This window comes from Panulirus ornatus, chromosome 18 (genome assembly GCF_036320965.1).
Source record: "Panulirus ornatus isolate Po-2019 chromosome 18, ASM3632096v1, whole genome shotgun sequence".
Lineage (NCBI taxonomy): Eukaryota > Metazoa > Arthropoda > Malacostraca > Decapoda > Palinuridae > Panulirus > Panulirus ornatus.
The window spans coordinates 39,097,297-39,619,796 of NC_092241.1; the positions used below are offsets into that span (position 1 = coordinate 39,097,297).

At 41.0% G+C, this 522,500-nt stretch overlaps 2 protein-coding genes and 1 long non-coding RNA gene across 8 annotated transcripts in view; 2 read left to right on the plus strand and 1 right to left on the minus strand.

The window, feature by feature from the left end:
- Window positions 1-24,231: 24,231 nt before the first annotated feature.
- LOC139755032 (mitochondrial carrier homolog 2-like) lies at window positions 24,232-115,555 on the minus strand. The gene is made up of 7 exons (XM_071672990.1): window positions 115,283-115,555; window positions 106,779-106,863; window positions 103,781-103,902; window positions 76,457-76,635; window positions 75,970-76,156; window positions 57,567-57,634; window positions 24,232-25,341 (listed from the first exon to the last, which is right to left on the minus strand). The coding sequence occupies exons 1-7, from the start codon at window positions 115,388-115,390 to the stop codon at window positions 25,146-25,148; spliced, it is 945 nt and encodes a 314-aa protein (XP_071529091.1). The 5' UTR covers window positions 115,391-115,555; the 3' UTR covers window positions 24,232-25,145.
- A 4,459-nt stretch (window positions 115,556-120,014) lies between these two features.
- Window positions 120,015-266,464, plus strand: Rab3GAP1 (RAB3 GTPase activating protein subunit 1). Of its 2 annotated transcripts, XM_071672991.1 has the most exons (14): window positions 120,015-120,164; window positions 123,279-123,462; window positions 126,691-126,771; window positions 128,291-128,513; window positions 128,679-128,815; window positions 137,277-137,481; window positions 155,345-155,577; window positions 191,730-192,016; window positions 198,846-199,131; window positions 201,443-201,756; window positions 216,032-216,178; window positions 251,328-251,629; window positions 255,978-256,206; window positions 261,571-266,463. In XM_071672991.1, the coding sequence occupies exons 1-14, from the start codon at window positions 120,144-120,146 to the stop codon at window positions 261,823-261,825; spliced, it is 2,904 nt and encodes a 967-aa protein (XP_071529092.1). In that variant the 5' UTR covers window positions 120,015-120,143; the 3' UTR covers window positions 261,826-266,463. The 2 variants fall into 2 exon arrangements, with proteins under 2 accessions (XP_071529092.1, XP_071529093.1); XM_071672992.1 differs by lacking the exon at window positions 216,032-216,178 and having other exon boundaries at window positions 261,571-266,464.
- Window positions 266,465-319,301: 52,837 nt separating this feature from the next.
- Window positions 319,302-522,500, plus strand: part of LOC139754905 (uncharacterized) — a 280,753-nt gene continuing 77,554 nt past the window's right edge. For 4 of the 5 annotated variants that reach the window (XR_011713970.1, XR_011713972.1, XR_011713971.1 and 1 more), the window contains exons 1-3: window positions 319,302-319,417; window positions 351,367-351,458; window positions 478,469-478,570. This is a non-coding gene — a long non-coding RNA (uncharacterized lncRNA). Of the gene's footprint in view, window positions 319,418-351,366; window positions 351,459-478,468; window positions 478,571-505,656; window positions 505,762-522,500 lie in introns of those variants that run through there. The other variant, XR_011713974.1, reaches the window with a different exon arrangement.

Below are 522,500 nucleotides of genomic sequence, written 5' to 3' on the forward strand. Positions count from 1 at the left end.
GAACTCTATTCCGTGCACATCTTTCGTTCGTCTGCTTGTTCAGACCCAGATTGCTTAAAATCTTTTTGACTCCATTCTTCTATCTCCAGTTTGGTCTCCCAGTTCTTCTTCCCTCCACTTTTGACCCTTATATCCTTTGTTAACCTTTCTTCATTCACTCCAAACCATTTTAACACACCCTCTTGTGCTCTCTCAACCACACTCTTTTTATCTCCACACATCTCTCTTTCCCTTTCATTACCTACTCGATGAAACTCACACAACATATTGGCTCATACATTTCATTTGAAACTTATCCACCATCCTCCGCACACCCCTGTCTATAGCCCATGCCTCGCATCCATATAATATTGATGAAACTATTATCTCTAAACATATCCATTCTTAATCACTCCCAGAACCTTCGCCACCTCCCCCACCCTATGACTCACTTCCACTTCCATGGTTCCATTTCGTTGCCGAGTCCACTCCTAGATATCTGAAACACTTCACTTACTCCGATTTTTCTCCACTCAAACTTATATCCCAGCGAAATTGTCCATCTACCCTGCTGAACCTAATACCCTTGCTTTTATTCACATTTACTCTCAACTTTCTCCTTTCACACACTCTTCTAAACTCAGTCACCAACTTCTGCAGTTTCTCACTTGAATCAGCTATCAGTGCTGTATCATCAGCGAACAACATACTCACTTCCCAGGTCCTCTAATACCCAACAGACTGGATACCTCCCTCTCTCCAAGACTATTGCATTTACCTCCCTCATCACCCCATCCATAAACAAATTAAATAACCATGGTGACATCACACACCCCTGCCATGGACTGACTATTGAGAACAATTCATTTACTCTCTTCGCTTCCTACACATACATGTCTAATCCTCACTGCTTCTAGCAGCTTACCTCCCACACCATACAGTCGTAAGACCTTACAAAAAGCATCTCTATTAACCCCATCATATGCCTTCTCAAGATCCATAAATTACACTTACAAAGCTATTTGTTTTTCTAAGTATTTCTCACACATTCTTCAGAGTAACACTTGATCCACACATCCTCTATCATGTCTGAAACCACACTGCTCCTCCCCAGTGTGATGTTCTGTATATGCTTTCACCCTCTCAATCAATGCCCTCCCATACAGCTTACTAGGAACAAGTTGTACCTCTTTAATCCGGCAACTTTGGGACTTGGCCACTGCCGCACTACAGAAAATGTTGGAATTAAAAATTCTACCCCTAAGTCATACACAGCTAACAATCCAATCTCATAGTACTCCCATAGTGTATACAGAAGTTCCTTTATCTCATTTTTGTTTCAGTTACTCTACCCTTTCAAGCATGAATTATTTTTTATGCTTACTCTTTTTAGCACCTCTTGGTCTCTTGGATGACATCCTGAAGGGCTAAAAATACAGCTGAATATAAGAAATTAAAAGGACTGTTACATTAGCTCAGTTGCAGTGTAAAAAGAGTTTGGTGCCTTAGCATTGCTAGCAGTGCTACCTTGGTAGTAGATCCACAAACTAGTAACTAATGGCGGCAGACTCAAAATGTGATAGACCATGGAAGTTGCCGGACCACAGATCGCCAGATTTGAGAGGTGCAACCTGTAAACTTAACAAACTTATAACTCTGTAGTTTGAACACTCGCCTTTATTCCCTTTGCCTTTACACAGTGGCACTATACATGCATTCTGCCAATTTTCAGGCACACCATCACGATCCATACATACATTGAATATCCTTACCAACCAATCAACAACACAGTAACCCCTTTCTTATTATATTCAACTCCAATACCATTTACTTCTGCCACCTTGCTGTGTTTCATCTTGTGTAAGGCATTCACCAAATCGCTCTCTGACTCTCACTTCGTATACCACCCTGACCAAAACACCCTGCATCTGACACTCTTATCACCGAACATATTCAACAGTCCTTCAAAATACTCACTCCATCTTCTCACTTCATCACTACCTGTCATCACTTTCCCTTTTGCCAACTTCACCAATGCTCTCATATCTTTTACACATTATTTACATCCTTCCAAAAAATTTTTTATTCTCCCTGAAGTTTAATGATATTCTCTCAACCCAACTCTCATTTGCCCTCATTTTCAACTCCTGTATGTTCTTCTTGACCTCCTGCTGCTTTCTCTTATATATCTTCCAATCATTTGCAAACCTTCCAAAAAGCTTCTCTTTTCTCTTTCACCATTGACTTAACTCATCCCACCACTCACTACTTTTCCTAATCTGCCCACCTCCCACCTTTCGCATGACACATGCATCTATTGCACATGCCATCACTGTTACCCTAAATACCTCCCATTCCTCATCCACTCCCCCTACTTACTTGCTCTCATCTTTTGCCAATTTACACTCAATTTCTTCACAGAAGTTTCCTTTCAGAGCCCACTTACCAACTTCTCCCCATAATTGTTTCTTCTTTTTTGAAAACCTCTACTAGTCTTCACCCTTGCCTCCACAAGAGAGTAGTGTTCAAACATCCCACCAGCCACCCCTCTCAGCACAAATACATTTAGAAGTCTCTTTTACATGCCTATCAATTAATATGTAATCTAATAAAGCCCGTTGACCATCTCTCCTACTCACATATGTAAGCTTATTTACATATCTCTCCTTTTAAACCAGGTATTTCCAATCACCAGTCATTTTCCAGCACACATCTCCACAAGCTCTTCACCACTTCCATTCATAAGACTGAATACTCCATACAAACCACTTATACCCTCAACTGCCACATAACTTACCGTCTAATTTAAATCACCCATCACTAATCCCTTGTCTCGTGCACCAAAACCACTGACACAGTCACTTAGTTGCTCCCAAAACACTTGCCTGTCATGATCTTTCTTCTCATGACCAGGTGCCTAAGCATTACTAATAACCCATCTCTCACCATCCACTTTCAGTTTTACCCACATCACTCTTGAATTTACTTCCTTACACTTGATCACACATTCCCACAACTCCTGCTTCAGGAGTTGTGCTACTCCTTCCTTCTCACCAACCCCTGACATTTTCAAACCATTCTTCCCTTTCATCCTTGAGTTTTGTTTCACTCAGAACTAGAACATCCAGGTTTCTTTCTTCAAACATACTACCTTTCTCTCCTCTCTTCTCATCATAGTTATATCCACACACATTCAGACACCCCAATCTGAGCCTTCAAGGGGAATGAGCACTCCCCTTATGACTTCTGCTTTTGTTTCCTCTCTAGGAAATTGAAATACAAGAAGGGGAGGGTTTCCAGCTCCCTTTAATCCCCTTTTACAATACAGGGAATACAGAGGTAGAATTTTTTCTCCCCTACCTCATGGATTATTATTATCATTATTATTATGATCATTATTATTATTATTATTATTATTTTTTTTTATTTTCTTTTTTTTTTATACTTTGTCGCTGTCTCCCGCGTTTGCGAGGTAGCGCAAGGAAACAGACGAGAGAAATGGCCCAACCCCCCCCATACACACGTATATACATACGTCCACACACGCAAATATACATACCTACACAGCTTTCCATGGTTTACCCCAGACGCTTCACATGCCTTGATTCAATCCACTGACAGCACGTCAACCCCGGTATACCACATCGCTCCAATTCACTCTATTCCTTGCCCTCCTTTCACCCTCCTGCATGTTCAGGCCCCGATCACACAAAATCTTTTTCACTCCATCTTTCCACCTCCAATTTGGTCTCCCTCTTCTCCTTGCCCCCTCCACCTCCGACACATATATCCTCTTGGTCAATCTTTCCTCACTCATCCTCTCCATGTGCCCAGACCACTTCAAAACACCCTCTTCTGCTCTCTCAACCACAGCTCTTTTTATTTCCACACATCTCTCTTACCCTTACGTTACTCACTCGATCAAACCACCTCACACCACACATTGTCCTCAAACATCTCATTTCCAGCACATCCATCCTCCTGCGCACAACTCTATCCATAGCCCACGCCTCGCAGCCATACAACATTGTTGGAACCACTATTCCTTCAAACATACCCATTTTTGCTTTCCGAGATAATGTTCTCGACTTCCACACATTCTTCAAGGCCCCCAGAATTTTCGCCCCCTCCCCCACCCTATGATCCACTTCCGCTTCCATGGTTCCATCCGCTGCCAGATCCACTCCCAGATATCTAAAACACTTCACTTCCTCCAGTTTTTCTCCGTTCAAACTCACCTCCCAATTGACTTGACCCTCAACCCTACTGTACCTAATAACCTTGCTCTTATTCACATTTACTCTTAACTTTCTTCTTCCACACACTTTACCAAACTCAGTCACCAGCTTCTGCAGTTTCTCACATGAATCAGCCACCAGCGCTGTATCATCAGCGAACAACAACTGACTCAAGCTCTCTCATCCCCAACAGACTTCATACTTGCCCCTCTTTCCAAAACTCTTGCATTTACCTCCCTAACAACCCCATCCATAAACAAATTAAACAACCATGGAGACATCACACACCCCTGCCGCAAACCTACATTCACTGAGAACCAATCACTTTCCTCTCTTCCTACACATACACATGCCTTACATCCTCGATAAAAACTTTTCACTGCTTCTAACAACTTTCCTCCCACCCCATATATTCTTAATACCTTCCACAGAGCATCTCTATCAACTCTATCATATGCCTTCTCCAGATCCATAAATGCTACATACAAATCCATTTGCTTTTCTAAGTATTTCTCACATACATTCTTCAAAGCAAACACCTGATCCACACATCCTCTACCACTTCTGAAACCACACTGCTCTTCCCCAGTCTGATGCTCTGTACATGCCTTCACCCTCTCAATCAATACCCTCCCATATAATTTACCAGGAATACTCAACAAACTTATACCTCTGTAATTTGAGCACTCACTCTTATCCCCTTTGCCTTTGTACAATGGCACTATGCACGCATTCCGCCAATCCTCAGGCACCTCACCATGAGTCATACATACATTAAATAACCTTGCCAACCAGTCAACAATACAGTCACCCCCTTTTTTAATAAATTCCACTGCAATACCATCCAAACCTGCTGCCTTGCCGGCTTTCATCTTCCGCAAAGCTTTCACTACCTCTTCTCTGTTTACCAAATCATTTTCCCTAACCCTCTCACTTTGCACACCACCTCGACCAAAACACCCTATATCTGCCACTCTATCATCAAACACATTCAACAAACCTTCAAAATACTCACTCCATCTCCTTCTCACATCACCACTACTTGTTATCACCTCCCCATTTGCACCCTTCACTGAAGTTCCCATTTGCTCCCTTGTCTTACGCACTTTATTTACCTCCTTCCAGAACATCTTTTTATTCTCCCTAAAATTTAATGATACTCTCTCACCCCAACTCTCATTTGCCCTTTTTTTCGCCTCTTGCACCTTTCTCTTGACCTCCTGTCTCTTTCTTTTATACATCTCCCACTCAATTGCATTTTTTCCCTGCAAAAATCGTCCAAATGCCTCTCTCTTCTCTTTCACTAATACTCTTACTTCTTCATCCCACCACTCACTACCCTTTCTAATCAACCCACCTCCCACTCTTCTCATGCCACAAGCATCTTTTGCGCAATCCATCACTGATTCCCTAAATACATCCCATTCCTCCCCCACTCCCCTTGCTTCTATTGTTCTCACCTTTTTCCATTCTGTACTCAGTCTCTCCTGGTACTTCCTCACACAGGTCTCCTTCTCAAGCTCACTTACTCTCACTTATTATTATTATTATTATTATTATTATTATTATTATTATCATTATCGTTATTATTCATTTTATTATTCATTATACTCTGTTGCTGTCTCCCGTCTTAGCAAGGTAGCGCAAGGAAACAGATGAAAGAATGGCCCAACCCACCCACATACACATGTACATACATAAAAGCCCACACACGCACAAATACATACCTATACATTTCAACGTATACATACATATACATACACAGACATATACATATGTACACATGTACATATTCATACATGCTGCCTTCATCCATTCCCGCCACACCTGAAATGACAGGAAAAGACAAAGGCCACATTCGTTCGCACTCAGTCAGTAGCTGTCACGTGTAAAGCACCGAAATCACAGCTCCCTTTCCACATCCAGGCCCCACAAAATTTTCCATGCTTTACCCCAAATGCTTCACATGCTCTGGTTCAATCCATTGACAGCACATCCACCCCGGTATACCACATCGTTCCAATTCACTCTATTCCTTACAGGCCTTTTCACCGTCCTATATGTTCAGGCCCCAATCCCGCAAAGTCTTTTTCACTCCATCCTTCCACCTCCAATTTGGTCTCCCACTTCTCTTCATTCCCTCCACCTCTGACACATACATCTTCTTTGTCAATCTTTCCTTACTAATTCTCTCCATGTGACCAAACCATTTCAATACACCCTCTTCTGCTCTCTCAACTACACTCTTTTTATTACCACACATCTCTCTTATCCTTTCATTACTTACTCGATCAAACCCCCTCACACCACATATTGTCCTCAAATATCTCGTTTCCAACACATCCACCCTCCTCTGCATAACCCTATCAATAATAGTCCATGCCTCACAACCATATAACATTGTTGGAATGAATATTCCTTCAAACATACCCATTTTTGCTTTCCGAGATAACGTTCTTGCCTTCTACACATTCTTCAGCGCTCCCAAAACCTTCGCCCCCTCCCACACCCTGTGACTAACTTCTGCTTCTATAGTTCCACCTGCTGCCAAATCCACTCCCAGATAGCTAAAACACTTCACTTCCTCCAATTATTCTCCATTCAAACTTACCTCCCAGTTGACTTGTCCCTCAACCCTACTGAACCTAATAACCTTGCTCTTATTCACATTTACTCTCAGCTTTTTTCTTTCACACATCCCACCAAACTTAGTCACCAACTTCTGCAGTTTCTCACCTGAATCACCCACCAGCGCTGTATCATCAGTGAACATCAACTGACTCACTTCCCAAGCCCTCTCATCCACAACAGACTGCATACTTGCCCCTCTCTCCAAAACTCTTGCATTCACCTCCCTAACCATCCCATTCATAAACAAATTAAACAACCGTGGAGACATCACGCACCCCTGCTGCAAACCAATCACTTTCCTCTCTTCCTACTTGTACAAATGCCTTACATCCTTAATAAAAACGTTTCACTACTTCTAGCAACTTACCTCCCACACCATATACTCTTAATACCTTCCACAGAGCATCTCTATCAACTCTATCATATGCTTTCTCCAGATCCATAAATGCTACATACAAATCCATCTGTTTTTCTAAGTATTTCTCACATACATTCCTCAAAGCAAACACCTCATCCAACCATCCTCTACCACTTTTGAAACCACACTGCTCTTCCCCACTCTAATGCTTCGCACATGCCTTTACCCTCTCAGTCAATACCCTCCCATATAATTTCCCAGGAATACTCAACAAACTTATACCTCTGTAATTTGAACACTCACCTTTATCCCCATTGCCTTTGTACAATGGCACTATGCATGCATTCTGCCAATCCTAAGGCACTTCACCATGAACCATACATACATTGAATATCCTCACCAACCAGTCAACAACACAGTCACCCCCTTTTCTAATGAACTCCACAGCAGTACCATTAAAATCTGCTGCCTTGCTGGCTTTCATCTTCTGCAAAGCTTTCACTACCTCTTTGTTTACCAAATCATTCTCCCTGACCCTTTCACTTTGCACACTACCTCGACCAAAACACCATATATCTGCCACTCTGTCATGAAACACAGTCAATAAACCTCCAAAATACTCACTCCTCCCTCTCATTTCACCACTACTTGTTATTACCTCCCCATTTGCCCCCTTCACCGATGTTCCCATTTGTTCTCTTGTCTTATGCACTTTGTTTACATCCTTCCAAAACATGTTTTTATTCTCCCTAAAATTTAATGATACTCTCTCACCCCAACTCTTATTTGCTCTCTTTTTCACCTCTTGCACCTTTCTCTTGACCTCTTGTCTCATTCTCTTATACATCTCCCAGTCATTTGCGCTATTTCCCTGCAAAAATTGTCCAAATGCCTCTCTCTTCTCTTTCACTAACAATCTTACTCTTTCATCCTTCCACTCAGTACCCTTTCTAATCTGCCCACCTCCCACTTTCCTCATGCCACAGGCATCTTTTGCACAAGCCATCACTGCTTCCCTAAATACATCCCATTCCTCCCCCATTATTATTATTATTATTATTATTATTATTATTATTATTATTATCATTATTATTATTATTAATAGTATGTACTGATGTCTTTCTGATATGACAATGACATCTTGAACTTTAGTTTGCCTTTTGGTCTTTATTTTAGATCCTAATATATAATTGTTTAATATTGGTCATGTACCTCCAAATTCATGAATTTCTTTACATGAACAACCACAAACTAATGCCACAGAAAGCAGTGTTAACTATTTGGTGAACTTAATTTTTGAAGGTTTGGGACCAAGAAAAAAAACATTTTCATACAGATGAGAAATGTCAGATGTCCACTTTGACTGATGCTCTGGACTTAAATTTGAGAAAATCACTTAAAAGACAGTATAGGTTTAAAGTTTCCATAATAATAACCCCAAATCAGATTTTCATAAATTCTATTGGTAATCATAATCTACAAGTTACTGAAAAACCTTCACAGTCAAAGGGATTTCTGTGTTATTCCAGAGCATACTACATTTCTATCACTAGGCCCAGTCATTTGGTTACATCTTTACATACTGTATATAAATTTGAAATTAAACCAAATCCAGCTACTACAAAATTCAGTAACACAACTGAAGAACTATACTCAAGCACATTTCCAGTTATATCAATAACACAGCATTATTTACATACAATTCTGGATACCTTTTGGTAGATATTTATGAGATTTTAATGCTAATTAAAATCCTATCAATAAATATGCAATATACAAATAAAAAAAATCTGCAAATTACAAATATCCCATTTCAGCTAAAATTAAAGTCTCTATATGCCTAAATCCAAAAACCTTGAGATATCTGGGCCAACTACTGATTATGTACAGTACACTCTCAGTTTCATCATCAAATATATAAGTTGTCCATAAAGAGCAAATTTCTTATAACTTCAAGAAACATCAACCATACATGGCCTGCTACTCCTTACCAACTAAACATGTGCTTACTGAGGTAACTAGAATGCACAAACTGACAGGAATAGTTGGTAAACAATTAGATGCCATGATCTATGAACTGTTACCAAAAATTTATATACATCTCTAGCATTTTCTTACACAAAATAACCTTCAAAATTGGGATTAAAAATAATAAATATATATATATATATATATATATATATATATATATACAAAGTCCTGAGGCCTGAAATCATCCAGATTTTAAAGGTTTCCAAACTTTAGATATCCAAATTTCAGAGGTTATTCTACTAATGTAATTATACATTACAAGTTTCAGAGTAAATGCAAACTGTTTCGTGAATACAGTCATTACCAATTATGTGTTGCATTTTCTCCTTATCTATTTTCTACATATGCATGGTGTAGTTAGTGCTAAGCATATAGAGTATAATCAATTCTGGAGGCTGTAAACTTGATAAAAGTTCTTAGTCCCATCCTGGCATTCTGTACCCATTCCATTCCTTTAATAAAACCACATGAAAACTTGGTTCAGGTTTAAATAATCTGCATATAACCCTGGTTTGCCTATGGAAGAAATAATTAATCTTCTCAGAGAAGACCAAACAATGAAATATATTCAATGTTGTGACTTTATTTGTCAGGAAAAACACCTCTTTATTTCTGATTACATACAATGAATAATACTTACGCCATAATCTACAGAATTGTTAACAAAATCATGTTATATTTTCTTTTTACATTAAACTTGTCATCTGCAAATTTATCCGATATCCTTTTTGGAGAAAGAAACTTTCACAGCTTGAAACTTATTAGTCAGCAGAGTGGCAGTGGCAAAGACCATCAACATTCTCTTATACAACATTACTCCCTCCTAACACTGATGTGGGGAAAAAATCACTATCATTATTGTTATTATTACTTTTATCATCTTTATCATAATCATTACTTTACAACCCTAAGGCTCCCTTTATGGGGCTCCTACAGCTTCAATGCTGTACTCCATGCAGAGGAAGGGGAAATGATGGACTCCTTTTGATTGAGAAGGACCTTAACAAGACTATACAGTGCTCCTCTCTATCCACTGAAAAAGATACATAATCACCTAAAGTGACTTCTCACTCACAGCATAAGCACAAAAATGCAGGATTCTAGTAATACCCAATTGTAAGTATGTACATTATTTTTTCATTCTTAATCGGTGTTTCCACCATTAGCATGGTAGTGCCAAAAGCAAACAAAGAAAGGCTTCATCTGCTTGCATCCATTCTCGAACTGTTATGTGTAATGCATCGAAACCACAGCTCCACAGACCTTTCTATGATTTACCCCAGATGCTTTAAAAGCCTTGGTTTAGTACATTGACAGCATATTGACCCAAGTATACCACATTGTTCCAATTCACTCTATCCTGTGCACAACTTTCATCCTCCTGCATGTTCAGGCACCAGTTGCTCAAAATCTTTTTCACTCCATCCTTCCAACTCCAATTTGGTCTCCCAATTCTCCTTCCCTCAACTTCTGACACATATATCCCCTTTGTCAACCTTTCCACATTCAGTCTCTACATATGTCCAATTTGTTTCAATACACCCTCTTCAGCTTTCTCAACCACACTCGTTTCATCTAATCACACTTCTTTTTTACTCTTTTATTACATATTTGATCAAACCACCTCACACCACATATTATTCTCAAACATTTCATTTCTAGCACATCCATCCTCCTCCACAAAGCCTTGTCTGTAGCCCATGCCTTGCATCCATATAATATTGTTAGGAGTGCTATTCCTTCAAACATACCCAATTTCAGTCTCTACATATGTCTAATTCATTTCAATACACCCTCTTCAGCTTTCTCGACCACACTCTTTTTATTTAATCACACTTCTTTTTTACTTTTTTATTACTTATTTGATCAAACCACCTCACATCACATATTATCCTCAAACATTTCATTTCTAACACATCCATCCTTTTCCACAAAGCCTTGTCTGTAGCCCATGCCTTGCATCCATAAAATATTGTTAGGACTGCTATTCCTTCAAACATTCTTCAGCATTCCCGGATCCCTTGCCCACTCGTTTCCACTTCCATGGTTCCATTTGTTGCCATATCCACTCCCAAGTATCTAAAACTTCAATTACTCCAACTTTTTCTCCATTCAAACTCACACTCCAACTAAACTGTCCCTCAACCTTGCCAAACTTAATAACCTTGCTTTTCTTCACATTTACTCTCAACTTCTTTCACACACTCTTTTAAACTCAGTCACCAACTTCTGCAGTTTCTCACTTGAAACTGCCGCCAGTGCTGTATAATCAGCAAACAATAACTGACTCAGTTCCCTGGAGCTCTCATCCTCCACAGATTCGTATATATACTCGCCCCTCTATCCACAACTCTACAACTCTCTAACCAGCTTTGTTATATGAATTCGTTTTTTGTTTTTTTAACCTCTTAGTTAAGATAAATCAAGAAATGAAAATGAATAAATATGAAATTTATTCATTTTCATTTCTTGATTTATATTTTTTGTTCGTATGTATGGATGGTTGTAAGTTGCATGGCTTGTAAGTAGGGGACAGTGCGAGGTATTGCTAGGAAAAAAACAAAGGCCACATTCGTTCACACTCAGTCTCTAGCTGTCATGTAATAATGCACCGAAACCACAGCTCCCTTTCCACATCCAGGCCCCACAAAATTTTCCACGGTTTACCCAAGACACTTCACATGCCCTGGTTCATTCCACTGACAGCATATTGACCCCGGTATACCACTTCGTTCCAATTCACTCTATTCCTTGCACGCCTTTCACCCTCTTGCATGTTCAGGCCCCAATTGCTCTAAATCTTTTTAACTCCATCTTTCCACATCCAATTTGGTCTCCCACTTCTCCTCGTTCCCTCCACCTCTGACACATATATCCTCTCTGTCAATCTTTCCTCACTCATTCTCTTCATGAGACCAAACCATTTTAAAACACCCTCTTCTGCTCTCTCAACCACACTCTTTATTATCACACATCTCTCTTACCCTTACATTACTTACACGATCAAACCACCTCACACCACATACTGTCCTCAAACATCTCATTTCCAACACATCCACCCTCCTGCGCACAACTCCATCTATAGCCCACGCCTCGCAACCATATAACATTGTTGGAACCACTATTCCTTCAAACATACCAAATTTTGCTTTCCATGATAACATTTATGTATATATATGTGTATATATATGTGTATGTATATATATGTATATACATTGAGATGTATAGGTACGTTGAAATATATAGGTATGTATATGTGCGTGTATGGGCAGGAAGTGAAGTGTTTTAGATATCTGGGAGTGGACTTGGCAGCGGATGGAACCATGGAAGCGGAAATGAATCATAGGATGGGGGAGGGGGCGAAAGTTTTGGGAGCATTGAAAAACGTGTGGAAGTCGAAAACGTTATCTTGGAAAGCATATATTTGCGTGTGTGGACGTGTGTGTGTGTATACATTGTGTATGGGGGTGGGTTGGGCCATTTCTTTTGTCTGTTTCCTTGCGCTACCTTGCAAATGCGGGAGACAGCGACAAAGCAAAATAATAAAAAAAAAAAAATATTTCAACGTATACATACATATACATACACAGCCATATACATTTGTTTACCAAATGGCATCCTAGCTTTGTCTCTTTGATGTATATCAACTAACTGTTATATTCTCTCTTGTGTCTCCCCTGATGATGTGATTATTACACAAAAGTGCACTTGGGAACTTATCGTGTTTCACTTTCCCCATGGACTCACAGGAATATCTTGATCATGCGCAAAATTGTGATCCTTTCCAATATATATATATATATATATATATATATATATATATATATATATATATATATATATATATATATATATATATATATATATATATATTATTATTATTTTTATTTATTTTGCTTTGTCGCTATCTCCCGCATTAGCGAGGTAGCGCAAGAAAACAGACGAAAGAATGGCCCAACCCACCCACATACACATGTATATACGTAAACGTCCACACACGCAAACATACATACCTATACAACTCAACGTATAATTATATATACACACACAGACATATACATATATACACATGTACATAATTCATACTGTCTGCCTTTATTCATTCCCATCGTCACCTCGCCACACATGAAATAACAACCCCCTCCCCCCCCTTATGTGCGTGAGGTAGCGCTAGGAAAAGACAACAAAGGCTCCATTTGTTCACACTAAGTCTCTAGCTGTCATGTAATAATGCACCGACACCACAGCTCCCTTTCCACATCCAGGCCCCAGAGAAAGATATATATATATATATATATATATATATATATATATATATATATATATATATATATATATATATATATATATACATATATAGATAGGGGATAGGGGAGAAAGAATACTTCCCACGTATTCCCTGCGTGTCGTAGAAGGCGACTAAAAGGGGAGGGAGCGGGGGGCTGGAAATCCTCCCCTCTCGTTTTTTTTTTTTGATTTTCCAAAAGAAGGAACAGAGAACGAGGCCAGGTGAGGATATTCCCTCAGAGGCCCAGTCCTCTGTTCTTAACGCTACCTTGCTAACGCGGGAAATGGCGAATAGTATGAAAGAAAAAAGATATATATATATGGAGTGAGAAATACTTAGAAAAGCAAAGGGATTTGTATGTAGCATTTATGGATCTGGAGAAGGCATATGATAGAGTTGATAGAGATGCTCTGTGGAAGGTATTAAGAATATATGGTGTGGGAGGCAAGTTGTTAGAAGCAGTGAAAAGTTTTTATCGAGGATGTAAGGCATGTGTACGTGTAGGAAGAGAGGAAAGTGATTGGTTCTCAGTGAATGTAGGTTTGCGGCAGGGGTGTGTGATGTCTCCATGGTTGTTTAATTTGTTTATGGATGGGGTTGTTAGGGAGGTAAATGCAAGAGTCCTGGAAAGAGGGGCAAGTATGAAGTCTGTTGGGGATGAGAGAGCTTGGGAAGTGAGTCAGTTGTTGTTCGCTGATGATACAGCGCTGGTGGCTGATTCATGTGAGAAACTGCAGAAGCTGGTGACTGAGTTTGGTAAAGTGTGTGGAAGAAGAAAGTTAAGAGTAAATGTGAATAAGAGCAAGGTTATTAGGTACAGTAGGGTTGAGGGTCAAGTCAATTGGGAGGTGAGTTTGAATGGAGAAAAACTGGAGGAAGTGAAGTGTTTTAGATATCTGGGAGTGGATCTGTCAGCGGATGGAACCATGGAAGCAGAAGTGGATCATAGGGTGGGGGAGGGGGCGAAAATTTTGGGAGCCTTGAAAAATGTGTGGAAGTCGAGAACATTATCTCGGAAAGCAAAAATGGGTATGTTTGAAGGAATAGTGGTTCCAACAATGTTGTATGGTTGCGAGGCGTGGGCTATGGATAGAGTTGTGCGCAGGAGGATGGACGTGCTGGAAATGAGATGTTTGAGGAAAATGTGTGGTGTGAGGTGGTTTGATCGAGTAAGTAACGTAAGGGTAAGAGAGATGTGTGGAAATAAAAAGAGCGTGGTTGAGAGAGCAGAAGAGGGTGTTTTGAAATGGTTTGGGCACATGGAGAGAATGAGTGAAGAAAGATTGACCAAGAGGATATATGTGTCGGAGGTGGAGGGAACGAGGAGAAGAGGGAGACCAAATTGGAGGTGGAAAGATGGAGTGAAAAAGATTTTGTGTGATCGGGGCCTGAACATGCAGGAGGGTGAAAGGAGGGCAAGGAATAGAGTGAATTGGAGCGATGTGGTATACAGGGGTTGACGTGCTGTCAGTGGATTGAATCAAGGCATGTGAAGCGTCTGGGGTAAACCATGGAAAGCTGTGTAGGTATGTATGTTTGCGTGTGTGGACGTGTGTATGTACATGTGTATGGGGGGGGGGTTGGGCCATTTCTTTTGTCTGTTTCCTTGCGCTACCTCGCAAACGCGGGAGACAGCGACAAAGTATAAAAAAAAAAAAAATATATATATATATATATATATTTTTTTTTTTTTTTTTTTATGCCTTCTCCAGATCCATAAATGCTACATACAAATCCATTTGCTTTTCTAAGTATTTCTCACATACATTCTTCAAAGCAAACACCTGATCCACACATCCTCTACCACTTCTGAAACCACACTGCTCTTCCCCAATCTGATGCTCTGTACATGCCTTCACCCTCTCAATCAATACCCTCCCATATAATTTACCAGGAATACTCAACAAACTTATACCTCTGTAATTTGAGCACTCACTCTTATCCCCTTTGCCTTTGTACAATGGCACTATGCAAGCATTCCGCCAATCCTCAGGCACCTCACCATGAGTCATACATACATTAAATAACCTTACCAACCAGTCAACAATACAGTCACCCCCTTTTTTAATAAATTCCACTGCAATATATATATATATATATATATATATATATAGGTACAGTAGGGTTGAGGGTCAAGTCAATTGGGAGGTAAGTTTGAATGGAGAAAAACTGGAGGAAGTAAAGTGTTTTAGATATGTGGGAGTGGATCTGGCAGCGGATGGAACCATGGAAGCGGAAGTGGATCATAGGGTGGGGGAGGGGGCGAAAATCCTGGGAGCCTTGAAGAATGTGTGGAAGTCGAGAACATTATCTTGGAAAGCAAAAATGGGTATGTTTGAAGGAATTGTGGTTCCAACAATGTTGTATGGTTGCGAGGCGTGGGCTATGGATAGAGTTGTGTGCAGGAGGATGGATGTGCTGGAAATGAGATGTTTGAAGACATTGTGTGGTGTGAGGTGGTTTGATCGAGTAAGTAACGTAAGGGTAAGAGAGATGTGTGGAAATAAAAAGAGCGTGGTTGAGAGAGCAGAAGAGGGTGTTTTGAAATGGTTTGGGCACATGGAGAGAATGAGTGAGGAAAGATTGACCAAGAGGATATATGTGTCGGAGGTGGAGGGAACGAGGAGAAGTGGGAGACCAAATTGGAGGTGGAAAGATGGAGTGAAAAAGATTTTGTGTGATCGGGGCCTGAACATGCAGGAGGGTGAAAGGAGGGCAAGGAATAGAGTGAATTGGATCGATGTGGTATACCAGGGTTGACGTGCTGTCAGTGGATTGAATCAGGGCATGTGAAGCGTCTGGGGTAAACCATGGAAAGCTGTGTAGGTATGTATATTTGCGTGTGTGGATGTATGTATATACATGTGTATGGGGGTGGGTTGGGCCATTTCTTTCGTCTGTTTCCTTGCGCTACCTCGCAAACGCAGGAGACAGCGGCAAAAAAAAAAAAAATATATATATATATATATATATATATATATATATATATATATATATATATATATATATATATATATATATATGGAAAGCTGTGTAGGTATGTATATTTGCGTGTGTGGACGTGTGTATGTACATGTGTATGGGGGGGGGGGCCATTTCTTTCGTCTGTTTCCTTGCGCTACCTCGCAAACGCGGGAGACAGCGACAAAGTATAAAAAAAAAAAAAAAAAAAAAAATATATATATATATATAATTTCAAACAAAGGGTGTTTCTAGGCTCTCCCTACACATAGTTACAGCATAATAAAAAGTCTACATCAGTAAGGGTGTATCACTATCAGTGGACAAAAAGGAGTACAATTTAGAGGAGTTTCTCACACCAAGGAAAACTATCATATCCCTCCTGCTGATTTAACATAGCTTTAAAACTGCAAGGTCAGTTACAGCAAAAGAATATATGAATTATTATTTACTTTTCCAGTAACATGACTACGATCTGCATAAACTATATGATCTAGGTGGATCCAACTATGGTGACATATTTTTTCTTAATAAAAGATGAGCACCACTTCATCAATAACGCTGTCAGTATGTGAGTAAAATCTACAGCACAATAGGATATTCAGTACTATTCACTAATCAAGGATCAGTTTTGTCTAGTTCTAATATCATGTGAACAGTTTGCACCAGTGAGAATAAGAGCAAAATGTGAACCAATGGGACATTTGTATAAAAAACATATGAGGTTAAAGAAAAGGTGTTACAAAAGAATATGCTTCCACCATCAAAACATAAAGATTTCATATTTACCAATTCTTTTGTATGTCTTTGGCTTTAGAGTGAAAGTTTGCTAGAGGTCTGTCATTATAGTAGTACATTATGTTTCTGAAGGCATTCGTTTCATATATTCAAATAAATAGTGCATAAAAATCTGCTGACGCACATATATGTATAAAAGTATTCAGAGGACTGCATGATGACAGCTTTCAAACTTCCTGATATGAGTCAAAACACTTTTCCCTACTTTTTTTTATTTTTTACAGCGCATAGGGTTTGCTTAATTGACTCAGACTTGAAAATATTGACAATCTTAAAAAAATCTTTAGGAATTAATACCAACACCTACACAGTGAAGCTATGAAGTCAAGGGAGCTGCAAACATATCAGATGAGGGAATATTGAGACTACCACCTAGCATGATTGTGGGGCCAGTATAAGCACGCCACAACATGGAAGACCCTCTTTTCAACCCACGACTTTGTTGCAGATGACGATAGCAGTCAAACCAACTACTGTAGACAGGCATATTTGGAGGTGAGCCAGCAACCAATCTGCCAATGAGATATCAAATTCACATCTTAGTTTTAAATATGAAACACTAGAAAATAATGCACATGATAGTAATGTTTTATCTTATCCTGATCTTGACATCAAACTTATACTGTACAATATCTAAACAAACATATCATTTACCCTAACAAACACTTGTGAGTATGTTTGCGTACACAACTGTCAATCAGAACTTTATACATATACTTCTTAAATATCTTAAGTTTCGATCCAAAAAGATAAGAGAAACATCTGAATCAGCACATTAAAATATACATGAACAAGCATGAAAGGTAAATGCAGCCTTAACAAGCATACAAACTCAACCAAACACACATATATACAAAGGCACATTCAAGAGTCAAATCAGTCAAGAGAACCTCAGATTAGCTCTCATCATTTAAAGAAGAAACGGACTATAATAGCTTCAACCAGCCTATGGTACAAGTAAGAGAAGAGCAGATACCAGAGGGGCCCCTAAATGTAATAATTCTTTGAGGTATCATTTCGTGGTGGCAAACTGAGGTGTAAAGAAAGATTGGATGTAAAACGGAGGAGGGATTGAACCAACACACGGAAAAAAGATACCAAGCATAATCTGCTGATGTTTTTGGTGGTTGCTCTTATAAAAATCAATAAAGAGATAAAGTAATAAGCTAAGATTATATGAATTTAAAGGTGCATGGAAACAAATAAGGAAAACTTGTGTAACAAATAAAAATATATTACTGACAAGCAATGGTGCCAACTGTCAAGAATGTTTGCTTGACTTCATTTGAATTTTTTCAGATCAAAGTCTTTATTCTTTATAGTGTATGAACTTGGCTGTGAACACCTAGAGTTTAAATTAGTGTAATAGGTTGGAATGAAACTTTGCATAATTTCATCACTTTTATATTGGACCTGACAACTGAAAGCATAAGCCCACAGCCATGCTAAGATACAATTTTCAATCAGTAACAGAGTCAGGCAAAGTAAATTAGCATTACCATACAGTCAGTGGTTTGCTAAAATGAGGCTGGATGAGGGAGGAAGGATTTGAATACTGTTTTACATGGGAATGAGAAAAGATCAAAGATGAATTAATGGATATGAATCAGCTGAGACCACAAGAGTGAAGGCATCATTGTCTTTAATAGAAAGGTCTCAGAAGGTATAAAAACTTGTAATGAAGTTTAGAAATGAAGAAGCAAATCAAAGACCCTAAAAAATGTCAACAAAGTAAATGAAGAGAATTTAGGAACAAGAAACATAATCAAAGAGCATAACAAGATCAAAGCAAGTGAAGGAATGTCAAAAGACCCAAAACAAAGAAGGCCCATCTAAAGGAAGTATAAGGAGACTCTTCATCATTCCTGGTGCTACCCCGCCCCACAAGAAACAGATCACCAGCTTCCTGCTTCCATGAAGTAGCACCACAAATACAAAACAAAAAAAGGCCTCATTCGTTCACAATCAGTCTCTAGCGTCATGTAATAATGCACCGAAACCACGCTCCCTTTCCACACCCAAAGGCCCACAAATTTCCACGGTTACCCAAGACACTTCACATGCCCTGGTTCATTCCACTGACAGGCCATATTGCCCCCGGGGTATACCACTTCTTTCCCAATTCACTCTATTCCTTGCACGCCTTTCACCCTCTTGCATGTTCAGGCCCCAATTGCTCTAAATCTTTTTAACTCCATCTTTCCACATCCAATTTGGTCTCCCACTTCTCCTCGTTCCCTCCACCTCTGACACATATATCCTCTCTGTCAATCTTTCCTCACTCATTCTCTTCATGAGACCAAACCTTTTTTAAAACACCCTCTTTGCTCTCTCAACCACACTCTTTATTATCACACATCTCTCTTACCCTTACATTACTTACACGATCAAACCACCTCACACACATACTGTCCTCAAACTATCTATTTCCAACACATCCACCCTCCTGCGCACAATCCATCTATACCCCACGCCTCGCAACCATATAACATTGTTGGAACCACTATTCCTTCAAACATACCAAATTTTGCTTCCTGATAACATTTATGTATATTATGTGTATAATATATGTGTATGTATATATATGTATATACATTGAGATGTATAGGTACGTTGAAATATATAGGTATGTATATGTGCGTGTATGGGCAGGAAGTGAAGTGTTTTTAGATACTCGGGGAGTGGACTTGGCAGCGGATGGAACCATGGAAGCGGAAATGAATCATAGGATGGGGGAGGGGCGAAAGTTTTGGGAGCATTAAAAAAAGGGTGTGGAAGTCGAAAACGTTATCTTGGAAAGCATATATTTGCGTGTGTGGACGTGTGTGTGTGTATACATTGTGTATGGGGGTGGGTTGGGCCTTTTTTCTTTTGTCTGTTTCCTTGCGCTACCTTGCAAATGCGGGAGACAGCGACAAAGCAAAATAATAAAAAAAAAAAAATATTTCAACGTATACATACATATACTACACAGCCATATACATTTGTTTACCAAAGGGCATCTAGCTTTGTCTCTTTGATGTATATCAACTAACTGTTATATTCTCTCTTGTCTCCCCTAAATGATGTGATTATACACAAAAGTGCACTTGGGAACTTATCGTGTTTCACTTTCCCATGGACTCACAGGAATATCTTGATCATGCGCAAAATTGTGATCCTTTCCAATAAAATATTTATATTATATATCTATATTTTATATATATATATATATATATATATATATATAATATATATATATTATATATATATATTATTATTATTTTTATTTATTTTGCTTTGTCGCTATCTCCCGCATTAGCGAGGTAGCGCCAAGGAAAACAGACGAAAGAATGGCCCCACCCCCCACATACACATGTATATACGTAAACGTCCACCACGCAAACATACATACCTATACAACTCAACTTTATAATTATATATACACACACAGACATATACATATATACACATGTACATAATTCATACTGTTGCCCTTTTTTCATTCCCATTTGTCACCTCGCCACACATGAAATAACAACACCCCTCCCCCCCCTTATGTGCGTGAGGTAGCGCTAGGAAAGACAACAAAGGCTCCATTTGTTCACACTAAGTCTCTAGCTGTCATGTAATAATGCACCGACACCACAGCTCCCTTTCCACATCCAGGCCCCCGAGAACGATATATATATATATATATATATATATATATATATATATATATATCTAATATATATATATTATTTTATATATACATATATAAAATGGGGGATAGGGGAGAAAGAATACTTCCCACGTTATTCCCTGCGTGGGCGTAGAAGGCGGACTAAAAGGGGAGGGAGCGGGGGGCTGGAAATCCTCCCTCTCGTTTTTTTTTTTTGATTTTCCAAAAGAAGGAACAGAGGGAACGAGGCCAGGTGAGGATATTCCCTCAGAGGCCCAGTCCTCTGTTCTTAACGCTACCTTGCTAACGGGCGGAAATGGCGAATAGTATGAAAGAAAAAAGATATATATATATGGAGTGAGAAATACTTAGAAAGCAAGGGATTTGTATGTAGCATTTATGGATCTGGAGACGGCATATGATAGAGTTGATAGAGATGCTCTGTGGAAGGTATTAAGAATATATGGTGTGGGAGGCAAGTTGTTAGAAGCAGTGAAAAGTTTTTATCGAGGATGTAAGGCATGTGTACGTGTAGGAAGAGAGGAAAGTGATTGGTTCTCAGTGAATGTAGGTTTGCGGCAGGGGTGTGTGATGTCTCCATGGTTGTTTAATTTGTTTATGGATGGGGTTGTTAGGGAGGTAAATGCAAGAGTCCTGGAAAGAGGGGCAAGTTTGAAGTCTGTTGGGGATGAGAGAGCTTGGGAAGTGAGTCAGTTGTTGTTCGCTGATGATACAGCGCTGGTGGCTGATTCATGTGAGAAACTGCAGAAGCTGGTGACTGAGTTTGGTAAAGTGTGTGGAAGAAGAAAGTTAAGAGTAAATGTGAATAAGAGCAAGGTTATTAGGTACAGTAGGGTTGAGGGTCAAGTCAATTGGGAGGTGAGTTTGAATGGAGAAAAACTGGAGGAAGTGAAGTGTTTTAGATATCTGGGAGTGGATCTGTCAGCGGATGGAACCATGGAAGCGGAAGTGGATCATAGGGTGGGGGAGGGGGCGAAAATTTTGGGAGCCTTGAAAAATGTGTGGAAGTCGAGAACATTATCTCGGAAAGCAAAAATGGGTATGTTTGAAGGAATAGTGGTTCCAACAATGTTGTATGGTTGCGAGGCGTGGGCTATGGATAGAGTTGTGCGCAGGAGGATGGATGTGCTGGAAATGAGATGTTTGAGGACAATGTGTGGTGTGAGGTGGTTTGATCGAGTAAGTAACGTAAGGGTAAGAGAGATGTGTGGAAATAAAAAGAGCGTGGTTGAGAGAGCAGAAGAGGGTGTTTTGAAATGGTTTGGGCACATGGAGAGAATGAGTGAGGAAAGATTGACCAAGAGGATATATGTGTCGGAGGTGGAGGGAACGAGGAGAAGAGGGAGACCAAATTGGAGGTGGAAAGATGGAGTGAAAAAGATTTTGTGTGATCGGGGCCTGAACATGCAGGAGGGTGAAAGGAGGGCAAGGAATAGAGTGAATTGGAGCGATGTGGTATAACAGGGGTTGACGTGCTGTCAGTGGATTGAATCAAGGCATGTTGAAGCGTCTGGGGTAAACCATGGAAAGCTGTGTAGGTATGTATGTTTGCGTGTGTGGACGTGTGTATGTACATGTGTATGGGGGGGGGGTTGGGCCATTTCTTTTGTCTGTTTCCTTGCGCTACCTCGCAAACGCGGGAGACAGCGACAAAGTATAAAAAAAAAAAAAATATATATATATATATATATATTTTTTTTTTTTTTTTTTATGCCTTCTCCAGATCCATAAATGCTACATACAAATCCATTTGCTTTTCTAAGTATTTCTCACATACATTCTTCAAAGCAAACACCTGATTCCACACATCCTCTACCACTTCTGAAACCACATTGCTCTTCCCCAATCTGATGCTCTGTACATGCCTTCACCCTCTCAATCAATACCCTCCCATATAATTTACCAGGAATACTCAACAAAACTTATACCTCTGTAATTTGAGCACTCACTCTTATCCCCTTTGCCTTTGTACAATGGCACTATGCAAGCATTCCGCCAATCCTCAGGCACCTCACCATGAGTCATACATACATTAAATAACCTTACCAACCAGTCAACAATACAGTCACCCCCTTTTTTAATAAATTCCACTGCAATATATATATATATATATATATATATATATAGGTACAGTAGGGTTGAGGGTCAAGTCAATTGGGAGGTAAGTTTTGAATGGAGAAAAACTGGAGGAAGTAAAGTGTTTTAGATATGTGGGAGTGGATCTGGCAGCGGATGGAACCATGGAAGCGGAAGTGGATCATAGGGTGGGGGAGGGGGGCGAAAATCCTGGAGCCTTGAAGAATGTGTGGAAGTCGAGAACATTATCTTGGAAAGCAAAAAATGGGTATGTTTGAAGGAATTGTGGTTCCAACAATGTTGTATGGTTGCGAGGCGTGGGCTATGGATAGAGTTGTGTGCAGGAGGATGGATGTGCTGGAAATGAGATGTTTGAAGACATTGTGTGGTGTGAGGTGGTTTGATCGAGTAAGTAACGTAAGGGTAAGAGAGATGTGTGGAAATAAAAAGAGCGTGGTTGAGAGAGCAGAAGAGGGTGTTTCAAAATGGTTTGGGCACATGGAGAGAATGAGTGAGGAAAGATTGACCAAGAGGATATATGTGTCGGAGGTGGAGGGAACGAGGAGAAGTGGGAGACCAAATTGGAGGTGGAAAGATGGAGTGAAAAAGATTTTGTGTGATCGGGGCCTGAACATGCAGGAGGGTGAAAGGAGGGCAAGGAATAGAGTGAATTGGATCGATGTGGTATACCGGGGTTGACGTGCTGTCAGTGGATTGAATCAGGGCATGTGAAGCGTCTGGGGTAAACCATGGAAAGCTGTGTAGGTATGTATATTTGCGTGTGTGGACGTATGTATATACATGTGTATGGGGGTGGGTTGGGCCATTTCTTTCGTCTGTTTCCTTGCGCTACCTCGCAAACGCAGGAGACAGCGGCAAAAAAAAAAAAAAATATATATATATATATATATTTTTTTTTTTTTTTCATACTATTCGCTATTTCCCGCGATAGCGAGGTAGCGTTAAGAACAGAGGACTAGGCCTTTGAGGGAATATCCTCACCTGGACCTCTCCTCTGTTCCTTCTTTTTGAAAAAAAAAAAAAAAAAACGAGAGGGGAGGATTTCCAGCCCCCCGCTCCCTTCCCTTTTAGTCGCCTTCTACGACACGCAGGGAATACGTGGGAAGTATTCTTTCTCCCCTATCCCCAGGGAATATATATATATATATATATATATATATATATATATATATATATATATATATATATATATATATATATATATATATATATATATAATTTCAAACAAAGGGTGTTTCTAGGCTCTCCCTACACATAGTTACAGCATAATAAAAAGTCTACATCAGTAAGGGTGTATCACTATCAGTGGACAAAAAGGAGTACAATTTAGAGGAGATTCTCACACCAAGGAAAACTATCATATCCCTCCTGCTGATTTAACATAGCTTTAAAACTGCAAGGTCAGTTACAGCAAAAGAATATATGAATTATTATTTACTTTTCCAGTAACATGACTACGATCTGCATAAACTATATGATCTAGGTGGATCCAACTATGGTGACATATTTTTTCTTAATAAAAGATGAGCACCACTTCATCAATAACACTGTCAGTATGTGAGTAAAATTTACAGCACAATAGGATATTCAGTACTATTCACTAATCAAGGATCAGTTTTGTCTAGTTCTAATATCATGTGAACAGTTTGCACCAGTGAGAATAAGAGCAAAATGTGAACCAATGGGACATTTGTATAAAAAACATATGAGGTTAAAGAAAAGGTGTTACAAAAGAATATGCTTCCACCATCAAAACATAAAGATTTCATATTTACCAATTCTTTTGTATGTCTTTGGCTTTAGAGTGAAAGTTTGCTAGAGGTCTGTCATTATAGTAGTACATTATGTTTCTGAAGGCATTCGTTTCATATATTCAAATAAATAGTGCATAAAAATCTGCTGACGTACATATATGTATAAAAGTATTCAGAGGACTGCATGATGACAGCTTTCAAACTTCCTGATATGAGTCAAAACACTTTTCCCTACTTTTTTTTATTTTTTACAGCGCATAGGGTTTGCTTAATTGACTCAGACTTGAAAATATTGACAATCTTAAAAAAATCTTTAGGAATTAATACCAACACCTACACAGTGAAGCTATGAAGTCAAGGGAGCTGCAAACATATCAGATGAGGGAATATTGAGACTACCACCTAGCATGATTGTGGGGCCAGTATAAGCACGCCACAACATGGAAGACCCTCTTTTCAACCCACGACTTTGTTGCAGATGACGATAGCAGTCAAACCAACTACTGTAGACAGGCATATTTGGAGGTGAGCCAGCAACCAATCTGCCAATGAGATATCAAATTCACATCTTAGTTTTAAATATGAAACACTAGAAAATAATGCACATGATAGTAATGTTTTATCTTATCCTGATCTTGACATCAAACTTATACTGTACAATATCTAAACAAACATATCATTTACCCTAACAAACACTTGTGAGTATGTTTGCGTACACAACTGTCAATCAGAACTTTATACATATACTTCTTAAATATCTTAAGTTTCGATCCAAAAAGATAAGAGAAACATCTGAATCAGCACATTAAAATATACATGAACAAGCATGAAAGGTAAATGCAGCCTTAACAAGCATACAAACTCAACCAAACACACATATATACAAAGGCACATTCGAGAGTCAAATCAGTCAAGAGAACCTCAGATTAGCTCTCATCATTTAAAGAAGAAACAGACTATAATAGCTTCAACCAGCCTATGGTACAAGTAAGAGAAGAGCAGATACCAGAGGGGCCCCTAAATGTAATAATTCTTTGAGGTATCATTTCGTGGTGGCAAACTGAGGTGTAAAGAAAGATTGGATGTAAAACGGAGGAGGGATTGAACCAACACACGGAAAAAAGATACCAAGCATAATCTGTTGATGTTTTTGGTGGTTGCTCTTATAAAAATCATTAAAGAGATAAAGTAATAAGCTAAGATTATATGAATTTAAAGGTGCATGGAAACAAATAAGGAAAACTTGTGTAACAAATAAAAATATATTACTGACAAGCAATGGTGCCAACTGTCAAGAATGTTTGCTTGACTTCATTTGAATTTTTTCAGATCAAAGTCTTTATTCTTTATAGTGTATGAACTTGGCTGTGAACACCTAGAGTTTAAATTAGTGTAGTGAATGAAACTTTGCATAATTTCATCACTTTTATATTGGACCTGACAACTGAAAGCATAAGCCCACAGCCATGCTAAGATACAATTTTCAATCAGTAACAGAGTCAGGCAAAGTAAATTAGCATTACCATACAGTCAGTGGTTTGCTAAAATGAGGCTGGATGAGGGAGGAAGGATTTGAATACTGTTTTACATGGGAATGAGAAAAGACCAAAGATGAATTAAAGGATGAATCAGCTGAGACCACAAGAGTGAAGGCATCATTGTCAATAATAGAAAGTCTCAGAAGGTATAAAAACTTGGTAATGAAGTTTAGAAACTGAAGAAGCAAATCAAAGACCCTAAAAAATGTCAACAAAGTAAATGAAGAAATTTAAGAACCAAGAAACATAATCAAAGAGCATAACAAGATCAAAGCAAGTGAAGGAATTTACAAAAGACCCAAAACAAAGAAGGCACATCTAAAGGAAGGTATAAGGAGACTCTTCATCCATTCCTGGTGCTACCCCGCCCCAAAAGAAACAGCATCACCAGCTCCTGCTTCCATGAAGTAGCACCACAAAAACAAACAAAAAAGGCCACATTCGTTCACAATCAGTCTCTAGCTGTCATGTGTAATGCACCGAAACCACAGCTCCCTGTCCACATCCAAGCCCCACGGACCTTTCACATGCCCTGGTTCAGTCCACTGAGAGCACATCAACCCTGGTTTTCCACATTGTTCAAATTCATTCTATTCCTTGCACACCTCTCACCCTCCTGTATGTTCAGGCCCTGTCACTCAAAACCATTGTCACTCCTTCCTTCCTCCTCCAATATGGTCTTCTGCTTCTCCTTGTTCCCTCCACCTCTGACATATATATCCTCTTTGTCATTATTTCCTCACTCAATCTCTCCATATGTCCAAACCATTTCAACATACGCTCTTCTACTTTCTTTGCCACACTTTTTATTTCCACACATCTCTCTTACCCTTTCATTACATACTCAATCAAACCACCTCACACCACATATTGACCTCAAGCATTTCATTTCCAACACATCCACCCTCCTCCATACAATCCTATCTATAGCCCATGCCTCACAACCATATAATATTGTTGGAACTACTATTCCTTCAAACATACCCATTTTTGCTCTCCGAGATTACATTCTCTCCTTCCACACATTCTTCATTGCTCCCAGAACCTTTGCCCCCTCCCCTACCCTGGGACTCACTTTCACTTCCATGGTTCCATTTGCTGCTAAGTCCACTAAAACTTAACTAAAACATTTCACTCCCTCCAATTTTTCTCCATTCAAACTTACATCCCTGTTGACTTGTCCTTCAACCCTACTGAAGCTAATAACCTTACTCTAATTCACATTTACTCTCAACTTGCTCCTTTCACACACTTTTCCAAACTTAGTCACCAACTTCTGCAGTTTCTCACTCAAATCAGCCATCAGCACTGTATCATCAGCGAACAACACCTGACTCACCTCCCAGGCCCTCTCATCCCCGATGGACTGCAAACTCACTCCTCTCTTCAAAACTCTTGCATTTACCTCCCTAACTACCCCGACCATATACAAATTTATCAAACATGGAGACATCACACACCACTGCTGCAGACCGACCTTCACTGAGAACCAATCACTCTCCTTTCTTCCTACTCGTACACATGCCTTACATCCTTGGTAAAAACTTTTCAATGCTTATAGCAGCTTATCTCCAACACCATATACTCTTAAGATATTCCACAAAACATCTCACTCAACCCTATCATAAGCCTTCTCCAGATCCATACATGCTACATACAAATCCATGTTTTTCTAAGTATTTCTCACACACATTCTTCAAAGCAAACACCAGATTCACACATCCTCTACCACTTCTGAAACCACACTGTACATGTCCTCACCCTTTCAATCATTACTCACCCATACAAGTTACCAAGAATATTCAACCTCAGTGTGAGGAAGTGCCAGGAGAGATTGAGTGCAGAATGGAAAAAGGTGAGAGCAAATTACGTAAGGGAAGCAGGGTAGAAATGGGAAGTATTTAGGGAAGAGGCGATGGCTGGCGCAAAAGATGCCTGTGGCATAAGAAAGTTGGGAGGTGGGGAGATTAGAAAGGGTAGTGAGTGAGGGATGAAGAAGTAAGATTGTTAGTGACAGAGAAGAGAGAGGCATTTGGATGATTTTTGCAAGGAAATAGTGCAAATGACAGGGAGATGTATAAAAGAAAGAGACAGGAGGTCAAGATAAAGGTGCAAATGAGAGTTGGGGTGAAAGAGTATGATTAAATTTTAGGAAGAATAAAAAGATGTTTTGGAAGCATATAAATAAATTGCGTAAGTTAAGAGAACAAATGGGAACATCGGTGAAGGAAGCTAATGGGGAGATAATACCACGTAGTGGTGAAGTGAGAAGGAGATGGAGTGAGTATTTTGAAGGTTTGTGGAATGTGTATGATGATAGGGTGGCAGATATAGGGTGTTTTGGTTGAGGTGATGTGTGAAGTAAGAGGGTTAGGGAGAATGATTTGGTAAACAGAGAAGAGGTAGTGAGAGCTTTGCAGATGATGAAAGCTGGCCAGGCAGCAGGTGTGGATGGTACTGCAGTGGAATTTATTAAAAAAGGGGGATGACTGTGTTGTTGACTGGTTGGTAAGAATATTCAATGTATGCATGGTTCATGGTGAAGTGCCTGAGGATTGGCAGAATGCATGCATAGTGCCACTGTACAAAGGCAAAGGGGATAAAGGTGAGTGTTCAAATTAAAGAGGTATAAGTTTGATGAGTATTCCTGGGAAATTATATGGGAGGGTATTGATTGAGAGGGTGAAGGCATGTACAGAGCATCAGATTGGAGAAGAGCAGTGTGGTTTCAGAAGTGGTAGAGGATGTGTGGATCAGGTGTATGCTTTGAAGAATGTGTGTAAGAAATACTTAGAAAAACAAATCAAGGATGTAAGGCACATGTATAAGAAGGAAGACAGGAAAGTCATTGGTTCCCAGTGGATGTTGGTTTGTGGCAGGGAGCATGATGTCTCCATGGTTATTTTATTTGTTTCTGGATGGGGTTGTTAGGGAGGTGAATGCAAGAGTTTTGGAGAGGAGCAAGTATGCAGTCTGTTGTGGATGAGATGGCTTGGGAAGTGAGTCAGTTGTTGTTTGCTGATGATACAGCAGTGGTGGCTGATTTGGTTGAGAAACTGCAGACACTGGTGATTGAGTTTGGTAAAGTGTATGAAAGAAGAAAGCTAAGACTAAATGTGAATAAGAGCAAGGATAGTAGGTTCAGTAGGGTTAAGGGACAGGTCAATTGGGAGGTAAGTTTGAATGGAGAAGAACTGGGGTATTTTAACTATCTGGGAGTGGATTTAGCAGTGGCTGGAACCATGGAAAAGGAAGTGAGTCACAAGGTGGGGGAGAGGCAAAGGTTCTGGGAGTGTTGAAGAATGTGTGGAAGGTGAATGTTATCTCAGAGAGCAAAAATGGGTATGTTTGAAGGAATAGTGGTTCCAACAATGTTATATGGTTGTGAGGCATGGGCTATAGAAAGGGTTGTGCGGAGGAGAGTGGATGTGTTGGAAATGAGAGGTTTGAGTACAATATGTGGTGTGAGGTGGTTTGATCGAGTAAGTAATAAAAGGGTAAGAGAGATGCATGGAAATAAAAAGAGTGTGGTTGAGAGAGCAGATGTGCATTGAAATGGTTTGTTCACATGGAGAAAATGAGTGAGGAAAGAGTGACAAAGAGGATATATGTGTCAGAGGTGGAGGTAATGAGAAATGGGAGACCAAATTGGAGGTGGGAAGACGGAGTGAAAAAGATTTTCAGAGATCGGAGCCTGAACATACAGAAGGGAGAAAGGGATGCAAGGAATAGAATGCATTGGATTGCTGTGGTATACCAGGGTCGACATGCTGTCAATGGATTAAACCAGGGCATGTAAAGCATCTGGGATAAACCATGGAAAGTTTTGTGGGGCCTGGATGTGGAAAGGGAGTTGTGGTTTTGGTGCACTACACAACAGCTAGAGACTGAGTGTAAATGAATGTGGCCTTTATTGTCTTTTCCTAGTGCTACCTTGCACGCACACGGGGGGAGGGGAGTTCTATTTCATGTGTGGTGGGGTGGTGGCGGGAATGGACGAAGGTAGCATGTATGAATATGTACGTGTGTATATGTGTGTATGTATGTGTATGTATACGTTGAAATATATAGGTATGTATATGTGCGTGTGTGGGCGTTTATGTATATACATGTGTATGTGGGTGGGTTGGGCCATTCTTTCGTCTGTTTCCTTGTGCTACCTCACTAACATGGGAGACAGCAACAAAGTGTAATAATAAAAAAAACATTCATACTTGCTGCCTTCATCCATTCCTGTCGCCACCCTGCCACACATGAAGATTTGTAGAGGTTTTCAGAAAAGAAGACAGAATGTTGGGGTGAAGAGAATGGTGAGAGTAAGAGAGCTTGGAAAGAAGACTTGTTTGAGGAAGTACCATGAGAGATTGAGTGCAGAATGGGAAAAGGTGAGAGCAAATGACGTAAGGGGAGTGGGGGAGGAATGGGATGTATTTAGGGAGGCAGTGATGGCTTGTGCAAAAGATGCTTGTGACATGAGAAAGGTGGGCAGATTAGAATGGGTAAAGAGTGTGGGATGAAAAAGTAAGATTGTTAGTGAAAGAAAAGAGAGAGGCGTTTGGATGATTTTTGCAGGGAAGTAGTGCAAATGACTGGGAGATATATAAAAGAAAGAGGCAGGAGGTCAAGTGAAAGGTGCAAGATGTGAAAAAGAGGGCAAATGAGAGTTGAGGTGAAAAAGTATCATTAAATTTTAGGGAGAATAAAAAGAGGTTCTGGAAGGAGGTAAACAAAGTGCGTAAGACAAGAGAACAAATGGGAACATCGGTGAAAGGGGCAAATGGGGAGGTAATAACAAGTAGTGGTGAAGTGAGAAGGAGATGAAGTGAGTATTTTGAAGGTTTGTTGAATGTGTTTGATGATAGAGTGGCAGATATAAGGGGTTTTGGTCGAGGTGGTGTGAGAAGTGAGAGGGTCAAGAAGAATGGTTTGGTAAACAGAGAAGAGGCAGTGAAACCTTTGCGGAAGATGAAAGCTAACAAGGTGGCGGGTTTGGATGGTACAGCAGTGGAATTTATCAAAAAAGGGAGTGACTGAGTCATTCACTGGTTGGTTCATGGTGAAATACCTGAGGATTGGTAGAATGCATGCATAGGGCCATTGTAAAAAGGCAAAGGGGATAAAGGTGAGTGTTCAAATTACAGAGGTATAAGTTTGTTGAGTGTTCCTGGGAAATTATATGAGAGGATATTGATTGAGAGCGGGGAGCGGGGGGCCAGAAATCCTCCCCTCCTTGTATTTTTTTAACTTTCTAAAATGGGAAACAGAAGAAGGAGTCACGCGGGGAGTGCTCATCCTCCTCAAAGGCTCAGATTGGGGTGCCTGAATGTGTGTGGATGTAACCAAGATGTGAAAAAAGGAGAGATAGGTAGTATGTTTGAGGAAAGGAACCTGGATGTTTTGGCTCTGAGTGAAACAAAGCTCAAGGGTAAAGGGGAAGAGTGGTTTGGGAATGTCTTGGGAGTAAAGTCAGGGGTTAGTGAGAGGACAAGAGCAAGGGAAGGAGTAGCAGTACTCCTGAAACAGGAGTTGTGGAAGTATGTGATAGAATGTAAGAAAGTAAATTCTCGATTAATATGGGTAAAACTGAAAGTTGATGGAGAGAGATGGGTGATTATTGGTGCATATGCACCTGGGCATGAGAAGAAAGATCAGGAGAGGCAAGTGTTTTGGGAGCAGCTGAATGAGTGTGTTAGTGGTTTTGATGCACGAGACCGGGTTATAGTGTTGGGTGATTTGAATGCAAAGGTGAGTAATGTGGCAGTTGAGGGAATAATTGGTATACATGGGGTGTTCAGTGTTGTAAATGGAAATGGTGAAGAGCTTGTAGATTTATGTGCTGAAAAAAGGACTGATGATTGGGAATACCTGGTTTAAAAAGCGAGATATACATAAGTATACTTATGTAAGTAGGAGAGATGGCCAGAGAGCGTTATTGGATTACGTGTTAATTGACAGGCGCGCGAAAGAGAGACTTTTGGATGTTAATGTACTGAGAGGTGCAACTGGAGGGATGTCTGATCATTATCTTGTGGAGGCTAAGGTGAAGATTTGTATGGGTTTTCAGAAAAGAAGAGTGAATGTTGGGGTGAAGAGGGTGGTGAGAGTAAGTGAGCTTGGGAAGGAGACTTGTGTGAGGAAGTACCAGGAGAGACTGAGTACAGAATGGAAAAAGGTGAGAACAATGGAAGTAAGGAGAGTGGGGGAGGAATGGGATGTATTTAGGGAATCAGTGATGGATTGCGCAAAAGATGCTTGTGGCATGAGAAGAGTGGGAGGTGGGTTGATTAGAAAGGGTAGTGAGTGGTGGGATGAAGAAGTAAGAGTATTAGTGAAAGAGAAGAGAGAGGCATTTGGACGATTTTTGCAGGGAAAAAATTAAATTGAGTGGGAGACGTATAAAAGAAAGAGACAGGAGGTCAAGAGAAAGGTGCAAGAGGTGAAAAAAAGGGCAAATGAGAGTTGGGGTGAGAGAGTATCATTAAATTTTAGGGAGAATAAAAAGATGTTCTGGAAGGAGGTAAATAAAGTGCGTAAGACAAGGGAGCAAATGGGAACTTCAGTGAAGGGCGCAAATGGGGAGGTGATGACAAGTAGTGGTGATGTGAGAAGGAGATGGAGTGAGTATTTTGAAGGTTTGTTGAATGTGTTTGATGATAGAGTGGCAGATATAGGGTGTTTTGGTCGAGGTGGTGTGCAAAGTGCGAGGGTTAGGGAAAATGATTTGGTAAACAGAGAAGAGGTAGTAAAAGCTTTGCGGAAGATGAAAGCCGGCAAGGCAGCAGGTTTGGATGGTATTGCAGTGGAATGTATTAAAAAAGGGGGTGACTGTATTGTTGACTGGTTGGTAAGGTTATTTAATGTATGTATGACTCATGGTGAGGTGCCTGAGGATTGGCGGAATGCGTGCATAGTGCCATTGTACAAAGGCAAAGGGGATAAGAGTGAGTGCTCAAATTACAGAGGTATAAGTTTGTTGAGTATTCCTGGCAAATTATATGGGAGGGTATTGATTGAGAGGGTGAAGGCATGTACAGAGCATCAGATTGGGGAAGAGCAGTGTGGTTTCAGAAGTGGTAGAGGATGTGTGGATCAGGTGTTTGCTTTGAAGAATGTATGTGAGAAATACTTAGAAAAGCAAATGGATATGTATGTAGCATTTATGGATCTGGAGAAGGCATATGATAGAGTTGATAGAGATGCTCTGTGGAAGGTATTAAGAATATATGGTGTGGGAGGCAAGTTGTTAGAAGCAGTGAAAAGTTTTTATCGAGGATGTAAGGCATATGTACGTGTAGGAAGAGAGGAAAGTGATTGGTTCTCAGTGAATGTAGGTTTGCGGCAGGGGTGTGTGATGTCTCCATGGTTGTTTAATTTGTTTATGGATGGGGTTGTTAGGGAGGTGAATGCAAGAGTTTGGAAAGAGGGGCAAGTATGAAGTCTGTTGGGGATGAGAGAGCTTGGGAAGTGAGTCAGTTGTTCGCTGATGATACAGCGCTGGTGGCTGATTCATGTGAGAAACTGCAGAAGCTGGTGACTGAGTTTGGTAAAGTGTGTGAAAGAAGAAAGTTAAGAGTAAATGTGAATAAGAGCAAGGTTATTAGGTACAGTAGGGTTGAGGGTCAATTCAATTGGGAGGTGAGTTTGAATGGAGAAAAACTGGAGGAAGTGAAGTGTTTTAGATATCTGGGAGTGGATCTGGCAGCGGATGGAACCATGGAAGCGGAAGTGGATCATAGGGTGGGGGAGGGGGGCGAAAATTCTGGGAGCCTTGAAGAATGTGTGGAAGTCGAGAACATTATCTCGGAAAGCAAAAATGGGTATGTTTGAAGGAATAGTGGTTCCAACAATGTTGTATGGTTGCGAGGCATGGACTATGGATAGAGTTGTGCGCAGGAGGATGGATGTGCTGGAAATGAGATGTTTGAGGACAATGTGTGGTGTGAGGTGGTTTGATCGAGTAAGTAACGTAAGGGTAAGAGAGATGTGTGGAAATAAAAAGAGCGTGGTTGAGAGAGCAGAAGAGGGTGTTTTGAAATGGTTTGGGCACATGGAGAGAATGAGTGAGGAAAGATTGACCAAGAGGATATATGTGTCGGAGGTGGAGGGAACGAGGAGAAGTGGGAGACCAAATGGGAGGTGGAAAGATGGAGTGAAAAAGATTTTGTGTGATCGGGGCCTGAACATGCAGGAGGGTGAAAGGAGGGGAAGGAATAGAGTGAATTGGAGCAATGTGGTATACCGGGGTTGACGTGCTGTCAGTGGATTGAATCAAGGCATGTGAAGCGTCTGGGGTAAACCATGGAAAGCTGTGTAGGTATGTATATTTGCGTGTGTGGACGTATGTATATACATGTGTATAGGGGGGGGTTGGGCCATTTTTTTTCGTCTTGTTTCCTTGTGCTACTCGCAAACGCGGTAGACAGCGACAAAGTATAAAAAAAAAAAAAAAAAAATAAAAAAAATTTTTTATATATATTGTTTTTTAAAAAAAAAGGGGGGGGGAAAAAGGGGGGGGGAAAAAAAAAAAAGGAAAAAAAAATTTTTTTAAAAAAAGGGGGAAATTTTAAACTTTTTAAAATTTTTTTAAAAACCCCGGGGGGAAATAAATGGAAAAAAAAAAAGGGGGGGGGAAAGGGAAAAAAAAAAAAAATTTTTTTTTTTTTGGGGCCCAAAAACCCCCCCTTTTTTAAAAAATTTTGGGGAAAGGGGGGGGGGTTTTGGGGGGGGGGGGGGGGGGGTTTTTTTGTTCACTGGAGGATGTCTGATCATTATCTTGTGGAGGCGAAGGTGAAGATTTGTAGAGGTTTTCAGAAAAGAAGAGAGAATGTTGGGGTGAAGAGAGTGGTGAGAGTTAGTGAGCTTGGGAAGGAGACTTGTGTGAGGAAGTACCAGGAGAGACTGAGTTCAGAATGGAAAAAGGTGAGAACAAAGGAGGTAAGGGGAGTGGGGGAGGAATGGGATGTATTTAGGTAAGCAGTGATGGCTTGCGCAAAAGATGCTTGTGGCATGAGAAGCGTGGGAGGTGGGCTGGTTAGAAAGGGTAGTGAGTCGTGGGATGAAGAAGTAAGATTATTAGTGAAAGAGAAGAGACAGGCATTTGGACGATTTTTGCAGGGAAAAAATGCAAATGAGTGGCAGATATATAAAAGAAAGAGGTCAAGAGAGAGGTGCAAGAGGTGAAAAAGAGGGCAAATGAGAGTTGGGGTGAGAGAGTATCATTAAATTTTAGGGAGAATAAAAAGATGTTTTGGAAGGAGGTAAATAGAGTGCATTAGACAAGGGAACAAATGGGAACTTCAGTGAAGGGGGCTAATGGGGAGGTGATAACAAGTGGTGGTGATGTGAGAAGGAGATGGTTCGAGTATTTTGAAGGTTTGTTGAATGTGTTTGATGATAGAGTGGCAGATATAGGGTGTTTTGGTCGAGGTGGTGTGCAAAGTGAGAGGGTTAGGGAAAATGATTTGGTAAACAGAGAAGAGGTAGTAAAAGCTTTGTGGAAGATGAAAGCCGGCAAGGCAGCAGGTTTGGATGGTATTGCAAAGGAATTTATTAAAAAAGGGGGTGACTGTATTGTTGACTGGTTGGTAAGGTTATTTAATGTATGTATGACTCATGGTGAGGTGCCTGAGGATTGGCGGAATGCGTGCATAGTGCCATTGTACAAAGGCAAAGGGGATAAGAGTGAGTGCTCAAATTACAAAGGTATAAGTTTGTTGAGTATTCCTGGTAAATTATATGGGAGGGTATTGATTGAGAGGGTGAAGGCATGTACAGAGCATCAGATTGGGGAAGAGCAGTGTGGTTTCAGAAGTGGTAGAGGATGTGTGGATCAGGTGTTTGCTTTGAAGAATGTATGTGAGAAATACTTAGAAAAGCAAATGGATTTGTATGTAGCATTTATGGGTCTGGAGAAGGCATATGATAGAGTTGATAGAGATGCTCTGTGGAAGGTATTAAGAATATATGGTGTGGGAGGCAAGTTGTTAAAAGCAGTGAAAAGTTTTTATCGAGGATGCAAGGCATGTGTACGTGTAGGAAGAGTGGAAAGTGACTGGTTCTCAGTGAATGTAGGTTTGCGGCAGGGGTGTGTGATGTCTCCATTGTTGTTTAATTTGTTTATGGGTGGGGTTGTTAGGGAGGTGAATGCAAGAGTTTTGGAAAGAGGTGCAAGTATGAAGTCTGTTGTGGATGAGAGAGCTTGGGAAGTGAGTCAGTTGTTGTTCGCTGATGATACAGCACTGGTGGCTGATTCATGTGAGAAACTGCAGAAGCTGGTGACTGAGTTTGGTAAAGTGTGTGAAAGAGGAAAGTTAAGAGTAAATGTGAATAAGAGCAAGGTTATTAGGTACAGCAGGGTTGAGGGTCAAGTCAATTGGGAGGTAAGTTTGAATGGAGAAAAACTGGAGGAAGTAAAGTGTTTTAGATATCCGGGAGTGGATCTGGCAGCGGATGGAACCATGGAAGTGGAAGTCGATCATAGGGTGGGGGAGGGGGCGAAAATCCTGGGAGCCTTGAAGAATGTGTGGAAGTCGAGAACATTATCTCGGAAAACAAAAATGGGTATGTTTGAAGGAATAGTGGTTCCAACAATGTTGTATGGTTGCGAGGCGTGAGCTATGGATAGAGTTGTGCACAGGAGGGTGGATGTGCTGGAAATGAGATGTTTGAGGACAATGTGTGGTGTGAGGTGGTTTGATCGAGTAAGTAACGTAAGGGTAAGAGAGATGTGTGGAAATAAAAAGAGCGTGGTTGAGAGAGCAGAAGAGGGTGTTTTGAAATGGTTTGGGCACATGGAGAGAATGAGTGAGGAAAGATTGACCAAGAGGATATATGTGTCGTAGGTGGAGGGAACGAGGAGAAGTGGGAGACCAAATTGGAGGTGGAAAGATGGAGTGAAAAAGATTTTGTGTGATCGGGGCCTGAACATGCAGGAGGGTGAAAGGAGGGCAAGGAATAGAGTGAATTGGATCGATGTGATATACTGGGGTTGACGTGCTGTCAGTGGATTGAATCAGGGCATGTGAAGCGTCTGGGGTAAACCATGGAAAGCTGTGTAGGTATGTATATTTGCGTGTTTGGACGTGTATGTATATATATGTGTATGGGGGTGGGTTGGGCCATTTCTTTCGTCTGTTTCCTTGCACTACCTCGCAAACGCGGGAGACAGCGACAAAAAAAAAAAAAAAAGAGAGAGAGACTTTTGGATGTTAATGTGCTGAGAGGTACAACTGGAGGGATGTGTGATCATTATCTTGTGGAGGTTAAGGTGAAGATTTGTATGGGTTTTCAGAAAAGAAGAGTGAATGTTGGGGTGAAGAGGGTGGTGTGAGTAAGTGAGCTTGGGAAGGAGACTTGTGTGAGGAAGTACTAGGAGAGACTGAGTACAGAATGGAAAAAGGTGAGAACAATGGAAGTAAGGGGAGTGGGGGAGGAATGGGATGTATTTAGGGAATCAGTGATGGACTGCGCAAAAGATGCTTGTGGCATGAGAAGAGTGGGAGGTGGGTTGATTAGAAAGGGTAGTGAGTGGTGGGATGAATAGTTTTTTTTTTTTTTTTTTTTTTTTTTTTTTTTTTTTTTGCTGTCATTGATTGAGAGGGTGAAGGCATGTACAGAGCATCAGATTGGGGAAGAGCAGTGTGGTTTCAGAAGTGGTAGAGGATGTGTGGATCAGGTGTTTGCTTTGAAGAATGTATGTGAGAAATACTTAGAAGCAAATGGATTTGTATGTAGCATTTATGGATCTGGAGAAGGCATATGATAGAGTTGATAGAGATGCTCTGTGGAAGGTATTAAGAATATATGGTGTGGGAGGCAAGTTGTTAGAAGCAGTGAAAAGTTTTTATCGAGGATGTAAGGCATGTGTACGTGTAGGAAGAGAGGAAAGTGACTGGTTCTCAGTGAATGTAGGTTTGCGGCAGGGGTGTGTGATGTCTCCATGGTTGTTTAATTTGTTTATGGATGGGGTTGTTAGGGAGGTGAATGCAAGAGTTTTGGAAAGAGGGGCAAGATATATATATATATATATATATATATATATATATATATATATATATATATATATATATATATATATATATATATATAATAAAAAAGCGACAAAGTATAAAAAAAAAGAAAAAAAAAAAAATATATATATATATATATATTTTTGCCGCTGTCTCCCGCGTTTGCGAGGTAGCGCAAGGAAACAGACGAAAGAAATGGCCCAACCCACCCCCATACACATGTATATACATACGTCCACACACGCAAATATACATACCTACACAGCTTTCCATGGTTTACCCCAGACGCTTCACATGCCTTGATTCAATCCACTGACAGCACGTCAACCCCGGTATACCACATCGCTCCAATTCACTCTATTCCTTCCCCTCCTTTCACCCTCCTGCATGTTCAGGCCCCGATCACACAAAATCTTTTTCACTCCATCTTTCCACCTCCAATTTGGTCTCCCTCTTCTCCTCGTTCCCTCCACCTCCGACACATATATCCTCTTGGTCACTCTTTCCTCACTCATTCTCTCCATGTGCCCAAACCATTTCAAAACACCCTCTTCTGCTCTCTTAACCATGCTCTTTTTATTTCCACACATCTCTCTTACCCTTACGTTACTTACTCGATTAAACCACCTCACACCACACATTGTCCTCAAACATCTCATTTCAAAGGGTATAAAGCACATGCACAAGTAGGAAGGGAGGAGAGTGAATGTTCTAAGTAAAGGTTGGTCTGTGGCTGGGGTATGATTTCACTACAGCTGTTTATGCTTGGGGTGTTGGAGGAAATAAATACAAGAGTCTTGATGGTGGGGTGAATATGCAGTCTGTAAGGGTCAAAGGGAACAGGTAAGTGAGTGGGTTGTTTGCTGATGGCATTGCACTAGTTGTAGATCTGAGTGAGAAATTGCAAAAGTGGATGACTTTGTAAGAGTATGTGCATAGAAAAGTTGAGAGTAAATGTGAATAAATGGAAAGTTATAAGTTTATCAGGGTGTAAGTTTGAACAAAAAATTATTTTTGGAGGAAGTGAAGTGTTTTAGATACATAGGAGTAAGGTAGGAAATGGAACCATAGAAGCAAAAGTGAGTCAGGGTGGGTGAAGGTTCTAGAAGCATTGAAGACTGTGCAAAAGAGAGGTAGTTATCTAGGAGGGCAAAAATGGGTGTTTGAAGGTATAGCAGTCCTGACAATTTTGTAAGGAAATAAGGCATGGGCTACAGATGAGAATATGTGGAGGAGGGTGGATGTGTCGGAAATGAAATGTTTCAAGACAACAAGAAGTATGAAGTGGTTTGATCAAGTAAGAAATAAAATGGGAAGAGAGAATTGTGGTATTAAAAAGCTTGGTTGACAAAGCTGAAGATGGTGTGCTAAAATTGTTGGGAAGATTGGAAAGAATGAATGAGTAGAAATTGACAATAAGTATACATGCGTCAAGTGAATGGAACAAGTAGAAGGGGAAGACCAAATTAGAGATGGAATGATGGAGTGAAATAAAAGATTTTCTTATCAAGGTCTGAAAATGTAGGACAGTGAAAGGCTTGCACAGGAGAGAATGAATTGGAATGATGAGGTATACAGGGGCTGAGGTGCTGTCACTGGACTGAACCAGGGCATGTGAAGTGGCTGGGAAAAACTGTAGAGAGGTCTGTGGGGCCTGGTTGTGGATAGGAGGCTGTGGTTTCAGTGCATTACACATGATACTTAGAGAATGGATGTGAGTGACTATGAACTTTTTTTGTCTGTTTCTAGCACTACCTAGCTAATGCAGAAAATGGTGATGTATGAATTTTTTTTTTTTTTTTTTTTTGCCGCTGTCTCCCGTGTTTGCGAGGCAGCGCAAGGAAACAGACGAAAGAAATGGCCCAACCCACCCCCATACACATGTATATACATACGTCCACACACGCAAATATACATACCTACACAGCTTTCCATGGTTTACCCCAGACGCTTCACATGCCTTGATTCAATCCACTGACAGCACGTCAACCCCGGTATACCACATCGCTCCAATTCACTCTATTCCTTCCCCTCCTTTCACCCTCCTGCATGTTCAGGCCCCGATCACACAAAATCTTTTTCACTCCATCTTTCCACCTCCAATTTGGTCTCCCTCTTCTCCTCGTTCCCTCCACCTCCGACACATATATCCTCTTAGTCAATCTTTCCTCACTCATTCTCTCCATGTGCCCAAATCATTTCAAAACACCCTCTTCTGCTCTTTCAACCACGCTCTTTTTATTTCCACACATCTCTCTTACCCTTACGTTACTTACTCGATCAAACCACCTCACACCACACATTGTCCTCAAACATCTCATTTCCAGCACATCCATCCTCCTGCGCACAACTCTATCCATAGCCCACGCCTCGCAACCATACAACATTGTTGGAACCACTATTCCTTCAAACATACCCACTTTTGCTTTCCGAGATAATGTTCTCGACTTCCACACATTCTTCAAGGCTCCCAGAATTTTCGCCCCCTCCCCCACCCTATGATCCACTTCCGCTTCCATGGTTCCATCCGCTGCCAGATCCACTCCCAGATATCTAAAACACTTCACTTCCTCCAGTTTTTCTCCATTCAAACTCACCTCCCAATTGACTTGACCCTCAACCCTACTTTACCTAATAACCTTGCTCTTATTCACATTTACTCTTAACTTTCTTCTTTCACACACTTTACCAAACTCAGTCACCAGCTTCTGCAGTTTCTCACATGAATCAGCCACCAGCGCTGTATCATCAGCGAACAACTGACTCACTTCCCAAGCTCTCTCATCCCCAACAGACTTCATACTTGCCCCTCTTTCCAAAACTCTTGCATTCACCTCCCTAACAACCCCATCCATAAACAAATTAAACAACCATGGAGACATCACACACCCCTGCCGCAAACCTACATTCACTGAGAACCAATCACTTTCCTCTCTTCCTACACGTACACATGCCTTACATCCTCGATAAAAACTTTTCACTGCTTCTAACAACTTGCCTCCCACACCATATATTCTTAATACCTTCCACAGAGCATCTCTATCAACTCTATCATATGCCTTCTCCAGATCCATAAATGCTACATACAAATCCATTTGCTTTTCTAAGTATTTCTCACATACATTCTTCAAAGCAAACACCTGATCCACACATCCTCTACCACTTCTGAAACCACACTGCTCTTCCCCAATCTGATGCTCTGTACATGCCTTCACCCTCTCAATCAATACCCTCCCATATAATTTACCAGGAATACTCAACAAACTTATACCTCTGTAATTTGAGCACTCATATACAAACCTTGGAAAACTGCTATGGCCTTGAAATCTTCTTATGCCATCACCATATAATTAGTGCATATACCCAGTGACCCCTGTAAATTATCTTCCCTCTAACTTAACTGCGCATGCTTGGAGATTTATTCTTCCTCTACTGTTATATTCAGAAATATTTTTCAAGGTCTCCTGACATATATATGAGAAGGTTGGCCGTATTTCATCTGAACCACACTTGCTTACATGGTGCAGTAAGGGGAGGGCCAAGGCAGGAGAAGTGCATGGTGTTTTTCCACCTCAGTTATCTTTAGGTAACTGAGTCTTGTTAATACTTCTGTATGATAGTTGGAACTGGGGTGATAACTGGCATCTATACATGCTTCTAGTCAAAAAAAGAAACATGGGATCGTTTAAGTGTAAGCAGAAAATATGATCTACAGCTGTTCCAGGGTCTGTACATACTAGTTACCTTGCAACTGTTTTGAGAACTGCTTTAAAGGTTAAACAAAGAGAAGGATGGGTGGATTGTGTGTTAATGGACCGCCAGAAAGCATCTGACACTGTACCACATAGAAGGCTGGTAAAAGAGCTGGATCTTTAGGCAGGAATATGGGGGACACTTCTCCAATGGATTTAAAATTACCTTAAGGGAAGGAATAAAGTATGCATGTCAGAGAATCTTCTCGAAATGGGATGGAGTCAGCAGTAGCATGTTGCAGGGGGCTGTTTCCTGGGACCATTGCTTTTCTTGATCTACGTAAACAACTTGCTAGAAGAGCCTTCATACCTGCATATGTTTCCCAATGATGTGAAGGTCACAAGGGATGTACAGATTGTTGACGATTGCATAAACTTACAAGGGGACCTACACAAACTCTAGAGTTGGACTAATGCATAGTTCATGAAATTCAACCTGAGTAAATGCAAAGCAATGAGGATGGGTCAAAGTTAAAAAACCTTGATATGAATATATTAATAAGATAGAAGCTACAAGAAGCTGTGCCACTATACCCTGACTTGCGACTGGGTTACATTTCTGAGCAAAATCTTTTCATATCTAACTCTTAAGCATGGAATATACATGAGATAGCCTAAAAACAATTTACCACATGCTCTCATCATTCACTGAAGACAAACTTTAACACTTTCTTTCATACTGGGAACATCATATATGTTAGGTTAAACCAAATGAAAACCATTCAGTCATACTGCATGGATGTGCATGCTATGTCAAATAAGAAAAATCTGCTAAAATCTGATACTTATTGATGCAAGATTCAGAGTTAGATGCTTCTCTTGAGTATTTTCTTACCATACTCATAAACATATAATCATTTAAGTTATTATCAAAAACAAAATGGGGTGTAAAGATCAAACAACTAACAAGTAAAGAAACCCCAGTGACCTGGAGAAGCTAGCCCCCATGGTTAAACACTCGAACTTATACTTGGTATATACTGTAACTATAAATCAGAGGGGTGGTGCTGGGAATGGATGAAGGTGAGCAGGTATGAAAATATATATATATATATATGTTTTTATACCATTCGCCATTTCCCGCATTAGTGAGGTAGCGTTAAGAACAAAGGACTGAGCCTTAGAAGGAATATCCTCATTTGGTCCCTTCTCTGTTCCTTCTTTTGGAAAATAAAAAACTAGAGGGGAAGATTTCCAGCCCCCTACTCCTCCCCTTTTAGTCAACTTCTACGACAAGCAAGGAATACATGGTAAGTATTCTTTCTCCCCTATCCCCAGATATATATATTTACTTATTTTGCTTATTTATTTTGCTTTGTCGCTGTCTCCCACGTTAGCAAGGTAGCACAAGGAAACAGACGAAAGAATGGCCAAACCCACCCACATACACGTCCACACATGCAAATATACATACCTGTACATCTCAACGTATACATATATATACACGCACAGACATATACATATATACACATGTACATAATTCATAGTCTACCTTTATTCATTCCCATCACCTTCCCTACACACATGAAATAACAACCCTCTCCCCCCTCATGCGCGTGAGGTAGCGAAAGCAAAAGACAACAAAGGCCACATTCGTTCACACTCACTCTCAAGCTGTCATGTAATAATGCACCGAAACCACAGCTCCCTTTCCACATCCAGGCCCCACAGAACTTTCCATGGTTTACCCCAGATGCTTCACATGCCCTGGTTCAATCCATTGACAGCACGTCAACCCTGGTATACCACATCGTTCCAATTCACTCTATTCCTTGCAAGCCTTTCACCCTCCTGCATGTTCAGGCCCCAATCACTCAAAATCTTTTTCACTCCATCTTTCCACCTCCAATTTGGTCTCCCACTTCTCCTCGTTCCCTCCACCTCTGACACATATATCCTCTTGGTCAATCTTTTCTCACTCATTCTCTCCATGTGACCAAACCATTTCAAAACACCCTCTTCTGTTCTCTCAGCCACACTCTTTTTATTACCACACATCTCTCTTACCCTATTATTACTTACTCATTCAAACCACCTCACACCACATATTATCCACAAACATCTCATTTCCAACACATCCACCCTCCTCTGCACAACTCTATCTATAGCCCACGCCTCGCAACCATATAACATTGTTGGAACCAATATTCCTTCAAACATACCCATTTTTGCTTTCCGAGATAATGTTCTCGACTTCCACACATTCTTCAACGCTCCTAGAACTTTCGCCCCCTCCCCCACCCTATGATTCACCTCCGCTTCCATGGTTCCATCCGCTGCCAAATCCACTCCCAGATATCTAAAACACTTCATTTTTCTCCATTCAAACTTACTTCCCAATTGACTTGTCCCCCAACACTAATGTACCTAATAACCTTGCTCTTATTCACATTTACTCTTAACTTTCTTCTTTCACACACTCTACCAAACTCAGTCACCAGCTTCTGCAGTTTCTCACATGAATCAGCCACCAGGGCTGTATCATCAGCGAACAACAACTGACTCATTTCCCAAGCTCTCTCATCTAACAGACTGCATACTTGCTCCTCTTTTCAAAACTCTTGCATTCACCTCCCTAACAACCCCATCCATAAACAAATTAAACAACCATGGAGACATCACGCACCCCTGCTGCAAACCGACATTCACTGAGAACCAATGACTTTCCTCTCTTCCTACACGTACACATGCCTTACATCCTCGATAAAAACTTTTCACTGCTTCTAACAACTTGCCTCCCACACCATGTATTCTTAATACCTTCCACAGAGCATCTCTATCAACTCTGTCATATGCCTTCTCCAGGTCCATAAATGCTATATACATATCCATTTGCTTTTCTAAGTATTTCTCACGTACATTCTTCAAAGCAAACACCTGATCCACACATCCTCTACCACTTCTGAAACCACACTGCTCTTCCCCAATCTGATGCTCTGTACTTGACTTCACCCTCTCAATCAATACCCTCCCATATAATTTCCCAGGAATACTCAACAAACTTATACCTCTGTAATTTGAGCACTCATTTTTATCCCCTTTGCCTTTGTACAATGGCACTATGCAAGCATTCCACCAATCCTCAGGCACTGCACCATGAGTCATATATACATTAAATAACCTTACCAACCAGTCAACGATACAGTCACCACCTTTTTTAATACATTCCACTGCAATACCATCCAAACCCGCCGCCTTGCCAGCTTTCATCTTCCACAAAGCTTTTACTACCTCTTTTCTGTTTACCAAATCATTTTCCCTAACCCTCTTACTTTGCACACCACCTTGACCAAAACACCCTATATCTGCCACTCTATCATCAAACACATTCAACAAACCTTCAAAATACTCACTCCATCTCTTTCTCACATCACCACTACTTGTTATCACCTCTCCATTAGCCCCCTTCACTGAAGTTCCCATTTGTTCCCTTGTCTTACACATTTTATTTACCTCCTTCCAAAACATATTTTTATTCTCCCTAAAATTTAATGAAGAAAGAACATGAGAGGCAAGTGTTTTGGGAGCAGCTGAGTGTGTTACTAGTTTTGATGCATGAGATCGGGTTATAGTGATGGGTGATTTGAATGCAAAGGTGAGTAATGTGGCAGTTGAGGGAATAATTGGTGTACATAGGGTGTTCAGTATTGTAAATGGAAATGGTGAAGAGCTTGTAGATTTATGTGTTGAAAAAGGATTGGTGATTGGGAATACCTGGTTTAAAAAGAGATATACATAAGTATACGTATGTAAGTAGGAGAGATGGCCAGAGAGAGTTATTGGATTACGTGTTAATTGATAGGTGCGCGAAAGAGACTTTTGGATGTAAATGTGCTGAGAGGTGCAACTGGAGGGATGTCTGATCTTTATTTTGTGGAGGTGAAGGTGAAGATTTGTAGAGGTTTTCAATAAAGAAGAGAGAATGTTGGGGTGAAAAGAGTGGTGAGAGTAAGTGAGCTTGGGAAAGAGACTTGTGTGAGGAAGTACCAGGAGAGACTGAGTACAGAATGGAAAAAGGTGAGAACAAAGGACAGAAGTGGAGTGGGGGAGGAATGGGATGTATTTAGGGAAGCAGTGATGGCTCGCGCAAAAGATGCTTGTGGCATGAGAAGCGTGGGAGGTGGACAGATTAGAAAGGGTAGTGAGTGGTGGGATGAAGAACAGAGAGGCAGTTGGACGATTTTTGCAGGGAAAAAGTGCAAATGAGTGGGAGATGTATAAAAGAAAGAGGCAGGAGGTCAAGAGAAAGGTGCAAGAGGTGAAAAAGAGGGCAAATGAGAGCTGGGGTGAGAGAGTATCATTAAATTTTAGGGAGAATAAAAAGATGTTTTGGAAGGAGGTAAATATAGTGCGTAAGGCGAGGGAACAATGTGTACTTCAGTGAAGGGGGCTAATGGGGAGGTGATAACAAGTAGTGGTGATGTGAGAAGGAGATGGAGTGAGTATTTTGAAGGCTTGTTGAATGTGTTTGATGATAGAGTGGCAGATATAGGGTGTTTTGGTCGAGATGGTGTGCAAAAAGAGAGGGTTAGGGAGAATGATTTGGTAAACAGAGAAGAGGTAGTAAAAGCTTTGCGGAGGATGAGAGCCGGCAAGGCAGTGGGTTTGGATGGTATTGCAGTGGAACTTATTAAAAAAGGGGGTGACTGTATTGCTGACTGGTTGGTAAGGTTATTTAATGTATGTATGATTCATGGTAAGGTGCCTGAGGATTGGTGGAATGTTTGCATAGTGCCAATGTACAAAGGCAAAGGGTATAAAAGTGAGTGCTCAAAGTACAGAGGTATAAGCTTGTTGAGTATTCCTGGGAAATTATGTGGGAGGGTATTGATTGAGAGGGTGAAGGCATGTACAGAGCATTAGATTGGGGAAGAGCAGTGTGGTTTCAGAAGTGGTAGAGGATGTGTGGATCAGGTGTTTGCTTTGAGGAATGTATGTGAGAAATACTTAGAAAAGCAAATGGATTTGTATGTAGCATTTATGGATCTGGAGAGGGCATATGATAGAGTTGATAGAGATGCTCAGTGGAAGGTATTAAGAATATGTGGTGTGGGAGGCAAGTTGTTAGAAGCAGTGAAAAGTTTTTATCGAGGAAGTAAGGCATGTGTATATGTAGGAAGAGAGGAAAGTGATTGGTTCTCGGTGAATGTAGGTTTGCGGCAGGGGTGTGTGATGTCTCCATGGTTGTTTAATTTGTTTATGGATGGGGTTGTTTGGGAGGTCAATGCAAGAGTTTTGGAAAGAGGTGCAAGTATGCAGTCTGTTGTGGATGAGAGAGCTTGGGAAGTGAGTCAGCTGTTGTTCGCTGATGATACAGCGCTGGTGGCTGATTCGTGTGAGAAACCGCAGAAACTAGTGACTGAGTTTGGTAAAGTGTGTGAAAGAAGAATGCTGAGAGTAAATGTGAATAAGAGCAAGGTTATTAGGTACAGTAGGGTTGAGGGACATTGGGAGGTAAATTTGAATGGAGAAAAACTGGAGGAAGTGAAGTGTTTTAGATATCTGGGAGTGGATTTGGCAGCGGATGGAACCATGGAAGCAAAAGTGAATCATAAGGTGGGGGAGGGGGGCGAAAGTTCTGGGAGTGTTGAAGAATGTGTGGAAGTCGAGAACAATATCTCGGAAAGCAAAAGTGGGTATGTTTGAAGGAATAGTGGTTCCAACAATGTTATATGGTTGCGAGGCATGGGCTATAGATAGAGTTGTGCAGAGGAGGGTGGATGTGCTGGAAATGAGATGTTTGAGGACATATGTGGTGTGAGGTGGTTTGATCAAGTAAGTAATAATAGGGTAAGAGAGATGTGTGGTAATAAAAAGAGTGTGTTTGAGAGAGCAGAAGAGGGTATTTTGAAATGGTTTGGTCACATGGAGAGAATGAGTGAGGAAAGATTGACCAAGAGAATATATGTGTCAGAGGTGGAGGAAACTAGAAGTGGAAGACCAAACTGGAGGTGGAAAGATGGAGTGAAAAAGATTTTGAGTGATCGGGGCCTGAACATGCAGGAGGGTGATAGGCGTGCAAGGAACAGAATGAATTGGAACGATGTGGCATACCGGGGTCGACGTGCTGTCAATGGATTGAACCAGGGCATGTAAAGCATCTGGGGTAAACCATGGAAAGTTCTGTGGGGCCTGGATGTGGAAAGGGAGCTGTGGTTTCGGTGTATTATTACATGACAGCTAGAGACTGAGTGTGAACGAATGTGGCCTTTGTTCTTTTCCTAGTGCTACCTCGCGCACATGACAAGGAGAGGAGGTTGTTATTTTATGTGTGGCGGGGTGGCGATGGGAATGAATAAAGGCAGACAGGATGAATTATGTACATGTGTATATATGTATATGTCTGTGTGTGTAAATATTGTTTACTTTGAGATGTATAGGTATGTATATTTGTGTGTGTAGACGTGTATGTTAGTACATGTCTATGTGGGTGGGTTGGGTCATTCTTTCGTCTGTTTTCTTGCGCTACCTCACTAACGCGGGAGACAACGACAAAGCAAAATAATTACAACAAATTTTTTTTTTTATTATTATACTTTGACGCTGTCTCCTGTGTTAGCGAGGTAGTGCAAGGAAACATACAAAAGAATGGCCCAACCCATCTACAGACACATGTATATACATAAAGGCCCACACATGCCCACATACATATCTAAACATTTCAACGTATACATACATATACATTCACAGACATATACATATAAACACACGTACATATTCATACTTGCTGCCTTCATCCATTCCCGTCGCCACCCCACCACACATGAAATGGCACCCCCCTCCCCTACGCACGTGCGTGGTAGCATTAAGAAGAGACAACAAAGGCCACATTTGTTCACACTCAGTCTCCAGCTGTCATGTATAATGCACTGAAACCACAGCTCCCTTTCCACATCCAGGCCCCACAAAACTTTCCATAGTATACCCCAGATGCTTCACATGCCCTGGTTCAATCCATTGACAGCATGTCGACCCCGGTATACCACATTGTTCCAATTCACTCTATTCCTTACATGCCTTTCATCCTCCTGTGAGTTTTGGGCCCGATCACTCAAGATCTTTTTCACTCCATCCTTCCACCTCCAATTTGGTCTCCCACTTCTCCTTGTTCCCTCTACCTCACTCATTCTCTCCTTGTGGCCAAACCATTTCAATACACCCTCTTCGGCTCTGTCAACCACACTCTTTTTATTACCACACATCTCTCTCACCCTTTCATTACTTACTTGATCAAACCACTTCACACCACATATTGTCCTCTAACATCTCATTTCCAAAACATCCACCTGCACAACCCTCTCTACAGCCCATGCCTCACAACCATATAACATTGTTAGAACCACTATTCCTTCAAACATACCCATTTTTGCTCTACGAGATAAAGTTCCTGCCTTCCACACATTCTCAAACACTCCCAGAACCTTCGCCCCTTCCCCCACCCTGTGACTCACTTCCGCTTCCATGGTTTGCTGTTAAATCCACTCCCAGATATCTAAAACACTTCACTTCCTCCAGTTTTTCTCCATTCAAACTTACCTCTCAATTGACTTGTCCCTTCACCCTACTGAACCTAATAACCTTCCTCATATTCACATTTATTGTCAGCTTTCTTCTTTCATACACTTTACCAAACTCAGTCACCAGCTTCAGCAGTTTCTCATCCGAATCATCCACCATCGCTGTAACATCAGCGAACAAAAACTGACTCACTTCCCAAGCCCTCTCGTCAACAACAGACTGTATACTTGCCAATCTCTCCAAAACTCTTGCATTTGCGTCCCTAACGACCCCATCCATAAACAAATTAAACAACCATGAGACATCATGCACCCCTGCTACAAACCGACTTTCACTGGGAATCACTGCAAACCGACGTTCACTGGGAACCAATTACTTTCCTCTCTTCCTACTCGTACACATGCCTTATATCCTTGATAAAAAATTTTCTTTGCTTCTAGCTACTTACCTCCCACACCATCTACCCTTATTACCTTCCACAGAGCATCTCTATCAACTCTTTCATATGCCTTCTCCAGATCCATAAATGCTACATACAAATACATGTTTTTCTAAGTATTTTTCGCATACATTCTTCAAAGCAAACACCCTGATCCACGCATCCTCTACCACTTCTGAAACCACACTGCTCTTCCCCAATCTGGTGCTCTGTACATGCCTTTACCCTCTCAATCAATACCCTCCTATATAATTTCCCATGGATACTCAACAAGCTTATACCTCTGTAATTTGAACATTCACCTTTATCCCCTTTGCCTTTGTACAATGGCACTATGCATGCATTCTGCCAATCCTCAGGCACTTCACCATGATCCATACGTACACTGAATATCCTTATCAACCAATCAACAACACAGTCACCCTCTTTTTCATTAAATTCCACTGCAATACCATCCAAACCCGCCGCCTTGCCGGCTTTCACCTTCCACAAAGCTTTCACTACCTTTTCTCTGTTAATCAAACCATTCTCCCTGACCCTCTCACTTTGCACACCATCTCAACCAAAACACCCTATATCTGCCACTCTATCATGAAACACATTCAGCAAACCATCAAAATACTCACTCCATCTCCTTCTCACATCACCACTACTTGTTATTAACTCCCCATTTGATGTTCCCATTTGTTCTCTTGTCTTATGCACTTTATTTACCTCCTTTCAAAACATCTATTCATTCTCCCTAAAATTTAATGATACTCTCTCACCCCAACTCTCATTTGCCCTCTTTTTCTCCTCTTGCACCTTTCTCTTGACCTCCTGCTACTCTCTTTTATACATCTACCAATCATTTCCATTACTTCCCTGCAAAAAATCATCCAAACGCCTCTCTTCTCTTTCACTAACTATCTTACTTCTTCATCCCACCACTCACTATCCTTTCTAATCTGCCCATCTCCCACCTTTCTCATGCCACATGCATCTTTTGCACAAGCCATCACTATTTCCCTAAACACATCCCAGTCCTCCCCCACTCCCCTTATGTCATTTGCTTTCACCTTTTGCCATTCTGCTCTCAGTCTTTCCTGGTACTTCCTTTAACAAGTCTCCTTTCCAAGCTCAATTACTCTCACAGCTCTCTTCTCCCAAACATTCTCTCTTCTTTTCACCTTTATTCACCCAGAACCATAGCCCCTCTTCCATCCTGTGACTCAAATCAATCTCCATGGTTCCATCCACTGCTATGTCTACACTGAGGTACCTAAAGCACTTTACTTCTCCCAAGCCATCATCATATAAACTTGCATTCAAACCATCCTGTCTCACCACTCTGCTACACCTCATTACTTACTTTCGTACTCAATTACTCTCAACTTTCTTCTGTTACATGCTTTCCCAAATTTTGGTATCATTTATGAAGCTTCTCCTTGGAGTCTGCCATCATAGCCATGTAATCAGCAAACAGCAATTGATTCGACTCTAATGCTCCCTAACTCTGAGCATGCTGTCTGTCTTCAGAGACCTTCATATTTAACTCCATCAACTCATTCATAACAGCAGTGAACTGCAACGGTGACATCAGACAAGCTTGAAGATGGTCTTTCACCTTAACCCTTCCTATTTGCATAAATGCTATATTCTCCATGTAAAAACACCTCTGCATTTAACAAACCTCCATTTATCCCATATGTTTTCATCTTCCTTAAGGTATCTTCATCAAACCTATCATATATGTTTTTGCAGTTCCAATGTCACACATATTTAACTCTTTTTACAAGTTTTCCTCTTGAAGAGCTAAAATGCCTATACACTATAAGTTTTCCACTTATGTTGCTTCATTTAGTCCATGTGTTAAATGGATGAGCTTAGATTTTCATTGTAAGCAATAAGCATATATATATGGCAAAAGTTTTGGAGGGCTGTCTTCTGTAAGCAATGCAACAAGTAGTGCTTATTTATATTCAATCAGCTGATTGATTATGCAGCTAGTGAGTAGCCATTTAACTTTTGTTATTCAACAAATGTTTCAATCATGATATTACAGATTTATTAGTCAATCTTCAATTAACTTCTCTGTGATCATAATGTTTAATTTTCATTATCATGCTGATATAGGCAAGAGTTTATAGAAAAATCTGCTAAACAGTGATTTTATGTTCATAGTTATGATTTCCAAATGTTTTGTTTTTCCACTGTAATTATGAGTGACAAGACACCTGCAACTGTTGCAAAACCTGAGGGTATTTTGGTAGTGTCTGAGAATGGGAGTAAGTTATGTGGTGATGAATAATGATTATGATGACTCAAAGGTAAAATAAGTTAACAGTGAGATAGGAATGCCTAACTTACGTCCATCAACCTTAAGCTCCAGCTCCTGTATACAAAGGGAAAAAAATGCAGAATGTCCAAGTCCAAAACCTCCCAAATGAAGACTGCATTGTGGAAGATTTCATAATTAGCTATAACTATCAGTTTTTAGATTCAGGATATCAGCCATACTTTCATAAAATCTTGATGTAAATAATTCATCGTGCCCATAATACTTAATTTTGTAATTAACATAATTCACACTTAAGCAGAAGTTCACGAATGAAAACTATCGAAAAAAGTTAATGTTCATCTGATTTTTTGTCACTTTTCCTAGAAAATCCCTAACTTCTTACATAAGGTGCTAATATTATATAGTGCATATTGGTATTCACATTTAGTCTTTATAACAATGATTTTGAGTTTATTGACTTGGACGACTGAGTTTATGTATCAGTTATGAGACAAGAATTTTTCACATATCATCTGCATTTTTCGAGCACTGTAATTTATCATTCTTCTCTATCCAGTATGGATTATATAAATATCTATGGCCAAATCTAGAAAATACATTCCCTTTTGATATTGAAAAAGTAAAAATACATGTTGCTGAAAATTAATTACACAGCAAAAGGGTTAAACTACTGTCAGCATTCACAGGTTCATGCAGCTTATTCCATTAATCTATTTGTTATCATTCCAGGACTTTACATCTGTGCAAACAAATTGTCTACTTACTTTCATTTTATGGTCTCTGGTTGTTGTTCTTTTGCCTTTATAAAGAATCACTCAGTATGGACAATGTCCAATGATTTAAGAACTTGAAAGATGTGATCAAGAGTCCTCTTACTCTTTTTTTATGCTCATCTACTGTTTGATAATCTTAAAAGCAGATTTCTCTCTTTTCCTAACTTCCTGTTCATTGCCAGTGGTCCAAACCCTTATACTGATTAAGCATTCTGCAGAATCTTCTATAACAATGTTCTGTATTCTGGGTGAGGAGCTCCATTTCCTAATTCAAATTCAAAAAGATATTACTTAGCTTTGTGGTTTATCCATATGCATATTTGGGTCTGATTCCCTCTCTAATCTCTTGTATTTGTCCACACTAATCCTGCTGTCAAACTCAAGTATTTATCAAAGTGGTGTTTCATGTCTGATGTTTTCAATTTCTGTTATAAAATGTAGATGCAAGTTTTAGTACTGATGGTTTTTCAGCCCCTCTGACTTAAGTGTGCTAAATGACATGATACAGGAGACTCTCCAACACACACTCTTTCCATGAGAATCTAAATTTTCCATCGTCTTTTATAATCACTGCAAACTCTCCTGTTGTCAAAACTTCACTGTCTCTGAGGAGTCCATGTCTTGCTGTTTCCTCTACTCTCCTGAATGTACCTTCTGATTTTGTTAAATTGTTATGCAGGTTACTTGGAATTCTTTGGGATTGTAAATAAATACTTTGTGCCCCCAAATTTCCATTTTCCACAGGGCTTCTGTAGTGCTCAGGAAACCAGCCACATCCACTGGGCAGAACCAAAGGTTATTTAGTGTGGTGATGTTAGTGTGTCTATAAGGGAAGAGCATGGGGCTCCTGAGCAGTTAGTGTTAGGTATCTTCACTGTGGTATTTGTATCGTGGGCAGGAAGAGCACTGAATATGTGGAATGGGTGTTTGTACTGTTGTATGGATGGGTGATGTCCAAAGCATAGATGAGAAAATGTAACTTGTGTTTATCTGGGGAGCGTGGTTTTGGATTGCTGTATATCTGATACAGTAGCATTTCAGGCCAAATTTCAGAGAGCATATGTTTAGAGCTTGTTGGGTCATTTTGATGTTTATAAGTTTTGTCAGTGAGGGGCGAGGAGATCTATGAGTATGGGTTACTGAATGTGAAGCAGGGGTAAGATTTATTTTTAAATGGAGGTGAGATAAGTTACGAAGTGCTTTGGATGAGAGATATCTAATGGTAATGCAAAGAGCTGAAAGCCATTCATGTTAAAGTTGGATTGCATTGGGATGATCTTTTGTTTCATTATGGAGGTAATGAGTCTCTGTACTTGTTTGGCAACCAGTGATTGTACTGAGTCCTGTTTTGTGTGATTTGTAGCTTTGTTAATTTTGCCTGAGAGAGGGTGGATGTCCAATCTGGTACCAGTTAGACTTCTGAATGTATGTAGTTTGTATATTGCTTTTGTGTTGTTTGTATGTGGAGAGTGAATGTTCTGTGTCTGTCATATGTAATGCCTAGAATAGTAGGGGTTTTGTTGAGTGAGTGACTATCCATTCAATGTGATTGTGGGGTGCGGGTTAGATTTATGTCTGCCTGGGACTAAAAGGATTACTGAAGACTTATGTAGAGATGGAGATATTCTTTCTGGGTGCCCTCACACTAGCTAGATCTTGCAATACTTGAATACTCAGCAAGCTGCTGCATATGATTACTGTGTGGCTGTTGGCAACTTAAGGGTGGGCTGTTTTGAAAACTGTTTCTCCCCATACATCTTGAAGCTTTGGAACTTTGTATCTTCTCATGTCTTTCCCAATTACTATGACCTGGCATTATTCAACAGACAGGTTTTTCATATCTCAAAATTCATAAATACTTTCCCTTCTTTTTTCTCCCTTTCATAATCCTCACTATACAGCCTTGATGTGGACTTATGCCAGTAACTTGAGCCTCCAACATAAAAAAGAAAAGGAAAGTACTGTAACATGTTTGTTGTTGCTACTGTGGTGTCAGAGTGTTGTGATGTGACTGTGGGGTCATATACATACAAAAGAACCATCATGTGTGATGGAGGTAATGGAAGATATTGTAAGAAGGGCCTGAAGAGGATTAAAGAAAGAACTGCCCTTAGGGACCTCTACTGGAGAGCATAAGTATTCAAAAAATGAACCTGTTGTAAGTTAGTCTTGCATGGTTCCTGGCTATGAAACTGGCCAACCGTTTTTTGTTACTTTTGCTAAAGGTGGTGTCAAGTATCTGTTGTCAGAGATATGTCAGGAGACATGGGCAAAAGCTTTGTTGATGTCCATTGCCATTCATACTGTGTGGTATGGTGATTGTAGTTGGTTGAAGCCATCTAGGATACAATGTGTGAGGTCTGTTGGTGTAAATGTGGTTGGGTCTAAAACCATGCTGCATAGGCGAGAGTGGGATACTTTGCTTAAATGTACATTATTAAAACTGTTATGCAATTCCTTTTAACGGTTACTCTTCCTATTATGTATCCTATTATGTATTACTCTTCCTATTATGTATTCTTGAAAATTTAGCATGTACATTTCTCTTCTTTTTCTCTCTCTTTGCCATCATGCATCAGTCTCTCCAACTCTAACAAAGTCTGGCATGGCTTCCCCAAATTGGTCTTTACTTTCCCACTTAATTCCATCCACAGTGCCCACAAAAACCTTGTGCACCTCCCTAAGCATCTTTAAAGGCAATGTCACGCTTACATATTAATAATGTGTCATCTCTCCTTTGGCCTTGATTACCATCTGTAGACATCTGGACACAGAATTGGCAAGGTTCCTTAAGTATTCTAGGTCCAAGTTTTAGGTCCATAAGGTCTTGATCTGAATGAAGTGGGGCACTGATAAGGAGTTGCAGGAAGTAACAACATAATTATGCATTCCGAATGCCCAGTGCACCAAAAAATCTCATGGATATCCATATTTTTCTTGCTTCAACTTGAGAATTCAGGCTTTCTTCTTAGAAAGGTTAGAGCCAACCATGCTGAAGCACAGGTGAAAGAAATACAGCACCCAGAAGTGAAATTCCAAAAATCAAGTGGCAGCCTGGAGTATCAATGAAAGAACATCCTTCCCTCAAGATAGCCTGAGATAATCTGAGGTTAGTAGCTGGTGCCCACACAGTTAAAAAAACTAGTCTCAGCAACCAGATGTATGATGATTTCACTCTGAAGACATTGTATGTTTGTACCCACAATGGAAATTAGCCATGTAACTCCTTTGAAAATATCGTACTATCATTTCCTACCATGATGTTGCTGGACTGTCTGCAAGAGGTAGCACTGTGAGTCAGATGTCACCTTTAGCAAGACTGAATCATAATCAGTAAATAGATAGAAGTACAGCCTCATTAAGGACCTTCTCTTTTCAAAGGGATACATCATTTCCCTTCTCCTGCATGGAGTGCAGCCTCGAAGCTGCAGGAACCCCACAAAATGTGTCCTGGGGTTGTATGATAAATTCTTCCATCAACACCTGTATAAATCATTCAAAGTCCTACTCAAACACTAACCTCTTTTGATCTACCTCTTCTGATTAAGAGCCTACAGAATTTTTCATAATATGTTTTTAGCCTGCTTCAGTACAACTTCAGTACTCATCTTTATTTTTAATATAATCTTTGATATTCATCCCATTTTATCTTGATTACACTTAACTATCTATTCTTTCTAAAGCCTCTAAAATTGCACTTGCCATTTCTATAGCCTCTCCTAATTCTCTTACCTAAAAATATCCTATCCCCACCCTTCATCTTTAGTTGGAATCTGATTTTCCTTAAGTCCGAAAATCATAAGTGAATTACATCTATTATCTCTCACTTCACTAAAGCATCTAATTTTGGCACATTCCATTCACTGGGTAAGTCCTGCAGTATTAATTTTCCAACATTTGTATGTTTAAGTAAGTGCATGCATGTGCTCAAGTAAGGTTAACAAATACCTACAGTTTTAGAATTTCATAAATTTCTTAATCCCAACATGTGATTACACATATCACTCAAGGGATAAAGAATATGAAAGATATTTCCTTCTTCTTTTGAAAGAAATTTCCTAATCGTAGCTTCAGGGTTGATAAAGATAGGCTCATCAAAATAACTGATTACCTATTGTCATGATTAAGAATCCTATTGTGATCAATGTAGGAAGCTTGTTGTTCTTATGTTATGATATTCCAGGAACTATTCATCTCGACAAAAGAAAAGAAGTAAAAAATGCAGAATTTTTTCATGCTTGTTCGCTGTTTCTCACAATAGCGAGGAAGTGCAGGAACAGATGAATAGCCTCATTTGCTCACATCCAATCTCTAGCTCTAATGTATAATAATGAAACCAAAACCCCAAATCCACAAACAGGTCCCACAAACCTTTATGTAGTTTGCCCTGATGGCTTCATATGCTGGTTCACCCCATTTTAGCCATTACAATACATATAATTACTGGGTTTAACTTACCCACTGCCTGATACAGCCATGCAGTTTGACACCACTTGGAGTGGATACGTAAGTGCAGAGGCCAAGAACTGAAAGTAAAAATACATAAGATTATGTTTATCTGGCTTTAGGTACACTTCATACAGCAACTGAAATATGATTTTACATTACCATCCATATACATTTCATCTGTCTATCATTTTCTATCAACCTAAGTCCATGTAACAGATGCACTATCAATTTGTAAGCATATTCCTTTCTTACAAGAACAAGGTTGGAAATATGAACAAACTTGCAACACAATAAAGAAAAAGCTATGAAACACACAACAAACAAGCTTTAAACAAAATTATTGACAAAAAATCAGTCCACACAACAAACAAGCTTTAAACAAAATTATTGACAAAAAATCAGTCTATCATAAAATCTCTTATAATAATTAACTCTTCTCACTTTTACAGGGTGGATTTTGTGAATGGAAGAATACAACTTTTGTAGAAATTGATTTTGCTGAACTGCAATCCCCAACCCCTACAGTGCAGCCAAGTATTCAAATCCTATCTGTGTGTACAGGAAGTAAAATAATGAATCAGGAATTTCCAAGTCTTTTCACAATACACTGATGCATGAGTGAAACCTATATCTCGATTCCTTCCTCAATTTCATTCAGAGCACTGCAGTTCAGCAATGACGAAGGTCATTTTATAGGTCTGGTGGAGTTTATGGGCATACCTTCAGACAACTTAAGCACATTTTCACTATCTACCCATCTCTTCAATAATTTATATAAGGGGAGTGGGGGCAGAATAGGATGTATTTATGGAAGCAGTGATGGCTTGCACAAAAGATGCTTGTGGCATGAGAAGCATGGGAGTTGGGCAGATTAGAAAGGGTAGTGAATGGTGGGATGAAGAAGTAAGTTTATTAGTGAAAGAGAAGAGAGAGGCATTTGGATGGGTTTTGCAGGGAAATAATGCAAATGAGTGGGAGATGTATAAAAGAAAGAGGCAGGAGGTCAAGAGAAAGGTGCAAGTAGTGAAAAAGAGGGCAAATGAGAGTTGGGGTAAGAGAGTATCATTAAATTTCAGGGAGGATAAAAAGATGTTTTGGAAGTAGGTAAATAAAGTGCATAAGACATGGGAACAAATGGAAACATCAGGTAATAACAAGTAGTGGTGATGTGAGGAGATGGAGTGAGTATTTTGAAGGTTTGTTGAATGTGTTTGATAATAGAGTGAGAGGGTTAGGGAGAATGATTTGGTAAACAGAGAGGAGGAAGTAAAAGCTTTGCGGGAGATGAAAGCCGGCAAGACAGCGGGTTTGGATGGTATTGCAGTGGAATTTATTAAAAAAGGGGGTGACTGTGTTGTTGACTGGATGGTAAGGTTATTTAATGTATTTATGACTCATGTATGGAAGCGGAAGTGAATCATAGGGTGGGGAAGGGGACGAAAATTCTGGGAGCCTTGAAGAATGTGTGGAAGTCGAGAACATTATCTCGGAAAGCAAAAATGGGTATGTTTGAAGGAATAGTGGTTCCAACAATGTTGTATGGTTGCGAGGCGTGGGCTATGGATGGAGCTGTATGCAGGAGGGTGGATGTGCTGGAAATGAGATGTTTGAGGACAATATGTGGTGTGAGGTGGTTTGATCGAGTAAGTAATAATAGGGTAAGAGAGATGTGTGGTAATAAAGAGAGTGTGGTTGAGAGAGCAGAAGAGGGTGTTTTGAAATGGTTTGGTCACATGGAGAGAATGAGTGAGGAAAGATTGACCAAGAGGATATATGTGTCAGAAGTGGAGGGAATGAGAAGTGGGAGACCAAATTGGAGGTGGAAAAACGAAGTGAAAAAGGTTTCGAGTGATTGGGGCCTGAACATGCAGGAGGGTGAAAGGCGTGCAAGGAATAGAGTGAATTGGAACGATGTGGTATACCGGGGTCGACGCTTTTTCAATGGATTGAACCAGGGCATGTGAAGCGTCTGGGGTAAACCATGGAAAGTTCTGTGGGGCCTGGATGTGGAAAGGGAGCTGTGGTTTCAGTACATTATTACATGACAGCTAGAAACTGAGTGTGAATGAATGGGGCATTTGTTGTCTTTTCCTAGCGCTACCTCGCACACATGAGGGGGGAGGGTGTTGTTATTCCATGTGTGGCGGGATGGCGATGGGAATGAATAAAGGCAGACAGTATGAATTATGTATTTATTTATTTATTTTGCTTTATCGCTGTCTCCCGCGTTAGCGAGGTAGCGCAAGGAAACAGATGAAAGAATGGCCCAACCCGCCCACATAAACATGTATATACATACATGTCCACACACGCACAATATACATACCTATACATCTCAATGTACACATATATATTACACACACAGACATATACATATATACACATGTACATAATTCATACTGTCTGCCTTTATTTGTTCCCATCGCCACCTCGCCACACATGGAATAACAACCCCCTCCCCCCTCATGTGTGCGAGGTAGCGCTAGGAAAAACACCAAAGGCCCCATTCGTTCACACTCAGTCTCTAGCTGTCATGTAATAATGCACCGAAACAACAGCTCCCTTTCCACATCCAGGCCCCACACACTTTGCATGGTTTACCCCAGACGCTTCACATGCCCTGGTTCAATCCATTGACAGCACGTCAACCCCGGTATACCACATCGTTCCAATTCACTCTATTCCTTGCACGCCTTTCACCCTCCTGCATGTTCAGGCCCCGATCACTCAAATCTTTTTCACTCCATCTTTCCACCTCCAATTTGGTCTCCCACTCCTCCTCATTCCCTCCACCTCTGACACATATATCCTCTTGGTCAATCTTTCCCCACTCATTCTTTCCATGTGATCAGACCATTTCAAAACACCCTCTTCTGCTCTCTCAACCACACTCTTTTTATTTCCACACATCTCTCTTACCCTTACATTACTTACTCGATCAAACCACCTCACACCACATATTGTCCTCAAACATCTCATTTCCAGCATATCCACCCTCCTGCGCACAACTCTATCCATAGCCCACGCCTCGCAACCATACAACATTGTTGGAACCACTATTCCCTCAAACATACCCATTTTTGCTTTCCGAGATAATGTTCTCGACTTCCAAACATTCTTCAAGGCTCCCAGAATTTTCGCCCCCTCCCCCACCCTATGATTCACTTCTGCTTCCATAGTTCCATCCGCTGCCAGATCCACTCTCAGATAACTAAAAACACTTTACTTCCTCCAGTCTTTCTCCATTCAAACTTACCTCCCAATTGACTTGACCCTCAACCCTACTGTACCTAATAACCTTGCTCTTATTCACATTTACTCTTAACTTCCTTCTTTCACACACTTTACCAAACTCAGTCACCAGCTTCTGCAGTTTCTCACATGAATCAGCCACCAGCGCTGTATCATCAGCGAACAACAACTGACTCACTTCCCAAGCTCTCTCATCCACAACAGACTGCATACTTGCCCCTCTTTCCAAAACTCTTGCATTCACCTCCCTAACAACCCCATCCATAAACAAATTAAACAACCATGGAGACATCACACACCCCTTCCGCAAACCTACATTCACTGAGAACCAATCACTTTCCTCTCTTCCTACACGTACACGTGCCTTACATCCTCGATAAAAACTTTTCATTGCTTCTAACAACTTGCCTCCCACACCATATATTCTTAGTACCTTCCACAGAGCATCTCTATCAACTCTATCACATGCCTTCTCCAGATCCATAAATGCTACATACAAATCCATTTGCTTTTCTAAGTATTTCTCACATACATTCTTCAAAACAAACACCTGATCCACATATCCTCTACCACTTCTGAAACCACACTGCTATTCCCCAATCTGATGCTCTGTACATGCCTTCACCCTCTCAATCAATACCCTCCCATATAATTTACCAGGAATACTCAACAAACTTATACCTCTGTAATTTGAGCACTTACTCTTATCCCCTTTGTCTTTGTACAATGGCACTATGCACGCATTCCGCCAATCCTCAGGCACCTCACCATGAATCATACATACATTGAATAAACTTACCAACCAGTCAACAATACAGTCACCCCCTTTTTTTAATAAATTCCACTGCAATACCATCCAAACCTGCTGCCTTGCCGGCTTTCATCTTCTGCAAAGCTTTTACTACCTCTTCTCTGTTTACCAAATCATTTTCCCTAACCCTCTCACTTTGCACACCACCTCAACCAAAACACCCTATATCTGCCACTCTTATCATCAAACACATTCAACAAACCTTCAAAATACTCTCTCCATCTCCGTCTCACATCACCACTACTTGTTATCACCTCCCCATTAGCCCCCTTCACTGAAGTTCCCATTTTCTCCCTTGTCTTATGCACTTTATTTACCTCCTTCCAAAACATCTTTTTATTCTCCCTAAAATTTAACAATACTCTCTCACCCCAACTCTCATTTGCCCTCTTTTTCACCTCTTGCACCTTTCTCTTGACCTCCTGCCTCTTTCTTTTATACATCTCCCACTCATTTGCATTTTTTCCCTGCAAAAATCGTCTAAATGCCTCTCTCTTCTCTTTCACTAATAATCTTACTTTTTCATCCCACCACTCACTATCCTTTCTCATCAACCCACCTCCCATGCTTCTCATGCCACAAGCATCTTTTGCGCAAGCCATCACTGCTTCCCTAAGTACATCCCATTCCTCCCCCACTCCCCTTACCTCCTTTGTTCTCACCTTTTTCCATTCTGTACTCAGTCTCTCCTGGTACTTCCTCACACAAGTCTCCTTCCCAAGCTCACTTACTCTCACCACTCTCTTCATCCAAACATTCTCTCCTCTTTTCCGAAAACCCCTACAAATCTTACCTTCGCCTCCACAAGATAATGATCAGATATCCCTCTAGTTGCACCTCTCAGCACATTTACATCCAAAAGTCTCTCTTTCGCACGCCTATCAATTAACACATAATCCAATAACGCTCTCTGGCCATCTCTCCTACTTACATACGTATACTTATGTTTATTTCTCTTTTTAAACCAGGTATTCCCAATCACCAGTCCTTTTTCAGCACATAAATCTACAAGCTCTTCACCATTTCCATTTACAACACTGAACACCCCATGTATACCAATTATTCCCTCAACTGCCACATTACTCACCTTTGCATTCAAATCACCCATCACCTTAACCTGGTCTTGTGCATCAAAACCACTAACACACTCATTCAACTGCTCCCAAAACACTTGCCTCTCATGATCTTTCTTCTCATGCCCAGGTGCATATGCACCAATAATCACCCATCTCTCTCCATCAACTTTCAGTTTTACCCATATGAATCTAGAATTTACTTTCTTACACTCTATCACATACTCCCACAACTCCTGTTTCAGGAGTAGTGCTACTCCTTCCCTTGCTCTTGTCCTCTCACTAACCCCTGACTTTACTCCCAAGACATTCCCAAACCACTCTTCCCCTTTACCCTTGAGCTTCATTTCACTCAGAGCCAAAACATCCAGGTTCCTTTCCTCAAACATACTACCTATCTCTCCTTTTTTCTCATCTTGGTTACATCCACACACATTTAGACACCCCAATCTGAGCCTTTGAGGAGGATGAGCACTCCCCGCGTGACTCGTTCTTCTGTTTCCCCTTTTAGAGTGTTAAAATACAAGGAGGGGAGGGTTTCTGGCCCCCCTGCTCCTGTCCCCTTTAGTCGCCTTCTACAACACGTGAGGAATGCGTGGGAAGTATTCTTTCTCCCCTATCCCCAGGGATAATCTGTTTTTCTAAGTATTTCTCACATACATTCTTCAAAGCAAACACCTGATCCACTCATCCTCTATCATTTCTGAAACCACACTGCTCTTCCCCAATCTGATGCTCTGCACATGCCTTTACCCTCTCAATTAATACCCTCCCATAAAATTTCCCTGGAATACTCAACAAACTTATGCCTCTGTAATTAGAACACTCACCTTTATCCCCTTTGCCTTTGAACAGTGGCACTATGCATGCATTTCGCCAATCCTCAGGCACTTCACCATGATCCATACATAGAGTGAATATGCTTACCAACCAGTCAACAACACAGTCACCTCCTTTTTTATTTAATTCCACTGCAATACCACCTAACCAGCCGCCTTGCTGGCTCTCATCTTCCACAAAGCTTTCACTACCTCTTCTCTGTTCACCAAACCATTCTCCCTGACCCTCTCACTTTGCACTCCATCCCAACCAACACACTCTATATCTGCCACTCTATCATCAAACACATTCAACAAACCAAACTTTTCACTCTATCTCCTCACTTCATCACTGCTTGTTATTTTTCTTCTTATGTTCTCTAATTCTCTCAGTATTATTCCGTCATTAGGTGGGTGGTCACACACAAATTGTCCATAGTTATCCATTTATTTCAATTAAGCTTTTGCCTTCAGAGAGGCCTCATCAGGAATCTACAAAAAGAGAAAAAACTGTGCCACAAAACTTGGATATGATATGTAAAACACAATATATAAAGAACAATTTTGGGAGCCTTGAAAAATGTGTGGAAGTCGAGAACATTATCTCGGAAAGCAAAAATGGGTATGTTTGAAGGAATAGTGGTTCCAACAATGTTGTATGGTTGCGAGGCGTGGGCTATGGATAGAGTTGTGCGCAGGAGGATGGATGTGCTGGAAATGAGATGTTTGAGGACAATGTGTGGTGTGAGGTGGTTTGATCGAGTAAGTAACGTAAGGGTAAGAGAGATGTGTGGAAATAAAAAGAGCGTGGTTGAGAGAGCAGAAGAGGGTGTTTTGAAATGGTTTGGGCACATGGAGAGAATGAGTGAGGAAAGATTGACCAAGAGGATATATGTGTCGGAGGTGGAGGGAACGAGGAGAAGAGGGAGACCAAATTGGAGGTGGGAAGATGGAGTGAAAAGGATTTTGTGTGATCGGGGCCTGAACATGCAGGAGGGTGAAAGGAGGCTTTTTCAATGGATTGAACCAGGGCATGTGAAGCGTCTGGGGTAAACCATGGAAAGTTCTCTGGGGCCTGGATGTGGAAAGGGAGCTGTGGTTTCAGTACATTATTACATGACAGCTAGAAACTGAGTGTGAATGAATGGGGCATTTGTTGTCTTTTCCTAGCGCTACCTCGCACACATAAGGGGGGAGGGTGTTGTTATTCCATGTGTGGCGGGATGGCGATGGGAATGAATAAAGGCAGACAGTATGAATTATGTATTTATTCATTTATTTTGCTTTATCGCTGTCTCCCGCGTTAGCGAGGTAGCGCAAGGAAACAGACGAAAGAATGGCCCAACCCGCCCACATACACATGTATATACATACATGTCCACACACGCACAATATACATACCTATACATCTCAATGTACACATATATATTACACACACAGACATATACATATATACACATGTACATAATTCATACTGTCTGCCTTTATTTGTTCCCATCGCCACCTCGCCACACATGGAATAACAACCCCCTCCCCCCTCATGTGTGCGAGGTAGCGCTAGGAAAAACACCAAAGGCCCCATTCGTTCACACTCAGTCTCTAGCTGTCATGTAATAATGCACCGAAACAACAGCTCCCTTTCCACATCCAGGCCCCACACACTTTGCATGGTTTACCCCAGACGCTTCACATGCCCTGGTTCAATCCATTGACAGCACGTCAACCCCGGTATACCACATCGTTCCAATTCACTCTATTCCTTGCACGCCTTTCACCCTCCTGCATGTTCAGGCCCCGATCACTCAAAATCTTTTTCACTCCATCTTTCCACCTCCAATTTGGTCTCCCACTCCTCCTCATTCCCTCCACCTCTGACACATATATCCTCTTGGTCAATCTTTCCCCACTCATTCTTTCCATGTGATCAGACCATTTCAAAACACCCTCTTCTGCTCTCTCAACCACACTCTTTTTATTTCCACACATCTCTCTTACCCTTACATTACTTACTCGATCAAACCACCTCACACCACATATTGTCCTCAAACATCTCATTTCCAGCATATCCACCCTCCTGCGCACAACTCTATCCATAGCCCACGCCTCGCAACCATACAACATTGTTGGAACCACTATTCCCTCAAACATACCCATTTTTGCTTTCCGAGATAATGTTCTCGACTTCCAAACATTCTTCAAGGCTCCCAGAATTTTCGCCCCCTCCCCCACCCTATGATTCACTTCCTGCTTCCATCGGTTCCATCCGCTGCCAGATCCACTCTCAGATAACTAAAAACACTTTACTTCCTCCAGTCTTTCTCCATTCAAACTTACCTCCCAATTGACTTGACCCTCAACCCTACTGTACCTAATAACCTTGCTCTTATTCACATTTACTCTTAACTTCCTTCTTTCACACACTTTACCAAACTCAGTCACCAGCTTCTGCAGTTTCTCACATGAATCAGCCACCAGCGCTGTATCATAAGCGAACAACAACTGACTCACTTCCCAAGCTCTCTCATCCACAACAGACTGCATACTTGCCCCTCTTTCCAAAACTCTTGCATTCACCTCCCTAACAACCCCATCCATAAACAAATTAAACAACCATGGAGACATCACACACCCCTTCCGCAAACCTACATTCACTGAGAACCAATCACTTTCCTCTCTTCCTACACGTACACGTGCCTTACATCCTCGATAAAAACTTTTCATTGCTTCTAACAACTTGCCTCCCACACCATATATTCTTAGTACCTTCCACAGAGCATCTCTATCAACTCTATCACATGCCTTCTCCAGATCCATAAATGCTACATACAAATCCATTTGCTTTTCTAAGTATTTCTCACATACATTCTTCAAAACAAACACCTGATCCACATATCCTCTACCACTTCTGAAACCACACTGCTATTCCCCAATCTGATGCTCTGTACATGCCTTCACCCTCTCAATCAATACCCTCCCATATAATTTACCAGGAATACTCAACAAACTTATACCTCTGTAATTTGAGCACTCACTCTTATCCCCTTTGTCTTTGTACAATGGCACTATGCAAGCATTCCGCCAATCCTCAGGCACCTCACCATGAATCATACATACATTGAATAAACTTACCAACCAGTCAACAATACAGTCACCCCCTTTTTTTAATAAATTCCACTGCAATACCATCCAAACCTGCTGCCTTGCCGGCTTTCATCTTCTGCAAAGCTTTTACTACCTCTTCTCTGTTTACCAAATCATTTTCCCTAACCCTCTCACTTTGCACACCACCTCAACCAAAACACCCTATATCTGCCACTCTTATCATCAAACACATTCAACAAACCTTCAAAATACTCTCTCCATCTCCGTCTCACATCACCACTACTTGTTATCACCTCCCCATTAGCCCCCTTCACTGAAGTTCCCATTTTCTCCCTTGTTTTATGCACTTTATTAACCTCCTTCCAAAACATCTTTTTATTCTCCCTAAAATTTAATGATACTCTCTCACCCCAACTCTCATTTGCCCTCTTTTTCACCTCTTGCACCTTTCTCTTGACCTCCTGCCTCTTTCTTTTATACATCTCCCACTCATTTGCATTTTTTCCCTGCAAAAATCGTCTAAATGCCTCTCTCTTCTCTTTCCACTAATAATCTTACTTCTTCATCCCACCACTCACTACCCTTTCTCATCAACCCACCTCCCATGCTTCTCATGCCACAAGCATCTTTTGCGCAAGCCATCACTGCTTCCCTAAGTACATCCCATTCCTCCCCCACTCCCCTTACCTCCTTTGTTCTCACCTTTTTCCATTCTGTACTCAGTCTCTCCTGGTACTTCCTCACACAAGTCTCCTTCCCAAGCTCACTTACTCTCACCACTCTCTTCATCCAAACATTCTCTCCTCTTTTCCGAAAACCCCTACAAATCTTACCTTCGCCTCCACAAGATAATGATCAGATATCCCTCTAGTTGCACCTCTCAGCACATTTACATCCAAAAGTCTCTCTTTCGCACGCCTATCAATTAACACATAATCCAATAACGCTCTCTGGCCATCTCTCCTACTTACATACGTATACTTATGTTTACTTCTCTTTTTAAACCAGGTATTCCCAATCACCAGTCCTTTTTCAGCACATAAATCTACAAGCTCTTCACCATTTCCATTTACAACACTGAACACCCCATGTATACCAATTATTCCCTCAACTGCCACATTACTCACCTTTGCATTCAAATCACCTATCACCATAACCTGGTCTTGTGCATCAAAACCACTAACACACTCATTCAGCTGCTCCCAAAACACTTGCCTCTCATGATCTTTCTTCTCATGCCCAGGTGCATATGCACCAATAATCACCCATCTCTCTCCATCAACTTTCAGTTTTACCCATATCAATCTAGAATTTACTTTCTTACACTCTATCACATACTCCCACAACTCCTGTTTCAGGAGTAGTGCTACTCCTTCCCTTGCTCTTGTCCTCTCACTAACCCCTGACTTTACTCCCAAGACATTCCCAAACCACTCTTCCCCTTTACCCTTGAGCTTCATTTCACTCAGAGCCAAAACATCCAGGTTCCTTTCCTCAAACATACTACCTATCTCTCCTTTTTTCTCATCTTGGTTACATCCACACACATTTAGACACCCCAATCTGAGCCTTTGAGGAGGATGAGCACTCCCCGCGTGACTCGTTCTTCTGTTTCCCCTTTTAGAGTGTTAAAATACAAGGAGGGGAGGGTTTCTGGCCCCCCTGCTCCTGTCCCCTTTAGTCGCCTTCTACAACACGTGAGGAATGCGTGGGAAGTATTCTTTCTCCCCTACCCCAGGGATAATCTGTTTTTCTAAGTATTTCTCACATACATTCTTCAAAGCAAACACCTGATCCACTCATCCTCTATCATTTCTGAAACCACACTGCTCTTCCCCAATCTGATGCTCTGCACATGCCTTTACCCTCTCAATTAATACCCTCCCATAAAATTTCCCTGGAATACTCAACAAACTTATGCCTCTGTAATTAGAACACTCACCTTTATCCCCTTTGCCTTTGAACAGTGGCACTATGCATGCATTTCGCCAATCCTCAGGCACTTCACCATGATCCATACATAGAGTGAATATGCTTACCAACCAATCAACAACACAGTCACCTCCTTTTTTATTTAATCCCACTGCAATACCACCTAACCAGCCGCCTTGCTGGCTCTCATCTTCCACAAAGCTTTCACTACCTCTTCTCTGTTCACCAAACCATTCTCCCTGACCCTCTCACTTTGCACTCCATCCCAACCAACACACTCTATATCTGCCACTCTATCATCAAACACATTCAACAAACCAAACTTTTCACTCTATCTCCTCACTTCATCACTACTTGTTATTTTTCTTCTTATGTTCTCTAATTCTCTCAGTATTATTCCGTCATTAGGTGGGTGGTCACACACAAATTGTCCATAGTTATCCATTTATTTCAATTAAGCTTTTGCCTTCAGAGAGGCCTCATCAGGAATCTACAAAAAGAGAAAAAACTGTGCCACAAAACTTGGATATGATATGTAAAACACAATATATAAAGAACAATTTTGGGAGCCTTGAAAAATGTGTGGAAGTCGAGAACATTATCTCGGAAAGCAAAAATGGGTATGTTTGAAGGAATAGTGGTTCCAACAATGTTGTATGGTTGCGAGGCGTGGGCTATGGATAGAGTTGTGCGCAGGAGGATGGATGTGCTGGAAATGAGATGTTTGAGGACAATGTGTGGTGTGAGGTGGTTTGATCGAGTAAGTAACGTAAGGGTAAGAGAGATGTGTGGAAATAAAAAGAGCGTGGTTGAGAGAGCAGAAGAGGGTGTTTTGAAATGGTTTGGGCACATGGAGAGAATGAGTGAGGAAAGATTGACCAAGAGGATATATGTGTCGGAGGTGGAGGGAACGAGGAGAAGAGGGAGACCAAATTGGAGGTGGGAAGATGGAGTGAAAAGGATTTTGTGTGATCGGGGCCTGAACATGCAGGAGGGTGAAAGGAGGGCAAGGAATAGAGTGAATTGGAGCGATGTGGTATACAGGGGTTGACGTGCTGTCGGTGGATTGAATCAAGGCATGTGAAGCGTCCGGGGTAAACCATGGAAAGCTGTGTAGGTATGTATATTTGCGTGTGTGGACGTGTGTATGTACATGTGTATGGGGGGGGGTTGGGCCATTTCTTTCGTCTGTTTCCTTGCGCTACCTCGCAACCGCGGGAGACAGCGACGAGGTATAAAAAAAAAAAAAAAAATAAAGAACACAGAACATAGCACATAAATGTATGAGTTATGATCTAAATACAGCATATGGAAAGAGAAATATAGAAAAACTTAAGTTGAGGAAAAACATAGAACAATATTAAACAAGGTAGGAATATAGAAATTCCATCACTAAATACACTAAGTAGGGCCAAGCAAGACTGTTATTGTATGGATGTGGAGCTGAGGTCAGGTTAGGCTCATTTAGTTCTCTCTGACCTTTGTAACCCAGGACCACGTTCCTGGTGTCCAGAAATGGCGAGCTAGGTAATTTGTGGTGGGTCAGTGACGTGTCCCACTCATCCTAAAATGGCATTAGGTCTACTTCCTATTGGTGGGCCATCAAAGAGCTGTATGGTGGTGGTCATGTTTGTCTGGATGTTGATGGCAGGTGCTTTACCTCTAATGTGGATGGCTTCCAATATCTGTAGTCTCCTCCGATCACTGCAACTAGTAATGATTTTGGTGCTATTCACTATAATCTCCCTCATTGTCTCGTTCCATGGTTTTGTTCATGATGTTGTTTGATTCCACCTTCTTGTAAGTAGAATGAGAGGTGGTGGCTCAGGGCGCAGGTTGTATGTCCAATGTAGTTTATATGGTGGGGCTGACAGTCCCCAATATTGCATCAGTACAATTCAAACTTCCAGAGCAGCCTACCATATTGTTGTTCATTATGAGTGAACATGTTTTTGGATTGTTGTCAGACTGATATCCTTGTTTTCATCAGTTGCTTTGCAGTTTCTGGCCACAATAACTCCCATGACCTTCCGTCCTTTTGATAGGTCGTTGTAAATGTGTTCCTGTAGTAAACTTAAATGCTGTCATGTTGAGGTTCCCTGTTTGCTACGAGATGTTGCTCTAGCATGTATTTCACACTGGTATCAAATTCAGTACATGAATATCCATTGTTAATTAACATTTGCCAAACACATCAGAGTTCTTGATGTAAAAGTTGCCAAGTTGAGCACACCTTGACCACTTTCCTCATCTGTGCACAAATGACACCTCGTGCATTCACTTATTGCATTCATACATTTACCTTGGTTGGTGGGCTTTCTGTAAATGTCAGCGACAAAAGATCCTGTAGTGGCACTTACCATAACATTCAAGAAAAGTATCTTACCATTATCATTCAGGTCTACTGTAAACCTCAAGCCTGAAGTTTCTTGGAGTCGGTTATGGAGGTTTTCCAGTGAGCTTAAGATATTGATGCTGATAAAAATGTCATCTATATATCTGCAGTAAATCTGGGGTGTCATGCTCTCGGGTCACAGTGTTTTACCCAGACACTTCACATGAAAAGCAAATGGATTTGTATGTAGCATTTATGGATCTGGAGAAGGCATATGATAGAGTTGATAGAGATGCTCTGTGGAAGGTATTAAGAATATATGGTGTGGGAGGCAAGTTGTTGGAAGCAGTGAAAAGTTTTTATCGAGGATGTAAGGCATGTGTACGTGTAGGAAGAGAGGAAAGTGATTGGTTCTCAGTGAATGTAGGTTTGCGGCAGGGGTGTGTGATGTCTCCATGGTTGTTTAATTTGTTTATGGATGGGGTTGTTAGGGAGGTAAATGCAAGAGTTTTGGAAAGAGGGGCAAGTATGAAGTGTGTTGGGGATGAGAGAGCTTGGGAAGTGAGTCAGTTGTTGTTCGCTGATGATACAACGCTGGTGGCTGATTCATGTGAGAAACTGCAGAAGCTGGTGACTGAGTTTGGTAAAGTGTGTGGAAGAAGAAAGTTAAGAGTAAATGTGAATAAGAGCAAGGTTATTAGGTACAGTAGGGTTGAGGGTCAAGTCAATTGGGAGGTGAGTTTGAATGGAGAAAAACTGGAGGAAGTGAAGTGTTTTAGATATCTGGGAGTGGATCTGGCAGCGGATGGAACCATGGAAGCGGAAGTGGACCATAGGGTGGGGGAGGGGGCGAAAATTCTGGGAGCCTTGAAGAATGTGTGGAAGTCGAGAACATTATCTCGGAAAGCAAAAATGGGTATGTTTGAAGGAATAGTGGTTCCAACAATGTTGTATGGTTGCGAGGCGTGGGCTATGGATAGAGTTGTGCGCAGGAGGATGGATGTGCTGGAAATGAGATGTCTGAGGACAATGTGTGGTGTGAGGTGGTTTGATCGAGTAAGTAACGTAAGGGTAAGAGAGATGTGTGGAAATAAAAAGAGCGTGGTTGAGAGAGCAGAAGAGGGTGTTTTGAAATGGTTTGGGCACATCACTTACTCGATCTAACTCCTCACACCACATATTGTCCTCAGACATTTATTTCAAACACATACACTCTCTTCCTTCATAGTCTTATCTAAACCCAGGCTTTGCATCCATTTAATAAAGCTGTGGCTACTATGCCTTCAAACATACCTCTTTTTGCCTTCCTAGATAATGTTCTCTCTTTCCATACATTCTTCAGAGCTTCCACAACCTTTGCCATGTCACCCACCTTATGACTCACTTCAGCTTCCGTGGTAAACCTTCATTTTTATCATCAAGCACCCAGAACATACTGGCTAAAACATCAGGTCAAATGATGTACAGACAGTGCATAGGAGCACTTTTTCTCACAAAGGTCACACGACCTGGGGTTTTTACAGCTGGCAACCGCACCATCAAAATCCTTCTTTTGGAAACATAATTTCACCATCAATAACGATGGAAACGATGCTGCAGATGAACGAATTTGGAAAGTTTGTGCAGCTACATAGAAGTGATAGGGAATCTGATGAGTTAGTGAGGGTAACATCTGTTACTATGTACATAGGGAAAAGGAACAAGAATAACTAAGAACTACAGATGACTGAATACTTACAGCATACCTGGCAAGATATATATTTTACTAGATTATGACAGATAATGTTATAAAAGACAAATCATTGTAGTGAAGTTTCAAGGAAGAGAAAGATGCAAAAAGTACAATTTTGGGCTAAATATTTAAGCAAGTAATAGAAAAAGTTCAACAAGATATCAAGGAAATGTTTTCAATATCACTCAATACTGAAAAGGCATATAATACTGTCAAAGGGAAAATTTTTAGGAAGTTCAAACTCACTTTGATGAGTATGAAATATTCTGAGTAATGGGAAAGGCTTGTATAATGAAGGCAGTCCTTTTGTGACAAAAAATGGGGGTACAAGCAAATAGTCTGAAATGATTATGATTGTGCATCAAGGCTGTGTAAAGTCACCAAAGTTTTACACAGGGATGTTCTTAGGCTATCAATTTATATCCCTGATACCTATTCCAGTTGGAACCCCCTTAAAAGGATGGCCATGGCAACAAAGTCTCCATAACTAATGAATTTCAGTGCCACTTTTTAGCCTTTAGTGCCACACCCTTAACAGGCCACTGGCAGAGGGCAAGTCTAGCACTGTGTTTGCTCCTACCTAATGTTCCTAATGACTGCTTCTATCTAATTCTCCTACCTTCTACTTATACCTAATGTTTGTGCCTAATAATCAAGCTTAAATGTTCCTACCTACTGCTCCTACCATTTTGCCAAAAGGCAGGACTAGCGCATAATGCTCACCACAGGAAAATCTAAGAGTTATGAAGAATGAGCTGCATTAGTCAAGTGTTAGTCAAGACGAGGAGAGACTGTAAGTTGTGGACAGAATGCCAGTAGTCCACATGTTAGTGAGGCAGAAAGAAAAGACAGCTACCTGGGTCAGAGGAGTGCAACTTGACAACCACTAAAGTGCTAGGCATCCTTATCTTCAGGAGGAAGAGAATAACTGGTTTTGTTGAAAAACTTTATTTCTAATGCTTTGAGATATCATGTCATCATTAGTGGCTACACAAAATAAAGTGAAAATATAAAAAAACACTAAAAACCATTTCTAAATACAAACAACATTACACTTACACTATGCATACTAGGGATTGAGCAATTTTCAGGGAAGTTACTAATATTCTTGGGTTATCATTAGATCAACTGTCAATAATTCTAAATCTTTCCTAAGCAGAAGGAACATTGCAAAACATGTTAGTACAATTTCACCTTTCCTACATAAATCTAACATATAATTATTTCCAACATCAAAGAGTACAAATATTTTCATATCAAATTTTTGATTTTCAGATGGAACAGTATGTATTGTAAGAAGTAATGCAAACCTCTTACAACATATGACTTCCATCAAAGCACATGTCTTAATGTCAATAATTTTTCCTTCAGTCTTCTACGTAAATTATCAAGGTCATGCTTTCTGTAGCTTATCACTAGGAGTAGGCTGAGCTTCAAAAGAGAATGGAGCACTTGCCATAATTGCAAAAGGCAATCTCACAACATGAGTCTGTCAAACATTTTCGTCTCAAATAATTCATGTGTTGTTCAATATTCATTTCTCTTATGTAACTCTGCATGAGACATCTGCACCATATTAAATACAAAGTAACATTTTTCATCTCTAGTCATAGCAGTGAGCTTCCCAAGCCTAATGTGCAGTGAATATTAAGGAAGTGTTGCCTTCATGTATTTAAAGGAACAACAATCAGTGAAATCATATCAAAACATTAGGTTTCTTTGTTTCCTTAAGAAACCAGCTATCTAAGCTCTCCTTGCACCTGGCTGCATGGTTTCTGGGATTATGCTACCTCTGTCAGCTACATCAACACAAATGTTACTACTTATACATCCTTCAACACTTAATAGGGTAGATTGATTTTTCTCCCTGATGCTCATCCTCTTCTTACCTAATACCTGCATCATCCATCCTGTTGAAGAATTTCCCATGTCTCTTCCAAGTTCATCCATCTCAGTCAACCTTCTTGGAAGGAACAGGTTTAGAACTGAAGAGGGCAGCTAGCACCTCAGTGTCCACTTCAAACACAGTCTGAGGTAGGTAGGTCAGTCTGAAATGCCATGCCAGCATATTCAGGTTCTGTGCCTCCACAGCAAATGGGCTGAAATATCCAGCCACTACAGACTGTGTATGTCTTTCTGCAACACACTTATAGTCATCAGTCTTTAACAGGCTCAAGATCAAGAGCAGTTCTCAAGATTCAAGAGAGCATTATAGATATGCTAGTTCCCTGCAAGCTCTAGGTTTTCTAAATGAAAGGAGAGCTTTGCATCCACTCTCAGTGGGATAACAAGGATTGCCAACACTGAAAATATAAAGAAATTTTCCTTTCAACAGTTAGCTTCTTCATGCTATGAAGTTAGCACATTTGATGGAAAGGTTGAAATAAAGATCAAACTAATGTTACCTGCTGCTAGGCATGCTGCTACCATGGGAAGGAAGCTGTGGAAGTGACAGCAAACTCAATGGCAGAACTAGTAAGTCCAAGCCAACTTATTCAATGTTTGGGAAGTGTTCAGAGGCTAGTCACTGAGACAATGATTTCTCTCATAGTATCATTTCTTGTTTTATACTTTTTATGTTACCCTATGTCCAGATACATCAAAAGGCAAATGAGTCCAAAATTTCCAGTCTAATATATGTGTCAGAGGTGGAGGGAACAAGGAGAAGTGGGAGACCAAGTTGGAGGTGGAAAGATGGGGTGAAAAAGATTTTGAGTGAGCGGGGCCTGAACATGCAGGAGGGTGAAAGGCGTGTAAGGAATAGACTGAATTGGAACGATGTGGTGTGCAGGGGTCAACGTCCTGCCAATGGATTGAACCAGGGCATGTGAAATGTCTGGGGTAAACCATGGAAAGTTCTGTGGGGCCTGGATGTGGAAAGGGAGCTGTGGTTTCGGTGCATTATTACATGACAGCTAGAGACTGAGTGTGAATGAATGTGGCCTCTGTTGTCTTTTCCTAGCACTACCTGGCACACATGAGGGGGGATGGGGTTGTTATTTCATGTGTGGCGAGGTGGCGATGGGAATGAATAAAGGCAGACTATGAATTATATACATGTGTATATATGTCTGTGTGTGTATATATATGTATACGTTGAGATGTATAGGTATGTATATTTGCGTGTGTGGATGTGTATGTATATGCATGTGTATGTGGGTGGGTTGGGCCATTCTTTCGTCTGTTTCCTTGCGCTACCTCACTAACGCAGGAGACAGCGACAAAGCAAGATTAATATCATGATAATATCATAGATTAATATCTATGAACTATGAAATGGCACTACACTGAGAAAATGAAACTCTTAGACCTATATTATATCAAAAGTTTTATCACAAAACTGTAATTAGGACTTACATTCATTGATGCAGACACATAATGCTTTAGATCCTTATCTTCCACCAGATAAGTGTTGATCACATGGGCGAGAGTCTTGCCAAGCCACAATGCAGCTAGTTCACACAGAAGACGTGGAATTAATCCACAGAAAAAGCCTTTTATCCCTTGTTCTCGATAGATAATGCCCACAGCAGTAAACACTCCCCTATAATAAAATAAACTAAGTCAGAATATTCATACCCAGCTTGGTGTCCTAATAAAAAGAATTAAATGCAATGACTACAACAGTGAATGATTTCATAACATATATTCTATATACCTGATTGAAGTAAATTTCTTTGCATCTCCTTGTACTCCTTATCTTGAACACACACTGGTATGGGTCCTGACCTGTTTTTCTTTAACATTTGATTGCATACTTTACTTATGTACTCCCATCACACAACCAAGATTATTAAACTGTTAACCACACTTTCATATTTAGAGTCGCTTTTTATAAACTTACGTATATTTCCCATCCTCGCCAACAAACTCTGCCATGCAACGAACAGCAATGACATGGAAAGGCTGAGAGGCCAAAATGGCTGCTGCTCTACCAGCTGATTCCCGAGTGGTGTTTTGGAGGAATCGTTGAGTTTGCTGTTTAACTGTCAACTCTTCAATGTTGACCTCACCATCAAGTTCCTAGAAGAAATATTGAAAACTATTGTACAGGTACTGACAGTTATGAAGATATGTACTAACCCACTAATAACATATAAAAAGAGTAGTGAAATGTCTCTTTCCTTCTGAATTGCCTGCATCTATAAAGGCCAATAAAGAGAAATTGTATTTCTTGTTTCAAAAATTATATTTTCTAGTCTGAAGAATGAGAAATAAGAGTTTATCCCACAGATACATAAAAGCATAAAAAAGAGTATCAAAACTTGAGTTAGAAACATTGAGGAAAATTCAGTGATTATTTCATAAGCACTGAACTTTAAAAAAAATCAATATTTTCAGTATATAATTTTTTTTTTTTGCTTTGTCGCTGTCTCCTGTGTTTCTGAGGTAGCGAAAGGAAACAGACGAAGAAATGGCCCAACCCACCCCCATACACATGTAAATACATACACATCCACACACGCAAATATACATACCCATACATCTCAATGTACACATATATATACACACACAGACACATACATATATACACATGCACACAATTCACACTGTCTGCCTTTATTCAATCCCATCGCCACCTCGCCACACATGGAATAACAACCCCCCTCCCCCCTCATGTGTGCGAGTTGCGCTAGGAAAAGACAACAAAGGCCCCATTCGTTCATACTCAGTCTCTAGCTGTCATGCAATAATGCCCGAAACCACAGCTCCCTTTCCACATCCAGGCCCCACAGAACTTTCCATGGTTTACCCCAGACGCTTCACATGCCCTGATTCAATCCATTGACAGCACGTCGACCCCGGTATACCACATCGATCCAATTCACTCTATTCCTTGCCCGCCTTTCACCCTCCTGCATGTTCAGGCCCCGGTCACTCAAAATCTTTTTCACTCCATCTTTCCACCTCCAATTCGGTCTCCCACTCCTCCTCATTCCCTCCACCTCCGAACATATATCCTCTTGGTCAATCTTTCCTCACTCATTCTCTCCATGTGCCCAAACCATTTGAAAACACCCTCTTCTGCTCTCTCAACCACGCTCTTTTTATTTCCACACATCTCTCTTACCCTTACATTACTTACTCGATCAAACCACCTCACACCACATACTGTCCTCAAACATCTCATTTCCAGCACATCCACCCTCTTGCGCACAATTCTATCCATAGCCCACACCTCGCAACCATACTACATTGTTGGAACCTCTACTCCTTCAAACATACCCATTTTTGCTTTCCGAGATAATGTTCTCGACTTCCACACATTCTTCAAGGCTCCCAGGATTTTCGCCCCCTCCCCCACCCTATGATTCACTTCCGCTTCCATGGTTCCATCCGCTGCCAGATCCACTCCCAGATATCTAAAACACTCTACTTCCTCCAGTTTTTCTCCATTCAAACTTACCTCCCAAGTGACTTGACCCTCAACCCTACTGTACCGAATAACCTTGCTCTTATTCACATTTACTCTTAACTTTCTTCTCTCACACACTTTACCAAACTCAGTCACCAGCTTCTGCAGTTTCTCACATGAATCAGCCACCAGTGCTGTATCATCAGCGAACAACAACTGACTCACTTTCCAAGCTCTCTCGTCCCCAACAGACTTCATACTTGCCCCTTTCCAAAACTCTTGCATTCACCTCCCTAACAACCCCATCCATAAACAAATTAAACAACCATGGAGACATCACACACCCCTGCCGCAAACCTACATTCACTGAGAACCAATCACTTTCCTTTCTTCCTACACGTACATGTGCCTTACATTCTCGATAAAAACTTTTCACTGCTTCTAACAACTTGCCTCCCACACCATATATTCTTAGTACCTTCCACAGAGCATCTCTATCAACTCTATCATATGCCTTCTCCAGATCCATAAATGCTACATACAAATCCATTTGCTTTTCTAAGTATTTCTCACATACATTCTTCAACGCAAACACCTGATCCACACATCCTCTATCACTTCTGAAACCACACTGCTCTTCCCCAATCTGATGCTCTGTACATGCCTTCACCCTCTCAATCAATACCCTCCCATATAATTTCCCAGGAATACTCAACACTCTTATACCTCTGTAATTTGAGCACTCACTCTTATCCCCTTTGTCTTTGTTCAATGGCACTATGCAAGCATTCCGCCAATCCTCAGGCACTTCTCCATGAATCATACATACATTGAATAACCTTACCAACCAGTCAACAATACAGTCACCCCCTTTTTTAATAAATTCCACTGCAATACCATCCAAACCTGCTGCCTTGCCGGCCTTCATCTTCCGCAAAGCTTTTACTACCTCTTCTCTGTTTACCAAATCATTTTCCCTAACCCTCTCACTTTGCACACCACCTCGACCAAAACACCCTATATCTGCCACTCTATCATCAAACACATTCAACAAACCTTCAAAATACTCACTCCATCTCCTCACATCACCACTACTTGTTATCGCCTCCCCCTTAGCCCCTTCACTGAAGTTCCCATTTGTTCCCTTGTCTTACGCACTTCATTTACCTCCTTCCAGAACATCTTTTTATTCTCTCTAAAATTTAATGATACTCACTCACCCCAACTCTCATTTGTCCTCTTTTTCACCTCTTGTGCCTTTCTCTTGACCTCCTGTCTCTTTCTTTTATACATCTCCCACTCATTTGCAATTTTTTCCTGCAAAAATTGTCCAAATGCCTCTCTCTTCTCTTTCACTAATAATCTTACTTTTTCATCCCACCACTCACTACCCTTTCTAATCAACCCACCTCCCACGCTTCTCATGCCACAAGCATCTTTCTGCGCAAGCCATCACTGTTTCCCTAAATACATCCCATTCCTCCCCCACTCCCCTTACCTCCTTTGTTCTCACCTTTTTCCATATATAAATTAAGACATTAAAATGTTTTTGAGGTCAATAATCATTCCAGGTCAGCACATGAATACAAATCAGTAATAAAAGGTAGCAACTGAAGCTTTGCAGAAAAAACTGTAAAGAACATTACTAAGTGTTTGTTAGGTACTATCGTGAAAGCAAAAACTTTAAGGAAGCTCCAGGTGCATGCCAAAAATTTTTGAATATTAGAATTTAAATCATATTATGGATGCAAAAGTTCTTAGGTTATGCCATGGAAAGTAATATTGCTTGATTTTAGATAGTTGGATCTTGAAAGTTGACACTGTAGGAAGGCATTTAATTTCCATTAATTTTTAGAAAATCTACAGAACCATGAATTTCAATATGTATATCATTAATACCTCACATATAGATCCGTGATTTTGACACTGTGATGCCTTTAAAGACACTACCAGAGTTTCTGGTCTTGTATTTTCCAATTTTCCAATTAGTCAGCACATAATTTTTTGAAAGGATCCAAGTTGTCATTAACTTTAGACGTTCCAGAGGCAAACTTTTTATACATAAGGCAGCAACCTTAGACTTTCTAGAGGCAATCTGTTTATACATAAGGAAGTGTCTGAGAAACATTTTTTTTTACTTGGCTTTGGTCAAATGCTGAATGATAAACCTTTTCCAGTTAATTACTGAAGAGCAAACAGCAGTCTAGCACTCCTTACTTGACTCTTCAAGGACTGAGCTCTGGAAATTTATGAGGGAGTCCCCAGGACCAGGGTTTAAAAAATTCAAGAAATATCTAAGTATTATTTACCAAACCAAAAACCAACCAAGAAAAGTTAAGGAAGAATCTAGTCAATCATCCATAACTGTTGCTGTAAAAACATATAAATTTGGCATGCCACGTGAACTCTTCATCTTAATATGTCTTGAATTTTCCTGGCCCATTCATCATCTTTTCTCTGCCATCATCAATGAATTATTGTTACACAAAGAGCTTTTCCTAATGCTGACAGTTAAAAACCTACTGAATCATTAACACTTTAACCAGTGCCAATGAGACCATCTCTATTCACCACTAATAATTAACATAACAGTAGCCATTCAGACCATCTCCATTTCACCGCTAATAATCAACATGACGGTATGTGAAGCAGCCAGGGGAAACCATGGAAAGGTCTATGTGGCCTGTTTGTGAATAGGGGCTGTGATTTTAGGGCAATTTACATTATAGCTAGAGAATGGATGTGAGCTAATGCAGCCTTTCTTCACTTGTTCTTGGCACTACTTCGCTAACATAGAAAAATGGTGATCAATTGTGAAAAAAAAATAAAAAATAATTTTTTCACATTTGATCACCATTTCCCACAATAGCGAGATGCACCAGGAACACATGAAGACAGGCCACATCTGCTCACATCCATTCTCTTGCTGTCATGTGTAATGCACCAAAACCACTACTCCCTATACACAAACAGGCCCCACAGACCTTTCCATGGTGTAACCCAGACGCTTCAAATGCCCTGGTTCAGTCAGTCCACTGACAGCATGTTGACCCCCATAATGTTACAATTCACTCTATCCCATGCAAGCCTTTCATCAACCCACATGTTCAGGCCCTGATTGCTCAACATCTTTGTCAATCTATCCTTTCATCTCCAATCTGGTCTCCCCATTCTTGCTCTCTCCACTTCTGACACTTTTATCCTCTTTCTCAACCTTTCCTCACTCATTCTCTCCATATATCCAAGCCCCTTCAGCACACCCTCCTCAGCTCTCGCAACACACACTCTTTCTTACCACACATCTCTCTTACCCTTTAATTACTTACTCAATCAAACCACTCACACCACATGTCATCCTCAAACATTCATTTCCAACACATTTACCCCCTCATCTATAGTCCATGCCTCGTATCCATATAACATTGTTGGGACCACTATTCCTTTAAACATACTCATTTTTGTCCTTCCATATAACATACTCTTTTTTCACATATTCTTCAGCGCTCCCAAAACCTTTGCCCCCTCTCCCACCCTGACTCACTTCCACTTCCCTGGTTTCATTTGCTGCCATGTCTACTCCCAGGTACCTAAAATGCTTCAGTTCCTCCAATATTTCTTCAATCAATCTTTTATATATTTTTATTTATATTGCTTTGTCGCTGTCTCCCGCGTTAGCGAGGTAGCGCAAGGAAACAGACGAAAGAATGGCCCAACCCACCCACATACACACGTATATACATACACGTCCACACACGCAAATATACATACCTATACATCTCAATGTACACATATATATACACACACAGACATATACATATATACACATGTACACAATTCATAGCCTGCCTTTATTTGTTCCCATTGCCACCTCGCCCCACATGGAATAACAACCCCCTCCCCCCTCATGTGTGCGAGGTAGCGCTAGGAAAAGACATCAAAGGCCCCATTCGTTCACACTCAGTCTCTAGCTGTCATGTAATAATGCACCGAAACCACAGCTCCCTTTCCACATCCAGGCCCCACACAACTTTCCATGGTTTACCCCAGACGCTTCACATACCCTGGTTCAATCCATTGACAGCACGTCGACCCCGGTATACCACATCGTTCCAATTCACTCTATTCCTTGCACGCCTTTCACCCTCCTGCATGTTCAGGCCCTGATCACTCAAAATCTTTTTCACTCCATCTTTCCACCTCCAATTTGGTCTCCCACTTCTCCTCGTTCCCTCCACCTCTGACACATATATCCTCTTGGTCCATCTTTCCTCACTCATTCTCTCCATGTGACCAAACCATTTCAAAACACCCTCTTCAGCTCTCTCAACCACACTCATTTTATTTCCACACCTCTCTCTTACCCTTACATTACTTACTCGATCAAACCACCTCACACCACATATTGTCCTCAAACATCTCATTTCCAGCACATCCACCCTCCTGCACACAACTCTATCCATAGCCCACGCCTCGCAACCATAGAACATTTTTGGAACCACTATTCCTTCAAACATACCCATTTTTGCTTTCCGAGATAATGTTCTTGACTTCCACACATTCTTCAAGGCTCCCAGGATTTTCGCCCCCTCCCCCACCCTATGATTCACTTCCGCTTCCATGGTTCCATCCGCTGCCAGATCCACTCCCAGATATCTAAAACACTTTACTTCCTCCAGTTTTTCTCCATTCAAACTTACCTCCCAATTGACTTGACCCTCAACCCTACTGTACCTAATAACCTTGCTCTTATTCACATTTACTCTTAACTTTCTTCTTTCACACACTTTACCAAACTCAGTCACCAGCTTCTGCAGCTTTCTTACATGAATCAGCCACCAGCACTGTATCATCAGCAAACAACAACTGACTCACTTCCCAAGCTCTCTCATCCAGAACAGACTGCATACTTGCCCCTCTTTCCAAAACTCTTGCATTCACCTCACTAACAACCCCATCCATAAAGAAATTAAACAACCATGGAGACATCACACACCCCTGCCGCAAACCTACATTCACTAAGAACCAATCACTTTCCTCTCTTCCTACACATACACATGCCTTACATCCTCGATAAAAACTTTTCACTGCTTCTAACAACTTGCCTCCCACACCATATATTCTTAAAACCTTCCACAGAGCATCTGTATCAACTCTATCATATGCCTTCTCCAGATCCATAAATGCTACATACAAATCCATTTGTTTTTCTAAGTATTTCTCACATACACTCTTCAAAGCAAACACCTGATCCACACATCCTCTACCATTTCTGAAACCACACTGCTCTTCCCCAATCTGATGCTCTGTACATGCCTTCACCCTCTCAATCAATACCCTCCCATATAATTTATCAGGAATACTCATCAAACTTATACCTCTGTAATTTGAGCACTCACTCTTATCCCCTTTGCCTTTGTACAATGGCACTATGCAAGCATTCCGCCAATCCTCAGGCACCTCACCATGAATCATACATACATTAAATAACCTTACCAACCAGTCAACAATACAGTCACCCCCTTTTTTAATAAATTCCACTGCAATACCATCCAAACCTGTTGCCTTGTTGGCTTTCATCTTCCGTAAAGCTTTTACTACCTCTTCTCTATTTACCAAATCATTTACCCTAACCCTCTCACTTTGCACACCATCTCGACCAAAACACCCTATATCTGCCACTCTATCATCAAACACATTCAACAAACCTTCAAAATACTCACTCCATCTCCTTCTCACATCATCACTACTTGTTATCACCTCCCCATTAGCCCCCTTCACTGAAGTTCCCATTTGCTCCCTTGTCTTACGCACTTTATTTACCTCCTTCCAAAACATCTTTTTATTCTCCCTAAAATTTAATGATACTCTATCACCCCAACTCTCATTTGCCCTCTTTTTCACCTCTTGCACCTTTCTCTTGACCTCCTGCCTCTTTCTTTTATACCTCTCCCACTCACTTGCATTTTTTCCCTGCAAAAATCGTCCAAATGCCTCTCTCTTCTCTTTCACTAATAATCTTACTTCTTCATCCCACCACTCACTACCTTTTCTAATCAACCCACCTCCCACGCTTCTCATGCCACAAGCATCTTTTGCGCAAGCCATCACTGCTTCCCTAAATACATCCCATTCCTCCCCCACTCCCCTTACCTCCTTTGTTCTCACCTTTTTCCATTCTGTACTCAGTCTCTCCTGGTACTTCCTCACACAAGTCTCCTTCCCAAGCTCACTTACTCTCACCACTCTCTTCATCCAAACATTCTCTCTTCTTTTCTGAAAACCCCCACAAATCTTCACCTTCGCCTCCACAAGATAATGATCAGACATCCCTCCAGACATCCCTACAAAGGCAAAGGGGATAAGAGTGAGTGCTCAAATTACAGAGGTATAAGTTTGTTGAGTATTCCTGGTAAATTATATGGGAGGGTATTGATTGAGAGGGTGAAGGCATGTACAGAGCATCAGATTGGGGAAGAGCAGTGTGGTTTCAGAAGTGGTAGAGGATGTGTGGATCAGGTGTTTGCTTTGAAGAATGTATGTGAGAAATACTTAGAAAAGCAAATGGATTTGTATGTAGCATTTATGGATCTGGAGAAGGCATATGATAGAGTTGATAGAGATGCTCTGTGGAAGGTATTAAGAATATATGGTGTAGGAGGCAAGTTGTTAGAAGCAGTGAAAAGTTTTTATCGAGGATGTAAGGCATGTGTACGTGTAGGAAGAGAGGAAAGTGATTGGTTCTCAGTGAATGTAGGTTTGCGGCAGGGGTGTGTGATGTCTCCATGGTTGTTTAATTTGTTTATGGATGGGGTTGTTAGGGAGGTAAATGCAAGAGTTTTGGAAAGAGGGGCAAGTATGAAGTCTGTTGGGGATGAGAGAGCTTGGGAAGTGAGTCAGTTGTTGTTCGCTGATGATACAGCGCTGGTGGCGGATTCATGTGAGAAACTGCAGAAGCTGGTGACGGAGTTTGGAAAAGTGTGTGGAAGAAGAAAGTTAAGAGTAAATGTGAAAAAGAGCAAGGTTATTAGGTACAGTAGGGTTGAGGGTCAAGTCAATTGGGAGGTGAGTTTGAATGGTGAGAGGCTGGAGGAAGTGAAGTGTTTTAGATATCTGGGAGTGGATCTGTCAGCGGATGGAACCATGGAAGCGGAAGTGGATCATAGGGTGGGGGAGGGGGCGAAAATTTTGGGAGCCTTGAAAAATGTGTGGAAGTCGAGAACATTATCCCGGAAAGCAAAAATGGGTATGTTTGAAGGAATAGTAGTTCCAACAATGTTGTATGGTTGCGAGGCGTGGGCTATGGATAGAGTTGTGCGCAGGAGGATGGATGTGCTGGAAATGAGATGTTTGAGGACAATGTGTGGTGTGGGGTGGTTTGATCGAGTAAGTAACGTAAGGGTAAGAGAGATGTGTGGAAATAAAAAGAGCGTGGTTGAGAGAGCAGAAGAGGGTGTTTTGAAATGGTTTGGGCACATGGAGAGAATGAGTGAGGAAAGATTGACCAAGAGGATATATGTGTCGGAGGTGGAGGGAACGAGGAGAAGAGGGAGACCAAATTGGAGGTGGAAAGATGGAGTGAAAAGGATTTTGTGTGATCGGGGCCTGAACATGCAGGAGGGTGAAAGGAGGGCAAGGAATAGAGTGAATTGGAGCGATGTGGTATACAGGGGTTGACGTGCTGTCAGTGGATTGAATCAGGGCATGTGAAGCGTCTGGGGTAAACCATGGAAAGCTGTGTAGGTATGTATATTTGCGTGTGTGGACGTGTGTATGTACATGCGTATGGGGGGGGTTGGGCCATTTCTTTCGTCTGTTTCCTTGCGCTACCTCGCAAACGCGGGAGACAGCGACAAAGTATAAAAAAAAAAAAAAAAAAAAAAAAAAATCCCTCCAGTTGCACCTCTCAGCACATTAACTTCCAAAAGTCTCTCTTTCGTGTGTCTATCAATTAACACGTAATCCAATAACGCTCTCTGGCCATCTCTCCTACTTACATACGTATACTTATGTATATCTCGCTTTTTAAACCAGGTATTCCCAATCACCAGTCCTTTTTCAGCACATAAATCTACAAGCTCTTCACCATTTCCATTTACAACACTGAACACTCATTGTATTCCAATTATTCCCTCAACTGCCACATTACTCACCTTTGCATTCAAATCACCCATCACTATAACCCGGTCTTGTGCATCAAAACCACTAACACACTCATTCAGCTGCTCCCAAAACACTTGCCTCTCATGATCTTTCTTCTCATGCCCAGGTGCATATGCACCAATAATCACCCATCTCTCTCCATCAACTTTCAGTTTCACCCATATCAATCTAGAATTTACTTTCTTACACTCTATCACATACTCCCACAACTCCTGATTCAGGAGTAGTGCTACTCCTTCCCTTGCTCTTGTCCTCTCACTAACCCCTGACTTTACTCCCAAGACATTCCCAAACCACTCTTCCCCTTTACCCTTGAGCTTCGTTTCAGTCAGAGCCAAAACATCCAGGTTCCTTTCCTCAAACATACTACCTATCTCTCCTTTTTTCTCATCTTGGTTACATCCACACACATTTAGACACCCCAATCTGAGCCTTCGAGGAAGGTGAGCACTTCTCGCGTGACTCTTTCTTCTGTTTCCCCTTTTAGAAAGTTAAAATACAAGGAGGGGAGGGTTTCAGGCCCCCCGCTCCCGTCCCCTTTAGTCGCCTTCTATGACACGTGAGGAATGCGTGGGAAGTATTCTTTCCCCCCTATCCCCAGGGATAGGGGAGATATAATCTATTCCTCAACCCTGCTTTTACTCATATTTTCTACTTTTTTTCTTTATCTTAGACAGCATGGGCAGCTGAGGGCCTAATTTAGGGAAGCAGTGATGGTTTGTGCAAAAGATGTATGTGGAATGAGAAAGGTGGGAGATGGGCAGATCAGAAAGGGTAGTGAGTGGTGGGGTGAAGATGTAAAGTTGTTAATGAATGAGAAAAGAGAGGCCTTTGGACGATACTTGCAAGGAGGGAGTGCAGATGACTGGGAGATGTATAAAAGAAAGTGGTAGGAGGTCAAGAGAAAGGTGCAAGGGTTGAAAAAGATGGCAAATGAGAGTTGGGGGTGAGAGAGTATCATTAAACTTTAAGGGGAAAAAAAAGATGTTTTGGAAGGAGGTAAATAATGTGCATAAGACAAGAGAACACATGGGAACATCGACGAAGGGGGCAAGTGAGGAAGTAATAATGGGTAGTGATGAAGTGAGCTTTTTCAAGGTTTGTTGAACGTGTTTGATGATACAATGGCAGATATAGGGTGTTTTGGTCTGGGTGATGTGTGAAGTAATAGGATCAGGGAGAATGGTTTGGTTAAGAGTGAAGAGGAAGTGAAAGCTTTGCAAAAGATGAATCCAGCAAGGTGGTGGGTATGGATGGAATGCAGTAGAATTTATTAAGAACGGGGGTGACTGTGTTGCTGATTGGTTGGTAAGGATATTCAGTGTGTGCGTGGATCATGGTGAAGTGTCTAAGGATTAGCAGAATGCATGCATAGTGCCACAGAAGCATAAGTTTGTTGAGTATTCCTAGGAAATTATATGGGAGGGTATTGATTGAGAGGGTGAAGGCATGTACAGAGCATCAGATTAGGGAAGAGCAGTGTGGTTTCAGAAGTGATAGAGGATGTGTGGATCGGATGCTTGCTTTGAAAAATGTATGTGAGAGATGGATTTGTATGTAGCACTTATGGATCTGGAGAAGGCATATGATAGGGTTGATAGAGATGCTTTGTGGAAGGTCTTAAGAGTATATGGTGTGGGAGGTAAGATGCTAGAAGCAGTAAAAAGTTTTTACCAAGGATGTAAGGTACCTGTGCAAGTAGGAAGGAAGAAGAGTGATTAGTTCCCAGTGAATATCTGTCTGCAGTAGGGATGTGTGATGTCCCCATGGTAGAGTTTTGGAGAGAGGGGTGAGTATGCAGTCCATTAGGGATGAGAGGGCCTGGGAAGTGAGTTAGTTGTTGTTCGCCAAATGATACAGCTCTGGTGGCTGATTTGAGTGTGAAACTGCAGATGTCGGTGATTGAGTTTGGCAAAGTATGTGAAAGGAGAAAGTTGAGAGTAAATGTGACTAAGAGCAAGGTTATTTGATTCAGTAGGGTTGAGGGACAAGTTAATTGGGACATAAGTTTGAATGGAGAAAAATTGGAGGAAGTGAAGTGTTTTAAATATCTGGGAAAGGACTTAGCAGCAAATGGAACCATGGAAGCGGAAGAGAGTCACAGGGTGGAGGAGGGAGCGAAGGTTATGGGAGCAATGAAGAATGTGTGGAAGGAGAGAACATTATCTTAGAGAGCAAAAATGGGTGTTTGAAGAAATAATAGTTCCAAAAGTGTTACATGGATGAGAGGCATAGGTTATAGATAGGGTTGTGCGAAGGAGGGTGGATATGTTAGAAATGAAATGTGTGAAGACAATATGTGGTGTGAGGAGGCTTGATTAAGTAATGAGAGGGTGAGGAGGCTTGATTAAGTAATGAGAGGGTGAGAGAGATGTGTGGATATAAAAAGGGTGTGGTTGAGAGAGCAGAAGAGGGTGCGTTGAAATGGTATGGACATATGGGGAGAATGAGTGAGGAAAGACTGAGAAAGAGGATATATGTGTCAGAGGTGGAGAGAATGAGGAGAAGCCGGAGACCAGATTGGAGATGGAAGGATGGAGTGAAAAAGATTTTGAGCAATTGGGGATTAAACATACAGGAGGGTGAGAGGTGTGCAAGAAATAAGAGTGAATTGGAACAATGTGGGTGAACATGCTGTCAGTGGACTGAACCAGGGCATGTGGAACGTGTTGGGGTAAACCATGGAAAGGTCTGTGGGGCCTGGATGTGGACATGGAGCTGTGGTTTCAGTGCATTACACATGACAGCTGGAGACTGAGTGTGAACCAATGTGGCCTCTTTTGTCTGTTTTCCTGGCGCTACTTCACTGAAGCAGGGGGTAGCAATGCTGTTTCCTGTGGGATGGGGTAGTGCCAGGAATGGATGAAAGCAAGCAAGTATGAATATGCACATGTGTATATATGTATATGTGTGTATATGTGTATATGTTGATAGGTATGTGTGTGTATGGGCAATTATGTATATATATGTGTACATGAAAGGGTGGGCCATTTTTTCTTCGTGTTTACTGGCGCTACCTTGCTGATGTGGGAAACAGCGGTCAAGTATAATAATATATATATTTCATTTATCATACTGAGTTGCTGTTTCACTGCATCAGCATGGTAGAGCAAGGAAACAGATGAAAAAGAATGGCCCAACAACTCACATACACACACACACACACACACACACACACACACACACACATATATATATTTATCTATTTTTATTTATTTTGCTTTGTCGCTGTCTCCCGCGTTTGCGAGATAGCGCAAGGAAACAGATGAAAGAAATGGCCCAACCCACCCCCTTACACAAGTATATACATACACGTCCACAGACGCAAATATACATACCTATACATCTCAATGTACACATATATATACACACATAGACACATACCTATATACCCATGCACACAATTCACACTGTCTGCCTTCATTCATTCCCATCGCCACCTCACCACACATGGAATACCATCCCCCTCCCCCCTCATGTGTGCGAGGTAGCGCTAGGAAAAGACAACAAAGGCCCCATTCGTTTACACTCAGTTTCTAGCTGTCATGCAATAATGCCCGAAACCACAGCTCCCTTTCCACATCCAGGCCCCACACAACTTTCCATGGTTTACCCCAGATGCTTCACATGCCCTGATTCAATCCACTGACAGCACGTCAACCCCGGTATACCACATCGATCCAATTCACTCTATTCCTTGCCTGCCTTTCACCCTCCTGCATGTTCAGGCCCCGATCACTCAAAATCTTTTTCACTCCATCTTTCCACCTAAAATTTGGTCTCCCACTTCTCCTCGTTCCCTCCACCTCCGACATATATATCCTCTTGGTCAATCTTTCCTCACTCATTCTCTCCATGTGCCCAAACCATTTCAGAACACCCTCTTCTGCTCTCTCAACCACACTCTTTTTATTTCCACACATCTCTCTTACCCTTACATTACTTACTCAATCAAACCACCTCACACCACACATTGTCCTCAAACATCTCATTTCCAGCACATCCACCCTCCTGCGCACAAATCTATCCATAGCCCACGCCTCGCAACCATACACCATTTTTGGAACCACTATTCCTTCAAACATACCCATTTTTGCTTTCCGAGATAATGTTCTCGACTTCCACACATTCTTCAAGGCTCCCAGGATTTTCACCCCCTCCCCCACCCTATGATTCACTTCCGCTTCCATGGTTCCATCTGCCGCCAGAGCCTCTCCCAGATATCTAAAACACATTACTTTCTCCAGCTTTTCTCCATTCAAACTTACCTCCCAGTTGACTTGACCCTCAACCCTACTGTACCTAATAACCTTGCTCTTATTCACATTTACTCTTAACTTTCTTCTTTCACACACTTTACCAAACTCAGTCACCAGCTTCTGCAGTTTCTCACATGAATCAGCCACCAGCGCTGTATCATCAGCGAACAACAACTGACTCACTTCCCAAGCTCTCTCATCCCCAACAGACTGCATACTTGCCCCTCTTTCCAAAGCTCTTGCATTTACCTCCCTAACAACCCCATCCATAAACAAATTAAACAACCATGGAGACATCACACACCCCTGCCGCAAACCTACATTCACTGAGAACCAATCACTTTCCTCTCTTCCTACACGTACACATGCCTTACATCCTCGATAAAAACTTTTCACTGCTTCTAACAACTTGTCTCCCACACCATATATTCTTAGTACCTTCCACAGAGCATCTCTATCAACTCTATCATATGCCTTCTCCAGATCCATAAATGCTACATACAAATCCATTTGCTTTTCTAAGTATTTCCCACATACATTCTTTAAAGCAAACACCTGATCCACACATCCTCTACCACTTCTGAAACCACACTGCTCTTCCCCAATTTGATGCTCTGTACATGCCTTCACCCTCTCAATCAATACCCTCCCATATAGTTTACCAGGAATACTCAACAAACTTATACCTCTGTAATTTGAGCACTCACTCTTATCCCCTTTGCCTTTATACAATGGCACTATGCATGCATTTCGCCAATCTTCAGGCACCTCACCATGAATCATACATACATTAAATAACCTTACCAACCAGTCAAAAATACAGTCACCCCCTTATTTAATAAATTCCACTGCAATACCATCCAAACCTGCTGCCTTGCCGGCTTTCATCTTCCGCAAAGCTTTCACTACCTCATATATATATATATATATATATATATATATATATATATATATATATATATATATATATATATCCCCTGGGGATAGGGGAGAAAGAATACTTCCCACGTATTCCCTGCGTGTCGTAGAAGGCGACTAAAAGGGAAAAGAAGGAACAGAGAAGGGGGCCAGGTGAGGATATTCCCTCAAAGGCCCAGTCCTCTGTTCTTAACGCTACCTCGCTATCGCGGGAAATGGCGAATAGTATGAAAAAAAAAAAAAAAAAAAAAAAAAAATATATATATATATATATATATATATTTACTGATAGTCTCTCACCCCAACTCTCATTTGCCCTTTTTTTCACCTCTTGCACCTTTCTCTTGACCTCCTGTCTCTTTCTTTTATACTTCTCCCACTCAATTGCATTTTTTCCCTGCAAAAATCGTCCAAATGCCTCTCTCTTCTCTTTCACTAATACTCTTACTTCTTCATCCCACCACTCACTACCCTTTCTAAACAGCCCACCTCCCACTCTTCTCATGCCACAAGCATCTTTTGCGCAATCCATCACTGATTCCCTAAATACATCCCATTCCTCCCCCACTCCCCTTACTTCCATTGTTCTCACCTTTTTCAGTAAATTTTAGGGAGAATAAAAAGATGTTCTGGAAGGAGGTAAATAGGGTGCGTAAGACAAGGGAGCAAATGGGAACTTCAGTGAAGGGCGTAAATGGGGAGGTGATAACAAGTAGTGGTGATGTGAGAAGGAGATGGAATGAGTATTTTGAAGGTTTGTTGAATGTGTCTGATGACAGAGTGGCAGATATAGGGTGTTTGGGTCGAGGTGGTGTGCAAAGTGAGAGGGTTAGGGAAAATGATTTGGTAAACAGAGAAGAGGTAGTAAAAGCTTTGCGGAAGATGAAAGCCGGCAAGGCAGCAGGTTTGGATGGTATTGCAGTGGAATTTATTAAAAAAGGGGGTGACTGTATTGTTGACTGGTTGGTAAGGTTATTTAATGTATGTATGACTCATGGTGAGGTGCCTGAGGATTGGCGGAATGCGTGCATAGTGCCATTGTACAAAGGCAAAGGGGATAAGAGTGAGTGCTCAAATTACAGAGGTATAAGTTTGTTGAGTATTCCTGGTAAATTATATGGGAGGGTATTGATTGAGAGGGTGAAGGCATGTACAGAGCATCAGATTGGGGAAGAGCAGTGCGGTTTCAGAAGTGGTAGAGGATGTGTGGATCAGGTGTTTGCTTTGAAGAATGTATGTGAGAAATACTTAGAAAAGCAAATGGATTTGTATGTAGCATTTATGGATCTGGAGAAGGCATATGATAGAGTTGATAGAGATGCTCTGTGGAAGGTATTAAGAATATATGGTGTGGGAGGCAAGTTGTTAGAAGCAGTGAAAAGTTTTTATCGAGGATGTAAGGCATGTGTACGTGTAGGAAGAGAGGAAAGTGATTGGTTCTCAGTGAATGTAGGTTTGCGGCAGGGGTGTGTGATGTCTCCATGGTTGTTTAATTTGTTTATGGATGGGGTTGTTAGGGAGGTGAATGCAAGAGTCCTGGAAAGAGGGGCAAGTATGAAGTCTGTTGGGGATGAGAGAGCCTGGGAAGTGAGTCAGTTGTTGTTCGCTGATGATACAGCGCTGGTGGCTGATTCATGTGAGAAACTGCAGAAGCTGGTGACTGAGTTTGGTAAAGTGTGTGGAAGAAGAAAGTTAAGAGTAAATGTGAATAAGAGCAAGGTTATTAGGTACAGTAGGGTTGAGGGTCAAGTCAATTGGGAGGTAAGTTTGAATGGAGAAAAACTGGAGGAAGTGAAGTGTTTTAGATATCTGGGAGTGGATCTGTCAGCGGATGGAACCATGGAAGCGGAAGTGGATCATAGGGTGGGGGAGGGGGCAAAAATTTTGGGAGCCTTGAAAAATGTGTGGAAGTCGAGAACATTATCTCGGAAAGCAAAAATGGGTATGTTTGAAGGAATAGTGGTTCCAACAATGTTGTATGGTTGCGAGGCGTGGGCTATGGATAGAGTTGTGCGCAGGAGGATGGATGTGCTGGAAATGAGATGTTTGAGGACAATGTGTGGTGTGAGGTGGTTTGATCGAGTAAGTAACGTAAGGGTAAGAGAGATGTGTGGAAATAAAAAGAGCGTGGTTGAGAGAGCAGAAGAGGGTGTTTTGAAATGGTTTGGGCACATGGAGAGAATGAGTGAGGAAAGATTGACCAAGAGGATATATGTGTCGGAGGTGGAGGGAACGAGGAGAAGAGGGAGACCAAATTGGAGGTGGAAAGATGGAGTGAAAAAGATTTTGTGTGATCGGGGCCTGAACATGCAGGAGGGTGTAAGGAGGGCAAGGAATAGAGTGAATTGGAGCGATGTGGTATACAGGGGTTGACGTGCTGTCAGTGGAGTGAATCAAGGCATGTGAGGCGTCTGGGGTGGACCATGGAAAGCTGTGTAGGTATGTATACACGTGTGTGGACATGTGTATGTACATGTGTATGGGGGGGGTAGGTTGGGCCATTTCTTTCGTCTGTTTCCTTGCGCTACCTCGCAGACGCGGGAGACAGCGACAAAGTATAAAAAAAAAAAAAAAAAAAAAAATATATATATATATATATATATATATATATATATATATATATATATATATATATATTATTATTCATTTTATTTTGCTTTGTCGCTGTCTCCCACGTTTGCGAGGTAGCGCAAGGAAACAGACGGAAGAAATAGCCCAACCCACCCCCATACACATGTATATACATACACGTCCACACACACAAATATACATACCTATACATCTCAATGTACACATATATATACACACACAGACACATACATATATACCCATGCACACAATTCACACTGTCTGCCTTTATTCATTCCCATCGCCACCTCGCCACACATGGAATACCATCCTCCTCCCCCCTCATGTGTGCGAGGTAGCGCTAGGAAAAGACAACAAAGGCCCCATTCGTTCACACTCAGTCTATAACTGTCATACAATAATGCCCGAAACCACAGCTCCCTTTCCACATCCAGGCCCCACACAACTTTCCATGTTTTACCCCAGACGCTTCACATGCCCTGATTCAATCCACTGACAGCACGTCAACCCCGGTATACCACATCGATCCAATTCACTCTATTCCTTGCCCGCCTTTCACCCTCCTGCACGTTCAGGCCCCAATCACTCTAAATCTTTTTCACTCCATCTTTCCACCTCCAATTTGGTCTCCCACTTCTCCTCGTTCCCTCCACCTCCGACACATATATCCTCTTGGTCAATCTTTCCTCACTCATTCTCTCCATGTGCCCAAACCATTTCAAAACACCCTCTTCTGCTCTCTCAACCACGCTCTTTTTATTTCCACACATCTCTCTTACCCTTACATTACTTACTCGATCAAACCACCTCACACCACACATTGTCCTCAAACATCTCATTTCCAGCACATCCACCCTCCTGCACACAACTCTATCCATAGCCCATGCCTTGCAACCATACAACATTGTTGGAACCACTATTCCTTCAAACATACCCATTTTTGCTTTCCGAGATAATGTTCTCGTGTTCCACACATTCTTCAAGGCTCCCAGGATTTTCGCCCCCTCCCCCACCCTATGATTCACTTCCGCTTCCATGGTTCCATCTGCTGCCAGATCCACTCCCAGATATCTAAAACACTTTACTTCCTCCAGTTTTTCTCCATTCAAATTTACCTCCCAATTGACTTGACCCTCAACCCTACTGTACCTAATAACCTTGCTCTTATTCACATTTACTCTTAACTTTCTTCTTTCACACACTTTACCAAACTCAGTCACCAGCTTCTGCAGTTTCTCACATGAATCAGCCACCAGCACTGTATCATCAGCGAACAACAACTGACTCACTTCCCAAGCTCCCTCATCCACAACAGACTTCATACTTGCACATAGATTTATGTGCTGAAAAAGGACTGGTGATGGGAATACCTAGTTTAAAAAGAGAAATATACATAAGTATACGTATGTACGTAGGAGAGACGGCCAGAGAGCATTATTGGATTACGTGTTAATTGATAGGCACACGAAAGAAAGACTTTTGGATGTTAATGTGCTGAGAGGTGCAACTGGAGGGATGTCTGATCTTTATCTTGTGGAGGCAAAGGTGAAGATTTGTAGAGGTTTTCAGAAAAGAAGAGAGAATGTTGGGGTGAAGAGGGTGGTGAGATTAAGTGAGCTTGGGAAGGAGACTTGTGTGAGGAAGTACCAGGAGAGACTGAGTACAGAATGGAAAAAGGTTAGAACAAAGGAGGTAAGGGGAGTGAGTGAGGAATGGGATGTATTTAGGGAAGCAGTGATGGCTTGCGCAAAAGATGCTTGCGGCATGAGAAGTGTGGGAGGTGGGCAGATTAGAAAGGGTAGTAAGTTGCGTGATGAAAAAGTAAGATTATTAGTGAAAGAGAAGAGAGAGGCATTTGGATGATTTTTGCAGGGAAATAATGCAAATGAAAGGGAGGTGCATAGAGGAAAGAGGCAGGAGGTCAAGAGAAAGGTGCAAGAGGTGTAAAAGAGGGCAAATGAGAGTTCGGGTGAGAGAGTATCATTAAATTTTAGGGAGAATAAAAAGATGTTCTGGAAGGAGGTAAATAAAGTGCGTAAGACAATGGAACAAATGGGAACTTCAGTGAAGGGGGCTAATGGGGAGGTGATAACAAGTAGTAATGATGTGAGAAGGAGATGGAGTGAGTCTTTTGAAGGTTTGTTGAATGTGTTTGATGATAGAGTGGCAGATATAGGGTGTTTTGGTCAAGGTGGTGTGCAATGTGAGAGGGTTAGGGAAAATGATTTGGTAAACAGAGAAGAGGTAGTAAAAGCTTTGCAGAAGATGAAAGCTGGCAAGGCAGCGGGTTTGGATGGTATTGCAGTGGAATTTATTAAAAAAGGGGGTGACTGTATTGTTGACTGGTTGGTAAGGCTATTTAATGTATGTATGATTCATGGTGAGGTGCCTGAGGATTGGCGGAATGCTTGCATAGTGCCATTGTACAAAGGCAAAGGGGACAAAGGTGAGTGCTCAAAGTACAGATTTATAAGTTTGTTGAGTATTCCTGGTAAATTATATGGGAGGGTATTGACTGAGAGGGTGAAGGCATGTACAGAACATCAGATTGGGGAAGAGCAGTGTGGTTTCAGAAGTGGTAGAGGATGTGTGGATCAGGTGTTTGCTTTGAAGAATGCGTGAGAAATACTTAGAAAAGCAAATGGATTTGTATGTAGCATTTATGGACCTGGAGAAGGCATATGATAGAGTTGATAGAGATGCTCTGTGGAAGGTATTAAGAATATATGGTGTGGGAGGCAAGTTGTTAGAAGCAGTGAAAAGTTTTTATCGAGGATGTAAGGCATGTGTACGTGTAGGAAGAGAGGAAAGTGATTGGTTCTCAGTGAATGTAGGTTTGCGGCAAGTGTGTGTGATGCCTCCATGGTTGTTTAATTTGTTTATGGATGGGGTTGTTAGGGAAGTGAATGCAAGAGTTTTGGAAAGAGGGGCAAGTATGCAGTCTGTTGTGGATGAGAGAGCTTGGGAAGTGAGTCAGTTGTTGTTCGCTGATGATACAGCGCTGGTGGCTGATTCATGTGAGAAACGGCATAAGCTGGTGACTGAGTTTGGTAAAGTGTGTGAAAGAAGAAAGTTGAGAGTAAATGTGAATAAGAGCAAGGTTATTAGGTACAGTAGGGTTGAGAGTGAAGTCAATTGGGAGGTAAGTTTGAATGGAGAAAAACTGGAGGAAGTGAAGTGTTTTAGATATCTGGCTGTGGATTTGGCAGCGGATGGAACCATGGAAGCGGAAGTGAATCATGAAATGAAAACCCCCTCCCCTGCATGTGTGCGAGGTAGCACTAGGAAAAGACAACAAAGGCCACATTTGTTCACACTCAGTTTCTAGCTATCATGTATAATACACCAAAACCACAGATCCCTTTCCACATCCAGGCCCCACAAAACTTTCCATGGTTTACCCCAGACGCTTCACATGCCCCAGTTCAATCCACTGACTGCACGTCGACCCTGGTATACCATATCGTTCCAATTCACTCTATTCCTTGCATGCCTTTCACCCTCCTGCATGTTCAGGCCCCGATCACTCAAAATCTTTTTCACTCCATCTTTCCACCTCCACTTTGGTCTCCCACTTCTCCTCGTTCCCTCCACCTCTGACACATATATCCTCTTTGTCAATCTTTCCTCACTCATTCTCTCCATGTGACCAAACCATTTTAAAACACCCTCTTCTGCTCTCCCAACCACACTCTTTTTATTACCACACATCTCTCTTACCCTTTCATTACTTACTTGATCAAACCACCTCATACCACATATTGTCCTCAAACATCTCAATTCCAGCACATCCACCCTCCTGTGCACAACTCTATCTATAGCCCATGCCTCGCAACCATATAACATTGTTGGAACCACTATTCCTTCAATATTATTTTTTTTCTTATTTTGTTTTGTCGCTGTCTCCCGCGTTAGCGAGGTAGCACAAGGAAACAGACGAAAGAATGGCCCAACCCACCCACACACACATGTCTATACATACACATCCACACACACAAATATACATACCTATACATCTCAATGTATACATATATATACACACGCACAGACATATACATATATACCCATGTACATAATTCATACTGTCAGCCTTTATTCATTCCCATTGTCACCCTGCCACACATGGAATAACAATACCCTCCCCCCCTCATGGGTGTAAGGCAGCGCTAGGAAATACAACAATGGCCCCATTCGTTCACACTCAGTTTCTAGCTGTCATGTAATAATGCACCGAAACCATAGCTCCCTTTCCACATCCAGGCCCCACAAAACTTTCCATGGTTTACCCCAGACGCTTCACATGCCCTGGTTCAATCCATTGACAGCACGTCGACCCCGGTATACCACATCGTTCCAATTCACTCTATTCCTTGCACGCCTTTCACCCTCCTGCATGTTCAGGCCCCGATCACTCAAAATCTTTTTCACTCCATCTTTCCACCTCCAATTTGGTCTCCCACTTCTCCTCGTTCCCTCCACCTCTAACATATATATCCTCTTGGTCAATCTTTCCTCACTCATTCTCTCCATGTGACCAAACCATTTCAAAACACCCTCTTCTGCTCTCTCAACCACACTCATTTTATTACCACACATCTCTCTTATCCTATTATTACTTACTCGATCAAACCACCTCACACCACATATTGTCCTCAAACATCTCATTTCCAGCACATCCACCCTCCTGTGCACAACTCTATGCATAGCCCATGCCTCGCAACCATACAACATTGTTGGAACTACTATTCCTTCAAACATACCCATTTTTGCTTTCCGAGATAATGTTCTCAACTTCCACACATTCTTCAATGCTCCCAGAATTTTTGCCCCCTCCACCACCCTATGATTCACTTCCACTTCCATGGTTCCATCCGCTGCCAAATCCACTCCCAGATATCTAAAACACTTCACTCCCTCCAGTTTTCCTCCATTCAAACTTACCTCCGAATTGACTTGTCCCTCAACCCTACTGAACCTAATAACCTTGCTCTTATTCGCATTTATTTTCAGCTTTCTTCTTTCACACACTTTACCAAGCTCAGTCACCAACCTCTGTAGTTTCTCACCCGAATCAGCCACCAGCACTGTATTATCAGCGAACATTAACTGACTCACTTCCCAAACCCTCTCGTCCACAACAGACTCCCTAACAACCCCATCCATAAACAATTAAACAACCATGGAAACATCAAGCACCCGTGCCACAAACCGACATTCACTGGAAGCCAGTCACTCTCCTCTCTTCCTACTCGTACACATGCCATATATCCTTGATAAAAACTTTTCACTGCTTCTAGCATCTTATCTCCCACACCATATACTCTTAATACCTTCCACAAAGCATCTTTATCAACTCTATCATATGCCTTCTCCAGATCCATAAATGCTACATACAAATTCGTCAATTTTTCCAAATATATAATAAATAAATATACATACTGCTTAGTAAGGATATTCACTTTATGTATGGATGATGGTGAAGTGCCTGAGGATAGGCCGAATGCATGCAGTGCCATTATACAAAGGCAAAGGGGATAAAGGTGAGTATTCAAATTACAGAGGCATAAGTTTGCTGAGTATTCCTGGGAAATTATATGAGAAGGTATTGACTGAGAGGGTAAAGGCATGTACAGAGCATCAGATTGGGGAAGAGCAGTGTGGTTTCAGAAGTGGCAGAGGATGTGTGGATCAGGTGTTTGCTTTGAAGGATGTATGTGAGAAACACTTAGAAAATCAGATGCATACTTCCTCCTCTCTCCAAAACTCTCACATTTACCTCCCTCACCACCCCATCCATAAACAAATTTGACAACCATGGTGACATCATACAACCTTGTCATAGACTAACCTTCACTGGGAACTATTCACTCTCCTTTCTCTTTACTCGTCCACATGCCTTACACACTTAATATATATATTTCTCGCTGCTTCTAGCAGCTTTCCTCCCACATCATATTTTCTTAAGAACTTCTACATGCATCCCTGTCAATCCTATCATATGATTTCTCTAGATCCATGAAAGCCACATTAGTATGTGGCATTTATGGAAGCCATGTTGAAGGGCCCTCATCCCTGCTTTAATTCATATTTTCACCCATATTCTTTCATCTGTTTCCTTGCGCTACCTCGCAAATGCGGGAGACAGCGAAAAAAAAAGAAAAAAAAAAAAAAAATTCTTTAAACCAAACACCTGATTCACATACACTCTACCACATCCGAAACAATACTGCTCCTCCCCAGTCTGATGCTCTGTACATGCCTTCACCCTCTTAATCATTACCCTCCCATGCAACTTACCAGGTATACTCAACAAACTCATACCTCTGCAGTAAGTTGTATGGAAAGGCAATGATTGGGAGAGTGAAGGCATGTACAGGGCATCAGACTGGGTAGGAATAGAGTGATTTCAGAAGTGGTGGAGGATGTGTAGACCAGGTATTTTCACTGAAGAAATTGTGTAGGAAATACTTGGTGAAAAGATGTCTTCGTATGTGGCATTTAAGGATATGGAGAAAGCATGTGATAAGGGTGATCAAGATGCCTTGTGGAAGTAAGCTTCTAATAGCAGTGAAAAGTTTTTATCAAGGTGTATGGCATGTGTACGAGTAAGAAGAGAGGTGAGTGAATGGTTCCAAGTGAAGGCTGGTCTGTGGCAGGAGTGTGATATCACCATGCCTGTTTATTTTGTTTATAGAAAGGGTGGTGAGGGAGGTAAATGTGAGTCTTGGAGAGGGGTGACTATGCAGTCTATAGGGGATGAGAGGGTCTGGGAAGTGAGTCAGTTGTTGTTTACAGATGATACAGCACTGGTGGCAGATTCAAGGGTGAAGCTGCTGAAGTTGGCAGAGCATGTGAAAGGGAGGAAGTTGAGAGTAATGTGAAAGAAGGAAGTTGAGAGTAAATATGAATATAAACAAGGTTATTAGGTTCAGCAAAGATGAGGGACAGGTTATTTGGGATAAGAAATTGAGAAAGTGTTTTAGATACCTGAGAGTGGATATGGCAGGAAGTGGAACCATGGAATTGAGTCATAAAGTACGAAAGAGGGCAAAGATTCTGGGAGCACTAAGAATGTATAGAAAGAAAGATCATTACTGGTAGGGCAATAATGGGTATGTTTGAAGGTATGGTAGTCCAAACGTTATCATATGGATGCAAGGCATGGGCTATGGATAAGATTGAGTGGAGGAGAGTGGGTGTGCAGGAAATGAAATGTTTGAGGACAGATTTGGTCTAATCTAGTATGTAATGAAACAGTAAGAGAGAGGTGTGGTAAGGAAAAGGGTGTGGTTGAGAGAGCTGAAGAGTGTGCTGAAACGGTTTGGAAATATAGAAAGAATGAGTAACGAAAGGTTAAAAAAAAGATTTATGTTTCTAAAGTTGAGAAAACAAGAAGAACAGGGAGACCAAATTGGAGATGGAAGAATGGAGTAAAAATTTTAGATTCTGAGCAATCAGACCTTGAATATGCATCAGGGTGAAAGCTCTGCATGGGATACAGTGAACTGGAATGATGTAGTATACAAAGGTTGATGTGTTGTCAGTGGACTGAACCAGGGTATGTGAAGTGTCTGGGGTAAACCATGGTAAGGCCTGGTTGTGGATAGGGTGCTGTGGGTTTCAGTGCATTACATATGACAGCTAGAGATTGGGTGTGACAAGAATGCTGTTCCTGGCACTACCCTGCTAATGCAGGATATGATGATCAGGTATGAAAATGAAAAATAATAACATGAGTGAGCTTGGAAAAAGAGCCATGTGTCCAGAGATACAAAAAGACTTAATGAAGAGTGGCATTAGGTGAGAGTAAAAGAAACTAAAGGAGGTCCATGGCAAGGAAAGGTGCTCTGGGGAAGTTTTGCTTATATGCATGGATAAAGTGTGTGGCATTTGAAAGGTGGGAAAACAGTGTTTGAGAAAGGATAGTGAGTAGTGGGATGAGGAATTCCAGTTAATTATGAAAGAGAAAAGAGAGTATGGGCATCACTTGAAAGGAAGGAGTGCGAGTTATTGGAAAATGTACAAGAGAAAGTAGCAGGTCAGGTCAAACAGGTGCAGGGCTGAAAAAGAGGGAAAATGAGAAGGGGTTAAAAATATCAAGGGAGAGCATTACAATAAATGGGGGTGTTAGTAAGGGGAACATATTTGGAAGTGTAGCAAGGGAAGGCAGAGCTAGAGAGGAATTGGAATGAGTATTTTAGAGAATTGTTGAATGCGTTACATGACTGGGTGTCAAATGTTGGGTGTCCAGGACATAGAGGTAGGGCTCAGCAAAGTTTTGAGAAAATAGAAGAGTTGGTGAAAGCCTTCTTTATGATGAAATGAGGCAAAGCAGTTGGAGTGAATGGGACAGCAGCAGTTGGATTTCCTAAGAAAGGGAGTAACAGTGATGTTCACTGGTCACTCTGGTTACACTGGTTAATCTTTGGTGTAAGTATGACTCAAGGTGAGGTGCTGAAAGACAAAAGGAATGCATAAGCAGTACCACTGTATGTGGGTAAAGGGGAAAAAAGTGAATGTGTGATGAACAGAGGTATAAGTTTGTTGACATACCCTGTAAATTGTATGAGAAAGTGGTGAATGAAAGAAAGTGGTTACATTCACAAAGCACAGGGCTAAAGTAGAATAGTCTATATTCAGGAGTGGTTAGGGCTGTCTGTATTAGGTATTTGCTTTGAAGAATCTGTATGAGAAACATTTAGAAGATAAGAATTTGTATGAAAACAAGGAAAGAATATGCAGTAAAGTTCTGTTATCTGAAATGCTTGGCAAAATAGGCTAGTTCAAATAACAAAAATTCCTGTTATCAAGTTTTCCTTAATATTAAACAATTAAAAAGTTGCCCATCCCCTGTTTTATGCAGGGCTTATGTTCTACAGAAACCTTGCACAAAGAGAAATTGCATATAGCACTGACATGTTTTCAATAACCTTCACGTTACATAGCTTCTGATGTTACTAAGGTTGCCTTTCTTCTTCATCTCAAGCTCTATATATAATGACAGAATTTTCTCTATCTTCTCAATAAATAGATTTCTTAGCAGACTTCAGCAATTTGAATTTTCTCCACATTCTTATGTTACAGATTATAGATTCACCCAGGGTTTACAAATGCCAAAGCACTAAAACTTCCTCATCAGCATCGGTGTATTGTATGATTTCTAGCTTCATTTATAAGGTAAGAGAGGTTCTCTGCTGTTTTACTTCTGAATCTGGGGTCAGACATGATGTTTGGTGTTCATTATGCCATGTTAAGAAACACAAATACAACAGGATATAGGAAAATCACATGAGAGAGAGGCGTTTGGATGATTTTTGCAGGGAATTAGAGCAAATGAATGACTGGGAGATATATAAAAGAAAGAAGCAGGAGGTTAAGAGAAAGGTGCAAGAGGTAAAAAGGAGGACAAATGAGACTTGGGGTGGACTGACCCACTGACGAACAAGGGGCGCTCCACCTATGACCCATGCTTACCCCATCTGCCAACTTTCACAGAAGTTTTGGTACACTTTCTACTGTGCAAGTGCTCTCTCACCAGCATCAGTATTTTATAAGATTTCTAAGGTCAGAAAGGTTCTCTTCCATTTAACTGCTGACTTTAGGGTACAAGATGCTACTGAACATATGGATCCACAGACAATACAGATGACAAAGATGCTGTCTGTAGAACAGGAGACTACAAACTATAATAGGTGACCACTAAATATGATATAGTAGAGTCTATGGACTAGACATATGAAAGATGATCATAAAGAGGTGGAAGTAACAGTCACCAACACACAAAAGCCTACCTCACTAAAGTGAGAAACAAAAAAAAAGTGAAATAAAAACAACTACATTTTTTCAGTTTAATTTTAGAGTCATTCTCTCAGTAGAAGCACTTTACCTTAAACTTGATGCTTTCTGTGACTCGCTGGAATGCCACACCACTCACGATGTTGGCTGCTAGTTTTGGAGTTAGCCCACGATAGCATCCACTGAACCCATCACGTTTTTTGATGAAAGAAACTGAAACAAGAGTATCATTTCTATTGCACAGAATTCATATAAGAATTCTGAAAAAAGCTTACAAAAGTGTAAGTGGTATAACTCATCATAAGATAATGATTTAACAGAATGTACCTTTATGAAGCATCACAATTTAACAGTTCAAATGTGCAGTACTGAAAAAATTAGCACTAAGGATTCCTGAATTTGGAAGGTAATTTAAACCTTCTTATTCAAAATGGGAAAAAAGAAAACATAGCATTTACTGTTAAGAGGTATATGAAAGTTATATCAGCTTGGATTCATGTGTGATTAAGAACAACTGGTTATTTACCAGTACTGAAATTCTACCATCAGTAAACATATTTCATCTATGAATGTATTGCCGACTACATTTATATAAAAGGTGCAGTATACAGCACTGAGTTGCACTCTGAAATCTCCTTTTGATTTGGAGACCCAGCACCTGAGAAAATTGATACTGGTACACATAGTATGAAGTCCTAAGGTCCCTTTCCAGCTTTTGACCCCTCCTGATCCTTTCTCACAACTATCCCTTCCCTAACTGTCCATCTTCATTTGTTTCATCTGTCTCATTCACTTGTGCAAATCATATAACAAAATGTGTTATGGTATTTATGAAGCATTACTAGAAGCAGCAACCTTGGGAGCTATTGTAACTCAACTTCACTAATAACATTACTCTCATCTCCCTAAAAATCTCTTCTTCCTTGCTTTCTCTTTGACTACCATCAATATTGAACACACAATTGCACTCTCACTCCTGTATGATGAAGTCATGAGGTTTTCACCTGGATTCTATATGAAAATAAAAATGCAATAATAAGACAAGATTATTAAGTATACTATGCAAAGTTCATAAGTGAAAAGTTTAGCACACCGGTTCACAACCTTTCTAAACCCAGTGCCTCATTTCAAGAAACACAAATGGCCAAAGCATCCCCACACCTACAGATGTAAAAATAAATCTTACGTCAAAAATGCCTTTGTTAAAATACCCTTACATAATTCCCCGCAAATGAGCAATCAACCTTTTAAGCACACAACCCCAAATCCCCCTGAATTATATGTGCCACAACTGCACAAGAATGGGTGAATTTCAAAGGATTTTATTTGAACACAAAAGGTAGTGTATTAGCATTATATAGAATTCTGTGTTGTTTTGCAACATTTCTATAAAACATGGAAAACCAGAATGACTTTACTTGAAAAATATTGTGCATCAGGATCATTTTTATGATTAAGCAACATTTAATAAACACATGGGAAATCAAAATCATTTCATTTACATAAATGACTGTTGAGCTGTTTGTCTAATGTTGCATTGGGGTCACTGGATGGAAAACTCATACAAACATGTTGTGGAAACAATGAATGCCTCTACTGCATTTATGTTCTTAAATCAAACACTGAAATTCTGTGCCCCCCCACTCCTCCATTTCCCCTGATGTTTACCACCCTCTTCAATTTCAAAAATTCCCAATAGGGAATTAGTACTGCCCAGGCTGAGAAACTCTGGTTTTGTAGCTACCTTTTACAGTGAGACATATTAAAGTTTGTCATCTTTTTTTGGAGGGGCTCGTAAAACTTCTGAATCTCAACTTAATCACTTTATAAATCAATTACTAGTAAATCATTTAATACAAACCTCTTCAACACTCATTTGGATCTTTATATATGTATTTCCTCAATGTTAATTTTTACAGTGTTTACTGAAAACTCCTTTTTTGCAGTCATCAGTCATAATTCCTCTCATACAATGGCACATGTAATGTTCAGTGACAATACTTCTCTATTATATGAACAAACACACAGGTATATGCCAAATATTCCCCAGAGCATCACTGAATTTTAGCAGCAGCTGGCTGCTTTAAAAACTAAAAAAGTCATACATACTAATGACATATACAACCATACCAATACGGATTTATTAAGCTTGTCATTCACTGGCAACCAAGGTCAGAATACTTATGCCTATACAATCAGTGCTTATAAGACTGCATAAATCAGTATTAACGAAGAATCTTGCTGTAAATTGATTTAATTTTACACAATATACAGTCACAACTAACTAGATGAATTACACATTAACAAGCTGAAACTATGCTTAGCTTTCCTTTGAATTATAAGAACCTCATTCTCATCAAAATCCTCTATGTGCCTCACCAGTGCATATGAATCGTTAACAGTTCTTGAATCCTAAATCAATTTATGTAGAGTACTTATCAACTACTTGAAGCAAAATATTTATAGCATGTGCTTTATGAAAATAAGAATACAAAGTACAAGTTGCATCTCTCTAATCCAGCAATCTGTGGTCCGGCAACTCCCATGGTCCGGCACAGTTTGAATCTGCCGCCATTAGTTATTAGTTTATGACTACCACCAGCGCAGTGCTGTTAGCAATGATGAGGTGCCAAAATCTGTTTACACTGCTCCTGAAGTAATTAACAGTCTTGTTGATTTCTTATATTCAGCCTTTAGGATGCTGTCCAAGAGAAAAAGAGGTGCAGAAGATGGTGCTAATGCTAATAAGCATAAGCATAAATCATTATCTATATATAAAAAGGAGGAGTTACTGAAAAAATTAGGTAAACGAACCTCAGTAAAGACTTTGTGTGACTGTTATGAGATTGGATTGTCAACTGTGTACGACATAGGGGTCAATTTCTGTTTTCTGGCATTTTCTGTGGTCTGGCAATGGCCAGATCCCAAAGTTGCTGGATTAAAGAGGTACAACCTGTACTTAAATTATATACAGGTATATATACATTACAATGCTCAAGTACCCTTCTGAAAAATATTGTTCTCGACTGACACCGACAAACACAATCATAAACCTAGTCTCCTGAATATAGACATAAAATTCTACTCACTGTAACTAAAGACACTGGGATAGTAGAATGCTTCTCGACCAAACACTGTTCTAGACTTGTAAGGTTCAAGTGGCTCATGCCCAAGCTGCAAAAGATAAAACCATTAACAGCATTACTTTTATGTGTATAAATTTTTCTTTACATTACACAACTTTTCTGATACAAAAAAGAAAAACTACAGAAATCTGACTTAAAGGGCATTTGTCAGTGAAATAACTTAAAAAGACTCCATAAAAATGAAATATAAAATCCGTTTCTCTACCAAAAGCTTTAACAAAGACAACTTGTTCAGAGGTTGGTTAAAACAGTTTATCCCTTAAAATGAGGCCCTCAACACAACATTTCAATATGGTAATTTTCTTGGCAATTTTTCCTTAAACCAGTATCATCTAAGTTACTACATGGATGAGTGTGGTAAGCTAAGTTGTTTCAGGTATAAAATAAACCATGTATAAGGGTTAGATTGGGAAAATTTTTCATTGGGAAGGTACCTCCCTAACATAATATGGGTTTCAATGTTTCAACATACAACAGATTCAGCTTACGACAGGTTGTCCAGGAATGATAACCTTCATAAGGTGAGACCCTTGAAGTACAATGCCATTTATTTCCTACATATGTTGTTTTTGTGGTCTGCTGGCCTTCATTGGTTATCACTATGATAAAGAGAGGCATAAAAAATGACAAGATATGAAGAAAATGGAATCATGAGTCAAAAATCATGATAAGTATCTATGATCATTCAAATGTCAAAGTGGCCTGCTGCTTAGGAATGCATGGAGTGAATGCTTATGGGGAAGCTGGGTGGCAGTAACACCAGCTGCCCATTATGTCATTTGCTATATTTATATATTTATTTATTTTATTTTGCTTTGTCGCTGTCTCCCGCGTTAGCGAGGTAGCGCAAGGAAACAGCCGAAAGAAATGGCCCAACCCACCCCCATACACATGTATATACATACACGTCCACACACGCAAATATACATACCCATATATCTCAATGTCCACATATATATACACACACAGACACATACATATATACACATGCACACAATTCACACTGTCTGCCTTTATTCATTCCCATCACCACCTCGCCACACATGGAATAACATCCCCCTACCCCCTCATGTGTGCGAGGTAGTGCTAGGAAAAGACAACAAAGGCCCCATTCGTTCACGCTCAGTCTCTAGCTGTCATGCAATAATGCCCAAAACCACAGCTCCCTTTCCATATCCAGGCCCCACAGAACTTTCCATGGTTTACCCCAGACACTTCACATGCCCTGATTCAATCCATTGACAGCACGTCGACCCCAGTATACCACATCGATCCAATTCACTCTATTGCTTGCCCGCCTTTCACCCTCCTGCATGTTCAGGCCCCGATCACTCAAAATCTTTTTCACTCCATCTTTCCACCTCCAATTTGGTCTCCCACTTCTCCTCATTCCCTCCACCTCCGACACATATATCCTCTTGGTCAATCTTTCCTCACTCATTCTCTCCATGTGCCCAAACCATTTCAAAACACCCTCTTCTGCTCTCTCAACCACGCTCTTTTTATTTCCGCACATCTCTCTTACCCTTACATTACTTACTCGATAAAACCACCTCACACCACATATTGTCCTCAAACATCTCATTTCCAGCACATCCACCCTCCTGCACACAACTCTATAGCCCATGCCACGCAACCATACAACATTGTTGGAACCACTATTCCTTCAAACACACCCATTTTTGCTTTTGGAGATAATGTTCTTGACTTCCACATATTCTTCAAGGCTCCCAGGATTTTCGCCCCCTCCCCCACCCTATGATTCACTTCCGCTTCCATGGTTCCATCCGCTGCCAGATCCACTCCCAGATATCTAAAACACTTTACTTCCTCCAATTTTTCTCCATTCAAACTTACCTCCCAATTGACTTGACCCTCAACCCTAATGTACCTAATAACCTTGCTCTTATTCACATTTACTCTTAACTTTCTTCTTTCACACACTTTACCAAACTCAGTCACTAGCTTCTGCAGTTTCTCACATGAATCAGCCACCAGCACTGTATCATCAGCGAACAACAACTGACTCACTTCCCAAGCTCTCTCATCCCCAACAGACTTCATACTTGCCCCTCTTTCCAAAACTCTTGCATTCACCTCCCTAACAACCCCATCCATAAACAAATTAAACAACTCTGGAGACATCACACACCCCTGCCGCAAACCTACATTCACTGAGAACCAATCACTTTCCTCTCTACCTACACGTACACACGCCTTACATCCTCGATAAAAACTTTTCACTGCTTCTAACAACTTGCCTCCCACACCATATATTCTTAGTACCTTCCACAGAGCATCTCTATCAACTCTAACATATGCCTTTTCCAGGTCCATAAATGCTACATACAAATCCATTTGCTTTTCTAAGTATATCTCACATACATTCTTCAAAGCAAACACCTGATCCACACATCCTCTACCACTTCTGAAACCACACTGCTCTTCCCCAATCTGATGCTCTGTACATGACTTCACCCTCTCAATCAATACCCTCCCATATAATTTACCAGGAATACTCAACAAACTTATACCTCTGTAATTTGAGCACTCACTCTTATCCCCTTTGCCGTTGTACAATGGCACTATGCACACATTCTGCCAATCCTCAGGCACCTCACCATGAATCATACATACATCAGATAACCTTGCCAACCAGTCAACAATACAGTCACCCCCTTTTTTAATAAATTCCACTGCAATACCATCCAAACCTCTTGCCTTGCTGGCTTTCATCTTCTGCAAAGCTTTTACTACCTCTTCTCTGTTATATTTATATATTTATTATACTTTGTCGCTGTCTCCTGCGTTAGCGAGGTAGCGCAAGAAAACAGGGATATCCTATCCCTGGGGATAGGGGAGAAAGAATACTTCCCATGCATTCCTCACGTGTCGTAGAAGGCGACTAAAGGGGACGGGAGCGGGGGGGCTAGAAACCCTCCCCTCCTTGTATTTTAATTTTCTCTGTTATATTTATATATTTATTATACTTTGTCGCTGTCTCCTGCGTTAGCGAGGTAGCGCAAGGAAACAGGGATATCCTATCCCTGGGGATAGGGGAGAAAGAATACTTCCCACGCATTCCTCACGTGTTGTAGAAGGTGACTAAAGGGGACGGGGGGGGGGGGGGGGGGGGGCTAGAAACCCTCCCCTCCTTGTATTTTAATTTTTTACAGGGGGAAACAGAAGTATGTCATTTGTATGTTCACAATTTTGGTATGTCAGCAGTTTAGCCACACTTCAAGACTAGCGTCAGGTAACTACTGTGTGATTTCTTATATAATAATGTATACTCACTTATATATTTTGCTTTCTCGCCATCTCCCGCATTAGCGAGGTAAAGCAAGGAAACAAACGAAAGAATGGCCCAACCCACCCACATACACATGTATATACATACATGTCCACACACACAAATATACATACCTATACATCTCAACGTATACATATGTATATATACACAGGACATATACATATATACACATGTACATACTTCATACTCTCTGCCTTTATTCATTCCCGTCACCACCCCGCCACACATGAAATAACAACCCTCTCCCCCCCCGCATGTGCGCACGGTAGCGCTAGGAAAAGACAACAAAGGCCACATTCGTTAACTCTCAGTCTCTAGCTGTCATGTATAATGCACCGAAACCACAGCTCCCTTTCCACATCCAGGCCCCACAGAACTTTCCATGGTTTACCCCAGACGCTTCACACACCCTCGTTCAATCCATTGACAGCACGTCAACCCCGGTATACCACATCGTTCCAATTCACTCTATTCCTTGCACGCCTTTCATCCTCCTGCATGTTCAGGCCCCGATCACTCAAAATCTTTTTCACTCCATCTTTCCACCTCCAATTTGGTCTCCAACTTCTCCTCGTTCCCTCCACCTCTGACACATATATCCTCTTGGTCAATCTTTCCTCATTCATTCTCTCCATGTGACGAAACCATTTCAAAACACCCTCTTCTACTCTCTCAACCACACTCTTTTTATTACCACACATCTCTCTTATCCTTTTTTTTTTTTTTTTTTTTTTTTTTCATACTATTCGCCATTTCCCGCGATAGCGAGGTAGCGTTAAGAACAGAGGACTGGGCCTTTGAGGGAATATCCTCACCTGGCCCTCTTCTCTGTTCCTTCTTTTGGAAAATTAAAAAAAAAAAAAAACGAGAGGGGAGGATTTCCAGCCCCCCGCTCCCTTCCCTTTTAGTCGCCTTCTACGACACGCAGGGAATACGTGGGAAGTATTCTTTCTCCCCTATCCCCAGGGAAAATCTCTTATCCTATTATTACTTATTCGATCAAACCACTTCACACCACATACTGACCTCAAACATCTCATTTCCAGCACATCCACCCTTCTCTGCACAACTCTATCTATAGCCCACGCCTCGCAACCATATAACACTGTTGGAACCAATATTCCTTCAAACATACCCATTTTTGCATTCCGAGATAATGTTCTCGACTTCCACATATTCTTCAACGATCCCAGAACTTTCGCCCCCTCACCCACCCTATGATTCACTTCCACCTCCATGGTTCCATCCGCTGCCAAATCCACACCCAGATATCTAAAACACTTCACTTCCTCCAGTTTTTCTCCATTCAAACTTACCTTCCAATAGACTTGTCCCTCAACCCTACTGTACCTAATAACCTTGCTCTTATTCACATTTACTCTTAACTTTCTAAGTTTCTCACACGAATCAGCCACCAGCGCTGTATCATCAGCAAACAATAACTGACTCACTTCCCAAGCTCACTCATCCACAACAGACTGCATACTTGCCCCTCTTCCCAAAACTCTTGCATTCACCTCCCTAACAACCCCATCCATAAACAAATTAAACAACCATGGAGACATCACACACCCCTGCCGCAAACCAACATTCACTGAGAACCAATCACTTTCCTCTCTTCCTACTCGTACACATGCCTTACATCTTCGATAAAAACTTTTCACTGCTTCTAACAACTTGCCTCCCATGCCATTTATTCTTAATATCTTCCACAGAGCATCTCTATCAACTCTATCATATGTCTTCTCCAGATCCATAAATGCTACATACAAATCCATTTGCTTTTCTAAGTATTTCTCACATACATTCTACAAAGCAAACACCTGATTCACACATCCTCTACCACTTCTGAAACCAAACTGCTCTTCCCCAATCTGATGCTCTGTATATGCCTTCACCCTCTCAATCAATACCCTTCCATATAATTTCCCAAGAATACTCAAGAAAATTATACCTCTGTAATTTGAGCGCTCACTTTTATCCTCTTTGCCTTTGTACAATGGCACTATGCAAGCATTCCTCCAATCCTCAGGTACCTCACCATGGGTCATACATACATTAAATAACCTTACCAACCAGTCAACAATACAGTCACCCCCTTTTTTAATAAATTCCACTGCAATACCATCCAAATTCTCTGCCTTGCCGGGTTTCATCTTACGCAAAGCTTTTACTACCTCTTCTCTGTTTACCAAATCATTCTCCCTAACCCTCTCACTTTGCACACCACCTCGACCAAAACACCCTATATCTGCCACTCTGTCATCAAACACATTCAACAAACCTTCAAAATACTCACTCCATCTCCTTCTCACATCACCACTATTTGTTATAACCTCACCATTTGCCCCCTTCACTGAAGTTCCCATTTGCTCCCTTGTCTTACGCACTTTATTTACCTCCTTCCAAAACATCTTTTTATTCTCCCTAAAATTTAATGATACTCTCTCACCCCAACTCTCATTTGCCCTCTTTTTCACCTCTTGCACCTTTCTCTTGACCTCCTGCCTCTTTCTTTGATACATCTCCCACTCATTTGCAGTATTTCCCTGCAAAAATCGCCCAAATGCCTTTCTCTTCTCTTTCACTAAGAATCTTACTTCTTCATCCCACCACTCACTACCCTTTCTAATCTGCCCACCTCTCACGCTTCTCATGCCACAAGCATCTTTTGCGCAAGCCATCACTGCTTCCCTAAATACATCCCACTCCTCGTACGTCCTTTGTCCTCACCTTTTTCCATTCTGTATTCAGTCTCCCCTGGTACTTCCTCACGCAAGTCTCCTTCCCAAGCTCACCTACTCTCACCACTCTCTTCATCCCAACTTTCTCTCTTTTTTTCTGAAAACCTCTACAAATCTTCACCTTCGCCTCCACAAGATAATAATCAGACATCCCTCCAGTTGCACCTCTCAGCACATTAACATCCAAAAGTCTCTCTTTCGTGTGCCTATCAATTAACACGTAATCCAATAATGCTCTCTGGCCATCTCTCCTACTTACATACATATACTTATGTATATCTCTACAAGCTCTTCACCATTTCCATTTACAACCCTGAAAACCTCATGTACACCAATTATTCCCTCAACTGCCACACTACTCACCTTTGCATTCAAATCACCCATCACTATAACCCGGTCTCATGCATAAAAACTACTAACACACTCACTCATCTGCTCCCAAAACACTTGCCTCTCATTATCTTTCTTCTCATGCCAAGGTGCATATGCACCAATAATTATCCATCTCTCTCCATCCACTTTCAGTTTTACCCATATCAGTCTAGAGTTTACTTTCTTACACTCTATCACATACTCCCACCACTCCTGTTTCAGAAGTAGTGCTACTCCTTCCCTTGCTCTTGTCCTCTCACTAACCCCTGACTTTACTCCCAAGACATTCCCAAACCACTCTTCCCCTTTACCCTTGAGCTTCGTTTCACTCAGAGCCAAAACATCCAGGTTCCTTTCCTCAAACATACTACATATCTCTCTTTTTTTCTCATCTTGGTTACATCCACACACATTTAAGAGAACCCAATCTGAGCCTTCGAGGAGGATGAGCACTCCCCGCGTGACTCCTTCTTCTGTTTCCCCTTTTAGAAAGTTAAAATACAAGGAGGGGAGGGTTTCCAGCCCCCGGCTCCCGTGCCCTGGGGATAGAGGAGAAAAAATACTTCCTACACATTCCTGACATGTCGTAGAATAATGTATAGTTGATAAAATAAGTTAAGGAGAATATTTCAAAGCATAATAGATTATCTTATAATGTTTGGTAGGGAAGAAGTGGTGAAGGTTATGAACAAGAAGAAAAATGCTGGGTTAATAAATCAAATTGTGTGAAACAGGTAAAAATCAACAGAACCTAAAAAAACTAACTGAACCTCCCTAGCAGTTGAGACTTCTTAATGCTAATATTTTAGTTGAAATAAACGAGTCAGAGCCATAACTGAGCACTAAAGTAAGTGCCGATAAATGTCAACAGAGTCAACAAACCAAATGACCCTTCAAGCCATAACCTAAACTCTCAACAGGCAGCCATTCCAAGCAATCCCTAGCGACACAGCCACTCCATGCAATCCCAACCAGAACAGCAGATCAGCTTAATGTTAATTTATTTCTACATCTAAGCTATCACAGGAGACTGGGTGAGGATTTCAAGGGTTCAGTTAATTTTTTCAAAAGTTTTATCAATTACAGTATCAATAAACCCACATTTTCCCAAACATACATAACCCTCATTAATAATACCATATTCAATGTCATAGAGTGAATAATTCCACTCCAAATCATGGTCGACACCTCGACACACTACACTGGCATTGCAGTGTGAATTCACTCAATTATCTAAACCTAGTTTCCTCGTATGGCTAACTGAAAATTTACCATTTTTTTTTTACCAGTCGTCACAATGCTCAATCATGGTTAAGGTTAGTATATTTTATATACAACAGTGACAATTAAGATAACCCTAAGCCATTAGGAGAAATAAGGTGAGGTTTTCATGAATCCTGCAGACTGCTTCCGAGTGTTTCATGTACTTTACATTAATCCCACATTTCTCCTGATTTCCTAAGCTGACCATGATATCACATTTATAGTACAGTTATAAAAAGAGCGCTCTAAAAACGCATCTTGTCTAAATCACCTACAATTAGCATAAGAAATCTGTTGATACCAATTTTTTTTTTTTAATAAGAGCAGTTGGGCTAATCTGTTACTTTACCTTGTTTTACAACTTCATGATCTGTTTGCAAACCTTAATAACGTCGCCCCACTAGAATACACTATTGCATTTATTTTGTTTACAAAAATACATAGCTTGATATGTTTCGCCAAAAAAATGTCACTAAATAAGATGCGCCCTCCAAACACATACACACAAGATTTTGATCTGGGAGTGATTTGCACTTAACCTAAGAACAAATAATCATCCGATACTACTATTTGTATTGTTGTACATGAATACATTACCTATGACGGAAAGAAAGCGTCTTTGGCTACTGTTGTACACATGACTGCCACCAATAAATCCAATCTGATCAGCTGACTACTCACCGGTATCAACTACAAACCCTACTACAAAGCGAATATGCAAACTTATCTCTGCTGACAACTATGTGTAGCCATACCTGTATAAGAACTTTAGCATACTCGATAGGATGTGTTGTCGAATTAAGGAAAACACGCACAATAACGTGCATCCAAGTGAGCTCGTCCTTCTTTCCCTGAGCCGCCATGGTTCCTGCTACAGTCACGCACTTGGAGTGGCAACTGTTTAAAGCATGAATTTAAATCTTGATATTGATGTCTTCTAATGATGGAAAGATTCCTTTTTCATGATTATAAAAAGGATCAATATAGGTGTAAATTTGGTAACGATTGATATACTGTTCATATTATCGAGGTTAATCTGTCAGGTCTTGACCTCTAAACAAACTGAAGAAGACGTGTTTTTAGGGTTTGTGCATTGGTTAATCTGAGCATCTACAAGGTCTTTGTGTTTTATGATTAATGTATTTATGTATATAGGATTAATCATAACAAAAATGTACGTGTGTGTTATATCAAAATAATGTCTTCAAACTATAAAGAAAGGCTAACAGCACGACAGAGAAAAAAATAAATATTTTGTTTTCGTTCTTGAATATCGTGCTCATGCTTTTATAGATAATGTGCATGCATTGTTCCCATAATCAAGTAATATTTATCTATCTAGCTGAATCAAAGATATATACAAAGACATTCAAATAATAGGAGCTTATTACATAAAATACTTAGACAATCTATAAAGATTTGGAAACAGTTCTAAAATCCATCTTTCATATAACAAAAAGGTAAAGGCACTCGTCTTCCTAAGTCATAGGATTTTAGGTATAAGTGATAATTTGGCAAAGAAAAACAAAAATATACTATATCCTTCCTGGCATCTCATTTCAAAACAGAAGCATCCTCTTGGATCCATAAAATTGTTAGGTAACGGAATGGAATATGTCCGTATACTTGCATCACACAAGGAAAATAGGTAACGTATTTTCATTATAAACCAAAGACCTTTTAAGGAAATGTAATCAAAATTTATATCTTGCTCTCTCATTAAAGCAAAAACTAGTCGAAAACACACCCTATATTTCAAAATTACGGGAAGATCAATGATTTCACTATCAATCCCATAGACTTGGTTGTAAGCCTATTAATAGGATACCAGTACAATATTTTTTTTTTTTTTTACTAAGGCTCTTTGGATAGCAGAATGTTAATGATCTCATACTTCACTGACTAGATCGAATTTATATATAAAGCGACTGCAGAGACGGCGGCAGCTTCTAAAAATTAAGGGGTGGGATTTCACTGGACCAAAAGGCAGTGATCTGAAGGCGACGTGCACCATACTTTAGTCTGAATCTATTAGTCTAAACAAATGGGGGGAGGGGTGAATGTCCCTGCTTTTCGAAGTGGGGAGCTTCAGTCCCCTCGCCCCATGGACTGCCGCCACTGCGACAAGATCTGGGACTAAAACGATAACGAAAGGTAACAGCAGCAACGCAAGTAAGGCCTTCGAGTTAAACTCCAGTAAAGGAAACGGTTCAAATACTTGAGAATCAGCCTATCTTTGATTGCGTCATTGTGACTGCAACCAGTTCAACCTCAAAAAACATTACAGTACTTGAGGACTGTATGGGAAGTGCTGAGTCAACCTCTTGAGACTCGCAACACAGATACCTTAAGAGGATGATCATGATTATAGTTCCAGCTGGTTGCATTTAGGCCTCCAATTGGCTTGCTTCACATTTGCCTTGTTGTAGATTATGTACATGGAACGCTTGTGTTTTTCAGTTGTATTCTAAGAGAGGTATGTGTTTCGTAAAATAGATACTATTTTACAGGCTATCATTGATGTATGTGATTCATACATATCATTTAGAAGGGCATTAAAGAATAGTTGCATAGAAGTGCTATGGCATGACATGGATTACTTAATGCATTTCCTGATGGCATGAATGGAAGAACATTAGCTGTACCACCACTTTATATGTGTAATGGGATGGAAGGGGGTGTAATCACTGCTGACTGAAACAAACACGAACCCGCCCGAATTCGAATTCAGGGTTGGGCAGATGTGGCGGTGATAATGGCATTCATTTAAGTTGCCCGTGCCGTCTCAACTACTTATGAAACAAATGAATGCACACATGCTTGCAACATTTAACCTCTTTTATTATGAATTCTAATTTACATTATCATGATGCACATATATAATTTCGATGGATGTACTTCCCGTTTATAACCTAACTGATTCACGAAGAGTTGAAATATTCCTGAAACACATTTGAAGTAGATACATAAGTGAACTCAACAGAAATTGTGAAAATTTTAAGTGAAGTAGACTCGTTTCATCTTGCAACTTGACGGAGTAGCCTTTGATCATCCCGTAATAAGTTAGGTTCAGGTTATAGGATTTAAGCTTGGATAAGTATGATATGCAGCACGGGGAGCAAAAAGGCAGTAAGTATACACAGTGGATAAAAGCAGGATGACTAATGGAGAAGGGTATCCGTGTTATATCATTGTTATGGATGAAATAAAAGGTTCAGCAAGGTAAGGTCTTATCCGGTTCAGCAGGACGGTACGGCTTGTGGCTATGGTCCTCCAGTCCAAAGGTCGTATTGTCTTGTCCAAAGGTAGACGTGTCTTGTTTGTGGAGTTCAGGAATAATCATAGAAAATGAGGGTTAAGGAGTAACATTAGAAAATGAGGGTAGTGAGAGATACTATGGCGAGCGATAACACGTTAGGTGACAGACTTAGTCATTCTGGGTAGTGGGAGGAAGTGCTGAGGAGAGTCTGGTGGTGGAACGTTCGTTAACAACGTGTGGGCCTGTAGTTGTGCCACCACCAACACCAACTCCTCCCATCTGACACACACACACACACACACACACTGCGAGTCGGTGCTTATTTCTAATTTTAAAAGTCAGATGAATAGCAAGTAACGGATTCCGTTATGTAGTCTATATGGGCTTTACTGTGTGAATTAATATAGGATTCAGAGCTGTTCTTATTAGTTATGGCTTCCACAACTTTCATAATGATTTGGTTTAAAAGTTACCTGGTGACAAATTAAAGTTCTTAGAATTAACAATTAAGATATTCAGTGACGTTACAGGTAATGTGACTGGGTTGTTAAGGTCTGCAGGTTGATCATTTTCTTACCAGCGTGTACCGATCTTCGTCTGAGTGACTGTTCCAATAGTGTCTCTCAGTTACTGTTTTACCTGTCTGGTCAGTGTATACTTCTTTACGCGCCTTACATTTGACGATTTAAACACTTTCTGATAATTTGGCCTACTTTTGATTAAAGTCTTAATGGTGGAATTTTTGTACTGGAAGGAAAAAGTAAAAAGCTCATTTTTAGTACCTGATTCACATTAGCTGAGTTGGGAGAATAGAGCAACACCAAACATATGGATCTATCATCCTTTCCCCATGTGCTCCTGCGTTATCTCTGACACCTACCATCACCACAGTCAAAGCTCCAGTGCCCAGACCATTTCTTATGTCTCCATTTCACCTTATTGATGTATCTTAATCAATAAATCAATGTTATTGTTGAACGTGTTTCTGTGCCCCTCTCTCAGTTATACCACAATCACAACCAGAACACTGGCTAAATATTTTTGTCGTTTCCCAAGTTGGTGGAAAACCTCCAAAAGCAGACGAAGAGAAGTCTCATTCTCACTTCCGTTCTCGACCTCTCATGTATAGTGCATCGGAATCAGCTTCCCCTATCCACAACCAGAACTCACAGACCGTAACGTGGTTTCCCTGACCACTACATTTACCCTGGTTCAGCCAAATGACAGTACGTCACTTCCTCTCTACCCATCGTAACCAAAGCGTCCCAGTTCGCTCTATCCCATATCTTAAAGTTGTTATTTACCTCATTATGCGAAAAGTGCAGAAAAGCTTTTAATTTCTAGCGCTCTAAAGATTGCGCAAAATCGTCAAATGCATCATGTTCATGTTATGCTAAAATGAAGAGAATAAACTATTCAGTCCCGGCGCTTTACAAATTATGTAAAATCATCAAATTCATCCCGTGCACACCTTTCACCTTCCTGAATGTTCAGGAGGGTGTCTACTTACCAGTTACCACCTTACTATCGAGGCTATATCGTACGGTACTCAGGATTTTAGGGCCCTGGTGCCATTTTTTTTTAATCTTTGAAAAATATAACGAAACTATATACAGAATAAAGAATGTATATTTCTGAATCGGGTTTTACAAACTTAACATACTTGCAAATTTCTATCAGGCTCTGGAATAATCTAAAGAAAGTCAGCTCTTTTCACTGGAAGTTCCATTCCCAGACTATCGGGTCAGATCAAAGTCTGATCCTCTCACTTTCATGGTCCACCAAAATGATAAATATAGTTGGTCCCAGGAATGATTTAAGGAAAGTAAGATCGTGTCATTTTCAGAGGTCCTCTCCCAAACTATTCGGGTTCTTGTATGATTTAAGAAAAAACGAATTTTCTTATTTTTATCCCCTCCCCCCTTTCTTAACATTACTACCATCCAATGCCTTTAGCAGCTTATGAGTGGATGTTCGTAAATCAGGCCGTTGTTTTTTGTTTCTGATGCTGCTTCGCTGAGGTAAACAAAGCAATTAAGCATATGACACAGTTCTTTGCTTTATACCAGCAATCCTTCTAACACTTGTCTCTATCACAAGATCAAGGTCTGTCAGTCGTACGAGATACTGTAATAAATATCAACATCTACCCAACACTATCACCTAGTTTTCTATAGTGACACTCGTGTGCTTTCCTGCCACAAGATGTCAGGACGAACGCTGTCGTCACGGCCCAGGAGGGAGAGTTGCACGTCTTAGTCTCCTATGTTTATGTTTGTCAGCTGTTCTGCTCTCGATGAAGTGACGTTTGATATTTCTGAATAAAAGTAGATTTTTAGGGAAATCTTAAACAGGAAATGGAGACTCAAGATGCAGACGTAAGTAATCAGCTTAACTGTTAGAAGAGGTAGATATGTATTACATGTTCATGGAATTGGTCTAATTGTTGTCACACTGTGGAATGTAATTCGTGCAATCGTAACTAAAGTTCCAAGTTGCTTTCTTAGCCCATTCTATTTTTAGTGGCCTTCTGCAAGTTATAGATTGGAATTGGAGTAATGTGCAGAGTATGGTAAAGGGTCGCAGAGATGGCTCAGCTTTGATATTAGAATGGTGATTCAAACAAATATTCTTGTTGGGAGGTATTAGTTGTATAATCGTCGATAATTTTGATAGACTGCTAAAATAAGAAACTAGGTAGAGAAGGGCAGGGAAGAAGTGGTGACGCTACATCTAGGGAGAATTACCAGAAACTAGCTTTGGATACTTTTAAGATTTTCTTACTGAACGCAAATGTAGTGTTTAGTGTGTTCAGTTGGGGTTCCAAAGTATTATGTAATAATTACAGAAAAACGTATGGAAGTCTAGTAGTCCAAGATTTATGAATAAAGCTCTTTTAATTTGAGCTTGGCAAATAATTGTAGGGTAATTGCTCTTATGAAGCTATAGAATATTATTTAAAAAGTATGGGAAATGAAGCTGTAAAGTTTTATTTAAAAAAGAATGGGAAAGACTTTTTGCTTAAAAAAGAATGGGAAAAAATAGATGAAAATTAGAGTTCCTTGAAATATTATAGTTGCCTTCAGAACTTTCCACTTAAGAAAATGATGAAAAACACTGGGTGAGAGAATACAATAAAAGTTGAAGAGAGTGATTTGTAACAATGTGGTAAAGGTCTTGTCATGCTCTCTTTGGATATTTGGATATTAAGTGAGTTAGTTGTGGGCTGCAAGTTTGGTGTATAGTTAATACACTGTCAGCTGTGGAACATGAGCACTACAGTGATTGTGAGGGTTATGTAAATTAGGAAAAATATAGGGTCAGTTTAAATACAGGTAATAAGATTCAGCTTATCAGCAGAAATTTATATGAATGTTGATTATTTTAGTTGATGCATACCAGTCAAACTCATGACTGAGTGTTGCAAAATGCCCTTGAGTATTAACAAATGTGACACTGAGCAAGAATGCATTTTTTGGCAGCAGACCAATCTAGTTTTTGCATATCATTACTTTACATTTAAGGTGCTAGGTGAAGGTAGCTTAAATTTTCTTAGCTTCTGTCAGTTATTTCTGTGTACCTGGATTTTTTTTTTTGTAATATACATAATTTTGACTTGCACTCCAGCCATCTTATTTGGTGTTATTTGATAGATACAGGACTTTAAATCATGCACTGCAAATTTTTTTCTTTAAACTCTACAATAGTATTGCAGCAGCTATCCAGTGCCACTAGCGATGGAGAACTAATCTTGACTTTTACCCATTATAGGTTATTCTTCAGTATTAGGAATTGTAATCGTGTTAATTTTTTTATGTCAGCATTCTCAAATGCTTTCTTCATGTCCCTTTTTGTCATACTATTCACTCTTTTTTTTTCACCTATTTTTCACACAAGTTCTTCAAAGTAAACAACTGGTCTTTGTATTCCTTACCTTCCTTGAAGCCACAGTTACTCCTCCCCTGTCTTGTGTTCCTTAGATGCCACCATTTTGTTAATAGCTGATCTTTAATATGCCTTACCAGGAAGAGTTTAGTAAGTTATAGATGTTAGTAATGTTTGCAAGAAAAGTTTCATCAGTTTGAACTGGATAGCTTTTGAAAGTGCAAAATTTCAGTGCATAATTTGGCAAATTATATTTTTATTTATTTATTTTGCTTTGACGCTGTCTCCCGTGTTTGCAAGGTAACGCAAGGAAACAGATGAAAGAAATGGCCCAACCCACCCCCATACACATGTATATACATACACGTCCACACACGCAAATATACATACCTATACATCTCAATGTACACATATATATACACACACAGACACATACATATATACCCATGCACACAATTCACACTGTCTGCCTTTATTCATTCCCATCGCCACCTTGCCACACATGGAATACCATCCCCCTCCCCCCCTCATGTGTGCGAGGTAGCGCTAGGAAAAGACAACAAGGGCCCCATTCGTTCACACTCAGTCTCTAGCTGTCATGCACTAATGCCCGAAACCACAGCTCCCTCTCCACATCCAGGCCCCACACAACTTTCCATGGTTTACCCGAGACGCTTCACATGCCTTGATTCAATCCACTGACAGCACGTCAACCCCGGTATACCACATCGATCCAATTCACTCTATTCCTTGCCCGCCTTTCACCCTGCTGCATGTTCAGACCCCGATCACTCAAAATCTTTTTCACTCCATCTTTCCACCTCCAATTTGGTCTCCCACTTCTCCTTGTTCCCTCCACCTCCGACACATATATCCTCTTGGTCAATCTTTCCTCACTCATTCTCTCCATGTGCCCAGACCATTTCGAAACACCCTCTTCTGCTCTCTCAACCACGCTTTTTATTTCCACACATCTCTCTTACCCTTACATTACTTACTCAATCAAACCACCTCACACCACACATTGTCCTCAAACATCTCATTTCCAGCACATCCACCCTCCTGCGCACAACTCTATCCATAGCCCACGCCTCGCAACCATACAACATTGTTGGAACCACTATTCCTTCAAACATACCCATTTTTGCTTTCGGAGATAATGTTCTCGACTTCCACACATTCTTCAAGGCTCCCAGGATTTATATTTATGTTTAGATATTAAAAGTGCATTGTTTGAAAGTGTATGCTTTGAAATTGCTACAAAGGTATCAGAAAGCATATGTTATGGTAATAAAGAAAACTAATAAAGTTTGTCTTTTAATTGTGAAAATTTGGGAAGTCAGCTATCACTTGTGCATCTCATTTTAGAAGTCTGTCCAGTGCCAGTGCAAAATTCATACCAGACACCCTCTCTTTTTCTTGTGAAAGTTAGTGTATATAATATACTGTGCTTTTTTATATATTTTGTGGGTAGGGAATGAATCTTTTTTACTTTTGAGAATGAAGGAACTGTAGCATTGTGTTAATAATTCTGTATAAGCTTTTTTTTGTTTCATACCTAAGTTTATGAGTTGGAGGTCACAATTTTATCAGGTGAAAATTTTCAGGATCAGGAGGTGTTTGAAATCGTTGACTTCACAACTGCATCTGAATGGGAATGTTTCATTGCTGCTGTAGAGGAAGCAATACATGAATGGAGATTATCTGGAGAGAGGCAGTTGCTTCCTCTCAGCAAGGGACAGCTAGCTACAGCAAAATGGAGTGAAAGGACAGTTACTGTCAAGTTTGCAGGTGAGTTTTCTTAGGTACTATATTTTGTTTTTTGTTTTATATGCTGTGAATCCTAAGTAAACTAGACTTCATCAAACCAAAAATCCTGTTTTACCATATTGACATTAGAGAATGAATTTTTCATCTAAACAGAGAAGAGGTAGTAAAAGCTTTGCGGAAGATGAAAGCCGGCAAGGCAGTGGGTTTGGATGGTATTGCAGTGGAATTTATTAAAAAAGGGGGTGACTGTATTGTTGGCTGGTTGGTAAGGTTATTTAATGTATGTATGACTCATGGTGAGGTGCCTGATGATTGGCGGAATGCTTGCATAGTGCCATTGTACAAAGGCAAAGGGGATAAAAGTGAGTGCTCAAATTGCAGAGGTATAAGTTTGTTAAGTATTCCTGGGAAATTATATGGAAGGGTATTGATTTAGAGGGTGAAGGCATGTACAGAACATCAGATTGGGAAAGAGCAGTGTGGTTCCAGAAGTGGTAGAGGATGTGTGGATCAGGTGTTTGCTTTGAAGAATGTATGTGAGAAATACTTAGAAAAGCAAATGGATTTGTATGTAGCATTTTTGGATCTGGAAAAGGCATATGATAGAGTTGATAGAGATGCTCTGTGGAAGGTATTAAGAATATATGGTGTGGGAGGCAAGTTGTCAGAAGCAGTGAAAAGTTTTTATCAAGGATTTAAGGCATGTGTACATGTAGGAAGAGAGGAAAGTGATTGGTTCTCAGCGAATGTAGGTTTGCGGCAGGGGTGTGTGATGTCTTCATGGTTGTTTAATTTGTTTATGGATGGGTTTGTTAGGTGAATGCAAGAGTTTTGGAAGAGGGGCAAGTATGCAGTCTGTTGGGGATGAGAGAGCTTGGGAAGTGAGTCAGTTGTTGTTCGCTGATGATACAGTGCTGGTGGCTGATTCATGTGAGAAACTGCAGAAGCTAGTGACTGAGTTTGGTAAAGTGTGTGAAAGAAGAAAGGTGAGAGTAACTGTGAATAAGAGCAAGGTTATTAGGTACAGTAGGGTTGAGGGACAAGTCAATTGAGAGGTAAGTTTGAATGGAGAAAAACTGGAGGAAGTGAAGTGTTTTAGATATCTTGGAGTGGATTTGGCAGTGGATGGAACCATGGAAGCGGAAGTGAATCATAGGGTGGGGGAAGGAGTGAAAGTTCTGGGAGCGTTGAAGAATGTGTGGAAGTCGAGAACATTATCTCGGAAAGCAAAAATGGGTTTGTTTGAAGGATTAGCGGTTACAACAATGTTATATAGTTGTGAGGCATGGGCTTTAGATAGAGTTGTGCGGAGGAGGATGGATGTGCTGGAAATGAGATGTTTGAGGACAATATGTGGTGTGAGGTGGTTTGATCGAGTAAGTAATAATAGGGTAAGAGATATGTGTTTTCATAAAAAGAGTGGTTGAGAGAGCAGAAGAGGGTGTTTTGAAATGATTTGGTCTCATGGAGAGAATGAGTGAGGAAAGATTGACCAAGAGGATATATGTGTCAGAGTTGGAGGGAACGAGGAGAAGTGGGAGACCTAATTGGAGGTGGAAAGATGGAGTGAAAAAGATCTTTAGTGATCGGGGCCTGAACATGCAGGAGGTTGAAAGGCGTGCAAGGAATAGAGTGAATTGGAACGATGTGGTATACCGGGGTCGATGTGCTGTCAATGGATTGAACTAGGGCATGTGAAGCGTCTTTGGTAAATCATGGAAAGTTCTGTGGGCCTGGATGTGGAAAGGGAGCTGTGGTTTTGGTGCATTATACATGACAGCTAGAGACTGAGTGTGAACGAATGTGGCCTTTGTTGTCTTTTCCTAGCACTACCTTGCGCACATGCAGGGGGGGGAGGGGGCTGTTATTTCATGTGTGGTGGGGTTGCAATGGGAATGAATAAAGGCAGACAGTATGTACATGTATATATATGTATATGTCTGTGTGCGTATTATGTACATGTGTATATATGTATATGTCTGTGTGCGTATATGTATGTATACGTTGAGATGTATATGTATGTATATTTGCATGTGTGGACGTGTATGTATATACATGTGTATTTGGGTGGGTTGGGCCATTCTTTCGTCTGTTTCCTTGCACTACCTCGCTAACGTGGGAGACAGCAGCAAAGTAAAATAAATAAATAAATAGAAAAGTGATCAATTCAGCTTGTACTCATCTCTTTTCCCTGTGTGTAATTATCTATTTGTAAACTAAAAGAAGGGAGCATTATGCTCATGGAGTGCCATTTGTTGTACTTTGCTGTCATACAAATTTTGTACTCTTATATGGTGCCAACATTCAGTTTTGTCCTTTAGTTTATTCCTGTTATCCTCTTCTCTGACACTAAAAGTACATCTTTTAATTTGTTCAGACAAATTTCTTTCTTAGTTTCATGCTCTTAGTAGGCAGTAGTTGGTAGGTAGTCACTGACTAAGGAGGTATATTACTAGTACTATTCGTCAGCACTCCAGTGCTAGTCAAACTGCACTCTTGACTCAGGTTGTTGTCTTTTCTTTCTGCCTCTCCCGCACGTGGACTGCTGGCATTCTGTCCACAAACAAACAATCTCTCCTTGTCATGCTTAGCACTTAGCAATACTTAACTCCCACAATTCATTCTTTACAACTGGATTTTCCTGTGGTGAGTGCCATGCTTTAGGCCTGCTTTTTGGCAAAATGTTGGGAGCAATACATAAAAGTAATAGATAGGAACATTAGATAGGAGCATTAAGCAGAAACATTTTGTAGAGGTAGGAAGGAACATTAGATGTGAACATCAGGTAGAAGCAGTAGGTTGGAACTTTTTGAAGACAAATTAGGTAGAAGTAGTTGGTGGGAACATTAGGTAGGAGCCCCTGAAAACACTGCACTAGAGTTGCCCTCTGCCAGTAGCCTGTTAAGGGTGAGGCACTAAAGGCTAGGAAGTGGCACCAGTGTTAGTCAGTTATGGATACTCTTTTGCGATGGCCACCACCTTAAGGGAGTTCCTGTAGGGAATGGGCATCATAGATATAGATTGACAGATTCATGCTATTGCTTCACGTGTGTGATGACCAGCCTTACAAACTGATAACATTATGCTTGTTTGGCATTTCTCTAGGACTGTTAATGACTAAAGATATAAAGAATAGTTGGTGTCTGAAGTGTTTGAAGAAGAAATTTCTATAGCCACCATGTTTTGAGGGAAAAGAATAACACCTACATAAGAAATTTTGATTGAACATTTTTCATATTTTTCTCCTAGATTTTCCTTTCAAGATGACACACCACTGCATCATCAATGAAGGTGTGGAATCTCCTCCTGATGAGTCTGAACCCAGCACAGGTATGAACATATTTTTTCATTAATTCAGCACTGAATTGTTTGATATGTAAGAATGATTTATATCACTTTGCTTATTTTTCAGATATAAAGGTATTCAGAGCATATTTTTAACAAGCTTGGTTACAGTTATGAATCTCAGAAACATATGAAATCTTATCTCAAAGGATATATGTTTCATTCATTTAAGGGAGCATGCCCAAGAACTGCTCAAGGATGTTTATATGGCTGCTTGAACTGATTATATATTTTTTTACTTAGATTCTGGTTTGATGACAGGGAAATGGTGTGAATTCCTTAAATGCTTGTCCTGAACATATATATATATATATATCCTTTACCTTTTTTAGACATAAGTAGGTTTGCAAGTATCGGGTATTTAGTGAATGTGGAGTTAAAGCTCATTTACATCATGCACTAGTTAGTAGATGGAACAATATGATTTGACACCCAAATTGAAAACATTCTGAATGTGGGATGTTATCATGAGTTGTAAATCAGGATGTTTGCCTTGATATGACACATTGATTATATTGTAAAAGAGCCAGTATGAAGTGATAGGGTAAGCATTAGAATAGTAGGTGGATGTGAAGAAAGGGTACATAAAAGATTGAGCCTCTTTCATGGTAGAATTTAAGAAACTGAATTTTATAGTTGAAAAGGTTAGGGATATTGTAGTGCTAACCATAGAAAAATGATTGGCATGAAGAAGAAAAGAACTACTGTTTAGGAGAATAAAGAAAGTTACATTATTTGGTGTTGCACCACATGAATGTATATAAGCCATTGTATGTTAAGGGGAAATATAAATAAACATATGAAAGGTAATTTAAAGGAGAGCTAAGGAACAGTATAAAGATTAAAAAAGGAACTGAAAATGAAGTTGAATTAACAGTTTCTTGGAGATGTAAGTTTGTTTTGTTGTGGAAATGATGATTAAAGAAATGCGGTGTTTGAAGAAGATTATCACATATGAAATGGTGTTATGTTTTATAACATTTGAATGTTTAATATAGAGTTAGGACAAATGAAGGGAAAATATTGTAAATGGGAAAGAATGGAGGTAGATTAAAACAATTTGAATGAATGCAGAAAGGATTCAACACTTTAGAATAGAAGAGTGATACAGAAATTAGAATATGAGAATGTAAGTGATTTATGCTGTATGTAGAAGAGCATGGAAAAAAGCTGATGTGTTGAAGAATTGAATTCTGTAATGATGTTAGTAATATGAAAAGATTAAAGTTATAGAATAAATGTGGTAACTATTATTACTTTGCTACATCTGAGGGATAGTTTATGGTGATATGGTGTAAGAAAAGAGTGAGGAAGTTCTGTATGTTTGATATATGTCTTAATAGATGAATGATTCACAATATGCAAAGATCAGGGTTTATGGTGGAGGCTCTGCATGAGCCTCTTTGCCATGTTCCTAGCAGAAGAACATGTTTAGGATGTAGATACATATATAACACTCCAGGTTTTAAAGTGTTATTGTTAAGCATTAACACCTTTTATTCAGAATATGAAAACGAAGAAGAAACAGAGAGGTTACCACAGGCTTTGGATGATTTGATGAATAGAGAAAATGACTTTCCAGCTAGAGCACACTGTTTAGTGCGCTGGTATGGACTTCGGGAGTTTGTTACCATCTCACCGTCCAACCAAAATCATCCCATTATCTGTCCATCCAAATCAAAACTTTTGCTATCATCAGTCACAATTGCTGCTAATAACACCAACTGGTAAGTAATTTGTTTTACATGTCTTTCATATTAATTGCCCTGTATATTTGAATACTTTTGGTATTTTTCATGCACTGTTTAGATGCAAAGTGTAACATAGTTTTTGAATGTCAAAATTTTTGCATATATTGAAGTAGTGCTATTGTAGACTCTTATAATTTCCAGTCAGGTGCCTTTGTTTGTTCAAGTTCTAAGACCTTGTGAGAAAATGTATCTTGGTGTGGGCCTTGGATCTGGTGTTCGTACAGATTATGATATGGTTCACATGCGGCGCCCACCTCACCAGTGTACTCATCTTGCTGGTAAGGAATTTTTAATTAGGATTGTTTTATCATAAGTGCCTGTAGGGAGTAGTTTTGAGTTTGTTTATTTGTATCTTTTGTGCTTTTTCTCACATTCATGTAGACTTTTCCCCCAAATTTTGATGGCTTATCATTTTTACACTTTTAAATGTTAGTCTGAGCAGCAGTGCTCAGCATTTTTGTTGAGAATTTAGCAGGATTGAATTAGCCATGACTTAGGTGATGCAGTTGTTAGTACTATCTCTTTGCAGTAAGAAATAAGAACCAGTGAGAAATTGTGGCTGTCCTTTGTTAAGAGATTCGAAGTGGTTAACATGCATAGGTTAGGGTAATCAATTAATGGTTTAGAAATAGAATGTAAAGAATATTTAAAGAATAATATTGAGTTGGAGACATATTTGTATTGTACTGCATTGTGAATGCTTTGAAGGAAAGGACGATCAGTTATTTACTTCTTCAGTGGTGTCATTCAAACTGATCCCTGGCATCATCCCCCTTATCTACATATATTAGAACATCTAGAGTAATGCACTTCAAGTAATAATGACCAATAACATGTCCAATATCTTTGACCTTATTATCATTATTATATAACCCCAGAACCCCTTTTACAGGGGCTCCTGCAGCTTCAAAGTTGTGCTGTAATCAGATGTGCTCTTTTGGAGTGATAAGCTCTTCAAATGAGATTATACTATTATTTTACAACCACACTGAAGGTGACTTTTCACTTTTGGCATCACCACAAGGCAGGTGGTAGAACCACAGACAGATTAAATCCAGTAATGCCTCTTTAACCATATAAAAGTTGAAATGAAAACTTTAACAATACAAGGCCACAGACATAAAAGGCACTCATTTTGTAGCACGTTATGCTTACCTTTCCACCACACACACATACACACACACACACTTCATCCAACACTCGATGGGGAAGGGTGCGTCATTTGCACTCCTGGGCTGCCAGAGGTCACATATCAACCTGAACTCTCCTCCCCCAGTTAGATACTTGGATTACACCTGATTAAACTTCCCATCTTCACACAAGACTATCGACAGTGCCAGTGGAAAAATACTAGTGTGCCCTACATACAGTGTGATGCCTCATATAAAGATATCAATAAACAATATAAAACAGTTACTCACCCCCCTTAGTATTTCATATGACATCCATTGGCCTTAATATAATCCTGAAGGCACTTAGGAACAGATGCCGCAAGATACTGAAGGTATGGAGGGTCATGGTTGTCCCAAATATCCTGGATGGTGGCCTGGAGCTTAGGAATCCTAGATGTATCCTGCCCACACAACAGTGACTTTATAATTGACCACAAGTTCTCAATAGTGTTAAGGTCTTTTGGGTTACCTGGCCAGTCTTGAATGTATGTCACACCACAAAATGCAAACCAGTCACTTATTGATTTATTAGTGTGGCGCGTTACACCATCTTGCATAAAATTGCTGCAACCAGTCTTCTCAAAACAGTCAGGTAATTCATCACACAACTGCTCCAGATATGGATTCTGATTCACAGTCATATTTCATGCTAAAAACATGAGACTTCCAACTCCATTATAGCCAAAAGCCCCCTGAACCATTAGCATGTCTGGAAATTTTACAGTTGCTTGAATGTACCTAGGGTCGTACAGGTCACTGCCTGGCCTCCTTGGTACACTTTGCTTCTATGGCTACCAGTAACATCAGATGTAGCCTCACCAGACCACAACTCTTTCTTCCAGTTCTGGTTGTCCTTCTGCAAATATTTCTTGGCAAATGCGAGTTTATTCTTACACGGCAGTCTATCAGAAGCAGTTTCTTGTGAGGCATACACCTCTTGAATTTCAAGTCATCATGAACCCAGCTATAAATAATGCATACAGATACATGTACCCAGCTACAAATAGTGCGTACAGATACATGACCAAGTAGCCTAGGATTGTCTTCCTTCAACTTTTGTGCTGAAATACGTGGATTCTTGTCTACTTGATGTTGGATAATCTTCAGAGTGCACTGGGGAGTGAAATGAGGTTGTCCATATTGTTTCTTCTGGATAGGAGTGTCAATGCCACCACTGTCAACGAGTGCTTCTTCCATCTTTGCACACTTCGTAGTTCCAGGCCTATAGTTTCGACTGTTTCTTTATTGCACTTCCCTGCCTTGTACAAGAGTACAGTAGTAGCAATATCCTCTTTAGACAAGCCCTTAGGGCCGGGCATTGCAGCAGAAACCCACCACAGAGCACACGTGGGTAGGGTAAAAAAGCGGATGTCAGGGGGACAACAGAAAAATACATCAACCCACCACAATAGCTCCAGGTAGACTGACCATCACCTGTTGCTACCCTCCCATCCCCCCACACCACCAATGTCCATGAGCTCCCCCAGTATTTTTCTTCATTTCAGGGTTGTGTTTTGGGAGTATGATACAAACAGGCAAAAAATACTGGTGCGAGCCCTATCACACCAATTGTTTCTGCCAGGACTGTACTAACAATGAATTTTTTGTGAAAGAGATGTGTATATTAGATAACTTTACCAATGAATAAGTAACTCGGTGAGAGTCTCTGAGAAGCCTATGTTGGAGCTAAGGTTGCCCTAGTGTAAGCACCACGACACTGACATATAGTGAAGAAGTGAACCAATGACTGAGCAGAATCTTCTTGGGTTCAGAGGGGTGGTCACCAAGTGTTAACACCATGGCAGTGACTGATAATAGCACCAGCATGGCCCTAACCATTTGCCCTGTTCCAGAAACCCCCTCCAAATGCAGCCAGATACAAACAACTTAATCCACCAGCCTGGACCCAGTCCAGGCTTTGGGAATGAAGACCCCTGAAGACCTCACCAGGTATACTTAATGCAACTATCCCTTGCCATATATGTGCAGGCTTACGTTCTGTGAAAACCTCACACAGATAGAAATCATACACAGCAAACCATAACCATGGAGAAAAATGGGATGTGTGCAGCAGCTTCTTGGTCAGCCCTGGTTGAATAGAGTTATCTAGCCATCCTTTACTTGCTGGAAATGGCTCTGGCTCAGCTATATTTTCATCCTAACTTGAAATCTTATAAACCATCAGAGCTTTAGACCTGAGCTGAAGTTGCTAAGGCTGCTTTTGTTGTTCTTATGCTCTAATGTGAGCATTTCTCCTTCTCCAAAAGTGGAGTTCAAACCTATGTGGTTACCTTACCAGACAATGAAGAAGAGTGGACCACAGCACTTAAATATTTTCCTGCATTTTTCTCTTTGTTGTGGACTGCAGATTCACCGAGGCTGTAAGCATGCCCATGTGCTGATGCTCCATCATCATAAGTGCATGATAAGAGTTCCAGCTTTGTTTCCAAGGTCAGAAAGGTTGTTTTCCATTTAACTGCTGATTAAATGGAAAGCCAGTAGGGTAGGAGATGTCGCTGGATGTTTGGATGCCGCATTAACAAATGCAAACACAGTAGGCTTCAGGAAAGTCAGAATAACAGGCGTACACAAATCACACAAATAGCACATCTGCACACAATGGTGATAACTGCAAGACTGACCTAATGGCAGGAAGTTGCTCCACCTAGGACCCACGCTTACCCTATCCACCAACCCTAACTGAAGTTTTGGCGCACTTTCTGCCACATACACTTGCATCATAGCGAATTTTGATCACATAAAAAGAGGTACTGGTAGAAGTAGGTTCCATGCAGAATAGCAAAATTGCATATAGTGAAAGAGCATAAAACGAGGACAAGGTATACTGTGAATGTCATAAGCAATCCATGAAAAAATGTACTGCTAAGCAAGCAAATAGCTTAGTTTACCTATAGTTATGTGTATGTCAGCTACTTTATCATTGTAACTCAACCAATGTGAAATTATTCATCACTTAATGTTCACCATGAAATACATATGTATGTCAGCACAGTATTATTGCAGTTCAACTATTATGTAACAGGACATCACTTAATGTTCAACTAATCACCACTAAATATATAATGTATAAACCATGAAATTTTGCTCTGTAAAAGTTCCTGCATAATGTAGATACACTTCAGTCATGTGCTTATCCAAAGTGTGGAAGTATCCAGCTCCCCTTTGATCTTAAGCTTATTTTTTAGTGATTAACTACTGTACTTATTGTTATACCCACAGTTTTGTAATTTCTCATCTGTAAATTTTCAACCAAATGCCTTCCTGAATTTCATAAACTGTTCCTTATTTATTTTTTTCATTTATATTATTCCCCCATAATATAATACCTCCACGGACAGACACATGCTCGGTCATCTTGTACCCAAGCCATCTCCAACCAAATCAAATACTGACTACATTTCCCCCATCCCCCAGACATACAGAACTCTAAACCTACAGTCTTGAAAGAGATTAAAGTCTATTTAGCCAAACTTTGTGGTGTTCACTGCTAACTGCTCTACCAGTATCAGCTCAAGCTTCTTCTAGCATATAACACTCTTATATTCACTTTGGCATTCCATCAGCTCAAGCTTCATCTAGCATATAACACTCTTATTCACATTGGCATTCCACCACACACAGTACATCACTACTAACTGCTCTGCCAGTATCAGCTCAAGCTTCATCTAGCATATAACACTCTTATATTCACATTGGCATTCCATCAGCTCAAGCTTCATCTAGCATATAACACTCTTATATTCACATTGGCATTCCACCACACACAGTACATCACACATGATAGCCAGTTGGCAGTGGCCAGTGTTCTAAAAGGAAAGTGGATTGATAACAAATGATAACATTTCAGGACCATTAAGGATAAATACACTGTCTTAGAAAGCTTAAATGTCAAGCAGTATGGATTTGGGAAATTCATGTGGGCATAGAAGACACCAGTTTCCTGTTATTCCCCCCACTTGTCCACAATGCAAGAGACTCTTTTTAGCTCAAGCTGCCCTCACTATCTACCTTAGGCTTTTCTAAACCAGGTCTTTTTGATGTGGTTTCCTTGCAGTATCATGGACATTACCAAATCTAATGAGACTGAAATGACACTGACAGGTATGAGGAGCAAGAGGAGATGGAGTGGATGAAGTTATAGGAGACATAGTTCCAAAAAAAGGAGAGGGTGAAGTCATGTACAGAGCATCAGATTGGGGAAGAGCAGTGTGGTTTCAGAAGTGGTAGAGGATGTGTGAATCAGGTGTTTGCTTTGAAGAATGTATGTGAGAAATACTTAGAAAAGCAAATGGATTTGTATGTAGCATTTATGGATCTGGAGAAGGCATATGATAGAGTTGATAGAGATGCTCTGTGGAAGGTATTCAGAATATATGGTGTGGGAGGCAAGTTGTTAGAAGCAGTGAAAAGTTTTTATCGAGGATGTAAGGCATGTGTACGTGTAGGAAGAGAGGAAAGTGATTGGTTCTCAATGAATGTAGGTTTGCAGCAGGGGTGTGTGATGTCTCCATGGTTGTTTAATTTGTTTATGGATGGGGTTGTTAGGGAGGTGAATGCAAGAGTTTTGGAAAGAGGGGCAAGTATGAAGTCTGTTGTGGATGGGAGAGCTTGGGAAATGAGTCAGTTGTTGTTTGCTGATGATACAGCGCTGGTGGCTGATTCATGTGAGAAACTGCAGAAGCTGGTGACTGAGTTTGGTAAAGTGTGTGAAAGAAGAAAGTTAAGAGTAAATGTGAATAAGAGCAAGGTTATTAGGTACAGTAGGGTTGAGGGTCAAGTCAATTGGGAGGTAAGTTTGAATGGAGAAAAACTGGAGGAAGTAAAGTATTTTAGATATCTGGGAGTGGATCTGGCAGCGGATGGAACCATGGAAGCGGAAGTGGATCATGGGGTGGGGGAGGGGGCGAAAATCCTGGGAGCCTTGAAGAATGTGTGGAAGTCGAGAACATTATCTCGGAAAGCAAAAATGGGTATGTTTGAAGGAATAGTGGTTCCAACAATGTTGTATGGTTGCGAGGCGTGGGCTATGGATAGAGTTGCGCGCAGGAGGGTGGATGTGCTGGAAATGAGATGTTTGAGGACAATGTGTGGTGTGAGGTGGTTTGATCGAATAAGTAACGTAAGGGTAAGAGAGATGTGTGGAAATAAAAAGAGCGTGGTTGAGAGAGCAGAAGAGGGTGTTTTGAAATGGTTTGGGCACATGGAGAGAATGAGTGAGGAAAGATTGACCAAGAGGATATATGTGTCGGAGGTGGAGGGAACAAGGAGAAGTGGGAGACCAAATTGGAGGTGGAAAGATGGAGTGAAAAAGATTTTGTGTGATCGGGGCTTGAACATGCAGGAGGGTGAAAGGAGGGCAAAGAATAGAGTGAATTAGATCGATGTGGTATACTGGGGTTGACGTGCTGTCAGTGGATTGAATCAGGACATGTGAAGCGTCTGGGGTAAATCATGGAAAGCTGTGTAGGTATGTATATTTGCGTGTGTGGATGTGTATGTATATACATGTGTATGGGGGTGGGTTGGGCCATTTTTTTCGTCTGTTTTCCTTGCGCTACCTCGCAAACGCGGGAGACAGCGACAAAGCCAAAAAAAAAAAAAAAAAAAAAAGGTGGGACGGGAGTGTGTGAAGGAAAGGGTGGAGTTTGGGAACATATTGTTGTGTGTACTGCCAAATGATGCTTCATTGTGAATTTGGAGAAGACAAAGGACCTTCCCAAACCTGTTAAGTGCGAGGCACTAAAGGCTAAGAAGTGGCACTCCAGAGTTCACTAGTTATGGGGACTCTATTGCCATGGTCAACCCCATGAAGGAGTTCCAGAAGGAATAGGCATCAGAGATATAGATAGATAGATAAAGGACCTTCCTAGGGAAAAAGAATAAACCATTTGCTTTGCCATATATGCATATGTTTACTTGCAGAGGGAGAGAGTAGATATTTCTGTTATATCTGTCGTAAGCATATATTTTATTGTTTCCTTTTTCATTCAGAACTGGCTGATACTTTCTTTTTGTTAAAAATATTTGGATTCTCACTTGTTGTTCATGCATCAGTACTAGTGTTCAGACCACTATTTAAAGAATTAATTATGATCTAGGTGTCACCTAGATCAAATTGCCAGTTGGTTGTGCTGAAAAAGATGTGTAAAATGGCCTAAGGTTTCCATTGCAGATATAGGGAGGTAGAAAAGATGAAGGTATTAAAGAAAAAATGTAGAAAACTGAAAAGTGAAAACTCACACAATTTGAAGGAGTGAAAAAAATGAGAAATTGCTAACTGTATTTTGAAGTAGTGACATGGAAGGAGAGATAAGGGAGAGAACAGAACAGGGTAGGACAGTCACTGGGTTCCTTAATAGAAAAATGAAGGGGAGAGATATAAGTATAGAATTGAAGGAAGGATTAAGGGACAGCATAATCCTCTTGACCTTAACCTTTGCAACTGAAAGTGGACATGAAATGAATAAAAGAGGAATTCAGGCTGGGGAAATGAGCTGTGTGAGTATAGCATGTGGTGTGACTAGATTGAAATGAGAAAAGAAATGAGGGGGTGTATGAGAGATTTGGTACGACAGGAAATGCAAAGGGAATGAATTGTGGAGTGGGAGAGTTGGTGAAACATGATACTTTAGGCAGAGGAGAGAATGCAAGACAGAATGTACAAGGAGAGTGTATGATGGTTTGATTAAACAGGTTGATACGAAAGGAAGACCACTTGTGACATGGGGAAACAGATTAGAAGAGTACTGGAGGGAGAAAAATGGAAGAATGCATGGAATGGTGTATGTGAGGGTGGCACTTGAAGACATGGATAAGTCCTCTTTTGCCATGGCCACCACTGTGATGGGATTTCATGGAGGGAATAGGAGCCACCACAGATATAGATTGATAAATAGATAGATAGATAGATGAAGTGGTGAAGAGGAACCATATGGTAGATTAAGTGGTGAAGAGGAACCATATGGTAGATTAAGTGGTGAAGAGGAACCATCCCACATATGGGAGAAAAAGCACTTTTTCCTTGGTTCTTTCAAGAGCATTTAAGATTAATCAGTTATGTCTTTCAAAGTCCACTGGTGCCTAGAACTTTTACTTGCCTACACTTGTTACTAGTACTAACTGAAATGTGAGATATAAGGGAAGAAATGTAGATGCATATTAGATATTATTTTTTATGAAACTACAGATAGCATCAAAGTCTTGTAAAGTTTTCCACATAAAGTTCATTGAGGTAGAGCAGTCATATTTTACAGTCCTTCATATTTACTGACTGGGACTTAGTGGCCCTTACACCCATAACCATTCTTGATAGATATGTCTTGAAAATTACATGGTTTGATACATTCTGAGATGAAATGTATGGAAAACCCTGAATGATATACCATGAACTTAGAATTGTTCTTTTCTTGATTAATGTCATGCACCTGACCACACAGTCTGTACATTTATAAGATTTTTTTTTTTTTTTGATGAAATGAACAAGTACATAAAAAAGCAAAGAGTGTAAATCCTGTTTTTGGTGTATTTACTTATATACATCTTTCAGGCCTTCTGGATGTATTTCGAAGCAAACTCCAATGCACTGTGACATCCCCCCCTGTTTTAGTGTCTGTGAGATTCACTTATGTTCTCTCTGAATGGCCACATACATTGTGGACACAACAGCCACCAGATTTTGATGCCACACTCACAGAAGTTGGTTTCTCTGATCTGGGAAAGTTACCTTTTGGAGCTCTTAGTGATCCAGTAAGGTGAGTTGATTTGTATCATCCTCTCTCTCTCTCTCTCTCTCTCTCTCTCTCTCTCTCTCTCTCTCTCTCTCTCTCTCTCTCTCTCTCTCTCTCTCTCTCTCTCTCAAGCTATATAGCCTAAAAGGAAAAGAAAGATATATTATAATCTGTGCATTGCAACAGATTCATGTTATGAAAGAAAATGTGTTACACTAGAAGGCCTTTCAGCAAGGAAGATACAGAATTGTTAGATATTGAAGAATATCATGGAACAAAAGGAAAATGAATCAGACAAAAATACATGACTGCCCAACTAGAAGCCTAGAATGATTGTTCACTGTATGTAGGAGAAATAAGAAACACATGTGGAACAACTACAAAAACATCTAAAAGAAAACTTGACATGGTAGAAATCAGTCCCAGATGAATAAAAAATTGTTAATTATGTAATGCAGATGGTAGCTGAGAAGAATAGTCATATTCATCATGCAAGATGTGTGGTGAGTGCTTTGTGCTATTTTGACTGAATTTCATCATAGGTTTTCATAGGTAGGAAGGTACACTCTCTCTCTCTCTCTCTCTCTCTCTCTCTCTCTCTCTCTCTCTCTCTCTCTCTCTCTCTCTCTCATTCAACACAGAAGTCAAGTAGTAAGCCATGGTTATCTGTCTTTCCCTCAGATGCCCGTTCACCTCTGGAACTCCCTTAAGGGGATAGCCACAGCAAAATCTGTTTTTAGATAGTTACTCTCTTTCTCTAATTTAGTATTATCAGGCCACAATGAAGCCCTCACATTCTCCATTCTCAATGATCCAGAGCAAATTATCTCCCACCCCACCTACATTCCTGACTGGTATGACCATTCTTCTAATATCCTAGATCTGTTTTTCACCTCTAATCCTTTCATGCTGTAGCTACACAGTCTCACTCCCAAGTGGCTCATCTGACCACACTCATATATGTATCTATTTTAATGGCACCTCCCACTCTAAAAGCCTTTCCCAAATGTAAATATTAGCACCTCAACAAAGCTGACTGGAAAAAATTATGAAAATCCTTTTCTGACTTTCCTTGGGTGAATTACTGTAGTGATGTTTGTCTCTGTTAAATGCATAGCAGAGGTCAGTTTGGTGGAATTGGAGGAGTTTATTCCCTTTTTCCCCAAGGAACCTCTCCTTCCAATCCATGGTTCATTGGCTCTGAGGCCATTCAGGCATGGGATTAGGCATATTGGGCTTGAAAAACTCTCCTTCCTCTGACTCCCATTCAGCATTTATCTATATTTATTTATTTATTTATTTTGCTGTGTCGCTGTCTCCCGCGTTAGCGAGGTAGCGCAAGGAAACAGACGAAAGAATGGCCCAACCCACCCACATACTCATGTATATACATACACGTCCACACACGCAAATATGCATACCTGTACATCTCAATGTATGCATATATATACACACACAGACATATACATATATACACATGTACATAATTCATACTGTCTGCCTTTATTTATTCCCATCGCTACCTCACCACACATGTAATAACAACCCCCTCCCCCTCATGTGTGCGAGGTAGTGCTAGGAAAAGACAACAAAGGCCCCATTCGTTCACACTCAGTCTCTAGCTGTCATGTAATAATGCACCAAAACCACAGCTCCCTTTCCACATCCAGGCCCCACAGAACTTTCTATGGTTTATCCCAGATGCTTCACATGCCCTGGTTCAGTCCAGTGACAGCACGTTGACCCCAGTGTACCACATCGTTCCAATTCACTCTATTCCTTGCACGCCTTTCACCCTCCTGCATGTTCAGGCCCCGATCACTCAAAATCTTTTTCACTCCACCTTTCCACCTCCAATTTGGTCTCCCACTTCTCCTTGTTCCCTCCACTTCTGACACATATATCCTCTTGGTCAATCATTCCTCACTCATTCTCTCCATGTGACCAAACCATTTCAAAACACCCTCTTCTGCTCTCTCAACCACACTCTTTTTATTCCCACACATCTCTCTTACCCTTACATTACTTATTCAATCAAACCACCTCACACCACATATTGTCCTCAAACATCTCATTTCCAGCACATCCACCCTCCTCCACACAACTCCATCCATAGCCCACGCCTCACAACCATACAACATTGTTGGAACCACTATTCCTTCAGACATACCCATTTTTGCTTTCTGAGATAATGTTCTTGACTTCCAAACATTCTTCAAGGCTCCCAGAACTTTCGCCCCCTTCCCCACCCTCTGATTCACTTCCACTTCCATGGTTCCATCTGCTGCCAGATCCACTCCCAGATATCTAAAACACTTCACTTCCTCCAGTTTTTCTCCATTCAAACTTACCTCCCAATTGACTTGACCCTCAACCCTACTGTACCTAATAACCTTGCTCTTATTCACATTTACTCTTAACTTTCTTCTTTCACACACTTTACCAAACTCAGTCACCAGCTTCTGCAGTTTCTCACATGAATCAGCCACCAGCGCTGTATCATCAGCGAACAACAACTGACTCACTTCCCAAGCTCACTCATCCAAAACAGACTGCATACTTGCTCCTCTTTCCAAAACTCTTGCATTCACCTTCCTAACAACCCCATCCATAAACAAATTAAACAACCATGGAGACATTACACACCCCTGCCACAAACCTACATTCACTGAGAACCAATCACTTTCCTCTCTTCCTACACGTACACATGCCTTACATCCTCGATAAAAACTTTTCACTGCTTCTAGCAACTTACCTCCCACACCATATATTATTAATACCTTCCACAGAGCATCTCTATCAACTCTATCATATGCCTTCTCCAGATCCATAAATGCTACATACAAATCCATTTGCTTTTCTAAGTATTTCTCACATACATTCTTCAAAGCAAACACCTGATCCACACATCCTCTACCACTTCTGAAACCACACTGCTCTTCCCCAGTCTGATGCTCTGTACATGCCTTCACTCTCTCAATCAATACCCTCCCATACAATTTACCAGGAATACTCAACAAACTTATACCTCTGTAATTTGAGCACTCACTCTTATCCCCTTTGCCTTTGTACAATGGCACTACACAAGCATTCTGCCAATCCTCAGGCACCTCACCATGAATCATACATACATTAAATAACCTTAACAACCAGTCAACAATACAGTCACCCCCTTTTTTAATAAATTCCACTGCAGTACCATCCAAACCCTTTTGCCTTGCCAACTTTCAAATTCCACAAAGCTTTTACCACCTCTTCTCTGTTTACCAAATCATTTTCCCTAACCCTCTCACTTTGCACACCACCTCGACCAAAACACCCTATATCTGCCACTCTATCATCAAACACATTCAACAAACCTTCAAAATACTCACTCCATCTCCTTCTCACATCATCAATACTTGTTATCACCTCCCCATTTGCCCCCTTCACTGATGTTCCCATTTGCTCCCTTATCTTACGCACTTTATTTACCTCCTTCCAAAACATCTTTTTATTCTCTCTAAAATTTAATGATACTCTCTCACCCCAACTCTCATTTGCCCTCTTTTTCACCTCTTGCACCTTTCTCTTGACCTCCTGTCTCTTTCTTTTATACATCTCCCACTCATTTGCATTTTTTCCCTGCAAAAATCATCCAAAAGCCTCTCTCTTCTCTTTCACTAATAATCTTACTTCTCACCACTCACTACCCTTTCTAATCAACCCACCTCCCACTCTTCTCATGCCATAAGCATCGTTTGCGCAAGCCATCACTGCTTCCCTAGATACATCCCATTCCTCCCCCACTCCCCTTACCTCCTTTGTTCTCACCTTTTTCCATTCTGTACTCAGTCTCTCCTGGTACTTCCTCACACAAGTCTCCTTCCCAAGCTCACTTACTGTCACCACTCTCTTCACCCTAACATTCACTCTTCTTTTCTGAAAACCCCTACAAATCTTCACCTTTGCCTCCACAAGATAATGATCAGACATCCCTCCAGTTGCACCTCGCAGCACATTAACATCCAAAAGTCTCTCTTTCGCGCGCCTATCAATTAATACGTAATCCAATAACGCTGTCTGGCCATCTCTCCTACTTACATACGTATACTTATGTATATCTCACTTTTTATTATGTATTATTATTTTGCTTTGTCGCTGTCTCCCGCGTTTGCGAGGTAGCGCAAGGAAACAGACGAAAGAAATGGCCCAACCCACCCCCATACACATGTATATATACACACACGTCCACACACGCAAATATACATACCTATACATCTCAATGTACACGTATATATACACACACAGACACATACATATATACCCATGCACACAATTCACACTGTCTGCCCTTATTCATTCCCATCGCCACCTCGCCACACATGGAGTACCATCCCCCTCCCCCCTCATGTGTGCGGGGTAGCGCTAGGAAAAGACAACAAAGGCCTCATTCGTTCACACTCAGTCTCTAGCTGTCATGCAATAATGCCCGAAACCACAGCTCCCTTTCCACATCCAGGCCCCACACAGCTTTCTCCATGGTTTACCCCAGACGCTTCACATGCCCCGATTCAACCCACCGACAGCACGTCAACCCCGGTACACCACATCGATCCAACTCACCCTACTCCCCGCCCGCCCCCCACCCTCCTGCATGTTCAGGCCCCGATCACTCAAAATCCCCTTCACTCCATCTCACTTTTTAAACTAGGTATTCCCGATCATCAGTCCTTTTTCAGCACATAAATCTCACAAGCTCTTCACCATTTCCATTTACAACACTGAACACCCCTTGTATACCAATTATTCCCTCAACTGCCACATTACTCACCTTTGCGTTCAAATCACCCATCACTATAACCCGGTCTTGTGCATCAAAACCACTAACACACTCTTTCAGCTGCTCCCAAAACACTTGCCTCTCATGATCTTTCTTCTCATGCCCAGGTGCATATGCACCAATAATCACCCATCTCTCTCCGTCAACTTTCAGTTTTACCCATAACAATCTAGAATTTACTTTCTTACACTCTGTCACATACTCCCACAACTGTTTCAGGAGTAGTGCTACTCCTCTTCCTCTTGTCCTCTCACTAACCCCTGACTTTACTCCCAAGACATTCCCAAACCACCCTTCCCCTTTACCCTTGAAGTTTGTTTCACTCAGAGCCAATACATCCAGGTTCCTTTCCTCAAACATACTACCAATCTCTCCTTTTTTCTCATCTTGGTTACATCCACACACATTTAGACACCCCAATCTGAGCCTTCGAGGAGGATGAGCACTCCCCGCGTGACTCCTTCTTCTTCTGTTGCCCCTTTTAAAAAGTTAAAATACAAGGAGGGGAGGGTTTCTGGCCCCCCGGCTCCTGTCCCCTTTAGCCGCCTTCTACGACACGCGAGGAATGCATGGGAAGTATTCTTTCTCCCCTATCCCCAGGGATAAGCATTTCTATCTCTCTATTTATATCACTGACACCCATATCCCTGCCCTTACATGCCTCCCATGTATACACCGTTCCATGCATTCTTCCACTATTTCTCTCCTTCCAGTATTCCTCCACTCTGTTTGCCAATGTCATGGGTGGTCTTCCACTCACACCAACCCCTTTAATTGTAGTATCATATGTTCTCGCAGACTTCCAGTCTTGCATTCCTTCCAAATGGCTTAACCACCTCAAAGTATTATGTTTCACCCATTCTACTACTCCACAATTCACTCCTTTTCCATTCGTTGCCATACCACATCTCTCATACACCCTTTCATTTCTTCCTTCTTTCCATTCATTCGCACCACATGCTCTTCTCAAATAGCTCATTTCCATAGCCGGGGTTCTCAATCTCTGTGATTCATTCATGTTCATATTTCGGCTGAATAGGTCAGGGTTGGGAGGGCTATGCTGTCCCCTAATCCTTTCTTCACTTCCATACTTCTCTACCCTTCAATATTCTGTTAAGGGACCCAATGACTCTTCTACCCTGTACTGCTCTCTCTCTTATCTCTCCTTCCATATCACCACACTTGCCTAAGACTGCTCCCAGATACTTGAATTCCCTCATATTTTTCAGTCTTTTTCCCCTATATCTGCAGCACAATTTAGTACACTTTCTTCTTTCACTTTACATGGTTTTACAAAGCTTATACTTTCACTCTGTTTCCTTTCAAACTTCATTACTTTAATTTTACTCGCATTTACCCTCAATATACCTATGCTTACACACATCATAAAGCACATTCGCACCCTTCTGCTACTTTTCTTTACTGTCAGAGTAAGAGAGATGTGTGGTAATAAAAAGAGCATGGTTGAGAGAGCAGAAGAGGGTGTTTTGAAACGGTTTGGTCAGACTGAGTGTGAACGAATGTGGCCTTTGTTGTCTTTTCCTAGCGCTACCTCATGCACATGTGGGGGGAGGGGGTTGTCATTTCATGCGTGGCAGGGTGGTGACGGGAATGAATAAGGGCAGACAGTATGAATTATGTACATGCGTATATGTGTATATGTCTGTGTGTGTGTATATATAAGTATACATTGAGATGTATAGGTATATATATGTGCGTCTGTGGATGTGTATGTATATACATGCGTATGTGCGTGGGTTGGGCCATTCTTTTTCTCTGTTTCCTTGTGCTACCTCGCTAACACAGGAGACAGCGACAAAGTATAATAAGAAATGAAATAATTATATTTATTATACTTTGTCACTGTCTCCGGCTTTAGCTAAGTAGCGCAAGGAAACAGATGAAAGAATGGCCCAACCCACCCACATACACATGCATATACATACACATTCACACACGCACATATACATACCTATACATCTCAATGTATACATATATATACACAAACAAACATATACATATATATACATATACATAATTCATACTGTCTGCCCTTATTCATTCCCGTCGCCACCCCACCACACATGAAATGACACCCCACCACCCCCCGCATGTGCACGAGGTAGCTCTAGGAAAAGACAACAAAGGCCACATTCGTTCACACTCAGTCTCTAGCTGTCATGTATAATGCACCGAAACCACAGCTCCCTTTCCACAGCCAGGCCCCACAGAAATTTCCATGGTTTACCCCAGACGCTTCACATGCCCTAGTTCAATCCATTGACAGCACGTCAACCCCGGAATACCACATCATTCCAATTCACTCTATTCCTTGCATGCTTTTCACCCTCCTGCGTGTTCAGGCCCCGATCACTCGAAAGCTTATTCACTCCATCTTTCCACCTCCAATTTGGTCTCCCACTTCTCGTTCCCTCCACCTCTGATTCATATATCCTCTTTGTCAATCTTTCCTCACACATTCTCTCCATGTGACCAGACCATTTCAAAACACCCTCTTCTGCTCTTTCAACCACACTCTTTTTATTACCACACATCTCTCTTACCCTATTATTACTTACTTGATCAAACCATCTCATACCACATATTGTCCTCAAACATCTCATTTCCAGCACATCCACCTTCCTCTGCACAACTCTATCTATAGCCCACGCCTCGCAACCATATATCATTGTTGGAACCACTATTCCTTCAAACGTACCCATTTTTGCTTTCCAAGATAACATCTTGACTTCCACACATTCTTCAAGGCTACCAGAACTTTTGCCCCCTTCCCCCACCCTATGATTCACTACCGCTTCCATGGTTCCATCCGCTGCCAAATCCATTCCCAGATATCTAAAACACTTCACTTCCTCCAGTTGTTCTCCATTCAAGCTTACCTCCCACTTGACTTGTCCCTCAACCGTACTGTACCTAATAACCTTGCTCTTATTCACATTTACTCTCAGCTTTCTTCTTTCACACACTTTACCAAACTCAGTCACCAGCTTCTGCAGTTTCTCACCCGAATCAGCCACCAGCGCTGTATCATCAGCAAACAACAACTGACTCACTTCCCAAGTTCTTTAATCCACAACAGACTGCATACTTGCCCCTCTTTCCAAAACTCTTGCATTCACCTCCCTAACAAACCCATCCATAAACAAATTAAACAACCATGGAGACATCACACACCCCTGCCGCAAACCAACATTCACTGAGAACCAATCACTTTCCTCTCTTCCTACACATACACATGCCTTACATCCTCGATAAAAACTTTTCACTGCTTCCAACAATTCACCTCCCACACCATATATTCTTAATACCTTCCACAGAGCATCTCTATCAACTCTTATCATATGCCTTCTCCAGATCCATGAATGCTACATACAAATCCATTTGCTTTTCTAAGTATTTCTCACATACATTCTTCAAAGCAAACACCTGATCCACACATCCTCTACCACTTCTGAAACCACACTGCTCTTCCCCAATCTGATGCTCTGTACATGCCTTCACCCTCTCAATCAATACCCTCCCATATAATTTCCCAGGAATACTCAACAAACTTATACCTCTGTAATTTGAGCACTCACTTTTATCCCCTTTGCCTTTGTACAATGGCACTATGCAAGCATTCCACCAGTCCTCAGGCACCTCACCATGAGTCATACATGCATTGAATAATCTTACCAACCAGTTACCAACCAGTCAACAATACAGTCACCCCTTTTTTGATAAATTCCACTGCAATACCATCCAAACCTTCTGCCTTGCTGGCTTTCATCTTCCGCAAAGCTTTTACTACCTCTTCTCTGTTTACCAAATCATTCTCCCTAACCCTCTCACTTTGCACACCACCTTAACCAAAACACCCTATATCTGCCACTCTATCATCAAACACATTCAACAGACCTTCAAAATACTCACTCCATCTCCTTCTCACATCACCACTACTGGTTATCACCTCCCCATTAGCCCCCTTCACTGATGTTCCCATTTGTTCCATTGTCTTACGCAGTTTATTTACCTCCTTCCAAAACATCTTTTTATTCTCCCTAAAATTTAATGATACTCTCTCACCCCAACTCTCATTTGCCCTCTTTTTCACCTCTTGCACCTTTCTCTTGACCTCCTGCCTCTTTCTTTCATACATCTCCCAGTCATTTGCATTATTTCCCTGCAAAAATCGTCCAAATGCCTCTCTCCTCTGTTTCACTAATAATCTTCCTTCTTCATCCCACCACTCACTACCCTTTCTATTCAACCCACCTCCCACTCTTCTCATGATGCCACAAGCATCTTTTGCGCAAGCCATCACTGATTCCCTAAACACATCCCATTCCTCCCCCACTCCCCTTACCTCCTTTGTTCTCACCTTTTTCCATTCTGTACTCAGTCTCTTCTGGTACTTCCTCACACAAGAATGGTGCAAGAGGTGAAAAAGAGGGCAAATGAGAGTTGGGGTGAGAGAGTATCATTGAATTTTCAGGAGAATAATAAGATGTGATGTGGATGAAGGGGGCAATTAGGGAGGTGATAACAAGTAGTGGTGATGTGAGATGGAGATGGAGTGAGTATTTTGAAGGTTTGTTGAATGTGTTAGATGATAGAGTGGCAGATGTAGGGTGTTTTGGTTGAGGCGGTGCGCGAAGTGAGAGGGTTAGGGAGAATGATTTGGTAAACAGAGAAAAGGTAGTAAAAGCTTTGTGGAAGATGAAAGCCAGCAAGGCAGCAAGTTTGGATGGTTAAAAAAAGGAGGTGACTGTGTTGTTGATTGGTTGGTAAGGATTTTTAATGTATGTACGACTCATGGTGAGGTGCCTGAGGATTGGTGGAATGCATGCATAGTGCCATTGTACAAAGGCAAAGGGGATAAAGGTGAGTGCTCAAATTATAGAGGTATAAGTTTGTTGTGCTGGAAATGAGATGTTTGAGGACAATATGTGGTGTGAGGTGGTTTGATCGAGTAAGTAATGTAAGGGTAAGAGAGATGTGTGGAAATAAAAAGAGTGTGGTTGAGAGAGCAGAAGAGGGTGTTTTGAAATGGTTTGGGCACATGGAGAGAATGAGTTAGGAAAGATTGACCAAGAGGATATATGTGTCAGAGGTGGAGGGAACGAGGAGAAGTGGGAGACCAAATTGGAGGTGGAAAGATGGAGTGAAAATGATTTTGAGTGATCGGGGCCTGAACATGCAGGAGGGTGAAAGGCGTGCAAGGAATAGAGTGAATTGGAACGATGTGGTATACCGGGGTCGACGTACTGTCAATGGATTGAACCAGGGCATGTGAAGCGTCTGGGGTAAACCATGGAAAGTTGTGTGGGGCCTGGATGTGGAAAGGGAGCTGTGGTTTCGGTGCATTATTACATGACAGCTAGAGACTGAGTGTGAACGAATGGGGCCTTTGGTGTCTTTTCCTAGCGCTACCTCGCACACAAGAGGGGGGAGGGGGTTGTTATTCCATATGTGGCGAGATGGCGATGGGAACAAATAAAGGCAGACTATGAATTATGTACATGTGTATATATGTATATGTCTGTGTGTGTATATGTATGTGTACATTGAGATATCTTTCTTTCTTTCATACTATTCGCCATTTCCCGCATTAGCGAGGTTGCGTTAAGAACAAAGGACTGGACCTTTGAGGGAATATCCTCAAATGGCCCCCTTCTCTGTCCCTTCTTTTGGAAAATTAAAAAAAACGAGAGGGGAGGATTTCCAGCCCCCCGCTCCCTTCCCTTTTAGTCGCCTTCTACGACACGCAGGGAATACGTGGGAAGTATTCTTTCTCCCCTATCCCCAGGGATAACATTGAGATATATAGGTATGTATATTTGCGTGTGTGGACATGTATGTATATACATGTGTATGTGGGCGGGTTGGGCCATTCTTTCGTCTGTTTCCTTGCGCTACCTCGCTAATGCGGGAGACAGCGACAAAGCAAAATAAATAAATATATAAAAGTTTGTTGAGTATTCCTAGGGAATTATATGGGAGGGTATTAATTGAGAGGGTGAAGGCATGTACAGAGCATCAGATTGGGGAAGAGCAGTGTGGTTTTAGAAGTGGTAGAGTATGTGTGGATCAGGTGTTTGCTTTGAAGAATGCATGTGAGAAATACTTAGAAAAACAAATGGATTTGTGTGTAGTGTTTATTGATCTGGAGAAGGCATATGATAAAGTTAATAGAGATGCTATATGGAAGGTATTCAGAATATATGGTGTGGGAGGCAAGATGTTAGAAGCAGTGAAAAGTTTTTATCGAGGATGTAAGGCATGTGTATGAGTAGGATGAGAGGAAAGTGATTGGTTCCCTGTGAATGTTGGTTTGCAGCAGGGGTGCGTGATGTCTCCATGGTTGTTTAATTTGTTTATGGATGGGTTTGTTAGGGAGGTGAATGCAAGAGTTTTGGAGAGGAGGAAGTCTGCAGTCTGTTGTGGATGAGAGAACTTGGGAAGTGAGTCAGTTGTTGTTCGCTGATTATACAGTGCTTGTGATTTATTTGGGTAAGAAACTGCAGAAGCTGGTGACTGAGTTTGGTAAATTGTGTGAGACAACAAAGCTGAGAGTAATTGTGAATAAGAGCAAGGTTATAAGGTTCAGTACGGTTGAGGGAAAAGTCAATTGGGAGGTAAGTGTGAATGGAGAGAAACTGGAGGAAGTGAAGTGTTTTAGATATCTGGGAGTGGATTTGGCAGCGGATGGAACCATGGAAGCAGAAGTGAGTCACAGGATAGGGGAGGGGGCAAAAGTTCTGGGAGTGTTGAAAAATGTGTGGAAGGCGAGAATATTATCTCGGAAAGCAAAAATGGGTTTGTTTGAAATGAGTAGTGGTTCCAACGTTGTTATATGGTTGTGAGGCATGGGCTATGGATAGAGTTGTGCGGAGGAGGGTGGATTTGTTGGAAATGAGATGTTTGAGGACAATATGTGGTGTGAGAAGGTTTGATCGAGTAAGTAATGAAAAGGTAAGAGAGATGTGTGGTAATAAAAAGAGTGTGGTTGAGAGAGCAGAAGAGGGTGTTTTGAAATGGTTTGGTCACATGGAGAGAATGAGTGAAGAAAGATTGACAAAGAGGATATATGTGTCAGAGGTGGAGGGAACAAGGAAAAGTGGGAGACCAAATTGGAGGTGGAAGGATGGATTGAAAAAGATTTTGAGTGATTGGGGCCTGAACATGCAGGAGGCGTGCAAGGAATAGAGTGAATTGGAATGATGTGGTATACCGGAGTCGACTTGCTGTCAGTGGATTGAACTGGGGCATATGAAGTGTCTAGGGTAAACCATGGAAAGTCCTGTGGGGCCTGGATGTGGAAAGGGAGCTGTGGTTTCAGTGCATTATACATGACAGCTAGAGACTGAGTGTGAATGAATGTGGCTTTTTTTGTCTTTTCGTAGTGCTACCTCGCACACATGTGGGGGAGGGCGTTGTCATGTGTGGCGGGGTGGCAACGGGAATGAATATAGGCAGCAAGTATGAATTATGTACGTGTGTATATCTGTACATGTCTATGTATATATAAGTATACGTTGAAATGTATAGGTATATATATTTGCGTGTGTGGATGTGCATGTATATACAATTGTATGTGGGTGGATTGGGCCATTCTTTCGTCTGTTTTCTTGCCCTACCTCGCTAACGCGGGAGACAGTGGCAAAGTACAAAGTATAATAAAATAGATATATGTGTGGTTGGGCCATTCTTTGTTTGTTTCCATGTGCTACTTTGCTGACACGGGAAACAGTAGTTAAGTATGATAAATGAATACATAGATATTTTTGATATCCAAAAGAATACTCTCTTTCAACATTTAAGTATATCACCATTGCCTGATATATCTTTGCACTTATCATGCATGTTTTAGTTACTTTTGTTCATACTTGATTGCTGTTTCCTGCCTTAGCAAGCTAGCACCAGGAAACATACACAGACATTACAGACATAGATATGTACATATTCATACTTGCCTGCCTTCATCCACTTCTGTCGCTACCTCACCCCACAGGAAAACAGCATCACTATCCCCTGCTTCAGTGCCAGGAATACAGACGTAAAGGCTCCATTCTTCATATTCAGTCTCTAGCTGTCATATGAAATGTACCAAAACCACAGCTCCCTATCCTTCTCCAGGACCCATAAAACTTTCCATGGCTTACCCCTATACGCTTCACATGCCCTGGTTCAATTCATTGTCAGCATATAGACCCGGTATACCACATTGTTTTGATTCCTTGCACGCCTTTCACACTCCTGTATGTTTAGGCCCTGATTGCTCAAAATCTTTTTCACTCCATCGTTCCACCTCCAATTTGGTCTTCTGCTTCTCCTTGTTCCCTCCACCTCTGACACATATATCTTCTTTGTCAATCTTTTCTCACTCATTCTCTCTGTGTCCAAACCATTTCAACACACACTCTCTTTATTACCACACATCCCTCTCACCCTTTTATTACTTACATGATCAAACCACCGCACACCACATATTGCCCTCAAACATTTCATTTTGAACACATCCACCCTCCTTTGCACAACCCTATCTATAGCCCATGCCTTGCAACAGTATAACATTATTAGGACCACTGTTCCTTCAAACATACCCATTTTTGCTCACTGAGATAACGTTCTCACCTCTCACACATTTAGTGCTCCCAGAACTTTTGCCCCCTCCCCCATCCTGTGACTCACTTCCGCTTCCATGGTTCCATCCGCTGCTATGTCCACTCCCAGATATCTAAAACACTTCACTTCCTCCAGTTTTTCATCATTCAAACTTACCTCCCAATTAACTTGTCCCTCAGCCCTACCGAACCTAATAATCTTGCTCTTATTCACAATTATGCTCAACTTTACCAATCTCAGTCACCAACTTCTGCAGTTTCTCACCCAAATCTGCCAACAGCACTGTATCTTCAGCACACAACATCTGACTCACTTCCTAAGTCCTCTCATCCACAACAGACTGCACACTTGCCCCTCTCTCCAAAACTCTTGCATTCACCTACCTAATCACCTCATCCATAAACTAATTAAACAACCATGGAGACATCATAAATCCCTGCCGTAGACCAACATTCACTGGGAACCAATCACTTTCCTCTCTTGCTACTCGTACACATACCTTACATCCTTGGTAAAAACTTTTCACTGCCTCTAACAACTTACCTCCCACATCATATTCTCTTAAAACCTTCCACAAAGCATCTCTATCAACCCTGTGTATGCCTTTCCAGATCCATAAATGCTTCATACAAATCCATTTGTTTTTCTAAGTATTTCTCATACATTCTTCAAAGCAAACACCTGATTCACACCTCCTTTACCATTTCTTAAACCACACTGCTCTTCCCTAATCTGATTCTCTGTACATGTCTTTACCCTCTCAACTAATACCCTCCCATATAATTTCCTAGGAATACTTAACAAACTTTTGCCTTTGTAATTTTAGCACTCAAGCTTTATCCCCTTTGCCTTTGTATAATGGCACTATGCATGCATTCTGCCAATCCTCAGGCACTTCATCATGATCCATGCATACATTGAATATCCCTACCAACCAATCATCAACACAGTCACTTCCTTTTTTTATGAATTCCACTGCAATACTGCCCAAAAGTATTTGTCTTCTCCAATCTGTTACAAGTTACAGCATAATGTCACAAGTTAGTACAACATACCCAAATTCTAAACTGTTGTAAGTCCAAATTCAGTATCACAGATTGAAGTGTTGTGACTCAATGCCCTAACATATCTCTAGGAATTAGGGGTTCAAGAAAACTACCCTTTTAATATATATATTGTGCTTCATTAGCAGGAACAGTAGCTTGGACAGCTCCTCAAAGGCTAAGATAGAAATATTTGAATGTACATAGATTTCACCTGAATGAGAAGAAGAGAGATTTGGGTGTTATGTTTGAGGAGAGGAGCCTGGACATTCCATCTGGATCAGTGAAACTAATCTCAAGGGGAAGGGGATGAATAGTTTGGAAATATTTAGGGAGTGGAGTCAGGGGTTAGTGTGAGGATGAGAGCAAAGGAGGGATTGGCATTGCTTATGAGAGAGTTGCTGTGGGATTGTGCTAAAGAGTGTAAGGATTTGAGTTCAAGGTTGATGTTGATAGGAATGAAAGTAAACAAAGACCAGTAGTTGATTGTCACTGCTTAAGGGCCAGGTACTGAGAGGAGTGAGGATGAAAGGGGAATATTTTAGGAGCTGAGTGAATGCTTCAGAATTATTGATGCAAGTGATCAGGTCCTTCTGGTCAAGAATTTGAATTCAAAAGTCTGTAATTTGTCAGTTGAGGGTATGAATGGGGGTTATGGGGTACCTGGTTCAGTTGAAGATGGGTACAGCCTGTTGATTTGTGTGCTTAAAAAGAGTAGGTAGTTAGGAATATTAAGTTAAAAACAGTGATTAGTGGTCATAGAAGAGAAGCAACAGAAGGTCGAGAGGAAGACACAGGAAATGAAAAAGCAAGGAAATAAGATGGGGTAAGAGAGTATATATGAACTTCAGGGAGAATAAGAAAATGTTTTGGAAGAAGGTGAATTGAAGGTGAATTGTGTAAGAACCAAAAGAATAGATGAGGGTGATAATGAAGTATTAACAGATCAAGAAGAGGTGAAAAAGAGATTACAATATTTTGAAGGACTGTTGAATGGCAGAATGTGTTGTATATTGGGTTAGGTTTTATGTGGAATGAAAGTCATGATAAATGTTTTTGGGAAAGGTAGTTGGTGAAAGCCTTGCATAACATATGGTATGGCACAGTGGTAGGAGTTGATGAGATCATGGTTAAATTTCTCAAGGAAGGAATGACAGTGTGCTTATTGGTTAGTCAGGCTTTTCATTGTATTTATAATCCATAGTTTGGTGCCTGAGGATTAGTAAAATGCATATACCTTATAAAAAGGCAGGGGGGTCATAAGTGAATGCACAAATTGCAGGAGCATGTCTTTTGAGCATACCTTGGTAAGTTGTATGGGAAAGTGGTAGTTGAAAAGGTGGTGCATGCACAGAGTGTAAGACTGGGTAAGAGCATTGTGGCTTTAGGAGAGAGCATTGTGGCTTTAGGAGAAGTAAAGGATGTGAGGGCTAAATGTTTGCTTTGAGAAATTTGAGAAATTCTTAGAGAAAGAGAACAGTTTGGCAAACTATTTATCCTGAAGAAGGTGCGCAGATGCCTTCTGGAAAGTTTCATGATTATATGATGCAGGAGAGATGTTGCTAAGACAGATGTGCAAGTGGGAAGAGCTGAGTGGTTGTCACTGAAGATGGATCTGCATGATAGTATGTGAAATCGCCATGGTGAGTGCAATCTTAGATGAATCATAGATTTATTTACATGCTGGCCATCTTTGGATGAGAATTGATATGCAAAGTATTTTGCCATAATGTCATCTTAAAATGCACTAAGAGGCAAAGGAAACCTTTTTAGACAAAAGATATGAAAAAATGAAGTTTTGCAACAACATGATGTCTCAGGACATATGAATATGTTTCCTAATTCTCAATGTTGCAAGTGCAAAATTTTGTTCATTTAGTTGTTCTTATATAGGGGAAGGTTGTGATAAGTGTAGGTTTAGTTTCTGTATTTATGATTACCGATAATGGGACTTGGGTGGGGCCCAGGAATGTATCTCACCTTTTACTACAGTAAGTAGAAATATGCTTGCTTTGCAGGGATTTGCTTGATACTGCCTGTTCTTTGAAAACATCATCCATGCAAAGCAGTAGAAGGTTATACATGAGTAGCAGTGGAGGAAAATGGAGAAGGGAAGAACGAGAAAGATATGATTTAGAATAAGATGAAAGGAAAATTGGAATGTTCCTTTGTTGGCACAAAAGCTATACAATATTTTGGCACAAAATTTATACAGTATTTAAAAGGTATAAGAGGGCAAGAAATGATCAGTAGTATAAGTAATGGGTAGTTTGTTGAATTCTTTAGTATAGATCTTAAATATATGAAGAAGTTCTTTTATAGTAACTAAGCTGGGAATGAATGGAATGAACTGAATGAAGAAACTATGAATGTATACATTATATAAAAGCAGAACAAAGGATAGTTGTGAAAGTTTAAAAGCCTGGTCCTTATCATTGTAAAACTCTTTCTGTTTAAGGATGAGTTGATGTGATGTCTGTTTCTCTACTACATTGTTATGCTTCAGTATTTTCTATTTTAAGAGCTTTTCTTAATGACTTTAATTGTTTTTCAAAAGGCAAGTTTTCCTCCTCAAAGATTTTAGATTTTTTTGCTTATTTTGTTTTTCTTTTCTCAATTTTGTCTATGTAGAAATGTTTGATGAAAAATTTTGTTCATGACTGAAGCATATGACAAATAAAAGTAACTGTATGCTTTTAGTTTATGTATTGTGTATTGGAATAAGTAATATTGATAGAAAGCTGAAAGAATAATCTACTTTGGTAGAATTCTTTACTGTAGTGAATGGTACATACTCAATCTTTTCCTTATCTAGTGTATGTGTCATGTAATATTGCCTTGGAAAGATTTGAACCTCACAGAGTTTTTGTATACTTTGCAGTTTACTGTAGCTTTTCAAAATTTAAACCATGCAGTATTGTACATTGTGAAGATTCATGAAACTCTCTTACTGATTTAACCATAAACCTATTGTCTACTCATCTTGTTTTTTCTATTTTTATTTTTTCTTATCTTGCCGTGGTACATTTGACTAGAACTTGACCGTGCCAGCAAGGCTGCAGGTTTCATATAGGTTTTATTTAAGGTGTCTGCCATTTTATCCTTATGTTGTCCATTTGTATGTTCGTTTTTGGAATCTTTTTATAGCTATCTCGTAACATTCTTCGCATATAGGAACAGAACTTAAGAGCATTCAAAGTGTTACAGATGTGCATTCAGGAGTTTGGCTATATATTAGCATTTTATTAAAAGAATGAAAAATTTTTACATATAGAAGGCTTCGGTGGTGTAGTAATTTGGTTAAGCTCTATCTATGAACACCTTTCTATATTTATCTTGCCTCTTGCCATTGTTTTCCACTCTTTATATATCTTTTTATACTTAATATTTTCAGTGAGTTGCACCTTTCTGCTACATGGCCATGTGTAAGTGAAGATGTGCTGGTAGACAGTGATGTGTACAGTGATCTCAACCCTGGTTCTGCTCCATTGTGGACAGCTCGCCTTGTGACTTCAGCATCTCCTCCTTGTCTTCTCTCTGAATATTTGATGGAGTTCCTTCATGTGTGTCGAAATACTCAGTCTGTTTCACAAATTTTAGGACCTGATTTTATTCAAGATATGGATGGTAAGTATTGATTTTAGATTAATAAGTGAACTTGTATATTTTTGGTACAAGTATGAAGTACTAATAAGGTAATATGTAATGCACAAACAACCCTTCTTAATGGTGTAGTCTTTGAAAGGAGAATATGGGTAAGATGCTCTTTAACCAAAGTGCTTTTGAAAATTGTTTATGTATCATCCTGTTTTGTATGTTTAGATTTTTTGATGGGATTTAGATTGATAGAAATTGATACTTTAAAGAAATACAGTTAGATTAAGGGATTCATTACCAAGTTGTTCTTTGTAATGTCAGATTCTCCCTTGCAGTGCACAAATTGTATCCATCACTCCTCTTGTAACCTCCTCCTCCGCTGCTATGCACTGTTGTGCTTGTTGTGCTTGGCTGGGCTACCCTCAAACGTTCACTTTAACATTCCACCACAACAAAACAAAGGATTTGGCTTTCATTATTTTTTCAGGTTTCACACCTCGGCATGTCTATTTTTCTATCGATATCTTTGATGCCTATTCCCTTTGGGAACTCCCTCAGGTGGGTGTCACGGCAAAAGAGTCTCTAAGACTGGTGAACTACAATGCCTCACTCTTAACAGGCCACTGGCAGAGGGCAACTCTAATGCAGGATTTTCAGAGGCTCCTATTTAATGTTCCTGTTAATTATTTCTGCCTAATATCCTAATATGTCTGCCTAATGTTCCTGCATAATGTTCAAACCTGCTACTTCTGTTTAATGCTCCGAACTAATGCTTCTTCCCACTACTTTTACCTAATGTTTCTACCTAATGCTCCTGTCTAATGGTCCTACTTACTCTTCTTGTATGTCTTTGATTAAAGAATGTAAAATGTTTTCAAGTGTTTTCTCATATTTTTTGTATACAGTAGTAGCCAGACTTTCTTGTAGCCATAGTGTATGTATTAATGGGTTAGAGGATATTAAGTCTTGAGTGAAGCAGTTTCATTTGCATGACTGTGTTTGTTTAGCTTTTGTCAGCACCTTCTGTTCTGACTTTGTACATTATGTTTCCTTCTGGAAACTAAAGGTTTCTTGAGGACTTTTGCTTTTTTTTATTTCAGTTAAGATATTTCTTTTCAAAATTGTTTGCATTTTTCTGTGTTAGAGAAGTAGCAACAAAAAAAGTAAAAGATTTGGCCTTATTTGTTCCCATCACCATTTTAACTGTCATGTGTAATGCCCGGAAACCACGGCCCTCTCTCTACAGCCAAGCCCCACAGACATTACCATGGTTTCCTCACTTCCTCACAGTTTTCTCCAATCAAACTTGCACTCCAACTGACCATTCTCTCCTGTGCTCAACCTAATAACCTAGCTTTTATTCAGATTTACCCTCAACTTTCTCTTCTCATATACACTCGTTAAACTCAGAAACAAACTTCTGCAGTTTTCCACTTGATCATGTCTTTTCATTTGATAAGGTGATATTGATTATCAAGTAGATTTCACTGCAGAAAGAACTATCACTGGAAGAAAGCATGTTATTGAAAGGAACCTATATTTGTCAGTACTGTGTTTCTCTTGTCATGAATCTTATTTTTTTTTTTTTTTTTTTTTTATACTTTGTCGCTGTCTCCCGCGTTTTGCGACCGGTAGCGCAAGGAAACAGCGAAAGAATGGCCCAACCCCCCCCCATACACATGTACATACACACGTCCACACACGCAAATATACATACCTACACAGCTTTCCATGGTTTACCCCAGACGCTTCACATGCCTTGCTTCAATCCACTGACAGCACGTCAACCCCTGTATACCACATGACTCCAATTCACTCTATTTCTTGCCCTCCTTTCACCCTCCTGCATGTTCAGGCCCCGATCACACAAAATCTTTTTCACTCCATCTTTCCACCTCCAATTTGGTCTCCCTCTTCTCCTCGTTCCCTCCACCTCCGACACATATATCCTCTTGGTCAATCTCTCCTCACTCATTCTCTCCATGTGCCCAAACCATTTCAAAACACCCTCTTCTGCTCTCTCGACCACGCTCTTTTTATTTCCACACATCTCTCTTACCCTTACGTTACTTACTCGATCAAACCACCTCACACCACACATTGTCCTCAAACATCTCATTTCCAGCACATCCATCCTCCTGCGCACATGAATCTTATATCTTTGACTAAGATTTGTCTGATATGCTATATGTTTACATTGTGATTTGCTGCTGAGTGGATGATGTTATGAGTGAAAAGTACAGAACTGAGTTAATAAGTTAAGACATATACAGTGTATAATGTTATTAATACATAGATTTGATATGGAGTTGTGCTTAGAAAAAACTCTGGTGGAATCTCTTTTTGAAAAAGAAATATGTATATATGCAATATATTGACCCTTGATCTGTTATGGGAGCTAGGGACAGCCTGAGGCTCCTTCGCATTTCTGTTCCATGTTGCTGTGCTAGGCTGTGTTGCTGGGGAAGACCACTTGCTTATGTCATGACTAATCCACAAAACATTGGTGATGCTGTACTATCACATATGACATAAACACAAATGAAGGCCACATACTAAATGGCCAGAACACTTTCAGATACCAGTTTTTACAGAATTATTACTGTGTGGGAAGGGAGTTTTGAACTTGAGGGGCTCCATCTTTTCAACTTCTCTTTGATCAAAAACCATTGTCTGTCTATCTATCTATCTTACTTTTACCTTTTTATCTGTCTATATGCTTGTCAGTCTGTTATCATTCTCTTCCCATTTCATGTGAGTATATCATGTAAATACAGCTTGTGCAACATTATTAACTCTCCCCTGCTCTTTTTTCACATCATTTACTTAGGTTCTGTGTGTTAAAGTAAAGCTTGACCTTCTATAGTATCAAAAGTGGTTTTATGTTTTCCTGTTACACACTAAGTTGCTTTGTCAATTGAACCAAGGATTTCTATTCAGAAGCAGACAGTAAAAGTTCAGACCACAGAACAGAGCGTGCATAACTACCACTGTATGCCTCACAACCACAAACATTCAGCTCTTTCATCGAAACTTAAATGCTTCCATACAATTACGCATCAGCATGTTCAGCACATATGCAGGAACACTAACCCCATCCCTCCACAGACCATTTCAAAACCCTTCACCATCCTCCACTCAGAAACAAAAAGGTCTTCCTTGTTTCACACTTCTACACACTATACTCACAGTTTGTTACAATTATTGCAAAGGAATACAAATTCGAATATCAACAGACCATTAGGTTCTTTTGAGGCTATTTCTGATGGTGAAGATATCAGAAACTCATATATTAGTGTGGTAAAAGTCAGAAGTTACACAGATAATGCAAAGAAAATTTCGTGCAAATTGCCAGTCTGACTAAGGAGGAGCAAATAACATAAGTTGTGAACTTGAGGCAAAATGTTTATTAGGTGTTTTCTCAAATGTATCTATAGTTCTGATTTCAACCACTCTGATTGGCAAATCGTTCATTATGTTAAAAATCATGTTGAAGAAAAAGTACCTTGTCTCATTTGAGATGAAATGTTTGCCCATGACTTTGTATCCATTACTTCAAGTGAAATCAGATGAATCAAGTCTTAAGTATCTTAAAAGATCAAAATTATCAAAGCCCTTGATAATTTTGAATACCTCTTAACCTTATGTTTTCTAAGCTAGATAGATTTATCATTTAAGCTGCTATCATAGGATTTGTTCCTCAGCCCTGGAATCATCTTGGTAGTTCGACTCTTCACTTTCTTCATTCTGTCCATGTCTTTTTTTTTTTTTAAGTTAGGGTGACCAAGACTGAACATAATATTCAAGGATGATTTCCTTGGACTTAAATTTGAAGGCTCTAACCCATGAATCCAGAAATTTTGTTTGCGCTTTTCACTGCTTCTATGCACTGCTTACTTGGCTTTAGGTTACCAGAGATTATTATGCCCAGATCTTTATCCTCCTCATATACCTTTTGCAGTTCAACAGAGTTCGTACTCTATTGTTATGTAAAAGTTTGCACTTGTTTATACTAAAATTCATTTGTCACCTGTGAGTCCAGTCCATTAGTGGGTCTTTGTCAGTTTGAAGCTGATAAAACTTTTTTTTTTTTTTTTTTTGCCGCTGTCTCCCGCGTTTGCAAGGTAGCGCAAGGAAACAGACGAAAGAAATGGCCCAACCCACCCCCATACACATGTATATACATACACGTCCACACACGCAAATATACATACCTACACAGCTTTCCATGGTTTACCCCAGACGCTTCACATGCCCTGATTCAATCCACTGACAGCACGTCAACCCCGGTATACCACATCGATCCAATTCACTCTATTCCTAGCCCTCCTTTCACCCTCCTGCATGTTCAGGCCCCGATCACACAAAATCTTTTTTACTCCATCTTTCCACCTCCAATTTGGTCTCTCAATTCTCCTCGCTTCCTCCACCTCCAACACATATATCCTCTTGGTCAATCTTTCCTCACTCATTCTCTCCATGTGCCCAAACCATTTCAAAACACCCTCTTCTGCTCTCTCAACCACACTCTTTTTATTTCCACACATCTCTCTTACCCTTACGTTACTTACTCGATCAAACCACCTCACACCACACATTGTCCTCAAACATCTCATTTCCAGCACATCCACCCTCCTGCACACAACTCTATCCATAGCCCACGCCTCGCAACCATACAACATTGTTGGAACCACTATTCCTTCAAACACACCCATTTTTGCTCTCCGAGATAATGTTCTCGACTTCCACACATTCTTCAAGGCTCCCAGGATTTTCGCCCCCTCCCCCACCCTATGATCCACTTCCGCTTCCATGGTTCCATCCGCTGCCAGATCCACTCCCAGATATCTAAAACACTTTACTTCCTCCAGTTTTTCTCCATTCAAACTTACCTCCCAATTGACTTGACCCTCAACCCTACTGTACCTAATAACCTTGCTCTTATTCACATTTACTCTCAACTTTCTTCTTTCACACACTTTACCAAACTCAGTCACCAGCTTCTGCAGTTTCTCACATGAATCAGCCACCAGCGCTGTATCATCAGCGAACAACAACTGACTCACTTCCCAAGCTCTCTCATCCACAACAGACTTCATACTTGCCCCTCTTTCCAAAACTCTTGCATTCACCTCCCTAACAACCCCATCCATAAACAAATTAAACAACCATAGAGACATCACACACCCCTGCCGCAAACCTACATTCACTGAGAACAATCACTTTCCTCTCTTCCTACACGTACACATGCCTTACATCCTCGATAAAAACTTTTCACTGCTTCTAACATCTTGCCTCCCACACCATATATTCTTAATACCTTCCACAGAGCATCTCTATCAACTCTATCATATGCCTTCTCCAGATCCATAAATGCTACATACAAATCCATTTGCTTTTCTAAGTATTTCTCACATACATTCTTCAAAGCAAACACCTGATCCACACATCCTCAACCACTTCTGAAACCACACTGCTCTTCCCCAATCTGATGCTCTGTACATGCCTTCACCCTCTCAATCAATACCCTCCCATATAATTTACCAGGAATACTCAACAAACTTATACCTCTGAAATTTGAGCACTCACTCTTATCCCCTTTGCCTTTGTACAATGGCACTATGCACGCATTCCGCCAATCCTCAGGCACCTCACCATGAGTCATACATACATTAAATAACCTTACCAACCAGTCAGTAATACAGTCACCCCGTTTTTTGAATAAATTCCAGAAGATGATAAAATTCCGGAAGATGATAAAACATATTCACACTTTAATAACTTGACAAACACCAAACATCCTTCTCCTCCAACCCAATCTTGCTCTCTATTCCACCAAATGTGTGCCTTTCAGAAACAACACTTCCCATACATGTCATACTTTCTTATCTGTGTTCTGAAAAACACTGAACTCTACAGCATTACAGACATTAATTCAATTTGTCACAAAATTCCATGTATCCCAGAACCATCTTCCATGCTGAAGACACCCAACACTTACTTTACAGCTGCCATTCTTTTACTCTCTTAAGACAAACTTAAAGCATCATTATGTTTTTGAAGTGTTCCCACCCACTGGATGTGGATAGCTTCCTGAGCACTGCAAGCGTTCCATAGATGGGTTCCAAAAGCATGAGTAAGTAAATACAGTATTTTCTTTTGAGGTAATTATCAACCTCTAAAGCTCACATTTTAAAAAGGATAATTCTTAAAGCATTTATTGCTGATCATTTCAGCATCCCCATTTACCAAAAGCAGCAGCATTGTTTGAAGGTGTTTCTATGAATGTTGCCAAATGATTTGGTTGGCAAATATACTACATGGAATCAGTGAGTTTGAAAAGAGTGAGAAGGAAGGTAGCAAGCAAACCAGAGGGGGTTGGGCACTCTATTTTTTTCTAGAGTTAAGGATGTGAACTTTAGTTGTAAGATTACTTCTAAATAAGATGCGTGTATGCATTTGAACCATCCCCTATAAGTAAGGAAAGAATGAAAGATATTAGATGGTAGCGCTACCTCGCCAACGTGGGAGATGGCGAATAGTATGAAAAAAAAATGAAAATGATCATAGCAGGTATGTGGAAAGGGGAAAAGGAAAGAAAGGAAACATGAAAGGAGAGAGGAAATAGATGATATAAGGCAAAATAAGAAAATGCATCCATTATCGACGGACAGTGAATCAGCTTTCGATATAGTAAACAAGAACAAATTTTTGGAAGTCTTGTATCCCTGGTATTCATGGAAGACTTCTGAATGCTGTTCATATTTTTTTCTGATAAAGAAAGTGCTTATATATTTAGTATATCCAAAGCCTTGGACAGGATGTGGCATTGGGGCCTCATCTCTAAGCTTCCCTCTCTCACTTTACTCCCTCATATCAAACTTCATCTCTGGCTGCTCTATCTCTTTGGTTGTTGGTAGATCAACCTCTCCCCTTTCCTCCATCATCGTTAGTGTCCCTCAAGGTTCTGTCCCATCTCCTATACTATTTCTCCTTTTTATCAACAATCCTTTCTTCAACAAATAACCAATGCACTCAAATACTGAGAACTCAACACTGCATTCCTCTACATCTTTCAATTCTGCTCCTTCTCTCGATTTGCATCTTCTTTTGACAGAACTTCACCAGTAAATTCAGACTTGAACAGGATATCTTGGCAGGGGGGAGTCGAAATCTGGTTAAATATAATACCTCAAAGACCCAGTTTCTGCCCATCTCTATTAAAACTGTCACAATTTTCCTCTTTTCTTTGATGGTTCTGTAATTCCACCACTTGATTCAGTGAAGATAAATGGTATTACTGTAACATCCACTGTGTCTTGGAAACCACACATTACAGAAATAGCTGTTTGCCTCTAAGATACTGTGAGTCTTGTTTAAATGTCGAAATATCTTTTTTTCCAAAAAGTTGCTCTGTTTAGTAGGTAGTAGGCAGCCAACAAGTAGGGTGGCATATTACCAGTACTACCCACCTGACATCTGCTTAGTGAGCCAGCACTTCAGTGGTTTTCAAGTTGCACTCCTCTGATTCAGGTAGCTGTCTTTTCTTTCTTCCTCACTAACATGTGGACTACTGGCATTCTATCCACAAGTATACAGTCTCTCCTTGTCATTATAACACTTGACAACTCTTAACTCACACAGCTCATTTTTTGTAACTAAATTTTCCTTCGGTGAGCACTATGCGCTAGCCCTGCCTTTTGGCAAATTGGTAGGAGCAGTAGATATAAGTAGTAGGTAGGAACATTTAGGCAGGAGCATTAGGTAGAATTAGTGGGTAGGAGCTTTAGATAGAAGTTGTCATTAGGAACATTAGGTAGGAGCCTCTGCAAACACCATGCTAGACTTGCCCTCTGCCAATGGCTTGTTAAGGGTGAGGCAATAAAGGCTAAGAAGCAGCACTAGAATTCTTTAGTTTTGGAGACTGTCACTTTGAGGGGGTTTCAGTTAGAACAGGTGCCAGAGATATAAATAGATAGATAGATAGATAGAAGTTACTCAGTCTGTACAAAGGATTAATCTGTCCTTGTATGGAGTACTGCTCTTACATCTGGGATAGTTTTAGCTTTGCATTTTTACCTTACCTGACAGTCAAGAGTGGTCCAACTTTTAAACTCTCCCAGGCTAATTTCAAAACTTGACCAACTTATAAACTCTCCCACGCTAATTTCAAAACTTTACCTACTTTCCCCATGCTACAATGTTGGTTTACTTCCCACTTCTATAGGTATTGGCTTTTTGCTCATGAGAGCTAGCTGCTTGTGCCCCCACTACTAGCTAGCCCACTCAGTAGGCAGGCTGCTGTGTCACATGCTTACTGTGTGGCCATTGGCAACTCAAGGATGGGCCATTATGATGACTGTTTTTATTCATACACCCGAATCATTGGAAGTCTTTTCCCTCTCATGTCTTTCCCAATAACTGTGACCTGGCACATTTAAAAAGTCAGGGTTTTCAGTTTCTCCAAAATTCATAAGTACTTGTCTCTTGCTTTTCCTTTTTATTAACCTATCCATATTTCAATCTAGGTACATCCTTGATATGGACTTTTGCCAGAATGAATACTTCAAAATGAATTCAGGTGTGTCATCATGATTATGTGATGCATTTATAGATGGGAAAATATATGAGATGGAGTGATTTCTCGGCACATTTGAACTATGGATGAGAAGAATGGTAGCTTTTACTGCTATTATATATGGGTGATACTCTTCTTGAAATTGAATAGAATGAGTAAGTGGATAGAATGATAGCTTGTTTTGATTTTAAGAGGAGAATTTTGAAGGTAAGTGCAAGCAAGAGCACATTTCTTATTTTGGACAGATGTAGTCATTTATAGTTTGATGTCACTTTAAAGTAAGATAGGGGATAGGGGATAGGGGAGAAAGAATATTTCCCACGTATTTCCTGTTTGTAATAGAGGGCGACTAAAGGGGGTGGGGCAGGGGGCTGGAAAACCCCCTCCTTGTATTTAAATTTCCAAAAATGGAAACAGAAGAACGAGTCAAGCGGGGAGTGCACATCCTCCTTGAAGGCTCAGATTGTGGTGTCTGACTGTGTGTGGATGTAACCAAGATGAGAAGAAAGGAGATATAGGTAGTATGTTTGAGGAAAGAAACCTGGATGTTTTGGCTCTGAGTAAAGGGGAATAGTGGTTTGGGAATGTCTTGGGAGTAATGTCAGGGGTTGGTGAGAGGACAAGAACATAGGTAGGAGTAGCACTACTCCTGAGGCAGGAGTTGTGGGAGTATGTGATAGAGTGTAAGAAAGTAAATTCTAGATTGATGTGGGTAAAACTGAAAGTGGATGGAGAGAGATGGGTGATTATTGGTGCCTATGCACCTTGTCATGAGAAGAAAGATCATGAGAGGCAAGTGTTTTGGGAGCAGCTCAGTAAGTGTGTTAGCAGTTTTGGTGCATGAGACCAGTGATTAGTAATGGGTGATTTAAATGCAAAGGTAAGTGATGTGGCAGTTGAGGGTACAGTTGGTGGGCATAGGGTATTCTGTGTTATGAATGAAATAGTGAGGAGCTTGTTGAGTTGTGTGCTGAAAAAAGACAGGTGAATTGGAATATCTTGTGGAGGCAAAGGTGAAGATTTGTAAGAGTTTCCAGAAAAGAAGAGGGAGTATTGGGGTGAAGAGAGTCGAGAGCATATGTGAGCTTGGAAAGGAGACTTGTGTGAGGAAGTTCAGGAGAGATTGAGTGTAGAATGGCAAAAGGTGAGAGCAAATGACGTGAGGTGAGTGGGTGAGGAATGGGATGTATTTAGGGAAGCAGTGATGGCTTGCACAAAAGATGCATGTAGCATGAGAAAGGTGGAAGTGGGCAGATTAGAAAGAGTAGTGAGTGGTGGGATGAAGAAGCAAGGTTGTTAGTGAAAGAAAAGAGAGAGGCGTTTGGACAATACTTGCAGGGAAGTGGTGCAAATGACTGGGAGATGTATAAAAGAAAGTGGCAAGAGGTCAAGAGAAAGGTGCAAGAGGTGAAAAAGAGGCAAATGAGTGTTGGGGTGAGAGAGTATCATTAAAGTTTGGGGAGAATAAAGATATGTTTTGGAAGGAGATGAAATAACATGTGTAAGATGAGAGCAAATGGGAGCATCGGTGAAGGGGGCAAGTGGGGAGGTAATAACAAGTAGTGATGAAGTGAGAAGGAGTTGGAGTGAGTATTTTGAAGGTATGTTGAATGTGTTTGATGATAGAGTGACAGATATAGGGTGTTTTGGTCAGGGTGGTATGCGAAGTGAGAGGGGTCAGGAAGAATGGTTTAGTATACAGAGAAGAGGTGGTGAAAGCTTTGTTGAAGATGAAAACTGGCAAGGTGGTGGGTTTGGATGGTATTGCAGTGGAATTTATTAAAAGAGGAGGTTACTGTGTTGTTGATTGGTTGGTAAGGATATTCACTGTATGTATGGACCATGGGGAAGTGCCTGATGATTGGTGGAATGCATGCGCATGCATAGTGCCATTGTACAAAGGCAAAGGGGATAAAGGTGAGTGTTCAAACTACAGAGGTATAAGTCTGTTGCGTACTCCTGGAAATTATATGAGAGGGTATTGATTGAGAGAGGGTAAAGGCATGTATAGAGCATCAGATTGGGGAAGAGCAGAGTGGTTTCAGAAGCAGTAGAGGATGTGTGGATTAGGTGTTTGCTTTAAAGAATGTGTGTGAGAAACACTTAGAAAAACATTTGTATGGATTTGTTTGTAGCATTTATGGATCTGGAGACGGCATATGATAGGATTGTTAGAGATGCTTTGTGAAAGGTATTAAGAGTATATGGTGTGGGAGGTAAGTTGCTAGAAGCAGTGAAAGTTTTTATCAAGGATGTAAGGCATGTGTATGAGTAAGAAGAGAGGAAAGTGACTGGTTCCTGGTAAATGTCAGTTTGCTGCAGGGGTGCGTAATGTCCCCATGGTTGTTTGATTTGTTTATGGATGGGGTGATTAGGGAGGTACATACAAGAGTTCTGGAGAGGGGTGAGTATGCAGTCTGTTGTGGATGAGAGGGCTGGGAAATGAGTCAGTTGTTTGCTGATGATACAGCTCTGGTGGCTGATTCAGTTGAGAAACTGCAGAAGTTGGTGACTGAGTTTGAATGGAGAAAAATTGGAGAAAGTAGAGTGTTTTAGATATCTGGGAGTTTACTTAGCAGCGGATGGAACCATGGAAGCAGAGGTGAGTCACAGGGTGGGGGAGGGGGCAAAGCTTTTGGGAGTGATGCAGAATGTGTGGAAGGAGAGAATGTTATCTCAGAGAGCAAAAATGGGTATGTTTGAAGGAAAAGCAGATCCAACAATGTTGTATGGTTGTGAGGTATGGACTGTAGATAGGGTTGTATGGAGGAGGGTGGATATGTTGGAAATGAAATGTTTGAGGACAATATGTGGTGTGAGATGGTTTGATCAAGCAAGTAATGAAAGGGTAAGAGAGATGTGTGATCATAAAAAGAGCATGGTTGAGAGAGGAGAAAAGGATATGTTGAAATGGTTTGGACATATGGAGAGAATGAGTGAAGAATGATTGACAAAGAAGATATATGTGTCAGAGGTGGGGGGAACAAGGAGAAATGGGAGACCAAATTGGAGGTGGAAGGATGGAGTGAAAATGATTTTGAGTGATAGGGGCATGGACATACAGGAGGGTGAAAGGCATGCAAGGAATAGAGTGAATTGGAACAATGTGGTGTACCTGGGTTGACATGCTGTCAGAGGCCTGAACCAGGGCATGTGAAGTGTCTGGGGTAAACCATGGAAAAGTCTGTGGGTCCTGGATATGGATAGGGAGCTGTTGTTTCAGTGCATTACACATGGCAGGTAGATACTGAGTGTGAAAGAATGTGGCCTTTTTTGTCTGTTTTCCTGGTGCTACCTCGCTGAAAGAGGCGGAAGGGATGGTATTTCCTGTGTGGTGAGGTAGTGACAGGAATGGATGAAGGCAAGGAAGTATGAATATCTACATTGTATATATGTATATATCTATGTATGTATATGTTGATATGTATGTATATGTGCATGGTAGAGGATGTGTGGATCAGGTGTTTGCTTTGAAGAATGTATGTGAGAAATACTTAGAAAAGCAAATGGATTTGTATGTAGCATTTATGGATCTGGAGAAAGCATATGAGAGTTGATAGAGATGCTCTGTGGAAGGTATTAAGAATACATGGTGTGGGAGGCAAGTTGTTAGAAGCAGTGAAAAGTTTTTATCGAGGATGTAAGGCATGTGTACGTGTAGGAAGAGAGGAAAGTGATTGGTTCTCAGTGAATGTAGGTTTGCGGCAGGGGTGTGTGATGTCTCCATGGTTGTTTAGTTTGTTTATGGATGGGGTTGTTAGGGAGGTGAATGCAAGAGTTTTGGAAAGAGGGGCAAGTATGAAGTCTGTTGGGATGAGAGAGCTTGGGAAGTGAGTCAGTTGTTGTTCGCTGATGATACAGCGCTGGTGGCTGATTCATGTGAGAAACTGCAGAAGCTGGTGACTGAGTTTGGTAAAGTGTGTGAAAGAAGAAAGTTAAGAGTAAATGTGAATAAGAGCAAGGTTATTAGGTACAGTAGGGTTGAGGGTCAAGTCAATTGGGAGGTGAGTTTGAATGGAGAAAAACTGGAGGAAGTGAAGTGTTTTAGATATCTGGGAGTGGATCTGGCAGCGGATGGAACCATGGAAGCGGAAGTGGATCATAGGGTGGGGGAGGGGGCGAAAATTCTGGGAGCCTTGAAGAATGTGTGGAAGTCGAGAACATTATCTCGGAAAGCAAAAATGGGTATGTTTGAAGGAATAGTGGTTCCAACAATGTTGTATGGTTGCGAGGCGTGGACTATGGATAGAGTTGTGCGCAGGAGGATGGATGTACTGGAAATGAGATGTTTGAGGACAATGTGTGGTGTGAGGTGGTTTGATCGAGTAAGTAACGTAAGGGTAAGAGAGATGTGTGGAAATAAAAAGAGCGTGGTTGAGAGAGCAGAAGGTGTTTTGAAATGGTTTGGTCACATGGAGAGAATGAGTGAGGAAAGATTGACCAAGAGGATATATGTGTCGGAGGTGGAGGGAACGAGGAGAAGAGGGAGACCAAATTGGAGGTGGAAAGATGGAGTGAAAAAGATTTTGTGTGATCGGGGCCTGAACATGCAGGAGGGTGAAAGGAGGGCAAAGAATAGAGTGAATTGGAGCGATGTGGTATACCGGGGTTGACGTGCGGTCAGTGGATTGAATCAAGGCATGTGTATGGGGGTGGGTTGGGCCATTTCTTTCGTCTGTTTCCTTGCGCTACCTCGCAAACGCGGGAGACAGCGACAAAGCAAAAAAAAAAGAAAAAAAATATATATATATATATATATATATATATATATATATATATATATATATATATATATATATATATGTGTGTATATGGGTGGTTTGGCCATTCTTCGTCTGTTTCCTGGTGCTACCTCACTGGTGTGGGAAACAGCAATTAAGAATAATGATATGAATTTTTATGTTAATAAGTTTCGAATTGTTAGGGTGTAATGAGCAGAGAAGATGGAAGTATTAATGCTGAATTGAGAATAGTTTTGCCAGGATGGAGACAGAAGGTGTACTAAAAGAATTTGTGAATGGTAAGTGTTTAAGAGTTGTTCTTTTGATAAGATGGCAAGTTTTGACCCAAAAGAATTGATGTAGAACCCTAGTTATCTTTAGATCCAAATGAGTAAAATTAGTAGCATGGTTTTTTGGATGGAAAACCTCTGACATAATGTTTACGTTTTGGAAAATAGGGTAGCATTATTATAAATCTACTCCAGTAAAGGAAACATTTTTTCCTTTCTATGGTGGTGGTTACCCAGATGCTGAAAAATAACTATCCCATAAAATTTCCTTGCTTATGTGTACTAATGTATCCCATATTTATTGATGGTTGAGTGTGAGGTTAGGTAATCTGTGGAAGACCAGCTCTTCTGAAGGATGGGTCAGGTCAGCTGCTTGTTACCTGTTACCATGTTGTGGAATGACATTAGTTAAATAGTGCAGATGATAGGTTGATCTGAGATTTTGTGGTATAATACATAAAATGATGAAAAGAGGTATAATGTGAAAGCATTGGACATATGTAAGGAGTGAAATACAGAGAGCAAGAGACATTTCAAATGTGTAGGGTGGTGGACAAATTTTCAGTCATGTAATGGAGATATTTTGTGTATAACAGTGATATGAATGTTATATAATTGTGAAGATGATCACCCCTTGTAAATGGAATAGAATTGAAGATGTTAGATTCAGGGATAGAAATCACCAAGATAGAAAGTCTTTGAAGATGTAGGGATGCAGCTTAAAAAGATTTTAAAACTGAGTTGCAAATATTAAAGTTAGGGATGGTATGCACATATGCATATAATATGAGATAGGCATGAGCGAAATGAAAGTATCGTATTCATAATTCTGCAGCATTATTACTTTTACGTGTTTTTTGTTTTGTCTGTCACTTTTTCATTATACTTCTTATCTTTTTATTCTTAGTTTATTTCATACATGTATTGACATATTGTAGAAATGTTGACAATCCATCCTCATTTTGATATTCAGAATTTTGAAAGTGCTTTTGATTTTTTTTTGTTTGTTTACTGGAGGAAGTGAAGTGTTTTAGATATCTGGGAGTGGATCTGGCAGCGGATGGAACCATGGAAGCGGAAGTGGATCATAGGGTGGGGGAGAGGGCGAAAATTCTGGGAGCCTTGAAGAATGTGTGGAAGTCGAGAACATTATCTCGGAAAGCAAAAATGGGTATGTTTGAAGGAATAGTGGTTCCAACAATGTTGTATGGTTGCGAGGCGTGGGCTATGGATAGAGTTGTGCGCAGGAGGATGGATGTGCTGGAAATGAGATGTTTGAGGACAATGTGTGGTGTGAGGTGGTTTGATCGAGTAAGTAACGTAAGGGTAAGAGAGATGTGTGGAAATAAAAAGAGCGTGGTTGAGAGAGCAGAAGAGGGTGTTTTGAAATGGTTTGGTCACATGGAGAGAATGAGTGAGGAAAGATTGACCAAGAGGATATATGTGTCGGAGGTGGAGGGAACGAGGAGAAGAGGGAGACCAAATTGGAGGTGGAAAGATGGAGTGAAAAAGATTTTGTGTGATCGGGGCCTGAACATGCAGGAGGGTGAAAGGAGGGCAAGGAATAGAGTGAATTGGAGCGATGTGGTATACGGGGGTTGACGTGCTGTCAGTGGATTGAATCAGGGCATGTGAAGCGTCTGGGGTAAACCATGGAATGCTGTGTAGGTATGTATATTTGCGTGTGTGGACGTATGTATATACATGTGTATGGGGGTGGGTTGGGCCATTTCTTTCGTCTGTTTCCTTGCGCTACCTCGCAAACGCGGGAGACAGCGACAAACCAAAAAAAAAAAAAAAAAAATTTGTTTTGTTTTTTTTTGTTTACAGTGGTACCAAGAGAAATTGAGTGAAGAATGACATAGGGTGATAGTAAATGAAAGAGATGGAGTGGAACAGTAGTGGGGACTATTAAAGGAGTCTGTTCTTAGAAGTGTTGCTGAAGTAAGTGAAATGCAGAAGATGGGATGTGGATGTATGAGAAAGAGTAATGAGAAGTGATTGCTAAGGTCAGATTGCTTGTGAAAGACAAAAAGGGAGGCGTAGGGATGGTATCTTTAGGAAGCGGTTGAGAATGAATAGGAAAATTACAGATGTGTGTGTCAAGAGGTAAAAGCAAAAAAAAAAGAAGATAAATAACTGGTTGGAGGATAGGAAGAGTGCTTGTATAACTGTTAATGGGGGCATGAATGAATGCTTTACAATTAATTTTGGTGTGTCATCATGATAACTTAATGTGTTCATATATAATTTTATTATGCTTAATCGCCATCTCCCGCGTCAGCAAGGTAGTGCAAGGGAACAGACGAAAGAATGGCCCAACCCTCCCACGTACACATGTATATACATAAACGCCCACACATGCACATATACATACCTATACATAGATACATACATACATACCTATGCATACATATACGTACACAGACATATACATATATATATATATATACATGTACATATTCATACTTGCTGCCTACATCCATTCCCGTTGCCACCCCACCACACATGAAATAGTGAGGTAGCGCTAGGAAAAGACAAAAAAGGCCACATTCGTTCACACTCAGTCTCTAGCTGTCATGTGTAATGCATTCCACATCCAGGCCCCACAAAACCTTTCATGGTTTACCCCAGACGCTTCACATGCCCTGGTTCAATCCATTGACAGCACGTCCACCATGGTATACCATATCATTCCAATTCGCTCTATTCCTTGCACGCCTTTCACCCTCTTGTATGCTAGGCCCTAATCACTCTGAAGCATTTTCACTTTCACTCCATCCTCCCACCTCCAATTTGGTCTTCCGTTTCTCCTTGTTCCCTCTACCTCTGACACATATATACTCTTTGTCAATCTTTCCTCACTCATTCTCTCCATGTGACCAAACCATTTCAGCACACCCTTTTCTGCCCTCTCAACCACACTCTTTTTTTTACCACATATCTCTCTTACCCTTTCATTATTTACTCAATCAAACCACCTCACACCACACATTGTCCTCAGATATTTCATTACCTATACATAATACCACCCCCACCACGCAACCCTATCGATAGCCCATGCCTCGCAACCATATAACATTGTTGGAACCGCCATTCCTTCAAACATACCAATTTTTGCTCTCCGAGATAACGTTTTCACCTTCACACATTCTTCAATACTCCCAGAACCTTCGCCCCTTCACCCATCCCATGACTCACTTCTGCTTCCATGGTTACATGCTGCTTAATCCTCTCCCAGATATCTAAAACACTTCACTTCCTCCAGTTTTTATCCACTCTAACTTACCTCCCAATTGACTTGTCCCTAAACCCTACTGAACCTAATAACCTTGCTCTTATTCACATTTACTCTCAGCTTTCTTCTTACACACACTTTACCAAACTCAGTCACCAGGTTCTGCAGTTTCTCACCTGAATCAGCCACCAGTGCTGTATCATTAGTGAATAACAACTGACTCACTTCCCAAGCCCTCTCATCCACAACAGACTGCATACTTGCCCCTCTCTCCAAAACTCTTGCATTCACTTCCCTAACAACCCCATCCATAAACAAATTAAACAACCAGGGAGGCATCACGTACCCATGCCGCAAACCAACATTCACTTGGAACCAGTCACTTTCCTCTCTTCCTACTCGTACACATGCCTTACATACTTGATAAAATTTTTCATTGCTTTTAGCAGCTAACCTCCCACACCATGTACTCTTAATACCTTCCTCAAAGCATCTCTATCAACCCTGTCATATGCCTTCTCCAGATCCATAAATGCTACATATAGAGCCGTCTGTTTTTCTAAGTATTTCTCACGTAAATTTTTCAAAGCCAACACCTGATCCACACATCCTCTACCACTTATGAAACCACAGTGCTCTTCCCTCTCAAACAATACCCTCCAATATAATTTCCAAGGAATACTCAAACAAACTTATACCTCTGTAATCTGAACATTCACCTTTATCCCCTTTGCCTTTGTATAATGGCACTATGCATGCAGTCCACCAATCCTCAGGCACTTCACCATGAACCATACATACGTTGAATATCCTTACCAACCAATCACCAACACAGTCAACCCCTTTTTTAACAGATTTCATTGCAATACCATCCAAACCTACCGTCTTACTGGCTTTCATGTTTCACAAAGTTTTCACTACCTCTTTTCTGTTTACCAAACCACTCTCCCTTACCCTCTCACTTTGCACACTACCCTGACCAAAACACCCTATATCTGCCACTCTATCATCAAACACATTCAACAAACCTTCAAAATACTCACTCCATCTCCTTCTCACTTCACCACTAGTTATTACCTCCTCATTAGCCCCCTTCACCAATGTTCCCATTTGTTCTCTTGTTTTTACTCTCTCACCCCAACTATCATTTGCCCTCTTTTTCACCTATTGAACCTTTCTTTTGTCCTCCTGCCTCTTTCTTTTATATATCTCCCAGTCATTTGCACTACTTCCCTGCAAAAATTGTTTAAATGCCTCTCTTTTCTCTTTCACTAACAATCTTACTCACTTCCCTTTCTAATCTGCCCACCTCCCACCTTTCTCATGCCACAAGCATCTTTTGCACAAGCCATCACTGCTTCCCTAAATACATCCTATTCCTCCTCCACTCCCCTTACGTCATTTGCTCTCACCTTTTGCCATTCTGCACTCAATCTCTCCTGTTACTTCCTCATGCAAGTCTCCATTCCAAGCTTATTTACTCTCACCACTCTCTTCACCACAACATTCTCTCTTCTTTTCTGAAAATCTCTACAAATCTTTACCTTTCCCTCCACAAGATAATGATCAGACATCCATCCAGCTGCCCCTCTCAGCACATTAACATCTAAAAGTCTCTCTTTCACATGCCTATCAATTAACATGTAATCCAATAACCCTCTCTGGCCATCTCTCCTACTTACATACATATACTTATGTATATCTCTTTTTTTAAACCAAGTATTCCCAATCACCAGTCCTTTCTAAGCACACAAATCTGCAAGCTCTTCACCATTTCCATTTACAACACTGAACACCTCATGCACACCAATTATACCTTCAACTGCCACATTACTCACCTTTGCATTCAAATCACCCATCACTATAACCCAGTCTCGTGCACCAAAGCTGCTAACACACTCACTCATTTGCTCCCAAAACACTTGCTTTTCATGATCTTTCTTCTCATGACCAGGTGCAAAGGCACCAGTAATCACCCATCTCTCTCCATCCTCATGGGAAAATATGTGAGATGGAGTGATTACTGGGTACAGCTGAACTGTGGTAGAGAAGAAAGTCAGCTGCAACAGTTATTATAGTTATCATTAGATGAGTTCGTGGATAGATTGATAGGTTGCATAGGTTACTCTATGGTAAGTGCAAGAGGAGGATGTTGAAGATAAGTGCAAGCAAAAGCACAGTTCTTGTTTTTGACATGTGGATAGTTTTAGTGTGATAACTTTTGTCTATCTATCTATCTATCTATATCTCTGATGCCTGTTACCTCCAGGAACTTCCATCAACAGGTGGCCACGGCAAAAGAGTCTAATTATCCCTGTTTTTACATGCCTCCTTCGCATACCCCATTCCATGCATTCTTCCTCTGTTTCTCTCCCTTTAGTATTCCTCCACCCTATTGCCCATGTCATAGATGGTCTTCCACTCACACCAACCTCTTAATTGTATTATCATACATTCTCCTTGTAAACCCCCATACAGTCTTGCATTCTTTCCACATGCCCAAATCACCTCAAAGTATCATGTTTCACCTGTTCTGCCACTCCACAATTCATTCTCTTTGCATTCCTTGCCATACCACATCTCCCATACAACACTTGGTTTCTTTCTTCATTCCATATAGTCACACCACATGCTCTTCTCAAATAGCTCATTTCCACAGCCTGGACTCTTGACCTGTGTGCCTCATGTCACATCCATATTTTGGCTGTATAGGTCAGGGTTGGGAGGACTCTGCTGTTCCTTAATCCTCTCTTCAAATCCATACTTACACCTCTACCCTTCATTATTCTGTTAAGGGACCCAATGACTCTTCTACCCTGTACTGCTCTCTCTATCTCTCCTACCATATCACTACACTTACCCAAAGACACCTCCTAGATACTTAAATTCCCTCACTTCTTCCAGTCTTTTATTCTCCATATCCATCAGCATGATTTAGTACACTTTCTTTTTTAACTGACCCTGTGACTATTTCTGCTTCCATGGTTCCATTCGCTGCTAATTCCTTTCCCAGATATCTGAAACACTTTGCTTCCTCCAATATTTCTCCATTCAAACTTACATCCCAGCTGACTTGTCCCTCAAACCTGCTGAACCTAACAACCTTGCTCTTATTCACATTTATTCTTGATTTTCTCCTCTCACGCTTTTTTCCAAACTCGGTGCCAACTTCTGCAGTTTCTCACTTGAATCAGCCACCAATGCTGTATCATCGGTGAATAACAACTTACTCATGTCTCAGATCCTCTCATCCCCAAAACTCCTGCATTTACCTCCCAAACCACCCCATCCATAAACAAATTAAACAACCATGGGAACATCACATACCCCTGCCATAGACCAAACTTTATTGTGAACCAGTCACTGTCCTCTCTATCTACTTGTATACATTTCTTATATCCATGATAAAGACTTTTCACTGCTTCTAACATCTTACCTCCCATGCCATATACTCTTAAGATCTTTCACAAAGCATCTCTATCAACCCTATCATATGCCTTCTCCAGATCTATAAATGATACATACAAATCCATCTGTTTTTCTAAGTATTTTTCACACACATTCTTTAAAGCAAACATGTGATCCACACATCCTTTACCACTTATGAAACCACACTGTTCCTCCCCAATCTGATGTGCTGTGCATGCCTTCACCCTCTCAGTCAATACCCTCCCGTACAATTTTCCAAGAATACTCAACAAAGTTATGCCTCTGTAGTTTGAACACTTACTTTTCCTTTGTACAATGGCACTACACATGCATTCTTGCAATTCTCAGGCACTTCACTATGATTCATACATACATTGAATATCCTTACCAACCAATCTACAACACAGTCACCCCCTTTCTTGATAAATTCAACTGCATTACCATCCAATCCAATCCCTTGCCAGATTTCATCATCTGCATGGCCTTCTCCACCTCTTCTCTCTTAACCAAACTATTCTTCTTGACCCTCTCACTTTGCACACCTTCCTGACCAAAACACCCTATATCTGCCACTCTATCATCAAACACATTCAACAAACCTTCACTCCATCTCCTCACTTCATCACTACCTGTTATCACTTCCCCCCTTGCCCCCTTCACTGATGTTCCCAATTGTTCTTGTCTTATGGACGTTCTTTATCTCCTTCCAAAATATCTTTTTATTCTCCCTAAAGTTTAATGATACTCTCTCACCCCAACTCTCATTTGCCCGCTTTTTCAACCCTTACACCTTCCTCTTGACCTCCTGTTGATTTCTTTTATACATCTCCCAGTCATTTGCACATTTTCCTTGTAAGTATCGTCCAAATGCCTCTCTTTTCTCATTCACTAACAACTTTACTTACTACTTCATGCCACCTCTCTACCATTTTTTATGAGCCCACCTCCCACATTTCTCCTGCCACATGCATCTCTTGCACATGCCATCACTGTCTCCCCAAATATATCCCATTCCTCACCCACTCCCCTCATATCATTTGCTCACACCTTTTGCCATTATACTCTCAGTCTCTCCTGGAACTTCCTCACACAAGTGTCTTTTCCAAGGTCACTTACTCTCACCACTCTTTAACCCAGCATTCTCTCTTCTTTTTTGAAGACCTCTACAAATCTTTACCTACACCTTAACAAGATGGTGATCAGACATCCCACCAACTGCCAATCTCAGCATATTATCATCCAAGAAGTCTTTCTTTTACATGATTATCAATTAACACGTAATCTGATAATGGCCATTGACCATCTTTCCTACTCATGTATGTATGCTTGTGTGTATCTCCCATTTTAAACCTGGTATTTCCAATCACCAGATTTTTTTCAGCCCAGAAATCCACAAGTTCTTCACCATTTCAGTCCACAAGTTCTGCACCATTTCCATTCTTAACACTAAATACTCCAAGTGTGTGAGAAATACTCAGAAAAACCGATGGATTTATTTTAGAGTTGATAGAGATGCTTTGTGGAAGGTCTTAAGAGTATATGGTGTGGGAGGTAAGCTGCTAGAAGTGAGAAGTTTTTATCAAGGGAGTAAGGCATGTGTACGATTAGGAAGAGAGGATGGTGATTGGTTCCCCTGTGAAGGTTGGTCTGCAGCAGGGGTGTGTGTTGGCCCCATGGTTGTTTAATTTGTATATGGATGGGATGGTTAGGGAGGTGAATGCAAGACTTTTAAAGAGAGGGGTAAGTATGCAATCTGCTGGGGATGAGAGAGCCTGGGAAGTGAGTCAGTTGTTGTTCGCCGATGATACAGCACTGGTGGCTGATTTGAGTGAGAAACTGCAGAAGTTGATGACTGAGTTTGGAAAAGTGTGTGAAACGAAAAAAATTGAGAGTGAATGTGAATAAGAGCAAGGTTATTAGGTTCAGCAGGGTTTAGGGACAAGTTAGTTGGGATGTGTGTTTGAATGGAGAAAAATTGGAGGAAGTGAAGTGTTTTAGATATCTTGGAGTAGACTTGGCAGCGAATGGGACCATGGAAGTGAAAGCGAGTCATAGGGTGTGGAGAGGGTGAAGGTTCTGGGAGCGATGAAGAATCTGTGGAAAGAGAGAACATTATCTTGTAGAGCAAAGATGGGTATGTTTGAAGGAATAGTATTTCCAACAATGTTATATGGTTGCAAGGCATGGGGTATAGATAGGGTTGTACAGAGGAGGGTGGATGTGTTGGAAATGAAATGTTTGAGGACAATATGTGGAATAAGGTGGTTTGATCGAGTAAGTAATGAAGGGGTAAGAGAGATGTGTGGAAATTATGAGTGTGGTTGAGAAAGGAGAAGAGGGTATGTTGAAATGGTTTGGACATATGGAGAGAACGAGTGAGGAAAGGTTGACAAAGAGGATATATGTGTTCAAGGTGGAGGGAACGAGGAGAAGCAAGAGACCAAATTGGAGATGGAAGGATGGCATGAAAAAGATTTTGAGTGATCGGGGCCTGAACATACAAGAGGGTGAGAGGCTTGCAAGGAATAGAGTGAATTGGAATGATGTGGTATACCAGGGTCGATGTGCTGTCAGTGGACTGAACCATGACTTGAAATGTCTGGGGTAAACCATTGAAAGGTGTGTTGGCTGTGGATGTGGATAGAGAGGTGTGTCTTTTGTGCATTACACATGACAGCTAGAGACTGAGTGTGAATGAATGATAGTTTGTTTTCTTGGTGCAACCTCGCTGAAGCAGGGGGTGGAGACGCTGTTTCCTTTGTGGTGGGGTGGCACTGGGAATGGATGAAGGCAAGTATGAATATGTCTGTGTATGTGTATGTGTGGGTATATGTGTATATGTTGATATGTATATATTTTTTTTTTTTTTTTTTTTGCTTTGTCGCTGTCTCCCGCGTTTGCGAGGTAGCGCAAGGAAACAGACGAAAGAAATGGCCCAACCCACCCCCATACACATGTATATACATACGTCCACACACGCAAATATACATACCTACACAGCTTTCCATGGTTTACCCCAGACACTTCACATGCCTTGATTCAATCCACTGACAGCACATCAACCCTGGTATACCACATCGCTCCAATTCACTCTATTCCTTGCCCTCCTTTCACCCTCCTGCATGTTCAGGCCCCGATCACACAAAATCTTTTTCACTCCATCTTTCCACCTCCAATTTGGTCTCCCTCTTCTCCTCGTTCCCTCCACCTCCGACACATATATCCTCTTGGTCAATCTTTCCTCACTCATTCTCTCCATGTGCCCAAACCATTTCAAAACACCCTCTTCTTCCCTCTCAACCACGCTCTTTTTATTTCCACACATCTCTCTTACCCTTACGTTACTTACTCGATCAAACCACCTCACACCACACATTGTCCTCAAACATCTCATTTCCAGCACATCCATCCTCCTGCGCACAACTCTATCCATAGCCCACGCCTCGCAACCATACAACATTGTTGGAACCACTATTCCTTTAAACATACCCATTTTTGCTTTCCGAGATAATGTTCTCGACTTCCACACATTCTTCAAGGCTCACAGAATTTTCGCCCCCTCCCCCACCCTATGCTCCACTTCCGCTTCCATGGTTCCATCCGCTGCCAGATCCACTCCCAGATATCTAAAACACTTCACTTCCTCCAGTTTTTCTCCATTCAAACTCACCTCCCAGTTGACTTGACCCTCAACCCTATTGTACCTAATAACCTTGCTCTTATTCACGTTTACTCTTAACTTTCTTCTTTCACACACTTTACCAAACTCAGTCACCAGCTTCTGCAGTTTCTCACATGAATCAGCCACCAGCGCTGTATCATCAGCGAACAACAACTGACTCACTTCCCAAGCTCTCTCATCCCCAACAGACTTCATACTTGCCCCTCTTTCCAAAACTCTTGCATTCACCTCCCTAACAACCCCATCCATAAACAAATTAAACAACCAAGGAGACATCACACACCCCTGCCGCAAACCTGCATTCACTGAGAACCAATCACTTTCCTCTCTTCCTACACGTACACATGCCTTACATCCTCGATAAAAACTTTTCACTGCTTCTAACAACTTGCCTCCCACACCATATATTCTTAATACCTTCCACAGAGCATCTCTATCAACTCTATCATATGCCTTCTCCAGATCCATAAATGCTGCATACAAATCCATTTGCTTTTCTAAGTATTTCTCACATACATTCTTCAAAGCAAACACCTGATCCACACATCCTCTACCACTTCTGAAACCACACTGCTCTTCCCCAATCTGATGCTCTGTACATGCCTTCACCCTCTCAATCAATACCCTCCCATATAATTTCCCAGTAATACTCAACAAACTTATACCTTTGTAATTTGAGCACTCACTCTTATCCCCTTTGCCTTTGTACAATGGCACTATGCACGCATTCCGCCAATCCTCAGGCACCTCACCATGAGTCATACATACATTAAATAACCTTACCAACCAGTCAACAATACAGTCACCCCCTTTTTTAATAAATTCCACTGCAATACCATCCAAACCTGCTGCCTTGCCGGCTTTCATCTTCCGCAAAGCTTTTACTACCTCTTCTCTGTTTACCAAATCATTTTCCCTAACCCTCTCACTTTGCACACCACCTCGACCAAAACACCCTATATCTGCCACTCTATCATCAAACACATTCAACAAACCTTCAAAATACTCACTCCATCTCCTTCTCACATCACCACTACTTGTTATCACCTCCCCATTTGCGCCCTTCACTGAAGTTCCCATTTGCTCCCTTGTCTTACGCACTTTATTTACCTCCTTCCAGAACATCTTTTTATTCTCCCTAAAATTTAATGATACTCTCTCACCCCAACTCTCATTTGCCCTTTTTTTCACCTCTTGCACCTTTCTCTTGACCTCCTATCTCTTTCTTTTATACATCTCCCACTCAATTGCATTTTTTCCCTGCAAAAATCGTCCAAATGCCTCTCTCTTCTCTTTCACTAATACTCTTACTTCTTCATCCCACCACTCACTACCCTTTCTAATCAACCCACCTCCCACTTTTCTCATGCCACAAGCATCTTTTGCACAAGCCATCACTGCTTCCCTAAATACATCCTATTCCTCCTCCACTCCCCTTACGTCATTTGCTCTCACCTTTTGCCATTCTGCACTCAATCTCTCCTGTTACTTCCTCATGCAAGTCTCCATTCCAAGCTTATTTACTCTCACCACTCTCTTCACCACAACATTCTCTCTTCTTTTCTGAAAATCTCTACAAATCTTTACCTTTCCCTCCACAAGATAATGATCAGACATCCATCCAGCTGCCCCTCTCAGCACATTAACATCTAAAAGTCTCTCTCTCACATGCCTATCAATTAACATGTAATCCAATAACCCTCTCTGGCCATCTCTCCTACTTACATACATATACTTATGTATATCTCTTTTTTTAAACCAAGTATTCCCAATCACCAGTCCTTTCTAAGCACACAAATCTGCAAGCTCTTCACCATTTCCATTTACAACACTGAACACCTCATGCACACCAATTATACCTTCAACTGCCACATTACTCGCCTTTGCATTCAAATCACCCATCACTATAACCCAGTCTCGTGCATCAAAGCTGCTAACACACTCACTCATTTGCTCCCAAAACACTTGCTTTTCATGATCTTTCTTCTCATGACCAGGTGCAAAGGCACCAGTAATCACCCATCTCTCTCCATCCACATGGGAAAATATGTGAGATGGAGTGATTACTGGGTACAGCTGAACTGTGGTAGAGAAGAAAGTCAGCTGCAACAGTTATTATAGTTATCATTAGATGAGTTCGTGGATAGATTGATAGGTTGCATAGGTTACTCTATGGTAAGTGCAAGAGGAGGATGTTGAAGATAAGTGCAAGCAAAAGCACAGTTCTTGTTTTTGACATGTGGATAGTTTTAGTGTGATAACTTTTGTCTATCTATCTATCTATCTATATCTCTGATGCCTGTTACCTCCAGGAACTTCCATCAACAGGTGGCCACGGCAAAAGAGTCTAATTATCCCTGTTTTTACATGCCTCCTTCGCATACCCCATTCCATGCATTCTTCCTCTGTTTCTCTCCCTTTAGTATTCCTCCACCCTATTGCCCATGTCATAGGTGGTCTTCCACTCACACCAACCTCTTAATTGTATTATCATACATTCTCCTTGTAAACCCCCATACAGTCTTGCATTCTTTCCACATGCCCAAATCACCTCAAAGTATCATGTTTCACCTGTTCTGCCACTCCACAATTCATTCTCTTTGCATTCCTTGCCATACCACATCTCCCATACAACACTTGGTTTCTTTCTTCATTCCATATAGTCACACCACATGCTCTTCTCAAATAGCTCATTTCCACAGCCTGGACTCTTGACCTGTGTGCCTCATGTCACATCCATATTTTGGCTGTATAGGTCAGGGTTGGGAGGACTCTGCTGTTCCTTAATCCTCTCTTCAAATCCATACTTACACCTCTACCCTTCATTATTCTGTTAAGGGACCCAATGACTCTTCTACCCTGTACTGCTCTCTCTATCTCTCCTACCATATCACTACACTTACCCAAAGACACCTCCTAGATACTTAAATTCCCTCACTTCTTCCAGTCTTTTATTCTCCATATCCATCAGCATGATTTAGTACACTTTCTTTTTTAACTGACCCTGTGACTATTTCTGCTTCCATGGTTCCATTCGCTGCTAATTCCTTTCCCAGATATCTGAAACACTTTGCTTCCTCCAATATTTCTCCATTCAAACTTACATCCCAGCTGACTTGTCCCTCAAACCTGCTGAACCTAACAACCTTGCTCTTATTCACATTTATTCTTGATTTTCTCCTCTCACGCTTTTTTCCAAACTCGGTGCCAACTTCTGCAGTTTCTCACTTGAATCAGCCACCAATGCTGTATCATCGGTGAATAACAACTTACTCATGTCTCAGATCCTCTCATCCCCAAAACTCCTGCATTTACCTCCCAAACCACCCCATCCATAAACAAATTAAACAACCATGGGAACATCACATACCCCTGCCATAGACCAAACTTTATTGTGAACCAGTCACTGTCCTCTCTATCTACTTGTACACATTTCTTATATCCATGATAAAGACTTTTCACTGCTTCTAACATCTTACCTCCCATGCCATATACTCTTAAGATCTTTCACAAAGCATCTCTATCAACCCTATCATATGCCTTCTCCAGATCTATAAATGATACATACAAATCCATCTGTTTTTCTAAGTATTTTTCACACACATTCTTTAAAGCAAACATGTGATCCACACATCCTTTACCACTTATGAAACCACACTGTTCCTCCCCAATCTGATGTGCTGTGCATGCCTTCACCCTCTCAATCAATACCCTCCCGTACAATTTTCCAAGAATACTCAACAAAGTTATGCCTCTGTAGTTTGAACACTTACTTTTCCTTTGTACAATGGCACTACACATGCATTCTTGCAATTCTCAGGCACTTCACTATGATTCATACATACATTGAATATCCTTACCAACCAATCTACAACACAGTCACCCCCTTTCTTGATAAATTCAACTGCATTACCATCCAATCCAATCCCTTGCCAGATTTCATCATCTGCATGGCCTTCTCCACCTCTTCTCTCTTAACCAAACTATTCTTCTTGACCCTCTCACTTTGCACACCTTCCTGACCAAAACACCCTATATCTGCCACTCTATCATCAAACACATTCAACAAACCTTCACTCCATCTCCTCACTTCATCACTACCTGTTATCACTTCCCCCCTTGCCCCCTTCACTGATGTTCCCAATTGTTCTTGTCTTATGGACGTTCTTTATCTCCTTCCAAAATATCTTTTTATTCTCCCTAAAGTTTAATGATACTCTCTCACCCCAACTCTCATTTGCCCGCTTTTTCAACCCTTACACCTTCCTCTTGACCTCCTGTTGATTTCTTTTATACATCTCCCAGTCATTTGCACATTTTCCTTGTAAGTATCGTCCAAATGCCTCTCTTTTCTCATTCACTAACAACTTTACTTACTACTTCATGCCACCTCTCTACCATTTTTTATGAGCCCACCTCCCACATTTCTCCTGCCACATGCATCACTGTCTCCCCAAATATATCCCATTCCTCACCCACTCCCCTCATATCATTTGCTCACACCTTTTGCCATTATACTCTCAGTCTCTCCTGGAACTTCCTCACACAAGTGTCTTTTCCAAGGTCACTTACTCTCACCACTCTTTAACCCAGCATTCTCTCTTCTTTTTTGAAGACCTCTACAAATCTTTACCTACACCTTAACAAGATGGTGATCAGACATCCCACCAGCTGCCAATCTCAGCATATTATCATCCAAGAAGTCTTTCTTTTACATGATTATCAATTAACACGTAATCTGATAATGGCCATTGACCATCTTTCCTACTCATGTATGTATGCATGCTTGTGTGTATCTCCCATTTTAAACCTGGTATTTCCAATCACCAGATTTTTTTCAGCCCAGAAATCCACAAGTTCTTCACCATTTCAGTCCACAAGTTCTGCACCATTTCCATTCTTAACACTAAATACTCCAAGTGTGTGAGAAATACTCAGAAAAACCGATGGATTTATTTTAGAGTTGATAGAGATGCTTTGTGGAAGGTCTTAAGAGTATATGGTGTGGGAGGTAAGCTGCTAGAAGTGAGAAGTTTTTATCAAGGGAGTAAGGCATGTGTACGATTAGGAAGAGAGGATGGTGATTGGTTCCCCGTGAAGGTTGGTCTGCAGCAGGGGTGTGTGTTGGCCCCATGGTTGTTTAATTTGTATATGGATGGGATGGTTAGGGAGGTGAATGCAAGACTTTTAAAGAGAGGGGTAAGTATGCAATCTGCTGGGGATGAGAGAGCCTGGGAAGTGAGTCAGTTGTTGTTCGCCGATGATACAGCACTGGTGGCTGATTTGAGTGAGAAACTGCAGAAGTTGATGACTGAGTTTGGAAAAGTGTGTGAAACGAAAAAAATTGAGAGTGAATGTGAATAAGAGCAAGGTTATTAGGTTCAGCAGGGTTTAGGGACAAGTTAGTTGGGATGTGTGTTTGAATGGAGAAAAATTGGAGGAAGTGAAGTGTTTTAGATATCTTGGAGTAGACTTGGCAGCGAATGGGACCATGGAAGTGAAAGCGAGTCATAGGGTGTGGAGAGGGTGAAGGTTCTGGGAGCGATGAAGAATCTGTGGAAAGAGAGAACATTATCTTGTAGAGCAAAGATGGGTATGTTTGAAGGAATAGTATTTCCAACAATGTTATATGGTTGCAAGGCATGGGGTATAGATAGGGTTGTACAGAGGAGGGTGGATGTGTTGGAAATGAAATGTTTGAGGACAATATGTGGAATAAGGTGGTTTGATCGAGTAAGTAATGAAGGGGTAAGAGAGATGTGTGGAAATTATGAGTGTGGTTGAGAAAGGAGAAGAGGGTATGTTGAAATGGTTTGGACATATGGAGAGAACGAGTGAGGAAAGGTTGACAAAGAGGATATATGTGTTCAAGGTGGAGGGAACGAGGAGAAGCAAGAGACCAAATTGGAGATGGAAGGATGGCATGAAAAAGATTTTGAGTGATCGGGGCCTGAACATACAAGAGGGTGAGAGGCATGCAAGGAATAGAGTGAATTGGAATGATGTGGTATACCAGGGTCGATGTGCTGTCAGTGGACTGAACCATGACTTGAAATGTCTGGGGTAAACCATTGAAAGGTGTGTTGGCTGTGGATGTGGATAGAGAGGTGTGTCTTTTGTGCATTACACATGACAGCTAGAGACTGAGTGTGAATGAATGATAGTTTGTTTTCTTGGTGCAACCTCGCTGAAGCAGGGGGTGGAGACGCTGTTTCCTTTGTGGTGGGGTGGCACTGGGAATGGATGAAGGCAAGTATGAATATGTCTGTGTATGTGTATGTGTGGGTATATGTGTATATGTTGATATGTATATATTTTTTTTTTTTTTTTTTTGCTTTGTCGCTGTCTCCCGCGTTTGCGAGGTAGCGCAAGGAAACAGACGAAAGAAATGGCCCAACCCACCCCCATACACATGTATATACATACGTCCACACACGCAAATATACATACCTACACAGCTTTCCATGGTTTACCCCAGACACTTCACATGCCTTAATTCAATCCACTGACAGCACATCAACCCTGGTATACCACATCGCTCCAATTCACTCTATTCCTTGCCCTCCTTTCACCCTCCTGCATGTTCAGGCCCCGATCACACAAAATCTTTTTCACTCCATCTTTCCACCTCCAATTTGGTCTCCCTCTTCTCCTCGTTCCCTCCACCTCCGACACATATATCCTCTTGGTCAATCTTTCCTCACTCATTCTCTCCATGTGCCCAAACCATTTCAAAACACCCTCTTCTGCTCTCTCAACCACGCTCTTTTTATTTCCACACATCTCTCTTACCCTTACGTTACTTACTCGATCAAACCACCTCACACCACACATTGTCCTCAAACATCTCATTTCCAGCACATCATCCTCCTGCGCACAACTCTATCCATAGCCCACGCCTCGCAACCATACAACATTGTTGGAACCACTATTCCTTTAAACATACCCATTTTTGCTTTCCGAGATAATGTTCTCGACTTCCACACATTCTTCAAGGCTCACAGAATTTTCGCCCCCTCCCCCACCCTATGCTCCACTTCCGCTTCCATGGTTCCATCCGCTGCCAGATCCACTCCCAGATATCTAAAACACTTCACTTCCTCCAGTTTTTCTCCATTCAAACTCACCTCCCAGTTGACTTGACCCTCAACCCTATTGTACCTAATAACCTTGCTCTTATTCACGTTTACTCTTAACTTTCTTCTTTCACACACTTTACCAAACTCAGTCACCAGCTTCTGCAGTTTCTCACATGAATCAGCCACCAGCGCTGTATCATCAGCGAACAACAACTGACTCACTTCCCAAGCTCTCTCATCCCCAACAGACTTCATACTTGCCCCTCTTTCCAAAACTCTTGCATTCACCTCCCTAACAACCCCATCCATAAACAAATTAAACAACCAAGGAGACATCACACACCCCTGCCGCAAACCTGCATTCACTGAGAACCAATCACTTTCCTCTCTTCCTACACGTACACATGCCTTACATCCTCGATAAAAACTTTTCACTGCTTCTAACAACTTGCCTCCCACACCATATATTCTTAATACCTTCCACAGAGCATCTCTATCAACTCTATCATATGCCTTCTCCAGATCCATAAATGCTGCATACAAATCCATTTGCTTTTCTAAGTATTTCTCACATACATTCTTCAAAGCAAACACCTGATCCACACATCCTCTACCACTTCTGAAACCACACTGCTCTTCCCCAATCTGATGCTCTGTACATGCCTTCACCCTCTCAATCAATACCCTCCCATATAATTTCCCAGTAATACTCAACAAACTTATACCTTTGTAATTTGAGCACTCACTCTTATCCCCTTTGCCTTTGTACAATGGCACTATGCACGCATTCCGCCAATCCTCAGGCACCTCACCATGAGTCATACATACATTAAATAACCTTACCAACCAGTCAACAATACAGTCACCCCCTTTTTTAATAAATTCCACTGCAATACCATCCAAACCTGCTGCCTTGCCGGCTTTCATCTTCCGCAAAGCTTTTACTACCTCTTCTCTGTTTACCAAATCATTTTCCCTAACCCTCTCACTTTGCACACCACCTCGACCAAAACACCCTATATCTGCCACTCTATCATCAAACACATTCAACAAACCTTCAAAATACTCACTCCATCTCCTTCTCACATCACCACTACTTGTTATCACCTCCCCATTTGCGCCCTTCACTGAAGTTCCCATTTGCTCCCTTGTCTTACGCACTTTATTTACCTCCTTCCAGAACATCTTTTTATTCTCCCTAAAATTTAATGATACTCTCTCACCCCAACTCTCATTTGCCCTTTTTTTCACCTCTTGCACCTTTCTCTTGACCTCCTATCTCTTTCTTTTATACATCTCCCACTCAATTGCATTTTTTCCCTGCAAAAATCGTCCAAATGCCTCTCTCTTCTCTTTCACTAATACTCTTACTTCTTCATCCCACCACTCACTACCCTTTCTAATCAACCCACCTCCCACTCTTCTCATGCCACAAGCATCTTTTGCGCAATCCATCACTGATTCCCTACATACATCCCATTCCTCCCCCACTCCCCTTACTTCCATTGTTCTCACCTTTTTCCATTCTGTACTCAGTCTCTCCTGGTACTTCCTCACACAAGTCTCCTTCCCAAGCTCACTTACTCTCACCACCCTCTTCACCCCAACATTCACTCTTCTTTTCTGAAAACCCATACAAATCTTCACCTTAGCCTCCACAAGATAATGATCAGACATCCCTCCAGTTGCACCTCTCAGCACATTAACATCCAAAAGTCTCTCTTTCGCGCGCCTGTCAATTAACACGTAATTCAATAACGCTCTCTGGCCATCTCTCCTTCTTACATAAGTATGCATATATATGTATATATGCATGTATGTACGTGTATGCATATATGTGTATATATGAGTGGATGGATCTTTATTTGTATGTTTCCTGGCACTACCTTGCTGATGTGGGAAACAGCGATCAAGTCTAATAAATATATAAATATATATACAGGTACACTACCAAATTTCCGGCAACTGATGGTTTGGTACCTCCTTTAGTCCGGACAAAATTATGTGAGGGAACTTGAAATTACCGCGGCCACCAGACTAGTTTACTGGGCAGTCACAGATGGCGTTGTGTGTAGGGGCATTTATTTCCATTCTTTACACTGCACTTGTTGGTAATGATACCGCAATTCTATGAGATTCTTAGCTTATTATGCTTAGATTTAACCGTAGCTATGGCTTCTAAGACATATTAGAGCGTCAGTCATGGTGTCAAATGTAAACACCAGTCCATATCGATCCAAGATAAAGTAGAACTGTTGAAAAAAATGGACCGTGGTGTTTCGGTGCGTAGGCTGTGTGACATCTAAAGTATTGGTTCATCAACTGTTTATGACAAAGAAGCAAAGGGAGAAAATGTTGAAATTCTATGCAGACAGCGATTCCAAGAAGTAGATGACGATTAGAAAAGGTATGAAAGATGGCAAGAGTACTGAGCATCATTGAGTGATGATGGAATGGTTTCGACAGCGTTGGAGTGATGGAGTGGACTTGTCAGGTAGCATGATAATGGACCAGGCTAAGTTGTTCCATAAAGAACTTGAATTACAACATGAGGGTGACTATAGTGAAGGATGGATTCAAAGATTCAAGAGGCGTCATGGAATTTTCATGAATAAATTGTGCTGAGAAAAGTGGTCTGCAAACCACGAAGGAGCTGCTGAGTATGTGGACTAATGTGCGACACTCGTAACTGATGAGCACCTCAGTCCTGAGTAGGTGTATAATGCAGACGAAACTGTGTTATTCTGGTGATGCACACCTAAAAACACTAACAACAGAAGACAAAGAAGACCTCCACAGGGTTCAAACAATCTAAGGACAGACTTACCATCTTAGGGTGCTCAAACATTTAATATTTGTTTAATTTTGATTTCTAGCAGTCTATGGTATACTTTAGACACATGGGAGATGTATAATTAGTATGTTAGAGGTGTGTTGATGAATTATTATTACATGACCACAGTTGGTCCAGCAAAATGGTTAATCTGGCAAGGCTTTGGAACCAAGAGTGCCGGAAAATTGATGGTGTACTTGGATATAGATACATACATATGTACACATATACATATATTCACACGTACATATTCATGCTTGCTTTCATCCATTCCTGATGCTATCCCGCCCTGCAGGAAACAGCACAAATGCATGAAGGAAAGGAAATAAGATAACATATACAGTCTTTTCTCCTCCCAACACCAGATCGCCTTCCAAGGCACCCCCTGGTGCTACTTGGTGAGATGTACAGAAGAGTATTGATTTAGAGTGTGGTGGCATGCAGTGTGGCTTCAGGAGAGGTTGAGGGTGTTTGGACCGTGTAATTACATTTTTGTGCTTTACAAAGAAGGAGTTTCACATTTGCGACGTCCCATATTTTGAACATTCTCTACTGTCACACAACTTCTTAGATTTATGTATGCTGTTTGAAGAATTTGTGTGAAAAATTCTTGGGGAAGGAGTATGAATTATATTGTGGACCTGAAGACAGCAAATAATAGGATACACAGAGAGGCTTTGTTGAAGATGCTATGGGTGTGTGAAATGAATGGAAAGGTAGTAAATGTGCTGATGTGTTTTTAGTAGGAGAGTAAAATATATGTGTGTGTGTGTTGAAAGGGAGGGGGGTAAGTGGCTCTTTGTGAAGGTGGAGACAGCAAATAATAGGATACACAGAGAGGCTTTGTTGAAGATGCTATGGGTGTGTGAAATGAATGGAAAGGTAGTAAATGTGCTGATGTGTTTTTAGTAGGAGAGTAAAATATATGTGTGTGTGTGTTGAAAGGGAGGGGGGTAAGTGGCTCTTTGTGAAGGTGGCTCTTCATCAAGAATATGTACTATCACCTTTGTTCTTTTATCTATATGTGGACATAGTTCTGAAAAAGGTAAATGAATTGGACTTGGTGAGGGATGGGTTGACAGTATGCTGGGATAGGGGTGTTTGGGAGATGAATCAGTTTCTGTTAGCATTTGGCACAGTTCTTGTGGCAGACTCTGGAGGGAATCTCCAAAAGCTCTTGACAGAATTAGGTGAAGTGTGTGAAAGGAGAATGTCAAGAGCACATGTAAGTAAAATTAAGGCAGTAAGGTGCTGTAAGAGGGTCAGAGAGGATTGTGTAAGTTTGAATGGGGATGAACAATAAAATTTGGAGTGCTTTAGTTACCTGTGAGTGGAAATGGCAGGAGATAAAACCATAGGGGCTGAAGTATGTCATTAAATGCAAGGGAGGTCAAGGTCCTGAAACATGCAGAAGATCAGTTTTTGTTAGGGCAAAGATGAGTATGTTTGAAGTTTTATTAGCTCAACAGTGTTGTACAGTTGTGAATATTGGGCCTTGACTGCAAAAGGAAGAGTGGTTGTATTGGAAATGAAATTTCTGTGGATGATTTGTGGTGAGTTGGATTGTTTGTGTAAAGAATGACAGTAAAAGAGATATGTGATAGTATGTTCACTGTAAATGTGAAGGCTGACCAGGCTGTGCTGAAATGGCTCAGACATGTGGAGTTTGCATGGAGGTATACTTAATAAGAGGAACTGTGTGTCAGAAGTAGAGGGAACAAAGGGGAGAAGACCATGAAGGGGATGAAACGATAGAGTGCAGAAGGTTGTGGTATACCAGGGTATAAACATTCAGGAGGGCAATGGCCATGTATGGGCTAGATTGAATTGGATCAATGTCGTGTGTGTGTGTGTATTTGTGGGGGATTACCAGTTGTCAGTGGAATGAACCAAGGCATATGAAGTGCTTAGATGAGGATGTTAGGCTTTGGTTTCAGGACATGATAGCTAGAAGGATGATGTGTGCAGATGAAACAATTGTTTGTTCCAGGCATAACCTTGTTAAGGCAGAAAAGGCAGTTAGGTATAAAAGAGAAACTTTTTTAACCATTTTCTGTTTGTTCTCTCAATTTCATGTCTTTCACCTCTGTTTCTTATTCTGGGTCTCTGCATTCCATTATGGAATATTCCTCCAGTTTCATGGAATGGCATAACCAGATTGATTTCCAAATTTTCCTCCACTATTTGTTTTCTTGTTTCACTCGTGACCTTTTTCATTTCTTCATTTTTCCCTCATCATGATATTTAATTGTTGAGTTCAGAATTTACAGCATTGTATTAATAAGTATTTATCAGACCAATCATGGATTGATAGAAATACTTATGTTTTCAGACAGTGCACAATATTCCTTGGCTTTTGATCGTCTGACTGAATCATCTGTGCCAGGTCTCTCTAAAATAGTAGGCCGAGTGCAGCATGGCTCAAAAGGCACAAAACAGTCCTCCAGTGCTCAGGCTGGGGAGATGGGTCCAATACCATTAGATATTCTTATTCCAATTCTAAACTACCTGTTCCCTGATGCTGAAGGAGAAGAACAGAATGCGCCGTACCCTAGTACTTCTAGTCAGGTTCCAGAGTGGATTGTAGAAGATGGGCAAGTTGGTGAACATCCTCTAAAGGTAAGAGAAAGTACTTGGTTATATAACTTGGTTCTTCATGGTTAAGAACACCTTGTTTAACTGTGTTTATTATGATGCTTCCAGAATTTTTGTGAGGTAGTACATACAGAATCTTACCTAGATATTTTGATTATTGCTTTTCTCCTCCTTTTCGCATGCTGAAGATCCAACAGGAGTGCTCAGAACCCTACTTAAGATTTCCGGATTTAGGCATAGCTGTCACATGCAAAAGACAGGTTTCAGCTCTTCTGCTTACTTTGAAAGCTTAAGACTTTACATGGAGGCATCATTTGCAGACTTTGTTTCTGAAAACACATTTTAAAACATTTTTTTTTTTTTTTTTTTTTTTTATACTTTGTCGCTGTCTCCCGCATTTGCGAGGTAGCGCAAGGAAACAGACGAAAGAAATGGCCCAACCCCCCCCCCCCATACACATGTACATACACACGTCCACACACGCAAATATACATACCTACACAGCTTTCCATGGTTTACCCCAGACGCTTCACATGCCTTGCTTCAATCCACTGACAGCACGTCAACCCCTGTATACCACATGACTCCACTTCACTCTATTTCTTGCCCTCCTTTCACCCTCCTGCATGTTCAGGCCCCGATCACACAAAATCTTTTTCACTCCATCTTTCCACCTCCAATTTGGTCTCCCTCTTCTCCTCGTTCCCTCCACCTCCGACACATATATCCTCTTGGTCAATCTCTCCTCACTCATTCTCTCCATGTGCCCAAACCATTTCAAAACACCCTCTTCTGCTCTCTCAACCACGCTCTTTTTATTTCCACACATCTCTCTTACCCTTACGTTACTTACTCAATCAAACCACCTCACACCACACATTGTCCTCAAACATCTCATTTCCAGCACATCCATCCTCCTGCGCACATCTCTATCCATAGCCCACGCCTCGCAACCATACAACATTGTTGGAACCACTATTCCCTCAAACATACCCATTTTTGCTTTCCGAGATAGTGTTCTCGACTTCCACACATTTTTCAAGGCTCCCAAAATTTTCGCCCCCTCCCCCACCCTATGATCCACTTCCGCTTCCATGGTTCCATCCGCTGACAGATCCACTCCCAGATATCTAAAACACTTCACTTCCTCCAGTTTTTCTCCATTCAAACTCACCTCCCAATTGACTTGACCCTCACCCCTACTGTACCTAATAACCTTGCTCTTATTCACATTTACTCTCAACTTTCTTCTTCCACACACTTTACCAAACTCAGTCACCAGCTTCTGCAGTTTCTCACATGAATCATAGGTGTAATTATTTGAAGTTAACTTTGGTGTGTACCCTAAATCACAACATGAAATTGGATGTTAGTTTTGCTTGAAATGAATAAAAAAATTATTATTTTTATTTTGCTTTGTCGTTGTCTCCCGCGTTTGCGAGGTAGTGCAAGGAAACAGACGAAAGAAATGGCCCAATCCACTCCCATACACATGTATGTACATACACGTCCACACACGCAAATATACATACCCATACATCTCAATGTACACATATATATACACACACAGACACATACATATATACACATGCACACAGTTCACACTGTCTGCCTTTATTCATTCCCATCGCCACCTCGCCACACATGGAATAACATCCCCCTCCCCCCAGATGTGTGCGAGGTAGCGCTTGGAAAAGAAAACAAAGGCCCCATTCGTTCACACTCAGTCTCTAGCTGTCATGCAATAATGCTCGAAACCGCAGCTCCCTTTCCACATCCAGGTCCCACAGAACTTTCCATGGTTTACCCCAGACGCTTCACATGCCCTGATTCAATCCACTGACAGCATGTCAACCCCGGTATACCACATCGATCCAATTCACTCTATTCCTAGCCCTCCTTTCACCCTCCTGCATGTTCAGGCCCCGATCACACAAAATCTTTTTTACTCCATCTTTCCACCTCCAATTTGGTCTCTCACTTCTCCTCGTTCCCTCCACCTCCAACACATATATCCTCTTGGTCAATCTTTCCTCACTCATTCTCTCCATGTGCCCAAACCATTTCAAAACACCCTCTTCTGCTCTCTCAACCACACTCTTTTTATTTCCGCACATCTCTCTTACCCTTACATTACTTACTCGATCAAACCACCTCACACCGCATATTGTCCTCAAACATCTCATTTCCAGCACATCCACCCTCCTGCGCACAACTCTATCCATAGCCCACGCCTCGCAACCATACATCATTGTTGGAACCACTATTCCTTCAAACATACCTATTTTTGCTTTCAGAGATAATGTTCTCAACTTCCACACATTCTTCAAGGCTCCCAGGATTTTCGCCCCCTCCCCCACCCTATGATTCACTTCCACTTCCATGGTTCCATCTGCTGCCAGATCCACTCCCAGATATCTAAAACACTTTACTTCCTCCAGTTTTTCTCCATTCAAACTTACCTCCCAGTTGACTTGACCCTCAACCCTACTGTACCTAATATCCTTGCTCTTATTCACATTTACTCTTAACTTTCTTCTTTCACACACTTTACCAAACTCAGTCACCAGCTTCTACCAAACTCAGTCACCAGCTTCTGCAGTTTCTCACATGAATCAGCCACCAGCGCTGTGTCATCAGCAAACAACAACTGACTCACTTCCCAAGTCTCTCATCCCCAACAACTGCATACTTGCCCCTCTTTCCAAAACTCTTGCATTCACCTCCCTAACAACCCCATCCATAAACAAGTTAAACAACGCACCCCTGCCGCAAACCCACATTCACTGAGAACCAATCACTTTCCTCTCTTCCTACACGTACACATGCCTTACATCCTCGATAAAAACTCTTCACTGCTTCTGACAACTTGCCTCCCACACCATATATTCTTAGTACCTTCCACAGAGCATCTCTATCAACTCTATCATATGCCTTCTCCAGATCCATAAATGCTACATACAAGCTGTATATATATTTACAGAACAATAGAGAATTGTTAGTTCAACGTATAGTATTTATGCTTCGTAAACCCTTGTCATGTCGCAAACTTGACCTTTGTCTAGATGTTTAGCAATGTGATCAATCCTCTTTATTAAAGGTTACAGCTAAAAAACAAAAAAGTTGTTGAATTTATTACAAAATTTGTAGCTTAGTTATGATAAAAGGAAAGTCCAAATATTTGCTTTCTTGAATAGCTTATAGTGCTGCAGCATATAAAGTCAGGTTCATTGAATCACTGCCTTTTCTCGATAATTCATTTTCTTATGGCACCCCAATGAAATTTATACTGAACAGAACTGATATCAAGATCAAAAGAGACACTGAGCTTGTTAACACAGTATTCAGTTATTAGTGAAAGGAATACACTGTAGTTAAATATAGGGGTATCAGACATGGTTGAATCCTGCTTAGAACTTTTATAACAGAAGTAATGCAGGTATTTAGAGTGCTGTATGAAGGGATATGAATGAGTGATTTGAAATAAATCTAACAGTGCATCAAGTTTGTGTGATATTACCAATGTTGTTAATGTTTTTATGTTGGAGCATTGTGTGAGATGATAACGAGATGGGGATGATAATGTCATCCAATTAGTTGAATCAGAATAAGAGCCAGATAGAAAGATGGGTCACTTTGATGGTGATTATAGGAGAAAGTTTTTAAATGTGACTGCACATTAAAAAAAAATCTTATCTTCAGAGGGCAAGATTGGTGATCCTACTGCCCTTCCTCTCCCTCCAAGGTACTCCATGGCTTTCTGAAAGACCTCCTTAAGCAGTATTATTCACAATCCTTGGTGTGTCTTAACATACTATATTGATAGGTACTTAGTAAGTAGTAGGCAGGCATTGACGGAGGAGTTGCTTCTTCCTAGATGTTGAGAGGAATATTGACAGGAGCACAGTGAATTAGCACAGCAATAGTTGTCCTATTCCCCTCACTGATCCAGATTGCTGTCTTTCTTTTTTCCTTTATATATATAGTTGATAGAACCCAAATCGTAAACACAAGCTTTCCATCTCTCATATAATTATGGAAAGCCTCCCACAAATTTCTTTTATCCCTGGGAATAGGGTTGCAAGAAAACTACACACCTATTTCCTGTGTGACCCACAAATGGATGAACAGGAGTTGGAGCAGATTATTGGAAACCCTCCTCTCCTTATTTCATCCTTATCCAAAAGTAGGAACAGAAGAAAGAATGAAGTAATTAATTTTCTGTAGAAGCTCTTGCTGTGATATGTGAATACTAGTATGTCTGGATTAGAAGAAGGGAGAGGTAGATGCTACTCTTGATGAGGGTAACATGTATTTTTGGGTGGCCTGGAATAAAACCATGTTGAAGGAGATGGAGGAATGATTGTTTTGGAGTGTTTTTAGGGTAAAGGCTGGCATCAGTATGAGGGTGTGAGCAAAGGAGGGGGTGATAGTTTTGACGATGGGAGGGTTGTGAGACTATGTTCAAGATTGAAATGAACTTAGGTCAGGATTGATTTGGGTTAGAATGAAGTAGGTTATGAGAGGTGGATAATTGTCTATTCTTATGCACCTTATAGTGAGAGATGTGAAGATAATTTGGTTCTTGTTAAGGTGATCTTAGTGATTGTGTTGGCAATTTTGATGTAAGAGATTGAATCCTGATGATAGGGGAGATGAATGCAAGAGTGGCTGGTGTGACATTGAAAGGTATGATTAGGTGTCTTGAGGTATCAAATGCAAATGAAAATAGGGAGCAAGTTATTGGTTATTATGTTCTGAAAAAGGATTTAATTATTAGGAAAACTTGGATTAAAAACACGTACGTACCCTCTGACATTTTCTTCTAGGTTTGATACTTAAGGGGCTGTTTGTTTCTACGCTCATACCCCCTTCGTCTGCTTGTTGCTATTCAAGCTGTGTCAGATACTTATTGAACAGCCTCATCACATCTTTGTCTTCTTCATTGTCCATTCCCAGTTGTTAATCCATTAGTGTTGCATTGAATATCTGGGACTGCCACTTCAACTTGGAAATTGTTGACACGTTCTGGACACATTATTTGGCACACACTATAGAATTTTGTGGATGTAACATCCATCCATGATTTGCAAATGTTGTTGATGGCTTTCATGATGTTACATCTGTGTCAGAACTCTGTGGTAGGCTTATTGTCTTCATATTTTTCCCTGAATAGCTGGAAGAAGATGCCATGCAAAAGTACACTCGGAACATGGCTATGAATCTCAGATCCATGGGAAGCAGTAGTCAAGTCTTGGGTGCAGAAAGTGCTCAGAAGTGGTTCAGATGATGAGATGACCAAGGTGATTGTCAAGTATAATCATTGCCTTTCGTGGATGATTATTTTTGACACAAAAGTGTTGTGAATCCTGGCAGAAATAGGAATTAAAACATTCCTGAAAAATTTTCACTGTTACTCAAGCCTTCTTGTATGAGTATCATATAACAGGAAGATGTTGTTCTGAATATCCCTTAATATCTGTGGGTGCCTCAGCATGTGTTTTAACTTAAGTCTTGTGTGAATCATGGCAGAAATAGGAATTAAAACATTCCTGAAAAATTTTCACTGTTGCTCAAGCCTTCTTGTATGAGTATCAAATAACAGGAAGATGTTGTTTTGAATATCCCTTAATATCTGTGGGTGTCTCAGCATGTGTTTTAACTTAAGTCTTGTGTAGTATTCCTACCTAAGAGGCAATCTTTAGCTACTTTTATCATGGGTGTAGTCTCCTCTTTCCTAGAAATAAATGTTCTGGCTATTATATACTTCTGGAAAGTCCTTTGTCATCTGTGTCAAGCAGATGTTGAACTATATAGCTACCTTTCTCAGTGATAGACTCAGAATGGCCTGGTATTCACCATAGACTCAGAATGGCCTGGTATTCACCGAATCCTTATCTATCTGCAGTTACAGCTTCGCTAGTCATTTTGATGTTATGCATACCGTTACATATATGAATACAGAAAACATTCAATCAAGCCATGTTGAGCACAGAAATGTCTGCATCTAAACTCCCACTATATCTGTTCCTGATATCTTCATAAAGACATTCATCATTTTGCTTTATGAGTTGTACTGACTAGGATGTTGCATTGATTTAGATCTTGAATTTAAAATTCACTCTACATTTTCCATACCTTTACCTTTGGTACAAATAATTTTTTTACCTTTGGTACAAATAATTTTTAGCCTACTGTCTCCCTCTGTATTTATTGTCATGAATTGTTCTCACTGATAAAGTGGGCAAGTTGTAAATTCTAGCTATATCAACTCTGTGCTCAGCAGCATCAAAACATCTCAAAATATCTGATTTTGCCTCTACACTAATGCTTATCCTATTTTTCTTCATGCCAGAAATGCAAGATTCACATAAGTATTTCCCACTTATAGTTGTAAGGGGTTTGATGGGATTATGCTTGAATTTCAGCATATCAACCCTGTTTAGCCATTTGTGTTAGGCCTCTTAACGTCAGGATGCTGCTACATACTAACAAAATATTTCTTTTGAAAGTGATTGCTTACTATTGCTACACACATTTTTAGAAACTTATCAACATTTTGTGTTGCATATATTTTCACAAAATTATGTTTGCCAAAAATTTGTATACTTGGAAGCTGTATGGTATGGAATATCTTTATCTCCACGGGTTAACAATTTGCATATTTTTATGAGCTCTGAGAAAGAACATGATAGCTGTTCATTTGCATAAGGATGTTAATTAGTCGAAAATTAGATCCGTCAATAGAATTTATTGTTTACACTCTCTTATCATGCCATGATGAGTTTTCTTTTAGAGGATAAGTTGTGATTGTATTTTTAGTGCATTTAAAGATATTACTGGTGTTTTTCAGGCTTTATTGAGTAATATGAAGAGCAGTGGTGCCGATGGTTTAGTATGGCGCTTGGCTGTTGTGCTGTGCCATGTGATTCACTCCCTTGGTGGATTACCAGCTGCTGCTCATCTTTGGCACGAAGTTGTTCTAGAGCTTCGATTCCGATGGGACAAAACAATTCTTGTTCCTGGTATTGGTAGTGGATCACCTGACTTGGCCTCAACACTTATGCATCAAAAACTTCAGATGCTCAACTACTGCATTACTCGAAGAAAGGCCAGAGAGCAGTCCTCATCTAAATCTTGTAGGTATATCTTTTGTGATGTTTTTTGATTTTTTCAGTTTTTGCTACTGGCTTGTTGTTGATGACAGTTTTGTGTTCACTCAGCTTCTTTCATGTTTAGGTATAAGAGATTCAAGTGCATATAGTTTTTTCTGGTTATTTACTCATATATAAGGAAAGTTTTAATCCTGAAATTTCACTCAGTCACTCTCAAGGTGCTTATGATATTCTTGAGGATTAATTTTTTGATGGTTTAGACTGTTTGAAAAATACTGTCAGTGACAGTAGTTATGAGGTATTTCAATGAGGTGGAAGTGAGTTATGGGATGGGTGAGGAGGTAAAGGTTCTACCCCCTCTGAAGAGTGTGTGTGTTTGAAGATATAGTGGTACCACAAAATATTGTATGGATGCGAGGTGTGAGCTATAGATAAGGCTGTGCAGAGGAGGGTGGATGTGTAAGAAATGAATTATTGAGGACAAGGCATGATGTGAGGTGGTTTGATTGAGTAAGTAATTAAAGAGTTAGAGAGAGGTGTGGTCATAAAAAAAGCATGGTTGAGAGAGCTGAAGAGCATGTGCTGAAATGGGTTGGACATATGGATATAATGAGTAAGGAAAGGTTGACAGAGAAGGTATATGTGTCAGAGATAGAGGGAATAGGGAGACCAAATTGGAGATGGAAGGATGATGTGAAAAACATTTTGAGCTATTGGGATATGAGCATGCAGGTGGGTGAATGGCATTCATGGGATAGAGTGAATTGGAACGTTGTGTTATACAGGGGTTTACCTGCTGTCAGGAGACTGAACCAGGGCATGTAAAGCATTCGAGATAAACTATGGAAAGGTCTGTGGGGTCTTGTTGTGGATAGGCATATGTGGTTTTGTTGCATTACATGTAATATCTTGAGAATGGGTGAGGGCAGATGCAGCCTTTCTTTTTCTGTTCCTGGTACTACCCTGCTAACGCAGGAAATGGTGATCTTTATGAAAAAGAAAAAACTTCTTATTTTGTTTTTCATATTTTTCCCACTTTAGCAAGGTACTGCTGGAAACTGGCAAGGAACAGCCTCTTTTGCTCACATACAGTCTTTAGCTATTGTGTATGATGCACCAAAAGCACAGTCCCTTATCTATAATCGGGCCCCACAGACTTTTACATGGTTTACAATAATGACTTCATTTACTGTGATTCAGCTCAGAGACAACACTCCTGTATACTACATTGCTACAGTTCGCCCCTTTCCATGATTAGGTGCAGAATAACTAGCAAAACCAGTTTTTTTTCTTATGAATGAAGAGCTAAACATTTGTAGTTTAGGAAATTTGTTATTTACTTTATTGGTAGTCCTACTTAAGGGTGCCTTTGGTGCATTAGGAATATTATAGTGTGTATTGGGGGAAGCACTGGGCTCTCAAATGCACTGAGTCCCTATAAGAGCTGTACTACTGCTCACCATGGTCACAAGTGCACTGGGCTCTCAAATGCACTGAGTCCCTATAAGAGCTGTACTACTGCTCACCATGGTCACAAGATGGTTATTGAGGCCTCCAGGCAGTTTTGGTGACTCATCTGCTGTTTGGGTTCTCATCTGTGGACAGTCTACATTGTGAGAAGAATTGAGCTTATGCTAAGAAAGCACTTGTCACAGTTGAGGGCAAACTCAGCGATATTTGCTTTGATGAAGGCTGACAACAAAGAGGGTTAAAAGTCATATTGACAAACACCTGAGGAGCTCAGATTGATTGATTTCCTCTGCCTCTTACCTTGTTTTCCTTTCACCTGAGATGGTCGCAGTTGGCCAGTTGATCTTTGTGAAAAAAATTGAAAAATGCATCTTTGAGAAGATTTTTTGAAAAAATGATATATATATTAGCATGGTTGAAGAAACAAGAAGAAGAGTAAAGCATGGAAGAGGTGGATAGGTAGAGGTAGATGATTGATAAGAGATGCATACATTTCAGATAAAGATACCAGAGGAAAGATTAGAGACTGGATGTATTAGAAGTGTTTCGTATGTGGAGCTGGTATAAGTAAAGACTTCGTTCTCTCTAAACAAATCACACTTTTACGTGCAAAGTGAAAAGTAAAAAGCACTTATGGTAGTGTATAAACTCATGTTCTTTTTTTTAACTCTGTGGACATGGGTTTGAAAATGAGTGAAGTGAGAGGCTACATGCTCCTGATCTAACTCATAGAATTGAAGTGGATTTAATGCTATGCTAATAGATAGATAAATGGAATAGATATTATGTAGTTATTATTAACTAAAGGAAATTATTGTAGGTACGAAATATAAGAAGGTTAAGACTTTGTGTTTGTGTTTTTCAGCTAATGATGAATTTGAGGATGAAGATGAATTCTATGAATGCGAAGAGGAAATGGAAGAAGAAGAGAAGTCAAATGGTAGCCGACCTTCTTGGGATAAACCGGAGGGTCGCTTGAAGCGATGTGGAAAATTGCGTCTTATAAAAACAAATGAACAGCTATATGTTCCATTCACACAAGAACCAGCACCAATGACTGAAGACAAGCTTGAAGAACATGCAGATGTACTACTGCGGTTGGGAACTGACAATGTGGGATCACAACTGCGTGCACGCATGATGTCTGCTTCTTTGCTTTCTGACATGGAGTCATTCAAGGTGTAGTTATCAGCTTCTGGATTATTCAATGCTGTAGTGATTTTCTGCAGACTAGAATGCTTTTCATAAGAAATGAAATACAGTGAGTTCATGATATTTGCTCTAAAGTGAGTCAGCATTTAGAATGTATCAGGGTATTGCATGGAATGCAAGATACTTGAGTTATGAGAGTTGCCTATAGGAGATGTTAAGGGAGTGATGTGGGTGATATAGTTGGATGAAATCTTTGATAAAAGATGAGAATTGGGGATCCAATAAAATGTCGAGTATCTATGAATGTAAAGAGTAAGTGAAAGCAGTATCGAAGAAATTGGGTAAACTACAGACTTCTAAAGATTAAATGAAGGACAGGAACAACTAGTGTTCAGTTGATGATTGGGTATCACTAGCAGATCAACAGAGGTAAGTTGAATAGCTGTTGAATGAGTTTGGCTGAATGTTAAACCCAGTATTGGAGGAATGAAATGACCAGTAATTGTTGTCATATGTGCAAAGAAAGTAAGAGATATCACTTAATTTGATGTTATGGGCAAATTTCATTTTAGTTTTATGGAAGGAAAATGAAGGATATCTATTGGACCTATATTTTAAGTATAATATATGTATTGTAAATATCTTTTTCAGGCACAGAGTGATTCATGCATACATATTTTTTAATGCTGCCAGGTGGCACATGTCAGTTAGGGACTATATTATAGTGGAGAGTAGGCTGAAGGAATCATGTATTTTTGTAAAGACATCAGTTTCTTCATTGTGTTAGAAGAAACTTAAAACACCCATGCCAAACACCCCAGTCCAATGGAACCCTAAAATGGAAATCTAGACTATCCCAACTATTCACAGCTATCGATAGATTTTCATGGAATAACCAGTGATGGTTGCTTAAGGTAACTGAAAGACTTTTAAAATTTAGCATGCATTCATACACACATTGATAATGTTGACAGAGAGCTGTTCTTTGTGAGTTGGTAGGGATAGAGCAACTAGAGGACATAACATGGAATAAAGGATGAAAATTGTTAAAAAAGATGTTTATTATTATTATTATTCTTTCTTTCATACTATTCACCATTTCCAGCATTAGCGAGATAGCATTAAGAACAGAGGACTTGGCCTTAAAGGGAACATCCTCACCTGGCCCCCTTCTCTGTTCCTTGTTTTGGAAAATAAAAAGAAAGTAATAATAACCATGGAAAGTTCTGTGGGGCCTGGATATGGAAAGGGAGCTGTGGTTTCAGTGCAATATACATGACAGCTAGAGACTGAGTGTAAACGAATGTGGCCTTTGTTGTCTTTTCCTAGCGCTACCTCGCACACATGCGGGGAAGGGGCTTGTTATTTCATGTGTGGCAGGGTGGCGACAGGAATGAATAAAGGCAGACAGTATGAATTATGTACGGGAGGCAGCGACAAAGCAAAATAAATATAAATAAATATGTCTGTGTGTATATATATGTATACGTTGAGATGTATAGGTATGTATATTTCCGTGTGTGGACGTATATGTATATACATGTGTATGTGGGTGGGTTGGGCTGTTCTTTCGTCTGTTTCCTTGCGCTACCTCGCTAACGCGGGAGACAGTGACAAAGCAAAATGAATTAATGAATAATTATTGTTATTATTATTATTATACTTAATCACTGTTTCCTCGCATCAGTGAGGTAGCCCAAGGAAACAGACTGAGAATCGCCCAACCACTCATGTACACATATATATACGTACATGCACATATACATACATATACATATATGCACATGAACATATTCATACTTGCTGCCTTCATCCAATTCCCATCGCCAATCCCCCACACAGGAAACAGCATCCCCCCTCCCAGCGAGGTAGCACCAGGAAAAGACAAAAAGACCACATTCTTTGTGGTATACCTGGGTTGACGTGCTGTCAGTGGATTGAACCAGGGCATGTGTAGCATCTGGGATAAACCATGGAAAGGTCTGTGGTGCCTGGATGTGGAAAGGGAGCTTTGGTTTCGGTGCACTACAGATGACAGCTAGAGACTGAGTGTGAACATATGTGGCCTTTTTGTTTTTTCCTGGCACTAAAAAAGATGTAAAGAAAATTTTTTAGTGTAAGAGTAATAGATGAATGGAATAGAATAACTGAGGACATGGTCAGGGGAGAAGGAGAGAAAGGTTGCTGTAATGGATGATATGAATGCAAAGATGGGCTGTGATGAAATTGGTGAGATAGTTACGAAATGGGAAGTGGCTGGAATAAATGAGAAGGAAAATTAGCTTTTAGATGTCTGTGATGAGAATGGTTTATTCTTTACAAACACCTTTTTTCAGCTTAAGAAGATCCACATATATACATGGATTAGAAATGATGGAAGAGCAGAACTAAAGGGTTTGAGTGACTATGTGGCAGTGGATTGAGAAAGGTTGTGCTAGATGCGAGTGTTGTGAGAGGATTCTTTGAAGACTGACCATTTTACGGTTCTTGTATGGGTGAGAATCAGGGAAAGTGAAGTTATAGGTAATGGAAGAATGGAGAGTTAAAAGTGTTCTACAATCTAGAAGCAAGCTAGAAGATAAATAAGAAGGAATGCAAGGATGAGTATGAAAGGATGATGATCAAAAGTTTAGATGGAAGTGCAGTAAATATAGATATGCAATTATGTGTGAATGGCATGTTTAAAATGTTTAGAGAAAGACTGTTAAAGGTTGTAGAATTAGTAATTGAATACAAGGTTGTGAGATATGTGAATACAAGGGAATTACGTGTGGGATGTATGAGATTAGAAATGCTATGAAAGCGAAGAAAAAGGCTTCATTGGGATCCATATCAAACTCCTGTGGATCACTTAGTCTTTGATGATAAGTTAATGAGCCAGATTCTTTGTTGTCATGTGGTTATGTTGTTAGGCAAGTTATTTCAGTATTACTGCATCCTTTTCTTCTTCTTGTACCAAAGCTACCAAATCCTTTGAGGTTGGATCCTTCGCATGAGACATGAGCAACTCAGCCATGCCAGCTTCTTCCAAGAGAAGGGGTCCAAGTGAGGATATTCCCACAAAGGCTCAGTCCTCTGTTCTTAACGCTACCTCGCTAATGTAGGAAGTGGTGAATAGTTTGAAAAAAAAAATACATTTTTATTAGTATACGATGCTGTATTATAGAATAATCAATTACAAACAAATAAATGTAAAGAAAAAAGATGAACAAACAAAAGCAGTGCCAAATATTAGAAGTATCTGTAAAGATTTGTTGGCATGTCACCCCTTAGCTTCCAAATCTCAGGTTCACCATGTGAATGACAGCTGAATTTGCTCCCCTGATTTAGTGTACATATTGAATCCCATAGCTCAGCCAGGGTTGAATAATCATTCAGATTCTGAGGAAGCATTGCAAAACCCTCAAAGTTGTATATGCATTCCTTCAACATGGCTTTCCAAATTCCATTCATGATGCTAGTCTTTTCTATCTGTCTTTATATTTCTGATGCCTTTTCCATTGTGGAACTCCCTCAGGAGGGTGGCCTTGGCTATGGAGTCTCCATAACTAGTAAACTCCAGTGCCACTTCTTAGCCTTTAGTGCTTCACCCTTAACAGGCTACTGGGACAGGGCAAGTCTAGCAGTGTTCAGAGGCTGCTACTTTATGTTCCTACTAACTACTCCTACCTATTGCTCCTGCCTAATAATCCTACCCACTACTTTTACATAATGTTTCTACCAAATGCTCCTTCCTAAATGTTCCCACCTACTACTTCTATCTATTGCTCCTAACATTTTATCAAAAGGCAGGAGTGGCACATAGCACTCACCACAGGAAAATCTAGAGGTATGAAGAATGAGCCGTGAGTTAAGTGTTATCAAGTGTTATGTATGACAAGGAGAGATTGTATGTGGACAGAATGCCAGTAGTTCATGTGTAGGTGAAGCAGAAAGAAAGACAGCTACCTAGGTTAGAGGAGTGTGACTTGACAACCACTGAGGTGTTGGCTCACTACACAGCCGTTACTAACCCTCTCGATACCCAGGAGGGTAGTGCTGGCAATATACCTCCCTGTTCATTGGCTGCCTACCAACTACTGTCATCTTTTAGATATTAAAATTAGGTCTTTTATTTATCATTTTTTCTATTCCTTGGGATAAGGGAGAAAGAGTACTTCCTATGTATTCCTTGCATGCTGTAGAAGGCGACTAAAAGGGGAGGAAGCGGGGGACTGGAAATCCTCCCCTCTCGTTTTTGATTTTCCAAAAGAAGGAACAGGGAAGGGGGCCAAGTGAGGATATTCCCACAAAGGCTCAGTCCTCTGTTCTTAGCGCTACGTCGCTAATGTGGGAAATGGTGAATAGTATGAAAAAAAAATTTCATTTCTATTAGTATATGATGCTGTATTATAGAATAATCAATTACAAACAAATAAATGTAAAGAAAAAAGATGAACAAACAAAAGCAGTGCCATATATTAGAAGTATCTGTAAAGATTTGTGGGCATATCACCCCTTAGCTTCCAAATCTCAGGTTCCCCTTGTGGATGACATCTGAATTTCCTCCACTGATTTAGTTGTTCATATTGCAATTGTTGATGTGAGTGCTCAGTAATTATTAATGTCTAGATCATTTTGCAACACTGTCATTGGTAAGGTAGATGACAACAGACTCTGAAGTGTAAGGTCCCTTGCTTCAACTGTTGTAATGATGATATACTTGTGTACCAAACTGGAGTGTCTACCCAGGGAAAGTGTTTCAATACTTCATGGCATGTCTTTGTAGAACCTCAGTGAAGCTTTGATTTTCTTCACTACAGAAAACAATAGTTGCTACTGTTGTAATTCTCAGCTTATGCCTTACCTTGTGTTATCAGAAGGGAAGGTGAAGACAGACCCTGATGGCTTAAGGTTCCATGCCTTTTTTAGCATGGGATACAAAAGAAGAATCATATTAGTGGGTGTCTACCCTGGGGCATTCTTTGCAATACCTGTTCCTTTATGGACCTTTGAGTGTCTATACCACACAGCACCTGAGTGATTGTTGGTGTATTACTTGAAATATGGTAAGATGATCCCATTTCAAAACCATGTCATTGACAATGGAGGTGAATACAGATCTTAAGGTCTAAGCTTCCAGTTCCTCTGGTAGTGCAGTAAAGATACGATTAGAGCTCAGTTGATGGAGGTTCATTCAAGGGAAATCAATATGATTTCTTATGGGACAGTACCATATGGAATCTTAGTGGCGTCTTGGTTTTAGGCAGTACAAAGAGTGATGACATGTTTCATTACTCATTGATTATAAATCCTTGCATAGACTGTCTAGGATTAATTTGATTGGATTTTGGTTGTATGCAGTAATCAGAGCATGTTCACATTGTTACCTAAGTGTTTTAGGTTATTGGATAAGTTGCTCTATATGGAATTTCAACAGAACTTTGGCTGTACACAGTCCTCTGAATGGCAGATCCATATATTGCTGGTGCTGTTTGAGGCACATAAGTTCCCTTGTAATTAGGGGAATGCTATTTCATGTGCGGCGGGGTGGCGACAGGAATGGATGAAGGCAAACATGTATGAATATGTCCATGTATATATGTATATATTTGAATGCAAAGGTGAGTAATGTGACAGTTGAAGGAATAATTGGTGTACATGGGGTGTTCAGTGATGTAAATGGAAATGAAGAGCATGTAGATTTATGTGCAGAAAAAGGACTGGCGATTGGGAATACCTGGTTTAAAAAGAGAGATATACATAAGTATACATATGTAAGTAGTAGAGATGGCCAATGAGCATTATTGGATTACGTGTTAATTGATAGGTGTGCGAAAGAGAGACTTTTGGATGTTAATGTGCTGAGAGGCAAAGGTGAAGATTTGTAGAGGTTTTTAGAAAAGAAGAGAGAATGTTGGGGTAAAGAAAGTGGTGAGAGTAAGTGAACTTGGAAAGGAGACTTGTCTGAGAAAGTACCAGGAGAAACTGAGTACAGAATGGAAAAAGGCGAGAACAAAGGAGGTAAGGGGAGTGGGGGAGGAATGAGATGTATTTAGGGAAGCAGTGATGGCTTGCGCAAAAGATGCTTGTGGCATGAGAAGCGTGGGAGGTGGTCAGATTAGAAAGGGTAGTGAGTGGTTGGATGAAGAAGTAAGATTATTAGTGAAAGAGAAGAGAGAGGCATTTGGACGAGCTTTGCAGGGAAATGGTGCAAATAACTGGGAGATGTGTAAAAGAAAGAGGCAGGAGGTCAAGAGAAAGGTGCAAGTGGTGAAAAAGAGGGCAAATGAGAGCTGGGTTGTGAGAGTATCATTAAATTTTAGGGAGAATATAAAGATGTTTTGGAAGGAGGTAAATAAAGTGCATAAGACAAGAGAACAAATGGGAACATCAGTGAAGGTGGAAAATGGTGGTGATGTGAGAAGGAGATGGACTGAGTATTTTGAAGGGTTGTTGAATTTGTTAGATGATAGAGTGGCAGATATAGGTTGTTTTGGTCAAGGTGGTTTGTGAAGTGAGAGGGTCAGGGAAAATGATTTGGTAAACTGAGAAGAGGTAGTAAAAGCTTTGCAGAAGATGAAAGCCGGCAGTGCGGCGGATTTGGATGGTATTGCAGTGGAATTTATTTAAAAAGGAGGTGACTGTGTTGTTGATTGGTTGGTGAGGATATTCAATGTATGTATGGCTCATGGTGAAGTGCCTGAGGATTGGGATAATGCATACATAGTGCTATTGTTCAAAGGCAAAGGGGATAAAGGTAAGTGCTCAAATTACAGAGGTATAAGTTTGTTGAGTATTCCTGGGAAATTATATGTGAGGGTATTGATTGAGAGGGTGAAGGCATGTACAGAGCATCAGATTGGGGAAGAGCATTGTGGTTTCAGAAGTGGTAGAGAATGTGTGGATCAGGTGTTTGCTTTGAAGAATGTATGTGAGAAATACTTAGAAATGCAAATGGATTTGTATGTAGCATTTATGGATCTGGAGAAGGTATATGATAGAGTTGACAGAGATGCTCTGTGGAAGGTATTAAGAGTATATGATGTGGGAGGCAAGTTGTTAGAAGCAGTGAAAGGTTTTTATCGAGGATGTAAGTCATGTGTACAAGTGGCAAAAGAGGATATTGATTGGTTCGCAGTGAATGTCGCTTTGTGGCAGGGGTGTGTGATGTCTCCATGGTTGTTTAATTTGTTTATGGATGGGGTTGTTAGGGAGTTAAATGCAAGAGTTTTGGAAAGAGGGGCAAGTATGCAGTCTTTTGTGGATGAGAGGGCTTGGAAAATGAGTCAGTTGTTGTTCGCTGATGATACAGCACTGGTGGCTGATTCATGTGAGAAACTGCAGAAGCTGGTGACTGAGTTTGGTGGGGTGTGTGAAAGAAGAATGCTGAGAGTAAATGTGAATAAGAGCAAGGTTATTAGGTTCAGTAGGGTTAAGGGACAATGCAATTGGGAGGTAAGCTTGAATGGAGAAAAACTGGAGGAAGTGAGGTGTTTTAGATATCTGGGAGGAGATTTGGGATTGAAGGAACCATGGAAGTGGAAGTGAGTCACAGGGTGGGGGAGGGGGCAAAAGTTCTGGGAGCGTTGAAAAATGTGTGGAAGGCGAGAACATTATCTTGGGAAGCAAAAATGGGTATGTTTGAAGGAATAGTGGTTCTAACTATGTTGTATGGTTGCAAGGTGTGGGCTAAAGATAGGGTTGTGCAGAGGAGGGTAGATGTGTTAGAAGTGAGATGTTTGAGGACAATATGTGGTGTGAGGTGGCTTGATTGAGTAAGTAATGAAAAGGTAAGAGAGATGTGTGGTAATAGAAAGTGTGTGGTTGAGAGAGTGGAAGAGGATGTATTGAAATGGTTTGGTCACATGGAGAGAATGAGTGAGGAAAGATTGACAAAGAGGATATAAGTGTTAGAGGTGGAGGGAACGAGAAGTGAGAGACCAAATTGGAGGTGGAAGGATGGATTGAAAAAGATTTTGAGCGATTAGGGCCTGAACATGCAGGAGGGTGAAAGGAGTGCAAAGAGTAGAGTGAATTGGAATGATGTGGTATGCCAAGGTCGATGTGTTGTCAATGGATTGAACCAGGGCATGTGAAGCGTCTGAGGTAAACCAGGGAAAGTTTTGTAGTGCCTGGATGTGAAAAGGGAGTTGTGGTTTCGGTGCATTATACATGACAGCTAGAGAGTGAGTGTGAACGAATGTGGCCTTTGTTGTCTTTTCCTAGCTCTACCTCGCGCGCATGCGGGGGGAAAGGGGTGTCATTTCATGTGTAGCGGGGTGGCGATGGGAATGAATATAGGCACCAAGTATGAATTGTGTACATGTGTAGATATGTGTATGTCTTTGTATGTATATCTATATGTATTCGTTGAAATGTATACGTATGTATATGTGCGTGTGTGGACGCTTATGTAGATACGTGTATGTGGGTGGGTTGGGCCATTCTTTCATCTGTTTCCTTGTGCTAGCTTGCTAACGTGGAAGACAGTGACAAAGTATGATAAATTAATTGAAATATATATATATATATATATATATACATTTATTTTTATTTATTTATTTTGCTTTGTCGCTGTCTCCCGCGTTTGCGAGGTAGCGCAAGAAAACAGACAAAAGAAATGGCCCAACCCACCCCCATACACAATGTATATACATACATGTCCATACACGCAAATATACATACCTATACATCTCAATGTACACATATATATACACACACAGACACATACATATATACCCATGCACACAATTCACACTGTCTGCCTTTATTCATTCCCATCGCCACCTCGCCACACATGGAATACCATCCCCCTCCCCCCTCATGTGTGCGAGGTAGCACTAGGAAAAGACAACAAAGGCCCCATTCGTTCACACTCAGTCTCTAGCTGTCATGCAATAATGCCCAAAACCTCAGCTCCCTTTCCACATCCAAGCCCCACAGAACTTTCCTTAGTTTACCCCAGACACTTCACATGCCCTGATTCAATCCACTGACAGCACGTCAGCCCCGGTATACCACATTGATCCAATTCACTCTATTCCTTGCCCTCCTTTCACCCTCCTGCATGTTCAGGCCCCGATCACACAAAATCTTTTTCACTCCATCTTTCCACCTCCAATTTGGTCTCCCACTTCTCCTCGTTCCCTCCACTCCGACACATATATCCTCTTGGTCAATCTTTCCTCACTCATTCTCTCCATGTGCCCAAACCATTTCAAAACACCCTCTTCTGCTCTCAACCATGCTCTTTTTATTTCCACACATCTCTCTTACCCTTACATTACTTACTCGATCAAACCACCTCACACCACACATTGTCCTCAAACATCTCATTTCCAGCACATCCACCCTCCTGCACACAACTCTATCCATAGCCCACGCCTCGCAACCATACAACATTGTTGGAACCACTATTCCTTCAAACATACCCATTTTTGCTTTCCGAGATAATGTTCTCAACTTCCAAACATTCTTCAAGGCTCCCAGGATTTTTGCCCCCTCCCCCACCCTATGATCCACTTCCGCTTCCATGGTTCCATCCACTGCCAGATCCACTCCCAGATATCTAAAACACTTTACTTCCTCCAGTTTTTCTCCATTCAAACTTACCTCCCAATTGACTTGACCCTCAACCCTACTGTACCTAATAACCTTGCTCTTATTCACATTTACTCTTAACTTTCTTCTTTCACACACTTTACCAAACTCAGTCACCAGCTTCTGCAGTTTCTCACATGAATCAGCCACCAGCACTGTATCATCAGGGAACAACAACTGACTCACTTCTCAAGCTCTCTCATCCCCAACAGACTTCATACTTGCCCCTCTTTCCAAAACTCTTGCATTCACCTCCCTAACAACCCCACCCATAAACAAATTAAACAACCATGGAGACATCACTCACCCCTGCCGCAAACCTACATTCACTGAGAACCAATCACTTTCCTCACTTCTTACACGTACACAAGCCTTACATCCTCGATAAAAACTTTTCACTGCTTCTAACAACTTGCCTCCCACACCATATATTCTTAATACCTTCCACAGAGCATCTCTATCAACTCTATCATATGCCCTCTCCAGATCCATAAATGCTACATACAAATCCATTTGCTTTTCTAAGTATTTCTCACATACATTCTTCAAAGCAAACACCTGATCCACACATCCTCTACCACTTCTGAAACCACACTGCTCTTCCCCAATCTGATGCTCTGTACATGCCTTCACCCTCTCAATCAATACCCTCCCATATAATTTACCAGGAATACTCAACAAACTTATACCTCTGTAATTTGAGCACTCACTGTTATCCCCTTTGCCTTTGTACAATGGCACTATGCACGCATTCCGCCAATCCTCAGGCACCTCACCATGATTCATACATACATTAAATAACCTTACCAACCAGTCAACAATACAGTCACCCCCTTTTTTAATAAATTCCACTGCAATACCATCCAAACCTGCTGCCTTGCCGGCTTTCATCTTCCGCAAAACTTTTACTACCTCCTCTCTGTTTACCAAATCATTTTCCCTAACCCTCTCACTTTGCACACTACCTCGACCAAAACACCCTATATCTGCCACTCTATCATCAAACACATTCAACAAACCTTCAAAATACTCACTCCATCTCCTTCTCACATCACCACTACTTGTTATCACCTCCCCATTTGCGCCCTTCACTGAAGTTCCCATTTGCTCCCTTGTCTTACGCACTTTATTTACCTCCTTCCAGAACATCTTTTTATTCTCCCTAAAATTTAATGATACTCTCTCTCTATATTTTTTTTTTTTTTTTTTTTTTTTTATACTTTGTCGCTGTCTCCCGCGTTTGCGAGGTAGCGCGAGGAAACAGACGAAAGAAATGGCCCAACCCCCATACACACGTACATACACACGTCCACACACGCAAATATACATACCTACACAGCTTTCCATGGTTTACCCCAGACGCTTCACATGCCTTGATTCAATCCACTGACAGCACGTCAACCCCTGTATACCACATCGCTCCAATTCACTCTATTCCTTGCCCTCCTTTCACCCTCCTGCATGTTCAGGCCCCGATCACACAAAATCTTTTTCACTCCATCTTTCCACCTCCAATTTGGTCTCCCTCTTCTCCTCGTTCCCTCCACCTCCGACACATATATCCTCTTGGTCAATCTTTCCTCACTCATTCTCTCCATGTGCCCAAACCATTTCAAAACACCCTCTTCTGCTCTCTCAACCACGCTCTTTTTATTTCCACACATCTCTCTTACCCTTACGTTACTTACTCGATCAAACCACCTCACACCACACATTGTCCTCAAACATCTCATTTCCAGCACATCCATCCTCCTGCGCACAACTCTATCCATAGCCCACGCCTCGCAACCATACAACATTGTTGGAACCACTATTCCTTCAAACATACCCATTTTTGCTTTCCGAGATAATGTTCTCGACTTCCACACATTTTTCAAGGCTCCCAAAATTTTCGCCCCCTCCCCCACCCTATGATCCACTTCCGCTTCCATGGTTCCATCCGCTGACAGATCCACTCCCAGATATCTAAAACACTTCACTTCCTCCAGTTTTTCTCCATTCAAACTCACCTCCCAATTGACTTGACCCTCAACCCTACTGTACCTAATAACCTTGCTCTTATTCACATTTACTCTTAACTTTCTTCTTCCACACACTTTACCAAACTCAGTCACCAGCTTCTGCAGTTTCTCACATGAATCAGCCACCAGCGCTGTATCATCAGCGAACAACAACTGACTCACTTCCCAAGCTCTCTCATCCCCAACAGACTTCATACTTGCCCCTCTTTCCAGGACTCTTGCATTTACCTCCCTAACAACCCCATCCATAAACAAATTAAACAACCATGGAGACATCACACACCCCTGCCGCAAACCTACATTCACTGAGAACCAATCACTTTCCTCTCTTCCTACACGTACACATGCCTTACATCCTCGATAAAAACTTTTCACTGCTTCTAACAACTTGCCTCCCACACCATATATTCTTAATACCTTCCACAGAGCATCTCTATCAACTCTATCATATGCCTTCTCCAGATCCATAAATGCTACATACAAATCCATTTGCTTTTCTAAGTATTTCTCACATACATTCTTCAAAGCAAACACCTGATCCACACATCCTCTACCACTTCTGAAACCGCACTGCTCTTCCCCAATCTGATGCTCTGTACATGCCTTCACCCTCTCAATCAATACCCTCCCATATAGTTTACCAGGAATACTCAACAAACTTATACCTCTGTAATTTGAGCACTCACTCTTATCCCCTTTGCCTTTGTACAATGGCACTATGCACGCATTCCGCCAATCCTCAGGCACCTCACCATGAGTCATACATACATTAAATAACCTTACCAACCAGTCAACAATACAGTCACCCCCTTTTTTAATAAATTCCACTGCAATACCATCCAAACCTGCTGCCTTGCCGGCTTTCATCTTCCGCAAAGCTTTTACTACCTCTTCTCTGTTTACCAAATCATTTTCCCTAACCCTCTCGCTTTGCACACCACCTCGACCAAAACACCCTATATCTGCCACTCTGTCATCAGACACATTCAACAAACCTTCAAAATACCCATTCCATCTCCTTCTCACATCACCACTACTTGTTATCACCTCCCCATTTACGCCCTTCACTGAAGTTCCCATTTGCTCCCTTGTCTTACGCACCCTATTTACCTCCTTCCAGAACATCTTTTTATTCTCCCTAAAATTTACTGATAGTCTCTCACCCCAACTCTCTCTATATATATATATGTACATGTCTGTGTATGTATATGTCAGTGTACTTTGAAATGTATCGGTACGTATATGTGCATGTATGGGCGTTTATGCACATACATGTGTATGTAAGTGTACATTGAAATGTATCAGTTTGTATATGTGCATGTATGGGCGTTTATATACATACATGTGTATGTGGGTGGGTTGGGCCATTCTTTTGTCCGTTTCCTTGCGCTACCTTGCAAATGCGGGAGACGGCGATTAAGTATCATAAAAAAAAATAATATATATATATCATATATTCACATGTACATATTCATACTTGCTGCCTTCATCCATTCCCGTTGCCACCCCGCCACACATGAATAACAGCACCCCCCCTCCCCTCTGCGTGTGAGGTAGCACTAGCAAAAGACCAAAGGCCACATTCATTCACATTCAGTTTCTAACTGTCATGTATAATGCACCGAAAGCACAGCTCCCTTTCCACATTCAGGCCTCACAAAACTTTCCAGGGTTTACCTCAGATGCTTCACATGCCCTGGTTTAATCCATTGACAGCATGTCGACCTCGGTATACCACATCACTCCAATTCACTCTATTCCTTGCACGCCTTTCACCCTCCTGCATGTTCAGGCCGTGAACGCTCAAGATCTTTTTCTCTCCATCCTTCCACCTCCAATTTGGTCTCTCACTTCTCGTTCCCTCCACCTCTGACACTTATATCCTCTTTGTCAATCTTTCCTCACTCATTCTCTCCATGTGAGCAAACTATTTCTATACACCCTCTTCTGCTCTCTCAACCACACACTTTTTATTACCACACATCTCGCTTACCCTTTTATTGCGTACTCAATCAAACCACCTCACACCACATATTGTCCTCAAACATCTCATTTCCAACACATCTACCCTTCTCCAAACAACCCTATTTGTAGCCCACGCCTCACAACCGTATAACATTGTTGGAACCACTATTCCTTCAAACATACCCATTTTTGCTTTCCGAGTTAATGTTCTCGCCTTCCACACATTTTTCAACGCTCTCAAAACTTTCGCTCCCCCTCCCACACCCTGTGACTCACTTCCGCTTCCATGGTTCCATCCGATGCCAAATCCACTCCCAGATATCTAAAACACTTCACTTCCTCCAGTCTTTCTCCATTCAAACTTACCTCCCCATTGACTTGTCCCTCAACCCTACTATACCTAATAACCTTGCTCTTATTGACATTTACTCTCAGCTTTTTTCTTTCACACACTTTACCAGACACTTTACTCTCCTGGCCAAGAAAGCTCTTTTATAGAGCTCATTTAGAATTTTGATAGTTTGATTAAGCGTATTACCCCTCCTTCTCCCTCATAGGAACCTTCTCTTCACTCCATCCTACTCTGACACCACTTTTAGAAATACTGCATAGTGCCTGTAAGTATAACATATCTTGTTTTGAGTAAGTCATGATGTACCATTTTTTTTTGTAAAGTTTATGGTCATATTTAGTATGTTTTTTTTTTTACTGACCATCATCATTATTGTTATCAGGCAGCAAATCCTGGAGCAGTGCTAGAGGATTTTGTTCGTTGGTACTCACCTCGAGATTGGATAGAGGAAGCTTCTGATGATCCCAGTCAGCCTCCCTGTGGCAGTCTTAGTGCACGCATGCAAATACCTGGAAATATGTGGAAGGAGGTAAATCAGCTTGCGTATATATTTTCTTTTTTGAGGCAATCTATCTTTTTATTTTCCTGGAAACAGGAATTTAACATCTCTAGTACAGAGTGCAGGATAAGTGTTATATCACCAAGATTGTAGTTATTGATATAATCAGTGACATCATATTATTGTTTTTGTCATTGTTGATATTGTAGTTGTTGCCAGGCTTCATCTGCTTATGGTTGCACAATAGATGAAAGGTCACCTTTGGCAATGCTCTGTCATCATCGATTGATGGAAGAGAGTAAAGTCACATCAAAAAACTTCTTACTTTACATGGGCCCATCTTTTCCCTGCTTTTGGTTGTAATGCAGAATTAAAGCTACAGAAGCCTTATAAAAGGGGTTCTGAGGTTTTCACATTATGATGATAGTGATATAAACATGCTGTCACTGGACTGAACCAGGGCATGTGAAAGATCTGGGGTAAACCATGGATAAGATTTTGGGGCCTGGATGTGGATAGGCAGCTGTGGTTTCGGTGCATTACACTGACAGCTAGAGACTAAGTATGAACGATTGTGGCCTTTTTTATCTGTTTTCCTGGTGCTACCTTCCTGAAGCAGGGAATAGCGATGCTCTTTCCCGTGGGAAGGGATAGCAACAGGAATGGATGAAGGCAAGCAAGTATGGATATGTACATGTGTATATGTATATTTGTGTATGTTGATATGTATATGTGTATATGTTGATATGCATATATATGTGCATATATGGGTGTTTTTGTATATATGTGTGTATATGAATGGATGTGTAATTCTTCATCTGTTTCCTGTCGCTACCTCTCTGATGGGGGAAACGGCAGTCAAGTATGGTAAATATAAATGATAATAATAATGACAGTAATGATGATGATGATAACACTGGTTTCGATGCATTATTACATGACAGCTAGAGACTGGGTGTGAACGAATATGGCCTTTGTTGTCTTTTCCTAGCACTACCTTACACCATGAGGGGGAGGGGGTTGTTATTGCATGTGTGGCGAGGTGGCAGTTGGAATGAATAAAGGCAGACTGTATGAATTATGTACATGTGTATATATGTATATGTCTGTATGTGTATATATATGTATATGTTGAGATGTATAGCTATGTATACTTGCGTGTGTGGACGTGTATGTATATACATGTGTATGTGGGTGGGTTGGGCCATTCTTCCATCTGTTTCCTTGCGCTACCTCACTGACGCGGGAGACAGCGACAAAGCAAAATAAAGAAAAAGATAATAATGATAATAACAATAATAGTAATAATACTAATGATTGTAATAATGATAATGATAATAATGATTCTCTTCTATCCCTGGGGATAGGGGAGAAAGAATACTTCCCACGCATTCCTCACGTGTCGTAGAAGGCAACTAAAGGGGACGGGAGCGGGGGGCTAGAAACCCTCCCCTCCGTGTATTTTAACTTTCTAAAAGGGGAAACAGAAGAAGGAGTCACGCAGGGAGTGCTAATCTTCCTCGAAGGCTCAGATTGGGATGTCTAAATGTGTGTGGGTGTAACCAAGATGAGAAAAAGTGAGAGATAGGTAGTATGTTTGAGGAAAGGAACCTAGATGTTTTGGCTCTGAGTGAAACAAAGTTCAAGGGTAAATGGGAAGAGGGGTTTGGGAATGTTTTGGGGGTAAAGTCAGAGGTTGGTGAGAAGACAAGAAGAGCAAAGGAATGAGTAGCACTACTGAAACAGGAGTGGTGGGAGTATGTGATTGAGTGTAAGAAAGTAAACTCTAGATTGATATGGGTAAAATTGAAAGTCGATGGAGAGAGATGGGTGATTATTGGTGCATATGCATATGTTAGTAGTTTTGATGCAGGAGATCAGGTTATAGTGACAGGTGATTTGAATACAAAGGTGAGTAATGTGGCACTTGAGGGAGTAATTGGTGTACATGGGGTGTTCAGTGTTGTAAATGGAAATGGTGAAGAGCTTGTAGATTTGTGTGCTGAAAAAGGACTGGTGATTGGGAATACCTGGTTTAAAAAGAGATATATAGGTAAGTATACATATGTAAGTAGGAGAGATGGCCAGAGAGTGTTATTGGATTATGTGTTAATTAATAGGCGGGCAGAAGAGACTTTTGGATGTGAATGTGCTGAGAGGTGCAACTGGAGGGATGTCTGATCATTATCTTGTGGAGACGAAGGTAAAGATTTGTAGAGGTTTTCAGAAAAGAAGACAGAATGTTGGGGTGAAAAGAGTGGTGAGAGTAAATGAGCTTGGGAAGGAGACTTGTGTGAGGAAGTACCAGGAGAGACTGAGTACAGAATCGAAAAAGGTGAGATCAACGGACGTAAGGGGAGTGGGGGAGGAATGGGATGTATTTAGGGAAGCAGTGATGGCTTGTGCAAAAGATGCTTTTGGCATGAGAAGCCTGGGAGATGGTCAGATTAGAAAGGGTAGTGAGTGGTGGGATGAAGATGTAAGATTATTAGTGAAAGAGAAGAGAGAGGCATTTGGACAATTTTTGCAGGGAATTAGTGCAAATGACTGTGAGATGTATAAAGAGGCAGGAGGTCAAGAGAAAGGTGCAAGAGGTGAAAAAGAGGGCAAATGAGAGTTGGGGTGAGAGAGTATCATTGAATTTTATGGAAAATAAAAAGATGTTTTGGAAGGAGGTAAATAAAGTGCATAAGACAAGAGAACAAAAGGGAACATCGGTGAAGGGGGCTAATGGGGAGGTGATAACAAGTAATGGTGATGTGAGAAGGAGATGGAGTGAGTATTTTGAAGGTTTGTTGAATGTTTGTTAATAGAGTGGCAGGTATAGGGTGTTTTGGTTGAGGTGGTGTGCGAAGTGAGAGGATTAGGGAGAATGATTTGGTAAACAGAGAAGAGGTAGTAAAAGCTTTGCGGAAGATGAAAGGTGGCAAGGCAGTGCTTATGGATGATATTGCAGTGGAATTTATCAAAAAAGGAGGTGACTGTGTTGTTGGCTGGTTGGTAAAGATGTTTAATGTATGTATGACTCATGGTGAGGTGCCTGAGGATTGACGGAATGCATGCATAGTGCCATTGTACAAAGGCAAAGGGGATAAAAGTAAGTGCTCAAATTACAGAGGTATAAGTTTAAGTATTCCTGGTAAATTATATGGGAGGGTATTGATTGAGAGGGTGAAGGCATGTACAGAGCATCAGATTGGGGAAGAGGAGTGTGGTTTCAGAAGTGGTAGAGGATGTGTGGATCAGGTGTTTGCTTTGAATAATGTATGTGAGAAATACTTAAAAAAGCAAATGGATTTGTATATAGCATTTATGGATCTGGAGAAGGCATATGATAGAGTTCCTAGAAATGGTCTGTGGAAGGTTTTAAGAATATATGGTGTGGGAGGCAAGTTGTTAGAAGCAGTGAAAGGTTTTTATCGAGGATGTAAGGCATGTGTACGAGTAGGAAGAGAGGAAAGTAATTGGTTCTCAGTGAATGTAGGTTTATGGCAGGGGTGTGTAATGTCTCCATGGTTGTTTAATTTGTTTATGGATGGGGTTGTTAGGGAGGTTGAATGCAAGAGTTTTGGAGAGAGGGGCAAGTATGCAGTCTGTTGTGGATGAGAGAGCTTGAGAAGTGAGTCAGTTGTTGTTTGCTGATGATACAGCGCTGGTGGGTGATTTGGGTGAGAAACTGCAGAAGCTGGTGACTGAGTTTGGTAAAGTGTGTGAAAGAATAAAGCTGAGAGTAAATGTGAATAAGAGCAAAGTTATTAGGTATAGTAGGGTTGAGGGACAAGTCATTTGGGAGGTAAGTTTGAATGGTGAAAAACTGGAAGAAAAGATGAAGTGTTTTAGATATGTGGGAGTGGATTTGGCAGTGGATGGAACCATGTAAGTGGAAGTGAGTCACAGGATGGGGGAGGGGGCGAAAGTTCTGGGAGTGTTGAAAAATGTGTGGAAGGCGAGAACATTATCTTGGACAGCAAAAATGGGAATGTTTGAAGGAATAGTGGTTCCATCAATGTTATGTGGTTGCGAGGTGTGGGCTATAGATAGAGTTGTGCGGAGGAGGGTGGATGTGTTGGAAATAAGATGTTTAAGGACTGTATGTGGTGTGAGGTGGTTTGATCGAGTAAGTAATGAAAGGGTAAGAGAGATGTGTGGTAGTAAAAAGAGTGTGGTTGAGAGAGCAGAAGAGGGTGTTTTGAAATGGTTTGGTCATATGGAGAGAATGAGTGAGGAAAGATTGACAAAGAGGATATATGTGTCAGAGGTGGAGGGAATGAGGAGAAGTGGGAGACCAAATTGGAGGTGGAAAGATGGAGTGAAAAAGATTTTGAGCGATTAGGGCCTGAACATGCAGGAGGGTTAAACGTGTGTAAGGAATAGAGTGAATTGGAACGATGTGGTATACTGGGGTCAACATCCTGTCAGTGGATTGAATCAGGGCATGTGAAGCATCTGGGGTAAACCATGGAAAGTTTTGTAGGGCCTGGATGTGGAAAGGGAGCCTGAGTGTGAACGAATGTGGCCTTTGTTGTCTTTTCCTAGCGCTACCTCGCGTGCATGTGGTGGGAGGGGTTTGTCATTTCATTTGTAGCGGGGAGGTGATGGGAATGAATAAAGGCAGACAGTATGAATTATTATCCCTGGGGATAGGGGAGAAAGAATACTTCCCACGTATTCCCTGCATGTCGTAGAAGGCGACTAAAAGGGGAGGGAGCGGGTGGCTGGAAATCCTCCCCTCTCGCTTTTTTTTTTAATTTTCCAAAAGAGGGAACAGAGAAGGTGGCCAGGTGAGGATATTCCCTCAAAGGCCCAGTCCTCTGTTCTCAACGCTACCTCACTAATGCGGGAATTGGCGAATAGTATGAAAAGAAAAAAAAAAAAAAAAAGTATGAATTATGTACATGTGTATATATGTGTATATGTAAGTAGGAGAGATGGCCAAAGAGCGTTATTGGATTATGTGTTAATTGATAGGCATGCGAAAGAAAGACTTTTGGATGTTATTGTGCTGAGAGGTGCAACTAGAGGGATGTCTGATCATTATCTTGTGCAGGTGAGGGTGAAGATCGGTAGAGGTTTTCAGAAGAGAAGAGTGAATGTTGGGGTGAAAAGAGTGGTGAGAGTAAGTGAGCTTGGGAAGGAGACGTGTGAGGAAGTACCAGGAGAGACTGAGTACAGAATGGAAAAAGGTGAGAACTAAGGAGGTAAGGGGAGTGGGGGAGGAATGGGATGTATTTAGAGAAGCAGTGATGGCTTGCGCAAAAGATGCTTGTGGCATGAGAAGCGTGGGAGGTGGGCAGATTAGAAAGGGTAGTGAGTGGTGGGATGAAGAAGTAAGATTATTAGTGAAAGAGAAGAGAGAGGCATTTGGACGATTTTTGAAGGGAAATAATGCAAATGAGTGGGAGATGTATAAAAGAAAGAGGCAGGAGATCAAGAGAAAGGTACAAGAGGTGAAAAAGAGTGCAAATGAGAGTTGGGGTGAGAGAGTATCATTAAATCTTAGGGAGAATAAAAAGATGTTTGGGAAGGAGGTAAACAAAGTGCATAAGACAAGGGAGCAAATGGGAACTTCAGTGAAGGGTGCTAATGGGGAGGTGGTAACAAGTAATGGTGATATGAGGAGATGGAGTGAGTATTTTGAAGGTTTGTTGAATGTGTTTGATGTTAGAGTGGCAGATATAGGGTGTTTTGGTCTAGATGGTGTGCAAAGTGAGAGGGTTAGGGAAAATGATTTGGTAAACAGAGAAGAGGTAGTAAAAGCTTTGCGGAAGATGAAAGCCGGCAAGGCAGCGGGTTTGGATGATATTGTGGTAGAATTTATTAAAAAAGGGGGTGACTGTCTTGTTGACTGGTTGGTAAGGTTATTTAATGTATGTATGTCTCATGATGAGGTGCCTGAGGATTGGCAGAATGCTTGCAAGTGCCATTATACAAAGGCAAAGGGGATAACAGTGAGTGCTCAAATTACAGAGGTATAAGTTTGTTGAGTATTCCTGGGAAATTATATGGGAGAGTATTGATTGAGAGGGTGAAGGCATGTACAGAGCATCAGATTGGGGAAGAGCAGTGTGGTTTCAGAAGTGGTAGAGGATGTGTGGATGAGATTGCTTTGAAGAATGTATGTGAGAAATACTTAGAAAAGCAAATGGATTTGTATGTCGCATTTATGGATCTGGAGAAGGCATATGATAGAGTTGATAGAGATGCTCTGTGGAAGGTATTAAGAATATATGGTGCGGGAGGCAAGTTGTTAGAAGCAGTGAAAAGTTTTTATCGAGGATGTAAGGCATGTGTACGTGTAGGAAGAGAGCAAAGTGATTGGTTCTCAGTGAATGTAGGTTTGTGGCGGGGGTGTGTGATGTCTCCATGGTTGTTTAATTTGTTTATGGATGGGGTTGTTAGGGAGGTAAATGCAAAAGTTTTGGAAAGAGGGGCAAGTATGCAGTCTCTTGTGGATGAGACAGCCTGGGAAGTGAGTCAGTTGTTGTTCACTGTTCATACAGCACTGGTGGCTGATTCGTGTGAGAAACTGCAGAAGCTGGTGACTGAGTATGGTAAAGTGTGTGAAAGAAGAAAGTTGAGAGTAAATGTGAATAAGAGAGTAAATGTGAATAAGCAAGGTTATTAGGTACAGTAGGGTTGAGGAACAAGTCAATTGGGAGGTAAGTTTGAATGGAGAAAAGCTGGAGGAAGTGAAGTGTTTTAGATATCTGGTAGAGGATTTTGCAGTAGATGGAACCATGGAAGCAGAAGTGAATCATAGGGTGGGGAAGGGGGTGAAAGTTCTGGGAGCGTTGAAGAATGTGTGGAAGTCAAGAACATTATCTCGGAAAGCAAAAATGGGTATGTTTGAAGGAATAGTGGTTCCAGCAATGTTATATGGTTGCGAGGCGTAGACTATGGATAGAGTTGTGCGCAAGAAGGTGGATGTGCTGGAAATGAGATGTTTGAGGACAATATATGGTGTGAGATGGTTTGATCGAGTAAGTAATAATAGGGTAAGAGAGATGTGTGGTAATAAAAAGAGTGTGGTTGAGAGAGCAGAAGAGGGTGTTTTGAAATGGTTTGGTCACATGGAGAGAATGAGTGAGGAAAGATTGACCAAGAGGATATATGTGTCAGAGGTGGAACGAGGAGAAGTGGGAGATCAAACTGGAAGTGGAAGGATGGAGTGAAAAAGATTTTGAGTGATCGGGGCCTGAACATGCAGGAGGGTGAAAGGCATGCAAGGAATAGAGTGAATTGGAACGATGTGGTATACCGGGTCGACGTGCTGTTAATGGATTGAACCAGGGCGTGTGAAGCGTTTGGGGTAAACCATGGAAAGTTGTGTGGGGCCTGGATGTGGAAAGGGAGGTGTGGTTTCGGTGCATTATTACATGACAGCTAGAGACTGAGTGTGAATGAATGTGGCCTTTGTTGTCTTTTCCTTGTGCTACCTTGCGCACATTTGGGGGAAGGGGTTGTTATTTCATGTGTAGCGGGGTGGCGATGAGAATGAATAAGGGTAGACAGTATGAATTATGTACATGTGTATATATGTATATGTTTGTGTGTGTATATATATGTATACATTGAGATGTATAGGTATGTATATTTGCGTGTGTGGACATGTATGTATATATATGTGTATGTGGGTGGGTTGGGCCATTTCTTTTGTCTGTTTCCTTGCGCTACCTCGCTAATGCGGGAGACAGCGACAAAGCAAAATAAATGAATAAATAAATAGATATGTATATATATGTATACAATGAGATGTATAAGTATATATATGTGCGTGTGTGAACTTGTATGTATATACATGTGTATGTGGGTGGGTTGGGCCATTCTTTCGTCTGTTTCCTTGCGCTACCTCGCTAACACAGGAGACAGCGACAAAGCATAATAAATAGAAAAACTAAATAATAATGAAAATAATTCTCTCTGGGGACAGGGGAGAAAATACTTCCCATGCATTGCCCGCGTGTTGTAGAAGGTGACTATAGGGGACGGGAGCGGGGAGCTAGAATCCCTCCCCTCTTTGTGTTTTAACTTTCTGAAAGGGGAAACAGAAGAAGGAGTCATGCGGGGAGTGCTCATCCTCCTCGAAGGCTCAGACTGGGGTGTCTAAATGTGTGTGGATGTAACCAAGATGAGAAAAAAGGAGAGATAGGTAGTATGTTTGAGGAAAGGTACCTGGATGTTTTGGCTCTGAGTGAAACGAAGCTCAAACATAAAGGGGAAGAGTGGTTTGGGAATGTTTGGGGTGTAAAGTCAGAGGTTGGTGAGAGGACAAGAGCAAGGGAAGGAGTAGCACTACTCCTGAAACAGGAGTTGTGGTAGTATATGATAGAGTGTAAGAAAGTAAACTCTAGATTGATATGGGTAAAACTGAAAGTGGATGGAGAGAGATGGGTGATTATTGGTGCCTTTGCACCTGGGCATCAGAAGAAAGAACATGAGAGGCAAGTGTTTTGGGAGCAGCTGAGTGAGTGTGTTAGTAGTTTTGATGCATGAGACCAGGTTATAGTGATGGGTGATTTGCATGCAAAGGTGAGTAATGTGGCGGTTGAGGGAATAATTGGTGTACATGGGGTGTTCAGTGTTGTAAATGGAAATGGTGAAGAGCTTGTAGATTTGTGTGCTGAAAAAGGACTGGTGATTGGGAATACCTGGTTTAAAAAGAAGATATATATAAGTATACATATGTAAGTAGGAGAGATAGCCAGAGAGCATTATTGGATTACGTGTTAATTGATAGGTGCATGAAAGATTGACTTTTGGATGTTAATGTCCTGAGAGGTGCAACTGGAGGGATGTCTGCTCATTACTTGTGGAGGCAAAGGTGAAGATTTGTAGAGGTTTTCAGAAAAGAAGAGAGAATGTTGGGGTGAAGAGAGTGGTGAGAGTAAGTGATCTTGGGAAGGAGACTTGTGTGAGGAAGTACCAGGAGAGACTGAGTGCAGAATGGAAAAAGGTAAGAGCAAAGAATGTAAGGGGAGTGGGGAAGGATTGGTATATATTTAGGGAAGCAGTGATGGCTTGCGCAAAAGATTCTTTTGGCATGAGAAGCTTGGGAGGTGGGCAGATTAGAAAGGGCAGTGAGTGGTGGGATGAAGAAGTAAGGTTATTAGTGAAAGAGAACAGAGAGTCATTTGGACAAGATTTGCAGTGAATTAGTGTAAATGACTGTGAGATGTAGAAAAGAAAGAGCCAGGAGGTCAAAAGAAAGGTGCAAGAGGTGAAAAAGAGGGTAAATGAGAGTTGGGATGAGAGATTATCATTAGATTTTGGAGAGAATAAAAAGATGTTTTGGAAGGAGGTAAATAAAGTGCATAAGACAAGAGGACATATGAGAACCTCGGTGAAGGGGGCTAATTGGGAGATTATAACAAGAAGTGGTGATGTGAGAAGGAGATGGAGTGAGTATTTTGAAGGATTGTTGAATGTGTTAGATGATAGAGTGGCAGATTTAGGGTGTTTTGGTTGGGGTGGTGTGCGAATTGAGAAGGTCAGGGAGAATGATTTGGTAAACAGAGAAGAGGTAATGAAAGCTTTGCGGAAAATGAAAGCTGGCAAGGTGGTAGGTTTTTTGGTATTGCAGTGGAATTTATTAAAAAAGGGGGTGACTGTGTTGTTGACTGGTTGGTTAGGATATTCAGTGTATGTATGGCTCATGGTGAAGTGCCTGAGGATTGGCAGAATGCATGCATAGTGCCATTGTACAAAGGCAAAGTGGATAAAGGTGAGTGTTCAAATTACAGAGGTATAAGTTTGTTTAGTATTCCTGGGAAATTATATGGGAGGGTATTGATTGAGAGGGTGAAGGCATGTACAGAGCATCAGATTGGGGAAGAGCAGTGTGGTTTCATAGTGGTAGAGGATGTGTGGATCAGATATTTGCTTTGAAGAATGTATATGAGAAATATTCAGAAAAACAAATGGTTTTGTATGTAGCATTTATGGATCTGGAGAAGGCATATGATAGAGTTAATACAGATGCTCTGTGGAAGGTATTAAGAGTATATGGTGTGGGAGGTAAGTTGGTAGAAGCAGTGAAAAGATTTTATCAAGGATGTAAGGAATGTGTATGAGTAGGAAGAGAGGAAAGTGATTAGTTCCCAGTGAATGTTGGTTTCCGGCAGGGGTGCGTGATGTTTCCATTGTTGTTTAGTTTGTTTATGGATTGGGTTGTTAGTGAGGTGAATGCAAGACTTTTGGAGAGAGGGGCAAGTATGCAGTCTGTGGTGGGTGAGAGGGCTTGGGAGGTGTGTCATTTGTTCTTCGCTGATGATACAGTGCTGGTGGCTGATTCGGGTGAGAAACTGCGGAAGCTGGTGACGAAGTTTGGTAAAGTGTGAGAAAGATGAAAGATGAGAGTAAATGTGAATAAGAGGAAGGTTATTAGGTTCAATAGGGTTGAGGGACAAGTGAATTGGGAGGTAAGTTTGAATGGAAAAAACTTGGGGAAGTGAAGTGTTTTCGATATCTAGGAGTGGATTTGGCAGTGGATGGAACCATGGAAGCGGAAGTGAGTCATAGGATGGGGGAGGGGTTTAAGGTTCTGGGAGCTTTGAAGAATATGTGGAAGGTGAGAACGTTATCTCGGAGAGCAAAAATGGGTATGTTTGAAGGAATAGTGGCTCCAACAATGTTATATGGTTGTGAGGTATGGGCTATAGATAAGGTTGTGCAGAGGAGGATGGATGTGTTGGAAATGAGATGTTTGAGGACAATATGTGGTGTGAGGTGGTTTGATCGAGTAAGTAATGTAAGGGTAAGAGAGATATGTGGTAATAAAAGAGTGTGGTTGAGAGAGCAGAAGAGGATGTATTGAAATGGTGTGGTCACATGGAGAAAATGAGTGAGGAAAGATTGACAAAGAGGATATAAGTGTCAGAGGTGGTGGGAATGAGGAGAAGTGGGAGACCAAATTGGAGGTGGAAGGATGGAGTGAATAAGATTTTGAGTGATCGGGGCCTGAACATACAGGAGGGTGAAAGACGTGGAAAGAATAGAGTGAATTGGAACGATATGGTGTACTAGGGTTGACATGTTGTCAATGGATTGAACCAGGGCCTGTGAAGCATCTGGGGTAAACCTTACTCTCAGCTTTCTTTTTTCATACACTTTACCAAACTCAGTCACCAGCCTCTGTAGTTTCTCACCCGAATCAGCCGCCAGTGCTTTAGTATCAGCGAACAACAAGGGACTCACTTCCTAAGTCCTCTCATCCACAACAGAATGCATACTTACCTCTCTCTTCAAAACTCTTGCATTCTCCTCCCTAACAACCCCATCCATAAACAAATTAAACATCCATGGAGACATCTCGCACCCTTGCCGCAAACCGACATTCACTGAGAACCCGTCACTTTCCTCTCTTCTTACTTGTACACATGCCTTACATCCTCGATAAAAACTTTTCACTGTTTCTAGCAATTTGCCTCCCACACCATATATTCTTAATTCCTTCCAAAGAGCATCTCTGTCAACTCTATCATATGCCTTCTCCAGATCCATAAATGCTACTTACAAATCCATTTGTTTTTAAAGTGTTTCTCACATACATTTTTTTCAAAGCAAACACCTTATCCACACATCCTCTACCACTTCTGAAATCCACATTGCTCTTCCCCAATCTGATGCTCTGTACAAGCCTTCACCCTCTCAGTCAATACCCTCCCATATAATTTCCCAGGAATACTCAACAAACTTATACCTCTGTAATTTGAACACTCACCTTTATCCCCTTTGCCTTCGTACAATCCTGAGGCACCTCACCATGAGCCATACATACATTAAATATCCTTTCCAAACAGTCACCAACACAGTCACCTCCTTTTTTAATAAAGTCCACTGCAGTACCATCCAAACCCGCCGCCTTGTCAGCTTTCATCTTCCGCAAAGCTTTTACTACCTCTTCTCTGTTTACTAAATCATTCTCCATAACCCTCTCACTTCGCACACCACCTCAACCAAAACACCCTATATCTGCCACTCTATCATCTAACACATTCAACAAACCTTCAAAATACTCCATCTCCTTCTCACATCACCATTACTTGTTATTACCTCTCTTTTAGCCCTCTTCACCGATGTTCCCATTTGTTCCCTTGTCTTATGCACTTAATTTACATCCTTCCAAAACATCTTTTTATTCTCCCTAAAATTAAATGATACTCTCATTTGCCCTCTTTTTCACCTCTTGCACCTTTCTCTTGACCTCCTGCCTCTTTCTTTTATACATCTCCCAATCATTTGCACTATTTCCATGCAAAAATCATCCAAATTCCTCTCTCTTCTCTTTCACTAACAATCTTACTTCTTCATCCCACCACTCACTACCCTTTCTAATTTGCCCACCTCCCACGCTTCTCATGCCACAATTATCTTTTGTGCAAGCCTTCACCGCTTCCCTTAAATACATCCCATTTTTCCCTCACTGCCCTTATGACCTTTGGTCTCACCTTTTTCCATCCTGCACTCAGTCTCTCCTGGTGCTTCCTCACACAATTTTTGTTCCCAAGCTCACTTACTCTGACCACTCTCATCACCCCAACATTCTCTCTTCTTTTCTGAAAACCTCTACAAATCTTTACCTTCGCCTTCACAAGGTGATGATCAGACATCCCTCCAGTTGCACCTAACAGCACATTAACATCCAAAAGTCTCTCTTTCATGGGCCTATCAATTAACATGTAATCCAATAACGCTCTCTGGACAACTCTCCTACTACTTACTTACGTATACTTATGTATATCTCTCTTTTTAAACCAGGTATTCCCAATCACCAGTCCTTTTTCTGCATGCAAATCTACAAGCTCTTCACCATTTCCATTTACAACACTGAACACCCCATGTACACCTATTATTCCCTCAACTGCCAGATTACTCAACCTTGCATTCAAATCACTCATTACTATAACCCGGTCTTGTGCATCAGAGCTGCTAACACACTCACTCCGCTGATCCCAAAACACTTGCCTCTCGTGATCTTTCTTCTCATGCCCAGGTGCATAGGCATCAATAATCACCCATCTCTCTCCGTCCACTTTCAGTTTTACCCATATCAATCTAGAGTTTACTTTCTTACACTTTGTCACATACTCTCACAATTCCTGTTTCTGGAGTAGAGCTACTCCTTCCCTTGCTCTTGTCCTCTCACCAATCCCTGACTTTATTCCCCAAACATTCCCAAACCACTCTTCCCCTTTACCCTTGAGATTCATTTCACTCAAAGCCAAAGCATCCAGGTTCCTTTCCTCAAACATACTACCTATCTCTCCTTTTTTCTCATCTTGATTATATCCATACTTCAGACACCCCAATCTGAGCCTTCGTGGAGGATGAGCACTCCCCGCGTGACTCCTTCTTCTGTTTCCTCTTTATAAAGTTGATGTACAAGGAGGGGAGGGTTTCTAGCCCCTCTATGACATGTGAGGATAGGGGAGAAAGAAAATATATATATATCTTTTTCACTCCCTCTTTCCCCTTCCAATTTGGTCTCCCACTTCTCCTCGTTCCCTCCACCTCTGACACATATACCCTGTTGGTCAATCTTTCCTCACTCATTCTCTCCATGTGACCAAACCATTTCGAAACACCCTCTTCTGCTCTCTCAACCACACTCTTTTTATTACCACACATCTCTCTTACCCTATTATTACTTACTCGATCAAACCACCTCACACCACATATTGTCCTCAAACATCTCATTTCCAGCACATCCACCCTCCTCTGCACAACTCTATCTATAGCCCACGCCTCACAACCATATAACATTGTTGGAATCACTATTCCTTCAAACATACCCATTTTTGCTTTCCGAGATAATGTTCTCGACTTCCACACATTCTTCAATGCTCCCAGAACTTTCGCCCCCTCCCCCCCCCATCCGCTGTCAAATCCACACCCAGATATCTAAAACACTTCCTCCAGTTTTTCTCCATTCAAACTTACCTCCCAATTGACTTTTCCCTCAATCCTACTGTACCTAATAACCTTGCTCTTATTCATTTTTACTCTCAGCTTTCTTCTTTCACACACTTTACCAAACTCAGTTACCAGCTTCTGCAGTTTCTCACATGAATCAGCCACCAGCGCTGTATCATCAGCGAACAACAACTGACTCACTTTCAAGCTCTCTCATCCACAACAGACTGCATACTTGCCCCTCTTTCCAAAGCTCTTGCATTCACCTCCCTAACAACCCCATCCAGAAACAAATTAAACAACCATGGAGACATTGCACACCCCTGCCGCAAACCTACATTCGCTGGGAACCAACCACTTTCGTCTCTTCCTACACGTACTCATGCCTTACATCCTCAATGAAAACTTTTCACTGCTTCTAACAACTTGCCTCCCACAACATATATTATTTCCTTCCACAGAGCATCTCTATCAACTCTATTATATGCCTTCTCCAGATCCATAAATGCTACATACAAATCTATTTGCTTTTCTAAGTATTTCTCACATACATTCTCCAAAGCAAACACCAGATCCACACATCCTCTACCACTTCTGAAACCACACTGCTCTTCCCCAATCTGATGCTCTGTACACGCCTTCCCCCTCTCAATCAATACCCTCCCATATAATTTCCCAGGAATACTCAACAAACTTATACCTTTGTAATTTGAGCACTCACTTTTATCCCCTTTGCCTTTGTGCAATGGCACTATGCAAGCATTCTGCCAATCCTCAGGCACCTCACCATGAGTCATACATACATTAAATAACCTTACCAACCAGTCAACAATACAGTCACCCCCTTTTTTAATAAATTCCACTGCAGTACCATCCAAACCTGCTGCCTTGCCGGCTTTCATCTTCCGCAAAGCTTTTACTACCTTTTCTCTGTTTACCAAATCATTCTCCCTAACCCTCTCACTTTGCACACCACCTCAACCAAAACACCTTATATCTGCCACTTTATCATCAAACACATTCAACAAACCTTCAAAATACTCACTCCATCTCCTTCTCACATCACCACTACTTGTTATCACCTCCCCATTAGCCCCCTTCACTGAAGTTCCCATTTGTTCCCTTTTCTTACCCACTTTATTTACCTCCTTCCAAAACATCTTTTTATTCTCCCTAAAATTTAATGATACTCTCTCACCCCAACTCTCATTTGCCCTCTTTTTCAACTCTTGCACCTTTATCTTGACCTCCTGCCTCTTTCTTTTATACATTTCCCTCTCATTTGCATTTTTTCCTTGCAAAAATCGTCCAAATGCCTCTCTTCTCTTCCACTTATAATCTTACTTCTTCATCCCACCACTCACTACCCTTTCTAATCTGACCACCTCCCACGCTTCTCATGCCACAAGCAACTTTTGCGCAAGCCATCACTGCTTCTCTAAATACATCTCATTCCTCCCCCACTCCCCTTACCTCCTTTGTTCTCGCCTTTTTCCATTCTGTACTCAGTTTCTCCTGGTACTTCCTCACACAAGTCTCCTTCCCTAGCTCACTTACTATCACCACTCTCATCACCCCAACATTCTCTCCTTTTTTCTGAAAACCTCTACAAATCTTCACCTTCACCTCCACAAGATAATGATCAGACATCCCTCTAGTTGCACCTCTGAGCACTTTAATATCCAAAAGTCTCTTTTTCGTGCGCCTATCAGTTAACACGTAATCCAATAACGCTCTCTGGCCGTCTCTCCTACTTACATACATATACTTATGTATATCTCTCTTTATAAACCAGGTATTCCCAATCACCAGTCCTTTTTGAGCACACAAGTCTACAAGCTCTTCACCATTTCCATTTACAACACTTAACACCCCATGTACACCAATTATTCCCTCAAGTGCCACATTACTCACCTTTGCGTTCATATTACCCACCAGTATAACCCGGTCTCGTGCATCAAAACTACTAACACACTCACTCAGCTGCTCCCAAAACACTTGCCTCTCATGTCTTTCTTCTCATGCCCAGGTGCATATGCACCATTAATCACCCATCTCTCTCCATCCACTTTCAGTTTTACCCATATCAATCTAGTCTACTTTCTTGCACTCTATCACATACTCCCACCACTCCTGTTTCAGGAGTAGTGCTACTCCTTCCCTTGCTCCTCTCACTAACCCCTGACTTTTCTCCCAAGACATTCCCAAACCGCTCTTCCCCTTTACCCTTGAGCTTTGTTTCACTCAGAGCCAAAACATCCAGGTTCCTTTCCTCAAACATACTACCTATCTCTCCTTTTTTCTCATCTTGGTTACATCCACACATATTTAGACACCCCAATCTGAACCTTCGAGGAGGATGAGCACTCCCCGCATGACTCGTTCTTCTGTTTCCCCTTTTAGAAAGTTAAAATATAAGGAAGGGAGGGTTTCCAGCCCCTTGCTCCCATCCCCTTTAGTTGCCTTCTACGACACATGAGGAATGCGTTGGAAGTATTCTTTCTCCCCTATCCCCAGGGATATACATACATATATCAACATATACATACAAATCCACAGACATATACATATATACACATGAACATATTCATACTTGCTTGCCTTTATCCATTCCTGGCACTACCCCACCACTGAGGAAATAGCGTCGCTACCCCCTTCTTCAGCGAGGTAGTGAAATGGCCACATTCGTTCACACTCAGTCTCTAGATGACATGTGTAATTCACCGAAACCACAGCTCTCTATCCACATCCATGCTCCACAAACTTTCCATGGTTTACCCCAGACACTTCTCATGCCCTGGTACAGTCCATTGACAACACGTCAACCCTGGTATACCACATCATTCCAATTCACTATACTCCTTGCATGCCTGTCACCCTTCTGTATGTTCAGGCCCCGATCACTCAATATCTTTTTCACTCCATCCTTCCACCTCCAATTTGGTCTCCTGCTTCTCCTTGTTTCCTTCACTTCTGACAAAAATATCCTCTCTGTGAATCTTTCCTCACTCATTCTCTCCATATGCCCAAACCATTTCAACACACCCTCTTCTGCTGTCTCAGCCACACTCTTTTGGTTTCCATACAACTCTCTTACCCTTTCATTACTTACTTGGACAAACCACATCACACCACATATTGTCCTCAAACATTTCCAACACATCTACCCTCCTCCATACAACCCGATCTATAGCCCATGCCTCGCAACCATATATCATTGTTGGAACTACTATTCCTTCAAACATATCCAATTTTTCTCTCAGAAATAACATACTTTCCTTTCACACATTCTTCATTGCTCCCAGAACCTTCGCCCCCTCCCCTACTCTGTGACTCGCTTCTATTTCCATGGTTCCATTTGCTACTCAGTCCACTCCCAGATATCTAAAACACTTCACTTCTTCTAATTTTTGTCCATTCAAACTTACATTCCAATTAACTTGTCTGTCAACCCTACTGAACCCAACAACCTTGCTCTTATTCATATTTACTCTCAACTTTCTCCTTTCACACACTTTTCCAAACTCAGTCATCTACTTCTGCAGTTTCTCACTCGATTCAGCCACTAGAGCTGTATCATCAGCGAAAAACAAGTGACTCACTTGCCAGGCCCTCTCATCCCCAAGAGACTGTATACTCGCCCCTTTCTCAGAAACTCTTGCATTTACCTCCCAAACCACCCAATCGATAAACAAATTAAACAACCATGGGGACATCACACACCACTGCTGCAGACTGACATTCACTGGGAACCAATCACTCTCCTCTCTTCTTACATGCATATTTGCCATGTTCTGAGTCAGTTAGGTAGCGTAAAGAAAAGAGGCCTGAGCCTTAGAGGAAATATCCTCGCTTAGCCCCTATTCTATTCCTTCTTTAGGAAAATTAAAAATGGGACGGGAGGATTTCCAGCCCACCGTTCCCGCCCCTTTCAGTCGCCTTCTACGATACGCAGAGAATATGTGGGAAGTATTCTTTCTCCCCTATCCTCAGGGATAATGTATATATATGATTATTTATTTCATTATACTTATTCGCCATCTCCCATGTTAGCGAGGTAGTGCAAGGAAACAGACGAGGAATGGCCCAACCCACCCATATACACATGAATATACATAACGCCCAGACATGAACATATGCATACATATACATTTCACTGTATACATACATATACATACACAGATATATACATAAATAGACATGTACATATTTGTACTTGCTGACTTCATCCATTCCCATCACCACCCTGCCACACATGAAATAGCATTAGCATCCCTCCCTCCCCTCCAGCAAGGTAGTGCCAGGAACAGACAAAAAAGGCCACATTTGTTCACACTCAGTCTCTAGCTGCCATATATATGTGGATCAGGTGTTTGCTTTGAAGAATATATGTGAGAAATACTTGAAAAAAGAGATGGATTTGTATGAAGCATTTATGGATCTGGAGACAGCATATGATAGGGTTGATAAGAGATGCTTTGTGGAAGGTATTAAGCGTATATGGTGTGGGAGATAAGTCTCTAGAAGAAGCAAAAAGTTTTTACCAAGGATGTAAGGCATGTGCACAAGTAGGAAGAGAGGAAAGTGATTGGTCCCCAGTGAATGTTGGTTTGTGGCAGGGGTGCGTGATATCTCCATGGTTATTTAATTTGTTTATGGATGGGGTTGTTAGGGAGGTGAATGCAAGAGTTTTGGAGAGAGGGGGAAGTATGCAGTCTGTTGTAGATGAGAGGGCTTGGGAAGTGAGTCAATTGTTGTTCGCTGATGATACAGTGTTGGTGGCTGATTCAGGTGAGAAACTGCAGAAGTTGGTGACTGAGTTTGGTGGGGTGTGTGAAAGAAGAAAGCTGAGAGTAAATGTGAATAGAGCAAGGTTATTAGGTTCAGTAGGGTTGAGGGACAAGTTAATTGGGAGTTAAATTTGAATGGAGAAAAACTGGAGGAACTGAAGTGTTTTAGATATATGGGAGTGGCCTTAGCAGCAGATGGAACGATTGAAGCAGAAGTGAGTCAAAGGGTGGGGGAGGGGGCAAAGTTTCTGGGAGCATTGAAAAATGTGTGGAAGGCGAGAACGTTATCCTGGAGAGCAATATTGGTATGTTTGAAGGAATAGTGGTTCCAAAAATGTTATATGGTTGCGAGGCAGAAGGGTTGTGCGGAGGAGGGTGGATGTGTTGGAAGTGAAATGTTTGAGGACAGTATATGGTGTGAGGTGGTTTGACTGAGTAAGTAATGAAAGGGTAAGAGAGATGTGTGGTGGTAAAAAGAGTGTGGTTGAGAGAGCAGGAGAGGGTGATTTGAAATGGTTTGATCACATGGAGAGAATGAGTGAGGAGAGATTGACAAAGAGGATATATGTGTCAGAGGTAGAGGGAACAAGGAGAAATGGGAGTCCAAATTGGAGGTGGAAGGATGGAGTGAAAAAGATTTCGAGTGATCGGGGCCTGAACATCAGGAGGGTGAAAGGTGTGCAAGGAATAGAGTGAATTGGAACGATGTGGTATACCGGGGTCAGTGTGCTGTCAATAGATCGAACCAGGGTACGTGAAGTGTCTGGGGCTTGGATGTGGAAAGGGAGCTGTTGTTTCAGTGCATTACACATGACAACTTGTGACTGAGTGTGAATGAATGTTGCATTTTTTTGTCTTATTTTAGCATTACCCCGCGAGTGTGTGTTTGGGGGATGCTATTTCATATGTGGCCGGGTGGCTACAGGATTCGATGAGGGCAGCAAGTATGAATATGTACATGTGTATATATGTATATGTATATGTATGTATATGTTGAAATGTATAGGTATGTATATGTGCATGTGTGGGCGTTTATGTATATACATGTGTATGTGGGTGGGTTGGGCCATTCTTTCATCTGTTTCTTTGCGCTACCTCGCTGATGCGGGAGACGGCAGTTAAGCATGATAGATAAAAAAGTAAATAAATATATATACACATACACATACATATACCAATACACACATGTACATATTCATACTTACTCGCCTTCATGCATTCCCAACACAAACCCGCCCCAAAGGAAACAGCACAAATTGCATGAAGGAAAGGATAATGAATACATTCTCTTCTCTTCACCCACACCTGTATTGCCATCTTCTGCATCAGCAAGGCGGTGACAGGAAAGAGATGAAGAAAGGCCATATCAGTTCACCCTCATTTTGTAGCTGTCATGTGTAATGAACCAAAACCACAGCTTCCTCTCCACATTCAAGCACAACAGACCTTTCCATGGTTTACCCTGGATGTTTCTCAATGGCGGCACGCTAACCCCAGTATACCATATCGTTCCAATTATTTATATTCTGTGCATACCCTTTCACCTTCCTGCATGTTCAGGCCCTAACTGCTCAAAATCCTTTTCACTCCATCTTTCCATTTCCAGTTTGGTCCCCCATGTCTCCTAGTTCCCTCAACTTCTGACTCATACATCCTCTTTGTCAACCTTTCCTCACTCATTCTTTTCATAAGTCCAAACCACACTCTTTTTATTCCAAAACAACTCTTTTACTCTTTCATCACTTACTTGATCAAACCACCTTGCACCACATGTTGTCCTTAAACATTTCATTTCCAATGCATCCAACCTCCTTCACACAACGCTGTCTATAACACAACCATATGATATTACTGGAAATAATATTTGGATGTTAATGTGCTGAGAGTTGCAACCTGAGGGATGTCTGATCATTATCTTGTGGAGGCAAAGGTGAAGATTTGTAGAGGTTTTCAGAAAAGAAGAGAGAATGTTGGGGTGATGAGAGTGGTGAGAGTAAGTGAGCTTGGGAAGGAGACTTCTGTGAGGAAGTACCAGGTGAGACTGAGTACAGAATGGAAAACAAGTACGAACAAAGGACATAAGGGGAGTGGGGGAGGAATGGGACGTATTTAGGGAAGCAGTGATGGCTTGCGCAAAAGATGCTTATGGCATGAGAAGCGTGGGAGGTGGGCAGATTAGAAAGAGTAGTGAGTGGTGGGATGAAGAAGTAAGATTATTAGTAAAAGAGAAGAGAGAGGCATTTGGACGATTTTTGCAGGGAAATAGTGCAAATGAGTGGGAGATGTATACAAGAAAGAGGCAGGAGGTCAAGAGAAAGGTTCAAGAGGCAAAAAAGAGGGCAAATGAGAGTTTGGGTGAGAGAGTACCATTATATTTTATGGAGAATAAAAAGCAAGGGGCTTGAGGGAGCAGGGGGCTGGAAATACCCCTCTCTCATTTTTAGTTTTCCAAAAGAAGAAACAGAGGAGGGGGCCAAATGAGGATATTCCCTTAAAGGCTCAGTCCTCTGTTCTTAACGCTACCTCACTAATGCGGGAAATGGCAAATGGTATGAAAAAAAAGAAAAAAAAAAAGAATAAATGATGTTTTGGAAGGAGGTAAAGTGTGTAAGACAAGGGAACAAATGGGAACATCAGTGAAGGGGGCTAATGGGGAGGTGATAACAAGTAGTGGTGATGTGAGAAGGACATGGAGTGAGTATTTTGAAGGTTTGTTGAATGTGTTTGATGATAGAGTGGCAGATATAGGGTGTTTTGGTCGAGGTGGTGTGCAAAGTGAGAGGGTTAGGGAGAATGATTTGCTAAACAGAGAAGAGGTAGTAAAAGCTTTGTGGAAGATGAAAACCGGCAAGTCAGCGGGTTTGGATGGTATTGCAGTGGAATGTATTAAAAAAGGGGATGACTGTATTGTTGACTGGTTGGTAAGGTTATTTAATGTATGTATGACTCATGGTGAGGTGCCTGAGGACTGGCAGAATGATTGCATAGTGCCATTGAACAAAGGCAAAGGGGATAAAGGTAAGTGCTCAAATTACAGAGGTATTTGTTTGTTGAGTATTCCTGGGAAATTATATGGGAGGGTATTGATTGAGAGGGTGAAGGCATGTACAGAGCATCAGATTGGGGAAGAGCAGTGTGGTTTCAGAAGTGGTAGAGGATGTGTGGATCAGGTGTTTGCTTTGAAAAATGTATGTGAGAAATACGTAGAAAAGCAAATGGATTTGTATGTAGCATTTATGGATCTGGAGAAAGGCATATGATAGAGTTGATAGAGATGCTCTGTGGAAGGTATTAAGAATATATGGTGTGGGAGGTAAGTTGTTAGAGGCAGTGAAAAGTTTTAATCGAGGATGTAAGGCATGTGTACGTGTAGGGAAAGAGGAAAGTGATTGGTTCTCAGTGAATGTTGGTTTGTGGCAGGGGTGCATGATGTCTCCATGGTTGTTTAATTTGTTTATGGATGGGGTTGTTAGGGAGGTGAATGCAAGAGTTTTGGAAAGAGGGGCAAGTATGCAGTCTGTTGTGGATGAGAGACCTTGGGAAGTGAGTCAGTCGTTGTTTGCTGATGATACAGCGCTGGTGGCTGATTTGGGTGAGAAACTGCAGAAGCTGGTGACTGAGTTTGGTAAAGTATGTGAAAGGAGAAAGCTGAGAGTAGATGTGAATAAGAGCAAAGTTGATAGGTACAGTAGGGTTGAGGGTCAAGTCAATTGGGAGGTAAGTTTGAATGGAGAAAAACTGGAGGAAATGAAGTGTTTTCGATATCTGGGAGTGCATTTGGCAGTGGATGGAACCATGGAAGTGGAAGTAAATCATAGGTTAGGGGAGGGGGCGAAAGTTCTGGGAGCGTTGAAAAACGTGTGGAAGTCAAGAACGTTATCCTGGAAAGCAAAAATGGGTATGTTTGAAGGAATAGTGGTTCCAACAATGTTATATGGTTGTGAGGCGTGGAATATAGACAGAGTTGTGCGGAGGAGGGTGGATGTGCTGGAAATGAGATGTTTAAGGACAATATGTGATGTGAGGTGGTTTGATTGAGTAAGTAATGAAAGGGTAAGAGAGATGTATGGTAATAAAAAGAGTGTGGTTGAGAGAGCAGAAGAGGGTATTTTGAAATGGTTTGGTTACATGGAGAGAATGAGTGAGGAAAGCTTGACCGAGAGGATATATATATATGTCAGAGGTGGAGGGAATGAGGAGAAGTGGGAAACCAAATTGGAGGTGAAAAGATGGAGTGAAAAAGATTTTGAGTGATCGGTGCCTGAACATGCAGGAGGGTGAAAGGCGTGCAAGTAATAGAGTGAATTGGATCGATGTGGTATACTGGGGTCAATGCGCTGTCAGTGGATTGAACCAGGGCATGTGAAACGTCTGGGGTAAACCATGGAAAGTTTTGTGGGGCCTGGATGTGAAAAGGGAGCTGTGGTTTCGGTGCATTATACATGACAGCTAGAGACTGAGTGCGAATGAATGTGGCCTTTGTTGTCTTTTCCTAGCACTACCTCATGCACATGCAGGGGGGGAGGGGGTTTTCATTTCATGTGTGGCGGGGTGGCGACGGGAATGAATAACGGCAGACAGTATTAATTATGTACATGTGTAAATATGTATATACTGTGTGTGTATATATATGTATACATTGAGATGTATAGGTAGGTATATGTGCGTGTGTGGACATGTATGTATATACATGTTTATGTAGGTGGGTTGGGCCATTCTTTCGTCTGTTTCCTTGCGCTACCTCCCTAATGTAGGGGACAGCGACAAAGTATAATAAATATTCCTTTAAACATTTTTGCCCTCTGAATGATGTTCTTTCTTTCCATGTATTCTTTGTCTCTCCCAGAACCTTCACCCCCTCCCCCACTTCCATGGTTCAACTTGCTGCCAACTCCAATCTCAAATGTCTAAAACACTCCACTTCCCTCAGTTTTTCTCAATTGAAACTTATATCCCAACCAACTTGTCCCTTAACCCTGATGAACCTAGTAACCTTACTTTTATTCAGATTCACATTCAAGTTTCTTCTTTCACACACTCATCCAAACACAGTCGCCAATTTCTGCAGTTTCTCACTGAGAGAAGCCACCAGTGATGTATCATCAGTGAACAACAAGTGACTCACTTCCCAGGCCCTTTCATCCCCAAGAGACTGCAAACTCACCCCTCCCTCCAAGACTCTTGCATTTACCTGCCTCACCACCTCATCCATACGCAAATTAAACAGCCATGGTGACTTTACACCACAGACCAACCTTCACTGGGAACCATTCTTTCTCCTCTCTTCCTACTCATACACATGCCTTACACCCTTCTTAAAAGACTTCTCACTCCTAGCAGCTTACCTCCTTACCTTATGATCATATTTATTACAATCATTATTAGTATTATCGTTATCATTGTTATCATCATCAATTTTACTTTATCATACTTAGTTGCTGTCTCCTGTGTTAGCGAGGCAACACAAGGAAACAGACGAAAGAATGGCCTAACCTACCCGCATACACATGTATTTACATAAAAGCCCATACATGCACATACATATACCTATACATTTCAATGTATACATACATAATCATACACAGACATATACATATATGCACATGAGGATAGGGGAGAAAGAATACTTCCCCTGCATTCCCTTCGGTGTTGTAGAAGGCGACTAAAGAGGATGGGAGCGGAGTGCTAGAAACCCTCCCCTCCTTGTATTTTAACTTTCTAAAAGGGGAAACAGAAGAAGGAGTCACGCGGGGAGTACTCAGCCTCCTTGAAGGCTCAGCTTGGGGTGTTTAAATGTGTGGATGTAACCAAGATGAGAAAAAAGGAGAGATAGATAGTATGTTTGAGAACTGGAACCTGGATGTTTTGGCTTTGAGTGAAACTAAGCTCAAGGGTAAAGAAGAGGAGTGGTTTGGGAATATTTTGGGTGTAAAGTCAAGGGTTGGTGAGAGGACAAAAGCAAGGGAAGGAGTAGCACTACTCCTGAAACAGGAGTTGTGGGAGTATAAAGAGAGAAAGGGGAGAATGTAATCTCAGTGAGCAAAAATGGCTATGTTTGAAAGAATAATGGTTCCAACAATGTTATATGGTTTGCGAGGCATGGGCTATAGATAGGGTTGTGAGGAGGAGGGTGGATGTGTTAGAAATAAAATGTTTGAGGACAATATGTGGTGTGAGGTGGCTTGATGGAATAAGTAATGAAAGGGTAAGAGAGATTTGTGATGTTAGAAAGAGTGTGGTTGAGAAAGCAGAAGAGGGTGTGTTGAAATGGTTTGGTCACATGAAGAGAATGAGTGAAGAAAGATTGACAAAGAGGATATATGTGTCAGAGGTAGAGGGAAGAAGGAGATGTGGGAGTCCAAAGTGGAGGTGGAAGGATGGAGTGAAAAAGATTTTGAGTGATCGGGGCCTGGACATACAGGAGGGTGAAAGGCGTGCAAGGAATAGAGTGATCTGGAACAATGTGGTATACCAGGTTGGATGTGCTGTCAATGGATTGAACCAGGGATGTGAAGTGTCTGGTGTAAACCATTGAAAGTTTTGTGGGGCCTGGATGTAGAGCTTTTCAGAAAAGAAGAGAAAATATTGGGGTGAGAGAGTGGTGAGAGTAAGTTAGCTTGTGAAGGAGACTTGTGTGAGGAAGTACTAGGAGAGACTGAGAGCAGAATAGAAAAAGGTGATAGCAAAGAGCATAAGGGGAGTGGGGGAGGAATGAGATGTATTTAGGGAAGCAGTGATGGCTTGCGCAAAAGATGCTTGTGGCATGAGAAGTGTGGGAGGTGGGCAGATTAGAAAGGGTTGTGAGTGGTGTGATGAAAAAGTAAGATTATTAGTGAAAGAGAAGACAGAGGCATTTGGACGATTTTTGCAGGGAAATAGTGCAAATGAGTGGGAGATGTATAAAAGAATGAGGCATGAGCCAAGAGAAAGGTGCAAAAGGTGAAAAAGAGGGCAAATGAGAGTTGGGGTGAGAGAGTATCATTAAATTTTAGGGAGAATAAAAAAATGTCTTGGAAGGAAATAAATAAAATGCGTAAGACAAAAGAACAAATGGGAACATCGGTGAAGGGGGCTAATGGGGAGATGATAACAAGTAGTGGTGATGTGAGAAGGAGATGGAGGGAGCATTTTGAAGGTTTATTGAATGTGTTAGATGATAGTGTGGCAGATATAGGGTGTTTTGGTCAAGGTGGTGTGTGAAGTGAGAGGGTCAGTGAGAATGGTTTGGTAAACGGATTCGAGGTAGTGAAAGCTTTGCGGAAGATGAGAGTCAGCAAGGCAGTGGGTTTGGATGGTATTGCAGTGGAATTTATTAAAAAAGGGGGTGACTGTGTTGTTGACTTGTTGGTGAGGATATTCAGTGTATGTATGGCTCATGGTGAAGTGCCTGAGGATTGGCAGAATGCATGTATAGTGCCATTGTAAAAAGGCAAAGGGGATAAAGGTGAGTGTTCAAATTACAGAGGTATGGGTTTGTTGAGTATTCCTGGGAAGTTATTTGGGAGGGTATTGATTGAGAGGGTGAAGGCATGTACAGAGCATCAGATTGGGGAAGAGCAGTGTGGTTTCAGAAGTGGTAGAAGATGTGTGGATCAGGTGTTTGCTTCGAAGAATGTATGCAAGAAATACTTAGAAAAACAAATGGATTTGTATGTAGCATTTATGGATTTGGAGATGGCATATGATAGAGTTGATAGAGATGCTCTGTCGAAGATATTAAGAGTTCATGGTGTGGGAGGCAAGTTGGTAGAAGCAGTGAAAAGTTTTTATCGAGGATGTAAGGCATATGTACGAGGAGGAAGAGAGGAAAGTGATTGGTTCCCAGAGAATGTCGGTTTGCGGCAGTGGTGTGTGATGTCTCCATGGTTGTTTTATTTGTTTATGGATGGGGTTGTTAGTGAGGTGAATGCAAGAGTTTTGGAGAGAGGGGCAAATATGCAGTCTGTTGTGGATGAGAGGGCTTGGGAAGTGAGTCACTCGTTGTTTGCTGATGATACAGTGCTGGTGGCTGATTTGGGTGAGAAACTGCAGAAGCTGGTGACTGAGTTTGGTAGTGTGTGAAAGAAGAAAGCTGTGAGTAAATGTGAAAAAGAGCAATGTTATTAGGTACAGTACGGTTGAGGGACAAGTCAATTGCAGGTTAAGTTTGAATGGAGAAAAATTGGAGGAAGTGAAGTGTTTTAGATATCTGGGAGTGAATTTGGCATCAGATGGAACCATGGAAGTGGAAGTGAGTCACAGGTTGTGGGAGGGGGCAAAGGTTTTGGGAGCATTGAAGAATGTGTGGAAGGCGAGAACATTATCTCGGAAAGCAAAAATGGGTATGTTTGTAGGAATAGTGGTTCCAATAATGTAACATAGTTGCGAGGGATGGGCTATAGATAGGGTTGTGCGGAGGAGGGTGGATGTGTTGGAAATGAGATGTTTGAGGACAATATGTGGTGTGAGGTGGTTTGATCGTATAACTAATGAAAGGGTAAGAGGGATGTGTGGTAATATAAAGAGTGTGGTTGAGAGAGCAGAAGGTGTATTGAAATGGTGTGGTCACATCGAGAGAATGAATGAGGAAAGATTGACCAAGTGGATATATGTGTCGAAGGTGGAGGGGATGTGGAGAAGTGGGAGACCAAATTGGAGGTGGAAAGATGGAGTGAAAAGGATTTAGAGTGATCAGTGCCTGAAAATGCAGGAGGGTGAAAGGCGTGCAAGGAATAGAGTGTATTGGAACGATGTGGTATATGGGGTCGACGTGCTGTCAGTGGATTGAACCAGGGCATGTGAAGCATCTGGGGTAAACCATGGAAAGTTCTGTGGGGCCTGGATGTGGAAAGGGAGCTGGGTTTTCAGTACACTACACATGACAGCTAGAGACTGATCTTGAACGAAATTGGCCTTTGTTGTCCTTTCCTCGCGTGCATGCAGGGGGAAGGGGTTGTCATTTCAGGTGTGGCGGGGTGGTGACGGGAATGAATAAAGGCAGCAAGTATGAAATATGTACATGTGTATGTATGGATATGTCTGTGTATGTAGATATGTGTAAATTTTAAAATGTATAGGCATGTATATGTGTGTGTGTGGATGTGTATGTATATACATGTGTATGTGGGTGGGTTGGGCCATTCTTTTGTCTGTTTCCTTGCACTACCTTGCTAATGTAGGAGACAGCAACAAAGTGTGATAAACAAAAATAAAGAAATATACGTGTGTATGTGTGCGTGTGTGTGTGTGTATGTGCATATATGTTTGTATATATGTATGTTTTTTCATATGTATTTTTCATTTCCTGCAATAGGAATGTAGTGTAAGGAATAGATGACTGAGCATTTTAGGGAAATATCCTAACCTGGTTGCTTTTTCTGTTCCTTCATTTGAAAAATTAAAACTGGAGGGGAGGATTTTCAGCCCCCTGCTCTAACCCCTCTTAGTTGACTTCTACGACATGCAGGGTATACATGGGCAGTAAATGTGTATGTGGGTCTTTTTTTCAGCTGTTTCCTGGCTCTGCCTTTCCAATGCTGGAAAAGTTGATCAAGTGTACAGGCTCTCTCCTATATATGACTTATGCAACCTACAACCATTTGTATATATGACTGGAAAAAAAATATATATCAGAAAATAGAAATTTTGAAATATGAACAAAAGAATCTTAAATATAAAGTGAAAAGAAACTACAGAATCTTATAATAAAGGTGATTAATAGAAAACGAGATAATCATGATAGAAATGGGGTAGGATATAAGAATGCTCTACAGGTATTTGAATTCTATATGCCATGCTGATATGCGTCCGACTTGCATCCATTTCTAGATCCAACCAGTTGGTCAGAATGGAACTTGGACATGTGTCAGGGAGTGGTTTGTAATGAAGGAATAATATTTTTTTAAATACTTGTTGGCCATTTCCTGAGTTAGTAAGTTAGTACCAAAACAGATGAAGAATTGACCACATTCATTCACATCCACTCTGTACTTGTCATCTATATTGAAGCTAAACCAGAACCCCCAGTCCCCTGCCAGACCCCTCTGACTCATCCGTTATTTCCCCAACTGCTTTGCATCCCCTGACTTAGCCCTTTGGCAGCATGTTTCCTCCTGTAAATCACATTACTCCATTTCATTCTACCAATGGATGCTTCACAACCTCCTGCTTGTTCAGGCCCTGATAACCCATAGCATCTTTCAGTCTATCCTTCCATCTTCAAAATGGTCCATCCTCTCTCCTTGTTTTTCCAATTTTAACACATGTACCTCCTTAGCCAGTTTCTCTTCACTTATCCCTTCAATAAATCCAAACCATTTAAACTCCCCATCTTCAGCTTTCTGAAACATAATCTTACCACCACACCTATACCTTACCCTGTCATTTCGTATCATTCCTTGTTGTTCTTGATCATTTCATCATTTCATTCCAGTACATCCACCTACTTTTGTACTTTTTACCCATGGCCCATGCTTCGCATCCTTACAGCACCACTGGGATGACTATACTGTCAAACATATCTGTTTTTACTCTTTCATGCAGTGATCTCTCTTTCCACACACTCAACAGTGCACCCAGGACCTTTGCCTATTCACTCATCCTGTGATTCATTTCAACTCCCATATTTTCATATTCTTTTGTATCCACTTCCATGTATCAAAAACATCTCTTCCTCTAGGGTCACACCAATCAGAACACACTATAACTTACCTACTAAACTCATTACCTTACTTTTATTCACAATAACTCTTAACTACCTCCTTTCAGAGTCTCCCAAACTCAAGTACTATGTTGCAATTTTTTGTTTAAGTTTGCCACTGCTGTGTCATCTTGCAGAGAGCATCTGACTCACATTCTTGCTTTCTTCACCTCTAACTGATTGCTGACTCCAGAACGCATGCATTTACCTCCTTCACCACTATCCATGAACATGTTTAAAACAGCCATGGTGATATCAAACACCCTTGATGTGGACCCACATAAAAGCTCCTTACTAATATTAAGTTCCTTCCATACCATACATTCATAGTACCTACCACAGAGCATATCTATTAACCTTATCATATGCTTTCTTAAGATCAGTAGGAGTCACATGCATATTATTCTGTTTCTCTTAAGTGTTTCTTATTCACATTCTGTTATACACCTGGTTTACACATCCTCTACCACTCCTTGAGGCACATTCTTTTACTCTGCTCTGCATGCTACCACCCTCACAATCACCTTTCCTTCATACAGCCTACCAGGTATACTACCAGTGCTGTATCATCAGCAAACAAAATAATGTTGATGATTATATAATAAGAATGAGTGTTTTATACTTGTTCACTTCTTCCCACATAGTAAAGTAGCATCAGGAATAGACAAGCAATAGCCTCATTTCCTCTCATCCACTAAGTGTCATATATATAATGCACCAAAACCAGAACCCCTTTATCCACAGCCAAGCTCCACAGACCTTTTTATGGTTCACCTGATGCTCAGGAAATTAATTTTACCCTCCCTTTGGCATACTTCAGCTTCTCTAGTTTCATCTGCTGCCATTTCAATGCATAGGTAGGTATCTGAAGCATTTCACTCTCTCCAGATTCTCTCCAATCTAACTCACACTCTAACCAACCTGTCTATATCCACTGCTAATCTTAACTTTACTCTTATTCTTATTTTGTCTCAACATTTTCGTTCCACTCTTTCCCAAACTCAGAAACCAGCTTCAGTTTCTCTCTTGAATCTTTAAACATAGCCTTTTCATTAGCATACAACCGACTCACCTCCCAGGTCCCCCCACCCCCAACAGATTGGAGACCTACCCTCTGTCCAAGACACTTGTATTTACATCCTACACCATCCCATCCACAAACGGTTTAGAGCCGTAATGACTCCTGGAACCACTCACCTTCCTGCCTTCCTACTCACACACATTACTACTGTCTTGATAAAACTTCCTCACTGCTTCTTGTAGATTTCTTCCCATACTCTATATTTGTAATGCCATCCACAGATTATGACTTGGCTAAAGGGATTGAATTTGTAGTGTAACCAAAAGGCAACATTTTCACATTCAGCTAAAGATTTAAATTCTCATGATTGAGGCTTATTTATGCTAGAAAGCTACATTGCAGATGCTAGTAGTACTTAGGGGATCAGTTTAAGACCTTTAATGCTGCCTGAGCAGAGGAAGAAAAAGAGAGTTCTTCAAGAAGGCAGAGAAAAAGACAGGAAATATTGGATAGACTTGTGAACAAATAATAACAAGCCAAGTACCATACTGAAAATTTTTATCATTTCACATTTGACTAAAGTCTGTTATGGACTCATGTGAGAATCTACAAAGACTAGTCAGCTGTAAAAAGATCTGCAAGGAGGAGCCAAGATGGAGAGATGAAAGAGGAACCACCAGAGAACAAATGTGTGGAGATTTTTGGGAAATTGCCAGAAAGTGAAGGCAGAAGTTAACACAATAACACAACTACAGGGGGAATTAAAGAAACTAAGGAATCAATTCAAGGATCATGTGTCATGTGATGAGTGAGTAACTTAGTCATTAGGTGTGAAAATATTTTTTCAGTTTAGTGGAGGGGATTCAGGAGGTACATTATTTATCAGAGAAAAGAAGGTAAAGCCATTAAAAAGCAAAGAAGGTCTGATAAGTCTTTTCTAGATGTCCTAGATGCTCTTCATTTAGAGGAAAGGACTGAAATAGTACACAATCAGTTAACGGTAATAGGCAGGGAGGTGCAGAAGGTGTAATTTTGGCAGTGAATCAGCTGACACAGAGCATGAAATTTGATGAAGAGGAACTTATACCCTTGGTCATGCAAACAGAGGTACACAGGAAATGAAGTGAAGCTGTAGAAAGAATGTATGCTCTGTTAGAAATGGAGCGATCAGGGTAGTTGATGAAATGCTTATAAAAGCGCAGAGCATACAGGACCAGTGTTTGTTAGCTAAAAGAGAGATTTTAGTGTAAATTAGAAACACATAATTTATCTGCCATGGTAACGATGAACAGCTCAAACAAGTGTTATGTGATTGTATCTAACAGAACTTAGAGCTTTTGAGTTGTTTAGACATTGATGTACTGATACCTGTCAAAGTTCTCTCAAAATTGAATGCACCTGTTATGCTAAAGTGAGTGCAGTTACACCACCAATTTTCCAGCAACTGATGGTTCGGCACCTCCTTTAGTCTGGACAAAATTACATGGTGGAACTTGAAATTATTGCGGCCACCTGGCTAGTTTACTGGGCGGCCACATATGGCATTGTGTGTATGGCGCACTTATTTACATTCTTTACACTGCACTTGGTGGTGATACCGCAATTTTGTAAGATTCTTAGCTTATTTTGCTTAGATTTAACCCTAGCTATGGCTTCTAAGACATATGAGAGTGTCAGTCGTGGTGTCAAACATAAACACCAGTCCATATAGATCCAAGATAAAGTAGAACTGTTGAAAAAATGGACCGTGGTGTTTTGGTGCATAAGCTGTGTGACATCTACAGTATTGGTTCATCAACTGTTTATGATATAAAGAAGCAAAGGGAGAAAATATTGAAATTTTATGCAGACAGCGATTCCAAGAAGTAATTGGCGATTAGAAAACTATAAAAGATGGTAAGAGTACTGAGCATGACCAAGTGATGATGGAATGGTTTTGACAGTATTGGAGTGATGGAGTGGACTTGTCAGGTAGCATAATAATGGACCAGGCTAAGTTGTTCCATAAAGAACTTAGATTACTACATGAGCATGATTATAGTGAAGGATGGATTCAAAGATTCAAGAAGCGTCTTGGAATTTCCATGAATAAAGTGTGCGGAGAAAAGCGGTCTGCAAACCACGAAGGAGCTGCCGATTATGTGGATGAATTTGTGAAACTCGCAGCTGATTTGCACTTCAGTACTGAGTAGGTGCATAATGTATTTCATATATTTATTTCATTCACATTTGATATTTGTTTGATTTAAATTTCTAGCAGTCCATGGTATACTTTAGACACATGGGTGATGTATGATTAGTAGGTTAGAGGTGTGTTGATGAATTATTATTATGTGACCACGGTTGGTCCAGCAGAATGGTTAATTCAGCAAGGCTTTGGAACCAAGAGTTCCGGAAAACCAGTGGTGTACCTGTATAAGACTAGTAATTATCATTAAATGAAAATGAATTTATATTTGACCCCATATAATAGCTTAAAAGAAGAATCTAGGGAGTTGATGAAATGTTTGGTGAAACAAACAAATATTTTTTTGTAAATAAAAAGTTTGATTGTAAACATGATGTTGAGTTTCATAGAAAGATATTGAAATTTGTAAATATTGATGTGCTGAGTAATAAATCTGCAATAGAAATGAATGTCTACAGCCTTTAGAATGACATAGAACATCTGATGGACTGGACTCACATGTGACAAATGAATTTCTATGAGATTTTCAAGATAATGATGAAAAGCTAAAGACAGTTGGTATGTAATAATATTTTATCTTATAGAACTTAGAGCTTGTAAGTTCTTTAGGTGTTGATTCACTGATATTATTCAAATTCTCATTAGATTAAATGCAACTGGTGCACATACATAAGTATATTATGAGATTGGCAACCATCATTAAATAAGAGTAAATCTGTACATGATACCACATAACAGCTTAATGGAAGAATCAAGGGAGTTGATGAAATGTTCAAAGAAACAAACAAATATGCCTTTGTAGATAGGAAGTTTAATTGTAAACATGTATCAGTGTGTTTTGGTAGATGGTGCAGTGAATATAGTTGCTTCATGGATCATTTGTGTAAATCACTGAACAGGTATGTAAACTTATGTATACATTTTTTTTCCTTTGGAGAGACTAAAAGAATTAGATTAGTTTTAGAAAATATATATAGATATTATCCATGCATTCTGTAAACCTCAAAGTGGAGAAGGGGCAAATGCCTGTAATCATCCTCCCATGATACACCCCTGGGTGTTGGTGAGATAATGGTGGTAGAGATGACTGTAGATACTGATTTGTTCTGTATGTGAATGAAGTTTTACACTTGTGGGGCCCCATCTCTTATACATTCACCACTACCGTACATTTTTTTCTTTCATACGTGTTCACTGTTTTCCAAGGTAGTGAGATAATGCCAGGAACAGATGAAAGGAAGGCTTGCTCTAATAAAGCTTCTTAAATATACATATGCTGTCTGCATTAATGATGTTTCAGTCATTTCATTCCATTTGTTAACCACTCTTAAACAATAATAGTACTTCTTTACATCTTTTTAACAAGTATCTTGTATAATTTCATGTAATGTCCTTTGATTGCTTCATCCCTACATCTCTTAAAGAACTGTTCTGTATCATCATGAATGATCAGTTTTAAAATCTTAAAGTTGTGATAAGGTCACCCCAAACTTTTCTGTCTTCATATTTAGGCAAATTGAAATTGGACCTTCTCTGTTAGTTCTTTGTGCTCCTTTAGGTGTGGCAACCAATCTCAAGATGCATATTCTAGTTTTTGCCTTATGTAGGATGTGAACAACTTGCTGAATATTTCCTTACCCATACACTTGGAAGCTATTGTTCTGACAAACTGAGTGTTTTTTAAAACTAATCTCTTAATGTTTTAATCTCTTAACAAGTTAGGAAAGATGTCAACTCCTAACTCCTCAGGAGCAGAATTCTTGCTGGGTGATAATCTTACAGAGGCCTTCTTTCGCCTTATTCCATCCTCCTTACTTTACTTATGTTTAGGTTGAATATCATCTACCATGTATGAGATCAAGTTTTGAGTCTGTTTAGGTTCCTATGTAAGTTGATGAAACCCTCCTTGCTTTTTATTTCCCTCATGACATTTGTATGATCTGTTAACACATTCAGGGAGGAGTCCTTACTTCTAGGCAAGTGGTGAGGTGGTGGTGATAGACATGACTGGTTAGGTGGGGATGCAAGAGGTGGTATTGGGAATGTGGAGTTGGTAAAGGTCACTCTTTGAAGAATTTTCATGACATTTAAAGTGAGGTGCTCCCCACTTTTGCATCTTTTTTTTCTAAACATATATATATAACTTACAGATTGAGTGAATATGTTACTGCACTCAAAAAAAAAGTTATGTCTTTGTAAGTGGAGGTAAGTGGTCCACTTTATTCTTTAAGGACATTCCTTATTCCTAGTCCATGACCTAAGCATGCTCTAACCTGACCTGTAGGTCTGGTATTTGTTTTCCATTCTTGTTCTTTTTTAAATTTCCTTTCTGTATCTTAATTTCATTTGTCTTGTACACTGTGTCATGTACACTGAATTGATTAAAATACCAATAGGCATCAAAAGTGCATTTAAAGAATAATTTCTGGTTGTCTTTTTTTTGGTTTTATTTTCAGAGTTTCTCATTCATACTGTGAATAAGACTAACTCTCTACACTGTGCTCATACAATTTTTCACATTGGGCTTCCTCACATTATTAGAGAGCCACTAATGTCTGTCTTTGTGACTTCAGTTTATCTTGGCTCTTCAGGTATGGAATAGTGCAAAGCCTGTGCCAGCCAGACGCCAGAAACGTCTTTTTGATGACACCAGGGAGGCTGAGCAAGTTCTTCATTGGCTTGCATCTATGGGTCCAGGTGCTATGTGCAGTCACCTGCAACCAACTATTTTACATGCATCTCTTTGTCGACTGGTTGAGGAGAAGATACTTTTTTCCCTCCCTGCTCCTAGTACCCTTCCACAGCCTCTCCATAGCAATACTCTTGCCACTATCTTGGATATGATTGCAAAGAGAATTGTACGCCTCTCCAAACAGCCTCCTGATACAAACAAGTATGATAAGTGTATCTTAGTTCCTTTGTTTCATCCTTGTTTTATTGTATGGGATTTAATGCAACAAGCATTGTGTGCAAAAGTGATTTGGATGGAGGCTTAGGGTCTGTTTGATGAATCATTATAGTTTGCAATGTTAGACAGTAAGAAGCACTTATATTAGCATAGAAATTTGTTTGACTTGAATGCACAGGACATGAGTTGAAGATGTGTTTAGGTGATGTGATAGGCTGCATGTACTTGATCTGTCCCATGAGCTTAAGAATGAGTTAATGAAAATAGATGAATTGATTAATTTTCTTATTTGGCAATAATCAAATTATTAGTATTTATGTTATGTATATATTCAGTTGAATGTGTAAGTGATTAGCTAATTTGAAAATCAGGAGTCCTCATATGACAACTTATTGAGCAGGTGCTGGGAATTATTGTATGAGTGTTTGTGTTTGTGGGTTTTGTCAAATATCTTAATGTTTGTATGGCTGCTAAGTATCACCATTTTCACTAATGGTAATTTCTTCAGGATATAACACGAAGCTCAAGGGTAAAGGGGAAGAGTGGTTTGGGAAGGTCTTGGGAGTAAAGTCAGGGGTTAGTGAGAAGACAAGAGCAAGGGAAGGAGTAGCAATACTCCTGAAACAGGAGTTGTGGGAGTATGTGATAGAATGTAAGAAAGTAAATTCTCGATTAATATGGGTAAAACTGAAAGTTGATGGAGAGAGATGGGTGATTATTGGTGCATATGCACCTGGGCATGAGAAGAAAGATCATGAGAGGCAAGTGTTTCGGGAGCAGCTGAATGAGTGTGTTAGTGGTTTTGATGCACGAGACCAGGGTTATAGTGATGGGTGATTTGAATGCAAAGGTGAGTAATGTGGCAGTTGAGGGAATAATTGGTATACATGGGGTGTTCAGTGTTGTAAATGGAAATGGTGAAGAGCTTGTAGATTTATGTGCTGAAAAAGGACTGATGATTGGGAATACCTGGTTTAAAAAGCGAGATATACATAAGTATACTTATGTAAGTAGGAGAGATGGCCAGAGAGCGTTATTGGATTACGTGTTAATTGACAGGCGCGCGAAAGAGAGACTTTTGGATGTTAATGTGCTGAGAGGTGCAACTGGAGGGATGTCTGATCATTATCTTGTGGAGGCTAAGGTGAAGATTTGTATGGGTTTTCAGAAAAGAAGAGTGAATGTTGGGGTGAAGAGGGTGGTGAGAGTAAGTGAGCTTGGGAAGGAGACTTGTGTGAGGAAGTACCAGGAGAGACTGAGTACAGAATGGAAAAAGGTGAGAACAATGGAAGTAAGGGGAGTGGGGGAGGAATGGGATGTATTTAGGGAATCAGTGATGGATTGCGCAAAAGATGCTTGTGGCATGAGAAGAGTGGGAGATGGGTTGATTAGAAAGGGTAGTGAGTGGTGGGATGAAGAAGTAAGAGTATTAGTGAAAGAGAAGAGAGAGGCATTTGGACGATTTTTGCAGGGAAAAAATGCAATTGAGTGGGAGATGTATAAAAGAAAGAGACAGGAGGTCAAGAGAAAGGTGCAAGAGGTGAAAAAAAGGGCAAATGAGAGTTGGGATGAGAGAGTATCATTAAATTTTAGGGAGAATAAAAAGATGTTCTGGAAGGAGGTAAATAAAGTGCGTAAGACAAGGGAGCAAATGGGAACTTCAGTGAAGGGCACAAATGGGGAGGTGATAACAAGTAGTGGTGATGTGAGAAGGAGATGGAGTGAGTATTTTGAAGGTTTGTTGAATGTGTTTGATGATAGAGTGGCAGATATAGGGTGTTTTGGTCGAGGTGGTGTGCAAAGTGAGAGGGTTAGGGAAAATGATTTGGTAAACAGAGAAGAGGTAGTAAAAGCTTTGCGGAAGATGAAAGCTGGCAAGGCAGCAGGTTTGGATGGTATTGCAGTGGAATTTATTAAAAAAGGGGGTGACTGTATTGTTGACTGGTTGATAAGGTTATTTAATGTATGTATGACTCATGGTGAGGTGCCTGAGGATTGGCGGAATGCGTGCATAGTGCCATTGTACAAAGGCAAAGGGGATAAGAGTGAGTGCTCAAATTACAGAGGTATAAGTTTGTTGAGTATTCCTGGTAAATTATATGGGAGGGTATTGATTGAGAGGGTGAAGGCATGTACAGAGCATCAGATTGGGGAAGAGCAGTGTGGTTTCAGAAGTGGTAGAGGATGTGTGGATCAGGTGTTTGCTTTGAAGAATGTATGTGAGAAATACTTAGAAAAGCAAATGGATTTGTATGTAGCATTTATGGATCTGGAGAAGGCATATGATAGAGTTGATAGAGATGCTCTGTGGAAGGTATTAAGAATATATGGTGTGGGAGGCAAGTTGTTAGAAGCAGTGAAAAGTTTTTATCGAGGATGTAAGGCATGAGTACGTGTAGGAAGAGAGGAAAGTGATTGGTTCTCAGTGAATGTAGGTTTGCGGCAGGGGTGTGTGATGTCTCCATGGTTGTTTAATTTGTTTATGGATGGGGTTGTTAGGGAGGTGAATGCAAGAGTTTTGGAAAGAGGGGCAAGTATGAAGTCTGTTGGGGATGAGAGAGCTTGGGAAGTGAGTCAGTTGTTGTTCGCTGATGATACAGCGCTGGTGGCTGATTCATGTGAGAAACTGCAGAAGCTGGTGACTGAGTTTGGTAAAGTGTGTGAAAGAAGAAAGTTAAGAGTAAATGTGAATAAGAGCAAGGTTATTAGGTACAGTAGGGTTGAGGGTCATTTCAATTGGGAGGTAAGTTTGAATGGAGAAAAACTGGAGGAAGTAAAGTGTTTTAGATATCTGGGAGTGGATCTGGCAGCGGATGGAACCATGGAAGCGGAAGTGGATCATAGGATGGGGGAGGGGGCGAAAATTCTGGGAGCCTTGAAGAATGTGTGGAAGTCGAGAACATTATCTCGGAAAGCAAAAATGGGTATGTTTGAAGGAATAGTGGTTCCAACAATGTTGTATGGTTGCGAGGCGTGGGCTATGGATAGAGTGGTGCGCAGGAGGATGGATGTGCTGGAAATGAGATGTTTGAGGACAATGTGTGGTGTGAGGTGGTTTGATCGAGTAAGTAACGTAAGGGTAAGAGAGATGTGTGGAAATAAAAAGAGCGTGGTTGAGAGAGCAGAAGAGAGTGTTTTGAAATGGTTTGGTCACATGGAAAGATTGAGTGAGGAAAGATTGACCAAGAGGATATATGTGTCGGAGGTGGAGGGAACGAGGAGAAGAGGGAGACCAAATTGGAGGTGGAAAGATGGAGTGAAAAAGATTTTGTGTGATCGGGGCCTGAACATGCAGGAGGGTGAAAGGAGGGCAAGGAATAGAGTGAATTGGAGCGATGTGGTATACTGGGGTTGACGTGCTGTCAGTGGACTGAATCAAGGCATGTGAAGCGTCTGGGGTAAACCATGGAAAGCTGTGTAGGTATGTATATTTGCGTGTGTGGACGTATGTATATACATGTGTATGGGGGTGGGTTGGGCCATTTCTTTCGTCTGTTTCCTTGCGCTACCTCGCAAACGCGGGAGACAGCAAAAAAAAAAAAAAAAAAAAAAAAAAAATAACACTCCCTGGAAGCAATTCTAGAGAGTAAATTTCTTTATAGATAAATGAAAATATTTGTAAATATATGTGTTTTTCCACTGAAGCTCTGTTATCTGTTCTTGATACTACCTCGCTCATGCGAGAAATGGTGAACATATATGAAAGAGAAAAACATATGTAAAGAGTAGCCATGAATAGTGACGTCTCATCTAGAGAATTTGTGTTACAAGGCTTACCTCCCTGCTCTCTCTTCGTACACCATTCCACAACAGGTCTATTGATACATAACTTTTGCATTATACCATGGCCACATAAATTGTGTTAGCTCATTTTATTGTACATATCCATTTATTTTACATGTATTCATGAATAGTAATAAGTGTTATTAATAAGTGCATGTCATAAAGCTCACATCCCTGTTTTTCTTCCACCCTCCTCCATCCCTACCTCTGTCTAGGTATCTATGTATTCATTTCACCATTATCCCATAGCCATATCAGTTATGTTATTCCACTTTTTTATGCATATCCTTTACTTGTACAAAGATTTTCTCATTTTGTAATGAGAAACAGAGAATATGAAAACTATATATTTTAGCATTGTTCTTGGTAAAAGTTGTAAGTCACCTAGTGTTTAATGGTTATCACGTTGAATTACTAGCACATTAGTGTATAATGCTTTTAGTTATCACGTTGAATTACTTGCACATTAGTGTATAATGCTTTTACTTGTGTCACTACTTTATAAGTTGAATGGTTCAGATTTTGTAAATATTATCTTGTTTCTTCATAGGTATGTGGAGGTTGTGGAACAAATAGCAGAAGTTGAAGCCTGTATTGCGAGAGCACAAAGTGTACGGCATAAGCTTTTAGGAGACTCCCCCTCGTCAAATTCTTCCTTTTCCTCACCACTGGAAGAACTAGTCCTGAGATTGCTAGATTCCCCAGAAGTAACTCTAGATGGTGGGCCTCGGGGACCTGCTGCTGCTGTTATCCGGAAGTTGTTCCAGCAGGCTCAGAGGGTGGGTTCATTTTATTTCAGTTACCACTTCATAGTTTGAGAAGCTGGTGTCTGAGTTCAGGAGAGTATATGAAAAGAGAAAGTTGAGAATGAATGTGAAGAAAAAGCAAGGTTATAGGGTTTTGCAGTGAAAAGGTTATTTAGGGTAAGTTTGAATGGAGAAAATTTGAAGGAAGTGGAGTTTTTAGATACCTGAGAATGGATTTAGTAATGAATGGAGCTATGGAAGCTGAAGTGAGCCATAATGTGGATGATGGGCATGGACCTTCGAAAAATATAAAGAATAGTGTGAATGTTTTGGAAATTGAATATATTATTTTTCATTATTATTATTATTATTATACTTAATCGCTGTATCACGCATCAGTGAGGTAGTGCCAAGAAACAGATGAAGAATGCCCCATCCACTCATATACACCTATATGTACATAAACGCCCATATACGCATATATACATTATTTATTTATTTATTTTGCTTTGTTGCTGTCTCCCGCGTTAGCGAGGTAGCACAAGGAAACAGACAAAAGAATGGTCCAACCCACCCACATACACATGTATATACCTACACGTCCACACACGCAAATATACATACCTATACATCTCAACATATACATATATATACAAACACAGACATATACATATATACACATGTACATGATTCATACTATCTGCCTTTATTCATTCCCATCGCCACCTGCCACACCCAAAATAACAACCCTCTCCCCACATGTGCGCGAGGTAGCGCTAGGAAAAGATAACAAAGGCCAAATTCATTCACACTCGGTCTCTAGCTGTCATGTATAATGCACTGAAACCACAGCTCCCTTTCCACATCCAGGCCCCACAGAACTTTTCATGGTTTACCCTAGACGCTTCACACGCCCTGGTTCAATACATTGACAGCACGTTGACCCCTGTATACCACATCGTTCCAATTCACTCTATTCCTTGCCCGCCTTTCACCCTCCAGCATGTTCAGGCCCCGATCACTCAAAATCTTTTTCACTCCATCTTTCCACCTCCAGTTTGGTCTCCCACTTCTCATTCCCTCCACCTCTGACACATATATCCTCTTGGTCAATCTGTCCTCACTCATTCTCTCCATGTGACCAAACCATTTCAAAACACCCTCTTCTGCTCTCTCAACCACACTCTTTTTATTACCACACATCTCTCTTACCCTATTATTACATACTCGATCAAACCACCTCACACCACATATTGTCCTCAAACCTCTCATTTCTAGCACATCCACTCTCCTCAGCACAACTCTATCTATATCCCACGCCTCGCAACCATATAACATTGTTGGAACCACTATTCCTTCAAACATACCCATTTTTGCTTTCCGAGATAATGTTCTCGACTTCTACACATTCTTCAATGCTCCCAGAAGTTTCGCCCCCTCCCCCACCATATGATTCAGTTCTGCTTCCATGGTTCCATCCACTGCCTAAATCTATTCCCAGATATCTAAAACACTTCACTTCCTCCATTTGTTCTCCATTCAAACTTACCTCCCAATTGACTTGTCCCTCAACCCTACTGTACCTAATAACCTTGCTCTTATTCACATTTACTCTCAGTTTTCTTCTTTCACACACTTTACCAAACTCAGACACCAACTTCTGCACTTTCTCACACGAATCAGCCACCAGCGCTGTATCATCAGTGAATAACAACTCACTTCCCAAGCTCTCTCATCCACAACAGACTGCATACTTGCCCCTCTTTCCAAAACATACATATACATATATGTACTTACACATACACAAACATATACATTTATATACACAAGTACACATTCATACTTACTTGCCTTCATCCAATACTGTTGCTACCCCGCCAAACAAGAAATTGCTTTGCTACCCAATGCTTCAGTGAGGTAGCACAAGGAAACAGGCAAAAAAAGGCCATGTTCATTCACACTCAATCTCTATCTGTCATGTGTAATGCACTGAAACCACAGCTCCCTTTCCACATTCAGGCCCCACAGCCTTTTCATGGTTTACCCCAGGCGCTTCACATGCCCTGGTTCAGTCCATTGACAGCACGTCGACGCTGGTATCCCACATCATTCCAGGTCACTCTATTCCTTCCACGCCTCTCATCCTCCTGTATGTTCCGGCCCCAATCGCTCAAAATCTTTTTTACTCCGTGTGGTGTAAGGTGGGTTGATCAAATAAGAAAAGATAGGCTAAGAAAGATGTATGTTAATTAAAGGAGTATTTGAGAGAGCTGAGGAGAGTGTACTGAAATAATGAGCACACATGTCAATGATGAGAGAAAGGATGGCTGTGAGGGTATCCATGTCAAAGGTGGAGTGAAGAAGGAAAAAGGAGAGACCAATGAGGAGATGGAAGGATAGAGATACTTTGAAGGTTTGGGGTCTGAACATGTAGGAGGGTCTGAGTCATGCAAGGGGGTAGAGTGATTTGGTACTGAATTAGGATATGTGAAGTAGTGGGGGAAACAACGGAAAGGTTTTGGATAGGGGCTGTGTTGTTGATGCATTATACATAACAGCTAGAGAGTGGATATGAGCAAATGAGGCTATTTCTTCATCTTCTCCTGATACTGTCTCACTGATGCAGGAAATGGTGAATATGTCTGAAAGAGAAGAGAGAAAGTTCCAGTAATGATTACATTAAGAGATATGGCTATAATCACTCGAAAACTTTTCATACCTAAACCTGACAATTAATTGAAGAGACTAATGACTCCTAGGTAATATATAGGTGTTCATATCATGAATTTTCCTAACAGTCCAATTGTATTGGCCTTGCCATCATTATGGACTACCTACTGACAGTTAACTATTGAGACATAGTGTTAGCTTATTGCCTCCATATTTTATAAATCAGTTAACAGATGGTGCCACCCCACCTTAAACACTCCATGTCAGGTAAGTAGATATAAAGCATTGATTGTGTTAGCATTCAAAAGACAGAGGGCTTACTCATGTAGGTTGGATGGCTAAATGCTTGGTAGCATTTCTTTCTATATCTAGAAAGAATTGGTGATAAACTTAGATTTATACAATTCAATTTCGCAGTCCTGTCTGTGTGTGGTTTGACAGATGTGTCTATGGATTATAAATCAGTAGTCATGTAATCTGGTTGTCTGATTTTTTTGCTTGGTTCACATATTGACCATGTCAGTTTATCTTCTACTAAGTCAAATGTTATGCCCGATATAAAGTGTCACTCTGAAACAACTCAGTCTGGCAAGGACCAGTAGCTTGTCAGCCTGCTAAGTTGAGTTATACCACTTCCCAATCTCAATCTGTGATAGATGGTCTTAGTAGAATCAGGAAACAGTGTTACATGTAAGAAAATGCCTCTTACAAACTGACTCCTCATGTTACTACCCTCATCCAGATGTACAAATCCCGAGCAGGATCTTGACCAGTCATAGGTACCTTTAGACCAGGTTTTATAGGAAGTATTAGAATTCCTTGTTTTTTTTATTTTTAGCCCCAATGTTTCCAAGTTTAGTTAGATAGCTTCAGGAACAAGTGAACAATGGCCTCATTCACATACATTCAATCTCCAGCTATCATTTGATGTACTGAAGTCAGAGACTACCATCCACATTCAATACCAACAAACTTAATTCTCAATTTTCTTCAGTTGCATTATATGCCCTGATTCAGACCATTAACAGCATTTCCCCCCATATACTACATTACTCCAACTCATTCACTTCATAGCACTTTTGTCCCTCTTGAATATTCAAGTTTACCCCTCAGACTGCAATGAACATCATTCATCAGGATGATGTTAACTGTGGCATACATCATGTGATACAAAATATCTGTGTCAAATGTAACATTCATGAATCATGTCACTTCCCAGTAGGCCTTTTCACATCATCCGTGAATGAGTTAGGCTCCAGTAGCATCTGTCAGCATGGAGGGCTCGTATATGGTACTGTTTCCTTGTGACCTGCTACCACTTTCTTCCCATGGTACAGGGTATGTGAGGGAAGTTTAGTCCAAAGAAAATAGTGATTCTTTATAGTGATTCATAGATTAATTTGTTTACTCTTATGATACTCTTATGATAGTGACTTACTTTTTCTATTATTTGTGTAACCTAACTGCATTATACAACTTCCTCTTATAGTAAAGTTGATGTGTAGAATGACTGACTGTAAGGAGAGTTTATTGTGCATTGCTACCTCAACCAACACCTAGGTTTGGCATGGCCATGGAATTTAGGCACACACTTTGATGCAATAGATATCCATCTAGAGACATCACTCAACTTGCATATATGCCGGCATGGAGGTATTAAGAGATTAAACATGGGATTCACTTAAGAATGCTTATCAAGAATGCATATTACTTGTTATACGAGACTTTAATTGAGTAGGATGTGGAGGCATGTTTCAGCTTGTATTTATGTGTATATGGATACATTAAGGGATTAGATATGGGATCCTGTGAGAATTCAAATAAAGAATGCTTTTAAAGAACACACATTACTTGTTATGCAAGACTTTAATTGAGTAGGATCTTTGTATGCTGTGTGGAAGGAGTTGATCATGTAATTGAGGAGGGTCTGTGTGTGCTCTGTTGAAGGAGATATCTTGAAACTAGCCCAGTACTTCAAGTTAGAATAGAAAGGAAGTAAGACAAGCAGTTCTAACATGAGGATTAAAGATAGTTCTAGGCACTGCTTGAACACTCCCAAGTCAGAAGATGTGTACTGGCTAGAGCAGCTACTGTCTACCAAGATTTACCATTTCATTATACCACAAATATCATTATTTGGTATTACTAAGTTCTGCCTGCATGTGGTTTTATCATGAGTGAAAAGTCAGCTTTGGTAAGGTTATATTATCATCATTGGATGATACTTAGTGCAGTCTCATCAGAGAAATTCTCTTTCCAAAAGAGTCCTTCTTTTCCCTGCTCTTCTACTGATTGCAGTGCATCCTTGAAGCTGCAAGAGCCCCTTAAAAGGGGTCCATGGTTTATAAATTCAAAATTGTCATTTACTTATTTTCAAGCTGAAGAGTAAGTTATGAGTTTTGAGAGCTTCCTCTTCAAATCTCTTTAAGGTATCTCTGTAAGGTAAGGATGCAGTTGTCTTTCCATAATTTTAGACAGATTCACTCTAACTACTACTTTGGTGTATGACATGGGCTGTGGCATACTTTTTCAAATCTTCACAATGGCTGACTGCTGCTATTGTGTCATTAATGTTTGTGAGGACATTGTGTGTAGATAACATAGAATGTCTTTCATTATCTAAGTTCTTTTCAAGAAAGAAGATAGGTCTCACTATTATCACAGCTAACCCCATCATGGTTCAGAAGTAAGCCTCTTAGCTCTGAAAATCTGTTTTTTCAAATATAGGCATCGATGCTGGTGGATGACTCTCCACAAGAAAACCCTAGCAGTCATAATGATCGAAGAACATCCTTAAAGTCTGGCACAAGTGGAACAGTAAGTGAGTTAGGACGCCCAGCTGGCCGTGAATACCTACTGCGCACACTTGTACCAGCACCTACCCCTTACTCTCGTCCAGTGCCTCACCGTATGTTTGCTGTTCTTCTACAGAATGAGTTCCGCCTTGCTGGGTCATATTCACAAGACACAACTTTTTGCTGATTTTAATGTAAAAAAAGGAAGCATAGGCATAATGAATATCCTACATTTTGGTTTTAGAATGCACAGAAAAGTGGAGGAGTGGGTGGCATAGTAGTTGTAATTTTTTTTTTTTCCTGGCTGTAGTCTGTGCATTGATGTAAGTTTTAAAATCTTAAAAGTTATATGATTTAATTTTATTTCAGAGATATAGATTTAATCATTGCGACAATAATTCTGATGAAAGTTTGTTACCAGAAATGGAATATAACTGGCAGGTATGGACAAATAGTTATATAGATAGTCCACAGCGCTTATTGTGTATCTTTAAGGAAAATTTTGTTTGTCAGGTATATATGTCACTATCTGTAAAATAAATTTGCATCTCTGCATTCAAAGCTAGCTGAAATGTGCATAATCTTTCCAAGAACTTCTGTTACTGACCATCTCTATATCCTTATTTCAAAGACCCCACTTTAGTGTATGAAATATTAATGGAAGGACTCTTCATGTAGATATCACTTTCACATGAGTAGAGCATTTACCACATTTATTCACTATGAAATTCAAATATCTAAAAAAATATTGAGAGCAATCTCAAAAAATGTATTAACAAAGAGATGTAGAATTTATTGATGACATGAGCTCCCTTTTGCTTTGGCCCGGCCATGAAGGAAAAGATAACATAATTAATGAAGGAAAATAAGTGCTAATGGTAAATGCTTTTGAGAAAGTGGAAATAGTGCCTTTTGAAAAGGAATAGGTCATAGTTCACAGGAAAGAGGGCTGAAAGTACATGGAGAGTGGTCAGGTTTTGAAGTCAACTTGGGAAAGTTATCTGTTGGATTACTTTAGACTTTACATGGTCAAGTGAACTTGAAGAGCTGGTGATGCCCCAGGCATAAGAGCTGTACTGAAATTCAAGGATGAATGATTTTTGTGCATTACTGAAGTAACTTCATAGAGGAAAAGACTGCTTGAGGCCTCTGATTAAACCTATCATTTTTTAGAGACAGACAGACTTGTATACTTTGTGATGTTTGGTTTCCAAGGTAGATGTTTTGGTGATATCAAGAATATGTATTGTGTTGAAACCATTAAGTCATCAAAGGAGCATATGGAGTGTTGAATAGGCATGATATGGAGCATTAGGTTTTACCAGGTTGTGACTTCTCCAAGAGAAAATCCCATCCAAATCCAAATTTTATGTAGGTTTATTGAAAACACATGGCAACATTGATAAGAGAATATGAAGCTTGTATGAAAGAAGTAGAGAAATGGAGAATAAGATTTTTGATGAGCAAGAGTGTACAAGATTGGAAAGTATCTTAAAGAACATGTGACTTGATAGAGAAACAAAGGGAGACTAACCAGAGATCAAACTAGAAATCACAGAACAGAACAAGTGTAGAAAGCTGAAAGAGGCTTTTATACAATTTCAAAACACAAATACACAAGTAAGGGAAAGAGTGCATGTTAAAGAAAATGGAAGGATATAAGTTTTGAAAAAGATTATGGAATTTACTGTGCAACAGTGTTTTAACTGGTGCTGCAGTTCTGTAGTGGCTGTAAAAATGATACTGGATAAGAAAAAGGAAATTCCTTTACCGTTCCAAATTATTGTTGTTACTGATGACTGAGCCACCCTTTCTGCCTCATCATAATTTTTTTTCGTAAGTTAGGAATATGTCTGCTGTACATGCTTCATTGTAGAGCTAATTATCATTTTGTTTTATGGCTAACATGATTCCTGTTTACTTTGTGAAGTTCTTCTGTAATATTCTCTTTCATGACAGAATTTTAGAGGCAAATATTCCTCTGAATGTAGAAATCTTTTACATTAGATTATACAATGCAAATATGTATATAATTCATAGGGAGCTTTATATGTAAATAAGAGATGTATTACGTATTATAGACTCTTATTTATTTCCACCATTTATATTTGAATTACACTTTAAATCAGTATCAGTATATTAACTTACTGATGAGGTATTATTCTACTTATCTGTCAACCATACTTCATTCACATCAAGGCATTCCATTTGTATCATTTTAATCCAGTAATACAAATATTTTGAATCAGTCAGGTTTAGTATTAGAAACCTTAATATTCATTTTTAGAAATAGGCACTTTTCACCAGAAATTTGCATGATGAGTAGATTTCACATAATTAGAATGTATGTCTTTATCCAAGATACAAATTGAATGTTAGGATGTACTGGGTTTTGTTGCTTATACTTAAACCAACTTATAATGTCTCATAAGTCTTCAAAAATTTTAATCATACTAGTAATCAATCATTCAAGAGTAAAACATCAACATAAAAGTGAACACTGAAAACAATAGGTAGGTGCATTTCATGATGGTAATTCACTTTGAGAATGAATGATTCCATGTGAAGGTTGGTCTGTGTCAGGGGTGTGTGATGTCACCATGGTTGTCCAGTTTGTTTATGAATGGGGTAGTGTGGGAGGTAAATGCAAGACTTGGTAAGGGGCAAGTAAGCACTCTGTGGGGATGAGAGGGCCTTGAAAGTAAACTAGTTGTTGTTTGCTGATGATACAACAGTGTTGGTGTATTTGAGAGAGAAACTGCAAAAGTTTGTGACAGTTTGGAAGAATGTGTGAAAAGAGAAAGTTTAGAATGAATGTGAATAAAAGCAAGGTTTATTAGGTTTAGCAGGGTAGATGGACAGGTTGGGTTGGTTGAGGTGTGAGTTTAAATGGAGAAACATTGGAGGACGTGAAGTGTTTTAAATATCTGGGAATGGATATGGCAGAGAATGGAACCATGGAGGCAAAAAAGTGAGTCATCGGGTGGGGAAGGGGGCTAAGGTTCTGGGAGCACTGAGGAATGATTGGAAAGAGACAAGGTTATCTGGGAGGGCAAAAATGGTTGCTTATGGATATGAGGCAGGGGCATGCTATGCAGAGGAGGGTGGATGTTTTGGAAATGAAATGTCTAAGGACAATATGTGGTGTGAGTTGGTATGATCAAGTAAGTAATGAAAGGGTAAGAGGGATATGTGTAGTAATAAAGAGGGTGGTTGAGAGAGCAGAAGAGGGTGTGATGAAATTGTTTGGATATATGGAAAGAATGAGTGTGAAAAAGTTGACAATGAGTATATATTTGTCAGAAGTGGAGGGAACAAGGAGAACCAAGAGACCAAATTGGAGATAGAAGGATGGAGTGAAAATTTTTTTGAGCAACTGGGCTCTGAACATGCAGGAGGGTAAAAGGCATGCATGGGATAGTGTATTTGAATGACTTGGTATACTGGGGTTGATGTGCTGGCAATGGACTGAACCAGAGCATGTGAAGCATCTGAGTTAAACTATGGGAAAATCTGTGGGGCTTGGTTGTAGATAGGGAGCTGTGGTTTTGGTGCATTACGTGTAATAGCGAGAAAATTGATAAAGAGTGGATGTGGCCTTCTTTGGTCTGTCCTTGGTGCTACCTAGTTAAGGTGGGAATTGGCATTCACATAAGAAAAAAAAAATGTGGAAGCATTGTAGATACAACACCTAGGGGATAGTTTTCCACTTAGGAAAGCAGCATGTGGATTTTGCAGGAAACAAATAGAAATGCTCTTCCTTTTTCTAGTTTTTATTGTTACTAAAGAATACGATGAATGTTTTGCTCAAAGGAACATAAGTTTTCAGAGCATTGTATAGTAAACTCAGCAGTAATTGATACTCTTATAGTATTAACCTTTAGAGTATCAGATGATTACATAATTTCCTGTGAACAATCCAAATATTTTGTAGCAAGTGACTTCAGTGTCAGCATTACAAACAGCTTTCACTTACCTAAAACATGGTCTGTTTGACAAATTTTTGATGACGCTGATCAAAAGGCATATGCATTTAGTATGTCTTCCATGTATATCTGTGATTTCAGTGTATATGCTCATAAACACAAGTCTCATCTATGAATATTAAACAGTACTTCATGTGTAGAAAATAAAGATATGAGAGTTTGATGATATAAGATGATAAACTTCTTCATTTTGATGGTTAACTATGTATCAAAAATGTTTCTGGCCAACAAATAAGGAAAATAGAATAATGATGTTCAAAAGACTTGTAAAACACTTGATAGTATGTAATGATTAAGTGTTATGCAGAATGGAGAAGTTATTGATAACTTTTAAAGACAATAAGAAAATGTCACTTAATTTCTTGAATTTTTTTTCTACTTTGTAATATTATTCAGAAATACATAACTGTATTCCTGTTACATGGATCTCAATATCCTCGGCTTACTAGTGTGATTTTTTTTAATGTAAACCAATATTCATTATCCATGTTTTGCCTCCCATGGTCAGCTAAATGAATAGCAGCATCATTATCTGCCACATACAGAAACTTTTTATACTGTATCTAATATCTGGCAAAGGCTTTTTACTGTACTTGCTTATTTCTGTGTGTTCTTTTATGCTTCTGTCTGCCTGTTTTTACATTCAGCCATTGTAAAGCAGAATTATGCAGAAATTATTTGACTTTGGCAAATCAAGCTTTGTATGCTAGATATATGCATTTGTAAATGATCAGATCATATTTTCTAAGTACAGGGAACCTTTTTAAGTTATGTTGGAAAACACTTTGATTTCTTTCAAGATTACTAACTTATGAATGTAACTTTTTATGATAAAAATTGGGTTCAGCATCAGCCAAAATAAACCCTACTCTATCTCTTTACCTTTATCTCTGATATCAGTTCCCTCCATGAAGTCCCATCAAAGGAGTAGCCATGGCAAAAGTCTCCACTTATCCCCATCCTTACATGCCTCCCTTGCATATTCAATCTTCTGTCATTTCTCTCCCTCTAGTACTCTTCCACTCTATTTCCCTGTTTCATAGGTGATATTTCTCTTGCACAAACCATATTATTCATTCAAAATCCATTGACAGTTTTTTTGTACTTTCATTTTTGCACCTACAAATAATATTTACAGTGGTTTAACAAAACTATGGACAAACAGAAAATTTAACATTGTAGGTTGTGTAGAGGGGGAGTTGCTATATGTTATATGAATACAAGGTATGGGCTTTGGGTGAGGATGTGTTGAGGTGGGTGGATGTGTTGGAAATGAAATATTTGAGGACACTGGTGTGAGGTGGTTTAATCAAGTAAATGATAAAAAGGTAAGAGAGAAGTGTAGTAATAAGAAGAGTGTGGTTAAGAGAGTTGAAGAAGGTGTGCTGAAATGGTTCGGACATATAGAAAGAATGAGTGAGGAAAGGTTGACAAAAAGGATATGTGTTTCAGAAATGGAAGGGACAAGAGGGAAACTAAATTGGAGTTGGAGGGATGGAGTGAAATAGATTTTGAACATCCAGGAGGGTGAAAGGCATGTACAGGATAGAGTGAAGTGGAAAAATGTGGCAAACAGAGGTTGATTTGCTATCACTGGACTGAACCAGGGCATGTGAATTGGATAGGGGAAACCATGGAAAGGTCTTTTTGGCCTAGTTTTGGATAGGGGCTTTGGTTTCAGTGCATTGCACGTGACAGTTAGAGAATAGATGTGAGCATATGAGGCCTTTTTTCATCTTTTCCTGATACTACCTTGCAAATATGGGAAACAGCAATCAAATGAGAAAAAAAAAAAGATATCATTTAATTGTGTGTGGCATTGATATATGTTGAGGCTCAGATATTCTGGCACTTTTTGTGTCCTAGCTCCATGCAGCTGGGAAACATGATGATGTGGAAGTTAGGAAGGGTACAGTGTTGTTTCATTGTTAGATGATGAAACTAAGATCTGGCAGGGCTAAAACTAAAGTTAAAGAAGTCTGATAATGTCTTTGATTTGTTTGGATGTAACCTGCGGCTGATGGGAAGATGACAAAGCAAAAAATAGAAAATGTATCCTTGTATGACCTGGTTGAGGTTTAAGGAGAAATGATTCTTTTCTTAAGGTTTGGATCATTGTCCTGTACCACTTGTTTAAGAGTGCAGTTGATTCCTTGCTGTGCTTGCACAATGTGCTTGAGCATCTTGGTCTTGTGGAGGGGCATTCCGCCAGAGTTTGACTGCTATTCCCATATAAAAACATTTCTTTTAATTGTTTTAGCATTGTATCTCCCCTTTCATTTTCAGTTCCACCAACAAGTACTTTCTCTAGATGATTAGTACCTAATGTAATTAATCTTTTGTCAGTTTTATTTTACTTCAGCCTTCTGTTGTTCTCGGGTTTGGATATGTTGAATTTGTTGACATTCTATTTACAGTTGCCCCATGACCCTTTTCTTGAAAGGGTCCTGATGTAACCTCCAGGACCCCTTTAACAGGAGCTCATATAGCTTCAAGGCTGCACTACTTCCAGTAGCAAGGAAATGATGGGCTCCTATGGAGAGAGAAGTTCAGTGACAACGCCATACTCCTTATCATCAACAGATGATGAGACAACCCCAATGAAGTTAACTTTTCACTCAAAGTGAATCCTAAGGTAGGCAGAGTCCAGCACGTTTATGCTGTCTTCAAAAAAAAAAAAAAAAAAAAAAATTATCACAATGATTGAGACTCATGCATCAGGTTTCATTTATGGAACAAATCTGATTTCATGTTTATTGTGTGAATATCATATTTATGGTAGCATGGTGCAGTCGTAAGAAGTCAGATGGCTTAGTTACCCTGTGATATTGAGAGTGGAGGGATGCAACTTTTGCTTGTTGTCTCAGTGTTTGGTGATATTTTCACTATTTCTTTCCCTCATGGTATTTTTACCCAAAGAGTAACTAGCCATGGGGAGTCCTAAAATGTTTTACCAGGAATTGCTTGGAAACAAAAGTACATGTCTTCAAGCACAATTTGAAGAAGTACTGGCAGGACTGAGATTACCTTCCAGTCACTATTTTTTCTTCCTTCTAGTATCTTTCCTCTCAGAAAAGTTGGGCTTGGATGACCTAGGAAGGCCAGTAAGGTGATTGATAAGCTGATGAAGTGGGAGATGTTGAAAACCCCTCCATATGAAGTAGCACAAGAATGAGGCTGAGAAATGGTCACATTCACTCGCATCCACTTTTTAGCTGTCATATAGTAGTGCACCAAAAGTACAGCTCCCCATCCACAACCAGGCACCACAGACTTTTCTGTGATTTCTGGACTACTTCAAATGTTGTGGTTTATTCTGCTGACAGCACATTGCCATGTATACCATATTACCCCAATTCACTCTATCCCATGCACACCTTACATCCTCCTGCACTTCAGGCCCGATCACTCAAAACCTTTTCCACTCCATTCTTTCATTTCCATTTCGATCTCTCCCTTCTTTGTGTACCCCCCACTTGTGTCAGCCTTTACTTACTCATTCAATCCATCTGTCAAACCATTTTAGTGTGCCCTTTTTAGCTCTCTTAACCATATTCTCATTACCACACCTCTCTCCTACCTATTATTTCTTACTCGATCAAACTTTTTTACATCACGAATTGTCCTCAATAATCTAATTTCCAACATGTTAACGCTAGCACATTCTTTCTCATTTTGAGTTCACACACACATGTTCTCTCTCTCTCTCTCTCTCTCTCTCTCTCTCTCTCTCTCTCTCTCTCTCTCTCTCTCTCTCTCTCTCTCTCTCTCTCTCTCCAAAACAAAATAGCTGAATTGTTTTGTCTGATGAATGGTGAGAATGTTGATGTCACTAGTTTAACAGAAACATTTCTGAACTCGAAAAACAACAATCTGATTAGCGAGCACAGCCTACCAGACTGCAAATTATTTGAAAGGGACAGAGATGGTTGAGGCGGCAGAACTGCAACACATGAAAAATCATACCTAAACCCAATTGAAATTTGGATTACAACATCTGCTGCTTTTGAACAATTGTGTTTAGATTAGCACAGAATATTTCAAGCTTTATATACAAGCCATCTATAGATGCATAAGTCGGTCAGCAGATAGACACTCATGCAAGAGTTTACACCAAGCAATACAGGAGAAAGAATTGATCATTCTTGGGATTAAGGTCTTCCAAAAATCAACCAGCAAGCTATCTCAGGTGTAGTGAGGGAATCTGCAAGACTTATCAACTTTATCTTAGACAGTTTTCTCTACCAAACTGTCACCAAACCAAGGAGGAAAGCCAATATACTTGATTTAGCTCTTGCATCTAAGGAGTTCTTAGGAACTAATACCGATGTTGAAGAACATCTAGGCACTTTTGACCTTAACATGGTTAAGTTAGACATAAATATCAAAACCTATTCCCTAAAACTAGTACTCTTACCCCTAACTTTAAAAGGGCAGTTTTAATGAGATGCAGGATGCATTAATGAGTCTTGTCAGTTCAGGCCTAGAAGAATTGAGGGCCAGTTTTAAGCATGTTTATGCATTATCAAGTTGCATTCATTCCCATGCAAGACCGAAACATGAAAACCAACAATAAACTTGAATGGTACTCCCAAGATATTGCAAGAGCTGTACGGCACAGAAATAAACTCAGTAAGCATAAGAAATCAGACAATGACCCAAATAGTTCAATGCAATATAACACAATCAGAAGACAAGTGAAAGTCCATATCAGAGTGCCAAGAGAGAATACAAATGAGTATTGCAAGAGATAGTAATAGAGATCCTAAAAGATTTTATAGATATATCAATAATGAGAAACATATAAGGAGTGGAATATGACCATTAGCAAACAAGGCTTGGAACTCATTGTGGACAATAAAAACATAGCAACAAACCTGAACAAGTTTTTGAGTTCTGTTTCAATGCTAAAAAGCAACAACACGAATTTTGAGCCAGTGATGAAATAGTAATCGCATAATACACAAAGGTATCATCACAGTTAGAGAAGTACTAACAGATAAGTTGACTAATAAAAGTCCAGGTCCTGATTGTTTCTATCCATGAGTAATTAAAAATGTCAAACATGAAATTGCTGGATTGTTAATCCAGATTTTCAGTAAATGTCTCTAGGATGGAATAGTCCCATAGGACTGGAGGCTGGCAAACATCACATATACTAAAAGGGAAGCCTTGAATTGCTTGGTAATTACCATTCTGTTAGCTTCGCTCAATTATATGTAAACTTTTGGCATTGATTATTAGAGGTAGAATTATAGCCTATCTGGAACAACACAGCCTGATCAATAATACACAACATGGTTTTAGAAGGCACAGACCATTTGTCATATAATGATTAATATAAGATATTAGATATAACATTTCTGGACTTACAGAAAGTATTTGACAAAGTCTCCTATGTTAAATGCACAAAGTCTAGGCCTTGGGGATTACTGGTTACATAGGAAATTGGACAGAATCCTGATCACGTGATAGGTAGCAGAGAGTCAAAATAAACAGGAACCATCATCTTGGTCACCCATTATTAGTGGAGTCCCCCTGGGATCCTTACTTGGGCCTATACTTTTCATTAACAATATTGACGTAGGTCTGAATAATTTAGTATCCAAATTTGCAGATGACACAAAGATTGGCAATGCTATAGTAACTAAAGAAGATAGGCCAAGGGTACAAGAGGATTTGGATAAAATTGCTGAATGGTCTAGTAAATGGCAAATGCCATTAACGTCAGTAAATGTCAGCTGTTACAAGTAGGAAACCTAAACAAAAATCTGATTATGAACTGATGGGCCACTAGATGAAGGACACCCTTGGTGTGAAGAGATCTAGGAGTCACTGTCTCTAATGTCTTCAAATTCTCCCAGCATTGTAATGAAGCTGCCAAGGAAACAAACAGTTGTTAGGATTTATGAATAGAAACTTTACGTATAAAAGCAAGGATGTGATATGCCACTATAACCATGTCTATATAGTTAGACCACACCTTGAATATGCAGTTCAGTAAGGACATTCTTAAGTTGGAAACATGCAGCGAAGAGCAACATGACATATAAGGAGACACTTCGAGAAATATACTTGTTCTTTTAAGGAAAAGGAGCCCCTGGGGCAACTTAATAGATTGTTTCAAAATACTTAAAGGATTCAACGATGTCAATATGGAACATTTCTTTACAGTATGACCAGCATTACTGATGAGAGAAATTGGACTAAAACTTAAAAGTTAATCTGGACTGCGCGACAATTTTTTTTTTACCAACGACATTATTAACGCATAGAATAAGCTCCCAGAAAATGCTCAGAGCAACACCCTTAATATCTTCAAAATTAGGCTTAATCATCAGTTGTCACTCTCTGAAATTGAATGATTCATTTAATCAGTCATCATAACACTGGTATATCATTATACCTTCTCATGCACTGATTTCTCCCTAGCCATACTGTGGTAACATACTGATTGATTAACCCATGTCACCTGCTTAAAGAGAGTAAAAAAGAATTATTGTAACATTCTTTTAACATCAGCAATGATATAGGAGTGGTAAGTCGAGAGGGTGGAACTTAAGTTTATCCTTAGTGTTATAAGAAAAGGTGAAGGTATGCATGTCATCGGTGATGGTATGCATGACATATTCATGTGTCTCCTACTGTAGGACTTTTGTACAGTACTTTCCTTGAGGCTTATTAATCCTGAAAGGTATTTTTTCCTACCTGTTTTCTTGCCATTTATGTGCCAGATGGTGGGGAGAAAGGCCTTCGCTTTGCTATCCTTTTCTTCTGCTTTCTTTTTTTTTAGTGTTAAGGCCAGACCACCTCGCTTGAACCTTAGGTCTATGTGGTCTGTGTATTTTATTATTATTATTATTATTATTATTATTATTATTATTATTATTATTATTATCATTATTATTATTATTGTTTGCTTTGAAGAATGTATGTGAGAAATACTTAGAAAAGCAAATGGATTTGTATGTAGCATTTATGGATCTGGAGAAGGCATATGATAGAGTTGATAGAGATGCTCTGTGGAAGGTATTAAGAATATATGGTGTGGGAGGCAAGTTGTTAGAAGCAGTGAAAAGTTTTTATCGAGGATGTAAGGCATGTGTATGTGTAGGAAGAGAGGAAAGTGATTGGTTCTCAGTGAATGTAGGTTTGCGGCAGGGGTGTGTGATGTTTCCATGGTTGTTTAATTTGTTTATGGATGGGGTTGCTAGGGAGGTGAATGCAAGAGTTTTGGAAAGAGGGGCAAGTATGAAGTCTGTTGGGGATGAGAGAGCTTGGGAAGTGAGTCAGTTGTTGTTCGCTGATGATACAGCGCTGGTGGCTGATTCATGTGTGAAACTGCAGAAGCTGGTGACTGAGTTTGGTAAAGTGTGTGAAAGAAGAAAGTTAAGAGTAAATGTGAATAAGAGCAAGGTTATTAGGTACAGTAGGGTTGAGGGTCAAGTCAATTGGGAGGTAAGTTTGAATGGAGAAAAACTGGAGGAAGTAAAGTGTTTTAGATATCTGGGAGTGGATCTGGCAGCGGATGGAACCATGGAAGTGGAAGTGGATCATAGGGTGGGGGAGGGGAAGAAAATTCTGGGAGCCTTGAAGAATGTGTGGAAGTCGAGAACATTATCTCGGAAAGCAAAAATGGGTATGTTTGAAGGAATAGTGGTTCCAACAATGTTGTATGGTTGCGAGGCGTGGGCTATGGATAGAGTTGTGCGCAGGAGGGTGGATGTGCTGGAAATGAGATGTTTGAGGACAATAAGTGGTGTGAGGTGGTTTGATCGAATAAGTAACGTAAGGGTAAGAGAGATGTGTGGAAATAAAAAGAGTGTGGTTGAGAGAGCAGAAGAGGGTGTTTTAAAATGGTTTGGTCACATGGAGAGAATGAGTGAGGAAAGGTTGACCAAGAGGATATATGTGTCGGAGGTGGAGGGAACGAGGAGAAGTGGGAGACCAAATTGGAGGTGGAAAGATGGAGTGAAAAAGATTTTGTGTGATCAGGGCCTGAACATGCAGGAGGGTGAAAGGAGGGCAAGGAATAGAGTGAATTGGATCGATGTGGTATACCGGGGTTGACGTGCTGTCAGTGGATTGAATCAGGGCATGTGAAGCGTCTGGGGTAAACCATGGAAAGTTGTGTGGGGCCTGGATGTGGAAAGGGAGCTATGGTTTTGGGCATTATTGCATGACAGCTGGAGACTGAGTGTGAACGAATGGGGACTTTGTTATCTTTTCCTAGCGCTACCTCGTACACATGAGGGGGAGGGGGATGTTATTCCATGTGTGGCGAGGTGGCGATGAGAATGAATAAAGGCAGGCAGTGTGAATTGTGTGCATGGGTATATATGTATGTGTCTGTGTGTGTATATATATGTGTACATTGAGATGTATGGGTGTTTAGGTTTGCGTGTGTGGACGCGTGTGATTATACATGTGTATGGGGGTGGGTTGGGCCATTTCTTTCTTCTGTTTCCTTGCACTACCTCGCAAATGCGGGAGACAGTGACAAAGCAAAATAATAAAAAAGTGTGTGGAAGAAGAAAGTTAAGAGTAAATGTGAATAAGAGCAAGGTTATTAGGTACAGTAGGGCTGAGGGTCAAGTCAATTGGGAGGTGAGTTTGAATGGAGAAAAACTGGAGGAAGTGAAGTGTTTTAGATATCTGGGAGTGGACCTGGCAGCGGATGGAACCATGGAAGCGGAAGTGGATCATAGGGTGGGGGAGGGGGCGAAAATTCTGGGGGCCTTGAAGAATGTGTGGAAGTCGAGAACATTATCTCGGAAAGCAAAAATGGGTATGTTTGAAGGAATAGTGGTTCCAACAATGTTGTATGGTTGCGAGGCGTGGGCTATGGATAGAGTTGTGCGCAGGAGGATGGATGTGCTGGAAATGAGATGTTTGAGGACAATGTGTGGTGTGAGGTGGTTTGATCGAGTGAGTAACGTAAGGGTAAGAGAGATGTGTGGAAATAAAAAGAGCGTGGTTGAGAGAGCAGAAGAGGGTGTTTTGAAGTGGTTTGGGCACATGGAGAGGATGAGTGAGGAAAGATTGACCAAGAGGATATATGTGTCGGAGGTGGAGGGAACAAGGAGAAGAGGGAGACCAAATTGGAGGTGGAAAGATGGAGTGAAAAAGATTTTGTGTGATCGGGGCCTGAACATGCAGGAGGGTGAAAGGAGGGCAAGGAACAGAGTGAATTAGAGCGATGTGGTATACTGGGGCTGACGTGCTGTCAGTGGATTGAATCAAGGCATGTGAAGCGTCTGGGGTAAACCATGGAAAGCTGTGTAGGTATGTATATTTGCGTGTGTGGACGTATGTATATACATGTGTATGGGGGTGGGTTGGGCCATTTCTTTCGTCTGTTTCCTTGCGCTACCTCGCAAACGCGGGAGACAGCGACAAAAAAAAAAATAATATATATATATATATATATATATATATATATATATATATATATATATATATATATATATATACATTCCCTGCATGTCGTAGAAGGCGACTAAAAGGGAAGGGAGCGGGGGTCTGGAAATCCTCCCCTCTTGTTTTTTTTTTTTTTTTTTCCAAAGAAGGAACAGAGAAGGGGGCCAGATGAGGATATTCCCTCAAAGGCCCGGTCCTCTGTTCTTAACGCTACCTCGCTAACGCGGGAAATGGCGAATAGTATGAAAGAAAGAAAAAGATATATGTATGTATGTATATGTGTGTGTGTGTGTGTGTGTGTGTGTGTGTGTTTGTGTGTGTGTGTGTGTGTGTGTGTGTGTGTGTTATCCCTGGGGATAGGGGAGAAAGAATACTTCCCACGTATTCCCTCCGCGTCGTAGAAGGCTACTAAACGGGGAGGGAGCGGGGGACGAAATCCTCCGCTCCCGTTTTTAATTTTCCGAAAGAAGGAACAGAGAAGGGGGCCAAGTGAGGATATTTCCTCTAAGGCTCAGTTTTCTGTTCTTAACTCTACTTCGCAAATGGAAATGGCAAATATATATGAAAAAAGATGTATGAATGTGTGTGTTGTGTGTGTGTGTGTGTGTGTGTGTGTGTGTAGGAATATCGGTGAAAGGGGCAACAGGGGATGAGGGGAAGTGGTACCAGGCAATGATGAAGTGAGGAGATGGAGTGAGTATTTTGAAGGACCGTTTAATGTGCTGTGATAAGGTGGCATATGTAGGGTGTTTGTGTCGGGATGATATACAAAGTGAGAGAGGTATGGAAAGTGGTTTGTTGAAGATAAAAGAGGTGGTGAAAGAGGTTGGGTGAAAGACGGCTGGAATGGATGATCTTGCTGTTGATTATATAGTTAAGAGTTTCAGTGTGTGTATGGATCATGGTAAGGTGCCTAAGGATTGGCGGAATATGTTTAGTGCCAGGGAGATATGGATGAGAGTTCAGACTACAGAGGCATAAGTTTGTTGAGTGTACCTTGTAAGTTGTATGGGGGGTTATTGATTAAGAGTGAAAGCATGTACAGAGCATTAGACTGGAGAGGAGCAGGTTAGTGTCAGAAGTGGTAATGGATGTTCATAAGTCGTTTGCTTTGAAGAATATGTGCAAGAAATACTTGACAAGTAATGGATGGATTTGTATGTGGCATTTATGGATCTGAAGAAAACATATGATCGAGTTGAAAGAGATGCCCTTTGTGGGTCTGAAGAATATGCGGTGTGGGAGGAAAGCTGCTAAAAGCAGTGAGAAGTTCTAATCAAGGATGTAAGACATGTTTACGAGTAGGATGGGTGGGGGGGGGAGTGAATGGTTCCAAGTGAAGATTGTTCTGCAATAAGGGTGTGTATGTGATGTCACCATGTTTGTTTAATGTTTATGGATTGGGTGGTGAAAGAGATGACTGCGAGAGTCATAGGGAGAGGGGCGAGTATGAAATCTGTAGGGGATGAGAGAGCCTGGGAAGTGTCAGTTGTTGTTTGCTGATGACACATTATCGATGGCAGATTCAACTGAAACTGCAGAAGCTAATGACTGAGTTTGGAAGAGTGTGTGAATGGAGGAAGTTGAGAGCAAATGTGAATAAAAGCAAGGATATTAGGTTTAGCAGGGTTGAATGACAGTTTAGTTTGGGTGTGAGTTTGAATAGAGAAAAACTGGATGAAGTGTTTTAGATATCTGGGAGTGGACATGGCAGCGAATGGAACCATGGAAGCGGAAGTGTCACAGGGTGGGTGAGGGGGGGGGGGGGGGGCGAAGGTACCGGGAAGACCGAAGAATGTGTAGAAAGAGAGATGGTTATTTTTGGGGACAAAATGGGTATCCTTAAGGGAGTAGCAGTTCCAACATTATCACATCGATGCAAGGCTCAGCGGGGAGGGGTGGGTGTCGGAAATAAAATGTTTAAGAACAATGTGTGGTGTGAGATGGTTTGATCGAGTAAGAGGTGAAAGGGTAAGACAGAGGTGTAGGAAGAAAAAAAGTGCAGTTGAGAGAACTGAAGAGGGTGTGCTGAAATGGTCTGAACATATGAAAAGAATGAGTGAAGAAAGTGCTGCGTCACGTGATCATTACGTGGTCGTTGGTAAGTCAAAGGTGGGCCGTTTTGAGAAGTTTCTTTCCTTACACATCGAGGCTTTGGAATTCTCTACCCTCTCATGTCTTTCCTAACAACTAAGATCTGACATACTTTAAAAGGCAGATTTTTCACTGCTAAATTCGTAAATACTTTCCCTGTCACTATCTTCTCTTTATTTTGATTACAGCCAGGCCTTGATGTGGAGTTTTGTCCGTGAATGGGGCCTCAAACTTACGTAAAAAGAAAAAGAGAATGGTGTAGTGAAAAGAGACGAGGTGGTGAAAATCATATGTAAGATGAACTTTGGCAAGTCACCCGAGATGGATAGGACTACGGTTGAATTTCTTAAGGAAGGAGGTGACTATGTTGTGATCGGTTACTTACGATTTTTTATTGTGTGTGTGTTTCATGGCAAGATACCTCAGGTACGGCAGAATGATTGTAAGGTGCTACTATATGCATGCAAGGGGGGATTGTAGAAAATGTTCAAACTGCAGAAGTGTTGGTTTGTTGAGTGTACCTATCAAGTTGTATGGGAGAGTGGTATTCGAGAGGATGGTGGCATGCACAGAGCTTCACATTGGCTTCATGGTTGGTGATGTGTGGAACAGGTGTTTCATTTAGAGAATGTGCGTAAGAAATACTTAAGAAAAACGGAAGAATTTGTATGTGGCATTTATGGACCTTGAAAAAGCATATGATAAAGTTGACAGAGATATTGTGTGGAAGATGTTACGAATATACACTGTTGGAGGAAAGCTGCCTGAAGCAATGAAGAGTCTTTTATCAAGAGAGTTGGGTGGGTGTGCGAGCAGGTAGAGGGGAGGATGACTGGTTCTAGTTCAAGGTTGGTTTCCGGCAGGGTACTGTGATGTCACCGTGGCTGTTTCATTTGCTTATGTGTGGTGTGGTATGGGAGGTGAATGCAAGGGTCTTGTAGACAGGAGCAGTTTTGTAGTTTGTCGGCGATGGGGGTGTATGGGAGATGAGTCACTTGTTTGCTGAAGACATGGGACTGGTGGCAGATTCACGTGAGAGGACAAGAAATACGAATGGAAAGAAAGAACAAACGGATTAAAGCAACTAAACGCTAGACTGCAGAACAGGACATAAAAAGAAAATAATGGGATACCAGAATCGAGAAAGAAGACGGAAGATAAGTAAAGTTTAGAAACTGGAGTGAAGATACAGAGGGTGAATGAGCACAGTACGAAATTCGTCCAGCATCCACAATCATGTTCCTTTGTGGAACAAATAACTTTTCCCTAACGGGTAGGAATAGATATTAAAAAGGAGCTATGACATGCTACTGTTGTGGGACAGAGATAGAATAATTGAGTTCCTTCATCCTGTAATGTCTGAAGTACGGCTAAGAAAGAAGTAAGGAAACAAGACTACAACAGCCATACAAGGCCGACCACGTCCAGATAATGGACGAACTGATATTTGAAACCAAAAATATGGGAAATTTTAAAGAAATAATAAAATTTTGGATCATAAGGAAAGGAAAGTGAAAAGAGAGAAGGAAATGAATAGATAGAATGAGTTTACACCACAGACCAGAGCACGGCGTGGAGTCATAAGTAAAACGGTACACAGGGACAGGCCAATGAACAGTCGATGCCTCCCAACGTACAACTGAACTGAGCTGATAAACTAGAAGCTGGTGTCTGAGCTTGGGAAAGTGTGTGAAATAAGAAAGCTGAGAGTAAGTAAATAAAAGCAAATTTATTAGGTTTAACAGTGAAGGGAGACAGGGTAGTTGGGGGTGTGCGTTTGAATGGAGAGAAGCTGGATGAAGTGACATATTAGATACCTGGGAGTTGACATGGCAGGGCATTAATGGATCTATGAAAGTAAAATAGGTTAGGTGAGGGAGCATAGGTTCAAGGCGCATTGAAGAGTGTGTGGAGAGAGGGCATTGTCGGTGAGGGCAAAGTTGATGGTTTTAATGGTTTAGTAGTTCTAACGGTCGTATATGGATGCGGGGCAGGGGCCCTCAATAAACAAGTATGGAAGAGGATGGATGTGTTGTAATGAAATGTTTGCGAATAATTTGTGGTGTAGGGAAGGTTGATCAAATATGAAATGAAAGGGCATAATAGAGGAGTGGTGATAAGAGAAGTATTTATAAGAGAGCTGAAGAGTGTGTGCTGAAATGGTTTGGATTTGAAGAGGATGATTAAGAAGGAATTTTTGTCAGAAGTGGAAGGAACAAGGAAAACAGGAAACTAAGGAGGAGTTAGAAGGATGGAGTGAAAGATACTTTAAGTGTTTGGGGCATGACATGCGAGAATGTGTGAGGTGTGCAAGGGATAGAATAAACCGGAGCATTGTTGGTATACAGGGGGCCCACTTGCTGTCGATTAGTTGATCTAAGGCATATGGAGCAGACAGGGAAAACCTCAGAAAGGTCAGTTTGAACATCTCCCTTGAAGAGACAAAGATATTCTTAAGGAGATCCAACTGTGGACGACAAGGATTTTGCCCGAAACAAGGAAGCCGAGTATCAGAAAGGGAGAACAAGAATAGCATTATCCAAGCTAGAATAAAGGAAACAAGTTTTTGTATCAACTTGAAAACGTCGATATTGATAAGCTGTAAATAATAGAATTGGATTCGATAGAGGATTTATCAAGGAACTAAGCAATGATAGATGTGAAGAAACATCAATGTAGCAAGAAATAGATTCGTAAATGGAATAAGTTAAGAGATAATGAATGTAGCGAGTGATAAAGACGTTTAAAGTTTTGTATGATCGTCAAGGGACATTAAGGGATATGACCCCACAAGTGCAAAACTCTCTTCACACAATGAAGACTTTATATGGAATTACGTAGTAATACACGCACATGCACTTGCAGTTATAGACACACAAAGAGCCATAGATAGATATATAGACGTACAGAGAGACATACACACAAATAGAGGGTTTTCATGGTTAGGAGAAATTATGTGGATGAGAATGCGGCGTGGATTAAGGAGGAAAAGATCATGTATCGCGAATCTGTGGGTTCTCCATGAGAGTGTGTGTACAACATCATGGAAAAACGAAGATGGATAGATGGACGATGTATTTTTGGACTGTCAGAAGACCTTTGATGCTGCCTTTCACAAAAGAGTGGTAAAAAAAATTAATTACCTGCTAATGTTTGGGGAAGACTCCATAAATAAATCGAGAGTTACTTCATTGGGCGAGGGCAGAAGATGAAAGAAAGAGGATATTTTTTTTTTTCAAATTAGACTAAAAATGATAAAGTGATTCCGTTAGGGCTTAGTATTACAGATACTTTTATTTCCGTTTGATGTTAATGACTCGCTGAAAAGATTTTGATTGCGTATGAATGCGTCTGCAAATGGTTCCAAGGTTAAGAGTAAAGTATGGAGCATTTGCGTTCAAGGTTATGACTACGTGTGCTTGGTCCCGGACAGACTGTAGCAGTGGTCGGATGGATGGTGATCTGTGTCATTTGAGAATTTGATAAAGATGACTGAGTGTGTCAACAAACCGAGGTAAGACATATGGAAGAAGTAAGATTAACACATGGAAAAATCTATTTAAGAGTTAAAGTAGAAATTAGGAATTAATCTAGAAGACGTAACAAGAAAAACTGACCAAAAAGAATGAGAAGGACTTGACAAAGTCTTCTTTGATTTACTGAGTAATGGATGTATGAGGGAAGCTGAATGACGAGGATACAGATGTTTCCAGTCCTGGGAAATTAAAAACCTTGACGGCAGAAATGTGAGGTTAAGTGATGGGGACGGTACCCCATTCCATCCCCATAAAAAAGAAACAACACACTTAACACAGACAGACAGATAGACTGACAATCACACAAACAGACAGACAGATAGACTGAAAATCGCACACACACACACGCACACACACACACACACACACACACACACACACGCACACACACTTGTATGAGTGCATGATTCACACCTGGGTCCGAAGCCTAGACGCCGCAGTCGGCCCACAGCTAACCCAGATGTTCATCTTCCCCTCCGGGAGCGTGTGTGTGTGTGTGTGTGTGTGTGTGTGTGTGTGTGTGTACACAAGAGAAAATATATGTTATATGGACTGATTATGTGACGGAGCAACACGAGCGTAAACCTCTCTCCCAGTAACACACAAATGTAATCACACACAGTTAAACATTTAAACAAATAAACGCAACTATAAACTTTTGTTAAGCGCCGCAGATAAACCGACTGAACCAAGGCAAATTGAAGCTTAAGCAAAGGTAACTATAGCTGAATTAAATGCACTTCCGGGCTGCCTGTGTTTGACAACGATTATCAACCGATAAAGTAATTACATTTTTGTAAATTTCTTTTACACATCTCGCATCTGTATTCATTGGATGATGGATCAGAGGCGAAGAGGGGACGCGGCATTGAAAAATAACCAGATTTTATGATTCCGTACAGGCTGACCAGCAGCGATATTGGAATATAAAAACTCACGATTTTTCTCTCCATTTTCCATGGCTTACATCTTTACCATTCGTCAACAACGTGTTAGACTTTTCATCCTACTCAAGAGGGAAGTAATTTGGTAAGGCAGGAGTACTCGAACAACAACGTTCCCTAGGTGTTATCTGGCGACGTCATAGGAGTTTATTTTGTTAAAATTGAATAGCCAAAAGATACAGAATCTGTGGAACATCAAAAGAGTTGTTCTGTCCCCAAACTTGTGATAAAATTTTAATAATATGCAAATAGCGGAATAAAACAAGGGCTTTATTAGTTGGCCAAACAAACTTGAGTGGAAGACAGCTGGGGAGGAGGAGGGGTGGAGCAGGGGTGTAAGCTGGGGAAGCCTGGGGGATTATGGGTTGAGGAGAGGTTCGTGAGCAGGAGGCGGGGTGAACGGAAGGGCTGGCCAGGGTAAGGGATGTCTTGGCGTGAGGAGAGGAGCGTCTGCTCTGGGGAGGCAGGATGGAAACTAGTGTGTGACGAAGCCAGAGAAGGTTTTGCTTCATGGTAGCAGTAGCTTCCTGACTTCAGGAATGCATAACGGAAAAAGACAAGAGATGAGGGAAAAGAGGAACCATATTCAAAATTTAGTAAGAAAAACTAGTTAGACTGGACTGTACAGTGACCTCGTATGACTCGACTTTCCAAAACTGGGTTTAGATTTGTTGACGTTCCCATCACAAATTTTCGTCATATAGACTAGAATAACTGAAATGATATCCTCCCTTTTTATATCAGTATTTGTGAGCATGTGAGCTCTTTTACTACACCAGCACATGAGAAACCCACATTTTTTTCTGGTGTCTGCACAATTTTATGTTCTTTACTCCGGTCGAGCATAAGCGCAACTTGACGGTGACACTAACCACGCGAGCATTCAGCATTGCTCTCATTATTATCCAAATTCCACGTGGAACTAAAATAGTAGAAAATCTTTGCATATGAACGGGTTTCCTTTGAATTTCATTAAGCTAGTCATTATATCCGTCAATGAAGCAACCAACAAGAAATGTAATCTACTTTCGCATTCTGTTCGCTGAGAAACGCCATTACTCCGTAAACGACAGACTACCTTGTTACGTGAATTTCATCTTCGGATTATCGTTAGTTTCCAAAGAATACAAAAAAGAATCCAATCTTTTTTAGGCATCATTCCTGGGGTTACCGTCATCCATTGTTTACCAGCGCAAGTAAAATAGCTGTAATGCTTTGTGTACTGGCAAGACGAAGCGACACGTCAGGACACTCAACCACGAGCATTTAGGCGATCAGCATGAACCAATTGCCCAATGGCCAATAGCTTTTCTTAGCGGTACGCAATCACGCCCATGAAAGTCGCTACTCAATGTCGGCGGCGCTCTTCGTGTTAGCTGTGAGATAGCGAACTGCTAATATTGGAGTCCTTCCTGTCATACAGGAATAGCTCCAGCATAGGCTTCAATGAAATGCTAACGAAGATTAAAAGTTTTCTGAGGTTTAGAGTGAGATCGATTATAGTTATTTTTAATCTTTGTGAAACGTAGAATTTTGATCTTAATTAGGAAATGCTGTCTCCATTTATTTATTTACATGAAGACAAGATTATGATTGGATTGTTTTCATCCTAAGAACTTACATCCTTTTCCTTTTCTAATTCATTTCTTTTGGGACTTTTATGATACTTTTGATTAAAACTGTATCCACAGATTTACCATACTTGATGATTTGCACAGACACGCTTCATGTAGATATTACATGCATGTTATTCTTTCGTATTTTAGGCTCAGATGATGAACAGAACAGACGAGATCTTATCTCTTTAGTCAGCTTTGTTTCCTCAACTCACGCAATCGCAGTTGCGTTTCCCCTTATATGATCCTTGTTTTCCAGCTGTACACGTTTTACTGCTTATCCATCTGCATTTGTAAGCATTGCTTTTAGTCTGACATTATCATCACTTAGTATTCCTGACCTCTCTACGGTGCTGTTCTGTTCTCTTGTCTCATTTCGTGTTCCTTGATTTTTCATCTTTTGACTAAATTATCTACTTTTCTCCTTGTCCTCCCTCGGTCTACCACATTTGATGTATACCAACCTGAATTCCACCTTGTTTGTAAGTTTGTTGACTTGCCTAAGTACCTCTCTTGGTAGATGACTGCAAATGAAAAGTAATTAGAATTGGTTCTCTGTTACGTCCACTGGTTATGAATTAATTATCAGCCTTCGTTTCTGACTTTATCTATAATCCCCCTTGTATCACATGAAGAGCTCTGATTCTTTTATGCTCTGCGCTTTTCTGAACCTCTCCTCAATTATTGATTGCTCCATCTCTAGCAGTGCAAACTACGCTTTCTACAGTTTCAGTTAATATATTGTATACTTCTTATCGTTCGTTCCTTTTCTTCTTTGTCGGATGTACGACCTTTCAAGACAAAAATAATCGGTGTGTGTGTGTGTGTGTGTGTGTGTGTGTGTGTAGCCGTACATGAGTACGGCTACTTGAGGGACCCCATATCTTAACCTTTCATTAATATCATACAAGCTTTTAAACTTCCCAGTGCCATCAATATTCATTTCTACTTTATTTGATGTTCCACGTGTAGGGGGTTTTGGGTGAGGGGCGGGGGAATTGTTACGATGATGAAAGTATTTTTTCACGTTTTTCATGTCATTCCTTTAGGCTTTTTCCATGTGCCTTGTGGTTTCATGGTGTAGTCTTTAAAAATTTTGCAGGTGTTAACGTGTGTTTACATATTTATATGTCGTTCCCTACCATTCTCTAATTTATTTGTGTATCAAGGGACAGATTTTTTTTTTATACATGTTTGGTCCCATTTCGAAACTTCTTTTCTCTGTTATGCATTTTTTATATTCGTATATGTTCTTTCCATTCAGTACTTTCTTACTTGACTTACTTCATTAGTTTGCTATCTATTAGCATATGAATATTTCTTCACATTTTTCTGACTTCTATTGTGACATTTACCTGACCTGTTCTCCTTTGTTTCAGATAATTCTTCCATGTCAATATTGTCAGTTCCACAGAGAAATCTTAAAGCTTTAATCAATATGGTATTAAGTAGGATAATGCTGAAGGAAATCAACACATATACAAATATAAGGGGATATTAGGTCTGAATGTCGTACCTCAAGTCCTGATATCCTCCTCAACACCCCTCTAGCGGGCACCCATCGAACTATCACAAATACCTTATTACGTTATTGCATTTGTTATGCACCATGCCTCTTAATTCTGATACAATAACGTTTACGCTTACATTTTTTCTTTGGTCTTTAGCAAGTTTATGGCCACTAACTTTTCCCCTGTAGCTTCGCTTCCTTGCTTGAGGTGCAATCTCTTGTCTGTTGGACCTTTTTTGACAGATCCGATATCCTCCTTCAAGTTGAGCGACGAAATTGATTATTCATTCTAAAATTAGGGTTTTATATATGCATTAAATATCTCCCCGACCTTCTCTTTTGTCCAATTACTCAAGTACTCGAAGGCTCTTCTGGTATTTTCTTTTATGTAGTTTGATTCCTTGATGGTTTTCCAGACGTGGTCTTATGGTGACAGACTGGAATGTTATGTCGACAGTGTTGCCAGATGAGAGTGTCATCACGGTGCAGCTATGAGAGCGTAGCCAGAGTGTTTCTTGGTGAGGTTCTTCCCCACACTACAGCTAAGTGAAAGTAACTTAGTCCTGTTGCCAATTGGACGTGTTTCCACAATGCATTTAGGTCAGAGTAACAGATAAAAGTGTTCCCAAATAGTTTGTAAACGTAACCCATCAGTGATACCAGACGAACTGTCCCTGAAGTATAGACAGGTAAACGTAATGAATCGATGTTGATGGAGGATTGTCTTCCTTTAAGTAACAACTTAATTAATGTCGCTGTATAAATATGTCCATACAGTGTAGATACGTAAACGTAACCCATCGTTGCTGCTAGATGAACGTGGCGCTACAATGTTTGGCATGTGAAAGTAGCCTTATATTGTTCATAAGTGAACGTACCTCATCAATGGTGCAAAGTTATGGCACCCACATAATGTTGCTGAGGGAAAGTTTGTACCTAACTCTGTGAGGTGAGCAAACCGAGGCGCATCTCCCCTGCCTTGTGTGACGGACGACCTGTCATCTGAGGGCATCAACTCCCCTGTCTGGCTGGCTCTTGCACGGGGGACGCTCTAATGAATAATGTACAATAGAATTTGAACGGCCGAGAATAAGGATTGGATGAAAAGACTATATATATAATTACTAGGACTTAAAGTACACTTCAGTTGAAGTAAGAAATATGAAATTTCACCCGTTATCGAAAATGTCTTTGCCACTGAAGAATTCATGCCTGCCTAAGAGAAATTACACAGTAGGAGCAAATAGTTTGTAGTTCCGAATATAAATTAATTCTTCTTTGGCAGGAGGTGGTGTAGTGAGTAACGGGTGTCGTAGCGCTCAAATGATGCATTTAACATAAAACTTGCTTATACTACCTGCGCTTGCTTGTGGCTACCCCACGAGTGACACTCATCTTCGGCGAGGCCTCATCATGATAAGTATAGTCTTGTCCAAGAACTTCTCACTCCAAAGGAGTCTACATATCTGTGCTCTTGAAATCAGTGAGGCCTTGGGATGCAGGAGCCTTTAGAAAGGTCCTGGGTGACACCGAAATATTTCGTAGGAGTTAGTTCTAGGACAACTATAGATAACACACACACACACACACACACACACACATGTATATATATATATATATATATATATATATATATATATATATATATATATATATATATATATATATATATTTTATTTATCTATTTATTTTGCTTTGTCGCTGTCTCCCGCGTTTGCGAGATAGCGCAAGGAAACAGACGAAAGAAATGGCGCAACCCACCCCCATACACATGTATATACACACACGTCCTCACACGCAAATATACATATATATTATCATTATACTTAATCGCCGTCTCCTGTATCAGCGAGGTAGCGCAAGGAAACAGGCGAGGAATGGCCCAACCCACCCACGTACACATGTATATACATAAACGCCCACACACGCATATATACTTACATATACATTTCAACGTATACATACATGTACATGCACAGACATATACATCCATTCCCGTCACCAACCCGCCTCACATGAAGTAGCATCATCCCCACACCAGCGAAGTAGCGCCAGGAAATGACAAAAAAAGGCCACATTCGTTCACAGTCTCCAGCTGTCATGTGTAATGCACCGGAACCACAGCTCCCTTTCCACATCAAGGCCCCACAGACCTTTCCATGGTTTACCTCAGACGCTTCACATGCCCTAGTTCAATCCATTGACAGCACGTCCACCCCGGTATACCACATCGTTCCAATTCACTCTATTCCTTGCAAGCCTTTCACCCTCCTGCATGTTCAGGCTCCGATCGCTCAAAATATTTTTCACTCCATCCTCTCACCTTCACTTTGGTCTCCCGCTTCTCCTTCTCTCCATCTCTGACACATATATCTTCTTTGCCAATCTTTTCTCACTCATTCTCTCCATGTGTCCAAACCATTTCAACACACCCTCTTCTGCTCTCTCAACCACACTCTTTTTATTTCCACACATCTCTCTTACTCTTTCATTACTTACTCGATCAAACCACCTCACACCACATATTCTCAAACATTTCATTTCCAATACATCCACCCTCCTCCGCACAACCATATCTATAGCCCATGCCTCGCAACCATATAACATTGTTGGAACCACTATTCCTTCAAACATAACCCATTTTTGCTCTCTGAAATAACGTTCTCGTCTTCCACACATTCTTCAACGCTCCCAGAGCCTTCGCCCCTTCCCCCACCGTGTGACTCACTTCCGCTTCCATGGTTCCATGCGATGCTAAGTCCACTCTCAGATATCTAAAACACTTCACTCCCTCTAGTTTTTCTCAGTTCAAATTTTCCTCCCAGTTAACTTGCCCCTCAACCCTACTGAACCTAATAACCTTGCTCATATTCACATTTACTCTTAACTTTCTTCTTTCACACACTTTACCAAACTCAGTCACCTACTTCTGCAGTTTCTCACCCGAATCAGCCACCAGCGATGTATCATCAGCGAAGAACAACTGACTCCTTCCCAAGCCCTCTCATCCACAACAGACTGCATTCGTGCTCCTCTCTCCAAAACTCTTGCATTCACCTTCTTAACAACCCCATCCATAATAAATTAAACAACCATGGAGACATCATATATATATATATATCATTACTTCCTGTCCCAGGAGTCCTATTGTTATACAACTCCCCCAACACGTAGGGAGCGCTCACGTCCACTGGATGGGACCATAGATCAAAAAGCGTCATGACATGTGTGAAGTGTAAAGTGGAGAGTGTGGGGCACCTAAGCAGGTGTTCGGTGACTTCATGGTGGATGGTGCATCGTGGGCATGAAATGTCCTGGGATGTGTTGAACTGTTGTTTGTAGTAATGTAGCGATGGGTGATGTCCAGAGCGTCACGTTTTTTTCTGGTGGTGTTGTTTCAGAAGGATGTATGTTTGGTGGGTTGGTATTTAAGACTGATTTGGGCGGGGAAGTCTTAAGCGCTTGTCGTGTCATTTCACTGTGTATCTATTTTGTCTGTTACTTTTTCTGTGGGTGGAGGCATGGATAGGCCTTTTATTTCTGCTTGGGGGTAAGTGATCAGTTATGGAGTGGTATGAATGAAAAATGATCGAGTGCCATTATAAAGAAATGAGTACCGAGCACGTTGAGGTGGGATTGTATTGGGAGGTTCTTTGTTTCGTTGTGCAAGTGTTCAGTATGTGTGGTTTCTTTGCAGCTAGAGAACTGTTCTGAGTGCTCTGTTTTGTGCGGTTTATAGCTTTGTTATATTTGCTTTTTAGAGGATGGAAAGATCAGGCGGATGAGGCATAGTTTAGCGTGAAGAGGATTCTTTTTTCTTGTCCAACTCAGGAGCTAGTTGGTTTTCTTGATGGCATTTAGTTAGTGTGTTGCTTTTGTGTTTGTGTTATTGGTTTGGGGAGCGAATGTCATATGTGTGCTGTATGTGATGCCTAAAATGGTTGTTGTTTTATCTAGTGAGAGTGACTGTCATTCAAGGTTACTGTAGGATGTGAGCTAGATTTGTGTCTGTCTGTGGTTAGGCAAGTGATTGAAAATTTCTTTGTAGATACAGACATTTTGCTCTGGGTGACCTGTTGCTCCAGTTGCGTGATGTTTGTGTTGCATATATGTTGCGACTTTGGTTTTAGGTTTTAAGATGTGACTATGAATTCGTTTGCGTGTGAGAGGATCTTCATGTTGTGGTTGCTGGAGGTAATGGGAGGTCGTGTAGGAGGATATCGGAAAGGGTTGAGGAAATACTGCTCCATTGGAAAGTTTAAGGGATTTAGAGTTGACGCTGCTGCTCAACCACTTTTGTTATTGTTACGGCGGGTGCCTGTTAGGGGAACAGTTTCAAGCCATTCGTTGTCTGTTGCCACTCGTATTGTGCGGGAGTAAGGTTGTGGTTGGTTTAAGCAATCTAAGATGTGTTGCGGTGTAATTAGGTCTGGAGCCATTCTGAATCGGCGAAGGTGGGATATTTTGCTAAATTCTGTAGTGGATCAAAGTTTCACACAGTTTGATTACTGGAGACAGAAGTGATATAGGACGGTATGAGGAAAGGAAGGTGCGTGTTTGAGAGGGCTTTAGAATTGGTATCATGTTTGGACGTTTTCCGATGTTGGAGATTTTGTTGTGAAGCCAAGAGTTGCTAAAGATGCCTGTAAGCGGTTAGACTGCAACTGAGCCAAGGTGTTTTATGTGAATGTTTGGTGTGTCGTCAGTGCTTGCTGCAGGAGTGTTCTTTAAGGTTTTCATTGCATTGCTCGTATCAGTGGACGTGAAGTGTGGGTGGGTAGATGTTTCTTGATGGATTTTGAGTAGGTTTTTCATGACGATCGTCTTTAGGGATTTCGTTGGTTTGCACATGATTTTTGAGTAGTGTCTTACGAGGTTGTCTGTTTGTTCTTTAGTAGAAGGGATGCCACTGAAATGGGTGAGTTGCTTCACGGGTGGGGCCTGGATTAGTGCGGTAAGTGCGCAACAGTTGGTCTCAGTGTGTCTTGTTCATAGTGTTGAAAAAGTTGTGCCACTTTGTATTTTACCTTTCATTGATTAATTTGATGATGGTCTTATTCAAAATTTGAATATGTTGTTTTATTTCGTTTGATAGTGATTGGTTGTGTCTGAGCTGGTCCCTTTTTTTATGGGGTGTGTAACTTGTGGGGAGAAGTTTTGGATATATTTCTCTCTGTGCCCTTGTGATATGCACTTTTTGCTGGCTTGGTTGGTGTTGATAAAGTGTGAAATACCATGATTCCGTGGATAGGAAATCATCTATATTGAAAATTTTGAGGCGTTTTATGGTGATACGACTATCTATACAAAAAATACAAAGATATATATACGAAATATCGTCTTCGAAGAAATTTCAAAGACTTTTTACATCTAGGTAGATACAAACAGTTGCGTCAGTGAAGGTTGTTGGTGACCAAAGGGAAGAACCACGCAACGTCAAGTCTGCACACATACACACCTGAGTACTGTATCAAGACAGCATCATCTGCTGGCCATACTTCGTCAAGATCTGTCAGGTGGCGGTAGAGACCGAGTTCCTTGTGTGTGCTCGTCGGCCACGCCACAGCCATTCCTCACACAGACGTATTACAAGGAGGAGAATAAGGAGTTAATCATTGTGCTGGGTTTCTCTCCCGAGGACGAATGTGGTTGAAATAATACGTGACTTGGGTAGTGGGATTAGGCTGTCCTCTAATGCCTTAAAGGTGTGGACCAGAACAAGTGATGACCTGCCGTGTGGACCAGGACGAGTGATGTTTTACTTTATGGACCAGAACGAGTGATGACGTACTGTGTGGACCAAGACGAGTGATTACTTGTTGTGTGGACCAGATTATGTGATGACACTGCGAGAAGAGTCTTGGCGATTGATAACATACTATGGTAACCAGCACGAGTGATGACATATTGTGGGAACCAGTACGAGTCATGACATAATATGTGTATCAGTACGAGTGATGACATTGTGGAAGCCAGTACGAGTCATGATATATTATGTGTATCAGTACCGGTGATGACATACTGTGGGAGCCAGTACGAGTCACGACATATGTGTATCAGTACGAGTGATGACATAATGTGGGAACCAGTACGAGTCATGACGTACTGTTGTGGACCAGTTCAGGAAGCAGTGGCCGTCCCGGTCGGCGTGCTCCTAACATCTGGAGTAACAAGAACACGACATCTCAAATGTGTATGAAAATTAGCATAATGAAGCTATTCCCAGGCGCCACAAGACGCTAACTTTTACCGGGAGGAAGTTTGTGGTGAGCGACGGTGTATTGCCACACTGTGGCGACACCCACACCTCGTATTGCCCCTCGCTCAGGTTTCACTGCTGATTTGCATCTTGGTGTTCATGTGATGCGGACTGTGTCGATCACTGGAGGCTGAGGAAGCGGGTTGCTCCACTGTGGTGACATGGGCTGTGTCCATCTCTGGAAGATGGACGAGCTTTTAAAATTTTGGTGACTGAACTAATAACTGTGAATGTGATAGTGTTAAGTAATCCATTATTGAATCTACAAAAGGAAGAGAGCATGGAGTGATAAACCGAAAGATGAGCAATCGATGCTAAGCTGCGTATGATAAAGCAAACACAAAGTTAGCTTTCATAGCAAGGAAGAAAATTACAAGAGACATACTATACTAACTCTTTACAACGCCCTTGTCAGTCACATTTTGAATGCACTGTTCAATCCTAGTCACCGATCTTTCTCAAAGACGAAAAAAATCTATATCGAATACCAAGATGAGCGACAAATAAACCCCACAAAGAGTGAGTCAGACTCCTAAACTTATAATTCTTTTAGAAATGTGCAGACTCTAAAGATATCTAACTGAAGGTTTTGGAATGCTAAATCACTCCTAGAGCGTAATTCAGAGCATTTTCATCTCGCTGAGTAAAGATACAATAACCAGAAAAAACGGTCCGAAGTTAGATAGTTTTTCAGCGTTAGAATTATAACACATTAATAAAAACTACCACCAGGCGTTGGTTGCTACAGCAATGACTCTCAGTACATGCAAATCATAGCTAAACAAATGATTTAATGATACTGATCATGAACTAATATAGACTCCGTTTCCACCACAGATTTCATTACTCTAGGCAAAAAGCTTATGCGGTTTTAATACCTCTAAAAATCATTCAATATCTTTTTTTTTTCTTTTTTGCAAGAACGAAAACAGCTTCAGATGTCCTGTCTGTCTTCAGCCTCATCTTATGAAAGCATAATACTCTCTATCAACAGTTTCTTTTATGTAAGGTAGTAAGAATGTAGTAATAGTTTGATGTATCTTGTCTCTCACTGTGTCGTAATGTTTCTACAACTCATTTCACTATGTCTTGATTTATATTTTCCGCCCTAGATACGAAATTTCAGCGAGTAAAAGTTTTATCTAAACCTTTCAGTGATTCATATTCAGAATAATTTCTTCTTAATCAGCTTTTAATATTGATGCAGTTCTTCATTATCATGTCTGTAGATGCCTTTGAAAAATTGCCACTTTGCCCAGCAGGCTTTGATCTTAACTTTATAAGATCAGAATGAAATTCCGTCTGACTTTGTCTTTGTCCGTCATGTCCAACAACCAACCCCTTACCTCCACTGCTGCCTCCTCAGTTGATGGATTTTCATCAGCTGCGCCTGGGTGTACCACGTGATCGACACTCTTACCGCAGCTTCATCATCTCGAAATTTCCTCCCACATCAACTTCAATCCCTTACAAGAGCGACACTGCCTTCAGCTGCTTCATTTCCCATCTACCTTGATTATCACCTTCTCGGACTCTACTTGGTGTCCTTCATGGTCAACAACTCTACAACTCCAGTGTCTTCATTGATGGACAACATCAACAATTCAGTATCATCCGTGATCAACATTGCAACTCCAATGTTTCTCACGATCAGCACATATTACCATCCACAAACAACACCTACTGCACCTCCGCTTTTGTGCCTCCATGATTAATGCCTTCCCTAAACTCCATTTCTCTGACTACTACCCGTCTTTCCTTTTACCTAACTTCATTATCGTCAGGACCGATCGACAGTACCACTTCTGTGTACTCCATGATTGACACCTGAACTTCCAAATCCACATCTGTGTCCTCCATGATCGACACCTCCTCCCCCACTCCTCCCCTCTTACCTCCAGTTTTGTATCCTCCCTGCACACCGCCACTCCTGGATGGGTCTGGACAAAGAACGCTGTTGCTCAATGGAACCACGGCCGCCTTCATACGATTACCACAAAGCGTCCATTAGAGAGATGACTCGCCCGGATCACTGCGTTTACTTCAGCCATGGGAATCGGGTGGAAGGGAAGCTTTCACAGCGAAAATTCTCTCTCTTTAGTTGTGATGACCCGGTTCCTGAGTTCAAACATGCCTGGAGATTAAGTACGTAAAGCGGATCTGTTGTCTTACCCGGCTTTCAACATGTTCTGCCTGACTTGGCAGATTGTCTAACTTGGCCGTACAATATTTTTACTCTATGGATTTGTTACCTTTAAGACGATATCTTTTCTTATCATAAAATGATATACAGTGTAACCCGAGGCTAGCTTGTATGAGTATGTTTTCAGATATATAGTTTATTATCATTATCATTATTATTATCATTATTATTATTATTATATTATTATTATTATTATTATTATTATTATTATTATTATTATCATTGTTATTATTACTATTATCATAACTGTTATTTTTCATTATTACTATTATCATTATTATTATTATTATTATTATTATTATTATTATTATTATTATCATTATTAATATTATCATTATTATCAATTATTACTATTATCATTATTATTATTATTATCATTATTATTATTATTATTATCATTATTATCATTATTATTATCATTATTATTATTCTATTATCATTATCATTATCATTATCATTGATATTGTTATCATCATAATATTTGATCGCCGTTTCTCGCATTAGCGAGGTAGCGCCAGGAAGCAGACGGAGAAAAACCCATCCACTCATATACAGACATACGTACATACAAGCACATACATGTACAATACATACATACTCATATAAATATCAACATATGCATACATATACTTATAAATAACATATACATACATATACATGTAAATATCAACATATACATACATACATATGAATATCAACATATACATACATACATACATATGCATACACATACACATACATGTTGGAAAGGATCACAATTTTGCGCGTGATTGAGATAATCCGATGAGTCCACGGGGAAAATGAAACACGATAAGTTCCCATGTGCACTTTCGTGTAATAATCACATCATCAGAGGAGACACAAGAGAGAAATATAAGTCAGTTGATATACATCGAAGAGACGAAGCTAGGACGCCATTTGGTAAACATGCGATTGTCCAAGACATACAACGAGCGTTCATAAACTTATCATTTTACAAATCTTATCAACAATAAAGTTATCTAATTTGTAAAGACCAATAAAGACTAATATCAAGATAATAATTCTTTGTTATTTGATAATAGAAGATTTAATTATATTTCTCGTGGTAATAGAGTTAGAGTTAGTCACTAATGGCATTACTCCAGTCAATACAATGATCATGGTTTTTAACGTGATTAAACAAGGCATTTGCTTCTTGTCCCGTTCTTATACTGTATTTATGTTGCTTAAGTCTAACAGAAAGATCCTTACCAGTCTGCCCAACATAAAATTTATTACAATTTCCACATGGTACTTTATAAATGCATCCAAGAGAATTTTCTGGTGAATTCCTGATTAAGATATTCTTTATAGTATTATTGTTGCTGAAGGCAATATTTACATTAAAGGATTTAAGCAACATGGGAAGTAAAGTGAAATAATTATTAAAAGGGAGAACTAAAAGATTCTTGGTGTCAATGGGAGGTTTGGGCTCAACTCCCTTAAGTTAGCAAAGAAATCATTTTATAGAGTTGAGCCCAAACCTCCCATTGACACCAAGAATCTTTTAGTTCTCCCTTTTGATAATAATTTCACTTTACTTCCCATGTTGCTTAAACCCTTTAATGTAAATGTTGCCTTCAGCAACAATAATACTATAAAGAATATCTTAATCAGGAATTCACCAGAAAATTCTCTTGGATGCATCTATGAGGCGCCATGTGGATATTGTGATGAATTTTGTGTTGGGCAGACTGGTAAGGATCTCTCTGTTAGACTTAGGCAACATAAATAATAGTATAAGAACGGGACAAGAATCAAATGCCTTGTTTAATCACGTTAAATACTATGATCATTGTATTGACTGGAGTAATGCCATCTCAGTTATTAATGCTAACTCTATTACCACGAGAAATGTAATTGAATGTTCTATTATTAAATATACAAAGAATTATAATCTTAACATTAGTGATGGTCTATATAAATTAGATAACTTTATTGTTGATAAAACTTGTAAAATGATAGGTTTATGAACGCTCGTTGTATGTCTTGGACAATCGCATGTTTACCAAATGGCGTCCTAGCTTTGTCTGTCCGATGTATATCAACTGACTTATATTTCTCTCTTGTCTCCCCTGACGATGTGATTATTACACGAAAGTGCACTTGGGAACTATCTTGTTTCATTTTCCCCGTGGACTCATAGGAATACACATATATATGCATATATACACATGTACATATACTTGTTCGGCTTTATCCATTCCCGGCACCATAGGAAGCAGCATCGCCACCCCCTGCGTCTGTGAGGTAGCGCCAGGAAACAAACAAACAAAAAAAAAGCCACGTCTGTTCGCACTCATTCTCCAACTGTCATATGTATATATATATATATATATATATATATATATATATATATATATATATATATATATATATATACCTTAATTTCCCGCCCCAGGAGTCCCCTCTATCCTTTTAAGGCTCCTGTGGAACCATAAGTCAAAAAGTGTTAGGATGTGTGTGTGTGTGTGTGTGTGTGTGTGTGTGTGTGTGTGTGTGTGTTGTGTGTGTGTGTGTGTGTGTGTGCAGGACAGTTGAGTCGTAAGCGCTCGGTGTCTTCTTTATGGTAGTTGCATCGTAGACCTGCAGGGTCTTGGGATATGTTGAAAGGGTGGCTGTAGTGTTGCAGTGATGGATGATTTCCAGAGCTTAAGCGGATGAGTGTCACTCGTGTCTGTCTAGAGAGTGTAGTTTGAGATGGATATATGTCCGGAGGGTTGGAGGCTGGGTTGAGCTGGGAGGTCGGTTGTTTATTGATTGCCGGGTTATCTCAGCATGTGTTTCGTCAGTGTTCAAATACACTTGTTAGGGGTGAGGGGATCTGTGTGTAGGAATTACTGAAGTGAGAAGCAGGGATAAGCTTCATTTTTTTACTCTCTAGGGTTGATGGTTCGTTATAGAGCGGTTAGGGTGGGAGGGGTCTAGCGCTGTTGCATAGAATTGTTTGCCCAGCATGTTGATTTGGGTCTGTACTGGGAGGAGATTTGTTTTATTGTGAAGGTGTTAAGTGTCTGTAGTTGATATATATATATATATATATATATATATATATATATATATATATATATATATATATATATATATATATATATATTATGCATATATATATATATATATATATATATATATATATATATATATATATATATATATATATATATATATATATATATATATATATAGTGGTTCCAACAATGTTGTATGGTTGCGAGGCGTGGGCTATGGATAGAGATGTGCGCAGGAGGATGGATGTGCTGGAAATGAGATGTTTGAGGACAATGTGTGGTGTGAGGTGGTTTGATCGAGTAAGTAACGTAAGGGTAAGAGAGATGTGTGGAAATAAAAAGAGCGTGGTTGAGAGAGCAGAAGAGGGTGTTTTGAAATGGTTTGGGCACATGGAGAGAATGAGTGAGGAGAGATTGACCAAGAGGATATATGTGTCGGAGGTGGAGGGAACGAGGAGAAGAGGGAGACCAAATTGGAGGTGGAAAGATGGAGTGAAAAAGATTTTGTGTGATCGGGGCCTGAACATGCAGGAGGGTGAAAGGAGGGCAAGAAATAGAGTGAATTGGAGTCATGTGGTATACCGGGGTTGACGTGCTGTCAGTGGATTGAAGCAAGGCATGTGAAGCGTCTGGGGTAAACCATGGAAAGCTGTGTAGGTATGTATATTTGCGTGTGTGGACGTGTGTATGTACATGTGTATGGGGGGGGGGGGCATTTCTTTCGTCTGTTTCCTTGCGCTACCTCGCAAACGCGGGAGACAGCGACAAAGTATAAAAAAAAAAAAAAAAAAAAAAAATATATATATATATATATATATATATATATATATATATATATATATATATATATATATATATATATGTATATTCCTATGAGTCCACGGGGAAAATGAAACACGATAAGTTCCCAAGTGCACTTTCGTGTAATAATCACAACATCAGGGGAGACACAAGAGAGAAATATAACAGTCAGTTAATATACATCGAAGTGACGAAGCTAGGATGCCATTTGGTAAACAAGCGATTGTCGTAGAACTCAAATAGGTTTGTTACGCACGAGTTATTTCCTTAATACTGTGCTGTATTTCTCTTAGTAACTTTTATCTCCATAGGAAGTCATCAACTTGTTTTCTAATAATCTTCATCAGAGCCTTACACGTCACACTTGTAGGCGAAGCCGGTCTGTATTTCAGAGCCTATTCCCGGTCTCCTTTCTTATATACAGTTAGGACGTTTGCCCTTTCCATTCCCTTGGCACTTTGCTTGTGTTCAGTTACATTTTGAACAAGTATTGTAAGAGGTTTATCTAGCATACCCGAACACATCTCCAGCACAAATGGTAAAATTTCACGAGGGCCATAAACCTTGCATGGGTCTAGACTCATATAGATATCTCCATGACTTCCCTAATCCCCTCCCTGATTCATCTTTCAGATGTTGGGGCTATAGAATCTTCCGCTGTGAAAACAATTTTGAACTTGTTATTTAGTTCCTTACGTATCCTTACATCATTCTCTACAATTTTGAACTTGTTATTTAGTTCCTTGCGTATCCTTATATCATTCTCTACAAGTTTTCTTTCTAAATCCCTGACTCCTGATGAATTTATGAAAAAGTTTAGGAATATCTCCTGCCATGTCTACAATCATCTTTTCAAAGTTTCTTCGTTCATCCCTTCTTATCCTGCTTTACTCTTTCCTTGCCCTATTGTACCTTGCAAATGCTGGCTGGCTGGAGTTCCCTCTATGTCTTCGCCACTGTACGTCTTTAAGCTACTTTGCTTTTTGATATCCTTTTTTTATCATCTCTAAGAAGCGAGTGTTTCAGAGCTTCATGCGCCATCCTATATGTTCCTACATTGTTATCAAAGTATATTTGTTCTCGATTTTTGCAATTCTTTGGAGGATTATATAAAGTAAACACCACTGCACACCTTTTCCTTACGTTAGCAGTCATTTTTCGGCCATCTCCCACTACGTATTTCTTGAAACTTAAGGCTATCGTTTATTTAGAGGGCCAGTCCTTCCCCTTTTTTGTCTTCTCTTTCCTTCCATACTATCATACCCCGTCTGGACTGAACAGATGAGGTCTTATCTGTTTGGTTTAGCTTTGTTTTCACGAGTCCAATAATATCAGGCGCACTTTCCCTGAAACGATCCATGAATTCCAGCTCTTTTTCACTAACTATTAGTCTATCACTATTTGAATATGATGCATTCACCATCTCTTAACACTTCTGCCCTCTCTGCAGTGCTAGTGGGGTCGTTCTATGTGTGTGTGTGTGTGTGTGTGTATGTGTGTGTGTGTGTGTGTGAGTGTGTCTTGCATATAGCGAGGGAGCATTATATTCATTGGGCCTCATCCCCTAACCATACACATCTGTCCTATAGATCTAATCAAATGTTATATGCATTCGCCTCATCCTTGGCCCTTTTGAACACAATTCTTTTGCAGAAAAAATTTCTCCATGTCCCTCCTGACATTTCTATTGCATAGCTTCCTCCTACGTCGTCTTCTTACTGATTTCCATAAGCTTCAAAGAATTCATAGATAGTTATCATGTCTCCTTTTATCTTCTCTTCCTCTGTGTGGGCATACTGAAAACTTTCTGTATTTTTCCTCTTCCAGAAATGCCAAATAGAAATCCTTCTCTTTCTGTAAGTATATATATATATATATATATATATATATATATATATATATATATACATATCCTCGATAAAAACTTTTCAAACTTTTCACTGCTTGTAGCAACTTGCCTCCCACATCATATACTCATAATACCTTCCACAGAGCATCCCTATCAACTCTATCATATGCCTTCTCCAGATCCATAAACGCTACATACAAATCCATTTGTTTTTCTAAGTATTTCTCACATACATTCTTCAAAGCAAACACCTGATCCACACATCCTCTACCACTTCTGAAACCACACTGCTCTTCTCCAATCTGATGCTCTGTACATGCCTTCACCCACTCAATCAACAACTTCCCATATAATTTCCCAGAAAACTCAACAAACTTATACTTCTGTAATTTGAACACTCACCTTTATCAGCTTTGCCTTGAACAATGGCACTATGCATGCATTCCGCCAATCCTCAGGCACTTCACCATGAACCATACATACAATGAATACCCTCACCAACCAGTCAACAACACTGTCACCCCCTTTTTTAATAGATTCCACTGCAATACCATCCAAACCCGCCGCCTTTCCGACTTTCATCTTCTGCAAAGCTCTCACTACCTCTTCTCTGTTTACCAAACCATTTTCCCTGACTCTCTCACTTCGCGCACAACCTCGACCAAAACACCAAAACACTTACTTTCACCACTCTCTTCACCCCAACATTCTCTCTTCTTTTTTGAAAACCTCTACAAATCTTCACCTTCGCCTCCACAAGATAATGATCAGACATCCCTCCAGTTACCCCTCTCAGCACATTAACATCCAAAGTCTCTATTTCACGCGCCTATCAATTAACACGTAATCCAATAACGCTCTCTGACCATCTCTCCTACTTAAGTACGTATACTTATGTATATCTCTCTTTTTAAACCAGGTATTCCCAATCACCAGTCCTTTTTCAGCACACAAATCTACAAGCTCTTCACCATTTTCATTTACAACACTGAACACCCTATGTACACCAATTATTCCCTCAACTGCCACATTACTCACCTTTGCATTCAAATCACCCATCACTATAACCCGGTCTCGTGCATCAAAACTGCTAACACACTCACTCAGCTGCTACCCAAACACTTGCCTCTCATGATCTTTCTTCTCATGCCCACCTCTCTCCATCCACTTTCAGTTTTACTCATATCAATCTAGAGTTTACTTTCTTACACTCTATCACATACTCCCACTACTCCAGTTTCAGGAGTAGTGCTACTCCTTCCCTTGCTCTTGTCCTCTCAGCAACCCCTGACAGTACTTCCAAAACATTCCCAAACCACTCTTCCCCTTTACCCTTGAGCTTCGTTTCACTCAGAGCCAAAACAGCCAGGATCCTTTCCTCAAACATACTACCTATCTCTCCTTTTTTCTCATCTTAGTCACATCCACACACATTTAGACACCCCAATCTGAGCCTTCGAGGTGGATGAGCACTCCCCGCGTAACTCCTTCTGTTTCTCCTTTTAGAAAGTTAAAATACAAGGAGTGGAGGGTTTCCAGCCCCCAGCTCCCGTCCCCTCTAGGCGCCTTCTGCGACACACGGGGAATGCGTGTGAAGTATTCTTTCTCCCCTATCCCCAGGGATGTAAGGCATGTGTACGAGTACGAAGAGAGGAAAGTGATTGGTTCCTAGTGAATGTCGGTTTGCGGCAGGGGTGCGTGATGTCTCCATGGTTGTTTAATTTGTTTATGGATGGGGTTGATATATTTAATTCAATTTACTTCATACTTCCTCTTTTTACACACTTCCAAACTCAGTGACTCACTTTTGTAGTTTCTCACTCGAATCTACTAACAGCACTGTGTTGTCAGCAAGCAACAATTGACTCACTTCTCAGGCCCTCTCATCCTCAATAGACTGCTTACTCGCCCCTCTCTCCAAACCTTTCGCGTTCGCTTCTCTCACCACCCCATCAACAAACTGAACAACCATGGTGACATCACACACCCTTGTCACAGTCCAACCTTCACTTAGAACCAGTCAGTTTCCTCTCTTCTTATTCGTACACATGCCTTACACCCATGATAAAAACTTTCACTGCTTCTAGTAGCTTTCGTCCTACACCGTATATTCTTAACACCTTCCACAAGGCATCTTTATCAACCCTATCATATGCTTTTTCCAGATCTTAGGTACCTCACCATGAAAATCCCTACCAACCAATTACCAACACAGTCACCCCCTTTCTTAATTAAACTACATTACATCCACTTCAACCGCCTTGCCACATTTCATCTCACATAAGGCTTTCACTACATCTCTCTTCACTAAACCATTCTCACTGAGTCTCTCACTTCGCATACCACCCCAAGCCAAACACCCTGCATCTGACACCCTATTGTCAGTCACATTCAACAGTCCTTCAAAATACTCACTATCTGTTATCACTTCCCCCTTTGCCCCATTCACCGATGTTCCTATCGGTTCTTTTGTTTTTTGCACATTATCAACATATTTCCAAAGCATTTTATTCTTCCTAAAGTTTGCTGATACTCGCTAACCACAACTCTATCCCTCTTTTCAACCCCTGCACCTTCCTCTTGACCTCCTACCGGTTTCTCCTACACATACCCCAAACATTTACGCTCCTTCCCTTAAGTACCGCCAAATGTCTCGCTTTTCTCTTTCACCAGCAACTTCTTCATCCTTCCACTCACTACCCTTTCTAATCTGACCAACTCTTATCTTTTGCATGCTACATGCATCTACACATGCTACATGACTGCTTCCCTAAATACTTCCCACTCCTCACCCACTTCCGTTGCTTCATTTGCTCCTGACTCTTGCTGTTCTACGCTAAAACTCTGCTGGGATTTCTCCACACAAGTCACCTTTCGAAGCTCACTTACTCTCGCCATTCTCTGTTCACCGACGTTGTTTCCTCTTTTTCGAAAGCCTGTAAATTCTTCACTTTCGCCTTCACAAGCTAGTGATCAGATATCTCACCATCTGCCCCTCTTAGCACATTTACATTCAAAAGTCTCTCTTTTACACGCCTGTTAATTAGTATTTAATGCAGTAATGCCCGCTAACCATCTCTCCTCCTCATGTACGTTTCATTCACAATACTGAATATCTAATACCCCTTAGTTATTTCCTCAGCCTTCACATTACTCACCTTCGTATCAACATCACAAATCAAAACTGCAGACACACGCACTCAGTTGCTTCCAAAACACTTGCCTCTCTTGATCTCTCTTCTCATGGCCAGGTTCATAAGCACTAATAATTACCCATCTCTCAACATCCACATTCACTTATACCCATATCTATCTAGAATTTACTTCCTTAGACTCTTTCACACACTCCTACAACTTCTGCATCAAACTAATGCTATTCCTTCCATAGCTTTTGTCCTCTCACCAACCCTAGTTTTACTCTTAAGACATTTCCAAACCATTCTTGCTCTTTACTCTTGAGCTTTGTTTCATCTAGACCCAGAAAGTCCAATTTTTTTCCCAAAACATACTACCTATCTCTATTCTCTTCTCACCTTCGTTACATCCACACACATTTAGACTCCCAAACCATAGCCTTCGAGGATGATGAACACTCTCCACGTGGCTCCTTCTTCTATTCCCTCTTTTCTGAAATGGAAATACAGAAAAGGAGAGGAGGATACCAGCCTCCCCCTCCCACTCCTTTTAGTCGCCTTCCACGACACGCAGGGAAAACGGAGGTAGAGTTCTTTTTTATCTACTCCAGGGATACATGAATATAGCGTTACTTAGCCTTGATTTGGTCATTCTATTGCCCGTGCCGTAGCAGCTAACATTTAGAAAAATGTATCGTATGCTACCACTTAAAGTGTTCAGTTTCTTGTAGAACAAAAGGTTCCCTGATGTTCTAGTCCATTGCTGAAGTTATGAGAAGGATGTTAGTTTTACGATGCTTTGATTGGGAGTTACGAAACAACGGTATTCTCGTTGTTCTGAGTCAATCAGATTTTAGTCTGCCGTCTTAGATTCTCTCTCTCTCTCTCTCTCTCTCTCTCTCTCTCTCTCTCTCTCTCTCTCTCTCTCTCTCTCTCTCTCTCTCTCGTCCCTCTTTATCCCAACACTGAAAAAGCGGAAAGATTCCTTCAGAATGCGCATCAAGATGCATTGTTGCCACAACCTAATTCCCACTTCCCAGAGAGGCTTGCATGACGTGCCTTACTTGCCACATGTGGTGGTGACGGTGGTCGTCAGTAAACTAATAACTGGGCTAGTTATGCTCTCCTACGATGTTAGGCAGGAGCGTATACTCATGTGCTCAGTGCCATCGATGTTGAAGAAGACCATACACACATGTGCTCAGCACCATCGATGTTCAGGAGGAGCACACATTCACGTGCTCAGCACCATCGATGTCGAGGAGGACCATACACACATGTGCTCAGTGCCATCGTATAGACTAATTTCCCCATGCAGGCTGCTGCGGAGGTCTGCATTATGACCTGATGAATGATACAATATAGATGGTTGTAATTGCAAAATGCCTTCCACCGTTGCATTTTGCAGATGCCATAACAGGTGTCGCTTGGTAGTGGAGACTTTATCAAAGATCTGACCTCAGAAGAAATCAAGTGGGGATGTGTGTAAAGATCCATCGAGTATGGAAGCCATTCTATCCTTCCTCTGTGGCTCATCCAACGTTCCGTAAATGGTTATTACAATATCCAGTGTGGCAGGTTACGATGCTGGTGCTATTGCTGCAGGCTAGTAGATGGACGTTCACACAGTAGTAGTCCTGTGTTCACTAGGGTAAGGGGTTCAGATAGTCCTGCCCATCTGGGATATCCCAGGGAAAAAAAAACAAACCGGGACCAGCGAAATCCTTTCAAACAGTGCTCGGAGCGGCACAATATATCTGATTTTTTTTTAATCCTTGCCGGCATGGCCCCACTTATAGGCACCTTGGATGAAAGGAAACTATAGAGTATGAAAAAAAGGTTGAGGAAATCGGTTAGAACTCCTCAGATGTTGGTAGGCATGAGCTTTAAAGGCAGAAGGGCTGTAGTAGGAGGGAAAGTCTAAGGAAGGAAGAGAATTCCAAAGCTTCAGTGTTGAAGGATCCCCATGTGGTAGGTCTCTACATACAAACTATGGGAAGCGGCAGTCAGACGCATGCCCCAGGTCCGAGCCATAGTAGCAGGAACATACGTAGATGGATCTCGAGAATAGTCGTCGTAAAAATGCATTTGGAACAGCGAGAGAGCATGGACATGATGACAGTCAGAAAGAAATAGTTGAAAAGAAGTGATGACTAAGGAACTAATGAGACAGAAGGCTCTTGATTTCAGTCTAGCTAAGGAAGGACTGGAGGAAGTGCCACTCAAAAGGTGCGAGCTGTGCTCCATGACTAGGACAAATAGTACCTCTGTAGATATGCAGTAGTTGCTCACAAGAAAAATGCTTATGGCACCTAAAGGTTGGAAGCAGATTTTGTGATCCTGAGTAAGCGGAGTCTTCATGATAGAGTGGATGATATGGTTGTTATATCAGGGTGGAATTGTGATGTTTTTAAGTCTAAGAAAGGGAAACGAATGACATCTAGAACGAATTATATGGAGGGCTTGGATTTTTGCACCAGATGATTTGAACCACATTACTGTTTCCCTATTCCGAGATGATGCTCAGAACCGAATCAAGAGGGGAAATATGTTCATCTCGATAGAGAGATCGTGTGTTGAAGTGAGGAGGTCAGGGAAACCATGCTGAAACATATAGAGTGGAATCATCTGTGTAAAAGCGATTATGGCTAGCGGTTGGAATGAAAATCATTTATAAGAAGAGGAAAGGACAGAACCTTGAGGATAAGATGGGAAAGTCTCTCACTTAACGATTTCCGCGATGGACAGACGAGTTAAGCACCCGAGAAGAGAGAAGCAGAAAAGTTAAAGGAAGGAATGTTAAAAAGAAAAATACTTTTATCATATTGTCACATACTTTGCGTGTATAGATCGCCACGACAGAAATTCACCCGAGTCCCTGGTAGAGGAGGACCAGGGATGAGCCACTTCGTAGACTTTACCCCTCGAAAGCCATAGTGGTAATGTTAAAGAAGGGAACGGGATCCTAAGTGTTTGAGAAGGTAGGAGTTGAGGAGAGTTAAGGATCTCAGCTTGTGTGCTTTGGGGCTGTCATTTTACAGTTGGTATCAGACTTATCTACTGCATTTTTCCCCTTTAGTTTGTGTATGGTGGATACCTTTAGATTATGTTATCAGCACGTGTTTAAAATGATTTTGTACTCGTTCAGGAATGGTGGCGCAAACTGAAGGTTTGAACACTCTTCACCCTCTGCGAATATTCTTAAAAAAGTGAAATGATATTTCTTATCAAATATCGCGACGTGTCTTTTCTATATCATCACATCAGAAGATATAGCTCGAACCGCCTTCAAAGGCTCTGCATATAAGCTGTAGGCATGAGTAACCGTGGTCCATATATTTGTTACATCTCCCACATGGCATTGCATTCTCCAGATCCATAAATGCCACATGTGAATCTTTCTCTATCTTTAAGTAGTTCTCATATGAATACTTCATACCAAGCACCTGATCCACACTTTCTCTACCACTCCTGACACGACATTACTCCTCTCGAGTCTCATAGTGTATGCATGCCACCACTTGTTCGTTGTTTCCACCATTAGCGAGGCAGCAGCAGGAGCAGACGACAGAGCCTTACAGGAAAACAATCTCTGCTTGACTTCTTTTTCCATCACTTATTTTAGACATTGATAAATAAGGAGGGGGAGATTTCCAACTCCCCGCCCACTCTTGCTACTATGAGTAGCATTCTTTCTCCCCTATCCCCAGGGTTGATATATATATATATATATATATATATATATATATATATATATATATATATATATATATATATATATATATGTATATGTATATATATATATATAAACATATAAACGCCCATAGATGCACATATACATACATATACACATCAACGTATACATACATATACATACACAGACACATATCTACACATGTATATATTCATACTTGCTGCCTTTACTGGTATACATTCTCTGTTTTCTTTCTTTACTGTTGAGGAGCTCATCTCTTTCCCTAAAACAAAGATGATATTATCCATCCCGAGAACAAACATGTGGAGATCGTAAATGTATCCTTTTCCTTGTTCCTAAGCGGTTAATACATAGTCCCACCTTAGCCGTCGATTTGTTTCAATAGACATAAGCCTTAGAAAGTCTGCTCACATTCTGATGGCTGTTAGGTGAATATAGAATCACATCTCAGGTGCGTAAGACAAGGGAGCAAATGGGAACTTCAGTAAAGGGCGTAAATGGGGAGGTGATAACAAGTAGTGGTGATGTGAGAAGGAGATGGAATGAGTATTTTGAAGGTTTGTTGAATGTGTCTGATGACAGAGTGGCAGATATAGGGTGTTTGGGTCGAGGTGGTGTGCAAAGTGAGAGGGTTAGGGAAAATGATTTGGTAAACAGAGAAGAGGTAGTAAAAGCTTTGCGGAAGATGAAAGCCGGCAAGGCAGCAGGTTTGGATGGTATTGCAGTGGAATTTATTAAAAAAGGGGGTGACTGTATTGTTGACTGGTTGGTAAGGTTATTTAATGTATGTATGACTCATGGTGAGGTGCCTGAGGATTGGCGGAATGCTTGCATAGTGCCATTGTACAAAGGCAAAGGGGATAAGAGTGAGTGCTCAAATTACAGAGGTATAAGTTTGTTGAGTATTCCTGGTAAATTATATGGGAGGGTATTGATTGAGAGGGTGAAGGCATGTACAGAGCATCAGATTGGGGAAGAGCAGTGTGGTTTCAGAAGTGGTAGAGGATGTGTGGATCAGGTGTTTGCTTTGAAGAATGTATGTGAGAAATACTTAGAAAAGCAAATGGATTTGTATGTAGCATTTATGGATCTGGAGAAGGCATATGATAGAGTTGATAGAGATGCTCTGTGGAAGGTATTAAGAATATATGGTGTGGGAGGCAAGTTGTTAGAAGCAGTGAAAAGTTTTTATCGAGGATGTAAGGCATGTGTACGTGTAGGAAGAGAGGAAAGTGATTGGTTCTCAGTGAATGTAGGTTTGCGGCAGGGGTGTGTGATGTCTCCATGGTTGTTTAATTTGTTTATGGATGGGGTTGTTAGGGAGGTAAATGCAAGAGTTTTGGAAAGAGGGGCAAGTATGAAGTCTGTTGGGGATGAGAGAGCTTGGGAAGTGAGTCAGTTGTTGTTCGCTGATGATACAGCGCTGGTGGCGGATTCATGTGAGAAACTGCAGAAGCTGGTGACGGAGTTTGGTAAAGTGTGTGGAAGAAGAAAGTTAAGAGTGAATGTCAATAAGAGCAAGGTTATTAGGTACAGTAGGGTTGAGGGTCAAGTCAATTGGGAGGTGAGTTTGAATGGTGAGAGGCTGGAGGAAGTGAAGTGTTTTAGATATCTGGGAGTGGATCTGTCAGCGGATGGAACCATGGAAGCGGAAGTGGATCATAGGGTGGGGGAGGGGGCGAAAATTTTGGGAGCCTTGAAAAATGTGTGGAAGTCGAGAACATTATCCCGGAAAGCAAAAATGGGTATGTTTGAAGGAATAGTGGTTCCAACAATGTTGTATGGTTGCGAGGCGTGGGCTATGGATAGAGTTGTGCGCAGGAGGATGGATGTGCTGGAAATGAGATGTTTGAGGACAATGTGTGGTGTGAGGTGGTTTGATCGAGTAAGTAACGTAAGGGTAAGAGGGATGTGTGGAAATAAAAAGAGCGTGGTTGAGAGAGCAGAAGAGGGTGTTTTGAAGTGGTTTGGGCACATGGAGAGAATGAGTGAGGAAAGATTGACCAAGAGGATATATGTGTCGGAGGTGGAGGGAACGAGGAGAAGAGGGAGACCAAATTGGAGGTGGAAAGATGGAGTGAAAAGGATTTTGTGTGATCGGGGCCTGAACATGCAGGAGGGTGAAAGGAGGGCAAGGAATAGAGTGAATTGGAGCGATGTGGTATACAGGGGTTGACGTGCTGTCAGTGGATTGAATCAAGGCATGTGAAGCGTCTGGGGTAAACCATGGAAAGCTGTGTAGGTATGTATATTGCGTGTGTGGACGTGTGTATGTACATGTGTATGGGGGGGGTTGGGCCATTTCTTTCGTCTGTTTCCTTGCGCTACCTCGCAAACGCGGGAGACTGCGACAAAGTATAAAAAAAAAAAAAAAAAAAAAAAAAAAAAAATCTCAGGTGACAGGTGTAAGTCTGATAACATCCTTACCAGAGACTGATGCTGTTTGTTACTTGAACCACAGCCTGAGTAAATCTCTCGGACCTTCATCCTATCGGTCGAACTCCTAGACTCAGAAATTCTCACAGTCACTCATATCTCTGTGGTGATTTTCTTAAGAGAATCCTGCGAGTTGAAACTGCACACACTACATACAAACTTTTATATTAATACTTTTACGGTCGACAATTGAGTAGACATAAACTATTCTCTTCCTAAGCTTGTGGCCAGAGAAACTCTCACATTTTAATGTTAATGATAAGATAATATTTACTTTCTTTTGTGGGTAGCGACACCAGACATAAAGTTCCGGATTGCTGAAATCTTTCGTTCTGAGTCTCGTGGTGAGACAAAGCCAATACTATTCTTTGTTCAGCAAAGAGACAAAGCTCTTCTCGTCTGAGATTGGTGGAGACAAAAGTGTCCATGTTTGGGCTGATGGTGAGATAAAATCGCGTCCATTCTAAAGCTATGAGGAGAGAATACTTCGTGTCTATGAAAGTGGTAAAACAAGACTTTCCAATCCTGAAACCAGTGTAAGAAATAAGATATCCATCTGTAGGGTGATGGTGACACCAAAATCTCCGTTTTGAACTTGTTGGTGAAAGAGAACCCTTCCATTCTTCGTCTGGTGGTGATGAAACAAAAGCTTACACATTCTTATACATATAACGAAACAGGAAGAATTTTGTTCTTAGGCTGGTAGTGAGACAAAATCTTTTCCATTCTTAGGTTTGTTATGAGAGAGAATGATTCATCCATTCTATACCTTTCGTCAGACTAAAGCTTTTGTTTTCTTCGTCTTGGTGTGAAACAAAAGTTTTTCCTCCTTTAGGCTAGTGTTGTAATTCAAAAAAGAAAATGAATATAAAAAGAGCTTGTCTACACATTGGCTCACCATTCTGTGGCTACTTTTGAAGACGAAGAATCGTTCAGTGTTTACATGGCGTTGGTGCAAAAACTTGTCACTTCTTACACTGGTGTAGACACAAACAACTAATCCATTCTTCGTCTGATGGTGAGGGAAACCCTCCTCCATCCTTTGAGTGGTGATGAGGCAAAAACCTCCTGCACTCTCACTCTTGGTGGCGAGACGAAGACTCGTCCATTCTAACTCTGGGTGGGAGACAATGCGGGAAGGTGTTGCGTTTACCATATTTTCTTTTTATCCCGCTGGGTAAATCCGTATTTTCCCAGGGCCATGTGTATGAAAACCTGCTGCTGCACCCAGTCTTGTTCCCTCATTTGCTTTGATTTCCCAGAGGAGGACGGTCGTCGCCGCTGCTCCAGCAGCGCGGGAAATTCATCCCCGGCTCGGCCATATTTCATCCTGGGCGGCAGGGCGACACATTCATGGCGATGGCGAGTGGCTACGACGTGACGCCTTGTTTTCATCTGCTCTAATCCATATTCAACTGTTACCTCACCACCTACGTGTGTGTGTGTGTGTGTGTGTGTGTGTGTGTGTGTGTGTGTGTTAAATCTTTATGTTTGACCGCGTGTAGTTTGTTTTTGTTTCTGTGTCTTTATATACATGTGTGTACCGTTGTATGTATACTTGTAAGTGTGTGCTTGTATGTGTTTATGTGGATGTTTATTGGAATACTCATGTGTGTGTATCGTGTGTATATTTGTATGGGTGTCTGTACTTACTTATTTTTAACTACTTATTTGTAATACACGGGGAAGGAGTTCCATATTCATGTGACCTCATCTCACGAACGTTCTCTAAAAACCATACTTTTTGAACTTCTGTATACCATATACTCCACTCATCCACTACTCTTACACTATAAAAGTATTTCTTTATCATTCTTAATATGTTTCTTGTTTGATTTCTTATCATGGACTCTGGTTGTTCTCTCAGCATTTTTCAAAAAACTAGTCACTATCTGCATAACTATTCTAGCTTATGATAATACTATTCTTTAGATAGAGACCGACATGGCACAGAAAAATAGAAATGTGTCCCAGCTAGAAACAATCGCGGGTGAAAGGAAGTAGTGAGAGAAAAAATAATGTAGAAATTTGGGATCCAAATGTTTATGTATCTGATGTTTATAATCAGATACCTCTGTCTCTTTTAGGACTCTAGCCCTTCCCTGTAGCTCAGATCTCTTAAGTCTGGTTCGATCTTTGTTGCCTTCCTCTGAACATTTTGTATCAGCTCTTTGTGCTTCCCTCAATGCGGTGACCAGAAACTAGAATCATATTCTAGTATTGATACGTACGATTGATATGTACGATACGAATAGATTGCTTAATATTTCCTCCTTTACTACTCTCCTCATGTGGGAACTTGGCTGGAGTTTAGAGACGACAGCTGCTCCTAAGTCTCTTTCATAAACAGCTACATGCAGTTTAGCTGCATAGGTCTACACAGGACATAGGTTTGCACAGAGGGAAGCATTACTTCTAAACTGGTTGGCTCAGAACCTCTTACTTTACTGCATGTCGCCTAGTTCTCTGACACCGCGCAGGTAGGTCCAATCTACACATTGGTGGTGACATAGCTGCTCCTCGCTCTTCGTATATGTACTCCTCGTAACATCTCTAGCAGCAAAGTCTGTCATGGGAAGGAGAGCATCAGGTTTTCTTGTCAGTCCAGATGATACAGGCCCTGGAAGCTGTTGTTCACGACGTATTTCTGCTCCTCTTATGTAGCAGAAGTCCTATGGTGTATACCAGCTAGTGGAACCTACTCCACAGAGTCCTTGCTGTCACGTCGAGTTGTTGGTCTTCTTTTATCGTGACAATACTGGTGAAATGTCGGCTTATATAGCTACTCGAACTGTCTCGTTTTGATAAACTATAATCTTCCAGAATGCTTCTGTTCTGTGCTGTTCTTGGCGATTATTCTCCTCATTCCACCTCGTCAACCAAGAGCACTCGGTAGATTGACATATTCCAAGTTCCAAGTTGGTGGGCGGCCACTCTTACCTGTACTAACAATTGTATCGTAGTGGCGTTGACAGAGTGAGTAAAATGATCTCGGTGATGTTTTAGTTAACATTTTGGTTGGACGGAACCTTGCGTCATATGCCCGTAGCTGAATGGAAATGGCTTCATATTATTATTACTATTATTATTATTATTATCATTATTATTATTATCATTATTATCATTATTATTATTATTATTATTATTATTATTATTATCATTATTATTATGTAATATATTTGTTATTATTATCATCATCATTATTATCATTATCATTATCATCATTACTATTATTGTTATTATTATTATTATTATTATTATTATTATTATTATTATCATTATTATCATCATTATTATTATTATATAGTAATAATAATGATAATGATTATCATTATTATTACATAATAATGATAATGATTATCATTATCATCATTATTATCATTATTGTTATTATTAGTAGTATTATCATCATAATGAAAAATTTGAACATTCTATTATCAAAGTCGGGAGAATCCCTTTTCAGAAGGTGCAAGGCCTGGACTAGGCCTAAACCCGTCTGATCGTGGCTCACACATGAAGAACTCGTCTGTAATGCTGTTGCTGGAGAATAGTTGCATATGAACGATCACCGACAAATCTCTGTGAAGGTAGTTTTCAACACTGCTTTTATCACTGGTCAACCTAACAGTAGTGGAGATAAACCAAATATTAGACTCGTGAATTGTAATGTTCTCTGTATTGCTCTTGTCAGGATAAACGAGAATGACGTCGTAACAGAAGATCATATGAAGGTAAATTGGAAAAGTTTCAATAAAACATTCAAAGTAGTAGAGGAAGCATTTGTATGAGTGCCTCACAGACGCTTATTTTGCAGTACAAAGGCAAAAATGTGAAAGAGCGATATAAAGAACTGCCTGTTTTCCAAGATAATAGAAACTCAAAGAAAACAGTAACTATATGTGTATAGATATAGTAAGCCCCGAAAACCTGCGTAGAAGACTTAGATACTTGTTCGTCAAAGTAAACGTCAATAAGAAATGTATATCGCTGAAAACAGAGAAATCGTAAACAATATCATAGTTATGATTGAAGCAAGAAGTCGATTGGTCCATTAACTGCAGATATGTGACTTGGTTCAAAACATAAGGCCTTAGAAAAGATCTGGGATTATTATTTTTTTACGTGTATATTTACCTCTAAAGACACGCTCATGTTCAGGCCCAAGTTCCATTGCTAGAAGAGTAAGGTGTTGTACAACATATTGATGCATACGTTTAAAATATAGTGTCAGCATTAAATGAATTGAAAATGAGTAGAAGGACAGGGCTATTTGAGAACAATGAAAGAAGCTCTTATTATCATAGCTTAACCCTTGACTTCTATCTTTTTTTTCTTATTTTTTGGTAACTCACTCGCTACAAAAATAATTCAGGAGTTAGAGTTTACCAGTATTGCACCGATACTCGTAAAATTTATTGAGTCCCTGTCCGGAAATTATCGCCCACTTAGCTTGCCATCCGTAGTTCTTAAATTTATGAATCATTTGAGACGAGTTGATAATGATGTTGAGGATAACCACTTAATCAACGATTCGCAATGTTGGTGTCGACGAATTAGTTCATGTCTGTAATGTCTGCCTGATATGTTTTATGATATGATAAAGTTTATTATGAAAGTAAAGCGACCGATGTTTATTTAGATTCTCGGCAAACAAGCTATAATATCCCGTATCAAAGATATCTGGCAAGAATTGTCACATGGTATGGACGATGTTTTACTTCGTTGGTTAGAAAACTGAATGACTGACCGTAAACATAGAGTAGTAATATCAGAATCGTTAACCGTGACAAGTGGTGTGCCACTGGGAACAGTCCTGGGACCGCCTCTCTCTATCATATACGTATGTTAGTTAATGACATCACTAATGGTTTTCTCTGCAAGATACTAAATTTTGCAAGCGATACTATGCTGGAGATACAATCGAAACTGAACGTCTACAACAGCTAACTTACCAAGACAAGCTGATGAACTGAGAACAAATGTGGCAAAGAATTCTAAAATCGATTCGTCAAGTTTTGCACATCGGTAGTAAAAGCGAAAATACAATAAGAATTCTGTTGAGCTGCAGAAGGTAAATAAGGAAAAAGACTTATGTGTAATATTCCCAGATAACCTAAAGCCAAGGATGCGTTGCACAGAAGCAGTAAAAGTGGCGAACAAGATTCTAAGACTCACTGGGAGGACATTCGAAATCAAGTCTTAGAAACTAATCCTCTTTTTATGTAAATCACTCTGGCGTCCCACCTTGAATCTTATGTTCACTTTGGTCACACTGGTTTAAAAAGAGTACATATAATAGAGAGAAAGCACAACGGCGAGAAGACGAGATGATTCTGCATCGAGAGCTAAATCCTACGAGAGATGTCGAGATGACAAACATGTTTAGATACGAGAACGTTTAGAGATGAGTTCACGTAGGTATTCAAAATCATCAAAGGCTTGGACGATCTTGGTATATGTAGCTTTCTGAAAATAGATTTATCTGTTTACACTTACAGTAAGGGTTATAAATTGGTGGAAAGAGACAATGTGCTTTTTCTGTAACAGGATTGTTGATATTTCTATCATAGCCGAGTGGTTAGCGTACCCAGCAATCATGCAAATGGTGTCGGGTTCTAATCCTTGCTATTGGAGAGCATTATGTGTTATATATGTATATCTATTTATCTTATTTATCATACTTTGTCGCTGTCTCCCGCGTCAGCGAGGTAGCGCAAGGAAGCAGACGAAAGAATGGCCCAACCCACCCAAATACACATGTATATACATAAACGTCCACACACGCAAATATACATACCTATACATTTCAACGTATACATATATATACATACAGAGACATATGCATATATACACGTGTACATCATTCAAACTGTCTGCCTTTATTCATTCCCGTCGCCACCCCGCCACACATAAAATGACAATCCTCTCCCCCCACATGCGCGCGAGGTAGCGATAGGAAAAGACAACAAAAGCCACATTCGTTCACACTCCGTCTCTAGCTGTCATGTATAATGCACCGAAACCACAGCTTCCTTTCCACATCCAGGCCCCACAAAACTTTCCATGGTTTACCCCAGACGCTTCACATGCCCTGGTTCAATCCATTGACAGCACGTCGACCCCGGTATACCACATCGTTCCAATTCACTTTGTTCAGTTATATATATATATATATATATATATATATATATATATATATATATATATATATATATATATATATATATATATATATATATATATATTCCTCAGTATGCAATCCGCATAAGTCATATAATTTTTATATAACTATATTATCTCTATTATTATATATAAAGTTTTTTTTTTTTTTTATTAGGCGCCCGCTCCGTTGCGAGCTAGCCAGTACACGAATATGAAATGGACTCTCCGCCAGACATAAATGGACATAATGCATCAACGCAAATCTTAACATTTTCTCTGGTACAACCAGGTCAAAGGCTTGATTAAACATGGATTCAAATAAACGGATCCTACACCCTGTAAGGCGAACACAAAATCTTTCACTACCTTTTCCCTCCAAGGTCCTGTTCTAAGTGAAAATTTTCAACTTATATTCCGAGTGCCCAAAACTTGAAAGGTCACACTCAGCTTACCAATCCCCAATTTTGTGCTTGTTAAGAAAAACCACGATGATCCTTTCTCATGTTAAATATCTACAAATTTCAGCAAGCTCAAAAACGTTGTTGTCTAATTCCTTCAAACGAGACATTTATGTTTCGGAGATATGTTCTACGAATTCCCCACTCTCTCCTGTTGAATTAAGGGATTCGAAAAAGCTTCCCTCTCTTCCAAGATGGTCTGTTGTAAGTTTTTCTCACTATATGAATCTGGTGATTTCTCCTTTAGCAACGAAGGAACCAAAACAGCTTCGCTTCACTCATGGAAGGTGGTCTTCCAGCGTTTTGGTTGTGGAGTTATCTCTTTGATGTCTGTCAGTCTTTCTGCTGAGCGGAGTCAGTTAAGGTCTTTTATCAGTAACTATACTTATCTCTCGATCTATTTCACTATAAAGTTTATGTTTCATTAGGCAGCCTAGCTCATTAGGCAGCCTAGCCGAGTCATTCTACCGAGTTATGAAACCTTGACTTCTCGCCAGAACATAAATGGGACAATTTAGATGCGATCAGAGAGCAATTTAACATTTTCTCTGACAAACCAGGTCAAAGGAGTCTTGTTAAGACATGGATTCAAATAACGGATCCTACACCTGTAAGGCAGAAACCATATCATCTACCTTTTCCCTCCAGGGAGGCTGTTGTAAGTGAAATTCAATATATGTCGAAGGAGTGTCAAACTGAAAGGTCACACTCAGATTACCAATCGAATTTTGTGCTTGTTAAGAAACCAGATGGATCCTTTTTTATGTTAATTACAAAAGGTTCAGCAAGATCAAAAAGTTGTTGTCTAAGGATTACCTTCATTAAGGGACTTTGGCAGGTGGTGATAGGAGATGAGGCTACAATTCAACTTGTTTTAAGATTCTCACTATTTGTTGTTATTTTGTAAAATGTCATTTGGCTTGGCGTATTCCTCTGCTGCGGTTGATAAACCCACAAAGAATCTTTTGCACGATCAAAATATGATGATGTACAGCCGCCTCCACCTTCAACCAAGACAGTCAGCGTTGCCGATTTTCTCGCTACTTCGAAGCTTCCATTAGTGACCTGGGGTTGGGGGGAGCGGGAGTAACAAGGTAACAAGGTAAGTAAGGGAGAGCGGGGACGGGTGAGACAGGAGTTCGATGATAGCTGTCACCTGCATGTAATGCTGTATTTCATGAAGCGAATATAAGGAGGACTGAGGAAAAATGTTGAGAGTAATGTTAATAGCAAATGAGGACGATATTCGCAGCTTTTGCTCTAGGTCTGAATTATTCCTTAATTATGTAACTTTTCCCATTTAATTAGCATTCAAGTACACACACACACACACACACACACACACACACACACACACACACACACATACACACACACACACACACACACACACACACACACACAAACATACACACACATACACATCCCTCCATCCACAGAAGCAAATGTCACCAACTCAAGCGTGACCTTTACACCTGCTGGTTTTGTCGTAAAGGATTGTTGTTATGACCTATGGAAGTAGGTAAAAGATGCATTTGAGTAGTTACTTAACCATTTTTTTTCACTATAATTTCCCAGGAAGCTGTCAAACAATTTCTAGTATAATGAATATGAAAAAAGGAATGCCATTCTCCAGCACATCCTCTGTTCCATGTAAAGTTTCACAGTTTACAACTTGTAACCAAAGTATGGTGTTGGCTGTGAGGTGGCGGTGTGCTCAGTGAGGTGTTGTGATGTCAGGAGAAGGGTGGGGTAAGCACCACACAGGTGAGAAATCATTATTGTGGGAATGTAGGTACTATATTGTAGTGAAGGTTTGTTTTGGATGAAGTGATACGTTATTGCATTATGTAGAAATAAAACCTGTGGTCCCTGTTAGCTTTCGGCAATACCTAGAGCAGGAGAATGTTTGCCGCTGCATGTTAAGAAACGTGCCTTATACGAAGTTATCTGATGACTTTAATGATATGCGAAGTTCAAGAAGAGATTATAGGTTAGTGTCCCGTAAGGCAAATGTAAAATGTGTAAGAATAACGAAATGTCGGCTCGCCAGATAATGAAGATTGTTTCATTTCTATATTTATCATTGATATAGTTAGTAAGTTTAGTATGATGGTGTTGGGTATATTCGGTAAGTTATTACAAAGGTCATCTTCAAGGTGAAGTAATATAAAGTGTTCTTTGTAATCTTACAGACTAATGCCAAGCTTGACATCTGTATGAATCCTTCATGACTCCCAGCTGATATGTGACCCATCCCACAGTGACCACCACACCACACCACACGCACGCCACACTCCTTGAAAAAGATTACCATTGGATTTATTTTTCCTGACTTGTCATATAATACTTTGCTTCTTACCTGCTGAATCCCCATCACATGTTCAACATTACAGAAAATCAATCAAGTTTGCGTAATATACATAATATCCCTGAGAAATGTAGAACCAAGTGGGAACAGTCATTCGTACAAGGTGCAGTCATACTTACTGTAGGTTCTTTAACATAGAACTTTAGGCAGTTATCATTCTGTTTAGTTATATGGATTATATATAAGTGTCCTTTTATATATACAAGAATTGCATATTACAGTGAATCTTCAATAGGATTAGTCTGTAGAAAGAAAGTTGTTAGAATATAACATTCCATCTGTTACATTTGAACAATTAAGACACAATGAAGCAATCTTGGGTGGTGTGCAGGGTAGCGATTAGGAAGAAACCAGTGAAGTGCTGTTAAAGAAAATCATGGACGAGGATTATTATATAACCTCATCGCTAATAATTATCTTTTTAACTTTTTCATCCCGTTGCTTCGGGCTAGGATTATCAGAGGCGGCCCCACACATCATGCTTCACTTTCCTCTACCCTCACACCACGTCTTCCTTCCCACCACCCTCTTCCCACCACCAATCCCACCCATGGCGATTCCACCTCTGGCAGTTACATCATTGTCAAGTAATGAGTATTGTCATTCATCATTAGTCTTCAACAAGAGCCATTTCCACTTATTAATGTTTAATGTATCCCACTTAGGTCAAGGTAACGCCAATACCACAGTCAACGTATCAATAGTGTTACAGGATGACTGACGTGGTCTCATGGCCTGAGCTTAGAGAACGCCTCTGTTTACCCACGTTTGGCTTCGAACTCACGAGTTGATGATACTCTCAGGTTTAGTCACGGGCAGGAAGGCGTGACATCGCAATAACTTGCTGTTAAACAGAAGTTAATACCACATACAGTGAGACGTTGTGGATACTAGTAACGACCTCGACATGATAAGCAAAGCTCCGGATAATGAAAGCTTGGAAGCAGCGTGAAATGAAAGCTAGGAAGTAGCGAGTCGATACTGCCTGGGTTCACACCTCACGGAAAAGAGAGGATTGACAACGCTGACTGTCCCGGTTGGAAGTGGTGGCGGTGAACTTGATCACACAAGGTTAACACCCCGACCGTCATACTGCTTGGTGAAGTACAAACCCACTGACTTTTTAGGTGATATTATAAGTCAAGGGAACGTTACTCCTTTAGGTAACACAGTCAACAGGATCCTAAGGTCATCTGTAACTTGAACTAAAAAACAATATTTTTTTTCTTCGGGTGTGATAGGATGGTATCAAAGATTTATACTACATTATTCATGTGTATGTTTCCCTAACGACTTTGTTGAAATCAGTTTCCCCTATTAAATTCAAGTGGGGAAAATAGACCTCAGAATGCTTTTGATTTACTGGAAGCATGTATAGCTTCACATCCCATCCTTAGATCAATGGATTTCATCTTTCCATTTGTGGTAAAGGGAGAAGCGTCAGCATTCAGTTATTGTTCCACTCCAGTAGTTCCAGGCTGGTCTAATCCCTGAATACTATGCCATTCACAAGTTCCAGCCTGGGGGTATCAGGTAGCTAGCTAGTTGTTAAACGAGAATGTCTGGCTGACATTTTGTTCTTAAAAAGTAATGACATACCTATATGGCCGGTAATATAGATTATTCTGCTTAAAGTTATGAAGAGACAATGTATGTAAAAATTCAAGACTTTTAGTGGTCAGATTACAGTCTTTACAGTTATCCATTTGTTACTGAATCCATAGAAATTGAAGGCATTTCTTTTTTGCTCTTAGAATTTTTAAGTCGAACGTCATTTTGCTTCACAGATGGAGTGAAATTTACAGAGGGGGGGTGTTGTATTTGCCCATGTACTCATTCATTTTATCACTGCTGCTGTGTCACTGTTCATTGTTTCGAGACGTGTAATGTGAGACGGTCTCGAATCATCTATAAAGTCAAGGAATTTATTATCTCTTTTATATCGTTATATTACAAGTTTGTTCTTGAAATCATATTTATGTTTATAGTGTCTTGATATTGTTAGTAGAATGAAATTTATATACGATTTATTGATTTCGATACTATTTTATTAGATGTTATATTTCCGAAATGTACTGCAACGTGGCAGTTTGTGCGCCAAAAGCTTTGGTCGACCTTGGTTGTGAGTCGTGCAGGAAGTTGCCTGTGGGGTTAGGTTGACACTGGTGGTTCGGAGACGAGGACAGCAGGCTTATTGCCACCGACTCCGGTATATTCCACCTGCGGTTTTTACGAGGGATCTGGACTGTAAATGTTGTAAGTACTGTTCGTTATATACAAGATAACGTTAGTGTGTATGCATATGTCACCGACAACTTATACATGTCCCGTGACACTTGTAAACTACGTTGGCATGTTGCAGTGTTAGATTGTTTCTTACAGTCTGTTGTTTACTTAAAATCTGTCAAGTCTACCTCCAGGTAAATTGCAGATAACAAACAAATTTATCATCTTGTACATTTTTGCATGTCGGGTAGGCAGGAGACATCTTGTAGAAAACATAGTGTTTGCTGTTTCTGTTGGGCCTGATAACTGGGTCTTACTTGAGGTGTCACTTATCGGTGGCTTCATCAGGAAATCCATGGACTGAAATGTATAGATCGTGTAATTATTGATGCAAGGTCCGAAGATGATCAGGCCTTGTATCCACGATACAGACAGGTTTAGTGTTCGTATGTTCTGTTAACATAATTTTTAATGGAGGAAGAGCAGTTGCTGAAGTGTAAAGCAGGGATGATTTTTATTTCTACACACACACACTCGCACACATGTATATTCCCCCAAACACAAATACACACACACACACACACTTGATCGCCGTATCTTCCATTAGTGAGGTAGCACAAGGAACAGAAGAAAAAATGGCTGCATCTGCTCACATCCTTTCTCCAGGTATGTGAAATGCATCGAAACCACAGCTTCCTCCCTATCCACAACCAGGCCCCACAGACCTTTCCGTGGTTTACCCCAGACGTTTCACATGTCCTGGTTCAGTACATTGAGTTTCTCTTCTGTATGTTCAGGCCCCAATCGTTCAAAATCTTTTTTTCCTCCTTTCTTCCAACTCCAGTTTGGTCTGTACCTTTTCTCCTTGTTCCCTCCACTTCTGAAACGTATATTCTTTACGTCAACCTTTTCTCACTAATTCTTTCGATATGTCCAAACCATATCATGACACCCACCTCGGCTTTCTTAAACAAGTTCTTTTTATTTCCACGCATCTCTTTCACCCTTTTATTGCTTACTCGATCAAGCCACCTCATACCACATATTGTCCTCAAACATTTGATTTCCAACACATCCACCCTTCTCTCCACAACCATATATCTATAGCCCATGCCTCTCATCCCAATGATATTTTTGGAACTACTGTTCCTTCAAACATACCTTTTTTCCCCCCTCTAATGTACGCTTCCATGGTTCCAACCGCTGCCATGTCCACTCCCAGTTATCTTCCAAATTTCTCCATTCAAACTCGCACCCCAATTAACCTGTCCCTCAACCCTGCTAAACATAATAACCTTGCTTTTATTCACATCTTCTTTCAATTTCCTCTTTTCACACACCATTCCAGACTATCGCTGACTTCTGCAATTTCCCAACTCGAATCCACCACCAGTGCTGTATCATTAGCAAACAAGAGACTCTCTTTCCAGGCCCTGTTATCCCCCAAAGACTGCTTATTTGCTCCTTTCTCCGAGGCTCTTGCATTTACCTCCCTCACCATCCTATCCATAAACAAATTGAACAACCATAGTGACATCAGACACCCCCTTGCCGCAGACTAACCTTCTCTTGGAACCAATTACTCTCCTCTGTTTCTGGTAGTACACATGCCTTATACCCTTGAAAATTCTCACTGCTTCTAGCAGCTTATCTCTCACACCGTATATTCTTAAGACCTTCCACAAGGCATCTTTATCAACCCTATCATATGCTTTCACCAGACCCATATATGTCACATACATATCCAACTATTTTTCAAAGTATTTCTCTCACTCATTCCATAGAGCAAACACCTGATCCACCATCCCCTGCTACTTCTGAAACCACACTACTTCTCTCTAGCCTGATGCTCTGTACATGCCTTCTCTCTGTCAATACCCTACCCTACAACTTACCAGGTATTCTCAACAAACTTATAACTGCAGTTTGAACATTCCTTTATCCCCTTTGCCTTTACACAATGGCACTTTACATGATTGCGGCAATCCTCGAGCACCTCACCATGATCCATACAAACATTGATAATCCTTACCAGCCAATTAACATTACAGGTCTCCCCATTTTTTTAATAAATTCAGCAGCAGTACCATCCACTCTTGCGGTCTTGCCATCTTTCATCTGAAGCAAGCTTCCACAGCAACTCTACATGACTCTCATTTCGCATACCTCCCCAACCCAAAACCCTACATCTGCCACCCTATCATCAAACACATTCAACAGGTTTTCAAAATGCTCTCAATCTCCTCCTTACTTTATCGCTACCTGTTATCATCTCCCATTTTGCCCCGTTCACCGATTTTTGTATTTGTTCTCTTGTTTTTCGTACATTATTTAATTCCTTTGACACACTTTATTCTCCATGAGGTTTACTGAAACTCGATCACCTCCACTCTCATTTGCCCTCTTTTTCAAACCCTGCACCTCCCTCTTGATCTCCTGCCCCTCTTTCTACTTCATCACAAATCATTTGCACCCCTTCTTTGTAAATACTGCCAAACGAGCCTCTTTACTTTTTCATCAGCAACTTTACTTTTTCATTCCAACACTCGTGACCCTTTCCAATCTGACCACCACCTACCTTTCGCATACCACATGCATCTCTTGCACATGCCAGTCATGCTCCTCTGAATGCCCCACTTGTTCATTTACTCGCACCTTTTGCCATTCTACAATCAATATCTCCTGGCATCTCTTTTCCAAGCTCACTTACTCTTACCACTCTCTTCTCACGGATGGTACTTCATCTTTTCCAAAAACGTGTACAAATTTTTACCCTTTCCTCTACATGATAGTGATCAGACATTTCACCAGCTGGCCCTCTCGGCACATTTACCTCCAAAAATCTCTTTTACGCGCTTATTAATCAATACATAATCCAATATTGCCCACTGACCATCTCCCACTCGCATCCGTATACCTGTGTATGCCCCTCTTTTAAAACCAGGTATTCCCAGTCAACATTTCTTTTTAGCACAGAGTTCCACAAGCTATTCACCATTTCCGTTCATAACGCTGATTACCCCACGCCCCCCAGTTATACCCTCAACAGCAATATTACTCACCTTCGCATTTAAATCGTGCATCATTGATGTCTGATACCTCGTATCAGAACTACTGACAGACTCATTCAGTACCCAAATCAATCCAGAATTTACTCTCTTCGCTCTATCACACACTCTCACAACTCCTGCTTCAGGAGCAGTGCTACTCCTTTATAGGTCTTGTCCCCCCACCAGCCCCTGCCTTTATTCTTGGATATTTCCAAACCAAACGGGCCCAAATGCCCAAACGGGCTTTACCCGTGAACTTTGTTTCACACAAGGGCAGAACGTTCAGGTTTCTTTTCTCAAAAATACTACCTATCACTCCTCTATTTTTATCTTGATTATTTCCTCACATATTTAGACACCCCAGCCTGACCCTTCGAGGAGAATGAACATTCCCTGCCTGGCTCCTTCTTCTGTTCCGTCTTTTAGAAACTGAAATACAAGAAAGGTGAGGGGGATTCAGCTCCCGCCCCCTCTAGTTGCCTTTTACGACACACAAGGAATACGGACGTAGAATTCTTTCTACCTTACCCTAGGGGAGAGGGATACGTTTGTTGAGAATACTTGGAAAATTATATGGGAGTCTGTTGACTGAAAAGGTGAAGGCATGTACAGAGCATCAGACTGGGGAAGAGCAGTGTGGTTGCCGAAGTGGTAGAGGATGTGTGGATCAGGTGTTTGCTTTGAAAATTATCTGAGAAATACTTAGAAAAACAGGTGGATTTGTATGTAGCATTTATGGACCTGGAGAAGGCTTATGGTAGGGTTGATAGAGATGCTTTGTGGAAGTAAGCTGCTAGAAGTAGAGAAGTTTTTATCAAGAGTGTAAGGCGTGTGTACGAGTAGGTAGAGAGGAGAGTGATTGGTTCCCAGTGAATGTCGATCTACGGCAAGGGTGTGATGTCCCCATGGATGTTTAATTTCTTTATGGATGGGGTGGTTAAGGAGGTAAATGCGAGAGTTGTAGAGAGAGGGGCGAGTATGCAGTTTGTTAGGGACGAGAGGGCCTAGGATTTGAGTCGGTTATTGTTCGCCATTGATACAGCACTGGTGGCCGATTCGAGTGAGAAACCGCACAAATTGGTGACTGAGTTTAGAAGAGTGTGTGAAAGGAGAAAGTTGAGAGTGAATGTGAATAAAAGCAAGGTTATTAGGTTCCTCAGGATTGAGAAACAAGTTAGTTGGGATGTAAGTTTGAAGGGAGAAACATTGGAGGAAGTGAAGTGCTTTCGGTATCTGGAAGTGAACTTGACAGCGAATGGAACCATGGAGGCGGAAGTAAGCCATTGGGATGGGGAGGGTGCGAAGGTTCTGAGAGCGATGATATATGTGTGGAAAGAGAGAACGTTATCTTGGAGAACAAAAATGGTTATGTTTGAAGGATTTGTAGTTCCAACAATATTATATGATTGCGAGGCATTGACTATAGATAGGGTTGTGTGTAGGAGGGTGGATGTGTAGGAAATGAAATGCTTGAGTACAATACGTGGTGTGAAATGGTTTGATCGGGTAAATAATGGAAGGGTAAGAGAGATATGTGGTAATAAAAGGTGTGTCTGAGAGATCAGAAGAGTATGTTGAAATAGTTTGGACATAAGGAGAGAATGAATGAGGAAAGGTTGACTGAGAGCATATATGTGTCTGAAGTGGAGGGAACAAGGAAAAGCGGGAAACTAATCTGGAGGTGAAAGGATAGAGTGAAAAAGATTTTGAGCGATCGGGACCTGAACATGCAGGAGGGTGAAAGGCGAGCACGGAATAGAGTGAATTGGAACGATGTGGTATATTGAGGTTAACGTGCCGTCTGTGAACGGAACCAGGGCATGTGAAGCGTCTGGGGTAAACCATGGAAAAATCTGTGAGGCTTGGATGTGAATAGGGAGCTGTAGTTTCGGTACATCAGTAGCAACGACGCATCCGAAAATATGTTCCTCAGCTACGGAATGAGAAATCCAGGTATATTCATAGCAGGTGTGACGATGCGAGGTGGTGGATTCTTCCCTCAAGTCTCTTCTGTTCCAGCATCACAACACCCCTATCTCTTACACAACGCTCGTCACCACTTTACTAGATGGTCCTCTTTTTTCCCAGCATTTAGATGCATGGCTCATTATATATGAGGAGATAAAGAATAACCCGTAACGCTAGTTCCTCCTCCTGCAGCGAGAAGAGCACTTGTAGGTCTCCTGTATAATCAGGATATAGCTTTAAGCCCCTTTTGTTTCCTCTGTTCCTGCCTTGTATGCTCATCTTTTCGATGGCGCAAGAGATATGTAAAATCCGCATTTGAAAGCACTGTAACATCAATTTGTAAACTCCCCTTAAAAACAGCGTTGTCAGCGGCATATGTGGAGTATCCGTGAGAGCGAAAGAATGAAATAGATTTCCTTATTCATAACCGTAAATGAACTGTGAAACTACTCGCTGATTTCCCTCAGCGGACGGGAGGTGCCACATGTACGACAAGTACGGTCCTGAAGCTTGGACTTTCTTCGGTGACTAGAGTCCACTGTTTGATGATGTGTGGGCGTTGGTGTGTGTGTGTGTGTGTGTGTGTGTGTGTGTGATATATGTTCAATTTTTCATTCATACTTGTCCGCAGTTACCGAGGTAGCGCGAGGAACAGATGAAGACAGACCGGATTCTCTTGTATATTTTCTCTAGCTGTCATATGCAGTGTATCAAAAACACAGCCCCTTATCCACAAACAAACCCTACATACCTTTCCATGGTTTCCCCGACTGCTTCGCGTGCCCTGGATTAGTTTATTGACAGCTCGTCGTCCCCTGTATACCACATCGATCCAGTTCACTATATCCTCTACGCATTTTTCACCCTCCAGCATGTTCGGGCCCCGAACATTTACAATTATTTTTCAATCCATCTTTTCATCTGCAGTAAGTCTCGCCTTTTTCCCTCCACTTCCGACGCATATATTCTCTTTCTCAACCATTTCAGCACATCCTCTTCAGCTCTCTCGAACACTTTCATCTTCTTACCATACCTTTCTCTTACTCTTTTATTATTTACATGATCAAACCACCTCACACCGCATATTGTCCTTTGTCATTTCATTTACAATACCTTCACCCTCCTCTTCACATCCTTATACAAGGACCATGCCTCGTATCCATACAGTATCACTGGTACTACCATATCTCCAAACGTACCCATTGTTGCCTTTGTTAACACATATTCCTCATTGTTCCAAGAACCTTCGTCCCTCACCCACCGCGTGACTCTTCCATGCGTCTATTAACTGCCGTATCCATCCCCAGGTATCTAAAGCACTTCACTTCACTTTCGAATTTTCTCTGTTCAAACTCGCACCCCAACTAATTCGTTCTTCTAACCTGTTAAACCCAATAACTCTGCTTTTATTCATATCTACTTTCCACTTCCTCGTTAATCACACTATCCCAAACTCTGTTACCAAATTCCGCAAATTCTTGCTCGAATCTGCCATGAGAGCAGTGTCATAAACAAACAGCAACTGACTCGCTAACCAAGGTCCCTCACCCCCTGCAGACTACACACTTGCTCCTCTCTCCAGCATGCTTACATTAACCTACCGCACCACACCAACCATGAATAAATCAAACATCTAGGGTGACATCTCACATCCCTGCCGTCGACCAACCTTCATCTAGAACCACATGTTCTCCTCTCTTCCTGCTCGTACACATCCCTTACTCTCTTCATAATATCCTTCAATGCACCTCTGTTGACCCTATCATATGCTTTCTCCATGTCCATAAGTGCCACATATAAACCCTTCTTTTCTTTCGGTATTTTTCAAGCACATTCTTCAAAGCAAACGCCTGGTCCACACATCCTCTACTACTCTTGAAACTATATTGTTCCTCCCCACTCTTATCCTCTGTACATGCCTTTACTCTCTGTCACCACTTATCCATAAAACATAAAAGTATACTCAATAAACTTGTACCTTTATACTTCGAACACTCGCATTTGTATCCCTTACCTTCATACAATACATCCATTCCTCCAGTCTCGGGCACCTCACCGTGATCCATTCATATAAAAATCCTAACTGACCAGTCAACAACACAGTCACCCCTTTTCTTAAGAAATTTAGCTACAATAATATATACTCCTGCCGCCTTGCCATATTGTCTCTTATGCAAGGTATTTATCAGATCTCTCTTCACCAACCACTTTCCATAACTCGCTGACTTAGAAGACCTCCCCGATCCAAACGCTCTACATCTACCACCCTATCATCAAACATATTCAACAGTCCTTCAAAATTCTCACTCCATCTCATCACTGTCTGTTACCACTTCTCCATTTGCCCCTTTCACGGAGACTCCTATCTCTTCTAATGCTTTGCGTACGCTATTCACCTTCTCCCAAAACATCTTACTTTCCTTGAGGTTTGCTGATAATCGCTCACCCCATCTTCCATATCCCCTCTTTTTCAACCCCTGTATCTTTATCTTGACCTGCCGCTTTTTCTTGTACATTTTCCAATCATTTGCACTCCGCTGTAAGTACCGCACAATAAATCACTCTTTTACTAACAACTTTGCTTCGTCCTTCCATCACTCATTACCCTTTCTTACTTAACTACCTCCCACCTTTCGCACGCCACAAGCTTCTTTCGCGCATGCCAGCACTGCTTCTCTAGATATCTCCCATTCCTCACCAACTTCCCTGGCTTCACGTCCTCCATCATTTGCCGTTCTACACCCTATATCTCCTTTCTTTTTTTTTCTTAAATACGTCTCAAATTCCCAAGCTCACTGATTTTCATTACCCTTTTCTCACTTATATCGTTCCCTCTTTTCCAAAAGGAAAAAAAAAAATCTGTAAATCTTCATCCCTCCATCAGATAAGGTTTACTCATCCCTACAGCTGGCCCTCTCAACATGTTCACATTCAAGAGTCTCTCTTTTGCACGCCTATCAATTAGTATATAATCCAGTAATGCTGTCTGACTGTCTCTCCTACTCACCCACGTATTTATTTGATTTGTGACGGTATTCCCGGCAAATTTATTGTGCACCACATGCTCATGTTGTGAGCGGTAGCGCCAAACGGTCAGAGGTTTCGATGGGTCTTAGCCAAACCCCAATAGGTTAATATCACATAAGTTGTTATAAAGTTGAATTTCATATGATGAGTTTTACCGACTGAATATGAAAACATGGATACAAACTTAAAGTATCGGGTATCTTTTTGTTAACAGCAAGGTGTTGAGACATATCTTGCAAGGTTTGTTGAGATCTATCCCTATGTTTTCACATTCTAAGACGTAGTGTTCTAGTTTGTGTCCAGATCTTTGGCTATGAACTTTACGATGCACATGATCAACATCTCCAAGTAGGCCAAAGCGCCAGTAGCACGATGACCTTGCCTTAGTCTAGCAATTACAACATCGTGTGATCTGCTGATTTTATAACTTTTTCCATATAAATGTTTTACTTTATACATTTCGCTGTGATGGAAAAATTTTTGTACTTGTGATTATCTGACCGTCTCCTTGCTTCAACTAGGTCTGTTAGTTCTAACAACAGTTCTAAGACTTCTAGATGATAACCCAATGTTCTCTTCATCGTTACTAAGTGGAAGTTTGGCTAAAGCATCAGCATTGTCATGCTCACAGAGGCCTATATGAGAGTGAATCCTCAATGATTTGATTTGAATCTACTGAGCAATAATGTTTGCTTATTTGTCTCAGGTTTCAGAGACCAACATGTTACATTCTGATCTCAGGGTGTAAAGGGAAAGTGGGAAAGATAAAGAATCGGAGTATATTAGACAGTCTGTGACAGTGATTTTTACCAGCTCATGATCGATATTATGTATGGCGGACAATTCAGGTTGAAGGGTAGATGATCATTCTTTTGATTATAATTTTTTTCCCGTAATCTTTTACCACTGGGTTGGATCACAATAGCGGCACTGCCTGACCACGCAATAGCATGATTAAGATAGATATCATTATAGATGCACTGGGTGATATCATTTTCACTCTGGAGTGTCTGTATATGTTCAAGAGCTCTGGTTTTGGCAAAGTGCTGAAGGTGAAAATTATAAGAAATTAGATTCTTGGATAGATAGGTGAGTGTAGTGATTTCGGAGGGTGTTATTTGCCAGGAAGGCAGGACATGCTGTTGCTTCCTAATCTTACACAATCTATGTACTCCAAACATTGTCATGTGGTTGGCGGTTATTTGGATCTGTTTAGATTCACTTGTGCCATGGCATATATGGTTTTAAAATTCTTAAGAGACGACACTAACTGTCCTACCGTCAGGCTGATTTCAAGTTTTCTGTCCTCAGTGCTGCTGGGAACACCAAATTCTTTCCGCATGATCGGTGGTCTTAGAGAAACTAAGTAAGATTGTTAAGGTTTCATTTTGCATTTTCTTGTTTAAGTCTGTTGATACTTTTGCAGTTATGCGGGGCTAAAAATGGCGCGTGGTAATCCATAAGATACCTAATATAAGCTTGACCACGTACACGTTTGTATGACCCCCTTTTTAAACTAGTTCTTTTCAAGTCCTTTACCGGCATTCAACTCCACAAGCTGTTCACCATTGCTATGTACCTCACTGAATACCACATGTTCCCCAGTTACACCCTCGGTTGACTCATTTCCAACTCTTGCATTTCAATTGCCCCATCACTGTTACCCCATATCTAGCATCGAAACTGCTGACACACTCACTCGGCTGCTTCCAAAAAAACTTGCTATTCATCCCCATCCTTTCTCAAGGCAAGGTGCAAAAACATTAATGATAACTCATCTCTCACAGCCCACTTTCTTTTTCACCCACATCAGTTTGGAGTTCACTTTCCTGCACTCTTTCACACATTCCCAGAACTCCTACTTGATCAGGACTGCTACCCCATCCTTAGCTGTAGCCCCTTTACTAACCCTTGGCATTACCCGTGATACATTCTCAAACCATTCTTCAACATTTAATCTTGAACGCAGCCTCATTCAGAGCTACGACATCCATACAGTCATACAATCTTTCTCTCATTTCCTTTCATCTTGATTCCATCCACACACTTTCAGATACCCAAGCCAGAGCCTTCGATGAGGATGAGCTCTGATCGTTTGGCTACTTCTGTTCCATCTATCAGAAATCTAAATGAGAAAAAGGGAAGTGAGCGGGAGCTCTCCACGCTCCCGACTTTTTTAGTCGCCTTGCAAGACACGCAGGCAATACAGAGGTAGAATTTTTTGTCCCTGACCCCTCTCTCGAGGATTTTATATATATATATATATATATATATATATATATATATATATATATATATATATATATATATATATAATGTTCTTTCATTTCATAATTGTCCGACGTTTCTCGTGTTAGCAGAAAACATTAGGAAGAGACGAAGAAAGTCATTATTCGCGCTCATACATTATCTTGCTGTCATGCGCAATGCACCGAAACCACAGCCCCTGTTCACAACCAGGCCCCAAAGGCTTGTCCATAGTTTCACCTGCCCGCTTTACATTCCCTGGTTCAGTTCATTGACAGCATGTCGCTTCCTGTATGGCATATCGGACGATGCGACGTATATATATATATATATATATATATATATATATATATATATATATATATTGCTGTGTGTGTATGTGACTGGCTATGTTTGTGTGTATGAGTTTAGTTCCTATGTGGTTTTGGCGTGCGCATGTGTGTACATGTAAATTCAGGCGTGTGTGTGTGTGTGTGTGTGTGTGTGTGTGTGTGTGTGTGTGTGTATGTTTTGTCTTTCTAGCTATATAATATCTTCACTGCTTGTGTTTCTTCGCCTTTTACGGGCAGTCGCCTCAATTTTTCAGTCTGGACATATCATTTATGTCTTGCGTTCCTAAACACACTCTTCCTGTTTCCTCTGTTACGACCATCCTCACCGTGAGGCTGCTCGCCTCCTCCTCCATCCTTGTGAACCTCATCTCTGTAGAAGCTTTCTCATTCCTCCTTCTTTCCCCAGTTCTTATCCGTCCTTTCCCATCCTATTTGGAAATCCACTGAGAAATAAGGGGATGTCTCAAATGCAATCTTTTCCCATTCCTCCCACGATCCCCCGGGATCTGGATTTAAATGTTCCCTTCGATATCGCCCTGAAGACCCATTACTTCTCACCCAGGAGACAGATTCGGTTAACAACAATCCGTAATTTATCTTCGTGACGCGCTCAAAGTCGCCTGACGTCCACTCCAAATTCTCTTAATATTTTTCTCCCTTCTGGCTATGCTATATCCTTGCGTTACAGTTTGTCTTGAACCGCTCACAGTGTGGGTCGTACTGTCATCTTCCCAGATTCTAACTATGTCAACAGGCAGTCGCTAAGCCTGTGTCCAAGACTCTGACGGTCACCCTTGTTGCAGGATCGGTGTGTCTCCCTGGTGGGGGCCGTAAACGAAACGTCTTGTCGAAGGCAATTTCAATTCCAGGTTCCCATTTGGTTTATTAGCCAACTGACGGTGATAGTAAAGCTGCTTCACCGACGCAGTTCTTCCTATTTCCTCGTTTCTTGTCTTTTACTCTTTGTAAAGACGCACAGTTTTTCGTTTCTTCCGGTGTGTCTTGTGCATGGCGGCGGGAGCTGGATTTATGAGTCCCGAGAGAGGTGGTGTGAGCCTCCCCAGACACATCTGCTCAGGTTAATTCCTCTCCCACACTGTCTCTTCCGTCGTTTTTGTGTCCTTGCCTTCCTGTATATGTTTCCATTCTGCGTCTCCCCGGCTTCAAGAGGCGATGCACGAAACAATATGATGTACAGCGAAGCCTCACCCAATTCATACTTCACTAAAGAATTGGCAAGAAAAGCTCCTGCTCGCAGATGTAAATTTGAATGCATCTTGCAGCCGGATGTCTCAAGATGAAATACAGTTGCCTCAGCCCCAGCAATATATTCCTGTTAACCGAGAAGTGAACTTGTATTAGTTGATATTTATTACAACACCTGGTGAGGAGCCTCTCTGCTGGGTATTTATGAGGATGCGAGATGCTGCAGGCGAGGCAACGGGAGGGCGCTAACGTAAGCTGGCGGCCAGATTTACGACACCCCTGGGACGCGGCGCCCCTGGGAGACGCCCCTGCCAGCCTCAGCTGGGCCCACTAATGCCCGCTCTCTGCTACTTATTCTAATTTCCAGACGGTGATCAAAATTCACTTTAAGAAGAAGAGGGTAGAAAAGCCTTGATGGGAGGGAGGTACACCAGCCCCTTTCCAACCATCACGCCCCCCCCCCCCCCACCCCCCCACCCCGAGTGTCTGGGAGTCGTACGGTAGTGACAAGTATTGTGTCGACAGCACCGGGAAGGCTGAGTATATCGGTAGGCGTTGGTGTAGTTTTGATGAAGTATGTTTAACGCATATGTAGTGGGTCCTGGCTTAGCTTTATCCAAGCGAAGATTCACTCCTTGAGCACGAAGATAAGCTCCCTTGAACACAACTGCACTATCCCTGGGTATGATAGTATGACCTTTTAATTGACCCTTAAAGGTCAAATACGTAATGGTCGTACTGCTGAGCGTGAGCCGTATTTTCGTGCTCGAGAGACGTGCTGTCGTACTGAAGGAAATAGCCATTCAGCCGTCAGTAATAATCAGGTTAAACCAACACATGCAGATCATGCTTGCATAATAGCATATCTGAATTCGGGTCGTTGTATATTTGATGGTAAAGTGTCAGTAGGCTGATATCTATCCTGAGATGATTCGTCAGGTGTGCTGCAGCGCACAGTGAGCTCGCTCAGCTCACGTCTAATTCGTGACACTGTGTTTATCTCGTCTAACATTCCCTGGTCATCTGCTGTCTTTACATACGTTACCAGTTATGTCACTGTCTGTCATCCTCTGTCTTTCCGTCTGATGAAAATGATTGCACCTATTAAGACTAGAGCTCGGTGGACCGAGGGGAGTTATGGTCATAGTGTAGACGAGAAAACATATGTTCATTATGTAAACAGATGTACATATAACGAGGAAACTGATGCAAAAGATAATGTTCATTGAGGGGATCATTGCCCTGCCACATCATAGGTGCCTGAGGACTACTATTTAACGAAGGAAAGAACTCTAAGCGAAGAGATGTCTTTCCAACTAAGAAAGGGAGAAAGTTATAAGAGAAGACAAGTGTTCAACGTAAAGTTTTTATGCGTAGGAACTGAGCTGGTTTTAACACTGAAGTTTGTGGTCAGAAACAGAAAGACTGTTGCTGAAGAAGAGCCTATATTAAACGAGAGCGAACGATCGTCCTGATCACACGCCAGAAACTCTCCTCTTTTGTTGCTTCAATAATACAGAAGCTTCCTTTTTCTTGATATGAAGTAGTACCTTCACATCTTGGAAAAATTCAGTTGTACCTACTCTACTCAGTTTAGGCAAATGCAGTCTTACTTATAGTCTCTCCTACTTTCCCTCTTAGGCTTCTAATAGGAGCCTGCCGCTTGTGTATCCCACCATCAAGTAGACCAGGTAATAATACTCTGCAGGCCGTTGTGTGGCCTCTGGCAATTAAAGGGTTGTCTGTTGTAATGTCTGTTTATCCACCGCCTCGAAGCTTTGGGACCTTCCGTAACACCCGCGACCTGCTCCATTTTCGAAACTCTTAAATTCATTTCCTTTTTTCCATGCTAATCTGTTTAGTCTTTTAAAAGTTTGATGCAGTGTAAGGTTTGGTCTTGATGAGGACTTTGACTGGAGCCTGTCACTCACACACAATAAAAGAAAAAAGTCAAAATACCCCAGACGATCATGAGACATACGACTGATAAGACGAATAGATATGTCTAACAATGCTGATCATCATTGATCTTATCCACGCTAATGATCACGGATGGAAGTCTAATACTGGAATCTGTTATTAGTGGCTCACTGAGGCGGTATTCATGATTGCTTTGTTATATACATAAACACTGTTACCAAGTTTATTATGATCGATGTTCACTGACGTTTTAGGAGTTTATTGTTATCTCTTTATGTTAATGATTATCAGATAGAATTCCTTATGTTTCCTCTTGATCCATCGATAAATAACTTGATCAATAAAGTAGCATTCCAGTTATTCTTTGCATCGTTGATCATCATTAACAGTAGGGTTTATTTTCTATTGTTTTGGTCTTGCTTTTCGTTAAATGTGCAGGTCACATTTTGTTTGCAATGTTTATGATACCTGTTAAAATTCTTTTTAGTTACACCAGTGATTACCATATTGCTAACTTTAATGAGCACTAGTTGGAATCCCACAACATTTGTTTAGTAGAGGAAAGCGCGGCACATTTCCTTTTGGACGACAATATTGTGCTGTGAAAACGCTTCATTTTCTTTGACAGGAGCGAGCCCGTCCACATTCCACATATTTCACACCGACAAACTATTTCTGTCCATGGCGTCACGCACCCTAACTCATGTATTTAATGACTTCAATTTTTTTAGGAACACTGTTCGTTATTCTTTCATGGCTTGTTGGATAAAATGCTAAATTATGTATAAAAAAGAAGTGGTTATTATCAGAAAATGTGTTCTTATGAAAGAAAGGGAAGCGTACTATCACGTGTTCTGTGGACCTCAAGACTGGACTGCATGCATTAGTTAAACTCAATAATTAGGAGGGGGAGATTCTGATCCCTTAGGAGGGCTGGTGTTAACGCGTTATGTCGGGCGAAGTCGTAAATTGGTTGTTGTTTTTCTCGCTTTAATCGAGCCAATACATTTCGAAGTCCTGTTCCATGAAGAGCTTGAAGCGTGCACGATAAAGCCATAAAGATGTCATATATTTGCGATTATCTACTTTGATTTTTTCATGTATCTTAAATCTTGATTCTGTTGTTCTGCCGGAAGCAATACTAGATGTCCATATCCATACACACACACACACACACACACACACACACACACACACACACACACACACGCATACGCTGAGAGGAACATTATAATAAATGAGAGTGGGAAAAGAGCAGAGATGAGACCAGACTCGAACAGGAGTTATAATCATGGAAACTACAAAGAAATCGACAATTTCCATTGTAAAAACAAGTGGGGAAATGGTGTCCAGTGGCCAGAAATCAAGGTACTGTGGTAAAAGTTCTTCGAAATTTACAGTGGAGTAGGCTCATGGGTATCATTAGCCTCGGATAGAAAGGGAAGGTTGAGGAAGGAGCAGTGCAATGATAAATGTCAAAAGCCTTCATCCGCTCGTTCCTGCAGAGAGCTACCACACCCTCCCTCACTACCATCAAATTTTTCCTCCGTCCGTGGCCACCACACCCTGAACTGCTAACAATGTTCAGTGGTTGCAAGCACTCATCCCGCTATTTTCCCTCTTCATACCTCCCATATTGCCGGCACAGCCTTCCCGTTCATTAGTAAAATATTTTCCCGGAAATATTTCATTCCAGCAGCCAGCAATTTCCATCCTGCCAAGGAAATGGACGAATTATTGGCTACTGTGCGTGAGGGTTAGTTGTTGGGCGTTTGGTAACTCCCTCGTTGTGTCTACGGAGGAGGGACGAGCGGACAGACTGGAAATCCTTATTATAGCATTAACAGAGGAGAAACCTGGATGAATTGCTGCATTTGACACCACAGTATAATGGATTGCTAAAGACACTGGATATTCAAGCAGGAATGAGAGAGAGACTGCTTCGATGGATGAAAGATTAACTTGATGGAAAAAAGAACAAATGAGTTAAGGTCATTGGTAGCGTGCCTTAAGGAAAGAATCTGGGACCATTGCTTTTCTTGATATGTGAATAACTTGCAAAAATAAATGTACTCCTACCTAAATATGTCTACGGGTGATGCCAAAGTCATGAAGGTAAAAAGTGAGGAGGATTACATCGACCTACAAAGGGTACAGAAAAAAAATCCAGAATTGTTAACATACATTGCTTATGAACATCAACCTAAATAGATGCAAAGTAATAATGATAGGACGAAGTAATAGAAGGTCTCAATATGAGCATTATCTAGAAAGGTACAAGCTGAAGCAATGTGTTTACGAGAGGGACTTGGAGGGAGACATCGTCCCCAACCTGTCATTAGAGTCCTACCTAATGAGAATAGTTAAGGAGACGGACTTTCTGCTGGCAAATATTTGAAATATCCAGGAGGCTGTTCACATCTAACATGAGGCCAAAACAAAAGTGTGCATCTCATGTTTGATCACCACACGTGAAGAAGCATAAGGAGCTAAGAGAGAAAGTTCAGAGGAGGGCAATAAAGATTCAAATAGAAGTAAGAAACTGAGTTACAGGGTAAGGTTAGAGGCTTTAAATTTGTCCCTCATTGAAGATAAAAGAGTAAGGGATGACTTGGTGACAATCTTTATTTAAACCAGTTTGATGACATTAACAGCGAGCACTTTTTCAAACTATGCAAAGATAGCACAATCAAAGGCCATAACTTTTAATCCAACAACAGAAATTTTATAGGAAACATAAATAGTACTTTTGCACTATAAAAGGAGAGGATGAGTCAAATGTGAATGATGACGGCACACAGGAGTTTAAAAAGTTGTATCACAGAGAGAGGTTGAGATGGGATCCCATGGCTATTAAGCTCCCTCCCCGTACGGAACAAATAGATGATTATACACACACACACACACACACACACGAGCTAGCGCGTGCGTGTAGCGGTTGGCGTTCCTGATATTGAGTCAACACGTTTACTAAGGCGATATGGATGTAGCTTGGAAAAGATTCAGTAACACTTTCAAAGTAGTCGAGGGAACGTATAAACCAACGACGAATAAGAGTCTTGTTTCAAAACGAGGCCGAAGTGGTGGAGCGATGACATAACGAAGAGTTTGTTTTCTAATAAAGTAGCACATAAGAAACTTGGAGACAAATAACCAGCATGGTAAGGGAAATTACGGAAATTTGCGTAGGGGAACTAAGAGACTTGCACGTTAAAGCAAGCGTTGGTATGAAACGTATATATCAACAGGAACACTAAAGAGTTTTATAGTTATGTTAGAAGTATGAGTCTTTACCCAGTCAGTTGGGAAATTGATTACAGAAAATTCTGACTTATCCAAGACAAATTTTGCATCTATATTTACGGTACCGATTCCAATTCCATTGTTAAGAGGGGAAAATGTCTTGAAACATATTGAAACAACAGATAAATATATGATGTTGGTGGTAAATGTTTTAACAGTAAATAAAATGGTAGGCTCAAATACATTTTATCCGAGAACATTAGAGGCAGTGAAAACTGAGATAGTTTAACCAGTGGCTGCTTTTTTTTTTCGAAAAGTTAGTTGCTGCGGAAAATGGTCCAGAGGAATGAAATTTTGCCAGTGAAACACCTATATTCAAAAAAGGTGAATCGTTTAACGCGTTTAGTTAGTAAACTAATAGAAACCATCATTCAGGATAAGACTGTTAAACATTCAGAGGACCACCACCTGATAAACGATTCTCAGAATGTTTTTCGACGAAATCGCTCGTTTGACAAATCTGACTGATTTATCTTATGAAATAATCATGTATGTTGAATGTCAACAGTTGATGTCATCTATTTAGGTCTTCAAAAGCATTCGATAAATCTCCATAGCAAAGTTTACTAACAAAGGTTAAGTCACATGGTATAGGTGTGGGTGTACTTCGATGGGGAGGAAATTAGCTGACGATGTTAGCAAAGAGTACTTATTAATGGTCAGTCCTCAGAATGGTTAGACGTAACAAGTGGTATACCATAGGATCAGTCTTGGGACCTGTTCTCTTTCTCACGTATAATAACGGTAGTGATAATGGGCTTCATCTTAAGATTCTAAATTCACGGATGATCCCTGGTTGGGAAATAGATCTACAATAGAAAGTGAACGTCTGCAGCTTCATATTGTCATAGACAAGCTGATGGACTAGGCTAACGTGTGGCAAATGAATTCTGATATTGATAACTGCAAAATTTTACATATCGATAGTAAAAATGAAAAGGCTGGCTACATTATGAATTCTTTTGAGCTACAAAATGCCAATGAGGAAAAGGACTTTAGTGTATTAATCTCTGGTGACCTAAAGTCAAACAAACAGTGCACAGAATCCGTAATAAGTGCTAACAAAATTTTTGGTTTGAGAGAATGGACATTTGAATCCAAGTCTCGGAAAATCATTTTCGCTTTTTACAACTTGCAAGTGCTTTCCATCTTCAACACTGTGCTTAGGTTTTGTCACCATACTTGAAGAAATATATAGAGTATGGAAACGGTACAGAGGCGAGCTATAAAGATGATTTCCAGCCTGAGGAACAAATTGTATGAAGGCCGATTTAACAAATTAAATCTATTTAACTTAGAAAAGAGAGGGTTGAAAGGTGATCTAATGTAGGTATTCAGAATCATAAAGGCTTCGATTTCACTTGCAGTAATTTAAAATAGATCTGTAGACACTTTTCCCTCGAATGAGGCGACGTGCTCCTTCTTCAACATGATTGTCCCTATGGAATGATCTACCAATTAGAGCAGCTACAATCAATACCATAGATACGTTTAGGCAAAGTCTTGATAAATATTTCGCTCTAAATCCACGGATAGCGTCATTTGAATCTCCTTAGCTACACGATAAGTCTATAGGTCTTCTTCTTTAAAACTAAACTGTGCTTCTACTCCTACCACAATAATCCATTACATTCTGCTTTCTTCCACTATCACACAAAGACTCGTTATGATCCAGTGGTCTGTTATTGTTTGAATTCATTTGTATTCTGTTACCTTTTCACCTTCATTCAGGATCCTGCTAACACGTACGGTAGTGTTCAAATGTAATAACGTATTTGTAATTATCTTTTTGGTCAATACGGGGAAGAGCTCAACACTTGTGGGATTCCATCTCTTGAACCTTCGTTATTCTTCTACGACTTTTTAAGCTTTGTATGTTTCAGTGACTGTTCCTCCTCCCCCGTCCTGTACCCAAAGACAAAAATGTTGAAATCTTTGGTAGCGCAGCTGACTTCAAAGCCAGATAGCAGAGCTGTTTGATGTTACTGAAAGCAGTAACAATAACAAAGCTATGACAACAGCAGCAAGGGAACACTGAAGGAAACAATAGTAGCAACAAAACCCAAACCAACAACATTGGCAACAAAGAGACTGAGTGAAAAAAGAAAGCAGCGACGGAGCCTAAGTAGCTAAAACAACAACAAATAACCATCTTAATAGAAAACAACAACAAAGACTTAGATAAGAAAATGTGGCAAAACCTAAAGTAAAATGATGAAAACCAAACCGAAACGAAGACAAAAGAAGTTCAGTTGAACCAGACACAACAATAGTGGAAACATGACTCAACTCACTCAACATGACTACAGTTGGGATACCGTACTCCCATGACTACCAGAGGTCAGGTCCAGCCACACAGAGAGAGAAAGAGAGAGAGAGAGATAGAGGGCCACTTGCACCATGGATGAAGGACATCCCACCAACATTGTCGGCATCCAAGAGTGAACGTTGGTCCTCACGTCATGAACTCTCTCTCCCCTCCGCGACACCACGGCGGCCTGCCCGGTAACTGTGGCGCGTTTCATTTGTTTGCATTTTACCGAAACATCACATAACGGAGATACTATTCAAACACGTCCTCTTTGAACTTTGAAGAATCCAGATTACTCGAGTGGCTCAAACAAAGCTCTGAGACGAAGACACGGATCTATAAACTTGTGGGATCTGCAGCTATACTATCACCACCCACCGAAGTTTTATAACAAAAGCGTGTCTCTCATGGTGGTCCGCAGATGAAAGCCCCTCTGAATCACACTCATAAGCTCTTCACTTTGTGTTCCATCATCAAACCGACCCTGGGCTTCAGAACCAGAATCTAATGTACCCAAAACCCCCAGGCGATACAGCATTAATTTCCTAAAGTGATTCAGCCATTCAAGACTTCTTCCAAAGAGTTTCCAAAGTTATTTGGCAGTTAATTTCTGGAATGGACTTCCTTCCTGTTTAGTCATGCATTTTATCTTTCACTCGCCAATCTACGACACGGCTTTGAACCACCACACCCCCACCGCCTAGACCCTACCCCGTCCACCACCCTCCTGGGATACTTTGTTCACTGAGGCCGCTGCTCCTACACACTCTCTTCTTTTTGGGCAAAAGACAGATCTCTTGTTTTGAGTATATTTTGAAGAAAATGGAGAGATAAGACGAGGAAAATGAGAGAGAGAGAGAGAGAGAGAGAGAGAGAGAGAGAGAGAGAGAGAGAGAGAGAGAGAGAGGAAAACAATTATTGGTAGAGCAAATGTACATTGAAGACACGAAGGAATCTGTTGATATCCTCATCGTCCCACGTTATTCCCATAAACTACGCCTCCCTCTCCACTACTGCAGCTCATCCATCTTCATTATCCAAGACATTTCTTATGTCTTAACCAGAGTACACTCGAGGTTTATCTTGCCTCCCACTATACTGCCTCCCGGACTGTTAACAATGAGGTGGTCGGCGACCAAGATGATCATCGCTCAGTTTCCAGCATCTCGCCGGCGTTAACGAAACAGGGGAAACAGAATCGTTAGAAAGTGAGCGTAAGAAATTTTACCATTTTTTCCCCGTTCTGATAATGAAGAACTTTTGAGTCTATCAGGGATCTTAACTTGTATAGTATATCAAGTACATTGCATTAGCTAGGAGGTTGAACAAAACAATCGCGTTTAGGGTCTAGAGTCTATCCACCGAGCTGTACTATGCAGCCGGTATGGTGATCTGGATGTCAAGACATAAATGTCTATACTTAAGGAGTTGTGAATGTCGACATTTTGTAGTCATGTGACTGTTTTGTGTGGAATTGTCTGTCTTTTTATGTTAACTGAGACTGTATGGGCAACTGAAGCCCAAATCAAGAACATCTCATAAATGCTACATCTCTTCGTTGTATATCAACTGACTGTTATATTTCTCTCTTGTGTCTAGACTGATGATGTGGTTATTACACGAAAGTGCACTTGGGAACTTACCGTGTTTCATTTTCCCCGTGGACTCTTAAGAATATACTTTATCACGTGCAAAAAAAAAAAAGAAAGAAGTGATCCTTTCCAATATATATATATATATATATATATATATATATATATATATATATATATATATATATATATATATATATATATAGATAGATATCTGGGAGTGGATCTGGCAGCGGATGGAACCATGGAAGCGGAAGTGGATCATAGGATGGGGGAGGGGGCGAAAATTCTGGGAGCCTTGAAGAATGTGTGGAAGTCGAGAACATTATCTCGGAAAGCAAAAATGGGTATGTTTGAAGGAATAGTGGTTCCAACTATGTTGTATGGTTGCGAGGCGTGGGCTATGGATAGAGTGGTGCGCAGGAGGATGGATGTGCTGGAAATGAGATGTTTGAGGACAATGTGTGGTGTGAGGTGGTTTGATCGAGTAAGTAACGTAAGGGTAAGAGAGATACGTGGAAATAAAAAGAGCGTGGTTGAGAGAGCAGAAGAGGGTGTTTTGAAATGGTTTGGGCACATGGAGAGAATGAGTGAGGAAAGATTGACCAAGAGGATATATGTGTCGGAGGTGGAGGGAACGAGGAGAAGAGGGAGACCAAATTGGAGGTGGAAAGATGGAGTGAAAAAGATTTTGTATGATCGGGGCCTGAACATGCAGGAGGGTGAAAGGAGGGCAAGGAATAGAGTGAATTGGAGCGATGTGGTATACCGGGGTTGACGTGCTGTCAGTGGATTGAATCAGGGCATGTGAAGCGTCTGGGGTAAACCATGGAAAGCTGTGTAGGTATGTATCATTGCGTGTGTGGACGTATGTATATACATGTGTATGGGGGTGGGTTGGGCCATTTCTTTCGTCTGTTTCCTTGCGCTACCTCGCAAACGCGGGAGACAGCGAAAAAAAAAAATATATGTATATATATATATATATATATATATATATATATATATATATATATATATATATATAGTGAAAAAGATTTTGAGTGATCCGGGCCTGAACATGCAGGAGGGTGAAAGGCGTGCAAGGAATAGAGTGAATTGGAACGATGTGGTATACCGGGGACGACGTGCTGTCAATGGATTGAACCAGGGCATGTGAAGCGTCTGAGGTAAACCATGGAAAGTTCTGTGGGGCCTGGATGTGGAAAGGGAGCTGTGGTTTCGGTGCATCATTACATGACAGCGAGAGACTGAGTGTGAACGAATGTGGCCTTTGTTGTCTTTTCCTAGCGCTACCTCGCACACATGAGGGGGGAGGGGGTTCTTATTTCATGTGTGGCGATGGGAATGAATAAATAAAGGCAGACAGTATGAATTATGTACATGTGTATATATGTATATGTCTGTGTGTGTATATATATGTATACGTTGAGATGTGTAGGTATGTATATTTGCGTGTGTGGACGTGTATGTATATACATGTGTATGTGGGTGGGTTGGGCCATTCTTTCGTCTGTTTCCTTGCGCTACCTCGCTAACGCGGGAGACAGCGCCAAAGCAAAGTAAATATATATATATATATATATATATATATATATATAGAGAGAGATGCTCTGTGGAAGGTATTAAGAATATATGGTGTGGGAGGCAAGTTGTTAGAAGCAGTGAAAAGTTTTTATCGAGGATGTAAGGCATGTGTACGTGTAGGAAGAGAGGAAAGTGATTGGTTCTCAGTGAATGTAGGTTTGCGGCAGGGGTGTGTGATGTCTCCATGGTTGTTTAATTTGTTTATGGATGGGGTTGTTAGGGAGGTGAATGCAAGAGTTTTGGAAAGAGGGGCAAGTATGAAGTCTGTTGGGGATGAAAGAGCTTGGGAAGTGAGTCAGTTGTTGTTCGCTGATGATACAGCGCTGGTGGCTGATTCATGTGAGAAACTGCAGAAGCTGGTGACGGAGTTTGGTAAAGTGTGTGGAAGAAGAAAGTTAAGAGTAAATGTGAATAAGAGCAAGGTTATTAGGTACAGTAGGGTTGAGGGTCAAGTCAATTGGGAGGTGAGTTTGAATGGTGAAAAACTGGAGGAAGTGAAGTGTTTTAGATATCTGGGAGTGGATCTGTCAGCGGATGGAACCATGGAAGCGGAAGTGGATCATAGGGTGGGGGAGGGGGCGAAAATTTTGGGAGCCTTGAAAAATGTGTGGAAGTCGAGAACATTATCCCGGAAAGCAAAAATGGGTATGTTTGAAGGAATAGTGGTTCCAACAATGTTGTATGGTTGCGAGGCGTGGGCTATGGATAGAGTTGTGCGCAGGAGGATGGATGTGCTGGAAATGAGATGTTTGAGGACAATGTGTGGTGTGAGGTGGTTTGATCGAGTAAGTAACGTAAGGGTAAGAGAGATGTGTGGAAATAAAAAGAGCGTGGTTGAGAGAGCAGAAGAGGGTGTTTTGAAATGGTTTGGGCACATGGAGAGAATGAGTTGAGGAAAGATTGACCAAGAGGATATATGTGTCGGAGGTGGAGGGAACGAGGAGAAGAGGGAGACCAAATTGGAGGTGGAAAGATGGAGTGAAAAGGATTTTGTGTGATCGGGGCCTGAACATGCAGGAGGGTGAAAGGAGGGCAAGGAATAGAGTGAAGTGGAGCGATGTGGTATACAGGGGTTGACGTGCTGTCAGTGGATTGAATCAAGGCATGTGAAGCGTCCGGGGTAAACCATGGAAAGCTGTGTAGGTATGTATATTTGCGTGTGTGGACGTGTGTATGTGCATGTGTATGGGGGGGGGTTGGGCCATTTCTTTCGTCTGTTTCCTTGTGCTACCTCGCAAACGCGGGAGACAGCGACAAAGTATAAAAAAAAAAAAAAAAAATATATATATATATATATATATATATATATATATATATATATATAGCTTGTTTCAGGTACCCGTCTTATCGACCAACCCCTAGGAGAGCATGAACATCTGGTGTTGTCTGTACTACACCACAGAGGTCTATAAATTTTTCAGTAATACTGTCAGCGTGTCACGCTAAACCTAGAAAACCTCCGGGTTCTACACAGTGCAGAAATACCATATTGGTGTAGGGGTTTCAGTGCCCCTAAGTAGGGTTCTAAGCTAAACACTTTTAGCTTTGAATTTCAGGAAATTCAAGCAGGATGAGGTGACGGTTCTCTGAGTTTCTAGGATTCTTCAATCAGCCTGATGCGCTGGAACAGCTGGGTTACCTAGGAGGCTCCGGGCTGGAGCTTTAGTGGACGTCCAGTCGAACCAATATGTTGGGTCTCCTAAATCCCGTAGCTCTGGCGTCCTCCTCAAAGAATCCAGTGGTGCAGAGGAAGAGGCGGGCGACCAGAGGCAACTTTACATTTGATTCCTGGTGGTAGTGGTGGAGGTGGTGGCGGCGGCGAAGGATCACAAACTTGGAGGAAATATATTGCCTGAAATGAATATGGAACTGAACGAGAGGAATAAGAATCTTGTGCAGGTACGGTGTAACTACAAGCAAAATACAGAAATCGATACAAGAATTAGAGTGGACAAATGTAGCTAGAAAGTATGACATGTAGGAACTGATAAAGTAACCAGATAGATGCACTTCTTGTTCCAGTACTTAGATCTCGTGAAGTTTGATGAAAAGAGAAATGTAAGTATAAAGCTCCTATCTTTGTAAACTTAAGGCTTCTGGATAATACATGACTTGTACAAATTTTGAAGTTATGCCTTAATGCTTGAAGAGAATCGCCAGAGGCGAACATGCCAGCGCAACCAGCACTGCAGGAGCAAGGGAGCGGAAGACGCAGCATGACGCGTGGAGCAGCAGTTGTGGCGGGCTGGAGGCCGCGCGCCTCTGATACTGACAGATGGCCTGCCGTTCTCCCACGGCCACACGATGATAAACAGCGGATGCTGGAGTTATGGCCACACTCTGGCCCGTGGCTGCCATCCTAGTAGAGCCATCAGAGCATCCTCACTACTTCTCGTTATGGCCGATCTACACAAGACTAGTTATGAGGATTTCGCTGGCTGCTCTTATCTCCTTTCCAGGCTTATGATAACCTCCAACCGCAGCCTTACAAGGGATTTGCTGTACCTGCATGACTCACGCCAGCAGAAACTGGTCTTGCTATCTATATTCTGTCAAGTTTACGCAACTACGAGTAGGAACTGATTACATTGCAACCTGTCTACGGTAAGATCTCATTGTATAATGGAATTTGCATCATCCTCGCCACCGTCACCTCATGCTATGAAGTATTTCTTCGTCCCCTAGTCGCAGGTCAACGTTTCAACCTGATCGGCTCGTCCGAGCTCCTGTACACTGTCACTAGAACTGTACCATCTTAACTACTGCGAGTGTTAGTGAATGACAGTGGTGTAACGTTTAGCATTACTGATCGTGACTCATTCAAGGGCCGCCCAGGGCGAGCACATAGGGTCGATTCCTGGTTTGGCAGTCTGTCCAAAGACAACTCGGCTGTTCATCCACCCTTAGGGGTTAGTTGGTAAAATGGCTACCTGGTTCAGGCTAGGGTATATATATATATATATATATATATATATATATATATATATATATATATATATATATATATGTATATATGGAAGCGGAAGTGAATCACATGGTGGGGGAGGGGGCGAAAATCCTGGGAGCCTTGAAGAATGTGAGGAAGTCGAGAACATTATCTCGGAAAGCAAAAATGGATATGTTTGAAGGAATAGTGGTTCCAACAATGTTGTACGGTTGCGAGGCGTGGGCTATGGATAGAGTTGTGCGCAGGAGGGTGGATGTGCTGGAAATGAGATGTTTGAGGACAATGTGTGGTGTGAGGTGGTTTGATCGAGTAAGTAATGTAAGGGTGAGAAAGATGTGTGGAAATAAAAAGAGCGTGGTTGAGAGAGCAGAAGAGGCTGTTTTGAAATGGTTTGGTCACATGGAGAGAATGAGTGAGGAAAGATTGACCAAGAGGATATATGTGTCGGAGGTGGAGGGAACGAGGAGAAGTGGGAGACCAGATTGGAGGTGGAAAGATGGAGTGAAAAAGATTTTGTATGATCGGGGCCTGAACATGCAGGAGGGTGAAAGGAGGGCAAGGAATAGAGTGAATTGGATCGATGTGGTATACCGGGGTTGACGTGCTGTCAGTGGATTGAATCAGGGCATGTGAAGCGTCTGGGGTAAACCATGGAAAGTTGTGTGGGGCCTGGATGTGGAAAGGGAGCTGTGGTTTCGGGCATTATTGCATGACAGCTAGAGACTGAATGTGAACGAATGGGGCCTTTGTTGTCTTTTCCTGGTGCTACCTCGCACACATGAGGGGGGAGGGGGATGGTATTCCATGTGTGGCGAGGTGGCGATGGGAGTGAATGGGGGCAGACAGTGTGAATTGTGTGCATGGGTATATATGTATGTGTCTGTGTGTGTATATATATGTGTACATTGAGTTGTATAGGTATGTATATTTGCGTGTGTGGACGTGCATGTATGTACATTGTGTATGGGGGTGGGTTGGGCCATTTCTTTCGTCTGTTTCCTTGCGCTACCTCGCAAACGCGGGAGACAGCGACAAAGCAAAATGAATAAATGATATATATATATATATATATATATATATATATATATATATATATATATATATATATATATATATATATATATATATAATTTCTTTTTTTTTTTCTTTTTTTCTTTTTTCGTTTTTCATACTATTCGCCATTTCCCGCGTTAAGAACAGAGGACTGAGCCTTTGAGGGAATATCCTCACTTGGCCCCCTCCTCTGTTCCTTCTTTAGGAAAACTAAAAACGAGAGGGGATGATTTCCAGCACCCGTCTCTCTTCCCTTTTAGTCGCCTTCTACGACACGCAGGGAATACATGGGAAGTATTCTTTCTCCCCTATCCCCAGGGATAAGGGTATATATATATATATATATATATATATATATATATATATATATATATATATATATATATATATTTGCCCGTGGACTCGTAGGAATATATATAATGTGGCTGTTGAGGGTGCAATTGGTGTACATGGGGTGTTCAGTGTTGTAAATGGAAATGGTGAAGAGCTTGTAGATCTGTGTGCTGAAAAAGGATTGGTGATTGGGAATACCTGGTTTAAAAGGAGAGATATACCTAAGTATACGTATGTAAGTAGGAGAGATTGCCAGAGAGCGTTATTGGATTACGTTAATTGATAGGCGCGTGAAAGAGAGACTTTTGGATGTTAATGTGCTGAGAGGGGCAACTGGAGGGATGTCTGATCATTATCTTGTGGAGGTGAAGGTGAAGATCTGTAGAGGTTTTCAAAAAAGAAGAGAGAATGTTGGGGTGAAGAGATTGGTGAGAGTAAGTGAGCTTGGAAAGGAGACCTGTATGAGTAAGTACCAGGAGAGATTGAGTGCGGAATGGAAGAAGATGAGAGGAAATGACGTAAGGGGAGTGGGAAAGGAATGGGATATATCTAGGGAAGCAGTGATTGCTTGCGCAAAAGATGCTTGTGGCATGAGAAAGGTGGGAGGTGGGCAGATAAGAAAGGGTAGTAAGTAAGATGGTAGAAGTAAGATGGTTAGTGAAAGAGAAGACAGAGGAGTTTGGACGATTTTTGCAGGGAAATATGACTTGGAGATGTATAAAAGAAAGATGCAGGAGGTCAAGAGAAAGGTGAAAGAGGTGAAAAAGAGGGCAAATGAGAGTTGGGGTGAGAGAGTATCATTCATTTTTGAGGAGAATAAAAAGATGTTTTGGAAGGAGGTAAATAAAGTGCATAAAACAAGAGAACAAACAGGAACATCGGTGAAGGGGGCAAACGGAGAGGTAATAACAAGTAATGGTGAAGTGAGAAGATGGAGTGAGTATTTTGAAGGTTTGTTGAATGTGTTAGACGATAGAGTGGCAGATGAGGGGTGTTTTGGTCGAGGTGGAGTGCGAAGTGAGAGGGTCAGGGAAAATGGTTTGGTAAACAGAGAGGAGGCAGTGAAAGCTATTCGATGAAAGCCTGCAATGCGGTGGGTTTGGATGGTACTGCAGTGGAGTTTATTAAAAAAGGGGGTGAGTGTGTTGTTGATTGGTTGGTAAGGATATTCAATGTATATATGGTTCATGATGAAGTTCCTGAGGATTGGCGGAATGCACGTATAGTGCCTTTGTACAAAGGCAAAGGGGATAAAGGCGTGTTCAAATTACAGAGGCATAAGTTTGTTGAGTATTCCTGGGAAAAAATATGGGAGGGTGTTGACTGAGAAAGTAAAAGCATGTATGGAGCATCAGATTGGGGAAGAGCAGTGTGGTTTCAGAAGTGGAGGAGGATGTGTGGATCAGGTGTTTGCTTTGAAGAATGTATGTGAGAAATACTTAGAAAAGCAAATGGATTTGTATATAGCATTTATGGATCTGGAGAAGGCTTATGATAGAGTTGATAGAAATGCTCTATGGAAGGTATTAAGAGTATATGATGTGGGAGGTAAGTTGCTGAAGAAGTGAAAAGTTTTATCAAGGATGTAGGGCATGTGTACGAGTGGAAAGAGAGGAAAGTGATTGAATCCCAGTGAATGTCGGTTTGCGGCAGGGGTGCGTGATGTCTCTATGGTACTTCAATTTGTTTATAGATGGGGTTTTCAGGGAGGTGAATGCAAAAATTTTGGAGAGAGGGGCGAGTATGCAGTCTGTTGTGGATAAGAGGGCTTGGGAAGTGGGTTAGTTGTTGTTCGCTGATGATACAGCACTGGTTGCTGATTTGGGTGAGAAACTGCAGAAGTTGGTGACTGAGTTTGGTAAAGTGTGTGAAAGAAGAAAGCTGAGAGCAAATGTGTATAAGAGCAAGATACTCAGGTTCAGTAAGGTTGAGGGACAAGTCAATTGGGAGGTAAGTTTGAGTGGAGAAAAGCTGAAAGAAGTGAAGTGTTTTAGATATCTGGGAGTGGATTTGGCAGCGGATGGAACCATGTAAGTGGAAGTGAGTCACAGGATGGGGGAGGGGGGGAAGGTTCTGGGAGCATTGAAGAATGTGTGGAAGGCGAGAACGTTATCTCGTGGAGCAAAAATGGGTATATTTAAAGGAATAGTGGTTCCAAAAATGTTATGTGGTTGCGAGGCATGGGCAGTAAATAGGGTTGTGTGGAGGAGGGTGGATTTGTTGGAAATGAAATTTTTGAGGACAATATGTGGTGTGAGGTGGTTTGATCAAGTAAGTAATGGAAGGGTAAGAGAGATGTGTGGTAATAAAAAGAGTTTGGCTGAGAGAGTAGAAGAGGGTGTATTGAAATGGTTTGGTCACATGAAGGGAATGAGTGAGGAAAGGTTAACAAAGAGGACATATGTGTCAGAGGTGCAGGGAACGAGGAGAAGTGGGAGACCAAATTGGAGGTGGAAAGATGGAGTGAAAAAGATTTTGAACATACAGGAAGGTGAAAGGCGAGCAAGGAACAGAATGAATTGGAATGATGTGGTATAGCGGGGTCGACGTGCTGTCAATGGATTGAACAAGGGCATGTGAAGCGTCTGGGGTAAACCATGGAAAGGTTTGTGGGGCCTAAAGAGGAAAGGGGGCTGTGGTTTCGGGGCATTACACTTGACAGCTAGAGACTGAGTGTGAACGAATGTGGCCTTTGTTGTCTTTTCCTAGCGCTACATCGCGCGCTAGGGGGGGGGGGGTAGGGGGTGCTGTTTTTCACGTGTGACTGGGTGTCGACAGGAATGGATGGAGGCAGCTAGTATGAATGTGTGCATGCGTATAAATGTTTGTCTGTGTATGTATATGTATGTATACGTTGAAATGTATAGGTATGTATATGTGCGTATGTGGGCGTTTATACATGTGTATGTGGGTGGGTTGGGCCATTCTTTCGTCTGTTTCCTTGCGCTACCTCGCTAACACGGAAGACAGCAACTAAGTATAATAGAATAAATGAATGAATATATATATATATATATATATATATATATATATATATATATATATATATATATATATATATATAGAGAGAGAGAGAGAGAGAGAGAGAGAGTTAGTCATACTTGATCGCAGTTTCCGGGCTAGCGAGGAAACGCTAGGGACAGATGAAGAAAGGTCACATGAGCTCACATCCATTCTCTTGCTGTCATGTAAAATGCACCGAAACCAGAGCTCGCCATCCACAACCGGGCCCCACAGGCCTTTCCGTTGTTTACTCCGGATGCTTCACATGCCCTGGCTCAGTCCACTGACAGCACGTCGACCCCCGTGTACCCCATAGTTCCACACCACTATATCCCTTTCACGCCCTTCAACCTCCCGCTTGTTCAAGTCCCGATCGCTCAAACTTTTTTTCACTCCATCCCACCATCTCCAATTTTGTCCCCTTATTTTCCTTGTTCTCTCCGATTGTGACCCATATATCCTCTTTGTCAATCTTTCATCACTCATATTCTCTCCATATGTCCCTGACCATGCTCTCAACCATACTCTTTTTTTATATTAAGACACAGCTCTCTTGCCTTTTCGTTACTTACTCGATCAAACCACCTCTTACCATATCGTCCCCAAACATTTCATTTCTAGCACATCCACCCTCCTACGCACGGTCTTACCTATAGCTCATGCCTCGCATTCATGTAATAATGATGGGAGTTCTCTACCTCCAAACATATCCATTTTTGCCTTCCCAGATAACGATTTCTCTTTCCCCACATCCTTCATTGCTCCCACAGCCTTCGCCTCCTCACTCACTTTCGATTCCATGGTTCCATTCACTGTCATGTCTATTCTCGGGTATCTAAAACACTTGACTTCCTCCAATTTTACTCCATTCAAACTTGCATCCCAGATAGCTTGTCCCTCAACCTTGCTAAACCTAATAATCTTGCTTTTATTCACATTTACTCTCGACTTTCTCCTTTCACACACTCATCCAAACTCAGTGACCAGCTTCTATAGTTTCACACTTGAATGTGTTGTATCATAAGCAAACAATAATTGACTCGCTTCCCAGGCCCTCTCATCCCCTACAGACCGCATGCTCGCCCCTCTCTCGAAAGTTTTCGCGTTTACTTCCCTCACCACCCCATCTATAAACAAATTAAATAACCATGGTGACATCACGCACCACTACCGCAGACCAACCATCACTTGCAACCATTTACTCTCCTCTCTTCCTACTCGTATCTATGTCTTAACCTTTGATAAAGCTTCTTGCTGTTTCTAGCAGCTTTCCTCCCACACCTTATATTCTTAATTTTCCATAAAGCATCTCTCTCAAGCCTATCGTACGTCTTCTCCGGATCCATACATGCTACATACAAATCTATCCATTTCTCAAAGTTTTTCTCACACACACTGTTAAAGCAAACACCTGTTCCACGCATCATCTACCACTTCTGAAACCACACCGTCCCTCCCAGATTTGATGCTCTGTACATGCCTTCAGTCTCTTTTGCTACCCATCCGTATAATTTACCAAGTACGCTCAACAAACTTGTAACTTTGTTGTTTGAACGCTTGCCTTATCCCCCTTGCCTATATACATTGGGACTATACATGCGTTTCGCCAGTCATCAAGCACCTCTCCATGATTTATACATATTTTGAATACCCTAACTAACCAATCAACAACACAGTCACCCCTTTCTTAATACATTTGTCGGCAGTCCCTGGGGTAGGGAAGAAAGAATTCTACCTCCTTTTTCCTTGAGTGTCGTGGAAGGTGACTAAAGAGATGGGAGCGAGAGACTGGAAACTCTCCCCTTCTCTTATTTCTGTATCATCTATCTATCTATCTATCTATCTATCTATCTATCTATCTATATATATATATATATATATATATATATATATATATATATATATATATATATATATATATATATATGTATTACACTATTTTTATGTGGTATGCCCAGTCTCAGAGCTGAAGTTTCTCCCTTAGTAAATGACTCATCATCAGGTTAATGACTCTTGAGCTGTGATAGTCAGTCGTAAGAAGGTATAATGTCCTGTTGGTCATCAGACTCGCCATCCGTAACATCTTCAATCTCTCCACAGATGAGATACTGTCTTCTGACACCGAGGGAGCCGTGTTAACTTCAGACTGACGGGCTGGCAGCCAGGCTATGGGACGCAACGCACAAGTGGAGGTAGGAACTGTGAAAAGATTTCTGCGTTAAACTTAATCTCGGTTTGTGACGTGATTGCTTTATGGCTGTGTCCATCACCATCTCTTATAACTCTAAGAATAGTCCAAATGTACAGCAGACGATAAGAATTACGCCGAAATGATTTTCTAAGCTCCATCTTTTTTTTTTTTTTTGTGGCGTATATCTTTTGTGGAGGTGACCATGTCAGTAAGTTAGAGTTTGTAGTAGACTCTCGCACCTCTTGAGATGACCTTGCTTTTCCTAGCAACTTTCCTGCCACCCCTTGCCGTTGAGAGGATTACTGTAAAACATTGTAGATGTAGACCTTTATTATCTTAGCACCTACAGTACCAGGATTATCATTCATCGTTACTTAGGAAGCGTTAGAAAACTAAGATTTGCTAGGTCTTTGTATCAGTGGATTCATCATACTGAAGAACTAGGTTCATCCTTTCCTCTAGTGTTTTAGTGAAGCTGAATGTACGACGAATGTACGATGGAGTTTTCTCTGTGACTGTAGGTTGCTGTGGTGTGTAGAGGTCTTCGCTTACGGTGACAGACTTAGCAGTGAATTTGTAACGTCTCATAAGTCAGAAGAATCTCGAGATGGTTTCTGAAGATTAACATCATCTTGTGAGACGTTCAGATGAGAGTTGCGTTCATAAGTATACAATATACGGTGAGAAATGCCTGATGATCCAAAGGACGCCTCTGTAAGACAACTATAGTTTAGCAGCAGCTGTAAAGGAATTCCTTGGCGTTAATCTAGTTTGGAATTTTGTTCCTAAATCATGGATTGTCAGCATTTTATCTGTCACGCACCCTACCACGTACTACCACACCTTAACACATACTACAACGTCCCCTTTTCACATTAATGATGATATTTGCGTACTTTGTGAAAGGATGAAATCGTAGAAAATGCCAGAATAACACACAATAAAATGTAATAATGTTCCAAACACTAAACATACAATGATAACTTCTTTGGGTTTACATTTTGTTATGCTGAACGCTTATTACACCACCTTATCACAATCGTAAAAACGTCAGGGGCACAGCTCTCCATCAGAGCTGCCAGATATCTTACAGACGAAACGCCGCGGGGGATTGAGGAGCGGAGGACGCAACCGTCACACAATCGGTTGGATACAGGAAAGACACAAACCAGCGCCACAGTAATGGAAAGACCGAGGCTTAATTAATGGAAATTTTTAGTTTTTCTTTGAGATGATGATGATGATGTGCTCCTCATAGCCTAATGCCGCTAGCAGGGACGGGTCTGGGTGCGCGGTCTGTGTAATATGGGCGTGTGTGGGTACCCCCGTTAAACCCCAGTCGTACCACAGGTGAAAAAGAAAAACTGTTTGATGATACCAAGTTTATATCTAAGAACAACAGGGGTTGTGTCTGCCGTGTGAGACACGGGTACTGTTCCTCCTGGACGGGAAATGGGTCTGGCCAGCTACGTCTGGAAAAGGCAGTGAGACATACAAGACTGCAACGTAATAACGCTGCCTGGAAAGGTACTTTCTCCTCAATCGCTGTCGTGTATATCTTATTTTAACCATATGTCTCTCTTGTTTTTGTCTGCTGAGCAGTGTGGATTTACATCCACAGAGTGTTCATGGTGATGGACCCAGAAATAACTCTCTTCAGTCTTTTATTGGTAAAGTCAGCAGCAACAGCAGCAGGGATTACCAGCGAGACTTGTTGCTTAGCCAGTGAAGGGAAACACAAAGCCCAAGAACTGTCGACTGATGTCTGCCTCTGGCGCTGGGGTATATAAGATTATAATTCTAGAAATTGTCTTGCTAAGGAGAAGCAACCTTATCATATCTCACCTGATCTAATTTTCCCTTTTTTCACGTTGGTATGAAATATTTCGTTACATTTGTATTCTAAAAAAACCACTGGACGACGAGTCTTCACCTGAGGATACATCCACACTTGCCAAAATCATTGTCCGAAACACTGCTAGAGACATGATAGGAACACGTCACACGCTTGTTAGCAGCATGACGCAGACATGATCGGAACAACGTCTCAAGAAAGCATTGTTTGAGGCAGAGGCATCATCAACACCTTGGAAATAGAGGTGGAACATGAATATAATCTACACTTGTCCGAGATAGTAGCCAGCACCATGGTGACGAGAAGGACGCGTTACTTGCTGCAGGCGCAGCGGTAGTATTATGTGAACAGATTATCCGTTGCCACCGATTTTGGGCTCGTCATTCGCCTAGACTCAAACCCTATGGTGAAGGGTTCAATCTCATCAGTGCTTTGATACAAGATAATGATGGACTGTTGCCTATACAACTGGAGGACACAGTGCATCATTGTAGAATTTCTTTAGGACGTCAAAGTCCGACTCTGGATACTAAACAAAATTAGACCTGACATGTGGAAGGTGAAAACTCAATATGGACTGAAGGCCGCCTGACGCTGCCTCTCTGATACCTGGTTACGGAAAGTTCGTACCGCAGTCTCATCTACCTGTTCAAAATTACCCAAACAGTGAAACAACGCCAGATGTATGACCTGTACTTGTTGTTGCCCTCGGTGATTATTTCAAGGTAAGGCCAATGTAAGTGAACGTCTAGGCACACTTACATATTCCACCACACCCATGGCGATGAATTATGTTAATATTAAAGACATCGTGCAGTGGCGATAAATGTTATGTAAATGTTCATAGTTATCAGCCATATGTTCATTACGTATGCGCCAAGTGTGTAGCGGAATTAGTGGGAGTGACTATACAAGCTGAATAACACGTCTGGTCCTATATGCATATCATGCCATTATATGGTGTTGTACCGGTATATGGTCTTATCGGGTTCCAACACAACATAAACTTGAAAAAGCTGCATTGGCTTCATAGCATGCATTTCCTGTTCAACTACACACACGAATCAGCCAGTTATATCCTGCTAATTACGGACAGATTCATTTGTAGACTAGTGTGGATGTTGCATTTATGTCGGCTGCTCGAAGCCTCGTCCATGCCATTGCTACCAACATGAATCCGACAGTTACTAACATGTTCGTGACGCTAGTGCTTCGAGCATGTGTGTGACCAGCTTCATGTCAAAGTCGTGAACATGTTCCAAACCCTGTGTTTCGAGCAAGTGAGCCCACACCCTTACATGAACTCGCTATGATTAAATTGTTTGATCTCAAGCAGTCGATTTTATGATGATTTATTCCGTTATCCAGCATCGTAAGCGACAGTTACGCATGTCCTCGACCACCATCCTCGTCGGTTCGTATCGCTGGCGTTTCCCAAGCACATGCAAACAACCTTCATCACTTTTTTTCCCATTCGTTCGTGCTTGCGATGGTAGAGTCTTATCGCTGGTGTCCATGTAAGGTACACTAAAGAAGAATTTGAGTTCTAACAAACGTAAGACTGAGAGACTCTACGACTCCATGAGATCCTAGTGTAATTTGCTGTCCTGATATCCGCCTAATTAGTTCATTATCAAAAACTGTATCACGTGATGAAATGATTACATATCTGATTTCCTGCCAGGTACGTTTGGAGGGAGGGTTGTGCAGTCTCTGGACCAGAGCATTGGATAAAACTAAACAACTCAGGCGATAATGAGAGTTAGTATTCTACAGGTCATGTCACGGACTTTTGTAATGATGCTGTTGTTTTTAGAAGAGTCGGTAAAGATTTGGTTGAGGGACTGAACGCGATGGTGAAGCCTCTGGGACTACTAGTCTCATGTTTTGACAAAGGTTAAGATTTAGAGACAGTGTACGCTGCTCCCCAGTCAGTTCTCATGGCTGAGATATGGAAGTGTCTGATAGTTGTGCCCTCCTGGAAATCTGTTTCATGATATAGTCAGCACGGACGAAAGGTGATCAGACCACCTGAGAAGGACACGAGACAGGCAAGCGGATACCTGGCTCTGGCTCTCGATGTGATGGAAAGAGACAGGAGAATCATTTGGACTTTTCGACGTCAGTGATGGCTAAAGAGAGGGTACAGGTTTGTATACTGAAGACTTTGGTATTCCCTGTGTGGCGTTATGACTGCTGATTGTAGAACGCAGCTGAATTTCTGTAGCATCAAGTATGTACGCACGACTGTTGGGAATTAACTGGCTGACGCAGCATACCAGCGATGACTCCTTAACTGATAAGTGGTTCGTTGGGTCCGACCTCAACAGCGACGGAAATAATCTTCCAAGGACAAACAAAAGGCACAAGAGAACAGGAGAGACATAATGAGTATAATAGTAACGTGAACCTGGTTACGAAAAAAAAGAAACTATCAACCAGACTTATCATGAAGGTACAAATAGTAACTTGGAGACTTGCAAGAAAGAAGTGAAAATAAGAGATTAAGATAAGAAAACACGTAAACAATAAACGAATAAGCGCTATACCGTTAATGATAAGAGTTAAACAAGAATCGAGAAGGATATAAACAGGAGGCAAACAAGAGTCTGAATATATATGAAAAATCAACTATCGGGATGTTAAAAAAAAGGGTACGAAATATATTGAAATCCCAATTAAGATAGATATAAAGAAGCTGAACAGAGGGCGTGCCAGGCAAGAAATAAACAAAATATAAACACGAGACTAACAAGGGCATAAACCCGGGTATGTGAGGGGCTGCGGACGATACAATCTTCATGAGGTACATCCTCGTATGATCCATGAAAATGATGACGTAACTGACTTTTCATATTACACAGGGTGGCAGAAGAGGGTGTTGGGGTTTTTTGTCGGTGTTGGTAACGCTGTTAACTAAACGGGAGGCGAGGGAGGTGGTTTACTGGTCATGGTAATACTGTTGGCTGGAAACTGTGATACGATTTGTTGGTGACGGTAACACTGGCGATTAGAAAAGGGTGAGGATTGTTTGCAGGTGTTGACACTGTTAGCTGAAGAGGATATGACAGGTCTAATGATGCTGTCAGCACCAACATTTGGAAAGAGTCATTTGGTTGGTTAATATGTTGGGCATTAGACATATCAACTTTCAGGGCCAGTAAGACCTGCTTTAAGGCTTTAATGATAGTTCTGTGACCACATACGCTCTCACTATTCATATATGGCCCACGAAGAACTCTAGTACTTCTCTGCCTGCTGTGGTGATAATTGGTAGCTTTTTTTTCTTATCTGGTATGAGCACAGCGATCATGTTCAGTACGGAGGTGGAGGAAGTCCTTGGGAAATAATTCCGTGGATGTGTGCCCCTGGTTGTGCGAGTAAGCCTGGCAGATAAGGATTGGTTCAGAGGGTTGGAGGGAATTGCAACGCTAATGGCTGGAGAGCATGGATGTTAATGGTGGTTGGAAGTAAAGGATTTAACATATTAAGCCTCAAGAGGACTGGGACCAGTCAGCTAGAAAATGTTTTTCTTTTTTTCTTAGTGATTCCCTGGTATATAAGTTTTGAGAACATGGTATTTTCATGGAAAGAAAACCCTCCGAAATCGAAATTTGTATATCATTTCATTATCATAGATTTGATTTTCAACATTTGTCTTCCTTAGGATGATATTCTCCTGAAACATTGACGAAACTGTCGAGATATTGAGAATGAAATCCTCTCGTTTCATTGCTATCTATGTATTTGTCAGAATGAACAACAAAAAAATTGTCCTCTTTCCCTTACCTATGGACTGCTTGTGTCTAGCTATGTTATAACAGAACGATGGAGCACTCAGAATCCTGAGACCAGTCTGTGACGAGAGCTTTATAAACGAAGTAACACAAAAGGAATGCCACTCTCACCCCATGGGTACAATTCCATGTCTCTCGCTTGGCAAAAGTATGATGGAATATCGTAGTCTGTAAAACTGTGAGGGATGAGCAGAACCCGAGACATCCTCGCCTTTAGGACAGAGGAGGTCGTTAACCTAGGAATAAATGAGTACTTGAGAGGTCATTCCAAACAGTCTGTTCGAGGCAAGTGGAGAAATGCGATTTTTATCATTCTCATACTTTCACAAGTAAGGAAAGCGGAGTTCGCGCGTGTGGGGGTGAGCCAGGTTGGTGTGTGGTATTCATAGATAAAAAAGCTAATTCATATACCTTCCTCGTCTTCCATAACAATGTACAGTCTCAGAGGCACTGTCACGCCATTCCTGGTTAGTGAGACCTCTTCCTCATTCTTGTGTGGACTGAATAAAGGTTATGAATGGAGCGAACGTGGTCGGACCACTGTCGCTTCTCAAACACATTCCTGGTATTCTGGTTCACACAGTAGCTGTAATGTGGAACTTTGTATTTATCGACACAATTTTTTAATCTAGTACAGAGTGATCCTTGAAGAAGCTGGTAGCTGAGGGAAACGGATAACTGATACACAGTAGTGACGCATACCTGTAGGCTCTTTAGGGAGAGGTTTTACGGTGTTAATCAGTGTGGTAGAAAACTTCCGTACAATGGCTGAGATGAAGCGTTTATTTGAAGGTTCTGATATGGCATGACTTGTCACCAGATTAAAATTTAGGAGAATTAAGGGATCATTAGTTCTTTTTTGCTTTTATGTGGCGGTTCCCATCATTTGGCAAACAGGACGTAATGTTTACTTGGTAGTTGGCTTATGAGAGTGTGGAGGTCCGCTGAATGTGGCAACACTTAGTCATGAGGAAGGTGTCGTGGCTGGTGGTAACACTGTAATGACAAGGTAGGTACACTAAGCTGGCAAATGTGGTTGCAGAAGTAGGCAATGGATTTATGTTTTCTCGAAACCGCAAAGGTAGTAATACAGGCAGATGTTGCCGTTATAACATAGATGACTCAAGATGTGGATGGAAAGAATGAGTTAGATACGATTATGCGAAATCATAAATTTCACTTAGAACTTTAAGGTATACTAAAGGAGCTGGGTTAAACTGTAGAACGCAAAGGTTCGGTAAACTGGCAGGTAAAACACATACTGTACACTCCTTGTGTCTAGTGGTGTGTTTTGTGATTTGTTTAGCTTTCTCTGTTCTTTTAATGTCGGTAGTTAGGGTTACATCCTCTCTCTTTCTTTCACATTAGTTTAATCACATAACTGGTCTATCCTTGTCTACTTTTTTCTCTTCTGGTTCTCTGTCTGTCTTCGTCTGAGTCTGTTTGTTTTTTTTCTGTATGTTTTTCTGATTTTTGTACTCTCTCTCTCTCTCTCTCTCTCTCTCTCTCTCTCTCTCTCTCTCTCTCTCTCTCTCTCTCTCCCCACACACACACGCACACACACACTCCGTAGTGTAGTAGTTACTGTTACTAGCCATGAGTCACCACAAGCCCACCAGGGGTTGGGCCCTTGTGTGTTCGAATCTTGTGCCCGACAATCTGCTCAACCCAGGTGTTCATCCTCCTTTCGAGGCTGGTCGATAGATGGGCAACTGGCTTAGGTTAGGGTTTGCCTGTGTGTATGTACATGTATGGAGTAAAGACTTGCTACATATATAAAGTTTAAGAGACTAATTAATCACATATTGTAATGACACACACACACACACACATACACACACACTCACATCCGCGCGCGCACACTTAGGCACACTATTGACCACGCTGTATCAAACAGCCCCAGATTTCAAAACCACATCAAATATATACATATCGCCACCATTCGCGCATCAAAAAGCTCACGTCATTACTTAAGCAAACCACAACACATACTTCTCTGCCCCAGTACATCATATCTGACATCCAAACAACACCACTGAAATTACGTCGTACGCCCACCACACCACACCACAACATACCATATCACACAACCGCATTACACCAGAAAAGCACTCCTTGCCAAGTAACTATACCACACCACATTATCATACAAGATTAGAAGCAGTCATCGCACACAATACAGTCGCATAACAACAAGCAGTCACACCACATAACAGTCATTAGCACGGGACGTTACCACATCATACTAAAGCCAGCAGCGCACCACACAACCACAACACACTGCATCCATTGTCACACTACACAGTTATACCACACAGTAACCACATCGCCCAGTCACAACAAGTTGCAGCTACCATAGCACCATACAGGTTCGCCTCATTGAAGCTACCAACATGGTATCATCAAACCACACAATAACGCTACAATAGAGCTGCCACCACACGATATACTTAAACTACAGTAACCATGAAGACACCAAGCTCAACCACGTAATATTTCGGCTACTAGCACAACACGCAATCATAGATCATAACTGCGACCAGCAGACTAAATAACCATACCATACCAGACTGTAGCCATCAGTCCACCAAGCTACCGCATTCAGGTGCAGCCACCAGGGAACCACAGTGATACAGCAGTTCATCCACTAACACACCACGGAACGACATTGTATGCCAACCAGTACTCCTACCAGTTCTCGCCACATAATCACATCACATCATACCTACGAGCACATTCCACGAGCACACTCACCAACACATTTCAGCTACCAGCACACCACATCACTGTACCCTCCAGCACATTACACTGTAGACATCAGCACTTGAAAAATCGCAGTGCATTTGAAGCTTTAGTATGTGGCTTAGCCAGATCATACTGCTGCCACCAGTGCACATAATAGACTCACCATACTACTACAGCGAGCTTTCCCTACTACCAAATCGTATTGCAACAAAAATGCTTTGTTCACACGCCATAGAACAGCCACCAGCACACCACACTGCAGCCACAGTCACTCAGTACAGCCACCAGAGCACCACACTACACCATACTGCAGCCACCGCCACGCCACACACACACACACACACACACACACAGACACACACACACACACATGAGGCTGTGGCCACCGCCACACAGCACCACGAAATACTGTCGCTTTACTCCAAGTACAATAAACAGGCGAACATCCCGCGCTGATATGCGAAGCTGGGCGATAAGGGGCGACATATGTTGTTCCATAAAGCACGCTCGTTCAGGGCAGTGTAAAAGCGGCACGCCATCAACATATTCATCAGCGTAGCATCATAAAACTGCCGTCAAAAAGTGTGTAATCCTCCGGTGGTCGCGTCCTCGCCTCAACCACAACACAGCACAAGATCCAACATCCTGAAACAGAACTCGATCCTGCTACTCATATTTTAGTCGTTTTTGCAACGTAACCAGATCATGAAAAAAAATGGACGATTCTATCGTTTTGTTTAGAATGCAAAGGAATTTTGTCCCGGTGAACTTTTTTTATCCGGACACCATATACCCGTGCACTTCATCTGGATGACGCGTTGACGGACTTGCTAGTATATATGTACGGAGATACTGGCTGCCGTTACTGATCAACTAACTTTCGATACCAGAAATGGGTCGCCAGTTTTTCGCAAGGGAACCGAATGTCCTTACGGTTTTGTCAGCCTGCGGAGTTGAGGTCCGGGACCCTAGTTCTGCAAAATCCGTTCACTCAGTTTGTTAGACTCGTGACGAACCCCATGGAAGTGGGAACGGTGTTCATGCTAATAAAAATATACATAGAAACGTAAATGTTTGTAATATTTCTTTATCAACATGGCTTCTCACTCCTCTGATTTCACCCGTCTGAATTCTTAGTTTGTTTTGGCAAGTATATTCAGTGTTTGTATGACTATTGGTACCTACGAAACGTAGATTGGGAACCTGCATCATCCCTTGAGGACCGAAGAATGTGCCTTTGGAAGATCTCGTCTAAGTTGTTCTGGTTCTCTCATGCTTCCTTCCCTTCCTCTCTTGCTTTCTTATCTGACATCCTGTCTGCTCTCTTCTCAAGGATTTGCTAGACATTGAATCAAAATATTCCCATCCTCTCTCTTAAAGAAATTCTGGAGTCCATACACAAAGGCTTTTTGAGCTATCTGCGTACGTATTCATAATCAAAAAGTAATCGCATTATTCAAAAGAGCTTGAAGCCTAGGGAAGAGGTCTAGCAGGAGAAAGTTTTTAGAATTCCAGCTAAAGTGACTGGATGGCAGATGACCCTGTCGACACATTGTAGGTGGTAGCGGTGTTGGAGGTCGCGTCGTCAAAACGCGTAAAACGCCGTCCTGTTGTTGTACCTGTGTAGTTCAACCATTTTAACGCTGTATCCGATCCTCATTATCCTACACTTATCTGGAATGAATCTCCTGGAGTTTGAATCTTTGGAGTTTGTCCGTATCCCGCCGTAAGCTGATGCATTCGATTTCATCCTTTATTTTCCTCATAGCCTAGACATCATCCGCAAACATGTTGAAGTACGAGACTTGTCCTTCTAGCAACTCATTTACGCGCACTGAGAACAGCAGCGGTCCAAAGACCGAACCCTGCGGCACTGCACTTGTATTCGGCCCTGCTTTTCCCTATAGCATAGGCAATCCTGAACCCAGCTGGGAAATTTACCCCTTATTCCTGCCTGTACCTCTAGCCTCTTATTTTCCCTTCGACTATGTTGTGCTATCCTTCTACTGTGGTGCCCTTGTATTGTGTTATCCTTGTGTGGAGCTGCCTTTGCGTTATGGTGCCCTTGTGCTGTGTGAGCTTTGTAATTACTTATGAGTACGGAATGGTCAGGGAGTTCTACAATCGTGGGCCCCATTTCGTGAACTTCCTCCACTATTAGCCAACTCCTTAAATTTTTTTTGTGTTGTAAACCTTCATAACTTTATCACTTGTGGTGCGAACCTTGCGTTGTGCGACTCTTATGTTGTGGGACCCTTACTTTGTGCAATCATTGTGATATTTTGCTCTATCCTTAGATTTCGTGAAGCCTTTATTTAGTGGAGTAGAATTGTAAATCGGCCGAGTTTCTGCCTTCTCCACTCTCTCTCTTTCGCCCACTCTTTTGGCCCAGGTAATAGTGCTCTCTTTTTGCCTCATCCACACATGGGCTGCTAGTTTTTCGTCAATACACACACATAATTTCTCCATTTCATACATGGCTGTTAACAGCGGGAAGTTCACACGACTCTTTTTTCGTAACTATATTTTCCGGTGAATGTTACGTGCTAGTCCCGTTTTTTAGCAAAATCTCGTTGTAAGTACTCATCTCTCTCTCTCTCTCTCTCTCTCTCTCTCTCTCTCTCTCTCTCTCTCTCTCTCTCTCTCTCTCTCTCTCTCTCTCTCCATGTCAGGTTTATCCAGCTCTGTTTTCCATATAGCCATCATTTTTGAAGTGTCCATGAACCTTTCGTGATGATAGCGTCCCTCATTTACAGTGTCGACTGATACGTTTTCTGTGGTGTTGAAACCCTTTTCTGTGCTGTCGACTACCCCTTCCTGCAGTGTTAGCGGCTTTTTTTATGGTGGTGATTTTCCCCGTTTTGATGATTGTCGATAAGACCACAGGAACAAGCAAATACTGAAAACCATTGTAGAGAGCAACTTTGTTATCACACAACCTGAGATTATCAATTAAACGATGTCTTCTTCGTCAATTAATGACTATTTTGGAACTTGTCGTCACAGCGGCTGACCTCTACAGAATTTTAGGATCTGCCAGTTATATCTGAATGGCTGGCTAGGAAATGGTTTGAGCGTTTTTTTTTCTTATTTTTGGGTAAGAATAAACGGCAGACGTTTACACTAGGTGGTACTAGAATAAAGATAATGAAATAAACTGAGTCTCAGACTGGGGATGTGTGAAGTGAGTTCTCATCTATTGACTTGCAACTCCTGTCTCTTCCTCTATAGTCTTTCCTTAATTCTCCTTTACCTGGAACAAGCCCACAACACACACACGCGCGAGCGCTTAAGGCCCACTTGTCAATGAGCCTCACTAGGGTTGAGCCAGGATCCGACCCCCCTCTCGTTCCAGGCTTATCACACCTTGATCGGCTTCATTGGTCGGCGCCATAAAAACTGAACGCTGGCTTAGAGTTTGAGCCGAAGAGGTTAGACGAACACCTCGTGAGGGAGATGGAGGGAGGGAACTGGGAGTCGAGATAGAAGGCTGAGGGCAAGGAGTGGAGTTCGGGAAGTTTGGGACGCTTGTCGCTGAGAGAGAGGTGGGAGGCTTGGCGCTGAGATAGGGTGGGAGGCTAGGTGCTGAGACAGAGGTGGGAAGCTTGGCGCTGAGATAAGGTGGGAGGCTAGGTGCTGAGACAGAGGTGGGAGGCTTGGTGTTACAAGGGAAAGAATTACGTGTGGGAAGCAGGAGGCATATGGTGACGTTTGCAACCAAACAGTTTCCGAAAGAATGACGGATGTTGAAATGTTAAGGACTCGCTGGTCACACCGAAAGGGAAGCACTGTTTTAAACAGAAGAAAATGGGAAAAAAGACAAAAAAATTAAGGATGGCCGACAGGGAAATATAACTATACATAAAAACGTGAGACATATCTGGACAAGACTGGCTGTCTCTAGTACCCAGTTGAGTGATCGTCTGGGTCAGGAGTTGGGGACAAGATGAACACAAAGGAATTTCAGATAGAATGGGTACATGTAGATAATATCGAGGACGCATCAGTTTTATTTAGGGGAAAATGGAATAATTACAAGGCGGGGAATTAATTTGATATGTAGATCAACAGAAGAGGGAGGATTTAATATGACGTGGGGAGAGATGTGGAAGAGAGGTGGCCAAAGATGGAGACGGAAGAGAGGAAGGGAAGATAGGAATGATGTGGGTAGCCCAGGAATCATTCATGGTAAAACAAACTGAAACAAATTTCGGACCAGCATCGGAGAATCGTATCTGTAACTATGACTTAATATGAACGACTGATATCTCTGAGAAGCGACTGGAATCCAGTTCGTAAGATCCATCGAACTCTTCAGTTACCATATACTTTTCGTTCACCCCAGACAATAAGAAGTACTTTGGAATTCTATTTCATAACTTTGCCTGTGGAACAGAGTGGCCTCTTTGGCGCGGAGCAAATCAAATCGATACTCGAAAAGTTAAGCCTTGGAAGATGGCAGGAGCGCTCTGAGAGGCACCTCTGGTGGGGAGGCGTTGCTGAAGCGGGGGAAGGGAATGGAGGGGGGAGACGTGTGGTACTGGAGGTTATTCTGTGGAGGTTTTACTGAAGTGTGGGAAGATGTTTTGTCCCGGAGGTTATAGTGTGAAAGTGGTGCTGAAGTGTGGGGAAGATGTGTGGTACTGGAGGGTCTTGTGTGGTGTTGTTGCTGAAGTAAAGGTAAGACATGCGGTACTGTAGGATCTTGTGTGGTATTACTGCTGAAGTTTAGAGAATATTTCCAGCACTGATGGTCGCAGTGTGGTGCTGCTGAAGTGTGTGTGTTACTGGACTTTGAAGTGTGGGGGTTATTCTGAATTGTGGGATAGTTTTGTTCCTAGAGATGGTAGCATGGGAGTGTTGCTTAAGTTGATAGACGACGTGTGTTACTGGAGGCTGTCATGTGGAGGTGTTGCTGCAGTCTGGGGAAGACGCGTTGAGGTTGCAGTGTGGTGATGCCGCTGAAGTTTGGAGAAAAGGTGTATGACTTGAAGCAGTGTGGGGATGTTGCTGAAAGGTGGGCAAGACGCGGGGGTTCTGCAAGTGAAACCAAGGATCTTTTATGCGTATGAGTTTTGTGGATGCATATTTGTCCACACAGGGAAGGTATCACATGTGATGCAGTCTTCTACTTTTTTCCATACAGTCACCTTTACTTTCTCTGCATTACTACTTTAGTTAGGTTCATTTACATGTCCATCGCTACGTTCCTCTCCACCTGGGAAGTTTTTCTCCATTGCAAGTACGTACGCATCAAGTTGCGTCCTGATCATCTTCACAAAAAAGTGACTTGTAGTTTGATATCTTTCATGTAATGACTCGTCTATAACATGTAAGCAGAAAATTTGTTCCTGTATATTTCTCTGGAAATAACACCCATTCCACATCATACCTAACACCTCGAGTGGCTTGTCAAGTTTTTCCTCATAATGTTTTAATGTATAATGTGATCAACTATAACGATCATGTCCTTTACATAAATTCCCCGACTCTTCACGAGCTAATCTGACTCTCGTCTGCTCATTGCTCCCAGCGCTTTTCGTGAACTTTCTTCCATCCCATTTTGGTGATGGCGTGGGTTGGATTGTGAATATGATGACGATTTACTTAAGGGCAAGGAGGATTCGAACTCTGTCCTCACGCGTGGCAGACAGGCAGGACTGGGTTCGAATCCTACTCTCGCCTAGGAGCACATCGTTAATATCTATTCTATGGTGTCCAGTACATGCTATATATATATATATATATATATATATATATATATATATATATATATATATATATATATATATATATTTGCAGGGAAAAAATGCAATTGAGTGGGAGATGTATAAAAGAAAGAGACAGGAGGTCAAGAGAAAGGTGCAAGAGGTGAAAAAGAGGGCAAATGAGAGTTGGGGTGAGAGAGTATCATTAAATTTTAGGGAGAATAAAAAGATGTTCTGGAAGGAGGTAAATAAAGTGCGTAAGACAAGGGAGCAAATGGGAACTTCAGTGAAGGGCGCAAATGGGGAGGTGATAACAAGTAGTGGTGATGTGAGAAGGAGATGGAGTGAGTATTTTGAAGGTTTGTTGAATGTGTTTGATGATAGAGTGGCAGATATAGGGTGTTTTGGTCGAGGTGGTGTGCAAAGTGAGAGGGTTAGGGAAAATGATTTGGTAAACAGAGAAGAGGTAGTAAAAGCTTTGCGGAAGATGAAAGCCGGCAAGGCAGCAGGTTTGGATGGTATTGCAGTGGAATTTATTAAAAAAGGGGGTGACTGTATTATTGACTGGTTGGTAAGGTTATTTAATGTATGTATGACTCATGGTGAGGTGCCTGAGGATTGGCGGAATGCGTGCATAGTGCCATTGTACAAAGGCAAAGGGGATAAGAGTGAGTGCTCAAATTACAGAGGTATAAGTTTGTTGAGTATTCCTAATAAATTATATGGGAGGGTATTGATTGAGAGGGTGAAGGCATGTACAGAGCATCAGATTGGGAAGAGCAGTGTGGTTTCAGAAGTGGTAGAGGATGTGTGGATCAGGTGTTTGCTTTGAAGAATGTATGTGAGAAATACTTAGAAAAGCAAATGAATTTGTATGTAGCATTTATCGATCTGGAGAAGGCATATGATAGAGTTGATATAGATGCTCTGTGGAAGGTATTAAGAATATATGGTGTGGTAGGCAAGTTGTTAGAAGCAGTGAAAAGTTTTTATCGAGGATGTAAGGCATGTGTACGTGTAGGAGAGAGGAAAGTGATTGGTTCTCAGTGAATGTAGGTTTGCGGAAGGGGTGTGTGATGTCTCCATGGTTGTTTAATTTGTTTATGGATGGGGTTGTTAGGGAGTTAAATGCAAGAGTTTTGGAAAGAGGGGCAACTATGAAGTCTGTTGTGGATGAGAGAGCTTGGGAAGTGAATCAGTTGTTGTTCGCTGATGATACAGCGCTGGTGGCTGATTCATGTGAGAAACTGCAGAAGCTGGTGACTGAGTTTGGTAAAGTGTGTGAAAGAAGAAAGTTAAGAGTAAATGTGAATAAGAGCAAGGTTATTAGGTACAGTAGGGTTGAGGGTCAAGTCAACTGGGAGGTAAGTTTGAATGGAGCAAAACTAGAGGAAGTAAAGTGCTTTAGATATCCGGGAGTGGATCTGGCAGCGGATGGAACCATGGAAGCGGAAGTGGATCATAGGGTGGGGGAGGAGGCGAAAATCCTGGGGGCCTTGAAGAATGTGTGGAAGTCGAGAACATTATCTCGGAAAGCAAAAATGGGTATGTTTGAAGGAATAGTGGTTCCAACAATGTTGTATGGTTGCGAGGCGTGGGCTATGGATAGAGTTGTGCGCAGGAGGATGGATGTGCTGGAAATGAGATGTTTGAGGACAATGTGTGGTGTGAGGTGGTTTGATCGAGTAAGTAACGTAAGGGTAAGAGAGATGTGTTGAAATAAAAAGAGCGTGGTTGAGAGAGCAGAAGAGGGTGTTTTGTAATGCTTTGGGCACATGGAGAGAATGAGTGAGGAAAGATTGACCAAGAGGATATATGTGTCGGAGGTGGAGGGAACGAGGAGAAGTGGGAGACCAAATTGGAGGTGGAAAGATGGAGTGAAAAAGATTTTGTGTGATCGGGGCCTGAACATGCAGGAGGGTAAAAGGAGGGCAAGGAATAGAGTGAATTGGAGCGATGTGGTATACCGGGGTTGACGTGCTGTCGGTGGATTGAATCAGGGCATATGAAGCGTCTGGGGTAAACCATGGAAAGCTGTGTAGGTATGTATATTTGCCTGTGTGGACGTATGTATATACATGTGTATCTGGGTGGGTTGGGCCATTTCTTTCGTCTGTTTCCTTGCGCTACCTCGCAAACGCGGGAGACAGCGACAAAGCAAAAAAAAAAAAAAAAGAAAAATATATATATATATATATATATATATATATATATATATGTATATATATATATATATATATATATATATATATATGTCATATATACATCATTTATTTCGTACATTATACTTGACCGCCGTCTCCCGCGTTAGCGAGGTAGCGCAAGGAAACAGACGAGGAATGGTCCAATCCACCCACATACACATGTATATACATAAACGCCCACACAGGCACATACATATACATATACATACACAGACATACACATATATGCACATGTACATATCCATACTTGCTGCCTTCATCCATTCTCGTCGCCACCCCGCCACACATGAAATAGCATCCCCTACTCCAGCGAGGCAGCGCCAGGAACAGACAAAAAATGCCACGTTCGTTCGCACACTCTCTAGCTGTCATATGTGATGCATCGAAACCACAGCTCCCTTTCCACAGCTCCCTTTCCACATCCAGGCCCCACAGACCTTTACATGGTTTGTTCTAGGCGCTTCACATGCCTTGGTTCAATCTATTGACAGCACGTCCACCTCAGGAAACCAATGCACTCTTTTATTGCACGACTTTCACCCTCCTGTATGTTCAGGCCACGATCGCTCAAAATCTTTTTCACTCCATTCTTCCACCTCCAATTTGTTCTCCCGCTTCTCCTTCTTCCCTCCACCTCTGACTCATATATCCTCTTTGTCAGTCTTTCCTCGCTCATTCTCTCCAAGTGTCCAAACCATTTCAACACGCCCTCTTCTGCTCTCTCACCACACTCTTTTTCTTACCACACATCTCTCTTACGCTTTCATTACTTCCTCGATCCAACCACCTCACACCACATATTGTCCTTCAACATCTAATTTCCAGCACATCCACCCTCCTCCGCACAACTCTATCTATAGCCCATGCATCACAACCATATAACCTTTTTGGAACCACTATTCCTTCAAATATACCCATTTTTGCTCTCCGAGATAACGTTCTCGCCTTCCACACATTCTTCAACGCTCCCAGAACTTTTGCTTTTTCCCCCCACCCTGTGACTAGCTTTCGCTTCCATGGTTCCACCCACTGCTACGTCCACTACCAGATACCTAAAACACTTCACTTCCTCCAGTTTTTCTCCATTCAAACTTACCTCTCAGTTAGCTTGTCCCTCAACCCCGCTGAACCCAAGAACCCTGCTCTTATTCACATTTACTCTCAACTTTCTTCTTTCGCGCACTTTACCAAACTCAGTCACCAACTTCTGCAGTTTCTCACCCAAATCAACCACCAGCGCTGTATCATCAACGAACAACAACTGACTCACTTCCCAAGCCCTCTTATCCACAACAGACTGAATACTTGTTCCTCTCTCCAAAACTTTTGCATTCACTTCCCTAACCACCCCATGCATAAACAAAGTAAACAACCATGGAGACATTACGCACCCCAACCGCAAACCAACATTCGCTAGGAACCAATCACTTTCCTCTCATCCTACTCTTACACATGGCTTACATCCTTGGTAAAAACTTGTCACTGCTTTTAGCAACCTACCTCCTACACCATATTCTCTTAAATCCTTCCACAAAGCATCTCCATCCATCCTATCATATGCCTTCTCCAGATCCATAAATGCTACATACAAATCCATCTGTTTTTGTAAGTATTTCTCACATACATTCTTCAAACCATACACCTGATCCCCACTTCTGAAACCACACTGCTCTTCCCCAGTCTGATGCTCTGCACATGCCCCTACCCTCTCAATCAATACCCTCCCATACAATTTCCCAGGAATACTCAACAAACTTATGTCTCTGTAATTTGAACACTCACCTCTATATGTATCCTTATATGCTTTACAGAACCCTCTGTAATACTAATCCATTATAGACATCCTTATGTACCTCACAGAACCCTGTGTGATACTAATCCATACTGTGAATAAAGTTTTGTTTCTCCATTCATGATCCTAAAGAACGTTTCAACTATATATACTTTCCTTCAGTATGTCTGGTCTTGCCATTCAGTTTCATCTTTCATTCCTATGTTATTTCTTCAGTGGTTAATTACTTGATAAGCCATTTTGTGATAATCTGCCGTCCGAAGATATTTCTAATCATCATGCTGATGCATGCAAGCATGAATTGCCTATGACTGGTGTACTGTCGCCTCTCCTCACACTAACACAGTCAGTAATATGGTCGTAAGGAAAGTTTTCTTTACCACATCCCAAGAACTTACACCTCCATGCCTTATTTCCCCCTTGTGGATCCAATCCGATTCCCTGTAGTTAGAATCCCTTGGTACTTAGGTCTTGACCATCAACGAGTGGGGTTTGCCTCGTAGCCTCCTGTACCATTCTAATTTTGCCTACTTAATATCATTCAATTTGGTTTATTATATATTTTGACTGGAAATGTACAGTTTGAACTTTCAGGTCGGTATTTCTTATTAAAGATTCCCAATATTTGTGGAAGGTGCTGGCATATACCCCAGAATCTCCAGAAGACTTTGGTTTACATTCAGTATTAGTTTATCATAACTTCATTACTACTGTGTATCCTTTGTGAAATACTTAACGTGAGTTTGTTCCTTATAGGGCATTGTTTAGACAATTCTAAAAACATCACGATTTTTCTCATACGATCTCCAAACTCTTTGTTTTTTCCGTCCCGTTTACCTCTTGATTTCATGTGTGTACCACATTCAGTTCTCATCTCCCGCTGGTTCATTTTGCTCTCATTGTTGTGAATGTTTTATTCGACGGTTTCTCTACGTTTCCTTCGTTTGCTTTATGTAAAGGATTTTTCGCTCCTGCTCTCGTCTAATCTCTCTCTCTCTCTCTCTCTCTCTCTCTCTCTCTCTCTCTCTCTCTCTCTCTCTCTCTCTCTTCTCGTTAATGCCCTAATAAAGTTATCATTCTACTCTTACTATATACTGATCTATGAGTTTCAGATCTCTTCCTTTTTTACCAAAAATAGGCTCGAAACAACCCATATGTCTCTTGCTAGTATGGTTCCCTTGTATCACATGCATTTTTTTTTTCTTTGCATGCTGTAACGCATGTAGAGCTCTCCATGATGAAGCCTTGTGGAACTAATAAAGTTTATCTGGCTCAACGAAAAAGAAATGCCATTTGCTGCTTGTTTACATCTCATTTATTAGCGCCTTCCAACCTTTTAGTTCGGGACGTCCCACTAGGTTATTATGCTAGATTCTAAAAGCAAAAATTTTCAGGTCTTCCGTCCTCGTCGCCATCATATTTTTCTATTTTTCTTCTTTACTGAATTTCCAAGATCGTATTTTCTATTAACAAAAGACCTTGGTTTTACCGTTATCTTAAGATATCGTTCATATTTTCTCTTTTTTTCTTTTCTTTATGTATAAACGTTATTTTTCTTCTGGTCCAAACATCGGCACTTATCTGTAATCTTCATCTCACGTTTATTTTCATTGATTTATAGTTGTTTGGCCCCATGAAATCACTGGCTCTCTTGTGGAGCCTTTTATCACCTACCTCAGAGCCTTTGATAACTTATCTTCTGCTTTCCAGCAGTCTTTAGCAACTGTGGCAGTAATATTGACAATATAAGATTCATCTATACACATGTAGCCATAGGCTGAAAATCTAAAATTTTAGTTGTATAAAGTAACGTTAGAATATAAGAATCTCTGGATCTCTGTGTTTTCCGTTAACCTACTCGTACCCAGACTTCCCCACTATGAAGAACTCTCTCTCTCTCTCTCTCTCTCTCTCGCTCTCTCTCTCTCTCTCTGAGGATTAATCTTACCACATCTTTTACTATACATTCTGCATCTTTATCATTGTCAATGATGTTAGTAATATAGTGGCGTAGTGGTTAGCGTTGCTGACAATGACAAATTCATGTGCCGCACAGGGTCGAGCACACAGGTTTGAGTCCTTGGTTGCGGCAGTCTGTCCATAGTCAAACTAGATGTTCTTCGCCCCCTGAAGTTGGACTTTAAATTAAGTACCTGGTTCCGGCTAGTATATATATATATATATATATATATATATATTCCTATGAGTCCACAGGGAAAATGGAACACGATAAGTTCCCAAGTGCACTTTCATGTAATAATCACATCATCAGGGGAGACACAAGAGAGATATATAACAGTCAGTTGATATACATCGAAGAGACGAAGCTAGGACGCCATTTGGTAAACATGCGATTGTCCAAAACAGAGAACGAGCGTTCATAAACTTATCATTTCACAAATTTTATCAACAATAAAGTTATCTAATTTGTATAGACCATCACTAATACTATGATTATAATTCTTTGTGTATTTGATAATAGAAGATTCAATGATATTTCTTATGGTCATAGAGATAGATTTAATGACTGAGATGGCATTACTCCAGTCAATACGATGATCATAGTTTTAAACATGATTAAACAAGGCATTTGATTCTTGTCCCGTTCTTATACCATATTTATGTTGCTTAAGTCTAACAGAAAGATCCTTACCTGTCTGCCCAACATAGAATTTATCACAATTTCCACATGTCATTCTACAGATGCATCCAGGAGAATTTTCTGGTGAGTTTCCGATTAAGATATTCTCAATAGTATTATTGTTGCTGAAGGCAACATTTACATTAAAGGATTTAAGCAACCTGGGAAGTAAAGTAAAATTATCATTAAAAGGGAGAACTAAAAGATTCTTGGTGTCAATGGGAGGTTTGGGCTCAACTCTATAAAATGATTTCTTTGCTAAGTTAAGGGATTTATCAATGAAAGATCTAGGGTACTTTAACTTAGATCCAATAGAACATATTTTCTCAAACTCATCATCATTAACTCTGGACTGCAAATACATAATGCCCTAAGGAACATAGATTGAAATGAGGATAATTTAACTCTGTCATGTTGAGATGAGTAATAATGGATATATGAGCATACATTGGTGGGTTTTCTGTATATGCTAAACTTAAACCTGTTTCCTTGCCTATGGATCATGCAATCTAAAAATGGTAACATACCAGTATTTTCATTTTCTACAGTAAATTTGATGGAGCAATGTAAATTTAGTCAACAAGCTAAACAATATCAATGTTAATTTTGATTTCAAACTAGTTAGCTTTCATGTCTCCTCACTTTACACAAAAGTTCCAGTTGATGACCTTCTTAGAATATCTATTTGATGTCTTGGATGATATTCATTTACCTGTTTCAAAGTCTGTTTTCATTGAACTGATAAAATTGTGTATACAAGACTGTGTATTTCAATGGAGATTATCATGCTCAAAAATTTGGTATGGCAATGGGTTACCTTCTTTCACCTGTAATAAGCAATTTTTGTATGGAATTTTTTGAAACAAAATTACTAAAGGATATCTTACCTTCCAATGCAATTTGGTTTAGGTATGTAGATGATGTTCTTTGTGTTTGGTCAACAAATGAAAATTTTCAAATATTTCTCTCCTTAACAATTTAGTACCTTCCTTCAAATTTACTGTAGAAAATAAAAATTATGGTATGTTACCATTTTTAGATTGCACGATCCATAGGCAAGGAGACAAGTTTAAGTTTAGCATATATACACTCTTTCCGACTTTTCTGAGTGTTTACAGAATTTCTTATGAGACTTTCCCTGACAGTAGTATTATTGGTGAAGACTACTACATCAATATAAGAAGTTTTCAATATAACAGAACATTAAGCGAGTTCTCCCTGTAGGGTAATATCAACAAGTTTTTGTTCACAAATGGTTCTTTAGGTTGAACATTGTTAAAAGACTTTCTAGCAAGATTACAACCTGAATCAAAGATATGTTTCGGGATATTTTAATTCATAATCTGTGCCATAGGCATTGGTGAGTTCATCATCGGTGAACTACATATGATAAATACTCTAGTAAACATTGATGGAAATAGAGGGCTTCACTTTACTGTAGTGAGCAGAGTAGTAGTAAAAACATGAAGAGACATTTTTGGGGTCACAAGATATGTTAAACATTAGGTTATTTTCATCCCTGTACATGTTACAGTCTAAGAATGCCAATGTATTGTCTGTCTCGGTTGCAACACTGAATTCTATTCAATCTACCAAACATTTCAAATTTGTAAGAAATATTTTCATATCTGTCAATTGGCCACAAACTGTTTCTGCTTTGTTAAAATCTTTTGGATATCAGTGTAGTCTTCAGCAATAAAGATACTGTCGGATAAAGTGTTATCAGAAATTCTGTAACTGCTCAGATGGGTTGTGTGTACAATATCCTGTATACAGGGTACGATCAGATTTGCAATGGTCAAAATGGTGAGGTTCTCCGTGTTAGGGTTGAAGAACATACAGACAGCGTTAGGTATAATAAAGATTCTAATTCTAGTTATCAAATTAACTGGAGCAGTGTTTAGGTTATCACTTGAAATATCTCGGTAATGGATAGAAATATTGTTGAATCGTCTCTTATCAAACATAGTAGATGTATTGATACGTGTCATTATCTTGGTTTATATGAATTAGACAACTTAATAACTGATCCTTTTTTTTCATGCTTCCAAGCACATAGTTTAACCTGGGTTTGTAACTTGAGAGAGGAGGCGAGGTCGTCGAGGGTGACCTGCGCCCTAATCCTTCACCTGTTTCTTAATTCCTACACCGGCCCCTCCCAGTGGCGGCTGGTGTATCATATTCTGGTTCTCTCTGTCTGTATTTAGAACTGACGATGTATTTTCCGTTTCCTTGTAGTGTATCTAGTGCTAATCTTTTAGCGGCATCGACTATTTCAATGATCAAGATCTCATGGGTATTAGCAGACAGTGGATCTATCAGGCAGTACTTCGTAGGAAAAATAGTGATTAACGGAGTTTGCTTAATTGGAAACCAGGAAAATTTCTTGACGTATAATCAAGCAACAATCACGTCGGTGGAGGGAACAGCAATGGATCAGCTAGCCAGGATGATGGAGAAGTTGTCCATCCTGGGAAATTAACATGCAGGAACAATAGACTGGACGAACGTGGGCCTGCGAAGGCGTGGAAACAAATGGAGATTTGTGTCTAGGGTTTGCTCAAGAGGACTGTTTGTACGAAGACATTGCTGAGCACATTAGTGTCAGAGTCACCGATATGCTATTGGAAACATTCTTATTCTCTGTAGTATAGTTGTCTGTTATTTAATATCGTTATCACTGAAGTTGTGACTGGGAAATAGTGATACACCGCTCGAGTTGACGTATTGAAAGAAGACATATTGAAAGAGGCGATACTGAAGGTACTGGAAGATAAGGAACGCGACTTGGCTCAAGGAAGTTAGCACGGGGAACTACGTAGACTTCAAGAATACGATGAGGACAATAGGAAGTTGAATTCCAAAATTTTAGGACTGAGCATCGTTACTCCCATTGTGAAGGCTCAATGAAGATATGACAATACGTAGAGAAAGTGAAAAATGGAGAGAGACAAACTGAGAATTATATGGTTTAGCGGTTTAGCATGTGTTAACAGGCTAGGAAAATTTTGTTTGCGCTGTACAAAAGCCATCCAAGCAGCGTATGAAAGGAGGAAATGAATTGTGGAGATGGTATAGACAGTATAATCCTAAATTATTTCATGAATTTATAAGGGGAGAAATGTTAGTAAAGGAAAGCTGAAGAAATCAGACGGTAAAATAAATCACAGACAAGATTATGTGTGGAAAGTGGAATGCTAATATTCAAAGCATTTCTGACCGTAGATGACAATTATCTAAAACCACAGGACTGGGGAGGTATATGATTATTTGGAAAGTATCACCATCAAAAGTCATGACGTAAGAAAGCTCACAAAGAAACTCGTTCTGGAAAGACACATGGAACGGAGGGGATCCATAAACTTTGTAATAGAGAGCAGATATAGTGCCGATCTTTGAAGCTGACATGGAAATAATCATGGACAACAGACGTGTGTCAGTAACACGTGGGGCGTAAAGGCTACAGATGATGGTCATCAGAAAATTGATGAAGGTGTTTTTGGTTGGTGAGAACGAATCATGTGATTAACATGGACACAGAAATAGATTGCGCACTACAAATCACTTGGACGCGTATGAGAAAGTAAGGAACCTCTTGAAAAAGAGATAAAAGGATGAATTGTTTATTTTTGGACAATCAGGACGTCTTTGATACCGTCTCGCACATAAGACAGAAGAAGAATTTGGAATTTCAGGTTGTTTCAGTGATAAGGGAGACCATCTCCATGGATCAAAAGAGAATTCAAATCTACGTCATTTTTTTTTTTTTTTTTTCAAGCTGGGCGACGGTAAGAAGTAAGGTCCTTTAGGGCTATTTGTTGTGCCTGTTGTTATTTCTGATCTCTGCGAATGACTCTTAAAGGAACTGACTTATACCTTCATGTGACTGCTGATAATTCCAGAGTCATGAATAAAGTGAAGAGAAAAAGAAACTAAGATTTCGCATTGCATCCTAGAGGCTGAGAGTGTGGTTAAAGTCAACCCAAATAAGTCTAACGAAGGTGGAGGGAGTGAGAACAGACCAGACCTTGACCATCATACTAGGGAACAATCTAGGATTCAAATGGAGAAATAGAATAAGTAATCAACATAATGCTTACCTCCAAATCAATCATATAGGAAGAATTAGAGAGGTGTGAACTATGCTTCGGTCATTGTCTCATGTGTATGGACAGGTAGATGTTTGCAGTGATCTGTTTACGAAACGTGTCTACTCACTTAAAGCTATACACAGAACCGCTGTTGAGTGTCCGGAGGAACAGGTCAAGAATTGTATATGAATGGAATGAAAGGAGAGGAAAGAAATTCTTAAACTGTTCACACTAGAGGAAAGGAAGATAAAAGGAGACGAACACACCCTCTGAATTCCTCGGTGGCCACGACAACGTTAACACTGACCAGACCTTTGAAAGTCTGAGGTGTTGTGACAACAGAATGTATATCAAGAAATTGGCCAAAGGAATGTTAGGAAAGACGTAAAAAGCATTTTCTCAAGAGCAACACCACTCTCTTACACACACACACACACACACACACACATCGTTAATATACATGCATAAACTTCTAGGCCCTACATTTTTGAGCCTCCGTAGTTCAGTGGTTAGCCTTGCAACTCGCCAAATTATCGGGCTAGAGTTCAAGTCCTGGTCAAGGCACTCGGCTTGCAACCAGTCCTGCTGTTCATCATCCCTTTTAGGGCTGGTCGATGACTGGATGCTTAACGCAAACAGGGATATGTTTATTACGATAAAGTATGAAGGTTAAGACGCAATACATATACAAGGGTAAGAGACGGGGCAACTCCTTTTCACTTGTAAATATCTCTCCACTACACCGAGTCCAACAAGCGGGCGGCATGTTACTTAAACTCTCTCAAAATGATGGCTTTTGATCCCTGCTCTCCTCTACTATATCCTTATTTTCCCTCCTTCATTCTCCTTCCCTCTCCCTCTCTTTTGATGGCCCAGCGCGTGGCGGTTCATCAATCGACTCTACAACTTCGTCAAGCCTCGGGGGCAAAGTAGTCTCTTTATCGCTGGGTAAATACCTGGTTGACACGCCACAAAGGGCAGCGTGTCAGGTTTAATCAAGCACATACCACGGTGTGTATTCTCAGCCCCCCCCCCCCCTCTCTCTCTCTCTCTCTCTCTCTCTCTCTCTCTCTCTCTCTCTCTCTCTCTCTCTCTCTCTCCTCCTCCTCCTCCACTCCTCTGTCTTCCTTTCCCCTTCCTTCCCCATTCCTCTCTCCCCTTGTCTCTATTTCTTTCTGTTCATTTCCTCTCTATCCTCTCCTCCCTCCCTTCCATTATTTCTCTTCCTTGTCTGCATCTCCTTTATTCTCTATCCCTTTTCCATTCTCTCACCTTTCTGTTCTCGTCTCTGTCTCTCTCCTGCTCATCTCCGTCTCTGTCATCGCCCCTATTCTTCTCCCCTCTCTCTTCTACACTCCCTGTCTATTATGTTTATTTCTCCTCGTCTTTAGACCCACCGCCTTTCTCCCCTGATCTTTCTCCTTATACATTCTCTCTCCTCTCTCTCTCTCTCTCTCTCTCTGGTCGACAGGATGGCTGTTGCTCTGTTGCTGAGGGAAGGTTGGCTGTGGTGGTACATACCATTGGCTGTGGTGGTGGTGGTTGTAGAGGGCGAGGTGGCTATGGTGTCAGTTACGAGGGTTGCTGTGGTTGACGGACCGGGTATGATGGAGGGTAGGATGGTTGTACTGGTGGGACAGCAGTATGAATTTTATGATGGGCAGGATGGTTGGTGTGCTGAGAAGTATGGATGTGGCGGTGGAGTGAGTAGTGGACACAATGGTTTTAGTGGTCCCCATAATGGCTTGGACAGTAGACGAGATGATTATGGAAAGGATGCTTTTGATGATGGATAGGATGGTTGAGGGATGTGGTGGCATGTGGATGATTGTGGTGTGATCATGGTGGTTGCTGTGGTGGGCAGAGTGGTTGACAGAATGAGTTTTGGGTTGGGCATTACTTGTATTCGTATCAAATTTCTCTGAAGCTACTGAGACAATGTAAACCAAACTTGTCAGAGATGACAAGATGATGACTCCTTTTCAAGATTGTCTAGTAATCCTGACCATAATCCAAAGTTGCTTCTATTACAAAGGACAGGAATTTCTTCAAACAGCCATCACTTCTTTGTTTCGGGGTAGAATTAACTATATTTTTAACTGTACTTATAACTCTTTTATATAATGTATAAAACATTTCTTTTTTTCTTTGATATTTAAGTGTTACTGATAATACAGTTGAATCTTCTCTCAAAAGTCTCATAAAGATATTTCCCCTAAACTGGGCCAAATATAAACTAATATTTATAAAAAAAAAATAGGCAGGCTGGTCAGACTTATTATGCGACGCCGATCATCAACCAAAATGGCAGCTGTCACTAAGATAAAAAAAAAAGTCTTCAAATAGAACTATTTAGTTTAAAGGTAAATTTGCCTTAAATATAAAAGTAACTTCTTCACTATGAGTTGCCTAACACACACTACTGATTTTTCTATGAAGTCTGTGGTTTGACTACATTTCTCAATGATGGAAATTTGTCATATTCTAAAAGAGGAACGTAACTGTCAATCATAATGCAAGGTGAGCGATACAGGCTCATGCGAGCTGCTGCTCTAGGATACTAAGCTCAAGCTCTGGTAATCTTCTCTGAGAGAATTTGGGGAATGCAGTGGCGCAGCCCTTGATAGATTTTAAAGCTTTTGACAGTGTTGCGTATAGGGTCTGACCTGATAAGCTTCCCTCTTTCACTCTGTTCCTTTACGCTTAGCTTTCTCTCCGTTCAGTAAATTGCCGTCATTGTTGATGAACCAGCATCTTTTGTTCATCATATCAACAAAGCTTTGTTTCTCCGATTTCTGATCTATATAATACTTTCCTTTTCAGCAGATACCTTCCATCATACGAAATACTCAAGCGTTGATGACTCTACGCTCCCTTCTCCCACTCTCTTCAACTCTTGTTTCATCTGTTGCTCGGTTTATGAAACATTTCATCTCATTTACTTTCTTAGACTCTGATTTGGACGAGATGCCCCAATGGGGTGGCTGTAAGCTAGTTAAGCTTGTTGCTCTTGCACATCAGGGCCTTTCTGTCTCTCTCTCGAAGATCTTTCAAGATTTCCCCATCTTTCATGGTTCACTAGTCCTCCTACTCGATGCAGTCAACGTTTGTTTCTGGTATTACTGTAATGCCTAATCTATCTTAGACCCCCACGCACGCACAAACCTAGCTGGACATAATTCTAAAAGAATAACTTTTGCTCTGATGATGAATGATCTGATCGTATGTATTACTCTAACTATACAAAGGGTTGGTATTTATTGCGAAGGGCTCATACCTCTACCTTTATCAAGACCACGTAGAACCGTGCAAGCCACCGCTTCTGAAATTATATAGCCTTTGGCAAGTCGAGGTGAAGCCTGCTTCTATTCCTCTACCCATAAGCTTTGGAACTTTTTACCTTCTTATGTCTTCCCTAACCACAGAAACCTGTTCATTTTCAAAGGTCAAGCTTTCCAAAATCTCAATTTCTAGCCTACGTTTTCTTTTCTTTCCTCTAATTTCTCAATTTCTAGCCTATGCTTTCCTCTATTTCCTAAACTTTTTTCAGTAAAGGCTTGTCGTTGATATAAGAATGTCTATGACTGGGGTCTTTGTTATTTAGGGAGAGAACAAGTATACACGTGTGTATATGAACTATGAAGGCATAGATATTAAAGATATAATAAATTACATGCACAAGTATTGGAAAATTCGTTACCCCCGAGGACTCGTTCGACATGCTGGATCTGTAACAATTTAACCTGCTAACACGAGACATGTCAGATATGATATAATATAACATGTGTCCCACACTGGGTATGATAGTTGTTAAATATATCAAATACTGAACATGATATATATGCTTTAACATTTTGCATGCGGCGCGAGTGTTACAATTAATCGAACACTAGATTGAACCCTTAGGATGTTTTAAATTCGTTCGACATTAATACATATCAGACCTTTGATATGATAAACAGTAGAAAACTAAGCTCTAAACAATAATGCATTTACATACTGCATGTACCGAGGTGTGGGGTCTCGGTACTCTGGCACAAACCATGAATAATGCTTTGCATGATCACCCAACGTTACACTGGACAAAGGCTGGATATATTCTGTAGTGATGAGTGAGCATCACATTCTCTGTTTTTTTCCCTTTGGTTCAAGACTAAAGTGCACAGTTAGACAGGATCTCAGATATGGTTAGAATAAGAATAGTGCTTTAAAGTGACAGAAAACAGTAACATATGGTCGGTCATCGAACCTGGGAGGAAATTTGATACGGGACTGACTCTCCTGGTCCTTTATGTATTATAGTCTTTGCAGTTTGAGTCTAAAGACATGCCTTGGAACTGTTGATAAGAATCTCCCTCCGAAGTATGAGGATGATACATCCCATGACTTTAAGCTGTTCTATAGTAGCCTAAGATCTTAGGAGATCTAAGTAAGACATGATTTAATGAGCAGTGTCTGTCACAGTGAGAGTGGATGTGGTCTTAGATTTGTCCTTAACACCTGAAGAAGGTGTTAAGGATTTTCCGTTTGGCAGATATAGCTTGACGATGGTGGCCTTAATGGCCTTGGCATCTGATATTCTTAAAGCCCCAATAACCAAGCAGTTAAAGATCAATCCATTTATTACTGTGGATGGATGTGAAAAGAATATGAAGAACAATAGTAGCTTGATATTATAGAATACATGAAAACTCTAATTGGTTCTTATTCCTCTTTTCTTCTTTCTTTGGACTTTTTATTACCGGTAAGGGGCAGGTCCATAATCAACTGAGGAGCCCTGAATAATTACTTCAGTTTTTTCCTCATGCGTTGTTTTCATTTCATCCGAGACAGCTGTGAGTGAGGCATGTTTTGCCTATGTCACGTTGATCAGTTTGTATAGAAAATACAAATTATGATGAAATACGTAATTTTACAAGGAAGAAAAGTCGTCTTACTTTCGGGAGTTTCAGCTTGCATGAAGTGTAAAACAGGGAGGTCAAGATTTCGGACGATTTGTTCCTAAGATTTTGTTGTGAGCAAATTATGCGTTAAGGAACGAAATGCCTCAATACCTGTCAAGTTTATATGTAATACGCTGATGTCTGTAGTCCATCTCGGTTGAGCTTCGATAATGATTCTGGAAGCTTTGTATCGCATGGCTACTTACCTACAGCTTTTTTTAAGGATCACAGGTGAGAATCTACAATATTTTCCTCCATGGTATGAAATCGAGACGTGAGTTTTCGAGGTTTGGAATTCGTCGGTAACGTACACGCAAGATATTGATAAAGACTGATATCAGAATCATGATATTTTTGAGGCCTTTGAGGACGCCTGGATGCATAAGAAGTCGATGGCACAGCAGACGGTCTATAGTTAATGTGTAAGCTGGAGATTACGATATCGTTTCTATATAACGGGAACAGTACTGGGTCCTTCTCTGTCACAAGGCCCTCAGTAACATTACAGAAAATGACCACGAAATGGTGGAGAGTATGTTTTGCTGACATATGCTTCATATTGTCTAGATAAGAAGCAATTTGTTTATCTATTTTTCTCCAACGCCACATCGTCTAAGTTCCACGAGCTTAGCGCTTTGATCAGCTGTGACAAGATTTTGTGATAAGTCCACGAAAAGTGGGAGAGTGTTCTTAGGAGTACACAGGAAGAGCAAACAACAGAGGATGTATCAAAAGGTTATCTATAAAACGAGAATCTGATTTCTCCTCTAAGTAGTTGAGGTTAGATTTGAAGAGTAGGAAAATTCTCTCCCTCACCCGGCTGGCAAAAACAGTCCACAAGATAATGCAAGAACGATCGTATACTGTTGAAAGAGAACAACAATGGAACTGTACTGGAAAATAATAACTAATATCATTGACTGCTCTACGTATATGTTATGCTAAACTAGTTTTTGGTGAAAAATCTGTTGAAGAGAGATGTCTTACTTACCTGGATATATATATATATATATATATATATATATATATATATATATATATATATATATATATATATATATATATATATATCACAGTATTTTTATCTAGTTAAAAAGCACAGAGATGAAATATTTTTCCAACCTGTTTTTGAAGGTATTGATAGACTGTGTATTAACAACGTTTGACGGTAACATGTTCCAGTTCGACAGTTCTATTTGGAAGGGGACTCCTTTTTCCTGCGTCAACATTACACCATTTTTTGTTTTAAGTGTCATTCAGCTGAATTTATCGCTTGCATTATCCATGTACTTCAAGAAGGTCTTTATGAAATACATCGTCCAAACTTGTTAGCAGAAGAGATTTAATTTGGTTTGTCTCTTTTCTTCTTGTAGACATCTCAAGAGGTGGAATTAGCGTTGTAGTCCTTCTTTGAACTTCTCCAAGCTTTTATTTCGACTTTCATTTACTTTGAATACCAGAACTGAAAAGCATATTCAAAATGTGGCTTTACTGAAATTCATCTGGATTATTTCTGATGTTTTATGCTCGAGATCACAAGTTATTAATCATACCATTCATTTGCTGGTTTGCTTGCTTATTTGCGGTTAATGTACTTTAAGTTGTTGCTGATAACAAATCAAAGGTTGTTTCCCCATTCATTTTAGACTGCTGATTTCCTAGGATTTCATCTTGTTTCGTAGCAATTTAAAGTTTACAGTTCTCGTTTGTTCACATTTGATTTCATTTTTCTTCTTTTTCTTTTTTACCACTGTACTACTATCGAGGTCTGCTTTTGCCGTCGTGATCCTTGATAGTTTTACCAGCTATCTTTTCATATCACTTAAATAAAACACATTGAGATCTTATCTTTATATCCCATTAGTTTGTGTCATTTATTCATCATATACAAGGAATGGGTGACAAGGACCAATCCCTGTGGCACTCCACTTATTACGTGCAACAAAGTGGAGGCACAAGATTCAGATTTACATATTCTTGTGTCGGTCGGCCGGTCAAGAGTCCATGCCCATATGTATCGTATGTCACGTGGTTTTGATTCATACAACGGTCAGTTGTGAGACAAGAGGTGTTGTTACAGAAGCTATCCAGATTGTCTTAATATTATACTGTGATCATACATAAAAAGATTTTCCAATATATTTTGCTTTCGTTTAATCTAAAGCTAATATGAGGATAAGTAGACGGTAGTTTTTGGCATATCTTATATTCTTATTTCATTTCTGTAAAGAGGGATGACTTTCCCCAAATTCCAATATCTAGGTTGATAATGTGTTACACATTGTGGTTATGAGAAATTTCAGTCGTCGCCAAACTTCATAACTTTTTGGGCCAGGGTTATCAAGGTTGGTTGATTCATCTCTTTGGGTTAATTTGATCTGAAGAATTTCAGTCAGCTTCGTCCTAGAAATTGATCATTGTTTTTTTGTGGCAAGGGCACGGGTTTTTTTTTTTTTCGGCTGTAAACCCAGAAGTGACGGATTAACTTAAGTATGAAGACAATTTCTCCGTTTTCACTGCTTATTGAGCTCTAGTAATAATCTTATTGTATCCTTTATATTCTTTCCCATTTTACTTACGTTTTTGAAGAATTTTTCGATAATTCTTAACTTAGGGGGAAATCGTTTTCCATGATGGCATTTACTTCGTTTGTACTTGCGTGTATTATAAAGGAAAGCAAACAACAGGAGAACACTGGGTCCTTTCGATGCCATCATTGATAGTTTTTTCTTCACTGGTTTTCCGTTAGGCGAGAAGTCCCATACAACTAGGCTATATCATCGTCATCCAGATGAAAATAGAGTACAGAATCGCTAAGGACCTCCTCTCCCCGAATGAGACCACTTTACCTTACTCCTGCTGGTGTTACTATTATTCTTTTTGACGTTACTCTCTGTTGGACTGCTGGTGTTACCTGGTCTGCGAGTGGTTTTATTTGTTGGTTGTCTGCACTTGTTACCTGCTGGTTATGTCTGTGATCAGGTCTGCTCATCGAGAGACCCTTCAGAATCACGTCGAAGACCAAGCCATCACATACAAGGGTAGTGATCATGCACAATGTCGCCTCCTTTGTGAACGAAGGATGAGCAGTAACGACACATGGTTCAGCCCTCCCTTGACGGTCCTCTCTTACCACTGCTGAAATATGTGTTCCTTCGTCTTCAGGATCTGTGTGTCACCTGGGAAAATCTTTCGTGCGTTTCTCAAGCCATTTGAAATAACACGAACGGAGCTGAGAAAAGACTGAAAGAGAAGACGAATCAATGCCAGAAACGCTCGATATCTTTTTACGCACTTTTCCAAGTGGCAATAGTCAGCTGGGTTTGAGGGTTAATGACCATTAAAGCCACTAGCATGATAGTCATGCCTGGAGCTTGTGGTTAAAGACTGACGGATAGATATCATTATTTCGTGATCATAACAGAAATAAAAAATCATTGTGTTTTGATTATTGATTACTGATGATTCTTAATTTGGTAACAGGAGTATCTACCGCGCGTTATAGTTGAAAAATAGACATCAATTTTTGATGATGATTTTCTGAATGACTCTTATTTTGTTTCTTGGTACCGTCGTCCGACACTCAACGCCTCGTACATCTTTAAACTTGAGTCGTCGAAAAGTCTAGCATTTATCGCAGATTTCCCAAACTTGACTCCGGAGCGGCCGAGTCTATTACACCCCGATTATGCCGGAGGTAATTGCCTCCCCCGGTAAGCTCGTGAACGTTTCCCCTTTTTTTTACGGGAGTAAATGATGTGGATGTCATTATCGAGTAATTTCATGACCATTTGTGGCGGTTGTCCAATCTCGGCAAGGCTAAAGACCCCCGATCTTCCCCCACCCTAGCTCACCTCACCCCTTCCACCCACCGTGGCCATGTTGACAGCTTACACGGATTTTGGAATCCGATAATGTCCTGCCAATTTAACGGGAGTTTTCCTCCCTACTGCCGCTTCTCTGATGCAGTTAGACTTCATCATGAGCGCCACATTCGGGTTGTTTGGTTGGTCTGGTACGAAAACCCTGGCCAGCGGTAATGCGTATTCTTTTTCACGTGTTTTTAAACGTCTGGTTGGTAATGTGAGAGGTGTACTGCAGCGTACCTGACCACCTTCAGACTGATACTTTAACAACGACGAGCTTAAATATTTGTGTTCAGTAGTCAGCTCTCAGGGGCTTAGGTCAGCTGCATAGTCTAATCATGCACACACACACACACACACACATTTATATATATATATATATATATATATATATATATATATATATATATATATATATATATTCTCATATATGCAATTCGTTTCTCGCGTTAGCAAGGTAACGCCAGGAATAGGTGAAGAAACAGCAGTCATTTGCTTCTGTCCACTCCTCAGCGCTCTCATATAATGCATCAAAACCAAAGCATATATATATATATACATATATGTATATATATATATATATATATATATATATATATATATATATATATATATATATATATATATACATAACAATCTTAATTCTTCTTCCCACCACTCAATACCCTTTCTAACCTGCCCACCTCCCACCTTTCTCATGCCACAAGCATCTTTTGCGCAAGCCATCACTGATTCCCTAAATACATCCCATTCCTCCCCTACTCCCCTTAATTCATTTGCCCTCCCCTTTTTCCATTCTGCACTCAATCTTTCCTGGTACTTCCTCACACAAGTCTCCTTTCTAAGCTCACTTACTTTCACCACTCTCTTCACTCCAACATTCTCTCTTCTTTCTGAAAACCTCTACAAATCTTCACCTTCGCATACTCAAGATAATGATCAGACATCCCTCCAGTTACCCCTCTAAGCACATTAACATCCAAAAGTCTCTCTTTCACGCGCCTATTAATTAACACGTAATCCAATAACGCTCTCTGGCCATCTCTCCTACTTACATACGTATACTTATGTATATCTCTCTTTTTAAACCAGGTATTCCCAATTACCAGTTCTTTTTCAGCACACAAATCTACAAGTCTTCACCATTTCCATTTACAACACTGAACACCCCATGTGCACCAATTATGCCTTCATCTGCCACATTACTCACCTTTGCATTCAAATCACCTATCACTATAACCCGGTCTCGTGCATCAAATCTGCTAACACACTCGCTCAGCTGCTCCAAAACACCTCTCATGGTTTTTCTTCTCATGACCTGGTGCGTATGCACCAATACTCACCCATCTCTCTCCATCCACTTTCAGTTTTACCCTTATCAATCTAGAGTTTACTTTCTTACACTCTGTCACATACTCCCACAACTCCGGATTCATGGGTAGTGCTACTCCTTCCCTTGCTCTTCTCTCACCAACCCCTGACTTTACTCCCAAAACATTCCCAAACCACTCTTCCCCTTTACCCTTGAGCTTCGTTTCACTCGGAGCCAAAACGTCCAGGTTCCTTTCCTCAAACATACTACCTATTTCTCCTTTTTTCTCATATTTGTTACATCCACACACATTTAGACACCTCAATCTTAGCTTTCGAGGAGGATGAGCACTCCCCGCATGACTCCTTCTGTTTCCCCTTTAGAAAGTTAAAGTACAAGGAGGGGAGGGTTTCTAGCCCCCCGCTCCCGTCCTCTTTCGTCGCCTTCCACGACACGGGGGAAATGCGTGGGAAGTATTCTTTCTTCCCTATCCCAAAGGATAGGGGAGAGAGAGAGAGGCGTTTGGACGATTTTTGCAGGGAAGTAGTGCGAATGACTTAGACATGTAAACAAGAAAGCGGCAAGACGTCAAGAGAAGGGTGCAAGAGATGAAAAATGGGCAATTGAGAGTTGGGATGAGAGAGTATCGTTAAATTTTTGGAAGAATAAAGAGATGTTTTGGAAGGAGGTAAATATAGTGCGTAAGACAAGAGAACAAATGGGAACATCGGTGAGGGAGGCTAATGGAGAGGTAATAACAAGTAGCGGTGAAGTGAGAAGGAGATGGAGTGAGTACTTTGAAGGTTTGTTGAATGTGTTTGATGACAGAGTGGCAGATATAGTGTGATTTGGTCGAGGTGATGTGCGAAGTGAGAGGGTCAAGGAGAATGGTTTGATGAACAGAGAAGAAGTAGTGAAAGCAATGCGGAAGATGAAAGCCGGCAAGGCGGTTTGAATCGTATTGCAGTGGAATTTATCAAAAAAGGGGATGAATATGGTGTTGACTGTTTGGTAAGGATATCAAATGTATGTATGGTTCATGGTGAAGTGCCTGAAAATTGGCGGCATGCATGCATAGTGCCATTGTACAAAGGCAAAGGGGATATAGGTGAGTGTTCAAATTACAGAGGTACAAGTTTATTAAGTATTCCTGGGATAGTATATGGGAGGGTATTGATTGACAGGGTAAAGGCATGTACAGAGCATCAGACTGGGGAAGAGCAGTGTTGTTTCAGAAGTGGTAGAGGATGTGTGGATCAAGTGTTTGCTTTGAAGAATGTATGTGGGAGATGGAAAAACTCATGGATTTTCATGTAGCATTTATGGATCTGGAGAAGGCATATGGTAGAGTTGATAGAGATGCTTTGTGGAAGGTGTTAAGAGTATATGGTGTGCTAGGTAAGTTGTTAGAAGCAGTGAAAAGTTTTTGCCAAGGATGTAAGGCATGTGTACGGGTAGGAAGAGAGGAAAATGATCAGTTCCCAGTGAATGTCGGTTTGCGGCAGGGATGCGTGATGTCTCCATGGTTGTTTAATTTGTTTATGGATGGGGTTGTTAGGGAGGTGAATGCAAGAGTTTTGAATAGAGGGGCAAGTAAGCAGTCTTTTGTGGATGAGAGGGCTTGGGAAGTGAGTCGGTTGTTTTTCGCTGATGATACAGGGCTAGTGGCTGATTCAGGTGAAAAACTGCAGAAGTTGGTGACTGAGTTTGGTAAAGTGTGTGAAAGGAGAAAGCTGTGAATAAATGTGAATAAGAGCAAGGTTTTTAGATTCCGTAGGGTTGAGGGACAAGTCAGTTGGGAGGTAAGTTTGAATGGAGAAAAACTGGAGGAAGTGAAGTGTTTTAGATATCTGGGAGTGGATTTAGCAGCTGATGAAGCGGAAGTGAGTCCTAGTGTGGGGGAGGGGGCGAAAGTCCAGGGAGCGTTGAAGAATGTGTGGAAGGCGAGAACGTTATCTCGGAGAGCAGAAAATGGGTATGTTTGAAGGAATAGTGGTTCCAACAATGTTATTGCGAGACATGGGCTACAGATAGGGATGTGTGGAAGAGGGTGGATGTGTTGGAAATGAGATTTTTGAGGACAATATGTGGTGTGAGGTGGTTTGATCGAGTAAGTAATGAAAGGATAAGAGAGACGCTTCACATGCCCTGGTTCAATCCATTGACAGCACGTCGACCCCGGTATACCACATCGTTCCAATTCACTCTATTCCTTGCCCGCCTTTCACCCTCCTGCATGTTCAGGCCCCGATCAATCAAGATCTTTTTCACTCCATCTTTCCACCTCCAATTTGGTCTCCCACTTCCCTCGTTCCCTTCACCTCTTACACATATATCCTTTTAGTAAATCTTTCCTCACTCATTCCCTCCATGTGACCAAACCAGTTCAAAACACCCTCTTCTGCTCTCTCAACCACACTCTTTTTATTACCACACATCTCTCTTACCCTTACATTTACTCGATCAAACCACCTCACACCACATATTGTCCTCAAACATCTCATTTCCAGCACATCCACCCTCCACACAACCCACGCCTTGCAACCATACAACATTGTTGGAACCACTATTCCTTCAAACATACACATTTTTGCTTTCCGAGATAATGTTCTCGACTTCCACACATTTTTCAACGCTCCCAGAACTTTTGCCCCCTCCCCCACCCTATGCTTCACTTCCGCTTCCATGGTTCCATACGCTGCCAAATCCACTCCCAGATATCTAAAACACTTCACTTCCTCCAGTTTTTCTCCATTCAAACTTACCTCCCAATTGACTTGTCCCTCAACCCTACTGTACCTAATAACCTTACTCTTATTCACATTTACTCTCAGCTTTCTTCTTTCACACACTTTACCAAACTCAGTCACCAGCTTCTACAGTTTCTCACCCGAATCAGCCACCAGCACTGTATTATCAGCGAACAACAACTGACTAGCTTCCCAAGCTCTCTCATTCACAACAGACTGCATACTTGCCCCTCTTTCCAAAACTCTTGCATTCACCTCCCTACAACCAACAACCCCATCCATAAACAAATTAAACAACCATGGAGCCATCACGCACACCTGCCGCAAACCAACATTCATTGAGAACCAATCACTTTCCTCTCTTCCTACACGTACACATGCCTTACATCCTCGATAAAAACTTTTCTCTGCTTCTAACAACTTACCTCCCACACCATATATTCTTAACACCTTCCACAGAGCATCTCTATCAACTCTATCATATGCCTTCTATAGATCCAAAATGCTACATACAAATCCATTTGCTTTTCTAAGTATTTGTCACATACATTCTTCAAAGCAAACACCTGATCCACACATCCTCTACCACTTCTGAAACCACACTGCTCTTCCCCAATCTGATGCTCTGTACATGTCTTCACCCTCTCAATCAATACCCTCCCAAATAATTTCCCAGGAATACTCAACGAACTTATACCTCTGTAATTTGAGAACTCACTCTTGTCCCTTTTGCCTTTTTACAGTGGCACTATGCAAGCATTCCACCAGTCCTCAGGCACCTCACCATACGTCAAATCCCTTCTTAATAAATTCCACTGCAATAGCATCCAAACCCGCTGCCTTGCCGGCTTTCATCTTCCGCAAAGCTTTTATTTCCTCTTCTCTGTGTACCAAATCATTTTCCCTAACCCTCTCACTTTGCACACCACCTCGACCAAAACAACCAATATCTGCCACTCCATCATCAAACTCATTCAACAAACCTTCAAAATACTCACTCCATCTCCTTCTCACATCACCACTACTTGTCATTACCTCCCCATTTGTCTCCTTCACTGATGTTCCCATTTGTTCCCTTGTCTTACGCACTTTACCTCCTTCCCAAACATCTTTTTGTTTTTCCTAAAATTTAATGATACTTTCTCACCCCAAATCTCATTTGCCCTCTTTTCACCTCTTGCACCTCTCTCTTGACCTCCTGCCTTTTTCTTTTATACATCTCCCAGTCATTTGCATTATTTTCCTGCAAAAATCGTCCAAATGCCTCTCTCTTCTCTTTCACTAATAATCTTACTTCTTCATCCCACCACTCACCACCCTTTCTAATCTGCCCACCTCCCACGCTTCTCATGCCACAAGCATCCTTTGCACAAGCCATCACTGCTTCCCGAAATACAACCCATTCCTCCCCCACTCCCCTTGCGTACTTTGTTCTCACCTTTTTCCATTCTGTACTCAGTCTCTCTTTGTACTTCCTCACACGAGTCTCCTATATATATATATATATATATATATATATATATATATATATATATATATATATATATATATATATATATAAAGTGATTGGTTCTCAGTGAATGTAGGTTTGCGGCAGGGGTGTGTGATGTCTCCATGTTTGTTTAATTTGTTTATGGATGGGGTTGTTAGGGAGGTGAATGCAAGAGTTTTGGAAAGAGGGGCAAGTATGCAGTCTGTTGGGCATGAGAGAGCCTGGGAAGTGAGTCAGTTGGTATTCGCTGATGATACAGCGCTGGTGGCTGATTCATGTGAGAAACTGCAGAAGCTGGTGACTGAGTTTGGTAAAGTGTGTGAAAGAAGAAAGTTAAGAGTAAATGTGAATAAGATCAAGGTTATTAGGTACAGTAGGGTTGAGGGTCAAGTCAATTGGGTTGTAAGTTTGAATGGAGAAAAACTGGAGGAAGTAAGTGTTTTAGATATCTGGGAGTGGATCTGGCAGCGGATGGAACCATGGAAGCGGAAGTGAATCATAGGGTGGGGGAGGGGGCGAAAATCTTGGGAGCGTTGAAGAATGTGTGGAAGTCGAGAACATTATCTCCGAAAGCGAAAATGGCTATGTTTGAAGGAATAGTGGTCCCAACAATGTTGTATGGTTGCGAGGCGTGGGCTATGGATAGAGTTGTGCGCAGGAGGGTGGATGTGCTGGAAATGAGATGTTTGAGGACAAAATGTGGTGGGAGGTGGTTTGATCGAGTAAGTAATGTAAGGGTAAGAGAGATGTGTGGAAATAAAAAGAGTGTGGTTGAGAGAGCAGAAGAGGGTGTTTTGAAATGGTTTGGGCACATGGAGAGAATGAGTGAGGAAAGATTGACCAAGAGGATATATGTGTCGGAGGTGGAGGGAACGAGGATAAGTGGGAGACCAAATTGGAGGTGGAAAGATGGAATGAAAAAGATTTTGAGTGATCGGGGCCTGAACATGCAGGAGGGTGAAAGGAGGGCAAAGAATAGAGTGAATTGGATCGATGTGATATACCGGAGTCGACGTGCTGTCAATGGAGTGAATCAGGGCATGTGAAGCGTCTGAGGTAAACCAAGGAAAGTTTTGTGGGGCCTGGATGTGGAAAGGGAGCTGTGGTTTCGGGCATTATTACATGACAGCTAGAGACTGAGTGTGAACGAATGGGGCCTTTCTTGTCTTTTCCTAGCGCTACCTCGCACACATGAGTGGGGAGGGGGATGTTATTCCATGTGTGGCGAGGTGGCGATGGGAATGAATAAAGGCAGACTGTGTGAATTGTGTGCATGTGAATATATGTATGTGTCTGTATATATGTGTTTACATTGAGATGTATGGGTATGTACATTTGCGTGTGTGGATGTGTATGTATATACATGTGTATGGGGGTGGGTTTGGCCATTTCTTTCGTCTGTTTCCTTGCGCTACCTCGCAAACGCGTGAGACATCGACAAAGCAAAATAGATAAATAAATAGATAAATATATATATATATATATATATATATATATATATATATATATATATATATATATATATATATATATATATATATATATATTCCTATGAGTCCACATGACAGAGCTAAATTATCATCATTTCAGTCTATGTTCCTTTGGGCATTACGTATTTGCAGTCCAGAGTATATTCATGACGAGTTTGAGGAGATACATTATATTGGATCTAAGTTACAATACTCTAGATCTTTCATTCACAAATCCCTTTAGTCAGCAAAGAAATCATTTCGTAGAGTTGAGCCCAAACCTTCCATTGACACCAAGAATCCTTTAGGTCTCTCTTTTGATAATAATTTTACTGTACTTCCCATGTTGCTTAAATCCTTTACTGTAAATGTTGCCTTCAGCAACAATAAGACTATAAAGAATATCTTAATCAGGAACTCAACAGAAAATTCTCCTGGGTGCATCTGTAAAATGCCATGTATGAATTGTGGTAAGTTTTATGTTGGGCAGACTGGTAAGGATCTTTCTGTTAGACTTAAGCAACATAGATATAGTATAAGAAAAGGACAAGAATCAAATGCCTTGTTTAATCACGTTAAAAACTATGATCATTGTATTGACTGGAGTAATATCATATCAGTTATCAACTGTAACTCCAGTACCATGAGAAATATCATTGAATCTTCTATCATTAACTACACAAAGAATTATAATCTTTATATTAGTGAAGGTTTATACAAATTGGATAACTTTATTGTTGATAGAATTTGTAAACGATTCACCTTCTTGTCCACATAATAAGTTTACGATACGCTCATTGTCTGTCTTGGACAATCACATGTTTACCAAACAGCGTCCAAGCTACGTCTCTTCGTTGTATTTCAACTGACTGTTATATTTCTCTCTTGTGTCTCCCCTGATGATGTGAGTATTACGCGAAAATGCACTTGGAAACTTATCGTGTTTCTTTATCCCCGTAGACTATTAGGAATATACATGATCACGCGCAAAATTGTGATCCTTTGCAATATATATATGACGGCAGGTCATTATATCTGAAGATCGTACCATTGTCCGGGGGGGGGGGGGGGGGGGGGGGGGGTTGGCTAAAAGGATACCAAGCTTTGTAACATTTGTAGTAAGCTTTTTATTGTGAAAGAAAGGATTGATTTGTTTCTTGAAATGATGTGCGGTGCAAGAGGCTGTTTGTGCGTACAGTTAACATACAGTCTGATGAGGTACAGTGGCGTTTTGCAGAATGATCGACAACACCATTTGTCGCTGTGGCATGGTCGGCTCCACTTGATGCGGGGGGAAATGTAAATATTTGATCGTATTAAAAGAATAATGTATATACATATACATCAGTCTAATTGCCGTATTTGCAAATGTTCCAGATTGTATTTCTGAGCTTTATATATCATGGAGCAACTTTTCCAAAGATGTATCTAGATCTCTTATGTTCCTAAGCTCAGAGTGCCGTCGGCAGCCTCATAGAAACATCACTGATTTCACATTATGAAATGACCGAGACACTGTCCTGTATCATTGTACGGATTAACAGTGTCTACACTTTTGCCTCCCAGCAGTTAACACTGGTTCCCTCAGTCCAGACCTTCGCCTGCTAGCAGCTGACACTGGTTCTCTCAGTCCAGACCTTCACCTGCTAGCAGTTGACTCTGTCCTCCTCATTCCAGACCTTCACATGCCAGCTGTTGACACTAGTTCCCTCAGTCCAGACCTTCACGTGCCAGCTGTTGACACGGGCTACCCCAGTCCAGAGCTTCAACTGCCAGCTGTTAACATTACATAAGATCGATCATATTGAAGGGCCTTGATTTTTATTATGAGCTCTCCCTATTCCAAAAGTATCAATCTTCTTATCAAGTCTTCCAGCCTCTCAGTTTATGTTCAATTCTGAATCATTCCTTTGCACACTATATTCCATAGCATGTAATCTGTTCTTTTGACTCGCCTCGTTATCAGTATTGTATATCTACCAACAAGTAAGACTACCTTCCTTTCAAACTAGTTTGCCTCCCAAAATCGTCAAGGGTACATCTTTCAAGGGTTTGTAGTTGTATAATCAAAGGTTTCCAAATGCTGTTTTGATAGTTTGTATATTATTTCTTAAACTCGTATTCGAAACAGTAAGTTTTTCCAATTTTCTTCGGCAAAGTTTTCGAAGTTGCGACTATTAGGTGCTGAACACTTCAAAAAACTCATAATATTCAGTCAGTTTTGTAGCTGGACAGATTCCTTTAACACCGCAGGCACCACCCACTCTACATGTAAATTTGGGCCACACCTGTCTCTGAGCCGGGCCACACGCCTGAGGTGCATCGTCCCGCGTCATGCAGATGACGACCAAACGTAAATACCTGTTATAAGTAAAGTCTACATGTAAAGTCTTGCATTTTCTGTTTCCACAGAATTGAATTAGTCCAACCCACAGACAGATAGAGCCCGTCTTAACCCGACCAACGATTCCAGATATGAAGCGAATTTTGAGAGACTGCGTTTGAAATTTACAATAAAGAAAACAAATTACAGCGTGATAAGCATGTATTCGTCTTCCTGAAGTATGTATTAGCCAAGTACAGAGATCATGACTTGTTACTACGCTTAGAAATAGCGCTGGTCTACGGTACTTGGCCCTTCAACTGCCTGCAGGAGGTGATATCAATGTGTCCATAGGGTGAACGGTGCCACTTGGGGTTTGCGACGTGTCTCCTGGACTACCCTGGAACCATTCCCTCCTGGGTGGGGGCCATAATACATAGAGTATATGTGGTCTGGGAATCATTTTCCAGATGGTCGTTACAACGTGTCGTTGGTGGTCTTAATGACCCCTGGGTAGTTGATGGCTCGACTTCATAAACAACTACACCACCCGCCTGGTTCAGGAGGGGCGCTCTGTCATACTGTTTGCATTTTGAATCAAAATAGTAATGTAGTGATGCTATCTGATTACTTAAGATCTAAGATGAATATGCTGTACAGCGGGAATCTTTGAATGTCACTAACCACGACAATCTACTCACTGGTCCTCCTGATCAAGTTTTCTCTCTTACTTTCCTCTGAGCTCGCCAGACACACACTCTGACATAAACCTATGCGAAGAATATACATACATAATCACAAATACCTGTACACAGAGGGACACACAGACACTATCACACTTACACACACACACACACACACACACACACACACACACACACACACACACACACATACATACACAGACATACACACGCGCGCGAAAGATAGAACATCCAGAAGCCGTAACATGAATAAGTACTTCTATAGTATGCAAGTAGTTTGTATGATAGTAAAGCTCAAGACACGGGGCCCCATGAGTTTAGAACTCCCTGTACTGTACAAATATGAAATTACAAAATGATGGTTACATTCAAACTTCCTCAAATATTCGTGCGTAACAATAGACACAAACAAACACTTGCAAGAACAACTGTTCAAACCCACACATTGTCACACACAGTGAAATAGAGAACGAAAAAGTAATTCATTGCATGGGCATGGTGCTGGGATAAACAGAGATCACTCTTAATTGCAAAGATTTTTGTAAGGTTTCAAACCGTTGTTCTTTAATCATATGCATTGATATATGATAAAGTGACATGGGAACTTGCATATTATATGAATATTGCTGCTGGTTTACTCTCTCCCTAAATATAAAGGAATTGTTCGAAGTTTGTGTCTTTGTGTTTATACTCGATTGTATGCCTTACATCTCCTGTTTACCTTTTCTTCATATGAGAAGGTAGAGAGTTCCAAAGGTTCGACGTGTAGTGAAAGAAGCAGGCCTCAAAACGGCCCACCCTTGAGTTGTTGATGGCCACACAATAATCATGTGACGCAACATCCTGCCGAGTATTGTATGGTCTAGCTAGTGTTAGGGGCACACAAGCAGTTAGCTCTCGGGAGCAAAAACAAAGGAAATACATACAGAAGAGGGAAAGTGTACCAACATTGCGGCATAGGGCAAGGGAGTCGAGCTCGCTTGTATACAGACCCTTAGTTACAAAGGAAGACCTGCATCGTAAAATATCCTCTCATTTTACCTCTGACGTCTAACTTTTTAAAGTTAGACTCTGTGCTTAGAAGTTATGTCAGTGGTAACTTTCATTATTGTCTTTCTAAGCACTTTTCAGGTTATTTTCATAAAAGCCTATCTATTCATTTTATCTTAACGAATTTTCTAAAGACTCCTCGAAATTTGGAATGATTGCTGGTTTATGCTATTAACTGTGCTATATCAATTTCAAGCTAGAGTAAGTGAAACGATGAACAGAACGACAGAATACTGAAGACTGTACAGGACGTGAGAAAGCTAGAGAATATTCCACGTCCACATTCCAGGCATTTTGTCTTTTGTAGTTTTGGAGGTAGCTGGTTGATTATTTTGGCTTTGCCAGGATCAGTAAGGCTGTCAACGTAAAGTTATAACCATAAATCGACAAATGTAGCACACCTTCAAGTGTTCAAGGTATTTTTAAGACCATAGACACATTCACTGCATATAACGTCCTTCAATTTTGAGGATATATTTGAAAGTGCGTGGCTTATGTGTTTATACATTGTCATCTCTAGATATCCGCGATATGTGAAACGGATTTCAATTCATTTATGCGTTTAACCTTTAGTACATATGTTCATATTTTATATAAAGCCTTGAATATATCTTTATGAAATATACCAGACGTGCTGATAGGCAGCTGCACCTGAAAACAATATTGTAGAGCATGAGAAATGGACTTCTTTAACGGTATACAAAGAAAGCTGAACTCCATGCTTCCTCACACCCAAGAAATGGATGCTTTCTTGATGTCTTGAGTCCTGTTGGTGGTTTTCTAGGATAAACGGCGTGAGATATATGAATTCACATCTGTAATTTCTGTAACACTTGCTGGAGATTCGACATTTGATAACAACACGAGTCTGAAGTTCTCTGAATGTTCTCTTTGATTGTTTTACACAACTCTTATCAAAACTGTAAGTTTTATTTGCTCTGAACATTTAATCAGAAGTGTTCAGTTTTCCCTTGATTTTTGTCTGACACAGTTTTAACCCCTGCCTCCCTTGCTGTGGTTTATTAACTTTAACTTTTCAACTTGTGGAAAAGATTGAAAGGTCGATGTATTTTATGTCTTAAATTTTCTCTGGTGCTTACGATTATTCAAGGTGCACGAGAAATTTGTGAACACACGGAGGCCCGAGTAGAAAATTTCTGGATGCAGCCTTCGCCAAAATCTATAACAAGGATCTCGAAATAGACATAGAAGGGAATAGAGTAACTTGTATATATTTGTGGGTAAGAGGCGTACATGTAGTGTTTAATGTTATCGGATTTCATCTGCATGAAGTTACACCGCGAATGGAAAGATTGGCTAGATTGTAGCGTCGTAATTGAGCAATAAGGAGTATAATCAGGTAAAGGAACCTCTCATTACAAATGAGCCCATCATTTCCCTGCTACTGATTGTTGCGCAGCATTGATCCTGTGGAAGCTTCCTCCTACTTAATATACCTTATTCCCTTCTCTTGCGATTTCAAATCGTGTCAGTTCTATCTTATCATTTTTTCCCACGTACAATGACATCATTCTCATTGCTCTGGTCTCGTTTTCCCACGTACAGTGACATCATTCTCATTGCTCTGGTCTCGTGCATCATCTGTACCATCATTCTCGTTCCAGGAATCATTCCACTAGTCGTCTTCCCATGTTCTCATTCCCTTCATCATCTTTACCATCAAGTATGTCTCATGTTCTTATCCTTCTTATCACCTTCATCATCTTTATCATTAGTTTTCTCCAAGGTTTCGCCTCTCTTATTGTTCCCACTGAATACATCATCAAATCCTATTACTATTGTCTGTCTGTATTTCTCGTTCCTATTCAACTTTTGTTTTTAATCCAAAGTTAATCTTATGTTAGGTAATAATGAGGATTAATCGCCAGCTTCCATCCAGTCTGCGTTGACCTCTACGCGCTCATTATACGTCTCGATAGCAGCTCGTCGTAATTACTGTCTCGTCACAGGCAGTCTCTCTCTCTCTCTCTCTCTCTCTCTCTCTCTCTCTCTCTCTCTCTCTCTCTCTCTCTCTCTCTCTCTTTCGTTTCCCTCGAAGACGTATGGACGAGTTTGTGATGTTCGAATTTCTAGATACACTTTCCCTTGAAGCTTCCGTTGTCAATTTGTGTGTATCATGACTTTACATGATTGCAGGAATGAGAAGCAATGTACAGTAGACGAAATATATACCCTCACGATGCAACTTTTTTTTTCTGTATCTATGCTGGACAGACCGTAGGAATCGGAACAGCTCTCGCCCGTGAGACCACCAGCAGGTAAGAAGGATATCTGAGGGTTGGACACGAAGCATAAGTTCGTGACCTTTCCTGAAGACTGACGGGAGGAGGAAAGATAGAAAAAGAAGAAGAAATAAAAAAAAAAGAAGCCATCGTTTGATCCATGACTTGTTTCAAATGTGGGGAATTTTACTGGAAGGAGAGCAAGGTAATTAATGAGCTCTGTAATGAATGCCTAATGAAGCTCTGAAGTCTACAACTTTTAGAAAATTTTCCTTTCATCCAAGACTCGTACATAACTTCACTACTCCCAGGAGGAAATATGTCGTTAGACACGGCTGAAGGAAATTCATATATACATACACAGTCTGCTTATAGATCAATATGATGTGTGTATTGATCCCTTTATGAAAGTCTTGTCCGATAGACTCCCAAGACCAGCGGAATGGCATGTATATGGCCCCACTCTTCTCAAGTGTGTAGTGCTGTGGGGGTATGGGTTAGCATAGGTTAGTCTGGTTTTGTGTAGGTTATGATAGTTTAGTCTGGTTTAGGTTAGGATAGGTTAATCTGGTTTAGTTTAGGTTAGGATAGGTTAGTCTGGTTCAGTTTAGGTTAGGAATGGATAATCTGGTTTAGGTTACGATAGGTTAGTCTGGTTTAGTTTAGGTTAGGATAGGTTAATCTGGCTTAGTTTTAGGTTAGGATAGGTTAGTCTGGTTTAGTTTAGGTTAGAATAGGTTAATCTGGTTTAGTTTAGGTTAGAATAGGTTAATCTGGTTTAGTTTAGGTTAGAATAGGTTAATCTGGTTTAGTTTCGGTTAGGATAGGCTAATCTGGTTTAGTTTAGGTTAGGATAGGTTAGTCTTGTTCAGCTTAGTTGTAGTTTAGTATGGTTTAGATTAGATTTCGGTGGACTCGTTTGCTTCTCATGGTAATCACATCATATTCATTAACTTTTTACAAATTATTTTGTTGAAAGGAAACTTCCTATTAGATAAGCTTATAATCTCCATACATTCCGCTAATCCTCAGGCACCGCACCGTGATCCATACATATACTGAAAATCCTAACTAACCAATCAACAATGCATTTACCCCTTTTCTTAAGAAAGTCTGTTGCAATAGCATCCACTTCAGACACCTTGCCATATTTCCTCTCTCGCACGGTATCAAGCACCTCTTCTCTCCTCGCCAAACCACTCTCCATGACTCTCTCACTTCGCATACCACAACGGCCCAGACATCCTACATCTGCCCCCTTATCATCAAACACATTCATCAGTCTTTCGAACTGTTTCATCCCTTCCTCACTTCATCACTACTTGTAAACACTTTTCCACTTGGCTTCTTCAAAGATGCTCCCATTTGTTCTCTCTTTTTATGCACACCATTAACCTCCTTCCAGAATATCTTATTCTACCTGAAGTTTAGTGATACTGGCTCACTCGAACTCAACTCTCATTTGCCCTCTTTTTTCGACCTCTGCACATTACTCTTGACTTCGTGTTGCTTTCGTTTAGACATATCCCAATCATTTGAACCACTTCCCTTTAAGCATCGCCCATAAACTTTTCTTTATTCGTTCACAAGCAACTTTGATTCATCATCCCACCACTCACTGCCCGTTCTAATCTGCCCACCTCCAACCTTACGCATGCCACACTTATCTCGTGCACATGTCAGCACCGCTTCCTTAGATACCTCCCGTTCCTCACCCACTCCCAGGGTTTTGTTTACTCACCTTTTGCCATTGTACACTCAATCTTTCCCGATATTTCTTCGCACAAGTCTCTTTTTCTTAGCTCATAGCTCTCTTCTCATCTATAATCTTTCCTCTTTTGCAAATGCCTCTACAAATCTTCTCCCTAGCCTCCTCAAGGTAATCATCAGACAACGCACATTCATATCCAAAAGTCTCTCTTGAATGCCTGCTAATTAGTATGTAATCTAATAATGCTCGATGACCATCTCTCCTACTCACATACGTACACTTGTGTATGTCCCTCTTTTATACCTGGTTTTCCAGGTCGCCAGTCTTTTCACAACACACCACTCCACAAGCTGTTCAATACTTCCGTTCATAATACCATCTTGCATCAGAACTGCTGGCACAGTAACTCAACTGCTCCAAAAACACTTGCCCCATGATTATTCTTCTCGTGACCAGGCATATAAGCACCACCAATCACCCATCTCTTGCAATTCATTTTGATTTTTACCCACATCAGTCTACAGTTCACTTTCTTGCACTGTCACTCACTCCTACAACTCCTGCTTCGGCAGTAGTGCAACCCTTCCTTAGCTCTTGCCCTCTCACTTATCTCCGATTTTACTCCCAAGACATTTCCAAACCATAATTCTTCTTTACCTTTGAGTTTTGTTTCACTTAGTGCCAGGACATCCAGGCTCCTTTCATCAAACATACTACTATCTCTCCTTTCTTCTCCTCTTAGTTCCATCCACACACATTTAGAAACCCCAGCCTGAGACTTCGAGGAAGATGAGCACTCCTCGCGTGACTCCTTATTCTGTTGATCTTTTAAAAATGTGAACCCAAGAAGGGGAGGGGGTTTCCAGCCCACTACTTCCCCATACAGTCGCCTTCTACGACACGCAGGAAATACGGAGGTAGCCCCACCCTAGGGATATATATATATATATATATATATATATATATATATATATAGGGTGGGGGAGGGGGCGAAAATTTTGGGAGCCTTGAAAAATGTGTGGAAGTCGAGAACATTATCCCGGAAAGCAAAAATGGGTATGTTTGAAGGAATAGTGGTTCCAACAATGTTGTATGGTTGCGAGGCGTGGGCTATGGATAGAGTTGTGCGCAGGAGGATGGATGTGCTGGAAATGAGATGTTTGAGGACAATGTGTGGTGTGAGGTGGTTTGATCTAGTAAGTAACGTAAGGGTAAGAGAGATGTGTGGAAATAAAAAGAGCGTGGTTGAGAGAGCAGAAGAGGATGTTTTGAAATGGTTTGGGCACATGGAGAGAATGAGTGAGGAAAGATTGACCAAGAGGATATATGTGTCGGAGGTGGAGGGAACGAGGAGAAGAGGGAGACCAAATTGGAGGTGGAAAGATGGAGTGAAAAGGATTTTGTGTGATCGGGGCCTGAACATGCAGGAGGGTGAAAGGAGGGCAAGGAATAGAGTGAATTGGAGCGATGTGGTATACAGGGGTTGACGTGCTGTCAGTGGATTGAATCAAGGCATGTGTAACGTCCGGGGTAAACCATGGAAAGCTGTGTAGGTATGTATATTTGCGTGTGTGGACGTGTGTATGTACATGTGTATGGGGTGGGTTGGGCCATTTCTTTCGTCTGTTTCCTTGCGCTACCTCGCAAACGCGGGAGACAGCGACAAAGTAAAAAAAAAAAAAAAAAAAAAAAAATATATATGTATATATATATATATATATATATATATATATATATATATATATATATATATATATATATTATCCCTGGGGATAGGGGAGAAAGAATACTTCCCACGTATTCCCTGCGTGCCGTAGAAGGCGACTAAAAGGGGAGGGAGCGGGAGGCTGGAAATCCTCCCTTCTCTTTTTTTTTTCCAAAAGAAGGAACAGAGAAGGGGGCCAGGTGAGGATATTCCCTCAAAGGCCCAGTCCTCATCCTCTGTTCTTAACGCTACCTCGCTGATGTGGGAAATGGCGATTAGTATAAAAAAGAAAAAAAAAATATATATATATATATATATATATATATATATATATATATATATATATATATATATATATATATATGCTTCACTTTCTTGGTCACCCATCCTAAATATCATTATTATTATTATTACTATTATTATTATTATTATTATCATTATAATTATCATTATTATTATTATCATTATATAACCCCAAGGCCCCTGTTCTCTTTGAAGGAGTTCCTGCAGCTTCAAGGTTGAGCTATTTCCATTAACAGGGAAATTTTTGACTCCTTTTGAGTGAGACGTTCCTGGACGAGACTGTACCTACCTTCGTCAACAACAGATGATGAAGCCTCGCCCTTGTGACTTTTCACTCGGGCTTAACGACAAGCAGGCGCAGTCTGGTAACGCCCATCCACCCTGTCAGAAGCACATATAACAAAGCCACGAATCGCAAAAAAAAAAAAAAAAAAAAAAAAAAACAGCACGTAAAAGAATCGCTCGCATCCTAGCTACTACATGTTTTCGGCACCTACAGTGTGTAAGGAAAATTTTACTACTGCAAGCTCACCTCAGTAATCTCGGTGATCATGTCTTTACAACAGCACAAGACTCCTTTAATCCAAAACACTTCATAAGATCATAAACAGCCACTTAAAATAGTACTTAAAAACTGACCCCTGTCTCACATTTTGATAACCTATATGAACATATCCCTCACTTTCCAGCAAACTCAACAGTGTCAAAGCATATACACACCAAAAGGACCCGAGAAGTAATACACAACTGTCTTCCCCACCGTTTTAAGCACCATCCGACTAGGCATGCACCCACTTGAAACTACACTCCCTAGACATGTACGAATGATTATTTCTCGTCTTCATTCTAGACTCGACCCATCGCTCCACTGTTACAACTCCGTTTTAATATGTTATACGGCCCATCATGCCAAAGATCCAACTCTCACACTGGGGACACTGAACGCTTACCCTCAGTTGCCCTTGGCTCACTCCATAAAGACATCTTGCACATAAGGTGTATGGGTGTGTGTGTGTGTACATATATACAAAGTTAAGAGACGGAGCAACAAAAGTGTAAAACCCGTTCCATGTAACATACAGACAGCCATCACAACCACACATTACCATACTTTTTGACCTGCAGTCCCGCATAGAGGTCGTTATCGGCTTCCTAGTGAAGATTACCGTGGCTAGTTGGTCTTGGGAAGGTTGTTGAATTGTTATGACCCTTCGTGTTATTCTTAGATTTTCATATTCGGTCTTCAGTAAATCAAAATTTGATGACCGAATCAAGATTTCTTTAAAGTTCGACCTCAATTTTTTTTTTTTTGTTTTGCCTTAGGTTATCAGAGTGAGAAGCTTGAAAAGAGACAAGAGTGATGCAAAACTGAAAGAAATGAGCCTGGAAAGAAAAGAGAGTCACACGGATAATGAACATGGCAAAAAAGAAAAAAAAAAAAGAGATCAGCCCCTCCCCTTAGAAGAAAATGAAAATAATAATAACTGATTACCTGATATGAACATAGCGTATCAAGATTACCAAAAGACAAGTAAACAGCTTGTTGATATTTGACGAGAAAACTGAGTGAAAAGTAAACCCTGAAGGTAAAGTCAAGAAAAAGAAGATCAACCTTGCCAGAGAACTGGAGCCTCGACGAAGGTAATGAGGCTCATAAAGGAGGAAACCTGTGGCAGTGAGTGAAGTTGGAGGATAAGGCGAAGGTACAGGCAGGAGCCGAGCCTTGCCTGATATTAAGGCTGACACAGTGTTGGTCCTCGACAAAGAGATTAGTCTTCAGAAGGAGACGGGCTTGGGAAAGAGGAAGACGGGAGCAAGAAGGAGATAGTGAAGCCATTAGGGAGATCAAAGACACATGCAACAGCCAGTTACCATGACGGGCTGCCAAGATGAGCTTCAGAACCTGGACGGCCGAGTCTTGTAGCGCCTGTATCTGTACTGTGATGGCCGGATGGTCGACCCGCTTCCAGGTCTAGTTAATGGTTGGCCTGGGGAATGCACAGGGACCCACATTACAGACAGTAGTCTGTGAGCTATGGCTGGTATGCCAAAACCTACCGATTGCTGCTGTGGCTCCAAAAGTCTATGAAGAATCTGAAGGACAACCCTGTCACTTTTGAACTTGCAGTCTGGTAACGCGAACCCTGGGATGGGCGAGCCGTCGCACTCTGTTTTGGCGGGGCCTGGTGTCCAGACGAGGCAATTTTGTTCCGCTTAACTCATTCCCAGTAGACTTCTCAGTATCTACCACATCTCGTTCCCCACACTACGCTACATTGAGGCATGGGATCAGGAGTTAGGCAAGCTAAACGAAGGTTTCTTGTGTGTTTGCAGGCGTCCACGAGACACGGGTCTGGAAGACGTGCACAGTAGAGGGACGTGCATGGAGAAGGAGGTTAGGCAGATGGGTGTAGTGCGTTCAGGATTAAGCTTTGAAAACAATTATGATAGAGGGAATGATTGGGTGTGCAAAAAAGGGTCATGATGTTGAGCATGAGAGAGGCATGATGTGTACGGCAGAGGGAAGTGAGTGTGCAACGAAAAGATTTGGGGTGGGGATGCGTATGTCTTAGAGATGATGATAGAGAGTATTACCCTCTGAGGAAGGCCTGGAGGAATATGAGGTGGGATATGCTTTCCAGAGTGACAAAGGGATCTTTAATATAGACGGGCGCGTGTTAGGTCAAGGTGAAGGGTTATATGGCGGTGAGATATGGTAGCCTGTCCGTCTTGTAACAGGCATGTGTTTCTGAGTGTCCAGGACAGGCGTGGGAACGAGTACGGCAGAGACATATGGAGACAAACACTATGGAAGATGTACTCCAGAAGTGGTGTGGGGGCACGTGATGTGGAAGAAGCGCATATTAGAGGCGTGCGCGATAAATTCTTTTAGGAGAAGCGATGTCATGACGGGACTGTATTGTGTGAGAGGTGCAATATGAGAGGCAAGCACTTTATAAAACTTGCAATATGGAAAGTGTTTGAAGTGAGACGGAAGTGGTATTTCGTAGACAGTCCGAGCGAGGCGTGGTTTATGAGATGCCCGCACCATGAGAGACAGTCTTTGAGAAGTGTGAATTTTGAGAAGCTGGAACTATAAAGAGAGTGTGCTATAAATGGCGTTAGGAGAGGCACGCTCTCAAGAAGGAATGTACACTGAGATTGTAATGAGGGAAGGATGGATCATGGGAGTCGTAAGTTATGAGAGGAGCGCATTACATGAGGTATGGGAAATGATGAGTGTTGATTATGAGAGAAGTGCACAATGGAGATGTGGATTACTGTAGAAGCGCCCCATGAGGGGTATGGATTATAAGAGGCGTTCGCTACGAGGAGTGTGGATAATGACAATCATTTTTCATGAGGGACGAGAGACGTGTACCATGAGAAGTGTGGACTATGAATGGCATACACAAGCAGATGTGATGAGAGACGTGTACCAAACGAGACATGAAATGACTTGACTCAGAATCTTGAACATAAGAGGTGTGAACTGTGAGGAACATCCATTGTGAGCGGTGTAGGGGCGTAAACTGAAAAAATATATTTCAAGAGGCGTGCTTTGTGAGGGAAGAAGACAGTGAGAAGCGTGCACGATGAGAGACCCCACATGAAAGACAAGTGTGCACAATGAGAGCCACACATTATGAATGAGAGTCACGATGAAAGGTGTCCAGTATATCTGGGAACACTTACCGAAGTCAAATAACATAAGACCTGATAGTCTATGACCAGTTACCTGCTGTGGAGGAATGTAATGATATCCTATATTCCTGATGTATATAAATGGAGACAAGACAGCACAACAGAAAATTCTTCCTCAATCCATCGCTACCTCTGGCACGTCAGCCGGCAGGGACACACAGTTATTGTAGGAGCATCTTAGAGAAGAAAATCTATACATCAATATAGAAATTTCAAGGAAATGATGAATGGTTTTAACGCGATCTGATCTGATTACAGTCGCTGGATACTATTGTGGAAAACATAGACTTTAATCCCCGCTCGGTGAGGAAGTTAAAGCACGTGCAAGAAATGGAAAAAAAAGTTAAAGTGTTTATAGTACATTTAAGTTAAGATTTCATTCCTGAACAGTCATATTCACTGATGATCAGTTACTGCCTTTAAAGCTTTTCTCTGTGTTTTGAATGTATCTATAGACTTCGTTTTCAGTATATAGCTGGCGCTACGAGAGGAGTACTATAATCACAGGGTGCACAACTAGAAACATGCATTATGAGACGTGCACCGTGACGAAAACGTGCACTGTGGGAAGCTTACATTGAGAAAGAAAACGCGATGAGTAGCATTGTGCATTGTGAGAGACCTACAAGGTGAGAAGGGTACGATATGAAAGGCAGAGACAGTGGGGTGGGGTGGGGGAGGGGGTGTTGCGCGATAAGAGACATACAGTGTTTAGAGGCGCACGTTGAGCGGAACTTTACAACCACTGTAGTGGTGGTTCAATAAGCCGCTGATACTAACTCTTCCTATATCCAATACCACCCTGATCGGGAGGGTTAGTGACGGCGCGGTGAGGGAGTACTACAGTGGCTGTAAAGTTCCCTTCCTGAGCCAAGGTTGTCTTTCCTTTTTGCCTTGCATGCTAGAGGGCTGGCTACTTGCTTTCTGTACACAAACACACCCTCTCCACCTCGCACATAACGCTCGACAATGCATAACTCACATGAGTATTATTCGTAACGCTAAATTTTCTTGCGGTGAGCGCTACTTGTCAACCTGTCCTTTGGCAATATCTCGTCGCAGGCACTCTGGGGTACGCTCTCTTTTTCTCTCTCTCTCAGAGAGAGAGAGAGAGAGAGAGAGAGAGAGAGAGAGAGAGAGAGAGAGAGAGAGAGAGAGAGAGAGAGAGATTCCTCTGAAAAGTACGTACATTTTTTTTCTAAACAATATAAAGACAATGGTAACGGAATTCTTTTGTTGTCAGAGCGATTACTCTTGCAGCGGTACAGACAACGAACACAACACATGAAACAAAGAGACGCTGCTGATAAAGAGCATTTGAAGCTCACACTAGACTAGACCGCTCTCCATCCTGACTAAAGGCCCAACAAACGGCTGACATCACCGCAATCATCTCTTGAAACAGAACCCCACAGGAAGTGTGATTGTACCGAGCCTGCCCAACCAACCTGACCATAAAAATCATGAAGTGCGTCATGTACACACACACACACACACACACACACGGGCATCATGGCCGTAAAGAATCCAGGCATATCTGAATACGAAATGAAAGTAAGAGTTTGGCCTTAGAAGTCTGGATACTGTTACAGGGAAGAGACATTACAGGCCAGACAATACACGACTATTTTCATACTGCATACCCTCAGTAAGGCTGCCAGATATCCCACACCGCTTTATCAGATTGAGAACACGACGACGACGACGACGACGACGACCAGATGATCACGACAGCGCATCCAACTCGGTGGCCCCTGACGTGATGTTATCCCAACAGCAGCAAACTTAAAGTCAGCTGCAGCATCAGTATTCTTTACCGATCGTTCTCATCACGTTGAAATCACAGGGTACACAGTCATGCAAGAGAGAAATTCGTATTTGGAAAGAAAAAAAAAACAGAGGATATGTTTTACAGTAATCTGTGTGAAAAGTTGGTCGACAGGATAGGTTACAAAAACAACTGTTGGACGAGTCATTCCAGGCATGGCTCGCGTTACCAGAACATTTACAGTAGACGACCACACTTACCATACTGCCACATAAATGCCAGACGACCAGACTTGCCGTACTTCGATATGAAGAGGCGTTGCCAACCCCCCCAGACGTGACCCAAATCAGAGGTTTTACACATGCGTTACTATCATACACCTACTTGCTGACCATGTCCTGATCAGTCTGACACGAGAGGACACGCGAGAGGACATCATCATACATCTGAAATATTCTAACAAGGTGACGCAACAACACAAAGGACGTAGGTAATGTTCTCTCCAACACAACCTCCCTGCCTAAATTTCTTCAACAGACCTGAGCCCTCAGCTGCACATGTTCAGCCTACGCATCACTTTTATGAACTTCATCCGCTTTAGCAGTTCGAGTGCTCACCACACCAAGAGGAGCCCACAGACACGACTGTAGGACCGTTACAAACGAAAGGAGAACAGAGGGGCAAAACTTCTCAATGTAGCAAGAAAAATCTTCGAAGAAACTCTGAATACGTGATATGGAAACATTAGCTCGACCCTTGGCATCCTCCTTGCAATCACGACCTCGCCACAAGCCACCGTGGGAGATACTCCTTCTACCACTCGCAAGTCTGACCTCACCACAAGTCACCACAAGTCCTCCAGGAAGTCCGACCCTGCCACAAGCCACCGTGGGAGACACTCCTTCCGTTTGCACCTGCAATGACCTGACGGAATAACTTCGCTTTTCTGTATGCAAATTTGGATCACTGCTCACTTTTGGATTGCATCCCTGAGGAGCTACACCTCACATTACATCAAAATATTTTCTTTCTGTCCAGATCGATCTCTGCGTACATTGATTAGGTGCCGAGAATAAGTGTAACTGGATGACGTGGCGGGAAGTGAATGGATTATACCATGATTTGGGGACAAATCTATCATTCTCCCATTAAATGATTTGGACCCATGGAAAATGGATGTTATCGCTAAGATCTGGAATGATTGCCATATCCGAGGCTGTAAACCGTTATCAGTAGTGAGCTTGAAAACTGTCACCAGTAGTCAGCTGGTAATTAGTAAAGCATTTGGAAGCTGACATCAACAGAGAAGTGGAAGCCATTGTTAATTGAGAGATTAGAAGTCTGATATCATTGGTGAAGCTGGAAATTACAGTAAGTCTGGTAGGTGTCATTGGCGAGGAGTCTGGAATCTGTCGCTTGTTATAAGGCTGAAAGCCCTCTTTGACAGTGAGCATGGAGGCAGCCCTAAGTAATAAGTCTGGAATTCGTCTTAGTGAGGCTGGAGCCTCTCATCGAAGGGGAGCCTGGAAGCGCTTTGGTGGGCGCGGTTTCTCTCGTTCGTGGTGAGCCTGAAAGCGATCATCGGCCGTGGGTCCAGAAGGTGTCGTTGGTGATGGGTCTGGAACATGTCAACTGGGATGAACTTGAAAAAAAAAATGTGATGAACCTGGAATTTCTCATTGGTGGAGAACCTGGAAAATGTCGGTGATGAGCCTGGAATATGTTATTGGTGTTGAGCTTGGAAACTGTAATCAGCGTGTGTGTGTGTGTGTGTGTGTGTGTGTGTGTGTATGGGGGGGGGGGGGGGGTGTCTTGGTTCTGTCATCAGGGGGAACAGTCGTCTAATTAGAAAATTTGGAACTTGAGTCCTGGCGAGGTCTGGAAAACAACCTGGCTAGGCCCCATTTAACTTGGAGGTCATTTAGATGGAAATGAGTCTAATTAGGGAGAGTATCGGAACTAGTGATCCACACTCATCTCACCAGATATAAGAATTGTGAGATAACAGTAGGATTATAAAAAATATATGCCGTGTGTTTTTGAGTTCTTGAAGCAGTGCTGAAATTCAGAGCATTACCAGAGAGATCAGCTGATTGTTACAGAAATGGGAAATAGATTTCTACTTCTCATATATTTCATTTGAACAGCATTGAATGTTAATGCAACTGGGAGTCGTATATCTGGATTAAGTGTAATTCGCAAATTTTGATTTGTAAAAGAATTATAACGTGATATTAGAGGCATTATGGTTAAGTATATACTTCTTTTACTAATGTAGGATTTAATGAAAGATTTTACTCGGCAACTTATACACACACACACACACACACACACACACACATACAAAAAAAAAAAAAAAGGCTACTTAAGGCTGTAGACGTAACAAGTGCAATTTCTGAAATAAAAGGTATAGGGAGAACTGTGAGACATAGTGAAGAAGACCTTGCTTGTACAGTGGAGAAAAAGCTTACCACCGACACAAGATCTGACTTACCATGTCCAGAGAGATGCATGAACAACGGTAAATGGAATGAACGACCGGCCTAGATAAGTTTTCTCCGAGGAGGTTGAAAGATGGGAAAATATGAGATAGTTAAACCTTTGACTGATCTTTCAGTAAATCACTTTTTACTGGAAATGGAAATATGCCAAAGTAACGCCTATATTTACAAAAGTGGTAAATCACAGTCCGGAAATTATCGTTCGATTGGATTGTTCGTAGTTAGTGAACTTATAGAAACCATCGTTTGGGATAAGATTGTAAACCGTTAAGGGAAACACCATTTAATAAACGATTCTCAGCATAGTTTCCACCTAAATCGTTCATATCTAACAAATCTGCTTCATTTCATTTTTGATTTATTCAACGTGCATGACGAAAGTAAAGCAGTCACATGGTAAATATGGGGATATCCTTCAATGGCTAAGAAACTGAATGACTGGCAGTAAACAAAGGTATTAATAAATGGTCAAGCCTCAGAATGGTTAGACGTAACAAGTGGAGTGCCACAAGGATCAGTCATGGGACCGAGTCTCTTTCTTATACATGTTCATAATACTGATAATAGGCTGTGTTCAAAGATCATGAAATTCGCGGACGATACTAATTTTGGAGATAAATTTACAACAGAAATTGATTCGTCTGACGTACAGGACTCATGGATTGGGTTCATAACTGGCGAATGAATCTTGGTTTTGATAGATACGAAGTTTTGCAAATCGGTAGTGAAAATGAAAAGCAATCTACGGTATGAATCCTGTTGAGCTAAAATAGTAACTCCGATAAAGAACTTGGCTTTAATAATATATGTTCACCTAGAACCAAATAAGCAGTGTACAGAGGCAGTACAAAGGGCGAACAAAATTCTTGGATTCATTGTTAAGGGCTTTCGAATTCAAGTCTAGGGAAATTATCTTCACTTTTTAGAATTCACTGGTGCGTCCCCATCTCGAGTACTGTGTTCAGTTGTGGCGAACTACTCGAGGAAAGATGCAGAGAGAATGGAAAGAGTACAGAGGCGAGTTGCCAAGATGATTTCTGGCCTGAGAAACAAATTCTTTGAGGGCCGACTAAACGAGTTAGATTTATTTAGCTAAAAAAGAGAAGGTTAAGATAATCTGATGCTGGTACAGAGTGATTAAGGCTTCGATAATCTCAATCAGATGGGCTACACATGGATAGATTCGTCTGACTTTACTTGTGATGGATGTAAATTCGTGAGCAAAAACGTTTTACATCAAATGACGAGAAGTGCTTGTCTCTACCAACAACTTTTCAGACTTCTTGGTATTTTGTTTCGTTGATTCTAACCTAGTTTTTTGTTGTATTGTTCTTGAACAGGAATGTTTATTTACGGAGTGATTCACAAATCTAGGTAGTAGAAGCAGTACCATAGATACGTTTAAACTTAAACTTTATAAATATTTGGCTTTAGATTCACACTGACATTATCTGCGTTCCTTAGTCATATGAAAAGTTTGAGCTTTCTTCTCTGAAAATCATGTATGTCTTGCTACTCCTGTCATACGAATTCATGAGTTTCTGTCCTTTCCCACTGTCACAAACAGCCTCGTTAGGACCCAATGGCCAGTTGCTGTTTGCATTCACTTATGTAAGGCAGAGGAGGCGAGGGAAGTACCGGCCCTCTCAGTTAAGTATTAGGAAATATATATGGATGATTTATTCAAACATTACGTAATGGGAAGAGTAACTGCGGGAAAAATTGCATGGTGCCATTATCAAAATATGGTACCTCCAAAAATTCAGCGAAATGGAGCAAATATATAAAGATAACAGTAAAGTGATTATTTAGGTGGGTACAAGTACTCTCTGGATATGATAACATGTTGATGATGAGGGTTTCAGTTATAAAGCGATAGTACGCGAGAATTTAGTCTCAGGGTGATGTACTGTACAGTCATGAGAGACAAAGTATATGATAACAGAACAACTAAAAGCTATAATGAAACTGAACAAGAGATTGTTGGGTTAATGCTGACTGCTTATGGTAATAAAGTTCAGGATATGGGATCTTAGAGTGTAGATCTCCCTCCTTCTAATATAGAAATAGAGAACTGCTTACACACGCAGGTACTAATGTCTATGAGTGCAAAACAAGCATGTGCGACCCTTGCGCAATAGCACGACCCTTGTGCAGCAGCACGACCCTAGTGCAATGGCACGACCCTTGTGCAAAAGCAAGACCCTGAAGCACAATGATACAACCCTTGTGCAACGACACGACCCTTGAGAGCGAAGGTATAACCCTTGTGCAACGACACGACCCCTTGAGCACAGTGCAACCTTTGTGCAACGGTACGACCCTTCTGTATGACGGTACACCCCTTGAGAATCGGGACGACCCTTGAAAACGACGGTACAACTCTTGCGTAATGACATGACCCTTGGGCACGATGGTACAACCCCTGTGCAACTGCACGACCCTTGAGAACGACGATACAACTCTCGTGCAACAACACGACCCTCGACCACGACGGTACAACTCCCTGTGCAACGGAACGACCATTGGAAATGACAGCCTGGCCTTTGGCATGACTCATCATGTGTGGTTCAAAGGTCAGACAGTCATACCTTAAGGTCTTACGATCGTGCTCAACTGGTCGCACCGACGTGGTTCAAAAGTCGAACTGTCGTGCTGAAGGGGTAAGTCATCAGAGACTTTGACCCAGTACACACAACATGAAACAGACCACTGCCTATCTCACGTTTCGAACACTAGGACACCGAGGGAGGGTGCTTACACGTCCTCGTAACGTGGTACAGTTGTTCATGCGCTAAATATATATACCAAGTTGATATAAAAATTGACTTGAATTGTATCAAACTGCATTTCGTAATGTCCCTTTCACTCTGGAGTTCGAGATCAGCTTTTTTTTTTGCACTTATGTTTATCGTATTTGGTTCCTAATTGGCCGAATTTAAAGGTGATCGATACATGTCTTCACCACGTCAGTTCTCCTGCTATGGCAAACTGTCCGCTGGTGTATTTATAGCGGAAAGATAACATAGTGTTAGGGTGAAGATAGAGGTACATATCTCATGTAAATATCTCGTTAAGATCTTCAAGTTGAAGGCTGTGTGCAACTGATAATGATGTAAACCATCGTGTTGGTTTAGTCTGTTATTATCATCTCGGTTACATGTGACGGAGGTTGTCTTTGCATGTACGTTAGAGAAAACGGAATTTGTGTTTGTACGTTGGAGATGACTGTTATTATCACTTGTTGGTTTGGGGAAGGAACTTTGGCCTTGTCCGTCTGTCTTCGTTGTATCTCGGTAACGTATACTTGAGACAGACAGTTCATGGGAATTATTGGAGCTGACATTGATATAACGTTATTTCTCGAATTAGGTCATTAGGCGAAAGGTCATACGGGATCAGGTGCCCCATTGGTCGGGAGCACAGTGGTCCAAGGATGGCTAATTTCGGTAGTCCTTAAAACTGAATATTATTGACGCTAGAGAAAGATTATATCATATATCAAACCGGTTTAATGACCTCATGAAATGGGGCCCAATGAATATAGCACTCACTCATGATACACACAAGGAGACCAACTATGCTGGTATATATTAGAATCACTTTTCAGGACATGGACAAGATGTTCATTAAGCTTTTCGTAGCATAAGGAAAAACTAGAATATTCTCAAGTTTGGTCACCGCATTTACAGAAGTTCAAAGAACTGATAGAGAAGATCAAGAGGAGAGTATCAAAGACTGTACCAGAGCTGCGTTACGTTTGAGAGGTAAAGGCCACAAATTCATCCACCATGAAGGAGAGAAGAGTGAGGGATGACGATTAAAAACTTTGTTTTTCCAAACAAGTTTAATGATGAAATAGGCAAATATAGAACAACCGGAGACGGTGACATGAAATTGAGCAAGAAACTTGCCTGTAGACCAGTGAATGTTCTCATCGCTAAAAACTGGAGTCATCAGCGCAACGCTACACTAAGCATTGAAGATGGCACCTAACGGGCATATCTTCCACAGAGAAACATAGAGGATCAAACAAACCCTCACCAACAACAGCTACAAGAATTCCAACTTTGACAAACAGGTGAAATACTTCATGCAAAACAAGCTCACAGCGGCAGAAGCTGCAAGTAACACAACAACACAATGTTCTACTAAAAGTTGATGTCAGTTGCCTACAAGACAGACGAACGTGCACTACAAAATATCGTCTTCCGAGGCGTCAATTACACAAGAAGAAACAACAAAGTCAAGCTAGTTATCTACGACAAGAAAGCATCCTCATCATAAGCAACCAGCTGTACTAAAAACAAAAGACACGTTACGAGAATCCAACGTGGCAGTTTATGAATTCAACTGTGACCAAGGAAACTGCGAGCGCTTTACCAACATGACCTACATGTACAAGAAGGCTCCATCAAACAACATATCACCAAGAAGCATAACACTAGAGACCTTGGCAGGAAAGACAATGATCAAATTTACTAGGATACTACTCCGCGAACAAGACGCAATTCGCCTACACATCGCTAAAGCACTAATTATGATGGAAGAACAGCATCCAAAAATCAACGACTAAAACAAGGACCAAGACAGGATATTACAAGCCCACGTAACAAAAATGAGCACCCAATGCTACATGCACGTCCGCCTGCAGGTATTAACTGCCTAGCCGCAATCATTCCTACCTGCCCTACTAACCTCTCCATAAACTCCTTATGATGATTTGATGAATTCGAGTTGAAACATTGGAGCAACCTCCCAACCATGTAAAAAAAAAAAATATATCAGACAGCTTGAAAAAATGGGAATTCATTATGAAAAAAGAAACCCAGCTACCTGGTCATTTTAACATAATGTCTCCAAAAAGACTTGCTACCAACACACACACACACACACACACACACATGTATATATATATACGAATATAAACATTCATATATATATATATATATATATATATATATATATATATATATATATATATATATATATATATATATATGAAGAAAATTGAGAAACATCATAAGCCAATATTCCTGTTTCATGATAAGAGAAGTGGACCAGGCAGTATGATACAGTGGTTAAATTGATGAAAACTACTATTGACGTTTGTGTAAATAAATTATACATTTCCCTTTTCCATAACAGAGGTTGAACCATTATGTGAGATTCATTTTTTTCATTTCATTTCAAGCTAGAAGTTTCAGTTTTCTAAATTATTTCTTACATTTTTCATATGTATATATATGTATATGTGTGTATGTGTGTATATGTGCGTATGTATGTGTATATGTATATATATGCATATATATGTATATTATCCCTAGGGATAGGGGTGAAAGAATACTTCCCACGCATTCCTCGCGTGTCGTAGAAGGCAACTAGACGGGACGGGAGCAGGGGCCAGAAATCCTCCCCTCCTTGTATTTTTTAACTTTCTAAAATGGGAAACAGAAGAAGGAGTCACGCGGGGAGTGCTCATCCTCCTCGAAGGCTCAGACTGGGGTGTCTAAATGTGTATGGATGTAACCAAGATGTGAAAAAAGGAGAGACAGGTAGTATGTTTGAGGAAAGGAACCTGGATGTTTTGGCTCTGAGTGAAACGAAGCTCAAGGGTAAAGGGGAAGAGTGGTTTGGGAATGTCTTGGGAGTAAAGTCAGGGGTTAGTGAGAGGACAAGAGCAAGGGAAGGAGTAGCAGTACTCCTGAAACAGGAGTTGTGGGAGTATGTGATAGAATGTAAGAAAGTAAATTCTCGATTAATATGGGTAAAACTGAAAGTTGATGGAGAGAGATGGGTGATTATTGGTGCATATGCACCTGGGCATGAGAAGAAAGATCATGAGAGGCAAGTGTTTTGGGAGCAGCTGAATGAGTGTGTTAGTGGTTTTGATGCATGAGACCGGGTTATAGTGATGGGTGATTTGAATGCAAAGGTGAGTAATGTGGCAGTTGAGGGAATAATTGGTATACATGGAGTGTTCAGTGTTGTAAATGGAAATGGTGAAGAGCTTGTAGATTTATGTGCTGAAAAAGGACTGGTGATTGGGAATACCTGGTTTAAAAAGCGAGATATACATAAGTATACGTATGTAAGTAGGAGAGATGGCCAGAGAGCGTTATTGGATTACGTGTTAATTGACAGGCGCGCGAAAAAGAGACTTTTGGATGTTAATGTGCTGAGACGTGCAACTGGAGGGATGTCTGATCATTATCTTGTGGAGGCTAAGGTGAAGATTTGTATGGGTTTTCAGAAAAGAAGAGTGAATGTTGGGGTGAAGAGGGTGGTGAGAGTAAGTGAGCTTGGGAAGGAGACTTGTGTGAGGAAGTACCAGGAGAGACTGAGTACAGAATGGAAAAAGGTGAGAACAATGGAAGTAAGAGGAGTGGGGGAGGAATGGGATGTATTTAGGGAACCAGTGATGGATTGCGCAAAAGATGCTTGTGGCATGAGAAGAGTGGGAGGTGGGTTGATTAGAAAGGGTAGAGAGTGGTGGGATGAAGAAGTAAGATTATTAATGAAAGAGAAGAGAGAGGCATTTGGACGATTTTTGCAGGGAAAAAATGCAATTGAGTGGGAGATGTATAAAAGAAAGAGACAGGAGGTCAAGAGAAAGGTGCAAGAGGTGAAAAAGAGGGCAAATGAGAATTGGGGTGAGAGAGTATCATCAAATTTTAGGGAGAATAAAAAGATGTTCTGGAAGGAGGTAAATAAAGTGAGTAAGACAAGGGAGCAAATGGGAACTTCAGTGAAGCGCGCAAATGGGGAGGTGATAACAAGTAGTGGTGATGTGAGAAAGAGATGGAGTGAGTATTTTGAAGGTTTGTTGAATGTGTTTGATGATAGAGTGGCAGATATAGGGTGTGTTGGTCGAGGTGGTGTGCAAAGTGAGAGGGTTAGGGAAAATGATTTGGTAAACAGAGAAGAGGTAGTGAAAGCTTTGCGGAAGATGAAAGCCGGCAAGGCAGCAGGTTTGGATGGTATTGCAGTGGAATTTATTAAAAAAGGGGGTGACTGTATTATTAACTGGTTGGTAAGGTTATTTAATGTATGTATGACTCATGGTGCGGTGCCTGAGGATTGGCGGAATGCGTGCATAGTGCCATTGTACAAAGGCAAAGGGGATAAGAGAGTGCTCAAATTTCAGAGGTATAAGTTTGTTGAGTATTCCTGGTAAATTATATGGGAGGGTATTGATTGAGAGGGTGAAGGCATGTACAGAGCATCAGATTGGGGAAGAGCAGTGTGGTTTCAGAAGTGGTAGAGGATGTGTTGATCAGGTGTTTGCTTTGAAGAATGTATGTGAGAAATACTTAGAAAAGCAAATGGATTTGTATGTAGCATTTATGAATCTGGAGAAGGCATATGATAGAGTTGATAGAGATGCTCTGTGGAAGGTATTAAGAATATATGGTGTGGGAGGCAAGTTGTTAGAAGCAGTGAAAAGTTTTTATCGAGGTTGTAAGGCATGTGTACGTGTAGGAAGAGAGGAAAGTGATTGGTTCTCAGTGAATGTAGGTTTGCGGCAGGGGTGTGTGATGTCTCCATGGTTGTTTAATTTGTTTATGGATGGGATTGTTAGGGAGGTGAATGCAAGAGTTTTGGAAAGAGGGGCAAGTATGAAGTCTGTTGTGGATGAGAGAGCTTGGGAAGTGAGTCAGTTGTTGTTCGCTGATGATACATCGCTGGTGCTGATTCATGTGAGAAACTGCAGAAGCTGGTGACTGAGTTTGGTAAAGTGTGTGAAAGAAGAAAGTTAAGAGTAAATGTGAATAAGAGCAAGGTTATTAGGTACATTAGGGTTGAGGGTCAAGTCAATTGGGAGGTAAGTTTGAATGGAGAAAAACTGGAGGAAGTAAAGTGTTTTAGATATCTGGGAGTGGATCTGGCAGCGGATGGAACCATGGAAGCGGAAGTGGATCATAGGGTGGGGGAGGGGGCGAAAATCCTGGGAGCCTTGAAGAATGTGTGGAAGTCGAGAACATTATCTCGGAAAGCAAAAATGGGTATGTTTGAAGGAATAGTGGTTCCAACAATTTTGTATGGTTGCGAGGCGTGGATAGAGTTGTGCGCAGGAGGATGGATGTGCTGGATATGAGATGTTTGAGGACAATGTGTGGTGTGAGGTGGTTTGATCGAGTAAGTAACGTAAGGGTAAGAGAGATGTGTGGAAATAAAAAGAGCGTGGTTGAGAGAGCAGAAGAGGGTGTTCTGAAATGGTTTGGGCACATGGAGAGAATGAGTGAGGAAAGATTGACCAAGAGGATATATGTGTCGGAGGTGGAGGGAACGAGGAGAAGAGGGAGACCAAATTGGAGGTGGAAAGATGGAGTGAAAAAGATTTTGAGTGATCGGGGCCTGAACATGCAGGAGGGTAAAAGGCGTGCAAGGAATAGAGTGAATTGGAACGATGTGGTATATCGGGGTCGACGTGCTGTCAGTGGATTGAACCAGGGCATGTGAAGCGTCTGGGGTAAACCATGGAAAGTTCTGTGGGGCCTGGATGTGGAAAGGGAGCTGTGGTTTCGGTGCATTATTACATGGCAACTAGAGACTGAGTGTGAACGAATGTGGCCTTCGTTGTCTTTACCTAGCGCTACCTCGCACACATGAGGGGGGAGGGGGTTGTTATTTCATGTGTGGCGGGGCGGCGATGGGAATGAATAAAGGCAGACAGTATGAATTATGTACATGTGTATGTATGTATATGTCTCTGTGTGTATATATACGTATACGTTGAGATTTATAGGTATGTATATTTGCGTGAGTGGACGTGTATGTATATACATGAGTATGTGGGTGGGTTTGGCCATTCTTTCGTCTGTCTCCTTGCGCTACCTCGCTGACGCAGGAGACAGCGACAAAGCAAAATGAGATATAATAAATGAAATGATATATATATATATATATATATATATATATATATATATATAGATAGATAGATATATAATGAGTGAAACAGAGGAGTACAGAGGCGACCTGCTACCACCACCAGCAGCCTGGCAGACATTTAAAGATTCAGAGGAGAATCGACGAAGAGCAGAAATTTTCCTCTCCACTTGTCAAGGATTATTTGGTTCCCAGGCGGAATACCTCATAGAACGTCTCTCTCTCTCTCTCTCTCTCTCTCTCTCTCTCTCTCTCTCTCTCTCTCTCTCTCTCTCTCTCTCTCTCTCTCTTTCTCTCTCTCTTTTCTCTTCTCTCTAAACCAACGGATAAAAACTGGGAGAAATGTCACAGGTCATGTCTTATGTATGAGCTGCCGACTACAGTATCCCGCTGTCTTGGTCAAGGAGGTACAAAACGCATCAATCAGTTGATAAGAATTCTCATGAGACTGAACTTGTAAACCACTATAATCAAATAACAGCAATGCATTGAAAAAAAAAAAAAAATCATCTCGCGACGACTACCCTCCGTTTTCTATTATTTTCCGTCTGTCTGAAGGTGTTGACAACTTATTCTCATGTGTGTTCCCTGGCGTCCCCACTGGGTCATCCTGGACGCCTGCATCATGGATTAGAGGGAATACGAAGCAATAAGACACTTGAACTCCGAGCCAGGAAATATTTCCACCACCTACAGTGTGTCCCCCAGGTGACTGTGGTGCATTTATCAAGCATTTTACCCAGCTTTAGATATACACTGGAGGTCTTGGGGAGATAGCGCGCTGTACGGTGTGATATTTGAAGTTACTCTGAAGGAAGGAGATGCAGTTATGTGGTACACAGTTCAGGTGGAGGAGGTTCTGCAGGCAACACGTACCTAATGAACAGGAAACTTACTGAGGATGAAGCTTGATCTTCTCAGCAACGAAGCACTGCCCTTAAGGATTAAGTTGAGGGTTGCGCGATCGTGTCAAAGATCGTACCCTAGTGATCAAGGGTCGTTGCGCCGTGCTTGGGGATCGTACCGTCGTGCTCTTGGGTCGTTTCTTCGTTCTCGAGGGTCGTACTGTCGTGCTCAAACTTCGAAAAGTTGTATTTAAGGACCTTGCCGTCGTGCTCTATGGTGGTTTGGTCGTTCTTATGGGTCGTAACGTCGTACTATAGGGTCGTATCGTCGTTCTCAAGAGATTAAAGACAATTTTGAATTAAGGAGATATTATTAATCATACACCTAACACACACACACACACAGAGCTCATGGATCTCTATTACGATTAATGATTGAAATGTAACTCTTAAATGACGCCAGGTAGCAGGTGTGTTTTACTAGCACGTCATACATTGAGGACTTATTGAAAAGTATCCCTGAACACAAGGTGACAAACTGACTCAAGTCAACCGGCTGTGAGACCTGGGTCAAGTGCGACACGTTCACGTAACAGTGTTGACGTGTAGACGTCTCCCACCCCAGACACTAACCTCTGGCGTGTGAGCCAAAGTGTACTCCCCAGGCTTAATGATCCGAGCCTGGTAATAACAGTTAATGATCGCGCCTATGTGATTACCATATAATGTCTAGGTTGGTAGTTACTTAATTAGTCATGTAACCCAGGTCCCATTTGATTGAGTTCTTGCAAATTCAAGGCTGCGCTCCGCCCGGGAGTAAGGTAAGATGGGCTCCTTTGGGGCAAGAAGGTTCTCCTTATCTGCAGGAAGCGCTGAAATCATTTGTCTCCGAGATGCAGTTCGCCACCGCTATTGCACTGAGCTCATCAGAGCTGACGTGAAGACCGTTACAGACACGGCTCAATCTAACCATTGTGACCATCATGAATAATTGATTGATTGTACATCAACCTCTACCGTTGTACTTGTGTAAAAGTGGTCTATTTAACACCCCTCCATTACGTAGTACCCCCTGTATGTTCTATATATCATCTTTACATGATCCCGGCCTTTGGCTGCAGTTAATTCAATAATTATCACCATCATCATCATTATTGTTATATAAATAAAGTATTTAGGATGCCTTAGGGTAGCGCCAAACATCTATCTCTTTGCAACAGCTAATGTTTGTTATGGCTCTGTCAGCCAAAATATCAATTTCTTTTTGATATAGGTTAAACTTCATAAAGAATTCAATACAAATAAGAAGTAACTTTAATAAGGAAAGATGAAGTTTCTATCATTCTTGTTATATACTAAAGTTACGTACTGCCTCTATACTGTGATTAAAGACGGAGGAGAGATGCAAGGTTTGATTATATTTCTCTTGTACATTTTCAAACACGATTTCCCCAGGACTCCACACTATACTTTCACAGGTGTTGCCTAGGACCCTCGACATTCGCTCAATAATGTCGGGAAGTCATGAAATGGAAAGTGTTCCTCAACTCTGTATTTTCAACACAGACCAGATCTAACAGTATCCTCTTTGATACCCCTCTGTTCCACGATCGATCATTCCTTCAACTTTCTTCTGTTCTGCCGTCTTGTGCTCCACACCTGTTCCTTTGCTTTTCCCTTCCTCCTCCCGCACCCGTGCCTCTGCAGGCCAGCCCTGCCTCCCCCGCTCCTCACACCTCACCTGCTCCCCTAACTCTAATCGTCCTCGTCTCCTGCTGCAGCCTCCTCTTCCTGCAGGGTCTCTTCCCCCTCCCCCCAAGCCCCCTTCCGCCTGTCACTGGTACAAAAATGAATTCCCTTGTGAAGTCCACAGCACCGTCTCCCCCCACCTGGCCCAGAGTCCCCATTCATGTGAAATTTTATTGTCTATCTTTTTTCAGTCAGTCTTGTGGCAACATAGTTCTCACACAGGCTCCGCTGATTTCCGCCTCTCGGGTTGACCGCTAGGTATATCACGTTCTTGTTAGGTGTTACCTTCATAGATAAGGACCCTGGGGTAGGTGGCAGACGTCGACACCAACTCTGAGCCCTGGGGAGCACCCTTGGGGTTTACAGTGCTCGTGTGTCCACTAAAGATGATGCATCACTGGGTCACCAGGCGTGGGCTCCTGATAGGGTCCCTGTTACTTGTGCTTACGGCACACGTTCGATGGTTCGCTAGACTCCGTAACTTGTTGCCTGCTGACTGCTGCTATCAATAGCGGCTCCTGCAAGCGATGAATGACTGTCACGATGACTGATGATGTCTGCATCAGTTGCAGATAATTTTGATAGATTATTATAGAATATTGAAGTCGTTAATCAGGCTGTCAGATTATAGATTGTTAGAAATATATGGACAGAGGCACTGGTGACAATTTGACCGTCTTGTTGTCATAAACAGTGATATTTCACCGCCTAACATATTCTTGGAAGTAACATATCTAAGACTCAGAAATACGACAGTGACAAACGGCAAAGGCTTGTGCCGCAACACCGCATTCCCAAAGAGGGTTAATGTTATACATGTTGCCACAACACATACCAAGGGACCTGGCTTGAAAGGCTGAGCAATAGACAACTAGAATTACGTGGAAGTGTTAACCTCGGTTAGATGGCATCACTGGTAATTTAGGCGCATCTTATATACTGATCAACATTTAAAATCTTGTAGAGGACACTCAGTCCTCAGTCTGGGCCTTTCTGGCTCTACGTGGCTCCGCCTGGATCTATCTGGCTCTACGAAACTCAGTGTAACACTGTCTACCCCCCGTCTGGTTACATCTGGCTCTGCCTATCTCTCCTCGGCCTTACCTTGCTTTACGTGACTCAGCTTGGCTCTGCTTCCCCCTGCCTGGCTCTATCTGGCATAGTGTCTCGTCCCTGCTCTGTTGTAATGGTTTCCCATGAGGCTCGCTCATGTTTCCTTCAAGTATCCATTATTTTGCTCCGGATGCCAACGTCATTATGTCCGTCGACGCTTTACATTCATCAACCTGACGTTGGCAGATGAGAAACGAATGTATTTTTCAAGACCATGACGTCCGCGTTCCAAGACGTTGGACGCTTCATGATCAGATTGATGCGCCTTAATCAAGAAATGGTGTGTGTATATTATGGGTCTGACTATTTGTTTCTTTGAGGATTTTTCATTTCTTTCTTTGAAACGAATATTTATGGAATTGGTCGATGTCAGTCATCAACACGTACATGTGTGTGATCACTATTCGCGTGTTGTCCCGCCATGTATACGTGGTCTTAACATCATGTACACGCACATGCACACTCTAGATTAAGCCAACGGGAAGGATGAGTAGCTTGGTTGGCCCTATGCTACCTGCCCTGTTCGGGATTCGAACCCGGGCTTAATGGATTGGTGGATCACAACGCAAAACATTACACTATAGAGGCTCGTGTGTGTGTGTGTGTGTGTGTGTGTGTGTGTGTGTGTGATATCACTTCATCCATATTTTGTACCTACTCATCTTCACACTGTCTCTTTACTCCCATGTGTCATCAGTCACCCCTTACAGTCTGACTGATTCATTCCCTCTATCCGTTATATCTTTCATTACCTCGTCTCAGCCAAACTTCTGTCTTCGACCTCAATAATTATTCATTTCCTCCTCTATCGAAGAATTCTCTACTCCCATTCTCTTTAATGTGCTTTCTTTTACTCAAGGATTCACTTGTCATCTATCTTCGTGACGTTTGTGACTCTCTGCTCCGTTTTCTCCCCTTCCTCTCATCCGATATTCTCCTTCCTACCTTCCTGTGTTCCTTTGTTACCTCGTCCGGTTTCCTGTCCCGTTCCAGTTCATCCCGCCTTTATATATATATATATATATATATATCTGCCATATTGTTCTGTCTCGGTTCATTTGTAGTTTTCTTACCAAGACCAGTCCGCGTCTCCCTAAGTTTCCATTTATACCTACCTTACCAACCCTTTCAAGTTCTCTCCTTTTTTTTATCTTCGTTACAAGCTCATTTGGAACTCTCTCTCTCTCTCTCTCTCTCTCTCTCTCTCTCTCTCTCTCTCTCTCTCTCTCTCTCTCTCTCTCTCTCTCTCTCTCCACTGTTTTCGCATCGCTGAACTCTTCCCTGGTGGGACTCTAACTCTCACCCCCTCTAGAACCAGCCACGACACCTCCCCTGCAGGGAGACGCGCAGGAGTCGCTCATCAAAAGACTGAAGGTGTTTAGGTGGGTCCCTCTTCTTCGTGAGTTTGTCCCTTTTTCTACCGCGGCCTTCACACCACTCTCGTCCCTGCCTCCAAGTTTGTATTTTCTTAACACACACACACACACACACACACACACACACACACACACACACACACATCCAATGACTGAAGACACTGTTAATGCAGGCAGCAGTGTCAAAAGATGAGGCCTTAGGAGTATAAAACTCCCTCCCCATACAACGCAAATAGACACACACACACACACACACACACACACACACACACACACACACACACAGACACTAGATTCTCCGGAATCCCTGTACTACAGTAGTAAACGTGGATGACGTTGAAGCTATATTGGAAGGTTGCGGCTGCGCCATGACGGAAGCTTCCCTACACTTCTTCCCCGAAAGATCAGACGACTCCACCTCCCTTTGTGCCCTAGATCACAACCTGGAATAAGAGATTAATGCAGCAGCGAGACCAGGTCTTTTTTTTTTTTTTTCACAGCATCGTGAACCTCTACTGTCAAAGTCCCGTGCGAAGAACTTGCTATAAAGAAGCTTTCCTTTTTACCAAGCTTCTGTACAACACCCGAGGGAGACGAACATCAGCTAGTGGTTTGAAAAACTGATGACGTATCAGCCGATAGCAATATTCTTATGAAGATCCTCCATGTGGTATAGAAATAGTACACTGAAGTAAAATCTGTGGGCGTTGATGAATGAAAAACACACTTTTAATTTCAGCCGCCAGATACTCTGGGGAGGATGTATTGTACTATTTGATTTGTCAAGAAAAAAGTTGACATGCGTGAGTATTACACTGTTGTTCTTGTAGCTTATTCCAGTATTCCAAACGTCTACTGCTGAAAAACGTTTGCCCACATTTTTGTCTTGCGTGTTTCCCCGTTACTTCATGCCATTACCTCTGGTCATTGTAGTTCTATTTAATGAAATTGTCGTGAGTTATTGTACTGTACTGTCGATACTATTAAGTATTTTGAAAACGTCTACTGCATCTCCTCGGACTCTACTTTTTTAGGTAACTTTATTTCTTAACTCGGCATATATCTGAGGAACGAAATTAGTTTTGTCCATCTTTTTTGTTCATTCCAATTTTTCTTCGTTTCTATTAGATTTTGGTGACCATAACTGAGCCTCGTATTCTGCATGTGGTCTGACAAGGGATTTGCAAAGAGTAAGTACTGTGTCTCGGTTGAGTTTATACTTCTAACTATAAAGCTTAACATTTTCTTTGTTGTAAGCAGCTAAGCATTGCTTTGCTTAAGTCGTGATTGATTAATCATCACTTCTCGTACATATGATTTTAAATTACTAACATTTGTTATCTATGTTCAGTATTTTTATAACCAAAAGGAATTACTTATATGTCAGCACTTCCTCTTCCTTGTCTCTCTACAACGTCATCTCTTTTGATCACTGAACTGTCTTCCTTTGTTTTGGTTTTGTTTCCTAGTTTCAAGTTATTGGCAGATTCTGAAATTTTACAAGCGCGTCTTGTCTTCAGATGAATGATACAAACGGTAAAAACTTACGAGGTCTAAAACTGCTCCTTGTGGTATCCCGCGTGTCACCCTCAGCCAGTCCTACGTCTGCTTCCCTGCTGTGTCCTACGTGTTGCGTGTCAGGATAACCTGGGAGCCACATCCATACTGGATTTCCTTCTACCGTGCGATTCGTCTTACCTGAAAGTATTTTACGTGAAAGATCCTTGGGTGTCTTGGTCATGGATAAAATCTGTAGGTATTTTTCAATGTCAATAAGAGGATGTGATTAACAAATTCTGTCACATTCGCCGTATATGATATACTGTTAAGGAACCTAAGATAACTTTTATTCATTAATTCAATTTTCGTCTCTGATTGTTTCCAACATTTTCCTCAAAACTGAAGACTGACGAGTTCAAAACTTGAGGCGCATTTTCTATCTCAGAGCTGACCAAGTCTTTGCCCCCGACTTGGCGTCTGTCTCCTGTCGACCGTCCGGTAACTTTGCACATAACAGTCGCCTCTCCTGAAACCACAGTGCCAGTTCGAGCTAAACATGGCAGGGATTGCCCTTGTGTGGCTCCATCTATAAAACATCGGTTGGTGACCGCGATCTTCATCCAAGGTGGCCGCTCTTACTGTAAACTTGAAGTCAAGGCAGTTGTAAAGGTTCATGTGAGCCTCTGGTTTGTAAACCGGGGTTACATTCGTGATCGTGCGATCATTATTTCTGTCCTAGGACGTACGTTTTGTGGTTGTGTTATATTTGTCAAGTTTCCGGTAGTGAACACGGAATTGGTCTACTGTTTAATAAGGAAACTATTTCATTGCTACCGTTGGTTAAATGGTTAACAGGTTTGGGCGAGAGATTTAAGCTGACAGAAATGACTGCCGGGTGACTGGTATGAACAGGACATATGTTGAACTGACTGGTGTCGGAAGATATGAGCACCTGACTGGTGTCTGTGGCACGTATAGAATGATGTCTGGCTTAAGATGGTGACATGAGCAATGGTTGTGTTAGACCTGGGAGATGAGGACACGACTAACTAGAGGAAAGATGATGACTGGTGTGAGCAGGAGGCATGAGCGGTTAACTGGTGCCATCTGGTAATATGGCTGGACGAATGATATGGTTGGGAGATGTAGGGCGGCTGATTGATATAGGAACGGGCTGACTGCTGACTACTGTGACATGGTAGAAGGTACATGCAGGTGACTGGGTGCGAGGTACGTGCAGGTGACTGGGTAGGAGACACGTGCAGGTGACTGGGGTAAGAGGTGGCCGCACTGTTAAACACGTCTCTCTCGTGTTCACCAATAAGCGCATTATCTGCCACACGGATCAGTGTTGCCATCACCTTTTCCTGAAAAATACCTTCCATCACCTACTGATGTTTATATCTTATGAATTACAGTCGCCCTTTATCTAATGATAATGGCGGTACACTTTTTAAATAACGTTGTAGGTTTAACAGCCCTGCTGAACAGGCTATAAAAAGGAAGGTGAAAAATGATCGGTGAAGAGCCCTGTCCAGTGGTAGTTGGCAACACCGTTGGACACCTGGCTGTTCCCACGAGGCTGCCAACCTCCCCCCCATCCCACCATCCTCCTTCCGTTCCCCCCACCCACCACCACCCCATCCCCCTTCCCTCCTCTGCCTCCCTTTTGACAACCCAACGGAATTCATGATACATATGCCTGTCAGAAGTGAGGTGATGAGTGATTGTTGCTGGACAATTAATAGATGAGTGGGTGTAATGCTCCGGGTGGGACGACCCTCCTGCCCTGTTGTTTCCAGAGTAAACTTTTATGTTTAAAATTAGTTCGTAGATGATGATGGTCAGACCTTGGTAACACAGCCCAAATGCCCTTAACATAAACACTGGAGCGATTATCAGGCATTCTTTTTATTATATGAAAAATTTAAAGCAAACCTTTCATATGAATCGTCATTCTTTTTCAAGGGTTTATTGACTGGAAGCAAGACTTACGCCCCACATACTTAAAAGGCGAATATAACATCCAGGATAAAAAGAGAAAGGGATGATGGTGCGTAGGCCTTCCTTTTGATCATTTAAAGGTCAGGTGGAAGAGAGACCGTCATGGCGAGGGATCGTACAGTCGTGCGCAAGAAGTTAACATAGATTTGTTCAGACCTGTCGTATGGTAGGTAGGTCTTGTACTTTACGCGGAGATCATTTTCATATCACCTTATGCAACACCCACCTTTAACCGCCTACACTCACCCTGGTGTCGTACTGTCGTGCTCAGTAGACTGAGGAATAAGACCCAGCGCGGGTGTGAGGGATGTGTGGTGGTGGCCGTGGTCTACACTCCCACCCACCCGTCCACATACACAGCCCATCATCCACACCTAACGATACACATCCTCTGATACAACTCCTACCCATAGCTTGGCCCATATGTCAGGTTTCTTCTACCTCATCCTATTGCTAGCCAACTCGCCAGCCAACTCCCGTTCCACAGCCTCTCCCAGCACCACTAGACACTTCCATCACTAACAGCAACAGCAGCCAAGCCATGCTGGGTAATACACGCCACAAATCACCAATGACCCACTCACCGACAGACCATAATGCAGGATGCCCACCAGAACTTCAAGCTTACCTACTGACTGGTATATAATAACCCCCGCCTCCAACAACCTCTCACACACAGCTCCACGCCACCTTCCTGCTTCGGCCAGAATTAATCAAATCTCGCCTGTCTATATATATATATATATATATATATATATATTATTATATATATATATATATATATATATATATATATCTGCCATATTGTTCTGTCTCGGTTCATTTGTAGTTTTCTTACCAAGACCAGTCCGCGTCTCCCTAAGTTTCCATTTATACCTACCTTACCAACCCTTTCAAGTTCTCTCCTTTTTTTTATCTTCGTTACAAGCTCATTTGGAACTCTCTCTCTCTCTCTCTCTCTCTCTCTCTCTCTCTCTCTCTCTCTCTCTCTCTCTCTCTCTCTCTCTCTCTCCACTGTTTTCGCATCGCTGAACTCTTCCCTGGTGGGACTCTAACTCTCACCCCCTCTAGAACCAGCCACGACACCTCCCCTGCAGGGAGACGCGCAGGAGTCGCTCATCAAAAGACTGAAGGTGTTTAGGTGGGTCCCTCTTCTTCGTGAGTTTGTCCCTTTTTCTACCGCGGCCTTCACACCACTCTCGTCCCTGCCTCCAAGTTTGTATTTTCTTAACACACACACACACACACACACACACACACACACACACACACACACACATCCAATGACTGAAGACACTTAATGCAGGCAGCAGTGTCAAAAGATGAGGCCTTAGGAGTATAAAACTCCCTCCCCATACAACGCAAATAGACACACACACACACACACACACACACACACACACACACACACACACACACAGACACTAGATTCTCCGGAATCCCTGGACTACAGTAGTAAACGTGGATGACGTTGAAGCTATATTGGAAGGTTGCGGCTGTGCCATGACGGAAGCTTCCCTACACTTCTTCCCCGAAAGATCAGACGACTCCACCTCCCTTTGTGCCCTAGATCACAACCTGGAATAAGAGATTAATGCAGCAGCGAGACCAGGTCTTTTTTTTTTTTTTCACAGCAGCGTGAACCTCTACTGTCAAAGTCCCGTGCGAAGAACTTGCTATAAAGAAGCTTTCCTTTTTACCAAGCTTCTGTACAACACCCGAGGGAGACGAACATCAGCTAGTGGTTTGAAAAACTGATGACGTATCAGCCGATAGCAATATTCTTATGAAGATCCTCCATGTGGTATAGAAATAGTACACTGAAGTAAAATCTGTGGGCGTTGATGAATGAAAAACACACTTTTAATTTCAGCCGCCAGATACTCTGGGGAGGATGTATTGTACTATTTGATTTGTCAAGAAAAAAGTTGACATGCGTGAGTATTACACTGTTGTTCTTGTAGCTTATTCCAGTATTCCAAACGTCTACTGCTGAAAAACGTTTGCCCACATTTTTGTCTTGCGTGTTTCCCCGTTACTTCATGCCATTACCTCTGGTCATTGTAGTTCTATTTAATGAAATTGTCGTGAGTTATTGTACTGTACTGTCGATACTATTAAGTATTTTGAAAACGTCTACTGCATCTCCTCGGACTCTACTTTTTTAGGTAACTTTATTTTTTAACTCGGCATATATCTGAGGAACGAAATTAGTTTTGTCGATCTTTTTTGTTCATTCCAATTTTTCTTCGTCTCTATTAGATTTTGGTGACCATAACTGAGCCTCGTATTCTGCATGTGGTCTGACAAGGGATTTGCAAAGAGTAAGTACTGTGTCTCGGTTGAGTTTATACTTCTAACTATAAAGCTTAACATTTTCTTTGTTGTAAGCAGCTAAGCATTGCTTTGCTTAAGTCGTGATTGATTAATCATCACTTCTCGTACATATGATTTCAAATTACCAACATTTATTATCTATGTTCAGTATTCTTATAACCAAAAGGAATTACTTATATGTCAGCACTTCCTCTTCCTTGTCTCTCTACAACGTCATCTCTTTTGATCACTGAACTGTCTTCCTTTGTTTTGGTTTTGTTTCCTAGTTTCAAGTTGTTGGCAGATTCTGAAATTTTACAAGCGCGTCTTGTCTTCAGATGAATGATACAAACGGTAAAAACTTACGAGGTCTAAAACTGCTCCTTGTGGTATCCCGCGTGTCACCCTCAGCCAGTCCTACGTCTGCTTCCCTGCTGTGTCCTACGTGTTGCGTGTCAGGATAACCTGGGAGCCACATCCATACTGGATTTCCTTCTACCGTGCGATTCGTCTTACCTGAAAGTATTTTACGTGAAAGATCCTTGGGTGTCTTGGCCATGGATAAAATCTGTAGGTATTTTTCAATGTCAATAAGAGGATGTGATTAACAAATTCTGTCACATTCGCCGTATATGATATACTGTTAAGGAACCTAAGATAACTTTTATTCATTAATTCAATTTTCGTCTCTGATTGTTTCCAACATTTTCCTCAAAACTGAAGACTGACGAGTTCAAAACTTGAGGCGCATTTTCTATCTCAGAGCTGACCAAGTCTTTGCCCCCGACTTGGCGTCTGTCTCCTGTCGACCGTCCGGTAACTTTGCACATAACAGTCGCCTCTCCTGAAACCACAGTGCCAGTTCGAGCTAAACATGGCAGGGATTTCCCTTGTGTGGCTCCATCTATAAAACATCGGTTGGTGACCGCGATCTTCATCCAAGGTGGCCGCTCTTACTGTAAACTTGAAGTCAAGGCAGTTGTAAAGGTTCATGTGAGCCTCTGGTTTGTAAACCGGGGTTACATTCGTGATCGTGCGATCATTATTTCTGTCCAAGGACGTACGTTTTGTGGTTGTGTTATATTTGTCAAGTTTCCGGTAGTGAACACGGAATTGGTCAACTGTTTAATAAGGAAACTATTTCATTGCTACCGTTGGTTAAATGGTTAACAGGTTTGGGCGAGAGATTTAAGCTGACAGAAATGACTGCCGGGTGACTGGTATGAACAGGACATATGTTAAACTGACTGGTGTCGGAAGATATGAGCACCTGACTGGTGTCTGTGGCACGTATAGAATGATGTCTGGCTTAAGATGGTGACATGAGCAATGGTTGTGTTAGACCTGGGAGATGAGGACACGACTAACTAGAGGAAAGATGATGACTGGTGTGAGCAGGAGGCATGAGCGGTTAACTGGTGCCATCTGGTAATATGGGTGGACGAATGATATGGTTGGGAGATGTAGGGCGGCTGATTGATATAGGAACGGGCTGACTGCTGACTACTGTGACATGGTAGAAGGTACATGCAGGTGACTGGGTGCGAGGTACGTGCAGGTGACTGGGTAGGAGACACGTGCAGGTGACTGGGGTAAGAGGTGGCCGACTGTTAAACACGTCTCTCTCGTGTTCACCAATAAGCGCATTATCTGCCACACGGATCAGTGTTGCCATCACCTTTTCCTGAAAAATACCTTCCATCACCTACTGATGTTTATATCTTATGAATTACAGTCGCCCTTTATCTAATGATAATGGCGGTACACTTTTTAAATAACGTTGTAGGTTTAACAGCCCTGCTGAACAGGCTATAAAAAGGAAGGTGAAAAATGATCGGTGAAGAGCCCTGTCCAGTGGTAGTTGGCAACACCATTGGACACCTGGCTGTTCCCACGAGGCTGCCAACCTCCCCCCCATCCCACCATCCTCCTTCCGTTCCCCCCACCCACCACCACCCCATCCCCCTTCCCTCCTCTGCCTCCCTTTTGACAACCCAACGGAATTCATGATACATATGCCTGTCAGAAGTGAGGTGATGAGTGATTGTTGCTGGACAATTAATAGATGAGTGGGTGTAATGCTCCGGGTGGGACGACCCTCCTGCCCTGTTGTTTCCAGAGTAAACTTTTATGTTTAAAATTAGTTCGTAGATGATGATGGTCAGACCTTGGTAACACAGCCCAAATGCCCTTAACATAAACACTGGAGCGATTATCAGGCATTCTTTTTATTATATGAAAAATTTAAAGCAAACCTTTCATATGAATCGTCATTCTTTTTCAAGGGTTTATTGACTGGAAGCAAGACTTACGCCCCACATACTTAAAAGGCGAATATAACATCCAGGATAAAAAGAGAAAGGGATGATGGTGCGTAGGCCTTCCTTTTGATCATTTAAAGGTCAGGTGGAAGAGAGACCGTCATGGCGAGGGATCGTACAGTCGTGCGCAAGAAGTTAACATAGATTTGTTCAGACCTGTCGTATGGTAGGTAGGTCTTGTACTTTACGCGGAGATCATTTTCATATCACCTTATGCAACACCCACCTTTAACCGCCTACACTCACCCTGGTGTCGTACTGTCGTGCTCAGTAGACTGAGGAATAAGACCCAGCGCGGGTGTGAGGGATGTGTGGTGGTGGCCGTGGTCTACACTCCCACCCACCCGTCCACATACACAGCCCATCATCCACACCTAACGATACACATCCTCTGATACAACTCCTACCCATAGCTTGGCCCATATGTCAGGTTTCTTCTACCTCATCCTATTGCTAGCCAACTCGCCAGCCAACTCCCGTTCCACAGCCTCTCCCAGCACCACTAGACACTTCCATCACTAACAGCAACAGCAGCCAAGCCATGCTGGGTAATACACGCCACAAGTCACCAATGACCCACTCACCGACAGACCATAATGCAGGATGCCCACCAGAACTTCAAGCTTACCTACTGACTGGTATATAATAACCCCCGCCTCCAACAACCTCTCACACACAGCTCCACGCCACCTTCCTGCTTCGGCCAGAATTAATCAAATCTCGCCTGTCATTATACTTCGCTGTTGTCGTATCCCTTTCAAGGTATATTTCATTTCAATATGCAGGCGTAGCGACACACCTCCGTATCTTAGGAGCACGGGAGTCGAACGAACGAGTTCAGGTTTCCTCGCCTCCTGCCGCCGCTGCTCTTTTATATATTTGCACGGGATCAGAGGCACTGTGAATATACGTGGACGGCATCATCGACGGGCAAGCTCTTGGATTATTACAGAAGACATGATCGTTGTGCTGTTGGCGTTCTCTCAGAATTCACAGTCATGCATGGTGACACCGAGATACTAAGAGAGACACTTAGATACTAAGAGAGAAGTTCTTGCCTCTTGATTTCGGTATAGTGACCAACTAACCTTCAATATACTGACGCAGTATACTGATATCTGACATTTGTCACCTAAAAATGGTAATCCACATACCACTGCTCTTAGTGAAATGACTCCTTCACATCCCATTGTTGTTGTTCGCTGGGTTTTACGGACAGCGACCTATGATGAAGGTCATTAAGCCTACAATCCTATTCAATATGTGATTGAAATCATATATATATATATATATATATATATATATATATATATATATATATATATATATATATATATATATATATACATATATATATATATATATATATATATATATATCTTTCCTTTCATACTATTCGCCATTTTCCGCATTAGCGAGGTAGCGTTAAGAACAGAGGACTGGGCCTTTGAGGGAATATCCTCACCTGGCCCCCTTCTCTGTTCCTTCTTTTGGAAAAAAAAAGAAATAGAGAGGGGAGGATTTCCAGCCACCCGCTTCCTCCCCTTTTAGTCGCCTTCTATGACACGCAGGGAATACGTGGGAAGTATTCTATATATCCCCAGGGATATATATATATATATATATATATATATATATATATATATATATATATATATACATATATATATATTTTTTTTTTAAACTATTCGCCATTTCCCGCGTTAGCGAGGTAGCGTTAAGAACAGAGGATTGGGCCTTTTTTGGAATATCCTCACCTGGCCCACTCTGTTCCTTCTTTTGGAAAAAAAAAAAAAACGAGAGGGGAGGATTTCCAGCCCCCCGCTCCCTCCCACTGGGTCAAGGCCACGATTACACAGACAAGCTTCCAGAGACGCTGTCCTCCTCGTCCTCCGTCGTATTCTTCCAAATATATATATATATATATATATATATATATATATATATATATATATATATATATATATATATAAACTAGAAAAAATAGAAAAAGTATAATTTTGATATGATACTCCACCACGTCATGCACATAGAATATAATAATCTATTCGCAGGTCCGCCGGCTCAATCCCATGGCGCAGCTGCCCCGGAGGATAATCCCCTACAGGTAAGATCTTATGTAAACACCTTATTATAAATGTGCCTGTCTTGTTACCGCAAGTCATCGTTTCCATATTAACCTCTGTTGTCTCTTGTCTTGACATCTTGTCAATTAGCTGACATACTTATCCACACGTAAGCCAGCCTCAACAGTCGCGTCAAGAAGAAAACCATGACTGAAGTACTTGAGGTGGTCACTGGCTACTAATCTTGGGTTATAAACACGTCTGAGTCTTTGCTAATAAAAGGATTTTTTTTTTTTCACTGGGATTGATAGTCATTCATACTGTAATTGTGCAATGATATCCATTAATTCTACGGCCTTGATATAATGCTCTAAGCAAGGAATGATACCAGATTATCCTAGCATAAGCTAAAATGCATTATATATATATATATATATATATATATATATATATATATATATATATATATATATATATTATATATATATATATATCTTTAATTTTCCACAGGAAGGAACAGAGAAGGGGGCTGGGTGAGGATGTTTCCTCAGAGGCCCAGTCCTCTGTTCTTAACGCTACCTCGCTGACGCGGAAAGTGGCGAATAGTATGAATATATATATATATATATATATATATATATATATATATATATATATATATATATATATATATACTGATTCACTACATGCATTGTTCCGAACTGAATAATGACTGAGACAACTGCCTCAGATAAAAGTTGCGAAAAGGAGATGGCTTTTTAGCAACAGTTTCATTATCATAAATGCTGCGCTGGAATTGTTGATGTTGATTTCATTTTTTCCAGGTTTCGTCATCAGGTGTCTTGTTATCTGTCCTTACCCTGTATTCCCATGGCCATTCTCAAGCTGAGTTCCACGGCTCCCGTATCCTGCATTACCTTCCACGTTGAGTTTCACTGCATTTGGTGGTGTCCCATCTCTCTGGCTTTTTTCCTTCTGAGAACTGCACTCTTCGAGTCTCTTGCCACCGCATTCACCGATCTTGTACTCAGTCTTCCCCTGGTGCTCCTCCTCCTCCTCCTCTTCTCCGCCTTTCAACGCTCCTCTGGGGTCCATGTTGTCTCCCATCCTCTTTATATACCTTGTCCATTTCAGCCTTACTGTCCTCGGTCGGAGACAGATTGCTGGCTATCAAAGTCAGTTCCTTATTCCTTACGAAATCTTTCTTCGCCATATTCAACATGCATTTAAAAGATCATTTTAAAGAAACTATTTCTTCAGTGGCTGTCAACATCCATGTTATTGCCCTATACAGCAGAAAAAGCATCATTACTTCACTAGATGTACTCTTTGTTTTCAGAATCACTGTTGTCCCTTTCCTTGTGAGCAGCTCGTAAGTCCTCACTAACCTTATCTTCCTTCAGTATCTTCATCTTGCCTCACATTTGATGCGACTACATGCCCAGATTAGACATACTTCCTTTATTTACTTCATCCCTAGTCTTCTTACTGCTAAATACATTACCTCAACCTTATTTGTGCTAACGATAATCCTAAGCTTTGTCTCTCTTTTTCTGCTTTCATCACCTTTCAAGCTAACGCCAGCCACATATCCGTTAGTGATGCTACATCGTTGGCAAACGTAAGACCCCGGACAGGACTTGACTCTCACCTTTTCCTTCCTCATTTTCCAGTGTTCGTCTCATTATATAGTCCATATGAATACTGCAGAGCGTTGGTGAGGATTCACAGCCCCTGTCTTGCACCCCGCTCTTGACTCTGAAACCTTGACTGCGTTCTCCATCTACTGTGACACTGCTACACACACCACCATCATACCAGTGCCTCAGCACTTTACTGACTGTTGTTAGTGATAAATGCACTGCCACTTTCCACATTCACTCTTTCCATGCTGGGTCACATGCATTAATCAGAGAAGTTAAAGCATAGAATATTGGCATTGCATAATACGACTTCTCTAGAATCTGCTTCATTGTAAACATCTATTCCCTTGGTGACCTGTTCTAAATCCTGTTTCCTTTTTTTGTTCTTCAATTGTGGACGTCATCCTGTTTAATATACTCCTAATTATCACTTTACACGGCGTTGATCATTAACTTTGTTATCTCTGTCGGCAAGGACAACTGAATGCCCTAATTAGGGCCAACTCAGTATCGTTATATATATATATATATATATATATATATATATATATATATATATATATATATATATATATATATATATATATATATATAGCCATTCTATCGACCAACCCCCATGAAAGATGAACACCTGGGTTGACTGTGGACAGACTGCTACTATCAGAATTCCAACTTATTCTCTCGATTCCGGGCGGCCCCTAAATGTGTAGGTCAGTGACCCTAAACGCTACGCAGCACCAGTGCAGACTCCATATTCTCACCCATGTTCTTTATTCTTGTCGATGGAAATGAGTTCGACTGCAAATGAGAAACGGAGAGATATTTGAAGGGTTAGCAGGAGGAGAGGATATGGATGTAGAGGAGTGTCGGGGCTTAGATTAGAAACAAGGGAAGCTGAACTGGATGCTGTAGTATAGGTTTTAGGATGAGGGGATGCAGGCCACATCTCAACAAAGGAGGAGAGAAGGCGAGTAAAGACCAGCGACATAAAGAACTTAAGCAGGATCGGAATGATTCCTAAGATAAGGTAACAGAAATCGAATAGGTAGCAAAGGGAGAAGGCAGAAGGACACACTGTCAAACACACAATTGTTTCCATATCCTTCCGTGTGTATGAGGATCCTGAGTTCCCCATTCTGTATCCTTATGATCGAAATTCCTCATTCATAGTAATTCACCATCTTTGAGAAGAGCATATTCTACTGCTTCATACGTCATCCTGCTTGTTCTGCTTGTTCTATAATTATCATTATCACTGTATGTTTGACCCTGCGTGCTGACCTAACAATACCTACTCCACGGGGCTCGATAGCGAGGGAGTTCTGCACATCCGTAGAGACCCCATATCCTGATCCGTTTCTACTGTCGTACATAGTCTTAGATTTCTTTATGATGTCCACATTCATCGTCTCATGATTCACTTTGTTTCATGTATCCGCTGCTCTTGTATTATCAGAATGCTTATTTATATTTTTTCTTACAAGCGTCTTTAATTTCTTTGGTTGTTCTTTTCCTGCATCTTTCGAGGAATAGTTCATTGTCTACTTCATCAGCCTTGTTTAAAAGATTAGGAGTTGTAATCAGGTCATCCCTAACTCTTCTCTCTTCTTTGGTGAGAAAATCTAATGTCTGAAAACCTTTTCCCGTAAGTAAACTCTTTTCATTTCGGTGACATCTTTGATGCCCTCCTCTGGGCCTTCTATGAACCGCTTTATGCTCAAGTTCGATGATGAAACTTGAGGAGCATATTCTAGTCTTGGGCTTAAGTAGGATGTAAACAGCTTGCTGAATGGTTCCTTATCCATATACTTGAACGCTACTCAAATTTTGCCAGCAGACAGTTCGTTTGTCTTCTTTATCATAACCCTAATGTGGGACCCTGGCAGCAGGTTAAGGGCGATGTCAACTCTCATTTCCCTTTCGCATACAGATTCTTGCAGTTAATTTCCTGTTAGATAAAACCCACACTGAGGCCTTCTTTCCCTGTGTCCTATCCTCATTACTCTACTTGGTCTCACACCAACATTGGAGTTTGTCTGGGACCCTTTGTAAAGTATCATAATCATCCTTGCTCTTTACCTCCTTCATGACTATGACATCATCCTCGACCATGTTCTGGTAGGAGTCTATTCCTTGCGGCAAATACTCGTGTTGATCAAGACGAGCAGTATTCCGAGGACGGATCCCTCCGGCACGTCGCTAATGACCTTAACTCGTATCGAGAAGGCGTCTCTAACATGCGCCCTTTGTTCTCTTCCACATGTATCCATCCAAGGACTCTTCTACATATTCCTGCCTGAAGATCAAGCTTCTTTATCAGTCTGCTGTGTTGTACAGTGTCAAAGGCTTCCTTGCACTCCAGATCCGGACAGTCCAACCAGCCTTCTCTTTTGTTTCATACAGGGCTCGCCCTTCCGTAGAAATCTAATAGGTATTCTACTCATGACATCCTTTCCCTGAAACCATGTTGTCTCAGTTTGGTAATTTCTTCTCTGCAGAAAGTCATTCATTACCTTCTGATCATCCTTTCCAGTGCCATACAAGAAGATGCTCGTCAGGGAGACTGGTGTGCAGTTCAGCGCCTCCTCCTGGTCTCCTTTCTTATAGATAGATACAACATTTACCTCTTCCACTCTCTTGGCTCTTTATCGTTTTCCAGTGACACCTTGTAAAAGAATTGAGGTGGTCAGTCAAGTGTTTGTGTGTGTGTGTGTGTGTGTGTGTGTGTGTGTGTGTGTGTGCGCGCGTGTGTGTGTGAGACAGGCATTGATTCACAGTAATAATTCTCATACAGTAGTACATCTCTAAACTTTTCAGAAGTGCCCCCGCACCACTTGTCGTGATATGAACACACATCATGATACAATTAAAGTCGGCGTCAAGCTCCTTTCGACTCTATAGTGTAATATTTTCTGGATTCAATTCCATCTATTGTTCACTGAAGACCCTTGGCAATATGTACTGCAATATCCCTTGCATTATAATGCCGGTCTCTCAGCATCACGACACGAGGGTTTACGAGTGTATTACGGCCGCTGAGTATATTAAATGATGTGGAACAGGAGCCGATGATGGCCAGTAATGTGCTAATGTCTGTTTCATGTAAAGGTCGGTCACCACGCGCTTCATGCTATGTACCATTATCTCTGAAATCCATATTAATGATTTTTCATGAAGAAAAATGGAAGGAGGATTATGTGACCCTAATTGTCAGAGTATCATATATGTATTTACCCTGAGTACGAGTGATAGTGTTGCAGACGTGTCTCCCGGTGAGGCGAGTGTTTGAGCCACTGTGAACACCCTTCAGTGTTCTGTCGAGAACCACAACAAAGTCCTCGAAACAAAAGCTGAATTTGTCTCCTGAAAATCCTTTTCTCATTCTTGTCATTTCGTGGAACGTCTTCGTGTAATTCCTAATTATCATATGTTCTCCTTCACGACGATGTTTTTTTTTTTTTTTTGTGGGTATTTTCTTTTCTAAGGCGACTGTAACACATTAGAATGTAATGATCTCACTCAAAGGGAAGATGAGCCTAAATTCATCTAAAAACTAGGCCGGTATTTCATAGAGCTCCTCTGATCCAATACCACCAATGGAACGTAAAGACTATTTCTCCAGTGTCAAGAATCACAAAACACTCATGACGGGGAAATCCTGCCTGATGTTTCCCGACGTATATATACCAAAACGGTATCGGATGAATTAATGTAAGTGGTGAGGCGAGTGTATGAGGGTAGTGTGAGCTAGGAATGGCCAGGGTGGAGGTCACATACTTGTGACATTATGTTCTGTTCTATCATGCCATGTGCGGAATAAGGCACCAGGAAATGTCTTTCAGTCCTTCGTTTATGAGGCCGATCGTAAGTCTGTCGGTCTGCACATGTAAGTCTGTTTATCTTTCCTCATTCATCTGTCTGTCTGTCTGTCTGTGCCCATCGTAGGTCCATTGGTCTCTCTTTTACTCCTCGTCTGTTTCGTAGTGAGGTTGTATTTTCATACTGGGTGTGTAAAAGAAAAAAAACCCAGGTATTATTAAAGGTGTCCTCACAGAGCACATCATCATCCACAGAAGAGCATCGAACTCAACTTTATTCTTAACTGTGAGAGACGGAGGCAACAGTCCTGAAATGCCGTCGGGTATGATCAAATCACTAACATAAATTTCGTGAAAAAATAACTAAATTCTTGTTCATAGATTATTAGTTATTCTGTAAATGCATTAAAACAAGCAGACATTAGCAGACAGATGCGCAAGAAAGCAGATAGGTAAGTAGAGAGAGATTAACTATAGTGTGGATCACTATGCATGTCGCTAGGCTGTGACACGAATCACTGGCCGGGAGTGAGTTTATGGTGATGGTAACAGCAGTGTCAGCCACTCCGCTACATATAACACCACATTTAACCTCTTAAACACGTTGGCATAGCCTTTGACCTGACCTTTAAGGGTTAGGCCATATTATGGCCAGTCCATCATACCCAAGGGTCGTAACGCTATACTGAAGGGTCGTAACGTTGTGCTGAAGGATCGTAAGGTTGTCCTGAAGGGTCGTAGCGATGTGATGAAAGGTCGTAACATTGTGATGAATGGTCGCAACGTTGTGATGAAGGGTAGGGGGGGTGGTGGGATAAGACGAGGCTACACAACGTAAAGATTTGCGATGATCTAGAAAGTATCTTCAACACCCAAACGGACTTGCATTGTGACAGTTCAGTGTATCTCTACGTAAATCAATATCTGATAGGAACAAGAAAGAAGCCCAATGGAAATTCAGGTCCACAAGACCAGGAAGTTCGAGTCGACATTTGGCCATTTCAGCATAATGTTCCAAGAGCAGACAAGAGGTATTACGATAACCTCTTATTCTTAGTTCGATGCTGCTGAATGCAGGAAAGCAGGAAAGTTAAGGGGTCTTTAAGTGAGACTTGACGAATATCATGCGAGCTTGCTGATGAATCGTCGAACACATCATAAAGTGGCGAGATACCAGAAGTTTTGGTGTTGTTCCGCGTCGTGTCAGCCGCAGGAGGGTGGAGGGATTAGTTGCCTTCGAACTCTCCCTGCAGGTGATCTGTGTTGGACAGGTTGGAGTCGCTCAACTCGTGTGTTCACTTGGGTATTTGTCTGTGAAGAAGTGCACGCATATTATGAACTGTGAACTGCTGGTAGTGGTTCGTGAGATGTTTCATCTCTGTTAGTGTATGGACTAAAAACTGACAGACGGAGACTAAGTTACTAGCTGATAAACAGGGGCAATACTCATCCATTCGGCTTCTATGAAGAGATTTGAAGAAAGGGAGGAAATAACTATAACCATGAAGACTGTTCATGATAATCCTGGGAATATTGTGGAGTATTGCCACATCCTAGATGGGTTGGAGACAAAGTATCACAAGCAACTCAGAGTTGTGGACGGGATCAAGAGAAAGTTTACTAGAATGAAGAGTGTAACACTTTAACAGCCATCCAGTACTTTTAAGAGTGCAGTCATATACTTGTATGTACTTTCGGAGTACATACATGTATATGTATGTACGCATGTATACTTGTGGCTCATACATACTCTCCCTCACTCTCCATTCATGTAGCCGATGCAAACTCGCACAATACTCCATGATGAATTACGTTCAGAATCACTCCTCATATCACAGTCTCACAACCACCTCATGTACACACCTCATAGAAACAGTGCTCACAACCAGCGATGGCTCATATAATCTTTCTCTCTCAAACTTACTCAGACAGCAAGTCCTGGCTCAGATACTCCCTCTCACACCAACCTCTATCAACAACTGACTAAACTAATAACATTTCTCACAACCACAACATACTCATACACATTATCTCACAACCACAACATACTCATACACATTATCTCACAACCACAACATACTCATACACATTATCTCACACAACACCATAGATCACCCCAACTGATTTATACATAGTCTTTCTCATTAACTTCTCTCGACCACCACTAGCTCATATACATTTTCTCACCTGGCAATCTTACAACCACTGCTGATTCGTACACACACTCTCGCACGTCACTCTCAAAACCACAACTGATTCAAGCACGCTCTCAGACGACACTCTTAAAGCTACATCTTGTTCATAAACATTTTCTCTCACACCAAAAGTGCGTGAAAATAATCATTTGATAATCATTTGATGATGTTGAATGTCGACGGTGAAAATTAGTATTCCAACATGGCTCCATGGTAAATTATGCTTTAACTGGGATGTTCACACCTTGTTCATTAAGGGAAAATTGTTTCAACACTGTTCATTCCTGATCGCAGTTTGCGTACATCACAGAGGATAACCATGGATTCTCAGCTTTAATACGAGATTTTGATAGTATTGAATGTGAAGTGTGTTTAACAGGTGACAATGAATGTGTGAGTGGATGTCTGGGTATTTGTGACGTACCAAAGTGGTGAAGGAATGTTGAAATAATACATGTATAGCAAAGCGTTGATTGTGTGTATGATAATTCATTTTGATGGTATGATCAGAATTTTGTAGCATGTCTAAGTGCAGGTATTGTTTAGATACATTTGAATTATATTTATAGTTACCCCAGTCCATTTTCTATGAAAAGGTCCCAGTGCTACCGAGAACATATTCTATAGGCTCCTACAACCTAAGACTGCGCTCTTTCCAGTAGCAGGGAAAACCGGACTCCTTTGGAGTGGGATGTGCGTGAACGAACCTGTGTTCCCAAACATTCAGCCTCGCTAAATGTAACTTTAAATTCGCGGTGTAGCTAACCTCTTGCTTGCACAGCCTGGTTACTTGTTTATATTTATCAATTAATCTCTTATTACCCAGCACCAATTTCGGTGAAAGAGTTCTGGTGTCTGGTAACTCTCATATATATATATATATATATATATATATATATATATATATATATATATATATATATATATATATATATATATATTCCTATGAGTCCACGGTAAGGTATCAAATTCTAATATCATGAACAATGTAGATTTAGTCAACAAGCTAAACAATATCAATGTTAATTTTGATTTCAAACTAGTTAGCTTTGATATTTCCTCACTTTTCACTAAAGTTCCAGTTGATGACCTTTTAGAATATCTATTTGATGTCTTGGATGATATCTATTTACCTGTTTCAAAGTCTAATTTCATTGAACTGATAAAATTGTGTATAAAAGACTGTGTATTTCAATTTGATGGAGATTATTATGCTCAAAAATTTGGTATGGCAATGGGTAACCCTCTTTCACCTGTACTAAGTAATCTTTATATGGAATTTTTTGAAACAAAATTACTAAAGGATATCTTACCTTCTAATGCAATTTGGTTTAGGTATGTAGATGATGTTCTTTGTGTTTGGCCAACAAATGAAAATTTACAAATATTTCTCCCCTTACTTAACAATTTAGTACCTTCCATCAAATTTACTGTAGAAAATGAAAGTAATGGTATGTTACCATTTTTAGATTGCATGATCCATAGACAAGGAAACAAGTTTAAGTTTAGCATATACAGAAAACCCACCAATGTATGCTCATATATTCATTATTACTCATCTCAACATGACAGAGTTAAATTATCATCATTTCAATCTATGTTCCTTCGGGTATTACGTATTTGCAGTCCAGAGTTTATTGATGATGAGTTTGAGAAGATATATTCTATTGGATCTAAATTAAAGTACCCTAGATCTTTCATTGATAAATCCCTTAAGTTAGCAAAGAAATCATTTTATAGAGTTGAGCCCAAACCTCCCATTGACACCAAGAATCTTTTAGTTCTCCCTTTTAATAATGATTTCACTTTGCTTACCATGTTGCTAAAATCCTTTTATGTAAATGTTGCCTTTAGCAACAATAATACTATAAAGAATATCTTGATCAGGAATTCACCAGAAAATTCTCTTGGATGCATCTATAAAGTGCCTTGTGGAAACTGTGATAAATATCATGTTGGTCAGACTGGTAAGGATCTTTCTGTTAGACTTAAGCAACATAAATATAGTATAAGAACGGGACAAGAATCAAATGCCTTGTTTAATCATGTTAAAACTATGATCATTGTATTGACTGGAGTAACGCCATCTCAGTTATTAACTCTAACTCTATTACCAAGAGAAATATCATTGAATCTTCTATTATTGAATAAAAAAAGAATTGTAAGATTAATATTAGTGATGGTCTATACAAATTAGATAACTTTATTGTTAAGATTTGTAAAATGATAAGTTTATGAACGCTCGTTGTATATTTAGGACAATCACATGTTTACCAAATGGCGTCCTAGCTTCGTCTCTTCGATGTATATCAACTGACTGTTATATTTCTCTCTTGTGTCTCCCCTGATGATGTGATTATTACACGAAAGTGCACTTGGGAACTTTTCGTGTTTCATTTTCCCCGTGGACTCAAAGGAATATCTTTATCACGCGCAAAATTGTGATCCTTTCCAGTATATATATATATATATATATATATATATATATATATATATATATATATATATATATGTATATTTTCCTTGCTGATAAGTCATAAGGAAAATGAGGCACGATAAGTTCAAGTGCACTTTCGGCTAATGATCATTTCGTTATGAGAGGTACAAGAATGAGATAATAGACTTGCAACAGTCAGCTGACCTACAAGGAAGAGGCGAAGCTAAAACGCCATTGGTAACTTGTTTACTAATGGCGTCTTAGCTTCGCCTCTTCCTTGTTGTTGACAGCAGCCGCCCAGGGTGGTACTGCCACCCTGACTGAGGAGAGTTAAAGTGGTGCCTGGAATCATCCTACAATCTTCATGTTAGGATTGCTAGTCTTACTTTCTGTTTCGTCAAAACGGAAGTACCGCGCTAATCCTACCATCTTGTCCTTCCAAGCACCATACACTTATTCAAACCTTGCTTTTTATATATAGATACTCTTGCCAGCTCCTGTCCACTCAATCATTTTAAGTATAATCATGACAGAGTCCGTCAAATCTATGGCCCCTAGTCCCCGGCATCATGGGGTGCTAAGAATCTCTGGGTTTCCGTCTGACACTATTGCCAATGAGAGGGCGGGCTCTGTCAGTGGTGATCCCGACCCCTTCCATGACCTTTCACTCTCTGATAGACCTTCCTCTTTTTCTTTTTACTCTACCAACATTCTTGGTCTCTCTAGTAATCTCTCATCTGTTGAACACCATCTGTCTAGTACCTCACCTAATATCTTGATTTTCTCTGAGACACAGTTGTCTAATGATGTTTTTTCTCGTCCCCTTTTCATACACAATTACAATCTCCACACAAGGTTTCGGTTCTAAGGTGGTGTTTGTGCTTATTCCAAAATCAAGGACATTGAGTCCCCAAACTTTGATGTTATATGTTTCAAGGTCTGTCTCCCGACTACGACACTTTTCCTCTGTTTCGCCCGTTGGTCTCCTAATCCTACAAATTTAATATCTTTCTTCGACTGTCTAAACTCCTGCCATGAGACTGTAGCGTCCTCTCACCCGCAAGCCGAGATCCTCTACTTCATGGATTTCAACGTTCACCATAGGGAATGGTCGAATTCCTCCCATACGGATGGTGGATGGACTGAGGCCCTCACGTTCTCCATTCTCAATGATTTCGAACAAATTATCTCCCACTTTACTCATATTGACAGCTATGATCACTCTCATAATACTCTGGATCTGTTCTTCACCTTTAGTCCATCCCGCTGTAATTACACAACCACACCCTAATTGGCTCATCTGATCACACTCTCGTAAATGTCTCTCTTTTAACGGCACTTCCCCCTCCAGCAGCTTCTTCTAAGCATAAGTATTGTCACCTCAAGCAAACTCACTGGAATAACTTCCTTGGGTAAATTACTCTCTTTTACGTGGTGATGCTCTGTCTCCGCCAAAAGCATAGCAAAAGATATTTTTGCAGGAACGGAAGCATATATCCCCTCTTCTTCCAAGACGACCTCTTCATCCAATTCATGTTCAACCGTTCCTGGTCTGAGGCCATTCAAGCAAGGGATCAAGGCGAATCGGGCTTGCAAGACTCTCCTTCCTCTGACTCCCATTCAGCTTTTACCACCTCCCGTAATCACTGCAAGCACGTCATCCGTTAGGTAAAGCGTTCTTTTATTCAAAGTAAATGTGATAATTTCTCCTCGTCATCCGCTGATAGGTTTTTCTGGTCTTTACCTATAGGTATTTCTGACAGCAGCTTCTGCTCTACCTTTCCTTCAATTTCCCGTTCCGACGGCACTACAGATGTCTTTTCTGTAGACAAAGCAAACTTCTTTGGTTCCCTTTTCTCCTCTAACTCCACCTTGAATGACTCTTAACATTCCTTCACGCCCTGATGCCCCTCATACTGGCTTAGGGTCCTGGTGGTATCCATCGCCGTGTACTGAGTGTGCCTCTGAACTAACACCTGCGCTTGCTCGTCTTCTCCTGAGACATCTCGAAAAATCAGTTTTCTCTATGGTCTCCGGTATGATTTCCGTAAGGCGAGATCCACTGGTGATATTGTTTCATATCTTACTAAGTCTGGTCTTCATCCCTGAAAGATTTTGGGGAGTCATGTGTAGCTGCCCTTGACATATCTAAGGCTTTTGATAGGGCTTGGCATAGGAGTCTCATGTGTAATCCCCAATCTTTCGGCTTCCCCCCTCACTTTGCTCTTTCATATCTGGCTTCCTTTCAGGCCGATATATCTCTGAGGTTGTTGATGGATCATTCCGCCCCACTCTCGATCAACAACGGTGTCTCTCAAGGTTCTGTCCTGTCTCTTACACTTTTTCTCCTATTTTTCAAAGATTTTCTCTCCCCCACAAATAATCAAATGCACTCATACGGTGACGACTCAACACTGCATTCGTCCACATCCTTCAGTTCTGCTCCCTCTTCTCTCACTCCATCTGCATCTCAGTAGGGTACACACAATCTTGTTACGTTTAATGCCTCCAAGACTCAGTTTCTACCAATAACTCTATCGAAAATTCCTCAACCATCGTCTCTCCTTTGACGGTTCCGTAATATCACCTCTTGGCTTATTGAACGTGCTTGGTATTATTGTAACATCCATTCTTTAGTGAAAACCCCACGTTACAAGAATAGCTATGTCTGTTTCTAAGAAATCGGGTGTCCTGTTTAGATGTCAAACTTATATCTTTTTAAACAGTTGCTCCGTTTATACGAGAGATTGATTCGTTCTTCTATGGAATACTGCTCTCACATCTGGGGTGGTTCTAGCTCTGTATCATTACTTGACAGCGTTAAGTCGAAACCGGTCCGACTTATAAATTGTTCCAGGCTAACTTCCAAACTTGACCATCTTGCCCTATGCCATAATATTGGTTCAGCTTCCCCACCACTAGCTAGACCATGCAGTACTCGACAAGCTGCTGTGTCTCATGATGACTGTGTGGCCGTTAGCATCTCAAGGGTGGGTCGTTTTCATAACTGGTTCTTTCCCTACACCTCGAAGCTCTGGAACTCTCTACCTTCTTATGTCTTTCCCAATAACTATAACCTGGCACATCTTAAGAAAGGTTTTCCACCTCCAAATTTCGTAAATACTTTCCCTTGTGTCTTTTAGCCTTTCATTAACCCCTTTATATTTCAATTAAGGCCCGGTCTTGATGTGGACTTTTGCCCGTGACTGGAGCCTCCAACGAAAGAAAATAAAATGGGAGATGCTGGAAGTGGCGACCTAAGTGGCTGGTAGGTGTGTGTGGAGGGAGGATGCACAGAAGACGGTTGAATCAGCAGATGTTAACCTGCTATAACGGGCTGACCAAATGCTGACACTGAGATTTTTTTTCAGCAGACTCTGTTGACTGGCTTGACTCGGCCTGGCTTGCTTGCTTGCTTGCCATGTAAATTGGAGTGTAAGAGGAAAGCCTTTATGATTGTTGGTATTGCTCAGTTATTTACATTCCATCTACTGACAAACAGTCCAGTAAGTCTAAAGACCCATGGTGATCCATATCTCACGTATAACTTACCGTGAAGTAATACAAAATCAAAATGAAATCTAGCATCTAGCTGGTTCAAGTTGATGGCGTAGGAGCAGCAGAAACGACTGTCATTATTCTACACTCTCTTATACTTGTAAACAATCTCCCGATCTCCAGCAGCTCTATAGCAATTCATGCGTACATCACGTGCTGTGAATGTAGTATAAAACTTTGAGCAACAGCAAGAGATTTGGCCACTGTGGCTATCAGTTATGACTGAGGAAATTTTCTTATATATTGCTTAATGTACCGTCGCACTTGGCAACTTAAGGTTACCATAGCAACTCAACTGGCGCGCTTGTAAAGGCACCAAGTTACAAACTATGGTAGCCGTGTCCTGTACGAAACTGGCATACCTGCTAAAGCCATATCAGGCACTGGCGTCTCACGTCAGACTTTCATGGATTCTTGAGGGTCAGCTTAAGCTTTACTGATTAAAAGAAATATCTGGTGTTTAACTGGTATGTTTAAGTGATGGTTGTATATTAGTGATGCAGAGACGTTTAGTTGGTGGTGGTATGTACCTACCTATATACGTAGTGTGTCTCTTACATTATGTTCCTCACAGTGTACTTTCACAGCCAGTACTCCATACACACTCTCCCTCATCCTATACTCTCGCAACTAGTATTGGCTCGTGCACACTCCCCTTCAAAATGCACCCTCAAAATAACTCATTGCATAATATTTGTTTACGGCAGAAATCAGAATTCCAGCGAGGCTGCATAGTTAATTATCTTTTAACTGGATGTTCACAACCTTTTTGATTACAGAAAAATGTTTTAACATTGTCCAGTCCCGATCTCCATTTGCGTTTATTACAAAGGATTACCAGAGCATCCGGCTTTTTATTCAAACTTCGTCTATATTGTTAAGTGTTCACGTTATGCTTGAATGTCGACAGAATGTGCGAGTGGATTGCTGAATCGCTGTGAAGTTCTTAAGTGCTGGTTGAGTGTTAACAAGATTACAGGTGTGTTAAAGTGTTTATGGCATACGTAGACACTGCTCGTGTGTCTCTGTTGCCGGCATGTTTGAATATCAGGGGTCCATTTTACTTGCAGGTTCAGTCCACGTGGTGTGCTAAAGCGCAGGTGATATTTGTATGATGGTTGTGTGTGCATTGATTGATCGCATTTGTAACTGTCACCGGGAAGCTCTGGTATTTAGTGTATATTTAGGCATTTCGTGGCCCATACATTTTTTCACTGCACTGGTGATCCATCTTGATTCCAACACACCCGACCCTTATGTTACACTCGTCAACCACTACTTGCTCATAATTCTCCCAGGCACACTTGCATATTCCCACCTAACTCGTGCAGACTGATCCTCACACATCCATTACAAGCTCGCACATTTTTCCTTATTACATTCTTATAATTCATTCTGATTCCTACACACACTTCTCATATAGCATCCTTATGGTAGCTAATGAATCATACATACTCTCACACTCACCCTCAGAACAGCACTTTATATAATGATGATACTGATTTTTCACAGTAGAAAACAATATTACAATGAAGCTTTACGGTTAATTATAATTTAATTGAATGGTCACAACTTTTCGCCTGACCGAAAAAGTTGTAACCCCGCCCATTCCTGGTCTTGTGTGAATACTACAAAGATTCACCAAAGGTTCTCGGCATTTTTTTTAAACTTTCTGATATTTGCAAGTGCTTCTGGTGCGTTCTAGCATTCCCAAAATACTCGTGTGTGATTGGACCGTTGAGGGAATTGTTGATATCTTTGAAGTGTTAGTGTAAGCTCCGCCGTGGGTTAGTGTTGCTGGTATGGTTAAACTGTCCTGGTATGTTTGAGTTTAGGTATTACATTCAGATTCTTTTTATTGTTAGACAGCACGGGCAGCTGAGGCCCTAATCAAGGCCATCCCACTATATATATATATATATATATATATATATATATATATATATATATATATATATATATCCTAGCCTGAACCAGGTACCCATTTTACCGACCTAGCCTTAGGGTTGGATGAACAACTGGGTTGACTGTGGACCGACTGCCGCAACCATGATTCGAACCTATGCGCTCGACCCTGGGCGGCCCGTGAATGCGTCGCAGACAGGAACGCTAACCGCTACACCACGGGTTATGTGGCTGATTTCGAATAAATTGCTTACGTGTTGAAGTTATGTTTGTACATAGTGGTATAGTGCGTGTGTGTGTGTGTGTGTGTGTGTGTGTTGATGACATGTTTGAATGTTATTGATTGGTATATATGTTTGTTTACTGGTATGCTTAGGAGGTGATAGTTGAAGGGTAGCTGTAGGCTATGTGGATATGCTTAGGAGGTGATAGTCGTGCTGGTATGCTTAGGTGGTGATAGTAGTGCTGGTATGCTCATGTGTGATGGTATCTTTAAATGTTTGTAGTATGCAGTGTGAAGAATGGCGCATGTAAACTGTCCTTCGCTATATAACTCATAGCCAATACAATCTCATAATCACTCCCTCATGAAACACTCTCACAGCCATGTGGTAAATCGTATAGGCTCTACCTCTCACAGCACATTGACAGTCTTTACAGATTCATTTTCTGCTTCATAAATCATCATCACATATTACTCACACAACCCCTCACACTACACCCTCACAATAACTAGTTGCGTAACACTAATTTTCCACGGTAGAAATCAGAATTCCAACTAGGCTATGCTGTTAATTATCTTTAAATTGGATGTTAACAATATTTTCCTTGAACAAGAAATGTATTAACATCGTTCAGGCCTGATCCTCATTTGTGTGTGAATTATAAGCGATAACCAGAAGGTCTCGGCATTAGTAAACAATTCCAATGTAGTTAAGCTTTTATTGTAGATATATTGTGACGTGGAAATGATGTCCATTTATGAGCGGCTATTGAATTACACGTGATATGGTTAAGTGTTTGTTAGGTATTATAGGTTTATCCAAGTGTTTGTGGTGTATATAAACATTGTAATCATATCTGTGTTTCTGGTATCTTTAATTGTATGTTATATAGTTCATTCTGAATGATATGTACCAGTCCACAGTTAACCCAGCTGTTCATCCTCCCGTAGGGGATGGTTGATAAAATGTGCACCTGGCTCATCCTAGGATGTATATATATATATATATATATATATATATATATATATATATATATATATATATATATATATATATATGAGAGAGAGAGCGTTAATGAGATGGCCGAAATTAAGGCATTCAGTTGCCCGTGTAGTCTCAGTGAACATTAAAAATGTGTTGGTGGAAAGGGTAGCCATTACAGTTGGTAATATATATATAAACACTGTCATTATAACCGTGTTATTAGTACTTTTGAGCTCTGGGTGTATAGCTCATTCAGCCACGAAGCTTAAGTACTGGTGGAAAGGTTAGATATTACAAGTCCGTCAACGTGTTATAAATATATATGAACGCTGTCATTATATCTTTGTTGCTGGTATTTCTAAGTGCTGGTTGTATGGCTCATTCTGGTTGACATGTTTAAGTTTTGGTATTATGCTGGTGTGATGGGCGTCAGAATATCTACCTACACACTTCCCAGCACCTATGTCGTCTTTTTTCTTTTTTTTTCTCCTCTCTCATTTTGCTTCAGGAAGTGCTGTCGTGTTTTCTCATTTCATACATGTCATGAACCTCTGTGGTGCAACGATTATCCTTCCTGACCGTGACGCTTTCATGGATCGTCCGAGCTTAGGCGCACATGTTCGAGTCCTGGTTGGGGCAGACGATCCACAGACAACACAGCTCTTCATCCACCTCTAGGGGGTTCGTCGATGAAATGGGTACATGTTTCAGGCTAGGATATATATATATACATATATATATTCTTTCTTTCATACTATTCGCCATTTCCCGCGTTAGCAAGGTAGCGTTAAGAACAGAGGACTGGGCCCCTGAGGGAATATCCTCACCTGGCCTCGTTCTCTGTTCCTTCTTTTGGAAAATTAAAAAAAAAAACGAGAGGGGAGGATTTCCAGCCCCCCGCTCCCTCCCCTTTTAGTCGCCTTCTACGACACGCAGGGAATACGCTGGAAATCCTCCCCTCTCACTTTTTTTTTTTTTTTAAATTTTCCAAAAGAGGGAACAGAGAAGGGGCCCAGGTGAGGATATTCCCTCAAGGGCCCAGTCCTCTGTTCTCAACGCTACCTCGCTAATGCGGGAAATGGCGAATAGTATGAAAGAAGAAAAGAAAAGATATATATATATATATATATATATATATATATATATATATATATATATATATATATATATATATATGTATATATATATCTTTATTATTATTTTGCTTTGTCGCTGTCTCCCGCTTTAGCGAGGTAGCGCAAGGAAACAGACGAAAGAATGGCCCAACCCGCCCACATACACATGTATATAAATACATGTCCACACACGCACAATATACATACCTATACATTTCAATGTACACATATATATACACATATATACACATTCCCACGCATTTCCCGCGTGTCGTAGAGGGCGACTAAAGGGGACGGGAGCGGGGGCCTAGAGACCCTCCCCTCCTTGTATCTTAACTTTCTAAAAGGGGAAGCAGAAGGAGTCATGCGGGGAGTGCTCATCCTCCTTGAAGGCTCAGACTGGGGTCTCTAAATGTGTGTGGATGTAACCAAGATGAGAAAAATGGAGAGATAGGTAGTATGTTTGAGGAAAGGACCTAGGAGGTTTTGGCTCTGAGTGAAACGAAGCTCAAGGGTAAAGGGGAAGAGTGGTTTCGGAATGTTTTGGGAGTAAAGTCAGGGGTTGGTGAGAGGACAAGAGCACAGGAAGGAGTAGCACTACTTCTGAAGAAGTTGTGGGAGTATGTGATAGATAGTAAGAAAGTAAACTCTAGATTGATATGGGTAAAACTGAAAGTGGATGGAAAGAGATGGGTGATTATTGGTGCCTATACAACCGGTCATGAGAATAAAGATCATGAGAGGCAAGTGTTTTGGGAGCAGCTGAGTGAGTGTGTTAGCAGGTTTGATGCACGAGACCGGGTTATAGTGATGGAAGATTTGAATGCAAGGGTGAGTAATGTGGCAGTTGAGGAAATAATTGGTGTACATGGGGTGTTCAGTGTTGTAAATGGAAATGGTGAAGAGCTTGTAGATTTGTGTGTTGATTGGGAATACCTTGTTTTAAAAAGAAAGATATACATACGTATACGTATGTAAGTAGGAGAGAGGGCCAGAGAGCGTTATTGGATTACGTGTTAATTGATAGGCGCGGGAGAGATACTTTTGGATGTTAATGTGATGAGAGGAGCAGCTGGAGGGATGTCTGATCATTATCTTGAGGAGGCGAAGGTGAATATTTGTAGAGGTTTTCTGAAATGAAGAGAGAATGTTGGGGTGAAAAGAGTGGTGAGAGTAAGTCAGCTTAGAAACGAGACTTGTGTGACAAGTACCAGGAGAGATTTAGTGCAAAATGGAAAAAAGTGAGAGCAAATGACGTAAGGGGAGTGGAGGAGGAATGGGATGTATTTAGGGAAGCGGTGATGGCTTGCGCAAAAGATGCCTGTAGCATGAGAAAGGTGGGAGGTGGGTAGAAAGGGTAGTGAGTGGTAGGATGAAGAAGTAAGATTGTTTGTAAAGAGAAGAGAGAAGCATTTGGACGATTTTTGCAGGGAAATAGTGCAAATGACTGGGAGATATATAGAAGAAAGAGGAAGGATGTACAGAGAAAGGTGCAAGAGGTGAAAAAGAGGGCAAATGAGAATTGGGGTGAGAGAGTATCGTTAGATTTTAGGGAGAATAAAAAATGTTTTGGAAGGAGGTAATTAAGTGCGTAAGACAAGAGAACAAATGGGAATATCGGTGAAGGGGGTAAATGAGGTAAAAACAAGTAGTGGTGAAGTTAGAAGATGGAGTGAGTATTTTGAAGGTCTGTTGAATGTGTTTGATGTTAGAGTTGCAGATATAGGGTGTTTTGGTCGAGGTGGTGTGCGAAGTGAGAGGGTCAGGGAGAATGGTTTCGTAAACAGAGAAGAGGTAGTGAAAGCTTTGCGGCAGATGAAAGCCGGCAAGGCGACGGGTTTGGATGGTACTGCAGTGGAATTTATTAAAAAAGGAGGTGACTATGTTGTTGACTGGTTGGTGAGGATATTCAATGTATATATGGTTCATGGCGAAGTGCCTGAGGATAGTGGAATGAGTGCATAGTGCCATTGTACAAAGGCAAAGGGGATAAAAGTGATTGTTCAAATTACAGAGGTATAAGTTTGTTGAGTATTCCTGGGAAATTATATGGGAGGGTATTGACTGAGAGGGGGAAGGCATGGACAGAGCATCAGACTGGAGAAGAGCAGTGTGGTTTCAGAAGTGGTAGAGGATGTGTGGATTAGGTGTTTGTTATGAAGAATGTATGTGAGAAATACTTAGAAAAACAAATGGATTTGTATGTAGCATTTATGGATCTGGAGAAGGCATATGATAGAGTTGATAGAGATGTTCTATGGAAGGTATTAAGAGTATATGGTGTGGGAGGTAAGTTGCTGGAAGCAGTGAAAAGCTTTTATCGAGGATGTAAGACATGTGTACGAGTAGAAAGAGAGGAAAGTGATAGGTTCTCAGTTAATGTAGGTTTGCGGCAGGGGTGCTTGATGTCTCTATGGTTGTTTAATTTGTTTATGGATGGGGTTGTTATGAAGGTGAATGCAACAGTTTTGGAGAGAGGGGCAAGCATGCAGTCTGTTGTGGATGAGAGGGCTAGGAAAGTGAGTCAGCTGTTGTTTACTGAAAATACAATGCTAGTTGCTTATTCGGCTGAGAAACTGCAGAGGCTGGTGACTGAGTTTGGTAGAATGTGTGAAAGAAGAGACCAAATTGGAGGTGGAAAGATGGAGTGAAAAAGATTTTGAGTGATCGGGGCCTGAACATACTGGAGGGTGAAAGGCGTGCAAGGAATAGAGTGAATTAGAACGATGTGGTATACCGGGGTCGACGTGCTGTCAATGGACTAAACCAGGGCATGTGAAGCGTCTGGGGTATACCATGGAAAGTTTTGTAGGGCCTAGATGTGGAAAGGGAGCTGTGGTTTCGGTGCATTACACATGACAGCTAGAAACCGAGTGTGAACGAATGTAACCTTTGTTGTCTATTCCTAGAGCTACCTCGTGCACATGCGGAGGGAGGGGGTGTTATTTCATGTGTGGTGGGGTGGCGACGGGAATAAATAAAGGCAGCAAGTATGAATATGTACATGTGTATATATGTATATATCTATGTATGTATATGTACTTATACGTTGAAGTGTATAGGTATGCATTTGTGCGTGTGTGGGCGTGTATGTATATACATTTTTATGTGGGTGGGTTGGGCCATTCTTTCGTCTGTTTCCTTGCACTACCTCGCTAACGCGGTAGACAGCGACATGGGATAGGGAAGAGAGAATGCTTCCCACGTTTTCCCTGCGTGTCGTAGAAGGCGACTAAAAGAGGAGGGAGCGGGGGGCTGGAAATCCTTTCCTATGTTTTTTTTTCTCTTTTTTTTTAATTTTCCAAAAGAGGACTAGAGAAGGGGGCCAAGTGAGGATATTCCCTCGAAGGCTCAGTCCTCTGTTCTTAATGCTACTTCGCTAACACGGAAAATGGCAAATAGTATGAATATATATATATATATATATATATATATATATATATATATATATATATATATATATTATCCCTGGGGATAGGGGAGAAAGAATACTTCCCACGTATTCCCTGCGTGTCGTAGAAGGCGACTAAAAGGGAAGGGAGCGGGGGGCTGGAAATCCTCCCCTCTCGTTTTTTTTTAATTTTCCAAAAGAAGGGACAGAGAAGGGGGCCAGGTGAGGATATTCCCTCAAAGGTCCAGTCCTCTGTTCTTAACGCTACCTCGCTAATGCGGGAAATGGCGAATAGTATGAAAAAAAAAAAAAAAAAAAAAAAAATATATATATATATATATATATATATATATATATATATATATATATATATTCATTTATTTATTTATTTATTTTGCTTTGTCGCTGTATCCCGCGTTTGCGAGGTAGCGCAAGGAAACAGACGAAAGAAATGGCCCAACCCACCCCCATACACATGTATGTACATACACGTCCACACACGCAAATATACATACCCATACACCTCAATGTACACATACACACAGACACATACATATATACACATGCACACAATTCACACTGTCTGCCTTTATTCATTCCCATCGCCACCTCGCCACACATGGATTAACATCCCCCTCCCCCCTCATGTGTGCGAGTTAGCGCTAGGAAAAGACAACAAAGGCCCCATTCGTTCACATTCAGTCTCTAGCTGTCATGCAATAACGCCCGAAACCACAGCTCCCTTTCCGCATCCAGGCCCCACACAACTTTCCATGGTTTACCCCAGACGCTTCACATCCCTGATTCAATCCATTGACAGCACGTCGATCCCGGTATACCACATCGATCCAATTCACTCTATTTCTTGCCGCCTTTCACTCTCCTGCCATGTATAGGCCCCAATCACTCAAAATCTTTTTCACTCTATCTTTCTACCTCCAATTTGGTCTCCCACTTCTCCTCGTTCCCTCCACCTCCGACACATATATCCTCTTGGTCAATCTTTCGTCACTCATTCTCTCCATGTGCCCAAACCATTTCAAAACACCCTCTTCTGCTCTCTCAACCACGCTCTTTTTATTTCCACACATCTCTCTTATTCTACATTACTTACTCGATCAAGCCACCTCACACCACATATTGTCCTCAAACATCTCATTTCCAGCACATCCACCTTCCTGCGCACAACTCTATCCAAAGCCCACGCCTCGCAACCACACAACATTGTTGGAACCACTATTCCTTCAAACTTACCCATCTTTGCTTTCGAGATAATGTTCTCGACTTCCACACATTCTTCAAGGCTCCCAGGATTTTCGCCCCCTCCCCCACCCTATGATTCACTTCCGCTTCTATGGTTCCATCCGCTGCCAGATCCACTCCCAGATATCTAAAACACTTTACTTCCTCCAGTTTTTCTCCATTCAAACTTACCTCCCAGTTAACTTGACCCTCAACCCTACTGTACCTAATAACCTTGCTCTTATTCACATTTACTCTTAACTTTCTTCTTTCACACACTTTACCAAACTCAGTCACCAGCTTCTGCAGTTTCTCACATGAATCAGCCACCAGCGATGTATCATCAGCGAACAACAAGTGACTCACTTCCCAAGCTCTCTCATCCCCAACAGACTTCATACTTGCCCCTCTTTCCAAAACTCTTGCATTCACCTCCTAACAACCCCATCCATAAACAAATTAAACAATCATGGAGACATCACACACCCTTGCCGTAAACCTACATTCACTGAGAACCAATCACTTTCCTCTCTTCCTACACGTACACATGCCTTACATCCTCGATAGAAACTTTTCACTGCTTCTAACAACTTGCCTCCCACACCATATATTCTTAGTACCTTCCCCAGAGCATCTCTATCAACTCTATCATATGCCTTCTCTAGATCCATAAATGCTACATACAAATCCATTTGCTTTTCTAAGTATTTCTCATATATAAAAGCTTTGCGGAAGATGAAAGACGGCAAGGCGTCGGGTTTGGATGGTATCGCAATGGAATTTATTAAAAAATAGGGTGACTGTATTGTTGACTGGTTGGTATGGATATCTAATGTATGTATGACTCATGGTGAGGTGCCTGAGGATTGGCGGAATGCATGCATAGTGCCATTGTACAAAGGCAAAGGGGATAAAGGTGAGTGCTCAAATTACAGAGGTATAAGTCTGTTGAGTATTCCTTGGAAATTATATGGGAAGGTATTGATTGAGAGGGTCAAGGCATGTACAGACCATCAACTGGGGAAGAGCAGTGTGGTTTCAGAAGTGGTACAGGATGTGAGGATCAGGTGTTTGCTTTGAAGAATGTATGTGAGAAATACTTAGAAAAGCAAATGGATTTGTATGTAACATTTATGGATCTGGAGAAGGCATATGATAAAGTTGATAGAGATGCTCTGTGGAAGGTATTAAGAATATATGGTGTGGGAGGCAAGTTGTTAAAAACAGTGAAAAGTTTTTATCGAGGATGTAAGGCATGTGTTCGTGTAGGAAGAGAGGAAAGTGGTTCTCAGTGAATGTCAGTTTGCGGCAGGGGTGTGTGATGTCTCCATGGTTGTTTAATCTGCTTATGGATGGGGTTGTTAGGGAGGTGAATGCAAGAGTTTTAGAGAGAGGGGCCATGCACTGTGTTGTGGATGAGAGAGCTTGGGGAGTGAGTCAGTTGTTGTTTGCTGATGATAAAGCGCTGGTGGCTGATTCGGGTGAGAAACTGCAGAAGCTGGTGACTGAGTTTGGTAAAGTGTGTACAAGAAGAAAGCTGAGAGTAAATGTGAATAAGAGCAAGGTTATTATGTACAGTAGGGTTGAGGGACAAGTCAGTTGGGAGGTAAGTTTGATTGGAGAAAAACTGGAGGAAGTGAATACGAATACTAAAAAAACTGATTTTGATGTTGCTTTTCAAATAACGACACTATCAGTAAAACCTTAAGTAAAAGTAGGCTAAATTGTCAGGATATTGGGAATGTTTACGCCGTTAAATGTAAGGCATGTAAAGATGTATAGACGGGTAAAACAGAGACTGAGAGATGCTATTGGCACAGTCATTCAGTACACAGAGGTGACCACAGTAATGTTATTGCTAAACATTGGCAAGAAAATGATCACCCTGGAGACCTTAACAACCCAGTCATATTGTACCTCTCATCAGATTATACTGCCCGTAATGTCACTGAATCTGTCTTAACTGCTGATATTCATAGCTTTAATGTATCCCCAGGTAACTTTAGAGCACATCCTTTTGTCAACCAAATCATTATGAAAGAATTATCAAGACAAGATAGAATAAGAAAAGAAGCTGAACACGCATTTCGTTACCCAGGCCACTCATCCCCTCATAACCCTTAAACGGCCAGGTCGGTGTCTACTCTGGCATGGAGGTAACATGCTGTACAAGCCTGTGTACTGGTGTTGGGTGTTGAGACTTTGTGAATTATTTACGCCTGATGAGGCTGATTGTCTCCATGAGCCATGTCGTGTACTGTCAAGTCTGAATAAGATACCTGAACTTCTACTGAAGTGCGATTTACCCTTCATAAAATTGTCAAGGAGTAGTGTGGTCGTCAGGTTGAATATATATATATATATATATATATATATATATATATATATATATATATATATATATATATATATATATATATATCTTTCTTTTAAACTATTCGCCATTTCCCGTGTTAGCGAGGTAGCGTTAAGAACAGAGGACTGGGCCTTTTTTGGAATATCCTCACCTAGCCCCCTTCTCTGTTCCTTCTTTTGGAAAATTAAAAAAAAAACGAGAGGGGAGGATTTCCAGCCCCCCGCTCCCTCCCCTTTTAGTCGCCTTCTACGACACGCAGGGAATACGTGGGAAGTATTCTTAATCCCCTATCCCCAGGGATAATATATATATATATATATATATATATATATATATATATATATATATATATATAGAGAGAGAGAGAGAGAGAGAGAGAGAGAGAGAGAGAGCGTCGATAAGATGACTTTGGTTAAGCCCTCAGTGGTACGTGCCGTCTCAGCTAACAAAAAAAACCTTACCTCTCGCCAGAGACAGGCATATGAGATACTATATAAAAAAGATATCAATGAATATGTAAGTGTTATTGATATATCCGAATGACGCTTGTATGTTTGAGCTGGCAGTATGCTTAGACGGTGATCGTATCTTCAAATGTTCGTAGGATGTAGTGTGTAGTATGACTCACACTGTCCCTCATAAGTTATTTGCTCATATACACTGTCTCTCACAGTGTGTAGTATTACTTGCACAACTTTCCCTCATAACTTATTTCCTCATGTACGCTGTCTCTCAGAGTGTGAAGTGTGGCTCAAACACACGTGTTCCTCATAGCTGGCTTGCTTATATACACACTCCCTCACAGTGTGTAGTATGGCTCACACAACTTTCCATCATAACCTATTTCCTCATATACTCTATCTCTCACAGTGTGTAGTATGGCTTATACACACATGTGTCCCTCATAACTTGCTTGCTCATATACACTTTCTCTCACACACGACTCTCTCGGCAACCACTGGTTCTTGCACAATCCTCCTCTCACGCCACACCCTCATCATACCTACCACTGATGTTAATTTTCCACAGTAGAAATCAGAATCCTAAAAGGCTGCATGAAACCAACCTTTTCCCTAACCAAAAAATGTTTTAACACTCTCTTACCCTGATTTTGATTTGCGCATATTACAAATGCTAGCCAGGTGTTCTCGGCGATTAATTTTCTTAAGCTTTTATGGAATGTTTAAGAGTGAACAGAAAGTTCATGTGTGAGTAGACTGCTAAAACATTGTTGATATCCTTAGGTGTTAGTAGAACGTTAAAAATATTGTAGATATATAAAAGTGTTGGTCGTTTAAGCAAATGCTACTACTAAGTTTGTGTTGCTGGTGCGTTTAAAAGTTTAACGTTATCTTTAAATGAAGTGTAGTGTGTTTATATCTTATCAATAGGTTTAAATTTTCAATCAGAATCGTACTCTTATACACTAGTGATATGTTTATATGAGTGATTGTGTGTGTGTGTGTGTGTGTGTGTGTGTGTGTGTGTGTGTGTGTGTGTGTGTGTGTGTTTATGTTAAAATGCTTCTGGGCAGTGTAGATATTTATGTAAGTTTAGGCGTTACTGGTGTACGTAACTGATGATCGAATGTTACAACTGCTGGTATGCTTAGTTTGTGACGGTAAATTTGAGTTCTCATAGTATGTAATGCGTATCATGAGTCATCCAGACTCTCACATACGAGAACTCTCACTATCACTTCTGACTCGTATCCTCTCCCTTACTCAGCACTTACGCATCCACTAATGACTGGTACACGCTCTCCCCCACACAGTACTCTCACAAACACACCACCCTTTCCCTCACACTGCAATTTCACAGTCGCTCCAGGCTCATACGCATTCTCCCTCACAATGCACCCTCATCATAAATCTCATTCAGTAAATTGAATTTTCCACATGAGAGATCAGAATTACCAAAAGGCTACACGGTTAATTATCTCTTAATTCAGTGATTACAACCTTTTCATGAACCGAAAAATGTTTTGCCAATATCCAGTCTGATCATCATTTACGTATATAACAAAGGATAAACAGGAGCTCCTCGCATTTAATCAAAACATTTGATATATTTTTTGAAGTTTTTATGGTGAGTTTAAGTGTTGACGGAATGCCCATGAGTGAGTGTATATTTAAGATGAAGATGATGTTCATAAATATTGGTTGGTGGCAAATGTATATACTAATTCTATACTTGTTGCTGACATGTGTATTACTGACATGTCTGTATGAGTTGGTATCACATTGATAATTTTTTATTGTTTCGATGTTCTTAGTGTGTTTCGGTTTAGATTGTAAGCTTAAATGCTAATGAGAGTTTTATATCATAGTTCTATTTGTATGAGATTATGGCATTTCTAAATGCTACCAAAACACGTAGGTTTTGATGTATGTTCAAGTGTCACTGATATGTCTAACTGTTGGCAGTATGTTAGCGATGTTAGAGTTGTTAGTATGCTTCAGATGGTGGTGACATCTATGTGTTTGTGGGATGTAGTATACAACATCGATCATACATGAAACTCTCTAACAAAACAGATAATATGTGCTGATACAGAATCCCTCACACGTCACATTCACAGCCCTACTGCCTCACATACACTCCTCACATGGCTAGTTTCCCACAACAAAAATTAGGATAATGGAAATGCTCTGTGGTCAACTGTCTTTTGATTAGATGTTCACAATCTTTTCATTATTCGAAAAATATTCTAACACTGTCCACTGATCTTCACTGTGCGTATATTACAAAGGATGACCAAGGGTTCTCGACAAATAATTAAAACCTTTAATATAGTTAAGTGTTTATGGTTTGTTTAAATACTGATAGAATGTTTATGTGTGAGTTGGTTGTTAAAGAACCGATGATATTCCTAAGCACTGGCGGTCAGTTGAAGCTTTACAGGAGCACTAAAGTGTTGATGGCATATATGATATTTATATTTAGTTGACATATAGAATGTGGTTGAAGCGCTTTTGAGGATTATATATGTTGTTGGGGTGTGTTGCTAGAATGTTCAGATATTACGGGGAAGTGAAGCAACTGTTGTATGTTTAGGTATGTTTAATTGTTGATTGTGTGTTAGTGCTGTCAGTATGCTTAGATGATGGTATACCTCTCATTGTTTATGGGATGCAGTGTGTAGTATGGAGAATGCAAAGTCTCTCATATAATAGCTCTCAAAGTCAATTTTTGCTCATATACACACCTCACATTATCACTCATTATCACTCTCGTAAAAGACTACTTGCTCCTGTACGCTCTTCCTCGCACTGTTCCTACTAGTTTCTACGTCCTCTCCCTCACATAGCGCTCTCATACAGAACATATCAGACCGCCTCTCAATGCCACTCATATACACTCTCCCGCTCCTAGCACTCTCACATCCACAAGTGAATCAGATCCTTCACAGATCACTCCCACAACTACTGCTGGCTCGCACTGAACCCGCTATTTATATACTAGGGATTCATCACTCTCTTCCACACAATTTACTTTAACAGCTGACGTTGTCTCGCATACATTCTTCCTCACAGAGTAATGTCACGTCCACGTTTCCCCTCACAGGCTCTTTCACACTCCTACACGCTGTCCCTAATACTAACTTTGATTGTCATAAATTAATTTTCCCCTGTAGAAATAAACACACTCTCCCTCACACTGCGCCTTTACGATAATCCAGTTTGTATAATGTTCATTTTCCGCGTTGAAATCAGAATCGCAAAAAGGATACAACGTTGATAATTATCTTTTGGTTGGATGTTCGCAAACCTATTCATTAGCCAAAAATGTTTTAATACTGTCCAGGCTTGATCTTCATTTGCCTATAGTGCAATGGATAAGCAGAGGTTTTCGGCATCTATTTAAAACTTTTGTTGTTGTTCAGTGTTTATAGTTGGATGGTGACAGAACGTTCGTAATTGATTGGAACGTTGAGGTATCTTTGATTTTCTTGAGTGCTGGTGAAATGGTTGAGTTAAAGGTGTACTGAAGCGTCGATGAACACTGTTATTATTATATGTGTTGCTGGGAGGTTTTATCACAGGCGTTATGTTTTTTAATTTGCTGATATCTTGAGGTTCTGGTGGTAGGGTTCAAGTTTACTTCTCTTGTGCATCCCAGTTCTTGGGAAGTCATAGTAATATATTCCAGCACATTATTTCTATCCTCCTCGCTGAACACTTGAAGAAGAAGGCCCTGATCACCTCTGGCTCGTCTTTACTATCAACTGCTGATAAAGCGCGTAGGAAATCATCTTTGTTGGTGGGTTTTCTACATAAGGAAAAGCGCGGCCCACTGTTTGTCTTTATTAGTACATCCAGAAATGGAATACGCCCAACCTTTCCTTTTTATACAGTCAAATATAATCTCGTTTGTACGCTGCTCAGCGTCCTAAGTTTATTTTCTCTCTAATTCATCGTCCATGTATCTCAATCATGTTGAATTCCTCCCAGTCATTCTCAAGAATTCCTCCTCTTCCAATGTTACCATAAAAAAGTAAGACATTACTGCGTTCAGTAGTGACCCTCATTGTGTTATTTGTGTTCTTGTTGGTAGAAAGTAAACAGGTTGACCCGCTGGGCGTATCTTACACCGTCAGACTTAGGTAACGGTAGGGCTTCGTCATATATGTTGTCCACTGTTCTTATGGCTACATCCACGGGTATATTGGTGAATTAAGCTTTCACGTCAAAGCCCACCATTATCTTTGAAGACTGTGTCTCGCGACTGCTAGGGACCATTCTTGAACAAGATCTACACAAGGAGTTCCAACATACTGTAAGACACTGTCAAAATCGAAAGCAAGAACGATTGCTGGGAGATTCGAGCAAGCTTTACAGGAAGTAGATAACAATGAGGATAGTCATAGCACAGGTGGATGAAGGAGGTAGTGTCATGGTGATGGAAGAGACTACTCCTTCGCCAAAGGTGACTTTTCACTCGCTGTGTAACGTTTTGCAGACAGAGCCAGAGGTGGAAGGATGGAGTGAAATAGATCTTGAGCGTTCGGGGCCTGAACATACAGGAGGGTGAAAGGCGTGCAAGAAATAGAGTGAATTGGTACGATGTGGTATACCGGGGTGGACGTGCTGTCAATGGATTGAACCAGGGCATGTGAAGCGTCTGGGGTAAACGATGGAAAGTTTTGTGGGGCCTGGATGTGGAAAGGGAGCTGTGATTTCGGTGCATTACACATGACAGCTAGAGACTGAGTGTGAACGAATGTGGCCTTTTTTTGTCTTTTCCTAGTGCTACCTCGCGGGGGGCATTGCTATTTCATGTGTAGCGGGGTAGCGACGAGAATGGATGAGGGCAGCAAGTATGAATATAATGTATATATGTATATATGTATATGTCTGTGTATGTATATGTGTATATATACGTTGAAATACATAGGTATGTATATGTGCGTGTGTGGGCGTTTATGTATATACTTGTGTAAGTGGGTGGGTTGAGCCATTCTTTCGCCTGTTTCCTTACGCTACCTCGCTGACGTGGGAGATGGCGATTAAGTATAATATGATTTCATATATGTATATATATATATATACATATATATATATATATATATATATATATATATATATATATATATATATATATATATATTTATGAGGTTATTTCACAAAATTGAGTATATGATTGATTTTGCAACCTGCTAATCTCTTGGAACGTACGAGGTTGGTTCACTCAGTATATGATACGCATGGTATGCGTGTTTTTTTATTGTCTGAAGTTCAGTGTAGTTGAGGGCTAACATGTATATCGGTCTGGTATATGTTATATAATTCTAAAATCGTTCTTCATTGAAAACGTTAGATTTTTTCTAACTAGGATTTATATGGTAAAACATCATTGAAGATTAACCATCCTTTATCGCTTCAAAGTATTTGCACCACGCCTCTGTACACGCGCCTCTGTACACATATTGTTTAATTTTTGCGTTGCAACGCGCGGGAAAAGTTGGACGGTAGTTGCTGTTTATTTGTTTTCCAGTTGTACCAGCGGTTATAACATCTCGCCTGTTTGGTTCTTTTTCTGCGGTGTTGTTGCTGCTGCTACTGCCGTACCTGTTGATGCAGATGATGAAACGGAATCTTAATCATTTATGTCAATTGAGTATTTACCTTGGGGACGAAAGTGGCTCATTGGTTACAACTTAAGCATTCGTCTGTTAACACCATTGGTCCTTAGCTCGAGCTAAGCTGCCAGCCTGAACAAGCGGAAGCTACTTCCTCTTAGTCAGGCCAGCTGAAGTAAAAAGCGGGTTATCATCTTCCATTACGTGGTTATCTTGTTTGCCAAGGTCGAGAATAAGTTATTCCACTGTAAAGCCTACACGCTTCGTATGCCTATAGCCCTGAGTCAAATACGTGAGTAAGATGAATATACAGGGTCAGTAGTGCTACTTACACGCCATCTGAACTAGATCAGGCCGTGTATATCCCTTGTTAAGAATTGTTGTGAGATAGGCAGGTAGATATATATAAGAGAGAGAGAGAGAGAGAGAGAGAGAGAGAGAGAGAGAGAGAGAGAGAGAGAGAGAGAGAGAGAGGACTAATCTGAGTCACGGTATTCATGCTGTAGTAACTCTGGCAACAAACTACATAATCTTCCTCACAGCTGCGTCTGCCTTAACAAGGATCCAGTGCTAAGACCGTATCCTGGCCTCCTGCTGGCTCCGGAACTCTGTGAGCGAGCGATGCCTCAGTCTAGCTAGAGTTCCGTCCCTCCTGACCCAGGGAAGTGGCCCGGAAAAACTCCCCCACTGTCAATTAAAGTTAAGAGAAGGTTAACCATACAAGACGTTTTTCTTGCAAAGTATGAGTAACCTTGGCTTGGAAGTGGAGAATATTTTTCTACTTTGCTTCTGTCGATGTGCTTGTGGCTGATGAGATGGGGGTTTTTGTTATGCTTTTGTTTGTATAAATAAGTGTACTCTCAGCAGGCGATCTTCTCGTAGAATTGATTACTTAAGTTCCATAAGAGCGAAGATCGCATCCTTCTTCTTACACTTGATTTATATTTTTTCTTTTGATATTTTTTGTTGATCTTACGGTGATATGGAAGTCTATCTCATAGTCTCTGTTTAATCGATGACTCTTATGTTCCTTATATGCAGTCTAGCCAGACATCTGTTCGCCTGTTTCTTTCATTATAAAAAGAATCCCTTCATTTTTATGTATATTTTGACTGATAATTTCTGTCTGTAAGATTCAGATATTAAGGAACTTAGCAAATATCCATGAAGACTTTTAAAATCAATATTCGTGGTCCCTACATGACCAAGGCACTCGGCATACTCCAATTGTAGAATGAATTATGAACATCATTGTAACAAGATGCTCGAAACAACGTACCATGTTACATACACGCACACACACTATCTAGCAATGAGGTTACACCATAAACTAGGCGAATACCTTTTGCCAACAAGCCCTGATCCTTTACTCTCTGTACTTCTTCAATCTTTTGCATCTGCTGGACCGTGAATATCCTTCGTTTAAGTGTAGATGAAGACACACTGATGATGATGGTGTGTGAGATGACAGTGGCGATCTTATTGTGAAGACGGATTACGAGACCACAGCTATGATGTTGAGGGCTAAAGATAGAGCGATGATATATGACTAGATCATTGCGATGACAGTGCATCAGGGGAAACTGCTAATGAGAGGAGAGTAAGGAGGAAGGTGTGATGAGCTATAAGGGAGAGGTAGAGAAGTGAAGATGCTTAAAATAGAAGGGTGGTGAAGGGAGGAGAGCTATACCAGGTCTAGGTGGGAGGATGACTATAAGTTTCCCAAGAAAGAGTTGGGGTACGGCAGGAGGACAGAGTCGAGGATGGGCATAAAATGAATAGTTTCCCAGGAAGAAATTATGGTATGGCGAGAGGAGAGAGAGGTGAGTGTGGGCTGTCATTCTGGGAACAGAGCAGAATAGAGGGTTCGTTTTCCAGGAATGATCTATATACGGCAGAGAGAGAGAGAGAGAGAGAGAGAGAGAGAGAGAGAGAGAGAGAGAGAGAGAGAGAGAGAGAGAGAGAGAGGAGGGTGGAAGGTAAGTCTGGGAATAAAATAGAGGGAGAGAAAGAAATCACGGGGATGTACAGGGATAGAGGTAAGCTGAGGAGCGCGGGATGAATGATACACGATTGGGTTAGTATCATCTGGAGAGGGGAAGTCCTCCCCAACCTCCCTCTGCCCCACCACGGCCACGGACGAGCACTGATGATGTAGCCAATTAAGACTTAGTCAGGGCTCATAGCGCTTGATCGAGTCTTTTACTCCGCCGGCCCTTTGCCGCCTCGCAAAAGTTAGTTTTAGACTTTAACTACTTCCTCGCTGGTTCTAGGGCGAGGCTAGAGGATTCTTGAGGAGTGGAGCGGTGATGGTGATGAGGATGGCGTTGTTGGTGAAGATGATGGTGTTGGTGATGGTGATAGTGGTGTTGAAAGTGATGATAGAGATGGTGATGATAGTAGATGGTCGGGGTGATGGTAGTATTGATGATAGTTGTGATGGTGTTTGTAGTAGCTGTGATGATAGTAATGGTGATTGTGCTACATGTGTTACGGCAGTGGGATGCAGAAGATGGCGGACATGATGATGATGATGATGATGAAATTGCAGGGTGGCTGGAGTAATGATGGTGTTGGTGTAGGTGTTGTCTATTTCCATTCTAAGCCCGCTCCCATCTTGAACTCGGCAACCTGTACTCCCGAGCACAGTCCCACAGCCGTCGACAAATGCCCAACCATACTGTTCCTTTCACGTTCAACTTGGCTTCATTCACATCCAGAACTTGCAGGTTCTTCTCTTCAAGCATAGCGCCCTAGCTCGCTCCCTTACACCCAGATATATCCAGGCATCGCAGGACGAGCCTTCAAGGACAAATTCTATCATGGTTCTTCCTCGTGTCCTTGTGTTTAGAAAGTGGCACTACAAGATGGGGGGAGTTACCGTTCCTGCTCATTTGTCACCACTTACGAAACGCTGAAGATATTTTTGGGGGGTAAATTCTTACTCACCTGTCTATAGGGATACCACTATTTCTCTTGCTGCCAATGATAATGATAATAATAATAATGATAATGATAATAATAATAATAATAATCATATTTTGCTTGACATTCTACTCGACTGTTGATGACATACAATGATAATTCTCGTATTGATAATGACTATCCATATCATTATCAATAAAGGTATCACAAATGCTATTATTGTCATTTTTATTATAATAATTATTATTATTGTTATCATCATTATCATCATTATCATTATCATCATTATTATTATTATTATTGATATCATTATTATCATTATTATTGTTATTATTATTATCATTATCATAATTATCATTATTATCATTATTGTTATTATTATTATTATTATTATTATTATCATTATTATTATTAGATTAAAAAGGGTAGTGAATGATGGGATGAAGAAGTAAGATTGTAAGTGAAAGAAAAGGAGGTGCTTGGACGATTTTTGCAGGGAAGTAGTGCAAATGACCGGGAGATATATAAAGGAAAGCGGCAGGAGGTCAAGAGAAAGGTGCAAGAGGTGAAAAAGAGGGCAAATGAGAGTTGGGGTGAGAGAGTATCATTAATCTTAGGGAGAATAGATGTTTTGGAAAGAGGCATATAAAGTGCGTAAGACAAGTGAACAAATGGGAACATCGGTGAAGAGAGCAAATGGGGAGGTAATAACAAATAATGATGAAGTGAGATGAGTGAATATTTTGAAGGTTTGTTGAATGTGTTTGATGATAGAGTGGCAGATATAGGGTGTTTTCGTCGGGGTGGTGTGCGAGGTGAGAGGGTCAGGGAGAATGGTTTGGTGAACAGAGAAGAGGTAGGAAAAGCTTTACGGAAGATGAATGTCGGCAAGCCGGCGGGTTTGGATGGTAGTGCAGTGAAATTTGGGGTGACTGTGTTGTTGATTGGTTGGTAATGATATTCACTGTATGTATGGATCATGGTGAAGTGCCTGAGGATTGGCGGAATGCATGCATAGTGCCATTGTACAAAGGCAAAGTGATGAATGTTCAAATTACAGAGGCATATGTTTGTTGAGTATTCCTGAGAAATTATATGGGAGGGTATTGACTGCAAAGGTAAAGGCATGTACAGATCATCAGATTGACGAAGAACAGTGCGGTTTCAGAAGTAGTAGAGGATGTGTGGATCACGTGTTTGTTTTGAAAAAATGTATGTGAGAAATAGAAAAACAAATGGATTTGTATGCAGCATTTATGGATCTGGAGAAGGCATATGATAGAGTTGGTAGAGATGCTTTGTGGAAGGTTTTAAGTGTACATTGTGTGGGATGTAAGTTGCTAGAAGCAGTGAAAAGTTTTTACCAAGGTTAAAGGAAGAGAGGAAATCTGGGAGCGTTGGAGAATGTTTGAAAGGCGAGAACGTTATCTCGGAGAGCAAAAAAAAGTTGTTTGAAGGAATAGTGGTTCCAACACTGTTATATGGTTGCGAGGTATGGGCTATAGATAGGGGTGAGCGGAGGAGGGTGGATGTGTTGGAAATGAAATGTTTGAGGACAATATGTAGTGTGGGGTGGTTTGATCGAGTAAGTAATGAAAGGGTAAGAGAGATGTGTGGTAATAAAAAGAGTGTGGTTGAGAGAGCAGATGAGGGTGTGTTGAAATGGTTTGGTCACCTGGAGAGAATGAGTGAGGAAAGATTGACCAAGAGGACATATGTATTAGACGTGAAGGGAAGAAGGAGAAACGGGAGACTAAATTGGAGGTGGAAGGATGGAGTGAAAAAGATTTTGAGTGATCGGGGCCTGAACATACAGGAAATGTATATGTATGTATATGTGTGTATATGGGCGTTTATGTATATTTATGTGTGTGTGTATATATATATATATATATATATATATATATATATATATATATATATATATATATATATATATATATATTTTCTTTTAAACTATTCGCCATTTCCCGCGTTAGCGAGGTAGCGTTAAGAACAGAGGACTGGGCCTTTTTTGGAATATCCTCACCTGGCCCACTCTGTTCCTTCTTTTGGAAAATTAAAAAAAATATTTTTTTTTTTTTTTTTTTTTTTTTTTTTTATACTTTGTCGCTGTCTCCCGCGTTTGCGAGGTAGCGCGAGGAAACAGACGAAAGAAATGGCCCAACCCCCATACACACGTACATACACACGTCCACACACGCAGATATACATACCTACACAGCTTTCCATGGTTTACCCCAGACGCTTCACATGCCTTGATTCAATCCACTGACAGCACGTCAACCCCTGTATACCACATCGCTCCAATTCACTCTATTCCTTGCCCTCCTTTCACCCTCCTGCATGTTCAGGCCCCGATCACACAAAATCTTTTTCACTCCATCTTTCCACCTCCAATTTGGTCTCCCTCTTCTCCTCGTTCCCTCCACCTCCGACACATATATCCTCTTGGTCAATCTTTCCTCACTCATTCTCTCCATGTGCCCAAACCATTTCAAAACACCCTCTTCTGCTCTCTCAACCACGCTCTTTTTATTTCCACACATCTCTCTTACCCTTACGTTACTTACTCGATCAAACCACCTCACACCACACATTGTCCTCAAACATCTCATTTCCAGCACATCCATCCTCCTGCGCACAACTCTATCCATAGCCCACGCCTCGCAACCATACAACATTGTTGGAACCACTATTCCTTCAAACATACCCATTTTTGCTTTCCGAGATAATGTTCTCGACTTCCACACATTTTTCAAGGCTCCCAAAATTTTCGCCCCCTCCCCCACCCTATGATCCACTTCCGCTTCCATGGTTCCATCCGCTGACAGATCCACTCCCAGATATCTAAAACACTTCACTTCCTCCAGTTTTTCTCCATTCAAACTCACCTCCCAATTGACTTGACCCTCAACCCTACTGTACCTAATAACCTTGCTCTTATTCACATTTACTCTTAACTTTCTTCTTCCACACACTTTACCAAACTCAGTCACCAGCTTCTGCAGTTTCTCACATGAATCAGCCACCAGCGCTGTATCATCAGCGAACAACAACTGACTCACTTCCCAAGCTCTCTCATCCCCAACAGACTTCATACTTGCCCCTCTTTCCAGGACTCTTGCATTTACCTCCCTAACAACCCCATCCATAAACAAATTAAACAACCATGGAGACATCACACACCCCTGCCGCAAACCTACATTCACTGAGAATCAATCACTTTCCTCTCTTCCTACACGTACACATGCCTTACATCCTCGATAAAAACTTTTCACTGCTTCTAACAACTTGCCTCCCACACCATATATTCTTAATACCTTCCACAGAGCATCTCTATCAACTCTATCATATGCCTTCTCCAGATCCATAAATGCTACATACAAATCCATTTGCTTTTCTAAGTATTTCTCACATACATTCTTCAAAGCAAACACCTGATCCACACATCCTCTACCACTTCTGAAACCGCACTGCTCTTCCCCAATCTGATGCTCTGTACATGCCTTCACCCTCTCAATCAATACCCTCCCATATAGTTTACCAGGAATACTCAACAAACTTATACCTCTGTAATTTGAGCACTCACTCTTATCCCCTTTGCCTTTGTACAATGGCACTATGCACGCATTCCGCCAATCCTCAGGCACCTCACCATGAGTCATACATACATTAAATAACCTTACCAACCAGTCAACAATACAGTCACCCCCTTTTTTAATAAATTCCACTGCAATACCATCCAAACCTGCTGCCTTGCCGGCTTTCATCTTCCGCAAAGCTTTTACTACCTCTTCTCTGTTTACCAAATCATTTTCCCTAACCCTCTCACTTTGCACACCACCTCGACCAAAACACCCTATATCTGCCACTCTGTCATCAGACACATTCAACAAACCTTCAAAATACTCATTCCATCTCCTTCTCACATCACCACTACTTGTTATCACCTCCCCATTTACGCCCTTCACTGAAGTTCCCATTTGCTCCCTTGTCTTACGCACCCTATTTACCTCCTTCCAGAACATCTTTTTATTCTCCCTAAAATTTACTGATAGTCTCTCACCCCAACTCTCATTTGCCCTTTTTTTCACCTCTTGCACCTTTCTCTTGACCTCCTGTCTCTTTCTTTTATACTTCTCCCACTCAATTGCATTTTTTCCCTGCAAAAATCGTCCAAATGCCTCTCTCTTCTCTTTCACTAATACTCTTACTTCTTCATCCCACCACTCACTACCCTTTCTAAACAGCCCACTCTTCTCATGCCACAAGCATCTTTTGCGCAATCCATCACTGATTCCCTAAATACATCCCATTCCTCCCCCACTCCCCTTACTTCCATTGTTCTCACCTTTTTCCATTCTGTACACAGTCTCTCCTGGTACTTCCCCACACAGGTCTCCTTCCCAAGCTCACTTACTCTCACCACCTTCTTCACCCCAACATTCACTCCTCTTTTCTGAAAACCCATACTAATCTTCACCTTAGCCTCCACAAGATAATGATCAGACATCCCTCCAGTTGCACCTCTCAGCACATTAACATCCAAAAGTCTCTCTTTCGCACGCCTGTCAATTAACACGTAATCCAATAACGCTCTCTGGCCATCTCTCCTGCTTACATAAGTATACTTATGTATATCTCGCTTTTTAAACCAGGTATTCCCAATCATCAGTCCTTTTTCAGCACATAAATCTACAAGCTCTTCACCATTTCCATTTACAACACTGAACACCCCATGCATACCAATTATTCCCTCAACTGCCACATTACTCACCTTTGCATTCAAATCACCCATCACTATAACCCGGTCTCGTGCATCAAAACCGCTAACACACTCATTCAGCTGCTCCCAAAACACTTGCCTCTCATGATCTTTCTTCTCATGCCCAGGTGCATATGCACCAATAATCACCCACCTCTCTCCATCAACTTTCAATTTTACCCATATTAATCGAGAATTTACTTTCTTACATTCTATCACATACTCCCACAACTCCTGTTTCAGGAGTATTGCTACTCCTTCCCTTGCTCTTGTCCTCTCACTAACCCCTGACTTCACTCCCCAGACATTTCCAAACCACTCTTCCCCTTTACCCTTGAGCTTCGTTTCACTCAGAGCCAAAACATCCAGGTTCCTTTCCTCAAACATACTACCTATCTCTCCTTTTTTCACATCTTGGTTACATCCACACACATTTAGGCACCCCACTCTGAGCCTTCGAGGAGGATGATCACTCCCCGCGTGACTCCTTCTTCTGTTTCCCATTTTAGAAAGTTAATACAAGGAGGGGAGGATTTCCGGCCCCCCGCTCCCGTCCCCTCTAGTCGCTTTCTACGACACGCGAGGAATACGTGGGAAGTATTCTTTCACCCCTATCCCCAGGGATAATATATATATATATATATATATATATATATATATATATATATATATATATATATATATATATATATACCCCTAGGAAAGAATACTTCCCACGTATTCCCTGCGTGTCTAAAAGGGGTGGGAGCGGTTAGCATGGAAAACCTTCCCTCCTCTTTTACTTTTGCAAAAGAGGGAACAGTGAAGGGGGCCAAATGAGGATTTTCCCCACTAAGGGTCAGTCATCTGTTCTTAACGCTGCCTCGCTATCGCGGGAAATGAAAAATAGAGAGAGAGAGAGAGAGAGAGAGAGAGAGAGAGAGAGAGAGAGAGAGAGAGAGAGAGAGAGAGAGAGAGAGAGAATATATATATATATATATATATATATATATATATATATATATATATATATATATATATACATACATATATATAATTTTTTTTTTTTTTTTGCTTTGTCGCTGTCTCCCGCGTTTGCGAGGTAGCGCAAGGAAACAGACGAAAGAAATGGCCCAGCCCACCCCCATACACATGTATATACATACGTCCACAAACGCAAATATACATACCTACACAGCTTTCCATGGTTTACCCCAGACGCTTCACATGCCCTAATTCAATCCACTGACAGCACGTCAACCCCGGTATACCACATCGTTCCATTTCACTCTATTCCTTGTCCTCCTTTCACCCTCCTGCATGTTCAGGCCCCGATCACACAAAATCTTTTTCACTCCATCTTTCCACCTCCAATTTGGTCTCCCACTTCTCCTCGTTCCCTCCACCTCCGACACATATATCCTCTTGGTCAATCTTTCCTCACTCATTCTTTCCATGTGCCCAAACCATTTCAAAACACCCTCTTCTGCTCTCTCAACCACGCTCTTTTTATTTCCACACATCTCTCTTACCCTTACGTTACTTACTCGATCAAACCACCTCACACCACACATTGTCCTCAAACATCTCATTTCCAGCACATCCAGCCTCCTGCGCACAACTCTATCCATAGCCCACGCCTCGCAACCATACAACATTGTTGGAACCACTATTCCTTCAAACATACCCATTTTTGCTTTCCGAGATAATGCTCTCGACTTCCACACATTCTTCAAGGCTCCCAGGATTTTCGCCCCCTCCCCCACCCTATGATCCACTTCCGCTTCCATGGTTCCATCCGCTGCCAGATCCACTCCCAGATATCTAAAACACTTTACTTCCTCCAGTTTTTCTCCATTCAAACTTACCTCCCAATTGACTTGACCCTCAACCCTACTGTACCTAATAACCTTGCTCTTATTCACATTTACTCTTAACTTTCTTCTTTCACACACTTTACCAAACTCAGTCACCAGCTTCTGCAGTTTCTCACATGAATCAGCCACCAGCGATGTATCATGAGCGAACAACAAGTGACTCACTTCCCAAGCTCTCTCATCCCCAACAGACTTCATACTTGCCCCTCTTTCCAAAACTCTTGCATTTACCTCCCTAACAATCCCATCCATAAGCAAATTAAACAACCATGGAGACATCACACACCCCTGCCACAAACCTACATTCACTGAGAACCAGTAAAGACTGCTGAAATGATAGGCAAGGATGAGCCGTTTATTTCTGAAACCAGAGCCTATTGTCCACTACCTCACTCCCCCCCCCCCCCCCCCCTCGTTTTCTGCAAACTACTTCGTGGTCTCTCCTGACCATTTCACGCACTCCCTTTCAGCCCATCAGCAGTAGGTCGCCCCCCGTATTCAAAGTCTTTGAAGTCCGTTCTATCCCATGCACACATCTAAGTGTTCATGTTCCGATATTCTTAAGTGTCCTGTACTACATCGCTTTACTTCCATCTTACTACCCCTTCTACCTTTTCCTTCTTCCACATCTAACACGTAATATTCATCTTACTACCCTTCCCACCCTTTCCTCCTTCCACATCTGACACGTAATAACCAGTCTTTCTTCGCTCATCCTCCCAGTATATGTGACACATTTCAATATACCCTTGTCAGATGAGTCACTGAGACTGCGCTTACTATCAGACCTCTGTCTTACAATGTCATTTCCTACACGAACACCCGCCTCACACCGCCTCCACACAATACTGCCGGCACCAATATAATTTCAAACTTATCCATCTACCTTGATAGAAAATGACTTCTCTTTGCACGCACTCCTCAGTACAACCAAGATCTTATCCCCTCCTCTCCCACCCTATGAATCACTTTAAATGACCACTGATAACATCAGCTTGTAAGCATTTAGAGTGAAATGGAAGGGATGAATATGCTTGTTGATGAAAGTTCATGTCTAAAGACGGGAAAATGAGAGAGAGAGAGAGAGAGAGAGAGAGAGAGAGAGAGAGAGAGAGAGAGAGAGAGAGAGAGAGAGACAGACAGGCAGAGAGGAAGGGAGGGAGATATTTAAGATATACGTTATTGTAAAGAAAAACTGAATATTTGATGTTTGTTTTTGCTGGAAGGAAAATGATAGATGAATGAGCAAGTAAATCAAAAGTGGCTTTTGATGGAGCTGGTCTATGAGACAGAAAGAGATAGATAGATAGATAGATAGATAGATAGAGAGAGAGAGAGAGAGAGAGAGAGAGAGAGAGAGAGAGAGAGAGAGAGAGAGAGAGAGAGAGAGAGAGGAATAATTAGTATATGTAATGGATGTGGAGGGAACAGAAAGACTCCATCAAAGACAAGTTTCGACGGCAAAAAGAAAGACTGAATATTCGGAAGATTTACCAGCTATTAAGATTGCTGGAGAAGAGCGAGTGGTGGCTGTCTTTTTCTCTTTCTCTCTCTCTCTCTCTCTCTCTCTCTCTCTCTCTCTCTCTCTCTCTAGATGTGGTCCAGTGGGTAGAATGACGAATATTACGACAGGAAACGAAGAAGAGAAGGATCTCTAGAGGTTACGTGTTGATATCTGTAACATGGTGGAGCTGCACCCAGAGATGGGGATGGTCAGGTCGCTCCTGGATGTAAGGGGAGGTACTGAACGGAGGGGAGGTCGAGGGAGGAGGAATTATCCGGGGTCTGAGAGATGATCCTTGGAGACGGAGGATCGTGGGCGTGGTAAATGATTCTTGGAGTGGGGTAAGATTCTTGGAGGAGGCTGATTGGAGAGGGTTGACCCTGGAAGTGGGTATGATCCTAGGAGGGGTATGATCCTGGGAAAGGATAATCCTGGGAGGTGGGGTGATCCTAGGGGGTGTATGATACTGGGAGACGTATGATCCTAAGAGAGGATGCACCTTGGATGTGGTATGATCCTGGAGGGGTATGATCCTAGGAGGTGTATGATCCTGGAAGGGTATGATCGTGGGAGGGGGATGGTCCTAGGAGGGGTATGATCCTAGGAGGCGTATCATCCTAGAGGGGTATGATCCTGGGAGGGGGATGATCCTGTGGGGTATATGATCCTGGTAGAGCTATGATCTTGGGAAGGGTATGATCCTGGGAGGTGTATGATCCTGGGAGGTGTATGATCCTGGGAGGTGTATGATCCTGGGAGGTGTATGATCCTGGGAGGTGTATGATCCTGGGAGGGTATGATCCATGAGGAGGTCAGTAGATCAGAGAGCTGACGGTCTGGTAGCACATCATCAGCTCTGGTGTACGTATGTCTCGAGGATGAAAAAGAAAATATTAGAATTATAAGCGAAAAAAATCTTTCAGCTGTGGCGGGAGGGTCAAGGGAAAGAGTGGCAAAAAATGAAAAGAATGGGGGATACATATGTATAAATGTATGGATAGATATACATATTTTTGATGGGATTTATGGTAGATAAAAACGAGGTTGAACGGATTTGAAGTGAAAATGAAAGTTGATGAAAAACAGTGGGAGCTGCATCCCGTAGGAGAGATTTGAAGATGAACACTCAGGATGTAAAATGCTTTTCACAAATATTTACTGAGATAGGGAAGAGTTAGAACAAAAATAATGTTATTTTATAACACACACACACACACACACACACACACACACACACACACACACACAAAGAAGAGAATATTTGCCGATTTATTTCATATGAAAAGTAGGCTTCAGAAAAAAGAATTCTATTGTTAGTATTTGAAATTCTAGTATTCTTTACCGGAAGCGCGATTGTTGTATTTGGTCAGGGACTTTGAAGTGATGCGTAAAATAAGCGAATTACATGTAAATGAAGCCGCAGCCGAGCATTTACACCGGACGTGCATGTAAAAGATTGCATCGTCGAGGGAGGATTTTCTTGCTTGCTTCAGGAATACGGGATAAAAGAGTTATTGTCAGGTAACGAGGAGGCGATGGAACACCATACAGCGTCCTGGGAGCATAGTAAAGACAGCTGAGAGCTGTGGTGAGGAGTGGCTGTCATGTTCTGGAGGAGTGATGTATTACCAGTGACCTTGCCGGATAGCAAGGAGAACTGTGAGTAGAGTTGAGGAACTACTCTCATGGTACTGATGCAGTGGTGGAATACCTGGGTTGAAAAGCGCTGAGGGAGGAGCGAGTGTGAGTGTACCAGAGCAGAAGAAGGGGAAACGGGTGCAGTAGGGAGATGTGTGCTCATCTGTGGAAGAGATGCTGGCTTATAAACTGTCCCGTATTGATCAAACTGAGCGAGGGTGGGGTGGGTCTTGTACGGTGTGTACCTGGGGTCGGCTGAGAGGCTGATGAAAGTGTAAAATGTAGACAGTGAACTGTTAGTTGGCTTAAGGATGGAGAGATTAAGATTATCTGTACAAGTAGAATTGTAAAGATGGGTGATTAATCTGTAAACGAATTTCTTATAGTATATACACAGAAAATCCTTCTTGTTCTTGGGAACTCTGGTAGAGAAAATGTTGGAATAATTTGTACTGATGTGATTTTCCAAAACCTGATCATAATTTCAAGTTATGATTTTCATTTCTTTTCCAGGCTGTGACCCTACACCACCTTGACGTCAAGTTCAGCCACCCAGACACCCGTCAGAACACAAGACTCCTCACCAAGTGGCCATAAAGCAACCTTCTTGATATGGTAAGTACGAATTATACCATTTGTATTTTTCTTGTGTCAGCTGGGATGATAGCGAGCAACTGAATGCACTAATCAAGAACATCTCATTAACGCTCTCTCTCTTCCTCCGTATATATATATATATATATATATATTTTTTTTTTTTTCAAACTATTCGCTATTTCCCGCATTAGCGAGGTAGCGTTAAGAACAGAGGACTGGGCCTTTGAGGGAATATCCTCACCTGGCCCCCTTCTCTGTCCCTTCTTTTGGAAAAAGAAAAAAAAAAGTTCATATGTATATATATATATATATATATATATATATATATATATATATATATATATATATATATATATATATATATTGGAAAGGATCACAAGTTTGCGCGTGATCAAGATATTCCTATGAGTCCACGAGGAAAATGAAACACGATTAGTTCCCAAGTGCACTTTCATGTAATAATCACATCATCAGGGGAAACACAAGAGAGAAATATAAGTCAGTTGATATACATCGAAGAGACGAAGCTAGGACGCCATTTGGTAAACATGCGGGTTTGGATGGTATTGCAGTGGAATTTATCAAAAAAGGACGTGACTGTATTCTTGACTGGTTGGTAAGGTTATTTAATGTATGTATGATTCATGGTGAGGAACCTGAGGACTGGCGGAATGCGTGCATAGTGCCATTGTACAAAGGCAAAGGGGATAAGAGTGAGTGCTCAAATTACAGAGGTATAAGTTTGTTGAGTATTCCTGGGAAATTATACGGGAGTGTATTGATTGAGAGGGTGAAGGCATGTACAGAGCATCAGATTGGGGAAGAGCAGTGTGGTTTCAGAAGTGGTAGAGGATGTGTGGATGTGTGGATCAGGTGTTTGCTTTGAAGAATGTATGTGAGAAATACTTAGAAAAGGAAATGGATTTGTATGTAGCATTTATTTATCTGGAGAAGGCATATGATAGAGTTGATAGAGATACTCTGTGGAGGGTATTAAGAATATATGGTGTGGGAGGCAAGTTGTTAGAAGCAATGAAAAGTTTTTATCGAGGATGTAAGGCATGTGTACGTGTAGGAAGAGAGAAAAGTGATTGGTTCTCAGTGAATGTAGGTTTGCGACAGGGGTGTGTGATGTCTCCATGGTTGTTTAATTTGTTTATGGATGGGGTTGTTAGGGAGGTGAATGCAAGAGTTTTAGAGAGTATGCAGTCTGTTGTGGATGAGAGAGCTTGGGAGGTGAGTCAGTTGTTGTTCGCTGATGTTAATGCGCTGGTGGCTGATTCATGTGAGAAACTGCAGAAGCTGGTGACTGAGTTTGGTAAAGTGTGTGAAAGTAGAAAGTTGAAAGTAAATGTGAATAAGAGCAAGGTTATTAGGTACAGTAGGGTTGAGTGTCAAGTCAATTGGGAGGTAAGTTTGAATGGAGAAAAACTGGAGGAAGTGAAGTGTTTTAGATATATGGGAGTGGATTTGGCAGCGGATGGAACCATGGAAGCGGAAGTGAATCATTGGATGGGGGAGGGGGCGAAAATTCTGGGAGCATTGAAGAATGTGTGGAAGTCGAGAACATTATCTCAGAAAGCAAAAATGGGTATGTTTGAAGGAATAGTGGTTCCAACATTGTTATATGGTTGCGAGGCGTGGACTATGGATAGAGTTGTGCGGAGGAGGGTGGATGTGCTGGAAATGAGATGTTTGAGGACAATATGTGGTGTGAGGTGGTCTGATCGACTAAGTAATAATAGGGTAAGAGAGACGTGCGGAAATAAAAAGAGTGTGGTTGAGAGAGCAGAAGAGGGTGTTTTCAAATGGTTTGGTCACATGGAGAGAATGAGTGAGGCAAGATTGTCCAAGAGGATATATGTGTCAGAGGTGGAGGGAACGAGGAGAATTGGGAGACCAAATTGGAGGTGGAAAGATGGAGTGAAAAGGATTTTGTGTGATCGGGGACTGAACATGCAGGAGGGTGAAAGGCGTGCAAGGAATAGAGTGAATTGGAGCGATGTAGTATACCGGGGTCGACGTGCTGTCAATGGATTAAACCAGGGCATGTGAAGCGTCTGGGGTAAACCATGGAAAGTTGTGTGGGGCCTGGATGTGGAAAGGGAGCTGTAGTTTCGGTGCATTATTACATGACAGCTAGAGACTGAGTGTGAACGAATGTGGCCTTTGTTGTCTTTTCCTAGCGCTATCTTGCACACATGAGGGGGGAGGGGGTTGTTATTTCATGCGTGGTGAGGTGGCGATGGGAATGATTAAAGGCAGACAGTATGAATTATGTACATGTGTATATATGTATATGTCTCTGTGTGTATATATATGTATACGTTGAGATGTATAGGTATGTATATTTGCGTGTGTGGACGTGCATGTATATACATGTGTATGTGGGTGGGTTGGGCCATTCTTTCGTCTGTTTCCTTGCGCTACCTCGCGAACGCTACCAGCGACAAAGCAAATATATATATATATATATATATATATATATATATATATATATATATATATATATATATATATATATATATATTATATATATATGTGTGTGTGTGTGTGTGTGTGAGTGAGTGAGTGAGTGAGTGAGTGAGTGAGTGTGTGTGTGTGTGTGTGTGTGTGTGTGTGTGTGTGTGTGTGTGTGTGTGTGCAGGAATTATGGTAAAATAAGAGGTAAATAAGATACACAGAACAGAGCAAAGACTGAATAATTCAAGCGTGAGATTTTGCAGAAAAAGCTGGGAACTGATCTATCATTTTGGGTGATTCTAAGGAAATTAATTGGTGTTTGATGAATTGAATGCAGGAACGTAATTACCGACGTAGGAAGTATTTGGAAACTGCACCGGAGTATTGCCTGCATCAGTGTATTCTAGATCCAAGCTGAGAGAGCTGAGGGATCATGCATTGGAATTGGATTTGGTGGTTTACATTGGAGGTTGAGAATGTTGTATACTAACTAGGGTACCCTGCGCTACATGCGGAATAGATGGGTTTAGTAAACTCTGAATCTTGACAGCTGGCTTTTAGTTTTTGTCCAGCGTCTGTTACCCTTGGATCTTGCCTTTTTGATATGAGATACCTTCATTACCATTTGAGCTGATAGGTCGCTTATTTTGAGTGGATTAAGTATTTAAGTGTAATCTATTAGGCTTTTGAAAGCGTCCTTTGTTCGATTTAGAACGGCCTTCAAGGTCGAAGGTTGCAGCTTAAATCCTTGCTTAGGTTCTCAAAAACCTACAATCTAAATCTGGGACTCACTAGGTACTACGGTTCGGCTGTGAACGAATGACAAATGGGCGCACAAACACTTGAAATATTATTCAGATGAATTACCAATGGGTAATAGTGATCAGTTTGTGGTGAGGTTGGATTATATTTTTGAGAATATTATTGCCAAGGTTGGTAGCCCGAGGGAAATCAAATCATAATGTGCTTTAGGACAATTGCAGGGAATAAGTAATAGATTAAACAGAGTCTTTTAGGTTTCGATAGGGTTTTTAAGGTATGTAGGTTTCGAATAAGGGAGAGCGAAAATATGTGAGAAAACAAGACAGTGTACAAGGGAGTGTGTAGCGATGAGAAAAATGAAGGTTTTTTTTTTGTAAAGAAGGCACAGAAAATGCCTGGTACTCTAGCATTTGTAAGGTACATTGTAACAGAGAATCGTCATTTAAAGAATAAGAGGAAGGAAAATGAAGAGAGAAAATGAGGAACATTTAATACACAAGATATCATCATGGAATAGAAGCAGGTTAAGCAACGTGTCTTTGTAAGACATGCAACACGATGAGGACGATTTGATGAAAAGGGGAAGAAATATGGGAAGTTAAAGAAGATAGATTTCAGTCATTATTTACAAATGTGGCCATAGAATGTACGTAGATATTTTAGTAGTAATCCGATACCGGCAAAGGTTACAGAGAACTGATATTGTAGATTGAGTTAACTTGTAAGACCCTGATAAGACTGAATCCCAGGACCAGACAGGATATCCCTATGATAAATGAAGGGGCCTGCGATGGGTGTTCTTCAGCCATTAAAGGTTACACGTAGGGAGTAAGAGTCAAAAGGTGTAGTTCTGACTGACTGGAAAAGAAGGGATATTACTGGAGACAATCTCGAAACTCCCGACCGATGCAACTGACTAGTTCAGTACGTTAGTTATCTATCAGAAGTGATTCAGAAATTGAGCTAAACTGTCTATCTCGATTACGTTAGATTTCTAAAGTAAGGAAGATCTTGTGTAATTGGCAGGAATGATGATTCTATAAGTCAACAGAACAGTACAGAGGATGGATGTATGGGTGAATAAACGAAGACAGTTCAGTAAGCATTTGCGTAGAGGTTGTGGACGTTAGTGGTTGGTGTACACCGCTCTCGCGCAACTGATAAGGGATCAAATCCTGCTGTGGAATGCCATTGATGAATACAGTCCCATGATCACTGTTCTCATTAATCCCCCAAATGAATTTCTCATATATATATATATATATATATATATATATATATATATATATATATATATATATATATTCCCTGGGGATAGGGGAGAAAGAATACTTCCCACGTATTCCCTGCGTGTCGTAGAAGGCGACTAAAAGGGAAGGGAGCGGGGGGCTGGAAATCCTCCCCTCTCAGTTTTTTTTTAATTTTCTAAAAGAAAGAACAGAGAAGGGGGCCAGGTGAGGATATTCCCTCAAAGGTCCAGTCCTCTGTTCTTAACGCTACCTTGCTAACGCGGGAAATGGCGAATAGTGTGGAAATATATATATATATATATATATATATATATATATATATATATATATATATATATATATATATATATATATATATTGGAAAGGATCACAATTTTGCGCATGATCAAGATATTCCTGAGTCCACGGGGAAAATGAAACACGAAAAGTTCCCAAGTGCACTTTCGTGTAATAATCACATCATCAGGGGAGACACAAGAGAGAAATATAACAGTCAGTTGACATACATCGAAGAGACGAAGCAAGGACGCCATTTGGTAAACATGTGATTCAACATGTTTACCAAATGGCGTCCTAGCTTCGTATCTTCGATGTATATAAACTGACTGTTATATTTCTCTCTTGTGTCTCCCCTGGTGATGTGATTATTACACGAAAGTGCACTTGGGAACTTTTCGTGTTTCATTTTCCCTGTGAACTCATAGGAATATATATATATATATATATATATATATATATATATATATATATATATATATATATATATATATATATATATATATATCACTTTGTCGCTGTCACCCACGTTAGCGAGGTAGCGCAAGGAAACAGGCTAAAGAATAGCCCAACCCACCCACATACACATGTATATACATGCACGTCCACACACGCAAATGTACATACTTATACATCTCAACGTATGCATTTATATACACAGAGACATATACATACATACACATGTACATAATTCATACTGCCTGCCCTTATTCATTCTCGTCGCCGCCCCGCCACACATGAAATGAAAACCCCCTTCCCCCGCATGTGCGCGAGGTAGTGCTAGGAAAAGACAACAAAGGCCACATTCGTTCACACTCAGTCTCTAGCTGTCATATATATTGCACCGAAACCCCAGCTCCTTTTCCGCATCCAGGCCCCACAAAACATGGTCTACCCCAGACGCATGCCCTGGTTCAATCCATTCATAGCACGTCGACCACGGTATACCACATCGTTCTAAATCACTATACTCCTTGCATGCCTTTCACCCTCCTGCATGTTCAGGCCCCTATCACTCAAAATCTTTTTCACTCAATCTTTCCACCTCCAATTTGGTCTCCCACTTCTCCTCGTTCCCTCCACCTCTGACACATATATCCTCTTGGTCAATCTTTCCTCACTCATTCTCTCCATGTGACTAAACCATTTCAAAATACCCTCTTCTGCTCTCTCAACCACGCTCTTTTTATTACCACACATCTCTCTTACCCTTTCATTACTTACTCGATCAAACCACCTCACACCACATATTGTCCTCAAACATCTCATTTCCAGCACATCCACCCTCCTCCGCACAACTCTATCTATAGCCCACGCCTCGCAACCATATAACATTATTGGGACCACTATTTCTTCAAACATACCCATTTTGGCTTTCCAAGATAACGTTCTCGACTTCCACACATTTTTCAACGCTCCCAGAACTTTCGCCCCCCCCCCCCCCCACACACACACACACCCTATGATTCACTTCCGCCAGTTTTTCTCCATTCAAATTTACCTCCCAATTGACTTGTCCCTCAACCGCACTCTACCTAATAACCCTGCTCTTATTCACATCTACTCTCAGCTTTCTTCTTTCACACACTTTACCAAACTCAGTCACCAGCTTCTACAGTTTCTCACCCGAATCAGCCACCAGCGCTGTATCATCAGCAAACAACAACTGACTCACTTCCCAAGCTCTCTCATCTACAACAGACTGCATACTTGCCCCTCTTCCAAAACTCTTCCATTCACCTCCCTAACAACCCCATCCATAAACAAATCAAACAACCATGGAGACATCACGCACCCCTGCCGCAAACCAACATTCACTGGGAACCAATCACATTCCTCTCTTCCTACACGTACACATGCCTTACATCCTCGATAAAAACTTTTCACTGCTTTTAACAACTTACCTCCCACACCATATATTCTTAATACCTTCCATAAAGCATCTCTATCAACTCTATAATATGCCTTCTCCAGATCCATAAATGCTACATACAAATCCATTTGCTTTTCCAAGTATTTCTCACATACATTTTTCAAAGCAGACACCTGGTCCACACAATCTCTACCACTTCTGAAACCACACTGCTCTTCCCCAATCTGATGTTCTGTACATGCCTTCACCCTCTCAATCAATACCCTCTCATATAATTTACCAGGAATACTCAACAAACTTATACCTCTGTAATTTGAGCACTCACTCTTATCCCTTTTGCCTTTGTACAATGGCACTGTGCAAGCATTCCGCCAGTCCTCGGGCACCTCACCATGAGTCATACGTATATTAAATAACCTTACCAACCAGTCAACAATACAGTCACTCCCTTTTTTGATAAATTCCACTGCAATACCATATATGTGGCTGAAAATCTTCCTTTCTGTATTACTTTCCAAAGGAAGGAACAGAGCAAGAAGCCACATGAGGAATTTTCTCTCTAAGACTCGGTCATCTGTTCTTAACGCTACCTCTCTCACATGGGAAATGGCAAGTATGTATGAAATAAAAAATATATATATGAGTTATGGAAGAGCAGGTAGGTAAGGTCCATCTATATTTACCTTGATCCACAATTAGTTATCAGCATGATTTAGAAAGGTGAGAGAAATAGAATAAGAGATATTTACTCCAGTGAAAACAATGATTAGGGGATGATATTCATCCAGTGAGAAAGAAAAGGGGACGCCACAGGGGTCTATCTTGTGACTTGTGTTAAATTTGAGGTGTGTTTATGATCCACTACATGGAATATGATCATACGTCAACATATTTCAGAAATTTTTGATGCGAAAGACAGTGACAAACTGAAGGCTCTAGGTATCTTAGTACACGAGCAAAATAGTTAGATGATTTTATATAATCAATGTGCATGTGATTACCGTGTGTGTGACCGGGAGAGAATTTTACACTTATGTCGATACATGTATATGTATGTATATATGTACGAACACATTCACACATTCTAGTCTATGTCAGGCACCCATGTCATGTGCTAAGAATGTGCAGGTAAAAAAGAATCATTGATTAACTGGGGAGAGTTTGCAGGAATCACTTTGATGGGGAGAGATCTTGGGACATTAATACACAGCACTTAATCCTACGATAGGCACACTGGGGGAGAATGTTAAAGCAGTTTATACATTACAGACAACTTGAGATTACCGTGCAGGTTCTTAATTACAGTATGTCCAGAAGAAAATATACACTTTGCATGTAACACCTAAATCTAACTATGGCATGCGTTTGTGAACCCCCTATTGTAGGTGCATATTGACAAGTCGACAAGAGTGCAAAAATGTCAAAGTAGAATTGTGCCCTAATTGGCATGTTTAAGGTATGAGGAGAGGTAGAAAGTATTGCAGCTGCCTTCCGCAAAAACTAAAAGGGAAAGAGGGGACCACGATATGACTTGCAATATTCTGAATCGCCTAACTGATTTAGATAAGGTTAGTTTTCAAAGCTGATTTTGGTAGAGAAGACTAAGGAATGGAAGAGGAAAATTGAATGACAATATATATATATATATATATATATATATATATATATATATATATATATATATATATATATATATATATATATATATAAATTGCTGTGAGAGAGTATCGTAAGATATTAGGGAGAATATAAAGATGTTTTGGAAGGTGGTAAGTAAAGTGCCTAAGACAAGAGAACAAATGGGAACATCGGTGAAAGGGTCTAATGGGGAGGTAATAACAAGTAGTGGTGAAGTGAGAAGGAGATGAAGTGAATATTTTGAAGGTTTGCTGAATGTGTTTGATGCTAGAGTGGCAGATATAGAATGTTTTGATCGAGGTAGCGTGCGAAGTGAGAGGGTCAGGCAGAATGGTTTGGTAAACAGAGAAGAGGTAGTGAAAGCTTTGCAGAAGATGAGAGCCGCCAAGGCGGCGGGTCTGGATGGTATTGCAGTGGAATTTATTAAAAAAGGGGGTGACTGTATTATTGACTGGTTGGTGAGGATTTTCAATGTATGTATGGCTCATGGTGAAGTGCCTGGGGATTGGCAGAATGCATCCATAGTGCCATTGGGCAAAGGCAAAGGGGATAAAGGTAAGTGTTCAAATTTCAGAGGTACAACTTTGTTGAGTATTCCTGGGAAATTATACGGGAGGGTATTGATTGTGAGGGTCAAGGCATGTACAGACCATCAGATTAGGGAATAGCATTGTGGTTTCAGAAGTGATAAAGGATGTGTGGATCAGGTAAACACTTGAAGAATGTATCTGAGAAATACTTAGAAACAAAAAATATATTTTACCTAGCATTTATGAATCTGGAGAAGGTATATGATAGAGTTGACAATGATGATCTGTGGAACATATTAAGAGTGTATGGTGTGGGAGGTAAGTTACTAGAAGCAGTGAAAAGATTTTTTCGGGGATGTAAAGCATGTGTACGAGTAGGAAGAGAGGAAAGTGATTGGTTTCCAGTGAATGTCGGTTTTCGCCAGGGGTGCGCGATGTCTCCATGGTTGTTTGATTTGTTTATAGATGGGGTTGTTAGCGTGGTGAATGCAAGAGTTTTGGGGAGAGGGGCAAGTATGAAGTCTGTTGTGGATGAGAGGGCTTGGGAAGTGAGTCAGTTGTTGTTCGCTGATGATACATCGCTGGTGGCTGATTTGGGTGAGAAACTGCAGAAGCTCGTGACTGAGTTTGGTAAAGTGTGTGAAAGAAGAAAGCTGATAGTAAATGTGAATAAGAGGAAGGTTATTAGGTTCAGTAGGGTGGAGGGACAAGTCAGTTGGGAGGTAAGTTTGAATGGAGAAAAACTGAAGGAAGTGAAGTGTTTTGAATATCTGGGAGTGGATTTGGCAGCGGATGGAACCATGGAAGCGGAAGTGAGTCACAGGGTGGGGGAGGGGCGAAGATTCTGGGAGCGTTGAAGAATGTAGGGAATGCGAGAACGTTATCTCGGAGAGCAAAAATGGGTAGTTTTTAAGGAATAGTGGTTCCAACAATGTTATATGGTTGCGAGGCGTGAGCTATTGATAGGGTTGTGCGGTGGAGGATGAATGTGTTGGAAATGAGATGTTTGAGGACAATATGTGGTGTGAGGTGGTTTGATCGAGTAAGTAATGAGAGGGTAAGAGAGATGTGTGGTAATGAAAAGAGTGTGTTTGAGAACGCAGAAGAGGATATCTTGAAATGGTTTGGTCACATGGAGAGAATGAGTGAGGAAAGATTAACAAATAGAATATATGTGTTAGAAGTAGAGGGAACAAGAAGTGGGTGACCAAATTGGAGATGGAAGGATGGAGTGAAAAAGATTTTGAGCAATCGGGGTCTGAACATGCAGGAGGGTGAAAGGCGTGCAAGGAATAGAGTGCATTGGAACGATGTGGTATACCGGGGTCGACTTGCTCTCAGTGGACTGAAATAGGGCATATGAAATGTCTGAGGTAAACCATGGATAGTTTTGTGGGGCCTGGATGTGGAGAGGAGCTGTGGTTTTGGTGTGAACAAATGTGGCCTTTTTCGCCTTTCCGTACCGCTACCTCGCGCGCACACGTGTGAGGGGGGGGGGGGGGGGGGGGGGGGGGTGCTATTTCATGTGTGGCCGGTTGGCGACGAGAATGGATGAAGGCAGCAAGTATGAATATGTACATGTGTATATATGTATATGTCTGTGTATGTATATGTATGTATATGTTGACATGTATAGGTATGTATATGTGCGTGTGTGGGCGTCCATGTATATTCATATGTATGTGGTTGGGTTTGGGCTATTTTTTCGTCTGTTTCTTTGCGCTACCTCGCAAATGCGGGAGACGACAATTTAGTGTAATAATGAAAAAATAATATATATATATATATATATATATATATATTTTTTTTTTTTTTTTTTTTTTTATACTTTGTCGCTGTCTCCCGCGTTTGCGAGGTAGCGCAAGGAAACAGACGAAAGAAATGGCCCAACCCCCATACACACGTACATACACACTTCCACACACGCAAATATACATACCTACACAGCTTTCCATGGTTTACCCCAGACGCTTCACATGCCTTGATTCAATCCACTGACAGCACGTCAACCCCTGTATACCACATCGCTCCAATTCACTCTATTTCTTGCCCTCCTTTCACCCTCCTGCATGTTCAGGCCCCGATCACACAAAATCTTTTTCACTCCATCTTTCCACCTCCAATTTGGTCTCCCTCTTCTCCTCGTTCCCTCCACCTCCGACACATATATCCTCTTGGTCAATCTTTCCTCACTCATTCTCTCCATGTGCCCAAACCATTTCAAAACACCCTCTTCTGCTCTCTCAACCACGCTCTTTTTATTTCCACACATCTCTCTTACCCTTACGTTACTTACTCGATCAAACCACCTCACACCACACATTGTCCTCAAACATCTCATTTCCAGCACATCCATCCTCCTGCGCACATCTCTATCCATAGCCCACGCCTCGCAACCATACAACATTGTTGGAACCACTATTCCTTCAAACATACCCATTTTTGCTTTCCGAGATAATGTTCTCGACTTCCACACATTTTTCAAGGCTCCCAAAATTTTCGCCCCCTCCCCCACCCTATGATCCACTTCCGCTTCCATGGTTCCATCCGCTGACAGATCCACTCCCAGATATCTAAAACACTTCACTTCCTCCAGTTTTTCTCCATTCAAACTCACCTCCCAATTGACTTGACCCTCAACCCTACTGTACCTAATAACCTTGCTCTTATTCACATTTACTCTTAACTTTCTTCTTCCACACACTTTACCAAACTCAGTCACCAGCTTCTGCAGTTTCTCACATGAATCAGCCACCAGCGCTGTATCATCAGCGAACAACAACTGACTCACTATATATATATATATATATATATATATATATATATTTATATATATATATATATATATATATATATATATATATATATATATATATATATATATATATATATATGTTTCTTTTTCTTTCAAACTATTCGCCATTTCCCGCATTATCAAGGTAGCGTTAAGAACAGAGGACTGGGCCTCTGAGGGAATGTCCTCACCTGGCTCCCTTCTCTGTTCCTTCTTTTGGAAAATTAAAAATAAGAACAAGAGGGAAGGATTTCGAGCCCCCTGCTCCCTCCCCTTTTATTCGCCTTCTACGACACGCAGGGAATACGTGGGAAGTATTCTTTCTCCCCTATCCCCAGGGATAATACATATATATATATATATATATATATATATATATATATATATATATATATATATATATATATATATATATATATATTTTTTTTTTTTATACTTTGTCGCTGTCTCCCGCGTCTGCGAGGTAGCGCAAGGAAACAGACGAAAGAAATGGCCCAACCCCCCCCCCATACACACGCATATACACACGTCCACACACGCAAATATACATACCTACACAGCTTTCCATGGTTTACCCCAGACGCTTCATATGCCTTGATTCAATCCACTGACAGCACGTCAACCCCGGTATACCACATCGCTCCAATTCACTCTATTCCTTGCCCTCCTTTCACCCTCCTGCATGTTCAGGCCCCGATCACACAAAATCTTTTTCACTCCATCTTTCCACCTCCAATTTGGTCTCCCTCTTCTCCTCGTTCCCTCCACCTCCGACACATATATCCTCTTGGTCAATCTTTCCTCACTCATTCTCTCCATGTGCCCAAACCATTTCAAAACACCCTCTTCTGCTCTCTCAACCACGCTCTTTTTATTTCCACACATCTCTCTTACCCTTACGTTACTTACTCGATCAAACCACCTCACACCACACATTGTCCTCAAACATATCATTTCCAGCACATCCATCCTCCTGCGCACAACTCTATCCATAGCCCACGCCTCGCAACCATACAACATTGTTGGGACCACTATTCCTTCAAACATACCCATTTTTGCTTTCCGAGATAATGTTCTCGACTTCCACACATTCTTCAAGGCCCCCAGAATTTTCGCCCCCTCCCCCACCCTATTATCCACTTCCGCTTCCATGGTTCCATCCGCTGCCAGATCCACTCCCAGATATCTAAAACACTTCACTTCCTCCAGTTTTTCTCCATTCAAACTCACCTCCCAATTGACTTGACCCTCAACCCTACTGTACCTAATAACCTTGCTCTTATTCACATTTACTCTTAACTTTCTTCTTCCACACACTTTACCAAACTCAGTCACCAGCTTCTGCAGTTTCTCACATGAGTCAGCCACCAGCGCTGTATCATCAGCGAACAACTGACTCACTTCCCAAGCTCTCTCATCCCCAACAGACTTCATACTTGCCCCTCTTTCCAAAACTCTTGCATTTACCTCCCTAACAACCCCATCCATAAACAAATTAAACAACCATGGAGACATCACACACCCCTGCCGCAAACCTATATATATATATATATATATATATATATATATATATATATATATATATATATATATATATTTTTTTTTTTTTATTCATTTATTTTGCTTTGTCGCTGTCTCCCGCGTTAGCGAGGTAGCGCAAGGAAACAGACGAAAGAAATGGCCCAACCCACCCCCATACACATGTATATACATACGTCCACACACGCAAATATACACACCTACACAGCTTTCCATGGTTTACCCCAGACGCTTCACATGCCCTGATTCAATCCACTGCCAGCACGTCAACCCCGGTATACCACATCGCTCCAATTCACTCTATTCCTTGCCCTCCTTTCACCCTCCTGCATGTTCAGGCCCCGATCACACAAAATCTTTTTCACTCCATCTTTCCACCTCCAATTTGGTCTCCCTCTTCTCGTTCCCTCCACCTCCGACACATATATCCTCTTGGTCAATCTTTCCTCACTCACTCTCTCCATGTGCCCAAACCATTTCAAAACACCCTCTTCTGCTCTCTCAACCACGCTCTTTTTATTTCCACACATCTCTCTTACCCTTACGTTACTTACTCGATCAAACCACCTCACACCACACATTGTCCTCAAACATCTCATTTCCAGCATATCCATCCTCCTGCGCACAACTCTATCCATAGCCCACGCCTCGCAACCATACAACATTGTTGGAACCACTATTCCTTCAAACATACCCATTTTTGCTTTCCGAGATAATGTCCTCGACTTCCACAAATTCTTCAAGGCTCCCAGAATTTTCGCCCCCTCCCCGACCCTATGATCCACTTCCCCTTCCATGGTTCCATCCGCTGCCAGATCCACTCCCAGATATCTAAAACACTTCACTTCCTCCAGTTTTTCTCCATTCAAACTCACCTCCCAATTGAATTGACCCTCAACCCTACTGTACCTAATAACCTTGCTCTTATTCACATTTACTCTTAACTTTCTTCTTTCACACACTTTACCAAACTCAGTCACCAGCTTCTGCAGTTTCTCACATGAATCAGCCACCAGCACTGTATCATCAGCGAACAACAACTGACTCACTTCCCAAGCTCTCTCGTCCCCAACAGACTTCATACTTGCCCCTCTTTCCAAAACTCTTGCATTCACCTCCCTAACAACCCCATCCATAAACAAATTAAACAACCATGGAGACATCACACACCCCTGCCGCAAACCTACATTCACTGAGAACCAATCACTTTCCTCTCTTCCTACACGTACACATGCCTTACATCCTCGATAAAAACTTTTCACTGCTTCTAACAACTTGCCTCCCACACCATATATTCTTAATACCTTCCACAGAGCATCTCTATCAACTCTATCATATGCCTTCTCCAGATCCATAAATGCTACATACAAATCCATTTGCTTTTCTAAGTATTTCTCACATACATTCTTCAAAGCAAACACCTGATCCACACATCCTCTACCACTTCTGAAACCACACTGCTCTTCCCCAATCTGATGCTCTGTACATGCCTTCACCCTCTCAATCAATACCCTCCCATATAATTTACCAGGAATACTCAACAAACTTATACCTCTGTAATTTGAGCACTCACTCTTATCCCCTTTACCTTTGTACAATGGCACTATGCACGCATTCCGCCAATCCTCAGGCACCTCACCATGAGTCATACATACATTAAATAACCTTACCAACCAGTCAACAATACAGTCACGTCCTTTTTTAATAAATTCCACTGCAATACCTTCCAAACCTGCTGCCTTGCCGGCTTTCATCTTCCGCAAAGCTTTTACTTCCTCTTCTCTGTTTACCAAATCATTTTCCCTAACCCTCTCACTTTGCACACCACCTCGACCAAAACACCCTATATCTGCCACTCTATCATCAAACATATTCAACAAACCTTCAAAATACTCACTCCATCTCCTTCTCACATCACCACTACTTGTTATCACCTCCCCATTTGCGCCCTTCACTGAAGTTCCCATTTGCTCCCTTGTCTTACGCACTTTATTTACCTCCTTCCAGAACATCTTTTTATTCTCCCTAAAATTGAATGATACTCTCTCACCCCAACTCTCATTTGCCCTTTTTTCACCTCTTGCACCTTTCTCTTGACCTCCTGTCTCTTTCTTTTATACATCTCCCACTCAATTGCATTTTTTTCCTGCAAAAATCGTCCAAATGCCTCTCTCTTCTCTTTCACTAATACTCTTACTTCTTCATCCCACCACTCACTACCCTTTCTAATCAACCCACCTCCCACTCTTCTCATGCCACAAGCATCTTTTGCGCAATCCATCACTGATTCCCTAAATACATCCCATTCCTCCCCCACTCCCCTTGCTTCCATTGTTCTCACCTTTTTCCATTCTGTACTCAGTCTCTCCTGGTACTTCCTCACACAGGTCTCCTTCTCAAGCTCACTTACTCTCACCACCCTCTTCACCCCAACATCCACTCTTCTTTTCTGAAAACCCATACAAATCTTCACCTTAGCCTCCACAAGATAATGGTCAGACATCCCTCCAGTTGCACCTCTCAGCACATTAACATCCAAAAGTCTCTCTTTCGCACGCCTGTCAATTAACACGTAATCCAATAACGCTCTCTGGCCATCTCTCCTACTTACATAAGTATACTTATGTATATCTCGCTTTTTAAACCAGGTATTCCCAATCATCAGTCCTTTTTCAGCACATAAATCTACAAGCTCTTCACCATTTCCATTTACAACACTGAACACCTCATGTATACCAATTATTCCCTCAACTGCCACATTACTCACCCTTGCATTCAAATCACCCATCACTATAACCCGGTCTCGTGCATCAAAACCACTAACACACTCATTCAGCTGCTCCCAAAACACTTGCCTCTCTTGATCTTTCTTCTCATGCCCAGGTGCATATGCACCAATAATCACCCACCTCTCTCCATCAACTTTCAGTTTTACCCATATCAATCGAGAATTTACTTTCTTACACTCTATCACATACTCCCACAACTCCTGTTTCAGGAGTAGTGCTACTCCTTCCCTTGCTCTTGTCCTCTCACTAACCCCTGACTTTACTCCCCAGACATTCCCAAACCACTCTTCCCCTTTACCCTTGAGCTTCGTTTCACTCAGAGCCAAAACATCCAGGTTCCTTTCCTCAAACATACTACCTATCTCTCCTTTTTTCACATCTTGGTTACATCCACACACATTTAGGCACCCCAGTCTGAGCCTTCGAGGAGGATGAGCACTCCCCGCGTGACTCCTTCTTCTGTTTCCCATTTTAGAAAGTTAATACAAGGAGGGGAGGATTTCTGGCCCCCCGCTCCCGTCCCCTCTAGTCGCTTTCTACGACACGCGAGGAATACGTGGGAAGTATTCTTTCACCCCTATCATCTTTTTATTCTCCCTAAAATTTAATGATACTCTCTCACCCCAACTCTCATTTGCCCTTTTTTTTCACCTCTTGCACCTTTCTCTTGACCTCCTGTCTCTTTCTTTTATACATCTCCCACTTAATTGCATTTTTTCCCTGCAAAAATCGTCCAAATGCCTCCCTCTTCTCTTTCACTAATACTCTTACTTCTTCATCCCACCACTCACTACCCTTTCTAATCAACCCACCTCCCACTCTTCTCATGCCACAAGCATCTTTTGCGCAATCCATCACTGATTCCCTAAATACATCCCATTCCTCCCCCACTCCCCTTACTTCCATTGTTCTCACCTTTTTCCATTCTGTACTCAGTCTCTCCTGGTACTTCCTCACACAAGTCTCCTTCCCAAGCTCACTTACTCTCACCACCCTCTTCACCCCAACATTCACTATATATAATCTGGACAAAGACAGTTGAAATGAACTTTTAAGGTCTTATGCTTATCTGCTTGACGTTTAGAGAATTGACCTCATCATCATTGAATACACAGTAAATCCCAGAGTCATTGAAATATCATCATTACTTTATTGAAATAGTAGTTAAAACAGATCAAAGATACATCAGTCTACAAAGGGTACATTCAAGAAAATAATATAGTACTTTAATCTGTATACAAAACTGAAAAATATCAAGATCACCTCGCGAACATCAAAGTGTAAAGAGTGATTAGAAACCAACACAATACTGAACTCCTGAATCAGACAACGGTATTCAGCTGAGCCGTTGGGTCATTGTCGTTCAGGCTAGACATAGTTTTGGGGATTTCTAACTACTCAAGGAGCCTTTGATGTTGCAAATTGGTCTCCCGTCCAATTATAATTTAAAAATCATTAAATGAAAAATTACCGCCACAATGTTTTGCATGCAACCTTTACAGAAGAAGGATCTACTCTGGAAAGCCACATATCTGTACTATGAAATCTCCTGGTGTGCTGTTCAAACATACAGTGCAGAGATCACTAAGTGGATCCAATGTATGCTGCATCACTTGATGCACAGCGAAATAGATAGACTACAGATGACTAACAGGCGCGCGGTCCTTAATTCTTGAATTTAGTTCCATCTTAGAGGGTTAGTCTGGGCAATATCTACATAGGACAGATTATAGCTTTTATTATTTGCTGGTTAGGAATTTTAGTGTACAGGGTGTTTAGCTCATGGAGAGGTGCCTGAGGATTGGCATAATGCCAACACAGTGCTGCTTTATAATGAAAGGGAGGACAAAAGTGAATGCTCGAATTAGAGGCAGAAGTTTAAGTGTACCTGGTAAGTTGCACGAGAGAATAATGATTGACAGGATGGCGGCTTCATAAGTACGGAGTACAGTATTTTATGGCTTCGATGTTTACTTTGAAAAATGTGTATGAAATACAGCTAGAGAAAGAGATGGATTTGTATGTTACACTTATGGTATAAAGCGTAATATAAGGCTGATAGAGGTGCTTTGTGGAAGGTGTTACGAACATATGGTGTGAGAAGAAAATTATCTGAAACAGTTATGAATTCTTAGAGTAAGGCGTGTGTACGAGTAGGAAGAGAGAAGGTTAGGTTGTTCCAGGTGAAGGTGGGTTTGCGGGAGAGTCGACTGGCTGTTTTATTTGTTTATGGATGGAGTAGTGGGGGGTGGGGGGGGAGGTGAATGCGAGGGTCGTAGAGAGTGGCAGGGTAGCACTCTCCAGTCTGCTAGGGTGGGAGGGTTTGGAAGGTGAGTTACTGACTGTTTACTCATTACACATTTTTGGTGGCAGATTTGAGTGAGAAGCTGCAGGACCTGGTTATGAGTTAAAGATAATGTGGGAAAGGAGAAAGATGAAAGTCATTGTCAGGATTATCAGGTTTGACATGGAAGAGAGACAGACAGGTTAGAGTGCGAGTTCAAATGGAGAGTTCATCGAAAAAATGGATTGTTGTAGATCCGTGAGAGTGGGCTTGTCAGCAGATGGAACTATGGAATCTGAAAAAAAAAAAAAGCCACATGATAAGTGAGAGGGCTTCGGTCCTGGGTGAGTTGAAGAGAGTGTAAAAAGCGAGGTCTCTGTCTGTGAAGACATCCCAACGGTGAGTCACTGATGCGAGGCGTGGGCACTAGATGAAAAAGTGCGAGAGTGGATGGATTTGTTTGGAAATGAAATGTTTGAGAACAACTTGTGGTGTGAAGAGGGTTGGCCGAATAAAAGAATCATAGGATAAATGTGAGGTATGGAAGTAAGAGGAGTACATATGAGAGAGCTGAACAGGGTATGCTGAAATGGTTTGGATATATGGAGAGGATGAGTGAGGGGAGGCTGACCAAGAGGGTATACATGACGGAAGTGGAGGGTACAAGAAGAAGGAAACCGAGGAGGAGGTTGAAGGATGGAGTGAAAGACGCTTTGAGGGTTCGGGATCTGACTATGCAGGAGGGTGTAAGGCGTGTATGAGAGAGAGCAAATGGGAGCAATGTGGTATACAGGGGGCGACGCGCTGTCATTGGGCTGAACCAGGGAATATGAAGTGGTGAACGAAAGGTTTGTGGGGCTTGACTCTGGATAGAGACCTCTACTTTCGGCGCATCATACATGAAAGCTGGGGAGCAGAGATAAACAAATGAGGCCACTTTTCATTTGTTCCTGGCGCTACCTCGCTACGTGAGAAACGGCTAACAAATATAAGGAATGAATTATGATTGTTATCATGTCATCTTCATGTTTGTCTTGTTCCTGTTTTTGTTCTTTCTCCTGCTCGTTCTTATCTTTATAATCACTGTTATCATTATCATCATGATTATTACATTACTATAATTATCATTTTTAAAGTATCATTATCATTATCACCATTCTTCTTCTTCTTATTATTATTATCATTATTATTATTATTATTATTATTATTATTATTATTATTATTATTATTATTATTATTATTATCATTATTATTATTATTATTATTATTATTATTATTATTATTATTATTATTATCATTATTATCATTATTATTATCATTATTTTCATTCTTCTTCTTCTTCTTCTTCTTCTTCTTATTATTATTATTATTATTATCTTTTCTTTTCTTTCAAACTGTTCGCCATTTCCCGCATTAGCGAGGTAGCGTTAAGAACAGAGGACTGGGCCTTTGAGGGAATACCCTCACCTGGCCCAATTCTCTGTTCCTTCTTTTGGAAAATTAAAAAAAAAAACGAGAGGGGAGGATTTCCAGCCCCCCGCTCCCTCCCCTTTTAGTCGCCTTCTACGACACGCAGGGAATACGTGGGAAGTATTCTTTGTCCCCTATTATTATTGTTATTATTATTATTATCATTATTATTATTATTATTATTATTATTATTATTATCATTATTATTATTATTATTATTATTATTATTATTATTATTATTATCATTATTATCATCATCATAATCATTGTTATCATTATTATCATTATCATTACTATCATTATCATCGTTATTATTATCATTATTATTACTATTATCATTATTATTGTTATTATTATTATTATTATTATTATTATTATTATTATTATTTTATTATTATTATTATTATTATTATTATTATTATTATTATCATTATTATTATTATCACTATTATTATCATTATTATCATTATTATCATTATCAATATCATTATTATTATTACTATTATAATTATCATTATCATTAATATTATCAATATTATCATTATCATTATTATTATCATTATCATTATTATCATTATCATTACAATCATTATCATTATTATTATTATTATTATTATTATTATTATTATCATGATTATTATCTTATTATTATTAATATTATTATTAGTGGTGATGTGAGAAGGAGATGGAGTGAGTATTTTGAAGGTTTGTTGAATGTGTTTGATGATAGAGTGGCAGATATAGGGTGTTTTGGTCGAGGTGGTGTGCAAAGTGATAGGGTTAGGGAAAACGATTTGGTAAACAGAGAAGAGGTAGTGAAAGCTTTGCGGAAGATGAAAGCCGGCAAGGCAGCAGGTTTGGATGGTATTGCAGTGGAATTTATTAAAAAAGGGGGTGACTGTATTGTTGACTGGTTGGTAAGGTTATTTAATGTATGTATGACTCATGGTGAGGTGCCTGAGGATTGGCGGAATGCGTGCATAGTGCCATTGTACAAAGGCAAAGGGGATAAGAGTGAGTGCTCAAATTACAGAGGTATAAGTTTGTTGAGTATTCCTGGTAAATTATATGGGAGGGTATTGATTGAGAGGGTGAAGGCATGTACAGAGCATCAGATTGGGGAAGAGCAGTGTGGTTTCAGAAGTGGTAGAGGATGTGTGGATCAGGTGTTTGCTTTGAAGAATGTATGTGAGAAATACTTAGAAAAGGAAATGGATTTGTATGTAGCATTTATGGATCTGGAGAAGGCATATGATAGAGTTGATAGAGATGCTCTGTGGAAGGTATTAAGAATATATGGTGTGGGAGGAAAGTTGTTAGAAGCAGTGAAAAGTTTTTATCGAGGATGTAAGGCATGTGTACGTGTAGGAAGAGAGGAAAGTGATTGGTTCTCAGTGAATTTAGGTTTGTGGCAGGGGTGTGTGATGTCTCCATGGTTGTTTAATTTGTTTATGGATGGGGTTGTTAGGGAGGTAAATGCAAGAGTTTTGGAAAGAGGGGCAAGTATGAAGTCTGTTGGGGATGAGAGAGCTTGGGAAGTGAGTCAGTTGTTGTTCGCTGATGATACAGCGCTGGTGGCTGATTCATGTGAGAAACTGCAGAAGCTGGTGACTGAGTTTGGTAAAGTGTGTGGAAGAAGAAAGTTAAGAGTAAATGTGAATAAGAGCAAGGTTATTAGGTACAGTAGGGTTGAGGGTCAAGTCAATTGGGAGGTGAGTTTGAATGGAGAAAAACTGGAGGAAGTGAAGTGTTTTAGATATCTGGGAGTGGATCTGTCAGCGGATGGAACCATGGAAGCGGAAGTGGATCATAGGGTGGGGGAGGGGGCGAAAATTCTGGGGGCCTTGAAGAATGTGTGGAAGTCGAGAACATTATCTCGGAAAGCAAAAATGGGTATGTTTGAAGGAATAGTGGTTCCAACAATGTTGTATGGTTGCGAGGCGTGGGCTATGGATAGAGTTGTGCGCAGGAGGATGGATGTGCTGGAAATGAGATGTTTGAGGACAATGTGTGGTGTGAGGTGGTTTGATCGAGTGAGTAACGTAAGGGTAAGAGAGATGTGTGGAAATAAAAAGAGCGTGGTTGAGAGAGCAGAAGAGGGTGTTTTGAAGTGGGTTGGGCATATGGAGAGAATGAGTGAGGAAAAATTGACCAAGAGGATATATGTGTCGGAGGTGGAGGGAACAAGGAGAAGAGGGAGACCAAATTGGAGGTGGAAAGATGGAGTGAAAAAAGATTTTGTGTGATCGGGGCCTGAACATGCAGGAGGGTGAAAGGAGGGCAAGGAATAGAGTGAATTGGAGCGATGTGATATACCGGGGTTGACGTGCTGTCAGTGGATTGAATCAAGGCATGTGAAGCGTCTGGGGTAAACCATGGAAAGCTGTGTAGGTATGTATATTTGCGTGTGTGGACGTATGTATATACATGTGTATGGGGGGGGGGGTTGGGCCGTTTCTTTCGTCTGTTTCCTTGCGCTACCTCGCAAACGCGGGAGACAGCGACAAAGTATAATATAAAAAAAAATTATTATTACTATTATTATTATTATTATTATTATCATTATTATTACTATCATTATTATTATTATCATTATTATTATTATTATTATTATTATTATTATTATTATTATTATTATTATCATTTCAGTTCCTATCTTTACTGTTGTCCTCAGTAATTACTACCATTATCATTATTACTAAAGTAATCATAAGTTATTGTTAGAATAGATATTATCATCATTATCCTTTCATTGTCATTATTCATCACACACACGCGCACACGCACACACGCACACACACACACACACACACATACACATAAATTACTTTTAGAATTTTCTCCTCGTATAATTGATAGCCTCCCTGCGTCCAGCAGTGAGAGCAAGAGTCGAGAGCAGGGGCTGTTGAGAAATTAGTTTGTTTAGTGTAGGAGGGCAGGTGAAGGGAAGGGCGTGATAGAGAGGGTTACAGCGGTGGAGAGGTAGTGAGGGTGGCCTGGGATTTGTGCAGGGGTGGAGCGTGCCGCCAACGTCCAGAGATCTGCTGGGAAAATAACGGTTGAAAATATGTTGAAATATTGAAACAAGGTATGCAACATTTGTGGAATTACAACAGGTTATATTAAAGAGAATAAATGCAAAAGGATGAAGGGGAGTTTACCTGGTATGTACTGAGAGAGAGAGAGAGAGAGAGAGAGAGAGAGAGAGAGAGAGAGAGAGAGAGAGAGAGAGAGAGAGAGAGTAGCCCAGGCTGGTAATTAATAAAGTAACTCCGTTAAGATGCAAAATAATGTTTGTGAATTGTTGGATGAACCAATGCATGACTTGAGGGGAAGCCGAAACACAAGGGGTGAATTACCACTCCACTGTTGTTAAGAACAGGATGCTAATGTATTTATAGGTCTAGATTCAGACAGTTGTAGGGATAATTGTGAACAGCTTGCGTCACTGTTGTCCGGATGTGAGGGGTTTAAGAATTAAAGACTTTTTGGAATAAATGTGGTGGTGCATACTTGGGAGGTCAGTAATCATAGGGAAAGTTACGGAAAAATAGAATAAAAATAGAAGGGTACTAACAGTGACTTGGGTTTAACTGATGTGCTCCATTATCAGACAGTACGTATACACTGGTAACCACAAGAACATGAAACACGAAGATCCGGGCGATTGCGTGATGATTCACATCTTCAGTGATACAATTATAATGAATATATCTTTCTTTTTTCTTTCAAACTATTCGCCATTTCCCGCGTTAGCAAGGTAGCGATAAGAACAGAGAACTGGGCCTCTAAGGGAATATCCTCACCTGGCCCCCCCCCCCTCTGCTCCTTCTTTTGGAAAATTAAAAAAAAAAAAAAAAGAGAGGGGAGGATTTCCAGCCCCCCACTCCCTCCCCTTTTAGTCGCCTTCTACGACACGCAGGGAATACGTGGGAAGTATTCTTTCTCCCCTATCCCCAGGGATATATATATATATATATATATATATATATATATATATATATATATATATATGTTATCCCTGGGGATAGGGGAGAAAGAATACTTCCCACGTATTCCCTGCGTGTCGTAGAAGGCGACTAAAAGGGGAGGGAGCGGGGGGCTGGAAATCCTCCCCTCTCAATTTTTTTTTAATTTTCCAAAAGAAGGAACAGAGAAGGGGGCCAGGTGAGGATATTCCCTCAGTGGCCCAGTTCTCTGTTCTTAACGCTACCTCGCTAACGCGGGAAATGGCGAATAGTTTGAAAAAAAAAAAATATATATATGTATAACATGATGTTATTCCTTGGGGGGGGGGATTGATTTATGTGCATGTATGCATATGTAGTGTGTTGTAGATAAAGGTAAGGAAATTTGTCTCAAGGAACACACTGGAATGTAAGGGAAAAAACTGAAAGCAAAAATTTTAAAGATTCGAAAAGGTATTATAAGAGCAGGAGGCACTGTGGCTTGTCCAGTAAGCTAGGACGATGTTAACCCATTAAGAGACCATCATTTCATCTCCTTAGCCAGTTTCATGTCTCTGTTTACATGGCTGATTGGTTACTTAAAAGACTTTAGGCATGCCGTCCGCTAGGTTCATTGAGGACGTGGACGTCAAGTCGAAGAATTCTGTACACCTTTTTCAGTTAATTGTAAGACTACACACGAACCTCACAACAGATATTGCTCTTGTGTGTTCGTATGTTCTGTAGATTAGATGTGGGCTGGGAACTGATGAGTTAGAAAATGGGAACACTTGTATACCCATGATTCTTTACTGCGGGCGGTCAGTCAGAGGGGGAAAATGGAGCCTAATTGAATAGTATGGGGAGAACTGGAAAGAAACAAGCAACTCTGGTTAGTAATTGGGACGTGGATTGCAACATGAGATTGTGCTGAATCGTTGGGTACATCAGACCCTAAGAACACAGGGAGATATTGATACACATTATTATACGCTGGGACACTATGTTCAAGGTGAGATGATGAGGCTACAAGCCTATAGAGGGCCATCAGGGTATTCTAAATAGTTGATCCTAATGTGTTGCTTTGAAATGTATTGGAGTGGATATTGAATGGGGAGCAGACTCCAGATGAGAGATTATGTATAAAAAGGGGTTACCGGATCAACACTGAAACAAAATGATGTGGCGCTTATCTTGATTTATGATAATTTGATAAGTGGCGGTATAGGAAGTGTCGTACATAACATAGAAGAAAGAAAGCCAAACATGAAGAGAAAGAAGAAGACAAACGCACTGAGAACTAACAAAGAAATTGATTCGGAGGAAACCCAACAAAGGTAGACTGTAGGAGACAAAGAGATAGAGGAGCTAGAGGAGAGATATGTGGCTCGTTGAGATGAATAGACGATGATATAGATCACAAGGAAGACAGGGAAAGTTAGAGGGAAATAGACAAAATGGTCATCAAATAAGTGAGAGAAGCAGATACGAGAAAGAAAGAAGATAGATACACAGACATATAACCGAATGAAAGTCATCGGAAATTCAAACACACACACACACACACACACACACACATACACACACGCATAGTTTCAGGGAAAAGAGGTCGTGTGTAACGAAACCCAGGTTTCTGTTCCAGACAAATGAGAAGACTGGGTGGATCGTTTGTATATCTGGACAGATGGAAAGTCTTTGAAACTGTGCTAAAGATGTGGTAAAGAAGTTAGATCTTCAGGCATTAACAAGGGATAGACTACTTCGATAGGTAGAAAGTTATATTATTGGAAGGGAACAACGGACGCATGTTGGGAGCCTTCTGGAAATGGTTTAATCTACCTATAGCATGGCGTAAGTTTTGGTCTGGGGACAATTGTTCTTCTTGATCTATGTGAATGGCTAGTCAGAAAGATTGGAATCCTGCCAGAACATGTTTGCAGATAATTCCCGAATGATAAGGGAAGTAAAAAGCGAGGGAGATTGCTTGAACTTACAAGGAAACCTGGATAAATTCCAAAGTTGGCCCGCGCAAGGTTGATGAAATTCAGAGCGAGTGAGTGTAAAGTAATGAGGATAGAACACAGTGAAAGGTCTCATTACGAATACATGAATACTATTTAGCAGGATATAAGTTGCAGGAATCTGTATGTAAGACAGACAGACTTGGGTGTTAATATCGCCCCTAGCCTATCGCCTAGTCTCACGTCAGGAGAACAGTAGAGACAAACTGTCAGCGTAGCTTTCAGACATATGGATAAGGAAATATTCAGCAAGCTGCTCACATCCTACGTTAGGCCAAAACCAGAATATGCGTCTCAAGTCTTGCCAAGGTACATAAAGAGGCGCAAAGAGCTAAAAGGATAGATGCCGGGAAGGGGCGAAGGGGGAGGACAAACATGTCACCAAAATTAGGGAAAGCTGAGTTATAGGAAAAGGCTAGAGGGCTTAGATTTTCCTAGCATGGAAGAGAGAAAAGTGAGGGGTGACCTGATAACAATATTCAAGATTATACATCAGACTGATGAAATAGTGAACAGCTCTTCACAAGGTGTAGAGATAGAACAAATAAAGGACACATGAAACTAAACATGAAAATTGTTCAGTAAATGTAAAGAAGTAATTTCATGCTGTAAGAGAGATGGATGAATGGAACTAATCTAACGAGTAGACAATAATGCTGGACATCATAAGTAAGTTTTAAAAGTTTTATGATATTGGAGAATGTTCAGAAGATGGGATCGCACAAGTGTAAAGCAGTTACATGCATGTAATGACGCAGACTTCGACTGAAAAGCTGCAAGAAAATAACACCAAAGCAACATCTGGGAATGATTCTTGATAACCGTAAAATCACCCGTCAAGCATAACTTACTTCTGGCGTATTTCAGAGACAGAAGAGGAGTAAACAAACGAACTTAAGCACAGGTAGAAAAGACGTTATACAGAAATCCAAGACGTTATCTAGATGGACAAAAAATGATAAAGAAAAGAGACTATCTATTGACATGTATAAGGCGAAAGACACGAAAGACGAAAAACGGGTTCAGTAAGTGTAAGAGAAATCATACAGAAAAGAAATCAACAAAACGTGAAGAAAGACTAGAAGATACACAGACAAGAGAAGAGATGCAAAGACACAGACACTTAAGATATACGTACATGAAGAGCAGGAATCATACCTCTTGCACACACACGTGAAGTTACTCTGCCATGTAGACAGGCAAAATCCATCCATCTACAGATTCATCGGGTAGCTACGTGTACAGTCAAGGGGTCACACAGACAAATAGATAGCCAGAAAGCTGCACAGATTCGTACACAGACAAGATGTTACACACAGACAGTTAAAACACACAGTCAAAAAGTTACACAGACAAGAAGATGCACAGGTATGAAAGAGGGACGTTATTCTTGGATGCGTTCGGAGTTAGCCCGACTCTGTGTCTCTTGAGCTGAATACAGATATTGATTCCTGCTTTCTATTCACAGGACCGTCTCCGATACCCCTAAGCGAGTGACGTTTATATGAAGGCCACAGCCTCCGTGCATCATAACGTACCCCGTCTTATGGCAAAAACGCAACGAATAAAAAAAAAAAGAACATATCATCAATACGATTATTAGAATATATACCTTGTAGGAGCAAGAGTAACACATACGGGATGAATTCAGCCAGTTATTCATGAAAATATTTTTCGTCATGATATTCAGAAATATTCTTGTAATGTTAAGTTCTCCAGCGAGAGTAGGTCTTTTACTGTGTACCATCTGAGAGCAAGATACGCGAGCATTTTAAGCTAAATGCATTTCTTCCTACATTGCCGGCCACTGCATTAAAAATGAAGACGAAACCGCATGATATGTCACGGTGCGAGAGGCCGTCAAAACCCCCACGGAATAGCGCCATATAAAAATGTTAAACTCTTGGGTAATGGGCGATCTGTATTCATATTCTGGCCCCAGTGAGCAGTTTAGAGGAGGGAGCGGTAGAGAGGCAGGTCGCCGCCACATCCCTCCACCACCACACTAGACACTTCCACCACACCAGGTCCTACGTCACACCACGTGGTCCATCATTCCAGGCCCTTCACCACACCTGGCCCTCCACCACATCAGGTCCTCCACCACACCAGTTCCCTCGTCACACCACGTGGTCCATCATTCCAGGCCCTTCACCACACCTGGCCCTCCACCACACCAGGTCCTCCACCACACCAGTTCCCTCGTCACACCACGTGGTCCATCATTCCAGGCCCTTCACCATACCTGACCCTCCACCACACCAGCTCCTTCACCACACCAGGTCTCCCATAACCCAGGCACTACACCACCTCATACACTTCACCACTACGAAGTCTTCACAACACCAGACTTTCCGTCACCACAAACACCTATCCAGTTCATGTTTTCCACCACTCTCGTCCTTCCACCATCCCAAGAAACTTAATTACATCAAGCCCTCCACCCCACAAAGTCCTCTGCTACACCGAGACCTCCGTCATCGACACGCCAGGCTTACCATCACCCATCATCCATCACATCAATTCCGTCATCACCCATCACTCACCACACCATTTCCGTCATCCTTCTCATACCAGACCCCTCGACCACGTCAGGCCCTCCTTCAGAGCAGATATCATTTCACAGCCACACCGAGTAATGCACTATACCTCGTTCCTCATTCCTTACTCACTAAAATCGCTCATACCTAGCTCCTCATCCATAGTAGGACCTCCCTCACCCAGGCCATTCACCACACCAGACAGCTCACTATATCAGGTCCTCTGCCACAGCCACACCACATCCTCTGAGACACATGCCCTTGCATTTCACACTTGGTTCTCTACTACTTCAAATTCTCTACCATATCAGGTCTTCATGTACCCAAGATCCACCACCACATGAAGCCCCACTATTAGCATACGTTCACCACAGCTCCTCCTTTACACCACTTCGACTCCTTCATCGCACCAGATGCGATAAGAACCAGGTCCTCCATCACACTAGGACAACTGCAGTGCAAGTTCGCTAGTGCAAGTACTTTCAGCTCTCCATCACCTCTGCCACTGTGACACCAGGCCTTCCTCCATATTTGGTCTACCACTACACCATGTCTGACACACCACCAGGCTCACCACTGCACCAAACCCTCCGCTACACCAGGTCCTCAAACATACGTGGTCCGCCGACAGGACACGAGATCCTATACCACAAACCCAGCACACCTACTCCCTCCTCCACCACACTAGCGCCAACATCATACCAGCTCGCCGCCACACCAGGTCTGCCGCCGCCACGCCTGGTACACTTACACACCAAGATGTCCCGATATTTCTGCTGAAAAGTGCCTGATGTGATGCAAATTAGAGCCTTTAGTAAAGAGGTCCATTTAGCGTGTGGGGAGAGCGGTGCAGTCTGGGCAGGTAGGCTGTTTACCCTAAGTTCTTCGATGTTTCCGCGGTGGGGAGTGCTTGAGGAAGAGGAGGAGGAGGAGGAGGAGGCGGAGGCGGCAGGAATGGAAATGTTGGGTCGTCGGCGTTTTCGCTTAATGCAAGTTTATTATGATAATTTTGTTGGTTAGTGCTTGGCCAGGTGGGGGAAAGAAGAAGACTACATTACTTACAGTATTTTTTTGTCGAGAAGATATTCTCGTGTGTTTATATTCTCTTTATAAAACATGTTTATCTGGAAATACGATCGATGAATGCCGAGCGTGAGCTGCTTACGATGATAAAGACAAACATTGTCCACGTCACAATAAGGATCAGAAGGTAACGAAGGCTTCCAGTGACCACTGTATGGTTCATATACTGGCAGTAATTAATGGTTCAAATTGAAATATTTATCATGCACTCATCAGATAATGTGATGTTTAGCTTGAGAGCCTGTGGACATCTACGATAATCATGTAAACTCACTTTTATCAAGTATCTTTTGACAGAGAGATACGACGTAAAGATCAGCAGAAGATGAGGATTGTGAGGAATATGAGTGAAAGTAAGAAAATAATATATATATATATATATATATATATATATATATATATATATATATATATATATATATATATATATATATATATATATCCCCAGAGATGGAGAGTGCAAGACAGAGAGTATTTTGCTAAAAATTTTCGAGGTATGACGCGGTATATGGAAAGTGTAAAGCATTTAAGAAAATTTAATACCTGGAACCAAGGATTTATATCAAGTGAAGGAGGAAGAGAGAGACTGCGCGGTGGATTAAAAATGTTCAAAAATAAATGAGCGAGCCAAGAGGCGTTTTGGCAGGAGCTGAGAGTGTCTGTCAGTAGAGGGCTGTGAGTTGGCATATATACAAAGAGGTAGAATAAGAAAAAAGAAAGTGGTGTTACGGAACAATAGATTAAGGGGAATATATATATATATATATATATATATATATATATATATATATATATATATATATATATATATATATATATATATATATATATATATTTATATATTGACTGATTGAGAGGGTGAAGGCACGTGCAGAGCATCAAATGGGGAAGAGCAGTGTGGTTTCAGAAGTGGTAGAGGATGTGTGGATCAGGTGTTTGCTTTGAAGAATGTATGTGAGAAATACTTAGAAAAACAAATGGATTTGTATGTAGCGTTTATGGATTTGGAGAAGGCATATGACAGAGTTGATAGAAATGCTCTGTCGAAGGTATTAAGAATATATGGTGTGGGAGGCAAGTTGTTAGAAGCAGTGAAAAGTTTTTATCGAGGATGTGAGGCATGTGTACGTGCATGAAGAGAGGAAAGTGATTGGTTCTCAGTGAATGTAGGTTTGCGGCAGGGGTGTGTGATGTCTCCATGGTTGTTTGATTTGTTTATGGATGGGGTTGTTAGGGAGGTGAATGCAAGAGTTTTGGAGAGAGGGTCAAGTATGCAGTCTGTTGTGGATGAGAGAGCTTGGGAAGTGAGTCAGTTGATCTTCGCTGATGATACATCGCTGGTGCTGATTCATGTGAGAAACTGCAGAAGCTGGTGACTGATTTTGGTAGTGTGTGAAAGAAGAAAGCTGAGAGTAAATGTGAATAAGAGCAAGGTTATTAGGTGCAGTATGGTTGAGGGTCAAGTCAATTGGGAGGTAAGTTTGAATGGAGAAAAACTGGAGGAAGTAAAGTGTTTTAGATATCTGGGAGTGGATCTGGCAGCGGATGGAACCATGGAAGCGGAAGTGAACCATAGGGTGGGTTAGGGGGCGAAAGTTCTGAGAGCCTTGAGGAATGTGTGGAAGTCGAGAACATTATCTCGGAAAGCAAAAATGGGAATGTTTGAAGGAATAGTGGTTCCAACAACGTTGTATGGTTGCGAGGCGTGGGCTATGGATAGAGTTGTGCGCAGGAGGGTGGATGTGCTAGAAATGAGATGTTTGAGGACAATATGTGGTGCGAGGTGGTATGCTCGAGTAAGTAATGTAAGGGTAAGAGAGATGTGTGGAAGTAAAAAGAGTGTGGTTGAGAGAGCAGAAGAGGGTGTTTTCTAGTGGTTTGATCACATGGAGAGTATGAGTGAGGAAAGATTGACCAACAGGATGTATGTGTAAGAGGTGGAGGGAACGAGGAGAAGTGGGAGACCAAATAGGAGGTGGAAAGATGGAGTGAAAAAGATTTTCAGTGATCGGGGCCTGAACATGCAGGAGGGTGAAAGGCGTGCAAGAAATAGAGTGAATTGGAACGATGCGGTATACCGGGGTCGACGTGCTGTCAATGGATTGAACCAGGGCATGTGAAGCGTCTGGGGTAAACCATGGAAAGTTGTGTGGGGCCTGGATGTGGAAAGGGAGCTGTGGTTTCGGTGCATTATTACATGGCAGCTAGAAACTGAGTGTGAACGAATGGGGCCTTTGTTGTCCTTTCATAGCGCTACCTCGCACACATGAGGGGGGAGGGGATTGTTATTCCATGTGTGGCGGTGTGGCGATGGGAAAAAATAAAGGCAGACAGTATGAATTATGCACATGTGTATATATGTACATGTCTGTGTGTGTATATATATGTGTACATTGAGATGTATAGGTATGTCTATTTGCGTGTGTGGACGTGTATGTATATACATGTGTATGTGGGTGGGTTGGGCCATTCTTTCGTCTGTTTCCTTGCGCTACCTCGCTAACGCGGGAGACAGCGACAAAGCAAAATGAATAGATAAGTATATATATATATATATATATATATATATATATATATATATATATATATATATATATATATATATATTATCCCTGGGGATAGGGGAGAAAGAATATTTCCCACGTATTCCCTGCGTGTCGTAGAAGGCGACTGAAAGGGAAGGGAGCGGGGGGCTGGAAATCCTCCCCTCTCTTTTTTAATTTTCCAAAAGAAGGAACAGAGAAGGGGGCCAAGTGAGGATATTCCCTCAAAGGCTCAGTCCTCTCTTCTTAACGCTACCTCGCTGACGCGGGAAATGGCAAGTAGTATGAACATGAACACATATATATATATATATATATATATATGATGCAGCAGTAGGTCACAGTGGTGCGCAATATCTAGTAATAACTGATAACCGCGAAGAAAAGGAAACACCGGGAGTTCTCAAGTGCACTTGGGAACTTATTGTGTTTCATTTTCCTCGTGGTTATCAGTTTATATATAAATATATATATATATATATATATATATATATATATATATATATATATATATATATATATATATATATATAAACTTTTTTACAATGGTCGTCGTTTCCCACATTACCAAGGTAGTGCCAGGAACGGAAGAAAAAAGCCAGATTTGCTCTCATCCATTCTCTCGAGTTGTCATTGTGAAGTGCACCTAAACCACAGCCCCATATTCACATCCAGACCCCACAGACCTTTCCATGGTTTCACCCGGCAATTTCACATGCTCTGGTTTAGTCGGCTTGACAGCATGTCAACCCCTGTATACCACATCGTTCCATTTCACTCTATCCCGTGCACGCCTTTCTCCCTCCTGCATGTTCAGGCCGCGACCACTCACTCTTTTTCATTCCATTTTTCATCTTATTTAAGACACTAAAATGATTCATAGTAATAAGAAAAATATGAAAATAAAGACAGCGAACAGATTATATTTGCATTGAGACTGCAAGATGAGAGAATGTTGAAAATGCTGAGAATAGCACGGCAAAAGTAATTAAGAATCTTTATCACTGATAGTCCAAGGAGGGGAGACTGGGAATGCGTAAGACCTTGCGCCCATAATTATGGTGTGTCCAGCATGTCGATGTGTCTCTTTTACAATATTTCTCTATATCTATCACCTAAATCAATAAGGATTCCTTTTTTGACGTAATGTTACAGTGCATTAGTCTTTGCATGAACTCAGAATATTCAGATGGTCATGATAACATAATGGCTGTATGATATACTCATACCGCTGTTGACGTAGTTGATTGTTTGCCTGTTGAGATAGCTATGTGAGAGCGTCTTCTTGATGGTAACCATCAGTATCATCGTTATTAAGAAAGGGGCTGGCACGTGAGAGTACACGGATAAGGCAAACAACAGAGGACCAGTTGTTCTATGTAGATGTGATGCTGAACTTTGCCTCTGTTTCATGATTAACATATTATAGTGTAACATTCAGATGGAAGTACAAAGTTTGAATCTGGAACGAGAAATCCTGGTGATACGTGAAGGTTTATTTTGAAGGTGAGAGCCTCGTTTTAGAGTTCTTAAAGTTTGGTCTATGGTCTACATCTCGGTGGTCCACAGAAGAAAAACAAATAAACAGATAGATATATAAATGTACGAATAGAAAAGTAAGTTTTGCCTTGAGTATTCTCTTGTAAGAGTTTGAGTGGTATTATTTCTCTTTGATTGTACTTTCAGAACCGATATCATATTGAATATATGCTGAAGGTTGTCCTCAGACAACGGGTGCCTGTAAGTGATGTACGAGGATAAAATGGTTAAGAACTCGTGGTCTAGCTACAAGCATCAGGCTAAGACTGAGGAACAGTACAACACACACTGACTGACCCACACTAAGGTTTTCCTGCAGAGCGAAGACATTCTAATGGAACTCACGTAGGAAACTTTGCATTCCCCTCCCAGCAGGTTTATAATGGCTTGTCTGATGACGTCAGGGTGGAGTTTATGACTTATGATTCTAAAGGCAATTATCTGAACATGGACCGGCGAGGGGCCTTCTCTACCGGGCACCCTCACTCGAACCCCACTCTTCAAGTTATGCCTCACTCTGCCTCTCTTTCCTTTTTGTCGTGTCTTTACTGTATGAAACACATTGCTGTTTGATACGGAAATTTTATACAAGGTAGATTAACCCCTGTGACTCTAGTATTTGTATAGTTGACGAAAAAGTGATGGGAAAGTTCTGATAAAAAAATTCTGATTAACTGATTAGATGTCTCGTATGATGCAGCCTAGGTGGGCAAGGATCGATACCCGGAGGGAGTAACACATGGCGAGTAACGACGTCTCGGAAGTGACTATAAGACTCATGTCCTCCTCCGTAAATATCAATTGGTGGCACCTGCTTCTCCATCAAGGAGAGACTAAGAGTGCATTCTACCAGTCCTCCATGATGTTCGCCAACGCAGGCCTGCTCGGCTGGTGTGTGCCTGTACTATCTTAGCGAAAGACTATCGATAAAGAGAACTGCATACCCTACAGCTGCCAGCCTTCGCAACCATAGTGCTCTCCATTGTGCCACTCCTCGCAGACTGATTCCGTATACGGTCTTCCATTTCAACATCGGAACACTGAAATGGCATAGAATAGTTCATGCCAAATGCTTCTGGATCGTCATGTTCGGAGATTGCTAACCTACGGAAAAAAAAAGTAGGTACAGATAAGTTTATGATAGAAAACGAAAATAAGATTCATAGTGCCATTTGCAGCCTTCTCCATTTTGAATCTGTTGATAACGTCACAACGAAAGGATCTATGTTGACACATATGTATCCTTAAGTTTCTATCTTTTCCTTCATTACATCATAGAGCCTTGTGGTCGCCCTATTATCGGAAATTCTGTTGCTGTTCTTTTTCAGGTAGAAATATTTTAGTGTTTATAGATCTAGTTAGCTTTAGTTTTAAAATTCTGTTGTTTAGATATACATAGACAAAGTATTTCATGGAATGCGTGGTTGATGGCAAGTATATAGTGTACAGTGTGTACAGTACGTCAACATGGGAGGGTGAGAGGTGGGTCCAGACAGTCAACTTGCCGTCAGAAACGAAGTTAGGTCTAGGGTACATCAGATACATAGTGATAGCATTTACCTCATACATCAGACCTGCATAATGTAAACCAGGTAGTTATACAGCAATGCCGGAAGAGGAAAGCATACAGGGAAACACTCGTACTCGTGCAACAGTACTTGTTCTCATACTCGCGTCCTTGCGCTTACAACTAATACTCGTATTCATAATGAGAAAACACACGTCATCTCTGATAGCTCTTCTTGCAAAATGAAGAACACTGATGCCCTCCATCACTGCCTTTTGTATTGTATCTATTACTACAAGTGAGCAACTTTATCTCAGCAACAACTCATTACATAACGTTCACTCGGTTAGAAAAAAAGTATCCTCCCACTTTTTATCTGAAACAATATGACACCATGGACGAGGGATTTTGAGAAATGCCCACTGGTCTCACCTCCCATTGTTAGTCCTGCTTTTATGATGTAATATAACGATTACTGGCGACGTTTTCTGTCATTTGCTACAATAAACGATGCATTGAGTTTATTATTCGAAGGAAATAGCTCTAAAGTCGTATTACCATAATTGCTGGGAAAGTGGTAGTGCATTCGTACTTACCAACCCAATCAAGGCAAGAGAAGTTGTACTGATCATTTCGAAATGCATCGGACCCATCCCGGACGATACCTTCTTTTTTATTGTGTGTGTATGTAGATTTGAATATCAGACACTTCTTGACAAAAATTTTCTTTGATCTATGCACTTTCTTGTATCATATGTATTGTATCTTTTCCATCTATCATTCTGTTTTTCTGTCTTTTCTTTATATGTATATATATATATATATATATATATATATATATATATATATATATATATATATATATATATATATATATATTCCTGGGGATAGGGGAGAAAGAATACTTCCCACGCATTCCTCACGTGTCGTAGAAGGCGACTAAAGGGGACGGGAGCGGGTGGCTGGAAACCCTCACCTCCTTGTATTTTGACCTTCTAAAAAGGGAAACAGAAGAATGAGTCACGCGGGGAGTGCTCATCCTCCTCGAAGGCTCAGATTGGGGTGTCTAAATGTGTGTGGATGTAACCAAGATGAGAAAAAAGGAGAGATAGGTGCTATGTTTGAGGAAAGGAACCTGGATGTTTTGGCTCTGAGTGAAACGAAGCTCAAGAGTAAAGGGGAATAGTGGTTTGGGGAATGTCTTGGGAGTAAAGTCAGGAGTTAGTGAGAGGACAAGAGCAAGGGAAGGAGTAGCACTACTCCTGAAACAGGAGTGGTGGGAGTATGTGATAGAGTGTAAGAAAGTAAACTTGAGATTGATATGGGTAAAACTGAAAGTTGATGGAGAGAGATGGGTGATTATTGGTGCATATGCACCTGGGCATGAGAAGAAAGATCATGAGTGGCAAGTGTTTTGGGAGCAGCTGAGTGAGTGTGTTAGTAGTTTTGATGCACAAGACCGCGTTATAGTGATGGGTGATTTGAATGCAAAGGTGAGTAATGTGGCAGTTGAGAGAATAATTGGTGCACATGGGGTGTTCAGTGTTGTAAATGGAAATGGTGAAGAGCTTGTAGATTTATGTGCTGAAAAAGGGACTGGTGATTGGGAATATCTGGTTTAAAAAGAGAGATATACATAAGTATATGTATGTAAGTAGGAGAGATGGCCAGAGAGCGTTATTGGATTACGTGTTAATTGATAGGGGTGCGAAATAGAGACTTTTGGATGTTAATGTGCTGAGAGGTGCAACTGGAGGGATGTCTGATCATTATCCTGTGGAGGCGAAGGTGAAGATTTGTAGAGGTTTTCAGAAAAGAAGAGAGAATGTTGGGGTGAAAAGAGTGGTGACAGTAAGTGAGTTTAGGAAAGAGACTTGTGTGAGGAAGTACCAGGAGACACTGAGTACGGAATGGAAAAAGGTGAGAACAAAGGAGGTAAGGGGAGTGGGAGAGGAATGGGATGTATTTAAGGAAGCAGTGATGGCTTGCGCAAAAGAAGCTTGTGGCATGAGAAGAGTGGGCAGATTAGAAAGGGTAGTGAGTGGTGGGATGAAGAAGTGAGAGTATTAGTGAAAGAGAAGAGAGAGGCATTTGGACGATTTTTGCAAGGAAATAATGCAAATGACTGGGAAATGTATAAAAGAAAGAGGCAAGGGGTCAAGAGAAAGGTGCAAGAGGCGCACAAGAGGGCAAATGAGAGTTGGGGTGTGAGAGTATCATTAAATTTTAGGGAGAATAAAAAGATGTTTTGGAAGGAGGTAAATAAAGTGCGTAAGACAAGGGAGCAGATGGGAACTTCAGTGAAGGGGGCTAATGGGGAGGTGATAACAAGTAGTGGTGATGTGAGAAGATGGAGTGAGTATTTTGAAGGTTTGTTGAATGTGATTGATGATAGAGTGGCAGATATAGGATGTTTTGGTCGAGGTGGGGTGCAAAGTGAGATGGTTAGGGAAAATGATTTGGTAAACAGAGAAGAGGTAGTAAAAGCTTTGCGGAAAACGAAAGCCGGCAAGGCAGCGGGTTTGGATGGTATTGCAGTGGAATTTATTTAAAAAAAAGGGGATGACTGTATTGTTGACTGGTTGGTACGGTTATTTAATGTATGTATGATTCATGGTGAGGTGCCTGAGGATTGGCGGAATGCTTGCATAGTGGCATTGTACAAAGGCAAAGGGGATAAAAGTGTGTGCTCAAATTATAGAGGTATAAGTTTGTTGAGTATTCCTGGGAAATTATATGGGAGGGTATTGATTGAGAGGGTGAAGGCATGTACAGAGCATCAGATTGGGAAGAGCTGTGTGGTTTCAGAAGTGGTAGAGGATGTGTGGATCAGGTGTTTGCTTTGAAGAGTGTATGTGAGAAATACTTGGAAAAGCAAATGGATTTGTTTGTAGCATTTATGGATCTGGAGACGGCATATGATAGAGTTGATAGAGATGCTCTGTGGAAGGTATTAAGAATATATGGTGTGGGTGGCAAGTTGTTGGAAGCAGTGAAAAGTTTTTATCGAGGATGTAAGGCATGTGTACGTGTAGGAAGAGAGGAAAGTGATTGGTTCTCAGTGAATGTTGGTTTGCGGCAGGGGTGCGTGATGTCTCCATGGTTGTTTAATTTGTTTATGGATGGGGTTGTTAGGGAGGTGAATGCAAGAGTTTTGGAAAGAGGGGCAAGTATGCAGTGTGTTGTGGAAGAGAGAGCTTGGGAAGTGAGTCAGTTGTTCGCTGATGATACAGCGCTGGTGGCTGATTCGTGTGAGAAACTGCAGAAGCTGGTGACTGAGTTTGGTAAAGTGTGTGAAAGAAGAAAGCTGAGAGTAAATGTGAATAAGAGCAAGGTTATTAGGTGCAGTAGGGTTGAGGACAAGTCAATTGGGAGGTAAGTTTGAATGGAGAAAAAGTGGAGGAAGTGAAGTGTTTTAGATATCTGGGAGTGGATTTGGCAGCGGATGGAACCATGGAAGCGGAAGTGAATCATAGGGGTTGGGGAGGGGGGGAAAGTTCTGGGAGCGTTGTAGAATGTGTGGAAGTCAAGAACATTATCTCGGAAAGCAAAAATGGGTATGTTTGAAGGAATAGTGGTTCCAACAATGTTATATGGCTGCGAGGCGTGGGCTATGGATAGAGTTATGGGGAGGAGGGTGGATGAGTTGGAAATGAGATGTTTGAGGACAATGTGTGGTGTGAGGTGGTTTGATCGAGTAAGTAATAATAGGGTAAGAGAGATGTGTGGTAATAAGAAGAGTGTGGTTGAGAGAGCAGAAGAAGGTGTTTTGAAATGGTTTGGTCACATGGAGAGAATGAGTGAGGAAAGATTGACCAAGAGGATATATGTGTCAGAGGTGGAGGGAACGAGGAGAAGTGGGAGACCAAATTGGAGGTGGAAAGATGGAGTGAAAAAGATTTTGAGTGATCGGGGCCTGAACATGCAGGAAGGTGAAAGGCGTGCAAGGAATAGAGTGAATTGGAACGATGTGGTATACCGGGGTCGACGTGCTGTCAATGGATTGAACCAGGGCATGTGAAGCGTTTGGGGTAAACCATGGAAAGTTCTGCGGGGCCTGGATGTGGAAAGGGAGCTGTGGTTTAGGTGCATTATTACATGACAGCTAGAGACTGAGTGTGAACGAATGTGAACTTTGTTGTCTTTTCCCAGCGCTACCTCGCGCACATGAGGGGGGGAGGGGGTTGGTATTTCATATGTGGCGGGGTAGCGATGGGAATGAATAAGGGCAGACAGTATGTGTTATGTACATGTGTATATATATATATGTCTTTGTGTGTATATATATATGTATACATTGAGATGTATAGGTATGTATATTTGCGTGTGTGGACGTGTATGTATATACATGCGTATGCGGGTGGGTTGGGCCATTCTTGCGCTACCTCGCTAACGCGGGAAACAGCGACAAAGCAAAACAAATATATATATATATATATATATATATATATATATATATATATATATATATATATATATAGCTGGTGACTGAGTTTGGTAAAGTGTGTGAAAGAAGAAAGTTAAGAGTAAATGTGAATAAGAGCAAGGTTATTAGGTACAGGAGGGTTGAGGGTCAATTCAATTGGGAGGTGAGTTTGAATAGAGAAAAACTGGAGGAAGTGAAGTGTTTTAGATATCTGGGAGTGGATCTGGCAGCGGATGGAACCATGGAAGCAGAAGTGGATCATAGGGTGGGGGAGGGGGCGAAAATTCTGGGAGCCTTGAAGAATGTGTGGAAGTCGAGAACATTATCTCGGAAAGCAAAAATGGGTATGTTTGAAGGAATAGTGGTTCCAACAATGTTGTATGGTTGAGAGGCGTGGCCAATGTTGTGCGCAGGAGGATGGATGTGCTGGAAATGAGATGTTTGAGGACAATGTGTGGTGTGAGGTGGTTTGATCGAGTAAGTAACGTAAGGGAAAGAGAGATGTGTGGAAATAAAAAGAGCGTGGTTGAGAGAGCAGAAGAGGGTGTTTTGAAATGGTTTGGTCACATGGAGAGAATGAGTGAGGAAAGATTGACCAAGAGGATACATGTGTCGTAGGTGGAGGGAACGAGGAGAAGAGGGAGACCAAATTGGAGGTGGAAAGATGGAGTGAAAAAGATTTTGTGTGATCGGGGCCTGAACATGCAGGAGGGTGAAAGGAGGGCAAAGAATAGAGTGAATTGGATCGTTGTGGTATACCGGGGTTGACGTGCTGTCAGTGGATTGAATCAAGGCATGTGTATGGGGGTGGGTTGGGCCATTTCTTTCGTCTGTTTCCTTGCGCTACCTCGCAAACGCGGGAGACAGCAAAAAAAAGAAAAAAGAAAAAAAAATTATATATATATATATATATATATATATATATATATATATATATATATATATATATATATATATATATATATTCTTGAAACTTTCTCTCACAGACCATATAGTCTAGTCTTCTGATTCTACGATACGTCGTCCAAGTTTATATGCAAAATTACTTTTATCGGTATGATTATACTGTATCATAATTCATTTGTGCTCTGTGCCAAATAAGCTGCTATTGTCATTTAGTTTTATACTGTAGAGACCATTTGTATCCATTAATATCGCATGAATCATAATGTTTTAAGTATTTTTCATTTCCAGCAAAACAAACTTTCTCAAATAGAATAATTATTATTACATTTTAGTTAGCAACTCGGTCGTAGTTGCAGTCTGTTGTATAATGATTTTTTTTTTTCTAGCTGGTTTAGTTCATTTTATACTCAACATTTTCTAACCTCGTATTACGCCTGCTATGCCTAGTTAGCATAAAGTCAGGCTAGGCTGAGGTCAGACTAAGGTAAAGTTCAGGTTAGGTTAAGGTTAAGTCAAGGATAGTTTAAGGTAAGTTTAGGACAGTTAAGTTCAGATGAAGGTTCAGGTTAAGATCAAGTTACTTTGGGTTAAGGTACGGTTGAAGTTAGGTTGGGTTAAATTGGGACCAGTTGGGGTAAGTCAGTGTACTGTTATAGTAGTCGGTTTGAGGACAGATTTTGGTTAGGGTCAAGTGAGGCTAAGGAAGATTTGTTCAAGGTCAGGCCGGGTTAACTTAACGTAAGGTAAAGCTTAAACATTCACGTTGGGAGAACTTTACCGAACCTTAACACGAAGCAACCTTAACCTTATCTGTAATCACCCAGATGTGAATATCACTGCCACCCTAACCTAACCTAACCTAAACGACCTTTACTGGATATGAACCCAAACTAACCTGAACCTCTCCCGAACCTTGAGCTAACCTGTGCTTTGCCCCGTCCTAACTTGCCTTTAGTCTGACCCGAACTTACGCTAACTAAACTCAGTCCCGTCCGATCTCCTACCCTGAACTCGGCGTGACCTGATAAACCCAATCTGACCTTCACCTGACCTCACCTATATGTTTGAAAGGTGTAAAACGGGATTTAATCAAGTTTCGCACAAATGCAATGCGTAGGACAAAACAAGTATAGCACTATATAGCAGACTGCAGCTTCAAGGGAGATGTTGGCTGAAACACATTGATATAACTGTGTTTTACATGAATGGAGTTTGTGTGGATTAACCTGAAACATTGTTGTAAACATTATCTGTTGAATATATGAAAAAGACTTTATGTAGTATGATACAAATGGATTTTTCACAGAAAAAAAATATATTTGAATGACAATGGCAGCTTATCTGATATAGCGTATAAATGAGTCGTTTGGGATAACATTAAATGCTAATATGTTTCCATATGTATATATATATATATATATATATATATATATATATATATATATATATATATATATATATATATATATATGGAAAAGAGATATGGCAAGCCATCATAGCAGCAGACAAGTATATGGTTCATAACACATATAAGATTGTGATAGAGAATATTTTGTAGAAAGAGAAAGAAAAAATGAATTAGCAGCTGAGAGAAAAAACAAGTATGATAGTTGGAGAGAGAGCTTGGGAAGCAAAGGTTGATGTGTGATGGTGCAGAGGGAAATATATGATGCAAGGTAGTATATAAATTTCGCATATCTTTACAGAATGTGTCTGAAATTCATCAAGTATACGTCTTGTGCCGTGTTGTTGATGGAATAGATCTAGTTACTATCTTTTCATTAGATGTATACGATAGATATTTAAGCAGTGCCCTACGGTTTGTTGCAGATGTTATTTGAGTACGAGTGCGATCAATTTTTTACAAGTGATAATGATTATCTGTGAGTACAAGGATACACGATTCTTATGCCGTGAGCACAGGAACAAGTGCCTGTGCCTGAGGTCGAGCATCATGCATGAATATGAGTACTTAATCAAAAGCGATATTGGTAATCGGACAATGATGTGGAATGAGAGCGTTGAGGCTAATATGAGAAGTTACCAGAGTGGCCAAGATGAGAAACATCAAGATAAGAGAGGATTTTATCCTTACTTTTGTACTGAGAATAAAAGAATGAAAAAGAGCAAGCTACGGTGGTATGAACATGTACGAAGAATGGAAGACTCGAGATATACCAAAATGTGTTTGAACTGGGCAGTCATTAAAGGAAGATGGCCAGCAGAACGTCCTAGAATGAGATGGAATGAGGGCGTCGAGAGCTCGCTTTGAATAAAAACGAAGGAAAGAGTAGGAGGACAGTAACGAATGGAGAAGACTGACTGGGAGGTAGGCGACTGACCGACACAGTCCGTGTGGCGTCTGGTAAGACAAAAGAAATATATATGTAGGGAAGATTCTATGGTCATAGAATATCAGATATTTAGAAAAAAAATGAACTTGATCTCAACGAAATTGTGTAAGTTATTTATTTATGATACCATATGAGCGAGAAGTTCAAATATTTGAAACAACGATAAAGAAATTTTGGAGATCGTGTTTTCATTACAAAATTCATGTTTTTGTTAGATTATACGTAGCTCTATCTCAGTTTTACTGGGGATAATGATGTAAGTGCACACACAGGAGGAGCATGGCAATGTTTCTGCCCTGAACCTTTATGTGGTGTTCTCTGTCTTTTCTATACGTTGTAAAGAATATAATTATGATCATTCTTATACATACATGCTGGTGTGAACCATGGAAAAACTCGTTTCCATGCATGGTATGATGTGGTGGATGATGATGATGACTTGCTGCAGAATGTAAAAGACGAAAGACACTACAGGTGGCGAGGCATCGCTCCCGCCGGGGCTGGTAGGAGGCTGACTGACTAACCATGTGATCATCGAGACAGCGTCATGGGTTGAGAATACAAACTCGAGCAATCAATCGCACAGAGCGGATTAGGCGGTGTTTTTCTCTCGGTTATCTGAAGATGAAAAATCCAGGGAACAACAACCCCTTGCAGCTTATCGTTTGTGCTCGTCCATAGCCGTATCCTCCCCCGCTACGAATCTGTTTCCAAATGTTGAGAGTCTCGATCTAGTCACAACGTGACTGTACGAGACATCTCACTCCTGTGCGCGTCCGCCGGGACTGACCATCACGCCAGCCGCCCAGTTGGCATCAAAATCATTTACACCGGAGGCAGCGCACGACCATTTACACCGGAGGCAGCGCACGACCATTTACACCGGAGGCAGCGCACGACCATTTATTCTATGTTGGTGGCAGAGACTAGGATCTTGGTTTCCTAAATCATCCGTCACGTTCATGAAGCAATGCGGCATAAAATGAAGATCAGCTTTCAAATAAGTACTTGCTTCCATTACTATCCCTGGAACTATTTTGACATCTCGCCCATCTATTAGTTACAGCGATCGTCTGAATGAAACAAGTCTCACCATAATCACTGGCGAAACGACTGACAATTATTTAGGTGGGTTATATCCATACGGCCGAACTACTCTTCTTAATTAACTCAGCTAATCATTGGAGCGAAGGACCGCAGTCTACAGCCAACCAGCTCTCAGAATGACTGTACACCGACGGTGCATAACGCTCTATCAGTGGCCCGTTAAATATTCATGAGACCCGGCAGGCAGCACAAGTTACCCCAGCCCCTTTATCCCTCATATTGACAGGTTGAATACCTTGCTCTAGGCTGGGTAGTGAGCCTTACCTGGACACAGGAAGCTCTCAAGAGTCGCTTGATGATGAATGGG

Coding starts and splice junctions, on each gene's coding strand:
- Rab3GAP1 (XM_071672991.1), top strand. CDS start 120,144: ATGGAGACTCAAGATGCAGAC. Junction 128,514..128,678: donor GCTGCTAATAACACCAACTG/GTAAGTAATTTG, acceptor TATAATTTCCAG/TCAGGTGCCTTTGTTTGTTC. Junction 256,207..261,570: donor TGTTCCAGCAGGCTCAGAGG/GTGGGTTCATTT, acceptor TTTCAAATATAG/GCATCGATGCTGGTGGATGA.
- LOC139755032 (XM_071672990.1), bottom strand. CDS start 115,390: ATGGCGGCTCAGGGAAAGAAGGACGAGCTCACTTGGATGCACGTTATT. Junction 106,864..115,282: donor ATGCTAAAGTTCTTATACAG/GTATGGCTACAC, acceptor TATCTTTTGCAG/CTTGGGCATGAGCCACTTGA. Junction 76,636..103,780: donor CAGAAAGCATCAAGTTTAAG/GTAAAGTGCTTC, acceptor TATTTCTTCTAG/GAACTTGATGGTGAGGTCAA.